General features: G+C 58.0%; 7 protein-coding genes and 3 long non-coding RNA genes across 22 annotated transcripts in view; 5 read left to right on the forward strand and 5 right to left on the reverse strand.

Moving 5' to 3' along the window:
• Positions 1-93587, forward strand: part of Tenm2 (teneurin transmembrane protein 2) — an 856557-nt gene extending 762970 nt beyond the window's left edge. For 8 of the 10 annotated variants that reach the window (XM_069993966.1, XM_069993970.1, XM_069993968.1 and 5 more), the window contains 22 exons: positions 491-686; positions 2317-2418; positions 11213-11407; positions 15210-15410; positions 17079-17291; positions 40137-40283; positions 58098-58308; positions 63277-63396; positions 64970-65231; positions 66122-66389; positions 67397-67540; positions 67973-68222; positions 72335-72355; positions 75156-75388; positions 75527-75681; positions 76974-77848; positions 79723-79898; positions 82379-82614; positions 86415-86711; positions 87603-89217; positions 89943-90073; positions 91207-93587. In XM_069993966.1, the coding sequence (XP_069850067.1) occupies positions 491-686; positions 2317-2418; positions 11213-11407; positions 15210-15410; positions 17079-17291; positions 40137-40283; positions 58098-58308; positions 63277-63396; positions 64970-65231; positions 66122-66389; positions 67397-67540; positions 67973-68222; positions 72335-72355; positions 75156-75388; positions 75527-75681; positions 76974-77848; positions 79723-79898; positions 82379-82614; positions 86415-86711; positions 87603-89217; positions 89943-90073; positions 91207-91968 (6810 nt within the window). In that variant the 3' untranslated portion in view covers positions 91969-93587. The remainder of the gene's footprint in view (positions 1-490; positions 687-2316; positions 2419-11212; positions 11408-15209; positions 15411-17078; positions 17292-40136; positions 40284-58097; positions 58309-63276; positions 63397-64969; positions 65232-66121; positions 66390-67396; positions 67541-67972; positions 68223-72334; positions 72356-75155; positions 75389-75526; positions 75682-76973; positions 77849-79722; positions 79899-82378; positions 82615-86414; positions 86712-87602; positions 89218-89942; positions 90074-91206) is intronic. The other 2 variants (XM_069993969.1, XM_069993971.1) reach the window with 2 other exon arrangements.
• Positions 93588-97951: 4364 nt separating this feature from the next.
• Positions 97952-102063, reverse strand: LOC138808034 (uncharacterized). The gene is made up of 3 exons (XM_069993998.1): positions 101709-102063; positions 100853-101595; positions 97952-98463 (listed from the first exon to the last, which is right to left on the reverse strand). Exons 1-3 carry the CDS (start codon positions 102061-102063, stop codon positions 98425-98427), a joined length of 1137 nt encoding a protein of 378 aa, XP_069850099.1. The 3' UTR covers positions 97952-98424.
• A 3-nt stretch (positions 102064-102066) lies between these two features.
• Wwc1 (WW and C2 domain containing 1) lies at positions 102067-148711 on the forward strand. Its single transcript, XM_069993977.1, has 23 exons — positions 102067-102205; positions 117497-117606; positions 118871-119074; positions 122194-122270; positions 123311-123390; positions 126247-126376; positions 127092-127238; positions 127955-128028; positions 128934-129155; positions 130623-130712; positions 131319-131791; positions 133481-133589; positions 133995-134075; positions 135057-135143; positions 135786-135981; positions 138096-138236; positions 139338-139429; positions 142033-142153; positions 143663-143824; positions 145050-145142; positions 145573-145779; positions 146449-146570; positions 147933-148711. Exons 1-23 carry the CDS (start codon positions 102087-102089, stop codon positions 147997-147999), a joined length of 3204 nt encoding a protein of 1067 aa, XP_069850078.1. The 5' UTR covers positions 102067-102086; the 3' UTR covers positions 148000-148711.
• LOC138808016 (uncharacterized) lies at positions 103225-108031 on the reverse strand. Of its 2 annotated transcripts, none has more exons than XR_011366367.1 (4): positions 107612-108031; positions 105098-107187; positions 103564-103747; positions 103225-103372 (listed from the first exon to the last, which is right to left on the reverse strand). It is a non-coding gene; the product is annotated as an uncharacterized lncRNA (long non-coding RNA). The 2 variants fall into 2 exon arrangements; XR_011366368.1 differs by having other exon boundaries at positions 103564-103734; positions 104811-107187.
• Positions 148712-153153: 4442 nt separating the features above from the next.
• On the forward strand, positions 153154-170422 carry Rars1 (arginyl-tRNA synthetase 1). The gene is made up of 15 exons (XM_069993978.1): positions 153154-153232; positions 154622-154756; positions 157987-158175; positions 158928-159036; positions 160356-160456; positions 160784-160905; positions 161802-161922; positions 163266-163395; positions 166963-167067; positions 167549-167727; positions 168294-168403; positions 168849-168954; positions 169462-169634; positions 169842-170089; positions 170174-170422. Exons 1-15 carry the CDS (start codon positions 153188-153190, stop codon positions 170281-170283), a joined length of 1983 nt encoding a protein of 660 aa, XP_069850079.1. The 5' UTR covers positions 153154-153187; the 3' UTR covers positions 170284-170422.
• LOC138808018 (uncharacterized) lies at positions 159031-170254 on the reverse strand. The gene is made up of 3 exons (XR_011366369.1): positions 170109-170254; positions 159954-160083; positions 159031-159170 (listed from the first exon to the last, which is right to left on the reverse strand). It is a non-coding gene; the product is annotated as an uncharacterized lncRNA (long non-coding RNA).
• A 7170-nt stretch (positions 170423-177592) lies between the features above and the next one.
• On the forward strand, positions 177593-178393 carry Fbll1 (fibrillarin like 1). The gene has a single exon (XM_069993999.1). The coding sequence runs from the start codon at positions 177593-177595 to the stop codon at positions 178391-178393; it is 801 nt and encodes a 266-aa protein (XP_069850100.1).
• Positions 178394-185864: 7471 nt separating this feature from the next.
• On the reverse strand, positions 185865-205698 carry Pank3 (pantothenate kinase 3). 2 transcript variants are annotated; one of them, XM_069993981.1, is made up of 7 exons: positions 205611-205698; positions 197890-198242; positions 195128-195381; positions 191861-192037; positions 189749-189872; positions 188496-188621; positions 185865-186857 (listed from the first exon to the last, which is right to left on the reverse strand). In XM_069993981.1, the coding sequence occupies exons 1-7, from the start codon at positions 205633-205635 to the stop codon at positions 186807-186809; spliced, it is 1110 nt and encodes a 369-aa protein (XP_069850082.1). In that variant the 5' UTR covers positions 205636-205698; the 3' UTR covers positions 185865-186806. The 2 variants fall into 2 exon arrangements, with proteins under 2 accessions (XP_069850082.1, XP_069850081.1); XM_069993980.1 differs by lacking the exon at positions 205611-205698 and adding an exon at positions 203718-203959.
• A 13225-nt stretch (positions 205699-218923) lies between these two features.
• On the reverse strand, positions 218924-464284 carry Slit3 (slit guidance ligand 3). The gene is made up of 36 exons (XM_069994000.1): positions 463728-464284; positions 437683-437754; positions 435080-435151; positions 414953-415024; positions 297177-297248; positions 282680-282751; positions 268790-268861; positions 264334-264497; positions 258624-258765; positions 255634-255705; positions 253023-253094; positions 250712-250783; positions 246219-246362; positions 244982-245145; positions 238131-238281; positions 237946-238020; positions 237321-237464; positions 236622-236765; positions 236177-236340; positions 235195-235327; positions 234791-234859; positions 233514-233585; positions 233002-233073; positions 231207-231278; positions 230010-230173; positions 228126-228250; positions 226953-227050; positions 226440-226579; positions 226130-226223; positions 224206-224343; positions 223405-223645; positions 223048-223178; positions 222183-222337; positions 221118-221403; positions 220555-220763; positions 218924-219439 (listed from the first exon to the last, which is right to left on the reverse strand). The coding sequence occupies exons 1-36, from the start codon at positions 464282-464284 to the stop codon at positions 219204-219206; spliced, it is 4932 nt and encodes a 1643-aa protein (XP_069850101.1). The 3' UTR covers positions 218924-219203.
• Positions 464285-474516: 10232 nt separating this feature from the next.
• Positions 474517-475653, forward strand: LOC138808087 (uncharacterized). 2 transcript variants are annotated; one of them, XR_011366387.1, is made up of 3 exons: positions 474517-474654; positions 474972-475063; positions 475515-475653. It is a non-coding gene; the product is annotated as an uncharacterized lncRNA (long non-coding RNA). The 2 variants fall into 2 exon arrangements; XR_011366386.1 differs by having other exon boundaries at positions 474517-474612.
• The last annotated feature ends 69978 nt before the right edge of the window (positions 475654-545631 follow it).

The following is a 545631-nucleotide window of genomic DNA, read 5'->3' on the forward strand; positions in this document are numbered from 1 at the left end:
CTCAAATATATATATATATACATATATACACCCTCAAATAATTTGAAATACATATATACATATATTATACCCTCAAATATATTTGTGCATATAAATACATATATATACCCCTCAAATATATCTGTGCATATAAATACATATATGCACTCCTCAAACATATATATGCCTACATATACACCCCTCAAATAAATGCCCTCCAGGGCACACAGGTGCAGAGTGGAAGGAAAATTGCCCCCAGTGGGACATTTCCTAGATTTCAGACCTGCAGATGGGGAGATGGGGCTGAGAGTGATCAGACGGAGGAGATGTCTGCGGGCACTGAGGGATGGCCGCTGGTACGGCCGTGGCCTGGGGTCCACGTTCAGCCGGCCGGCCGGCCGGTGGGTGGTAGACATCCCCAGAGGTGTTTCTGGGTGCGATGGTGGGTTGGGGGCTCTGGCGGGGGTCCAGTGCATGCCTCATGCGGCTGCGGCCCATGTCGTTTTGCCAGTATGACTTCATGGAGCGCCTGGACGGGAAGGAGAAGTGGAGCGTGGTGGAGTCCCCGCGGGAACGGCGCAGCATCCAGACCCTGGTGCAGAACGAGGCCGTGTTCGTGCAGTACCTGGACGTGGGGCTGTGGCACCTGGCCTTCTACAATGACGGCAAGGACAAGGAGATGGTGTCGTTCAACACGGTGGTCCTAGGTAGGCGCGGGCTCTGCGGGGAATGGTGGGAGGGGGCCGCCCTGCAGAGGGCATCCATGGGGAGAACCATGGCCCCCGTCACAGAAAGAGGAGAGGAGGAAGCGGAGCACGGCGTCCCTGCGGGGCTGGGAGGGTGGCAATGCCTTCGTCCCAGAACTGCTTTCTCCATGTCTCGGAAGACTTGAACCCACACCCGGGGGCTGCCGGGGGCCCGAGGCCAGGGCTGGCTCGTGGGATGCGGCACAGATTCACAGGATTGTAAACCACAGTCCTAGAGTCAAGACCGTGTGCGTATGGGCTGTGGACTGTGTCCTCTGACGTCTGACAACCCCACGGGCAGCCAGAAAGGGTGTCACGGCCCTCCACTTTCCTGGGGAGAACACGGGGACTGGGAGATGTGGACGGTCTCCCCCAAGGTCACACATATGCCAAGGTCACAAACAGCCCAGGGTCACACGCGGTCCTGGGTCAGGCACCGTCAGTGACAGTGGATGTCAGAATTCCCATTTTCCGGGGCCTGTACACTCTGACCCCTGTATTTCTTTGGATTCCAACCAAATTCCTCACTGTCCCCCTGCTAGTGAGTTTGGGGTAGGGTGGAGCTGTGTTATCCAGTAATGCACCTGCTCCTTCCATAATGCACCTGCTCCTCCCATAATGCACCTGCTCCTCCCATAATGTACCTGCTCCTCCGGCAATGCACCTGCTCCTCCCATAATGCACTGCTCATCCAGCAATGCACCTGCTCCTCCCATAATGCACCTGCTCCTCCCATAATGCACCTGCTCCTCCAGCAATGCACCTGCTCCTCCTGTAATGCACCTGCTCCTCCAGCAAATGCACCTGCTCCTCCTGTAATGCACCTGCTCCTCCAGCAAATGCACCTGCTCCTCCCATGATGCACCTGCTCCTCCTGTAATGCACCTGCTCCTCCAATAATGCACCTGCCCCTCCCATAATGCACTGCTCCTCCAGCAATGCACCTGCTCCTCCTATAATGCACCTGCTCCTCCAGCAAATGCACCTGCTCCTCCCATAATGCACCTGCTCCTCCGCTCCTCCCATAATGCTTTTGCTCCAGCAATGCACCTGCTCCTCCCATAATGCACCTGCTCCTCCTATAATGCACCTGCTCCTCCAGTAATGCACCTGTTCCTCCCATAATGCACTGCTCCTCCAGCAATGCACCTGCTCCTCCCATAATGCACCTGCTCCTCCAGCAAATGCACCTGCCCTCTTTATCCGAGCAGACACAGGCCCTGTGGTGGTGAGCTGCCCTCCTCCACCCCAGGTCCTTCCCCTCCCTGACACTGAGAGCCAGGAGCTCAGAGAGAGTCCATGGTAATGGGCCCAGATGAGGGGCGCTGTGCTGATGGACAGTGAGTGGGGATTTCTCGGAAGGCAGGAATCACGGAGGTCTGTGGTCCAGGTTTTGGTGACGCGGGCGCTGTGCTGCTGTAGTCCTTGGTTCCGGCCCTGCCGGCTCCTCCAGCTCGTCCAGCTAGCGGTCGCCGCAGTCCCCGTAGACTTGCCATCTGTAATCATAATGCAGGACCAACTGCCAGAGCCTGCACCAAGGCAGGGGGGGGGCGGTGGTGGACCCACGCTTCTCCCTCTCTCTCTCTTTCAGATTCAGTGCAGGACTGCCCACGGAACTGTCACGGGAACGGGGAGTGTGTGTCGGGCCAGTGCCACTGCTTCCCGGGCTTCCTCGGAGCGGACTGCGCTAAAGGTACTGCCTCAACTTCCCCACCCTCAGGGGAAGCTCCTCAGGGGCCCGGCAGGCCCCACGGGCACAGTGGGTGAGCCCGTGGCCCCGGGGTGGCCTGTGATCATCTGGGAGAACCGGGCAGTTTTCCTGGGCATTGGGGTGCACTGAGGAAAGATTTGCTCAGAGCAGGAGGCCGGCCCGGCCGCCGTGAGCCACGACCCGCCTCTCTGATCGCCGCTCCACGTGCTCTAATGCCCCCCACCCCACCCCCAGCAGCTCGGGGTGAGGAAACTTCATCCATTCCAGCCAGCGTCCCTCTTCGCAGAGGAAGCACTATTTGTCTTGGTGGAATAGGTTTTAAATCGTATTATTAATTCATCTGCACTGCTTCATAGAGGAAGGCTGGGGTCTGGGGATCCCTGAGGGAGGGAAATGGAAGAAAGAAAATGACTGTGGAGAGCGGGGAATTGGGGGGGGAGCCTGGGCTGTGCACCTCACTGGCAAGAGACCTTCAAGGTGACCTTGAAGTGGCCCCAAGGGGCAGGGAATGGAGATGGCACACGCACACACACACACACACACACACACACACACACACACAGGACCACATGCATTCCTGTGTCAAGCAGAACACACATAGAACAATAGAACAAAAGCACCGGGTCATACTTTTGCTGCACATCTATATTTCATTCTGTTTGATTCTTTAATTGGAATCTTTGTCGGCACACCTGAATTGTACAGAGGAGTTTCGAGGGTGATATTTACTTCAGGCAGGTAATGTATTCAGGCGGTCCTGGGGTTTGAACTTATGGCTTCGTGTTTCTTAAGAAGGTACTCTTACCGCTGGGCGGCGTAATGTACCCTGACCAGACCCGCCCCGTCTCCACCGCCTTTCCCATTTCTCTTGGTAGAACGCCCAGGGTCAGCAACCAGGGAAGTTCCAAGACTGGCAGCCAGGCGTGGGTATGAGCCGGGCCAGCCAGGAATCCAGACACTGCTCAGGACCCACGGCCTTGGCCAGGGCGGGCAGCATTTCTACCCCTCGGCTTCCTCCTCTGGAAGAGGGAGAGACGCTCAGGAGGCTGCGACCTGAGGGTCGCGGTTCAAAGCCAACCCTGGCAGGAAAAAGTCTGACAGACTCTCCCTTCCAGTTAACCTCCAAAAGGCCAAGACGTGGAGCTGTGGCTCAATGATAGAACATCAGCCTTGAGCACAAAGGCTCAGAGATCGCACTCAGGCCCTGAGTTCAAGCCCCAGGATCGGCACATGCACACAGAAAAGATAACACGGCGAGCTGGTAGCAGAGCTGTCTCGAGTTGTCTTTCCTGGCTCATTTGGGCCACGTGGAGGCCCCCCCCCCCCCCCCGCCTGCCCCGCAGGCCCCCGGCGCGCAGCTGCTAGGTAATGCGAGTTTAATCGCTATTAGAAATGACAACTCCCGCCGCCGAACATCTGTCTCGGAGTCCCAGAAACGCCACACGCGGGGCGAGTCACGTCCTTCCTCCTGGGGGCTTCTGCCAGCCTCCACCCCGCATCGGGAACCGCGCGGGGAGGCCAGGGAGACCGAGTCGGGGAGCTGCTTCTCTCCTGATCACTGTCAAGTGTGCCCCTGCTGTCTGCCCCTTCCTGGTCACACTCGGTGCTAAAGTCCAAGTCACCGCCGCCGCCACCACCCTCCTCACTTGCACTCAACAGCCCCAGGCCTCTCCCGTGAAACCTCCCGTCACCCTGGTTTTTTAGAGATGGCTTACCCTCTTTGCAGGAAGGCAGATGACGGGCACAGAGAGGGTCACTAGCTGGCCCCGAGCACACAGCTGGGAAGGGGTCTGTTGAGGTTGCACAGGGGTTGTGGCTTCTACACGCCACATGTGTGCTGCTGACGCCCAGGATTCTGGCCCTGGACTCCTGGGAAGCCTTTAGAGGGAGGAGAAGGGGTTTATCTGGATGGGAGGGGCAGCGCTAGAGACCAAGTCTGTCTGCTCTGCACCCTCCTCCCCACCGCTGCCGGCTCGCCCGCCTCCATGGCCTCTGCTCCCTCCTCCAACTGTCCACGTCTTCTCTCCGTCCGCCTGCCCACTGCCCACCAGCCTCTGCTTGTACAGCCTGCCTCCTCCTCCCTCTCCTCCTCCTCCTGTCCATGGTGCAATCCTCCTCCTGCTCCTCCTCTCCTCCTCCTCCTGTCCATGGTGAAATCCTCCTCCTCCTCTTCTCCTCCTCCTCCTCCTCTCCTCCTCTCCTCCTCCTCCTGTCCATGGTGAAATCCTCCTCCTCCTCCTCCTCCTCACCATAGTGAAATCCTCCTCCTGTTCCTCTTCTCCTCCTCTCCTCCTCCTCCTCCTCCTCCCCCTCCTCTCCTCCTCCTCCCCCTCCTCTCCTCCTGTCCTCCTTTCCTCCTCCTCTTCCTCTCCTCCTCCTCCTCTACTCCTCCTCCTGTCCATGGTGCAATCCTCCTCCTCCTCCTCCTCCTCCTCCTCCTCCTCCTCTCCTCCTCCTCCCCCTCCTCTCCTCCTGTCCTCCTCTCCTCCTCCTCCTCCTCCTCCTCCTCCTCCTCCTCTCCTCCTCCTCCTCACCATGGTGCGATCTTCCTCCTCCTCACCATCTCCACTGCCATGATTCTCCTAGAGCTTCACCCTACCCACTTCAAACACCTCCCGGGGCTCCCGGGGCTCCCAGGGCTCCCGTGGCTGCCGCCGAGGTTTGCAGAATGCTGGGGAGAAGGTGCCTTGCCAGCCCGCTAGGGCTCCAACACTGATGGCCAGGCTCCATCTTCTGAGGCAGAGGATGAGTTTCTCCCTTCTCCCCGCACAGCGGCTCCCTCCTGTCATCCCTGCTACTCTACTCGGGAGGCCGAGAGAGGAGGACCGAGGGGAGAGGGCAGAGCAGTGCCCAGAGCCTGCCCCACTGGAGAAGAAGCTGGGTGCCATGGCTGCTGCTGGGGATGCGGAGACAGGAAGGTGTTGGCCCAGGCTGGACAGGGATAAAAGTGAAGCCCTGCCGGAAGAATGGCCCATTCAAACAGGACTGGGGGTGTGCACTGAGAGGTAGAGCATCTGCCTCGAGTGTGGGAGGCTCTGGGTTCTAAACCTTGGAGAGCAGGAGGGAGGGAGGGAGGGAGGGAGGAGGAGAAGTGGAGAGAAAGGGAGGAAGGAGGAGGGGGAGGGGTGGGAGAGGAGGAAAGGGAAAGGGATGGGAGGGGAGAGGAGAGGAGGAAGGAAGGAAGGAACGAACGAACGAACGAACGAAGGAACGAAGGAAGGAAGGAAGGAGGAAGAGGAAGGGGAAGGGAGAAGATGGGAAGCCCTTCTTGTTAAACTGCTAGATAAGGGACAAAACTCTAGAAGAGAGAGTCCGCGGGCCTGGGCGCCCCAGGATTTTGGGACCATGCCCAGCCTTGGATGCTCACCCAGGGCTTAGGGTGGCTGAGGCCGAGGTGGGCGGCCGAGGCCAGGGTGGGTGGCAGGTTTCAGAGCGTGTCCATTAGCCGACATTCTAGGGAACATGATGGCCCTCAGGCGGCGCCTTCTGTCCCCAGCCTCTCTCGTTTCCCCAGAACACACCGCAGAGTGGCCGCGTCCCAGTCTTACTCGACTCGGGTTTAAGTCCCAGAGAGGCTTAGCAGGTTCCCAGCCACACAACAGGCAAGGCCGAAGGAAGACAGGGAGACGGGAGTAAGACAGCCCCGCGCCTTCCACACTCCAGCCCAGTTCTCCCGGAAGCTCCAATCGCCACAAAAACGCGATGCGGTGGGGATCTAGACCCGTGCTTCAGAAAAGGAAAAGAGGACGTTTGCCGTGTATCCCCACGCATTTAAATAGTCATTCTGTAATTAGTGCTGCGGTCACACACACACACACATGCACGCACGCACGAGCGCACACACACACGCACACACGTCCACACCTTTGACTTTTTCGGGCCTAAGTACTCATCCATTGGGAACTTTCATAACTCTCAAACTGGAGGTGTCGCCAGGTCTCTACAGGTATTTTAAATGAATTGAATTAATCATAGGCTTAAAAGTCTCTTGCGATCTTCGTTAACTTCCCTGGGTTTAATTAAAACATCTGTGCACTTTTAATTTATCGATTCATCCGTTCATATGTCATGTTTTTAACACACGCCAGCATGTTCCGCATCATTTTTAACCCGATTCCCACTTAACTAAAGCAATTAAATTCACCCCGGATTAATTAAGGCATCCACACTTTCCTGCCTAAGTCAGCGTGTCCCGCGTTCCCCACCACCACCACCACCACCACCCCACGGCTCCGGGAGTGTCAGAACTTGACACACCTGATGAGCTTTGTGTCCTTCTGGAAATTCTCCTGAATGGTCTCTGGGCTTGTTGTGAGCATGCTGTGTGACCAAGCTGAATGAGGAGGCCATGCGTGCCTGCACCCCAGTTCAGACCTGCTGACCTGCTGGCCACAGGCATCCTCTGATCTCCTCCATTGGGGGAGGGGTCTTGCTGGATACCACCCTACCTGAACCCATCTCGAACATCTGAGTCCTTGGGGCAGCTGGGGGAAGGGCAGTACGTGTCCAAATGGCTGGCGATCTCAGTGTTTTACCTCCATGGTTACTCCTTAGATCTGTTGTGCAGCTTACACACACACACACACACACACACACACACACACACACACACACACACACACACACACACCATTTAACAAGGGGAGACCCTGAGGCACTGGGTCTACAGCCTTCTCGACTGGATGAGGTGAGCCGGGGAACTATCCATAAAATGCCAGATCGGTTCCCTGGGAGTTGGCTTGTACTCACGTTCCCACACAGGATGCCCATCAGAGCCCAGCCCTTCAGGACCCCTCCCTCCACCTCCCCGTCCCCCCCACACACACCGCCACCACCTAGTGCTGCGAATATCATCTCCAATCCGAGAAGCCAAGCATTGTATCTCATTTTTTATTACCTGTACTTCCTAATGAAGCTGGATGGCGGATGGTGCTTTTATCGGCAAGGCATACTACTTGCCCAGGCTTCTACTCATCTGTCTCTTTGTGTATATTTCCCCGAGGTCCTGTCTGTCTGCCGTAGTAGACGTCTATTCTGTAAGACAAGTTGGAAATACTTCTTCCTCCTGGTGTTGCTTGTCTCCTAATTCTGAGCTAGTGTTCCCTTTGTCTCACACACACACACACACACACACACACACACACACACACACACGCAAGATGTAAGCACTGAGGACACACGCGATCACCCCTCTGGGCTTGCACAACCATGTCTTTCTTCTCTCCCTCGCTTGCCCAAGAAAACAAAACAGGAATCTTCAGCATATTTTTTATTTAAATACGTTCGTAGTCTGTTTCCACTTAGGTCTGTAACTCCATGCGGAATTGGGACTTCTGGCTACAGGGTGGAGAAAGGGTCAAACTTTATTGCCTACCAAATGAATCTCCAATTGCTGGGCTCTAGCTACAAGCGAAGGACGCTCCAACCTTGAAAGAAAATGCAGGACCACGTCAGGTGGCCAACTTCACCCTTAAACGTTGCCTGGGGGGGCAGTGAGGGGGCAGGGGTAATCTCTCCTTTCTCCTCTCCTTTCCCTACGCCTCCCACACCTCTTGCACACAGTAGGCAGCCCGGCCATGGGCCCATAGTAGGTCACTGGGTACGACAGCGGGTCAGGCTCCCCTGGCTATTTTAACAATGAACCTGGGGTATTGGGTTCCGGTACTGAGCTCTCTGGAGGGATTTTTTGTTTAACATCATTATTTTCAGGTAATTTCTGGCATTCCTCTCCCACGGACCCACGGGCGAGTGGTAGAGCTTCAGGCATTTGGGATCTATTTTTGTGTCTGAGCCTCTTCGGCAACCTAGAGTTTTCTCCCAGTGTTGAAACCCTCGTTGTCCCCAGGATCCAGGACCAGTTTCTCTTCGGACAGAAAAGGGGGTGGCTTACCCTGCAGCCCGGCTGGCTGCCTGCCTGCTGCCAACGATGCGGGGGGGGGGGCCAGGAGGGGGCTCCCCTGCCCGACGGCGAAAACGAGCTCTGTGCTCTTCAGGCGACGCTCGATTGTGGCATTTCTTGTCATCCAGCCTCTTAACTTGTCGTTTGTTTTTTCTTAAAGCTTCTGTCGACCAGGACACGGGAATGGTTGGTTCACGTATATATGGCTTTTAATTGATTTTAAATGGAAGTCTGAATGCTCGGTGTTCTGCTTCCACGCAGCCTTAGACGTGGAGAAGCAAAGGGGCGGGAGCGTCAAAGGCTCTAGATGTGGTTTTGACCAATGAGAGCCAGCTGTGCCCACAGCAGGGGGTGGGGGGTGCTACTGAACTTTGAACTCTCTGCTCTAGCTGGTTCCCACACTCTTCCAGGGTGCTGGAAGTGGACCTGTAGCCACACAGTGGGTTGATGTGTCTTTGTCTTTCTCTGAGGGAATGCTGGGGGATTGGCTTGCCGTGTCTCTGGGGGTGGGAGGTGGGGGATAGTTCGTTACTTTATCTTCCAGGCGTCCACCATTTTATCCCAACCCTCTCTTTAGTTCTCAGAGATCATTTGGTGGTGGTATGTGTGTGCCAGCCTGAGTCTTGAACTCAGGGCCTGAGCGCTGTTCCTGAGCTTCTTTTTGCCCAAGGTGAGCACGCTTACCTACCACGTGAGCCACAGCTCCACTTCTATTTTACTTTATTGGTAGTTTATTAGCCATAAGAATCCCACAGAACAGACTTTCCTGCCCGGGCTGGCTCCAAGCGGTTAATGCTCTGCTCTCAGCCTCCTGAGTTGCTAGGATTCTCTGTAGGAGCCACCGGCGCCCGGCCTCAGAGATAGTCTTTTCACAGAGGAAATCCGGGTATCCAAGAAATGTTAACCATCTTGTGAAAAAAATCCCACAGCCAGGCAAATGACAAGCTGAGGTTTTGAACCTGAGTCTGACCGCTATCCAGACCTTCCTCTTTCCGCCCATACCGTATGTACTTAGTTGTCTCTATCCTGTCCTTGAAGAAATAATACCGTCGATTGACGGCCGTCTCTGCTTCCCACGTCTGGGCCTCGCAGATGATGACATTCTGGTTTATGTCCCGGAATGAGTTACGTCTCCCCAGAGGGGAGGAGGGAAGGTAGCTTTGTGCAGAGAGCCAAGACACCGCTGTGTTTGGGGGTGGGGGGGTGGGAGGTGTACATCTGGCATCTGCTAGCCCCAGGACAAAAATGAATTCACCAGCCCACCTTCCTGGTACCAGCCAAGGCAGCCAGTGCTGTGCCCAAATTTACCGCCCATCCGTGCTTCTGACCACACTTGCAGCAAACGCCCTCGAACACCCTGACAAATGGTGCAGCTCTGCCCTGTCTGACTGACTGCTTGCTTTTCTCCCTGAGTAATTTAAAGTAGGTCACGTTTTAAATTTGATTTCCCAGGAACCTGGTTTTGAGTAAAACCCAATCTTCCCTCTTCTAGACAATTCCAATTTTTTTCCCCATCACTTGAGAAGTTGAGTAGGAGAGTTTTATTATGAGGGTTTTTTTTTAATCCTGATTTTATTTTTATCAACTAATATGGGCAATAATTACTGGCTCCTTCCTCTTTCTATGCACCCCTTCCCCGGCGTTTTGGGAGGACAGGGGAGGAATGTTGCGATGTGAGTCTACCTCCAGCAGACGGCCTTCAGATCAAAGGAGGAGGAGGAGCTCAGGGCAAGCAAGAGAAGGGCTGAGGTGGAGGTTGGGTGGAACTGGTACCTAGTTGGGCTGCCCTGCTGGTGAGCTTTGTGGAAGTTCCCTAAGTGGTCTGCACAGGGATAGGGGGACGTAGCTGTAGCTCAAGGGGAGGGAGGGGACGGGGGGGAGGAGGAGGAGGAGGAAGAGGAGCAAGAAGAGGTAGAGGAAGAGGTAGAGGAAGAAGAGGTAGAGGAGGAGGTGGTGGAGGAGGAGGAGGTGGTGGAGGAAGAGGAGGAAGAGCAAGAGGAAGAGCAGGGACAGGAGGGGAAGGAGGAGAAGGAAGAGGAGGTGGAGAAGGAAGAGGAGGCAGAGCAGAAGGAGGTGGAGGAGAAGGAAGAGTAAGAGGAGGAGAAGAGAAGGAAGAGGTGGAGGAGGAAGAGGTAGAGGAGGAAGAGGGGGAGGCAGAGTGGAAGGAGGTAGAAGAGGAGGAGGAGGTGATGGAGCAGGAGGAAGAAGAGCAGGAGGAAGGGTAGAAACAGGAGTAGGTGGAGGAGGAAAAGGAGGTGGAGCAGGAGGAGGAGGTGGAGGTGGAAAAGGAGGAGAAGGAGGAAGAGGAGGAGGTGGTGGGGAAGGAATAGGAGGAGGAGGAACAGAAGGAGGTGGAGGAGGAGGAAGAGGAGGAGGAGGAAGAAGAGGAGGAGGAGGAGGAAGAAGAAGAAGAGGAGGAGGAAGAGGAGGAGGAGGAGGAGGAGGAGGAAGAGGAGGAGGAGGTGATGGAGGAGGAGGAGGAGGAGGTGATGGAGGAGGAGGAGGAGGAGGTGATGGAGGAGGAGGAGGAGGAGGTGATGGAGGAGGAGGTGATGGAGGAGGAGGAGAAGGAGGAGGAGGAGGAGGAGGAGGAGGAGGAGGAGGAGGAGGAGGAGGAGGAGGAGGAGGAGGTCGTCCTCAGGAACTGCACAGAGAACATTCTCCACCCTGCCTCACCGGGGAGGTGAGGTCGTGAATGTCATTTCCGTGGTCCGTTGGAAGGCGGCTGCGGCTGGGTGGCGGGGAGCCCGGCGGCCCTGCCCGACACGCCCCCAGCCCGCCCCGGCCCGCCCCGGCCCTCCCCGGCGGCCCTGCCCGACACGCCCCCAGCCCGCCCCGGCCCTCCCCGGTGACCCCGTGTCCGCTTTGGTCTTGCAGCCGCCTGCCCGGTGCTGTGCAGCGGGAACGGCCAGTACTCCAAGGGGACGTGTCAGTGCTACAGCGGCTGGAAGGGCGCCGAGTGCGACGTGCCGCTCCACCAGTGCATCGACCCCACCTGCGGGGGCCACGGCGCCTGCGTGGACGGCAGCTGCGTGTGCTCGACGGGCTACAAGGGCGAGCACTGCGAGGAAGGTGAGCGGGGGCCGGGAGGGGGGCGGGGCGGGGGGGGCGCCGCTCAGGGCCTGGCCAGGCCCCAGCCTGGCAGACGCAGCCGGAGGACTTCAAACCCCCGGCTGTGGTAGATGGACAGAGGAGTCAAGGCCTGTGGAGATGGTTCCGGAAATAATACTGTATTTTCCCCTTCTCGACGTAGAGACCCTTTCTTTCTTGCGTTCTCCCCCCCCCCGACTCTGTCTCTCTGTCTCTCTCTGTCTCTGTCTCTCTGTCTCTCTCTGTCTCTCTCTCTCATCTGCTCACTGTGCCTCTGATGCTTTCTTGCCTCTCCCCTTCTTTTTCTTCCTTCTCTCCCTCCTATCTCCACCCCCACCCCGCCTTTTCTTTCTGCTTTATTTAGAGTCCTCTGGGTTGGAAATTCCTAACGCTGGCCAGAGAAAAGGAACAAGATGTCTAGAGTCTCCTTCTTCCTCAAAGCTGGAGATGCTCTGTTGTTTCTTATTATTTCATATATTCATTCATTCATTCATTCATTTATTGCCAGTCCCAGGTCTTGGACTCAGGGCCTAGACGCTGTCCCCAACACCTTTGGCTCAAGGCTAGCACTCTACCACTTGAGCCACAGTACCACTGGCTTGTGTTTTCTTCTGAGTGGTTAATTGGAGATAAGAGTTACAAGGACTTTCCTTCTCGGGACTGGCTTCAAACCACAATCTTCAGCGCTCAGTCTCGTGCGAGGATGACAGGCGTGAGCCACCGGTGCCCAGTTCTGCTAATTGTATGTTTTCGGTTCTCTGTGGTTGGTTTGCTTCTACTCTTCTTGGTGCTCTGAGATGCACGGGCCCCTGTGTGACTATTCCCACGAGATCCAGGACGCCGGTGGAGAGCGGGCAGGCATGGAAGGCCACGGTGGAGGGAAATCACAGTGTCTCCGTCCAGCCACACCGAACGCAAGTGGAGTGTCTGTGCGGCGGGAGGGCTGGGACCGAGAGGCAGGGGTGCCTGGGAGCTCACGGTGTGTGGCACACATTCAAGTACTCCCTCCCCCCAGCATGGGGACCGACAGGATGCCATGAACCGAACCCATCGGGGGCATTACACTCTGAGACCTAGAAAGCAGAAGGAGGCCGGTCTCAGGGTCCGCTTACTCCAGCTGTCTCCTCCAGGAGAATAATTCAGTACAAAAGTCTTGGAACCAAGTCCTGTACCAAGTAAGCAAGGAGACAGCTGCTACACCTTCCTCTCTGCCTGCCTGCCTGCCTGTCTGTCTGTCTGTGTCTGTCTGCACTCTCCTCTCTCTCTGTCCTTCCGTGCTATGGTCTTTAGTGGCCCAGCAGGTGCTTCGGACCATGTAAGGAGCAGCCTGGCACCGCCGGCAGGCAGGTACAGACCTGTGTACTCTCCACCTCGGTCCGCTCCTGGCCCTTAGCACGGAGCCGCTCGGTCTGCCATAGCTGAGTGTCTCTGTCCCACACCTCTCTCCCCGCAAGATGTCCTGGAGCACCCACACAGCCCCGGCAGATTTCTCCCTTGGCATGGATCCATCATCAAACCAAACCAGTAGTGATGACCGAGGAAATCCTGACTTGGTGACCCTGCTGGAAAGATGGAATGGAATGATTGCCGGAGACAACGCTGCCTTCGCCGAACACTCGGCAGAGGCCACTTCTTCAACAAGAAAGGTTACAGGGCGTGAGGAACACACTAGAAGAAGGGCCTGGTGGGAGACTTCCCCCCCCCCAGGGAAGACAGGGTGTCTGGAGTTGCCAGTGGGTCCCCGACTTCCCGCCTCGGCTAGCCGGTCTTTTTTAAATGTTCAGGGTGAACCAAGCCAGCGACCCTTGTGATGTCATCTCTCCAGTGATCGCTCTTACCCGGGGGGATGCATGTGCTGCTGGCAAAACAGGAGACATCATCATACAGCCCGGACCAGCACTTTATCCTCCCTGTGATGATGATTATTAATTATTTCTCATCTTCATCACAATCATGTTCTAGGAGAGGTGACAAGCAAGGGGTGAACTCCTGTTCTGATTGACGCCATCCGTGTTTTCACATCACTGCATGGCTGGGGCTTTTGTTGTTGTTTTTTTCAGAGACATGGAATGTCGTAAACATAATTCAGGATTCTTCAGGGGTTCCTGATATATGCCTACTGTTTATTTAAAACACAAGTTCCTTGACCTCCTTTTTTCAGGCTTAGGGAGAGGAATCACATTCACCATCCGCCTGTTGTCCAACCCAACGCAGGACGCACGGCTAAATGAGTTGTCCTGATTTCGGATGCCGAGGGCCGGCGGCTGGAGGCCTGAGTGGTAAAGGCCGCTGTCCGCCGTTTCAGTACAGCTCAGTTTTTCTTTACGAAGCTTCTCCAATGTCGTCCATGGTCCCTGCTGCCTGGTGAAGACTTGAAAGGGATATGGCCACCAGACAGCCCGTCGGATGACACAGGGGCTGAATTTAAAATGCATGGTGAACCTGCACCTGTTAAAGTTTGCGTTCAGTTATTCCATCAGTGGCTGTAAGGATAAGATCCCAGGCCGGGAGGGGCTGGGTAACAGACCCACTGGTGTCTCCCACCAGAGAAAAGAAGTGCTCTTCTTTCTGGGCTTTGTAAGTGGGGCTTTTGAAGACATACTAGCAGTGTTCTAGCATACATTTTTTTTCTACTTTCTTCATACCATAAGAGAGGATGGAAAAGAGAATGCTAATTTATGTGAAAGAAAGCTCGCTCTCTCTCTCAACCTCTCTCTCTCCATCTTCATCAATATTGTCATCTCCCTTTTCCCCTCCTCTCTTTCCTCTCTTCTCTCTCTCATGTTACTTTCCATTATTTTATTTCATCTTCTCAAGGAAAAAAAAAAAAGATGACGATGATACATTTTTTGAAAGCTGCTAGCTCTTGGCACTTCACCAAGCATTTTAAATGGCTAATTATAGGTTGAGAGCAATCTCTGAGAAAGTAACACACAAGATAATTTTGTGGATATTTTCTGGAGTTTTTATTAGGAATGGGGACAGACTTTTTTTTTCCTTTTTAGGAAAAAAAAGAAAAAGGAGCAGAACTCCAGGATTTCCTTTAGTAAAAGAACCCGAACCTGCCCCTGTTGAAGTTTGCCTTCCGTTATTCCATCAGTAGCTGTAATGATAAGAGCCCAGGCTGCACGCGTGTGCACTGGGAATGGGGGCGTGCACGTACATGCCTCGCTGGTACATGCGCCTTGCTGGTACCAGCCGGTCGAGCGAGGCAGGCTTCCTGGTACAGAGTTCTTGGGTTCCAGCTCATCTCCATATCGGTGTAGACTCAACTTCCTAGGGCGGCTGCAGAAACCTCTGTTCTCGCTCGCCCTCTTCAAGCTTTGGAATTGGGAGTGTTGATACGCGGACGGCCTCTGTGTTGTCATTTCTTTCTTTAAATTATCTTCCCGCAGTCACGCAGAGGAGCCGGCGTGGCACAAAGCAGTGCATGGGTGCGAAGCGTCGAATCCCACGTACCCCCTTCCGCACCCTCGCCCGTCCCTCCCTCCCTCCCCGGCCCTCACGCTAATGAACGTTGCAGGATGGACGTTGGATTCTTGTTGGCAGCTTCACTCTGTTCATCTTCCTTCATCTGCCCCCTTGACCCCACCCCGCGCCCTTTCGAGCACCCCATTCCCGGTGGTTTCTTTTGCTGGGCTTCGGGGCTCTGTAAGCAGACACACTGTTAGAGCTCTCTCTTGACGCCATGGTGGGCACCGACCCTGTCCCACCCCGGCCCCCCCCCTCCGGCCTTCCCCCCACTTCCCTTTGGTGATTGGCGCCCCTTTCTGTTCCGTTTCAGTCGACTGCTTGGACCCCACCTGCTCCAGCCACGGTGTGTGCGTGAACGGGGGGTGCCTGTGCAGCCCGGGCTGGGGCGGCCTCAACTGCGAGTTGGCGCGGGTGCAGTGCCCGGACCAGTGCAGCGGGCACGGCACCTACCTGCCGGACACGGGGCTCTGCAGCTGTGACCCCAACTGGATGGGCCCCGACTGCTCCGTTGGTAAGCCGAGAGGTTTCGTCTTGCTTTCCCAGCCCAGGGCAGGGGCGGGGGGGGGGGTCTGCGTGGGGGATGGGGCCTTCGGAAGCCACCTCTCCCCCCCACCTTTAGCCACGGGGGGTCTGTGAACCCCAGGGCGCAGGCCGGGCCCACCGCGTGAGTCCTCATGTCTCGTGGAGGGGAAAGCTCGTGTTCGCATCGGAAGGTTTCCTAGCTCCCTCGAGGGAGCAAGGCTTGGGTCCAGACACACTGAATAGCAGGGCCGGTAAAGCAGGAAAGGAGTGGGAGGGGTCCCCGGGGGTGTGGGGTGATGCCGTCAGAATGCTCCGCGCCACCCCAGTAACGGGAAAGTCACCAAGCCGCACGCGTGCGCGCACGTGGCACACACCACTTCGTTTTCCTGCCTTTAAAGCGCACGTGTCTCACCTCCCAAGTGACCTTAAAAACAATAAAACCCACAATGTTCAGCAGGTGGAGCCCGGCCCGACCTTCCCCGGGTTGGTTGCCGTGCAGACCGAGCCCCCAACCCGAGCAGCCAGCAGCCACGGTGCCACCCCCTTCCCGGGGCGGGGAGACAGCTGTCACAGGGCTGTGAGGATCAGGAAGGGAACAGACATGAGGCGTATTTCCTTCCAAAGAGGAAGACAGAGAAGCACAGTCGGTTACAATGGGGCCGTTCGGGGGCGATCAGCTCACTGGAGTCTGCTTTCATCCCTTGTGCTGGACCCCCTCTGCAGAGGATGGGGGGACGGGCCCAGGCCCCAGCTGTGCTGCAGAGGTGCTGCGTGACTTCCCGGAGGAGTCACCAGTTGTCCTGGGCAGCAGGGGTCCCCGTCCCTGGGGGTGACCGGCCACGCCCCCCTTCCTCATGGGCTGCTGAAAGGATGAATGTCTGCCTGGTGCTTGTCCCCGCATGAGAGGTCTGGAAGGCCAGAGCGTGTCTATCTGTCTGTCTGTCTCCTCCCTAGACACAAAAGGCTTTGAGCTCCTTTGAGAAAGAGGCTGTGTAAGGGCAGTGTCACGGCCGCGGTGAACGGGAGGTGTGGGGCGCTGGCAGACTGGGAGAGGCGGGGTGGAGGGGCCGGGCCCCACCACACTCAGTCAGTCCCGGCTCTCAGAGCTCTTCCCGGGTGAGACCTCTCTACAAGAATCCGGACTGCCCAGCGGACCTGTGAAGATGGATGTGTGAGCCTCACTCCCCTAGTTTCTGATTCACTCGGTCCAGCCAGGGCATGTCATGCTGCTGGCCCCCAAAACCCTTCTCCGAGAGCCAATACTCTAATAAGAAAAACTTTAAGACAGCCAGGGGCTGGTGGCTCACTCCTGTAATCCCAGCAGCTCAGGAGACCAAGATCTGAGGATCTCAGTCAAAGCCAGCCCGGGCAGGAAAGCCCCATGTGACGGTTATCTCCCATGAACCACCCAAGAAACTGGAAGTGGCGCTATGGCTCAAGCAGTAGAGAGTTAGCCTTGAGCAGAAAGAAGCTCAGAGGCCCTGAGTTCAAGCCCCAGGACTGGCAAGAGAAAAAGAAAAAAGGAAACCTCAAAACGTGCACCGTGAATGAGCGCTCGGCTGAGCTGAGCTACGGGGCCTGGGGCTGGGCCCGCGGCCTCAGTGGAGGGGCGGCGGGCCGCGGCTGTGTTGAGCTGTAACCCCTGTTTTTCTTCCAGAAGTGTGCTCGGTAGACTGCGGCACACACGGCGTCTGCATCGGGGGAGCGTGCCGCTGCGAAGAGGGCTGGACGGGCACGGCGTGCGACCAGCGCGTGTGCCACCCCCGCTGTATTGAGCACGGGACGTGTAAAGATGGCAAATGTGAATGCCGAGAGGGCTGGAATGGTGAACACTGCACCATTGGTAGGCAAACGACAGGCACCGAAACAGGCACATACTGCTTTATTTTCATAAATCGTAGATCGATAGTGACGGTCGCGCGTGCTGCCACGGGCTGTTCCCGCAGGGACACGCGTGCTTCCCCACCCCCAATCTTCTGCTGCTTCTCTAAATCTCCATCGGGCTGGGGAGCCCGAGGGAAAGCTGGGATCCTCCCTGGAAGAGGTTTTGGCCTTCCTTCCAGGATGCCAGATTGTGAGGAAAACAGACCCAGCCATATCAGAAACCCCCATCCAAACTGCTGGCTTTGGGAGTGGGAGAAATGTGCATGCATGGGAAACAGTCAGTGCTACAGGTTAGAGCACCTGTTCATTGTCTCTGAGATCTGCTAGTCTGCCCTGGTCAAACACTTTCCCGACTGGCAGGATCCAGCCATCCTTGCCTGCCAGTAGCAGATTCTGAGATCTGAACCTTTTCCTGCCATCTAGTGGTTGGCTCCTGACCCTGCCATTATCAACACCATTATCAATACCTCCTCCTCAGTTCTTATTTCACTTACTGCCTCTTTATAGAAGCTTCTTGACCAAGAATTTCCTTTTTTAATTTTTTGAAGGTCACCTTCTTTCATGAGAAGCAATAGTTCTAAAACCAGGTATGGTAGCACATGCCTATAACCCAGCTGGAGGCAGGAGGATCGTGCCATTCAAGCTAGCCTGAGCCATTTTCAGGCCAGCTCGAGCTACAGAGTAAGATTCTTGTTTCTGAAACCTAAAAGTAATTGGGTTGCATTTTTGCTTGGTTGGCTTTGCCTAGGATTTTGGCCATTATTGTAGCATTCTGACTTGAATGTTCCTAGTGGTCCCTTTGGCAGAAGAGTGTGAACGAGTGCTCTGGGGTTTCCCATCTCTCTCAGAGAGCTAGGACTGCATCGTTTCCTCCAGTTTCTGCTCTGGCCATGTGGTTCATTACATCCTGGGCACCATCACAGGCCACACTGCCTGGTTTCCAACCAAACAGCCCTGTGCCCCTCGAAATGATCTCAGATCCCAGCAAGCCTCACCCCCAAAATCATAGCTCGTCCACCCAGAGAGAGGCACGAAGTGAGGCGCCTGCCCAGGGCTGACTGCTGAGGTCAGACTCAGTTTCCCATGCTGTTCATTGGGGTGACGAAGCAGAGCAACAAGTGGGCAGACTCTGCATTCCATCTCCATCCAACTGGGCACCCGAGAAGCAGCGTGCCAATCCGGGCCACAGCAAGAGCACTGGGACCCTTCTGGGACAGTCTGTTGGCAGTGAATCGTTTTCCGAAATCTCTCAGTGACACTCCAGGTCCCGTTCCCCCTCTCCTCTCCCCCCGCCACCCACCCACACGTCACTTGCTCTCATCTCCAGCCCCTGCCAAAGCTGAGGCTTAACTCATGAGACTTCCAAGGGAGAGGGGGGCTACATAGGCCCAAGAGCAACGCAGTTCCTCCCATAGCTAACCCTCTCCATGGCTTCCTGTCGATATGCCTGTGCAATTAGATGAGGATTGTTCCCACCCTCCCTGCCAATCAGCAGCTTTGGAACAGAAGGCTGCTTCCTCTCAGTTCAACCCATCCAACCTCCCCTCCTTGCCTCTCCCCTCCCCAGGGGAGGTAAGGGACAGAGTTTCTGTGCCAAAAGGAGGCCTGCCAGGGTCAGACTCCCCCACTGCTTACATCCCGTCTTAATAGATTCGGGTGACGGGAGCTAGCCAACAGCAGCCAGGGTTTCAACCTTGAGGCCTGCTTTTCTATTTTTCAAACATTAGATAGCCAACAAAAGGTATTTCCTGGCATGTGGCAGTTCTGCGGAATGTAAACATTAGTTTCCGTTGGTAAAGGACAGCATCCCTCATTTGCGGGTGCCATGTCAGCCTCCACAGCATCTCGGTGCTGAGGCTCGAGGGCCCACAAAGCCTATTTGCTTTCTGGCCCTGTGTAAATGCACAGAAGGTGGCTGAGAGTCTCTCCAGTATCCAACTGGGAGAGACAGACAGGCAGACAGATGGACAGACAGACAGAGGAGAAAGGTGTTGCCATTGAGAAAAGGCATGACCAGCTATGACTTGAAGGTCATCGGGAAAGTCAACACAAATGCTGCAGGTGGCCCAGAGCTGGAGAGGAGAGAAGACAATGGGAGAGAGGAGACACAGCTCTGGGGTCTTTGGAATGAGGGGGGACAATGACGGCTTTGGTCTTGGATTGGATATACGGCCAGCGAGAGAGCCCAGGCTCTTTGGTCAAGTTGATCTCAGTGAGATGAGTTGGCTGTTGATTCTGCAACCCAAGCGTGTGGCTGAGTGTGTCACACCTCCGTGAGCTGACACCCGTGAGTTTCGAGGGGCGTCGAGAAAGTGCAGTTTTATTGATCATAAAAGCTCCAGGATGGAGAGGGTTTGCAGAAGTCCCTGACTCGCAATGATGATGGCTTGTGACTTCAGGGTATGTGCTGTGTAATTTATGAAGCTCGTGATTGCCAAAGCCCATTCTTAGGAGAAATTGGGATGCCGAGGTTTTATTAGTAGGATGTGTGACTTTTCCTCCTAGCTTTTTTTTTCCTGAGGTTTTCTAAAATTAAAATTAGAGAGAGAGAGAGAAAAAACACCAAATGTCCCTTGGTTGGTGAGATTTGCTATTGGAAAGCTAGAGAGATGTTTGTACGTGCATAATTGCTTCTTATACTTTTCCACCTCTGGCCCCCAGAGCTGTTTCACGGATTTTAGTGTTTTCGTTTGAACAGACACTGCTGTCATTTCAATGAAAGTAAATGCCACCATTTACAAGTCCAGCATGAGTCCCCTTCCTCGGGGACCCAAACGGTCAGAGGAGAGGCAGGCCTTTGGCTCTCGCCAAGCAGAAGCTCAAATGCTAGCTCTTGCAAATAGAAAATCAACACGAACAAAATGGCATCTAGTCTATAAACAATGCCATGGGAAGTTTTGGGGGGGATGCTTAGTGTGGGGTACCCAGGTTGTCTGTGGCTTGGTTTTGTGAGGTCACTTTCTTGAGGTCATTCAAACAATCAAACAAACCGTTCACATCTGGTTTCTGGATTCGCTGCACGGTGCCTTGTGCTGGTAGAGGAGGGGTTCATTCTTTACATGTGATCCTAAAAGGGGTGCTTGTGGCTATGTGTTCCGCCCCATGGCCTGCCACGTTCCCTTCCTTAATTCAGGGGATTTACTGCAATAAGAGCAGGCAAAGCAAGCATGAAGGAGCTGTGTGTGTGTTGTGTTGTTGGGTCAAGAGGCTAAGAATCTCGGTGACTTTGGATGAGGCTCTCCTACACTCTGACACCATGAGGTGTGTCTGTGCACATGTTTTGCCAGTAGAATGGCCAAACAAAGGGGGGGAGCCCACATTCCTGCAGTTAGGGAGGGGGGAGAGAAGCAGAAGGTTCATGCCTTCCTGCTGCATGTGGCTCTTGGTCCACGGACACACCACAGACAGACACCTGAGGGACGGTTCCGTGCCTGGGTGGGGAACGGCGGCTGCTTCGGTTATTCCGACCTGTGCGTGTTGCCCGTGCGGTCCCGACCTCTGTGCGTGTCCCGCGACCGTGGCATCTCGATTCCCAGCGCCCCTCGGGAGCCCAGCTGATGACCTGAGTGTATACCGAGAGCCAGAACCGTTTTCCTTCCCTCCTCTTGCGCTGGGCCCTTCTATTTTTCCTCTTTAATTGGTTGGGGAGAGAAAGGGGTTCTTGCGATGTTAATAAGGAAAGTGAATCTTTACCCAAGGTAAAAGCAGCCGGGCGGCGGCTGGATGTGCTGATTAACTGACGGTCACCAGATGCACGCGGGGTCACTGTCCAAGAGGGACCATGGTCTGGAACGATCCAGAGCCAGTGGGGAAGAAGAGGATGATGATTAAAATTAACCAGTGTCTGGCTGGGGGCCCCCCCGCCTCTGTGTCTCCTTCCAAGTTACGGAAACTTTTCTTTTTCCTTCTTTTTTTCTTCTGCTTGGCACTACTGTCCTTGAACCTCTGAGCTTCGGTGAATGGGGGGGGGAACCTGGGGGACCTGAGGGCCTCTTCACCGAGCCTCATTAATTAGCCTGCCCCTCCTGTGGGGGGGCTCTTCTAAAAAGTATCTTCACAGTTACTTTTGGGGTTTTTTTATTTATTATATTCATGTATTAGCCTTTCACCGTTAGAGATTATAGACAGATGTCCGCAGAGAGATATTCTCTCTCTTCCCTCCATCACTTGAACAAACTATGAGCCAGGTGGTGTAGACCAGAAATTTCCTCCCCTGGAGGGCCTGGAAATTCTCTTCCGGGCTGGACGGAGTAGTCCGTTCAAGGCTCACGAACCACACTTAGAACAAAGACTGATGAGGTAGAAGTTGTAAGGCACTGTGAAGAAGAAGAAGAATTAATAATAGGAATAAGAAGGGACAAGTCTCGCTTGTAATGAGACTCCTGTCTTCGGAAGTGTTCGCTCGCTGTCCCAAAGGAGAGGAACTCTGGGAAGGTGGAGGATGGGCTGCCCCAGGATGACGTCCGAGGCGTGGGTAGTGTGGGAGCACACAGTGATAAGGCCGGCGTGGAATACAGAGAAGCCCCGTGTGGACTTGTTCTGAGAACACGTCACTGGGCCGTTCCACCATTGCGGACTTCGCTGGCCTCGTGAATCGATGCAGCAAGAGTACGGGTGACGCGCTGCCCGCAGACACGGCAGGCTGTGGCCGCCGGCTCTCTGGGAGCGGGAACAGATGCTGTGATAGCAGTGTGAGGTGTAGCATAGGACCGGGAGACACCGCTAGTCCAGCCACCCATTTCCACGATCCAGCGTGACATAATGTACACGCCACAGGTGTTGCTCGTTAGACAACCTGTGTGCTGACACACCACAGTCAAGTGACGGCGTCTCTGTGCTGGTGGAATGGCCGGTGATGCAGATTTCCCAACTCTGAGACAGTCTTGTGGGATTGCCATAATCTGTGGTCTCTTGTGCTTCGTGCCTTGAGAAAGAAGACTTCGCCGAAGCAAAGAACTGAAAGAAAAATTTTTTTTTTAATTCTGAAGAAAGGCTTGAAATTATTAGAACCTGAGGAAAAGGGAGAGTTAGACTAAGAACCAGGCACCAGTGACTCACGTCTATAATCCTAATCACTCAGGAGGCTGAGATCTGAGGATGGCGGTTCAAAGCCATCCAGGGCAGAACAGATCCAAGAGGCTCTTATCTCCAATTAGCCCGTGAGAAGCCAGAAGTGCAGCTCAAGAGGTAGAGTGCCGGAGGACAAGGCCCAGCGCTCAACCCCCAGTGTGCTCACGCACATACACACACACACACACACACACACACACACACATACACACACATACAGATCACGTAGGATAAGGAAGATCCCAGACTTAAAGGGATACATACATCAGAATACAATCTACTGTACAGAACAGATGGCACGCACAAGCTCTTACCCAGAGCCAGGCCCCTCCCAAGCCCTCCAGGCTCAGAACTCCCCGTGTACCACTTCAAAGGCTTTCAAGATGTCCCACCACTCTGTGTCTGACTCCAGGTGGTGTCCTGAACAATAGCTTGATGGTGCAGTAGGTTGTCTGTGTTCAGGGCTGAAGTGTGCCTCCAGCCCCCCAAAACTCAGACCCCAGAGTCTCTGTCTAGGGTGCCCTAGGCCAGCACGACGTATTTTTCCCTGCTATGCAAATATCCTTTAGTGAATAGTTTTGCAGAGCTCTTAAAAATACATATTTTTTTTTTGGGGGGGGGAATGTAACTAGGCCGTCAAACTCACAATTACGTAGGTGTTCTTGCTTGGAGGGGGGAAGGTAGGTAGCATTATTAGGCCTGAGTAAATTTAAAGAAAGGTATTAAGTAAATAACAGCGCCGATGCGGCAACTATCACAAACGCACTATGTGGCTGCGTGCAGGACGCCCGGATGAGAGGCTCTCGGAGCGCCGTCCACGCGACGGGGCCTTTCTCTCTTCTGCAGGGCAGGTGCGTGTGTAAGCGTGACCCGGGTCGTGACATACTTGGTACTGTGCCAAGCAGGAAGCTAGCACGTGGTTGCCTCATCTGGTACCTGTGCAGAAGGGCAGGAGAGGACCCCCAAATCTAAAGCATTTCCCCACCTTCCACGTGTCAAGAGGTTTCAGGCATGTCACGGGTCACTATCACCCACCATCCATTTCCAGCACCTGTGCTGCTGTCACAGTGCTCTGGAGAGAAAGAGAGACTCGGTGCCCTCCCCTGAGACTGAGTCTGCTTATGTCACCGTGGAGAGTGACGTGACTGGGACCTACTTGTGAAATCACGCAGCCCCTTAAGACACGCTCTGGGGGACTGAGAGGCCTAGGAGAATTCGCTGTTAAATTATGTGTCTTTTATTTCTTATAATACGTGCATTTTTCAAAAGGGAGGAACACTAGAGCTTCTTTGTCATGTTCTCTGGAAATCCTGGTGTTGCTGGATAGAAGAGCGCTTCCGCTCTTTCCCACTGTTTTGTTGTTTGTTTTTTTTTTCAAATGAGAGGCCAGAGATGTTCTTGAGAAGTACGGAGGGTTGTCCCGTCCCGCTGGGGAGGTGTGGGGGCCGCGGGGGGCGCGGCTTGGAGGTGAGCAATCACCCCGGCTTACGCACGCACCGCCCAGCATCCCACCCAGCAGAAAGAAGGGGAGAGGGGCAGAAAGGGAAGGGAACAGACTGGGATGGGAGGGAAGGGAAGGGAAAGGAGGAAGGAAGGAAGCAGAGCAAAAGAAAGGAGAGGAGGGAGAAAAGGGAGGACAGGGAAGAAAAAGGCAGAGGAGAGGAAAAGAAGAATAGGAGGGAAGAGGGAACAGATGGAAGGGAGGAAAAAGGAGAAAGAATCCATCGCGTCTTAAAGACTGCTCCCTAACCAGCGTTTCTGAGGGCGCCGTGTCCTGGTCCCTCTGAGTTGCGTCCTCCCACTCCTCCTCGCCCTGGGCTATGAGCTTTGCTGAGCCTTGGCTGTGGATGTCCCGGAGTAGCTCCACAGACCCAGCCTGACTGGGGAGCAGCTGTACAGTGCCCGCCCGCCCTCCCTCCTTCCCCCCTCCCTCCCTCCCAGCCTGCCAGCCATCAACCCTCATCTATCCTACAAGCTTTTTTTAGGATCGCTCCTTTTGAGCGCATATTAATCTCATAAAGTAAGGAAGAGGGGGCTAGGGGGATATGATAAAGGAACCCGTGCAGAGTACCCGTACACAGCGATTGAATTATCACAATGAAACCCATTGTCCTATTAATGTATGCTAATAAAGAAAAAGAAATTTTAAAAAAATCTCAGCACCGGGGGGGAAAAAATAATAATAATGGGTCTCATTGTGATCTTAAAAGCCTTGCCTCTCTTACCTCTGGGAAGTAAAGTACAGCCAGGAGCTGTGACTTCCGCCTGTAATCCCAGCTACCTGGCAGAGTGCGAGACAGGTCAGACTGAGCGTGGAAGCCGCCTTACCCGGAAAGGTTGATAAAGTTTCATCTCAACCAAGAGCCGGGCACAGTGGCACTTGGCTGTCATACCAGCCATGGAAGAAGCAGAGAGCGGTCCAGACACAGGCCTGTTTCCACCTCAATAATAAACCACATCTACGGGTCATTCCAACCAGGCCTGCGGGGGCAACCGCGTCCGCCCCGGAGCTGTTCCATTTTGTGTGTTGAGGAACGTACCGAATAGCAGCTTAGGAAGAAGAAACAACGATAACTTTTGTTTAAAAGTATTTCATCATAAACAGTCTCCAGATGATTAGAGCGGATTAAATTACAAGGGAAGATGCCTTCCGTTAATCTTTCTCCTAATTAAAACTATATCCTTAGTTTTTAAATAAAGTGGGGATTTTCGTCGTGAGCGGGGAGGGCGGAGGGCCCCCTGTGTGATACCGAGAAGTATGGGCAGAGGAGTGAACGGCTCCGGGCCGGTGTCTCCCTGATGGTGGAGGTCCTGGAGGACGGACATCCAGCCCTGTCACCCCCCAGCCCCCCTCTGCTGCTGCCACAGGGCACCCCCCACCTCCGCTGAGGTCTGTGATACATGTTGAGCCTCAGCACACTGCAGATACGGCTGACGGCGGATATGTTTCTCTTCCTCAGAGGACATCACTCTGGCAGGGATTTATAGGCCGATCTCAGCGAGCTATGGCCATCTTGTAGCAGGAACAATTCAAGCCACACACGGCCCCACGTTAGCTTCTCCGGGGGCCCTTCCGGCCCCAACGGAACACACACAGTCCCAACCCTACACGTCTGTCGCGGTAAGGAGCATTTCTGTCACCTCTCCTAATTCCTGGCTCTTCCCAAAAGCAGTGCTCACCACCCCACACACACACACACACACACGTACACACTGTCACTTCAGGCATTTCTAGAAAATTCCAAGGCTCTTGGAGGCTCTTCCTCCCCCACGAACCATTCATGACACCCAGCACCAAGTAGTTCAAGCCCCAGAGAAAGCAAGGGCTAAAGTGCCATTTGAGAGACAGAGCCCCATGGAATTGTTGGACAGGAGAGAATTTAAAGAACTCAGAGGCTCCTGGACCATGCTTTCCAGGGCCAGCAGCAGCAGCAGCAGCAAATCCATAGTCAAATTATGAATGAACTTGGCGAGGGAAGTTGACACAGAAAGGTTACTCCTTTCGGGCTGCGCAGGAAGCGATGTGCTCTGAGAAGTGTGCATTGCATCTCTGTATTCCTCAAATAACGTTTTAACTTCCAAAAGGACCCCCAGGCGGCCCTGCATGTGTGTGTGTGTGTGTCCAGAAATAATGTCCCAGGGGTTGGAGAGCTCCTTGTAAGAGTACAAAATAACCACCTCACTGGTACGCAGGACATGTCTCCACCTCACTGTATCCCAATACGTCAGTGGGCGATCGATGGTTGGACGCTCCTAAAGGCTAAGCAGATGCTCTCTCCAAGGGCGAGGAACTCCAGGCAGCGACGGGAGCCTTGCACGGGGGCGTCACCAGCAAGCAAGGACACCATTTGTCTATAAAGCGCAGGTACCACTGATGGCTGCGTTCAGCCCTGGAGAGCAACACCAGATCAGAGCTATCGGAGGTGGCTGTGGTGAGAAGCTAGCTTTCCCTCCCCAACCCCCTCGCCCCGTGAGTCCACGGGGTCCAGGCAAGTTCCCAACCCGCTCTGCACTGAACTGTGACTGCGAACTGGGGTGTGGCAAAGGAGATGATGTTACCATCTCAGACAGAGGTAAAAGAATGGCAGCTTGAAATGCACAACGTACATGAAGACCCGCTGGCCACATGCCGTCACTTCCCCAGCCACCGGCCCTGGTGCTCAGCCCAGAGGATGCAACCTCTTCCCCGTGGCTGGCTACGGACCCTCTTTATTGGTACCTTATCATCGCCATTCTTGGTGTGTTCAGAGGTGGTGGGGGGGATGGGGGGAGATGTGTGAGGAAATGTGGAGCGAGAATGTTCCGTGCATGAGCGTCTGCAGTCGGGCAGGTCGGCCTGCGGATCCAGCCCCCATCGCTTTTGCACCTCGGGGTGGCCGGTGATAAGTGTGTCAGTCTGATGGAGAAGCTTCTGGGTCTGCCGTCTCCACGTCGTACGGTTGTAAAAGCCCTCCTTCGGTGTGAGACGCTGAAGGCGGCGCTTGATACTCTAGGATGAATGTCACCTTACTAATCATTCGTTAGCATCTGGCTTCACACCTTTGCTGCAGTTCCCCGGGTGCCTTCGTGGAAGGAACAGTTCAGAATCCAGTAGGTGGGGTTGGGAAGGTGGTTCAGTGGTAGAGCGCTTGCCTTGCACGTAGGAGGCCCTGGGTTTGATTCCTTAGTACCACATAAGCAGAAAAAGCTGGAAGTGGCGCTGTGGCTCAAGTGGTAGAGCGCTAGCCTTGAGCTGAAGAGCTGAGGGACAGCGCCCAGGCCCAGAGTTCAGGCCCCACGACCAACCAAAAAAGCTTTTAAAAAAAGAACCCAGTAGGTAAAAAGAAAATGGGAGGAAGAAAAGGAAGGAGGGAGGGAGGAAGAGAGGGCAGAAGGAAGGACAGAAACATGCACAGATCAGGGCCTGATGTTCTAGAAAAAGCCTGCAGAGCTATCCCTCCTGGGCTTACCCTCCACCTGTTCCGGTATCCAGAAGTTGCTCCATTGGGATGGACAACCTGACTTCCAGTCATCTAAGAAGGGGTAGCGCAGGAAGGGAAGTAAAAGAAGGGCTAGATAGCAAGCAGCTGGCTCACCCCTCATCATCAGCATTAAGAACCTGAGAGCCGTAAGCTCCTTATGGATAAGAACCATCTACACACCATCCACGTGATAGCTGCGGTCTACACCTCCCGTGCACATTCCCTCTCTGCAGTGACACAGCCCCTACTCACAGAGCACTTATTGAGTGCCTACTGTGTGCTGGTGCCACACCAGGTGTGGGTATCTCTGGGGTAGCAGGGCAAAGGAAGGGAAGGTTCACTGCCAGGTGGATGGCAGTGTGTGGTATCTTTGCATCCTGTCTGTCTTTCTCCCCTGGGCCAGTCTCGGTTATATTCTGCACCAGACACACCCTTGGTATCACACCTGTGGTTCTGGGAATCCCATTGGCCTTGTCCTTCAACCTTGGCCCAAGGTCATAACTTCCCAATGAGAGGGGGCAGCCTTGGATTTCCAGCAGATGTCTGGGCATTCACCTGTGATACGGCGTCACTGCACACAATTCAGGGAGCCGGGTATCAAACTGTGCAGGTGTTACTTGTAAGTGTTCATATTTCCGGCAATGGAGGAAATGGCGGTTAAATCCAGTAAAAATGGCAGCTCCTGCCTCTCTTTCTCTCTTTTAATCCTCCGTTAAATAACACTCGTTAATTAAATCTCATCTCCTCTTAGCTCCGCCTGCATGTTTATGATGCAAATCTCCGTGTGCTCGCCCTCTAATTTCGTTGTGTTATTGCTCCGACATCTTCAAGCGGAGACACTGCGAGTTTGAGGTGAACGAGCGACACGGGACAGGGAGGGAAGGACAGGAGCTAAACCCTCTTCCCTCTTTCCCTCTGGCAGTCAGGTGGTGGTTGGGCCTGTTCTTCTGGAAGGGAATTGGCCAGAGTTGGTGAAGGGGGACATGCTCAATTCAAGATCTCTGTTGACTTGGGGGCGAAAAGGAGGTGGGCAGAGCCTGGGGAACGAGGTTTGAACTCAAACAGCCCTGTGAAGAGCCAGGCCTCGGCAGGGCACGTGAGTGTCTGTTAGACTGGAGTGTGGGAGAGGCGGGAGTGGGCATGGTCGGGCCGTGAGCGGCCATCCATGGAGGACAGATGTGACCCAGCCGCCGCTGAGCGCGGCCGTGGAGAGTTACAAGGCTAGGACTTCCAAAAAGCATGCCTGTTTTTTTTCCTATGGAGGCCAGAAATTGGGACTCTTGTGAAGTAAGCTTTACGCTCCCAATGGTCAAATACTGGCCAGTATGAAAGCTTGCATGCAAATGCCATCCTGACCATTCAAACAATGAAGTCCAGGGGACCCCCCCCTCCCCGCAGCGTGTCCACCAGCATCTGCCTGCAGGCCGGGGCCCCGTGTGGAACTAGCAGGCATCTCTGCCTGGGTGGAGACCAGAACACATTGACCCGTGTAAGATGCCCTGACTCTCCTTAATGACCGGCTTAGGCGGAGGGAAAGCCCGGCGCCGCGGTCCAGTGGGGGGATATTTGCGCTTACATGGTGGATTTTCTCCGAGGAGCTCAACAGCCTTTGTGTTGTCTCAGTCACCTTGAGCAGTGGCCAGCGAGGGTGATCCCCGGGTCCAAACGCACAGCGACACAACTGGCAATGAATGTGGCCCCTTCCCCGCCTAGCCGACGGACAGGCAAGCCCTGCGTCGCCACAAACAAACCGAGCCGGCGACTGCTCCCTGTTCTGTGTGTGAGTGTGTACACGTCTGTGTGTATGTGTGTGTGTGTGTGCGTGTGTGCGCGCCCACCTGACCTCTGGATAGGCCCTGCATGGCACGCTATGCCCTTCACCACACCAGTCCCTGCGTTGGTCACGGGTCGAATGCCATCCTCCGAATAGGCTCGTCTTACTCCATGTGCAAGTCCCCGGACTTCCAGTTGGGTAGCTGCGTGCGGGATTCGGGATACCTGCGGTCTTGCCCACGGTGCCCTATGAGTTCTTGCTGCCCCTGGGGGAGTGAGGGGAGGGGTGCGCACCATTGTCCCTTTCTCTCCCTGGGACTGGATTACAGCTGTAGAATTCTCTGTCTTACAGAGGTGCCACGCATGCTCTCTACAGCTCCGGAGGGAAAAATGGGGCTAAGATCCCACGGGCCCAGAAGGACCCGGACACGAATCTTCTCGAGTTGCCGTGGCTAGTGCATCCGTTGGGCAGCCCTCCTCTCCCTGCCGTGACTAGGGTAGGGGTTTGGCTGCCCAGCATGCCCATCCTCCTGCTTTGAGGGGGGGGTTGGAGAGGGGCGACACACTCTCTGTCTGTCCCTCTCTACTCAAGGGGACTCCTTGGGCTTTGCAGGCGTGACCCCGAGAGAAGACTCGAGTTCAGCAGTGTAAACGTGTTGACATTTTCCCAGGACAGCACAGCACAAGTATCCCCCTGCCACTCCCAGCCCCAGTCCCAGCCCCGGCCCCCACCCCCCACCCCCACCTCCTAGCTTGCTTTGCTCTTCCTCCTCCACGGTCTCCGATCAGGCTGCTGGGTCCTGGGAAGCGTTCCCAGCATGGGCCGGGCCCGCGGTCATCTCGGCCTCTGCATGCAGGCATGTGAGCGCACCCTTCCCGGGGAGGCCAGGCACGGGTTCGGGAGTCGTCTGGCTGTTCCGAACGCACGGGTCGGGAGGTGACTAGGCTGAAGGAGCCACGAGGCGGTGGACACACAGCCACCAGCCTCCATCTGATCCCGCCATCCGGGACGCCCGGCTCCTGGGCAAGGGGCAACCGTCTTTCCCCTAAGGATGCAAATTCTAACGGTCCCGCAGAGGATGATGGGAAAGTCCTCACCCAGCTAGCTGGGACTGGGACCGGACTGAGCTTCCCAAACCCCGGCACCAGGCATTTAGCTCTTCCCGCGTAGATCAAACTCCACGGTGAATGTTTTAAAAGTCTGGAGATGAACAGAAGCCTGTGTGCAGCAAGCACCTGCTGTGTGTTGCCCGTAGAACGGGGGGAGAAAAGCCGCACAGACGGGGCATCCGCACCCTATCTTGTCAGGTTAGACCCCGGTTGCACGGTTTGCAGACAGCTGGAGCGGGAACTCCCCGTGGAAGTCTGCCGGACTCTGCCTGCCGTCGGGGGCAGCCAGAGCCCTCAGCCAGTGCTGGCCCTTCGGGAACCCCACGTTCCCATGGTGCACCCCCTCGGGTCTCAGGAGACGCAGAGCTGAAACTCCAGACCAGCCATGTACCTAGCCGGGCCATCCGGTCCCTTCCCGCAGTGTCCCGCTGACCTCCACGCTCCCAGAATGGCTCTTCACATTCCAGTCTCTCTCCTATCACCAACGAAGTTATGCAAAGTGACACAACTTGAACGTATTTCCCAAGCAGTAAAGCAAGCAATTGCAGTGTTATAAAAATCATGTCTTTTAGGACACGTTAAAAATATTACTGGACCTGGTGAGCAAGGCACACCGCATCACAGCAAGACTGAGCAGAAGGAAGGAAGGAAATAGAGCCCCCCAAGAACAGTTAAGGCTGTGATCTAAGGATTGGGGTTCAAAGCCAGCCCCAGGGCAGGAAAATCTGTAAGACTCTTATCACCAATTAACCACACACACACACACACATACACACTCTCCTGCCAAAGAACTCAGGATGCAGCAAGTGTCCATTGATCCCTGGGCTGACTGCTCTCTCCTCTCCACCCACCTGCAGAACCACGCCGGGCCAGGCAAGCAGGTGGATGGACAGACAGACAGATGAGACAGACATCTTCATAAATACCAGGCTAATTCTTAGCGTCCCTTTCTTGGTTGTAAAATACAGTTCTGGGTTCTGAGCAAGCCTAGAAAGATGACTGGCTGGACCAGCCGAGAGTGTCCTTTTGAGTTGGGGGACGTTCAGACGGGAGGCCTAGTCATGCATGACAGGGCGTGGGGAAGGGGCAGTATCACCCCAGGACAATGGTCCTAGAAGAGGTGCAAAACACATAAGACACATCCATGTAACGCGTACACGGCTATGCACATAGGTACGATACAGTCAACCTACCAGTGGGTTTGAACATTTCACAATGGGGAGGAAGGTTCTAAGGGAAACAAAAACAATCCTGGGAGAGAGAATAAAAAAATGTGGAGTGGCACTAAGCTACTGGAGAGATGCTAGACCTGCTGACTTGTAGAAGACCAAGCGTCCCAGCCTCATCAGAGATGACACACTGGGCCAGCCCTCTGTCTCTGTCCCCACTCCGCTCACTGCCTGGCTGTACACCTGATCCGTTTGGGCCGAAAGAACCAGACAGGCAGGACAGGGGGCCTGGACTTGGCCCTCAGTCTTCTTCCCTGTTCCTGAGTTCCTCCCCAGACCCTTAGCAAGCCTGGCGCCGCTCCCCGAGCCACACCCGCAGCAGTGAGTGGTCCCCACCGAGAGGAAGCTGGCCGGGAGAGAGTGGATGGCTTCAGACCCGCAAGGCGGAGGGTGGGCCACAAGTTTGGGCAGACCGAGCAGAGCCCCGGGGACCCTGGCACTGTTGCCAGTGCCCGCTCTGTCCCTCTCCTGAGGCCAGCCATGAAATCAGACAGCCGGACCCCGGGAAGCTACCCTCTCCTGTTGGGAAAGTCACCATCGCCTGCCAGAGTGCGGCTTGCGTGGTGGAGATTTCTCACCCCCACCCCATCGCTAAAGCACGCCTCCCGGGCCGCAGTCCCCACCAGGTCATCCCGCTCTCTGGGCCGACTCCCGGCCCGCCCGCCTGCATCTCCATTGACTTTCTCTCGGAGTTCACATTTCCACCAACTTTTCATTAAATTAATTATTCAAAACAATTCAGAGTGAGCGTTCTCACAGCAACTGTAACTCTGCCATGACTAGATTAAGGCGTAAATTGAACAGCATGTTTTGCAATAAAGTTAATTTTATATTCACCAGAGAGCTGAGTTATAGTGGCTGTGGGAGCCATCACTTGGAGTCTCTTGACTTTGGTGCATTTAAATTCTCCACCACGGCATTGCACACCGTAGCATATTTTTGCACGGACGTGTCATTTGCTCCACACTAGGGCCTGCTTCCCTGAACTTTGAAATCCTTTCAGAAACTAGCATCGCGACCGTCCGGCCTCACCCCTTACTTAGCCCGTTCCTGCAACACAGAGGGACGGCCAAGAAGCCGAAACAACCCCCATCTCGTCTTGGAATTGCCTCTTTTTTGGGGGGGAGGTGGCTTTGTACGGAAAGCCCCTCAATGTCGCCGGCAGCGAGCAATGTCACTGCCTTCGTGAGCAGTCAGAGTCCTCGTGCAAGGTATTTTTGGATCTGAGCCATTTTATTCAGGACACCCGGGGTGACCTCTACGAGCTCCGAGCCCTCGTGCGCACCATCCATCACGCAGACACGCACGGCCATACATCACCACTCTTACTGGAGCTCCGGAAAGAGCTAAGACACACTTCCCAGCGCCACATAAAACCCCGGCGTCTTTAAATCAAGACGGATTGCAGGGCCTTTCTAACCGGGAGGTTGGGCAGAACTGGAAGAGGATGTGGGCTGCCAGGCCTGGTGGTGACAGAAAGCAGGACGGGCACCAAGGCAAAGGCAGAGGGCTGGGTGCAAGGAAGCGCGGAGCGAGGTGGACGCTGGGGCGTGGTTAGAGATGCGGAGCGCTCGTGGACAAGGGGTATTGGTCCTTATTGGAAAAAAAAAATCAGTCACGCTTTGTGCCTCCTGGGCACGGCTGTGCTACAATTTGGGAGTGTGTGTGTGTGTGTGTGTGTGTGTGTGTGTGTGTGTGTGTGTGTGTGTGTGTGTGTTCGAGCATGTGTCTGTGTGTGTAGAAATTAGATAGTTAAAAAAATAACAAATAAGAACTCAACCTCACGACCCACCTCTGTCTCCCTCCGTACCACATTCGTAATTCACTGCACAGCCACAGGAAGGCAGACGGCTGAGGGCATGGACTCGATGATCCGCCCAGACCCAGACAAAGCCACGGGGCTTCTGGGGGCTGCCACCCCAGGCTCCTCCTGCCTCTTGTCACGCTCTGATGCTTGCGTCCCGTCTTCTCCTCTGCCCGGGGGCGTGGGGCGACGACTTTCCGGTGGGCGCTGCGGTCTGCTTCTTACCCGCCAGGAAGATCCAGCCCCCCTTCCACCCGTCCGCTTGCCGCCCCCCATGCTGCCTGCCTGTGGGCAGCTGCTTTTCCTGCTGGGGACATTCTCGAGCTTTCCGGGCTGCAGGCAGGGGGGACCCGCAGGATGCGTTCCCTTCTCCCCGCTGCTCCATCAAGGTCAGAGTAGAGCTGCTGAGAATCTCTGCTGAGGGTGTTCATAGAATCATCCAACAAAGTCCTTGGGTGAACGTAGGGACTACAACCAGGCTGAGACTCGGGGCTCAGAGCACCCCAAGACAAAGGGCCTCGCCCTGCACCCCAGCTGTGTGTAGGACGCCCCCAAGGAAAAAGAAGCCGGGGGGAGTCTCACTCCATGCTGGAGAATACACTCAGCACGATCGAAGCTCTGGCTGGGTTGATGCCCCAAAGGGGAGGGGGGGAGAGGCAGAGGCTGGGGGAGAAAGAGAAGAAGAAAGATGCAGGTTCCAGGTGTTGAGATGCAGCCTTGTGAGGGAAAGGTTTCCTGAGGGAGGCATGCCCCCAAGTATGTGCAGCCTGGCTTGGGAAGCATCGCTTTTAAACCACGGATGAGTTGGAATCAATGTAGGTACCTCATGGAGGAGGTGGTGCTGTGAAGTTGGGGTCTTCCTGAGCTGGGAGTCAGGAAAGATATCCCTTATGGGTTCCTGGGCATTGCTGAGAGAGAGAGAGAGATTAACAGAGAGCCCAAAGCGTAGCAGGCTGGTGTGGCAAGGTCAGGGAACAGAAATGTCAGGAGAGAGAGAGCTGAACAGGACTGGATAGAACTTGGGGACTCGGCGACCCCCTGGGGGACACGGGTCCTCACAGACCTTGCGGGATGAGAGGTGCGGACCCGTGGGTGTGGGGACGCAGCCCGGGACCCTGCATTTCTCACAGGCTCCAGGACCCTGCAGGTGCTGCAGACAAAAATCTCAAGGGGGAAAATCCAAGAGACCCGTCTGCAGGGCCTACACACAGGTGGGCATTGCTCTTCCAGCACGGTGGCCCTGAGTCCGGCCTCCACGAGTAGCCCCCCCGGGGTGCGCCTTTGATGGGGGAAGTGGAGCAGATGGCTGGTGTTCCAGGAAGAGAAGCCACGGCGGCGCCCGGAGGGGCAGCCACATGCCGGCTTTGAATTCACCGAGGCAGGGACGCGAGGTCTTTCCCTCCCCGTTCCTGCGTGGAACTTCCCGCCTCCGGTTTGAGAAAATAAGAGCCTGAAATACTTCTTTAGAAGTCCGTGCATCTTCTCCTGCTGAGCCTGCGGCAGACGGAGACGATCTCGCAGAATCCAGATGTGCATGCGTGCCGCCCACAGCTGGGCCTGAATTCGTCTCGCCTGGCGGAGGCTCTGCTGGGGAGGGGCGGGCGGCGGGGCCCCACCCCCTGCGCCCTCCTCCCCACCCCCATCCCGGTGTCCTTGGACCTCCTGGGCCTCCTTCCCACAGGTGCTGTGGACACCAAAGAGACTTCCTTGTGCCTCCCCGGGCCAAGCAAGTGCAGCTGTGGGAGCCCCGGTCCCGGCAGTGTGTCCTTGCGGACGCGTGCCTAGACGTGGCGTTTTCCTTTCAAGCCAGGGTGACAGTCCGGTTGCTCTGCCGGGGCCAGTGGCTTCCTGGACTGCCAGCCTGGTCGATTTAGTGACAGGTTTCCTCCCCCTCCCTCCCCCCAGAGAGTCTGGAAGCATCCGATGAATCGTCTAAACATCCACACTGCTGTTTCGTTAGAGAGCGGACCGTTATTAAGCCTCCCCTCGGTGCACCTACCTGTAAGTCCCGCGCCGCGCAGCCCGCCCCCCCCAGATCCGCCACGTGCCCGCCGTCATGGGGGAGGGGAAGGGATGGGTTCCCCGCCCCCCCCGCCCCCTCCCCAATCCACAGCCAGGGAGCCTGGCATCTCTAATCCCAGCTCTTAGGAGGCTGAGGAAGAGAGATCCAGGGTGAGAGGCCAGCTTAGGCGCCTTCCAGTGGCTCTGTCTCAGGAAAAGCAAACCGTCACAGATGAGCGCGACTCTCCCCCAGAAGGGGGCTCCACCGGTCTCCGCGTCTCCCGTCCCGGGGGTCCCCGTTGTTTCTGTGGGCCTCCTTCACACCCAGCCAAACCCGTGGCGTGGCCCGATGATGATGATGTTGTTGTTGTTATTGTTGTTTTCACCTGGCAGCTCTCGGGGGAATGGGGAGGGGGGGGCTAAAATGTAACCAAGTAGCACCTGTGAAACAATAACCGCTTTTTAAAATTATTTTTTATCGTTATTAGAAAGATGATGTACAGAGGGGTTACGGTTACCTAAGTCAGGTAAAGAGTACCTTTCGTTTTGGACAATGCCGTCCCCCTCCCCTCCCCTCCCCCTCCCCCCCCTCTCCTCCCAGTTCCCCCCTCCCTCCCCCGCCCACAAGTTGTAGAGCTCATTTTCCACATAGTGTGCAGTGAGTACCCCTGCTCCATCGGTTCACCTCCTGCCCCTCCATTTCTGTGCCCCCCCAACCTCCCCCTAAGACAGATAAATGGATTTACGAGACAAAAATCAAAAACAACAACAAAGGGGGGAAAAATACTCGTTTCCGTGCCCTTGTGTTCCTCCCCCAGGAGGAGCCTCCGGGGTCTCTGTGTGCAAGCCTGGAGTCCTGTGTCACTCACTGATCCTGTCCTGGTGTAGTTTAGCTCCAGCTTCTGCCTAGGAGAGAAAACATGCTCCGAAACTCCCACCTTTTTAAGTATGGTCGTCTTCCCGGTCCGGGAGTGAAGAGAAGAGAATTGTCTTGTCCTTTTGGGCCACGTCCCAGAGAGAGACAGAGAGAGAGCTGCTCATTAATGATAACTGGTCAACTTCCACCAGCACCATCAGCACCAGCATCGCCCTCTCCGCTGAGCGGCGGCCATGCGCTGCTGCGCTCTGTTGACTGGGTGTGTGTGGTGTGCCCGCCGTCTCTGCCGACCTTGACCTTGAGAATATCTTAATGAGCCAAAGGGACAAAAATCTTGACCTGCCTTGAGGTGGGAGTCCCATTGGCAGAGATGGCTCCTGAGAGTCATTGGTAAACTGCACAGGGGGCGGCGAACAGACAGACTCAGAGAGGTAAATGGGCCAGCCCAGACCCACACAGCCACGCGAGAGGTCCCCAGCCCAGAACGCTCTGCCTCCAAGATGGGCTGCTTTCACCCTGCTTGGGGCTGGAGGTTCCAGGGGGAGCTTTCCACCAGCCTTTCTTTCCACCAGCGTTTCCCAGTGGCCTCTCCCATCGAGAGACTGGAGTGCCACAGCTCTATCTCCCAGCCCGACCTGAGGCCTCAGCTCCCAACAGTGAACCTGTGGGTGCACCCAAGCCGTACCCCCGCTGCAGCAGACCCCTCAGGAAGAGATAGCCGAGCTGAGAGGGGCTGGGGGGGGAGGGAGGCTTCATGGAAGGCTTCCGTCTGGGGCAGTGGGTCTGATAAGAAATCACAGCCTGCGGGAGGAGGGGGTGTTCGCCTGGGCGGGGCTTGGGGGCGTAGTTCGGCATCGGCTGGGTGTGTGTGGCAAGATGACAAAGCCAGGCCGACGTACCGCCGGCGCCGCTGGACTCGATTGGTGAGATCAAGTGGGGTGATGGTGGGAAGAATGATGTTAAGACTCCGCCCGGACCACAGAGAGCCTTACTGTGTGTTTTCCATTCAGCCAGACACCTCTGTGCGTGCCCAAGACCAGCCAGGGAAGTCATAAAATCCAAAGTGTTCCCCAGTAGCCAGCTCTTTCCAGAGGCCCACACAAGGAACCACAGGGCTGGGCCTTCCATACATTGTCACAACCCGGAGAGGCAGCCTGAAATTCGGAAAACTCCATGCAGCGGGTCTCCTGGCTGTCTGACTCGGGGAGCGCCAAAGCGCCCCACCCCGCCCGGGGTTTCAGTATCCCCTCTGGAGGAAAGCCGCCACCTGATACTCATTTGCCCTCCAGACTAATTACTTCCCACGTTTTGTTTTTCCTGAAGCAGACGCTGGCTTTGCACTTTACAAACACAAAGAATCACCTTCTCTGAAGGCCGCCAGCAGAAATGAACTTGGGGGGGGGGTGCTAGGGTAGGGTTGCCTAGCAACGCCACGCGCCCACCGGTGATGCTTTCTTCCTCTTCAAGCTGAAAGCAAAGTCCTGTCCATTAATTCCCAGCTGCCCCGAAACTTCTCTGAGATCGGCTAGCTTCCCACTGTTCTGTTTTCGTCCTCGTGTGATGTGAAGGAGACTCGCCCCGGCGGTCTGTTTATCTCCCTTCCGTTGGCTGGAGGAAAAGGGGAGGGGGAGAGGGAGAAAGGAGAAAGGAAGGAGGGGAGGAAGGCCTCCTTGAGTCTAGGAACGTGCATCTCGTATTCAGGTGTGTATCTCGGGCTGACATGCAGATTTGAATTTGCTGCGGTGGATGTGGGTCTCTACACAGTGAAGAATCTGGAGAGACGTGATTTTAGCCAGACCTGGGATCTGAAAGGCACTAACTAGCAAGGCACCAGAGCAGAGACCACGGTGGTGGCCCTGTCCCTACCCACTGCCGTCCTGTCCCACAAATTCCACTGGTGGAAATGGTGAAGCAGGGTCGCCGGAGCCGTCTCCTATCTCTTGAGACCACGTCCGACGTTCCTTGGGCTTTTCCAGCCATGTTCTCCTTGTGGAAATGTCCGTGGCCTGTCTCTGAAGTAGGGGGGTAGGGGGGGGACCTTTTCCCAAGAGCCATCTTGAAAGACACTGGTCTGTCCAGGCAGGGCCCCCATCTCCTCCCAGAGGAAGAGTCTGGACAGGGGGATCTGGGTGGGCTGTGGGGGCCAATGTGTGTGTGTGTGCGCGCGCGCAAGAGCTTTGTGCTGGACAGAATGCAGGTCTGGGCCACAAAAGAAAACAGGTTCCCACTATCAGTGCCTCAGTTTCCCCTCTAAACATCTCAGGGTCTTACACACACACGCATGTGTACACACACACATGCATCCTCGTACAACAAAATCCAAACACAAGTCTTCAAGGAGTAAATGTCAGCTCCAGGCCCTCAGGCCCTCCCCCTCCTGAGGAGCCCCGCAGCTCCTCCCCCCGCGGTCCCAGATGAGCTCGGTGGAGGGAAGATGGACGGAGGCCGCTCTTGGTGAAGGCCTCTGCCTGCCAGGGAGAGGCTCGGAGAGCTGCGGGGTTCTAGATTCGTGGAAGATCCGTAACAGTTGCCCGGGGTCAGGGGTCATGGCACCCCCCACCCCCCGCTGCCACCGCCCTGCCCGTGGGTGGTTTTAGACAGCTCTAGACTCGGAGCTGGTGGCAGAGGGAGAGTCGGGATCAGAGGCTGGTCGAGGTAGCTGCTTGCTCACTCGGGACCCGTAAAGCCCTAGCCGCTGGAGTGTACTTAAGTGCAGGGGGAGGAAAGGCGTACGTCATGTGACTCCTCGTTTACCAGACATCCTTACCTTGTACGTGTAAAACAGGCGAACTTTCTGGCACGTAGATTTTCACCTCGGTAAAGCTGCTAGCTGAACAGAAAAATAGATAAGCCCCTAGGAGTGCTTCATGCCAGCAAGTGTGTTTTACGAGTGTGCCTGTGTCTCCGCGGTCCTACCCTTCCCGCTCTACCCCATAGAGGGCAACAGAGACCCAGCTAGCCGGATGTCTTCCATCTCCCTCTCTCTTCTCTCCTCACTCAGACTCTGAAGGACCAGGCTCGGGCCAAGGGAAGTAGGGACGGCAGATTTCACACACACTAAAGGGGAGGGAGGGGACGGAATGAAAGAAAAGAACACCACAAGATAAGAATTACCCGTCCACACATGGTCTTTCCCCCCTTTCTCCACCCTACCCCCCCCCCGCCCCGTCTATCATAGAGCACCTGCCCATTTCAGTCTCTAAATCCTGCACAAGGCTTAAATCTGCCACAGCTGGGGTGAGTGAGAATGCAGCCAACTTTTACAAGTGCCCTTAAGCCTGAAAGCTACAGAAATATGAAAATAGTCCCAGAAGAGCCATCCAGCTCTTAGCCATGATGAGAAACTCATGAGGATCGTATACATACCCCTGCCCTGGGTATGTAGGGAATGTTCTCTCTTCTGCAGAAGGCACAAGGGAGGAAGGAAGGAAGGGAGGAAGGAAGAAAGGAAGGAGGGAAGGAAGGAAGGAAGGAAGGCAGGAAGGAAGGAAGGAAGGAAGGAAAGAAGGCAGGAAGGAAGGAAGGCGGGAAGGGCTCTTACTGAGAGGGCTACTATCTGTAAATCACAGGCTAGTTAGTCCAGTTTGCAACTCAGCACTGGTACTGTCTGGGATAGGCCTTGAACTCCCCACTTTGGCAAGATTGCTCTAACCCTGCAGCCAGGTCAGTTCCCACGGGGAGACCCCGCCCTGCATCCGCACACCCCCTCCGTATTGCATGTGTGGCCTGCTCACCCCGCCCCCCCCACCCCTGACTTTCTGGATGGCAGGTACGAGTCCTCCCCCCTTCTCCCCACCCCCTGCTGCTGCTAGGCGGCCCCAGTGCGGCCTGCCCCGCCCCCACTCCACCCCGACTCTCCGGATGGCAGGCATGGGGCGCGCTGCGAGGCTGGCCCAGTGGCTGCCCTCCTCGGCCTTTCTACCCGCCCCCTCTGCATGGCTCCCCCTCTTCCTCGGCGCCTCTTTCTCACGTCCCTCCTCCTCATTCTCTCCGTTTCTCCAACCAGATGGCTGCCCGGACTTGTGCAACGGTAATGGAAGATGCACGCTGGGTCAGAACAGCTGGCAATGCGTCTGCCAGATGGGCTGGAGAGGGCCGGGATGCAACGTCGCCATGGAGACGGCGTGCGCCGATAACAAGGACAACGAGGGAGGTGAGCCCGCCAGCGTCCTCCCGTCCGTCCGTCCGTCCGTCCCCAACCCGGACAGCCCAGGGCCGGTCAGGTGCTTTTTCCTAACTCACCGATCGCTTTTCTCCTCCACAACCTCCCTGCAGCGCCTGTCAAATGTCCTAACCTTTCCTTCCAGCCACGGTAGGGGACGGGATCCTGAGGGGTCCGGTCGGCGCGCACCGGGCCGGCTCGGGTGCTCGTCTGGAGTCACCGCACCGCCGTGGCAGGCCTCGCGGTAGTGTCCTAGTCGGCCGGGGAGCCCCGTTCCGGTGGCCGCGGTGATGGCGGGGGTGTGACGCCACGTGCCACCGTTCATCCTCGCAGCCCTCGGCGGGGGAGGGGGGGACAGGCCCAAGCCTGGAAAACGCTTCCCTAACCTTACCCAATTATTCCAGCTCTTTCCCAATCAGGACCCAACTCCAGCGTGGCGGGCTCCACCCGGGACGGGGAGAGTTCCGGTCTGTGGTGGGCGAAACAGCCCGTGGGCCAAATTCAATTTCTGATGGTTTTTTCTGGTGGTGGTGGTGGTTGTTTCGTGGTTGGTGGAAAAGTAAAAATAACAATGTTGGAAGATTTCCTGGCCTGGGAAACCTGGGGGTTTCTTTTTTTATGAAGTCTTTATTTTTATGGGGAATGGTTGACTTTCTTGTTTTTACAAAAGCTGTGTATATTTGATGTGTGGATCCTGACGAGTTTGGAAATTTCCATTTTGGGGTGAGTTGGGGTGTCACTGCTTAGCATGTAATAGGGCGTGGTGAGCTCCATGTGGAGAGCGAGGCTCAACCTTCTCTGAACCACGGACGCCTTTTATCTTCCGCCGTCCTGTTGCTGGGATATAGCTGTGCCGGGTGGTTGTGTATCATCGAGCCGGGTGGATGCAGAGCATCCCACACACACACACACACACACACACACACACACACACACACTGACTGCTGTCCAGCAATTGCACCGCAGCCCCACGTACGGGTCATTCTGCACCCCCCCCCCGCTCTCACCCCAGGAGCTGAGTTCACCTAGGTCATTCCCGGGAGCCCCGCCTGAGGTTCTGGGCCACGTGGGATTCGCATTGGCCCTCAGACCATGTGATCAAACACAGCGCCCCACGCAGCAGCGCTGCGTGTACACGCACCCTCCACAGAGACCCGCCGCCGCCGGTCAGGATGTGCGCAGGGCAGCAGCCGGAAGTCCGGTGGGTTGGTGTCCAGTGGGATGTGCTGCCCTGCGGGGTGTCGGTCCCTGCAAATATCAGCAACCCTGGGCAAAGTCAGCCCTGACCTCGTCCCCCCTACCCCCCCGTGTCACTTCCTGGTGTCCCGATGGGGTGTAACTCAGTGGATGAGGGATATGAATAGGAAACGTGATGCTTTGGTCCTTCCTTGTGCTCTCGGTGAGTGTTGTGCCATTTCTGTAATCTAGGATCGCCTTTATACGGGAATACTAGGATCGCCTTTATACAGGAATAATCTAGGATCGCCTTTATATGGGAATAATCTAGAATCGTCTCTATCCACGAATAATAACCAGGCATACCCACACAAAGGAGCTGGCAACCAAAACAGCTGCTAGACTCCATCCCCAGCTCTCGTGCGTGCGTTCCCCTTCCCAAAAGAGCCAGCACAGACGCATCTTCCGTTCGTCTATAACCAGGAGAGGTGTGAAGGCGGAAGGGCCTCGTTTTCCAGAGAGTTGGGATGCGGTGACTGAGCCTGGTGAGCTCCTCCATGCTACCTCCTGCCTCCCCGGAGACCGGACTGAACGCAGATCGGCTTCTGCTCCCAAAGCTGAACTGCGTCCCCCCGCCCCGCCTTCCCCCTCACCTCCCCTGCTGCCCAGGCAGGACAGCAAACCACTGCCGTGTGCTCAGAGCTCTTCCCTCTTCCCGAGGGCTCCGGATACCCAGGGGCTGCCCGCCCCTGCACACGCCACCCCCACCCCCACGCTCTCCAGGCACAATCGAGCCCCCTGTTCTGGGGGAGCCGGGTGGAGTGCCAGGTCCCTGGAGGGGATGGGGGCGCAAAGGGCCGCAGGCAGGCACAGCGCAGCTCAGAAGGGCAGAGGTGCCAACGCACCTGGAACAGCGGTTCTACCAGAGACGGTGGGCACTGTGGGAGCAGCCTCCTGAGGAAGTCATCGCCACCAAGGAAAAAGAAGGAGAAAAAGGACTGGGCGGGGTGTGGCACTCCGAGGCGCTGGCGTCAGGTGAGGGAGGGACGGGCGCTTCAGCCTACCCTCGCCCTGGCTCAAGCCGTTCGCAGCTTCACCCGTCCCTTCGTATGGAGGAGAGCGCCTTTCTCTGATTCCTTGCCTCCCGAGGAGGTGTGCCTGTCCCCCGGCCCCAGATCCAGGCCGACAGCACGCTGGCTGGCTCATGAGTGACTGAGCCTGTTGATTTGGGGTGTGGGTGACCTGCACCCCGGCTCTGTCCTGGCTCAGAGTCTTCGAGAGGAACTTGCTGTGTGGGTTTTGAAAGTTGACAGGAAGCCGGGCGCCGGCGGCTCACGCCTGTCATCCCAGCTGCTCAAGAGGCTGAGATCTGAGGATCGCGGTTCAAAGCCAGCCCAGGCAGGAAAGCCCGTGAGACTCTTATCTCCAAGTAACCACCAGAAAACCGGAAGTGGCGCTGTGGCTCAAGTGGTAGAGCGCTCGCCTTGAGCCAAAGAGCTGAGGGACAGAACCCAGACCCAGAGTTCAAGCCCCACGACCGACAAAAAAAAAAAAAAAGAAAAATGAAAGCTGGAATGACCTCACGAAAGCATCCAGGCCAAAAAAACAAAAAAATCATGAATGCAATCCAAGAGCAACGGTGAGAAATGCACTTGTTAGACATCTCATGCATGGGGTGAATGACCTTCTGAACCACCTTTCCATCTAGAAACACTCCGGATTCAGAAGAATCTTTGGTATGACTCCCACGCATGCATGCAGGTGTGTGCACACACACCTGTGTGTGTGTGTGTGTATGTGCATTGTCAGGGCTAGACAAGTGCTCTACCCACTGACTGGCACCCACGCACTCTCCCCCTGCCCACCCCCAGAACATCTCAGAACTGCGATAAATGCAAATGCAGAGACAACACGCCCTGTGCAGCCTCTGTCGGTCTGGAACTAAAGCCCGGACACTCGGCTCGCAGCCGAGATCACCCCGAGGACTGGTCCTACATCCACCGGTCACCGCCTTACTCCCAAGTCCCCCGGCCAGGCTCGGGTGACCTGGACGGGTGAGAAGAGAGGAGCCGCGGCCGTCACAGCCCTGCGGGAGGGACGGATCCCCGACACGCCGGCCGCCCACACGCGGGAGAGCTCCGCCCCAATCTCACACCTCCATTTGACAGAGACTCCGAAGACCTATTTCTGCTTACGGAAGACAAACGCCAGCTTCAGGCGTGCGGTTTCTCATTAGCGCCACCGGGACAGAGGTGTGAGTGTCAGTCCCTCCCTGCCAGGGAGGGGTGTGGGGGGAAGGGTTCGGATCTCCCCTGCAGGCATGTCCTGGCTGGGGGGGGGGCGGTCCTTGCTCCTCCCTAGGCCCTTGTGGACACGGGACCCACCCACCTGTGCCTCTCCACTCATCATTTCAAGCCAACACAGAAGGCTGAGAGATGCCACATCCCGTCCATCCCTGGGGGGAAGACAGAGCAGGCTACGCCCGTCCTTCTCAGCTGAGCCTGCCCCCTGTCACCCACTCGGGGATGTGCCCAAGCCCCGCCCTCCTCCTGCTCCGTGGGTTCTGAAGAGATCACGCGGTGACAGCACACAGCAGCAGCACAGGACTCTCTCTGCTCTTCACCGTGAGCCCCGCGTCCCCGCCCTGCGTCCCAGCCCTGCAGGCTGAGTTCCTTCCCAGGCCTGTGTTTTCCTGCCTATAAAACAAGTAGATCATGACAGCCGCCTGGAGCCCGTATGGGTTCTGCATGCTCTCCGATTCGCCCCTGCTAGCCTGAGCGTTGTTTTCTGTTTCTTCTTCACGTTGTGGCATTCTAGAAGGATGGAAGCCAACCCAGTAACTTCCCTCTCTTCTAGGTAGGGAGCTGGAAGCTAGGAATTCTGTTTTCTTTTACTCTTCTGAGGCCATTAAAAAAAAAAAAAAAGGTACAGCCCATTTTCCATGCATATAAGAATGCCAACAAGTAGGAGTCCAAGGTGCCATGCGCTGTGCCGAACTCTATGCGCTGGTTTGGGGTCAGCGTCCCCAGGCCCTTCCTTACCTGCTGCTCTTCTTGCTGTGAGCGTCTCGGTCTGTGAACGGCAGGCAGCCCGAAGGAGGGTTCTAAACTGTGAAGCCCAGCCACCCTTCCTCCAGAGCTTTTCTCCTAAAAAGCCATGCTTGACTTATTTCTTCTCGAGTCCTAATAAGAAGTAGCCAGCGTCTCTGTAGAAGTTTGACGTGTGCAGAATTTGTATTTCTACTGGCAGATCTTGGGGGGGGGAGTAGAAATCACTTCCAAGATAAGATAGAACTTTCCCGTCAGAACGCTTTGCCTGATAAGTATCTTTGACCAAGAATTTGGGGTGGGAGCCTTGGCTTTTGTTTAGGGTTTGGGGTTTTTGTGGTTTTTTTTTAAGGTATTTGAAGTTCATAAGTTTACCCAACATGGCACCTTCAGTCTTCTCTAATCAAGTCTTTAGTACTTTAAATGATTATTAAGTATCTCTTCAGGGATTCTGTTTTTCCCTGATTAGATGACAAGTCCAATATTTATCACAAAATGGTGATAGAAATTCACAGTCTTTAGGGGGAAAAATACAAGGTAATCATTTAACTCACTGCAGATTTATTTTGGGGAATTAGAGGATTTAGCAGATTTAGCAGGTGGCTGAGAGAGGACGGTTCTACTGCTGGGCCAGCTTCTCGTGTCTGGGCCCTGGCCAGGATCTCTGCCTGGACAGCAGCACCTCTCCTCTGCTTCCAGGACACAAGCCTGAGGGCCCAGAACCATTCGTGTTTATTTGCTCCATGTCTCCCAGGATCCAGGTCTCTCCATCAGTGCTTCTCTAGCTAGGGGCAACTTTGCTCTCCAAGGTGCTTCTGGAAGCCTCTAGAAGCATTCCATGAGGGTACTGGTATCTCACGGGTACCGGGTGGCTGCTGGACAGGCTGCATCCATACAGAGACAAGAGGTCTGTAACGGAACATGGTCAGGCTCGACCTAATGGAATTGCTAAGGACTGGGAATCTGCACAGATACTGGCCTCCACTGTGGAGAAACGCAGACCCAGATGCGCCCTGCAGCCGGGCACCAAAGCACAAGAGGTCCGAGGGCTGAGCACTGGCCAGGGACTAAGCCCGAGCTGAGACCTTCCCCGCCTTGTCCCAGTAAACCAAAACAGGGCTCACGGAGCCCTGAGACCCTTTCGTTTTCCTTGACATACACACACACACACACACACACACACACAGCCGGAGAAGTAAGGTGACGGCCCCAAATTCCTGTAGCCAAAAATGCAGCCCAGCGGGGATCCAGAGCCCCACACAGGAACCCTTCTCTGAGACCTTCCTGAGCGTTGTGCCCGGGAAGAGGGAGGAGAAACCCCAGTCCTGCAATATGCTCCTATCTACACACAGATTGGTTGATTGATTGATGATTGATTGATTGATTGATATGCCATGGCCGTTAGCTGTCCCCCAGCACCGGCTCAGGAAGGGGCTCCTTTGCAGTGAAGTGTTTGCACGCTGGCACGCAGGGGAATGTAGACAGCTGGAACTTAGTGAGGCTCACTGTGCAGCCCAGCAGCGCCGCTGCCCAGAGCTCTGAGGGTCTGGAGAGAGACCAGAGCCGTGTGGCCAAATGTGACCGCAAACAGAACTGCAAGGTCCTCTCTCCTCTCCCCTCTCCCATCCACGCCATCCGCCCCAGTCTCCTCCATTCCCTGGGTGCTGCGGCCACACCCACCGAGGACAGGACCTCTCCCATTTGTGGGAGCTGGGATGGCTTCCTTTATGCGCGTTGGGGAACGTCCTGTGCAAGGCGTGATGGTGCACGCCTGTAAATCCCAACGCTGGAGAGGCTGAGGCCGGAGGATTGTGAGTTTGAGGCCAGACTGGGTGGGTAGTACAGCGAGACACTGCCCCGATACGCACTCTCGTCCCGTCAAGTCTCCCGAGCCCCGAGGAGGTCACACAATGTCTTCAGGGGCTCACGGCAAGCGGGACAGACACAGGGCTTTGGGGCACCTGCACAGCGAGCAGTAAGGCCAGGGGGGCGGAGGCCAAGTACTCACGCTTGAATTTTGGAAGATCTTGAATTAGGGAAGGAAGGGAGGGAGGGAGGGAAGGGCAATGATGGGTGGAGGAATAGCCAGTGGGAAGGGAACAAGACAGAAATGCCTGGTGGGGTCCGAGGAAGAGGCCGGGGTCGGGTCTCGGGGGGACCAGAGTGGCGTGCGTCTGCCATGGTTCTTCCACCTAGCCCCTGGCTCTTCAAAACATGCCAGCCGCACCTGTCCTGGGGACAGAGGGCAGAGGCGTCCGCTCCAATCATTCCCAGCCAGGAACTGAGGCCCAGAAGGACGGGGAGGTAAGAGGCAGCCTGTGGGGTGGGGTTCGGAAGAGCCCTCGCCGACCCCACGGCACCCCATCGTCCCCCGGCTCCCCTGCCCATGCCGTGAGCCTGTGGTCGCTCTGAGCCTCCGTTTTGTCCTCCGTGAAGTGGGGCTGAGGCTGGCTCATGAACACACACGGACAGGGCGGAATCCCCCGGCTCCCGGCCGGCTGTCTCCGCAGACTGCCAGCCCCTGACTCAGCGCATGGGACTCTCACCAGAGCATCTGGCGTGGGGCTGAGAACGTGCATCTTTACCCCACGCTGCACCGCGGCGATGCTGGCGCAGTGGCAGCCCCCGCAGTGCCATTTTCCAGGGAGTCCCAGGGCCAGCGGAGCCCAGGCCTCCTAACGATTACGTGTCCTACAGCGCGTGCCGGGCACGTGCCCCCTGGGGACACCTCCAGGCTCACCCAGGGCCTGTCACCAAGGCAGGGTGACGGAGGGCAACTCGGAGCTCCGGCCCCTTGCACCTCACCTTCCTCTTTCGGGAAGATTGGAAGAGGAGGCAGGTGGGGACCGAGCATGGCCTGACACCTGTGCCAACCTGCATCTGCACACACGTGCACACACACACGCACACGCACACGCACACACACACACACACACACACACTTCTGTGGGGCTGAGCTCACCATCAGGTGATGCGTGGTCACAGCCTTACAGCCAGGCGGACCTGTCTTTGTGTTTTACGAGCTGTGCACCCTGGAATAAGGCCCCTGGCCCGTCTAAGCCTCCAGTTCCGGCATCTGGAAACGCACAATGATGACACCCTGCCGCCCCCCACATTGGGCTCCTGTAAGGTGTGCTAGACAGCATCCAGAAAGGCCCTGCGTGCCTCTTTATTTAAATGGCAATTGCAGCGCTATTATCTCATGGTGCAATGTGACTTTAAGGACCTGAGACATGTGCCCGGAAGCCGAAGCCCATTGTGGCGGAGGCCGGGGCCTGTCTCCGCTGGCCCCCTGCTCCTTACACTCACCTCCTGTCTCCACCCTTTGGGAGGAGCAGCTCCTGGCTCCGGCTCCCCCCCACACCCCCGCCCCCTCCCCCCCCCCCACCCCCGCCCGCCCAGTTTGCCTCCCAGGGCTCAGAACTCTTTGCACACGCTTGCTGATCTGTGGACGCTTTTGTTGCACCTGTGTAGAAATGGGCGACGGCTAAGCCTAGCATCCGGATCCTCTTGATTCTCTGTGACGTATTTGCCCTTCCTTCCCACCCTGTTGGTGGAAGGGCTCGTCTGTCCCACGTGCCAGGAGGTTCACAAGGCTCAGGCCAGGGGACAGGAGATCCGCAGAGGTGACGGTGGCTCGGAGGAAGGGGACCGCAGGCACCATCCAGAGCCGGCTGCCAGCTCCTCGTGAAACGCGGGGCCAGGCCAGGCTCGAGGTGGGGGAGAAGAGCAGCACGTGTAGGGTGTGGCACCCCGAGGTCTTGGCCTTGGACGAGCCACCACTGTGTCACCCTTCCCCAGTGTCTCCGTCCTCCTTGGGGAGCCCTTGGCTCCCCCCCCCCCCCCCGTGTAAGCAGTCTGCCAGGGCTGGAGCCGATCCCGTTTTAATTTCACCAGACGGTGAACACACCTGAGCGTCACCATCGCCAACGCCAAGGAACGCAAATGCCAGCCGCCGGGGCGTCTTCACCGTGTTGTTCCGGCCTCCGGGCCTTAGCCCGGCTGCTCAAGTTCTGTCTCTCTGGAGCTGCGTTCCTCCAGCCGGGAAGAGAAGATCAGCACACGCCGCCTTCTTCCCGGCGCAGCCCCACCACTCTTCCCCAGAGGTCTACTTAAGGCTGGCGTTGAAGAAGGCCCCGTGGGGTCCCGGGTACCCAGAAGACAGCGGAGATGTAAAGATTAGATGAGAGGGTCTCCGGGCAGGGGCGGGGCGGGGGGGTCCTCGACCCCGTGTCTGGAGCCCAGCGGCGCTGTGGTTGAGAAGCCCAGTTGTTGAAATCAGTGCTATCATCTGCTCTCCACCGAGTCAGACGCTCGTGAGAGAGGCCACCCGGCCATCTGCGGAACTGAGGCCACAGCAGAGACGTGCCCTGTCCGTTCTACTTCTTCATCTCGGGGACCCAGCCTGACCCCCCCTCCCCACCCCCTCCAGACCAGGTCACCCTTCAGGCGGGAAGAGGCCGTCCAGACTTGTCGCGCGGCTGGCCGCTGACAGTGATGGTCCCTTTTCTTGCTATTGGGCCCAGCGGGCGGCCGCCTGGCTCCCCACCGGCCTGCCACCCCCCTGCCGGGCTGGGCTGGCCGGCCATCAGCTCGCTCTGTCTGACCTGCCAGCGGGTTCTGTGACACAAGGGACCGGAGGCGGGAGGGGGGGGGGACGAGGCAGGCAGAGAGGCCGGGCCTTGGGGAGCGGGGGGAGGGGGGGCGCGGGATCAGAGCCCCTGATCTCTGTGGCCACCGGCTTTTGTAGTGGTCAAGGAGGTGGTGACAGCAGCCAGGACAGAGATCCGGCAGGAGTGGACAATCAGTGCCAGGCTGGCTGCGTCTGCTCACATGAGGCTGTGGGGGGCTGAGGGAGGGAGGAACAGAGGATGGGAGGGAGGGAAGGGGAGAGAGAGAGACAGAGAAACAACTAGAAACTAAAGATGCTTTCTCAAACCTCAGCAATCCTCACACCAGCCCGGGGTGCCCACGGTGTGTGTGGACATGGCCACACCCAGCCTCCTATGAAGGCTGCAGAACCAAAGAAGAGACCGTAGGGGTCACTCGCTGTACCCTTGGACGGGGCCCTCCCCTCTCTGAGCCCCACATCCTCCGGCTACTGGAGGATGAAAGCACTCGCTCCCAGGGCCGATGGGACCACAGACCCGCTGTGAGCTAACAGTAGACTCGGGGCCTGGGGGGAGGGGGCACCATCCGCCCCCCACACCACCACCACAGGAGCCCCGAGTTCTAAGTTCCGCGCCGAAGGCTCTGAGAAGTCCTGCAGGGAGGACGTCTGTGTCACTTGGCTGAGTGGACCGAGGCCTCCCGCACTGCATTGTGGCCTTCCTCGGCTCCACCTCCCTTGGTTCCACTCCCCTGGCCCCCCAGGAGAGACCCCTGTGGAAATAGCATCTCCGTGTCTCCCACGGGGACAGCCGTAGCGCCGTGGGTGTGTGCAGTCATCCGGGGCTAAAGAAGCACCTAGAAACCTGGCTTCCAACGCAGATTCCGGAGCCTTCTGTGGGGATTGGGGCACGCTGGGGCAGGGCGGGGCGGGGATCTGTGCATCAGCTGGTTCCTCTGAGGCGGGGCTTGTGGGTGAAGCTCCAGACGGAGCCCACTGGGTTAGACGATGTCTTGTTGTTTGTTGTTTTGTCGGTCGTGGGGCTTGAACTCAGGGCCTGGGTGCTTGCTGTCCCTGAGCTGTTTGGCTCAAGGCTAGTGCCGTCTACCACTTTGAGCCACAGCTCCTCGCGAAAACAGTGTTTGAGTGGCTCACTGGAGAGAAGAGTCACCATGAGGGCTTTTCTACCCAGGCTGGCTTCGAACCGCAGACCCTCCAATCTCAACCTCTTGAGTCGCTAGGACTATGGGCGTGAGCTACCCGGCTGCCCGGGTTAGAGGATGTTTTCACAAGATCCCCGTCCGGACCCGAGGCTGATTAGTGGGAATGGTTGTGGCTGATACAGTTTCTGTGTATTTGAGTCTGTCGGTTTCATTTCTGGTGAGAACCCATCCCAAACAAATAACATCAAACTTCCCCCTTGGCTTCAAGGAGCAGCCTCTGTCATCCAAAAGAAAAGTCGCACCCAGATTGCCACCCCGGCCTCTGGTTTCCCTCTCTCTGCCTCCTTCCGAAGGCACAGGGAAGCCAGCAGATCTCTGGTCAGACACGACTGATCTTCCCTCCACTAAGCTGTAAGAAAAGCTCCAGGTGCTTCGGGGCAGGTTCGCCGGCCTTGGAACTCGGAGACTGACGGAGAGAGTTTGGCAAGGAGTGAGAGGAGAAGCTCCAGCTGGCTTCCAGGAACGCCACATTTCAGGCCGGCCCTGCTCCGTGGAGGGAGAAGCAGGATGCCTAGGGAACAACAGCCTATCAAGCAGCCAGGGTGTTAATGGCAGGTGATACCTTCCAAATGAGCCCCCTGTCAGCCCATCTATCGCTCGCCAAGGTTGGCAACGCGGGAGACCTCACAGAGGCAATGAAGAACTAATCTCATATTGCCAGGTTAAATCAAGTCAGCCCTGCCCGCGCCTTTCACTTCTTAGTTACATCAAGCCCCAATACTTTCAATTATCCCTCACTTTCAACTTGTCAACAGGCTTAGGGTAAAATGCAAATGGCGCCGTGCCCCGCTCCCGTGGAGAGCGGGAAATAGCGTCCGTCCTCGGTGCTGGGCACGGCCAGCTTCGAGCCCCGTGTACCTTCCCGGAGCACCCCCATGCGCTCGCAGGAGAGCCGGCGCTGCGAAGCCCGCGCTGCAGACTGGAACATGGAGGTCACCCCCCTCCCCTCGGTCACCGCCATCATGGAAGCTGGTGGGCTGTGGGACCAGCTTGGAAAACCAGAACGAGAACTGGTTCACAATCTCCTCCAAACTGAGCCACACGCCCCCGTCAGCAAGTCAGGCCTGGCCGCGCATGGGCTCTTCGTGGGTGCTGAGCTTTGCAGAGATCTGGAAACTTCCAGGGTGGGGGGGGATGAGCGCTTTTCCGGCGGCCAGGGTCAGCAGTGTTTGCTGGAAGGGCCACCCTGCTCTAGACTGGCAGCATGAGACACTCCTACTGGCAGGACACCATGGATTTCTTTTCCGTTGTCGCGAGATTAGGTTGCCAGAATGGTTCAGACTTCTGATTTGGGATGATTCAAACTGTTGGGACCAGAAGCCCGTGAACATAATTTCCTGAGCTCCCAGCACACCTCGGGCTGACCCCGCTAGAGCCCAAGGCCAAATCAAGCCTGCGGTGGCATCTTCCTTCCTACCGCCTACTACAGAATCGGCCCTGACTTGTTTCTCCATTTCCATCCAGACAGCGAAGGACAGCAGATTCCTTCCTGCTTGACCCACGCAGCTGCCTCGTTCCCGCCCCGGACCGCATCAGCCCATCTCCGAACCACAGCCCTTCTGCATCTGCCACCTGCATGCTGCGTCTTTCTTGGGGAATGAGAACTTGGCACGTGCCTTTCTCCTAAGCCTGGGTGCTGGTGGGAAGGGGGCTGGAGGGAGGGGGAGTGCCACAGGTAATCAGCCTGTGCGCTGCCAAAGAGACTCACAAAGAAAACCAAATGAGAGGAAGAGGAGATGGAGGAAGGAGAAGAGAAGAAGGAAAAGGAGATGGAGGAAGAGGAGGAGGAAAAAGAAGAGGAGGAGCAAGATGAGGAGGAGGAGGAGAAAGAGGAAGAGAAGGAAAAAGCAGAGGGGGGAGGAGGAAGAAGAGGGGAAGGAAGAGAAAGAGGAAGCGGGGGAGAGGAGGAGGAGGAGAAAAAGGAAGAGGAGGAAGAGAAAGGAGGAGGAAGAGTAGAAGGAAGAGAGAAGAGGAAGAGAAGGAAGAGGAGGAAGAGGTTGAGGAAGAGGGAGAAGAGGAAGAGGAGAAGGAAGAGACTGAGAGAAGAAGGCATCTCAGAAGCCCTCGGCCAGCACCAGGGTGCTCTGAGCCTTGCAGCGTGCTTGCACGATTCCCACACACTCTTTTTACAGACCACCAACTTGGTTCCTACTTTATACAATCACCTCTATGCACCCCGTGAGCAAGATGAGAGCAAAGAGGTGCCTGGGACCCAGAGAGGTCCCCAGGACCTGTGACCCCTGCCAGCCAAGGCCCCCCTAGAGAGGGGACAGCCTCTTAACTTCCCGCTTTCCTCTGCCAGCTCTGCGAGGAGTGGGCTGGACCCCCGGCCCTGTGTCTCCATCGGGACCCGTGCTTGCACCCTGGGCTCCCATCAGCCTTGGAACTTCCAGCCGGGGTCCTCGGCTCGCACGTGGACACTCATGCAGACTCTGCGCACGTCCCGGCCAGGCTGAGGGGCACCAAAGGTGCCCAGAAAGGAACAAAGCCATCGCCACCAGATGTCCACCTGCTGCCCTGGGGCCCATGGATCATGGACGGGAAGGGGCCAAATAAGGACACCTCCTTCCCAGGGCCTTTGGCTCTTAAGACCCAGGCGGCCGCCTCCAGGAGCAGGTCCGGGACGCTGCGGGCTCTATCCCCTTCTCCACAGGCCCCCTGGAGCCCCCGGGCATGGGCTGCGCCGGCGGTGGAGACTCGGGTTCCCTCGGGTTCCCAGGCTGACCCTCTCCACGCCGTGAGCTCCCTTCACATCTAGTGGAGCCCTGGAGGCGGCAGCTGGAAACGGCACAGAAGGTAAACACCACCTCCTGCCGGCCTGGGGCTCGAATCTCACGGGTGATCCGTGCTGTCTGGGCTCGGTTCCCAGCTGGCTCCTTTCTCACCGAGTTGCTGCGGCTGGCAGCCTCCTGGTTCCCAGGGGTGCGGGGAATGCCTCGCCCCCCCCCGGCAAGGATAAAACCCTGGCTGATCACAGCCACTGGGATGACCCCACCCCACTCCCCCGAGCCTCAGTTTCCCCACCCAGCGATATCATGGGAACAGTACAACTTACTGCCCACCCCTCCCTCCTCCTCCTCCTCCTCCTCCTCCTCCTCCTCCTCCGAGGATTCGTTGCAAACTCCACGGATGCTCAAGTTCCTCCTGTGGAATGGTGTAAGGTCCATCTGCACCTCGCCCATGTATGCACACGTGTGTGTGCTCCCCTTGTATGCCCAGCCACCTCTGGCTGGAGCAGCGTCCAGTGCCAGGTACGCGCAGCCGTCGGCCCCACAGGTCAGGAGCAATCACAAAGACGTCACCCGCAGGTCTGCAGCACAGACTTGGCTGCCAGTGCGGTGGGGGGAGGGGTGTGTAAACTGCCACGAGAAGGGTTCGACTCTTGCACGCTTTCATTCCTGCCAGCAGCACTGCCAAACGCCACCTCTCCAGTGGGCCCAAGGGAGAAACTGAGGCACGGAGCAGGTTAACTCACCAACGTAACAGCCAGGCTGGAGCCGGTCTGACGTGGCAACCCAGATACCCAGACTCTGACATTGAAGTGTGGCCTTATTGCAGAAGAATGCGTGAAAATCCTGCTCTAACCACAGCGTCTATTGTGACTACAGATTCCTTCCTTGGTAGTTGATTAGAACTATCTGGAATCAGCACACCTGCCAAGAATCTGTCAGCCCAGAGCCCAGACTAGGGAAGGAATGCTTTGGGACATTCTGCTCCTAGAAAGACCAATGGTCTATCAAATACAGATACACACCAAAGGAATGTCATGTACGTGTGTGAACGTGTCGGCATCTATCGATTTGTCTCGTCTTTGTCACACAGCAAAAGCATTAGGATGACTCTGTTTTAAAGGCAAGAAAACCGAAGCACAGAGAAGTCTCTCTTCTCAAGTTCACCCAGCCAGGAATAGAAGAATCAGACTCCTACCCCGAATCCACCAACCCCGGGAGGCCGAGTCTTTCCTCCAATTCTGTGGAGAGTCTTCCGCTTTGTAACCGTGGGATGGATCCGAAGGGTCCAGTCTGGCAACCGTGAATGTGATTTCCGCTTCCTGCTTCTGGAAACATGGCTGACTCTCTGAGTTTCTTTGTCAAAAGCAATCCACAGAGCAATGCCTCGATGTTCTTCCTGGGGTGGGGGACTGCTTTCTGACACTTTTTGCACATTTCTCAGAAATGGCCACTGGCATTTGACGTATCCATGTGGAAAATAAGCAGAGAGCATGGGTTGGGCCAGAAAGCACTGGCCAGTTCTTGGTGGCCAGACGTTGGCAGGTAGGAGGCATCTCGGAGGGCTTCCAGGGAGGGGCGGCCTTCAGAGACAAGCCATCGAGGTCTCCAGACACAGAGATCTTCCCTGAGTTTCCACAGACCTCCCGCCTCCCCAGGCAAGTGTGAGGACCCTGGGCTTCCCACCCCGTAGAATGAAGACATCTGGAGAGGAAGGGGTCCCCTGGGGACCCAAACCAGCAATTGCACGCCGACTGATTGCCTGCTTGATTGTTTGAGAGATAACCGCGAGATTGTGGGTGACAGGGTAATTTAGTGAAGATTGCGATGTCAGACTCCACGCGCAGGGGCCTGGCAGGCCCGGAGCCCAGAGCCTCCTGACTGATGGCCATGGGGAGATTGCAACGTCAATGGCAAGTTCCCCGTGTCCTGTGCTCCAAAGCACAGGGCGGTGGTGACCCATCATGGCCAGACGTCAGGAGGTGGGGGGCAGGGGGAGGGCGGGGCGCACACTGGTACCCAGTGACCCTGGCAGGACTCCGCCGCTGGACCAGGAAATACAGAGGAGGGGACGGCCACACCCTTCCTCCTTCCCTGCTCTGACCTCTGGCACTCACTGAATACAAAGCCCAGAATGCACATCAGTGGAGAAGTTGGAGGCGGTCCCAAGCCCAGAAGGACAGACTGAAGCCCAGAAGCACAGACTGGAGGAGGTGGGGAGAAAGATGCACCATATTGAATAGGAAAACTGACCTCCGGTATTCCAGGGGTCCATGTCGGTCCTGGAGCAGATACTAGGGAGTGGGTGGGGAGGGAGAGAAAGGCTGCCAGAGACAGGCAGATGGGAAGAGGCAGGGAAGAGGCGGAGAGTCCTTCATGCCCCCGTGGCTTCTTCCCACCTGAAGAGTCTGTAGGAGCATCTGGCAGGTTCTTTGTGCGTATGAGACTTGTATGTGCGTGTTCATACATATGTGTGTGCATGCACGTGCCGGTCCTGGGGCTTAAAACTGGGCCTGGGCAAGGTCCCTGAGCTTTTTTGCTCAAGGCTAACACTCTACCACTTTGAGCCACAGCGCCACCTCTGATTTTCCGGTGGTTCATTGGAGATGAGTCTCATGGCTTTCCTGCCCGGGCTGGCTTAGAACCATGTTCCTCAGATCTCAGCCTCCTGAGTAGCTGGGATGACAGGCGTGAGCCACTGGTCAGTGGGGGTCTTTGTATACTTTGAAGCAGGTGTTCCGTGGAGACTCTTCCCGGCTTCCCCAGGCAGTTTGCAGTAGGTGATTCAAAGCCGAACTCACTGCAGTTCTTTGGAGGTGTTTTTCTTTGTTTTATTTCTTTCTTTTCCTTTTTCTGCCTATAGCCTTGAATCCAGGTAGGATCTAGGCCTAGATCTGACCAGTGCTCAAGGTCAACCTGCTGCTGGGAAGAAATCCCTTCTCCAGTGGCTGCTCCTGGGGTCTGAGGCTCCCGGGGCCTGGGAAGTGCGCAATCCAGTGAGTCCTCCCACATCTGCCTTTCCAGAAAATGTGTAATTCTAAACGTATTACAAGCCACATCTGCCCATGTGGAAACGAGAGGCTAGTCTACATCATTTGAAGCCAAGCAAAACCTGCAGCAAAACCTTCTGATTGGCTTTGCTAAAAAGAAAGCCATGTGTTAACGTAATTGTCCACTAATTGCTCAATGACAGCAGAACTTGAGTGAAATTACATACTTTGATTCCACTATGCCGGCCAAACGCAAAGGGGTAATACCAAAACGGAATCACGCCGCAGTCTCTCATTCAGAGTTTCCAGGACTAGCGTTTGTCATGGCACAACCCGGGATTTGAACCCGTGTCTCTATGATGCTAATGATGGCCAAAACACATCTATCAAATCCAGGAGATGGGAGTGATTTGTTCTCCAGATCACTCAATTCCCTGATAAATGAAATGAGCGTTGGCGAATGAATCAAATCTAACAGGCAGTTCTAAGGGGCAAGTCCTGACGTGGATGTTTCTGTCCCGTGAGGAATGGAATACAAGCATTTATTCAGTCAACCAACATTTGTTGAGTGCCCTGGTCTGTGCTGGGCGAGATGTGGAAATTAATTAAACCCTGTTCTTCTTTCTCATTCAACTCGCTTTCCAGACAGGGAGGCAAAACCAAGAAGATAATGAGTGAGCGTTAAGAAACAACTAACCCTTTATGAAACTCCTTGGGCGTCATCGGAGTCTCTGGTAACCCTGACTAAAATGCACTTTCTTTCCAGAACCTGCTCCCAGAAGCTCCCTCTTGGTGCACAGGACAGGCGTCCGTAGACACGTGGCTGAGTCCAGGCTGCTGTAACATAAACCCGGGCAGCGGGTGGGGCAGACAGCACGCGTCTGTTTCTCACGGTTTGGAGGAGGTGGGAAATCCAAGGTCAAGGCCGGGGGATTGCCTGGGGTCAGAGCCTGAGTTCCGGCACGTGGTTGGTGGCTCCTTCTCCACGTGTCTGGAGCTCTCTTGTAAGCTCCCCCCGGCCCCCCAAGGCCCACCGTGAGATTTAGGGTGTTCGCATGGGAACTGGCGTGGAGAATCACGGACAACATGCTATCCGTAAGGCTACACCAAATGGCAGGGGGCATCACCAGGAAGGTCTCCTGGATGGAGAGACCATCCTCGCGTGGATCCTCGCGCCTGAGCCAGCCCTGCCCTCCTCCCACCGTACGGCCTGGGGTCCCTTGCCACAAGTCTTTGCACACTCCTTTATTCATTTCCAGTAGGGAGCTGTCACTCAAATGTGTGCAGAATGGCAAATGAACCAACCGGAGCCAAGCCTGGGGAAGAGGAAGAAGCTGGGTGGGGGCGGGATCTAGACAGGAAAGGGAAGAAGCTGGGGGGCGGGAATCTAGACAGGAAAGGAGGGACATGGAAGGTGGAGCAGGGGTGACAGGGCCAGTGCTTCATTTCCAGGTTGGCCTGGCTGTCCAGGGGGCTGGTGCCCAGCTCCCCACCTGACTTCCAGGGACTAACGGCTTCTCTTGGTGGGCCAGCCCTGAGGGGCCCCGTGTCCTGACCGCCGGCCACCCGTCAGCACAGACCGGGGCAATTGTCTCGGGGTGATTTCCAAATGCTCCGATCACCCTTGCTCCCAGGAGGAAGACGGAGTCATTGAACAGCTTCACCAACACCCTCCAGCGAAGTCCAGGGCCATGTGCTGGGAACCCCCACGGCGTGCCTACAGCTGTTTCCTTTCCATCTTTTACCTTCCAGGCAAATGCTACCTGTGGCTTTGGTGCGGCTGGATTCTCGGCGTGGTACTGGAGATTTGGGGCCCTGCTCCCCCACAGGCTCTCCTTCCGGCTCCCCCCTCACCCCTCCACCCCGTGCTGGGTTTTTTGGGGGAGGGGCAGATTTTCTTTCGTTTTTCGCTGCACACAGTGGAATACAGCCAGGCCGACCGGGTTGGGCAGTGATAACAAACGCATTGGCATCTCCAAGGGCCCCCGCGCCATGAGCCCTGCTCACCCTGGCTCTGCTCTGTCCCTCTAGATGGCCTGGTGGATTGCCTAGACCCAGACTGCTGCCTGCAGTCAGCCTGTCAGAGCAGCCTGCTCTGCCGGGGGTCCCGGGACCCGCTGGAGGTCATTCAGCAGGGCCAGACCGAGTGGCCGGCCGTGAAGTCCTTCTACGACCGCATCAAGCTACTGGCAGGGAAGGACAGCACCCATGTGATTCCAGGAGACAACCCGTTCCACAGCAGGTAGGTGCCCGCCTGGCCTGTCCATGGCCCACAGCACCGCCGCCCCTCGGAGCCTTCCTCCTGGAGCAGGGTCGCATCTGTCCTAGAAATGGCCCTCCTGGGCCAGCTGCCTGCCCCGTTCCCAGAGGGCCTCTGTCAGCCTGTCCCAGATCCAGAGTTCAGTCCTGACCTCTGCAGGTTTGGCCACCTGTTGAAGACACCTGTTAATTCCCCTAGTTCTGAGATCTTTTATTTTTTTTTCAATGATCTATTATTTTATGACATTTTTGGTCATTACTTCCCATCCTCCTCTCTCCTGTCTCTTGAGTGTGGCTTTTGTTTGAGCGTCGCTAAAGTGGCTCACGCACCAGCCTGTTTTTGAAAGCTGTTATTAATTTGCTCACCGAACCCCATCTTTCCCGGCGTCTTAGCACAAAGATGATGGCGGCGGGGTGAAAGGGGGGGTGGTGAGTTTATTCGGCACCTAGGATGAGTCACGTGGCGCAGGGCCCCCCTAATGCCCACAGAGATGCCGTGGGTGGTACCCGCTCATTCTCCACAGGGCCCAGGCCCTGTGCGCTCCTCAGCCTCCTCATCCTTCGGATCCTCCACTGCTAATTGGAGGGTCGCGAATATCCTAGGGCCAAACTGGATTTATTTTGTGGTCGCCTTGGCCCGTCCCCCTGCAACAGGCCCTGTGACCCGGGGTTCAGGCACAGTCCCCCCCCCCCGCCACCACCGCCCCCCCTCCCTGAGCTGGGCTCTGAGGGGAGACAGGGCGGGGCAGGGCTCTGCGGCCAGGCTGGGACTCGCTCACCTCCGTCCCCTTGTGCCTAGCTCTGGGTGCCCACGGGATCTGTCCATGGTATTTCAGTGAGGGCCACCTGCCTGGGGCACCCCCATCTCTGCACCCCTTCACCCGCTGTCTCTGTTAGCAAACCCCCAGGCTCCCGAAAATCACGCTGGCGAGGGCCTTCGGGTCCCTCGGAGGGTCCCCACCCCGCCGTCTTCCTCTGATTTTCTGCCTTCCCGTCCGTCCCACTGACCTTTCTAATTTCTGGATGTCCTGTGTTGTTTTGACTGACACAAGGCTATCTTACAGAGTTGGGGGCGTGTGTGTGTGTTTGGGGCATTGGTTTGTTTTGGTGCTTGAAACTGAACCCTAGCCCGCCCACGCTCTTCTTCCTTGGAGCTAAATCCCCGACCCCAGCGTCCTCTTCTTTGTTATTCATGCTTATCAAAATCCTCTGTGAAGTACCTCACAGAGGTACTGCAATGGATGCATGTAAAATCCTGTTTAGTTCTTTTCCGTCTAGAGTGTCATTGTTCACAGTTCCCCCAGCCCTGCACTCTCCGGACACCTGCCTGGCCCCTCTCCTCTCCTCTCGACTCTGCCCTCCCCTCCTTCTGTCTCCTCCCCTCTCCTCACCTGTCCTCGCCTTTCCCCTCCTTGTCTCCTCTCAGCCAGTGCAAAATAAGGTCTGTATGCATGACTCAGTGACAGAGTATCTGCCAGCAGACATGAGGCCCTGAGCTTGAAAAGGAAAGAAAGAAAAGAGAGAGGAAGGGAGGGAGGGAGGGAGAAAAGAAGAGAAGGGAAGGGAAGGAAGAGGGAGGGAGAGAGGAAAGGGAGGGAGAGAGGAAAGGAAGGAAGGAAGGAAGGAAGGAAGGAAGGAAGGAAGGAAGGAAGGAAGGAAGGAAGGAAGGCAGGCAGGCAGGCAGGCAAGCCACAGTGAGCTGAGATGACCACCCCCTCACTGTCTGTGTGGATGCATAATTCCGAAGTATAAAATTGCACTCCAAGGCACGGGTTGAAGTTCAGCAAGCATGTGAACGCTGCTGCGCTATCGTCTGACAATAATGAAGGACAGAGCCAGGAGTAAAAAAGAACTTAATTCAAGACTTCACAAAAGGCGTTCCCCTAGATAATGGCACACAAAAATAACTAAAATGCTTGGGCTCTACCACTATAATTTATAGAGCAGATCTCACTATCTAGATAATGTGATAATTGTTACACACCAATAATCATAAAGAGAAGTGAACTGAGAGCATGTCTTCGCTGAATGGAAATGATAAGACGCCAGCCACAATGAAGAAGTGGGGAGGGTGGAAAGACTTCAAGGGGAAAAAAAAAAAAAACAGAGCTGTAGGAACCACAGCCACCCAGACCCCTTTAATACCATGCAGCTCTGCAAGTCTCATGCCACTAGACCAATTTCAAAGAACACAGCTGCAGGGGGACACCAGGAACATTATCTGTGTGCCCACACACACACACACAAACAGACATGCACATGTAACATGCATGTACATGTACACATACATAGACACATGTGCACCCACATACACACATACGTACAGACCTACGCATGTAACACACATGTACGCACAGGTGCACACATGCATATACACATGTGCGTCCACATACACAAATGCACGCACATGCACAAACAGGCACACACGAAACACGCGTGTATGCATGCACACACATACATACACACATGTGCGCCCGCATACACAAACACACACAAGTATATGCACACACACACACACACACACACACACACACACATGAAAATCAAATCAGTAATCAGGAAAGCCTTAAACCTTCATCTGAGCTAAGATCAGAGACTGGATTGGAACAAAAGGACTCTTCATGCAATTGTTTTCCACTTTCAGAAAGCTCTGAGGGCTGAGACCAGCTAAAGGCGGGATCTGTCTGTTCACACCGGATAAGGGCTTTGGGTGGACAGTCTACTGGCTCCCAAGTTCACCCAGGGCTGGAGGAAGACAGGCAGTGGTGGTGGACAGTCACTGGTGTTGGACCGTCGGCGGTGGTGGACAGTCAGCAGTGTTGGACAATTAGCGGTGTTGGAAGATCAGTAGTGTTGGATGGTCAGCGGTGGTAGATGGTCAGCAGTGTTGGACAATCGGCAGTGTTGGACAATCGGCAGTGTTGGACAGTCAGCAGTGTTGGACAGTCGGGGTGTTGGACAGTCAGGGGTGTTGGAAGATCGGCAGTGTCAGATGGTTAGTGGTGTTGGAAGGCCGGTAATGTTGGACGGTCAGCGGTGTGGCCAGTGGGGACAGAGACTCAGGACACGCAGGATTACCCAAGGAAACAGATTCCAAAACTGGTTGAGAAGATTCTGGCTGAGCCCAAGGTTGGTGATCATCTGACGGGAGCGCAGGGGACACGCAGGCCTGAGCCCCCGGCCTGCACCAAATCCCCCGTGCCTGTGTCTCCCCGACCCGTGGATGCGTGGCCAGCCAGCCTGAGCCAGGTGTCGATGTGAGTCTGGAGCTGCTCTGTGGAGCCGAGTCTGGATCTGCCAGGCTGTGTTTTCCCTTCGGGGGACTTGGAACAGAGTCACAGGATGCTGGCATCCCAACCCAAAATTCCCAAATCCCAAACATGGGTGCGATGCTCTAAGTGGAAAACACCATCCCAGGAAACTCCTCTTCCTCGTCCCCTGGCAACGCCGGGGTTTGAACACAGGGCCTCGAGCTTGCAGGGCAGGAGCTCTACCCCTTGAGCCACACCCCCAGACCTTGTTCTTCTGGTGATGTTTGACGTGGGGTTTCACCCTAGGCCCAGCACCAGGGGGACTGTGATCCGCCTCTTTACTCTGCTGACATCTTTTCCTTTTGCGTATTTTTATTAGCATACTTGTTTCGCTGTGACATTTTCATACGTGCATACGGCAGACCCCAATTCACCGGCTCTGTTCCCACGCACACACACCTGTACCCCCGAAAGAGCCTATTTTACTCTCTCGTCTTTTGTTTTTGTTTTTGCCACGTATTCTGTGAGTAGGTTCCACTAAGATATGTGTGTTGTAAGCTAGTCAGATTAGCCTCATCTTTCCTCTCCTCCCCTTCCATCCCTCCCTCCCCTGCATTGTTCAACGGCTTTCCGTGTATCTCCTGAGGTCATCTTCCTACCCAGTCACAACATATTTTGATATCATTCATCCTCCATCACTCCCTGCCCCTCCCACAGCGCCCCAAAGAGCCCTATAGTTATCTTCATCTTCTCTCTTCATGTATGCAAGTATGTGCATATCCATGTCCAGACACATTTCGGTTCTAAGTTCTGCAAATAAGCAAGAACATGCCATGTTTGGCTTCCTGAACTTGACTAGCCTCACACACGGACCCTCTCAGCTTACGCCAGGTTTCCTGCCAGTGATAGGATTTTGTTTTCCTTTATGGCTGAGCAATATCACATGGTCTGTGCGTGCCTCGGTGGTTGCTGGGCACCTTGGCTCCTTCCGCTGTTTGGCTGTTTTGAACAGAACTGCAATGAACTTGGGTGTGCAGGTGTCTCCCTTGTACACGGGTCACGCTCCATTCAATGCATGCCCAGCCTTTTCTGTTGAGATGAGGTCTCGAGAACCTTTGGTCCCAGCAGGTCTGAACTACCAGCGTCTGGGTCTCCGCCCCTCAGCCGCTCACAGGAATTGCCCACTAGCGCCCGTACCCCCTTGTGAAACTCTGATTCATGCACAAAGCTTTTTTTAAAATAAAATAGTGGGGCTGGGAAAATGGCTCGGTGGTAGAGTGCTTGCCTAGCATGCATGAAGCCCTGGGTTCAATTCCTCAGTACCACATACACAGCAAAAGCTGGAAGTGGCGTTTGGCTCAAGTGGTAGAGCACTAGCCTTGAGCAAAAAGCTCAGGGACAGTGCCCAGGCCCTGAGTTCAAGCCCTAGGACCGACAAAGCATACATGCATGCATGCATGCATACATGCATACATACATACATGAAAATACATCTGATTCCCTTCAGGTCCTGTGTAGAAGGTGTGTGCAAAACACCCTTGCACTTCAGGTTTCCCAGGACATCAGGGCTAGCGTTCCTTGCGCTGCGGGGAGCACCCACCCTTCCCTGTTACCCTTCCTCCCTGTGCGGCCTGGAGGGAAAGTCCAGCAAGGCCGGCCCTGCCCGCGTGACCCTCGCTCGCTGTGCTCTCCTCCCGCAGCCTGGTGTCTGTCATCCGAGGCCAAGTGCTCACGACGGACGGGACCCCCCTGGTCGGGGTGAACGTCTCCTTCATCAAGTCCCCCAAATACGGCTACACCATCACCCGGCAGGACGGCACGTAAGTAGCGTGTCTGGGGGGGAGGGGGAGTCTGCGCCCCTTCGTGTGCTGGGAGTGGTGGGGGAGGACTCTAGAAAGAAGGAGAGGCAGAGCTTAGAAGCACACGCCGAGTGTAAATCTCAGTCCGCGCAAGGTGACAAGGGGTGGGGGCGGGGAGGCGTCCCGCGGTGGCCCCCCTCGGCTTTCATCTGGGGCTGGAGAAGTTGTGTTTGCCTGGCAGCCCTGAGGGACAGAGCTGCAATCAGAAAAGCCTAATTAAATACACTCAGCAGCCTCCCTGCCAGGCAAAGGCCCAGCCTCCCAGACCCTGATCGGCTGATTGGAGACAGAGGGAAGCTCTTCCCGGGGGCAAGGAAAAGGAAGCCCCATGGGAAGGACACACGCGTGTGTGCGCACACACAGGCACACACGCACATGCACAGACACATGCATGTGTGTGCGCACACATACATGTGCATGCATGTGCATATGCACAGACACACATGCATATGCATGCACATGTGCACATGCACAGACACATACACACATACATGTGTGTGCGCATGTGTATGCACAGACACATAGTGTGGGCATACGTGCACATGCACATGCACATACATACATGTGCATGTACACACTCACACACACACACACACACACACACATCTTCCAAAGCAGCACAGAGACTCACCGTAGCTTGGACACAAGCCTCCGTCAATAAAACTCAACTGTGAGCCGTGCACCAGTGGCTCACAGCTATGATCTCCTTGCTGCTCAGGGGGCTGAGATCTCAGGATCACGGTTTGAAGCCAGCCTGGACAGGAAAGCCCATGAGACTCTTAAATCTCCAATTAATCACAGAAAAAAAAAAAGCCAATCCTGAAGTGGTTCTGCGGTTCAAAGGGGTAGCACTCTGGCCTTGAGCAAAAGGAGCTCAGGGACAGTGCCCCACACCCAGAGTTCAAGCCCTAAGCCCAGCAAAAAATAAAAACATTTAAAAAAAAAAAACCAGCACTTCAACGTGGGCAACCCATGGGCTTCCACGGACAAGAGGGCCGAGACTCCAGGCCAGCCTTGTTCACTAATGCCCCAAGGTTAAGATCCTTGGCCTGTTTGGGTTGGAAAACCCCAAAACCCCAGGATGTGTCTGGAATCCCCACACGCCAGCCACAGACTTTTAGGTTGGTTCTTTTTTTATTATTATTATTGGTTGTGGGGCTTGAACTCTGGGCCTGGGCTCTGTCCCTCAGCTCTTCAGCTCAAGGCGAGCACTCTACCACTGGAGCCACAGTGCTGCTTCCGGTTTTCTAGTGGTTCATTGGAGATAAGAGTCTCACGGACTTTCCTGCCCGGGCTGGCTTTGAACCACGATCCTCAGATCTCAGCCTCCCGAGTAGCTGGGATGACAGGCGTGAGCTGCCGCCGGCGCCCGGCTTAGGTTGGTTCTTTCTCGGCTCAGGACAGCCTTGCCTGCGCCGGCCTCACACACAGGGCCCTCCTCCCCCTGCCTTGGGTGCGAGTGGCGGGCGATGGTGTAGGGCGGTGTGCACGCGGAGCCTCCTCACAGGTTCCCTTCCCCTCCCCCCGCCCCCAGGTTCGACCTGATCGCCAACGGGGGCGCAGCCCTGACCCTGCACTTCGAGCGGGCCCCGTTCATGAGCCAGGAGCGCACCGTGTGGCTGCCCTGGAACAGCTTCCACGCCATGGACACGCTGGTCATGAAGACGGAGGAGAACTCCATCCCCAGCTGCGACCTGAGCGGCTTCCTGCGGCCTGACCCCATCATCATCGCCTCCCCGCTCTCCACCTTCTTCAGTGCCGCGCCGGGGCACAGCCCCATCGTGCCCGAGACCCAGGTGGGAAGGCGGGGACCCCGGGGCCAGGCCCCCACACAGCCCCCCGACACACACACACACCTGACAGAAATGAACGGGAGAGCGGGGACACCACGGGACTCAGAGGCCCTGGAGGTGAAAGCCTGGGTCCCCATGCATGTTCCACGTTTGCAGATAGCTGTGCAAGATTTGGGCAGTACTGGACCTTTATTTTTACATCTTTATGCCAGTCCTGGGGCTTGAACTCGAGGCCTGCACACCGTCCCTGAGGTTTTATTTTTTTGCTCAAGGCCAGCGCCCTAACACTCAAGCCAACAGCGGCACTTCCAGCTTTTTTGATGGTTCCGCTGGAGATGAGAGTCTCATGGACCTTCTTGCCCAGGCTGGCTTTGAACCCCGATCCTCAGATCTCGGCCTCCTGAGTAGCTGGGATTTACAGCTGTGACCACCAGTGCCCGGCTCCCAGGGCTTTGATCGGGTAAAGTCAGCCTGGCACACACATGCGTGCCGCCCCACATGGTGTTTTGCCCTCCGTGAGTCCTAGGCACACAGGAGGCTCGAGCCGTCCCTGCCTTCCACCGAGGCTCTGTGGCCGAGGGTTCCCCTCCGGCCTCCTCCCACGCGGCTGGTGATAAAGCCCGCTGTTTTTGCTCACATCTCTTGCCAGCCATGCGGGGTTTATTTTTGTCATCATTGTTTAAAGAAACACAACAGCGGCCAAGAATAATTATTAATCCAAGAATCATAACCTCCGCCCCTTCGCTCCCTGGTGGAGGAGGATAAAATGCTATTTCCTTCCTTCCTCTGTCCCCGGACGTGGCCGGCGTGAGCTCCAGCAAGCAGGGCCGGGGGCCAGGCGCCGGGGACCACATGTGATACGGGGTCTCTGCCTCCTCGTGTGTCCCGGGCAGGTTCTCCATGAGGAGCTGGAGCTGCCCGGCTCCAGCGTGAAGCTCCGGTACCTGAGCTCCAGGACGGCCGGGTACAAGTCCTTGCTGAAGATCACCATGACCCAGTCCGCCGTGCCCTTGAACCTCGTCAGGGTCCACCTGATGGTGGCCGTGGAGGGCCACCTCTTCCAGAAGTCCTTCCAGGCGTCCCCCAACCTGGCCTACACCTTCATCTGGGACAAGACGGACGCCTACGGCCAGCGGGTGTACGGGCTCTCGGACGCTGTCGGTGTGTGTCAGCCTCCACTACCCGCTGGGCCCTGGGTTTGGGCGAGTGTTGGTTCAGTCCCTGGTGCATGCCAGGCATTGTACCAGTAGCTAAAGACGCCATGGCTGGGCTGGGAACGTGGCCTAGTGGTAGAGCACTGGCCTAGCGTGCATGAAGCCCTCAGTACCACATACACAGAAAAAGCTGGAAGTGGAGCTGTGGCTCACATGGTAGAGTGCCAGCCTTGAGCAAAAGAGGCTCAGGGACAGTACCCAGGCCCTGAGTTCAAGCCCCAGGACTGCCCCCCCCCAAAAAAAGGGCTGGGAAGGTGGCTCAGTGGTAGAGCGCTTGCCTTGCATGCAGGAGGCCCTGGGTTCGATTCCTCAGCAAAAAGAAAAAAGCCGGAAGTGGTGTTGTGGCTCAAGTGGTAGAGCGCTAGCCTTGAGCTGAAGAGCTGAGGGACAGCGCTCAGGCCCAGAGTTCAGGCCCCACAACTGGACCCAAAAAAAAAAAAAAAAAAAGACAGCAGGGCCAGTAAGAGAGACAAGGCTTCTCTTCCATGATCCCCCTGTCCCAGTGGGGGCTTAAGATAAGAAGTAAGACCAGGCACTGGTGGCTCATGCCTGTCATCCTAGCTACTCAGGAGGCTGAGATCTGAGGATCACAGTTCAAAGCCAGCCCAGACAGGAAAGTTCATGAGATTTATCTCCAATAAACCAGAAGTTGTACTGTGGCTCAAGTGGTAGAGTGCTCACCTTGAGCTGAAGAGCTGAGGGACAGCGCCCGGGCCCAGAGTTCAAGCCCCATGACCAAAAAATTAAGAGCTAAGAACAGATGGACAATCGGTACTGGAGCTCCGTCCCATCATTCCAGCTACCCGGGAGTCTGAGAACTGGAGGCCTGCAGTTCAAAGTCCACCCTGGGCAAACAAATCCCAGAGGTCGTGGGGGAGGGGATGGGAGGGCTGTGTGCCTGGGCAGGGCGGGAGCGCTGGAGTGATCGGGCGCCCCCTCCCTCCTGCCTCACAGTGTCGGTGGGCTTTGAGTACGAGACCTGCCCCAGCCTCATTCTGTGGGAGAAGAGGACGTCCCTGCTGCAGGGGTTCGAGCTGGACCCGTCCAACCTGGGCGGCTGGTCGCTGGACCAGCACCACATCCTCAACGTCAGGAGCGGTACGTGCATGGGGGCCCTGCTAGAACCTTCTCTCCAGACTCTGCTATTTCTCATCGAGGACCCCTGTCCCCAAACTCGCAGTCCGTGGGGCACCCCTGCGGCCTTGGCTCCACCCCAGGACACCCAGAGGACGTGAATTCCTGGGGGTCCCACCCCCCGGCCATCGGGAGGGCGGCATACAGGCCGCCCCCTGCCCCCCCATCTCCCCCGCCCCCCCGTGTGCTGACCCCGCCCCCGCCCCCCCATGTGCTGACCCCGCCCCCGCCCCCGTGTGCTGACCCCGCACCCTCCCCTCTCCAGGCCTCCCCCTCCCCCCCGTGTGCTGACCCCGCCCCGTCCCCCCATGTGCTGACCCCGCCCCCGCCCCCCCGTGTGCTGACCCCGCCCCCGCGCCCCCCCGTGTGCTGACCCCGCCCCCGCGCCCCCCCCAGGCGTCCTGCACAAAGGCACCGGGGAGAACCAGTTCCTGAGCCAGCAGCCCGCCATCATCACCAGCGTCATGGGCAACGGGCGCCGGCGCAGCATCTCCTGCCCCAGCTGCAACGGCCTGGCCGAGGGCAACAAGCTGCTGGCGCCCGTGGCGCTGGCCGTGGGCACCGACGGCAGCCTCTACGTGGGCGACTTCAACTACGTCCGGCGCATCTTCCCGTCCCGGAACGTCACCAGCATCCTGGAGCTGCGGTAGGCGGCGGGCGCAGGGCCCGGGCACCTCCTCACCCACCCCCACCCCCGCACCCCGCCCCGCCCCAGCTCGTGGCTGAACTCCCGGCTCTCCCTTGAGAACCCCCCGGGGTGAGCCGAACCCCAGGCCTGGTACCGGCTAGGGCGTGGGGAACTGTCTGGTGCACCTATGGAACGCCCCCTTAGCCGGGCGCGGGCGGCTCACACCTGTTGTTAATCCTAGCTACTCAGGAGGCTGAGATCTGAGGGTGGAGGTTCAAAACCAGCCTGGGCTCTCTTTCTCTCCAGTGAACCACCAAAAAATCAGAAGTAGAGCTGTGGCTCAAGAGGTAGAGTGCCAGCCTTGAGCACAAAAGCTCAGGGGCAATACCCAGGCCCTGAGTTCAAACTCTGGGACCAGCGCGCACACACACACACACACACACACACACACACACACACACACATACACACACACACACACACACACAGATGGCAGTGGCTTCTAGATGGAGGGTGGACTTGGAGAGCAGGAGAGAGGCAGGAAATAGGGAAGGGGTGCCGTGGTGAGGGTCTGGGGTGTGGGTGGTGTGATTTGGACTAGAACGGCAGGGTCACGGGGAGAGGTGTCTCCTAGTTCCATCTGGTAGGTGAGGTGTAAGAAATGGAGCCAGAGGAGGAGGGGAGAGTGAGGGAAGGATGGAGGGAGAAAGGGAGAGAGTGAAAAAGAGAGAGAGAGAGTCACCAAGGGAGCCACCCAGACCTGGGGCCACCAAGCAGCACAAACAGCCCCGTCTCTGCTGCTCTGAGGGTCCGGGCAGGTGAAACATGGGCTCCGGGAACCCTGGTAAAGGTGGAAACAGGTACTGGGGGAATAGATGTAGTCCAAGCCACACCATCTCAGGGACAGAGCCCAAGGGCTGCAGGGAGAGGAGCTCAGAGGCAAAGGATGAGCAGACTGAGCAGAAGGAGGCACAGTGGGAAAGGCTGGGGGGGTCCCCACAGATTGGGAGTCCTTACAAAGAATGAAGCGTGCGCCGGCGATTCCTTTTCTCCCGGGCACTGAGCGCCCGGCCTCGCGGGCCCGGCCCGCGCTAGCCGCTGCGCTTCCCGACAGCCTGCCTCAAAGGAAGCGGGTGGTGCGCGGCGTGTGGCCATCGTAAAACGAGGGAGGTCCATCCGGAAGTTTCCTTGGTGCAGGCGTTTCTGGCCGTCTCCCGTCTTCCTTGAGCCCCGCCAGGGCTCTCGGGCGTGATTTCCCCGCAGTAGCCAGAAGTGAGTTCGGCGCTGGGCCCTGTAAGCCCTGCCACGTGAGCCGACCCAGGAGCCAGGGAACATTCCAGAAAGCCACCATCCTGTCGCCAGATAGAGCTAGCAGTAACAGACACACAGCAGCCTCCAAACCACACACACACATCCCCTGCGCTCCGCCCCACCACCCCCAACTCGATTTCCCTCCAGTCACAGCAACAGTAGCCCCAAAACCGGGCCCCGCGAACACCCCCGCCCACCTCCTCAGAAGGAGGAGAGGGGCCACAGCAAGGTCAGGACTGGAAAGAGGCCATCTTCCCACCTTCCCACTTCTGAGCAGAATGGGGGAGACTAGAGCAAGTCCCAGGTACTCATGCTTGCGTGTGCAATCACACACACGTGCACACACACACACACACACACCACGTAACTCACCAGCCAGCGTGGTAACAGCTGTGCCACACAGGCTGGTACGCTGGGAGAGCCCCTGACAGCCCAACAGGAGACACAGTGAGAACCCCCCCCTCGAGGATGAACCCAGCCATCCTAACCCGCAGGACGGGCCCAGGCCTGTCCCTGCTCATCAGGCCACCTCTACCGGCAAAGACCCACTGCAGAATGCTATGAATTGGGCATGCCACCAGCTGAGAGCCAGACCTGCCGGTGACCTTGAACTTGAGTGGCAAGTGACCTCGGCCTTTACCCAGAGTTCACCAGCCCCAAGGACTGCCGCCCCGGCCCCTCCCCTTCCCCCCCACCTCCCCGCCCCCCCCAACCCTTCACAGATACGATATTAATTAATCAACTTAAAGCAGATGTTCTCCGGAAAGATGTAGGTCATGTCTTCAGACCCAAATCCCATCCAGTCCTCACAAAAATCTTGACTTTAAAAAAAAAAAAAACAGTGGAATTGATATTGCAATAATTAAGAGCCAAATATGCCTACCACGGGTGGCAGATAACATTTCCCTTTCATTAAGCAATATAGAACCGGCGTGAGAATTCCCGGCTGCCACGCTGCCACGCCGGGCTTTGCGGAGAGAATCTTAAATTGCACGATGCCAGTCAGAGCTCAGAAGTTATCAGCATCATTTAATTAACTTTTTTTTTTCCCTGCCAAAACTCACACGTTAGAATGAAAATGTAAAAACGTAATCCCTGTACAAACCCACTGCTAATGACAGCCCCCCGGGAGGCCTGGGCAGCCTCCAGACTCAAATCAGGGCACCCCACGCCCGTAGCTCCTCTCCTGCACCCCACCACCCCCGCTCCCCGCCCTTGGCCAAAAGGAAAGAGGATTTGGGGCCCTTTGATCTTGACCGGGGAAACTGATTTGAAGTGACTCTTATCTCCAATTAATCAGGAAAAAAAAAAGCAACCACGCCTGTCATCCTAGCTACTCAGGAGGCTGAGATCTGAGGATCATGGTTCAAAGCCAGCCTAGGCAGAAAAGTCCGTGAGATTCTTCTCTCCAATAAACCACTCAGAAATACACTCACCTTGAGCTGAAGAGCTGAGAGACAGTGTTCAGGCCCAGAGTTCAAGCCTCATGACAGATTAAAAAAAATAAAAATTAAATAAATAAATAAATAAATAAAGCTGCAAGTGGAGCTCAAGGAGTTAAGTGCTAGCATTTAGCAAAAACAAAACAAAAAGGGTCAGGGACAGTGCCCAGGCCCTGAGTTTAAGCCCTAGGACCAGCAGCAAAAAGAAAGGGGAAGGAAGGAAGGAAGGAAGGAAGGAAGGAAGGAAGGAAGGAAGGAAGGAAGGAAGGAAGGAAAATACAACGAAACTTCTAGTGCTTTATATAGTGTCAACAGGTTTTTTTTTGTTTTGTTTTTTGTTTTTGTTTTTGGCCTGTCCTGGGGCTTGATCGGGCCTGGGCGTCGTCCGGGAGCTTCTTTTGTTCAAGGCTAGCACTCTATTACTTGAGCCATAAGGCCACTCCAGCCTTTTCTGCGTATGTGGTACCGAGGAATGGAACCCAGGGCCTCATGCATGCTAGGCAAGCACTTACCACTGAGCCACCTTCCCAGCCCCGCAACCGGTTATTGGCTCTTAACTGCAGGAAGACGCCATTGCCTCTAAGTTTGGGGACTGGAGTGATCCTGGGTTGAGTGTTACTGGAAGAAAACCTGGGTGTTCTTCACACACACACACACACACACACACACACACGTGAGTAAGGAGGAGGAGAGAAGACGGGAGATGAACTGGGTTTGGAAAATGGCTCTGGGGCTTCACTGCTGCTGGGTGTTAGCACCTGCTGTCTTTTGGCTGTATTTTGCTGATTCTGCCATGCGTGTGTGTGTGTGTGTGTGTGTGTGTGTGTGTGTGTGTGTGTGTGTGTGTGTGTGTGTGTGTGTGTGTGTGTGTGTCCTGGATCTTGAACTTGGGGCCTCCCTAGCTCTGCCTGGGCTTTTCCACTCAAGACAAGAGCGCTGTACCACTTGAGCCACCCCTCCTTCTCCAGCTTCTTGCTGGTTATTTAGAAATAAGAGTCTCGTGAACTTTCCTGACTGGGCTGGCTTCGAACCTCAGTCCTCAGATGGCAGCCTCCTGAGTAGCTAGGATCACAGATCCGAGCCGCCGGCGCCCGGTTGATTCCTCCCGTAACGCACGGCTGACAGCCGGCGGCAGAGTGTAGCAGCTCAGCTCTGTCTGCGGCCAGCCATCTGCCCCAGGACGGGGGCCATCGCGGCTGCATCCAGAGTACTGCAGCCAGGAACTGTCAGTGCGCTAGAAGAGGCTGGCGGGGGGGGGGGAGGGGGGCACGGAGGTGCTGTAGACAGAGGAGACCGAAAATAGGTTGTTGGCTCTCTCACCACTTCTCCAACTAACTGTGTGTTCTTTTTTTCTCCTCCTGTTTTCTTTCTGTAAAGAAATAAAGAGTTTAAACATAGGTAAGATGATCAACCCTTTTCCCTGTCTCTCGACACACCTCGCTTGCTCCCTTGTGTTTGCAGGGGTTTTTATTTTGTCTTGTTTTGTCCACCTTGCGTAATGTGTATTTTTTTTTTTTTAACCGTAACTTTCTTCTGTGCTAATTATGTGTGTCGTGGATGGGGTAAGCTTTGGCAATTACGATCTGCAGTCAGAAAGCAACGAATCAGCTGACAGTAATTAGAATTTCTGAGACACGCGAGGACGTGACCGTGAACTCTCGCTGAACTTCCATCCCAAATACTCGCGGTGGCCCGTAATTGGGCTAGACGGCGAAGGAAAACTTCTGGCTGCTAGAGATGCTGGACCGGGTTCACAAAAGCTTTAATGAACTGGAAACGGGTCAAAAACTCATTTTCTACTCATTAATGGTTTTCCCCTAGATAGACGATCATTTGGGGCCGGGAGGTGGGGTAGAGACTCACACACGCCACAGGCAAGTGTAGCGCCAGGGATGTGCGGGTCAGGTGAGGTGCGGTGGCCGCTTTGGTGGCGCTCCATCAGCAGGATGGAGCCAAGAGACCAAACGCTTTCGTCCTTCCACAGACCCCAGGTCGTTTAAAACTGTCACGTGCGTGCGTGCACACAGACGCTTCGCCGCGGATGGCTAGTGGAAGAGCAGGGAAACAGAGCAACTTCCACCCCAACCCGAAGAGAATGTGTTCTTCCTCCATCTCAGGGAATACAGCATGGCCCTAGCTCAAAGTTAGGCAGGTGGCAGCCGGCGCCCACCGGGCACCCCGGTCAGGGGCATCGGCCCCACCCGGGAAGAGCCCTCCTGAGCCCCCACGTTGGCCGATGGCTGCTCCCACCGAGCCATTTCTTAAAGATCACCCCCGTGGTCGAGGGGTGAAGCGGGCAGGCCGGCCCCCCCCCAACAGACCTACAAAAATATGGGCTGAGGAAGCCACGGAGAAGACAGGCTCCCTGCTCAGGAACGAGCCCTGCACCCCCAAAGCCGGCTCCTGTGCCGGAGATTTAGAAAAGTCCAGAATTAATGAGCTTGCTCCGACACAGGCACAGATGTGAGCGCCTTGATCTTTCTGTTGATCTCACCAGCTCCCGTTCGTTCAGTAAGTACAGCGGCTAATTAAAAAATGGCAGGAGTTTTCCCTCTCAGCCCTAATTTGTTTTGCATATATGGATTTTCTCTAATGACTTAGCCAAAAGGAAGAGGAGGAAGGAGGAGGAGAAGGAAGGGAAGGAGAGGGAAGGAGGTAGAGGAGTAACGAAGAGGAGAGAGAGGGAAGGGAAGACGGAAGGGCCTGGCAGGAAAGGGAAGGAAGAGGACAGCGGAGCAAGGCAGGAAACGGAAAGGAGAAATAAAGAGGGGACAAAGGAAGAAAAGAAGAGAAGGAACGAGGGCATTGCTAAGCCTTGGTGGCCTCCCTCCCGGCCTTGGAGCGGGGGCCTGAGCCCCGGGGTCTGCTCGCTCCTGTCCTGCGCTCCTGCTACAGCCGATGCTTCCGCCGCTGGAACGCGGGTGTGCCCTGCTTTTAGAGACAGCATTTGGAGGATGCCCTACCTTTCAGTCCTGCAGAAACTCTGCAAGCTTGAGCCCAAGCCACGTGTGAGAAAATGACCTCGTGAATTCTACATTGTAAAATGAGGGAGGAGGAGGAGGAGGAGGAAGAGGAAGAGGAAGAGGACGAGGAAGAGGAGGAGGAGGAGGACTGGCCTTTCCGAGTGCCAGCCGTGAGGCTTCGTGCAGGCTCGGCACTTTTCTTGACCCGTTCCTCCCAGCGCACAGGTCCCCCTGGCAGAGGCAGACATCTGGACACCGCCGGGGGTGGCAGAGCAGAAACGTGAGCCAGTTCTCTCCGACTCCTAAGTCCCACGTTCTCACCCAGTCACAAGCAAGGCGTCGGCAATGGGGGCTGCAACGCCTATCAGCGCGATCGGAAGACCAGAGGGGCCCAGAGGAGCTGTTCCCTGCCCCAGGTCCTGAAGCCTACCAGCCTCCTCTCCCCCGAAGTTTACCTAGGCTGGCATCTCCAAAGACCTTGACTGCAAGTTCAACCCCGGGTCTTTGTAGAAGCAGCTGGAATGATGAGCCGGTCTCGACTCACAAATCGTTCCCCCAAAAATAGCTTCTTGGCTCTCCTATTTATTTTTTTTTCCTTAAATTGGAAAAGAACCCAAATGGTAGTGTCTTAATTAGCCATTTGCCTGCTAATGTCTACTGGATAAATAGAAACACCCAACACCTCCCTCCCCTGTCCCAGCCCTTCGAAGCCCGACCAGAGACCCTGTGCTCACATCAGCGCTGAAAGCTGCACTACCCCACGCCCGTGGCACACGCCTGTAATCCCAGCTGCCCGGGAGGCTGAGCTCTGAGGATCTTGGTTTCGAAGCCAGCCTGGGCAGAAGAGTCCCTGAGACTCTCATCTCCAATGAGCCACCAGAAGAGCCGGAAGTGGCGCCGTGGCTCAAGTAGTAGAGCACGCACCTTGAACACAAAAGCTCAGGGACAGCGCCCCAGCCTCGAGTTCAAGCCCCAGCACAGGCGCAAAAATAAAATAAACAGGATCAAATGGGGGTCTTTCCGGTGGGAGATGGCTGGATTCCACGACAGCGTGAGGGAGTTGGGTGTGACTGGAGGGTCAGAACACTGAGCGGGGCGCCCTTGCTTTCCAGTTCACTAAAGTGGGCAGAGCCCAGGGACAGGAAGAGGCTAAGATGTCTGTCACACACACTCACACACACACCAGCCCCGGGACCCTTCCTCATCTCCCTCTCCCTCTGCTGCTTTGTCTAAAGCAACAACCCGGCGCACAAGTACTACCTGGCCGTGGACCCCGTGTCCGGCTCGCTCTTCGTCTCCGACACCAACAGCCGCCGGATCTACCGCGTCCGGTCTCTGAGCGGAGCCAAGGACCTGGCGGGGAACTCGGAGGTGGTGGCCGGCACGGGCGAGCAGTGTCTGCCCTTCGACGAGGCCCGCTGCGGAGACGGAGGCAAGGCGGTGGAGGCCACGCTGATGAGCCCCAGAGGTAGAGGTCTCCACCCACCCCCCCACCCCACCCCCAGCCTCAGCTCATGCCGGCCTCCACCATGGTCACCCCCACCCCGGGCCCAGGACCCGCCCTCCACAGAGCCCGCCCCTCACCCAAACCCCACGTCTGGCCTAGGGATCGCCGTGGACAAGAACGGGCTGATGTACTTCGTGGACGCCACCATGGTGCGCAAGGTGGACCAGAACGGGATCATCTCCACCCTGCTCGGCTCCAACGACCTCACCGCCGTCCGGCCCCTCAGCTGTGACTCCAGCATGGACGTGGCTCAGGTGGGGCCCTCCCCCTGCGCCCCCACCCACCCCTGCCTGCGTGCTGGGAGGAGACGGGGGGGGTGCGCGAGGGCTAGGGGTGAAGACCCCAGCACTGTCTACCCGGGGCCACTGGGCAGCAAGATGGACCTGGAAGGGACAGGTGGGAGGGGAGGGGGAGGAGAGAGAGGAAAGGAGGGGAGGGGAGAGGAAAAGAGGGAGGGAAGGGGAAGGAAGGAGAGAAGAAGGGAAAGAAGGAAAGAGGGATGGCAGGAAGGGAGGGAGAGAGAAAAGGGAGGGACAGAGGGAAGGAGGGAGGGAAAGAGGGAGAGCAGGAAGGAGGAAAAGAAGGGGGAGACAAGGGAGGAGGGAAGGAGGGAAAGAAGGAAGAAGGTAGGGATAGGGAGGGATGCTCCAACAAGTGGCGGGATGGTGACCGATGGGGGGCCCTGCACCTCCTCCTCTGCTCCCCTGCAGGAGAGGTTGTGAGGCGGGCGGAGGAAGCCCTGCCCCTGCTGGTGTGAGCCCACCCGCTGCATTGCAGCCCTAGCCCAGCTTGTGGCAGATGCCCCCAGTGCCCACAGAGGACAGGCCCCTCAAAGCCCAGCACCCCGAGTCTGCAGGGCCTCCCTCCCTTAATCCTGGGCCAGCCCCAGTGCGCTGTTCCCTTAGCAGCGGCAGTGGCAGTGGCGCCACGCTGTCCTTTATCCTCAGCTGGGGCCCCATGGGCCCTTGTGTGGTGTGGACACAGGGGGCTCACGGTTTTCTGCCTGGGCAGCGCCTAGACAGGCGGCTCCGGCCCCCGCACAGCTATGTGTGACGTGCCACACACACACACACACACACACACACAGGGCTGACACGCGGCCCCGTGGGCAGAGCTGGCCACGTTTGTCGAGTGCGTCTTCTCTGTCACACACACAGCCAGCCGTTCCGGATGGCTCACAGTGTGCCTGCTAAACGCTAGCGGCATGGGCAGCTCACGCCTGTCATGCTAGCTGCCCAGGAGGCTGAGATCTCAGGGTCACGGTTCAAAGCCAGCCCCAGGCACAAAGAAAAATTAAAAGTCCCCGTGACTCTTATCTCCAGTGAACCAGCAAAAAGGCAGAAATGGAGCTGTTGTCGAGTGGTAGAGCACCAGCTTTGAGCAAAAAAAAAAAAAAAAAAAAAAAAAAAACAGCTCAAGGAGGGCACCCGGGCCCTGAGTTCAAGTCCCAGGCCAGGCACAAGAGAAGAAAGCTAGGGTGCCCCCCCACCGCCGTCATGTCAGCCGGATGGCAGCCCGGTCTCTAACCCGCCCTGTCCCTCCCCAGGTACGCCTGGAGTGGCCCACAGACCTGGCCGTGAACCCCATGGACAATTCCCTGTATCTTCTAGAAAACAACGTCATCCTCCGGATCACAGAGAACCACCAGGTGAGCGTGATCGCCGGGCGGCCCATGCACTGCCAGGTCCCGGGCATCGACTACTCGCTCAGCAAACTGGCCATCCACTCGGCGCTCGAGTCCGCCAGCGCCATCGCTGTGTCGCACACGGGCGTGCTCTACATCACCGAGACGGACGAGAAGAAGATCAACCGGCTGCGCCAGGTCACCACCAACGGGGAGATCTGCCTGCTGGCCGGCGCCGCCTCCGACTGCGACTGCAAGAACGACGTGAACTGCGTGTGCTACGCGGGGGACGACGCCTACGCCACCGACGCCATCCTCAACTCCCCGTCCTCCCTGGCCGTGGCCCCCGACGGCACGGTCTACGTGGCCGACCTGGGCAACATCCGCATCCGGGCGGTCAGCAAGAACAAGCCCGTGCTGAATGCCTTCAACCAGTACGAAGCCGCCTCCCCCGGCGAGCAGGAGCTGTACGTGTTCAACGCCGACGGCATCCACCAGTACACCATGAGCCTGGTGACCGGCGAGTACCTGTACAACTTCACCTACAGCCCCGACAACCACGTCACCGAGCTGGTGGACAACAACGGCAACTCCCTGAAGATCCGCCGGGACAGCAGCGGCACGCCCCGGCACCTGCTCATGCCCGACAACCAGATCGTCACGCTCACCGTGGGCACCCACGGCGGCCTCAAGGCGGTGTCCACGCAGAACCTCGAGCTGGGTCTCATGACCTACGACGGGAACACCGGCCTGCTCACCACCAAGAGCGACGAGACCGGCTGGACCACCTTCTACGAGTGAGTGCCGCCTGCTCCTCAGGGCCGCTCGGTCGGGGGCTCACGCCCGTCACCCCGGCCCCTCCGGAGGCTGGGATCTGAGGCGAAGCTGTGGCTCAAGTGGTAGAGAGTGAGCTAACTTTGACCGAAAGCAGCTCAGGGACAGCATCCAGGCCCTGAGTTCAAGTCCCGGGACTGGCACGGAAAACCAAACTGCTGGCTGGGCACGGGTGGCTCACGCCTGTCATCCCAGCTACTCAGGAGGCTGAGATCTGAGAATCGCAGTTCGAAGCCACCCTGGGTAGGAAAGCCTGTGAGACTCTTATCTCCCATTAGCCACCTGAAAATCAGAAATGGAGCCATGGCTCAAAGCGGTAGACAGGTAGGCCTGAGCACAAGAAGCTCAGGAACTGGGCACCAGTGGCTCACACCTGTAATCCTAGCCACTTAGAAGCTGAGATCTGAGGATCGTGGTTTGAAGCCAGAAAAAAATCCATGAGACTCTTATCTCCAATTAACCATCAGAAAACCAGAAGTGGAGCTGTGGCTCAAAGTGGTAGTGCTAGTCCTGAGGACAAAAGGTCAGGGACAGCACCCAGGCCCTGAGTTCAAGCCCCAAGATTAGCACAAGAAGAATACTGCTGGCCAGGCACTGGTGCCTCATGCCTGTAATCCTAGCTACTCAGGAGGCTGAGGTCTGGATCTCCCCTCTCTCTAGCTCACTCTCCCCCCCTCTCTCCCTCTCCCCCCCCCCCCCCCGTCTCCTCTCTCCTCTCTGGGGTCTCTGCCAGCACTGGGAATTCCTGTTGTCTGCCTGCATTTGGATCTCAGGATATTGGGCGCGCCCCGGGGAGAGAGGCGCTGATTATCCAGGTTGATTATGCATGACTGCCCTGGGTGTGGGGGCTCCCAGTGGGGCTCCCCGTAATTTTCAGTAGGTCCAGCGGCACACATGATTGCAGACAGGAGGCTAAACCCTGAACATCCTCCTCAGCAAAAGCAAATCAATTCAGAGAAAGCGGCGAGGGCCGCCCGAGTTTCCCCTCCTGGTTATCTCACACCCCAAGTCTCCAGCCTTCCATAGTACTGACCCATGACATAATGCCCGTCCCCCGCTGCCCCCAAGTAGAGTCTACACATAGCTGGGTCTCCGTAGTGGTGAAGGAGCAAGCTAAGTCCTGGGGCTTAAACTCAGGGCCTGGACACTGGCCCTGGGTTTTTTTCCGCTCAAGGCTGGTACTCTACCACTTGAGCCACAGCTCCACTTCCGGTTTTTTGCTGGTTCATTGGAGATCAGCGTCTCATGGACTTTCCTGCCCGGGCTGGCTTCAAGCGGTGGTCCTCAGATCTCAGCCTCGTGAGTAGCTAGGAGGACAGGCGTGAGCCACCGATTTGGGCCCTCGCTGATCCTTATTGCTGATCCTCGAGAATTTAGTAAATTAAGGGAGGAGATATCCCAAAGAGAAGGAGTGGGGGGGGGGGGGGGGGGCGTGGAGCAAGAGAAAAGAACAGAAGGCCATGAATGGCTCCCAAGTCTCACCTTCAAGCAGAAGGAAGATGCTGCCACCTCGTGGCGGCTGCCAGTGCTGCAGCACCGCGCTCCCCGGCTCGGCCTTGTGTCTCAGGGCGGGCAGTGCAACTCAGGCTTCTGAGATGCTCACGGCCCCCCGAGTGCCACCCTTCAGCCCCGACCCCCCGCAAGCAGATGAGCCGCAGGTGAACTTGATCCACACACCCCCAGATTCCCTTCCCCCACACACACAGCTCAGCCAAGGCCGGGTCACCTGGGGGAGAGAGGCCGGACTGACCCTGACCCCCCCCCCCCCCACACACACACACACACACACACACGCACCTGGCTGGATGTGACTCCACCCTGCGCTCCCTCCCTCCAGCTACGACCATGAGGGCCGGCTGACCAACGTGACGCGCCCCACCGGCGTGGTCACCAGCCTGCACCGGGAGATGGAGAAATCCATCACCATTGACATCGAGAACTCCAACCGGGACGACGATGTCACCGTGGTCACCAACCTCTCCTCGGTGGAAGCTTCGTACACGGTGGTGCAAGGTGAGCCTCCCCTTTCCCCCCGCCCCCCGCGACCCTCAGCTCCCCTTCTCGTCCACAGCAGGGCCCCTCTGCGGGCGGGTGGGCGGCACCCGGCCCGGCCTGCAAGCACCAGGCGCTGAGCTCAGACCCCAGGGTCCCAGAATGGGGTCACTGTGGTTAAGAATTGTGCCAGAAAGTCAGGCGCTGGGGGGCTCATGCCTGTCACCCCAGCTACTCGGGAGGCCGAGATCCGAGGAACGCAGTTCAAAGCCAGCCCGGGCAGGAAAGACGGGGAGACTGATCTCCAGTGACTCACCAGAAAGCCAGAGCTGTGTGTGGCTCAAGTGGTAGAGCACTTGCCTGGGGGGTCGGGGGGAAGCCCCAAGAGACAGCACCCAAGCTCTGAGTTCAAGTCGCAGGTCTAGCACAAAAGAAAAAAGAAAGTGGGCTGGGGAGGTGGCTCAGTGGTAGAGCGCTTGCCTTGCATGCCCGAGGCCCTGGGTTCGATGCCTCAGCACCACATAAGCAAAAAGAAAAAAGCCGGCAGTGGCGCTGTGGCTCAAGTGGTAGAGCGCTCGCCTTGAGCTGAAGAGCTGAGGGACAGCGCCCAGGCCCAGAGTTCAGGCCCCACGACCGGACCCAAAAGAAAAAAAAAGGTTGGGCCGGGCGCTGGTGGCTCACGCCTGTAATCCTAGCTACTCAGGAGGCTGAGATCTGAGGATCGCGGTTCAAAGCCAGCCCGGGCAGGAGAGACCGTGAGACTCCTATCTCCAATAAAACCACCAGAAAACCGGAAGTGGCGCTGTAGCTCAAGTGGTAGAGCGCTCGCCTTGAGCTGAAGAGCTGAGGGACAGCGCCCAGGCCCAGAGTTCAAGCCCCACGACCAACAAAAAAAAAAAAAAAAGGTTGGAAGCATAGCTCGAGCAGTAGAGCACTGCCCAGCAAGCAGAGTTTGGCCCTGGGTTCGGTCCCCTGTCCTGTGGCTGATCACGGCTGATGGGAATGATAGACTCCGGGAAGCTGTGGGTCAGCCGCCGAGGCCTGGGGGCCGAGCCGGGTCTGCTTACCTGGAAATGCTCCGTTCCTGGGACGAGTCCTCTCTCCTTCGCCAACACTGTCCATCAGCGCCTCTGGCGCAGTTTCTCCCCCAGTTTCTGGCTGCTCTTGGGGGCGGCCGCCGAGTGGTCCCCAGCTCTGCCGCTCCCTTTCCGAGCTCAGCCGCAAGCGCGTCTTCCCGATGACCTCCGACCCCGGTCCCTTGGCAATCTACCGCCAGGCCGAGAGTCCCGAAGCGTCTGCCCAGCCCGGCTGCCGTCCCCGGCTCAGGGCCGGCAGCCAGGAGAGGCTGAGAGGCCGGTGAAGAAACTCTCGGGTTCATTTTCCTTTTAGTGAAGATACAGGGTGGGCGGGGCCGGTGCGGGCCGAGGACGCGGTGTCACCTCAGTGGATAAATGGTGACCTTTCGGCCTGCCGCCGTGACTGTCCTTCCGCTGGGCCCGATGACGAATGACGTGGGGGTCGGCCGGTGGCCCCAGCCACCCCCGTCATGCCCCCAAAAGCCAGCATTGGGGGGTCAGCCCTGAACCCCCAAGTGCCCCAGCCCAGAGAGGAACTCAGACTCACCTTCCCACCTCCTCCAGGCCCAGGTCATCTGACCCATGGAGATCCGTGAGGAAGGTGCACATGCCCAGCACCAACACACACGTGTGGCAGACAGAGACAGACAGACAGACAGAGAGACAGAGAGACAGAGAGACAGAGACAGTAAGAGACAGAGAGATAGAGAGAGACAGTGAGAGACAGAGAGACAGAGAGACAGTAAGAGACAGACAGAGAGACAGTGAGAGACAGAGAGACAGAGACAGTGAGAGACAGACATGAGAGAGAGACAGAGACAGAGAGTCAGTGAAGAGAGAGACAGAGACAGACAGACAGAGACAGTGAGAAACAGACAGAGACAGAGAGAGAGACAGACAGAGAGACAGAGACAGACAGAAGGCGTCTTTTTGTCCCCTCTGCATTATTTTTTTGATCCGATCCATGGCCCGACCACCAGCCTTGGGTGGTCAAGAGGAAGAAAAGTTAAAGTTCTCTTCCTTTCACTTATCTTTTTTTTTACATATAAGCTATAATGCATATATACACACACACCTCTACGTGCGTGTGTGTGTGCGTATGTGTGCGTTGATGGATATGGAGATGGCTGTACATGTGGAAGTTGTGGAGTTGGACTGACACGCCTTGTGCCGGCGGTAGACATCTCGCGAGTCGCAGTGCGTTATTCACGGCCTGCAGCGAGCACAAGAGGAATCTCGGGCATCCTTGCTCCCGCAGCAGCTCGTGTGCGTGCATTTCCCGTGCGCTGGCCCCACGCCAGCTGACCCGTGCTGACCACGCCCCCCCAGGTGCAGGCAGACCCCGGGGGGGATCGGGACGGCCCCGCACACGCCGCCCTAACCGCACGGTCCCGTGCGTCCCCTCTGCTCCCCCCCGCCCCTCAGACCAAGTGCGGAACAGCTACCAACTGTACAACAACGGCACGCTGCGGGTGATGTACGCCAACGGCATGGGCGTGAGCTTCCACAGCGAGCCCCACGTGCTGGCCGGCGCCGTCACGCCCACCATCAGCCGCTGCAACATCTCGCTGCCCACCGACAACGGTCTCAACTCCATCGAGTGGCGGCTGAGGAAGGAGCAGGTCAAAGGCAAAGTCACCATCTTCGGCAGGAAGCTCCGGGTAGGCGGCCCCGACCCCGCGTGGCCCCGACCCCGCACAGCACTCACACACGCGACCCCAACCCCGCGTGGCACTCACACACGCAGCCCCAACCCCGCCTGGCACGCGCCTCCCCAGATCCGGGGCTGGAGACCCCAGCCTCTGTCTAGCCCCGGTGTGTGCTGACGCCAGGCACGGGGCCCTGGGCTGCAGCCTGCAGTCTGTGTCCCCCCGCCAGGGCACGCACACACACGCACACACATGTGCGCACACACGTTCATTCAGAGATCAGCCCCAGCCAGCAGCCAAACCATGAAACACACAAAAGAGTTTAAAACTTTGAAACCCAGCTGGGAAGGTGGCTCAGGGGCAGAGCGCTCGCCTAGCACGCATGAAGCCCCAGGTTCGATTCCTCAGCACCACATACACAGAAAAAGCCGGAAGTGGCGCCGTGGCTCAAGTGGTAGAGCGCTAGCCTTGAGCACAAAGAGGCTCAGGGACAGCGCCCAGGCCCTGAGTTCAAGCCCCAGGACTGGCAAAAAAAACAAAACAAACAAAAACAAAACCACTTTGAAATCCCACGGGAAGACTTGTGTAGGCTAAAGTTGAGTAATAACCTTTGTCCAGTCCTGGGGCTTGAACTCAGGGCCTGGGCGCTGTCCCTGAGCTCTTGCAATCAAGACTAGTTAGTGCTCTACCACTTGAGCCACAGGACCACGTCTGGGGTTTTTTGTTTGTTTGTCAGGGGCTTGAACTCTGGGCCAGGGCACTGTCCCTGCGTTCTTCAGCTCAAGGCGAGCGCTCTACCACTTGAGCCACAGCGCCACTTCCAATTTTCTGGTAGTAAATTGGAGATAAGAGTCTCACGGACTTTCCTGCCCGGGCTGGCTTTGAACCCCGATCCTCAGATCTCAGCCTCCTGAGTAGCTGGGATTATAGGCCTCTGGTACCTGACAATGGTAAGTTTCAACACACACCTGGACAGGTAGAGCCCCCAGGACACACCGCCACCCGCCCGGGCCTGGCCGGCTTTCCTCTGGGTGTCAGGTTCCCAGCCAGGCTGGGTGCTTGGCTTTCCTTTATCCAGAGCTTTCTTTCCTGGTTCCAACGATGCTAACGGAACGAGATTAGCCACAAAACCCCTCGTGGCTGGATTTTGGGGCTGCATAATTGATTCTTGACACCCTGCACCGCGGAAGTTGATTATAAGTCATCGTCTGGCCTTCTCTCTGATCAACCAGTTACGCATTGTGACTCAAAACAAAGAGCACCACGGCCCTCACGTAGAATGGCCCCCACAATGGCGCCCCACCGGGGCGCCGACGGCGCTACCTGCCGTGGACAGCAGACACGGGGTGCGCGCGCAGGGCCACGCGCGGAGCTTCTGCCAGGGCCCGCCGGCTGGCATCTTGTTTATGCAAATCCGAAGCGAGGTTTCTCCACCAACACCTCAACATTTAATTGTCTGGGGTTCGCTCCTGTAACAATAATCACAAATCCATTTAGCTCTCTTAAATGAAAATCACTCTGAGATTATAACAGGTTGAGTGGACTGAGAATGTAATTTGAAAATGAGGGAGAAAGCCTGGAATTTATTTGCATCTCATTTATTTTAATTCAGTTCATAAACTGGTTAGTGAATGAAATGAAAGAAAGTCCCGGAAATTACAGGGGAGCCCTGGGAAGAGGGAGGGCCGGACGGACCCAGAGCGCCTCGGATCCTCACACGCCGGGGGCCGGCCTTGCCCCCCTCCTTCCAGTCCTTCCCCACGGTCCAACAGGGTGCCACGTTTTTTTCCATTTGTTCTGAGGGTGTTTACTGAGCATACAGGAGAGAGAGAGAGAGAGAGAGAGAGAGAGATGTGGCCAGTAATTCATAGTGTAGTTCTAGTGAGATTATGCTGACAGGGCCTTGTGAGCATGTAATGGTCAGGGACCAGCAGCGACCAGGTAACAAATGGGCCCTGGAATCTCAGGACACCACGCAGCGCAGACCCCCTGGCCCTGGGGCTCTGTGAAAGTGGCTTCTCCAGCACCCGGCCCGCGGTCCCACGCGCCTCCCTCCCGCCTGTTTCTCCGGCTCCCCACGCCCACTGCTCAGTCTGAAATGTCTCCCGCTGTGTTACAGTGCCTCCTCCAATCACCCGCACCCGTCCTCACCCCTGGGAGCTGAGTGAGAGTCGCGGTCAAGGCCCGGGCCGGGCCATTCCCACAGCCGGTTTCCTGCCTCCTGGTGGCAGGCCTGGGCCGGGCCAGACGGAAACCTTCCGGGCAGTTCCACGGCGGAAGAGCACTTCCCCCAGTGTACCCTCCGCACCAATAAAAGCAGCTTGAATCGCTGAGTTTTACTCACCGGGGAAGCCAGGCCGGGGGCCACGCCTGATAATTAAAACTAATGGCTTCCTTACAAACGCAAAAATGTATGAATTCAAAACCGGGTTTCTCTAGCCCCGAACTCCTACCTGGCCGGCAAGGAAGAGAACTGCGCTGTGCATGGCGGTGAACATAATCCCAAATAACTTCTGTATTCTCCAGGAAGCCTCGGGGTTAATTTAAATATTGCTAGAGAGATCTTTTAATTCGAAACAAGTGAACAGAGTGACGCAAAGCCCCCGCATGCTCCAAACTGGGGGGCTGCGCACCCCACAAGTCACGCATTGGCTCTGAGTCCTCACTCACCGCAGCCTGCAAGTCCAAGGGTCTCACTACACACCCCACACCCCGGCCCCCGGTGGCCAAATCGTCTCCGGCTGACCCGAGCTCTCCAGCACCCCAGTGAATTTATTTTATTTAATTATTAGAGACATTGGGCGTTTTCTAGAAATTTCACATCTCCGAAGTCAACCCCAACTGGCAGTATTAAACTCTCGCTTCTAGCAATAGATGAAGGTTCCCCAAAGGCCGGGCACAGTGACACCCGCCTGTAATCCCTGTCGGCAGGCAGATCGCCAACAAAAACATGAGCGTTCGCTACTGAAGTCCTATCTAAAGGGCAAAGGTCCTGAGCCGTGGCTGAAGAGGCAGAGCGCCAGCTCTTAAGTCCAAAGCCTAGAAACTGCCCAAAAACGTGAAATTACAGAGCCACGCCGCAGTTCCAGGAGTGAGCACCCGGCCTACCCATCCAGCCAGGGGTCAGAGGCCCGGTCAGGTCTGAGCGAGAGCCACGGGGCTGGCGTGGCGGGCGGTGGCCTCCTGGAATGTCAGCACGGGCGCGCCCACCGCCTTCCCAGGGCGGCACACCAACGCCCCTCTGCCCGCAGTGAATGCTGGGTCAACACCCCGGGGACGGGCCGGTTGTGAGCCCTGCCCCACCCGCACCTCCGCTGCTGAGTGTCGGTGAGCCGGTCTTCCCAGGGTACCTCCCCCGTGAGAACCCCAGCTTCTGTTCAGAAAACTCCGAACTCCCAGCCTCCGAATCCCAACCAAAGCGGCGAGCGAGCGAGCACGTGTGCAAAGTCCCCTGCGTCTAGGGTGTGCAGGCCTGGTGACAGCCGGTGGTTCACGCCTGTCACGCCAGCTACGCAGGAGGCTGAGATCTGAGGACCGAGGTTCAAAGCCAGCCCGGGCAGGAAAAGTCCCTGAGACTCTGATCTCCAATAAACCACTCCGGAAACCGGAAGTGGCGCTGTGGCTCCGGCGGTAGAGCGCGCGCCTTGAGCTGCAGAGCGCAGGGACAGCGCCCAGGCCCCGAGTTCCAGCCCCGCACACATCCCACCACCAACCGCGCGTCCACGCCACCCCAGCCCCAGACGGGGGAGGAGGGGGGCTGCCGCCGGCCGGACCGCGTCTCTGAAGCCACGGCGCCCATTGTGTCCCCCCAGGTCCACGGCCGGAACCTCCTGTCCATCGACTACGACCGCAACATCCGCACGGAGAAGGTGTACGATGACCACCGCAAGTTCACGCTGAGGATCATCTACGACCAGGCCGGCCGCCCCTTCCTCTGGCTGCCCAGCAGCGGCCTGGCCGCCGTCAACGTCTCCTACTTCTTCAACGGCCGCCTGGCCGGCCTGCAGCGGGGCGCCATGAGCGAGAAGATCGACATCGACAAGCAGGGCCGCGTGGTCTCCCGCATGTTCGCCGACGGCAAGGTGTGGAGCTACTCCTACCTGGACAAGGTGAGCGCCCACCTGTGCCCCGGCGCCCTGCCCCGGGGGATCCTGGCCCCCGACACGTCCTGTCCCTGCGGCGTCCTGCCCCGGGGGATCCTGGCCCCCGACACGTCCTGTCCCTGCGGCGTCCTGCCCCGGGGGATCCTGGCCCCCGACACGTCCTGTCCCAGGGCGTGCTGCCCCTCGTTGAGCTAGTCTGAAGTCCCTCACTGTGAGATGCCTCTGCTGGTCCCTGTCACCCTCCCGCTCTCCTCCCCACGAGGGAGAAAAGTTCTGAAGGAAAATACAGCTCAGAGCCTAGCACCATTGTATAGAAAGAAAGAGGTGGGGAGGTTTCGAGGTGCTCGGCGATGGCTAAAATAAATAAGATCGTCTGATTTCATTCTCCCAAGATAATAACCAAGCCGCGACTCTCTCCCCAGGGCTGCGCGGCTGGCTCGAGCCAGCACGTGGCCAGCTTGCCCAAAGACAGGCCACGGGGAGGGAACTTGGCCCGCGTCGCGTGCGTGCAGGTGACTCCCTGCAGAGGGCAGAGCTCCCTGGAAAAGGGGGTGGGTGCCGCTGGGGTGCGTGATGGCCCCTGGACACGCCTGGCACCCTCCATCAGCAAGTGGGGGGCTGGCACCACCCCCACCCTTTCTCCATCTCCCAAGGCCTCCTCCTCTCTGGAGTTGGTGGGAATGCAGATTCTCAGGCCCTGCCCCAGACCCGCAGAGTTCAGTTCCTCTTCTCCACCACCGCCGCCCCCTCCGCCCGTCCCTGAGGGCCCCCGTGGGGTCTGTGCTGATCAGCCCTTCCCCGCGTGGCCTCTCCGGCGGGCCCCGGGGGGTGGGGGGGAGCGGGAGCCCCGCGGCTGCCCGCTCACCTGCGCCGGTCCCTCCTCCTCCTCTCCCGCAGTCCATGGTGCTGCTCCTGCAGAGCCAGAGGCAGTACGTGTTTGAGTACGACGCGTCGGACCGCCTGCATGCCGTCACCATGCCCAGCGTGGCCCGCCACAGCGTGTCCACGCACACCTCCGTGGGCTACATCCGCAACATCTACAACCCGCCGGAGAGCAACGCGTCGGTCATCTTCGACTACAGCGACGACGGGCGCATCCTCAAGACCTCGTTCCTGGGCACGGGCCGCCAGGTGTTCTACCGCTACGGGAAGCTGTCGAAGCTGTCGGAGATCGTGTACGACAGCACGGCGGTCACCTTCGGCTACGACGAGACCACGGGCGTGCTGAAGATGGTCAACCTGCAGAGCGGCGGCTTCTCCTGCACCATCCGCTACCGCAAGGTGGGGCCGCTGGTGGACAAGCAGATCTACCGCTTCTCGGAGGAAGGCATGATCAACGCGCGCTTCGACTACACCTACCACGACAACAGCTTCCGCATCGCCAGCATCAAGCCGGTCATCAGCGAGACGCCGCTGCCCGTGGACCTGTACCGCTACGACGAGATCTCGGGCAAGGTGGAGCACTTCGGCAAGTTCGGCGTGATCTACTACGACGTGAACCAGATCATCACCACGGCGGTGATGACGCTGAGCAAGCACTTCGACACGCACGGGCGCATCAAGGAGGTGCAGTACGAGATGTTCCGCTCGCTCATGTACTGGATGACGGTGCAGTACGACAGCATGGGCCGCGTGGTGAAGCGGGAGCTGAAGCTGGGGCCCTACGCCAACACCACCAAGTACACCTACGACTACGACGGCGACGGGCAGCTGCAGAGCGTGGCCGTCAACGACCGGCCCACCTGGCGCTACAGCTACGACCTGAACGGCAACCTGCACCTGCTCAACCCCGGCAACAGCGTGCGCCTGATGCCGCTGCGCTACGACCTGCGGGACCGCATCACCCGGCTGGGCGACGTGCAGTACAAGATCGACGAGGACGGCTACCTGTGCCAGCGCGGCGCCGACGTGTTCGAGTACAACTCCAAGGGCCTCCTGACCCGCGCCTACAACAAGGCGAGCGGCTGGAGCGTGCAGTACCGCTACGACGGCGTGGGCCGCCGGGCCTCCTACAAGACCAACCTGGGCCACCACCTGCAGTACTTCTACTCCGACCTCTACAACCCCACCCGCGTCACCCACGTCTACAACCACTCCAACTCCGAGATCACCTCGCTCTACTACGACCTGCAGGGCCACCTCTTCGCCATGGAGAGCAGCAGCGGCGAGGAGTACTACGTGGCGTCCGACAACACGGGGACGCCGCTGGCCGTGTTCAGCATCAACGGGTTCATGATGAAGCAGCTGCAGTACACGGCCTACGGCGAGGTGTACCACGACTCCAACCCCGACTTCCAGATGGTCATCGGCTTCCACGGGGGCCTGTACGACCCGCTCACCAAACTGGTGCACTTCACGCAGCGCGACTACGACGTGCTGGCCGGACGCTGGACGTCCCCGGACTACGCCATGTGGAAGGCGGTGGGCCGAGAGCCCGTCCCCTTCAACCTGTACATGTTCAAGGGGAACAACCCCCTCAGCAACGAGCTGGACCTGAAGAACTACGTGACAGGTGAGGGGCCGGGGGGGGGCCGCCCTGGGGGGTGGGGGAGGGACACCGGACCCCCGGGAGCCGGCAGAGGGGGCCCAGCACACAAGGGGCCTCCCGAGACGTGGCACGGCCCGACGGTCCCGAGGAGAGTAGACTGGGCCTGGTGGCTCACGCCTGTAATCCCAGACACTCAGGAGGAGGACCAACACCAGGAGACTCTCGGTTTGAGGCCAACCCAGGGGTAGTGAGAGGTTGAGATGCCTTCGTCTCAACAACAACGAAAACCCCGGGTATGGTGACACGGGCGTGTCATCTCAGCTGTTCTAGAAAGATTGCAGCTGCTCCTGGCCAAAATAAGAATATAATAATAACAATAACAATAATAAAATAAAAGGCAAGGCCTGTGTATGTATGCAACGTGTGTGCACATGTGCACGTGTCTGTGTGTGTGTGTGTGTGTGTGTGCACAGTGCATGCCAGACTCGGGACTCGAACTCAGGGCCTGAGCACTGACGGTCCCTTCGCTTTTTCTGGTGCCACTCCACCCACCTCCAGACAGCACTGGCCTCCATCACAATGCCACAGTTGGCGATTGGCCCAGTTGGGAAGGACAGGAGGGTTCAGGGACCCAGGTACAGCAACTCTGGGTGCCCCTCCCCCCACCCCGGGATCCACCCCGGCGTGCTGTCTGCCTGCCAGGAGTTCAGACATCTCTGTTGTTGTGTTCTCCCCGCCCCCCCCCACAGATGTGAAAAGCTGGCTTGTGATGTTTGGGTTTCAGCTCAGCAATATAATCCCCGGCTTCCCCAGAGCCAAAATGTACTTCGTGCCTCCTCCCTATGAGCTGTCCGAGAGTCAGGCGAGTGAGACCGGGCAGGTAAGACAGCGTCGCCCAGGGCGGAGGGTGTGGGGACACACGAGCTGGGTATAAAAGCCGCCGGTATAGCAGCCGGGCCTCCCTGGAAAGCCTGGCCGGCCGTCTCCTGTCTCCCCGCCGGCTGCAGCCCGTATTTCTTCCCAGCCTCCATGATTACCGTAATTGAGGACGCCTTAACCTGTTGGGCGGACACTCTGGAGTTGTTGTTGCTCCCCGATTTACAGCCACACCATCTGCGGGGCCTGTGAGATCCCAGCCCCCCACCCCCACCCCGTGGCATTTATGGGACGTCATAAAACCATGACTTGCATTTTCTGTCCCACTGAAGAACGTTTTTACGCCCTACATAAAACCCAGGCACTTTGCAGGCTAAAGACACACTCGTGGCGCATCTGCCAGGGCGGTCCGTGCACTCCCGTCTCTCCAGGGATGTGGACGCAGTCGGATCCACTCTGGGTGCATTGGGCCTCAGCCGGGTCAGGTGGAAGGAGGGACCCCCGTTCAGCCCAACCCCATGGGGGGAGGGGAGGGCCGGGGAGACAGGAGGAGGGGAGCTGACCGCTGAGGGCCCTGGGGTGGGGCACGCTCTGGGGGGCTCCGGCCTCCCGAACACAGCCTGGCCCTCATCCCAGCCTGTCCCCTGGCCTCCACCGGAGACCGGTTCTCACTTGCGAGTGGAGAAATCAAGGCCTGGAGCAAATGACCAGCCCCTTCCTCCACAGACCCAAAACAAGCCACAAAGAAGCCTGGGGGCCCGCAGCACCACCAGTGTCGGGCTGACCCGAGGCCTCTGCCCGGGGCCTGGGGGGCAGCCTGAGATCCCACATTGCCCACACGGTGCCCTGGGCCGGGCAGCAACGGACACTGCCAGGACGGCAGGGAGTGACCACGCAGGCCGCGGGCCCCAGAGCAGTGCAGGGCACCCAGGTGGCCTTCACGGCTGTTCCGGTGGCCTTGCTGGGTCCCGGGACCCGGACAGGTGGGGACCCACGCCCGCCCGGTGCACGCGGGGCCTGTGAGGGCCTGCCCGCTCTCGGCAGGAGGCGGGCGGTCTTAGCGTGGGCCCGGCACTAGGAGGAGCCAGCGAGCCGTCCAGTCCTCCCGGTGAGCTCTCTGTCCTCTGTTCCCCACAGCTCATCACCGGGATCCAGCAGACCACGGAGAGACACAACCAGGCCTTCATGGCCCTGGAGGGGCAGGTCATCTCCAAGCGTCTGCACGCCGGCATCCGGGAAAAGGCCGGCCACTGGTTCGCCACCACCACGCCCATCATCGGCAAGGGCGTCATGTTCGCCATCAAAGAAGGGCGGGTGACCACCGGGGTGTCCAGCCTGGCCAGCGAGGACAGCCGCAAGGTGGCCTCGGTGCTGAACAACGCCTACTACCTGGAGAGGATGCACTACAGCATCGACGGCAAGGACACGCACTACTTCGTGAAGATCGGGGCGGCCGACGGCGACCTGGTCACGCTGGGCACCACGACCGGCCGCAAGGTGCTGGAGAGCGGGGTGAACGTGACCGTGTCTCAGCCCACGCTGCTGGTGAACGGCCGGACGCGCAGGTTCACCAACATCGAGTTCCAGTACTCCACGCTACTGCTGAGCATCCGCTACGGCCTCACCCCGGACACGCTGGACGAGGAGAAGGCCCGCGTGCTGGACCAGGCCAGGCAGAGGGCGCTGGGCACGGCGTGGGCCAAGGAGCAGCACAGGGCCAGGGACGGGAGAGAAGGCAGCCGGCTGTGGACGGAGGGGGAGCGGCAGCAGCTGCTGAGCACGGGCCGCGTGCAGGGCTATGAGGGATACTACGTCCTGCCCGTGGAGCAGTACCCCGAGCTGGCGGACAGCACCAACAACATCCAGTTCTTGAGACAGAACGAGATGGGCAGGAGGTAACACGATCGCCCGCCGCCATCTCTTGTCTGGGTGGCTCCACCGAATACCGGGAGGTCCTCTCCTAAGGAGACGCGAAGACCTACTAGGGCCCTGGGGCCGGGCTGCTTCGGGAGCGAGCGCGGCAGGGAAAGCTCACATTTTTTTGAGTTCCAATGCTGCTACGTAAGCACCCACGTCCCTCGTCCCGAAGTAGAATTAGAAAAAACCTGGCTGCCGACCTCGGCGGCAGAAGCCAAACCAACCCAACGGATGAATTGAACGAACAGAACAGAAACACACGCACGCAGACACCACGTCTCGAGTTACCCTGAGATAATGACCCACTTGTTGGGGGGAGGGGGGCCTTTAAAAACAAAAAAACAAACAAAAAAAAAAAACAAGAAAACAAAGAGACGCAGAAGTATCCAAAAGGAACAGAAGAACAAAAAACAAAAAGCAAGAGCAAACACACAGACACACACACACAACACAAACAAAAACCCACACACAACCACCACCACCAAACAAACGCTGACCACCTTCCAAAACCTCATGGAGTCTCGCATGAGTGGTCCACAGATGCCTGACCGGCGGGGGGACACGCGTTCAGACTGCTTGGCAGACAGACAGACAGACACACACACACACACACACACACACACAGACGTGAGGTTTTCGTTTAAGCAAATACAGGTGCATTTAAACAAACCATGACTTTGGGGGCGACTCCCGCGTGTTAGGGCCTGGGGTGGGGGAGGGGGCAGATGAGCCGAGCGGAGGAGTGAGCACTGAAAATACTTTTTTTTTTAAAGAAAAAAAAACACACAAAGGGGGAAAAAAAACAAAAAAAAACAAAAACAAAAACAGAAAAGAAAACCACAACAAACAACAAAAGAAATTCCTAGCGCAAGTCAAGGCAAAATCACCACCGTTCGGCGTTGGACAGGTGGGGCCGTCCCCGGCGGGGCCTGCGCTGATCTCTGTGAGCGCACAGTGTAAAATTTCAATTCAAAAGGGGCGGCGTCCAGTCGCCGCAGACGAATCTCATACTCTTTTCTCTTTCCTTTTTCCTTTTTTTCTTTTCTTTTCTTTTCTTTCTTTTTTTTTTTTTTTTTTTTTGTCTTTGGAGATTCCATTGTGGGCCGTAATTCACAGTTACAGGGTGTAGTCTGTTTAGAATCCGTAGTTTGTGGGTATCAGTTCTGGTAGAGGTGGGCGTTGTAAATCTTGCTAACGGGTGCCACGTCCGACCGCCCTGTAAATACCACGCGTGCCCCGAGGCACATCACTGTTTCCGACTTCCAATATTAGTGTGTTTGTTTGGTCCAGAAACTGAGACAATCACATGAGAGTCACCACAAGGAGAGAAAAGAAAAAAAAATACATTAAAAAAAAGTTAAAAAAACACACACAAAAAAAATTTTAAAAGGTTAAAAAAAAAGAAAAAAAAACCACGAAAACACAACAAGTCAAATCAGAACTTTGGTACAGGAACTTTTTTGTAATATACATGTATGAATTGTTCATCGAGTTTTTATATTAATTTTAATTTGCTGCTAAGCAAAGACTAGGGACAGGCAAAGACAATTTATGACAAAGTGTTTAAATGGTTTATACATAAATAAAGTCTCTAAAACTCCTGTGGACACTGCGCTTCTGTGGAGATGCTTTGAGAGGGAAAAGGAGCTCACGCCTGTAAACCCTGGCTGCTTGGGAGGCTGAGACCTGATTGACGTTTGAGGCTGGGCCCAGAGACACACGGACCCCTCATCCCACCAATGATGCTCAGCATAGGCAGACGGTGCCCAGGTCCAATCACAAAGCCAAGAGCAGCTGGCTCACACCTGTTACCCTAGCTACTCAGGAGGCTGAAATCTGAGGATCGCGGTTCAAAGCCAGCCAGGGCAGACAAATCCTTGAGACTCATATCTCTATTTAACCAATGAAATGCCAGTAATAATAATAATTATAATCAGCAAAAACAGAGTGGGGGCATGGTTCAGTGTTAGCACATCGCCTGCCCGGCCCTGGCAGCCAGAAGTCTGGGTTGGCTGGTGTAGCTGGGGAGGAGCCTCGGGCTGGGCTGTACATGGGTGGAAACCTCCAGGCCGCATTGGCGCACCCCCAAACTTGCCTGCTTGGGCCTCCCAAGCGCTGTGTGTACCTCAGGTGCACACCCCCATGGTTGGGGGTGTGTGGACAGACAGCTGGGTGAACTGGAGCTGGCCGCAGTGCTGGGGGGCGGGGGACCCCGTTCACCACTTCATCTGTTCGGTAGTGTCCTTTGGGGTGCCAAGGCCTCGGCTAAGTTTTGGGGTGTCCAGGGTGAGTACACAGGCAGCTCCCCCGCCCCGTCACGAATGGGCAGACGGGAGGCAGCGCAGCCATATGACTTCAGACGCGGGAAGCAGCGGCCAGGTCTGGGCTGCCCAGGCGGTCAGGCTGTGGAGGCTGGTCTCGAACCCCTGAGGGGAAGGGCAGGAGAGAGGGGCCACGGGAGCCAAGCAAAAACTAAACAGACGGGAGAGAAGGGGAGAAAGCGCGAGGCCAGAACCACTCACACCCCCGTCCCCTGGGCGGCTGGGGCGGGGGCCAGGCCCTGTCCCCAGCACAGCCAGAACACAGAGAGATGGCGGGACACCCCGAAATCCCCACACCCGGGAGACTGAGGTGGGAAGGGGGGACCGGAGAGGGAGGGAGAGACAGACAGAGACGAGGAGAGATGGAGAGACAAGACAGAGAGAGAGGAGAGGGGGAGGGACGCCGTGGCCCAGCCCTAGCACGTCAGGCTGGGGAGCTGGCTGGCTATTGGTGGATCGGGGCAAAGTTCCCTGGGTGAGTTCCCACTGGGTGGGGGATGTGGGGAGGGGAGGAGGGGAGAGGCGAGGGGCCCCCCGCCCCACAGCATCGGGGTGACCGCAGATCGGCCCAAGGAGGGGGACATTCTCTGACAAGACCCAGAGGTCCGTGCGTAGGGCCCTTGTAAACGGGGGGTGTGTGGGTGTAACAGGCCCCACCTGTCCCCCTCCCGTCCTCCTTCCTCCTCGGGTGCAGGGTTGCCTGTGGCCACCAGATGGCAGCACCGGCACACGCAGCGGCTGCCGCCGTCCAACCAGAGGCCCAGGCCTCGGGAGGAAGAGCCAGAGCCGGCGGGGCCCGCAACTGGGCTGGCCAGCGGGGCCGAGCAGGAGGCCGAGGCTGCGTGCAGGGTGGGGTGGTGCCCAGGGCCTGCCCAGGGCGGGAGGGGGTGACACACGCGCACACACACACACACACACACACACACACAGAGCACACGCGCACACACACACACACACACACACACACAGAGCACACGCGCACACACACACACACACACAGAGCACACACACACACACACAGAGCACACGCGCACACACACACACACACACAGAGCATACACACACACACACACACACAGAGCACACGCGCACACACACACACACACACAGGCGTGTGACAGCCCCCGTGCGGGCTCCCATAAGCCCTGGCTTGAGCAGGTGGGCCTTGTGCCCACGTGTGCCCTGTGTGTGTGTGCTCTGTGTGTGTGTATGTGTGTGTGCTGTGTGTGTGTGTGTGTGTGTGTGTGCTCTGTGTGTGTGTGTGTATGTGTGTGTGTGCTCTGTGTGTGTGTGTGTGTGTGTGTGCATGTGTGTGATGGTGCAGGGGACTCTGGGTACAGGAGCGCCCCGCTTGGGCTCCCGGGCCGAGTTGATATGAATGCCGCGGTCTGGTGTGGTAGCACACACCTGTCATCCCAGCAGGGAGGAGGCCGAGGCTACACAGCGAGGAGAAACAAAGGACAGTGGGGGGGGGGTCCTTCCTGCACTCACTGAAGAAGGGAGGAGGGACAGGGTGAGGAGAAACGGCCGCCTAATCCACCCCGTGTTTGAACCCTGCCCAGCTGGAGGGACACCTCCTGACGCCAGCCTTCGTGGGAGAGGGGAGGAGCGCGTTCACCACATCACCCAGCCCCGCCCAGGGGCCAGCTGGACTGTGCGCAGGCCCTTCAGCACCCAGCCACGACCCTCCCCGAGGGCAACCAGCAGGCCCTGCCCCAGGACCTTTGCAAGGCTCTGACCTTCTACCATCAGGGAGGGGCTGCAAGCTGGAGGCTTGAAACCAGTGGTAATAGGGGTGTTGGTTGGCACCAGGAGTCAGGAGTATTTCCCAGAGCCCGGCAGGCTGCGAGTAGAAGGGAAGGGAGAGGGTGGTCGTGAAGAGAACCTTCCACTGGGGACCTCGGGGATACGGGCATTTTGACACCCAGCGATATTCAGGCCTAACCCTATGGACCAAGGCTGCGTAGGGTAGCACACATCTGTAATCCCGGTGGCAGCGTGAAAGACCGAGATCGGGTAGCACAGGCCGAAGCCCGCCTGGACACCCAGGTAGGGAGACCCGATGTCCACGTGGAATCTGGGAGGCGGTGGCTCACTCTAGAAGCGGGAGGCTTATACATACGCTCTCTCGTTCTCAGCCAAAGCAGCCAAACTTCTCTCTGAAATAACTAAAGGTAAAAAGGGGCCGGTGGCACGGCTCCAGTGGCAATGCACCTGCCGGGCACGCGTGAGGCCCCGCGTCCACACCCCAGAACCACCGAAAGAACAGACGCGCAGGGGCGTGCGCTGTGTGTTCAGGATGGGGCATGTCTCGCTCTCCAGAGGGAGAACCGGGGGGTCACTGTGGGGTCAGAGGCCACCGGGAACCCAGAAACCAAGAGCCCAGGGTTCTACCCAGGGGGAGCTCAAGACACGGGGGGGGTCTTACCCCGCGGGGTCACACGTGGGGCCGTGTGAGGGGCTGGGGCTCCGGGTGGGAGCCGCCTTCCGCCCTGGACACCCACCGTGAGCCCAGCACGCCCGCCACACCAGCGCCCGAGCCCGCGCAGCACACCTGCGGCCCCGGCCGTCTCCACCAACCGCAGAACAAACGCCGCGCTGGTCTCTGGGATGCCAGGGCCGGTTGCCCCCTGCCGAGGGGCCTGGCCCCCTCGGTCACGTAGACTGGGCCTCAGAGCTCCAACCTTGCGCCCCAACTCTTCAGAGCCCAGGGCGCTGCAGCTGAAGACCTGGCCGACCGCTGCAGGGGGACCCAGCACGGGGTGCGACCATGCGGGGGGGGACACAGCACGGGGTGCGACCATGCAGGACCGGTGGGCAGCCGGGCGAGGGGAGTTCTTTCCCCAGGAGGCCCGGTCCACCCCCCCACCCTGGCTGCTGAGGAGAGCCGCCCCCCCAGCGCCTGCCCCATCCGGGGTCACCGGGCAGGCCAGAGGCCGCTTCTCCCCCTGGGCCGCGAGTCTGCGCCCTGCGGTCACCTCGGTCCCGCGTGCTAGCCAGACGTCAGACACAGCTGGGCTTGTGGGGCGCGAGGCGCTGTCCAGGGCCACGTCCATGGGGGCCACGTCCAGACACAGACTCTGCTCCCCACTCTCTCCCGTCAGCACTTGCCGTTAAAGAGCGAGAGCATTTGGGGGGCGGGGGTGCACGGCTCCTGACAACAAGACCAGGAGAGGCCAGGCCCTGGCTGCTAAGAGGCCCCAGGCCTAAATCAGGAGTTGGCAGGCAGGGGCTGGGAAGGTGGCTCCGTGGTAGAGCGCTGGCCTCGCATGCATGAGACCCTGGGTTCGATTCCTCAGCACCACATACACAGAAAAAGCTGGAAGTGGTGCTGTGGCTCACGTGGTAGAGCGCTAGCCTTGAGCTGAAGAGCTGAGAGACAGCGCCCAGGCCCAGAGTTCAAGCCCCACAACTGACAAAAAAAAGAAAAAAGAAACTCAGTGTCCATTTCAAGGCACGTCAGTAATTCATGATTGTTATGTCTGTCCGTCAGTCGCTCTTGTTTTTTGTGCGAGTCCTGGGGCTTGAACTCAGGGCCTGGGTGCTGTCCCTGAGCCCTGGCACCCGGCTCAGTCAGTCAGGCTTTAGGGAGCCACTATGATCAACGAGACGGAAATGGAATGAAATTTCAAAACGCAGTGGGTTTGGTTTTTTATTATTGTTCTTTTGTGGGTCGTGGGGCTTGAACTCTGGGCCTGGGCGCTGTCCCTCAGCTCTTCAGCTCAAGGCTAGCGCTCTACCATCTACCACTTGAGCCACAGCGCCACTTCCGGTTTTCTGGCGGGTCATTGGAGATAAGAGTCTCACAGACTTTCCTACCCGGGCTGGCTTTGAACCGTGATCTCAGCAGCTAGGATGACAGGCGAGAGCCACTGACGGCCTGGCTGATCCGCCTCTTCTTACACCTAGACCCACTCTCGACACAAACGCCTTCAAACTCAAAAAGCAGAACTTGGGTTGGAGGCGTGGTTCTGTTGGTGGAGCCCCTCCAGTGGGCGAAGGTGGCAGGTGCGAGGTGGAGTCCCCGTCTCAGACCCAAGGAAAGGGAACCGCGCTCTTTAACGGCCCTCAGGCTCTGCAAGCGGGACGTCCCTCGCGGTAGAGAGGCGCGTGGCTTCTAGGGTACGTGGGGGTCCTTGCTGTCCCCATTCACACCCTGGAGAGATGGAAGGGGGGGGGCGGTGATAAGAAGCCGATTCTTAAAGAGAAAAGGAAGTAAAATAAGGCTGCAGGGGGAAAGAAAGAGAGGATGGCCGGGCATGGGATCTCCCACCTGTAATTCCAGCTACCCAGGAGGTGACCATCCGGAAAATCAGAAGAAAAAGAAAAGACACACACACACACACACACACACACACACACACACACACACACACACACACACACGGCTAGGTCAGCAAGCACGGCCCTGTGGTACCACCTACAATCCCAGCAGGCGTAGGTAAGAGGATCACTGTCCATCCTGGACAAAAAGTGCGAGACCCGGCGACAAATGACTCAAGCAAACACAGGGCGGGGAAGGGCTGCGGATCTGGCTCAAGTCATAAAGCACTTGCATGAGGCCCTGAGTTCAACACCCGGTCTGGCTGGTGGGCTGGTGGGGGAGGAGGGCAGAGAACATAAGCCAACCTTAAGCAGTAGAAAAAGAAGCCCTTGCACCGGAGCTGGGACCGCTCGAGGCTGCTCCAGCTGACAGTGAGAATTCTCCGCGGGACAAGGGCTTGTGCAAAGGCCCCGGGCAGATGCTGGGGCTTCTCACGGGGCGCATCCTCCCACCGGTGAAGCTCGAAGCCACGGGACCCAGACACCTCTCCATGGGGCCCCCTGCCGGGGACCAAGCTCCTGGCAGGCACCTGGCCTTTTGGGGGGGGACAGGCACTTCACCTCCAACCAGAAGCTGGGGCTCTCAGGGCCTGGGGTGTGGCATTCACAACCAGGGGCTGAGCAGACTGACGGGGACAGGGCACCAGGCTGAGGACTATTCTCCTCCCCTCTCCCCCCCAGATCTGTGTGCACCCCCCCCCCCCCCCCCCCGCCTCTGCTGCTGCGGCCGCCAGGCCTTTATCCCAGGCATCTCTGAGCAAGCTGGGCCGCGTTTAATCTAAGTGTCCGGGAGCCCGGGTACCATGACAATGGGTTGCTATAAATACCCCAGAGACTCGCTTCAGCCGGCCTGCTGGTTACTGAGCACTGCACCCCCATTCCTGCTGCCTGGGGTGGGGGTCAGGGGGAGAGGGCTGCAGGATGGGAAAGGCCGAGGTCTCCGGGCCTCTGCTCGCCCCCCCTTCCTCTCTTCCACCCCCCACCCCCCGGAAAAACATTGGGATTTCATCTCCTCCTCCTCTTCCTCCTCCTCCTCCTCCAAATTCATTTCCCCCTCAATGAAAGACACCGTGGCTCCCTGGCGCGTCAATGGAGACTCAACCCGTCCTGCCAGCCCTGGGGGAGCTGCGGTGTCGGTGTCGGAGAAACCGGACTCAGGGCACAAAGCTGGTGGGGGGGTGGGAGAGAAGGGGAGGGGAGGGGAGAGGAGGAGGGAGGAAGAGGAGGGAGGAGGGGAAGGCCAAGCTGAGAATCAAGTGACCAAACGTGAGGACTGGCAGTGTCTCCCCAGAGCAGGAATCCAGACTGGGAACTCTCCCACACCCCCTCCTCTCCTGAGTGACCTTCAGCCTTTCCCACTTGGCCCTGCTTCTTCGGCCTGGGAACCCACGGGGCAGGGGTGGGGGGGGAGGGGGGAGGAAGCAGGGGGGAATCTCTGGTGGCTCCCGCCTGTAATTCTGGCTACTTAGAAGGCTGAGATCTGGGGATGGATGTCCTGGTGAGACTCAACCACAAACAGCAAACAAGCAAACAGAAGTAGGGGTGTGACATAAGAGCTCAGCTTGAGCAAAAGACGCTGAGGGACAGCACCGGGGCCCTAAGTTCACTCCATCTGTCTCCCTGTCTTACACACACACACACACACACACAGGAACCCATCTCTGCCTTGCATGCATCTGGCCAGGGTTTTGTTTTGTTTTTTCTTTCACCCAAACTTTTCTGTCTTGTGACGTGTTTCTCCCACCGTTGAGTATGACCATGAACCCCAGGAGCTGACCTCGCAGACATCAGGAGACAACCCCTACTAATAAGTAGTCATCCCGGGTGGTCTTCTGCCTGGACCTTCACCCTAATATCACAATCCCAGGGCTGCAGGAAATCTAGCATTACCAAAGTAAGGAAGGCAACAAAGCAGCTAGGGGGGCTCACCGCTGGGGACAGACAGACAGACAGACTGACTGACAGATGCACCATCTCAGGCTGGAGCCTCAGCTTCCACACAGATCGGATCCATTCCCGTTGTTTAGATCCAGCAGGGTCCCGGGTGTTTGGGGGAGACACCTGCCCCTCTTCCCCCGGGGTCACTAATCAACGTGGAGGGGCTTGGGGGGCAAGGCTGGGGAGGCACGGGACAGACTAGAACAAGAACAGTGGGAGGTGTTTGTCTTGTCTGTGCTCCTTGGTCCCCTGTAAAGGGCTGGGTGGGGGCACAGGGGGCACACCGGGGTGCGGGCTTGTCTGGTGGAGGCTCCCCCGGCCCGGCCTCGGCCCGCGCCCGTCCCTTCCTTCTGGGTCCGGTTCCCGGTTTGCTCGTGGCGGTGGTGCCGGCCCGGCTTGGCCTCCGGCCGGCTGCTGTCCTGACCCGGCGCTCGATCGCTCGGCCGCGGCCCCGCCGGGCTCTGGAGAGGCGGGGCCGGCTTCGAACCCTGATCCTCGGGTCGCGGCCTCCGGAGCCGCTGGGAGGCGGGCGGGGCCCGGCCGGCCGCGGGGAGCAGCGCACCGAGTCCGGGCGCGGGGGTCGGGGGTCGGGGTCGGGGTCGGGGGTCAGGGTCGGTGTCGGGGTCGGGGTCGGGGTCGGGGATCGGGGGTCGGGGTCGGGGATCGGGGGTCGGGGGTCGGGGTCCGGGCGCGGGGATCGGGGATCTGGGGTCGGGGTCGGGGGTCGGGGTCGGGGTCGGGGATTGGGGATCGGGGATCGGGGATCTGGGGTCGGGGTCGGGGGTCGGGGTCGGGGATGGGGATTGGGGATCGGGGATCTGGGGTCGGGGGTCAGGGTCGGGGTTCGGTGTCGGGGTCCGGGCGCGGGGATCGGGGTCCGTGGCTGGGCGCGGGGATCGGGGATCGGGGGTCGGGGTCGGGGTCGGGGGTCGGGGGTCGGGGTCCGGGCGCGGGGATCGGGGTCGGGGGTCGGGGTCGGGGGTCAGGGTCGGGGTCGGTGTCGGTGTCGGGGTCCTGGCGCGGGGATCTGGGGTCGGGGGTCAGGGTCGGTGTCGGGGTCGGGGATTGGGGATCGGGGATCTGGGGTCGGGGTTCGGTGTCGGGGTCCGGGCGCGGGGATCGGGGTCCGTGGCTGGGCGCGGGGATCGGGGATCGGGAGTCGGGGATCGGGGGTCGGGGTCGGGGTCCGGGCGCGGGGATCGGGGGTCGGGGGTCGGGGGTCGGGGGTCAGGGGTCGGGTCCGGGCCCCGGGCTCGGCCTCCCGAGGGCCCCGCCCGCCCCCGTCCCCGGCGCGGGCACCTGCGGCGCTGCCGCACCTGGCGCAGGCCGCGGGGCGGGGCGGGGCGCGCGCGGGGCGGGGCGGACGCGGCGGCGGCGGCGGCGGCCGAGAGCGGCTCGGGCTGCGGCTCCGGCTCCGGCTCCGGCCCCGCGCCCGGCCCGCAGCGCCCCGCCCCGCCCCGCCCCGCGCCGCCGCCCCGCGCGCGCCCGGCCGCATGGGGAGCGCGGGGCGCGGGGACGATGCCCCGGCCGGCGCTGCCGCTGCCCGCGGGCTGGGAGCGGGCGCGCGACGCCGAGGGCCGGGCCTACTTCATCGACCACGCGCGCCGCGCCACCAGCTGGGTGGACCCGCGGGACAGGTAGGCCGCGCCGCGCACGCGCACCTGCGCCCGGCCCCGCCCCCGGGAGGGGGAGGGAGGGGAGGGGCCGGCGACCCCCGGGGAGGGGCGGGGGGGAGGGGGGAGGGGAGGGGAGGGGGAGGAAGAGGAGGGAGGAGAAGGAAGAGAGAGGGGGAGGGGGAGCAGGGGGAGGGGAGGGGGAGGAGAAGAAGGAAGAGGAGAGGGGGAGGGGAGGAAAGGGAAGGAGGGGGAGGAAGAGGAGGGAAGAGGGGGAGGAGAAGGAAGAGAGAGGGGGGAGGGGAGGAAAGGGAAGGAGGGGGAGGAAGAGGAGGGAAGAGGGGGGAGGAGAAGGAAGAGGAGAGGGAGGAGGGGGAGGAAGGGGGAGGGGAAGAAGGGGAGGGGAGGAGAGGGAGGAAGGGGGAGGAGGGGTAGGGAGGAGGGAAGAAGGAGAGGAGGGGAGGAGGGGAGGAGGGGGGAGGGAAGGGGGCAGGGGGGAGGGGAGGAGGGAAAGGAAGGGAGAGGAGGGGAGGAGGGGGAGCAGGGGGGAGGGGAGGAGGGAGAGGGGAGGTGAGGAGGGGGAGGGGAGGAGGGGGAGCAGGGGGGAGGGAAGGGGGCAGGGGGGAGGGGAGGAGGGGAAGGAAGGGGAAGGAAGGGGGAGGAGGGGGAGCAGGGGGGAGGGGAGGAGGGAGAGGGGAGGAGGGGGAGGGGAGGAGGGGCCAGGAGGGCGGCAGCGGCCACCCTGGCCTCCAGGAACCCCCGTGCTCCCCATCCCATCCTCCTTCTCCCCCAGCCCCCCCCCATGCCTTCTGCTCCACCCTGGCCGCCCCCTGGCCCCCCCCACCATCCGCACCCCGCAGGTCAGGTGGCCGCCTGGGGGGGGACCCAGCTTCTCACTTCCCTTATCACCTCTCTGGGTCACAGCAGGGTACTGCGCGGTGCTTGCGCTCAGTCCTCCCTGCGTCCCGGGCACTGGGGGTAGGGGCGCCTGCTGTCCCCGGACCCCTCTCCAGCCCTTCGCCGCCAGTCTCTGGAACAGAGTGTGGAGTTCCCCCCCCCCCCGCAGCCTGTGACCTTGGGGGCGCGTCCCCGGGGACAGCTGAGGGCGGTTTTGGGGAACACTGACCTTGTCACCAGGTCTGGATGGGGGGAATCTTAAGCCCAGGTTGGGATGTGTGTCCGGGGCTCTTTCTAAAAAAAGAAACAGAAAACGAGAGTTGAGAGTCACAGAGTGCCTGTATCCATCCGTCCATCCGTCTGTTCGTGTGTCCATCCATCCGTCCATTCATTGATCCGTCCATGGGTCCATCCAGCCGGGCATCTGTCCACTTATCCATCAGTCCATTCATTATCTGTCTGTCCATCTGTCCGTCCATCCGCACCTTGTCCCCGGTGCCTGCTCCGTGTTCAGCATTCCCGCACTTGCAAGGAGACTTCTGAACCGTAGAAAGGTGTTGTTCTCACTGAGGTGCTGTGCCGAGGGTTGCCGCTCCCTCAGTCAGGCCTTCCTTCTGGGACAGTCCCCTCTGGAGCAGCATTTCAGTGTTGGATTGCTTGAGTTTTAAGCTAAGGGAAAAGCACCCAAGGCCCCGAGTTCAAGTCCGGTACCACGAAACGAAACAACAAGAACCCTTTTCCTGCCACGTTGACAGATGGGAAATAAGTAATACCTAGCGCTCTACATAAGAAGGAGCCCTAAAAATTACTGGACGTCTTTCTGTTACAGCCAGGGACTGCCAGGGGTCAGGCAGGCTTCGGCCTGTGTGTGTGTGTGGGGGGGGGGGGTCAGAAGCACACTGGCCTTCCTGGAGCCATTGGTGCTCCGTCCTTCCAAGCCCGAGGCTTTGCCTTTGTGCGTCTTTGGTCATTCTTCAGTGCTGGCCTGGTGCGTAGCCCCTGTGCTGGGCTTCCGTGGAGGGGTGGGGGAGCGTGTAGCCAGCTTTGAAGGATTTGGGGTAGAGCTCTGTCCCTCCCTACGCCTACCTGTGCATTGGTGGAATTTTCCCCGTTAGGGATGGTGCCTTTGGTCGGACCTGTGTGGCCTCGGGCAACTTACTTGACCTCTCTGAGCTCTGAATTTCGCCTGGCGTGTGAGGGTGGATTGTGTGTGATCTCTGGGGATTTGCTGTAGAGCCTTTCTGCCTCTCTTTCATGCCACGGGCTTCCAGGCCAGATTCCAGGCGGGGACAGGAGGGGAGGGAGGCAGGGTGATCTGAGACAGAGAGGCTGGAGCAAAAGATGGAGCCTCTTTTTTGTGTGTGGAGGGTGAGAGATAAATTCTCTTGGGAGAGGGGTTTTCCCTCTGCTGCTCATACGGGCCCCGGCCCTGCCCTGAGTAAGTCAGGTGGTCCTTCAGCCACAGCTGAGCCACTTTGGGGGGGACGGGGACAAAGCCTCCGGTTAGCAGCCCTGGAGAATGTCCCCACGGAGCCCAGCCGTCCCGGGCCGGCTGGGGCTGCTGGGGGCGGGGAGGGGGGGACCCAGCTTTCACATCCCTTTCACCAGCCAGGCTGCCAGCCTTTGCCAGCTCTGCCCTGCTCACCCAGGGAGGCTGAAATTCCCGGGCACCGTCGTCCCAACAACCGGAGAGGGTTCCAGCTCGGGCCCTGCCCACTGGGCCAAAGGATACAGCGCTGCCAGCCGGGCCGGGGCCTGCGCTGGTGTGGGAGGGGGGCGGGCTGTCCGGGGGAGCGGGGGCCGCAGGGGCCCCTCCGACCCGGCCCACACCTCTGCCGCCCCACAACCGGTGCTGGTGGGAGCTCAGAGCCTGCCCCGCCTGCGTGTCCCGTTCCACGCCACGCCAAACAAATACGCCATTGTTCCCCCGGGAAGGGAGGATGGATGGCCGGGACGGATGGTGCTGTAAAGAGAAGGTTCCGGAAGCCCGGTTCCTGCCTGTGCCCCGTTGGTGTTCACCTGTGCGCCCTGGTACGTCTCTGGGTCTGGATGGGGAAACCCCGGCCTTGCATACTCAGGCCTGGGGTCCCCACGCCCCACGCACTCCAGGGCGGCGTCTGTCGGGATTCGGGGGCCGGCTTCTGCGTGCTCCATGGTGGAGAGGTCATCCCTGGCGGGAAGTCCAGCCGCGCTGCGGCCCCTGGCAGGCGCGTTCCCCGAGAAGAAAACCTCCAGGTCCTCAGGGGCTCCCCCCAACTTCCCCCTGAGGGCTCTGTCCCGGGGCTTGCTCTCAGTCCTGGGACGGGCCCCTCGTCTGCCTGGGTGGTCTGAGTTTCACAAGAGTCGATGTGGGGGAAACAGGCGTCTCACGCCAGCCAGAAGCTTCACCGTGCGGTGCAGCCCCAGCTCCCGCGAGGCGTCGGAGGCCCGCGGCCTTGGCGGGGTCTCTGGGCCTCACGTTTGCCCTGAGTAGAACAAGGAAGCCACAGACAGCACTAAAGGTCCAGGGCCTGGGCAGGGCTGGGCCCGGCGAAGGCACCGAGGACAAGCTCAGGGCTTTCTGGTCACCTGACCCTGCTTCTCACTTGACACTGGACAGAGCTGTGACCGGCCCAAGGCTGTGCAGCAGATATCGCCAAGCCGGGGTCTAGAAGAGGTCTCCCCTGGTCTCTCTCTCTCTCTCTCTCTCTCTCTCTCTCTCGCACGCGTCCATGTCGGCCCTTGTGGATGGTATGATGGCAGGGTCATTCCTCACGCCCCTTTCTGGCTGGAGAGACCCGCAGGCAGTGGTGTGGGTCCTCTGTGTGCGGTCTCAGGACTTTGCCGTGTGCCGTGCAGCCAAGGATCAGGGATGACAGACGGGATTGCTTTGTGGTCAGCTAAGAGGGACTGAGGGGCGTGGCCGGGTGGGTGGGCGGGCGGGGTCACTCCAGGTTGGGATTTTGCCCGAAGTTCCTCTGCCTGGTGGTCAGTCACATCCTCAGGGCCCGCTGGAGTCCTGATGGCTCAGCCGGTTGTGAGAGGGCTGTCCTGGTTCTTTTCCAGGGTTGATTTTAAGATGGAGGCGTGGCTCAAGTAGTAGAGCGCCCGCCTAAGCACGTGTGAGGCCTGGAATTCAACTCTAGTTCCTCAAAATAATAATAGTAATAACAACAACGTTGATGTAAGACGAAGCCGGGCACTGGTGGCCTGTGACTGTAATCCTAGTTACTCATGAGGCTGAGATCCGAGGATGGAGGTTTGTGGGAGCCTCATCTCCAATTAACCCCCAGAAAGCCAGAAAAATGCCGCTGTGGTTCAAACGGTAGAGCACCAGCTTTGGGTGAAAGAGCTAAGGGACAATGCCCAGGCCTTGCCTTCAGTACCAGGAAGAAATAAAGCGGGGGGAAAAGCCGTAGCACAGACAGGGAGAGAGCGCTGCGGCCCAGGGATGTCTAGAACGTGGCCAGGAGCCGCGGCCCGCTGAGGCTCCCCGGGTGCTCTGCCCGTCAGCCCTCTGGGGAGGGCGCTTGCCAAGGAGGTGCCCGCGAGACTCAGAGGGGCTGAAGTCCTCTCCGTGTCACCAGAGAAAGCCCCCCACCTCCCGGCAAGGACGGGGCAGGAGCAAGGGCAGGAAGGAGCCCATGCCCAAGCTGGCCGCTTCCCCAAGGCCTGGGTCCCAGACAAACGCTACCCTTTGGAAGGTAGACAGGTTACTGGGAAGGTGGGCACAGCCCGGTCAGGTCTCTAGTAGGAGGGCGTTGGAGGGGCGGGTGCGTGGCTGCGGGGGCCCTGGAGTGGGGGTGCAGGGGGGGTACACAGCGTCTTCAGGAGATGACAGCTCAGGTGGCAGGTGGCTGTCCGAGCTGAGCGCTCCGAGCACCCGTGGCTCTGCTCCAGGTGACGGGTGTCCACACTTTCTCCCCCCACCCAATCAGTGGATCAGCCCTGGATACGCGGCGTCCACTCCCGTGGAGAAATGGCGCTGGCAAGTTGCTGTCACCGGCTCCTTGCTCTCTGCTGGGGAGGGGGGGTGCTGGACGTGGGTTGAGTCCACGCGAGTCCCGCAGGGTCCAGCGTCCAGCAGCGCCAGCGCCCAGCTCCACAGGTGGAGCTGCAGGAGGTCAGGGCTGGAGGTTAAACAGAGAAAACGGAGAAAAGCTACCCAGCATCATCCTGTCCCTCCACCTCCACTCCGGGCCACTTAGCGGCTGTGTAGAGAACTTTCTATCAAACGTGGGGAGCAGGGGGGTCGTGGAGGGCGGGACAGACCTTCCCTGTGGCGGGAACTTCCATACGCAGCCCGCCAGCGCCCCCGCCCTGCCCTCAGGAAGAAACAGCGTCCTCAGTTTCAAGAGAGGTCTGCTGAAGAAAAGGGGCTGGGGGCTCAGTTCTCACCCAGTGCTCGGTGGTTGGGTTCCGTGGTCATCGGTGGCTGCTGGCTCCCTAATGCCGCCCACTCCGACCCCCCCCCCACCTGCTGTCATCAGAGCCTGGTTTGGGGGAAGTTTCCCCCCACTTCCTGCCCCCCCCACATACCCCTTTATTCCTTACCTGACTGGTTACGGGGTGTCCGTCCTGGTGGCAGCTGGCTGGTCATGGCTTGGCTTGGACATGTCACAGAGTTCAGTGAGCAGCTCACCATGCGTTCCAGAACTTTCTGACAGGCACACGATGCGCCTGTGTGCCACCCACGCGCCAAGGGGCTGAAGCAGGGTGATGGCGATGGGGGATCTTTAATCCACGCTGCGTTCTTTCTGGTGTGAAGGGGCCGGCGGGTGTGAGCGGGGCCTCCCACTGGGTCTGTCTGATTTCCGGGCCTTCCTCTTCCCTTCTGGAGGTTCTGAGAGAGGAAAGAATCAGGGGAATAAGCAGAAACACCCGCAGTCGTGCGGAATTTCGTTCACGACGACCGCACACGGTTCTCGGCAGCGGAGGCCGGCTCTGACCGGCCCGCACAGCTCGGCTGTGACCTTGAGCAGGCCCCACTCCACAGCTGCAAGTGGGATTAAGGAGGGACTTCCCTTCCGCATGGCCCCTCCTCCTTCCCTCCCTGCCCACGGGATTTTCCTCCTGGGAAGCCCCCTTGACATTTGTACCCGCTGCCATGGCCAGCACTTGGTCTTATCAGAGACAAGCCCTGAGCTCTGGAGAGCCTGCAGATATCGCCTGAAGCGTTGGAAGGGCGCGGGCCTGACGGCCCCGCCCAGCCCAGGCACGGCCAGGGCCACTCTGCTGGCGGTGGTGGACAGAGCGCCCCCTGTGCTCGGCCAGCCGCCCCCGTGTCTGCGCTCCCGTGAGGCAGAGCCCGGCCTGTGATGCTGACAGTGATGGTGGTGGCATTGTGTGCGGTGGCGGTGCGTGCAATCGGGACCGGGGTGTTGTGTGAATGTCACGGGGCGCCAGGACCGTGCTGGTGTGACCGTAGATTGGAATATGGGGGGGACCTTTGTGTTCCCCCCACTACCAAGCCTGACGTGCTGCAGGGGGCTAAGGGCTGGTGTGCCTGGCGAAGTCCAGCTCCCCCAGGGAGTGCCCAGCTCTCTGTGACTTGGTTTCCTTCCTGGCCCCCACGCTCAGTCTCTTATCGTAGGGTTAGACGCCTTGTAAATAAACAGGACGTAGCAATATTGTATTTATTCGGCTCCCCCCACAACCACACAGCCGCAGCCTAATCACTGCCAACTCAGAAATGGGCCAGACGTCACGGTGAACTCAGGGCCTGGGCTGACTCAAGGCTGACACTCTACCACTTGAGCCACAGCTCCACTTCCGGCTTTTTGATGGCTAATTGGAGATAAGAGTCTCATGGACTTTCCTGCCCAGGCTGGCTTCGAACCGTGATCCTCAGATCTCAGCTTCCTGAGTAGCTGGGGTGACAGGTGTGAGCCGCCGGCGCCCGGCATGGTACAACGCCCTCAATGCGCATGTCGTACTCCATGCGTGAGAGCTAATGCCGGCTAACATTTTCTAAGACTTCAGATTGTGTCAGCCGGTGGTGTACAGCATGGGGTCGAATTCTGGTAGCCACACTTCGAGGCAAAAACTGCTGCTGTCTCCGGTTCTGCCATTGGGGAAACTGAGTCCTGTTTCTGGGATTGATTAAACAGCAGCACAGACCCGCACCTGTCCCCAAGGTCAGGCAAGGAGGGCGGTCCTGAGCTCACCTGGTAATCCGGACCTGGGGCAGCCCTCCGCTGGGCTTACCCGTTCATGGGGGGGGGGGGTGAGCCCCGCTTATGAGTCCGTCTTGTGGCTGAGCCAGCAGGTGCGCGAGCAACTTGCAGAGGGCCTGGCTTGTCAGCCTGCCTCTCAGGAATCGTCTCATGGACGACGGGCCCTGTCCACCCTGGAGGCACCAGCTCCCAGCCTCCCTGCGCTGTGTTCTGCTTGCTGAAGCTCTTAATGTCTTGACATCTGTGACAGAGCTTAGCAAGGACCAAGCTGACCTCTGAGGTCTTGGAGCCTGGTCAGACTGTGGGCTTGGAGTGCCTATGGGTTACTTGTGTGTGTGTGTGTGTGTGTGTGTGTGTGTGCGTGCCTGTGTGTGTGTGTGCGTGCGTGCACATACGTCTGCATGCGTCAGTACTGGGGCATGAACTCAGGGCCTGGGTGGTGGGTGTCTCTTAGGTTTTGTGCCCAGCGGGTGGTCTCACTATTTGAGCCACAGCTGTACTTCCAGCTTTCGGCTGGTTCAGTGGAGATAGGAGTCCCACAGGTGCAGAGTCAGAGCTGACCAGACAACCACAAACCCGGGACCCCCTGCCCCCTCCGCCCCGTGGAGGCCTCTTGCTCCCCTGTGCCCTGCCCAGCCTCCCGCACAGGCCTTCAGCTTCAGCCCCTGCAAGGGCTCCATGTCCTGATCTCAGGGCCGGAGGGAGGGAGGGAGGGAGGGAGGGAGGGAGGGCGAGGGGTCTGCGGCCCCCCATGCCCACGCCAGACTTCACTCCCGAGGCCCCGGCTCTCTTCCCTTCCCACCCAAGCTGAGATTCCCCTAAGGGCTCCTTGGACTTTTCAAGAAAGAACTTCAAAGGCAGCGTTCCGGGCCTTCTTTCCTCTGGGTACCTCTTACCAACCGCCCATGTCTGCTTGCCCCTTGAAAATGCCAGGGGAGGACTCTCAGAAGCCTGAGCCCCTGCCAGCACACGTTAAAACTTAATCCGCTCTTTGGGGGAGAAGGAGGGACGGGGGAAGTGTTTATCATTAACCAACCATGTTCATGAACCTGGAGTCAGCCAACGCCTTTCTGCTGCACGGTACACATTCTTGGACCCCCAAGAAAGGAGTTAGGAGCAGGGTCCCCGACCCACCTTGCTTTCCTCCCTGGGCCAGAAGAGATTGAAAAGGGGAGGGGCAGAGCAAGCCACAGTGACTCAGGTAGAAAGAGGACGCGTTGGTTTTTGGCTGTGAGACATGAGCGCTGCTCGCAGTTTCCTCCACCAGGCATCCGGCTGCTTCCTTAGATTCTCCAGACAGGTGCTCACTGTATAACCCAGACGGGGCTTTAAACTCCTCGGCCTCGGGGTTACAGGTGGAGGAAGGGCAGCCTCCTTCGGGCCGGGCTACTCCAGCCGTGGAAGCGGAGAACACGCTTGCACCTTCAGCGGCCACGGCGGCTGCGGACACTGGGTCCCGGGGCCAGCGCGGGGCCGTGTCTGCGGTCCGGCCACTGCAGCTGAAGGAGGGCTCACCCCATAAACCAACGAGATTGTTCTACATCATCCCTCCCGCCCCAGACCTCCGGGTCCTGAGCTCCCAGCGAGGTCACGATCAGGGGCAGGGGATGAATTCATCGGCAACCTCAGAGGAGATGGAAGGGGGCTCCGCTGGCAGCTTTGTTGGCCTGAAAAACCACCAGTCCGCTCCCGCCCCTCTGCTGCCCCCCAAGGGAGCCACGTGTCCCTCGGGAAGGTCCCCGCTGGTGATGGGATGACCAGGGTCTCAGGTTCTGGATGGGGCCCTCCCTCCCCTCCCTCCCCCTCCCCCAGCCTGATCCACCACACCCATAAAGATGCACAACCACACCCATAAAGATGCACAACAACACGTCGGATGGAAATGGAAAGGAGCTGGTGGTTCACGCCTGTCATCCTAGCTACTCAGGAGGCTGAGATCTGAGGATCACGGTTGGAAGCCAGCTGGGAGGAGTCCGTAAGACTCTTTATCTGCAAAAAGCCAGAAACAGAGCTGTGGCTCAAGTGGTGAAGTGCTAGCCTTCAGTGAAAGATCTAAGGGACAACCACACTCAGGCCCCGAGTTCAAATCCCAGGACTGGCGCACACACACTGAATAGAAAAAAAGACAGTCAGAAAAGGGAAGGAAAGAGAGAAGAATGGAGGGAGGGAGTTAATCGACTCCCCCGTCGCTTATTACTGTTAGTGCATGTGACGTGTCAGGGTTGTGTGCGCACATTGTAGTCTGGTTGCCTCCCAGGGTGTCCGTGGCCCAGTGGCCCTGGGGTTCACAGCCTCGACGCCCGTCTCTGCCGCGCAGGCGTGGAGGGGTGTCTGGGGCCGCCTCCCATCCCCGCCGTTGGAAGTCAGTGACTGCGTGTTAGTGAGCGCCGTGCAGACCCGGCGGACCTGCGCCCCACACTCCGCCCCCGGGGTGGGGTTGGGGGAGCACCGTGGGGGGGGACACTGCCCCGCCAAGGACGCTTGGCAGCCGTGGCCCCTAAATCGGGGTGTGCTGGGCACGTGTGCAGGCTGAGGTGGGAGGGACTTGGGGGACGCTCGGGAGACCCAGGCCGGCACCGTCCCCTAGACTCTCCCTGCCGACCGGGGCTGCCCTCCCTCTGCCGGCAGAAGGAAGGAGGGAGGGCCATGCAGTCCCCGTCACCAGGGTCCTGGGTCTCGGCACAGGCCCTGATCCGAGGCTGGCCAGAGGACAGTGGGGTGACCACCACTGCCCAACCAGGGCTGTCACCACGCCCGCTGACCGTGACTGAAGGCAGTGGGAGGAGGCCCCATCAGGTCAGGAAAGACTTCTTTGTTTTTTTTCTGGTCAGTTGTGGGACTTGAACTCTGGGCCTGGACGCTGTCCCTTAGCTCTTCAGCTCAAGGCGGGCACTCTACCACGTGGCCACGGCGCCACTTCCAGTTTTCTGGTGGTTCATTGGAGATAAGAGTCTCACGACTTTCCTTCCCCAGGCTGGCTTTGAACGGTGATTCTCAGATCTCAGCCTCCTGAGTAGCTAGGATGACAGGCGTGAGCCACCAGTGCCCATCAGGAAAGACTTCTTAAAAGTGTTATTTCAAAAGCCAGGGGCTGGTGGCTCACACCTGTCATCCTAGCAACTCAGGAAGCTGAGATCCAAGGAGGATCGCAGTTCAAAGCCAGCCTGGGCAGAAAAGTCCCTGTCAGATTCTTAATTCCCAATTAACCACTTAAAAATGGGAAGTGGAGCTGTGGCTTAACACCGTGCATTGGGCTTGTGCAAAAGAGCTCAGGGGCAGCATCCAGGCCCCAAGTTCAAGCCTGGGGACTGACAAAAAAAAAAAAAAAAAAAAGACATGTCAAGCCCAGCATGGTAGCTCAGGCCTGTAAAATCCTGGTTACTCCAGAGATGAGATCTGGAGAACCATGTTCAAGGCCAGCAGGAATACAGCTCCAGCCCAGTCTAGGCAAAACGTTCCTGGAGACCATCACCAGTGAAACCTGGCAGAATGTGATGCACCTACCCCATTACCCCGGCTACATAACTAGGAGGATCACAGTCCAGGTTGGCTGTGGCATAAATGTGGAAAATAAGTAAAGTGAAAAGAGTCGGTGGTGGGGCGCCTGCCAGGCAAGCACCAAGCCCGAAGCTCAAATGAGAGGTGCCCCCGCCCCTCCCTGAAGCATCTCCGCTTTAGGCAGGGGGCAGGGGAGAGAAGAGACAGAGCTGGGGAGAAAGAGGGTGTCCACGGGTCTTTGGGGGACGGTGGTGTCTGCAGCGATGGAAATCGTCTGCCGAAGGCCTGGCCGGGGACAGCTTCAGAGCACAGCGATGGTTCTCACGTCCGTGGCAGGTCTGGGCAGCGATGCATGGGGGCGGGGGTGGAGGGCAGGCTCCTGTCTCCCTCCGTCCGCCGGGAGAAGGTGGCACCTACGTGTGTGTAGGGAAAGTGGCAGCCTCCGTCTGTGCCCTGCACGCACGCACACTCATGGCCCCGGGGCTCTGCGTGGCCCAGCCCTCCTCCCAGCCCGCAGCTGCCCCTCCCCCAGCTGTGGGTCTGCATCTAGAGAGGAGGAACGACGCCCGGGCACCCCAGAGGGGCAGGGCTGGTGCACGCCAGCTGGCCTGGGAGAGTTCCCGGCGACCCCCGGCCTTCTGTGGGGACGGAGCCAGCCTTGGCACCCGGGTCACCACCACCTGTGGGGAGCCACGAGGATCCCTTCCATGTGCTGTGTCCTTCCACATCCTGGGTCCCTTCCATGTGCTGTGTCCATCCACTTCCTGTCCTTCCACGTCCCGTCCTTCCACATCCCGTGTCCTTCCACATCCCGTGTCCTTCCACATCCCGTGTCCTTGCTCATACCCTTGTCCTTCCATGTCCCATGTTATTCCATGTCCTGTGTCTTTCCACATCCTGTGTTCCAAATACCGTGTCCTTCCATGTCCCGTGTCCTTCCATGTCCCATGTCCTTCCATGTCCCCCCATCACCAAGGCCCCTTCCTCGTCTGAGCAGCAATAGCTGAGACGTGCAGAGCATGTTTGCCTCTGTGATGAGATGGAGCCTGGGCTGGAGGTGAGCCAGCCCCTCCCCGGGAAGGGACCCCTCCCGCACTCCCTGGAGGGAGGGCAGTGGGGACAGCTCTTGGGAGGGAGGGACAGGCAGAGGACCACGGCCCGGGTGGCGGTGTCCAGTCCTGGGACCCGTCAATTAGGAAGGTGTGGGGTGACAGTCCACCCACCCGACAAGTAAAGGAAGACTTAGTGATGGCCGGTGTGAGGGCATTGTGAGAAGCAGCCGCTGCAGGCTGGACGGGCCCCTGAGCATGCTCTGTGTCGCTTGTTCAAGATAGCAGGCTTCTCATCCTCCTCCATCCTTTCTACCCCGACCCCAGACAGCCACGATCAGCTGTCTCTGTGTGTGTGTTAGCATGTATTCTCTAGAACTTTTCCAGAAATGACAGTCTACAGGAGTCTCTTTTTGATGACTAAGTAGTATTCTACCGTATGGCTATACCACATTGCTTAGTCCGGTTAACCGTAATGGACATGTGACTGCGTCCAGGCTTTGAGTTGTTACGAATAAACATTGGTTTTCAAGAAGCACCACTATGTTGAGTGGTGAGAAAGGAAGAAAAAACCTGCTGCTAAAAGACTACCCACTTCTTCAGCTAGTCATGTTGATCTCGGGCTTGCTGAAGCAATCCTTTCAGACTTAGGGTTGTTTCTTTTTTCTTTAAATCATTCCCATCCTGGGGGCTGGGAAGGTGGCTCCGTGGTAGAGCACTTGCCTTGCATGCCTGAGGCCCTGGGTTCGATTCCTCAGCACCACATAAGCAAAAAGAAAAAAGCCGGCAGTGGCGCTGTGGCTCAAGTGGTGGAGCGCTAGCCTTGAGCTGAAGAGCTGAGGGACAGCGCCCAGGCCCAGAGTTCAGGCCCCACGACGGGACCCCCCCAAAAAAAACTAAAAAAAAAATCATTCCCATCCTTTTATGCATACACGAAAACAAATATTTAAGCAAAAAACACTCAAGCATTTCCCCCCTCCCCCCAAGACCCTCTGGTTCAGAAGGATCTTCTTTGGAGTCCCTTTTGAGACTCAGCCTTCTGCATTCCCGGCTTTTCAAGTACTTGTCCCTGGTGCCTCAGTGCTTCCATTGCTGGGAAGAGCTAACCTACTTCGGCTCGCTTCAGGAATGTGGCTGGACAGGTTTGTCCACCGCCGTCTCCCCGCCCCCTGCCCCTCTGCCCCAGCCCGGAGGGGGAGGGTGGAGGGCAGAGGGCCGAGCGCCCTGATCCTACTGGACACCTTGTTACCACGGAAAGCGGACACCAGACACCATGGGTGTCCGTGCCTGCCCCAGACACTGAGTGCATTAAAAAAAAAAATAAAAGTGCACTTCAGAATTATCTAAAGCCAGTGCTGGGGACCTGGGGCAGAGCGTGGCTCGCTAAATACCGCCCAGAATTTTGCTTTTCATCTCCCGGTTGTACCATTAACACCACCAACCTGTCTGCTAACTGGGGTGGGGGTGGGGATAAAGGCTCGTGCGTCAGCAGCTTGTACTGATTGTCAGAGGAGTTGTGTTTTGGAGACCCAACCGGACACACACGCTGGCACTGAGCTTCCAGTCTCCTGCCTCAGCCTCCCCAGGTGCTGGGGTGACAGACATGAGCCCCCATGTCCGTCTTAAAAATGTTTTTGTGAAGCCAGCAGCCACCGGTGGCTCACGCCTGTCATCCTAGCTACTCAGGAGGCCGAGAGCTGAGGATCACGGTTCAAAGCCAGCCCAGGTGGGAAAGTCCGTGAGATTCTTATGTCCCGTAGACCACTTTAAAAAGTCAGAAGTAGAGCTGTGGCACGAGTTCAAGAGCTCAGGGACAGCACCCAGGCCCTGGGTTCGAGCCCCAGGGCTGGCACGAGAAGATAAGCACAGTCAGGCAGACGGGTGCTCAGACCCCGAGGTACCGCAGCAGGAGGTTCTGGCCAGAGCCTGTGAGCCGTGATGTCACTTCCTGTCTCAGGGTGAAGAATGGGGCTTCCGGTTTAAGGTTGAGGGTGATCATGCCCCCCGCAGCGCCACCGGTCCCCCCCCCCAAGGCTCCCCGCCCACCTGCCCTCATCTCATGAACCTGCACTTCTCTCCCACACGGCAGGAGGCTTGGGATTCTCGGTGCACCCCGGTTCTAAATGGGGTGCAGGCTCTCATCCCTGAGCCCACTCTCCCGCTGAACCCTGAAGCTGACACCAGCTTCCCGGCTGTGTGCCCAGCCTGGGAGAACAGACCTGCGGGCTGGAGCTCCCTCCCGGCAGACTGGTCCTGTCCGGATCTCTACCAGAACATCTCCCTGCCATGCGCAAAGGCTGCGGGAGTACCCACAGTTCCTCAGGAGGGCTGGGGTCCCGCACAGTCCTGCTTTCACTAGCAGGAAGCACATACGTGTACACATGTGTGCATGCATATACATGCTGTGTGTACTTGTGCGTGCCCACAAATGGGTGGCTGTGTGCGTGCATGTGGTGTGCACCTGTGTGCATATCTGTGTGCACGTGCACGTGTGTCTATAGGTACCTGTGTGTCTGCAGGTGTGTGTGCGTGTGTAAAATCCCAGCGCAGGTATAACAAGACGCATCTCCACGCACTGAGCCATCCACTTCCCCTGGTGTTGGTGGCGGAGCAAGCCTGTTGTCCATCTTGTGCCTATGTTGCCAAGTTCTTTCCTCTGTCCCAGGACGAGTTCTGGGACGTCTGTGTCGTGGGCTTCAGAGTGAGTGGGGTTCTTAGGTGCCCTGCATGTCTTTGCACCCCACCATAGATAACTGAGGGGCTCCAGGCGCCAGGCCAGTCTCACCTCTAGTCCTACAGCGTGGCTTGTACCGCGCTCCAGAACATTCTGAGACCCGTCGCTCTGTTCACCTGCATTAGGTTTTAGTCTTTAGCCAGGGAACTTGGGGGGCTCTGAGCCCCTGTGTGTCTCTCCCACCAGGTCTGCTGACCAAAGCTTTGTGGGAACTTCATCTCAAGGTCCCAGCACCTGAGGAAAAGCAGGAGTGTGGGTGCTTAGCGGGTAGTTCTTGCTGTAAGTGTTTGTTGGAGGACAGTTGTGGGTGCGGGCACTCGGCCAGCCTGGGGCGGCAGGCAGGCAGGAGGCCAGCTTTCTGAAGGACCGGTGGGTGCAAAACCCCCTCCCCCTCCCCCGGAGAGAGCCAAAGGAAAGACTGCAGGCCAGGCCAGGGCTCCTAAGGGGAAGAGACCAAAGAGAGCTGGGCGCCAAGGCAGGAGCCGAGACTTTGCCCCAAGAGCCCCGCCTTGCAAACCCTCTGTTAGAGATGAAGAAATCGAGGCTCAAGGCCGGGCACCTGCGGCTCACGCCTGTCATCCTAGCCACTCAGGAGGCTGAGATCTGAGGATCGTGGTTCAAAGCCAGCCTGGGTGGGAAAGGCCATGAGCCTCTCTCCAATGAACCACCAGAAAACCAGAAGTGTGCTGTGGCTCAAGCAGTAGAGTGCTCGCCTTGAGCTGAAGAGCTGAGGGACAGCGCCCAGGCCCAGAGTTCAATCCCCATGACTGACAAAGAAAAGGAGGCTCAAGAGGGAAAGTGGCTGGCTTCCCTCCCTCCCTCCCCCCCTCTCTTCCAGGCCCTTTTCCCAGGAACAAGAGACAGCAGAGCTGGCTGCAGTGCAGAACTCCTGGATGTGGGAAGCCAGGAAGGATTGCTGCAGAGGCCACGGGGGCCACTGGGGGCCATGAGCTGATGGAATAGATCTCTCTCCTCACTCCAGGTTCACCAAACCCCTCACCTTTGCTGACTGCATCAGCAATGAGTTGCCTCTGGGCTGGGAAGAGGCCTACGACCCCCAGGTTGGAGATTACTTCATAGACCACAACACCAGTAAGTTCTATCCTCCCTTCCCCTGCCTCCTTCCTCCTCCTCACCCCCCTCCCGCCCTGCCCAGTGTTCAGGAGCCATCAAAGGATCTAAAAGCCAGATCGTGCCTTGTTTTATGTCAATTTAGATAGAGAGGTTAATGCAGGTTGATAATGCATGTTCTTGAAAAAATAACCATTCAGGACTGGGAAGGTGGCTCAGTGGTAGAGTGCTTGCCTTGCATGCATGAGGCCCCGGGTTTGATTCCTCAGCACCACATAAGCAGAAAAAGCCGGAAGTAGGTGCTGTGGCTCAAGTGGTAGAGTGCTAGCCTTGAACTGAAGAGCTGAGGGACAGCACCCAGGCCCAGAGTTCAGGCCCCACAACTGACAAAAATAAATTAATAGCCATTCGTAGGGGAGTGTGTGTGTGTGTGTGTGTGTGTGTGTGTGTGATGTTTGCTGGTACTAGGACTTGAACTCAGGGCCTGGGTGCTGCACTGAGCTTTTTTGCTCAAGACTAGCATTCTACTACTTGAGCCACAGCTCCACCTCTGGCTCTTTTGGTGCTTAATTTACAGATGAGTCTCACAGACTTTCCTGCCCTGGCTGGCTTTGAACAATGATCTTCAGATCTCAGTTTCCTGAGTAGCAAGGATTACAGGCATGAGCCACCAGTACCCAGCTATTTCTTCATACTCTTTTTTTTGGTCGGTTGTGGGGCTTGAACTCTGGACCTGGGCACTGTTCCTGAGCTCTTCAGCTCAAGGCAAGCTCTCTACCACTTGAACCACAGCGCCACTTCCGGTTTTCTGATGGTTACTTGAAGATAAGAGTCTCACGGACTTTGCTGCCTAGGCTGGCTTTGAACCGTGATCCTCAGATCTCAGCCTCCTGAGTAGCTAGGATGATAGGCGTGAGCCATTAGCACCTAGCTATTTCTTCATATTCTTGAACACTTTTCCCTCCATTTACTCTTCATGAAGACAGATGACCTCCAGTTTTTATAATCCCCTTTGGCCTCTGAAAAGATTACAATTCAAACCTGGCCCTTCCTCCGGTGGAGATTGACATCCACACAGCTCCACCTCGGTGTCCTTTTTGTTTCTATGACTGAGCCACATACATGTAGATTCTCTTCCGTGTAGTAAGCGAATTTAACCCAGGTACATTTATTGTGAGTCTATCCATGTGCTTTGCCCCTTGGTGTCTGGTAGTGGATTCCACCAGTCACCAGCCCGGCAGCTCCTCACGCACGGTGCTGACCCGGAGCCCCGGGTCTGTTCCAGAAACCACCCAGATCGAGGACCCGAGGGAGCAGTGGCGGCGGGAGCAGGAGCACATGCTGAAGGATTACCTGGTGGTGGCGCAGGAGGCTCTGAGTGCCCAGAAGGAGATCTACCAGGTGAAGCAGCAGCGCCTGGAGCTGGCGCAGCAGCAGTACCAGCAGCTGCACGCCGTCTGGGAGCACAGGCTGGGCTCCCAGGCCAGCTGTGAGTACTGCCCGCCCATGCAGGGCGAGTCAGGCATCCACATCCCCATCCATCCCTTGGCTGTTTACAGGTTCGCAGCTCTTCTGCACCCTGTGGTGGGAAGCCAGCTCCTGTGGCCCGTCCCATCCTGTAGCTCCTCCCTGTTTAAACCCAACAGGGGCTAGCTGGGGAGACGTGGAGGGAAAGCATTTATAGAGATGGGAGCCAGGCACCGTGGCTCATGCCTGTGATCAGCCACTCACTCCCGGGTTAGAAAAGATCCACGGGGAAGTAAGAGAGGACAAAAGGAAGAGAGTGACACATCCAGCTAGCCGAGTCTATGAGGGCGTCAAACGTGGTCAACATTCTCCCGCGTTGTTACCACTTCTGTCTGACCATTTGTTGAAGGTTTACTGAGAGCTAGAAACCCACTGAGAAAGAGCAAGGGTAGAAGAGGGGATGGAGAGATCAACTGAGCAAACACATTAAGAACTGGTGGGTCTAGCTGGCCACAGTGGTGCGTGGACTCAGTGCATACTCGGGTGTCCCCCGGCTCTGCCGCCTTCAGTGTCCTCACCAAATCCATGTTGGCCAGCCACGGGCCCTGGCCTTCCACACTCCCAGCTTGGAGATGGAGAGGATGGGGGGAGGGGTTCCCTGCAGCCTCACTGGACTGCCTGTGGTGCCCAAGTGGTCGGCCAGCCGCAGCCCGCACCAGGCCTCTGAGCCGCTTCCTGAGCGCTGAGCAGTGTCCTGCAGGTGTTTCTGAGCACTTCAGCCCAGAGACTGGCGTCTTTGGGGTTCCTTTTCTTGTGTGGAAAACACATCACCGGAGACTTGGAGGGTTGACATGAAGAGAATATCAGATAAGGCCATTTTTGAGAGGGACAGAAAAGGATCTGAGAACTGCAGAAGAAAGGACATCATGATGAAGACGTGGGCCTTGGAAAGCGGGGCGGATGCCAGTGGGCCCCTGAGAAAGGGCCGCGGGCTGCGAGCTGGGGGTCCTGCCAAGACTCGGGCGCAGGGAATTGGGCCTCAGCAATCCCTGGAAGCGGGAGTGGGGCAAGGAGGCCCTTGGGTAGGGAGCACTGGATGAAAATTGCTTCCGAGAGGGACCCTCAGACCCTCCCCAAATTGCTATAGACAGGACCAATACGAGCAGCAGCCTGGCCAGTGGTGGTGGGTGAACTTTTGGAGACGGTAAATCAAGCTCTAGACTCCAGGCAAGTTCAAAGCCGCAGCACACCGTGCGGAAGCAGGATTACATAACCAAGAGACCCAGGGCTCTGAGACCGCCTGATGTCCAGCAAGGCAGCAGGCCGTCCATCGGCCCCCAGGCTAGACAGGAGGAGAGCCTGGGAAGTCTGGCCTGAAAAGGCCTGGAAGAGAGAAGAAGGAATGACACCGGCATCAAGGGTTCCCGGGCCAAGCGTCCAGCCATGTCCGGCACCAGACATCTGAGTGGGCAAGCTCCCCTTCAGACCTCCCCGCAGGCCCCCCACAGTGAAGGAAGAATAGAGACTGCCCCAGGGCCTGTGGGAAGATTGGAACCTGAGGCTGAGGACAGCTACAGGAATATATAGAAAAGTTAAGGAGAGAGAAAGCCGCCTTGGTCCAGGGAACCTACGACCTGAAAGGAGAAAGAGAGAGAGGCTTCATGAGATGATTCGGGAAAGTCTCTCATGACAGGAGAAGGAGGGAGAAGGAGGGGGAGGAGGAAGAGGAAGAGGAATGGTTCCACATGATGGATGAATCAACATACCACACTTCATCATTGGTGTCGAACCCTGAAACCATGGAGCAAACTCAGGCCTCCTGGGAGAAAAAATCAACAGGCCACAGGAAACGATCAAGACTCAGAATGGCTACAGCCTATCACCAGGGACCTGGGAAACTTAAAAAACAATGGTGCAATCGATGCCTCTACAGGTGGAAGTGGGAGGGGGGGAGATCTGTTTTGACCCAGAATTTTATACCCAGCAAAACTGCCTTTAGCTAAATGTAGGGTTAGGATCAAGATATTTTGAGTCATGTAACATTTCAGGGGGGGAAGTAGATTTCCTTCCTTCTCCCCACCCCTTCTCAATCATCTACTAGAATGTTCTGTCCAGAGGACAAAAAGAGGGAGATCTGAGACACAGAAGAGAGAGGGGCAGAGGCTGTCAGGCCTGGGGGGGAGGGGGTGCTGGTCTGTGCTCTGGGCCAGGGAGGGGCATAGATAACAGGAAGGGTGTGGAGCTGAGCTTGGGCAAAGTCTGCAGAAAACCAAGCAAGCATGGAAATGACAGTTATTAAGTCCAGCAGAGGGGAGACCAAAGAACAGAAAAGGCTAGAAAGTGGAATGGGCTAGCCACCTCTGCCCATGAGAGTGTAGACAGAGAAATAGGTGCAGATACGTTTAAAGATGGCCATCACCAAAAGTTCCATGAGCCGTTTCAGAGGACCCCAGAGTAAGAGAGCACCAGTGTGTGGTGTGAAGCCCCCTGGGCCCCTCCATGCCTGATATATTGCTGCTTAATTAGAGATCGAGTTGCAAGGTCATTATTTTCCCAGACTGACTTTGAACCACAATCCTTCAGGTCTTGGCTTCCCGAGGAGCTAGGATCACAAGTGTGTGAGCCACAGGCACCGGCTGTAGTATCACTTATTCTGTACATTTCTTCATAAGCTATATTCTATGAAATGATTTTCAGACGTTTCCTTTTGTTTGTCGGTTGTGGGGCTTGAACTCTGGGCCTGGGAGCTGTCCCTCAGCTGTTCAGCTCAAGGTGAGCGTGCTACCACTTGAATGACAGCGCTACTTCTGGTTTTCTGGTGGTTTATTGGAGACAAGAGTCTCATAGACATTCCTTCCCAGGCTGGCTTTGAACCATGATCCTCAGATCTCAGCCTCCTGACTTGCTAGATGACAAACGTGAGCCGCAGGCGCCCGGCAGACATTTCCCTTTATAGTCAGTAGTTTGCTTTATCTCTTTGCAGTGCCAACGTTGGACTTCTGTGCCATGTTTATTAGATAGACAGCTTCCCTTCTGTTGACTAGTTAGCTTATTTTAGTCCTTTCAGTCTATTTCGCCTGCCAAATAAGACAGTTTTGCATTTCCTCCAACCAAAATTCTTTTCTTTCTGTTGCCTTATAGTGGTCTCTGGTTCATCATCCACCTCGAAGTATGACCCCGAGATCCTGAAAGCGGAGATTGCCACTACCAAGTCCCGGGTAGGTCTCTGCCTCCCATTGGTGGAGGTCTCTGCCCCCTTCGAGGATTTGCCTCTCCCCCTTCGAACTCTAGCTCACCCTGAAGGCCGCAGTAGACGGGCCATGCAGCCAGTGCTTGCGACCAGGCAGCCGTGGGAGTGAGTTGGTCAGGCTGCTAGCAGCTCTCATCTCCCTGGTATCTGCTGTGCCCCAGACAGCGCTGTACCTCACGGGGTGGTGGCTGCCATTACCTGTACTTTAGAGATGAGCAGCCAGAGGCTTGAGGACGCGGACAGCCTCCTCCAAGGCCTTGGAGTCGAGGTGGGTCCCTGCTGGTGTGCTCTGTCCCGCTCATCCAGCCTCCCCACTCCTGGTGATACGCGTCACCGTGCCCACGTTCCGGCACAGAACCACAGCGGCCCGTGGCTGTGCTCATGGCACAGCCAGTGTTGTGCACCGTCGGTTCTAGCCAGACTCAAAAAATAATGGTTTTCGCAGGTCAGATGCTGACACGCCATTCGTGGGGGGGGGGGGGGGGGAGGGAACGGGACCGGAGTGGCAGGGAGGGGTGGGGGGCTGTGAACGGAGAGAGACGGCCCCGTCCCGTGCCGAAATGTGGGCTTGGCGTGTCAAGGCCTTCCTTTAAAGGAACTGCGTGCCTAGGCTCCCAGTAGGAAAGCTCTCTGTACATCGTTAATAACGACTCGTGAGGGCAAGTTTTAACAACGCCACCCGGACCCGACATGCCTTTGTCCAGGCTGGACCTGGCGTTTGAGAACCTAGGACTCTCGAACCCAGGACCTTGGGCATCTTGTTACTCCCATCGCTTCTAGGGCAGAGTGGCATGGGAAGGGCCACTCAATTCCATCTCCTGGGTGGGAGATGGTGGGGGGGACCTACAGGAACTCCAGCCGGGCTGCCGACCGCCGCCCATGCATAGACGGCAGGAGGGCAGGGCGTGTGAGCCCCTGCGGGGTGTGTGGGAGCCCAGCCGGGGCCTGGGGTCTCCCCACCTCCCTGGGTCCATCCCCCGACTCAGCCCAGTGCGGTCTGCCGTCCAGGTCAACAGGCTGAAGAGGGAGATGACCCATCTGCAGCAGGAGCTTCAGTTCAAGGAGCACGGCTTCCAGACCCTGAAGAAGTGAGTCCTGGGCTGGGAAGGTGGCTCTGTGGTAGAGCGCTGGCCTTGCATGCCTGAGGCCCTGGGTTCGATTCCTCAGCACCACATACACAGAAAAAGCTGGAAGTGGCGCTGTGGCTCAAGTGGTAGAGCGCTAGCCTTGAGCTGAAGAGCTGAGGGACAGCACCCAGGCCCAGAGTTCAGGCCCCACAACTGACCAAAAAAAAAAAGTGAGTCCTCCCACCCGGCCCTGCAGAGCCAGACTTGCCTGCTGCCCTCTCTGTTGTCTGTCTGTCCTCTCTGTTGTCTGTCTGTCCTCTCAGAATTTGGCTCTCCCATCATTCCCTTCAACTTCTTTCCTGCTGACACTTAGCAAAGACACTGTGCAAACTTACATATATGTGTGCGTGCGTGCGCACGCCAGTACCTGGGCCGTGAACGCAGGGCCCTGTGCCCTCGCCTGGCTTTTGTGCTCAAGACTGGTGCAGTGCCACTTGAGCCACAGCTCCGCTTGAGGCTTTTTTATTTGCTGGTTATTTGTCGAGAAGAGTCTCATGATTTTGTCTCCCTGGACTGGCTTGGAACTTTGATCCTCAGATTGCCACCTGCTGAGCAGCTAGGATGGCAGGCGTGAGCTCCCCGTGCCTGGCTTGCTTTCAGCTCGTGGAGCAGGCCTGTGGCCAAGGAAAAGCCAGGGCCCAGCTGTGCCTTTCAGGACGGTGTATGGATGTGGCGGTCACGGTGCTAGCCAGGACCCCTGGCGCTGGGAACCACCGTCAGTGCTCTGCCCGGCACACGCGCTTCTCAGAGCACTTCTGCAAAGGGCATGCTTTAGTCCCCCCCATTGCACAGAGGAGGAAACTGAGTCAGGGGCCTTCAGCGAACATCAGCTTCTGACAGTTACCCTCACCCAGGTGCAGGGCGCACGCTCCTGCTGTGTCCGGCGCATCTTCCTGTGCCTTACCGCTGCGCAGCCGTGGGGTCTGCGGGACTCGGCGCAGGATGCACGCATGCACACGCCAGGAACGTGCACCTTGTATGTTAAATCGTGCGCGCTTCTCCAGATGACGCACCGCGGCTTTCTGTGTGTTGCCAGCGCGCCATTCACGCACGCCGGTCCTGCTCTCCCGCTCCATGCCCCTCTGGGCGTGAGCCCAGAGCTGACATCACCCCCGAGCCCAGCTCTCAGGGCAGCGGCCAGGTCTGGGCGGGTGACCGGCCAGCCTGCGGATGTCAGATCCGCCCCTCCCCCCATCCAGAACGCGTCCGCCTCACAAACCTGTTCTGCCACTTTGGGCTCTGTTGCTGCATTGAAAATCCTTGTCACCTGGCAGGCAGACCCACTTTCCCCGCCCTTCACAGCCAGTGTGGGATATCCGGCCCACCAGCCGCCGGGCACCTGCTCTGCCAGGCTGGGAGGGAACGAATGTGTGCTCTCAAAGCAGAGGCCTGGGTTCGAGTCCTAGCTCTTTGCGATCTTGGAGACGCAATTTTTAAATCTGCAAACGTGTGTGCAGCTCTGCCATGGCGGTGACAGAGGGGAGGGGAGGGGAGGGGAGGGCAGGGCAGGGCAGGGCAGGGTGTACCTGCACTTGGCTCCCCTCCAGCTTGGGAGGGGACGCAGGCGGACAGGCCCTCCCCCTACCCCAGCGGGTGGCCCAGCGGGGGGGGGGGGGGGACAGGGAGCCCATCTGACCAGCTCCCTGGTTCCTTGTTCTTGGTGACGTTATTCGAGAAGTTTTCCGTTTTCTAGAGGAAGACCAAAGCCAGACAGCCAGCCCCAAGTCAGGGCTGAGGCAGGAGCTCCGAGCTACTGAGCTCTGCTCGTGGAGCATTTGGTGGTGGCGACAATGGGTTGGGTTTGTTTTTGTTTTTCTTTTTTGGTTGGTTGTTTTTTGTGGGCTTTTTGTTGTTGCTGTTGGTCTGGTTCTAGGGCTTGAACTCAGGGTCTGAATGCTGTCCCCGAGCTTTTTGCTCAAGGGTAGCACTGTACCACTTAAGCCACAGCTCCATTTCCTTCTCCTGCTGCTGCTGCTGCTTCTCCTTCTTCTTCTCCTCCTCCTCCTCCTCTTCTTCCTCTTCTTCCTCTTCTCCTTCTCCTCCTCCTCCTTCTCCCTCTTCTTCCTCTTCTCCTTCTCCTCTTCCTCCTCCTTCTCCTTCTCCTTCTCCTTCTTCTTCTTCTCTTCCTCCTCTTCTTCCTCTTCTTCCTTTTCTCCTTCTCTTCCTCTTCCTCCTCCTCCTCCTCCTTCTTCTCTTTCTCCTTCTTCTTTTTGTGCTTAATTAGAGATAAAATATTCACAGAAGCCAGGCACTGGTGGCTCACTCCTGCCATCCTAGCTACTCAGGAGGCTGAGATCTGAGGATCACGGTTCAAAGCCAGCCCTGACAGGAAAGTCTGTGAGACTCTTATCTCCAATGAACCACCAGGAAACCGGAAGTGGCGCTGTGGCTCAAGTGGTAGAGCGCTCGCCTTGAGCTGAAGAGCTGAGGGACAGCGCCCAGGCCCAGAGTTCAAGCCCCACGACCAAAACGAAGTTCACAGAGTTCATCATGGGACCCTCCCTTGTCTCCCTGCCTGTCCCCACCCCATTTCCTCCTGTCCCCACCCCATTTCCTCCTGGAGCCCAGCTGCCCAGGGCCCTGAGGAAAGGGGGTCGAGGCATTTCAGCGCCCAGCGGACAGCTCTCTTCCACGGGGCCGGCCGGGCAGCCGGAGCCCTGCGGCCTTGCGTGGAGGCAGGGGCCTGGCCTCCCTCTCAGACCCCCGCCCCGGCCCGGCACCACGCAGCTGCGCCCCCCGCCCGCCCCGCATGCGCTCTCCCGCCCCACGGCCCCGCCCCCAGGTCAGGTGCCTGACCTGCCACTTCCTGTCTGGCAGAATCGACAGGAAGATGTCTGACGCGGAGGGAGGTTACCAACTGGACGAGGCCCGGGCTGTCTTAAGAGAGACGGAAGCCATCAGGAGAGCCGTCACCTGCGGGGAGAAGGAGAAGCAAGACCTCATTAAGGTGTGTGAGCCCCTCCCCCTCCCCCCTCCCCCCCACCATGGCCCGGACAAACCATCCCCAGAGACTCAGCATCCCCAAACCCTCAACTCAGGCCCCTGCGTCACTGGATTGGAGCCCAGCCCAGGCAAAAGAATGGCCCCATCTCAACCATTCACCCACGCGTGCCAGCAAGCGCCTGGCATCCCGGCTATTTGGAAGGTGTCAGGAGGAGGGGAGCCAGGGGCAGAACTGTCAGACCTGAGCTGAAAAAGACCGGACGCAGTGAAGGCTGGGGGTGGACCCGACCCCAGAGCCCAGACCGGAGCCTCCCCTCGGCACCAACCTCAAGTCACCAGTGGAAAATTCCACGCCGCCCACCCTCCTCTCGGTGGAGGGTCATGGTGGAGGCGCTGCTGTGGTCTGAGGCGTGTAGGGAACACGGGTGGATTTGGGGGAGAGAACAGCAGGGTTCCTGCTTTACGGGAGAGGACTCTGGGGCTCAGAGAGGTTCATCGGGGCTCTCAGGTCACACAGCGGGGAATGAGCGGAGCAAACACACCCTGGCAGATAGAGTCAGGATGCAGGCAGCTTCCTCGGGACTCTTCGCCACCTGGATCACGTGTGGGGCCAGCGTGGGCTCCAGACAGGGAAACCGAGGAAACCCTCCCCATAACCACAGAGCGCCCTCCCCGCCGGAGGCTCCGTGCCCACCCGCCCCGTCTCTCCCCCACCACAGAGCCTGGCCGCGTTGAGGGACGGCTTCCACCCCGAGCGGGGGTCTGGCTCGGACCCGTGGTCCAGCAGCGGCTCCCTGGACAGCTCAGGCTGCCCGCTGCCCAAGCAGTTCCTAGACGTGAGCTCGCAGACGGACGTTTCCGGAAGCGTGAGTGTGCGGGGCGGGGCCTGTGCCCCCTCCCGGGCCCCACTCCACGCCCCGACCGCAGGCCAGCTGCGCTCGGCGGTGGCATGCAGGGACACGGTGCCTTCTCTGGGTTCTTCCCCCTATCACCCTGATGTCCACCTGTGAGCTGCAGAATCGGTGCACATCCTACCTTCTAGAACCTTCTCCACACTCTCCCAGCGTTTCATGCCTAATTGCAGCCTGCTGAGGTTTCTGTGGACCCCCCCCACCCGCCCCCATCCCCAGATTTGTATTTTTTTTTCATTTCTGCCAGTCTGAGGAGCCGGGCTGGTGCTCTCCCGCTTTCGCCACAGCTCCACTTCTGGCTTCTTGGTGGTTAAGTGGAGACGAGAGTCTCGCAGACTTTCCTTCCCCGGGCCGGCTTTGAACTGCAGTCCTCAGGTCGCAGCCTCCTAAATAGCTGGGCGTGAGCCGCCAGCACCTCCGTTCTGGCTGCATTCTTGCGGGTGCCCCCCCTGTCCCTCCCCCAGCTCTGTGGCTCTGAGCCGCTTGGGGCCGTACCGTGACACCCAGGCCCAGGGCGCTGCTCTTCTTGATCTGTCAGACATCTGAGTTTGGGGCCAGCCGCGAGGAAGCAAAGTGCTTTTGCTGGGCTGCGCCCCCTGCCCCTCCCTCCTCCCCCCCCCCCCGCCCCGAGCTCACGAGACTCCAGCCCTGGCTTTCTCCTCGTCCCCTAGTTCTGCGGTGGCAGCAACAACCAGTTGGCTGAGAAGGTCAGGCTGCAGCTTCGCTACGAAGAGGCGAAGAGACGGTACTGGGGGGGAGGGGGAAGGGGGAGGGGGGGGACACACACCAGTGCTGGGGCCTGAATTCAAGGCCTTGCAGCCTTGCTTGGCTTTTTGTTCAGCGCTGGCCCCGCCCTCCGCTCCGGCCCTCTGCGGCTGGTTGGAGAGGAGAGGGGCCCAGGCCGCCGGGCCTCCCTTCGGCTCTTGGTCAGTACTCTAGCAGGCCAGGCTCGGTGCTGCGAACTTCTGGTACTAAATTGATTTTCCGGCCGGGCGCTGGTGGCTCCCGCCTGTCATCCTAGCTACTGGGGAGGCTGAGATCTGAGGATCACGGTTCAAAGCCAGCCTGGGCAGGAGAGTCCATGAGATTCTTACTCCGATGAACCCCCAGAAAACCAGAAGTGGCGCGGTGGCTCAAGCGGTAGAGCGCTTGCCTTGAGCTGGAGAGCTGAGGGACCAGCGCCCAGGTCCAGAGTTCAAGCCCCACAACTGACCCCGCCAAAATCTGATTTTCCGGTTGCTGCTGGGGTTGGCTCAGGGCCTCGTGCGTGCAAAGCAGCGCCTGGCCGCTGAGCCGCAGCGCCGTGCCCAAGCTCAGCGTTCTAACGCGTGTCCCCCCGAACAAAGGCCAGGCACGCCTGAGGCCGCTCTCATAGTAGCAGGGCTGGGGGCTCGCCCAGCCCAGGGGAGCTGGGCCGCGGGGGGCAGGGCCGAGGACGCGACCCCGCGTCTGTACCCCATCCCCACAGCGCCAGCTCTGCAGTGGACGCGGGGCAAGGCGCGTTCCCTGGAGACGGCATGCGGCCCCAGGGCACGGGGCGGGCCTGGATGTGACGGCCCTCACCCTCGTGCAGCCCCAGGGACGCGGCCCCCTCCCCGAGCCCGCCACGCTGCGGCTCCCGAGCCTCACCCTCACCCCCTCGGTCCTCAGGATCGCCGTGCTGAAGATCCAGCTGGCCAGGCTGGACGGCGAGGCCTGGCCTGGGGCGCTGGACGTGGAGAGGGACCGGCTGGTCCTCCTCAGCGAGAAGGAGCAGCTGCTCAAGGAGATGCGCTTCACCGGCCCCCGGGAGCAGAGCCAGGGCGAGCTGGAGCGGCTGGAGAAGGACCTGGAGGCCGCCCGGGACACGCAGAGCAAGGCGCTGGCCGAGAGGTGGGGCCGGGGATCAGGGGGGCGGGGGAGACGCGGGGGGACGGACAGACGGGCCTCCATCTGTCCTGCAGGCCCAATGGGGCAGAAGGGCAAGGCTGGAGCCGTCCTCGTGCTTTCCATGGGGACTCACGTTTCCAAAACGGCCACCTGGTGCCGGCTTTCGGAAGTCCACCCTTCCAAGGGCTAGAGGTGAAGCGCTGCCATAGAGTGCTTGCCTGGTATAAGCAAAGCCCTGGGTTCTGTTATCCCCAGCACCGAAGAAAGAAAACAGACAGCAGCAGCAAACGTTTCAAAGCAGGTGGTGGTCATTCCACTTCCTGTGTCCTCCCAGGGCCTGGGTGGTTGGACAGCCAGCCCCCAATATCGCGTCCGCAGACCCGGGTGATCCACGGGGTTGGCGGCAAGCCCAGCGCCGGGGGCTCACCCAGCATCCCTGCTGCTTGGGAGGCGGGGTTTGAGGATTGAGGTTTGAAGCCAGGTTGGGTAGGATAGCTTGTGAGACTCTCATCTTCAAAGAACCAGCAAAAAAGCTGGAAGGGGAGCTGTGGTCCAAGTGGTAGAGTGCCAGCTTTGAGCAAAACAGAAATCTCAGGGTCAGCACCGAGGCCTTGAGTTCAAGCCCCAGGAACGGCACTGTAAAGGAAAGAGGTACAGACAGCAAAGGAGGTATCACCAAGTCACCACGGCACGGGGGGGCGGGCAGTGCAGTCGTACCTTTTTGTTCAGCACGTATGTGGTGTCAGGGACGAGCACTATGGCAATGGTGAACAGAAAGCAGAGCTAACCCCCAGGGAGGGGGGAGGGGAACAGGGCTCTCGTGTTCATGAACCCCCGTGTGCAGAGGGCTGGCAACCCCAAGACTGCTCAGGACCAGGGTGGAAAGGTCCCGCGGGGATGGGAAACCGAGGCGCAAGGCCCGCCTGGCAGGCTGCAGCAGACCATAGCGCATGCGGCTCCTTTTACTTCCTGCTCAACACAGGGTTTTCCACAATGGCTGCCATCAGCTTCCCAGCAGCGAAGGAACTTTCCAGAAGTAGAGGAAGTAGAGCCTCTAAATGTTTTGTAACCCTGTAGTTATATTACTCATCTGTTGCTTTGTGTGTATGTGTGTGTACACACGTGCACGTACATGTATGCTGTGTGTGTACATACATGTACACACGTGTGCTCACCAGTACTGGAGTTTGAACTCTGGGCCTGGGCGCTGTCCCTCGGCTCTTCAGCTCAAGGCGAGCGCTCTACGCTGAGCCACAGCGCCACTTCCGGTTTTCTGGTGATTCATTGGAGATAAGAGTCTCACCGACTTTCCTGCCCGGGCTGGCTTTGAACCGCGGTCCTCAGATCTCAGCCTCCCGAGTGGCTAGGATGACAGGCGTGAGCCACCGGCACTAGCTCTGGGTCTTTGGGTCGGTCAGTGTGCGTGGGCTGCGGGGCCGTGGGCAGCCTGAGCGTGACTTCTCCCCGCAGGCTAACGCTGACGGATAGGAGGATCCAGCTGGTGCGGGAGCTAGAGGAAGCCTCGCGGCTGGTGACGGCGCTGCACGGCCAGCTCAGGAGGTGGGTGTGGGGTGGGCGAGCGTCCCCGGCGTGGCCTCTGCCCTCACTGGCTGCGGCGTGCGTGTGGCAGTCGGGAGCGCCGGTCTTCAAGCAGGACTGGCGCGGCCCTGGGCAGGTGCTCGAGCGTCTGAGACTCAGTCTCCGTCCTGGGCCTCGAGGCTGGGCCATGGCGTACAGATGGCGTTTCCTGCCCGCATCGGGGAATGTTCGTTTTGGTGGTACTGGGGTTTGAACTCTGGGCCTAGGCACTGTCCCTGAGCTCTTCAGCTCAAGGCGAGCGCTCTACCGCTTGAGCCACAGCACCACTTCTGATTTTCTGGTGGTTTATTGGAGATAAGAGTCTCTCGGACTTTCCTGCTCAGGCTGGCTTTGAACCGCGATCCTCAGATCTCAGCCTCCTGAGTAGCTGGGATGACAGGCGTGAGCCACAGCACCCGGCCTGCACTCGGCCTTTTTAGGCTTTCTGTGGTGACAAGGACGGCCGGCATTTGCCAGGGTCTTGAATTTTATTCTTCAGGGGAATGGGGGCACACGGCATACTTGGGGGGGAGACGTGGTGCTCCCCGGAGTCCCGGCGGCCCTCACCCTCCCCCTGCCCTCCCCCAGCCTCTCCAGCAGCGCACAGTCCCTGTCTTCCGGCAGCAGCCTGGGCTCCCTCACCTCCAGCCTGGACTCGTCCACGTCGGCCAGCGCCACCGACCTCCGCTGCGACCCCCTGGGGCCGGGCTGCGAGCTGCAGAGCCGGGTGGAGCTTCTGCTCCTGGAGGGGGCGGCCGGCTTCCTGCCCTCGGGCTGCAGAGCCGCCATCCCGGAGGGCCAGGTGCCCCGGACCCGCCCGCCAGCCCCGGGCACCCCCAAGTCCATCGCCTCCCTGTCCCCACGCTCCTCCCTCTCCTCCCCGTCCCCTCCCTGCTCCCCGCTCTTGGCCGACCCCCTTCTGGCCTCGGACGCCTTCCTCATCCCCTTGGAGGTGGACGATCTGGAACTGAGCGCCGCCCTTTGTGGGCTGAGCCTTGGTGGTGGCGGTGGCGGCCTGCGGGAGAGACACCGGCTGGAGGAGCCAGGAGTGACCGCCCAAGGTAGAGGGGGCCGTGTGCAGACGTGGGCAGCTGGCGGGGGGGAGGGGGCCGTGTGCAGGGGGAGGAAGCTGGCGGGGGGGGGGGGAGGCCTGGCCGAGGTGGAAGGGGGCCGTGTGCAGACGTGGGCAGCTGGCGGAGGTGGAAGGGGCCGTGTGCAGACGTGGGCAGCTGGCGGAGGTGGAAGGGGCCGTGTGCAGACGTGGGCAGCTGGCAGAGGCTGCCCTGCACTCTGGCCCTGCGGTGGTCACTGTCCAGTTCCATGCGTGCGTCTTTACAGGCTGGAGGACTCCCACACCTGGCAGGCGCACACCCGGGCCCCGGGCCCTGGGCCCTCCTAGATAAAGAGCGGCTGTTGTTGGTTTCTGTGCTGGTCCTGGGGCCTGGGCTCCGGGCCTGGGCGCTGTTGTTCGGTTGTTTTGTTGTTGTTTGGCTCGAGGCTAGCACATAAGCACCTGGAGCTTTCTGTCCGGGCTGGCTTCGATGCTCAGATCTCAGTAGCTAGGGTGACAGGCAGCAAAGGGATTTCCCCCAGTGGTTTTGCTCCTGCCCAGTCGAACAGACACCCCAAATTCATCTGTCCGGGTATCCAGCAGCAACGTCCCGTGGGGAGCTCTGGGGCCGGCGGGCGTGGCCTCTGCTCTGTGCCAGCTCGTGTGGGGACAGAGACGGACGCACTGCCCCCGGAGCAGGATCGGGGCCGGGCAGCAGGGGCGCCCGCGGGCGTGTGGGGCAGGGCTGGCGGTTCCGCTCACGCCAGGCCCCGTGGGCTGAGGGAACGAGGCGGGATTTCCTCCTAACACAGCCAGAACCCGAGGTCGGCCCTTAGGGAACTGGGGGGGAGGGGGAGACTGATCTGACCCCTCCCCTGCATGGTGTGAGAAAGAACATTCCAGAGGCACCAGCCGGTGTGGGTTCCACAGACGGACACACAATGGGGTGGCAGAAGGTCTGAGGCTAGCCCCTGGGCCCCGGTGGGATGGCCCCCTGCTCAGACCCCACGTCACAGCGTGTCCGGGGACCGGCAGGCGCCTCGTCCAGGACTGACCAGTGGGAGCGAGGCTGGGGCTGAGGTCTCCCAGTGCGGGCTGTTCCCGTCCGACCCCCCGGGGTGGGGGGGGACCCCCTGGAGGCCAGATGTCACCTGTCTGCTCCACCTGTCCCCAGCGCCAGGGCTGGGGCGGGCAGGGGGAGGGCAGGCAGAGCAAGTGTCCCCTCCCCCATCCCGAGAAGCTCCGTGTGGATGGTTCTAGAAGCTGACCCAGCAGGGAGGAGGTGCGTGCCCCGCGCTCTCCTGTCAGCCCAGGACTTTGGGGCGCAGGACAGTGGTGGGGTTCGCTTGGCCCTCGGCTCCAGCCCCCTCCCCCAGCTGTTAAACATAAAGTCGCCTCTGTCTTCCTCGCCTGAAGCAGCAGGGGCCTTGCTGGGAGTTCAGAGGTGTGTGCAGTTCCGTGGACGGCTGGTACCCCAGGGTGCATGGAGAAACCTTTCTGTAGGCCGGGCCCAGGGCTCACGCCTGCAAGCCCAGCTAGTCGGGGCAGAAATCACCCAGACCATGCTGCTTTGGGGTCAGCATGAGTACAAAGATGAGCCAGCCCCGCTCTCCGCAGCCCCGCAGGAGCGGGGCCGTGCCCGCAGGGGTGCGGGCGGGTGGTCTTGCTCTCTGAGCCCGCCTCTCCCCCCTCCCCACAGCGGTGGGTGCGGCTCCGGGCTGCGGCCTGAATGCGGCCTGTGTCTCCGCCGCCGTGTCCGACGAGTCGGTGGCTGGGGACAGTGGCGTGTACAAGGCCTCTGCGCAGAGGTGCGTCCCCGAGGGCCCCGGGGAGGCGTGTGGAGGCCGGGGAGGCGTGTGGAGGCCGGGGAGGCGTGTGGAGGCCGGGGAGGCGTGTGGAGGCCGGGGAGGCGTGTGGAGGCCGGGGAGGCGTGTGGAGGCCGGGGAGGGAGTTGTCAGTGCCCTGCTCAGCCCTGTGTGGGGCGGTGGGAGGAGGCAGACAGGAGGAGGAGGCTGGGCAGGGCCAGCCCTGAGCGACTTAGAAAGCATTTATGAGCCAGATAGGAGACCCCAGGAAACAGGGGTGGCAGGCACTCCAGCCTGGCGGGGAGAACCCTGCTTCCCCATCACTGTGAGGAGGCTGACCCCTGACCCCACAGGAAGGCTGACCCCTGACCCCACAGGGAGGCTGACCCCAGCCCTGCTGCCTTCCAGACTGGGCAGTTCCGAAGCCGCCGCGTTTGACGGCGAATCAGAAGCCTCTGGGGGCACCGCTCGCGCTCAGATCACCCTGAAGTGAGTGGGGGGGCTGGGGGACGGGATGGGGGCGGGGTGGCAGGGCGGGCCGAGGGCGGCCCTGCCCAAGGACCCGCCCGTGACTCCGTGATCCTGCGGGCCGGGGCAGCGCCCTGGCCCCGCCGGCCACCGTGGGTTTCCAGCCACGGAGCTGCCAGCTGTCCCCGCCTCCCAGGGGAGCGCAGGGTGCTGGGTGGCCGGGGGCTGCTGCCCGGGTTGGCTTGACGCCCGCATCATGCTCTCTTTGTTGGGGGGAGGGGTTGGGAATGACCTCCGCTGCCTCATGAGTGTGTCTGTCCTGGGGCTTGAACTCTGGGCCTGGGCGCTGTCCCTCAGCTCTTCAGCTCAAGGCGAGTGCTCTATCACTTGAGCCACAGCGCCAACTTCTAGTTTTCTGGTGGTTTATTGGAGACAAGAGTCTCACGGACTTCATTGCCCGGGATGGCTTTGAACCGTGATCCTCAGAGCTCAGCCCTCTGAGCAGCTGTGATTACAGACGTGAGCCACCAGCGCCCTGGCTTGGCTTTTTTGGTTTTTTTGGGAGGGGGGTTGTTGTTGTTGTTGTTGTTTGTTTTTGTTTTTGCTTTTTGTGTGGTTTTTTGGAACTTATTGCCAACATTTTAGCGTCAGGATCTTCCACACACACTTGGCCTGTATTTAAAAATTCACCTGGGCAGCAGAGCTGTGCATGTGAATCACTATAGTCCCCAGGAGAGATCGATCGACAGGCAGGCAGGCAGACAGACAGATGGGTGGGCAGGCGGGCAGACAGATAGACAGATGGGCAGACAGATGGGCAGGCAGACAGACAAGACAGGCAAGCAGACAGACAGACAGGCTGGCAGACAGAGAGACAGACAGGTTGGCAGGAGGGCAGACAGGCAGGCAAACAGACCGACGGGCAGGCAGGCAGACGGACAAGCAGGCAGAGGGAGAGTCCAGTGTGTGGCCCACAGCAGGTCCTTCCCCCTCTCCTCTCAGGTACGATGAGAAGAGTAAGCAGTTCGCCATACTGATCGGACGGCTGCGCGGCCTCTCTGCGCTGTCCCCCCAGCTCGGCCGGAAAGTGTGAGTGCTGCCGCCGCCCCCGCCCCCGGCGCCGTCCCCCCGCCCCACCTGTGTAGGACACGGTGTCTGCTTCCTCTCTGCTCTCCCGGAGCGTGGCGCTGGGATTCCCACCCAGAGCAGCGAGACCGGCACACAGATGCTGGGTTTCCGTGGGGGAGGAGGAAGCCGTGGGACCCGTGTTTGCAGGTGGTGCCGCGGGATCCCGTGCTTAGATTCCCTGCTCTGTCCCGGCAGAGCCGCCCGCACGGGGCTGCTGCAGGTCAGCCTCGGAGGGCCGCCCGGGCGCACCAGCCGCCGCGTGTCCCCCGCCAGCCGCGGACACCTGCGTGCCGCGTGCCAGTGACCTCTCACCTCGACACCTGTAGGAACGTGGGGCCTAGGAGGGAGGCTCGGGGTCCGAGGCCGGCTCTGTGGTTGGCATAACAATCCCAGTGCCCTCTGCAGGGGTGAGACCTCTGCCCTTGCTGGCTCTTGGGGTCTTCCCTGGGCCTCTGCACGCTGCCTGGGGCTCGGCCCGCTCCGAGATCCAGAGCCCCTGGGGGCGGCCGGGGAGATGATGCCACGTCGCGCCGCACCCTGGGCAGGGCACCGGGAGCCCCGCCGCGCGTCCCGGCTGAGCGGGGTCCCGTCCCGTCCCTCCAGGAACTTCCGCGTGGCCATCCTTCCTTGCCCAGAGAGCAGCGCCTGCCTGTTCCGCACCCGGCCCCTGGCCGCCGCCGCCGCCACCCTGGTGTTCAACGAGGCCTTCTGGGTGTCCATGTCCTACCCCGCCCTTCACCAGAAGACCTTACGAGTGGACCTGTGTGCCTCTGACGCCAGCCACCCCGAGGAGTGCCTGGTGAGGACCCCGTCCGTCCGTCCGTCTGTCCGTCCGTCTGTCCGTCCGTCTGTCCACTTGCTGTCCAGCCTCAAGGCGGGAAGGAGAGGCGGGTGGGGGGGGGTGGAGCATTAGCCCCGTTTCTAGATCTTGTTTGGTGCAACTGGGATGTGGAGCAGGTGTCCACGCGTGCTGAGCACCCATGGCAGCCCGCCCCCGTCCCTCCTTCACCCCCCACCCCAGAACAGCGCCACAAATACAGGGCTGTGCGCCAGGAGCTGCGGAGCACGGACAGGGAAGCAGCGATACGCATGGTATAAGATACTGCATGCCGAGCCGGCGCCGTGGCTCACGCCTGTCATCCCAGCTATTCAGGAGGCTGAGATCTGAGGATCACGGTTCAAAGCCAGCCTGGGCAGGAAAGTCCGTGAGCCTCTTATCTCCAATAAACCACTAGAAAACCAGAAGTGGTGCTGTGGCTCAAGCGGTAGAGTGCTCACCTTGAGCTGAAGAGCTGAGGGACAGCTCCCAGGCCCAGAGTTCAAGCCCCAGAACTGACAACAACAAAAAAAGATACTGCATGCCAGCCAGGAAATGGGGTCACCGGAGAGGGAAGCCCGTCCCTCGGCCGGAGCTGTCAGTGAATCCGGGCAGCGCTCACTGGCAGCCCCCTCCCACCCCCGCCCCCCATGTGGCATCTGAAGCCAGCAAGGGCTCCGTGGGTGCAGCTGGAGATGAAGCGTTGGCGGCCGGGCGCTTCTGAATGAACGCAAGCACTTTCCAGGGCGTCTCCAGCGAAGCAGCCGCTAAGCGAGGAGAAGGACTGGATCCCATCTGCTCCTCCCAAGCGGATGCCCTTCCTCCCCCAGCCTCTGTTGCTACGGCAGCAGGCAAAGCCCCTCTGCTGCGTGGTCCCTACTGGGACCCATGGGAACCCTCTGCCCCCCGTGGGCACTGGGGCAGGCCCCCGGGGTCTGGACGCCAGGCTGCGGGTTCTGTGGCAGGAGGAGGGTTGTCACGCTCCCACGCAGACCCACGTGGAATCTCCCAGAACTGTTGGGCTGTGGAATCCCCCATCTGTTCTTAAAATCAGCAGCTCCAGTGGAACCCAGATCGGGCAGTGTCTGGGCCCTGCGCTTGGTGGGCGTGGCCTTGGGTCCTGTGTCCTCAAAACAGGCAGAAGAAGCTAGAGTTTGAAGCTGGCCTGGGCAACGTTAGTGAGACCCTATCTCAGCAAGAAAATAGAATAAAATGTGCTCGGTGCCAGCGACTCACACCTATCATCCCAGCTACTGTAGATTCTGAGATCTAAGGGTCACGGTTGGAAGCCAGCTTAGGCAGGGAAGACTGTGAGTCTTTTTCTTGTTGTTCTTGTTGTTGTTGATTGTGGGACTTGAACTCTGGGCCTGGGCGCTGTCCCTGAGCTCTTGGGCTCAAGGCCAGTGCTCTACCAGCGCTCTACCACAGCGCCATTTCCGGTATTCTGGTGGTTCATGGACTTTCCTGCCCAGGCTGACTTTGAACCTCGATCCCCAGATCTCAGCCTCCTGAGTACCTAGGATGACATGCGTGAGCCACCGGCGCCCGGCCGTGAGTCCCTTTTAATCACTAGTGAGCCACCAAAAAGCCAGAAGTGGAGCTGTGGCTCAAGTGGTAAAGTGCCAGCTTGGAGCAAAGAAAAGCGTAAGAAGACAGCACCCAGGCCCCAAGTTCAAGCCCCGGTACTGACAAATAAAATAATAAATGAATCAATAAAACAGTAACTTGAAGGGGCAGAGCAGTTGCTTAGCAGAGGAGCGAGGCCCCAACATCATCCCCCTCATACCAAAACCCCCAAAGACACACTTGGACGCAGCGGACTCTGTTCCTCTGTGTGGCTGTGACCACGCACTCCGTGTAGAGATCACACGGCTGATTTCCTGAGATGGCAGGCCGCCACTCCCCCGAGGGCCTAGAGTCCCGCCTGCCCCTCCACACCGCAGTCAGAGCCACCGGCCAGGCGCGGCCAGCGGCCTGCCATCCGGGCACCATAAATGGCTGTGTGGTTCTCGGCGGTCCCATGCAGCCGGATTAAAACCCGCACCCAGCCCCCGCCGAGCCCATCCCCAGGACCCCTCTCCTTTCTGTCTCTGCAGGGAGGAGCTCAGATCAGCCTCGCCGAGATCTGCCGGTCTGGGGAGAGCTTCACCTGCTGGTACAACCTTCTGAGCTCGCAAGACTTGGGGAGGCTGAGCAGGGAGGCCCCAGCTGCGGGGTCCCCAGGCCCCGCAAACACGGTAAGCGGGGCTCAGCAGACTGGGCCTTCAGAAGCAGGGCTGGGAGCCCCCTGCAGGCCGTGGGGTGTGGCGCTCCCTCCCTCCCCCCACCTCCTCGCTCCTCTCTGCGTTTGGGGTACCCCTTCTCTGTCTTCTCTAAACTCGGGGTGCGCACCGTAGCCCAGGCCCTCGGTTGTTCCGTTTCTGTTGTTTTCGGCTTATCTGCAAAGAAGTTCCTCCACCACTTGGCCATCTCCCTTTTGGCCCTTTCCACGGTTTTGGTGGGGAGGAGGGGAGGGGATCTGTCATGGGGTTTGAACTCAGGGCCTAGACACTGCCCTGAGCTTTTTCTTTTTTTTTTTTTAGTCAAGGCGAGCGCTCTACCACTTTGAGCCACAGCTCCACTTCTGGTTTTCTGGCGGTTTATTGGAGATACAAATCTCACGGACTCTCTTACCCGGGCTGGCTTCGAACCCTAACACTCAGATCTTCAGCCCCTTGAACAGCTAGGATGACAGGTGTGAGCCGCCTGCATCCGGCTCCTTCTCACTTTTAGTTCTTTTGTCCACTACTGTCAGACTAAGATCCTTCTGCCTGTGCTTCCTAGATAGCTGGGGTTACAGGTGTGAGCCACCACAAACAGCTTCTCTGGGATGGTAGGCTCATAACTTGCCTAGCCTGGCCTTGGACCACAGTCCTCCAGATGTCTGCCTCCCGCACAGTTAGGACTACCCTGTGAGCTGCCATGTCCATTGTAATTTTTCTGCTCTTTCCTTCCTTCCCCATCCTGGACCCCGAGTTCATTTGCTAGCTAACGGTGTAATCATCAGAATTGCTGGTGAGAGGAACAAAGACCTATAATTTTTTCTTCTTCTTCTTTTTTGCCAGTCCTGGACTTGAACTCTAGGCCTGGGCACTGTCCCTGAACGTCTTTTGCTCAAGGCTAGCACTCTACCACTTGAGCCAGAGCCCCACTTCTGGATCTTTCTGTGTATGCGGTCCTAAGGATTTGAACCCAGGGCCTCATGCATGCTGGGCAAGCACTGTACCACTAGGCCACCTTCCCAGCCCAAAGGCCCGTCGTTCCGGTTTCTAAGTGACTGATGGCCTCTTCCTCTGCAGGATGCGGTGTCCGCGCTGCTGGAACAGACCGTGGTGGAGTTGAGGAAGAGGCAGGGAGAGCGGGCCGGCGCTCAGGCGGAGGAGGACGGCTGGTGAGTGAGGGCAGACTCCTGAGGCCTGGGGAGCGATGGGGCGATGGATGGGATCCCTGGACACCACGACATCGGGGGGGGGGCTGGGACCAGAGGGCAAATAATACACATAAAGAGGAAGTCCTCGTCCGCTTACAGCAGCCCAGCTCGAGTCCGCTGTCGTCCAGTCTGCTCTGGCCGTGCACACGGTTCTCCACGGGTGTGTGACCGGCCACGCCTGTGTGCCACCTCCTTTGTGGAAGCGGAAGTGTGCTTTCCCTGGCATTTGTGCCAGCCGCAGATAATGACGCTCTTCCACATTCACAAGGTGCCAGGAGCCTTCCAGGCGGCATCGGCCCCGCAGGCTGCGGGGCTCTGGGTGCCCTGCGAGCAAGGCCACACACGCCGCCTGGGGTTGTTGTGTGTTCCGCCTGGTGTCCCCCCCCGCCGTTAGCTAGCCCCTGCTCTGCCCTGGCACCCCGGGACTGCGCTGTATTCTACTTTACCCAGGCGAAGCCCTGACGCTAGAAATAGGCCCGGTCCTGCCTGTCTTTGCGAACCTGGCACCAGATCAGTTGGTGTGAGCCCGATTCCCAGCTTGTGTGAGGACTTTTCCAGCTGTCTCCTAGCAACGGCCTTCTGTTCGCTTCCCCCCGCGGCCCCCGGCTCCCCACCTCCTGCCACTCAAACTCCCCGGCCCCTGACTCACAAAGGCAGCTGCTGCTGCTGGCATCCACACACCCTCCCCCAGGGCTGGGCGCTGCCCTGGGTCCTGGGGTGGCCCCGAGACCCCCGACCCACCCCTCCTGACCCGCTCCCACCACCTTCACCACAGCCCAGCGTGCCTCTGTGCCAACCTCTTCTGCTCTGTTTGGAGTCCTCCGGAGCAGAGGGCCAGAAAGCAGGATTTGGGGGAGGGGGGTTGCTGCTGCCGCCGGTGGTGGTGATTTTTGGAAGATCCACAAACAAAACAGAGCTCAGAGTACTGAATACACACAGGAGACAGTCATCAGACTCCTCACAGGAATACTGCCTCCTCGCCCAGGGACGCGGTGTCTGTCTGTCCAGGACAGATGTCATATGTGTCACTGCAGGGCCCAGTGTGTTTTGCATTTAGTAGACACGGCACAGCAGTGTCCAGTTATACTTCTGTGTGTGTATATGTGTGTGTGCATGTGTGTGTATAGATGATAGATAGATAGATAGATAGATAGATAGTTAGATAGATAGAAAGATTGACAGACAGAAAGATAGATAGATAGATAGATAGATAGATAGATAGATAGATAGATAGATAGACAGATAGATAGAAAGGCAGACTGACAGACAGAAAGATAGATAGATAGATAGATAGATAGATAGATAGATAGATAGATAGATAGATAGATAGATAGAAAGACAAACTGACAGACAGAAAGATAGATAGATAGATAGAGTCTGTCCTGGGGTTTGAACTGTCCCCAAGCTTTTTCTCTAATTTTTTTTTTTTTTTGTTGTTGTTGTGAGTCTTGAACTCTGTCTGTCCCTCAGCTCTTCAGTTCAAGGCTAGGGCTCTGCCACTTGAGCCACAGCGCCACTTCCTGTCCACAAGCTTTTCTACTCAAGGCTAGCGCTCTACCACATGAGCCACAGCTTCACTCCTGGTTTTGGGGTGGTTATTGGAGACAAGAATCTCATGGAGCCGGGCGCTGGTGGCTCACGCCTGTAATCCTAGCTACTCAGGAGGCTGAGATCTGAGGATCGCGGTTCAAAGCCAGCCCAGGCAAGAAAGACCGTGAGACTCCTATCTCCAATAAACCACCAGAAAACCGGAAGTGGCACTGTAGCTCAAGTGGTAGAGCGCTCGCCTTGAGCTGAAGAGCTGAGGGACAGTGCCCAGGCCCAGAGTTCAAGCCCCATGACCGACAAAAATAAAAAAAATAAAAAAATAAAAAGAATCTCATGGAGGCCAGGCTCCAGTAGCTCACACCTATAATCCTAGCTCCTCAGGAGGCTGAGATCTGACTTGTGGTTCCAAGCCAGCCCAGGCAGGAAAGTCCATAAGACTCTTATCTCCAATAAATCACCAGAAAACTGGAAGTGGCGCTGTGGCTCAAGCGCTAGAGTACTCGCCTTGAGCTGAAGAGCTAGGGACAGCACCCAGGCCCAGAGTTCAAGTCCCACAACTGACAAAAAAAAAAAAAAAAAAAGACAAAGAGTCTCATGGACTTTCTCTCCCAGGATGGCTTTGAATGTTGATCCTCAGATCTGAAAAAAAAGAAAAGAACCAGCCCCTGGGGTTGGAGGTGTGGTTCAGTTGGTAGAACGCCAGCCAATGAATGAGTGAAGGGATCAGGTGTGAAGCTTGAGTCCCAATCGCAGACAAAAAGAGGAAAAGATCTCAGCCTTTCAAGGAGCTAGGACCGCAGGTGTGAGCCACCAGTGCCCAGCCAGTTCATTGGTTAGGTGTTGCGTTTTGGATCTCACCAGAGAGAACCCAGGGTCACAAATGCTCTGCTCAGCCCCGGCTCTAACCCGGGGATCCTTTTAAACAACCGTGTGTGCAGACGCCAGGCCCCGGGTGGCAGCCGGCCGGAAGGGCGAGGTGCAGCTCTGGATGGTGAGCCGGGTGTTCTGTGTCACAGGAGGACGCAGGAGACCAGTGAGAACGAGGCTGTGCCCGAGGAGGGGGAGGAAGAGGAGGGAGAAGAGGGCGTTTTCTCCGGGAAAGCCTCTCTGGCTGAGGATGAGCAGCCAGCGTTGAAGGTAAGTTGGGGGCCTGGGGAACAGCCTGGACATGGAGACGGGGTCCCCCCCTCTGCATCCAGGACCTCCGAGAGGAATGGCAGCCCGCGCCAGCTGCCTCGACCGGCCTCCCGCGCCTCAGGTAGTTTTGGAGAAGTACATGGAGGCCTCGGCTCTGCCCCCTCTCTCCTTCACGCCTGTCATCCATCCTAGCTACGCAGGAGGCCGAGATCTGAGGGTCAGGGTTCAAAGCCAACCTGGGCAGAAGAGCTCATGACACTCTGACATCCAATTATCCAGCAAAAACGCCATACGTGGAGCTGTGGCTGAAGTGGTAGAGCGCCAGCCTTGAGCACTGAGAAGTTCAAGGACAGTGCCCAGGCCCTGAGTTCAAGCCCCACGACTGGCAAGAAAAAAATACTTTTTGCTTGTAAGCTGACATGTGGATTGAAGCCCTTTGTCCCACTAATGAAAGATAATTTTTTTTAAAAAAATTAAAAACACAAGGCCCTGAGTTCAAGCCCCAGTCAGGACCAGCTCATATATACATACACACGTGCACACACACATGCACACACATAAATCACACCTGATAAAAACTCAAGACTGGCCGAGTATTTCTCCATATCCACTGAACTGTGCAGTGCACATGAGGGAATTTAAAAGTTTTGCTTTAGAGCCGGGCGCCGGCGGCTCACGCCTGTCATCCTAGCTATACAAGAGGCTGAGATCTGAGGATCGCAGTTCAAAGCCAGCCCGTGCAGGAAAATAATCCATGAAACTCTATCTCCAATGAACCACCAGAAAATTGGAAGAGTCGCTGTGGCTCTAGTGGTAGAGCGCTCGCCTTGAGCTGAAGAGCTGAGGGACAGCGCCCAGGCCCAGAGTTCAGGCCCCATGACCGGACCAAAAACAAAAGTTTGGTTTTAGAAATTGCTTTGCACTTTTTTAAGACCACACTTGGTCTGAACCACACGTGAGAAATCTGAGCATAAAGGGGTTTCCTGTCGTCCCCAGCCATGCCCAGTGGGACCAGAGCCCGCAGGGAGCCAACGTCTTTGCTTGGGGAAAGCGGGTCTCGGCTCCTGGGCCTCTGTGGGCTTCCGCTTGGACGCTGCGGCGCAGCATTTGCATCCACGACCTCGTGCATTCTGAGTGCCGGCCGCGGGGGGTGCCTGTGCCCCCCCCAAGCCTGTGCACCCTCACGCAGGGTCCCGGGGTGCAGGGCCAAGGTATTAGTGCGGCCTCTTGGAGGATAGCATGTGCGTTCCGGTGTTTCCGTGCGTGATTGCTGGAGAGCGCTGTGCGGAGACAGGAGGAAAACCTACAAGCCCTCCCTGTAGTTCCAGAAAGCTCTCCAGCAGTTCTCTTGGGGGAAGAGGAGGCTGGGGGGGAAGCCGTGGGAACTCGGGGAGCCCAGGCTCTGATGGTTACCAAGGGAGGATTTGCACTCCCAGCCCTGGGGACCATCCTGGCAGAATGGGCTTGAAGACTCGGGGTGAACACTGCTGACTCCCTGCCGGCCCCCAGGTGGACAAAGAGACCAACACGGACACTGCGGCCCCGCCCCCCATGGTGGTGCGGCCCAAGGACCGGACGGGCCCCCCCTCATCTGGGCCGCTGCTCCGCGGGAGCACCATCATCCGCTCCAAGACCTTCTCCCCGGGACCCCAGAGCCAGTACGTGTGCCGGGTGAGTGGACCCCCGACTCCGCCCAGCCTCCGAGTCCCCGCGTGGCAGTCTCTTCACAGGACTCTGCCTCCCGGTTCATCAGAGGGGGGATGTGATTATTGGTGAAGGAAAATCACATGTCCGCATGCAGGCCGGCGCCAGGCCGGAGGGAGAAGATGACTTCATTTTTCACTTTTTTGTTGGTTGTAGGACTTGAACTCGGGGCCTGGGCGCTGTCCCTCAGTGCCTCAGCTCAAGGCGAGTCCTCTACCACTTGGGCCACAGCGCCATTTCCAGTTTTCTGGTGCTTAATTGGAGATAAGAGTCTCACGGACTTTTCTTGCCTGGGTTAGCTTTGAACTGGGATCCTCAGATCACAGCCTCCCGAGTAGCTAGGATGACAGGGGTGAGCCACCAGCGCCTGGCTCACTGAGAAATTTCTTTTAAGTGCACATATCGGAATCAGAGCTCTGGTCACGTGGTAGAGGGCCATCCTTGAGCATGAGTGGTTCAAGCCTGTAATCCTAGCCAGCCCAGGCAGCAAAGGCTGTGACGCTCGTAACTCCAATGAACCACCAGAAAACCAGAAGTGGCGCTGCGGCTCAAGTGGTAGAGCGCTCACCTTGAGCTGAAGAGCTGGGGGACAGCGCCCAGGCCCAGAAATGTATATAAACTTTGGGAGAAAATAAGAGTCAGTAGTGAGAAACATTGGTAATTTTTGTTGTTATTGTTCTGTGTGTGTGTGCGCGTGCACACACACTCGTGCTGGCTCTAGAGTTTAGAATCAAGGCCTGGGCGCTGTCCCTGAGCTTTGTGCTCAAGGCTTACGCTCTAACACTTGAGCCACAGCACCATTTTCAGCTTTTTGCTGGTTAATGAGATCTTCTCCTGCCATGTCCCTAGACTACAGGCGGGCACTCTGTTTCCCAACCCTGTTTTCTTCCCACAGCAGTTAATTTTAGAGTGGGGGGTGGGGGCTTCTCTTAACCAGCTGTTCAGCCCAGACCATAAGAGCATTACCAGCGTCCCTGGGGGATGAGGGGGGGGCTGGAAGAAGGCGGTGAGGAACCCCGTCTCGTTCAGCGTGGGGCCAGGCCAGAGCACTGTGCATCTTGCCTCGGTGCTGTGTGACTGAGTGACCCCTCGGGCCTTGGGCAGCGCAGGAGGGGAGGACCGGGCTGGGTGACCCCCCCAGAAAACCTTCTAGAAGGTCTTCTTACCATGCTGGATTGTGTATGTCTCCCAGCTGAACCGGAGCGACAGTGACAGCTCTACCCTGTCCAAAAAGCCCGCCTTCGTTCGGAACTCGCTGGAGAGACGCAGCGTCCGCATGAAGAGGGTAAAGGGTCCCCCGGAAGGTCCCGCCCTGCCCTCCTCCATCCCCCCTCCATCCTGGGGTGAGGCTGGCGTGTGGACCAGTGGACCTGTGCGGCCACAGCCACAGTTTACCTGCTGATGGATGGGGCAGGGGCAAACGTGTGATTCTGATTGGTCAGCTGTAGGTCACGTGACTGCCCCTGCAGGTGGGCTGGGTGGATTCCTGCTCCTGCTCCTCCAGCCTCAGAGCACAAGTGCGGTTGGATGCAGCACGGGATGGCCAAAGGCGAGGGTGGTGATGTCGCCATGCTCAGTGCTCAGGGGATTGCAGAAGGCGGGGTTCGGGAGGTGTGAGAGTCTGCAGATGAAGTCGGGGGTGGGGGGCCCTTTGCGGTTGGAAAGAGAGGGCCGGGGGCTCCCTGGTGACGGAGCCGCGTCCCCCACTCCCGCAGCCCTCATCCGTCCAGCCCCTGCGCCCCGAGCGCCCGCTCCAGACCTTGCTGGACCTGGAGCTGGACCTGCAGGCCACGCGGAGCTGGCACCACCAGCTGACCCAGGAGATCTCGGCGCTGAGGGAGCTGAAGGAGCAGCTGGAGCGCGCCCGGAGCCTGGGGGAGCGGGAGCTGCCCCCGCAGCTGCGCCAGCGGCTGGAGCGGAGGGTGAGCCCCTCCCGCCCCGTCTGCCCCCCAGGCTGCCGCCCCCGCTGCCGGCCGGCCCCCAGGCCCCCCACACGAGGCCCGCTCCCACCAGGGCTCCCGGTGACACGTTCGCGTCCACACACAGCTTTGGCGGTGGGTTTTGCGCCAGTGCTGGGGCTTGATTGAACGCGAGGCCTGAGCACCGGCCCTGAGCGCTTTCTCTCCCAAGGGTGGCGCTTTACTACTTCTGGCTTCTTGGTGGTCCGTTGGAGATGAGAATCTCCTGCCCAGGCTGGCTTTGAGCCACGATCCCCAGATCTCAGCCTCCTGAGTAGCTGGGGTGACAGGCGTGAGCTGCGGGCACTTGGTGGTCATGAAGTCTCTTATCCCACACCGTGAGCCTTGGTCACTTAGAAATGCACTGTGCATAGAGGAAGGCAGATGTACACACACACACACACACACACACACACACACACACACAGGCTCGTTTTCTTTTCTCTCTTCCTGCCTCCCCTGTAGCGTGGGATGACAGGTGTGTTGTTTCTTGACCCCCGGGGTGGACCAGGGGTCTTGCCAAGTTTCCTGCCTGGGCTGGCCTCGACCCTCCAGTGGCTAGGATGGGGGCTGCGGGCTGTGGGCGTGGAAAGGCACGTGTCCCAGGGCCTCCCCGCTGGCTTTGCGCTGCAGGTGGACAGCACGGAGCAGAGGGCCGAGCTGCAGACGGAGAAGATGCTGAGGTCGGCTGCCAAGGATGTGCTCAGACTCCGGGGCCAGAGCCACAAGGAGCCCCCAGAGGTGCGGTCCTTCAGGTGAGCGCCCCCCTGCCCTGCACGGCCTGCCCTCCTCAGTCCCCCCAGCCAGCGCTGGCAGAGCCGGGGCTGCCGCCGCCGCCGATGCCTGCCGTCTGCCAAGCTGCACCCCGCGCCGCGGGCTCTCCCGCCAGCCACGAGCCTCAGCCCCGGCCTGGCGTGCTAATGCTGGGGTCCTCCCAGCCCCCTGCCTGGCCTTTCCCCTCGGCACCTCCCACGCGGCTACTGACGAGGACCGGCCAGGGGGTGGACACTAAACGGACGAGCGGGGGCTCCCACCCAAGCCCCCACGCGGGGCCTCCCGCCCCCAGAGGGCCTTGCGGGTGGATCTGCGCTGGCCTTTGATGAGGATGCTGTGTTTGCGTGGGTACTAACAAGGAGTCCCCTGAGGCCGGCGTGGGGTGCAGGCCTGCCACCCCAGCCCTCGGGCGTGCTGAGCTACTCAACTCTCACAGCAAGACCCCAAGGCCCTGACTCAAAAACTAAAAAACCAGACGACACAGCACAGATAGCCCAAAAGACCCTCTTGTGGAATATAAACCCTTGAGGAGGCGCTGCGGTCCGCGTGGCTCTGTGGACGTGCCTTTTCTGCCTCGGCGGCAGCGCTGGGGTGTGCACTTGCTGGTAGACGGGCAGGTTCTCCGCCTAGCCGGGCCCCGGCCTTGTGTGCCCCGGTGGTTTTGCGATAGGCCCCGTTCAGCTGGAGCCGCAGTCCTCCTCAGCTCCGGCTTCTGTGTGGCTAGGGCAGCAGCTGCCACCTTGTCCAGCTATTGGATGGGGACCCAGACACTTTGTTGCCCAGACTAGCTGGCCTCAAACTGTGAGTCTCCTCTTCTCTGCCTCCAGGTAGCTAGGGTTACAAGCATGAGCTGGATCTCATAGAGCAAATGTTGGGAGGGGTCCAGGGCCCCTGCTTTGAGCAGATGGCAGTTGGCCATGTTAATGGGTCCCTGAGAGAGTGGCTCTCAATTGGGAGATTCCACCCCTCCCCACCCCATCTTTCTACAGGGGATATCTGTCCGTGTCAGTACCATTTGGGGGGCGGGGGGCGGATGAATCTCACCGTGTTGCCCAGGCTGGTTGCAAATCTGTGACTCAAGATCTTCCGGCCTCGGCCTCCCAAGTATCTGGGACTTACAGGTATGTGTCGCAGCCTTGGTCTATACATTTGTGATGGTTCCCACTCGTTCTGCGGTACCCAGAACGGAAAGCGCCCACACAGAGACTGTGTGTGGCCCGGGATTGAGGCGTGGCTCCCTGGCAGAGGCGGCCTTGGGTCCCCTCCTAGCACCCACACGCAAAGATGTATCCTGCCGCCAATGCCTCTGGAGTCCGGCTGAGGCCCGGCTTTTGCCTTCCCAGGGAGAAGATGGCGTTCTTCACCCGGCCCCGGCTGCACATTCCAGCCCTGTCCGCAGATGACGTCTGATCGCCAGAAAAGTATTTCCCGTGTCCCACGGGCAGGCCGCCAGCGCCCCCCTGTGGCGAACGTATTTATGTGTGGTTATATGAAGGAACCGAGCTACAAGTCCTCTAGCACTCTTGTTGGTTTGAGATGAACACAGTTGTTTGTTTGTTTGTTTTCCTAGGCTGGGTCTGATGATGATTAAAACATACACACTAAACAATTAATAAGGGGGAGAAAAACATAAAAATACAAAAAAAAAACAGCATTAAGTGACCAGATTGTATAGTTTGTATATTTAGGAGTGTATTTTTGGGAAAGAGAATTTAAATGAGCTGTAGCAGCGTCCCTCGCGGCTCTCCTGCCAGCCGTTCAGCCCGGCCTCGCCTGTTTTAGAGGCTGGATCGCAATAAGAAGTCAGGCTCCGGCCCGGGAGTCCTCCCCGGACGTCGGGGTCCGGCAAACGCCACAGCAGCAGCACACCTGACCTTCCCTCCAGCACGGGTTTTGTACGCCATGGAGAACAGAAATGTCAGCCCGAGCACAGACACCACCAGGGGGTTCTGAGGTGTGTCCTGGCTCCTGGTGAGCCGGCGTGGTCACCTGACTCGGCGTTGCCCCGGCTGGCGACAGGCCGCGTGGGTCTCAGGCCCAGTGAAACCACTGACCGGTGCGGGGAGGGCTGTGGAGAACGCCGTTTGCTTTCATGTCCATCAATAAAGTGGCCTTTTCGGAAGACTTTGCCCCCCATCTCTTCGGCTCCCTCCCCTTGCTTCTGGGTTTCCCAGATGTTTTCGTTGTTATTATTGGGGGAGGGGTGCTGGGCCTGGAGCTGGAACATGAGACCTTGTTTTCTTCTTTGGCTTTTTGTTCAAGGCTGGCGCTCTACCACTTGAGCCACAGCTCTGCTTCTGGCTTTTTTGGTGGTTCATTGGAGATAAGAGTTTCCCAGCCGGGTGCCGGTGGCTCATGCCTGTAATCCTAGCTACTCAGGAGGCTGAGATCTGAGGATCACGGTTCAAAGCCAGCCCCAGCAGGAAAGTCTGTGAGACTCTTATCTCCAATAAAAACCACTCAAAAACTGGAAGTGGCGCTGTGGCTCAAGCAGTAGAGCACTTCCCTTGAGCTGAAGAGCGCAGGGACAGCGCCAGACCCAGAGTTCAAGCCCCACAACCGACAAAAAAAAAAAAAAAAAAAAAAAAGAGTCTCCCAGACTTTCCTGCCCAGGCTGGCTTTGAACCGCAATCCTCAGATCTCAGCCTCCTGAGTGGCTGGGATGTTAGCCAGGAGCGGAGGACGTAAGCCTCACAGCATTTTCTCCTTTCAGAGCTGTCTCTGGCTGTGGTCTGGCTTCGTGGGGGCTATTATGGTTAGAAAAGTAAGTCCCGGTGGGCACCTTTGGCTCTCACCTGTAATCCTACTTACTCAGGAGTATCATGGTTCAGAGCTAGTCTGGGCAGAAAAGTCGGTGGAGATTCTTATCTCCAATTCAGCAGCAAAAAGCCAGAGCGGAGCTGTGGCTCAAGTGGTAGAGCACCAGCCTTGAGCAGAAAAGGCTCAGAAGCATGAAACCCTGAGTTCAAACCCCAGTACTGGCACACACACCAAAAAGAAAGGAAATGCAGCCTGCAGAGAGGCGGCGGCAGGCCCGGGGGGGGGGGGCATCTAACTTAATTCCTTCTCCTTGCTCTGCCTGTGGTCCCTCTGGCGAGCTGGATCACGGGCCCAGGGAACACCTCGATCCTCGCGCACGGCTGAGCTCAGCGAGGTCTCGAGCGGCTGCCGAGAGCAGAGCCCTGGCCGCCTCCCCGCGGGCAGCGCCAGCCCCAGGCCAGCCCGCGTTCCCAGCGTGGCTTCCGGCCGGGCTGGGAAGGTCTCCGTGGAAACCAGCCACTGGTGAACCGCCAACAGTGCTGTCGCTGTGGGAGACGCTGAAGAGTCCATTAGCAGTGTCCCCCTGGGAGTCACGCAGGTGTCCCTCTGGAATCTTCTGGAAGCCAGCCCGGAAATGTGAGATGAATGGCCCCCGCTCACTCACACACAGCGAGCCCATCTGCCCGCGAATCCTGTCTTCTTTCTCTCCACTGTCAATTGTGCTTCTCGAGGAGGGGAGGGGGAGGAAGGGGGGGCAGCAGGGGAGGGGCCCAGGCCAGCGAGCAAGTCTAGAAGTCCCGAAGATGACTCTCTCTTGTCCAGAGCTAGGAGGTGCCTTTGTCTCCACGCTGGTCACCTCTCCTTCCTGCCTGTCAGCCAGGCCAACAGCTCCTGGGCATGTTTGTTCCCGCCTATGGTCTTGACTACTAGAGACCAGAGCATTGCTTGACTCCGGAGGTTCAAGTCCAGACTGGACCACATAGCACTCACAGACCACAATCTCCTGTCTAAGACCTCCTGCCCCACTGGGGTAACAGGCCGGCACCAGGCTGGTTGGTTGAGACGGGGTCTGGCTGGGCCTCGGCTGTAGTCTCAGCCTCCGCAAGTAGCCGGGATTACAGGCACTCACCACGGTGCTGGCCTTCTACTAAAGACTCCTTACCGTGCATTCTCTCACTGGATGACAGTCTGGCCTACACAGCCTGCATGGTGTCCAGCTGAACCGTACTCACCTTGGCCCTTCAACCTCAAGTCTGGGGCTGCTTTTTCCCTGCAGGGAGAGATGTGCATAGCCCCTGGGCTATCTTCTTCCTCCCACCTGACTCGGCCTTTCCAGCCTTCCTGGGGAAGATGTACTTTAAGGCAGGCCTGACACAGAACCCGTGCCAAGTGTGTGTGGGAGGGGAAGGGGGCGTGCTGGCCTCCCTGTGCACCTCCCCCAACTGGAAGGGGCTTCCAGGAAAGTCTGGATTCCCGGGATGTTGGACAGTCCCGCAGGGTTAAGATGTGACAGCACACCCAGACTGAGAGAACTCTACCACTTACAAGCCTGTGTGAACTACCGGTGCTTTGTTCAGCCCTGGTCTTTAAGCCAGAGCCTTCCTTCCCATGCCCTCAGGGAATACAGGAGCTGGTTGGTTGGTTTTTCTGCTCCTCTATTTCCTCAGACTCAATGGCCTCTATTTGCATATAACTTGGGGAGGTAGAAAGGTCTCTAATCTTGTCTTTAGCTCTCCTTTCCAGATCCTCTTTCCAGGTGAGTCAACTCTTGCCTGAATTCTTCCCCTGCCAGACACCAGGACGCCTCCGACTGAAGGGGACTTTCCAGCGGCCATGACCTTATCTCTACACCTTCCTGGACACCCAACTAACACTGGCCTGCTGAGGTACTGGGGCTCAACAGAAATTTGGGGTTGGCACGGAGCCATCTCGTTCCCACTGAGTGGACGAGCACCAGCCTTGCGTGACGGGCAGTGGCTCCGTTCCCCCTCCAAGGTTTGGTTCACTGTCTGTCTTCTGCCCGCGTCTCCTCAGTACCGTCGCCGTTTCTGCTCTGCCTCAGGCCCTGCTCCCAAAGGCGCTGTCTGCACCCTGGGTGACCAGCGGCCCCCTCTGGGACCCGTGGGTCTTGGATAGCGGGAGTTGGGTTCCATCTCCAGGTCCCCAGTCGATTGGCTTGGAAATTCGGCTTCCTAGTTCTCCTTTTATTTATTTCTTATCTTCCCATCCACAAGAAAATCTTGGGATCTTTTCCTTTGCCCAGGATATAAACTTAACAGGACGTGAACAAAGGTCACTTCAAGAAAAGCGTGTTTCCTAAGATGAACCTCTGGCCACCAAACGAAGGAGCCACGGGAAGAGGATGGCCCTTGTAGTTGACACAGCTGAACATGAGACCCAACGCAAAAAAAAAGTGAGAAGGGCCAAGCGTGGCCAAAGTGGTAGAGCACCTGCCTGGCATGCACACGCTCCTGAGTTCGAACCCTAGTACCAGCAAAATTCTGGGGTGCCCAGCAGTCAAGCGTGGGCACGGCTATTCTGTCAGGGTGGGGTGGGAAGGGCAGATGGGAGGAGATAGCTCCCATCCCTTCCCTCTGAAAATGCCTGGTTCATCACTCTTGTATCTGTTTTTCAAGAGCTTAGTTTAGCACATGTGCAGTGGAATACTATCCAGCCTTGAGAAGTAAGGCAGTCTTGTCCTGATCAGCAAGCAGAGGGCACTGTGCCCAGGCTGGCGGAGAGACACGGCCCCATGTTGCTTGTGGGTGGAATCTGAGAGCATCAGCTTCCTGGAAGGGGAGGAGAGGTCGGGACCCCCAGGGGTTCTGGTTCTCTGTGGGCCTTACTGTGTAGCATGCTGACTTGCTCACCGGTCCGTGAGGATCATGCCATGGACTTGCTGCGTCACCCCTGCTGATCGCAGACCCCTGGACCCCGCCTCCCCCTGCCCTGGCCTCCTCAGGAGCTGGGACTGCAGACACCCCACAGCACCGGCCTAGCTACAAATGTGAATTGTCTGCCAGAGACTTCCTGAGAGACTGAAACGTGTTCAACTGCCTGGACGGCTGTGTGTCAAAGCACATGTGTACCAAGGGCCCCGTCCACCTTGTGTGTGTGTACACACGCATGTACAGCACAGATACACTGTCACACACGTGTACCAAGGGCCCCGTCCACCTTGTGTGTGTGTACACACGCATGTACAGCACAGATACACTGTCACACACGTGTACCAAGGGCCCTGTCCACCTTGTGTGTGTGTACACACGCATGTACAGCACAGATACACTGTCACACACGTGTACCAAGGGCCCCGTCCACCTTGTGTGTGAACACACGAGTACACACTATCACACGTGTGCACACACACAAACACACTCACACGCGTGCACACGCATGAACACACGGTGCACATGAACACACGCGTGCACACGCATGAACACACGGTGCACATGAACACTCACACGCGTGCACACGCATGAACACACGGTGCACACGAACACTCACACGCGTGCACACGCGCGGACACGCCGTCCCCAGCCACCTTCTGGGCCTCCATGAACTGGGGTCGAGCGCACTCGGCCCGCCGCGGTTCCAGCCCGGCGGACGGAGCCTCTCCCCTCCGACCCCCGCCCGCCCGTCCGTCCGTCCGTCCGCCCGCCCGTCTCTTCTACCCGCCCCTGCTTCCTCGCGCCGCTCGCGGTGCGGTGCCGCCGGCTCCCGCGAGAGGGCGGCCGAGAGCGCGGCGCCGGGCGGCGCGCGGAGGGCGGGGCTTCCGCTTCCGGCCGACGGCGGCTTCCGCTTCCGGTCGCTAGACTTGAGGCGCGCCGTCGGGAGCATGGACGCGCTAGTTGCTCGGTGCTCGGCGCGGCTGCAGCAGCAGGTGTGGGGCCGGGCGGGGCCGGGGGGACGCGGGGACGCGGGGCCGGGGGGCGGGACGGGGGGACGCGGGGCCGGGGGGCGGGGGGACGCGGGGCCGGGGGGACGCGGGGCCGGGGGGACGCGGGGCCGGGGGGACGCGGGGCCGGGGGGCGGGGCGGCGGGGCGGGACGGGGCCGAGGCCGGCGTCACCCCGCGGGGTGCGCCGAGGACAGGAGCGACGGGGCGGGAGCCTCAGCCCCCCCCCGCCCGCCCTCACCCCCCCATCCACATCCCCCCCGCCCGCCCTCTCCCCCCCTCACCCCCCCGCCTGCCCTCTCCCCCCCTCACCCCCCCCCGCCTGCCCTCACCCCCCCATCCACATCCCCCCCGCCCGCCCTCTCCCCCCCGTCCACATCCCCCCCGCCCGCCCTCTCCCCCCCTCACCCCCCCCCCGCCTGCCCTCACCCCCCGTCCACATCCCCCCCGCCCGCCCTCTCCCCCCCTCACCCCCCCGCCCGCCCTCTCCCCCCCTCACCCCCCCGCCCGCCCTCTCCCCCCCTCACCCCCCCGCCCGCCCTCTCCCCCCCTCACCCCCCGCCCTCCCTCACCCCCCCCGCCCTCACCCCCCCTGCCCCTCTTCACCCTCCCTTTACCGCCTCCCCCTCGCCCCATTATAAAATCCGCCCCCCCTTGCCTGCACTCTTCCCTTTCTCTCCTGTTAGTTCTCCAAACTCCGTCCTGCGGCCTGCCTCCTCCTCCCATGCCTCCCTCCTTTCCCGGCCCGTCCCCCCCCCCCCCCCCTGCCTCACAGTTCACCAGATGGACAAAGCCCCCCCCCCTCCCGGCCACGCACCAGCCTGAGGGTCCCAGGGCCAGGCCAGCCCCAGCAGGGGGGTGTACAGCCTGAAATGAAGGCCTGGCTGGAGGGGCAGGGTGCCAGCCTGGAGCGACAGCGCTGGGGACCTGGAGCCTCAGGACAGGCCTTAAAAAGTCATGATGATGAAAGCCGGGCGCTGGTGGCTCACGCCTGTAATCCTAGCTATCAGGAGGCTGAGATCTGAGGATCGCGGTTCAAAGCCAGCCCGGGCAGGAGAGACCGTGAGACTCCTATCTCCAATAAACCACCAGAAAGCCGGAAGTGGCGCTGTAGCTCAAGTGGTAGAGCGCTCGCCTTGAGCTGAAGAGCTGAGGGACAGCACCCAGGCCCAGAGTTCAAGCCCCACGACCGACAAAAAAAAAAAAAAAAAGTCATGATGATGAGCTGGGAGAGGAGCCGGAGTCTGGGGAAAAACCATCCTCACCTCTGTGTCTCTGTGTCTCTCTCTCGCGAGGAGATGGAAGAAGGGAATAGTTCCTCGGGCCACCTGCCTTACGGCGCCAGGCTCACGGTGGTCCCACTGCGTTTTTACAGGAAAAAGAGATTAAGTCTCTGACTTCCGAGATCGACCGGTTGAAAAACGGCGACTATTTAGAAACAACTGTAAATTTGGAGAAATTGCAAGAAGAAAACCTAAAACTAAAGTATCGGCTGAATATACTCCAAAAGGTGAGCGCTCCAGTATCTTTTTATAAATCTTTGTGAGTAATCTGTGCCCGGTGGGATGTTGGAAAAGCGGGTAGAAATGGTGTCTGTCCCCCTGCCTTAGACAAGACAGGGCTGAGCATGTGACCCAGCGGGCACTGCGATGGCAGCCTGGTAACTCTTAGTCTGAAGTAGTGCTTGTGGTGAGACAGTCCACTGTAGTCCAGCTGGAATTGGATTCTTCCATTTTCCTGCCTCTGGGACTTCAAGGTGTGCACCACCATGCCTGGCAGCACAGGTTTTCTTTTCTCTTTGTCCTTCTTTCTTTCTTGCCCTGAAAGTGCTAGGAAAGTGGTAAAAATTGAAGCTAAAGGGCTTAGAGCCTCAAGTCCACCAGACCCAGGTTTGGGTCTACTGGCCTTCGTGATTCACCGTCAGAAACTGATCCCTTGTAGGCTGGATTAAATGGGACCAGCCCAAAGGCTTGAGCTCTGGGCGTGGAGATAACGTTACACCCGACCTCTAGGAGGCTGGAACAGTGAGGTACAAATGGCCAGGGGACAGCCCTACAGCCAAAGGTAGGGTTACTGTCTGAGGGAGTTATGCATAACAGCAGACCTCCAGGCCTAGATGAGTGAATAGAACGGTTTTGGTTTTTGTTGTTATTTTGAGTCTCCTGGCCTTGGGTTTCGGGCCTAGATGGGCAAGTTGAACTGTTTTTGTTTTTGTTGTTGTTTTGTGTCTGAAGGCCTAGGCTCTGTCCCTCAGCTTCTTTTGCTCAAGGCTAGTCCTCTACCACTAGAGCCACAGTGCCACTCCCGGCCTTTTCTGAGTAGTTTATTGGTGATTAGAGTCTCACGGATTTTCCTGTCTGGGCTGACTTGGAACCACAGTCCTCAGATCTCAACCTCCTACTGAGTAGCTAGGATTACAGGCATGAGCTGACACCACCCAGCCAAGAACTGTTATTTCAAAAATATTCCTGGTCTGATTACAGTTTTTGTGAAAGTTTTTTGCTCATTTTTAAATCATTACTTCTACCTTGCTCTTTTTTGGTGGGGAGGGGGCATCTACCAGTACCGGTGCTTGAACTACAGGCCTTGAGCTCTCTTAGATATTTTGAGATGGTGCCCCACTAATTGAGCCATACCTCTTCCAGTTCTGTACTGGTTCATTGGAGGCGAGTTTCACGGGCATGTCTGCCGGGGCTGGTTTTGAATCTCCTTGCAGAGTAGCTAGGATTACAGGCTACTGCCCCTATCTGAAAAAGGGAAATGCTTAACTTTCTCTGGCCTAAAAGTTATTTTTCTTTTTTGTTGTATTGCATCATTTGTGGGTATTCCATCTGAATTTTACAACTTTTCCCCCCATGAATCTTGTGTTCTGTTCATTAAGGGCCTCATAATGTAGGTTTTATCTTTTGTATTTGTGTTTTTTGTGCCTTTCCTGAGGCTTTTTTTGCTCAAGGCTAGCCTTCTACCACTTGAGTCACAGTTCTGCTTCTGGATTTTGGGGTGTTTATTAGAGATAAGAGTCTCAGCAGCCGGGTGCTGGTGGCTCACGCCTGTAATCCTAGCTACTCAGGAGGCTGAGATCTGAGGATTGCGGTTCAAAGCCAGCCCGGGCAGGAGAGACCGTGAGACTCCTATCTCCAATAAACCACCAGAAAACCGGAAGTGGCGCTGTAGCTCAAGTGGTAGAGCGCTCGCCTTGAGCTGAAGAGCTGAGGGACAGCGCCCAGGCCCAGAGTTCAAGCCCCACGGCCGACAAAAAAAAAAAAAAAAGTCTCAGCAGACTTTCCTTCTGGGCTGTCTTTGACCCTCCTGAGTAGCTAGGCTCATACGAAGTTTTACGAAATAAAAAAAGGAGCTTGCGTCAGGTTTTTTGCTTGCCTTTCAGGTTTGCTGAGGACTCATCCTAATGTATGACCTCATTCCCATAATTGTTTCCTGGTGTGGCTGCTCTTCCTGAGCCAGCCCACTCTCCTGCCTGGGTCCTGCTTACTCCATTCCCAGATCTGTTATCTAGCAGGGGATCTGCTGTGCTTGACCTTCCTGAACTCATGACTTTTCTCCCGCAGACTCGTCATCAAAGAGCCTCCCACTTTTCTGGTTACAACATTCACTCTTCTCTGATGTGTCCTGAATTCTGTTGTGTATTGAGACGAAGTCTGGTTGTGTGGCCCAGGCTAACCGTGAACTTTGAGTCCTGTCTGGGCCGTGTAGCTAGCTGACTTTTCATCTGGTTTGCTGGAAGGGGCTCACTCAGTCAGTGTTGGTTATTACTGAAGTAAGTCTCAGTGTCTTCCAGACTTGAAGAGGATTCTGTCAGCTTTTGTACACCTTCCTCTTGGTATTTGTTCTGATAAAAATAAATGAAGAGCCTGGCACTAGTGGCTCACGCCTGTAATCCTAGCTACTTAGGAAGCTGAGATCTGAGGATCGCGGTTCAAAGCCAGCCAGGGCAAGAAAGTCCATGAAACTTTTTTTTTGGGGGGGGGGTCCGGTTGTGGGGCCTGAACTCTGTGCCTGGGCGCTGCCCCTCAGCTCTTCAGCTCAAGGTGAGCACTCTACCACTTGAGCCACAGCGCCACTTCTGGCTTTTTTTTTTCTACTTATGTGGTGCTGAGGAATTAAACCCAGGGCCTCATGCATTCAAGGCAAGTGCTCTACCGCTGAGCCACCTTCCCAGCCAATAAACTACCAGAAAACTGGAAGTGGTGCTGTAGCTCAAGTGGTAGGGTGCTTGCCTTGAGCTGAAGAGCTGAGGGACAGAGCTCAGGCCCAGAGTTCAAGCCCCACGACCGACAAAAAGAAAAAAGAAAAAAATGTAGAAATAAGACCTCAGGCAGGCTCTCGCAGCTCACACCTGTAATCCAACCTGTTCAGCGAGCTGAAAGTTAAAGATAGCACATGCAGTTGAATCCTTGAAACTCTCATCCTTCAGTTTAACAGCAAAAAGCCACAAGTGGAGGTGTGGCTCCAGTGGTAGTACATCATCTTTAAAAATCTGAGTGGGAGTTCTAAGCCCCAGTACAGACACTAAGAACAAAGAAAGCGGAAGGACCTCAGAGCGTCCCCTGAAGGGACTCGTTGGCTGCCCCGTTGCACGGCTCAGCGCATCTCCGGGAGGACAGCCGTGTGCACAAGCGCCTGTTCTCCTCTGGTTTTTCCCCAGACGCGTCAGTGTTGGGGGACATTCTGCGATTCTGTGTGGTGTATTGCTTCATGGGCGTGGTTTCCTTTTTCACGCAGAGTCTACAGGCAGAGAGGAACCGACCCACTAAGAACATGATCAACATCCACAGCCGCCTACAGGAAGTCTTCAGGTGCGCCATCAGGGCCGCCTACCCAGACCTGGAGAGCCCCCCTCTGGTCGTCACGCCCAGCCAGCAGCCCAAGTTTGGGGACTACCAGTGCAACAGTGCCATGGGCATTTCTCAGGTGACACGCTGCTCCCGTCCTCTGTGTGGGTCACGCTACCTGTGCATAGCGGATGGTTATGGCCTTCGTAAAAAAGGACGCAGCCTGGAAACGTGACAGGAGTGTTCCAGAGGTTTTTATTGGTGTACATTACTTGGCATGGGGTGGAGGGGGAAGCGCTCAGTGTTACGCTTCCACACGTGTTTACGCCATATCGTAATCATTCTTCCTGCCACAACAGGAATTTTCTGTTCAACTCTGTACAGACACTGGGTGTTTTTATTTGCAGTAGTTCTGGTTTGGTGCTTTCTTTCTGCCGTGGCCAGGGTTGCCATGTGCTTGTGGCTACTAGGAAGCAGGGAACTGAGCCAGGCAGATGCTCAGCAGCTACCCCAGCAATCACCTGCGGCTGTGACCGATGTCCTGCTGTGGCCTTGCAGAGAGAGCCAGAGCGTGTATGGTGGCTCTGTGGGAGGGCGGGCGGGAGGAGGCCCAGCTTCTGTGCAGCCTGCTTATTACTTAACAATTAGAAAGGTAGACTGTGGAGACTGGCTGCCTCAGTTCCGGCTCTGCTGTGCTTCCCAGTGTGCGTGCGATGCATCTGGGATGGAGATCTGCGTCTGTCCGCACCTCTCCCTTCTTCCTGGCCTGTTGGTGCTTTCGTTTGTGCCCCCACCGGGTGGTCGAGGAGTGTATCTCCTGTTTCGTCCCCCATCTCCCAGTAACTTGATAAAAGCCTGTCATGTAATCAGTTGTCTTACATGGTGTTACAGATGCTCAAAGCCAAGGAACAGAAAGTGAATCCAAGAGAAATCGCCCAGAACATTACCAAGCACTTGCCAGAAAACGAGTACATTGAAAACGTTGAAATCGCTGGTCCTGGTATGCTGTGTTACGCTCTTCCTTTGGTGTCTGGTTTTCCACTAGCACTGGAACTGGAACTATGAGGCTCACCTTCTTACCCGACTTTTCGATCCCTCTACCACTTGATCCTCTGGTTCCAGTTCTTTCTCTGGCTAATTGAAGATAAAGAGACACTCAGAAAGAGTCTGTCCAAGGCTGGCTTAGAACCTCAGTTCTCAGCTTCCTGAGTGGCTAGGATTACAGGAGTGAGCCACTGGCATCTGGCTTGTCTTTGTTCTCACCCACTCCCTTTTTAAATGTATTCCCTGCTCTACTCAACAACATAGTTTTTTTTTTTAATAGTTGTGTTGATGTTAAGTAGTTTATGAAATTAAGAAGGAAAAGGAGTATTCATCAAATTTATATCATAGGGCCAGGCACCATGGCTCACAACCTGTAATCCTAGCTACTCAGGAGGCTGAGATCTGAGGATTGTGGTTCAAAACCAGCCCAGGCAGGAAAGTTCCTGAGACTTACATCCAATTAATAACCAGAAGTGGCACTGTGTCTCAAAGTGGTAGAGTGGTAGCCTTGAGCAAAAAGGCTCAGGAATAGTACCCAAGCCCTGAGTTCAAGCCCCATAACTGACCCCCCCCATACACACACACACCAAAAAAAATCATGTCCTAGGGCCAGGGGTGTGACTCTAACAAAATGCTTGCCTGGCATGTACCACCCCACCTACCCCTAAAAAAATTGCCAGGAATGATACATGTAATCCCAGCTACTTAGACTGGGGCAGAAAGATTCCAAGTTCAAGGCCAGCCTGGGCAGCCAAGTGAGATCCTGACTAAAAGTTTTTAAAGAACCGGGATGGAGCAGGGTGTCTGTCTAGTTTGCAGAGGCCTTAGCTTTCATCCTCAGTACTTGCAAAGCGCACACACACAACAGCTCACCTTTGTGCACTGGACCAGGTGGTAAAAACCTCCCAGGACTACAAGCGGAGAAGTGGAGTTTGTCCCCCAGACTCAGCGACCGTTTTAGAGCTGCCATTAGGGGTGGGTTGCTTTGGCTCCTTTGGTTTTTCTTCAGGAAAAGCAGATCGATGATGGTCAGAACCGTGTTAAAGGTCTCTGCTTTCTGTTAAGCTGGAGTGAACGGGCCCTGAAATGAGCAGGAAGCTTTCAAGACAGGGGCAGGAGCACCAAGAGACCTAGATAAGGCCTCTGTGGTGCTGGGGGCCAGGTGGGGCTCGGGAGAGGGGTTCTGGGGCCCGAGGGGCTCAGGTAAGGACTCTGGGGGTTTGGTCTTGTGGAAAGGGCGGGGCCTTCTGACATGGTTCTCTTTTCCTCCATCAGGCTTCATTAATGTCCACCTCAGAAAAGACTTTGTGTCAGAGCGGTTGTCCCATCTCCTAGTGAACGGGGTTCACCTGCCTGCCCTGGGGAAGAATAAAAAGGTACGTGTGTGACCCTCAACACGAGTGCGTGGAAATGCCCCAGGGGGAAAGGGTCTTCGCTTCCCAATTATGAACACAGTTGTCAAATCACATTTCTAATGGGCCTGTGGGGCTCTCTCCACTTCATTATGACAGCGGAGGTAGAGAAGGACATGTACGCAGGTATACCCCAAAGAGACGGTGAGGGTATGCGTGAATCTGGTCAGCTATTGACATAGAAGTAGATGCCCAAGAAAATCCAGCACACGTGAATTGCAGCTGCCGCTGCCTGCCCAGATTCGATACATCATTAATCGGTGCCTGAGAATCTCTCCCCTCTCCGTGCAGGTTGTGGTTGACTTCTCCTCTCCCAACATAGCCAAGGAGATGCACGTGGGCCACCTGAGGTCCACCATCATCGGGGAGAGCGTGGCCCGCCTCTTTGAGTTTGCGGGCTACGATGTGCTGAGGTAGGTGTGTGTGCTTGCTGCTGCCACGGGCACCCTGCCCGCCCGACAGATTCACGCCAGGCCCTTGCCATGTGCCCTTTCCTTTCCTACCGTTCATAGACTGGAATGGGGTGGGGGATAAGTCCCCATTCCTCCCACCAGTAGAGGTTTGCTGAGTGCTCTCTGTGTCCCTAGTGGGGCAGGGGCAGGCCGGGACAGACTGTGTTGGGACACGATGGCCCTGTAGGAAATCGGGGTTTCTTCTGGCTAGTAGAGCAACATGAGCTAATTAAAGATGGCGTGGCCACAGGCTCGGTAAGCAGGTCGCTGTCCACTTGAGGAATTCATCTGGCATTTGACAAAATGAGAAAGGAATCACATCCATTAATAACATTTGGGCCAGATGTTGCGGCTCAAGCCACAGGGAGCACAGACTGGACAACCATAATCTGAAGCCAGCTCAAGTCAAAACCGGGGAGGCCCTATCAAAGAACAGTGCAGACACGCTGACCTGTGTCTCTATTCCAGCTACTCTGGAAGTGACCTAGGCAGAGAGCAAGAGACTCCAGCGGGCGCTGGCGGACCACACCTATCACTGTAGCCACTCTGGAGGCTCGCAATTCAAAGCCGGCCTGGGCGCTGTCCCTCAGCTCAAGGCGAGCGCTCTACCACTTGAGCCACAGCACCACTTCTGGTTTTCTGGTGGTTCATTGGAGATAAGTCTCACGGACTTTTCCTACCTGGGCTGGCTTTGAACCGTGATCCTCAGATCTCTCAGCCTCCTGTGTAACAAGGATGACAGGCGTGAGCCACCAGCGTCTGGAACCAAAGATTCTTACTTATCTCTTCTCAAAAGCCAGAAGTGGAGCTGCTGACTGTGTGTGATCTTCAGCCGTGTCATTGTGCTTTGGTGTCAGGTTGAACCACGTGGGAGACTGGGGGACCCAGTTTGGCATGCTCATCGCCCACCTGCAGGATAAGTTCCCAGACTACCTCACAGTGTCCCCTCCCATTGGAGATCTCCAGGCCTTCTACAAGGTGTGCCACCTTTATTAGTAGCATACTGTTTGTTACCATTCTGTGTCTTTGTCAAGGGTGGCGGCTCATGCCTTTAATCCTAGTTTGTCAGGGGTGGTGGCTCAAGCCTTTAATCCTAGCTGCAGCCTGGACAGGCAAGACTGAGACATTTTTTGGCCAGTCCTGTGGCTTGAACTCAGGGCAGTGTCTCTGAGCTTCTTTACTGAAGGCTAGCGCTCTACCATTTGAGACACAGCACCACTTCCAGCTTTTTCTGTTTGTTTGTTTAGTACTGAGTAATGGAACCCAGCTCCATGCATGTTAGGCAAGCAGTCCCACTAAGCCACATTCCCAACCCAGGACTGTGATACTTTTACCTCCAATCACTGGAAATAGAGCTGTGGGTCAGTGGTAGAGTGCTAGCCTTAAGCAGGAAAGCTCAGGGTCAGCACTACAGCATAAAAGGAAAGAGCACTCTGTGTCTCCTTAGGCTGTCAGGAAGAGTATCTGACATCTACTACACAGAGTTATGTTGTGGCTCTGCTACACAGACATGTACTTTCTTACTTTACTATTTTTTTCTTTTCATGCTGATCCTGGGGCTTGAACTCAGGGCTTGTGCACTGTCCTTGAGCTTGGTAGTTTGCTGGAGATCAAAAGTGTCATGGACTTTTCTTGCTTCAACTGACCTTTGAACCATGATCCTCAGATCGCAGCCTCCTGAGTAGCTAGGATGACAGGCATGAGCTGCTAGTGCCCAGCAGAGGTGGTTTCTTATCATTGCAAAACACAGGAATGTTTTTACACACACGTGCCTCCCGGGTAGCTAGTGAAACTATGTCACGCACATGGAAACACCCTCAGAGGTGGGCTGTGCCATCCAGGTCCATCTGTGTGACTGCCTAGCAACAGCCCTGTGGCCCTCTGTACCCACGGCCCCCACACTGAGTTCCTCCACTCCAGGCCACATTGTTAAGGGCGATCAACCACCCCGGGCCCCACACGCTAGGCAGAAGCTCACCAGCTCACCACAGAGCCGCCTCCCCAGCCATTAGAACGTTTTTTGTTTTTGGTTTTTTTTTTTTGGTGCTTGCCCTTGAACTCAGGGCCTGAGCACAGTCCCTGAGTTGTTTGTTTTGACAGAAGATCTTGCCAAGTTGGTGATACACCCCTTTCAGCCCCAAATCCCCTTAACTTGTGGCAGCATCCTTGGCTACAATGTAAAGGGAGTGTTCTGCTGTATGTTTTCACATGTGTGTGTGTGCGTGCATGCATGCATGCCAGTGTCCAGAAGTGAGCAGATGCCATCTCTGGAAGAGTGGGATTGGGTCTTAAGTTCAAACCTCACTCCTTTTACAACACAGGAATCTAAGAAGAGGTTTGATAGTGAAGAAGACTTTAAGAAGCGCGCGTACCAGTGTGTGGTTCTGCTGCAGAGTAAAAACCCGGACATAATTAAAGCCTGGAACCTCATCTGTGACGTGTCCCGTGCGGGTGAGTTTCTGGAACATTCAATCAGCTGTGTGTAATCTTCTTGAGCCTTTATGTTTCTTTATCATGGTGTGCTAAGGACCAAACCTGAATGCTGTGCACATGATTCACAGTTGAGCCACGTCCCTAAACTTGAGTGTGAGCAGGAAGATTTTGCTTAAATGTTTTGAAATGAACAGCTCAGAAAGGTCAAGTGTGGACATACCTTAGTCACACCGGAGGATTTCTTTATAGGCTTTCCACAAATGTATAGAGTGTGTCCGCCAGCCCCGCCTCCCCATCACCCTCCCCCCACGGAAAACAGTGCAAAAGGATTTCATGTTGTGTTTTCAGACATGCAGGTTGTCTGCTTGTGTGTCATTTTCACCCCTGGCTAGTCCCTCTTCCTAGCAGCGGCTGCTTTCACTGAGGTTGCTATGCTGTTTTATTAATGTCCATCAGTTCACCCTCCTGCTTTCTGCGTTTGTCCATGTATGTCTGCTCGTGTGTACAGGTGCAGGTGTGTGTCCATGTCCATGACTGTCTTGGGCATCTCACCTCCACACCTGAACAAAACCATCGATACCCTCTTGTTTGCGCTTTGTCTGTCCTGCTCAGTGTGACGTTCTCTAGCTGCACCCCTTCCTGCAGATGATGGCATTTCACCTTTCTTGCTGGCTGTGTCATAGTCCATATTCTCCTTTGCCACCTGTGTTGGGCACCTTGGCTGTGGTGAGCAGGGCTGCAGTAAATAGATACGCAGTTGTCTTGCTGGTGTATTGATTGACTGCCCAAGAGAGGTGCTGTGTGGTATAAGGAAGGTCTCAGTTTTTTAGGAACCTCCGTGCTGAACTTTACGTTCCCACTAACAGTGTGCATTCTTGCCAGAATTTCTTGACTGGATGGTTGCAGTTCTGACTAGGATAGAATAGAAAGTTATGATTTTGATTTGCATTTCCTCTGTGGCTAAGGATGTTGAACCCTTTTCTTTCCCCCAGTCTTGGGGCTTGAACTCTGGGTCTGAGTGCTGTCACCCAGCTCCTTTTGCTCAAGGCTAGCACTCTTACCACTTGGGCCACTTCCTACTTTTCTGTAATTGAGGATAAAAGTCTCACGGACTTCTTGCCCGAGCTGACTTCAGATCACAATCCTCAGAGGCCAGCTATTGGTGGTGTAGCTGGCAAAGGTGGTCTGCCTTTGTGTAGGTTGTCTCTGGGTTCTGGTGACTGTTTTGCTGGGTGGAAACTCTAATCTGATAAAGTCCTCCTGCAGTTCCCACAGCCATCCTCCGGGCAGCTGGAATCACTCAGAAAACACTTACCAGGGCCTTCCAAGGCTTCCCTGCCCCAAGCCTCCCATGGAGCGCTTTGGACTTGTTTTATTTGTATTGGGTGGGAGCCCCGGATCCAGTGTTGGTTTGCTGCAAACAGGCACCACGGTTCCAGCACCATTTATAGAAGGGGTTGTCTTTTCTCTAGTGTATGTTTTTGGTTCCTCTGCTCAAAAATTAGCCAGCAGTAGCTCTGGGTTTTCTACTCTCTTCCATTGAACTCCCGTTTAGTTTTTGTGCTGGTACCGAGCTGAGTTGTTCGCTGTGTAGCGTAATTACAAGTGTGGTATTGTGAGGACTCCAGCACCGCTCTTTTTACTTAGAATAACTTTTCGCTGTTTGAGGTGTTTTATACTTCTGTGTTTTGGGATTGACTTTAATTCTGTCATGAATAATGCTGGGATTTGGATGAACCCTGAATCAGATCTATAGATTGCTTTTGGTATTATGGCTACGTTATTTGTGTGGGAAGATCTTTTCATCTTTGGTATCTTCGGTTTGTGTTTTGTGCCACTTCTGGTCTTGCGGGCATGTTGTCCTTTAGCTCTTTTACACTTCCGCTTGAGCCACAGTTCTACTTGTGGCTTTTTGTTGGTTACTTTAGCAGTCTGACTTTCCTGCCTGGCTGGCTTCCAACTGCAGGTGTCAGATTTCAGAGCCTCTTGAGTAGCTAGGATTAAAGTTATGAGCCATTCTATCCAGCTTTCTTTCAGGGTCTTTGGTTTGTCTAAGGGCTTGTACTCGGGGGCGTGGGTCCTAACCCTCATCATTTTTGCCGAAGGCTGATGTTTTGGCCCTGGAGCCACAGCTTCACTTCCAGTTTTTGGTAGGTAGAAGTGAGAGTCTCGTGGATTTTTTTTTTTTCCTGCCTGGGCTGGATTTGAGCCATGATCCTCAGATCTCAGTACCCTGAGTAGGTAGGATTTGGGTGTTAGCCACTGTTTCTGGCTCCTTCCAGGTTTCATAGTTTTCATTGGCTTTCACTTCCTGGGTTAATACCTAGATGTTACTGTTTTTGAGTCTGTTGTTTTTCTGCTTTGTTTCTTGTTATTGGTATATAAAAACTATTGGGTTTTGGCTATTGGTTTCATACGTTGGTTCTGAACTTTTTGGGGGGAGTCTATTAGGGACTTAAGTAGAGAGTCAGATCATCTGCTCTTAGGGACGTCTTCCTTCACAACTTTAATTTTTCTCTTTTACTGCTCTTTCACCTGACTTCAGGGACAACAGTTCCACTTTTTTTCCCCACTTAATATGGAAGTGGCTATAGGTATATACAGCCTTTATTAATTTCAGATACATTCCTCTATTCCTAGTTTCTTCAGAGACTTTAACGTAGGAGGTTGTTGAATTTTGCCAAAGGCCTTTTCTGCATTGTTGAGACGGCCGTGTGGCTTTTGTTCTTGATTCTTTTTTGTGATGTGATATATTTAGTGATTTGTGTATTTTGCACATGCATGCCTGCAGTGGACCACCTTGGGTATGGTATACGATCTATTTAATGTGGTGCTGTTGAATTCAGTTTGCATGGATTTTGTTGAGATATGTGTGTATCAGCATTCATCAAGTTGCTTCGTAGAATTGAGTATTCATTAGTGTTCCTTCCCCTGTTGTTTTTCAGGCTAGATAGCGGGGAATTCTGTGAAAACTTCACAAAATTCCCCTGCAAATTGACTTGTCTTGGGGTTCCTTCATTTCTGCCCTAATTTCCACTATTTTTCTGTGCCGGGCACTGGTGGCTCACGCCTGTAATCCTAGTGACTCAGGAGGCTGAGATCTGAGGATCGTGGTTCAAAGCCAGCCCAGGCAGGAAAGGCTGTGAAAATCTTACCTCCAGTAAACTAGCAGAAGTTGCGCTGTGGCTCAAGTGCTTGCTTTGACCTGAAGAGCTGAGGCAGCACTCAGGCCCAGTGTTGAAGCCCCATGACCAACAAAAGAAAAAGGAAAATACTCAGGTGTGGCTGGTTCCTGGCCTGTGCTCGTGGCAAAGGTTCCAAGTGCAGGGCCACGCACCCTCCTCCAGCAGCCTCTTGGTGGCCGGGGCAGTAGGCCCAGGCCTCGCTGCCAGGCCCCTTGCGGTACTGAGAGATGCTCTGCGGCCAACACACCTAAAAGACACCCTGGTTTCCCGAAATGGCAGCGTGTGAGAGTCTGTGTCAGACTGCTTTACTGAATGTAATTTATTTCCTGTGTTTTTTTAATTACAGCTATTTTTCAATATAAGGTGTTCATAATTGTACTCTGGGTTGTTTTTCCTTCAGAATTTAGTAAAATCTACGATGCGCTGGACATCTCTTTAATCGAGAGGGGAGAATCCTTTTACCAGGACAGGATGCCAGTTGTTGTGAAGGAGCTTGAGGATAAAGGTAGGCTGTGGGAGGTGTGGTCTGACGCAGGTCCTACTGTGTGTCCCAGCTGCGCTCCAAAGCCCATGAGCTTCCTGTCCCCACCGCAGCCCCCTCCCAGCACTTGCAGTGTCTCTGAACTCTTCAGCACAGGCACGGGTGGAGAGGACTCGTAGTAAGCCCCAGTGCACATCCCCAGCCCTCAGCCCGTCGGTTAGGACCGCGGGCTGGCCCTTGTCTGTATCTCCCCCCTTTTTTTTTCTTTTCACCAGTCCTGGGGCTTGAACTCAGGGCCTGGGCGCTGTCCCTGAGCTTCTGTTTTGGTCAAGGCTAGCTCTCTGCCCCTTGAGCCACAGCTCCCCTTCCGGCTCTTTCTATGTATTTGGTACTGAGGCATCGAACCCAGGGCCTCACGCGTGGTAGGCCATCGCTCTACCACTGAGCCGCCTTCCCGGCCCCACCTCCCACATCACTGACCGAGGTTCCTGCTGTTCTGCGCTAGGGTTTGTGCAGGTGGACGAGGGCAGGAAGATAATGTTTGTCCCGGGGTGCTCCGTACCCCTGACCGTCGTGAAGTCGGACGGGGGCTACACCTACGACACCTCGGACCTGGCTGCCATCAAACAGAGGCTGCTGGAGGAGAAGGCGGACATGATCATCTACGTGGTGGACAGCGGGCAGGTATGCAGCGGAGAGGCAGGGCTGTGGCCCTGGAGGGCCAGCCAGCCTCCCACGCATCCAGATGTGCAGCAGTCCAGTGTCCCTGGGGACTGCGGGAGGGGTGGGGCTCAGCTGCTCTTCCTCTTCCTGAGGTGAGCTTTGCTTTTTTTTGGCGGGGGGGGGGGGGGGGGAGGTCTAGTTGTGGGCCTGGACGCTGTCCCTCAGCTCTTCAGCTCAAGGCGAGCGCTCCACCACTGAGCCACCTTCCCAGCCCAGGTTTGCTTATTTTTGAGCTGGGGTCTCACTCACTCTAGTACGTAGCCTAGGCTGAGCTGTGAATCAGAATCCTCCTCCCTCAGCCTCTCCAGTGCCAGGACAACAGACACAACTTCTTTTTATTTACTCATTCATGCGCTTTTCCACTGGTGCCTGGGATTGAACCTGGAGCCTGGCTCATGCTAAGGGAGTGCGGTGTGCGGTGGGCTGGCGGGGCCCAGGCTCCCGCGCCGATGCGCCCGCCGTGAGCCAGCACCCAGCTCTGGGTTCAGAGCCACCCTCACTCACTCCCGCCTCCCCGCTCTCCCCAGGCTGTGCACTTCCAGACGGTGTTTGCGGCTGCTCAGATGATGGGCTGGTATGACCCTCAGGTGACCCGCGTGACCCACGCCGGCTTCGGCGTGGTGCTTGGCGAGGACAAGTAAGTGGGCCCCCACGCCTGTCCCCTCCACCGCTGAGCTGTGGGTGTCCACGCCTGTCCCCTCCACTGCTGAGCTGTGGGTGCCCCCACACCTGTCCCCTCCACCACTGAGCTGTGGTTGGGGCTCTAGCTCAGGCCCCGCCTTAGCCTTCCCCCTGGGCACCAATTGCAGATAGCCCCGCCCTCCTCTAGAAAGCGCTCCAGCTTTCCTGTGTGCTGCTGGAGTTGCCATGGCCAAGACACCAGGCAGCTGCATGTGTTGTGAAGGGGCACAGCAGCTAACGCGAGGCTGCATTCTAGGAAAGTAAGCCAGCTAGAAACGGCTGTTTCCTAGAGGCTGGCTGAGGCATGGGCTGAGAGCAGAGTAAAGAAGGATGGAACGTCAGACCTGTTCCTGGGAGGTCGGTTCCCGAGTCCAATCAATGGGGCGTCTGTGTGTTTTCAGGAAGAAGTTTAAGACACGCTCCGGTGAAACGGTGCGCCTTACAGACCTTCTGGAGGAGGGGATGAGGCGCTCCATGGACAAGCTGAAGGAGAAGGAACGGGACAAGGTAGGGCCCGGCCTCGCCCTGCAGCTGGCTTCCTCGCTCACGCCAGGCCAAGGCTGCGCTGTGGAGCCAGCTCCACACACTGGGGCTGAGAGCCTGTAGTGTGAGCGCGCCTTGCACGGCGGGCTGACGCACGGGGCGGACAACAGCCATTTCATAGTTCTTTGTCCGTCCTGAGGCCTGAGCTCTGGGCCTGGGCGCCGTCCCTCAGCTCTTCAGCTCAAGGCTAGCGCTCTACCATTTGAGCCACAGTGCCACTTCCGGCTTTTTCTGCTGATTTGGGGCCTCATGCATGCCAGGCAAGCACTCTACCATGAGCCACCTTCCCAGCCCCTCCTCGTTTTTGCTGTACTTTGTCTCTGCTCTTCTTTGGGGTTAGGTAACGTAGTGGAGGCTGGTCTCGGGCTTGTACTCTGAGGCCATCTCTCGTAGGGTGGTTGATTTTGGCTTTGGTTCCCTGCGCCGCAGGGGTGTGGCGGGGAGTCTTGAGGCGCGGCTCTGCCCTGTCAGGTCCTGACGGCTGAGGAGCTGCGGGCTGCGCAGAGCTCGGTGGCCTACGGCTGCATCAAGTACTCGGACCTGTCCCACAACCGGCTCAACGACTACGTCTTCTCCTTCGACAAGATGCTGGACGACCGCGGGAACACGGCCGCCTACCTGCTGTACGCCTTCACACGCATCCGGTAGGCCTCCGCTGGGCTCACCCCCTAGGGGTGTGCGCTCTCCCAGAAGCCCTGCCCTATGGGGGGCCTGCCAGACGTGGAAGGTCACGCCCGGATGCCGCACACGGCCGGTGCACAGGGCGCATTCCCCTAAGCCCAGCCCCGCGGGCACGCGGCAGCGCCCAGCCCCTGCCCCCCAGACAGAGCCCCCGCTTGCCTTGGCCGCAGGTCCATCGCGCGCCTGGCCAACGTGGATGAGCACACGCTCCAGAAGGCCGCCCTGGAGACCAAGATCAGCCTGGAGCACGAGAAGGAGTGGCGGCTGGGCCGCTGCCTCCTGCGCTTCCCCGAGGTCCTGCAGAAGACGCTGGACGACCTGTTCCTGCACTCGCTGTGCGACTACATCTACGAGCTGGCCACGACCTTCACCGACTTCTACGACAGCTGCTACTGCGTGGAGAAGGACCGGCAGACCGGTGAGGGCCCGGAGCTCACCTGGGGCTGGGGCTCGGCAGGGAGGGGCTCCCGGGCGCAGGCCGACCTCCCTTCTCTCTCTCCAGGCGCCGTGCTGAAGGTGAACATGTGGCGGTTACTGCTGTGCGAGGCCACGGCCACCATCATGGCCAAGGGCTTCGACATCCTGGGCATCAAGCCCGTGCAGAAGATGTGATCCTCCCGCCGGTGCTGGCTGCCTGGTTTTGAAACACAACAATCATGTAGATAGAACTTAGCAAAGATTATTTCTCAGCCATCTATGCAAATGTAATTCTTTCACATCTCTATTTCTAACAATAAAAAGAAAATTGACTTTCACAAGTACGCCTGTTTGTTTTTGAGCAATACCCCCGCAAGGCCAGGGGGCATGGTGGGGAGCCCCCCTGCACCTGCTCCAGTGAGGCCAGGCTCGCTGCCCAGCTCAGGGGCTGCCTGAGGGCACAGCTAACTCCAGGTCAAGTGTGAGTCACTCAGCGCCCGTCCCGGGCAAACCGAGGCCGGCCTGGCCCAAAGACCCTGTCTCCACCACAGTGCCTCCCAGAGGCCTGGCTGAGCACAGGGCAGGCGGGAAGCACCGCACCGGCCAGAGTGAGAGCCGGCTCAGCATGGATGGCCGCGTCCCACAAAGCCACCCAAGACAGCAGTGTGGACGGCCGCGTCCCACAAAGCCACCCAAGACAGCAGTGTGGCGAGACGCAGTCACAAAGCCACCCAAGACAGCAGTGTGGACGGCCGCGTCCCACAAAGCCACCCAAGACAGCAGCATGGACGGCTGCGTCCCACAAAGCCACCCAAGACAGCAGCGTGGACGGCTGCGTCCCACAAAGCCACCCAAGACAGCAGTGTGGACGGCCGCATCCCACAAAGACACCCAAGACAGCAGCATGGACGGCCGCGTCCCACAAAGCCACCCAGGACAGCAGCATGGACGGCCGCGTCCCACAAAGCCACCCAAGACAGCAGTGTGGACAGCCGTGTCCCACAAAGCCACCCAAGACAGCAGCATGGACGGCTGCGTCCCACAAAGCCACCCAAGACAGCAGCGTGGACGGCCGCGTCCCACAAAGACACCCAAGACAGCAGCATGGACGGCCGCGTCCCACAAAGCCACCCAAGACAGCAGTGTGGCAAGACGCAGTCACAAAGCCACCCAGGACAGCAGCATGGACGGCCGCGTCCCACAAAGCCACCCAAGACAGCAGTGTGGACAGCCGTGTCCCACAAAGCCACCCAAGACAGCAGCATGGACGGCTGCGTCCCACAAAGCCACCCAAGACAGCAGTGTGGACGGCCGCATCCCACAAAGACACCCAAGACAGCAGTGTGGACGGCTGTGTCCCACAAAGCCACCCAGGACAGCAGTGTGGCGAGACGCAGTCTTGTAGTCCTGGCACTCGGGTCTGGGCTACACAGCAACACCCAGTACTCCCAGTAAATAATCCCAATGAACAACACTACCTGGACTGCCTTACAAGCCAGAAGACCCGAATAGTGACTCAAAATCTGCACCCAGAACACCAGGTTAGCAAGCTCAAGAATACTTAAGGAAGTGCAAGCTGGGGTCATGGTTCAGTCCTGTCTCCTGGAGATCTGCCGTTTAGAGCCAGCCAGGAAGGAAAGTTCACGAGACAGACTCCTACCTACAGCTGGTCAAAAAGCCAGAAGTGGGATGTGTCTCCGGCGATAGAACAGCAGTCCTGACCACAAAGCTCAGGTACAGCGCACAGGCCCTGAGTTCAAGCCCCAGGACTAGCACCAAAAAAAAATAAAAACCACTTGCAAAGCTGGACTAAGATGGGCATAGGGCTCAACCAAGCAGAGGGGGCTTTGCGTTGGGCCGCGAGGACCTGGGGTAGAGAACAGCACCAATACCCGGGTGCCAGACGGAGGCCACAAAGCAACAGACACCGTGCTGGAGACAAAGACCACCGAGCCCGGCTCGGCAGGAAACCACTTGTCCCATACATCTGCAGAGGAGAGGTGTGACTGCTACTCAGCAACAGCAGCCAACAGGCCTAGCCGTGCTGGTGGCTCACACCTGTGACCCTGGCTACCACGGAAGCTAAGATCTGAGGTCTGTGGTTCGAAGCCAGCCAGCCTGAGTAATCACCAAAAAAAGCCAGAAGTAGAGCTATGTTCAGGTGGCAGAGCACCAGCCTTGAGTACAAAGACTCAAGGATAGTGCCCAGGCAGGCTCTGAGTTCAAACCCTGGGCCTGGCACAAAAAGAAATCACAGGGGGCTGGGAAGGTGGCTCAGTGGTAGAGCGCTTGTCTCGCATGCATGAGGCCCTGGGTTTCACTCCTCAGCACCACAAGAGCTGAAAAAGCCAGAAGTGGCACTATGGCTCAAGTAGTAGAGTGAGCTGAATAGCTAAGGGACAGTGCCCAGGCCCTGAGTTCAAGACCCAGGACTGACCCAAAAAAACAAAAATCATCACATTGCTGCCCCAAAGACAGACCTGAACCAAAGGGTGGAACTCAGATTCCAGAAATGCGCACACATCTGTAGCCCACTACAAAATGATGCCACACAATGTATATTTGAGAACAGACAGCACTGGGCACCGCAGCTCAGGGATAGCACCCAGGCCCCGAGTTCGAGCCCCAGGACCAGCAAAAAAAAAAATGGAAAAAGGCTAGGGGCGTGGCTAAGAAGGGGCCTAGCAAGCCAAGACCCCGAACTCAAACCCTCTAATACCACCGAAGTAGAGGATTGGTAAAGACTCAGACAAGGCTGGGAGAGCTCATCACCACTGCACGTGCGGAAAAAACACCTGCAGCAGGATGGTTAAGAGGCGTGAGATAAGGCCGCGGACACTGATGAGCTGCACAGAAACAAATGGAAGAAGACAGCGCTGTGGGTGACACTGTAGTGCTGGCTACTCAGGAGAGCGGAGAACCGAAGGACGGTGCCCAGGCCGTAGCTCACGCTCCAGTACCGGCACACACACAAGTGAAGATCAGTGTAAAAGTGAGGATACCAACCCTGTGACACGGAAAGTCAGAGCCCATCACCAGCATCTACAGCAGGCAGGCTTAGTGGTGCATGCCTGTAATCCCAGCCACCTGGGTTGCAGAAATAGATCACAACTGGAAGCCAGCCCACAACGAACTAAAAACCAAAGGACTGGGGTCCTGGCTCCTGGGAATCACCAGGCCTGAGTTCAATTCTCAGTGCTAAGTAATACAACAGGACCAGAGTACAACACTGAGAACAAACAGGAAGAGGGGAGGGAATGAGAGCGTCAAGGTCGGGCTGGGAAGACGGCTCAGCGGTAGAGCGCCTGCCTAGCATTCAGGAAGCCCTGGGTTCCACATAAGCAGAAAAAGCCAGAAGTGGCGCTGTGGCTCAAGTGGTAGAGCTCTAGCCTGGAGCAAAAGAAGCTCAGGGACAGCGCCCAGGCCCTGAGTTCAAGCCCCAGAACTGGCAAAAAAAAAGAAAAAAAAAGCAAGCTGGAAGGATGGAAGTCAGAGGTCAGAAGAAGGCTACTCTAAGCTACTATATAGAATAGTAAAGAGTTACTCCTAAAGGGTAAACCAGACCCAGGCACTGGCGGCACACACAGCCCACAATGCCTACCACACCAGCTGCTCGAGGCTGAGATCTGAGGATCACGGTTCAAAGCCAGCCCGGGCAGGACGGTCCATGAGACTCTTAGCTACAATAAACCACTCAGAAAACTGGAAGTGGCACTGCGGCTCACGTGGTAGACCGCTCTCTTTGAGCTGAAGGACAGCACTCAGGCCCAGAGTTCAAGCCCCACGACCAACTAGAAAAAGCTGGGTGTGGCGGCAGCTGCCAGTAGTCCCAGCCCTGGGATCAGCCAGGGCTGCAGTGCCAGATTAAAACCACCCCCTCCCTCACCACACCACACACTCAAAATAACAAGCTATTTTATACAACAACAAAGCAAGAGGAAACAGGGATACACCTGTGTGCACTCAAAACCAAAGCGCTCCCAAGCACCAGCCAGCGTTAACAAGGTCCAGGGGAGACCGGCGGCGGCGCCGTAATGCCGGATCATCCAGACAGTGGAGAAACACGAGCTCGCTCCACACCACGGCAAGTGGACCTGACGGACTTCACAGTGCCCGAGTTCTTGCTGACAGCTGGCACTTGGCCACCTGAACCATGCCTCCCACTTGGCGTTTGCTGGTTAACTGGAGAGAAGCGTCTCTTGGATTCATTTGCTCAGCTTGGCCTCCAAGTATAAGCCCCACCTGCCCACTGGTAGGACTCAGCAAAGGAGAGAAAACCACCACTCACTGTTCCTGATGGAAACCACATTGCCACAGCCACTGTGGCCCCGGCAGCAGGTTCCTCGGGTAAACCAGGTGGAGAGCCGTCTTTTATCCCAGCCAATCCCACTCCTGGGCTTCTACCCAGAGGAAGCGCCGTCGGCCTGTGTGGGAGACATCCACGCTCTCCTCCCCAGCATCCAGAGTGCTGCCGCCAGCACCAGCCTAGCTACTCAGGAAGCTGAGATCTGAGGATCACGATTCAAAGCCAGGCTAGGCAGGAACAGTCTACGAGACTCCTCTCCAATTAACCACCAAATAGCCAGAAGTGGAGCTGTGGGCTCAAGTCGTAAAGCACTAGCCTTGAGCAAAAAAAGCTCAGGGACAGCAGCCAGGCCCTGAGTTCAAACCCCAGACTGACTGATTCTCTCTCTCTCTCTCTCTCTCTCTCTCTCTCTCTCTCTCTGTCTCACACACACAAAACAAAAGCTGACTTCTTTGTAAGTCTTCCCCAATTGTTCCCACAACGCACACAAAATGTCAGTGGACAACAACTAGACAAAAAACTGAAAGATGGGGCTGGGAAGGTGGCTCAGTGGTAGAGCGCTTGCCTTGCATGCCTGAGGCCCTGGGTTCAATTCCTCAGCACCACATAAGCAAACAGAAAAAAGCCGGAAGTGGTGCTGTGGCTCAAGTGGTAGAGCACTAGCCTTGAGCTAAAGAGCTGAGGGACAGCGCCCAGGCCCAGAGTTTAGGCTCCACGACCGGACCCAAAAAAAAAAAAAAAAAAAAAAAAAACTGAGAAAGAACAACGTGGGAAGGCCCACAATTTCCAACTGTAACTATTACTACAGAGAGCCAGGCACTGGTGGCTCACACCTGTCAACCTAGCCAAAGCTGAGATCTGAGGATCGCGGTTCAAAGCCGGTCTGGGCGGGGAACTCTGTGAGACTCTTATCTCCAATGAACCACGAAAAAAAAAAAAAAAAAGCCCTAAGTGGAGTTCAGTGGTAGAGGCCTAGCTTTGAGCAAAAAACAAAAACTCAGGGACAGGGGGCTGGGAAGATGGCTCAGTGGTAGAGCGCTTGCCTTGCATGCATGAGACCCTGGGTTTGATTCCTCAGCACCACATAAGCAGAAAAAGCCAGAAGTGGTGCTGTGGCTCAAGTGGTTGAGTGCTTACCTTGAGCTGAAGAGCTGAGGGGCAGCACCCAGACCTAGAGTTCAAGCCCAGGACTGGCAAAAAAAAACAAAAACAAAAACAAAAACTCAGGGACAGGACCTAGGCCCTGAGTTCAAGCCCCATGACTGACAAAAAGAAATCTAAAATCTTTTAGGGATCAAGCAAAGGAATACACACTACCAAGAAAGGAGAGTCGGGGCCCGGATGTAATGGGGACATGCTAGTGTTAAAGAGATTGAGTTCAAGGTGATCCAGGCCAAAAATTCATGAGACCCCTATCTCAATTAATAAAAAGCTGGGCATGGCGGGACTCTCAGCTGGGCGAGATCCCAGGCCATGCTGCTGGGGCCAAGCGTGAGTATTCGGAAAGAATACAGCGAAATCAGAGGGAAACGCGGAAACATCCGACAGAGGGCCCTTCTGCTGCACTGGGCACGGATGAACACGAACTAAGCAACTCAAGGGCTGCGGTGGGAGGGAGGGAAGGAGAGGGAAAGAGGGAACAGCTCACACTAAGCAAAGGGAAGAAATGTACGTGCCACCCATGTGGAAGGAATGACAATTGTCAAAACGCAGAACTCACGGACTTTATAGACCAGGATAACGACCATTTGCCTTGTGACGGGTGAAATGTGTTTGTGACTTTAACTATCACTATCCCACAATACTGGAAAAGCACTTAGTCTCAATGAAAAATCAAATCAAATCTAACCTCAAGGAAATACAGAAGTTGATGAAACAGATTTAACTGCTGCCCTGGGTGAAGTGCAAGTGTAATTCTTAATCTAACTTGGTGAAACCAGTGCAGTTCCACATAATCTGCTACAATAACAAAACACTGGCTACACACTTGAACACAAAGGGAAGAATACAGCGAAGGCAGAAAGGCTGGGCGTGCGGCCCAAGGGGCAGAGTACCTGCACCGGGCCCTGAGTGTCTGCCTCTCTGACTCTCTGTCACACACACGCGCGGGCGGGCTGGGGCCGGTGGCTCAGGCCTGTGCATCCCGGCTGCCCAGGGCACAGACCTGAGGATCACCTTCGATGCCAGCCCGGGCAGGAGCGTCTGTGACGCTCATCATCTCCACTAAACTACCAAAGCAGGAAGCAGAGCTGCGGCTCCAGGAGCGCCTGCAAAAGCAGCTCAGGCCCTGAGTTCAAGCCCTAGGACCGGCACCAAAAGAAGGAAATGAGGGAGGGAGGGAGGGAGGGAGAGGAGCTGGGGCCGCCCAGGGCTGTCGGCAAAGGACCTGTTCGCAAGAGACCCTGAACCACAGCCCAAAGGGGCCCGGGCCGGAGCGGCGCCATCTCCAGGGCAGATCTCCGCACGGCCGTGGCACGGGACGATCTGCTGAGCCAGGCCGCGCCAGGACCGGCGCACTGGCCGAGGGGGGGAGTCCGGGCCGCCTCGGCCCTCGCCGGCTTCTCTCCTCCCCAGTGACCCGCGCGCCCCGGAGGCTGGGAGGGCGGGGCGGGCGCACGGATCGGGGCTGCCCAGTTCCCCTCCGAGCTCCGCCACGGGGCCCCACGCAGGAGGGCTGTGCCCGGCGCTGTCCCCGCGCTGCCCGGCGCTGTCCCTGGTGCTGCCCGGCGCTGTCCCCGGTCCCCAGCTCTGGGTAGCCGGACTTCCAGGCAGCGCCCGCCGCGCCTCGGCCCCGCGCGCCCCTCGGCGCCCCGGCCTCCCCCTGCGCCCCGGCCCCCCGCGCGCCCCGGCCCCCCGCGCACCCCGGTCCCGCACACCCCGCGCGCGCTCCCGACGCGGCTGGCGGCGGCGGCGGCGGGGGTCGAAGGGCGTCCGCGGCGGGCCGCGTGCTGACGCAATCACGCCGGCCCTGCGTCTCGGCGCGGCCGGACCCCGCCGCCCTCGCCGGCCTCCGCCTCCCGCACCCACCGGCCGCGATCGGCCGCGCCCGCACCCCGGGGACCCCGGTAACGCAGACGCGCGGACGCCCCCCCCCCCGGCCGGCGGGACCCAGCGGCGACCCCCGGGGCGACGCGGACGCGCCGGGACCCCCGGAGCCCCCCCGGATCCACCGACGACCCCCGGCCGCGCCCGGGCCGCATGAAGCCGGCGGCGGGCGCGCGCGGCGGCGGCGGCGGGGGGCGCGCGCGGGGCCGGGGCGCGCGGGGCCGCGGCGCGGGGCGCGGGCGGGGCCGGCGGCGCCGGGCCGTGGCGGCCGCGTCGGTGGAGCCGCACCGGCACGAGGGCGTGTTCGTGTACCGCGGGGCGGAGGACGCGCTGGCCACGCGCAACCTGGTGCCGGGGCAGTCGGTGTACGGCGAGCGGCGCGTGACGGTGGGCGAGGGCGGCGCGCGGCGCGAGTACCGCACGTGGGACCCGTTCCGCTCCAAGCTGGCGGCCGCCATCCTGGGCGGCGCCGAGCGCCTGCACATCCGGCCGCGCGCGCGCGTGCTCTACCTGGGCGCCGCGTCGGGCGCCACGGTGTCGCACGTGTCGGACATCGTCGGGCCGCAGGGCCTGGTGTACGCCGTGGAGCCGTCGCCGCGCGCCGGCCGCGAGCTGGTGGGCGTGGCGCGCCGCCGCCCCAACATCGTGCCGGTGCTGGAGGACGCGCGGCACCCGCTGCGCTACCGCATGCTGGTGGGCATGGTGGACGTGCTGGTGGCCGACGTGGCGCAGCCCGACCCCGCGCGCATCGCCGCGCTCAACGCGCACGCCTTCCTGCGGCGCGGCGGGCACTTCCTGGTGTCCATCCGGGCCTCGGCCGCCGCCGGCGCCGCCGCCGCCCTGGCCGCCGAGCTCCGCCTGCTGCGGCGCGAGGACCTGCGGCCGCAGGAGCAGCTCACGCTGGAGCCCTACGAGCGCCACCACGCGGTGGTGCTGGGCGTCTACCGCGCCTAGCGGGCGGGCGGCTCCCCCGCGCGCTGCGCCCGCCCGGCTCTCATTAAAGAGGAACCTTCCAGCAGAGGCCGCCTGGTTTTGTGTGCGGTTCGTGCTGGGGGGGCGGGGGGGGGGGCGGGAAGGCCGGGCCTCCACGGCTGGGTCGGGGGGGGGCAGGCGGGGCCTGGGGGGGGGCAGGCCGGGCCTGGGGGGGGCAGGCGGGGCCTGGGGGGGCAGGCGGGGCCTGGGGGGGCAGGCGGGGCCTGGGGGGGGCAGGCGGGGCCTGGGGGGGGCAGGCGGGGCCTGGGGGGGCAGGCGGGGCCTGGGGGGGGGCAGGCGGGGCCTGGGGGGGCAGGCGGGGCCTGGGGGGGCAGGCGGGGCCTGGGGGGGGCAGGCGGGGCCTGGGGGGGGCAGGCGGGGCCTGGGGGGGGCGGGCCGGGCCTGGGGGGGGGCGGGCGGGGCCTGGGGAGGGGCGGGCGGGGCCTGGGGGGGGCGGGCGGGGCCTGGGGAGGGGCAGGCGGGGCCTGGGGGGGGGCGGGCCGGGCCTGGGGGGGGCGGGCGGGGCCTGGGGGGGGCGGGCGGGGCCTGGGGGGGGCGGGCGGGGCCTGGGGGGGGCGGGCGGGGCCTGGGGGGGGGGCGGGCGGGGCCTGGGGAGGGGCGGGCGGGGCCTGGGGGGGCAGGCGGGGCCTGGGGGGCGCAGGCTGGGTGGGGGGGGAGGCGGGGCCTGGGGGGGCAGGCGGGGCCTGGGGGTCGCGGGCTGGGCCTGGGGGGGGCGGGCGGGGCCTGGGGGGGGCAGGCTGGGTGGGGGGGCGCAGGCAGGGACCTACACGCCCGCTGGGGACGCGGGGTCGCACGACCCGGCCGGGCGCCCTCCTGCAGCCCGGGCCTCGCACCCCAGGCCTCCCCGGCTGGATCCCAACAGCCAGGCTCCCCCATCCCAGCCTCTGCACGTCCAGGAGGCCGGGGGGGGGGGGGGGGAGCTTCTGAGGGGCAGGGACACTGCTGCACCCGGGATCATACACACACACACACACACACACACACGCTGGGCTCCAGGCTTCGCTGTTCTGCCTGTATCCCAGTGAGGTTCCCCCATAGCAAGAGTTTTGGGGGCAGAGCAGGGAGCGGCCCCCAGGTGACAGGGTGGTGGCAGGAGTGTGACTTCCGTGGGGACAGACCCCCCCCCAAGGCTGTGGCCTTAGAGGCTGGTGCGGCCTGGGGGCCGGACTCCAGGGGGGGGGTCACCCAGGAGGGCAGAGCGTGGGCTCGGCCTCTGTGAGGGCCTGGCCCCGCTTCCCCCGGGCAGTGCTGGTCCTCGGGGTCAGGCTGTCCCCATTTGCACAAGGCTGTCAGCCTTGAAGGAAGGAAGAGAAGGCAGAGTCAGCGGAGGCCTGGCTGGGCTGCGGAGGGAGGGAGGGGAGTCAGCTCCAGGCCAGCCCGGCTCCTCTGGAGAACAGGGGCCCTGGGGTGCCCCTTGCCGCAGTCCCCTCCAGATCCACAGAGCCCCCCAACTCTCTTCCCGATTGGGAATGTGGTGCTTGGCCCAACCAGAAGCCACGGCGGTGTGCACAGGGCCCCGGGCATCACGGGCGGGACGTCAGGAACACCCCTGTCCTCTGCGGGTCTCCTGGGGGGACACCTAGCCGACGGGCTTGGGGTCACAGTGGTGAAGGGTCTTGGACACCGACCCCAGGCGACCACACAGATCTGGGTGCAAAGTGGAGGCGTCGGAAGCTTCCTGGAGGGGGGAGTGGGGGGGGGAGGTCTCCCTGCAGGGGCTTGTGAATGGACTACAGCACCTACGAGCCCCCTCCCCGCCCCCTCCCTCTGCTCTTCAGTGCTGGGAATCGAACCCGCACACTCTGTGTGGGAGCGCCCTCCCACCTTCTCCTCGGGTGTGCACTACAGAGCAGGGGTGGGGGTGCCCTCGGTCCCCTGAACACCGGCACCAGTGGCTTTCCTGCAGACTGCTCACGTGGGCCCTTTCCACCTGTGGGGCCTCCAGGCCTGCATCGGCCGCAGCCGTTCTGTTCGCGTCAGGCACTCGGCTGCTTCACGAGTGACGTCTTCGTGCACGGCTACAATGGGCCCCCATCGGCCCCCCTTCAGCCCCACCCTGCCCGCCGTGTCTCGAGGGTCCACACCGCAGACCGGCCACCCAGACCCCTTGAATCTTCAGGCCGCGGGCACCCGGCTCCCGCGTTCATACCCGCTCTCTGGACACGGGGACTTCGAGCGTCGATTTCTGGCTGTCTGGGGTTAATCAGTGCCCTTGCCGGTGCAGAAGCAAAGGAGATGTCAGACCCTTTCTGTGGGACACCCCAAAGAATGCAGGAGGAAGACGTTACCCCAAAACACCAAGCTGCCCCCAGCACCAGTTGGAGGGAACTTGGGAGTCCAGAAACCAGTCTCACGCCCTTTAGATCACACTCCCTGTTCACATCTGCCTTCTGATACGCAGATGTGTTAGTCCAGTGTGGAAATCTCCCCTCCCCCCCCCCCACCACCATGCAACACCCCTCCCCACCTCTTGCTGCCTAAGACAGAGCTGGCTTGATCGCTCAGCATAGCTGAGGGTTGTGGGTTAGAACTGACAATCCTTCGAATACATGGCTGGCTGTGGTGGCACACACCTGTAATCCCAGCGGCTCGGGAAGCAGAGGTAAAGGTTGTAGGTGACAGCTAGCCAGGCCAGAAAAGCTGGTGAGAGCAACTCAAACACAAGCCGAATGTGCTCGAGCCTGTGTGCTATGAGCAGGACGAGGCCACCTGAGTAGAATCTAAAAGAAGAAAACCGGCCGGAGGTAGTGCTGGGAGCCGGAGGCCCTGAGCCAGCCCGGCACGTCTACTCTAATGATGGCTGTCCTTGGGGTCACAGACCAGGCCGGCAGGGCCTCGCCACACCACGACCAGGGAGCTCAGAGCCACCCAAAGGGCCTGGGGGCCCCAGCGCAGGTCACGTCTACCTCCAAATGAACTTGACTCTGTTGGCGTCCTGAGCTCAAATGCCAGGGCCGGCGACGTCCTGGGGCCCCCAAGGTCCTCCTGCCCCTGGCCTGCCCCAAGCCTCTGTCCTTGGCCTGTCCTCTCGCGCTCTGAGCAGTGTTCTGTTCTTTCTTCACGACATAGCCCACGCTGGCCCCCAACACCAGCACTCCTGCCTTCCCGGCCCTGCCACTCCGCCTGCAGCCGTCTAAGCTGCGCCCCCCCTCCCCCCCCCGCACTCAGCGTGACCTTGTGCCTGGGAACTTGTTTGATCTCTTCCAGAACATTCCAGCCTGGAGTGACAGAGCCACAGCTGATTCGCTGGATGAGCTTAGATCTGCGGAGTCTCACGGACTTTCCTGCCCGGGCTGGTTTGAACTGCAGTCCTCAGATCTCAGCCTCCCGAGTAGCTGGAGGACCGGCGTGAGCCACGGCGCCCGGCCAGAATGTTGGGATCCTCTGCCAGCCCTGCTCACCAGCACACGCGCTCGGCCCGCCTCACGGGTGCGGCCAGCTGGGCTGCTGCGCTGTGCAGCGCCACTTCTGAAGTGGGATCATGAGGTCATCTCACAGCCCTCGTCCCCACCACGGGGACACAGAGGACGCACCTGGCCACAGCCCCGGAGCTCATGCAGCAAGGGAGAAGCTGAAAGCAGACCGCCGCCCAAGGGGTGCTGGGTAATCAGGAGATGAAGAGCCTGCGTTTGACATTCATTTAGCGTACTCACAGAATCCAAGTCGGTAAAGGAAACACTGGAGTTGGCTGCGTGGCTGATTCACCATTTCAGCAGCTCAGCCACGCCCACAGAGCTTCCAGAAGGAACCGCAGCAGACGCCACATGTGGAAAAGAGCGTGTACAAGGACAGTTTCATAGGTGCTACAGGCTACAACATAGCCTGTCGCACACGCCATCTTTCAAGCAAGGTTCAAGTCTGGAAGAGTTCAGAGCCAAAGACGCTCACAGAGAGGAAGGCATCAGAAAGAGCGCTGCCCTATGCCACCAACCCCGTGCTCAAGCCCCATGACCACCACAAGAAAAAGAGAGGGAGGGAAAAGAAGGCAAATTTCAAAATAGTTGGCTGTGTTAACTGCTGACTGAGCTGGTATGATACCCAGATGGCACCATACCACAAAGTCAACCTAAATAATGTCAAGCTATTTTATAGTATTTATCTATACTTTAATTGCATAAAAATGAAAACACTTTGCTTTGAGAGCTATTTTTTTTTGATCGGTCGTGGGTCTTGAACTCTGGGCCTGGGCGCTGTCCCTGAGCTCTTCAGCTCAAGGTGAGTGCTCTACCACTTGAGCCACAGCACCACTTCTGGTTTTCTAGTGGTTTATTAGAGAAAAGTGTCTCACGGACTTTCCTGCCCAGGCTGGCTTTGAACCATGATCCTCAGATCTCAGCCTTCTGAGTAGCTAGGATGACAGGCGTGAGCCACCAGTGCCCAGCTTATTCAAATCTTAAGTATTAAAATGTATGAAAGATACTTAGAAAAAAAAAAAACATCCTAGAGTTGAATATATTTATGCAATTCTAAACCTTGATTTCTGCTGGGCACTGGTAGTTCACACCTGCAATCTACCTCCTTAGGAAGTGAAGATCCAGAAGACCAATGTTTGAGGTCTCTCCAGGCAGAAAGTTTCCATCTTAGGCAAAAAGCAGGGCTGGAGGCATTACGGAAGTAGTGGTACAGTACCAGCTCATCAAGCACAAGGTCTTGAGTTCAAACCTCAGTATCACCAAAACACTCTTGCATTTCTAATCTCTGTGCTGAAAAGTAACATTGCGTAGCTACCTCCCAAACATAAAATTGGTGGTGTCTGCAGCAGAAAGATGAACTACAGAACAGAGCTGCTCTTCCGAACTCGTCCTTCAACCCCCCCCCCGCCTTCCCTCCCCCCCCACCAGGGCCAGCTCACCTCGGCCCCACTGAGGGGACACAGGAGCAAGGCAGGGATGCCAGCCAGGCCACCCACCAGCCCGGGAGGTGGCTACCATTCCATCTCAACTTACTGCAGGTAACTACACTCCTGCTTTACGAACGTAGCCGCAAGTTGGACAAAAGCAGTATGTTAATTCTGGAAGGGGTTCATGCTCCCCGTCTGCTCCTGTAAGGAACGAGTGGCTCCCACATTCCAACGTGGGACACTCCCGTGACATACAGTGGAAACTGCTATGACAGTGCCCGCGTCATCTAGCTAATGGCGATGTTCACAGATGGTGGACACCTGCACAGACTGTCACAGGCCATCAAAGAACAGTAGTGTCCTCCCGGTCCGGGGAAACCCAGCACCTGGTAACACGCCAGTGTGGAAGCAGGCAGGCAGGACAACGCACTTAGGATGCAAGCCCTGCAACTCCACTCCAGAGCACCACAGCAAACACCTGGGGATATCTGGGGGGAAACAAAGTCGCGCCCCCCCCCCACCAGCATCTCCCATGGGAACACCCGTCCAGCGTCCAGCGAGACGTGGCATGGAATTCCAACACAGGACAGGGGAGGGGCCGCAGGGACTGCTTCTTGGAAGTGGAAATGACCGGCGCTGTGATGGGCACTTGTCAGCCCATTGTCAATTTAATGGGCTCTGAAACACTTCAAAGGAGGAAAAGCATTCACTGTTTTGTCTTAACCAGTATTTCTAGCCTCAGCAGAAAATGTAAGGGCTTTTTAATTTTGTTTTTGCCAGTCCTGGGGCTTGAACTCAGGGCCTGGGCACTGTCCTTGAGCCTCTCAGTGCTCAAGGCAAGCGCTCTACCATTTGAGTCACAGCACCACTTCGGGCTTTTTCTGTGTATGTAGTACTGAAGAATTGAACCCAGGGCTTCATGCAGCCTTTCTCCCAAATATGTCTTCTTGTACTTTGGATCTGTGAGACTAAATAAAAATACTCAACTACAACAATTTGCATGCAGTTTCCTACTCTCAATGTGTTTGCTAGAAAATGTACAACCACACTGACGCTTCACCGATCACATTGAAGAACACAGGCCTTTGGGGTACACCATGCTCAGCGACCTGGTCCTGGAAGCAATCTGTGAGTGCATTCTATTTTTTTAATGTATTGCCAGTCTAGGGTCTTGAACTCAGGGCCTGGGCAGTCCTTATGCTTCTTTGCTCAAGGCTAGCATGCTCCCCTTGAGCCACAGCGCCATTTCTGGCCTTTTCTGTGTATGTGGTGCTGAGGAATGGAACCCAGGGCTTCATGCATGCTAGGTGAGCACTCTACCACTGAGCCACCTTCCCAGCCCTGGCCGCACTTGTTCTTATGGGGAACTTACCACTCAGAATCCTGGCGGCCTTGCCCTCCGCTCATTCTACGCAGCACTCCCAGATTACAGATGGGAGACACCCTGTTCCCTCTCCATGAATTTTAGCTTACTACTATTAACCTAAGCACAGAGATCAAGCTGGTACTTGGACCACTCAGCCTTAAGAGACTGCTCTGCCACGGGCCTGCAGCCACACCTAACACACACAGAGCCTCCACCACGGGCCTGCAGCCACACCTAACACACACACAGGACCTCCACCACGGGCCTGCAGCCACACCTAACACACACACAGAGCCTCCACCACGGGCCTGCAGCCACACCTCACACACACACAGGACCTCTGCCACACCGCCCTCACTCGACCGAGGTTGAGACAGCTGGCCTGCACTCCAAGGAAAGAGTTCACAAGCGTAGCATCACTGTCAGAGCTGACAATGCCCACCTAGTGCCCCAACTCAAGTTTCCAACAGTCTAAATGTTACCGTGGAAGTGGAGGTGTGGCTCAAGTGGTAGAGGGCCAGCTTTAAGGGAAAAAGGGACAGTACCCAGGCTCTGAGTTCAAGCCCCAACACACACACACACACACACACACACACACACACGCACAAAAGAAACAAAATGTTATTTATGTTTCTCACACTTGTATTTGTCGAGCACCTGAGCACAAGATCTGAAAGCTGCTCAGAATGTCCTCCTCAAGCCCCGAGAGTGGCGGTGACCTCGGCATCGTGGCTCGCACCCGGGGTTCCCAGGCAGGAGGCAGAGTAGGAGGCTGAAGTTCAAGGGTAGTTCTGGGTAAAAAATGTTCCCAAGACTCCATCTCAAAAGAACAAGCAGGCATGGTAGTGCAGGCAGGCATGCCCGTGGTCTCGGCTGCAGGAGGTGGAAGGAAGGAAGATGGAAGTTGAGGCTAGCCCTGGGTAAAGAGACATGAGACTCTATCTGAAAATATAACTAAAGCAAAATAAGGCTGAGGGCGTGGGTCATGCGGCGGAGCCCACCTGGCAAGCAGAGGCCCCTCTAGAAAAATGCAACCCCACAATACTGGTTTAAGTACACACAGGCTCTCCCAAGCACACCAGAGGCGCTGGCAATTACACAGGTGAGCTCCCTGGCAGCCAGCCTGCATCCTGGACCCATGGTCCACCAACGTGTTGCTGGAGACAAACGCTCCAAAGGTCATCACCTTACAGTAAGTGAGCCGACGACAGAATACACCTGACCCATTTTGGAACTATAATGCTTTTTATTACCAGAATGTATCAAACACTGATCTTTTTATAACTCTGCAATTCTGCCTCAGATCCCCAGTTTCACAATATCCAAGTAGAAGTTGATTCTGTTGCAGTTTTTCAGAGCAGAATAAAATCTTTAGCTTTCATGGTTCCGATCTAATGAGAAGAAACATTGGCCTGAGATACACATGGCCACAAAAGAGCACAAAAAGTATGAATTTGCCCCAAGCACACTGTCTGCGCAGTCCAAGGACCCCATTAGACTCCAAAGGAAGGAAGCTTCCAATCTGAAAATATTAAACATGTTAACTTGTGTTGATTTAACTCAAAAATCAAAATATAATGTAATTTCCCAGGATTCTCCTGAGACTCAAGAGTTTTTCAAGTAAATCATCGTGGCGTTTGAGAAGAATCACATCTCTGGGGACAGGTCACCCCAACATGCTTTGTGACAGAGGATATGTTACAAAAACTACCATAACCAGTATTTAGCGCTGCCTTCACATTCCCAAAGTTTCCAACTAATCACCTAGATTGCCGATACAGTACAATCAGGGCGATACAGTGCGATACAGCGTAACCAGAACACACATAAAACAGATGTGGAACAAATACAACCAATTACTTCTCATACGCGAACCAGCTCTGAGACTTGAAGGTCTGTGTTGGAGCATATGGTACTACACTGTGAGCTACGGAAAATAAATAGATCTGTGTTGCGCTGCGGCAGGACACGGGCTATCTACAGACGGAGGACACGTCAATGAGGGATCTCCAGCAACTCCGCCCCAGCAGCAACGCTCCCAGCTGACCACACTGACATTGAGAGATCAACAGGAGCAGTGTGACTCTTTCATCCTTTGGTTCCCAGTCGCGGCGGTGCCCGGATGCCTGCCTGCGGCTTCAGCTACTTGAGCGGCAAGATCTGACATGTTAGCTGAAGTTTGGCAGTCCAAGAAGTGCACCAACCGCTCCGAAGTAGCCCTGTGTGATTTTGAACAACTGTTAGAGCAGGGCAGCTTTTAGGGCAATGTCAGCACTTTCCATTAAGCACAGATTTATGTGTCACCGATTTGTCGGCCGTAGGGCTTGAACCCGGGTCCTGGGTGCTGTCCCTGAGCTTTTTTGCTCAAGGTTAGCACTCAAGGTTGAACTACAGTGCCACTTCCAATTTTCTGGTGGTTAACTGGAGATAAGAGTCTTGCAATTTCCCGCCAGGCTGGCTTTGAACCATGATCCTCAGACTTCAGCCTTCTGAGTAGCTAGGATTACAGGTATGAGCCACAGTGCCTGCTTTTTTTTTTTTTAAATACCAAGCAATACTGAGCCAAGCACCATGATAGAGTGCCAGCCTTGAGCAAAAAGAGCTCAGGGACTAGTGCCCAGGCCCTGAGTTCAAGCTCCACGAGTGACAAAAAAAAAAAAAAAAAAAAAAAAGATAAAAAGTTTAAGCTCTTTCTGAACAGATATACATCCTTTTAATATAAAAAGCTTCCAAGACTACAAAGCAGCTGAGCTGAGGGTCTTGGGACCATTCAAATAATAATAAATCAAATAACCTCTGTGTTCTGCATGCTGGCTGGCTGCCCAGGCCTCGACCTGCCGTTCAGGGAGGGCAGCAGGAGGAACGCGGGCTTACAAGAGCAGAGCCAGATTCTGGATTCATTTTAGGAACTTACAATAAATAATATAACCAACTGACTTTGATTTAAAGTTAACTTTACTTAGCCCAGAGCATAACAAGGACTATTAACTGAATTAGAAACTGGATGTGAAGGAATTCACAAATTCCAAATGCTAGTGGTGGTAGGAGTCAGGTGGGGACCTCTGGTGGTAGAGTTTAATCAGAATTTCCTTGCTAAATGACCTATTTGTGTGATGAGCCACATTTATCATTTTAAATAATTTAACAAAGCAGAGTATCGACTGAGTCTTCTGCAGCCCTAGGTATCTAAAGAGCCGAGATACCTCATGTTGCTCACTTGCTCACAAGAACGAGGAAATCCTCATTCATAGTTCTCATGGTTGTTTTTGGCAGGACTGGGGTTTGAACCTAGAGCCACGCCCCTAAGCCCTTTTTTACTTTTTTCAGGCAAGCTACTGAGTTTTTGCCAAGGCCGGCCTCCAGGTCAGTCCTACTATTTATACCATCATGTCCAGCTGAAAAAAAAAAAGGAGGAATTTCCTTCAGCTCTCAGAGTGCAGTCCACGTCAGGGCTTCATCCCATCCTTCTGAGCTCTCAGCCAGCCAGAACATCACGATGTGCCCCTCCCTTTGTAGCAGACAGGAAGCACAAAGCCGGATACAGGGAGACCTGGTGTCCAGCTGTCTTTTGCTGGGTATGACCCTGAACTGTAATCCTAATCTCTGCTTCTCCAGTAGGATTACAGGCGTGAGCTACTGCACCCAGCCTGAAATTCTAACTGGAAGCCTGTAATCTCACCACCTAGAACATTCATTCAGGCAGGAGGAGAGATGCAAGAGCAACCAGATCTACAACATGTCTCAAGAAAAAAACCTAAAATGTAGTTTTACCTTACAAACACAAGGCATGAAGCAGCATGGAACATCGATATTTAAAAACAGATTGTTAAACAATTAATGAAACATAGTTGTCATACCTCATGCTCTAAAAACAATGCTTTCAATTGACCTTTGGACCAGTAATCCAATGCATAGGCCAAGAGCTTCATCGAGAGGGTGTTGACGCGTAAGAAGTTTCCGACAAAGACAACTCTGTTTATTTTCTGAGAGAACAAAGAGAGTGACTTGTAGAGGAGCCGCTGTGCAGCTGTTCAGAACGGCTGCCAGTCCATGCCCGCTCGGTCCCCGGAGCAAAGCTCTGCACATCCACACACCCGTGCGGGGCGGAGCCTGGATGCCAGGCGGCTAGCCCTGCAACGGCAGGTACCTCTCGCTGGGACCTGGCCGGGGAGGCCGTGCTGAGTGTGGCTGGAGGGGAGGAAACCCAAGGCCGTCTCAGAGCCCCAGTCTACTGTTCTCAGGTGGAGAACAGCAGTGCCCACCAACCTGCCTGTCCCCAGCCTGACCCACTGAGCCATTCTCCCTGCCACGATCCCACACTCGCAAAACACTCCCCAATCTCATTCTCATCCAGAGCCGGGGCTCTGTGTACTTGTTCCTGTGCCGCAGCCTCGCTCCTGCCTGCACGGCCGTGTCGGCAACATCTTGTCTTTGCCCACGGACTGCGTTTTCTCTCTTCCCCTTGGTTTCTAGTTGTTTGAAATCTTCCAAGATTCTCTATGAAGCACTGAGGAGTCATCGGACCAGATGTCTCTGCACCTCTATGCACACCAGGCCTTCTACACACACGGTCTTCCTTTCCCACTCAGCCACTAATGTACATTGAATGACTTATGCATATCCGCAGAATAATGCAACTTCTAAAGGGGAGGGGGACAGGCGGGATGGGGTTTTCAATCGATGAGTGAATGAACAAATCTTTCATCAAGAAGCAAAGCTCCTAGTTCATCCTACACACACATGCTTTTCAGTGCCAGCAGCACACACCCCTCACACAGCCCGTGAAGATGCAGTCTCGCTGTCCTCATAGCCCTGTACAATGCTGCTTGATCCACATGCAACAAGGCAGCACTGTAGAGAAGCCAAGGGCAGAGAGAACCTCTGAGCATGTCTTCCTCCACTTCCTCCAAATGGCCAAGGGTCAGAAAGAACCAGGAGGCGGTGGCTCAATGGCTACTTTAATCTGAATCGGCTATACTTTGTGTACAGCCAGTGGAACCATTACCCACAGAGCACACACACGAATCGAACACTTCTGTGCTACAGGCCTCCAGAAGAAAGCCCGATCAGATGCAGTCTGCAACAAATGAAGGATGTGACTTGTCTTTACCTCGTTAACTGCACACATCCGCGCCACAGAGCCAATGTTATTGGTGATGGTGACCAGTGTCGCTCTCGCCAGGTCCTCCTTACTGACGGCCTCGCGCTTCTCCTTGTAGATCATATTCCCAAAACTGCAGAGGAACAGGACGAAGCAACAGCTGGTCAAAGCCACAGCAACTGCCACGCTTCACCCATTACACCCACAATCTGGGCAGTGTGATCAGTCAGGGTGAAGCACAAAAACAGATCTATGCCGGGAATAAGCAAACGCTTATTAAGGAATATCTTTTACAGAACTCAGGTTATATTCAACCTCACAGAAAAGCACACACTGGGATGCTATAAAGAAGCAAAGATGATGAAGACATGTATGTTTAAACCTGATACTAAATGAGGAAATTAGAAGGCGATTACTTAAGAAGTGGAGAAAAAAAAATAGCAAAATCCATTTTGACTTACTCGTAAAAAGCCAAAATGTTTTCCAAGATTACCTAATCTTCAATGCCAAACTTGTCACTCAATACCACATTCATTACATGTACACAAGCATTCCACTAGAGACTCAAATGACATGAATTTCCTATTTTCTACTAGCCACACTGGAAGACAGCAATCCAAGTGCTAACCAGAATGGGAAAAAAAGCAAAAGCAAGTACAAGCTACCTTAGAAACAGAGGGAAAAAAAGAGTTGATAAGGCGTGATGGAAGCTTTTCCAGAGTAAAATGAACAGAAAAGCTACATTAAAAGAAAAGAAATCTTGGGCAGTAACAAAATGTGTTGGCATGGGAACATGTGTGTGACATTACAAGTAACAGCACAGGGTCCAAACACAGGGCCAGCTGAGGGGCACCCCGGAGGGAGCCCCAAGCCCACCGACACCAGTTCTCACAGAACAGGACAACAAAGCAAAAGAACATTGAAGAACACTTAAAAAGCAGTGCAGAACATATACGACCAAGACTTTCAAAATGTCGGAAAGGAATGAAAGAAGCCTTAAACAAATATATAAACTAAGTTTTACAAAAGGGAGATAAAACACCATAAAGATGTCACTGTCACTAACATATAAGTATAATAAAATTACTAAAAATATAAGCCTTTTCATTTACAGTAGGAAAAATGATTGTGAATTTCATATAGAAAAATCAAAATGGCAACAGGAGACTGGCTGTTGTAACATCAAGTATACTTTACACTTCTACTAATAAGAGTCAGGTGTCTGTGTACCAGTAAAGTAGCAAAAAGCAGCCAGGGTACGGCAAGAACAAGCAGAAGTCATCGGACATCACTGGAGTGATAAAGAGCTATATAAATTGTAGGGTGCATCAAAGGGAAAAAAATCGAAAAACCTCCAACTAGATATGCACCTCACATAAAATTGCAAGATAAATTAAAGATTTCTATTAAATCAAAGATAGAAATTGTAAAACACTGAAGCACCAGAAGAATACAAGGCTCTACTCCTTTATATATTGGGAATGTGAAGACTTACTTACTATGCATCATTATCCTGAAGCCATAAAGGAAAAGACTGATCAATCAACTGTGCGACAATCCAACAGAGAAACAGAACATAACAGTCACGCACACAGAGTAACATGTTTATTCCTGACCTCACTGTTAGTAGAAATGTACGTTAAGGCTCACTATCTATGCCACTAGTCCATCAGATTACAGGAAGGCCCTCCTTCAGCTCCTCATCTTCTGTAGCCTAACACCCCAACAGCAGTTACCCCCCTGGCTTTGGGACACAGGAACAGAGTGAGAATGTGACTTCAACATGGAATTATGCTTATGCTACATGGCCACTTTAGAGCACATACAGGATGCTGTATATAGTAGTGTAAAGTATAAAAGTATGTCAATGAAATTCTTTGTTTAGAAAAGATAATAAGGATATCCATATTTGCATAGAGAAAAGCTGGAAGGAGATTTCAGAATAAGTAAAAGTAGTTTCTTAGAGGCATACTTGTGATAAACTTGTAGAGTTAATTTTTACACTATTTCAATGTCCCAAACTCAAAACCATACAGAACAAAAATCTCCTGTACAATCCCTGATACACTGCTTTCCAAGAACAATAAACAACTAGAGCAGTAACACAAAGGTTAAACTTACCTAGATGCTACAGCCCAACCTGGTAGACCAAATCTTTCATAATCGCCTCCGTAAATGTCCCGGACCAGCTTGTCGGCCTGGGTGCTGTCACCTTTGGATGCCATTTCCAGAGCCTCTTCAAAACTTTCACAGCCAGTCAATAAACTGCACAGGCCCAGAAAGGTGCCACCTCCGAGGCTAGAGAGAAGTAAAAAAACTTGCTAGATTGTACTTATACACAGCAATCTGTCTCCATGGTGAAAAATGCAGCTTTCACTTACCAAAAAAAAAAAAAAAAAAAAAACTAAAATGTCAACATCATGAAAGGGCAAGAAAAATTGCTGCGTGAAACCAAGAATGAACTGGGCACTGGGGCACTTGGGATTAACACCTCACATTCTGGTGTGTGTGTGTGAGAAAGGGCTGCTAACAGGAAGGGTGTGGTAGCTCATGCCTATAATCCCAACACCTCCGGAGGCTCAGGTAGTAGGACAAGTAGTCACGGGCCAGCCTGTGTGACTTACTGAGCTCTGTTACTTAAGGAGTGGGGTGGGAATGCTAAAAATTCTACCATGAAGGATATGAAGGAAATCTGTTATCTTAAATGGCTTACAAGAAATGACTTTGTGAAGGGCCTGTTTCCTTACCATACTCCTGTGATGAAATCAATGTGATGTGACAAGCTACTATTTAACATGACCCAGCCCAGAGGGTCAGGAGAAGCATACAACGGGTCATCATGTCAACAACAGAAACTAACCTGCGACTAAAATTTTGAAAAAAAATACTTGCAACATGAAATTATGTCTCTCCGATCTCTAACCTATTAATCTTTGATCCCTGGTCATCCCTAAACCCTGCTAAGTTTAGTTAATAGTTAAAGCTAGTAAAACCATACTCTGTAGAAGAATTCTCTGGTATAGAGTTACAGTGAAGGTGGGCTTCTAACCCCTACAATAATAAATTACTACATTTAAGTGTCACAGCAGGCGTACTAATTTAAAATTGAAAAATCAATCTAATCTCAAGTATTTCGAAATCTTTCTTCCTTACTACACAGGAGCTTCCATTTCTTAAAAACGGATGAAATTGGGCTGGGAAGGTGGCTCAGTGGTAGAGTGCTTGCCTCACATACATGAGGCCCTGGGTTCCATTCCTCAGCACCACATACACAGAAAAAGCCAGAAGTGGGCGCTGTGGCTCAAGTGGTAGAGCGCTAGCCTTGAGCTGAAGAGCTGACGGACAGCGCCCACAGCCAGAGTCAAGCTCCAAGACCAACAAAAACAAAAACAAAAAACTGATGAAACTACCCTCACCAGAGACTCAGAAAGCTGTGCAGAGGCTTAGTTATGTAAGTCAGGCAATGAACACGTTTCTTCTTGAACAGTGTCACCTCTTCCCGCCCTTTCTCCCGGTTTTCTCCCTGCCCCAATTTCAACACAGTATCTTAGTGAGTATCACTGCTGCATTTGTTCAGCCTCTGTCCCACCATTTCCATGCTCCCTTTCTTACCCCACCAAGAAAACCAAGTTTATATACAGGACAAAAAGGACTGAAAATAAAAATAGTAACAAAGGGGAAAAAAAGTAAAATAACAAAAACCCTCTTTTCTGTTTCTTGGAATTCACCTCAATCAACGTCATTTTACATGATGGTATGCATCTAGCTGTGGAGACTGTGTGCTCCTCTCCTAAGCATACCCTCAGGATGGTCTTTTCCTGTGCATGTTCTAAGTAGGTATGGCTTATTTGCAAACATTAACTTTACTCTATTAAGGGAATCCACACTAAATTCATACTATAAGAATTAAGTACAGCCAGGAGTCAGTGGCTCACGCCTGTCATCCTACCTACTCAGGAGGCTGAGATCCGAGGATCTCAGTTCAAAGCCAGCGTGGTCAGTAAAGTCTGTGACTTTTATCTCCAATGAACCATTAGAAAACCAGAAGTGGTGCTGTGGCTCAAGAGTGCTCGCATTGAGCTGAAGAGCTGAGGGATAGCGCCCAGGCCCAGAGTTCAAGCCCTGTGACCAACAACAACAAAAGAATTAACTACACTATGGGGCTGGGAAGGTGGCTCAGTGGTAGAGCACTTGCCTTGCATGCATGAGGTCCTGGGTTCGATTCCTCAGTACCACATAAGCAAAAAGAAAAAAGCCGGACGTGGCGCTGTGGCTCAAGTGGTAGAGCGCTAGCCTTGAGCTGAAGAGCTGAGGGACGGCGCCCAGGCCCAAAGTTCAGGCCCCACGACTGGACCCAAAAAAAATTAAAAAAAAAAAAAAATTAACTACACTATCCCATACTATAATTCAAATGGGAAAATGCTGAGGACACAGCAAGGCTTTATTAACAAGTAAAAAGTAGTCAAAGAAAAAAGTGCTTTGGAAAACAAAAGGAACAAAATATAAACAGGTATACTTTTGATATCAACAGAGCACTGCTGCTTCTGTGAGTGCTCTTCTGCTAAAACGTTACTCTAATCATTGTCGGTAAAAATGCACTTAGCAATATGGAAATTCTAATACTGAGCAATAATGAACAGTTAGGGATTTGGGTTTTTGAGTCTTCATAGTATATTTTTAAAAAGTACAGGGCTGGAGGTTTGGCTCAGCAGCTAAGAGCACATGCTTAGTAACCACAAGGTCCTAAGTTCAAATCTCAGTTCTAACAAAACAAAAGCCATATAGACTTGAGCTAAAGAGCTCGGGGACAGCGCCTAGGCATAGAGTTCAAGCTGTAGGACCCACCAAAAAAAAAAAAAAAAAAAAAGGCAGGCGCCAATGGCTCACACCTGTCATCCTAGCTACTCAAAAGGCTGAGATCTGAGGATCATGGTTCAAAGCCAGCCCAGGGAAGGAAAAGTCTGTGAGACAATAAATCACTCAGAAAACAGGAAGTGGTGCTGTGCCTCAAGTGGTAGAGTGCTAGCCTTGAGCTGAAGAGCTGAGGGACAGTGCCCAGGCCCAGAGTTCAAGCCCTTTGACCGACAAAATAAGAGTACTATCTGTAACACAGAATTTATCTTTAGATTTTGTTGCTGCACTAATAGCTGTCATTTTCCTGGTAACACTAGCATCAATACATGTGTTTTTCAGCTGGGGAAGTAGCTCAGTGTACAGCACTTTTGAATGAGGCATGACTGAGGGCCTTGATTTGATCCCCAGCATTGGATACAGGCAGGCACGAATGCATACACACACACACACACACACACACACTCTCTCTCTCTCTCTCTCTCTCTTTCTGAGAAGCTACTGTGAAAGCTGTAACAAAACCAAAGGATGACTGACCTGGTCCCAGTCACACGTTTGTAGCTGTCTTTGGAATGCACCGCCAGAATACTGACTCCAGAGCCAATGTTCACCACCAGGAGTGGATAAGGGTCATCCAGGTTAAAAGGCATCTTTTGGCATCGCTCAGGTTCCGAGGCATTGGCAAAATAATAGCACTCTGCTTGCCCATTGAAGCTGACAGAATCTATGTACAGCAAGCCCTTTACAAGGCAGTCAAGTTCATCCAGTTTGTGTAGGTGGAGGTTTCCAATCTGTACGACAATCCAAAAATAAAACTGGGTTAAAAAGAGGATCCATTGAAAACTTTCAGGCACCTGACAAAACTTCAGTATCACCTGTGACACAGCACTTTCCCGTTTCGTGCCTCATTTCTCAGGGCTCTGCCTCTCTGCTGGGAACTGTTGTTTTCAAAGACAGCCACAGGCAGGGGCCACACTGACATCCTGTGGGCAAGAAGCTGGATGCCACCCAACTGCCAAAGTGCAACAGAATCTCTAGACTGCCCATGCCTGCCCTGTGAGACACTGCCGTGGGGGCAGTAGGAAAGTCTGATGATCTAGATTTTCATAAGCATGCATTTACCTACCAATATATACACAAATGTCAGGCGTTCTTTAGCAGATATAGTGAACATAGAACTTACTTACCTGTGCCCTCTGTTGTTGGGAGAGGTTTAGGGAGTACTACCAGAATTTGAACTCAAAGCCTTACTTACTTACACTATCTAGGCAAATGCCTCTACCCCTTCAGCCATACTACTTGTTGGTTTTCCTTTTGCCTGGGCAGGCAGACTGTGATCTTCCTATACCTCTCCCTAGTTCAGATTACAGATGTGAAACACTGTGGCTTTTTTGTTTAGATGGGAGTCTTTTTAGCTGGTCTTGGACCTTGATCCTCCTGATCTCCACTTTCTGAGTAGCTCAGATGACAGGCTTCAGCTGTCTGTGGAGTTCTACCAAGTGCTATTCAGCATGACGCCACTGATTCACTCATCAAATGACCTGGCAGTTATACCTTTAGCATTCAGAATTCCGCAAAAGTAATCTTGGCTACCAATGGTAAATTAATAGCTAGCTGGGTGCTCGCATATATGTGCAAGCATTTAGCTAATTCATTAGTCCTGTGTTCTAATTATACAAAAGCGTCTGTGAGCAGATAGATACATCCCTGCCTTTGCATTGCAATTTGGGTAGCTGAATGAAACTATTACATTCATTTCAGGTTAGAAAGGAGTGAATTATAACATTTTACTTTTACCTAGAATTTACTATGGGCTTTAAATTACCAAACTCTTATTCCTAGCTTTATTCTTCCACTCTTTAGGCCTGGATATCAACAAACCAAAATTATAAATACTAGAAAATAGCTACATTTGGGCTGGGAAAGTGGCTCAGTGGTAGAGCGCTTGCCTTGCATGCATGAGGCCCTGGGTTCGATTCCTCAGCACCACATAAGCAGAAAAAGCTAGAAGTGGCACTGTGGCTCAAAGTGGTAAAGCGCTAGCCTTGAGCTAAAGAGTTGAAGGACAGTGCCCAGGCCCAGAGTTCAGGCCCCATGACCGGCAAAAAAAAAAAAAGAAAAAAAAAAGAAAACAGCTACATTAAAAAAAAAATTGGGACTCCATATTTGGATGACAGTATGTTTAATAGCCAGGGTGAGAAGTGGCTTTAAGCATATTAGCAAACACTAACTATCCCACCAGCAGGCAAGGTGGTGCGCACCTTCAATCCTAGGTACTAAGGAAGTGGGGACAGAAGGATCCTGAGTCTCAGGATAGTTAAGAAAAGTTGGGTGAGAATGAGATTCAAAATCATAAAAGCTAGGCACCTGTGGCACTAGCCTGCATCCTAGCTACTCAAGAAGCTGAGATCTGAGGGCCATGGCTCAAAGCCAGCCCAAGCAGGTAAATCCGTGAGACTCTTATCACCAATTAACCACCAAAAAGCAGACATGGAGCTGTCACTCAATTGACAAAGCACCTGCTAAGCAAGCGTGTTGAGCCCCAGTACCATAAATTAAAAATAAATATGTATCTAAAATGTCCTGGCTGCCAGTTTGTGAAATTCATGTTCAAATGACTCAAACGGAAATTAAATCAGTACTTTTCAGCATAAGAAAAACAATTTCTTGGGGCTGGGAAGGTGGCTCAATGGTAGAGTGCTTGCCTTGCATGCATGAGGCCCTGGGTTCCATTCCTCAGCCCCACATAAGCAGAAAAGGCCGGAAGTGGCGCTGTGGCTCTAGTGGTAGAGCGCTAGTCTTGAGCTGAAGAGCTGAGGGACAGCGCCCAGGCTCAGAATTCAGGCCCATGACCGACAAAAAAAAAAAAAAAAAAAAAAAAAGAAAGAAAAAGAAAAACAATTTCTTTTTCAAAAAAGTAAAGCCAAATTTCAGTTGCCCCCAAATCCCAACTCTCAACTTATGAAGGAGACTGGCAGTTTTGCAACCTCTAACATGTTAACAACAGATCAGCACTCAATCAGAGTTTGGCCAGATCACCAAGACAGGAAACTTGTGCACTAAACAAATGGTTCTGGAGAGACGCCCTGGGAGGGCTGGCTCTGGGAGCAGAACTGAGTGTGCGGAGCTATGTACATCTGACCCCAGACCCTGCAGCGTCAGCACCTCTCAAACCCTCCAGTTTCACCACATACCAGGGACACCACCCAGTCCAGGTTTCCTCTGTGGGATCCAGATTCATATTTCAAAACTAAACACAGCAAGCTTCAATCATTGGTTTTCAAGTCACAAATACCTACTGTGCGAAAATCTTTTTCAAACTTGTAAGCACCACCTCCGGTAGCACATAGCACCGTGTGTAACGTGGAGAAGTTTTTATCTCTTCCCATTTGGATAAAGGTAGGCAGGTCCTGGGTTGGAAATCTGATAAAGTGCAAGTTCCCCCTTCGCCCAAACAGAGTCAAGTCCTTCAGTTCAAGGTGCACATCCCGGACGCCAGTGGACCCGTAGGCCACATTAGAAGTCAGGTATTTCCGAATACTTTTTAAGCTCTCCACCTCCTCTTGCTCTTCCTCAGCAGTGATATCAATGGGTTCAAAATATGAGAGCTTCACCAGAGTCCCCCCGATGTCCATGCCAAACCACGGGAAAGCTGCGAATGGGAGAAACACATTCATTTTAGAAATGCACATTAGGAACTAATTGGCCATGAACTTCACTCATCCTGAACTAGGCACTCAGTCACCAACAGTTAGTAGGTGAAACATACCTCCCACATGTAACTTACCTTTTCCTTCAGCTTTGTGCATGTTCTAAAAAACATAGGACACTTAGGGATGGCTCAGAGCCTTTCAATTCATGGTCTGATAGATACGCTTTATTTACTATGTACTCATCCCATGTTCCAGGTGAATGAATTTGAGTCAACAACTAGGGTATCACATCTGTTCTATATTTTAATATAGTAAAATTGCCCCGTAATCCACCCAGTAGCCCACGGGAGAAGTGCCTCCTTACAGAAGTCTTTTTGCTCGTTAGGCGCTGGGTCTCTGGGCACGGCTGGTTAATTATGGTGGAGGTATGTCTTGTCAGGGCCAGGCACGTTTGGGCTGCACAGTGTTTCAGGCGTGGAACAGGCTGCCCTGTGAACTGAACTGTGTGACTCTGGAGAATCCATTAAGCTCCCCAGGTATCACTTCCAACTCCCTTCAGGGAGTAATTATTGAATATCTCCTCTCCATCAGGGAACCGAAACGTAACATGAGTAAAACTTGTTCCCACAGAGAGCTGACGGCAGGAGACTATAAACACAAGTGCAGGAGGAGGAGACAGGACACACCACACCTGCGGCATGGGTCAACAGGTGAGCGCTGCATCTTTGCTCTAGTTTAGTGAGAGCAGTACTAAACACATCCCAAGGTAAAGATGCACAGCTGATGAGGAGAATGGAACTTCCTCTACAGACAATCTGTACACTTAATATTCTCAGCAAGAGAGCGTAAAGTAGCGTCCTTGGTGGCAGACTGAAGAAGTGGGCCTTGTGATGTGCCTGTGAAGTATGGCTGCAGCACCCTAAATCTACACAGGACAAAAGCTTACCTATGCTTGGGGCCTTGCTCCAGAGGCAAGAACCTTTAAAAGTGTGCGTTGCAACAAAATACGTTTACAGTTTTATGTAAAAATTGTCAAGAAAATCATGTTTTCACGGAACGTTCTATAATTCTGCCTTTTTTTTGCCGGTCGTGGACCTGAACTCTGGGCCTAGGCGCTGTCCCTCAGCTCTTCAGCTCAAGGCTAGCGCTCTACTGCTTGAGCCACAGCGCCACTTCTGGCTTTTTCTGTTTATGTGGTGCTGAGGAATCGAACCCAGGGCCTCATGCATGCAAGGCAAGCGCTCTACCACTGAGCCACCTTCCCAGCCCTGTTTTTACTTGTCGGTCGTGGGGCTTCTGGGCACTGTCCCTGAGCTCATCAGCTCAAGGTTAGCACTCTACCACGTGAGCCACAGTGCCACTTCCAGTTTTCTGGTGGTTAATTGGAGAGGAGTCAAGGAGACTTTCCTGCCCCGATGGCTTTGATGTGATCCTCAGATCTCAGCTTCTTGATAGCTAGGATTACAAGGCGTGAACTACTGGCACCTGGCTTATAGTTCTACTTTTATTCCTACTTTATTACTTGAAATGTGTATATGTATAGCATTAGAAAATAAAAAGTGACTCAATGAAAAAGGAGTCTATATATTTCTCTATTCTAGAATTTCCACATTTACTAGGATTAGCTGTGATTTTGAATGTGCAGGAGGAATAATTCTCATCATTTTCTAGAGAGCTCACACTTTTCTTCAGACAGGGCTTCACTTACATGCCAGGACACCGATCCTCCTTAGCACAATAAAGAAGCAGAAGAAACCAATTTTTCATTTTTTGTGAAGTGGCTAGCTATAAAATCCATCTTGAATGAACATGGTGGCAATTATTTACAAAAATCAATGACTAAGCCAGGCACCGGTGGCTCACGCCTGTAATCCTAGCTACTCAGGAGTCTAAGATCTGAGGATCATGGTTCAAAGCTGGCCCGGGCAGGAAAGTCTGAGAAACTCTTATCTCCTATAAAAACCACCAGAAACCGGAAGGGCACTGTAGCTCAAGTGGTAGAGTGCTGGCCTTGAGCTGAAGAGCTGAGGGACAGTGCCCAGGCCCAGAGTTCAAGCCCCACGACCGACAAAAAAAAAGTGACGGCTACATCCCTGAATAAATTCTTCTAGTTTATTAGGCAATATAGAGTTCCTGCTATAAGAGATGGTTTCCCTGCCCCTGCCTGTCACTCTGTTCAAACAGTATTTAGCAGCAAGAAACAACACTTCCATTAAGAAGGATGGACACTGACACCAAGAATGTTTCCTTGGGTAAGCACCCTTAGGAGATACTCCTTTAGAACGGTCTCAAGTCTACTAAGGACACATGCGACTAGGGACTTTATGACAAACACAAGATAGAAAACAAATGAATGCTCTGACACTTCCTAAGCAAGATGAATTGTTTGACCTACACATTCTTCTAGATTTTGTGGAGTGGGTGGAAATTACACAAGTAACATTTTGGCACAGAAAAATTTCCACAAGGTAAGATTATTTATGCTAAAGACCTTTATTTTAAAAAAATTTGGAACATATTAAAACCCCTTATTCACACCACTATTATTATTATTATTACCATGGCAGTATTGGGATGAACCCAGGGCCTTGGGTATGCTTCTCAAAAATCCTTACAAATAAAAACTGGCATTTTGAAATACACCAGTATTCACCTTCATACGTTCACTCCTTAGTTTTAGGTAAAGTTTGTTTTCCTTAATAAATCACTTGTTTTGACTAGAAGTTATGAGAAACTATTGCCTCCAAAAGCACCTAATTATCTACTAGAGATGATCATTTCTACATAACTGCTAAATTTACAAAACAGATCAATCAAATTACACAGAAGCAAATTACACATAGATGCTATATACACAACTAGCAGTGCTTAACCCAAACTTGAAGTTCCTTATCCTTACTACCTGGCTCATCAAAGTACTGATTCAAAGCCTACATTACATCACAGGTAAATATATCTTAACCTTGTCAATCTTGTTACACTGTCATACAGGTAAGCTAAACACAAGCTGAAAACCTTAAGAAGTCGTGTCAGTCATGGAAGAGGGTTGAACTAACACGTGATCAGAAGGCTAGTTACACAAACAATGATCAAAGCAATTCTCTATGAAAGTTTCTAGCTAATATTTACATGTGCTTTATGATCCGGTAATATTCTGGCCAAGTATCTAGGAGTAATGTGTGAAGCTAAAGGCAAGTATTAGCCAGAAGGATTTACAGTCACCTCTAAACATATGAAGTACCTTCCATGTACCATGTGACAAATAGCTGTGTAACTATTTGAAAACACAATCCATTCAAAGTTCATTTTAAAACACAACAAGCTGGAGGTGTGGCCCAGCTGGTAAATCACTAGCCAATGAGTGAAAACTGCAGGTACCAAGTTCAGACCTAAAACAAACCTAAAAGACCCACAACATAATTGTGTTAGATAACTTAAATGGATTAAAAACAGTACAACAACATTTGTCAGTTGTATTTCCAGAGCAGACTATCTTCCTTCCCAACACAAAACAAGACAAATCTGAATTCCTTACAATAAAGAACTAGCAGACCTTTAAGCTGGGAATTTTAGTCTTCTAAATCATATTAACTGACCAGTGTTTCTGTAAGACTCTATTTTAAGATCAATGGTTTCATAATGCACTACAATAAACACTTTTTTTGGCCAGTCCTGGGCCTGGCACTGTCCCTGAGATTCTTTTGCTCAGAGCTAGCACTCTACCACTTGAGCCACCTTCTCAGTTCCTAGTTTACAAACTTGAGCCACTTCTGGTTTTCTGGGAGGTAAGAGTCTCATGGACTTTCCTGCCGGGGGCTGGCGTTGAACCTCAATCTTCAGATCTCAGCCTCCTGAGCAGCTAGAATGACAGGCATGAGCCACTGGCGCCCGGCTTAGGCCACGGTCATCAGGAACCGGAACACGAGTATGTCTCGAACCCTTTCTGCCAAATGAGAACCACAGACAGACAGACAACTGTGTGCCTGTGTGTGTGTCCAGGACTCCTCATCCCTGCAGTGTGTTCAGCTGTGTGTGTCCAGGACTCCTCATCCCTGCAGTGTGTTCAGCTGTGTGTCTGTGTGTGTCCAGGACTCCTCATCCCTGCAGTGTTCAGCTGTGTGTGTCCAAGACTCCTCATCCCTGCAGTGTGTTCAGCTGGGTGTGTGTGTGTGTGTGTGTGTGTGTGTGTCCAGGACTCCTCATCGCTGCAGTGTGTTCAGCTGTGTGTGTGTGTGTGTGTGTGTCCAGGACTCCTTATCGCTGCAGTGTGTTCAGCTGGGTGTGTGTATGTATGTCCAGGACTCCTCATCCCTGCAGTGTGTTCAGCTGGGTGTGTGTGTGTGTGTGTCCAGGACTCCTCATCCCTGCAGTGTGTTCAGCTGTGTGTGTGTGTGTGTGTGTGTCCAGGACTCCTCATCCCTGCAGTGTGTTCAGCTGGGTGTGTGCATGTGTGTCCAGGACTCCTCATCCCTGCAGTGTGTTCAGCTGGGTGTGTGCGTGTGTCCAGGACTCATCGCTGCAGTGTGTTCAGCTGGATGTGTGTGTGTGTGTCCAGGACTCCTCATCGCTGCAGTGTGTTCAGCTGGGTGTGTGTGTGTCCAGGACTCCTCATCCCTGCAGTGTGTTCAGCTGGGTGTGTGTGTGTGTGTGTGTCCAGGACTCCTCATCCCTGCAGTGTGTTCAGCTGGGTGTGTGTGTGTGTGTGTGTCCAGGACTCCTCATCGCTGCAGTGTGTTCAGCTGTGTGTGTGCGTGTCCAGGACTCCTCATCGCTGCAGTGTGTTCAGCTGGGTGTGTGTGTGTGTGTGTCCAGGACTCCTCATCCCTGCAGTGTGTTCAGCTGGGTGTGTGTGTGTGTGTGTCCAGGACTCCTCATCGCTGCAGTGTGTTCAGCTGTGTGTGTGTGTGTCCAGGACTCCTCATCCCTGCAGTGTGTTCAGCTGGGTGTGTGTGTGTGTGTGTGCGTGTCCAGGACTCCTCATCCCTGCAGTGTGTCCAGCCGGGCAGGGGCAGGGCTGTCGCGTGTCACCAGGCCACGCTCCCAGCGCCAGGTCGGGCCATGGCGGGCCATCTGTTGACTGACAGCGACGAGGGCTGGCCGGGAAGCCCGGGCCGGTGTGTGCCGGGTTCCCCAGGCTCGGCCCCGGGCCCGGCCGAGCACTGGACGGGGAGCCTGGGCGGCTCACGTGACGACAGCAGCGTCGGCCCCCGCGTTCCCGGGACGGGCGTCGGGGGGAGAACGGCCGCTCCCCCGCCCCCCGGCCCGGCGTCGCGCCCCGGAACCCCGCGGAGCGGAGAAACGGCCCCGGGCTGGCCGGCCGCCGCGGCCGCCTTCCGGGCGCCAGCGCCTCCGTCCGCCCCGCGAGTGCGCGTGCGCGGGGAGGGGGCGCGCGCGACCTCTGACCTCCGACCCCGCGCGCCGCCGCCGCCGCCGCCCGCGCGCCCCCTCCCGCCCCACCCCGCCCCGCTCCTTACAGGGCTTCTTGGCATCCTTGATCTTCATGGCGGCGGCCGGAGCGGCGAGCGGCAGCCTCGGGGCCGAGCTCGGGGCGGACGGGCGGCGGCCGGGGCCGCGCGGCCAGGCCCGGCCGGGTCCTCCCCTCAGCCCGGGCGGGGCGGGCCCAGGGCGGGGCGGCGACGCCCGGCCCAGCGCGGGGTGGGGCGGCCGGGCCCGGGCGAGCTGGGGAAGGCCGCCGGCCTCGCCGCTCCGGGGCCCCCCCGCAGCTGCTCCGAACAAAAGGCCCCGGTGCCCCGAGCCGCCGCCGCCGCCGCCGCCGCCGCCGCCGCCGCACTGAGGACTCGCCCGCCCAGGCCGCGCGCTCACGTGACGCGAGCCCACCCTTCCCCGCCCGCTCGTCCGAGCGGCTGCTGGGAAGTGTAGTTCTCCTCGTCCGGAGACTCCACTCTCTGGCTACGGCTGTGCAGACGGACTACAAAGTCCAGGGTGCACCGCGGCCCCCTTCTCCGAGCCTCGCTCTCCCCCCCGCCTCCCCACCGCCCCCCAGCCTCTTCCGGAGATCGCCTCAGAGTGGTCCCAGGAAGGAGTGGGCGGGGCCCCAGTCACGCCAGCCGCCAGGCCACCAATAGCGGCCGAGGTGGGCGGGGCGGGCGAGCTCGGGGCCGCGGCGGGAAAGGCCGGGCGGGAGCTCCGCGGGGCTGCTCCGTCCGTCCTTCCGTCCGTCCGGTTCCCGCTGCCCCGCCGGCCCCCGCGGGCCCCGGGCTTCCCCGAGAAGCGGGCCTTCGCGCCGTGGGGAAAGCGCAAGCGTTTGCGAGTTCAAGTCCTTCCGAGGGAATCAGGGCGGGCCTGGCCGCGGCCCCCCAACAACAACAACAACAGTAATAGTAATGATGAGGATGCCGCGGTGGCGCCGCCAGGGCCCGCGTCCTGCCAGCCCGCCGTGGCCAGGCTCGCCCTGGGACGCGGTCGCTGCACCTGCGGCCCCTAGCGCTTGCCAGCCTGGCCCCCATGACAAAGGGGAAACTGAGTCACAGGCAGGAAGGCTAGGTGCTCCGTTCCCGCAGCCAGGCCTGGACGCCCCTCTGTGCCCCCCCAGGAGGGCAAAGGGGTTAGCCCTGGGGAATCCTGGGGGGCCTGGGGGCCCGGGAGGGGGCCTGGGGCTGGCCCTGGGGAATCCTGGGGGCCCTGGAGGGTCCTGGGGACTCCTGGGGGTTCCTGGGGATTGCGGAGTTCTCCCCAGGTCCAGGAATCCAGGGACTTGAGCAGGTGGTTGGGGCTGCAGTGACGGCCAGCTTCCTGTTTTGCCAGAGCCCGGCTATCCTCCCTGCAGACCCCCCCCCCCCCCCAGCCTTCCTGCCAAAGGCCAAGGACACTCATTCTTGGATACACAACATTAGGGGCAGATGAGAAGAAACATATATGTCTGCCCCACCAGGAACCAAATGAGTGTGTGTGTGTGTGTGTGTGTGTGTGTGTGTGTGTGTGTGTGAACTCAGGGCCTGGGTGCTGGCCGTCCCTGAGCTTTTGTGCTCAAGGCTGGTGCTCTACCTCCTTGAGCCTCAGCTCATCTTCTGGCTTTTCTTTTTTGGTGGTTCATTGGAGCTAAGAGTCTCACAAGACTTTCCTTGCCAGGGCTGGCTTCCATCAACAGCCCTCGGATCTCAGCCTCCTGAGTAGTTCAGGAAATAGGAAGGCGTGAGCCACTGGCACCCCACACAAATGATTCTGAGGGCCTGCTATGGGACGGGTTCTCCCTGGAAGGCAAAACTCAGGCTTGAGTTTTAAAGTTCCCAATGTGTCAGAAGTTGGGGCTTAGGGGAGGGGGTGATTAGGTCTGGAGCCCCCTCCCACCCCCCCCACCCCGGCCCAAAACAAGAAAGGTGATTTGTGCCATATCCCACCATGCTGACCTTTGTCCCTGTGGTGATTTGTCATCCTTACTTCCAAGTGCCCAGGTAGGAGACGTGGCAGCTCCGAACTGAGTGGTGAACTTCACTTTTTCTTCCTGTTTACAATTCTGTTGCTTTTCCATCCCCTACAGAACTGTAGATATTCTAGAATGATCCTGCTTCCCATCATTTCATTGAGAGTCAGGACTTCTGATCTGACACACACTCCTATGAGTGTGCCTCACAGTTGGATCTCTGAGCCTCCTGTGAACGCACACCAAGTTCCCGAGGGACGCGATCTCTGCACGGTTTCCGGCCTCTCTTTGATAGTCTGAGGGGAAGGGATGTCCAGGCCCCCTGACAGGCCTAAAGGGGAGCTGGAAACGATTCTCATGGCAACGTGAGTACATTTGGGGCAGGAGCCGTTCCCAGTTTCTGTGGCCACAGAGGTGAGAGCACCCGTGGGTGATGTAAAAGTTGTGGCTTCAGCTGTGTTGTTCTCAGAAAGAATCACACACAGTCACTTCAATAGGGATGTGCCAAGAAGAGCCTGAGCAGCAAGCAGCGAGGGTTCTGGTCCTTTAGCTGTGGGACAGCTGGGACAGTCCTTCCTTCCTTCTGGGCTGCAAATGATCCCTGCCCCCCCCCCTCCAAAATGAGAACTAAAAGGTACGATGTGATCGCATTGAAGGAAAAAAGTTAAAAGACAGGGTGTCCGTTGAAGCAGAGTCCGGGAGCTTTCTTTGGTTGACCTGTGGCCGAGCACCCCTGTGGACCTTCTTGTTGGAGCTTGAGCTCAGAAGTCTCCTTTTGATCATCCGAGACCCCAGGAGCATGAGCACCTTCTGCCTTTGTGAGGTGCATGCGTCAAGGCGCTGTATTCCCACCCCCCCCATGGCCTGATGGGAACAAAAGAGCCATTCTTGTGCTGCACCCTTGTTTTGTACCATATTGGACTTTGTCTCTACCCCTAACAACCTAACCAGGGCTAATTAACTGTTCCCTGAGAGAGGTCAGTATGCCTCAGTTTCCAGCTAGTTCTTTTTTGGCTCTCAGTCCCAGTCCTTCACTAGCAACATCTGATTATTACATTTTCTCCCTCTTGACCTATCCTCAGCACCATTCCTGGCACAGCGAATGTAGGAGCTGGACAGAAAACCTGAATGGGCCAAGGCCCAGTTTTCCCGGCCCAGGGTTTATTGTCCACCATAAACCCAGCCCCTCTTGCAAAAGGAAGAGGAAGCCTGAGGTTTTAATTTGCTTTTGCCCAGTGGGTATCTGTGGAGGAGGCAGATGGTAGGCTCCGTGATGATGTCTTGAATGAAGTAAGCACACACCCCACACACATACACCACGATCAAGCTGTGTCTGATGTCAGACACACACCCCACACATACACCACGATCAAGCGTGTCTGACATCAAACACACACCCCACACACATACACCACGATCAAGCTGTGTCTGACGTCAGACACACACCCCACACACATACACCATGTGTGTCTGACGTCAGACACACACCCCACACACATACACCACGATCAAGCTGTGTCTGACGTCAGACACCCCGCACACATACACCGCGATCAAGCTGTGTCTGATGTCAAACACACCCCACACACATACACCACGATCAAGCTGTGTCTGACGTCAAACACACACCCCACACACATACACCGCGATCAAGCGTGTCTGACATCAAGCACACACCCCATACACATACACCATGATCAAGCGTGTCTGACGTCAGACACACACCCCACACATACACCACGATCAAGCTGTGTCTGACGTCAAGCACACCCCACACACATACACCACGATCAAGCTGTGTCTGACATCAGACACACACCCCACACACATACACCACGATCAAGCTGTGTCTGACGTCAGACACACACCCCACACACATACACCACGATCAAGCTGTGTCTGACGTCAGACACACACCCCACACACATACACCACGATCAAGCTGTGTCTGACGTCAGACACCCCGCACACATACACCGCGATCAAGCTGTGTCTGACGTCAAACACACACCCCACACACATATACCGCGATCAAGCTGTGTCTGACGTCAAACACACACCCCATACACATACACCACGATCAAGCGTGTCTGACATCAAGCACACACCCCACACACATACACCACGATCAAGCTGTGTCTGACGTCAGACACATCCCCCCCCCACACATACACCACGATCAAGCTGTGTCTGACGTCAGACACATCCCCCCCCCACACATACACCACCATCAAGCTGTGTCTAACGTCAAGCACACCCCACACACATACACCACGATCAAGTGTGTCTGACGTCAAACACACACCCCACACACATACACCACGATCAAGCTGTGTCTGACGTCAGAAACACCCCGCACACATACACCGCGATCAAGCTGTGTCTCAGGTCAAGCCGTAGCCCAGGGTCCTACTGCAGAGAGGTGGCCAAGAACACGCCCCAATAAGCCCTGGGCTTCCCAGACTCAAGCCCCAGCCCGCTTCAGAGAGCGTCACGGAGACCTGAATCCTCAGCCACCACCCACTTCCGCCACCCTCACACCACTGAGACAGTTCAAGCACAGGATGCCGACAAGCGCAAACAAAGCTGGAACTATGTTCCAGGCCCGGAGGCTTGGCCTAGGAGAAGGAGAGAATTGTTAAACAAGAGCAGGCTGTGAGGGATGATGGCGGATGGGAAGGGAACACGTGGACAGTATATAAAGGATGCCGGGAGCCGGGCGCCCGTGGCTCACGCCTGTCATCCTAGCTACTCAGGAGGCTGAGATCTGAGTGATCTCAGTTCAAGGCCAGCCCGATCAGCAAAGTCTGTGAGACTCTTCTCTCCAAAAAAAAAAAAAAAACACCAGATAACTAGAAGTGGCCCTGTGGCTCAAGTGGTAGAGGGCTAGGATTGAGCTGAAGAGCTGAGGGACAGCGCCCAGGCCCCTTAGTTCAAGACCAACAACTGACAAAACAAAAAAAGAAAAACAAAGAAAACCAAAACTACAAAAAAACCAAAATCCTCCTGGAGCAAAACAAAAACAAAAACAGGTTTTTTTTTTTAACCCTCAGCCAGACATCGGCTCCCACCTGTAATCCTAGCTACTTAGGAGGTTTAGGTCTGAGGATTAAAGTTTCTAGTCAGCCCTGGCAGACAAATCTCCAGGCGCTTTAATCTCCAGCTAATCTGCAAAAAGCTGTGACACTGGTCTCCAGGGCTTAGAGTACCAGGCCAGGGTACCAGCCCCAGTACGAAAGAAACAGACAAAGAGCCCCAAAGGTCATTAACAAATTGCATATGGAGGTCTCCCAAGGCCCCAGGCAATGTTCTGAGAAGTCCAGACCAAGATAAGGCCCTGCCTTCCAGGTCACAGTTCAGATCGGCGAGGTGGAGGCTGGGCGGCTAGGGAGGGCTGGGTAGAGACCGAACCTTGGCTCCAGACAACCGGAGGAGGAGAGGGAGAGGGGTGGGGAAGGGAGAGGGGTGGCAGGAAGGTTTTAGGGTTCCCCAGACCCCAGTTTGGGGCCTTGGTGGGTGGTGGCACTTCCTGAAGACACCGGGAATAAATCAGTGGGAAGTCACGGCCCTTCCTCCAGCTCCCAGCTCTGTCAGTGCGGCTCCTGTCCCTGGGTTCGGTCCTAAAAGTCAGCTTACTGGGAGAGTTCATGACATGCCCCTCCCGGCCCAGCTGGGGTGACTGGGCTCTGTGTGTGTGTGTGTGTGTGTGTGTGTGTGTGTGTGTGTGTGTGTGTGTGTGTGTCTGAATTCTCTGGGGCATTTTCTTTCTCAACAGGGAAGGGTGCCTGTCTCTGGGCTTTGCAGCTCGCTCTCTCTTTCCCCTCATTCTCGTTTTCTCTCTCTCTTCTCTCCCCTCATTCTCCTCTCTCTGTCTCTACTCTCTCCATTTTCTCTCTCCTCTTCTCTCTCCCCCCCCCACCTTTCGTGCCAGTCCTGGGGCTTGAACTCAAGTCCTGAACGCTGTCCTTGAGCTTTTGTGCTTAAGGCTAGGGTTCTACCACCGGAGCCACGGCTCCAGTTTTGGCTTTTTGGTGGTTCATTGGAGACAAGAATCACAGACTTTCCTGCCCAGGCTGGCTCTGAATTGGGATCCTCAGATCTTCAGCCTCCCGAGTGGCCAGGATTACAGGGATTACAGGCAGCAGTCACCAGTGCCTACTCGCAGCTCATTTACACACTGCAAGGCCCTTCCTGCCCAGGGGCTGGTTTAATCCCATCCTCTCCCTAGCACGCTAGAGGGTCTCAGGACAGGGCCTCTCTGGGCTATACCACCTTCAACATAGACTCTGGTGTCTTGGCACAGATGTGGGACCTGTCAGGCACACTCCCGTGGGAATCTGTAGCTGCTTCTCTTGTCTTTTCTGACTCTCCATTACATGCCACTTGATGCACTTGTCCCCTTCTGTAGTGAAAGGCTCTCTTTTTGAGTTCTTAGTGAACTCCTACTCCTACTTTAAAACCCAGCCTTGAAAACCCTTTTTATTAACCAAACATCTTCTTTTCTGGGCTTCTTTGGTCCCTAGCGTATAACTGTCCCTTCCTGGTTGTACTCCATTTGCTCACCTTTCTCCTCTGTTTCCTGGCCTGCTCTCTCTTTCCAGCTTGGGATTCAAACTTGCACAGATGTTCCCAGCCCTGCACAGGGTCTGGTTCTCAACCGGGGCTCACAGGTTGTTCGATTGGATGGATGGCCCGGGTGCCTCTCTGATGCAATCCGGAAGCTGTCATCCATGTGGAAATGTCTAGAACCTGTCATTAATACAACAGAAGCCAAGGAGCACCTGCGATCAGTGTGAGTCACTGCTTCACGGGGGTGGGGCGGGGGAGAATCCGGGCCTCGAAGCCGGTGTCACACTTCGGCAGGGGTGGGCGACTGTAATTACCCTCGGCCCGCGTGCCGGGCCCGGACGCCGACCCGTGTGTCTGGTTATAGTAGACTCGGGTGTGAAGAACAGGCCAGAATGACGCGGCGTGGAGGCCAGAGGCTGGCCCGGTGTGGCGGGGAGAGGCCTTCCTCGGGCTGGCTCCGTGTGTACTCAGGTGCCCAGCCCTAGGTGTCCGCCGCCGGTTCCTCAACTCAGGAGACAGTGGGCAGGGATGAGCCTGGTGTGCTTGTGAGTGTGTGTGCGCGTGTGTGTGTGCGCGCGTGTGTGTGGTGACGTCACAGTGGACGCAGCCAGGAGCCCCGGTGACGGGTGGAGCACTGGGCACCCCCGTGAGGGGTGAGCAGCTCAGGACGAGACCCCTGATCGGCTGATCTGCTTTGTGTTTTGATTTTTAATTAATGAATTTAGTTATTGTATTTGCTGGTCCTGGGGCTTGAACTCATGGCCGGGGCGCCGTGCCTTAGCTTTTTAAAGCTCAAGGCTCGTGTTCTACCACTGGAGCCACAGCTCTGTTCTGGCTTTTTTTTTTTTTTTTTAAAGGGGGGTGTGTGCAGCTCGTTGGCGATGCAGAGTCTCAGGGACTTTCCCTCCCCAGGCTGGCTTCGAACTTGCATCCTCCGCTCCCAGGCTCCTGAGCGGATGGATCACAGGTGACCCCCTCCACCTCCACTCTGTTAGCTCAGCAGGTCCCCGAGCCTCCCTGCGCCTTGGATTCCAAATCCACAAGGTGACTCTTCCTGTGCCCAGCAACAGCTCACCTCTGCCCACCGCCACATGCCAGGCCCTGCTTCAGGAGCCACCGTGGCACCAGGGCTGCAGGCAGAAGAGGCCGATGGCCACCACGTGTGATCACGCGGAAGGCGGGCGCTGAGGACCATGCCCCACATCCCAGACACTCAGGAGACTGAGGTCTGGAGGATTGAGCTTGGTTGGAGGCCAAACAGCACACTTTGCTAGACTCCCAACTCCAATCAACCAGCAAAAAACTGTGTTGGAGGTGTGGTTCAACTGGAGTTCCACACGACAGGTTCAGGGCTCTGGAGTTTAAACCCTAGTTCAAGAAAACAAAAACAAGCCGGCCCCAGTGGCTCACGCCTATCATCCTAGCTACTCAGGAGGCTGAGATCTGAGGATCAGGATTCAAAGCCAGCCCGAGCAGGAAAGTCCGTGAGACTCTTATCTCCAATAAACTACTCAGAAAACCAGAAGTGGTGCTGTGGCTCAAGTGGTAGAACGCTCAGTCTTGAGCTGAAGAGCTGAGGGACAGCGCCCAGGCCCAGAGTTCAAGACTCACGACAGACAAAAACAAAAATAAACAAAGTTGGGCGCTAGTGAAAAAAAAAAAAAACTACCACAAAGAAAAAAAAACAAAACAACAACAAAAAACTCAGACACACACACACACACACACACAAAATAACAAGAAAACATAGCAAGAGAGAAAGAGAGAGTGAATGTATGTGGGGTGTGTGTGTGTGTGTGTGTGTGTGTGTGTGTGTGCGTGTGCGCGTGTGCGCAGATGCTGGGATGTGAACTTAGGGCCTGGCCAATGCACTGAGCCTTGGCACTCATGGCTAATACACAGCTCCATGTATAGCTCTTTGGTGATTAATTGGGGATAAGAGTCTCTTGGACTTCCCTGCCCAGGCCGGCTTTGAACTGTGATCCTCCAATCTCAGCCTCCTCAGTAGCTAGGAGTATGGGTGTGAGCACAGAGCCTGGCTGCTGGGTGGGTGTGAAGCAGATGGGTGGTAGGGAAAACTGTTCTTCCCAAAGACGCCCCTGGGAAGTGTGAGGAGCCTGGGGGAAAGAACCCAGGGCTGGGTGTTTTGAGCAGAGGGACAAGCAGGTACAAAAGGCCTGGGGCATGTTGGGGGAGGCAGCCGGCCAGTAGGGGGTGGGCGGGGAGGGAGACCAGCAGCGGAGGTAAGTCAGGGAGGCCTGCGGATCCAGCCCCTGCAGGGCCCAACATGAATTTTCATTTTAAAAGCAGTTCAAAGCAATTAGAGGGTTGACGCCAGACCATAAAGTGTCTTGTAAACCGCGCTAAAGACTTGGGACTTTGTCCAAAGAGTAACAGACATTCAGCAAAGATCTCAGAGCAGAGCAGCGCAGGTTTGGAACTGCTCTCTGAGAAAGTTTACTCTGGGAATTGTAAAGATAAGAGCTCTGGGCCGGGCTGCGGGAGAGGCCTGGCGGCGGGGAGGGAGGAGAGAGAGGAAAGGCTGGTTTAACACGGACCGGCAGGAACCCCACCTCCCACTTTGGACACTTTGTCATAAAAGAGTTTCTGCCAATTGCTTGCATTTATTCTGTGTGTGTGTGTGTGTGTGTGTGTGTGTGTGTGTGTGTGTGTGTTGCACAGACATACCCCTGAGCTGGCAGGTTGATGATTTACTCTTAGATCGTGACACAGAACTATAAAAGCATCCGAGGCCTCATTTACACTATGCCTAAGAGTGAAAAGCGGGTAAGTGTTTATTTTCGTGAGGTGGAGTCTCACTATATTGCTCAGGCTGGCCTTGAACTCCTGAGCTCACTCCACCCCCGTCCCCGGCCCCCTCTGCTGAGTATCGGGGGCTACAGCCATGTGGCACTGTACTAGGCTTAGCTGCTTCAATCTCCAGGGAATCGCCATCGGTATGTGGCCATTCCTTGGGGCCTTGTCCTGGCAGAGTGGGTAATCCTGGAATGGGTCCCCATTGGGCCACTTCCTGGCTCTCTTCCTGGCCTGCCTCCTCCTTCTCCTCCTCCTGCCAGTCCTGGGGCTTGAATTCAGGGCCTCGACACTGTCCTTGAACCTCTCTGTGCTCGAGGGTAGCCCTCCATCACTTGAGCCACAGCACCACTTCCGGCTTTTTCTGTGTCTGTGGTACTGAGGAATGGAACCCAGGGCCTCATGCATGCTAGGCGAGCACTCTACCACTGAGCCACCTTCCCAGCCCTTCTTGTGGTCCCTTCATACCCAGGTCCTTCACCTCCTTCCCGGAGCACACACAGTCCTGCTCTGTGAGGATCACCATGGTTCACAGCTGCAGGTGTCTCCTTGTTATTTTTTTGCCACCCTCTCCCCCCGTCCCCCCAGCAGCTCAGGGATGGTCAGCTGGGGAGAAGAGAAAAGAAAGAAAACCTTGGAACTTGAATCTAAGTTCTACCCAGTTCTCCCTGGGACAGAACAGAACAGAGCATCACAATCTCGCTCTTGTTGGGCCCGATAGCCTTACGTGGCCGCTTTTGATTCGATTGTACTTTATTTGCTGTAGCCCGGGCTTGGCCACAAACTGGGAACCCCCTTGTCTGAGACTTCCCAGTGCTGGGATAAAAGCACACCCCACCAGCCCATCTGGTACTGTGCTCTTGGCAGGGGGTGGTTGGAAGGTATCTGTAGGATTTCCATTCTCACTTTATGGAGAAGTAACTTTCCTCCTCCTCCTCCTCCACCTCCTCCTCCTCCTCCTCCTCCTCCTCCTCCTCCTCCTCTTCCTCCTCCTCCTCCTCCTCCTCCTCCTCCTCCTCTCTTCCCTGTGTGAAACTAGTTGTGATGGTTGGAAGATGGCTGGACACTTCCAGCCATCTGCTATTGGTGTTCAGAGGTAGGAGATGGGGAAGGATCCTATGTTTTGAGTTGAGGGCCCTGAGAGGCAATTAGGATGAGAGGATTTGATGGGGTCATTACGGTGGTGACATGATTGTATCCCTGTTAGAAGAACGGGCTGATGGGCTGGGAAGGTGGCTCAGGGGTAGAGCGCTTGCCTTGCATGCATGAGGCCCTGGGTTCGATTCCTCAGCACCACATATACAGAAAAAGCCAGAAGTGGCGCTGTGGCTCAAGTGGTAGAATGCTCATCTTGAGCTGAAGAGCTGAGGGACAGCGTCCAGGCCCAGAGTTCAAGCCCCATGAAGAAGAGGCAGAGAGCCAGGCACATGTGGACATACAGCCTCAACTTCTCCTTCTCTCTTGTCCAATTAAAACTGTAAAACAGGGCAGGTGGGGACGCAAGGAAGAGTAGTAGAAGTGGTGAGATTTTTACAATGTAATTGTGTTGTCACTGTAAGGTGTTGTAGGGAAGGGGTTATGACCCCATAACTCAGGTACTGAGTGCATTTCTTCTTGGACAGTGTCACCAGAAAGAGTGAAATTGGATCAAAGGACGCCCCATACACGCATGGACATATCACCCTCAGCCCCTTCCAATGGCAGAAAAACACTCGCTAATAAAAACACAGACATCAGCACCTCTTCACACTCAGAGCTCCTCACCTCTCTTCCCGGGTAGAGCCTGCGTTTGGCAAAGCCCCACAGAAAGCTGGCCTTCTTGGAAGTCCTGCCAGTCTTCCTGCTTTGTGCTCAGCTCTGCTCTGAGGCCTGACCCACTGCACGAGCCGCCTCTAAATTCAGGCTGGAGGCCTGCCTCACGCAGTACATCACACTGCATCCGTGAGCTCTCCTTTCTCTACCTTCCTCTCCTTTCTCCTCTCTCTCTCTCTCTCTCTCTCAATCTCTCAATCTCTCTTTCTGGTATTGGGACTTAAACTTTGGCTTCAAGCTGTGATGGATCCTCAGATCTCAGCCTCCTGAGTAGCTAGGATGACAGGTGTGAGTCACTGGTGCCTGGAGGTACTAGTAGCTTGTTGTCTGTTCTGTTCTGTTTTTTATTTTTTTAGGGAGCAAAATAAAGGGAGTGAAGAAAGCAAGAAAGCTGAGCAAAAATCTCAGCACGAGCTCAGTGTTGGCGGAGGTGTGGTCAAGCCAGCCTGATGGGTGAGAAAGGGGGCCAGGGAGAGGGGCTCTTCTGGAGGCCCCAGGGCCTTGCTAGGCCCCCCTTCTCCCTCCCCCAAGCCTTGGTGGCCAGGTGGGCTGGGCTATGACTTCCCTCCCAGTGAGCACCGCACCCCTGTCTGCTCTTCCTCCTTCTGAGAAACTTGCCCAGTAAGAGAGGCCCTCAGCCCGGGGGGGACAGAGGCTCTGAGAAAGAGGCGCGGCCCTGGCCCCGTTTCTCCGGAAGAGACACTGAAATCTTTTAATTCACCGTTTCTACTGGGACGGCCATGGGCACTGGGACAAGAGGCCTGGACAAGCGCTGTACCCAGGGGGGCCTGTGGTTGTCTATGGCTTCCTGAGATGTCCTCCCCCCCCCCCCCCCCCGTCAGCAGACACCCATCAAATCAGTCAACTTGGGCATAAGCACTGATTTCATGGGGCCGTTTATTTTTGTTTTGTGCTGGTTCTGGAGCTGTTTGAACTCAGGGCCTGGGCATTGTTCTTGTAGAGCTTTTGGGCTCTATTACTTGAGGCTTGGTTCTACTTCAGGCTCTTTGGTGGTTAATTGGAGATTAAGAGTCTCAGGGCCTTTCTAGCCCCGGCTGGCTTCAAACTATGATCCTCAGCTCTCAGCTTCCTGATTAACTGGGATTAGGAACTAGGAGCTCAGCGCTGGGCCTATTTTGTTTTTCCACAAGTGTTTTGGGTGGGCCTGGGGGCTGAGGCTGATGGGGAAGGTTTGGTGGTGGCAGTCAGACTCTGACCACGAACGGAATCCCAAACCATTTTATCGATTGATTGACTGGCTGATTGCAGAACTGAGTTTTGAACTCAGGGCAGGTGCTGTGCCACTTGACCCACCTCCCCAGCCCGTTTGCTCTCATTTGTGTTTCAGACAGGCTCTTGATCTTTTTTTTTTGTTTGTTTGTTTTGGTCTAGGCTCAAGGTTCCCCGCTCCCCTACTTCTGGGAAGGCTGGGATGATAGCTGTGTGCCACCAAGCACAAGAAAGGGCCTGGACACACGTGACCCTGGGCCATACCTACCCCTTGCCAGTTCACCTCACGAACCCAGCACCCCAGCTTTCCCCAGGGCCTTAGCTGGAGATGTGTGTTGGGGGGGGGGGGGAGGAGGGTTGGAAGGGTGCCAGGGCTCACAGCCTGTGGAGCGCTGACGTGTCCGTGTGTGAGCTAGGCGCACACCCTGAGCACACTCCGGGCCCTGACGTCCGTCTGTTCCCTGTCCTGGGGGTGTCTGGCCGTGCCTCACCCTTAGGCTCTCCTCTTTCCCAGAACTGTCCCCGTCCGGGCTGACGCTTCCTTGTCCTCAGGCTGAGCGTGTAAGTGATCAGGACCAGGTGTCTCCTCATTTGGACTGTCATCATGGAGGGAGGGGTGGGGGTGACAGGTGCTGGAATCGTGGATCTGAGGACCCTTCCCGTCCACGGCCGTCCCACCCGCGTGGGGCTCTCCTGGGGAGTGAGGCCGACGTGGCCAGGACCAGTGCTAACGGACAAAGGAAGAACGGGAGCTGGAGAGCTCGTCAGCTAGCTCTGAAGACGACTTCCTAGGGACTGGGAAGGTGGCTCAGGGAAGAGCGCTGCGTAGCCCGCACGAAGCCCTGGGCTCCATTCCTCAGTGCCACACACACACAGAAAAAAGCTTCAAGGGGTGCTGTGTGGCTCAACGGTAGAGCGCTAGCCTTGAGCCCTGAGAGGCTCAGGGACAGCGCCAGGGCCCTGAGCTCAGGCCCCAGAAAAGAAAGAAAGAAAGATCAGAGTGCGGGGGTGGGGGTGGGGGTAGGGGATGGAGGTGGGGGGGGCGGGGCAGGGGAGGACAGAAGCCAGATTTCTCCATATTGAGAAATAAAGGGCTGGTGAAGAAACTGACACAAACACAGACTCCCCTTTCCCCAGGCTGGGCGAAGGGGAGAGGGATAAAGGTAACGCTTCTGGTGGGAGAATCCTCCTCTTCCTCCCATCCTCCCCTCTCCTTCCTCTCTTCTCCACGTTGAGAGAGGGCTTTGGCGGGGGTAAATTCGCAAGTGGGGGGAAGAGGACGTCCATGGGGGGGACGGCTGGCTTCTGTCCTGGGGCCGTGGGCCGTGCTCTGGTTCTCTCATGAGGACATTTATTCTGCAGACAGGCTTGCCTCCTGGTCTTGAGTCTCCTCGGACGGGACCTGGGAGCTGGCGTGGCGGTGGGCTGGTGTGGTGGGTGTGCGAGGGTCTCCGGATCCCTGGCGGGGCGTGTGCCCGTGAGCTCAGGAGGGGCTCGGGGCCTTGGCCTCCTTAGCCGGGGATGAAGGCGTCAGATGCCACCCTGGTTGGAATGGAGGCATCCATGTTCACCCAGTGTCCCCGGGACAGCCTTGCTATTCCAGAAGTTTCCATATTGGAGGCAGCGATGGGAACCAGCGGCGGCCGGATGACCAAGGGGAAACCACACCGTTGAGACTCCAAGCGGGGATTTGAACCTGGGGCTCTCCACAGAGCACAACACAGAGAAGGGACCTGGAAGGGAGGGCTCTGGTTGTCAGACAAGGGTTCTGGGGGGGGGCACACGGGGTCCTGGCCCGGCCTGTCTCCAGGGAGGAACTCGGGCCTTCCTTCTACCTGGTCATGGCGTTAGGCTCGGGGTCACCGCAAGCCACGGGAAAGGCTTGGGCGCAGACTTCACAGAGCTGCTAAGGACAGCATTTTGGCAGCCTTGGGGTGAGTCTGAGATGGGGCCCACCCCGCCTCCTCTCTTTCCCGGTCTGTGCATGTGTGTGAGCATGCACGTGTATGCGCGCGCGCACACACACACACACACACACACACACACACACACACACACACACACACACACACACACACACACACACACACACACACACACACACTGAACTCTCTGGGACCTGCCTACTCTAGAACCTAGGCGCCCAAGCAGAGGTGAGACCCAACCCCATCTCTTCCAGAACCATCTCTGAGGATGGCTTTCATGGCCGGCCCTGCGTTCAGCGTTTCTTCAGGTCAGGGTTGAGCCAAAGGCGCAAAACGGCACAGACAGCAGACGAGCCCGGGGAATGGGTGGAGAGGGGTCTGGGGCCCGAGGGGGGCAGGGAGGGCTACCAGACACTTCGCAGGGGGGGGGCGGGCTCCCCAGCTTCGCGCTGGGTCGGGCTGGTGGCGTTGGTGATGGGGACGGTGGGGAGCTCCCAGGAGCCCTTCCAGGGCTGAGCTCCCAAGGACACCCCGAATCTGGGGGCCATTTTGTCCTTATTTCCTCAACCAGGCCCCCCCCCCCGCTCAGCTCTGCCCCGTTTCTCCCCGAGTCAGACCCTGTCTTCCTCCCCCCTCCTCGTCCCTCTCCCCCTTCCCTTCTCCCCACAATCTCTTCCACAACCACCTCCCCCTTCCCCCCTTCCCCTCCTCTCTTCCCCCATGTGGAACTCCTCCTCCTCCTCCCCTCCTCTCCCCCTCCTTACCCCCTCCCCTTCCATTTCCCTTCCTCCTCCTCCTCCTGCTCCTCCCTCATTCCCCTCTCCTCCTCATCCCCCCTTTTCTTATCTCCCTCCCTCCCTCTGCCCCCTCCCCTTCCCCAAGTGAGCAGGGCTGGGCCTGGGCCCGAGCCTCCTTCCCACCAGGCTGCCATTCCTTTATTTTTATCCTTTTGTTTTAAACATTTTTTTTTTATTAGTCTGTCTCGTCTTCATAGAAACACAGCAAATACACAGCACAACACAAAACCGGGGACAGCGCACTGGCTGGCACACAGACAGAGGGCGTGGTGGGTTTATATAATAAAAGATGAAAACAGTCACTTTCCATAATAAAAATAAGTTCTATTTTTGTTTATTTTACAATATACTTAATACTCTCTTCTCCTCCGCCTCCTCCGCGGGGCTCTCTCCTGCGTGGGGACGCGCGTGCGCGGGGAGGCCGGGCCGGGCTCAGGAGCAGGGCCGGCAGCCGCACTCCAGGTGTCTCTCCACCTCCTCCACGAAGGACGCGCCGTCCGGGCACTGGAACACGTACTTGCGCCGCTTGCTGCGCACCGGCCCGCAGCAGCGGCGCCCGCAGCGGCCCCGGCACTCCAGCATCGGCACCCGGGACGCCGTGGCGCACCACACCTGGCCCCGCTGCCGCCGCACCGCCTCGCGGACCACCTCGCCCACACACGGGCTCTCTGCGGGGGTTGGACGGGGCGTCAGGGCTGGGGGGCGGGGGACTGTGTCCATCCTCCATCAGACCCACCATCCACCGGTCCAGTCATCCATCTACACGCCCATCTTCCATCCATCCGCCCACCCATCCATGAAACCAACTGTCTGTCCATCCATCCGTCCATCCATCCATCCATCCATCCACTTATCCACCATTGATCGGACTGTCAGTCCACTCATCCATCCATCCACCTTCCATTCACTCATCCATCAGACCAATTGTCCATTGGTCTAGCCATTTGTCCGCCAGATCAACTATCCATCCATTTACCTTCCATCCACTCATTCATTCATCCATCCATGAGACCACCTGTCCATTGGTCCATCTATCCATCCACCCAACCATCCATCATCAATCCATCCATCGATCCATCCATCCATTATTGATCCATCCATCCATCCATCCATCCATCCATCATCAATCAGTCCATCCATCCATCCATCCATCCATCCACCTTCCATTCACTCATCCATCAGAACAACTGTTCATCCATTTATTTACCTTCCACCCGCTCATTCAATCATCCATCAGACCAATCATCCATTGGTCCATCCATCCATCCATCCATCCATCCACTCACCCACCCATTTGCCCAACTATATTCATCCACCTTTCTTCCATCAGACCAACTGTCCCTCACTCCGTCCACCTTCTCCCCACCTTTCCTTTCTGGAGTTTACCACAAAAGCACACAAAGAAAGACCCTCAATAACTGGGGTGATTTGGCGATAAAGAGAATGGGTCAGACCGGGGAGTGGTTTTCTGTTTACCGCATGACACAGGACACAGAGGACGGAGGGCTGGGGAGGGCTGGGCAAGGACAGGAGACGGGAGGGGCGGAAGAAGACAGGGAAGGAGCCCTACAAAATCCTGAAAGTCTATGCTTCAGGAGTCTTAGCCCTCATCTCTAGATGTCCAAGCCAGCGCCCACACCCAACCCTCCTCACCCCTCCCTCCCCCACCCCTCCTGTCTCCTCTCCCCTCCTCCCCTCCCCCCGCCCCTCCTCCCCCTCCCTCCCCCACCCTCCCCTACCCCTCCTCCCCCTCCCTCCCCCACCCCTCCTCACCCCTCCTCACCCTGCTGGCAGCGCTCCCCGCTGAAGCCGGGCTGGCACAAGCAGCGCGGCTCCCCGTGGCTGGAGACGTGGCACTGCCCGTGGTGGCAGGTGAGCGCAGAGCAGGCGCTGGCCGAGCTGTTCTTGCGGTCACACAGAGGCCCCCCGTAGCCCTCCGCGCACTTGCACACGTAGGAGCGGCCAGCGGCCACACACTGGCCATGGAGGCAGCTGGGGGGCAGACAGGAGGAGGAGAGTCAGGAGGGGAAGGAGGGAGAGGAGAGGAAGGGAGAGGAGAGGAAGGGAGAGGAGAGGAAGGGAGGAGGGGGAGGGGGAGAGGAGAGGGAGGAGGAGGGGAAGGAGGGGAAGAAGGAAGGAGAGCGGGGAAAGGAGGAGGAGAAGGAAGGAGCAGGATGGGGGAGGAGGGAGGAGGGAGGAGAAGGAGGGGGAGGAGGAAAGAGGAAGAGGGAGGAGGGAAGAGGAGGGAGGAGGAGGGAGGAGGAAGGAGGAGGGGAGGAGGGCGGGGAGGAGGGGAGGAAGGGAGGAGGGCGGGGAGGGCGGGGAGGAGGGCGGGGTGGGGCGGACCTGTGGCGCTGGCAGGGGTCGCGGGCCTCCTGGTCGCACAGCGGGCCGGCCCAGCCCGGGTGGCACTCGCACAGCACGCTGTCGCCGTCCAGCGCGCGGCACAGGCCGTGGCGGCACACGGAGCAGGACTTGCAGCCGGGGGAGACGCCGGGGGCCTGCGGCGGGAGCGCCTTGAAGTCCTGCAGCTCGTTGTTGATGCGCACCTCGTGGATGCAGCCGTGGAAGCCGTCGCGCGGCCGCTCCGCGCCCTGGCGCAGGGCCGACAGCCCCGTGGAGGTGGGGATGCCTGGGGGGACGCGGAGGGGTGACCCGGCCCGCCCCTCCCCGCCCCTGCTCAGTGACCAGCCCGCCCTGCCCCGCCCCTCAGTGACCAGCCCACTCTGCCCCGCCCCTCAGTGACCAGCCCGCCCTGCCCCGCCCCTCAGTGACCAGCCCGCCCTGCCCCACCCCTGCTCAGTGACCAGCCCGCCCTGCCCCGCCCCTGCTCAGTGACCAGCCCACCCTGCCCTGCCCCTGCTCAGTGACCAGCCTGCCCCGCCCCTCAGTGACCAGCCCGCCCTGCCCCGCCCCTCAGTGACCAGCCCGCCCTGCCCCGCCCCTCAGTGACCAGCCCGCCCTGCCCCACCCCTGCTCAGTGACCAGCCCGCCCTGCCCCGCCCCTGCTCAGTGACCAGCCCACCCTGCCCTGCCCCTGCTCAGTGACCAGCCTGCCCCGCCCCTCAGTGACCAGCCCGCCCTGCCCTGCCCCTGCTCAGTGACCAGCCCGCCCTGCCCTGCCCCTCAGTGACCAGCCCACCCCGCCCCGCCCCTCAGTGACCAGCCTGCCCTGCCCCGCCCCTCAGTGACCAGCCCGCCCTGCCCCGCCCCTCAGTGACCAGCCCACTCTGCCCCGCCCCTCAGTGACCAGCCCGCCCTGCCCCGCCCCTGCACGGTGACCCTGCCCACCGGGCCCACACTTTCGCAGGGTCGTCTCCTGGTTACCAGGTGGAGCCCGGAGTCCTCCCCTCCCCACCTCCCCCCCCTCAGCAGCAGCAGCAGCAGGTGCAGGGCTGCGCGGACCGTTACCTCCCAGGTAGAGGGCGCTGTTGGCGCCCACCGCCGGCCCCTTCTGCAGCTTCCCCAGGCTCTTGGGGGCGCCCTTGTCCACCACCAGGTTCAGGGTCTGGTTCAGCATCACCAGCTCCACGCTGTGGAACTGCCCGTCGTTCACCGTCTCCACGCTGGGCAGGAGAGGGGGCGTCACCGGCTTACCACTGCAACACCGAGAATGCCTCCCACCCAGTGCGCCCGTGCGCAGCCCCTTTCAGCTGGACGCCACACACGCACACGCACATGCACACACATGCACACACATGCACAATGCACAGAGCACACACACGCACATATACACACGTGCACACACGTGCACACACACGCACACATACACGCAGAGTACACACACGCACACAGAGCATACAGAGTACAGACACGCACACACATGCACACACACGCACACAAAGAGCGCACACACACGTGCTCGCGTGCACACAGAGCACACACACGTACATGCACACACGCACACACATACACACACATACACACACACAGCACAGTGACTCCACTTGGACATGAGCCGCAGCCTTACAGGGGGGGTCGGCCTTGAACTGGTGTCTCCTCCTCAGGCCCTGTGCTGCCCCCCTCCCCCCACTGCCACCGCCCCCCACCTGGGTGCTGACCCTGACCAGTAGATGGCGACAGAGCCCCGCAGGAGCCAGTGCTTGGCTGAGGCCAGGGCCTCCCCTCCCCGCTCCCCTCCCCGCTCCCCTCCCGCTCCCCTCCCGCTCCCCTCCCTGCTCCCCTCCCGCTCCCCTCCCCGCTCCCCTCCCGCTCCCCTCCCGCTCCCCTCCCCGCTCCCCTCCCGCTCCCCTCCCGCTCCCCTCCCGCTCCTCACCTGTACACCGTGGTGGGCGGGGCGCTCAGGCTGTCGTACACCAGCCTCACGTGGCCCTGGTACAGCTCCAGGGCCAGCGGGTCATTGTCGCCCTTGTAGAGGAGGATCCCATTGTCCTTATCGGTGGCCACCTGCCGGGGACAGCGGCCGGGCTGGCAGTCAGTGCTCACCGGGCCCTCAGTGAGCACCTACTACATATACGCGTCCACGGTGCTCACGGACTGCCTGGCCAGGCTTGAGGTGCTTAGGGGGACGTGAGGGGGGAGATGCCATGACTCGGGGCGCCCAGGCTGGGCTCAGCACAGCCAGGGCTTGGGGTCCTTCCCAGGGCAGGCAGGGCAGGGCGGGGACGCCCACCTGCAGGGAGATGTTGGCCTGGGGCCGGACCTTGGCGGTGGCCAGCTCCACGTAGGAGTCCTTGCCCAGGAAGTTGACGGTGATGAGCTTCTCGCAGCGGGGGCCCGCGAAGCCGGACGGGCAGCGGCAGGTGGGCTCCTGCTGCACCACGATGCACTGGGCGCCGTTCTCGCACTCGTGCTGGTCGCAGGGGCTGGTCTGCAGCAGGACCATGGGCGGGGGGTGCTCGCACCGCAGCCCGCTGGAGGGAGGGGCCGGGCGTGGGGTGAGGGAGAAGGGGCGGGCGAGAAGAGGAGGCATCCGTTATTCCTAAGAAACCTCGGTCCCATGCGCGCGGTGGGCAGCCCCGCAGCTGACACCGGTGCCAGTCCTCTTCCTCTAAGTCTCTGCCTGCTCTGCCCCTTCTGGGAATTCCGGGAGTGTCTGGGGCTCACGCTGGCTCTGCTTGTTAGGCCGGTGCTCTACCGCTTGAGCCACGGTTCCAGTCTGGTTTTTGGATGGAGTCTCAGGGACTCATCCAGTCAGTGGGCTCTGGAACAGACTGGCCTTGGAAACGTGCAGTCAGCCTTTGCCCAAGGTCAATCTGCATCGTTTGCATCCCATTGCACGTAAGGAGCACCAACCCACAGTAGGCCCCTCCCACTCTCAATCAGCGTCCTGCCAGCCAGCTCTGCCCGCGAGCTGGGCCCCGCCCCTCAGGCATAGCCCCGCCCCTCAGGCACAGCCCCGCCCACAGGCAGGTCCCTGCCTGCCTCCACCACTGTGTCCACTTGGTGCCAGGCTGCCTCCTCCCCCTCCTACCTGAAGCCCTGGGGGCACAGGCAGGAGTAACCGTCCACCGCGTCCACACACTGGGCCCCGTGCCGGCACTTGTGAGCCACACAGTCGTCGTCGTCCGTCTCGCAGAGTTTCCCGCTGTAGCCGGGCACACAGTCGCACCTGGAAGGTGGGGTGGCTCAGGGCCTGCACCCCTCCCCTTCCCAGGCCCCTCCCCCAGGTCCTGATGGGTTGGACCCCTCCTGCATGTCACTAACAATCCCAGCCTTTGTCCCCAGAGGTCAAGGTCCATGCCCCAGCAGGAGGAGGCGTTGGAAGGCGGTGCTCTGAGCTCTCTGGCTGGCTGGCATCCTCCTTAACGACGCTGTAGCACAGCCCAGGCCGGGTCCTCTGCTGAGCCTCTGACCTGCCCTTTGGGTCTCAGACTCTCTCACGCCCCCCCCCCACCTCAGACCCGCACACGCATGCCCCAGAAGCCGCTGCCTCTCCACCATGGCTGGGCAGCCTTTAGCTCTTTCCTGTCCCCTCCTCCCTCCGGCAGGCCCACCCCCTGGCAGCCCTGCTGTGGGCCTGGGAACCTGGGCGGGCAGTAACCAGACACTTTAGACGGCCTCTCCCGGAATGGCTCTGCTTCTCTAGCTTTAGTCAGGAGATGGGCTGATAGAGGGAGGAGGAGAGAGGGGAGAGGAGGAGGGCAGAGGGAAAAAGAAGAAAGGGGAAATCTATCCACCCATGCATCCATCCACACATACATCATCCATTCACACATCCATAATGCACCCATCCATCCATCCATCCACTAACTCATCCATCATTCATCCATTCATCTACTAATCATCCATCCATCCACCCACCCATCCACCCATCCATTCATCTACTAACTCATCCATCCACCCATCCACCCATCCATTCATCTATCCATCATCCATCCATCCAGCCACCCACTCATCCACCCACCCACCCATCATCCATCCAGCTATCGATCCACTCACCCATCCATCATCCATCCAGCTATCGATCCACTCACCCATCATGCATCCATACACCCAACCGTCCATCCATCCACGCAGGCAGTCCATCATCCATTGATCTATCTATCTATGCATCATCCATCCACTGATCAGTCCATCCATTGACCCCCAGCTATTATTCATCCATCCATCTACCTACCCATCTACCACCCACCCATCCCTCATCCATCTATCTGCCCACCCATCTACCCAGCCACCATCCATCTATCATCTATCTGTCCATTTATCCACACATCCATTATCCATCCACCCACCTATCTCCCTACCCATCCACCCATCCACCCATCCACCCATCCACCCACACATCCATTATCCATCCACCCACCTATCTCCCTACCCATCCACCCATCCACCCATCCATCCATACATCCATTATCCATTCACCCACCCATCTCTCTACTCATCCACCAATCTATCTATCCACCCACCCATCCATCCATCCATCCATCCACCCATCAAGTCAGATATCCATCTATCACACATCCATCCATCTACCCACTCATCCATCCACCCACCCACTAATCCATCACTCATCCATCCATCAATCAGTCCATCCACTGACTCCACCTATCATCTACCCACCCATCTACCCAGCCACCATCCATCCATCCACCTACCCATCCATCCATCCATCCATCCATCCATCCATCCATCCATCCTTCCATGATCTCTGTCTCTTGGCAGAAACCTAGAGAAAGAGAAAACTCACCAGAGACAGAGGTGTGAGCAAAGGGAAACATACTGAGAAGATCAGAACACGAAGGAGGCAGAAACAGAGAAACGCATAGCAGGAGAGAGGGAGAGGGGAAGAAAGGGAGGGAGGGAGGCAGGGAGGGGGTGGCCCACTCAGAGCCTCAACCCCAGACTGGTGGGGACCCAGTCGGTGAGCCGCGCGGGGCCGCGCAGCCTGGCCTTACCGGAACCCCTTGTCCAGGGACACGCACTTGGCCTCGTGCTGGCACGGGTTCATCCCGGGCACGCAGTGGTTGATCACCTCGTCACACAGCTCGCCTGGCGGGCACGGGGAAGAGAAGTCAGGTGTCGGGGGACGAGGGGGTGGATAGCGGGGGACAGGTGGGTGTGGACATGAGACTGCAGCCATGGATCCTCCTGTCCTTCAGGGCACAGGATGGCTGGGGACCGGGGCTGTCTGGCATGTGCCGGCCGTGCCGGGAGGCGGGCGCACACCGGGCCGGGGTGGGCGGGCGGGGAGGCGGGCGTACTGACCCGTGTAGTTGGGCGGGCACACGCACGCGTAGTTGTTGATGCCGTCCACGCAGGTGGCGTTGTTCTCGCAGTCATTGTCCTCACAGTCGTCCGGGTTGACCTCGCACCGATGCCCCTCAAAACCCAGGGGACAGGAGCAGCTGTGGGGAGGGCGGGGAGCCAGGCGCCCGGAGAGGCGGGTTGGAAGGGTGGAGAGAGCAGTTGGGGCAGTCGGTTAGTCTGGTGTTTCTCGGGGACACACCAAGAAACGGTTCCCTGGGTCTTCCCACTCTAGCCTCCTGTCACCTCATTCCGGAAGGCCCTCCCCGCTTCCCCCCCAGCTGGAGGTGGCTTCTGGAATGGCTCATGTCTGTGCAGCGGTCTGTGCCGCTGGCTTCTGGAGGCCGGTCCCGGCCATCCCACTGGCTGGGTGACTCTGGGCAAAGGATGTTCCCCCCCTTGCTGCCTGTTTCCTCTGCACGGGGTGGGCGGGGTGGGGTAACAGCCTGGGTGAGCGGCGGCCCGAGCGCCTACCTGAACCCTTCCCGGTGGACCTCGCTGAGGTGGCAGGTGCCGCCGTGCTGGCAGGGGTCCTGGGCACAGGGGTTGACGGGCACGGCGCAGTCCTTGCCCTGGGGGATGCGAGAGGGACAGGGGTCTGGGGAGGGACCCACGGGGCCCTGGGAGCTCCCAGCCTCCTCCAGGGAGAAGGCGAGGGGATGGAGCCCAGGGGCTGTGACGCCAGCGTCACCACGCCCTCCTCTGTCCTGGAGCGTTCCGGATGCATCTCCTCTCCGTCGGCTGAAGGTGAAGCTTCCTGACCTTTGCTAGGGTGAACTCAGCACCCAGCAGAGGAGGGTGGACAAAGGTCCTGGGGCAACCAGCAGACCCAGAGGGGGGGGGCGGAGCCACTGGCTTGTTCTCATTGTGCAGTGAGCTCAGGCTGCGGGCGGCTGGGCGGGTGAGGTCAGGCTCTGCCCATGGGGTCGCTGGAGCTGGGAAGCAGCTGGCAGTAGGCAGGCGGGCTGGGCCGAGGGACAGGCCTGGCCTCTGTGCACCCCCCTCCCCAGCCCCACGGGCCTCAGGGAATAATAACTGAGAACCCCCAATGCCCAAATCCAAAATCCAGAATGTTCCGAAACACTGGTGCTGGCCTCACACCACACAGAAAAGGCCCACCTGACTTTGTCCATCTGCCTGTCTGTCTGTCTGTCTAGCACCACCCATGCACAACGGCTCAGGGACAGTGCCCGGCCCTGTGTCCACACCCCATGACATGTGGGTAGACTGGGTCTCATGCCCTTGCTGGCCGAGGTGGTGAGCTGGTGGGGGGGGGCTGGCCTGCAGACCCTGCTTTCCTCAGGGCCTCTCATGCTGCAAGCAACTCCTCCAGACAGGACTTGGGGGTGGGGGGTTGAGGCAGGGGTCGGGGGGTGCCTTCATCCAAGGGCGCCCCAACATTCTGGCTTTGGGGGTGTCATCTCCCCCGGTCCCACCGAGAAAACACAAAGGTAGCGTTTCCTCCCAGGCCCCAGCGCATCCTTGCCGGGACGCAGGGGGTGGGGGGATGTGGGATGCCCTCTGACTGGCATGGAGGAGAGTAAAGGAACTGGGACACGGAGTTGCCCAGGCCGCCCTGGGCACGGCCATCGTCGGCCCAGCCTCCCCGCCCCGAGGCCGAGACAGAGAAGACGCTGGATGCCGTACCTTGTGGCTGGGGGGGCAGGCGCAGCGGAAATGCTCCACGGGGTCCGGGCGGCACGTGCCGTTGCTCTTGCACGGGCCCGAGAGGCAGGCGTTACACTTGGCCGCGATGCTGACGTCTGCTGGCCCTGGGCGGCGGAGCAGGGTGTCAGGGGCAGGCCCCCCGGGAGGGGGGTGCTGCCCACCGCCCTCCCTCCCTCCCGCCCTCCCTCCCTCCCTTCCTTCCTCCCTCCCTCCCTCCCTCCCTCCCTCCCTCCCTGCCTCCCTCCCTCCCTCCCCTCGCTGCCACTCCCCACGCCCGTGCCCCAGGGCGGCTGGCTCTGTCTGGCTGGAGTCCCAGTCAGCCAGCCACTGTCCAGCGTCCAGCCAGCGTGAGTCACAGCGGGATGCTTCCCAGAAGCTCTCCACAGTGACATCAGTTACAGGAATTAGCCTGATCCAATTTGGGTGCTAATCTGTGAACAATGCACCATAATGAGGAACCCTGGGTGTATCTTCACGTTCTGGGAAGCTGGGCCGGGGCTCTACAGGGATCTTACGTGGGCTGGGCTAAGGCCAGAGACACAAGGAAGTCCTCCCTGCAGTGCGGCTCCCCAGATCAGGAAGCTGCCCAGGGGCGATGCTGGGATGGTGTTTGGGGGCCTCCCCCCCCAGGATGGGGTCAAGGGTCTCCCGCTGGCTTTCTTCAGCAGGAGGGTGGAGGGGAGGCCCCACCTCCCCTCCCCATCACGGAGCTTTGTCGCCGGGCGGGGTGTCTGTGCTGTGGCCAGCTGTGACCAACCAGGGCCCCCCGTGTCCAGGTGAACTGCATCGCAGGACTTTAACGGGTCCTAGCTCGAACAGTCCAAACACAAAGCGACAAAAACCAAAGCAACAAGAGGGGCTGGGAAGGTGGCTCCGTGGTGGAGCGCTCGCCCAGCATGCATGAAGCCCTGGGTGCGACTCCTCAGCACCACATACACAGAAAAAACCGGAAGTGGCGCTGTGGCTCAAGGGCTAGAGCGCTGGCCTTGAGCAAAAAGCAGCTCAAGAACAGCCCGGGCCCTGAGTTCAAGTCCTGTGACTGGCCAAAAAAAGAAAAAAAAATAGAGCGGTGAAACTAGCTGAAATTGTTTTAGGAAGGCAGAAGGGACTTGGCTGCGTAAGTGCGTGGAAATGTCACAACCGAATCCTCCCCCGTATAACTCATGTGCACCAATAAAGAAAACAAGGCACTCAGAGGACACGAAGTCTGCGCATAAAGATGAGGAGCATGGAGTCTGACGTGGTACCATCACGGGGAGATGATGTGCGCTGGGAGTGTATGTTCTTGATCCGGCACAGTGGCTCACGCCGGGACCCCCAGCTGCTCTAGGCCAGCATCGGGAGGGCCACAACAAGTGAGTGAGCTCACCCGGCAACCACCAAGGCCACACCGCCATGCATCTGTCACCCCGGGCGCTGGGGATGCAGACGACAGAACCACCGTGGAATAACCAGGGCTGGCTGAGAGGCCCTGAGGTCAGACCGCAGTCTGTCCCAGGACGGGGGGCTCATGTGTGCAGGTTCAACCCACCACAGGAAGCAGTCACAGAGTCCCAGCCAAACGCAGGGCCTCGACTTTTGCTCATCACGCCCCAAACAGCATAGGACAGCAACATGTTATCCCGCGTTTGCATCCCAGTAGGTCCTACCATAGCAGTTTTTGAGGAAATCTGACACCCAGTAAGGGGGGCTTTGGTACCCCTGGGGTCCAGTCTCCCCTGGATGCTGAGGGATCTGTGACCCTGGAGGTTCAGATGCAGAGCGTGTGGTAGTGCGTGCACAGTGCAGGAGGGCTTGCGTGACTCGGGGGGCAGAGCAGGCCCCCCGACCCCCACCCTCCAGGGGGGAAGCGGCAGCACTTACCCCTGCACTGGAAGCGGTGGGTGGGCGTGGTGAGCAGGAGTCGGTCGGCCATGGACTCGGGGCTGCTGCAGCGGGCGATGCCGGGCTCTTTGTATCCGGCCTTCACCCACTCCGAGAGCCAGGCCAGGCTGCAGTCACAGTGCAGAGGGTTTGTTCCCAGCGCCCTAGGAGGCAGAAGGGGGTGTGAGGCCCGCCCACGGGCAGAATCTGCATGCTGGGGCTGGCTGGGGTGGGGTCCCACCTGGCGCCCGTAGGAGAAGCCGAATTCCCAACCCCACCGAGTCCGCCACCTCTCAGGCTTTGCTCTGCGGTCTGAACCTAGGGAGCAGCCTCAAGTCACTCGACCTGGAGACCCAGGGCAGGGGTGGGCGGGAGGGTGGGAGACGTGGAGGGAGCTCTTAGGTGCGGTCCAAGTGGTATTAGGAAGAACATTCTAGAATTTATTTTTTTTTAAATGATACTTTTTTTTTTTTCTGATCCTGGGGCTTGAACGCAGGGCCTGGGCGCTGCTGTCTCTGAGCCTCTTTGTGCTCAAGGTGAGTGCTCTACCACTTGAGCCACAGCTCCACTTCTGTTTTTTTCTGAGTAGTTTATTGGAGATCAGAGTTTCACGGACTTTCTGGCCCAGGCTGGCTTTGAACCGTGATCCTCAGATCTCAGCTTCCTGAGCAGCTAGGATGACAGATGTGAGCCACCGGCACCCAGCTAAAAATTCTATTCTTTTGTCACGTTTATGATGCAGTTTCCTATTACAAATATCACTGTACATAATACTTGTTAGAATGATAACATGTTATCAAGTATATGTATGTGCATATAAACATATATATATAGAGAGGATGCATGAACTGAAGTAAGTGTGTATGTGTGTGTGTGTGTGTGTGTGTGTGTGTGTGTGTGTGTTACAAACTCAAGATCTGTCAAAAATCTAGCAGTAGAAAATCCTTCTGCCCTGCAGGTTCTACCTGGGCAGATGCAACCAACTGAGGGCCAAAAGTAAGAGAAAGAGTCGTGGCCAGGCCCCTCAGGTAGAGACTGGCTTTCTTCCCTAATCCAGGCCGTAAAGCAACCATCTCCGCAGCATTTATATGGTTGAAGATGGGTGGGGCGTATGCAAATCAGGCTGTTTTGCATAAAGGACGTGAGCATTTTTGCCCTTGGGTACCCGTGCGCACAGGAGGGGTGGGGGCTACTCACAGGTGGGACAGGGACGTCAGGTCGTTGAAGGAGCCTTCGGGGACGCTGGAGATGTCGTTGCCGTGAAGGGTCCTGGGGCACAGGAGGCACAGGTCAGGAGGCCGCAGTCTGGGCCCGGCTCAGCCCCTCGGTGCTTCCCAGAGCCGCCCTGCTGGCAGCTCTGGCTGATTCTCCCCTCCACCCCCCCGCCCCCAGCCCGGTGCAGGTGCCCAGCGTTCCTCTGCATGAAAGCAGAGGGTTGGGGGAGGGAGGGGGGACGGCTTCAGAGCTCTGGATGGAATCAGAACCCAGCCCCTGTTCGTGGTGACAGGTGCCAAGTCTCCATTTTGGAGAGGGCTTCAGAGGAGATGGACGGGAGGTGGTCACCTGCAGCCTGAGCTGGACCCGGCCAGCCTGCCGGCTCTGTAACCCTGTGCTGACCCCGCTCAGAGCCTCACTTTCCTGCTATACCGTGGGGAGAACAAAGCATGATTTGCCACAGAAGGCAAGTGGGACCAGGTGAACCCAGCGGTGAGAAGCAGGCATTGGAAACTGCCAACTCAGTGGCAGAGCGCTGGCCTAGCACGCACGAAGCCCTGCGTGCGATTCCTCAGCACCACGTACACAGAAAAAGCCAGAAGTGGCGCCGTGGCTCCAGTGGTAGAGCGCTCGCCTTGAGCAAAAAGCAGCTCAGGGAGAGCGCCCAGGCCCTGAGTTCAAGCCCCAGGAATGGCAGGGAAAAGAAAGAAAGATTTGGGTGCTGCATGCACAGGTGCTCACATCCACTTGCAGACAACGAAGCTGCGGATTTCAGAAGACCCCGTGGCGCCCCGCAACTGTCTCTGCTGCCACGTTATTATGTTCTCTACTCTTCACCTCTGCTTCCTTGTCACAGACGTGGCTGTATTTCAGCCGTCCGTGGTTTCCTTCCACTGTCCTCCCACAGTCTTTCTCATAGCGTAAATGTTTACAAGGAATAATAATTGTTTCTTTCTTCCAGGCACAGCTAGGTGGTAAAACCCTTCCTACATTGCTGTTTTTTGTTTTTTTTTCCACCTAAGGCTACCGTGGTACCATGTGAGCCACGGCTTTTTGGTGGCCTCTCCGGGCAGACTTTGAACCACCACCCTCAGATCTCAGCTTCCTGAGTACTAGGGTGAGAGGCGCGAGTCTCTGGCGCCCGGCTAGCCTGCTGACTCTTCATTCAAGGAGCCAAGCGTATCGCACAGAGATGAGTTTTCCGTCTGATGGCGTATGCGGAGGGCTGGGGAAGTGGGGATGGTGCCGGGCACCCCCTTACCCCCGAGAGGTAACAGGCAGACAAACGCTATTTCTTTTTGCTCCTCCCATTCTGATGCCCACTGAGCTGTCCCAACCAGAGCTCCCCTAATTGTGAACGGGTATACAGAGATCTGCTTTCCAGCAGTCGACTTAATCATAACAGTTGGTAGACGGGGGTGTGGGGGGGTGGTGAGGGCCGGGCAGGGCCGGGCAAGGGGCTGGAATGGTCTGACGCCCCGAGGAGCGGAGGCCCGTGCCATACCCAAAGCCAGAGGGAGGCTGGGCGCGGCCCTCCGCACGGAGGGCTCCCTGGAGGACCGACGTGGCACGCTAGGCCCTGGGTCCTGTCCCACTCCGGCCCGCGCAGGGCCCCAGGGGCCGTGCAGTTTGCTGGGGGGAGGGCTCCCCCATGGCGGTGGCCGGATGGGCCTCGGGGAGGGGGGGCGTGGGACGCGGGCCCTCAGGTTGACCCTCCCCATACCCCCCCCGCCGCCCCTAGCCGTCGAAAACCCAACCCCGGGCCCCGGGGACTCACAGCACTCGGAGGGAGCGCAGCCCGTGGAAGGCATGGACGGGGACGCACCTCAGCCGGTTGTAGCTCAGGATGCTGCGGAAGGAGGCGCGAGGTGTCGGGCCGTGCCCCAGCTATGCCCGGGTGTGGATGAGCCCCGGGGTACAGCCGGCCACTCCCAGGTACACAGCCCCCCCTTCCCCGTCTAAACGCACCCACACAGGACCCTGACAGGGAGAGTCAACGCCAGGAAGCGCGTTGGCTCCAGGCCTCTGCCTCCCCCAGGGTCCGGGGCCGGCCTCCCGCTGGGCCAAGCACACACAAAGCCTCGGGAGTCAGTGCATCTGAGCCAGACACCATGCTGGAGGCAGAGGCCTGTGGGGCGCAGGAGGCTGGGTGCCTGCATGAACGAGGCCAGCCTCTGCCCCCTCCTCTGCCCACTTTCCTGCCGGTGACCCAGGCCCACCCCTCGCCCTGGCAGAGCAAGGAGCAGAGCCGCTGGGGGCACGGTCGGCGGGCCGCCGGCCTCTACTCACAGGGTGGACAGGTGGGTCATGTTGCTGAAGGTGTAGTTGGTCAGCACGCTGATGCTGTTGTTGCTCAGGTCGCTAGGAGGAGCAAAACACAGGGCCATGGCTTACCGTTGGCTGTGTTCGAAGGAAGATTTCCCCGTGTCACATTTGCATCCCATCCATCCGTCCGTTTGTCTGTCCGCTTGTCTTTCCACCCAACCACTATCTATCCATCATCTATCTGACCATCCATCAGTCTACGCATCCACCTGTCTACCCTCCTATCATTAATCCATCTACCCATCTACTCATCCATTCACCTATCTATCCACATGTCCATCAATCCATCCATCTATGCATGCATCTATGCATCTATCACCAATCCTCTATCCATCCGTCTATCAGACCATCCATCCATGCATGCATCCATATATCCATCTCTCTGTCCATCCACATGTCCATCTGTCCATCCATCCATTCATCTATCCATCTATCTGACCATCCATCCATCTATGCATGCATGCACCCATATATCCGTCTGTCCATCCACATGTCCACACATATGTCCATCTGTCCATCCATCCAACCATCTGGCCATCCATCCATCCATCCACCATCTATCTATCCATCAATTTGTCCATCTATCCTTCCATCCATCCATCCATCCATCCACCCACCCATCTATCAGTCCATCCATCCATCCATCCATCCATCCATCCATCCATCCATCCATCCACCCGTCTACCCATCCATCCATTTGTCCATCCATCCATCCATCCATCCATCCTTTTATCCATCTACCTGTCCATCCATCCATCCATCCATCCATCCATCCATCTGTCCATCCATCCATCCATTTATCCACATGTCCATCCATTCATGCATCCACCCATCCATCCACACATTACCAATCACTGATCCACTCAGCCACATATCCACCTCCTCATCCACTCATCCAATCACGAATTCACTTATCTCCCTGTCCACCCACCCATTTGCCCATCCATCCACCCACCCACCTGCTCCTCCATTCCCTCGCCCACCTATACACCCAGTCACTGTCCTATTTACCACCTGCCTTCTCTGTCCACCCACCATGCACCCTCCCACCTCTTTAGCTACTGGCCCAGTGTGCACGCATCCTAATGCTCGTCTTCCATTGCAGCTCTGGTTCATTCTCCCATGCACTTACACGAGTAAGTGGATAGTTAAGTGGGCACACACACACACACACACACACACACACAGTGCCCGCAGCACTCACAGGAGCAGCCCAACCCCCCCCCCCCCAGGCTGCTCACATGAGTGTCAGGTGGCGGAGAGTGGCCAGCTCCCTGGGCACCGTGGTCAAGTGGTTTCCTTCCAGGTACCTGGGACACAGGAGCAGAGTGACGATGTGCGTGGGGAGAACCCGCCCCGCGGGGGACTGCCCTGCCGGGCTGGGCGGCTCTGCTGAGCCTTGGCTTCCTCAGAGCTCAGCCTCCCGAGTGGCTAGGATTACAGGCGTGCGCCGCGGCACCGGGCCTGGCCTGTCTCTCCAGTGGAAGGCGCTCCCACCACCGGGGCTGGAGAGCAGCCCCCGTCTCCCGGTCTCCACCCCTGCCCGGGCTCCTTCTCTACCACCTTCTCCTCTGCTCCCGCAGCTGGGGGTGGCACAGAGTTCCCGGGGACGGCACCCAGGCGGATGCCCGAGGCTGGCACTCACAGCTCCGTCACGTCCCTGGGCATGCCGGCGGGGAGGCCGCGGAGCCCCTTGTGGCTGCACCGAACCACGGTGTCCACGCACGTGCACGGCTCCGGGCAGCGCGGGCTGGGCTGGCAGCTGCTCTCCTCGTTGCCTGCAGAGACCAGGGAGGGTGAGCACGGAGGGTGAAGAGCCCAGCAGGGGAGAGTCAGGCAAGGCGAGACGGTCAGCGTGCGCTGCCCCACCCCGGCAATGAACCAGAGCCAGGGTGAAGGGAGGGGCCGGTGTCCTCCGTGGCAGGACTTGTCTGCCTTTCCTGGTGTTTCGAGGCTGCTGGCAGAGCCTCGAGGAAGCAGAGGGAGGGAGGGGAAGGAGGTCTCACCAGTTTCCCTAACTGTGCTGCTGGCTGAAACACACCTGGGCTCTGGGACCAGAGCCCCAGCCCCGGGTCTTCCCATGTGCATGTCCCACACAGGGGCTGGACCCCCCCCGCCATTCTCTCTCCCTCTCCCCCGCCTCTCTCTGTCAGTGTTGGTCCTGAGGCTTGATCTCAAGGCCTGAGCCTTGTCCCTGAGCTTTTGTGCTCAAGGCTAGTTAGTGCTCCACCACTTGAGCCACAGCGCCACTTCCGGCTGCTTGGTGGAGATCAGAGTCTCACAGACTTTCCCGCCCCAGGCTGGCTCTGAGCCCCCATCCTCAGATCTCAGGCTCTCGAGTAGCGAGGGGAACAGGTGTGAGCCGCCGGTGCCGTGTTTTAATGAGAACATGCTATGAAAGAAAGACAGGGCCCAGGGCTCCCAGGATGCACAGCACCGGGGCCCCCAGCGCGGCCCGCGGGGGACACGACGGTGTCCTCCCGGAGCTCACCGGGATCTGAGCTCGAGGAGGGCCGGGTCAGGACCCCTGGAGCCGGCCATGGAGCCGGGTGGAGCCCAGGCGGGGGCTGGGCCCGTCCCTCCCCGGGCGCCCGTCCCTCCCCGGGCGCCCGCCCCGCCCCGCTCACCTTCGCAGGTGAAGTCCTGGGAGGCCACGTCCTGGATGGGGATCTCCCTGAGGAAGGAGGGCCTCTGGCACCGTGGGTTCCCACTGACCACGCGCCGCTGCCTCAGCCAGCGGCCCAGCCAGGCCAGGTGGCAGTTGCAGTTGAAGGGGTTGGACAGCAGGTTTCTGAGGGCGCCAGGGCAAGGGAACGGCACGTGCACTTAGTTCCCCATTGGCCTGGTCCCCCACAGTCTGCTCCAGCCACCACACCACAGGGCCTTTGCACAGACTCTTCCGGCACTGAAGGAAGCGTGCTGGCTGCTTTCTGCCACGAGCTGGCCCTCCAGAATGTTCCCCCCCCCCCGCCCCGTGCTCAGTCCTGCCAAGGGAGGGGGGCGCCCTTCCAGGATGATGGACGGGAGGGCGACCTGGGTGGGAGGGGCTCGCCCGGGCCGGCCAGGACTCACATGGTGGACAGGGAGACCAGCGTGGTGAAGGCTCCGGGGGCGATGGTGGCAATGCGGTTGTCATAGAGCGAGAGCAGCCGCACGGAGCTCAGGCCGGCAAACGTGTCGTTGCCCACGCAACTGATCAGGTTGCTCCGCAGCATCCTGGAGAGGGGAGGAGCGGTGAGGGGGAGGGGGAGGAGGGCAGAGGGGAGGGGGGCAGGGCTCCCGTCCTGCAGCGCCCCGGGGAGTGTGCGTGGTTACAAGGCCTGCACAGGCGTGCATTCATGTGCGTGAAAATCAGATTTTCCTATGAACACGGCTTCATCCTCAGGTACGGCGTGTGCACGCAGGTGTGCACAGGTGTCTGCACGCAGGTCACTTCTATAAACTCGTGTCTGCCTGTGTGTGGGGGTAAACTCGTGTGTGTGTCTCCCTCACCGTGCTTCAGGGATGCAGTGTGCAGGTGTGCACGTGTGTGCGCACGTGTGTGCGTGTATCTGTGTGGTATCTACACATGCGTGCTGGAATACATGTCCCTTTGTGGGTGCATCTACTTGTGTGTGTCTGCGTTGTCATACGTGAGCATTGGTGTGGCGTGCCTGCCCGCGCATACGTGTATGCACACGTTCACACGCATACGCACGCCCACATGCGCACCGTGTGGCTTGGATCCCCCCTCCCCGCCCCCCGGTCCCCGGGGGCTGGCCGGGCGCTCACAGGGTCTTGAGGCCGCTGAGCCCGTGGAAGGCCCGCCCGTGCACGGCCTGCAGCTGGTTCCCGGTCAGCACCAGCTCCTGCACGGCCGCCGCTCCCTCGAAGGCACCCTCTCGCACCTCCCGGATCTTGTTGTTGCTCAGGTTTCTGCGAGAGGGAGACGGATGGAAAGGGGGACCCCTCAGCCCCGCAGACACCCCAGCCCAAAGGCCTCAGCCCAAAGGCTTCGTGGTGGGGGCTCAGATGCCGGCCCCCGACGGTCAGCTCTGGGCAGTGGCGGATGGGGACCCCGCAGCCGGGCACTGACCCCACGGGGCCGGAGGGGACTGGGCGACATTGTGTTTCCAGTGTCCCTGGGCTCTGGTGGATCGGAGCCGGGCACGTTCTGTCTGTCTGTCTGTCTCTCAGATCTCGCCAGCAGGGACCAGTGAGCAGAGAAGACTGGAGAAAACCCAGGGGGTCCCCTTCCCGGAGGGGCGCGGCTCTCGGGAAGGCCCAATCATCAGACACGAGGCCTCCCCAGGAACAGCCGTGCGCCCGGGGGTCTGTGCTCCCCGGCACGGGAACGGCGTGGGGAAAACCGGGGCAGGAGGGGGAGGCGGCAGCCGCGCCCCAGCACGTGACTTACATCTTCCGGAGGTTGGGCAGCTTCTTGAAGACGCCGGTGGCTTCTAGAACAGAGATCTCGTTGTCGTTGAGCCGCCTGTGGGGGCAGAGGCAGGGGTGGGGGTGACTTAACTGTGGGGGTGACTGGGGAGGCGGTGGGGGGCGGGGCTCCCGTGGAGGGGCGGCGGGGGAGGGGGCTGGACTCACAGGTCGGTGACGTATTCAGGGAGGTGAGCGGGGACCCGGGACAGCTTCTGGCTGGCGCAGTCCACCACCGTACCCTCGCAGCGACACTTTTCGGGGCACACCAGGTCCATGAAGCACTGGCTGCTGAGCCGGCTGCGGTAATCCTCGGAGCCTGGGGGGCCAAAAGGGGGGGCGGGTGTCAGCGGGAGGCGGCCCGGGCCCAGGCCGTGGCGGGGGACGGGCGAGGCCTTTTGCCGTGGGTGGTGGGCCACCTGGCTGACCCGTAGGCCTGGCCACGCGTCACGTGTGACCTCGGGGAGCCAGGCGCGGTCACGGGTCTTTGGGAGGAGCTGAGGCCAGCCCCCCGTGCTGGGCTCGGAGGAGCCACAGGTGTAAGTGTGCGTGCAAGGGCACGCAGCCTGCCGTGCGTGCGTCTGCAGACGCGCGTGCTAACCGGAGCGCAGTGTGGTGCCTGGGCCGGAAGCCAGGGCCGCACTCGACCACTGAACCTTGGGGCCTTGCTGAGGGAAGAGGCTCCGACAGGGCTTCCGTGGGCACTCCAGGGGCGGGCACCGGCACCGGAAGGGCCGCAGATGCCCCAAAGGAGCCCTGGCCTGTGCTCCCAAGTGACCGCTGACAAGCGGCCTTGGCTTGCTCAGGGCTGGGCGCTGGGAGAATTAGAACCCACAACATTGGCGCCGGGCGGCTGGTAGCCCTTCTCATTTTTATTTTTTATTTGTCTGTCGTGGGGCTTGAACTCTTGGCTGGGCGCTGTCCCTCAGCTCTTCAGCTCAAGGCGAGCGCTCTACTGCTTGAGCCACAGCGCCACTTCTGGTTTTCTGGTGGTTTATTGGAGATTGGAGTCTCAGGGACTTTCCCACCCAGGATGGCTTTGAACTGCAATCCTCAGATCTTAGCCTCCTGAGTGGCTAGAATGACAAGCGTGAGCCACTGGTGCCCGGCTTATTTTTATTGTTTAAAAAGAGGACAGATAGGAAATAATGGTGACACGTTAAATTTGGAAGTCTGTGAAGAAGAGCAAAGGGTTTGTGAGAGTCCGGCTCAGGCTGTGTCTCGGGACAGCGAGCCCTGAGCTGGGAAGGGGAGCTGCACAGTTACATATCTTATTATTATCTCTCCCCGCCCCCCAACATCGCACTTCTCTCAGGGTCTCCTGGGAACAGACGGGCTGACCGTCGGATGTCTCTGGGGACCCCCGGCGGATACCCGCGAGCCCGCGGGACACGGCGGCTCCCCAGACAGACACCCACGGGGCCCGGCCTGCCGCCCTCCCCTCATTCACCCACCAGCTCCATGCCAGGCCCACGTGCAGAGCTGTGGGGGCGTCCTGACCCCTGACCCAACAGGGCCAGGATCCTGTCCTGAGATTTGTGGACCCGAGTGTCCCCTCTCCTCCTGGGACCATCCTGGTCAGGAGCGAGCCTCGCGGCTGCCCGACGATGACGGACCCTCCCTGCTGGGACCAGGGAACCGCAGCGGGCTGCTTCCTCCTGTCCCGCCCTGCTCCATCTCCTCAAGCTCAGGAAGACACAACCAGCACGTGGATCTCAGCCCTGGAGGCCCAGCGTGTGCTGCAAATCCGCTGCCAGGGCTGGTCACCCCCAGGCCGTGGAGCAACTCTGACCTGGACACACCCCTGGGAGACCCCCTCCTCACCCCGGGGAACCTCGCTTTGCAAACCCTGCTGGGCCCCCGGCTGGAGCTACAGGGTGCCCACGGCGCGTGCGTGCGTGTGTGCGTGTTCTTCTGTGGGAACAGGTCTATCACAAGATCCTTGCGGCGTGGCGGCATCCTGGCCTCTGACTACAGGCGGAGGACAGGGGAGGCGGCGGCCTCGGCATGCTGGGCCGGCTGTGGACACGTTCCTTGGAAGGGGGTGAGGCCGTGTGGGGTGAGCGGGAGGAGCTCTGGGACGGGCGGGCAGCGCACCCGTGGGGTTGTAACTGTGAGATTCTACCGTCGTGATAACCGGCCAGCCTCGGCCACGGAGCGGCTGACCCAGCTTAAAGAAACCATCCCGCGATCAGACCCGTGTGTTTTCCCTGGGCTTTCTCCTGCCGTTTTGCCTGAGCTCTACTTGGCGGTACCCAGGGGCTTGGGGAGGGAGAGGACAGAACTGTGTTCCAGTATCTGCACGTAACCCCGACAAGTTCCTTCTGTGGCTGGAACCGGCCCTCAGCGCCGCTTCTATCACACTGAACCTAGCAGGCTCCCACAGGGCCGTGTGTCCTGTTCATCACTACCCCACAGGACTTTGGCCGAGCTTGAAGAGTGAATTTCAATCTCACTGTGTATCTGTCGCCACCAGAAGCGCTGATGAGGTCGGAAGCAGCCGGGAGCGGCGGTGCTTTCTGCAAGATGTCAGGAGGATCTGAGGACAGACCTCCAATGCCCAGCCAGGCTTGTGCGGAGAGACCACGCCATCTGGTGTCCTTCCTGCCTGGGTTCCCCCCCCCCCAGGTTCAGAACACCAAAACCTGGTGTGTGATCACTGACAGCTTTAATAGACAGAGCGCGGAGTGTCACAGGTGGAAATCCACAGCAGTACGGCTGTGTGAGGAATCTCGGCCCCGTGGCCGCCTATGCCTCCCAGAAGTAACTCAGGAAGGTGGAGGTAAACCAGCCCCGGCCCCCGGGGGGGGAGGGGGAAGGAGGCCACGGCCCCAGGAGGCTGTGCCCTGTGCCAACTCTCCGGCAGCCGCTTGTTACAAGGAAGAAGTCACTAAATGCGTGGCCAGCTGAGCAGCTGGTTCGTGGGCCCAGAACACTCTCCTCCCCCCACCAATGCCCCCGAGATTGGACGGATGACAGAGAAGGAAAAGAGGGACGGAGGACCAAGTTCCGCCGTGGCCCAGCAGCGTGAACGGAAAGTGGCGAGCAGGAAAGGTGGTTAGTGGTGCGTGGAAGGTGGAGGCCGCAGCCAGCCGGGCACACGGACAGCGTCCCCACTCACGGGCCGGCCGGCCGGGGACCCGTCCCCGCAGCTGTTTTGGGTTTGTCCTCGCCAGCGGTTCCCCTCTGGTCTGAGCGCAGCTCTATCCCGGAGCCCAGCTGCATGGCCGGGGATGTGCCCGGGACCCACGCGAGGGGTCGGCTCCCCAGGCCTGGCCCCTGGCGCGGTGGGGTGGTGGGGCGGCGCTGAGGAAGGCTACGCTCTTCTGGACAGACGCCAAGTGTTAAGATAGGATGGAAAGTAAACGCAGCAGCGATCGCACTACACAGTCCAGCGTGAGGCCCACAGCAAGCTCTCGGTACATTATAAATAAAAAGTCTGGAGAGCTCCGGGGACACCAACGGCCGGGGTTCTGCAGGTGATCTGGGGTGGGGGGCCGGGGGTCGGGGAGAGCCACACAGCTCGCTGGGAGCTCTGGGTTCTAGGAGGGGTCTCCCGTGGGTAGGATGCAGATTCCAGCCCCCTGGTGAGCCGCACTGTGCTCCGGTTACAGCACAACAAGGGGTGCTCTCCACCCCTCGTCCCCCTGCATAGACAGCTGGGCTGGCATCAGGCTGGACTGGGTGGGTACCCCGGCCTGCCTCTGGCCCTCCGGGGGGGGGACCCCGGGAGGCCCCTCCCGGCCCCCCGGGCAGGCGGGCTGCGGCGTCCGAGTGGAGAAGCGTCCGGTGCTGGCGGTGACGGCGGCGGCCGAGCTGGAGAACGCCAGGCTTTCCTCGGTGCTTGACAGAACCATGCTTCGTTTGCAGAGCCGCCACATGGTTAGATCAAGCACAAGGGAAGGCCCCGCGGCCACGGACCAGGTCGAGGCGAGAAGCAGCGTCAGAGAGAGGACAGGAGCGGCCAGAGGGGGCGGGCGCAGGAGCGCAGCCGGAGCGGGGAAGCACCCGCCGGGCGGGAGCAGCCCCGGGAGTCCGGAGGGGACTTCCGCAGGACCCACGCCGCCCGGGCGCTCAGGGGGAAGACTCAGGAGCGAGGAGGGGCACCTGGGTACCAGGACTGCCCCAGGGGTGAAAGGACAGGCAGAGGTTTGCGTGCATGCGTGTGTGTGCGTGTGCGTGTGTTCCCGCCCGCCCGCACGGAGCCTAGCACTCTGTTCCAACTGACCAGACAGGGATCCCAGCACGGGGTCTTCTGCATGATGAGAGCCTGGACAGCCCCCGGACCCCACATCCTCTCCTCCATCCCCTACCTACCATAAAGACACCCACCATTCCCTCATACTCTTTTTTTGTTGTTGTCAGTCATGGGTCTTGAACTCTGGGCCTGGGCGCTGTCCCTCAGCTCTTCAGCTCAAGGTGAGCGCTCTACCACTTGAGCCACAGCGCCACTTCTGGTTTTCTGAGTGGTTCATTGGAGATAAGAGTCTCACAGACTTTCCTGCCCACGGCAGGCTTTGAACCTCGATCCTCAGCTCTCAGCCTCCTGAGTAGCTGGGATGACAGGCGTGAGACATTGGCACCGGCTCCCTTGTAGTCTTCATTAGGAAAAAGCATCCCTGCCCTACACCCTGACATCTCACTGCTTAGATATGGGGGTCCCTCCGTACTTCAGGCTCCCCAGAAACCTCCTGTCCAGACCGGGTGAGGTTAAATAGAGGAGGGGTCGTAGAATTAAAGAGAAAACACATCTTACACAAGAAAGAGAGATAGACAGACAGAGCGAGATTGAGCGAGAGCAATAGTGCGTGCAGCCCACAGGCTCTGGTCCGAGTGTCTGGGCCGGCTCACCGCGGTCACGGAGACCGTGGTCACGGGCTGTAGTCCCGGGGCCGTGGCCGGAGCGTCTGTCAGGCTTAGAGGAGGAAGGAGGGGGAGGCGGGGTGGCTGACCGTGAGCCCGGGCCGGGGCATCCTGTTCTGAGACCCTTTGGACCCCTTGATCTCCTTCCCTGGGCCGCACGGGGGGCACAAAAGGGAGACTGAGTGTGGCGGTCTTGGGGGCCGTTTTCACACACCCGCGGTCCCCAGGCTTCCTCCTTCCCGGGAGGGCTGGCGGTCTGTGAGCTGAGGCCGGCCTCCTGCACGGCTCAGCATCTCCACAGGGCGGGACATGGGCGAGGAAACAGGCCACAGCGCCCGCCCTCTGTGTCCTGGAACCAGCGCCCCATATGGTGTGTGGCGGGGAGGGGATAGCAGGCCTCTGGATGGTGCCCCCCACAGGCCTGAGCACACCAGAGCCTCGCAACAACCAACTCTACCCATTTCACGTGCCCCAAACCGTAATCCCCTCCGCTAGGGGCCCAGGGGCCAGGAAATGAGCCGCGGGGAGACTTGTCCTGGCATGTCTGACGATCAAGCCACCCCTAAACCGATCTCACAGCCCAGGGCAGAGAAGCAGAACCACCAGAGGGAGGGCTCCAAGTCGGCTCCTAATGACAGCAGCTGCTCGTAGGAAAGGAAGTGCACCCTATGATCTGCCCACTCCGGGGAGGGGCCTCTTCCTGCCCCCAGAGCTTTGAGCTCACCCATTCCCGCTGTGTCCCCCAAGGCCTAGGCTGGGCCCAGCCCGGGATCCCGTGTTTCCCAAGGCCTCTGGAGCAACCTGGTGGCTCCCCCGCCCCAGCACCCACTAAAGACAGGAGAATGCTCTCTCAGGCCACCAGCTCTGCTGAGCATTATTTAAAAAACAATGTGCTGTTTTGGACAAGATGAGTCTGAGACTCGGCCCTCTGCCTGCCTCCGGCCACCCTGGCACCCAGGTTTTTCTTTTTGATTTGCAAATGCTTCCAGGCATAGAAAAAGGGGGCAGGATCTTGCACACAGAGGGCGGGAGGGAGGGAGGGAGGGAGGGAGGGAGGGGGAAGGGTCCAGCTAGAGCTGTCAAAACTCAGTTCTGCTCTTTGCCAGCTCCCCTGGCTGTCTCTGTGACCCCTCCTCTGTTCTTTCCATCCTGCAGCCCTCCCCCCGCAGCCCACGGTGACGGCCCGGGCTGGGCGGGTCCCGGGAGCTGCAGGTCCTCGGGCCCTGGGCTGACCCTTCCCCCTCGGCAGCTCGGGGTCTTGACCTCCATTTGGGGTCGCTCGTGAGACTCAGGACCAAGGCTGGCCACACGCGCCCCCCCTCCCCCACTTCTGGCATTCATAGTCACGGGTGGGCCGGGGGGGGGCGTCTGGGGCTGCCGACCTCTCTATTCTGACAGTGGCCCGTGGGGTTGTGAAGCCCTCCGATGGGCTTACGTCCAGTCCCTAGACAGACTGGACTTGCAGGAGGGCTGCGCGTGTCTCCCGGTCCTCTCCCGGAGCCAGGCCCACGCCCGGACACCGTGGCACCCCTGTGGTCCGTCGGGCCTGGGGGGGGGGCGCTCCTGCGCGTGGAGATTTCCCCCAGTGCCAAGGGCAGGAAGGGTGAACTGTGTGTGCATCCAGCGGCTGGGGAGCCGGGCCGGGCCTGCCCCGTCTCCGGACACCATCGCCCGGCGGCGGGGGCTCCTCTCACCACCAGAGGACAGGAACCCGGAACCGTGACACCGGCTCTGGAGGGGGCTCCGTGACCCGAGCGCCCGCAGGAGACCGGGGCCGGCTGCCATTCTCTCTCCCTGCCCTTGGGGGAAACCTCACTTGGGAGAGGAAAAAAATCTCTGTCTCCCTGCTAGGACAAGACAGACGTGCAAAGGCTCCCCCTGGACAGCTCCCTCCTGCCCCAGGGCCCGGGGCTCCGAGAGCCAGCACCACGCTGTGTGTGTGTGTGTGTGTGTGTGTGTGTGTGTGTGTGTGTGTGTTTAGATCCATACGGTAATTGGTTTTTCTGCCGGGCTAACTGAATTTCCCCAATTGAATTTGCCAAGTGCTCTCTGGGAGCCGCGGCAGCGCTGGCTGCCCTCCAGACGGCATTACCGGCCCCTCCGGCCCCTCCCCCAGGCCCCCGCCCCTCCCCCAGCCCCCCCCCCCAGCCCGGTACCTGAGCAGCGGAACTTCTTGCTCTTGACCTGGCTGATGCGCTTGTTGGCCAGACGGCGGGGGCTGGCGCAGCGCGCACCGCTGGTCTCCACGGGGTTGTCCTGCAGGTACTCCGCCAGCCACCGCACGTGGCAGTCACACACGAATGGGTTCTGCGCTAAGTGGCTACAAGGCGGGGGGGGGGAGGGGGGACACAGTCATGGCTGTGAATCAGGAGGGGCCTGGGCCTGACACCAGCCGGGTCCCCACCCACGTGTCCTGGGAGACCTACGGGTTTTCTCTCTCCAGCCTCAGGGCCGGTACCCTCACACACGCACCCTGGCCTAACTTCCTCTGCTCCCCAAGGGAGCACTCAGCGCAGCACTGAGCGCCGAGCCCGGCCCGTGCAGGCCCGGGGCGGGGCTGAGCCATCGCGACCCTCTGTGAGGTGGACGCAGATGTGGCCTCCCTTGTGCGCAGCTGTGGGCGTGGGGATGAGAGGGAGGCGCTCCCCGTCAGGGGCGTGGGGCTGCGGGATGCAGGGGTCCGGGGGTCCAGACGGGGGTGTCAGTGGAGATGGAGCCTGCCTCCAGCACAGAGGCCTGTGTGCGAGGCGAGAGCCCCGGATCTCCTCTGCTGCGATTCAAGTCCTGGCGCTCCTTTGTCTTTCCTTCTGAGTCTTGGGTGGTTTGGGCTCAGGGGTTCTACCACTTGAACCACACACACCCCCGTCTTTTTTGGCTTTAGTTATTCTTTGGCTATAGGGCTCCCGGATCTGCCTATCTACATCTCCTGCAGCTGGGATGACAGATGCACACCGCCAAGCTCAGCTGGTTAGTTGGGATGAGGTCTTGCTACGTTTGTCTCTTTCCCCGGGGGGGGGGGGGAGGGGGGAGGGGGAGGGAGGGAGGGAGGGAGGGAGGATGGCTTTGCACTGAGATCCTCCCCAAATGGCTGGCACTACAGGCATGTATCCATCCCCAGATCCCAGTTTCTGCCTAGCTGTGCAACCTTGAGTAAGATGTTTAGCTTATCTGGGTCTTAGCTTCTCCCACATAAAGAATCCTCCTTTCACCGCCCCAGGGGCTGGACGGATGGAGTTAGACAGGGCCAGCCCTCAGCCCTGCCTAGGTGCTCTGCACAGGGGAGCAGTTCTGTGTCCGCGCCCCAGCCCGACCCTTGCTGTGAGCCGTCACCCCCGGACTGCGTGTGCGGGGCAGGCGTGTGGGCCCGTGGCTGCGGGCGGGCCCGGTACTCACAGCGTCTGGATGGACTGCAGCGGCGCAAACAGCCCCTTGCTGATGGTCTGCAGCTTGTTGTCGTACAGCGAGAGCAGGTGGAGACTCTGCAGATCCTGGAAGGTGTTCACCCGCAGGCAGTTGATCTTGTTGGCGTTGAGGAGGCTGCGGGGAAAAGGGAGGCCGTGAGGCCACGCGTGGAGACGGCCCGTGGCGTGTGGGCCGGGCGCCCGCTGGGTTCACGGCGGGGCGGGGAGGGGGGATCCCTGTGCCCCACGTGGCCAGCACCTGACCCTGCCTCCAGCCTGGGGCCTTGGAGAAGACCAGGGCAACACCTGTGCGCAGAGAAAGAAGCACCCTGGGCTCAGCGGTTTTGTTCTAGCTGACAGACTAACGGGAGACCTGGCGGGAGAATTCTGCAGAGTGCTTGGGGGCCCGGGTGCTTGGGGGCCCGGGTGCTTGGGGGCCCGGGGGGGGGGTGTCACTGGCCTCAGTGGAAATTGATGACCTCAGTAATCGCCCTCCCTTCCCCTTTCATTTTCCTTCCCCTCCCTCTTCCTACAGGCTTGTTTTCCTGTTTGTGTCGGCCCCTGCTCAAGGCTGTCAGCGGCGGGCGACACGAGTCTTTGGTAGGACACACACCCGGAATAAAAAAGGAATCCAATTAGGAAACGGGCGAGTGAACCCAACAAGCGCTTCTCACAAGAAGACGCCACACGGCCGGCGGGTGGACAGCGCAGGGAGAAGTTCCTTCTGTCCTGGCTGTCCTCTGCGGGCGGCGGGGTGGGGGGCTGTGGCGTGACGCTCCGGCGATCACGCTGTGTTCTTTCTCCACCCTCAGATCTTGTCCCGACGGCTGCCCTGGCCACGCCTTTCCCCGCGTGCCCGGCGTGAACGCTCCCATGCGCCCGTCCTGTGGTGTGGGCGGTGTTGGCGAGGAAGCCGGGAGCCAGGGCAGGGACCAACTGGACCCAGGCGGCCAGCAGCCAGTGAGCTCGCTCCTGTGAAATCCACACACATCTCCTCTCCCGTCCCGTCCAGGGGTGGGGTCTAGAGGGTTCTGCTCGCCTGTTGGGAGCAGGAAGACGTTGAAGTCCGGCTGCCTTGCAGGAAGGAGATGGACATGGCTTTGGACGCAGCTTGGCAGCTGTCCTGGGTGCGTTCCTGATCGTGCATTAGCACGGAGCAAGCTTTCAAGTCGGGGTCACTGTGGGGTTCACCGGGCCATTGTGGCGGCAGCTCTGAGCACCCGGGGTGACCGTGCAGGGCAGTGTGGGCAGCTGACACAGAGACGCAGGCTGACGATGCCGTGCACAGGCCTACACCCAGGCTGCCTGCTGTCTACACTGGGCATTGGCGTCCACAGCACCGACTCCGCCAGTCAGGGGTGGCGGGTGTATTCTGTGTTCACGGACACGTCCCCAGGACACAGCCGACTATGGCTGGGGACTACTGTGATGTGAGATGTGTCTCTCAGGAGAACATCGGGGGCTTACAGAGAGAGGGGACCATCGGATAGGTCATAGATGCTGCACACCTGTGCTTCGATAGACCACATGCCAACACACGTGAGCTGATAGGTCACAGGCGCTGTACGCACGTGTACACGGGCGATTAGATAGATCATACGTGACACAATCAGATCCAATAGGTCACACACACCACACACATGTGATCGGACAGATCACACAAGCTATACACGTGCGATCTGGTAGGACACACGTGCCGCGCACACGTGATCTGATGCACACTGTACAATTGTGTGCGATCAGAAGGGTCATACATGCTTACACACTTGCATGTGACCCGATGGGCCACACGTGTATGGGATAGGGTGGCTCACACATGCTACATACGTGTGTAGGATCTGCCATACACACGTGTGTGTGATCTGATAGATCATACGTGCCGCATACTTGTACGTTGGAGAGTGTGGTGTCGACGCTGAGATGAACTGCTTTGTGCGGCACACGCTTCCTCCATGGGGAAGATTACACGCGTGTGTGACGCAGAGGGCTAAATAACAAGCAGGGTGCGGGCCCGTGGGTGTCGCAGCTGAGCCCACCTCACGGGTCCCGGGGGGCGGATACAAGGGGGGAGAGGGGCGGCAAGCGGCCCTCCCTCCACTCACTTCAGGCTCCTCCGGGCCAAGAGGAAAGTTCTCTGTGGTTCTCTGGCGGTGTCTACCTCCGTTTCCCCACAGTGCGCTCCAGCCGGGCTGTGGGATTCCTCATCCTCCGTTAGCAGTTCCTGTCATTTCTCTAGAATCCGCCCTCCTCTCCTCACCGCTCTGCAACACACGCCCATCTGTCTTCTTGGAGATGCAGGGCGCTCCTCCTCCCCCAGGAACGCAGATCTGGCCCAGGCCCAGTGACGCCGCGGGGATGAGGCTTCTCACCCAGCCCAGCCCGCCCGGCCCGGGGCACAGGGCCAGGGTGACGTCCCTCCCCCGGGAGGGCCGCTCTGCCCTCTGCGGGCACGTGGAGCCTCGTTCTGCTGCACACGCGGGGTTCTCGCTCAGAGACTCCAGGCCCCGTCTGGCTCCGTCCTCTGCGTGTCCAGTGGCGATGGCCGAGGTCCTTGAACCTCAGCTCTCCGGTCTGTGAAATGGGTCTCTGGGCGATGCCGTCCCCAGGGCATTGCTATGGGTGCTGGGAGCGATGCTACCACTTGGTCCGGCCCACAGGGTGTTGCCATCAGCGGGGCAGCTCTGGGAGAGAGCAGGGAGTCTCTTTCAGGTGCCCGGGGCTGTTAACTCCTTCCAGCGCACACGGAGATAATCTGGTTTTCAGCTCCAACGGGACCTGTGGTCCAAACTGCTCAGCCGCAGGGGCAAAGCCCGCCCCCGGTGCCAGAGCCTTCTAGACTGAGCCTGTGTTGGGTGTGTGAACCCCAGGCCTGCTCACGGGCTTGTAACTCACCGGGAGCCACCTCCCCGCCCAGTCCGGGCAGAGCAGAGCCGTTGGGGCTGGAAACTGGACCAGCCTCAGCACGGCCCCGCGCGTCACCCTGTCCCCGACAAACAAGGCCGAGAATCTCCACCCAGCTGGGCGAAAGGCTGACCTCTCCACCACAGACACCGCTTTCCACAGGACACCACAGCCACCGGGGTGCCAGCGCCCCAAGCCCACCCGAGAGACGCCCACCCACACGGCAGTTACCGGGCCCCCTGCGAGACGCCCTTCCAAGGCCCACCAAACCATCCTCACGGCTTCCTCAACACTGCGAGCTTCGAACACACAGACACAGACACACAATGAGACAGACAGACAGACCGACGGACAGATTTCTCCCTGTCTTCCAGTGTCACTCCTGGTGTGACAGGCTGGGTACAGGACTTGCTGGGGAGGGATTCATAGTTCTGCCTGAGATGGCTTTTTGTTTTTCCATCTGGCTCCGGGGCTTGAACTCAGAGCACTGGGTACTCCTGACTTTTTTTTTTTCCCGACTCACTGGTGGGCTTTTCTGCCCGGGCTGGCTTCTAACCATGACCCCCAGCTCTGTCTCCTGAGCAGCTAGGATTACAGACGTGAGCCATCTGGTGGAGGAGGGGTTTTTCAAAGACATAAGAAGGCGAGGGAGTAAGATGGACACATCTGGGCAGAGCTGCTGTGGAAGTGCTACCTGCTCTTCCAGCATGGTCCCTGGGTGCTGGGTGCCCTCCTCCCTGGGCCTCGTGCCCTGCCAGCCGGCGATCTGGCTTGAGCACCTGACCTCAGCCTTCAATGAGGACCTCCTGTCTGCACTTGGGGGAGGCCGGGCCTCTGCTTCACACCCGTCTGAACTCACTTTGTGCTGTGCACACTTAGCCCCTGCTAGCTCAGCCCTCCTCCACACCGGCTTGGCTGTGTGGCGCAGGGCAGATGGCTTACCTCTCTGTTTTTCTCCAGTGCACTGGGGGCCTTGAGACAGGCTCAGAGGGGAACACAACGCGTGAAGGCCCACGCTGCCCAGCCACACCCCTGCGGGGGCGCTCCCTCAGCCCGCACCCCCAAAACGCAACCCCCCCTCCCCGTCGCAGTTCAATTATCCTCTTCAAACATTTCAGCTCAAAGGGATGATCTAAATGCAAATAAATAATCCCGGAGCTTAGCATTCCAGGCGGCAAATCCTCCTTTAAACCACGCAGCCATCGCCCCCTCTCCAATCTTCCTCAGAGGGAGACGGACGGACGGCGCTCTTTCTAATTACCACACACACACACACACACACACACACACACATGTCAAGGTCACACCCCCGGCTTCAAGGTCATGGTGGCCTCTGTCTCTGCCTTCCCTGTGAGCATCTTAGTCCCCCCACAATTCAGCCCTCCTCTGTGAGTCCCCTTCCTAACTTCACCCCAAACCTCACACCTGGGCCGGGTCCCTTGGTCCTCCACCCCCGGCACCCATGGCCCTGGCTCTCTGTCCACAGAGGAAGAGCCCGGGGGCCAGGTTGGAGAGCCCAGCGCAGAGGTTTCTGTTTCCTCGGGGACTCCGGTGAGACCGCGCGCCCGGGCCGCACAGACTCACAGCAGCTGCAGGGACACGAGCCCGTCGAACAGCCCCTTGGCGATGTCGGTGATCTTGTTCCCGTAGAGCACGCTGGAAGAGTGCAGGACACAGTCACCCTGGGCCAGTTCTGAGCGGCACCGCCTCCTAGCCTCCTCAGGCCGCCGGGGGCAGTCTGGGTGGCCGGGGCTCCGATCTGCTTCCCTCGCCCATCCAGGCAGCCAGCGCACCCATCGCTACACCAGCGTTACACACAGGCTGTCAGAGAAAAGGCCGCTCAGGCCCAGAGGCTGCCCGAGTGCAGGGTGGGGGTGTGCCCGGTCCTCACGTCCCGGGGAGGGGCACCCTCGAGGCCCCCACAGGCCCAGGACTCTGCCTTGATTTCCTCCTTCCCACCCTGCGTGTCTCCCCTGACAGAGACGTCTCCTAGTGTTTAAGCAAACATCTTCCGCTCCCTCTTACTCGATTTTACTCAGGAAATCACCCGATGTCACGTTATAATGTTTGTTTTAAAAAACGTATGCCCTTCCTTCACCTGCTCCCAGAGTACAGTGACAGGATAGTGTGTTCCCGGCTGAGCCCTGGCATCGAGAACAGAGCTGGGCCTAGCATATTAAGTATGTTGGATATATGGGTGGATGGGTTGATGGATAGATGGATGGGTAGATGGATGGAGGGATGGATAGATAGGTGGATGGATGGAGGGATGGATGGGTGGATGGATGATGGATGGGTGGCTAGACAGACAGATAGGTGGATAGATGGATGGGTGGATGGCTGGTGGGGATGGATGGATGATGGATGGGTGGATGGCTGGTGGGGATGGATGGATGATGGATGGGTGGATGGGTGGCTAGACAGACGGATAGGTGGATAGATGGATGGGTGGATGGCTGGTGGGGATGGATGGATGATGGATGGGTGGATGGATGGATGGATGGACAGATGATGGATGGATAATGGATGGATGGATAGACAGATGATGGATGGATGGATAATGGATGGGTGGATGGATGGAAGGATGATGGATGGATGGAGGGATGGATAGATGGGTGGGTGGATGGAGGGATGGATAGGTGGATGGATGATGGATGGGTGGCTAGACAGACAGATGGATAGGTGGATGGATGGGTGGATGGCTGGTAGGGATGGATGGATGATGGATGGGTGGATTGATGGGTGGACAGATGATGGATGGGTGGATGGACAGATGATGGATGGATGGAGAGATGGGTGGATGGATGGATAATGGATGGACAGATGATGGATGGGTGGATTGATGGATGGACAGATGATGGATGGATGGAGAGATGGGTGGATAAACAGATAAAGGATGGGTGGATGGATGGATGGGTGGGTGGATTGATAGATGGATGAGTGGATGGGTGGATGGATGATGGATGAATGGTGATAGATGGGTGGGTGGGTGGATGGATGGATGGATGGGTGGGTGGATGGATGGATGGGTGGGTGGATGGATGAATGATGGATGGGTGGATGGATGGATGATGGATGGGTGGATGGATGGATGAATGATGGATGGGTGGATGGATGGGTGGATGGACAGACAAGTAGATGGATGGATGTGCAGGCTCGGGATGAGGGCTCTTCAGCTCTGTCCCTGAGCCCCTCCCCAGTGGAGGCCGGGTGTGTTTCTGTGCCCTGTCAGCTGTGTCCCGTCTCCTTGGGAATGCGAGGCACAGTGTGTAGCAGGTGTCTGGCGTCTGCTCCACTGACCAGAGCCTGGGTCAGGGGCGAGCAGCGCTGGCAGTGCCGCCCGGATTGTGCTGCCCAAGAGGCCAGTGGTCTGCGCATTCCTGTTTGCTCACCAGACTGTGAATTCTAACTCCTCCCCGCCCCCTCCTCCCCCGACTCCATGTTGTGTGAGCCAAGCCACCTCGGACCAGGGCAGACTCCACAGTGCTCACATGGTGCAATGGGCCCGAGGCATGTGTGTGTGAGTGTGTGTGTGTGTATGTGTGTGTGTGTGTGTGAGTGTGTGTGTGTGTGTGTGTGTGCACGTGTGTGATGATTCTCCCCGGGGGTCTCCCCTCGACAGCCCTGTCCAGCGTGTGGTGGAAGGGGACTGAGGCCAGACCGAAGTTGCGCTGGGATTAGAAGCCAGCGTGGACGGGAAGCAGGTGGGCACCGAACCGATGTAAATAAAGCGCTTGTGTGGCAGGAATATCCTCCGATCCACTCCCCCAGGAGCAGTTTGCTTCTTTACCAGGTTGACAAGCGTGTGCCTGGATCAGCGGCTCCCCCTCCCCACGTCCCCCCACATCCCCTCCCGCCCGTCCCGCCCTGGGCCCCCCATCCCTCCCCCACTCACAGCGAGGTGAGGGATCTCAGGCCCTGGAAGGCGTCGGGAGCGATGTCGGAGATCTGGTTCTTGCTCATGTCTCTGAAAGCATCAAGGGAAGGTCAGGTGAGCGTGCGCACGCGTGCGGCCGGCAGACCCGACGGCGGCGACCCCCAGGGTGCGCCCGCCACACCCCACCGGGGCTCCCCCCGCCCGGTCGGGCGGTTTATCTCTTCATGGGGCGAGGGAGACGCCGGGAGTATCCTCCCAGGGCCTCATGGTGCCATTCTTAGCCATAATCCTCCTACCTGTACCTCCTGTACGGAAGTGAGTCATTATGTTGAGATGTGTGTGTGTGTGTGTGTGTGTGTGTGTGTGTGTGTGTGTGCGTGCGTGTGTGTGTGTGTGCGTGCGTGTGTAACTCTCAATAACTTCTTGACGGGGCTGGCTTTAAATTGTGACCTTCTGATCTCCAGTCCCCGATCTCTTCCCGCTGAGGAGCTGGGATTACAGGCGTGAGCCCCCACACTCTGCCCACCCTGTACCAGTCCCCTCTGTGTGCTGCCATCAGGGCTGGTGGAGGGGAAATCGAGGCCTGGCGGTGTAGCAGTGGGGCGGGTGTCCACACTGGGGGACACTTAGCCTTTTCCTTCTTTTTTTTGTTCTTTAAACTCAGGGTCTCATGCTGGGGAGGCGGCTGTCCACGGCTGAGCTCCACCCCCAGCCCTCGTTACCTTGAGATGAGATCTCACTTCCCCAAGGAAGAAGAGGAGGAGTGCAGAGAACTCTTTGCTCTTTTTTTTTTTTTTGGTCATTGTGGGGCTTGAACTCTGGGCCTGGGCACTGTCCCTCAGCTCGTCAGCGAGCGCTCTACCACTTGAGCCACAGCGCCACTTCTGGTTTTCTGAGTGGTTCATTGGAGATAAGAGTTTCACGGACTTTCCTGCTGGGGCTGGCTTTGAACCAAGATCCTCAGATCTCAGCTCCTGAGTAGCTGGGATGACAGGCGGGAGCCACAGGACCTGGCTTTTTGTTGGTTTTTTGAGGCAGTAAAAAAACTGTGTCACCCAAGTTCATCTGGAACTCACCATGTAGCCCAGATCTGCCACTGGACAAACTGTCTTCCTGCCTCGGCCTGCTGGGTGCTGAGATTACAGGCATGCCCTATCATACCCAGCTGGAAAGAGCTCCTAACCCAGCACTGGGGCCCTCCAGGACTGTCAGGACCCCATCTCTCTAAACCCAGGGCAGGACCTCCGTTTACTCTCCCAGCATCTGGCTGCTCGGCTTGGGTGCTAGCTGTCACCGGGGAGTTCTGTTTGTGGCACACTGGTGGAGGGTGCTGGGGCGGGTCACTCGTAGGGATGGCCACTCAGGGTCACCGGTCCCCCGCCTGGCCTGGGGCCCTGCCTCAGCCTGGACTCCTGAGGTTCTGTTCAGTTCCTCACGGCCGTCCCACCAGCCGAGGCTGCATTCACTTTTGGGCCACGACTGAGGTGGGCGGATGAATTCTGAGTGCACAGGTCACGGCCACTCCCACGGGGTGAAGGCAGAGACAGTGACACAGGACCGTGCCCTAAACCGCCAGATCGCCACCAAAAATCCTAGCGGGGGCCTGGCTCAGCGGCGCGGAGACAGAGGCGCCATCTCTCAGTGGGATTGCCATCGGCTGCGTCATCCTGCTGGGCTTGAAAAGTGAATGGGGAGCCGGGCCCCGTGCTCACGCCCGTCGTCCCAGATACTCAGGAGGCTGAGATGTGAGGATCGTGGTTCAGAGCCAGGTACGTCCGTGAGACTCTCATCTCCAATAAACCACTAGAAAACTGGAAGTGGTGCTGTGGCTCAAGCGGCAGAGCGCTCGCCTTGAGCTGAAGAGCTGAGGGACAGTGCCCGGCAGCTGAGGTACGGGAGAAGAATAACCGGGGTTTAAATATTCAGGCCCATATTTATATAGCGCCCGCAGCAGGACCGTGGGGAAGGAGAAGGGGGGGAGGGGAGGGGAGAGAAGGGAAAGGAGAGTGGAGGCACACAGAAAGTTAAGCGCCACCATCATGACTCTGTTAAGGTGCTTAGTTCAGGCCTGTGATCACTAAAGCTGGCATTAAAATTGGCAATGCAGAGCTGGGTGCTGGTGGCTTATGTCTATCATCCTAACTCCTCAGGAGGCTGAGATCTGAGGATCTCGGTTTGAAGCCAGCCTGGGCAGGAAAGTCTGTGAGACTCATATTTCTAAATAACTAACCACCCTCCCCCCAAAAAAAAACAAAGTAGAGCTGTGGCTCAAGTGGTAGAGCACCAGCCTTGAGCAAAAAGCACCAAGCTCAGGGACAGCGCCCAGGCCCCGAGTTCAAGCCCCAGGACTGGCACACACACAACACAGCAATAGGGGGTTTGGAGGCTGACCCCTTGTCTGCTTGCACACAGCTCTGCTCAGCGCGAGTGGCGGGCGAGGGTCTTAGCTTTGCACGTGGACGCTCGCATTATAACTCCCATGGCTGACGCTGCAGAACCCTCCCTCCCCGTCCCTCAGGCTCGTCTGGACCTGACCGGGAAGAGCGAGCGTGGCTGTCATCTGGGGCACGGGCGCGTGACACGGTGCAGGTCACCCCCCAGCCTCACCTCTCCCCAGGGAAACACTCACATGCGCTTCAGCTTCTTGTACTGGGTGAAGGCTCCCGCCGGGACCGACTTGATGGCGTTCTGTTCCAGCCGTCTGGGAAACAGAGCACAGGAGGGAGAGGTCATCAGCAAGCACCCGCCGTCCGCCAGGGCCCCGGACGGCTGTCCTCGGACATCTCATCACCAGAACCCCGTTCTGGGTGCTGGGAGGCAGTCGGGGAGGCATCTCCGTGTCTGGGATACTACGGAGCACTGGCAAAGGGCCTGGGGCCCTCGGACGGAGCTGGGGAGGAAGGCTTCCTCCTGTGACCGGTTGCCTTGGCTGGCTGCCGTCTTCTGAAGAGCGAGTGGCAGGAAGTGGCTGAGTGGCGGGGGAGGGGGATGGTGTGGAACAGGTGAGAGGCGGAGAGAAGGGTGGAATGCCTCAAAACCTTCAGGCTCCAGGCTGAGCGTCCTCAGACCAGGGGGCGCAGGGTCCCAGGCTGGACCGCCACCCCCAGGTGATGTGGGACCCTGTCCCGGGCACGGTGGGGCCTTCCACAACCTCTGTTCCGTCAGCCTGCAGAGTCAAGGCCGCCGCAGGCCACGGAGCCTGGGACCCTCCTCTCTCCCTTCGCTATGCCTCCAGTGACTTTTTTTTTGTCGGTCAGGGGGCTTGAACTCTGGGCCTGGGCGCTGTCCTTGAGCTCCTCAGCTCGAGGCATAGCTCTACTTCCAGCTCAACTGGAGATAAGAGTTTCACGGACTTTCCTGCCCGGGCTGGCTTTGAACCATGATCCTCAGATCTCAGCCTCCTGAGTAGCTAGGATTACAGGTATGAGCCACCCTATTTTCACCCAGCACAGGTGCAGCAGGAGCCGGGTGGGGCTCCGTTTCAGACCTCGGAGGACACCCGTGTAGGCAGAGGCCTCCGGGGCCGGCCGCCCATCTCCCTTCTCCCCAATGGCCAGGCTTGTCCTCACCTCGTTTGTCACGGACAAAGACACAACACAAGGTGCATGTAGAGGGGACCCTGGAGTGGGGGAGAGAGGGAGGGGCGGGGAGGGGAGGGGGGAAGAGGCCACACCCAGCACGGGACGCACATTTCCCCCTGGGCGGAACCCACTGATCTCGGGAGGGAGCCCCCTGTGGAATGGGGGAGACAGTGGCGTGAATTCCTGTCTCTGCTCATCCCTGGGAGAGCCGGGCCTGCGGGCAGAGCCGCAGCTTTCCCGTTTCAAACGACATCTCAGCCTCGAATGTGGACACAGACAGATCACTCCTTAGGGGAGGGGCAGGGGGAGGGCCGGGGAGGGCGGAGGAGGGCCGGAGAAGCACCGGGACAGATCATTCTTGGCTGCTGGGTGAATAGAATCTACACGTGAGCCTGCCCCGGTCTGTTAGCGAAAACCTTTGTGCCCCTCCACTGGATGAGGGGGTCTCAGAGATGGGGGGGGCGGGGAAGTGGAGGAGGGAGGGGCGAAGGGGGGGGATGTCAGCGACGGGACGGGGTCAGGGCTCCGTCCAAGGATCTGTGTTTCCAGGTGAGCGCAGAGAGGTCTATCCAAGCTGGATAGACCCGTCGGCTCCCCCCGCCCCCCCCGGGGCTGACCGATGGCTGTTGGTCTTTCCTTACGACCGCCTGCTGCACTGGCCCTGTTCTCAGAGGAGGAAAAGAAAACCTTCGATGGGGCCAAATAACCCGCCAAGCCTGTCCCGGCTCCCCGCTGGACCTTCCCACCTCGGATTTGGACGAGAAGCCAGGCTCACATCTGGGATACTGCTAGCTAGTCTCCCTGGAAAGTAATCCCGGGTGACGGGGACAGAGCGCTGGCGTCCGTACACGCCGTCACGTCAGGCCAACAATTGTTTCCGAGCTCCGGGCTGGCACGCTGTCTGTCTGTCTCTGTGTGGCAGACATTCTCTGTCTGGCTGCGAGCGCCCTGGGCGTAGCGGGTGGATGCCAGGCACTGGCACCGCGTCGGCCTGCCCGCGTGCCTAGCTGTGTGCAAGCCACCGCGCTGTGTCGGAGGGACTGGGGGACACATGGTGCGCGGGGGCCCGTCCGCTCGCCTCTGACACACGTGTGGAGCCGTGTGCAGATGTGTCGGCGTGATAATTGCCTGCTGTTTACAGAGGGCCCATCTTATTCCTTCCCGCAGCTCTAGGACACGAGCTCCAGGAATCCTGTCCTCGGCCCGTGGATCAATCCTATACTCACCATGAAAGGAATGGAGGCCTTGGGGAGCTGCCAGGGGCCGGAGGTTGTTTGGGAGAAGCGGGGGGGGGGGGGGGGGGGGGGAGGGGGGCGGGGGGGAGGAGTCGGGGAGGGCCTGCTGTGGGGCCCTGGATTCTTGTGTTACAAGGACGCCTCTAGAGGGGGCTGCACCCCCAGATCCAGCTCCCCCCCCCCCCCCCCGCTTCCACCCATCTGCTGGCCCCTAAAGCTAAGAGGACTCGAAGGGGTTAGGGCAGTTCTAAGCCACACATCCTCTTCCATTCCAACCAGGGCAAAAGCAAAACCCTCAGGTGCCCACGATCCGGCCCCTCACTGCTGCTCTGACCTCTTCCCCTACGACCCTCACGGGAGGGCACCGGGCACGCGCCGACCCCGGGGCCTTTGGACACGCCTTTCCCTCTACCCGCTTCTCCCAGATGCCAGCTGTCTCACGGCTCACGTGCGTCAAGCCCTGTCCTTGCCTGACTTTTCTATCACGTCCTTACGCACTGCCACCGCCGTCCACCCCACCGAGGCCGCGAAGGTAGAAGGCTAGGTCTCCTTCGCTCACTGCTGTTCCCCAACCTGGCCGTGAGCCTCAGTGCCTGGACCCACAGCACCCACAGAATCTCCTCCGGCCGTGGGCCAGACGTAGCCACTGACCATAAACAGGCGTGATGCCTGAGCTCAGACCTGGGGAAGCGGGGAAGAGGTTCCGGAATGTTCTAAGCGGTCCACTCTCACGGCCGCTGCGCGGGCAGCCTAGCGTGGGACGGGCTGGGCAGGAGCGGGGCGGCGGCGGACGGGACACTCACATTTCCACGACGCCTTCGGGCAGGTGGGCGGGGATCTCGGTCAAGCCTTTGCCTCGACAGTCCACCACGTTGTTGCTGCAGGTGCAGGCGGACGGGCAGGAGAGGGAGCTGGCGCTGCAGGACGGAGCCTCCGCGGGGGGACCTGCAGGCCGGACGGGGGTCACGGTGAGGGGTGTGCAAGGTGTAGTACTGTGCGCCAAGTACACAGGCCAGGGTACTACTGCTAAGTACCAGGTGATAACGACACAGGACGCAGTACTAGGACTTAGCACTAGGTCCACGGCTGCTTCCACCCACTGCCGGGTGCTTTTCCACCAAGGATCGTCTCTGGGCTTTTCTCTTTCCACCTCCACCTTACTGTTTGGGGACTGCAGGGATGGAGCTCTGAGCCCTGCAGGACTGTCATCCCTGCAGGGGTGGGGTGGTGGTCCCCCTGTGATCCCTCAGCTTTTAGCTTCTGTGTGTGTGTGTGTGTGTGTGTGTGTTGTCGGTCGTGGGTCTTGAACTCTGGGCCTGGGCGCTGTCCCTCAGCTCTTCAGCGAGCGCTCTACCACTTGAGCCACAGCACCACTTCCGGTTTTCTAGTGGTTTATTAGAGATAAGAGTCTCGTGGACTTTCCTGCCCGGGCTGGCTTTGAACCGTGATCCTCAGCTCTCAGCCTCCTGAGTAGCTGGGATGATAGGCGTGAGCCACTGGTGCCCGGCTGAGTGTGTGTGTTTTAAAGTGGAACTATATCCCAAACCCAAGCTGAGTGAGGCTCCGCCCGTGATTCCCTGGGAAGTAACTGGCTGGGGGGTGGGGGGTTGCTCCAACTCTGCCAGCACTGCATTTCCAGGCGAGCCTTCAAGGTAGGAGAGCTGCTGAGAGAGATTTTTTAACCAGGCCGCTCCCGACCCCATGAATTACATGGAGACGCGCCAGGGGAGGGGGGCCGGGTGAGGCCCCCGGCATGCATCCTGCTGCTGCGGGCCTGGATCACAGTCCTGGCTTACACTAAAGCTCCACACCTGAGCGCCTGTGAGTGGCGGGTGAAAGTCCCGCCCTTCCCTTCGTCTCGGGACAGCCTGAGAAGAGGATTCTTCCAGGGCAGCGGGTCTGGCTCCCGCTGATGGGCTCTCAGGAGGCAGAGCAGGACACGCACAGGCCGGGTGTGAGGGTCAGCTCACCTGTGACCCTGGCCCAGATGCGGGAGGGCCCTGGAGGCCGGAGGTCACCAAGCTCCGGAGGAAAGACTCTGGACAAGCTCCCCCAGCGGCCATTGCGGGCATGGACCTTGCAGAATAAGCAAGCGGGGAACGGCCCTGACCCTCATCCGAGAGCCCTGCTGCGGCACACACCACCGTGCCCCCAGAACACCCCCCGACGTGGGCCAGGATGCTGAGGGGCAGAGGGAAGGGGCAGCCGCCCCCCCACCACAGCCACAGGATGCTGCGCTAACATTTTGGGGCGCTGGGCTTCTTCAGTCTTCTCTGCGAGCCTGTCCTTACTGTGACAGAACGCAGCGGCCCAGTGGCCTCGGGGGCCGGGCAGCTCACTAGGCCGGGGAGCAGGTGCAGGGACAAAGACCGAGTTGGCCAAGAGAACACGGGGAGAGCGGTGCTCTCCTGTTTATTTCTGTTAGAAAATATCACCCAGTAGAGCGCACAGAGTTAAGAAACAAAGTGACTCCAACGGCCTTGTAAGTATGTGGAAATAAATTAATTCCAGTATTCAAATTAAGCTTCCCTATGGGCCTCTGGCCTTTCAAAAGCCAACAACAGACCACTGCGATAACAGAAAACGCCAGCAATGATGATGAGAATATAAATGAATGTGATTTAAATACTAGAGGCATGATAATTTCGGAAATGGCTAAATAAACCTAATAATCTCATTCCTGCAATGTTCAATTATGGCGTTTTAATTAAAACCTCCTAAGGAGACGGGTGGGCAGTCCTGGCTTACCTGAATTATCTTTGTGTGTAGTAGCTAGTCCTAAATGAACAAAAGAAGGGGGTAAGGAAGGAGGAGAGAAAAGGAAGAAGGAAGGATGGGGAGAAAGCGTGCTCATTCCAAGGGAGAGAAGCGTATCTCATTTTTCGCAATAAAGGGCACGTGCCCTAGGCAGGAAGGCCCCTGAAAAATAAAGCTGGGGGTTCTCGTGAACCCCGTCAGGAGACACAGTGCACCTGCCGTTATGAAGGCCACGGAGGTGAGTCTAAAGTGGGTAGACAAACCAGACGGGCTCCAAGACCTACAAAGGGAGCGGTTCACTAGTTCACAAACAGCCATAGATGACGGACTGTAACAGGTAGGGACTCTCAGGCCAAGCAGCTGGAAAACACCCCACCGAAAATAAGTTCTAGACTCGAAACTCCCACATCAGCCCTTAGATGAAGTCTAAAAACCAAACAGCACACACAAAGAACAACAAAAAGCTGGCGACTCCTAAGGCAAAGCTCTCCTCTGGTCTATCAGGAACTCGACAAAGATCTGGTCTAGCTAGTTCAGGCAGCAGGTGGGCGTCACGGCGCCCGGACCGTTCTAGCCCTGGCGCCCTAGCCTTGTGCATGGAACAGAGGGGAAAGCCTTCGGAGGTTCCCCAAGAAGCTGAGAGTGGCAGGTGCGCCCCAGATCATGCATAGATGAGAAAGCAAGAGAAAGGTGTATTTCCCACCCTGGGGAGAGCAGATGTCCACTCCTGGAACAGGGTAGTTGATGGAGGAGACGGATGTTGCTAAGTGTGCTGCTAGCCAGCCTCACCGACTTGCTAGACAGACAAAGAGCGGTGTCCAGGGCCTCTGGGAGAAGAGACCTGGCTCCAGACAGCTGGATTTAATTCACAGAGATAACCTGGGCTGGGCCGGCAGGGCCCCTCCCAGGCCGAGGGAGAGAGATAACGCACCTTCCTGTCTGGAGTTGTGCGCTTGGTACTGGGGAGGGATGGAAGGATGGGTTGGGTGGATGGATGGGTGGATTGATGGGGGATGGGTGGATAAGTGGATGGATGGATGGATAAGTGGATGGATGGATGAGTAGATGGATGGATGGGTGGATGAGTAGATGGATGGGTGGATAAGTGGATGGGTGTGTGGATGAGTGGATGGCTGGATGCATGGGCGGATGGATGGATGAATGGGGTAGATGGATGGATGGGTGGATAAGTGGGTGGATAGATGAATGGATGGGTGGATAAGTAGATAGATGGATGAGTGGATGGGTGGATGGATGAGTACATGGACAGAGGGGTAGATGAGTGGATGGATGGGTGGATGGATGAGTAGATGGGTAGATGGATGGATGGGTGGGTGGATAAGTGGATGGATGTGTGGATGGATGGATAGGTGGATGAATGGATGGGTGGATGCACACTTTCATATCTTGCACCTGCCTTGCTGCTGAGCCGTGACCTTTCTTCCTTCCTTCCTTCCTTCCTTCCTTCCTTCCTTCCTTCCTTCCTTCCTTCCTTCCTTCCTTTTGTGGGGCCTGAACTCTGGGCCTGGGCACTGTCCCTCAGCATTTCAGCTCAAGGCTAAGTGCTCAGCACCACTCCCGGCTTTTTCCGCTTATGTGGTGCTAAGGAATGGAACCCAGGGCCTCATGCATGCAAGGCAAGCGCTCTACCACTGAGCCACCTTCCCAGCCCTGTGACTTCCCTTCCTTAAAGAGCTCTCGTCCCCAAGTTCTTGCCGGAAGCGTCTTCCGTGAGGAGCGAGGAAATGGATTGAACCGGCAGCCCGCCTTGACCTTCCAAGAACCAGCGGCAGGCAGCGCCCCGCCAGGCAGCTGCGTTCGGATGCCGGCCTGGGCCGTGGGCAGGGGGTGGGTCAGCACCCTCCGTGGGTGCTGTGTGTGGTCAGTGTGGACCCTGCCCCTTCTCTGTGAATGTCTCCTTGGGGCCTCCCGACTGACCACCGCGGTCCCAACCGCAGGCCCCGGGCAGCGCGTGCTCCCCGCTGGCAGTCCCTCGTGCGGCCTAACCACTGCCGAGGGGCGGCAGAGGGCTCGTGTCTGCACCCCGCCGCCGCTATCCATGGTGGCTTATTCGTCGGGGGTCCAGCGGTCCCCTAGACCACCCCACCATAAAGTGACTCTGTCCTTCTCCAAAGGAAGCTGCCGTGGCGTTTGGGTTTTTAACTCATTTAAAGAATGCGCCCTGACTGCAGGACGGGTGTCTGCTAACAGCACACTGGAGTCTGGAATCTGCTGGAAACTACCGGCTAAGTGACCATCAACACATGTCTATGTAGCTAACCCGATCTGAGGCTGCTCGGAGGATCTGGGGGGCTGGGGGCCTCTGGAGCCGGGAACCTCGTGGGGAGGGGCCGTCTGGGGCCATGGGTTCCACCCCAACATTGCTGGTCTTTGGATGGGAACAGGATAAAGTGACAATCACAACGAACACATTACACCGGCACTGGCCTTACCTAACTCTGTGTTTAACATTGTCCCTAATTAAGTCCCCCCCCCCGCCCCCGCTTCCCCCCAGCTCTCAGACGACTCCCGCACTCTGCAATTATTTCCTACTCGGCACTTAGGCCGGTACGTGAACCCGTGCCTAACAATGACTGTCATTACAGCCGCCGTGTTTGAATTGGCCGCCCGTGTGATAAATGGTTTGATTATCTGTGTTTGATGGGAAGCGATTTCTAAGTGGGCGTCTCTGAGCAGTTATGGGGATCCTCCTCAGATGTTCTGGAGAATCAAGGATGGTGGGAGCAGCGGAGAGTGAGAGAGGAAAGGGAACACAGGGAAATCCGGGCACAGGGCAGCTGCGGCCTAGGGAGGAGATGGGCGGGACCCACCCACCCTGGCCACGCTGCGGCCCGGCCGGGAGCCCAGAAGCCCTCTGAACAGCTCTGTCAGCTCCCGGCCTGGGCCAGCCCCTCACACTCAGCCCTCAGAGCCTCCCATCCCAGGACTCCCGGGCTCCCGGAAAACCTGCAACTGAGTATTTCCTTTGTTCTCTCTCTTTTCCTTTCCTCCTTCCCCCTTTTCTTCCCCCTTTCTTTTCTTTTCCTTTCCTTCTCCTTTCTTCCCTTGGGGGGAAAATACCAAGAGGCAATCTCTACTTCACTGACCCAAGAAAAGGGAAGGGAGTGGGTGGACATAGAGGTGATCAGTAGAAAACGAGAATACGTAGGCAGGCGGCATTTGGAGTCGGTTTTCAAAGCTACCTCTTCTGGGAGGCTCTGTAGCGGCCCTCGGCTCGGTCACCCTCAGCCGCACGCAGGTCCGGCTCTGAGGTTTGCCCAGCCTGGCTTGGGGGCTTCCACGGGGGCTTCCACGCCACCCTGTAACTTGCTGGAATAACCTGCCCCCCACTGGCTGGGCTGGCACCCCGGGCCGGGCGTCAAACGGGAGCCGGCACGTGGCTGGTTTTCTCACCCCACCCTGGGAGCTCTGCGCTGCTATTATTTCTACAGCGGAGGAGACATTCCACATGTCAGGGGCAGAGCTAGGATTTCCAGCCAGGCTGGAAACGCATCAGGAACACGCGTGCACTGTGGGATCATCCCCGTCCCCGGGGAGTGTCCAGCTTTACGGCGGCAGGGGCTAGACTACAGGGCTGCGCAGAAAGTGAGCTGCACGTCCGTTCACCAGACGTCAGGAGCGTCCGGGAGGAGGCCGGCTCCGCCATGCGCTGGACTGGGGGATGGGCTCGAGGCGGGGGGTGGTCTTGGCCGGGGGGGGGGGTGGTGGAGGGGAGAGCGAGCCCGGCAGCCTTACCTGGACACACGTACTCCTTCTTCTGGATGTCCGCCACGTTGAAGCCTCGCAGGTGCACGGGAGCCATGCAGAGTGTGAACTGGCCTACCGTCCTGCGCTGGCGCAGCCAATCGGAAAGCCAGGCCAGGTGACAGTCGCAGTAGAGGTTGTTGGAGTGCAGGCGCCTGGGGAGGGAGGGGCGGAGAGAGAGGGGGCGTCACCGTCACCGCGGTGAAGAGGGCCACGCCCCTGCCCCTCCCAGCGCCAAGAAGCCCAAGAGCCGGGGAAGCAGCGGGTGCCCAGGGGCTCCGAGCAATTTCTTCCCCGCCGCGACTCCTCTCCCGACGTTTCCCGCGCTGCACACAGGACAGTTAGAGTGACATTGTCAGTGGCCAGGCTGGCTGGAGTCACCGGTCCCCTCACCGTCCAGCGTTGGCTGGTGGGAGACCCAGGGCGCCCGCCACGGCTGGGCGCTGGGGACCCGCACGGCCGCCATCCGATGCTCAGCCTTCCTCATTTCCTATGCGGCTTTGGGGATCCGCTGCCCGGGGCCCTCCTGTCCCTGCCACGTTCACGTCTACCGGGGGCATTCGTAATGCTAACCGATTCTGGAGCCTCTGAAAACCCCGGCCGCTCAGTGCCCGGACTCCCTCCCGCGGGGGGCCGATTCTCACCCCGGAGTGTGGCAGCCGGCCAGAAGGACCGGCTGCTGTCCCCCCGGGGAAGCGCTCGGCCACCTCGCTGCCCGGGACAGGAGAGGTGAAAGGTCTGGACTGCTGTCTACCAGTGCCAGGCCAACCTCGCCCAAGGGTGGCGAGTTCAGGCTGTGTGTTGTGGGCAAAGCCATCCGTGGGCATGGGAGCTTGGCTGGCCGCGATCTGTCGTCGCACAGAGGAGAGCAGGGGTGAAGATGGGAAAGGAAGGGAGGCAGAGTCCTGAGCCAGGAGGGGGGATGGATCACTCAGTGAACACAACCACCTTGCTCCCGAGGGGGCCCGGCGGCGTGATTTCAGGAGAGGAGGAAGCCTCTCGGTCCTCCCTAGACATGCATGTAGCGTGGGCAAAGGGTCCAGGAAGGACCCCACGCCCGGAGGGCCCCACAGGTTAGAGTGCGGCCGTTCTTCACGTGCCGGAAGAGCCAGAGCTGAGCCCTAACGCGGGAGGGCGGTGTCTCCTCTGGCGGAGTCGTGGTAACGTGAAGACGAAGACGGCGGGCCTTACTACCAGGAATGAACTCAGCCGCGCACGTTCCTCTCTGACGAAATGGAACAACAAAAATGAACTTTTGGCTGGGCGCCGGCGGCTCCCGCCTGTCCTCCCAGCTACTCAGGAGGCTGAGATCTGAGGATCACGGTTCAAAGCCAGCCTGGGCAGGAAAGTCCATGAGACGCTTCTCTCTAAATAAGCACCAGAAAACTGGAAGTGGAGCTGTGGCTCAAAGTGGTAGAGCACTAGCCTTGAGCAAAAGTGCCCAGGCCCTGAGTGCAAGCCCCACAACCATCACAAACAACAACAACCCAACTTTTTTTTTTGTTTTTTTTCTGTGATAACCAGAACATTTTAGGTTTGGAGGCCCAGGCCGGGACCGGTCTGCTCTACAAGCGCGGGAGGCGGAGAGCTGGTACCATCCTCTCTAACCGCGGCTCTGCCCTCCGTGGAGAGGAAGGGCTTGATCCAATCACCTCCCTGGTCCTGGTACAGGGATACCGAGGGCGCGGCGTCTCTGAGGCTCCTGGGCCCTTCAGAAGCTCTGGCAGCTTTGCCCTCCGCCCGCCTGGCTCTGTTTCCCCTGCCTTTGCATCCTGCCCAGTGGTCGGAGCCAGGAAGCTCTGTCTTCACACCGTCCCCGGGGCCACAGTTTAGCTCCCGACCTCAGTGTCCGGCTCCGTGACGTGGGGAGGCCAGTGGGGCCTCCTCCGGGTCCCGCTGGGGTGGACGCTTCGCGAGGACTCCACGTGCGTGAGGCTCGGGAGGGAACGAAGGAGAGCAAACGGCTGCCGGCGAAGGTGCCTTTTAAGCCGCAGAGGCTAAATTCAATTTCTGGCAAATCTGTTTAAGACGGGGAGGGGCGGGGTTGGGGCTCATTTTCTATAAAATGCGGCTTTCTGAATTCGATGTAAAAGCTTTCCTGTGGCAATCCCTTTATGACTTCCTTCCTCTCTCCTCCTCCCCCGTCGCCCTCCCCCTCCCCTCCTCCCCTGACCCTCCCCTCCCTACTTTAATTACAGGGCAGGGGATTAGTCAGCCCAGTCTCCAAGGAGTTCTGCATGGAGCCATCTCTGAAATTAAACTAAAGAGGAAACGGCAGCGGGCCGGGGCCGGGAGTGCGGGGAAGACCAGATTGATGGGTTGATTGAACTCAGAGGATGAGTGTTTGGACCACAGAGAACTGCGGGACCAGAAGCTAGTGATAAACCCTGCCGCCCTTCTCCCGAGACACCCCAGAAAAGCCCCCTGGGTGCTGTGGCCTGCACCTCCCCTCAGGACTCCTCAATGAAGGCCCCCAACATGCTACCACCATCCAGGACCCCAGTACGGCAGCCCGGTACCACTCCAACCTCCCTGCCTCACCTCCTCCACAGCGGCCCTGAGGCTCAAAGTGGGGGGGCTGTAAGTGGGGGTGAAGGGGAAGCAGGAAGCGCCCTGGGCTGTCTTCCAGCCTCCTGCCTAGCGCCTGCGACTTTCTACTTCCCAGCTCACGGTCCAGCTCACGGTGGAGGGGCGACTAGGGGGACTGGGGGGCAGGGGGTGCGGCTGGGAGCTGTGTAGAGGTCTTGGAGACCAAATGGCTTCTTACAATTCTATTGATGGGGTCTGTCCTGTTTTCAAAGGGAGAGGAACGGGTGGATTTCCTGGCTGGGCTAGGCTGTCCTCCAAGTGTGTGTGTATGTGGGGGGGGGTCCCAGGAAAAAGTGGGAGAGCAGATATGGAACCCCAGCAAAGGCTGCGGGAGCTGTCACTGTTCCTTATTTGTCATCCGCACACGGCGTACCAGCTGCTTCACGCGTCCCAGCCTGTTCTACTCTGACCGATGGCGGAGGCCTGGTGAGCTTGCTGAGCCCCAGGGCGGGGCCGGACCCCCGCAGCCCCCGGCCCGGCCAGCTCCAGGCTGTCCTTGGGGTCTGCTTATAAAGCACGTACGGGGGCTGGGCACGGGCGCCTGCCTGTCATCCTAGCTACTCAGGAGGCTGAGGTCTATGGATCGTGGTTCAAAGCCAGGCTGGCAGGAATGTCCGAGAGACTCTTATCTCCAATCAACCACCAGAAAACCAGAAGTGGCGCTGTGGCTCAAGTGGTAGAGCACTCGCCTTGAGCTGGACAGCGCCCAGACCCACAAAAAAGGGCAAAAACAAGCACGGACAGGTTTTCCCATCAGGGTCACCCGGGCCAGGCCGCTGGGTCACACCCGCAGCGCTGTCCCTCTGCAGAGGCCTGGGGTGCTCCCGGAGGGGTGCTCCTGGAGAAGGCCAGGTCCAGGACAGAGTGAAGTCCACCCCAGAGCTGGCTCAGAGTCAGCAGCCTGGGGGGCCTGGCGGGGGTGAGGCTCCCTGGTCACACATCCTGGTGACTTGGACTGCCGTGAGTCCGAGGGGCTTTGCTCTGGAAGCAGCAGCCTCCAGGGGTGTTGATATCTGGTGGGCTGTGTGGCTGGGGCCTGGGGGGAAGGGGAGCAGGGGGCTGGACAGGCTTGGAAAGTTCGGTCCTGGCTCCCAAGTCAGGACTGTGATGTGGGGAGCAGAACAAGGTCGCATGCCCGTGCCAGGTGTTACGCGGAAGGGCCCCGGGTGCCCAGACCTCACGAAGGGCCAGCTCCCCACGGCTACTGCGCTCCAAATCCACCACCACGAGCCCTGCCGGCAGCGAGTGAACCCCAGGAAAGGCCGGCAGAGCCGTCTAAGCGGGATCCACGGGGGACGGGGGGCTCCTGGCCAGGAAATCGGGGAGCCGGGGTGTCTGTGTACCTACAGCAGTGGTGGGCAGCATGGGAGACGCGCTTCCAGCACACGCCCATCCCAGACACCAAAGACAGACCGAGAGTCCCGCCTGTATCGGGGAGCAGGGAATGTGGTGAAGGGGGGCTCGGCGGGCTAGAGAGGGACAGACTTCTCCTCCTACTCTGTTCCCAATGACAACCACTGCGGTAAGACAGGGCCAGGGCCACTGGCTGGGCCGCGTGCCCGACGCCTGCACACGTCAGAGTTCCACAGCCCCGCCAGCGGTTTCCCACCAGAGTCCACAGAGCAACAAACACAAACAACAGAGACGCTGAGCAGCCCCGAAGAGGGGGTGGCCGGCGGGCCCCTCGGGCACAGAATGGCAGACCAGAGCCACGGTGGCGCGGGCACGCTACCGTGTGCCCGTCCCCGGGCCTCTGCTCGCCCCTTGGCTAGCAGTGGGCACTGCGGGGGGCAGGGACGGGCTGCCTGGCCAGGGGAGGGGGGGAGGACGGAGCTGGGGAGTGGGGGAGGGCACTCACAGAGTCCGGATCTTGGGCATGTGGTTGAAGCTGGTGACCAGGATGCGGCTGATGTTGTTGTTGTTGAGGGTTCTGTGGAGATGGAGGAAGGAGGCCATGGTTAATGAGGGAGACCCGCGGTGGGGTGGGGTGGGGGGCAGATGTTCCCGGAGGGGTGGGTGAGGCTGCAGAAGGGACCAGTCATCGGTGGCCACAGCTGCCCCGCGGCTGGGCGGGCCGGCCCCCAGATGGTGACAGACCCCTGGCCCCATCCCTCAGGGACACCCCCCCTTTCCTGTAACAACCCACTCTGCGTAAAACCCCTCCTCCTGGAACCCAGCTCTGCGTCCAGTGTGCGTCCTCCGCCCGGCCTCGCGCAGCCCCGAGGCTGCCGCTCACAGACAAACAGCCCAGGCTACAGGCAGGGACAGGATCGGAGCGCAGCCCCTCCCAGCCCCTCCCACACCCCGGCTGTCGGGACCGAGGTCCTGCATTGCCAACTTTCCCATCCCGGACGGAGACTGACTTGGAAGCTTCCTCTGTCCAGAGGACCCCTGCCTGCTCTTCTAAGGCACACACGCACCTGCCTTGGCCTGGAACAAACCTGGCTTTCCCCGTCTCGGTCAGCAGATGAGGAGTACGCCCAGGTCCGACACCAGCCTTTCATTTCTTCTAGCCGTCGTAAGAGTTAGTTCTAGGCCACATGCGGAAGGCTGACTACACTGCCACAAAACCCCTGACCGTCCTGATCCTTGAAGGCCAGCCTCCTTCAGGAGGTCGGGCAGCCCCTCCCAGCCCAGCCTCCGCCTAGCTGAATACACCCAGGCCTCCCCAGTAAGGCCTCCGGCAGCAGGGCAGCTGCGACGACTTATTCACGTATTATTACGCCGACAGTCAAATGTGAGCGTCAGGAGGGCCGTGAGACATTTACTGTAATAGCTCTGAGTCCAGGACCAAAATGACGGAGCACAGGATTCAGGCTTTGATGATGATCTGCGGTGAGGAACGGGCTGGCCCGAGCCGGGTGTCCCAGACCTGCTGCCTCTCCCATGCTTGATTTTCCGGCAGCCGCGAGGCTGCCTCACTGGGGAGCAGATCGGTCTGGTTTCGAGTCTTGGCAGCATTTACCCAGGCAGAGAGCGCCGCGCTCCGCCGTCTGCACCTTGTGTCCCGCCTGGCCATCTGGCATTCAATGGGGGAGGCTGGCCTTGGCTGCCCAGCACGGAGGGACGGCGGTAAGAGTGGGCTGCCGCAGTCCCGGCCCGCTTCAGGGTCTGGCTCTGCCCCCTCCCCCCCCAGCACCGCAACACTGCTGACCACTTTTGTAATCATTATGTTTCCTCCTAACAGTGCCCATTGGGTAGGGCTGGCCCAGTGATTAAGGAGGAAGACACGGCCGGCTGACCGGCAGGCTTTCCTACGCCAGGCAGGCTCTGGGGCTAGGGGCTGCATTGTGCCACCCCGATTTCATGGGGTCATGATCTGAAGCCACGCAAGCCGGATCCCAAGGTTCCAGCTGCTGCTATAACAGATAGGCATGGCTGGCTGGCTTAAACTTATTCTTACAGGCTGGACTGCACTAAGTCCGATGTGGGCTCCCGGGGCTGTTCCTCTAAAGTCTCCAGTGGGGAGACTGTATTTGCCTTTTGTATCCTGTAGAGGTCACCTGCATTCCTTTGCTCGTGACCTCTTCAAGTCATTCAGACCTCTCGTGATCTCACTGTGAACCTCTACTTCCTCTCTCTCTCTCTCTTTCTCTCTCTTTCTCTGCACCAGTCCCGAGGCCTGAACTCAGGGGTCCAGGTGCTGCCACTGAGCTCTTTTGTTCAAGGCCGTTGCCCTACCACTTGAGCCACAGCTCCACTTGCAGCTTTTGAACGGTTCATTGGAGAGAAGAGTCTCACGGACTCTCTTGCCCTGGATGGTTTTGAACCTCGATCCTCAGATCTCAGCCTCCTGAGCCCAGGTGACAGGTGTGAGCCGCCGATACCCAGCCACGCTCTCTTTGAAGGACCCTCGTGATTACATTTAGGGTCTCCTGGGAACACAGGATGACCCCCCTCTCTCCTCAGATCGGCAAGTTAATCATAGCTGCTGGGACCCCGTCTCCTTTTCCATTGTTCTCTCTCTGTGCCTGTTTCTTTCTCTCTCTACCTCCTTTTCAAACCCCTCCCTCCCTTCCTCTCTCCCTCACTCCCTTTCTCTCTCTCTCCTTGCTTGAGAGTGAACTCAGGATCCTGCACACCTAGGCAAAAGCCCCATCACTGAGTTCCATTCCCAAATGTTGGGGTTTTTGGAGACCGGGTCTCATTATGGAGTCCAGCCTGACCTTGAACTCTGATCCTCCTGCTTCGAGTCCCCGGAGTCAGAGACGTTTGGGGCTGTCTGGCCTCCCTCCTTTCAGAAGATACGAGCTACTGCATGCGCATTTCAGTGCAACCTGGAAGCAGACACGGCCACCTCCCCCCTGTGGTCCCGAGGTCCCAGCCTCTTCCCCCCCCCCCCCCGTGATCCCGAGGTCCCAGCCTCTCCCCCCCCCCCGTGATCCCGAGGTCCCAGCCTCTCCCCCCCCCTGTGGTCCCGAGGTCCCAGCCTCTCCCCCCCCCCCGTGATCCCGAGGTCCCAGCCTCTCCCCTCCCTGTGATCCCGAGGTCCCAGCCTCTCCCCTCCCGTGTCTCTCTCCTTTATAATATGGAATTTATTCCAACTTGAAATTCGACTCCCGTGCTGGTCCGAGTTCTCTCCGGCTTAGTCACGCCCGGGGTGTAAATACCTAACCAGAAGCCGTCGTTTCCACGTGGAAGCCACCCAGGTGGGCCCTGCCAGCCTGTCTTGATTGCACACTAGAAAGGACCTTGGATTGTTGCTTCCCTGCCCCCTCCCAGGCTGCTAAGGATCCGAAGACCGAGCATTACTCCCTAAGAGTGCAGGCAGAATACCCCAAAAGAAAGACTGCTTCATGCCATCTCTAAGCTGAAGACGGGGTGCTGTGGGAACAGGGGGCCCCCTGGACATGACAGGTGCACCAGGAGGTGACACCCGCAGTGCCGGCTCTGGGGGCGTCCCGTGAAGTCTGTCTGGACCGGTGCCTCTAGGTGCCAACATCTGCTAGAGACCCAGGCAGCCTGGCGATGCCGAACTATCCACTCCCTGGCTTTTCTAGAAAATGTTGGCAGGCAGCGGGACGGGACCTCCTCATTGAAGTACAGTGTGTGGCGCAGCGTGGGAGGGGACGCTCCCGGGTGGAGGGGCCGCGAGTGGAGCTCTCTGCGGCTTCCGTCTCTCCACCGGTCTGGTCTCTGCTGCCTCTCCAGATAGCCATCTTTGTGGTGCCGGAGCGGGGACCGGCCACGCCACCCTGGCAAACCCAATCAGGCTGACATTTCCCTGTGTCTCCTCCGATTAGGCCACCGCTCTGTCACTCCGTGCTTTTCCTGGCTCTGGGTGTCGGCTCTGTGCCGTGGGCCCATCGCGCTGCAAAATTGGCTCTAATGCAGCCGTGTGACCCTCCAGCGTGTGTCGTGTAAGTGCAAGGTGTCTCTAGAGCCCTCCCTCCGGGGAGAGGGGGAGTCTGGAAGTCTGGGGCCCCCCTCCCCCGGGGAGAGAGATTTTCCTGGCCGCCGGGCTTGTTCACTTCCTGTCACGGCAGGCTTGCTTCTTCCCTAAGTCTAGACAAGCAAGATGCTCCCCCGCCCCCCCCCATCAAGAGGGAGACCCGGTGAGTCTCTAGTTGCTATGACAACAGGATGTCCTTTGTAAAGTGAGCCTGGACCCACCCTGACTGTCCTTAACCCGTGGGGTCCAGGGACCAGCGGACCCCAGCTGGAGCGGGCGGCTGGGGGTCACTGTCTCCCCGGGCCCGTGGGGAGACGTGAACGGCTGGTGTGGAGCGGCTCAGGCATGGGAGGAGCTGGGAGCCCCACGGCCCCTCGCCTGGCTCTGGGCTGACAGCAGGGATGCGGCTAAGGACACCTCCGTCCCCTGGGCCCGGCCTGTCCCTGCCTGCCCAAGGCTGCCCCTTCTCAGTCTCTCTGACCGCTGGCCGCCCACCGTCACAGCGCCAGGCAGGGGGTGGGGGTCTGGTGCTAAAGACCCAGGCCCACAACCCGCTCCGGGAAGCTCAGGGCACATGGCCTCGCCGACCCCGCTGCATCGGACCCCGTGTTCGCGCCCGCAGCGCGGCCCTGGGAGAATGCGCACCAGTGCCCCCCCGCGCCGCTGGGCTGGGCCGGGAGAGGACACGGCTCCCGGGTCGGCCGCCAGGAGTTCTCACTCGGTGTTTGTCCAGCCGGCCTCGCGCCGGGTCCCTTTCCCATTGTCTCACTTAATTCTCCCGGGGAGCCTTCGCATCGGCAACTCTAGCCATTTGGATACCCAGCCCGATTCGCAGGCCCCAGAGCCGCAGACCAGTGGGGATGGATGGAAGCTGGCGCGACAGCAGGACTTGGGCGTGTAAGCATCCCGTCGAACTGCTGTACAGCGGCCCCGGCCGAGGTCCTTCCCACTCTGGGGCTGAAATACCGAGAGCTCAGCCCTGACAAGCAGCGCGATGCCGGAGGCTGAACGCCACCAGGAAGGACCTGGTGTGTAAAGCTTTCTATGGTTTGCCCTCCACGGCAGCCCCTGGCAGTGAGGTTGATGGGTATCTTAAAGTAGAAGTCTCCAGAGCAAGAACACAGATGTGGCAGGAGAAGAGCAGGAAAAGGAGAAGAGGAGGAGAGGAAAGGAGAAGAGGAAGGGGGGGGGGGGAGGAGAGGGGAAGGGAGGAAAAGAGAGGGGAGGAGAGAAGAGGGGAGGGGGAGGAGAGGAGTGGGGAGAGGAGGGAGGGAAGCCACTCCAGCCCCCTTACCTTCTCTCCTCAGCTACCCTGGGCGCCACACATCACCGAGTCCCTGTCCTCCATCTCCCTGGGGACCGTTTAAATTAAAGCTCATAACCATTGTGAGGGCTTATAATGAAAACAACCGATGCTGCTGATTAGGCCATTACTCTCGACGGTTAGAAAACATAACGAGCTCGCAAGGGGCTTTATCCGCTGACGTACAGCCGTCGGCCTCTCGTCTGACACCTCAAATTAGCAGCCGAAGCAGTCACAGCTGGGGTTTCTGTCTCAATATTTGTACCCGGCTCTAACGTGGCTTGGCGCCGGGTACACGTTATTTTTAAACACCCGGCTCTCACCCGCCAAGTCACATTCTACATGGGCTTCAGGTGTCACGTAAAACCCCCAGAAAGAAAGAAAGACAATCAGCCGCGGCCGCTGAGGGCCTTTGATGGCACGGATTCCTGAACACCAGGACCGGTCCCCGGCTCTTCTTCACAACCTCTCTTCCTATGAGACCCGGGAATACATCTCCATCTTCCCAGCAGGGGGGTAAGAGAAAACGGACACTCGGAGAAGAAGATGTGAAGGGTGAAAGATCCAAAACGGAAGGGAAGCCTCTAAGCTCTCCACTGGTCAGCTAGACACCGCGTGGGATCCGTGCCGGAGGCAGCCAGCCCTTCCAGGGTCTTGATTGCATGGAATTTCCAATCCAGACATTGCACAATATTGCCGGCAGCGGTTCGGAAGGACTCCGCTGCCTTTGAACATCGGAGTTAATTGGAAAAACAAAAGTACCATCGATGTCAATGCAATGGGAAGGTGCTACTCTCCCCTTTCTGTGCTCTAGGAGAGGGCCTTGGACACGTGTGTCCACTCTGCTAGCTAGAAAAGTCAGGCCACGGCCAGCAGGCCACGGTATCGGCAGGAGGCCAAGGGCGGAAGCCTGACCTCAAACCCACTAAGGGTTGTGGAGTTCGTCATCAAGAAGAGAAGAAATGGCCGGCCAGGCGCTTGTGGCTCATGACTGTAACTCTACCTACTGAGGAGGCTGAGATCTGAGGCTCGAGGTTCAAAGCCAGCCTGGACAGGAAAGTCTGTGAGACTCTTACCTCCAGTTAGCCACCAAAAAAGTAGAAAGCGGAGCCGTGGCTCACGTGGCAGAGTACCAGCTAAAGCACAGTATTGGTGTGCATACCCATGGAGAGAGGAGGCGGGGGAGAGGAGGAGGAAGAGTCTATAGGGTTGTAACTACTCAGGCGTGTGCTCCTTGTTCTAGAGGGGAGAGAGGGAGAAGGGGGAGAAGGAGCGAGAGGGAGCGAGGGAGTCTGTTCTGTGCCTGGCTCTCTACAGGCAGGATTTGGTCTGATGCTGGATGCACGGAAGACAACTGACACTGACCGAATGGGCGGTGGGTTTCAGAACACGAAGGGCCCTGCCCGGGACGTCTTTGTGTACAGATGATTGTCCACTCTGAACAAGCTGGGCCGGGCAGGGTCAGTAAGCCAGCCATCCGAGGAGTGGCGTTATGATCAACACGGCCGCCCCGGGCTGCCAGGCATTTCTGTGGCTTCTTGCAAGGGACGTGAGATTTGTAGGGTTCGCACAGGTTTTTCAGACTGACAACTAAGTCATGGTGAGAAACAAAATCCATTCACCAACCAACCCCCCCCTCTCCCCGCCGCCCTGAGCCGCTGGGGTGGGCAGGTGCCAGGCTGAGGGCCACAAACCAAACCAGGGACAGTTTGAGACAGAAAAAAGGCACCAGGAAAAACAGAGGGCTTTAACGGCTTGGCATCCGCCAGCCGAGAGCTCACCGGTGTCCACACCAACTCTACAAACAACGGGAAGCTGTCTGCTGGCTTTTTTGGGGGGCCACTGGTGGGTGGTTGTTTCCCAAGCAGTGGCTGGAGGCCTTAGAACGGAAAGGTGCCCCTCCCCCCAAAAAAAGCAAGGAAGGGTTAAGGGACCGGCACAGACGGGACGTAAGGCTGGCTTCACTGAATTTTTGTTTCCGGTCTGGCAATACAGGAGCAAGAGGCTGCCTATCCAGAGTGCGGGGTGTCCCCGAAAAGACGCACACCCCGACTTGTGTGCTGACGTCCTCTGTACACCACCTTTATAGAAACAATAATAAAAAAAAACCCTGAAAATAAAAAAAAAAACCTGCTTTGTGGCCTGGCTCTGGCGTGACAATTTCCCACTGCTGAGGTTTTCTGGTGCAGTGGCATTTTCCCCCCCTTTTTGAGGATGAGAATGAGTTGCCAGGACCCCTCCCAGGTCTCCCAGCCTAGCATCTCACCTTCAAATTCCACAGGGGTCGATGTGACCTTAAAATGACATTACCGGAAGGAGACTTCGGTCCCCAATGTCCACACTCCCCCCACCAGACAAAGGCCGAACCCCCCGCAGCCTGTGCCCCACCCCCACAGCATGGCCCCTGGAGTGGGGCCCCTTTCCTCCCCTCTGCAGCCCTGGGCCCCAGGCTGCGTCTCTCTAACTGTCTGCCAGGCCGGGAGACAGATGGGTCGGAGCACGGCGCTGACTTCTGGGGTGATTTTAGATTCTAAAGGAATGTTTGCTTTCTGAAAGCCTGGCCGGTCATTTTAAGCACATGCTGACCCTCACATTTTAGAGTCTGAGTGTGTGTGTGTGTGTGTGTGTGTGTGTTGGGGTGGGCTTTGAGGGAGGAGTGTGTGGAGGAAGGGGAACAAGATCATTTAGAAAAGACCCAGTGTTTTTCCTGGCTTCCCAGGGCTGCACGGAAGCTACCACTGGTTTTCACAAAGCGCAGCTGAATTCTGATCGTCTGAGCAAATCACCGTTTGCAGCACAGGCCTGAAAAGCAAACTATTCTCACCCAAGATAGTCAAAGACTTCCCACGAAGCCGCCCCAGTTTCATATTCAAAACCATGTGGGTCGGGGACCAGGCACGGATCTGGAGGCCTGCGGACACGGAAAACGTCGGCCACCTCCCACAGAGACCCGGGTGAAACGCTGGGTAAACTGCGCACCCGCAGTTTTCCATGCGGCCCTGACTGCGTTCATGACCAACCGAGAGGGGGAAACAGAGAAAAACCACCACATAGACACAGAAAGCGCAGAGCCAGGGAGGGTGAACGCGAAGAACTCCACCGCGACAGCAAAACCTTCCACCCACGCCTTGCCTCTGAAATAACCCCGTCCCGGGGTGGGGGTGACGGCCGCCGACAGCATGGCAGGCACCCGGGAAGGCCCTGGGAACGACACAGCGCATGCCCCGGTTCTAGTTCCCCCAGTGTCCCGCCCAGGTCTGGAGGCTTGCAGCCGGACCACGCACCCCGCCACCGGGTGGGACCATGGCCAGCTCTGTGGAGGACTTGTCCTCTCTGCGGTCAGCTCTGACCTCCACCGGCCACACGGCGGTGGTGGTGGTGGTGGGGTGTGTCTGTGGATCCCCAGTATGGTGCTGATTCAGCAGAGTTTTAAGTTTAGACCCGGGCGATTTATCGATGGGCACTGGCCGCACGGAAAGCTGCGGCTGCCAGCCGGCCTCGGTGCCCGCACACGCTGCTGACCGGCAGCCTTGTTTGCAGTGATAAGTTCACAGGCTGTCATTTTGGGAGCGACGGGAGTCAGGGCTGTGAGAAGAGTGCCCCCTCTCCCCCCTGGATTTGCCCCCCTTACTGGTAAGTTCTTCCCCTTCTGCCAGCCCCCCGCATCCTCCCGGCTAAGGAAGGAAGTGGATCTCTCCGTGTCCGGGGAGTGTGAGCTCTGAACGGGGTGCTGCCTTCCAGTGGCTTCTCGTGCTGCCTGGGAGACACCGGGCGGCGGCTCACACACAATACCACGGTCCTAACCCCACGGGCAGTGTGACTCCCCGGTGAGGGGTGGCGTCTCGCTGCTCGAGGGGACCCCACCCGGGCTCCACACGCACAGCCAGCCCATGTCCACGCGCCTGGAAACCCAGGTTTTGGGACCAGGACTGACAGTGACCTAGAACATTCTCACACCCCTCCCCCTCCCACCCGCCCGTCTCCCCCAGAGGCCTTTGTCCCCCACCCCCCTCCGGTATGCACGCGAAGGGGCCCCGCCAGAGCTGCCCTCCGGTCCATCTACGCACGGTCCTCCTCCAGCACGGGTTTGGGGGCCCACGGGGGGCGAGGGGCGGGTGTGGGAGGCAGCTCAGAGCCCCGCCCAGGTCACCTGAGTGACCTTGAAGGACACAGACCCAGTCGCAGCCATCTTTCAACTCACAGGGAATTGGGGGCGTCTTTAGCTCCCGAAGGGCACAGGACCTTGCTGACCACCCGGTGTCTCGCTCCATTTCCAGACCCTCCGTGTCTCAGCCCCCGTCTCCCACACACAGCGGGTGTCCGCTTCCTGGCCGCATGGGGCGCGCAGTGGCTTCATGGGATGGGGTAAATGGCGAAGTGGAGGCCACACACCCCGCAGGGGGACAACCCCACCCCCCACCCCCACCCCCACCCCCACCCCCGCCACAGGCCTCCCGAGCTCCTGAATGTTCAAGAGAAGCCGAAAACCTGGATTCCCAGGCAAGCCATCCAAGTTTTAAATGTGAGATGCTAATGTCACATTTTTAAACAACAAAAACCCATCTCCAGGGAGAAAATTCCCACCCGTGGCTTGCCAGGGCGTGTTCAACCTCTGGCTTCAAGTCAGTGGAGGGGCTGGGGCGTCCCTGCTGTGTGGTGGACATGCGTGCCCTCCCCCCTCCCCCTCCCGCCGCCATCTCTCAGAACGTACAGGGTGGTGGCTTTTGAAAGGACCCACGGTGCCAAAGACCTCAGGCTTAGCGGGGTCCTGTACCTCCATCTTGTATGGAGACACCCGCTCCCCGCCCCCGCCCCCGCCCCACCGAGGTCAGGGCTCACGGAACTGAAAACTGGGTATCTGCAGCCCTCACCCCACCATTCTATCCTCCTATCGAGAACAGAACAGGGCCACAGGTCATTCTGGAAACACCAGGGGTGTCCCGGCCACTAGACTGTGTGACCTCACCAGCTTAACCAGCGTGGCCAGCGGGAGCTGAGGCCGCTAGGAACGTCACCCCGGTGGTGGGTAGAGCGGCTGGTCTCCGTGCGGCCCAGCTGGGCCGGGACTGGGGCGGGCGGTCACCCTGGCAGCTGGCGGGGTCTCCGGGGTGTGTCCTGAGGTCTGGCATTGGTGGCCAGGCACCTCCTTCCGATCTGCTCATTAATTATTGCTCAATCTTTTCGTTTCCTGCCACACTACGGATGGAAGGATCTTGATCACGTCTTTTGCTAACTAGGGTCTCCCATCTTTCTTCCCTTTGTCTATATTCTTAATTTTCTTTCAGTCAGCTTTAAGCCATTTCTTTGGGACGCCCGATTGCCTGCCGGCCGGGTTGGCTCCCAGCCTGACTGGCAGGCGGTGGAAAGCCACCACTTGGGTCTGTGCCAGGCAGATACCTGACCACTGGCGTCCTGGCACAGCTGGTATTGGCACGGCTTACTGGTAGGAAACCAAACGTACACAGCAGGTAGGGAGACAGGAGTGACCATGCGGGGACCAGGGGCAGAGCTGACTCACGGAAGCTGGTTCCTAAGAACCTTCGATGCCAGGAGGGATTCAGGTGTGGTTAAGAATCTGATTCCCAACGCTTTCCAGGGAGATGGAAAGGTATTTGCAGATAGTGTTAAGTGTAGCAAACCAGACATCGGATACATTATCACCCAGGCCAGACTTCAGACAGAACCGCCCCCCCTCCCCCTTGGCATGGGCTGGTCCCGGGACCAGCGATCAGAAAGGTGTCTGGAAAAGAGTCCCTGAAATGTGGTGAAGGGAGACAAGGATCAAGTGAGCGAATGCCCTGGGAGTCGGTGGCCAGCCCCTCCCCATCCCACCCGCCCCCTCGCATCAAGGAGAGAGGGAAGGAGAGGGCAAGTCTGCAGGCCTGCGGCCGACTGGCCCCGCCGCTGCTCTCCCAGCCCAGCTCTAGGAGGACAATTCACGCCACCTTGCCACCACACGCCAGCCATGCTCCAGGGGACCCCCTGGGTGCGGGAGGGGGGCGGCTGCTGAACCACGGATCCCAGAGACAGCCGGACACATTGCCACTTAGTAGTGAGGCAGCCACTCGGCTTCTCTGGGACGGGCTACTTCTGTGGAAGGAGGGAGCGGGGGTGACACCCATAGAGGGGCGCAGGGTGATCGCTTCCGTGATGCCACCTCCCCGGGAATGGCGTGCGAGCTTGGAGATGGCTCTGCTCTCCTCCCCCCTCCGTGCAGTACCAGATTGAACACAGGGTTCCACACCGGCTAGGCGGCTGGTCTACCATTCAGGCCACACCCATCCCTTCTCTGCTTTAGTTACGTCTCCGATGTGGGGGGTCTCACGCTGTGGCCGGCCCCAGACCATCTTCCCACCTCTGTTCTCCCACAATCAGAGACGCACGCCACCAACCCCGGCTTCCTTCTGAGATTAGGGCCTCCCACCTCGCCCCGGCCTGGCTTCCAGCCGCCATCCTCCCGTCTGCCTCCCGCGCGCGCCGCGCTCTGCTCTTACTGGTTTTTGGTTGTCTGGCTGTCGGAGCGCTCCTCTCCCGTCTGCCACGCTCCGTGCTGAGCACTGCGCTCTGGGCAGAGCGTGGGTGAGGGCGCGGCGGGCGCACCCCATCATCCATCCTGGGACCCTCCCTGATGCGACAGGCTCTCCTCCCTCAAAACCCGGGACACCGGCCCGGGCCTCGGCGGAGCGAGCGAGCAGCGGGCATTTCCAGCTGCAAGGAGGGATCAGAAGGGGCTGAAATAGTCCCAGCGCAGCTGACGTCCACCGACTCCCCGGGAGGCGGCCACGCGCCCGTCTTCCCTCGCCCCCCCCCCAGCGGGCTGATGACGTCACAGAGCAAGCCCGCCTAGACTCACACTGCGTCTCCTCCGTCCGCACACGGTTACACCTCAAGGACTTAAACAGCCTCCTTGGGGACAGGCTGTTGTGTGTGAGTGTGTGTCTGTCTGTCTGTCTGTGAAAGATTTACTGAGCTGGTATTCTCTGGGGTCTGGTACTCTCACTCAATTCCCACTTCTTATCTCCCGGCCAGCGTCTCTGCGGTTCCCAAACTGCGCTAGGAGGTCTGCTGGGGAACACGGCCGTGGGGCTGGCGCTGGGCGCTCCGAACATGGAGATGTCAGCCCCGGCCGATTTCCGAGCGGCTCCCCGTGAAGATGGATGGCCCCCAAAGCGCAGGGCCTGCGCTGGAAATTAAAAACCCATGCGATAACTGATGATGATTAATTTTAAGCACTTAGACGCCGCATCAGGCCCGGTGAAGAAGAGCATCTTTAAAAACAGAGCTATCGATCCGCCTTTGTGCAAAATCGAGATGATAAGCTCATCAGACGCCGCGGGGCGGGGTGTGTGGTCCTGTCTCTGATGGGGTCTCACGCTTTGGCCCTAGGCCGAGGGGTGGTGTGTGTGTGGGGGGGTGGTAAATGGGAACTTTCATTTTGATGACTTTACGTTTTTGGTCATGGCTCTCTAAGCTTTTCACTTGTAGCTGGAGATCATTTTCCCCTTCCCTAACAGATACCGGAGAGGGGAGGAGGTGGATGGTTCTGGGTTCCGTCCTGGGTAGGTGGGGTGGACGGGAGGGGGTGAGGGCAGGGCTGGAGGGGAGGGGGTGTGGGAAGGGCCTCGCACAGACTACTGGAATCATCTCTTCTCCAGGGAGGGAGAGGATTCAGCGGTTTGAATTGAGGCACGGTCGTGGGTAAAGCCCCGGAGGCGGGGGGTGGGGGGGAGACCACCTCTCCTGAGTTCGCGGGGTGCGGCCAGGGGGTTCCGGTTCTGGTGTGACCTCACCTTGCGGGGCTTGGGAGGGGGGCTACGAAGGCGTTTCACAGGCCCTGGCCTCCGGCGCGAGCAGTCCTGCCTTTCTAAGTCTGGACGGGCACGTGCTTCCCCACAGACAGGCAGCCTGGCCAGTTCCGGGGTCAGCACGTGGGTGAAGAAAGACCGTCCGTCCTCAGCACGACTGGCTGAGCTCTGTGAGCCGAGCCACCGGCTGGCCCTTCCCAATGGGCGGCTCTCGGCTGGCATCCCCTCTCCAGCCGCTGGCGGCACCAGAGCCCTGTTTATATCGGGGGTTCGGCTCCGGGTGGGCGGGCCACGGCTTGGGGTCTTGCGGGCTGGGTACAGGATGGCGGAGGGGGGGACCTTGTGCACGGGGGAGGGGGGGGACACTGTAGCGTGCGCATGTGTGCACTCACGCAGGAAACCCTGACTCGGTCATTTTACTGCCTGTCCCCCCCCCCCAAAGGGATGCGCCACCAACCCCATCTCTTGTCACGGAGTGGCTAGCACTGTAACCACTCCTGTGGGATGTGGAGAGGGGCGGACATTACCACCAGGGTGGAGCAGCAACCCCGTCACCGTGCGACGCAGAACAAGGAGACTCCAGGGAGGGGACAGGACAGGGCCGGGCGGCCAGTGAGGGGCGTGGGGAGGACAGCGGGGCGGGGGGCATCTCCTGGGAGTGCCCCACGAGCCTGGCGCCTCCCCCCCCAGACCTCCCCAGGCCGGGACAGCCCTGCGAGAGAAACAAAATGTTCCCGCACACAACCCAACTTCTGTGCCAGTGACCCCAGGCTGGCTCCATTTCCTTGGCTAGAACCCTGGACACCGACCCCTCGCTATGTACATTCTGCTTCCGGAAGGCGCCGCGCGTGGGTGACGGGCGGGCACGCCCCTCTCACCCCTCCCCTCCCTCCACTTGGTTTCTGCCTGAAGTTCGAGTCCAACGCCGAGCCAAACACCCCGGGGCACACTCCCTGGGTGGGTGGGCGCGGTGGGGAGGGGGGAGCTCCGGGCCCCTCCTCCTCCAGATCCCCGTTACCAGGGTCCCCCAGCTTGGGGATGGCAGCCTCCCCCCACCCCACGCTCTGGCCGCCGGCAGATACTTTGGCCAAGGTGAACAGAAGGATCTCCAGGAGCTGCAGCCGGGGAGACCGCGTGATGGCCCCGCATGCCGTCTCCCCGCTCCGCTCCCTGCACAGTGCGCACACGCACACACGCACGCACACACACACACACACCCCCCCGGCTGCGACCGCAGATTCAACTCACAGGATCTCCAGGTCACGCAGTGCTCGGAAGGCTCCGTCCTCGATGCAGCTGATCTGGTTGTTGTCCAGTTGCCTGTTTAGAAAGCAAGGGACATGGTGAAGGCTGAGCAGGGGGACAGGGCAGCCCGGGGCCACCCCGGCTCGAGAGAGACAGAGAGAGAGAGGGACAGAGACAGAGGGAGCGCGGGAGAGCCGGCCCGGGAGAGGGCCGGCAGCGCGAGAGCCGAGCCAGCGCCGTCCCTCCTCCGCCCCCTCTCGGCTCCCGCAGAGCGGCCGTCTGTCTGCCTCTGCCCGTCTCTCCCCTCTCTCCTCTCCGTCTGAGATGACGGCCGGCCCGGGCGAGCTCACCAAAGGCTGGCAGGTCTCAGTAAATATTAATTGCGCATTTTTTTTTTTAGGCAGAAGGGAGTAATTTCATTACATTAGGGCATCCAATCCATTACGCGCTCTTACTGTCATGTCACCGAAACAATTTCATTAAGCTAAAGGCCTGTAAATCATTGGAGGTCAGCGCTCTGCCCCGCACGACCTCCCGGACGCCCCCCCCCCCCTTCTCCCTCCGCTCTCTTCCCTGGAAATTGCCACAGCGCTAAATCTCCAGGCCTGATCTGCCCGGCAGCGGGCCGGCGGGGGGCGTGCGAGGGGGGATGGACCCCCTTCTAAATTAGACCCCACGAATCTAATTTTATAGTCTTGTTATTATTCTGAGCACCGAATGCCTGCGGTGGTCTGCCGTCTCCGCTCCCTGTAATGCTCCCCCTTCCCCCCGCCCCAAAACACTTCCTGACTAAACACAGACCCCGGGGGGGGGGGGGTTGGACCAGTCTCCCGGGACGTGGAGGAAACTCAGCGAGGAGGCCGGCGTGATGGGGGAGAAAGAGGAGCGGAGGAGCGGTGCACGGCCTTAGCGCCTTGCCACAGACATCCAAACCAGACAGACAGACAGGGTCCCTCTGGAGTCCCCCCCTCCACCGCCCCCCCCCCGCTGTGCAAACACGGCCTTTGAACAGACACCTCCATGACCGGTGCGTTCTCAGCGGGGAGCCGGCTCTTTTTTGTTGAGGCAAAAGAAAATGCATCCTCTCTAAATCCAGAGACGTGCATTATGAAGTCGGGGCTACTTACCGCACCCCACTTAAATGTGTCCTATGTTCACATAGGTGTACGCGCGTGAGTATTTCTTATGTACTTGTATCTCATCGAATCACTAAAAACAACAGAAGAGCAGGGCCACAGGAGAGGACTCTTAAAACCCGATGCCTACACCTCCTGCGGAGCCTTTGGGTGGAAAGTTCAGCTGAATGAAAGTCAGGCTGCGGTAAGGCTCCATGGGTGTGCCTACCTTCCCTTCACCTTAGGACAGACACACACAGACACACAGACACCTCTCAGATGGGAGGATGTGCTGTGCACCACAAACACTGTCCATGACCTGGTGCGGACGGCGCTCTTATTTTTATCAGCTGGCAACTAGGATGTGATCGCCACTGAGAGAAGAAGGTGCGGGTGCAGCACCACGTGGCCGTGTCTGGGCAGGGCACCCCGAGGCTGGGCAGCGGCGGGCTATGCCCCTCCGCCCGGTGGGGGGGGTGGAATCCGTGAGCCGGGGGGACATTTCACAGCACCAGGCCGGGATGATGAGGACTGACAATGGGACCAAGTGGCACACCGGATGTCCAAGTTCCCCCCATGGCCCCGAGGCGGCTGATGTTGGAGCCCACGGGATCTCAAGGGGGCCCCTGCCCGCCACACCCCCTCCCCGGCCCGTTTCCTGCATGATGTTTCTCCTTCTTTGGGCTTCCGAGGGGCCATGCGGCCCCACCTCCAGATTTATCTCGGGGTAATAAAGGTGGATGAATCACCACCTCCCCCCGGTGTGGACGGAGGCCGCCGGGCCTACCAAGCAGAAACGTGGTCCAGTTGGCTTCGGCTCCCAGAAACTCTTCAGGGAACATGCTGAATTCGGCAGAAAATGTGGCCTGTTGGGCCCGTGCCTCTAAATCGTCGGGTGAGGAGGGACGGGCCCGCCCTAGCTCTGTCTCCCTCTTCACGCCTTGTCACCGTCTGTCTGCTGGGTTCTTTTCATTTTGGGAAACGCCGAATCCAGGGGGAGACTCTAAAGATGCACCTTTTCCTTGTGTGTGTGGAGGGGTAGTGTGTGAAAAAAGGGATCTTCTGGGGTGGGAGAAAGTTATAGGAAAGGAGAAGTGGGGGAAAAATTCCAAGTGGTGAAAGGAGAATAAAGAAAAGGGGCATGTGAGTCATGGAAGATCTAGAAGGTTCTCTGGGAACACACACAGGGCTCTGACACAGCCTTGCTTCCCAGGCCAAGAGGGCATGTCAGAGAGGGAGCCTGGGGTCCCCGCGGGCGCCCACACGTGGGCGGTGGGCACACAAGCCACCGCCACGCTGTGTATTCAGAAACGGGGAAACCGAGTCCTGACGGCAGCGGCCCGACAGGTGCATTTCCACCGTTGATGTGAACACTGATGAGACGTGCCGAGACCTGCAACGGTCACACTGAAGCGCGCCCCCCTGGCCCACGCTGGTCATGCTGGAGCTGGCCTCCATTCGGCTTGCTCACAGACAGACGCACGCTGGCCTGTGGGGCGGTGGACGTCGCAGTGTTTTACCCGGGGCGGCCATGCCCCGAGCTCACCCTCTGCATTCTGAGTTCTCGGGTCAAAGGTCCCGACAGTGTCTTTGAAAGGACGCGAAGACTTGCTCACCCCACAGAGGCCACGGGATCTCAGATCTCGGCTGAACCACCGAGCAGGAAGCGCTAGGTCGGGAACTACGCACCCCCGTGGCGCTCTGTGGCCTTTCCTGTGGTTCTGAGGAGCTATGAGCGTTGGTTTCCTCTCACGCCGTGTCAGGCTCGGCACCTCCCCGAGACCCCGGCTTTCTGAGACTCAGATCTCTACCCGAGAGCACCCGAGAGGGACCCGGAGAACAAGATGGGGTTGGCAGAGTCCCCAAGGGGTGTCGAGGACCGAGGGCAGAGGCCGGGGTAAGCACGATGCCCCTCTTTGCGGGCACTTTTGCTGTCCTCGGTGTCATCCACACACAGCCCTGTTTGGTGTCCCATTCCCCCCGTCTCTGAATGACCAGACAAGCCCCAAACGTTTCCCAATATCAAAGTGACTCTAATTCCCCAGGGAAGCTGGGATGTCAGCAAACAACACAAGCTGAAAATGATAACACGGTCCGTTTGGAGGAACTCCGCCGATGAGACCCCAGCGCAGATGCCTGGCGTCTGCCCCAGCCTGCTCTCCTGACTCCTGTGCTTTCCTCCTCTGAGAATACAAACAAGCCAGCAAGGAGAGCCAGCGAGAACGCGGGCTTAACATAATCTCCACAGGCACCGAGCAGAGGGTGTGTGTGTGTGTGTGTGTGTGTGTGTGTGTGTGTGTGTGTGTGTGTGTGTGTGTGTGTGTGTGTGTGTGTGTGTGTGTGTGTGTGTGTGTGTGTGTGTGTGTGTGTGTGTGTGTGTGTGTGTGTGTGTGTGTGTGTGTGTGTGTGTGTGTGTGTGTGTGTGTGTGTGTGTGTGTGTCACGCGTCCGCCAGAATCCCCGCTTCTAAACATAACACTCTCCCATTATCGCCGCTCAGCCTGCTCGATTACAATTCCAAAGCTCGTAATTGTAATGGCATAGGAATAGTTAGTTCTTCAGCCGCTCAAAGACTTAAGTACATCTAAATCCTTAAGTCACCTCCCAACAATAATCAGAGAGCGAGCGCGAGCGCACTTGCCTGGAGGACAGCAGATGCTCCAACCAGTTAGCTACACACCAGGTCTGCCCCTGGCATGCTGCGGGGCTGTCGCCCACCCGGCCCAGCCAGGGCTTCTTGCTCTGGGGCTGCATGGAACCAATCCAACAGGGCTGAGACCAGAAGTTTGAGTCCAGGGTAGAGAAGAACGTGAGGCGGGCTTCAAGAAGACGGAAGCCCTACCTCACCTGTGGTTTTAAGCCAGCAGTGGTGACGGATGGAGTCTGGATTTGCCTCTGATAAGCTTTATGTATGCGCTTACACACACGTGTTTGCACGTGTATGGGCACAGATGTGCGCGCACATACACAGGCATGCACACATTTAAGGTGCTTTTTTTTTTCTTTTAGGCTGGGGAGAGTTGGTGGTTGTTATAAAGAGAACACCTGGGCACTTCCTGCTTCTGCAAACAAAGCTGAGGACAAACACATGAAGACTTTTGCTTCCCTGTCACCCAGTTGTCTGTAAAGCAGAACATAAGAAAATCTAGCAGGGGCAGCACAGTGCCCCTTTTAATGATAGTTTAACATGCTAGAAGCATCATTACGGAAGAGTACGCTGCCGACGAGTTTGTCTGCTGTTGGGGGGGGGGGTCTATCCAAAATACAAATAAAGCTCAGCGTTATTTTAACTGGCCAGTGAAGAGGGAAAAAAAAGTATGTTCCAAAGAAATGACAGACGTCTCATAACTGAGGGCCGGTCACAGACGCCTTGATCTGAGCCACGATCTGCTAATGAGGGGTTGCTCTTTCCCCCATCATGAGGATGTGATTCTACACGAATCCGCCACCTCCAACCAGCAAGAGGAGGGGCACATCTATTCTCTGACACATTTAATACACTCCTCCACCAGACCCGAGAACACACGTCTATAGGTATGTTTACCAGTCCGTGAATCATTGAAGGGTCGGCAAAGACTCTGCCTACAGAATTGACAACTTGAACACACGCACCTAGAGAGCTGTGTAGAATTTCTCCCTACGGCGGGCCTGTAATTCCAAATGTATCTGACAGCACAGGTTCAGTGCAGACCTCAGATACTTCCCGCACGCGTATTTGCGGCGAGAGTTAGGTGACTGTTACCTAAAGACTTCCATCAAGCAAACTCCACTTCGTAAGGGACACGGCCCTCCGTGGCGTGAAGCTCTGAATCACAGTGCTTAGCCTTGAACCTGGCGGACGCTTCCACGGCGTCTATCTAACAAGGGTGTGCTCCCGGCCCGTGTGTTATAGCATCTGCGCTCAGTGCATTCAGCGTCCCAGCGGGGGTAGACAGCACGCGCTGGGGACACACCGGAGTCCGGTGATGGAGGGGGGACACACACCTGACCTTTGAGTGTGAAGCAGAGTCCGCACACCCCGGTCTTCCCCCCCTCGGAAGCCGTAGCCACCCCACGGCGTGCCTGTGTCTCTACGCTGTGCTCTACCATGGGCCCTTGGCGGAATGGATCTGTGCTGAAGACAGGGGAGCGGGGAACCCCCACTGGGCAAGCTGGGGTCTGGAAAGATGCTCTGCTCCCCTTTGTGGGGGTGGGGGAGCTTGCAATTCGTTGCAACTCCCTGGCATTTCTAGATAAAGAACAGAACAACAGCAGCCCAGACCCGCAGACCGTCACAGAGCAAATCCAAGGCTCTGCGCGGACGGATGGATGGACAGACGGACGGACGGACGGTCTGTCCGGACAGACGGGCAGTGGGAAGCCTTGTCTGACTCCCAGCAGCTCTCGGATACGAGCATGGCTTCGCTGGCCACACCGCAACCCCAGGCGTCAGTTTTGATCTCCAAACTTGGTGTGTGGAGATGCTGGCTCCCAGAGACTCCCCGACCTCCTCCCCTTGCAAGCAGCCACCTGGAGGCTGGGGGGGGGGGGGACGGTGAGCGTGACCATGACCGGGGATTGAAGCCCTGTACTCTCCTGAGACCCCCTGGGAACCGGGGTTTCTTTGTAAGAAGTGCCCCCCCTTGCCCTGGCTTTCCCCACCCCTCCTCCGCCCGCCCAGTCATCCCTGGCAAAGGGGATGAACCGGCTTTTGTTGACCGGCAGGAAGAGTGATCCCCACCCTCTCTGTTCTTTACCCCTTTTTCTAAACCCAAATCCAACCGCGCAGACTGCAGCCAGAGGCCTTCTACCTGCCCCCTCCGGGACACTGGGGAGACTTCCCCGTGGACACAGGCGACCGGTTCTAGCTGTGTGACTCTGAGGAGCAAGCAGAGGCCACAGCCTGGGCCTTCTGTGCTGGGGAGATGGTGCTGAGCTGGGACCAGAGCCTGGGGTCACCACCGGCCAGAGCAGAGGGGGCTCCACACCCAGGCAGGCCCGGCCTCCGCCTCGGGCCCAGGGATCATCCCATTGAAGGAATAATTCTCTCTCTCTCTCTCCCTCCCTCCCTCCCCCCTCCCATCTCTGCCTTCTCTCTGTCTCTCTCATTCTCTTTCCTATCTGTCTCACATTTTCCTGGTCCATCCACCCTCCGTGGGGCATCTATACAATGGAATTTTACCCATCTGTCAGGAAGAATATGTCATTTGCAGTCGGGCTAGAGAGGCAGCCGGCACGTGTATTCTTTCTCTCCTACTTGGAAGTCAGACCTAAATGATACACACGTACGTGAAAACATACGCAGGGTGTACGTATCCAGAAACACATGATCTACAATACGGTATTCACTGGGGAGGATTGCCACGGCAAAACTCCACCGAGCAGCTAACGACAGTTTAACAGAATAAACACCAAGAAGCTGGCTGGTATGGAGGGGGGAGAGGGGAAGGGGCGGAGAGGGGGAGGGGAGGGGAGGGGAGGGGAAGGGGAAGGGAGGGGAAGGGGAGGAGCGGGGGAGAGGAGGGGAGGGGGCAGAGAGGGGGAGGGGAGGGGAGGGGAGGGGAAGGGGAGGGGAGGGGAGGGGAGGGGAGGGGAAGGGGAAGGGAGGGGAAGGGGAGGAGCAGGGGAGGGGAGGGGAGGGGAGGGGAAGGGGAGGAGCCGGGGAGAGGAGGGGAGGGGAAGGGGCAGAGAGGGGGAGGGGAGGGGAGGGGAAGGGGAGGGGAGGAGCAGGGGAGGGGAGGGGAGGGGAAGGGGAGGAGCAGGGGAGGGGAGGGGAGGGGAAGGGGAGGAGCAGGGGGAGGGGAGGGGAGGGGAAGGGGAAGGGAGGGGAAGGGGAGGAGCAGGGGAGGGGAGGGGAAGGGGAGGGGAGGGGAAGGGGAGGAGCAGGGGAGGGGAGGGGAGGGGAGGGGAAGGGGAGGGGAGGGGAAGGGGAGGGGAGGAGCAGGGGAGGGGAGGGGAGGGGAAGGGGAGGAGCAGGGGAGGGGAGGGGAGGGGAGGGGAAGGGGAAGGGAGGGGAAGGGGAGGAGCAGGGGAGGGGAGGGGAGGGGAGGGGAAGGGGAGGGGAGGGGAGGGGAGGGGAGGGGAAGGGGAGGAGCAGGGGAGGGGAGGGGAGGGGAGGGGAGGGGAGGGGAGGGGAGGGGAGGGGAAGGGGAGGGGAGGGGAAGGGGCACACGAAGGCTGCTGTGATCTCCCCCAGGTCCAGGTCTGGTTTGTGTGTCCCCAAAGTGGAGAAACTCATCCAGCCCCCCCCCCCCACAAAGGCAGTTTGGAGAATCACATGAATGAAATGCACGCACTGCTTCATTGCATTTGCGTCAAGATCTACCCCATGGACTAGAGGAAAAATCTGGAAGTGATGCGGCCCAGAGGCCAAGTTCTTAACAAGGTTCTGAAGAGAAACTCCTGTTGGATTTTCCTGAGATGCTTGGAGATTTAAGATCACCCCCGGCTGCTTCTTTTTCTGTTCTAGATCGAAGCGGCTATGGTTGAGATACACATCGAATATCTTCCCTGGGGAGGGGGCAGCTCTCAGCTCGGATGCCCACCCTCCTTTGTGAGGAGGAGGAGGAAGAGGAGGAGGAGGAAGAGGAGGAGGAGGAAGAGGAGGAGGAGGAGGAAGAAGGGAAGGAGGAGGAGAAGGAAGAAGGGAAGGAGGAGGAGGAGGAAAAGGAAGAAGAGAAGGAAGAGGAGGAGGAAGAGGAGGAGAAGGAGGAGGAAGAGGAGGAGGAGGAGGAGAAAGAGGAGGAGGAAGAACAGAAGGAGGAGGAGGAAGAGGAGGAGGAGGAGGAAGAGGAGGAGGAGGAGGAAGAAGAGAGGGAGGAGGAGGAGGAGGAAGAGGAGGAGGAGGAGGAAGAAGAGAGGGGGAAGAGGAGGAGGAGGAAGAGGAGGAGGAGGAGGAGGAGGAGGATGAAGAGAGGGAGGAGGAGGAGGAAGAGGAGGAGGAGGAGGAGGATGAAATACTAGACACTGGGGCCAGCAAACTTGCATCAGAGGAAAACCGGCACGTGTTTTCTGCGCCAGAAAAGTGGCGGCCCCGTGGCAGCCGGGGAGTAGCGTCACCCTGAAGTTCCTTTTCTGTTTGTCCGTCCGTGGCCGATTCAACGAAGCCAGGACATAGCCCAGCAACCTAGAACACCCCAAGGCTGCAGCCACTGGCCGCCCGGCTCTCCTCTGCACCAGCTTCCGGCACGGGGGGGGGGCGGGGGGAAGGGGGGGCAGCGGCCACGGCACCGCCACGGCCACGGCGCCACCTTCCGGGCCCAGTGTCTCCCGCCCTCCATTGCTCTGCTTTTGAGGAAGGAGAAACTGAGGCACGGGGACTGGGTTTGGAACATGATTTTGCACCCAGGCTCCTAGGGACTCTGCTGCTAACCTAGGAGTGGTGCTCTCTCTCTCTCTCCCCCTCTCTCTCTCTCCTCCCCCCCTCTCTTGTTTTGCAATGACTTAATGACTTTTACAAAGTGGGAGTGGGCACAGCATCCCCCCCCTCCCAGGTCACCTGGGACTCCATCCCTGAAAGACAGAACACCAGAGCCCTGGACGGAGCCGTGGATGAAGCCCCATGGCTGGTAACCGCGCTGGTAACGGCTCTGCGCTGCCCCAGGGGCCCAGCGGCTCCTGCTCAGCCAAAGGAAGCCGACCGGGCGTTCACGCACAAGCGGCCCCGCTCACGGTGGCCACCGGGAGGCAGAAAGAAATAGCCCAAGCGTCCACTGGTGATGGACAGGAGACTGCGGTGTGGACAGGCCATGGGATAGTATGCAGGCGTGAAAAATCAGACAGGAACTTCTTTCAGAACATGCTGCATCAGGGGCGGCGCTCGGAGCACTGTACACCCCCGAGCAGCCCCGCGGTGAGGGTCTAGGACAGGCGGTGTCTGGATGGGGGACCTCCAGGGGGACAGTGGGTGGTGGCTGGCAGCTGCAGTTCCCGCTGGTTTGAAGGGGTGAGTTCAGAGCCTGGTGCTCCTGTATTTTCAGCATGTAATCAATCTGAGGCGTGCCTTTTCCTTTCTGATTAAAAAAAAACAACCCAAGATGGCTCACACACCTGCGATCCTAGTTACCCAACACGCCAGTTCAAAGCCGGCCTGGACAGGAAAGTCTGTGAGGCTCTTTATCTCTAATTAGCCGCCAAAAGGCCTGAAGTAGGGCTGTGGCTCATGCAGCATAGCGCCAGCCTTGAACCAAAAAGCCAAGCAAGAGCTGGAGGCCCTGAGTTTGAGCTACAGTGCGGGGATGCTCACATGCATGCACACACATGCACACCACACACACGCACACACGCACACACACGGAGAAGAAAAAAACAGTTGAGTCTGTGTCCCGTGAATTTTGGCAGAGGGAGTGGGAAGGAAGAAAGCGAGACAGACAGACAGACAGACAGACACAGAGACAGACTGTTTCTGGGACGGAGTCTCTTCGGGGAGGCCCAGTGTCTCCAAGTCGATGACGGGAGACGAAGCTTCCCGGGCGCCAGGGGATGGCAGGCAGAAGCTGGACACCCAAAGGGCCAAGGGAAAGGGAGAGAGGAACGGGGCGGGGGGGCATCTGCTTACTCTGGGGACCCTCTTACCCCTCCCCCAGAGAACAGGCCGGAACGGGCTCTGTACAAAAGGTTTGCATCCACCCTAATGGAGCAAATGACAAAATCGATACGGCGGGAGCGGCTGGCTGTCACAGAGATAATGTAGCCCCAGAGTTCAAGGTGGCCAGGAAGCCATTTAGAACTGTAATTAAAACCAGCACCATTTTTTTACCCCGAGATAAAAGCCCCTTTGACAACCATAAATGCAAGCTACAGGAAATTCTCAACAAATATATTCCAAATTAATGTACGGGACGAAGATGGCATAAATTAACCCCGGGAATCCATAAGCCCGGGCTTCGGGAGGCCCAAGCCCTCCGTAGAGATTTCCACTGCACGTTTGCTTCCCAAGCCCCGCGCTTTTCCATGTTAATCAAGTTAGAGCTGGACAGAGCGCCGGGAGGGGCGCAAGGACCCTTCAAGGAAGAGCCGGAGCGCTGTCCCCGCGTCTGCCCGGCTGAGAGCTGACGGGCACCGGAGATGGCAGGGACAGAGGGGGAGAGAGAGACAGAGACAGAGAAAGCTAGAGAGACAGAGAGCAAGAGACAGAGACACAGAGACAGAGACACAGACAGAAAGCAAGAGGCAGAGAGACAGAGATCAACAGAGAGGGAGAGACATAGAGACAGAGAACAACAGATAGAGCAAGAGACAAAGAGAGACGAAGACAGAGAGGCAGAGAGTAAGAGACAGAGAGAGACAGAGACAGAGAGACAGAGACAGAGCAACAGAGAGACAGAGACAGAGCAACAGAGAGACAGAGAGAGACAGAGACACAGAGACAGGAGAGACAGAGAGGCAGAGAGGCGTGTGTGCGGGCGGCCTGGGCTCTCTGGAGCTTGGGGCAGGGTGGGCGGGGAAGATGGCGGTGGGGGCCGGTCGCTGCCTCCCGTCCTCCGGTTCTTTCCCAGCCTCGCTGCCCGCCACCGCCATGCGGCAGCTCTTGGGGTCCCCGCGGGGCCGTGGCTTGTCCCAGCGACCCCCGGAGCTGGCCACGGTGCCTAGGTCCCCGGTCGGTCAGGGCCCGGGCGGGCGCCTCTCGGGGATCCCACAGAGCGGGGGGCCCGTGAACGTGGGTGTGGGTTCTCTTTTACGTGTCCTCAGCAGCGGTGCCCCTGGCCGGGTTGTACACGCGGCGGTACTCAGCCGTACCTGCAGCGCGGAGCACTGTGGAGGGGCAGGGCAGTTCCGGCCCTGCTGGCCGCCGAGGAGGGGCGGGCCCTGAAACCTAACCACAGCCAGATGGGCGGGGAGGCCGGGCGCCGCGGCTCACGCCTGTCATCCCCGCTGCTCAGGAGGCTGAGAGCTGAGGATCGCGGTTCAAAGCCAGCCCCGGGCAGGAACCTCTGTCAAACTCCTGTCTCCAAGGGACCACGACAAAGCTGGAAGTGGAGCCGTCGCGGCTCAAGTGGTAGAGCGCTAGTCTTGAGCCAAAGAGCTCAGGGACAGGCCCTGAGTTCAAGCCCTGGGACACACACACACACACACACACACAGAGAAAGGACAGGCGTGTGGCTAGAGCACGTGAGTTGGAAGTCTAGTACTACCACTAAAAGAAAAACAAAGAGAGAAAGAGACACACAGGAGAGAGTGAGCGAGTCCGAGTGCAGTGATCTAATGAAGGAATGGAAAGGGACAGATCCTTCCAGTGGACGTGGGCACAGCCAGAAGGTCTTAGAAGCAAAAGGACACGCTCCAGGAGAGGAGAGAGATGGGGACGGGGACCGAGACAGAGAGAGACAGAGACAGGGACAGAGACAGAGAGACAGAGAGAGAGACAGAGATGGAGGCGGGGACCGAGACAGAGAGAGACAGAGACGGAGACAGAGACAGGGACAGAGACAGAGACAGGGACAGAGAGAGAGACAGAGACAGAGACAGGGACAGACAGACAGAGACCGAGACAGAGAGAGACAGAGATGGAGACAGAGACAGAGAGACAGAGAGAGAGACAGAGAGACAGAGATGGAGACAGAGAGAGAGACAGAGAGACAGAGAGAGAGACAGAGAGAGACAGAGACGGAGACAGAGACAGAGAGACAGAGAGAGACAGAGATGGAGACGGGGACAGAGACAGAGAGACAGAGAGAGAGACAGAGATGGAGGCGGGGACCGAGACAGAGAGAGACAGAGACGGAGACAGAGACAGGGACAGAGAGACAGAGACAGGGACAGACAGACAGAGACCAAGACAGAGAGAGACAGAGACGGAGACAGAGACAGAGAGACAGAGAGAGAGACAGAGAGACAGAGATGGAGACGGGGACAGAGACAGAGAGACAGAGAGAGAGAGACAGGGACAGAGAGATAGAGACAGAGACAGAGACAGGGACAGACAGACAGAGACCGAGACAGAGAGAGACAGAGATAGAGATGGAAACAGAGAAGGAGACAGAGATGGAGATGGAGACAGAGACAGAGAGACAGAGACAGAGACAGAGACAGACAGACAGAGACCAAGACAGAGACAGAGAGAGAGACAGAGAGACAGAGATGGAGACGGGGACAGAGACAGAGAGACAGAGAGAGAGAGAGACAGGGACAGACAGAGAGACAGACAGAGATGGAGACGGAGGGCCGGCTGAGGGGGGGCTTGGGCAGAGCAGCCCAGGGCGGTGGGGACACGGGGAGGCCCTGCGGGGGACGACAGCCAGGCGGGAGCGGGGTCCTCGTCGCCGCCCCTTCCCCCGGGAAGGCTCCCCCCCGTCCTTCCGTCCATCCGTCCACCGCGGCCCATGGCGGCATCGCTGGCTCCCGCCCGAGCCGCGGCCGCCCCAGGGCCTGAGGGCTGACCGGGCAGAGGACACGCCTGGCCCAGCCCGGCAGCGTCCCGCGTCCCCGTCATTAAACACAGGCCCCCCCAGAGGGAAGGAAGGGGGTTCCCCTGCGTGTCAGTGCGTGCACATTCGACGTGCGTGTGCCCTGAGTTCAAGCCCGGCACGCGTGCACACACACACACACACGCGCGTGTACACACAGTGGGTCAGCAGTCATCAGGACGCACCCAGGGCGGCTGTGTCCCGCGCGGGTCCCCCGTGTTTTCTGTGTCCCCCGTGTGCCCCCAAAGCGGCCCCGCAGCGCACGCGGCTGGCGGAGCCCCGAGCCACGCCGGGGCCACCCTCGGAGGTCCCGGCCCAGCCCCGCTGCCCGGAGGTGGACGCCGTGTGTGCGGCTCCGTGAGGGGTGCAGGCCGCCCCACCCCCCCGCTCACCCAGCCCGGGGTCTGGCCTAGCTCCCGCCTGTCCGCCAGCCTCCACGTCCCCCTCTCTACCTGGGGGAAATCAGCTGTCTGTGAAGGCAGCTCGAGGGGGGGCTCCCCAAAAACCATAGAGCATCATGCTGACACAAGAGGTGCCCACGCCCCAGATTCCTTCCTGGTGTTTCATCTCATTGGGGAGGAAGGCTCAGAGAGGTTAAGAAACCCGCCCTAAGTCACCCAGCGGCCACACGGAGCATTCTGACTCTAACAGCCCCAGCAGAAACAGAACTGAATACAGCAACAAAGCAAAACTGAGGCCCGACTCCCGGGTCCCAGCGAGAACCTGCCACGCCAGCGCCAGGGGTTTGAGCCAGGGTGATGCGCTCCACCTGTCTCTTCCCCACCCTCTCCCACTCTCCAGCTGTCTGAGGCTCTCCAGGCCCAAACCCAGACCCGTGAGGGTCTCTCTGACAGCCCCTGTCTGCTGAGAGTCTAGCCTGAGTCACTACACCGCCTCTGGCCGGGGCACGGACAGACAGAATTCGGAGCACCATGGCTGCCCAACCCAGGCACCGCCTCCGAGGGGCAGAGAAGGCAGCTCTGAGCCGAGATGGGAAGGGGATCTGAGAGAGGAGGACAGCCCTGCAGGCAGAGCAGGCTGTGCAAAGGTCCTGGGGCAGGAAGATACTCGGAATGAACATATGCACAGGAAACATGAGCAGAGCCAGAAAGCACCTTGGATTGTATAGGGCCGTGTGCATGTGTGTGTGTGTGTGCACGCACACGTGTGCTGACCAGGAGTGTGGACACCTCTAGAGCTGCAGTGACCAAGATTAGGGAGCTGCTCTGGACAGATGGGCGGGCCTGGCCCTCCCTGATCCCCCTCTCCCCACTGCCTGCTCCTGGGGTCGGACACAGCCTTCCTTCACCTTGGGACGCGGAGGGCTGACCCCGGGCCAGGCCGCCGGGTGGACTCACAGAGAACCAAAGGCCTCCTGCCCGGCTTTGTTTTCAGACCGTGAATTCCCAATGGGGCCGGCCACCGGGGCCTCTGCCTGTCCCTCCTGGAGTGCCCGTCCTGCGGGCCCCTGAGGGGCGGCAGAGACCTCGGGGCACCGGACGCGGCCTCTCAAAACGACCCACACTGGCTTTGTGCTTGTGTCCATTCTGTGTCCCTGTCATTGCTTTCCCCGCTTCCTTTCAGGGCTGTCTCTGTCTCCTGCTTCTGTCAGTGTCTCATAAAAAGTGAAGAACCAACCCGTCTTCGGTCGTGGAAGTCGGGGGGCGGCTGCATTTCTGGAGCACAGGCCCCAGGGTTCTCCGGGAGTGGGGGGGCCTGGACATGTTTATGATAGTGACGTCTTCGTCACCACCATCACCACCATCATCATCACCTCCACCATCTTCGCCCAGGCTCTACCTCATTCAGGTGTTGCGACCCATCAGGCCCTCGCTTTCTTTCCGGCGCCCGACCCCTCCAGCCCCCCACCCCACGGCCTCTGTGTCAGGCCTTGGCCTAGGACTGACCGCCTGGAGAAGCGGGGCTCCGGGCAGCCCCCCCGCCCCCCCCACGTCCCTCCCACCCTGCCCCACGGCCCCGGTCGGGGCAGCCCGGCACTCACAGGTTCTTCACGTCCGCCATGCCCCTGAACGCCTTCCGGGGAATGCCCTGGATCTGGTTCTCACTCAGGTCTCTGGAGGGAACAAGAGGAGAGGAGAGGCTGTTAGACCCGCCGTGCTCTCGCATCTCATTAAGATAACAAAACCCCTGTGTGTGTGTGTGTGTGTGTGTGTGTGTGCGTGCGTGTGTGTGTGTGTGTGTGTGTGTGCGTGCGTGTGTGTGTGCACGCGCTGTGAGGAGCCCTCGCACGGCTCCTCTGACCCCTGGGCTGGACGGGTCACCAGGCGGGAGCGGCCGCCCGCCGGGAGCCCCGGGAGCCTGCACGCGGGGGCCCCTCGCTCCCCCCCCCGGCCTCCGGTCAAGCTCTGGGTTATTGTCACACAGGCTGCACTCGCTTCTCGGGGTCCTGCCACCTCCGGGGAAAGACCCCGGGCCCCCCGCCCCGCAGGCACCCCAGCATTGCTCTGAGGGAGGGAAGGGACCGAGGGGGCCACAGCCGGCCCAAGCCAAACCCCCCCATCCTCCCTCGCTCTCCCCAAGGCCAGGCGGCTTCGTGGCCTGCTTTCTGGGACAGCACACACACAGCCAGCCGGAACTCACTGTCCTCAGTGGGCTGAGGCCCCCGGCCCCCCCCCCCAGAAACCCCCGTGTACCCTGGAGACCCCGGGAGCAGCCTTGAGCGGGGTCTGCACAGCTGCGGCTGGGAGAGAGGTCACCCAGCAGCACAAGGGGAACACGCGTGAGGAGAGCGTGGCGTGAACACCACACACACATCCGTTACACATCAATACACACCTCCACACGCCTGCGGCGGGCTTCCTAAAAACACACAGAAAACACCGGCACCAAGATAGAAGAACCAAGCCCCTGCCAGCACACCGGCACTGGAGATAAAATGAATGTGTGTGTGTGTGTGTGTGTGTGTGTGTGTGTGTGTGTGTGTGTGTGCGTGTGTGTGTGTGTGTGTAAAACACCTGCCATCCCGGCTGAGATCTGAGGATCGCAGGTCAAAGCCAGCCCGGGAAGGAGAGTCTGAGAGGCTCTTGTCTCCAATCAATCACAAAACACCCCAGAAGTGGCGCTGTGGCCCCAGTGGCAGAGCCTAGCCTTGAGCAAAAGCAGCTCGGGGGCAGCACCCAGGCCCTGAGTTCAAGCCCGGCCTCAGCACCGATTGCCCCCCCCCACCCTACCACCGTGTTAGCTTGGGGCAGATGCCGTGAGTCCTGGGGTTTCTGGGTCTGAATAACCGGGTGTACCCCACCCGAATCTAGGTCCCCCTGTCTGAAGCCTGAGTGAGTGAGTGGCCTGATTCATGAGCCCAGATCCCACCTGGAGTTGAGCTGTGAACAGAGCCCACAGTGACATCAGGGTCAGGCCATGTCTCGGGGCCACAGGGCCGCGTTCCACTGGCCTCCGGAGAAAGGGCCGGCCCCCAGCCCCTGTCCCGCAGCCCTAGCCGGGCCGGGCTGTGCTGTTATCTTTGGCTGCTCAGGCAGATAAGCTCTGGAATCAAATGGTGGTGGATGAGAAGAAGCGGGAGGGAGACTCAGAACCGTCAGCTTTATGAGCACGGTGAGGGGCTGGAAAGGAGCCCCAGATCCCCAGAAACACCCCAAAGACACCCGGAGAAAGCAGTTGTGACTGGAAAGAGAAGCAAGGGGTTGGGGTAGTTTTGGGGGTGCAGGGCGCGTCGGGTTCCGGGGCCGGGAGGGATGAGCTGGCGGCTGGAGCGGCGTCTTGGCTGGGGAACGGGGCTCCGGGTTAGGAGAACTTTCTAAATAATTAGGGCCGTAAAGCGAAAAGAGAAGTGCATTAGCGAAAGTGCATCTCTCAGCTTCCGGAAAATGATTAACCGCCCGATTATTCCGTCCCCAAACACAGGAGCAAAGCGGACTTATTAAGGAGACAGTAAGTCAAACGGGAGCTGGCAGGAACGGATGTGTACCCCTTCCCGCCCGCCCGTCCCCCAACCTTTTTAATTTACTAAAATGCTTTGGACACAGATTAACTTTCTTTGCAAATTTATGATTGCTTCATCTGCCTGCCAGCAGATGATAAATGGACGGAGAGGTTGTGCGGCTCCCGGAGAGACTCTCCCGGAGAGACTCTGCAGTGTGTCCTGGGCTTCCTCAGAGGCCTGGTTACAGCACACGGACAGGAAATCCTGTCTGTACAAAGTGGCAGCATGGGTGTGTGTATGTGTGTGTGTGTGCGTGTGCCAGTCCTGGGGCTTGAACTCAGGGCCCAGGAGCTCTCCCTGAGCCTTTTGGCTCAAGGCTGGCCCTCTACCACATGAACCACTTTTGATGTTTTAGGCGCTTACTTGGAGATAAGAGTCTCACGGACTTTCCTGCCCTGGCTGGCCCTGACCTGTGATCCTCAGATCTCGGGTAGCTAGGATTGCAAGTGTGAGCTACTGGTGGCCTGGCTGATCACAGGTGGGATTTGGAAGCTTCCAGAAACTTGTGTGTGTGGAAGTCTCATCTGTGAAGGGGGTAGAGCGATTCAGGAGCCGTGGGAATCCCTCACAGCCTCAGACTCCCCGTCTCTCTGCAGTGATGGCGTGGACCCCACGGGCCTCATCAGGTCTGGGGAGACCGGGGGACGCCACGCAGGACATGTGGGGGTTGATCTGACTTCAGGGGAGAGGCTCTGGGCGGACGCCTGCGTTCCCCTGGCTGAAAACGCCCGTTCATGTCGGCCCGGGCCCGGAGCTCGCTCACGCGAGGCAGAGAATCCAACACACCAGCGTGACACGCGATCTTCCCGGTCAGAGGCGGTGCTGGCCACCCCCCCACCGGTCACCTGTGGGACGGCTCCTGGACTCCGTCCCCCAGTGGCTCTGGACGGGGCAGGAGCAGGGTGTTAATTCGGGAGTATGGTCTGACCCCACTGGGGGTGTCCCGGAAGCAGACGGGGAGCCCAAGGACCCCGAGGCTGAGCGGCTGATGCATGAAGTCCTCCCAGCAGGGCCAGCAAGGGAGGACCCCAGGAGGAGGAAGGGGGAATGAGGTACAGTCGGGGAAAACCTTGGCCCAGGAAACCCCAGGGGAGAACTCATCTCTGAGGGCGCGGGCTTTGTAGCCCTGCTGCCGACGGCTCTCGGTTCAAGACCATCCGAGAGGAGCCGGCATCGCCAAGGGTAGACTGATAAAGACGTTCTCAGTTGTGAGATGTTAGCTTTGGGCCTCGGAGACGTCCGCACACCGCGGGGATGAAGGCAGTGTCCCCTCCCCCCCAGCAGCTGGGGGAGGGCAGCTGGGCGCCATCCCATTCCCGGCAGATTAAAACATCACTCTCACACAAAGAGGCACCGGCAGGTGACCCCAGGGAGCAGAGGTCACCCAGGGAGCCGGTGCGCCGAGGAAGAGACAATGAGGCCGGCTCCAGCTGGCCCCGATGGGCGTACATGCCTTCCTACCACTCCTCCTCCACCCCACGCATCCAAACCAGTCACGGCGCCCTCTGATGTTTTACAGTCTTATTTATTCACTTTGCCAGTCCTGGGGCTTGAACTCTGGGCCTGGGCGCCGTTCCTGAGCTATTTTTTTTTTTTTTTTTGCCCAAAGCGAGTGCTCTACCACTTGAGCCATGGTGCCACTTCCAGCTTTTTCTGTGATCTATTGGAGATGACAGTCTCAGAGACTTTCCTTCCCCGGGCCGGCTTCAAACCACCATCCTCAGATCTCAGCCTCCTGAGTAGCTAGGATGACGGGCGGGAGCCACCGAGGCCCGGCTCAACGGCGCCCTTCTAAAAACATAAAGAAATAAGCAACCGCCCCAAATCCACCGACGCTCAGTTAGTCCCTGCAACATGGGGGACGTGGAGCCGTGGACCAGGGGGTGGGTAACTGCCTTGTTCTGCAAGGCTGGTGGGGATAGATGTTCACGTTCCTCTTTGCCTAAGCGTGTGTGTGTGTGTGTGTGTGTGTGTGTGTGTGTGTGTATGTGTGTGTGTAAATCTGCCCCATGGCCACCGGCTATCAATCAGAGCTCACTTAGGGATTAAAAGATTTCGGTTGCATAATCCACAAATCCAATATGTCAGCCCCCCCCCATGTAACCACCACCCTCTACCCCCCCATTCCCTGCCCAGCCCCTGGGTCCCCCACTCTGTCTGTAGGAACTCAGGGAGAGACAGTGCTCCCTGAGGACTTTGCCGAGCGGACTTGGCGGGGGAGATGGATCTCCATCGGCAAACCTCTTCCACGGGCAATTTGTCATAATGAGCAGGATTCTGTGTTTGCAGCTGGGCTGCTGTCAAAACCCAATGAGCCCAGCCTGTGTCCCAGCCTGGGACGCTGTGCTTCAGCCCAGCACCAGGCCAGGATGAGCACCCTGCATCACAGACGGCTTCACCAACCGGGGGGAGGCCACGGGACCCGAGCATCCACGGGGCAAGATGGCTTCCCCACCGCCCCACGGGCTGGGAGACCTTTCTCTGCTTGCTCCTGGAGGCGAAGATGTGGCCGGATGGAGGGGTGGACCGGCTAGAACTCACCGGAAACAGCTGGGCCGCTCATCCGCCCGCCCCTCCCCTCCGCCCCCCCTCCCCCCCCCCGTCCCCGCAGATCTGACGTCAGCTCACGTCTGTTTCCCAAAGACGAGGCAAGCTCCTACTGTGTGCTGTGTGTGGGACGCAAGCTCCTACTGTGCGCCGCACGTCAAACGTGCAGACGCAGCTGAGCTGAGGCCTGCCCTCCTCCCGGAATTCGTGCTCTCGATGAGCCCAGAGGAAAAGACCCCCCCCCCCAATTACATTCACAGACACAGAGCCACGCAGAGCAGGGACTTTGCTAACGGGAAGGAGGGTGCGTCTAAACTGTTCTCACTGCTCGTTCAGCCCAGGGTCTGCAGCCTTCCGGCTTTAAGAGAGAAGAATAAGTAGGGAAAAGGGGAAGGTCGGCTGTGGGAACCCCTGGGACTTGGGAGGGCGAAGCCTGTGCTTTGTTGGGTGGGTGGAATCTGAGACAGTCAGGGTGGCATAAAGAGTGGACGTAAGGGTAGACCGCCAGAGAGCAGCTCAGAGTTTACGTCATCATCATCGTCATCATCATTATCATCATCGTCATCATCATCGTCATCATCGTCATCATTGTCATCATCATCATCATTGTCATCATCATCATCATCATCATTGTCATCATCATCATCATTGTCATCATCATCATCATCATCATCATCGTCATTGTCATCATCGTCATCATTATCAAGATGTGCCCTGGCATCCATGCTCTGGTCGAGCTTTAGGACCCCACGCAGACAGATAAACGGCCGTTCAAGTTAGCGCCAGGTGGGGGTGTGGTGTTCACGGGTCACGTCTGCTCTGGAGCAGGCTCAGCGTCTTCAGGGTGAGGGCCGAGGGGGGACAGAGGACGGCAGGGATTTGTAAACCCCGCCCGCCCACCCAAGGCAGGAAGGAGAAGCCATGCTTCGTGGGACGTGAATGGGGCTCACACGCCCGGCACCCCACAGCCTTGGATGCCCAAGTCCCACCCCAGGGGAAACCTCAGGTGGTAGAGGTGAAGGCCGGGTCTGGGGGCGGGGGTGGTGAGGAGCAGAGAGAGAGAGAGAGAGAGAGAGAGAGAGAGAGAGAGGTGTGCAGGTGTGGAAGCCACTGGAGGGCCCAGGGGAGTGGGAAGCCATTGGTGACACAGGGATCCAGGGACATGGCCTGGGCCGGAGATATCCCAGCCAATGACCTCCTCCTCCTCCTCTTCCTCCTCCTCTTCCTCCTCCTCCTCCCCCCCCCATGCTGCACACTGCCCCTCCTTCCTCCCCCTCCCCCAGGCTTTCCCCCCTAATTTGATTGTGGGAGCCGACACTGTCAATCTGGAGCCCGGCGGCCAGGCTGATACAGGCTGGACGCTGGACGGGAGAAAGGCCCAGGGAGGGTGGGTGAGTTCATCTCCAGAAGTAGCTTTATGGAGATCGATCCCGGGCCGGGGCTCGAGAGCGGGAGCCGGGCATTTGCCGATGAATTGGAGAAGCATCCTTGTCTCTCATCATCTGCCCTGGAGAGATGGCCCGCGTCAGGTCGCCTCCTCTCCCATGTGCAGACAGTCCCATGCCAAGAAAGCGTTTGCAATCAGGAGACTTGGCCGGGCCGGTGCTGGAAGGGGATGAGGCGGGGCCGGGACCCCTTCCCGAGTGGAGCACACTAGGCCGGGGTTCATTCCCACCCCACGAGGATGGATGGGGGGTCAGGGCAGAGCACCCCACAGATGGAGGGGGACCCGAGGGGGAGGGGGAGGAGCTGAGAAGCGGGGGCTGGGCTTCTGTGTGGAGCCAGGAGGCTGAGGTTTTCCACGCTTCCCAGAAGAGAGCGTTTCCCAGAAGAGAGGCGGAGGCAAACCCGCCAGGACGGGCCCCTTCCCTGAGGGGAGCCCGGCCTCGGCCTCGGGCCTCAGTTTAATGTGACTTTGTTTACCAAAAAAGCCACCTGCCAGGACCCTGCAGGCTTGCGGGAGGCTGACTGGCAGGCGCGAGCTTCCCACCCAGCCGCGAGCGACCTTCCCCAGTGTCACAGCGCGTCTGTGGGCGCACGCTTCTGCTAAGCACCAGTTCCGATCCTGACCTCAAATATACGCGTTGAGTTAGGTGCCACGACTCAGGAGTCTGAGATCTGAGGGGGAGACAAAGCCGACAGGCTCTTGTCTTCACTTGACCAGCAAAAAGCCGGGAGTGGAGGTGTGGCTCAGGTGGTAGAGTGCCAGCCTTCAGAGAACAAGCTAACGGACAGTGCCCAGGACCTGAGTTCAAGCCCCAGTCCCAGCACTGTGCGCGTATGAGTGTATGTGTGTGTTGACTAGCTTAAAAACGGTGTGATGATTGTTGTATGCCCTGCCTGACTTGTGAGCAAGGTAGAATAAACGGGGCGCTGGCATGGGAGTTTGCGGAGCTCTGTGGACAGGAAGCTGCTTCCCAGGATAAGATCGGTGCTCCCTGGACCGAAGGGGTGCTCTCCCATGCCTCCCACGGTCTCTGCCTTCAGGGGCCCAAGGTGAGGGCCAAGGTGGAGGGTGGCGGCTCAAACTTTTCACATCACAAAGCCAGTTTTCTTTTCCTTTCCTTCTCCTCCTTTTTTCCCCTCAGAGCCCCACAGGACTCCGAGACACATCCTTAATGCTCAAATGTTGGACGTATCGATTTCCATCCACCCCCTCCCCCCCGCCAAGTATCTTAAGTTTACCCAGAGGGCCGTTTGATTTAATTAACTTGGTGCTTTATTAATATAAATATTCTCCTATTGATCACCGGGGCCTGACAGGCACTCAGGCCCCGTGCGTCACCGCGGAGCCGGGCAGGGGCTTGCTGGAAGTCAAGGAGAGAGGCGGGAAGCCCTCCCCGGGGACATGGGGACGTGAATCTAGAGCATTTTTATGGAGGGAGGAGGTTCCTCCCCCGCTTCTTCCTTTTATTTAAAGATCCAGCTCCTCGCATCTCTCCAAGCGGGGAGCATATGGAAATGAGACCCGAAAATGGTCTTGGCATACTCGTTATCAATTAAGCATGCCAATACCTTAATTAAATCGCTCGGCTAATGAGATTTATCCCGATGAATATGTTTTATGGTTATAATAGCTTTTTTGGCCACCGTTCAAAATGTCAAATAAATTGTGAAAAGGGAATTTAAAAAAGACGTAATTGACGTTCTGAACGCAGGCCAGTTCCCCTTCCCTCCCTCCCGCCCTCCCTCCCCCTGACTTCAGAGAATGTCTATAAAGTAATGGGCCGAGGAATGGCCTGGCTTTTTTTGAAGTCTTTTAATCCTTCAATTCTAATCCTCCTAATCAACTTTCCGGAGACACCCGCCCAGCCACCGCTGAACGTGCCAACGCCATCGCTTTCCTCCGGTCCTCAGTTTGTCCTCTAACAGTCCCCAAGGAGGTCCCCGGAGAACACACAAAGGACAACCCCAGAGACAGCCAGGCAGGGGCTCACAGGTGGGGGGGAGGGGGGACAGTGACTCAGTGGGCCTGGGAGGGGGCTGGCGGGGTGGGTGGGGGGTACAGCGCTTGTCCGGCATGGGTTCAATCCCCGACACACACACACACACACACACACACACACACACACACACACACACACACACACACACACACACACACACACACACACACACGCAAAACCTTTCATCCCAAGCAAAAGCACATTTTTTTTCCCTAACCAAATGGTAAGGCAAGGCTTTTCCTTTTCCTTTTCCTTCTCCTCCTCCTCCTCTCCTCCCCAAGCTTTTCTAAGTCAGTCCTAACCTTTCCGTATGCACGCAGAGCCTAGGTCTCTAAGAACAAATAAGCAAGAGGAGCCGGAGGTGAGGTTTGCATGGTGCCAAGCCAGCCTGCACGCTCTGAGTTCAAGTGCCGGTACCGCAGAACAAAGCAGCACACAGAGGACTTCCGCCCAGGGACAGGCCTGGGGGAAAAGCATGAGGCCGGATGGGCTGAGCCCCTGGGGCCGGTCGCAGGGAGGGCCGGGGTGGATGGGGTGGATGGAGAACCGGAGCAGGGCGGCCGGCCGGGTTCGGGGTCAGATAAGAACACAGGTGAGAGAAGGCTCTGAGTCACACAGGCAGGGCTGGGCTGGGGTCTTGTGTAGCACCTGGCGGCCCTGCGGCTGCTGGAGCGTCTATATCCACCCTCCCCTCCCCCCCCCCCCCCCGGCTGTGGGGCTTGAGCTCAGAAGTTGGGCGCTGTCCCTCAGCTCCTTCGTTTGAGGCTAGCGCACTACCGCTCCTTCCGGTGCTGAACTGGAGATTAGAATCTCACGGAATTGAACCGCCCAGGCTGGCTTTGAACCGCCATCCTCAGATCTCAGCCTCCTGACTATCCCTTCTCTCTTCTCCGCCTCTCTGCCACAGGCCCGTCTGCGTGAACGCACAGTCCTTCCCGCGCTCTGCCCACCCACAGCGTCTCTACGGGTACATTTGGTAGGGAACACACAAGGTGTAGCGATCAAACCAGGACGGCTCACACATCCACCAGCCCTCACACAGGATCATTTCTTTGGGTTGGGAAAATGTAAAAGTCCTTTAACCGTCTGTCCGTCGTCCGTCCATCCGTCCATCCGCTCATGATCCAGCCAGCACCCAATGCATGGCAGACATGGTGTTAGTTAGAAAACAGGGAACAGAAGTGAACAGCACAGCTTCTGCTCAGGTAGCTCAGAGGACAGCGGGAGGGGCAGATACCCACGGGGGACCGCAGAGGGGTGCTGCCCCTCCCCGCAGGGCTGTCCACAGCACAGCACAGCACATTTTCCGGTTATTTCTGAAAGCAGCGCCCACTGGGTAAAGGCTGTTGGAAAACACATGAACATACCCTCCCCCCATCCAGAATTTTCTTTCCATTCAAAGTAACTATTTTTGTACATATTTTGCTTGTTTCGTTCAGCCTTTCTCCTATGGATAAGCTATGTGTGTACACACACACACACACACACACACACACACACACTCACACACACAGGAGAGACAGGCAGACGGACAGATGGCCAGATTTTGTCTCACGTTCTTCTTTTCCCATCTAGCCTCAGATCACAAAGCAGCTGCGCTGTAGCCCAGGCGGACACGGGGACCTGTCCCGGGTGTCCGGGATGCAGCGGTCACCCAGGGCTCCGACCTTCCCGCACCCTTGCCCGACCCGTTCCTGTCCGCCCGCAGGACAGAGGGACGGGTGACCCGAGACTGTGCTCTGCTCGGCTGGGCTCGGGCTGCGTTCCAGCCCCGATGACATCACCCCGGCTGCGGGAACGACTGGCCTGTTCAGAGGAGGAGGAGGAGGAGGGCGTGAGACGCAGGAGAGCCTGAATGAACGACGGCGTCTCCGCGTCCCAGACCCAGCGTGGAGTGCTGCACGTGGTGTTCTGCACCGATGGCTGGAAGGTGACCCCGCGGGGCGTCTAACAGGGTCACGGGAGGGGGGGAGGGCACAGAGGGAGCGTAACCAACTGTACAAGGAGCCGCGCTAACCACAAGGGAACCCGGAGACCAGAAAACCCGCTTCCTGCAGATCCTCCTCACGTTCAAATATTAAACAACAGCAACAGCAACAAACCCGAGTGGTAACGAAGCCTCTGCCCGCCCGTCCCTGGGCCGCGTGGCTAGCAGGGTGGACAGAGCTGAAGACGGGCCCCCCGAGAGACCGCCGAGGCCCTCAGCCGGGCTCCGGCCGTCTCCCTACGGGCCGCATCTCTTCCTGTGCCCCCCAATTCCTCCGGGGACCCCGCCCTGACGGCTCTCACCCCTGGGTGGACGCTGGGGACACTGTCCCCCCCGCCTCCAACCCGGCCTCGTTTGGGTGCGCTCTTTGCAAACTGCCATTTATTTTAGTTTCCACATTAAAAAAAATTGGTAATATCCGGGACAATATTTCACCACCAGAAAATCCACGGACACGCCGGGGCTGGAGGCTTCTCTGGAAACGTCTCCACATCCATCCGTTTGGGCCCTTCTCCCCCGGCACACGGCCCCGTGGTGCCTGCCCCCTGGGGAAGCCCCCCCACCCCCCGCGACCTTGGCACCGGTCCCCGGCCGGTCCCCTGTCCACTGTCACTTCCCATCGGGCTGGCGTGGCTGCTGTTGGCTCTGCAGAGAAGCGACTGTATTCCACCTGCCCGTTCCACGCAAGTACTTCACTATAAGGCATTTCCGTGGGAATCCCTGGCCTGGAGTTTCGAGAATCCCTGTGCTCCTTGGCTCCCGGCTACAGACGCTGATTTTCGGGCTGGGTGCTTTACCACCCAGACATTTACCACCTCGAAGAAGCCAGCCACCTTCCTTTTGTATCATCTATATCATCCAAACCACCGACAGCACCGGAAACAAATGCACCGTATTCCTCTGCACATGATCCTCTTTGCTGCACAGTCAGGTGACCACGGTGGTGGGGGGTGGGGTGGGGAACGGTGGCGCAGTCCGACGGTTCACACACACGGCTGGAAACCCAAAGGCTGGAGGGGACACGGAAGCCACAGAGCCGGCATCTTCAAACCCAAGTATCTGACGGAGCGCGGCCTACACGACAGTAGCTCACCGGGGCTGCTGAAAGGCGTTCTGTGTCTGCAAACCCGCACAGGCATTTGCACCACTATGCACGCACGCCGACACACCTGCACGCGTGTTCCTGCACCGTCCATGAATTCCCCTGAGCTCACGTGTGCAATTTGCATGTCTTCAACCCCCTGTCCCCCTGCCCCACGGAACAAGTGTGCTGCTCAGGACAAGCACTCTGTACACGCGGCCTGCACGGCCTCATGAACCAGGACTCTTGAAAGCACAGCTCACGCTCATCGTGGCACGTGTGAGTTTTCTCCACCAGGCTATGAAGAAAAGGCACAGCCCTTTCCCTTCCTCGGCGAAAGCAAAACAAGGCCCCAGGAAAATCCTCCACCCTGGACACGGGGAATCTGGTCCGGTGTCTGGCACAAAGACTGAAGCAGAGGAAGCCGTGATGGAATCCGAACGGCTCCTCTAGAAGAAAGCGGGCTGGCCGGCCTTCCAGCCCGGATTCTCATCTGTGCGTGTTAGTGAAAACCAAGTGATCGGTGCATACGTGTGAAGGACGGCTCTGTAGCAGACATACAGGTGTTAGGCCACAGCGCTGTCTGGCAGAGAGCTGGGGAGGGGGTAGCAGGGAGCGCTCTGTCTTGGTCTCATTCTCGGTGTTGTCCGAACCCACGCCTGACAGGGCCGGTGGAGAAAAGCTGCACCTTGGATCTGAACTCACTCCCCGGGACTTGTGTACCAGCAAGGATGCTCTCCATGAAGGCTTTCTGATTAAACCTGGCATTTGCAGAGTCTGCTCAGGAAATGGTTCCATGCATGCTCACACCTGGGAAATCTGTTCATCCTCCTTGGCGGTACGAAGTCAACTCCCACCGGGCGGCCTTTCTGAAGAATTCCAGCCCTGGGGAGAGAGAGTCAGGAGAGCCAGCGTCCTGAGTCCTGCAGATCTGGCCGCCTTGTTTTTTGGGAGGAGCTGTTTTCTTGCGGATCTTAGCGAGTCTGGGAGATGAAGCTGATGCAATGGTGACTTGAAATTGGCCAAAAGAAAACCTAGATGTCCCTGACCAATGCTGGCAGAGCACCTCACCATCAACCTTAAACTTCCATCTTCTCTTCGCATATAATATTGTACTTACTTATGAAGCACGGTCTTGCAATTCAATTCACACATGCAATGTGCAATTTGATGCACATATGTAGCATGCAATTTGATACACACAGGTGATGTGTAATCTGGTATGTGCGTGGCATGTACAATTGGATACATACACAACAGGTGTAATTCAATACATATATATTTGATGTGCAATAAGATACAGGAATACAATGTGTGACTGCGTGTATGCGTGCAACGTATAATTTGATAGGTGTGTACAATGTGCAAATTAGATACACAAATGCAAACGGGTCATTAGACACATGCACGCCACGTGCGATTTGTCGGCCGTGGTCCCATCAGGGTGGGTGGTGCCTCTTCTCCTCCACCGGCATCACTGTTATCCACGGGAAACTGTCCTTCTGTCCCGTACGTGTCAGGAGACGCACGCTGATACCCTGCGGCTTAAACCCCGCCGCCACTCGGACAGCGATCCTCATCCTACCTCCGTCCTCAAGACAAGGAAGTACTCCCCAGTGACAGGCAAGGAGAAAGACTGCCAGGGCCGGGGAAGCCTCCAAACACACACCAAGGCAGGGCTCAGGGCCAGGACTGGAAGATGTGGTCCCGGACGCCCATGCCTCCCTGTGGCCTGTCTTCCTGTCTCTGTCTTCTCGTCCTCGCTTAGAGTCATTTCTGATATTGCAAACAAACGGACCCGAGAATGTGCCTTCCACGTTAACCACTATAATGTCTCTAGGATGTGCGTTGCACACTTACAACGATGGAACTAGGGTCTGGCGTGGCTCCAGCACGTGGTCACGCTGTCACTGTAAGCTCACCCTCTTGCTCGGTCGGTGGCTTTGAACGTAGGCTCCTCTCGGAACCAGCCATTCTCAATTCCCTGGTCCTGGTCTCCCCCCGCACCCCAACTGCTTTCTCTTCTTTTCCGTGTCTACCAGGCCTGGCCTCTTGGGCTCCAGGGTCCGGCCCTTTCCCGAGCGGTCCCCAGAAGAGCTCCTCTTTGCATTCTAAGCCATGCAGAGACCGGGAACATTTCCTTCCGATTGTCTGATGGAGCTCTGAGTCATTTCACATCTATTGTTTTTTTTTTCTCCCTAATTCAACCGCAGTCTTCTGATTGCTCACCTCTACTTCCGGCTGCCTGGGCTAAAGGTTTAGGCTCCTCTCCAGCTCCTCTCCAGGGCTCAGCAGATATCCACAGGACTGCTGCTTACTGCCGGTTTGAGCACTATGAACGGCCGTCTCGTTCAGTGGCCACAACAGATATGGGTGGGAAATGTCATGACTTTTCTATCCAGCTACTTGATTTGGTCATTCCCACTGGTTTATATGTTTAGTTTTACAAAGTTAACACTTAGCTACAAGTTTCTTCTTAAAAACAAGACATAGGACGAAAAGCAAAAACTGGGGTTATTTCCTCTTCATTCTGACCTCTGATCTAAAGATCTTAAGTTGGTGTGTTTGTGTGTGTGTGTATCTTTCATAAAAATGCTCTTCCATATCCTGGCACACAGATATTTAAAACAGGCACGGATAATAGAATATATGTGTGTCTCTGCACTGTCCCTTGCCCCACCATCGCTGCACACTGCCCGTCATGAGAATGCGTAACTCTACCCTCCTCCTGTAGTGGGCCACACACCTTCCCTTTCTCCAGAGGGGACATAAACCAGCCCTTCCACATCCCGCAGTTTCTTGCGGGGCAATGAACTTCCAGGCACCGACACTGGCAGGAATATTTTCAGCGAATCTGTTGGGAGAATTTCCCAGCCGTGGAATGGCTGGGTCAAAAGGGTTACATGCACTTACACTTCTGACGGATAATTCCCCGAGGATCTCCAAAGTGGTGCCGTTCACCTCATTTTCTCCGCAGGGGAGGGGCTGGAAGCAGAGAGCTCACGGGGCAGGCTCAGTCTGCCCAGAGTTTGGGGAAAATTTAATCTCAGAGGGCCGCAGCAAGCACGTGAAGCAGTTAGCTGTGTTTAGAACGCACGGAGCGGACGTGAACGGAATGAACTTCTGCTTGCCGCCGTGCCCGCCCTGGGTAGCCAGAGAGGGACACTGACCCGTCCCCTGGGTAACAAGGGACCACGCTTCTAGTCCCCACGCTGCCGTCCTGTGGCTCTTCCACCCAAAGCTGGTCCCTTCTCTCTCCTCTCTCTCCTGTACTTTCGTCTCCTTATTTGTGTCGTAGGTGGGGTTACTTGCTGGGTACTCAGGGATAGTGGGTCTCCATCTGAGGCTCCCCAGTAGGGGAGGGATAGAAATGTGGGCCCCCGGCTGGGAAAGCTCAGAGCGTTGCCTGGAAATCCAAAAATACTAATGGGGGACTGGGGCACCTTGAAGGGTCCGTCATGGGGCTTGAACTCCGAGCCTGAGTTTTTTTGCTCAAGGCAAGCACTCTACCCGGTTGAGTCACAGCTCCACTGCCAGTTTTCTGCTGGTTAAGTAGAGATAAGAATAAACCAAAGGAGGAGGGTGCAATGCTTGGTAAGAAATGTATGCATTATCCTGCCCATGTAATTGTAACCCCTCTGTACAGTATGTTCACAAATAAAATAAAATTAAATTAAAAAAAAAAAGAATCTCATGGACTTTCCTGCCCGGGCTGACCTTGATCTTCAGATTTTGATAGTCATTTGTCTTTAACCACTGTCAGGACTATGGGTCACCGGGCTCGGTGTATGGATGGAGGAGGAATGTCGCTGTTTACTTGGAGTTGAGGCCTGGCTGGACTTTTTAGTTAGTAAGGAAGCATCACAGCATCTGAGGCTTAAAAGATTTCTGCAAAAGATGTCGGCAAAACAACCCTCCCTGGTACATCTCAGACGGGAGCATGTGGGGATGTTGTTTTGGTTTCTCGGGTTCTTTCAGAAGGAATGTTGGGGGCGGGGGATCCTGCAGATTCTGCCTGGATTCCAATGCCGCTGTACCTTCAGCTCTTACTCTGATGGTGTTTCCTGTCCTCCCCTCCCATACAGCCCCTGCCCGTCAGAGCTGGGCCGGGGCGGCAGGCCCTGGTGAAGCCATGTCCCTGCTCGGTGCAGGGACAGAGGGACAGGCCCCTCCCGGTGTCTACAGCGTCAGTTACGGGACATGAGGCTGGATGAGTCTCCAGCCCCGTCCTTCATTAGCGCTAATGGAATTTCAAGGTCAGTGACCAGCCATAAGCATGGCCTTAAATTAAGTGGATTCCAGGCTTCTTGCCCAGAGGATCTTTTTCTTTCTTCTTTCCTTCCTTCCTTCCTTTCTTTTCTTTTTTTTCTTTTGTCTTAAAAGCCAAGTTGCTTGGGAGATTGGAGAGTGTGTCAAACGTGTAGTTAACCTTTCAAGATTGAAAACATTATCAATTCTATTGATTTCGATCATAACTCACTGCCACTTAACAAAGAGGGTTTTAAAAAATGCGTGAGGAGCCCCGTCCCCTTTCCATTCCTCCTTTTGTCTCCCTCCCCCCCCATCCTCCCCGGGGCTGCCCGCTTGCCTGGGGGTGGGGGCTCACAAGGGCCCGGCGGGCTGCGCAGGGGGCCGGGCAGCTCTGGAGTACCCACGGCGGGCTCTCTGCCTGCCTCTGGGCCCCCTCTCCCTCCACACTGGTGACTCTGCCACCCTCGTCTGACAGCATGGCAGTGCGTTCCGCTGCGGGGGTGAGGCAGACGCGGGGCCTCTCCACGGGCGCTCTGCCGCCCCTCCCATGGGCACCGAGTAGCCATGGCACGCAGCCACGAGCCGGCTCCACCACCATCACCGGGCTTCGGTCACTGAGCCCTGAAGACTCTGACACACACACCCCACCTGAGGTCCACGGGGTGCCCGCTCAGAGCGAGCACTGTCTGCCTGAGTCTAGAGAAACACAGGATGGTTTCCCACGGCCCCCTACTCATAACCCCTGCTGGCCTGGGGACTTTGCTTCTGGAACCGAGCTGAGACCCAGAACCAAAGCTGTGACAGAACCACAGCCATAACACAGAACCACAGCCATGACACAGAACCACAGCCATGGCAGAACCACAGCCATGACACAGAACCACAGCCATGACACAGAGCCACAGCCATGACAGAACCACAGCCATGACAGAACCACAGCCATGACACAGAACCACAGCCATGACACAGAACCACAGCCATGACACAGAACCACAGCCATGACACAGAACCACAGCCATGATACAGAACCACAGCCATGACAGAACCATAGCCATGACAGAACCACAGCCATGACAGAACCACAGCCATGACACAGAACCACAGCCATGACACAGAACCACAGCCATGATACAGAACCACAGCCATGACAGAACCACAGCCATGACAGAACCACAGCCATGACACAGAACCACAGCCATGACAGAACCACAGCCATGACACAGAACCACAGCCATGACAGAACCACAGCCATGACAGAACCACAGCCATGACAGAACCACAGCCATGACACAGAGCCACAGCCATGACACAGAACCACAGCCATGACACAGAACCACAGCCATGACACAGAACCACAGCCATGACACAGAGCCACAGCCATGACAGAACCACAGCCATGACAGAACCACAGCCATGACACAGAACCATAGCCATGACAGAACCACAGCCATGACACAGAACCACAGCCATGACAGAACCACAGCCATGACACAGAACCACAGCCATGACACAGAACCACAGCCATGACAGAACCACAGCCATGACACAGAGCCACAGCCATGACAGAACCACAGCCATGACACAGAACCACAGCCATGACAGAACCACAGCCATGACAGAACCACAGCCATGACAGAACCACAGCCATGATAGAACCACAGCCATGACACAGAACCACAGCCATGACACAGAGCCACAGCCATGACAGAACCACAGCCATGACACAGAGCCACAGCCATGACAGAACCACAGCCATGACACAGAACCACAGCCATGACAGAACCACAGCCATGACAGAACCACAGCCATGACAGAACCACAGCCATGATAGAACCACAGCCATGACACAGAACCACAGCCATGACACAGAGCCACAGCCATGACAGAACCACAGCCATGACAGAACCACAGCCATGACACAGAACCACAGCCATGACACAGAACCACAGCCATGACACAGAACCACAGCCATGACAGAACCACAGCCATGACACAGAGCCACAGCCATGACAGAACCACAGCCATGACACAGAACCACAGCCATGACAGAACCACAGCCATGACAGAACCACAGCCATGACAGAACCACAGCCATGATAGAACCACAGCCATGACACAGAACCACAGCCATGACACAGAACCACAGCCATGACAGAACCACAGCCATGACACAGAACCACAGCCATGACAGAACCACAGCCATGACACAGAACCACAGCCATGACACAGAACCATAGCCATGACAGAACCACAGCCATGACAGAACCACAGCCATGACAGAACCACAGCCATGACACAGAACCACAGCCATGACAGAACCACAGCCATGACACAGAGCCACAGCCATGACACAGAACCACAGCCATGACAGAACCACAGCCATGACACAGAACCACAGCCATGACACAGAACCACAGCCATGACACAGAACCACAGCCATGACAGAACCACAGCCATGACACAGAGCCACAGCCATGACAGAACCACAGCCATGACACAGAGCCACAGCCATGACAGAACCACAGCCATGACAGAACCACAGCCATGACAGAACCACAGCCATGACACAGAACCACAGCCATGACACAGAACCACAGCCATGACACAGAACCACAGCCATGACAGAACCACAGCCATGACACAGAGCCACAGCCATGACAGAACCACAGCCATGACAGAACCACAGCCATGACACAGAACCACAGCCATGACAGAACCACAGCCATGACACAGAACCACAGCCATGACAGAACCACAGCCATGACAGAACCACAGCCATGACACAGAGCCTTTCCTTGCACTGCTGTGCGTGTGTGTTCTGAAGGAAAAGGAGGGTGACAAATCTCCTGACTGTGTCCCGGCTGGAGCCCTGAGTTGCTTTCCTCACCGGTACCAGATTCTGAAGCATTTCCGCCACAAGCCCAAGGCAGGAGTGGCGCACACTCATGACCGCAGTTATTTTTATTTTTTTTCAAGTCTCTGTGTGAAGTCCAGTCTGCCCCCCTCCCCCCGCCTTGGGGGCTCCCCACCTGACTCCTCCCTAAAGCCTGAGGTCTCTTGTAATGTTTGTCTCCCCATCAAAAAAGAGGGAACCCCCCCCCAAAACCTGGCATTGCGTCTCCGTCCACCTTATCTCTAGACGCATCCCCTCCAGTCTGGAAGGATGTGGGGTGCTCAATCCAAGCTCTCTGTAGAACGGCCAAGGAGCCCTTCCCGGAGCCCTGTGTCATTCTCTCCCCCGGGCTGAAGGGCCTGGCTCACAGCTAAGGAACCTTCAATCCCAGGACACACACTGGCTTCAAACAACCTGGGAACCACATTGCTGGCTTCTCCCCCAAGTCCTTCCTTCCTCTACCCTGGAGATCGAGGGGGTACGGAGGATCGTTTTGATTACAAATGCATTTCTATCTAGAGAAAGATCTACAAAGGGCTAAAGTCACCTCTATAAATTTAAACAGTCTCCGGTTAGCCCTGGAGAGTTAAATCCTCCTGCCTCCCCCTCTCTTTTTCTCTCTCTTTCTCAACATCCTGGTGCTTCAAAGACATGGGAGCAGACACATGGGAAGCCGGTGGAATAAACAGTAGTGCTGTATCTAATGAATTAAGGGAAGAGAGAAACATGTGGAGACGCACACACGGGCAGGTGAAGGCAGGGAAGAACGGGACACCCCGACACCCCCAATTCAGCGTGTGGAGGGACGCCGAGCGGGAGAGGCCCCTGCACCCCATGCCCCCCCGCCTGTGTACAGATTCCTACCGGACGTCCCCACCCCGGCCGAGGGAGAAGATCCCGGGGCTGGTGATGCGGGTGGAGAAGCTGGCTGTCTGTGGTCACTAGACACCTGCCACATGGGGGACAGAGAGGGTTTCTGACCCCAGGGTGGGGGGCAGTGGCGTCCTCTCCCTGTTGTCGGCTGAGCTCAGGGGGCAGCGGTCAGCTCTCTGTGGGTGGACACAGGCCACAGGCCCTGGAGTCACCGGGTGACCAGCTGGCTCTGGGACTCCTCTTTCTCTAGGACATGAGCGACCATCATCTCTGGGACATTCCCAGGGCCTTTCCTGACCAGGATCTCTGACTTGAGACGGGGCCCGTGTCACTTGTTCTTAAAACCCTCTGCGAATGTATCGGCCTCCTTCTCCAAAGTCCTCCCGCCGGGCTGTGTGTAACACAGGGTATGGAAGGGTCTCACCCTAACCACCAATGCTCTGCCCGCGGGGTCCGAGCCCCAGGGGCTCAGGTGCTGTGCGCGTGCCCACTGACCATGCTAGCTCCTGCGACGTTGGCCACAGAGGGAAAGACTGGAATCTGTCCCAGTGATTGACCGCCTTGTGTTGAACGGAAAACCCGGGGGCCTCCAGACCCTGTGACCCCATGTGATTTGCGACTGAAGAATCGGGTTCTGGCATACAGATCAACAGAACAGAGCACAGGAAACGAAAACGCAGCACGGTCTGTGTTTGAGTTTGCGGGGACACGTCCCACAGCGCACCCCTGTGTGAAAGAGAGGGACTTTCAGACCGCGAGACTAGGGAATGCACGGTTTGAAAATGCGAAGGACATCACTAATTTTATAGTTCACCACCACCACCACCACCACCAAAAGCTCCTCTTGTCTAATGTGGAGAAAGTCACACTTAGGCCTTTTCTTTCTAGTTCAAATACCCCTAGGCCTTTCATTTCCTCCCTGGCGGTATCAATAATAATAATATGATAATAATAATATGTTTTAAAGTGCTACCCATGTCATTAGCGTAGTTCCTTCACTGACCGCTACCATACAAGACACTTCTTGAAGCTGCGCGGTCTTCGTACAATGTGGGGCCTTCCCCCTGCTAGTGCCCGCTCAGGGACCTTGCTTGAGAAGCTCTGGGTCTGTGCTCGGTGTCTGGGAACGCTGTCGCACGGCAGTGCTCGCTCTCACCCGGACAGTGAACCCAGATCCATGTCCCTCTATGTTTAAGGAAACAGGACTCAGACATGCCAGGCGCTAAGCCCCCGGGCTGCCCTGATGTCACCCCATAAACCTCCACGCCCATGATTTAACCCCCCATCACTCCTCCACTCATTTATATCCGACTCACAGACCGGAATGGCTAAGCATAGGGGCTTTAGGCACAGCAATGAACATTTAGACCCCAAATCTGCGACGGATTTAAAATCCTGATATTTTAATGTTTTCTTTCCCCCAAATCTGTACTTGTACTTGACACAGATGTGGGGCCCTCCCTGGCGGATCGGCTCTGATCCTCCCTTCCCGCCAGCCTCCACCTTTGCACAAACTCTCGGTGCCACGTCTTTTGGCGTTCCCAAACAGCCGACGTCTCCGGAACCCTCGCACGCAGAGGGGCGTGGGGCTCCGGAAGCTCTCCTCCCGCAGAGGGACGCGGCCCACGGGTACCAGAGCACGCCAGCCCTGAGCTCACACCGGCGCAGCCAGCCAGAGCTCTCCGTTGGCACGTTCGCTGCGAGCCTCTGGCCGCTATAGGCTTAATTAAAATAAAAGGGTGATATACATCACCACACCGGGCCCTGCCGACGCAGAGGAGCAAGGGAGAGACCAGCGCATCCATCTCCTTTATTGAAAGAGTTATTTCAGAATGACACCTCAAATGAGCACTGGCCATTAGCGAGATTAAAAACCGAGGCGGAGCTGGTTTTGGGAAATGCACACACCGGGCATCAGCACTCGGCCTCTGGCTGCCTCTCCTTGCTCTCCAGGTCCCGCTGCGGCCCCCCTCCTGCCCACTGCCCCCCCCACTAAGCTCCCCCCCCCGTGACTCCCCACCCCCACCCCCACCCCGTGGCGTTCTTGAACTTCCAGTTCCACCAAGTGATTATCAGAGTGACGGAATGGCAAGCAGACTGGGAAGAGTTGATCAATGCTGCCTGATGCCCCTTCAACTTAATAAGAAAAAAGAGATTAACCTCACTGCGTGTGTGCCACAAGCCAGCTATGGTTCTAAGAACTCCGTCCATACCAGCTTAACGATGCAAACCAGTCTTGGGGCATGCAAGGGGGTTTATAGAACATCTGGAATGTTCTAAATGCATCGCGGGAGCTTGCTCTGTTACTTGGGGTATTCTAAATGCATTGTGGGAGTTTTCTCTCTGTCACCTGGGACATTTAAATGCATTGTGGGAGTTTTCCCTCCATTACCTGGGGTGTTCTAAATGCATTGTGGGAGTTTTCTCTCCATTACCTGGGATGTTCTAAGTGCATTGTGGGAGTTTTCTCTCTGTCACCTGGGACGTTTAAATGCACTGTGGGAGTGTGCTCTGCGGACTGCAAGGCAGCTCCGTTTCACAGGCCTCTGGGGGCTCTGAGAAGTCAAAGGGCCAGGTCTGTGAGTCCACATGTGTGAGTGGTTTCAAGTCTAGCCTTTCTCTTTGAAAACAAGCCTGGTCCTGTAGGCAGCACCACGGGTGGAGACCTGAAATGAGGGGCGTGAACATCTGCGGAGCTGGGATGTGCAGGGGCATCTGGGGAGAGGAACTCACTGAGACCAGAGGGAGGGAGGGAGGGAGACCACAGAGAGGAGGAGGAGAGAAGGAGGGGGGGGAGAGGAGGGGGAAGAGATCTGAAGAGAGCTGGGCTTCTACAGATGCTGGAATGCTGGGGTAAGGGCTAGCGACGGGGCCATCAAAGCTCTAAGGCACACAGGCACAGTCTCATGAATTTTCATTAAGCAGGAGAGAACACTCCGGAGGGGGTGGACGGAAGAACGGACAGAGGGCCTGGCTGGGCTGGGCGCGGGCCACGTGGATGCCAGCTGGCTGGGCCGGGCACTGGCGATAAGATACGGGCTGCTAAGGGAGCTGCATCCGAGACGAAAAGACCGCAGTGGCTCAGACAGGCCCTGGAGAGCCAGGGGCATCTCAGCCTCCAGGATGGGGAGGTGCCCGGGGTGGAGTCCACAGCTCATTCGGGGTGTATGGGTGCTCAGCGCAGTTCCCAAACACCGAGAATCCACACACAGGAGAGAAAAGGCCTGTGCTCAGGAGGTCCGGGGAAATGGTTGATGTGAACCAATCATTCGATGGGGGGAAAAAAGAGAGAGCAATCTGACTCCTTGCTCCCACCGCCGTCTATACGTCCTCGTGGCTGACCGATCCCCAAGTTATAACTGGGTGGGCTTTGAACCTGAGAAGGCAAATGCTCTACCACTGAGCCCCGAGCCCCCAGCCCCCAGCCCAGCATTTCCACTCTCCAGGTCCCCGTCCACTCCATTTCTTTCTAGCTCGTATTCCCCACCCCCTCCCCCCCCATCCCCGGCCGGGATGCCATCCTCAGCCATCCAAAGCACATGCACCTCCTCCAGGCTGCTCTCATCTGCCCCAACCAGCGTCCTGTCCTCTCGGGGCCTAGCGCTCGTTTAGAAACACAAACACGACCGGAGAGCCGTCCTCCGTCTCCTAGAGGCTCGTCAGCACCGGCAGAGTGCAGGCCACAGTCCAAATCCAGCCGGTGCCCAAAGCTGAGTTTACCACCACCACCACCACCGTGCCCGCGGCTGGAGAACACGGCAGCCGCCACAGACACCGTCTGTCCCGTGAAGCCCAGAGCGTCTGTCATCCGGCTCGTTATGGAAAACGTTTGCCAACTGCTGACCTAGACAAGAGTCTCCGCCACGGTATGAAGGCCCCGTGCCCTCTGCCCTCTGCCCTTTGCCCGGTTCTCCCGTCTCTCTCCCAGCCACTGTCCTCCTGCCCCTCCCTGCCGCGGCCATGCCGGTGTGCACCTTCCGGGGGGGTCCCAGAGGCCTTGCCAAGGGGCCCCGGGGGGCCGTACGTGACAGGACGCCCCAACTGCATGTGTTTCTGGGATGCACCTCTCACAGCCTTTCAGGAAAGAAATCCACACCCGCCCCGTGTGGCTCTGTTCAGCTCAGGCCCCCGTAAGCAGCCAGGATCCTTTCAGAGGGGTTTTATGGGGGGGGCAGTGGTAGGATTTGAACTTGAGGCCCGGCACTTACAAGGTGGGCATTTTACCCCGAGCCACACCTCCGGGCTTTATTTCCAATCAGGAAAGCCTCTGAAGCCCAATGAGCGGGCGGAAGGGCCGACAGAGGACGGGAGCTGGGTTCTTACGTGGAGACAGGCCGCGGGCTGCACCAGGCTGCCGGTTCGAGTAAGTCTCCGAGTCGCAGGAGCCGGGAATGGAGGCAGAACCCACTGCCACCGGTTAGGCGTTCTGCGGTCCTCCTCGGCCTCACAGGCTCCCGTGGGTCCTCCTGGGAGGGAGTGGAGTCCACGCACACAGGCGTGTGGACAGCGGGGAAGCGGGGAGAGGCTGCAGAACTTCCCGGGAGTGGGGGTGGGGGGGAAGGGGGTAGGAGGAGGGAGCAGCCGGTGACTCCACAGCGAGACCCCCTCCCCCCACATCGTGTGGATGCTGGGCCTCTGGCTGCAGGGCCCCGTCCGCCCCCGTGGTCCACGTGGCGGGGCGACCCCCTCCCTCCGAGCTCCGCCCTGGACCTTCGCAAGCAAGAGCACCGGAGGATGGATCCCTGGCCGCAGGGGGTCTGGGGATGGCTGCTGTGGCTTTCCTATCCCTGAGGGCGGCGAGGTAGGGGAGGACGGGAGAGGCAGCCGGTAAAAACCGGTTTCCTGGATTTTCTCACACACAGACGCCCAGGTTCTGAGTGCGAGGCCCTTGAGCCCAGGGGCGCGATCGCCGCTGGGAAAGGAGCGAGCCGGCCACGCGCGGCCCACGCAGGCAGGAAGAGCGCCCTCTGGCCGCATTCCTGCCAAGATGCCGCGTCTCAGAGCTCAGCCGGCGGCCAGGGGAACCGACCCACGGGCCGGCCCAGGACCCCGGGGCCCAGGATGGAGAGAGGAAGGGGCCATTGCGGGAGCCACGGCTGGGGGTCACGCCCAAGCGCAGCAGGGCAGCCGCGGCCCGCCATGCGGTTTCAGGACAGGTGGAGAAGGAGGAGTTGGTGTTAGAAGGCTGGAGGGCACCGGAGGGGCGGGGTGGGAAGGAGGAAGGCTCCACACGGCTCCAGCAACCGGAACTGCGCTGGTGTCAGCAGACAGCCGCCGTGAGTCACCCGCTGAGCCAGTAACTGGGGACTCTGCTTTTGTGCTCCTTACACCCTAATGTCTTTCCTGCGGTCGCCCCTGTAATTCTCGGCCCTGGATCTAACAGGCAGAGTGCCGGCGTCACCTCCTTCCTCCCAGCTCCTCCTTAGCTCAGAGAGGAGGTGGAAATCCACTGCCGGCCACAGCACCACCACCGCCTCCCAGGCAGAACCAGGGTCAGGGAGAGAGCCAGCTTGCTCTCCGCATGGCCAAGAGCACACGCAGAGCGCTCAACTGCCCGGGAAGAACGAGAACGCAGATCACAGCCACAGCGACCACAGAACACACGCAGAACGCAAATACCAGCCACACCATGGCCACGGAACACACGCAGAACGCAAACCCCAGCCACACCACGGCCACGCACACAACAGGCAACCGCCCTGGGAAGAACACAAATCACGGACACAGCGCGACAGCACCCCACGCCCGCACCGAGGGGACCACGGAGCCCCGGGACTCCGTGTAGCACTGAGATGGAGAGAAGGGACAGCCGTGGCCTGTGGCAGGAAGGCCGTGGGACGCTGCGTGGCGTTTCCACCGAAGCTGAAAAGCAGGACGACTCTATGATCCAGAAAACGCCATTCCAGGGTCTTGAAGAGATGTTTCTATATCCACAACTCATGGTGCACAACGTACTGGCCAAAAGTTCTAAGCCACCCACCTGTCCACTGACGGAGGAGTGGACCAACAAAACGTGGGGTTGATAGGAAGTGTACACACGTGTGCGTATGGGCATGCATGCATGTGTACCGTGCGTATGCATTTAACATGTGTACACGTCTGTGTGTGTGTGTTCACAGCTGCTGTGCACGCTTTGCCACACGCAGCCCAGACTTCACAAAACTAAACCGGGTAGCGCAAAAGTGGCGCGCGTGCCCCGATGGTGAATTCTGCACGCCCAGCTACACCCCGAGCGGGAAGGCTTGGCCAATCAATTTGCGAAGGTAAACAGGAGTGGGGAGGAAAATCAATGTCGGGAAGCTGACTGGGCGGCCTTCCCAGCTCCCTCAGTGTCTCCGCTGGACACGACCCCACGTCCACGCCAGAGCTGCAGGGAGTACCGCAGACATTGTCCGCACGCAGGGGTGCGGCTTCCCGGGATGGGGGGTGCGGCCGAGGCCTGGGGGGGTGGCTCAGGGCCCACCTCCGCGCAGACATGCCAGCGGGGAGGGTGGACGGCAGCCTGCCTTACGCTGACAGCCTCATCACCCCGGGGTCCATCGGGGTCAGGGCAGCCGCCACCCACGGTGCACTTGCCACGAGCTGTGTGCAGTGGGGGGGGGGGTTCAGCTTAGTTTAATCCCATTATTCCTCTTTTTACTCCCGTGTCAGGAAGAGGGGGCAGGGGTCGGGTGCTGAGCCAGGGCCACGGTACACGGCTTGTCTCCAAGCAGGGACAGAGAAGGGATTTGGAGAAGACTCTCCGGAGGCCCGGGCTCCCAGCAGATGTAACCCTAGGGAGGTGGGGGGGGGGGGGAGACAGGGGAGGATTAAACAGGAAATGAATAGAAAAGCCTGGTAATAAATGACGCGCATCACGCGGGACCCAGGCAATGAACGCTAACAAGGGACGGCCGTTGGGGGCCACTGGCTGCTTTAGTTCTGACGCGTCCCTTCTGTGCCCGTCTCTGCCTTCCCTCGACCCTCCGAGGCAGCCCCGGGAGGATCTGAAGGACCGGCAGGTCCTGGCTGGACACACACTTCAAGCGTGTCCCGACGGAATCCCACGTGTCAGCTCGGGCTCTGTCAGAGACTCCAGGGCACACACGGGCCGTCCCTCCACAGGGAAGGACTATGATCTGAATGTACCTTCCACCGCTGCTCCACAAGCACCGTCACCAAGGCCGATGCGAGGGAAGAGAGGAAAAGGCCAGGACCCCCCCCCCCCCCCGCAACACACACACAAAGTTACCACGCACTTTGACCATCTCCGCTCTAAAGAGGAGGAGCCGGAAGCAGCCAGAGTCTTCCGGCCCTTTACAGCCTGGCCGACTTTGCAAACACCAACCCTCGTAGGAAGGAATGCAAGGAGACACGAGTGATTTAGTTCCAACCTGGAGATGTGAAAGAAGCGAACCGGGCAGGTGGCATTAAATCAGTCCTGAAATGAATCTTCCGCAGCGCGCATCTGGGCTCTTCAGGACAGTTTGATTTGCCTAATAAGCTTAATAAATTGAAAGCTGCCAGCATTGTCAAGAGCGGTGTATCCTGAGAAGCAGCAACCGCGACGTGCGCATGCCAACCCGCAGCAGGAAGACGTGGCAGGCTGGGGCTCAGAGCGAGGGGTGCCGGGGCCCCCCGTAGGAGGAATCCGTGTCCCCTGGCTTTTGTCCTTCTTCCGTGAGTCAAGAAACGAATTTGTGGGGCGCCGGTGGCTCCCGCCTGTCATCCCTGCTACTTAGGAGGCTGAGAGTCTAAGGCACCTAGTTCAAAGCCACCCTGGGCAGGAAAGTCCACGAGACTCTCCAATTAATCACCAAAAAGCCAGAAGTGGAGTTGTAGCTCAAGTAGTAGAGGGACAGCATTGGATGAAAAGCTAAAGGGCAGAGCCCAGGCTCTGAGTTCAAGCCCCAGTCCCAGCGGGAGTCTAGGGCCCCAGAAAGGCTCGCAGAGTGATTGAGGATTTCCTGCTCCGCACGGATTCTCTTTCACACCCCCTCCCCATGCTGTGCACCCTGGGGTACCCCAACGGAGCCAGATATTTATTCTAGGAATGGCAAGGACACCCCAACTCCCTCCAGGGCAGATTCCAGAAGAGTCCTAAGACATGCTCTGTACGAGGGGGGAGGGGAGGTGGGAAAGTTTCTGCAGCTGGAGGAAGAGGAGAAAGAAGCATTAAACATGCCCCCCCAGTCTCTCCAACTTATTCCAATCAATGCCTCTCCCATCCCCCCCCCAGAACAGCCGGGGCGCAAGCCTCTTGGAGCAGCCCAGGATGGTGGCTCTGAGAAGCAGCTCTGCAGAGGGGCTGGGGGGGGGGGCTGGGGCGGGAGAGGTGGTCGGTGGCTGCTGGCAGGCACAGCTGGGAGGGAACACAAAGCGCACCCCCCCTCCCCGCAAATCCCTAAGCGGTAATTCAATAAACAGAGCCATTTGGCTCAGTCCCCCCTTCCCCCACCTCCTGCCCGTCCCTGCCCCTCCCCTCTCCCACCCTGGAGGGCAGGCCACACTTTCTGAAGAAGGTTCACTTTGTTATGTGCCATCCCCATCCCACGACTAATCTTTTTATAATGAACTTAATCCACTTACAAGTCCCTAGAACGGCCACATGTCGGAGTAATTGGATAACCACTCCACTCTTAGCAGCAGCAGCAGCAGCAGCAGCAGCGCAGACTGCCCGCAACCCCTCCCCCGCCGCCCACGGCCCCCCCCAGGGATACAGCCCGTGGAGGGGCTGGGGAGGGGCTCCGAAGCCAGCTGCCGGGGTAGACATCCTGTCTCTCCTAATAGGCGGCTTTGTACGGTGAAGAAACGCAGACTCGGGGCAGGGCAGGTGTCTCTGCACCCCAGGAAAGAGGAATTAACCCAGCAGCTCTCCTCTCCTTGCCTTCTAACTCCCCTCTCCCCACCGCATCGCCTGCAGGATCGGCTCTGCTCTCTCCCACACCCCTGCAGCGGGCCGTCCCAGACACACCCCTGCGAGTGTGTGGGCGTACCCCGCGATTAGGGAACCCCGTGCCAAAGTGAACCCTAGAAAAGCCAAGCTGGTGTACACTCCAGGGCATCTGCGGTCACCGGGACACCGGGGCTGGCCACCCACCAAGCTTGTCTGCTGGGGTATCCACAGTTCCAGCTCTCCCCCCCATGGAGGGGACCTCACTTCCTGCCCCCTACTGGTTCCTCAGGAGACAGCGCTGAGCACCCCACCCTCGGGCTGGAACCAGAGACTGGAGGGGAGGTTTGGGGGGCACAGGAGGGCCCCCCCCAGGGGTGTGTGTGTGTGTCCAAATCAGCAGAGCTGCGGGAATTTCTGGAAAGCGATGGTCAAATCAACTCGTGCGCCGCACTCTGATTCATGCCAGGGAGTCGAATAACTGACCTGACCAGGGGGAAGAAAACCAAAAGGGGACCAGAAGCTTCTGCTCAGCCCCACCCAGGGGCTCTGGTCTCTCTGCTGCCTCGGCCTGGCCTGGCGCTGTCTCGGCACGCCCTCGGCTACTCGGCTTAAATCCCTCGGGTAAGAGAAAGGGCCACCTGCTTGGGGCCACCTCCCTCCCCACCCTGGAGGCAGGAGGCAGCCAGCGGCTCAGGGAAACCCCAAACCAAGCCCAGAGGAAACAGGACCGGGCCCAGTGGGCCCAAAGCCTGCCTGGCTTTGTTCTACCCTACCGGGCCTGTGTGTGTTTCCATGACTGGATGAAAAATGGAGCTTCTCCTCCCAGGCTGGGTGCTTGGAAAGCCTTCCCCCCAGCACTGCTTCTAACACCTGGTTACCTCGGGGTCTCTGTCCCACGAGCCTCCGTCCCGTGAGCCTCCGTCCCACGCGTGAAGTCCTATACATGATCCTCTCGTCTCATTCCCACGGCAATGTATCTGCCTGGGGGCAAGAGCAGGGTTTCCAGGTTCTCTTTCTAACAAGGCTGGGATTTGAACCCAGGTCTCTGCTCACTGATGCTGTGTGTATGTGTGTGTGTGTGTGTGTCCCTGAACTTTCTCCACCCCCAAGTGGGGCTCGGCTGGCCCGTTTTCTCAGTACCTGCTCTGTCCGGTGGCAGGGCACGTGGGGGCAGGGGCCGTGGTCAGCTGGGACACTGAGCCATGGCCTCCCAGAAGCCCTCAAGCAGGCCGGGAACTTACACTGCCAGCTCCCCGCTCCCCCGGCCCCGAGGGGCCACCACGGGGGGCCAGGGTGTCCAGCTCCCTGAAATGGTTCCCGCCTGGCTCACACAGCACAACAGCGACCTCCAGGGGACAGGCGGGGCGAAGGCAGGACCCCGGGCTGACCGACGGCCACGCGGACCCCTGACCACCAGGGGGGGAGCGGGGGGGGGCATCTGCGGGCTGCTTGGGCAGGAAACAGCTGCAGCCTGCCTGGGCTTCTGCCCGCCCGGGAGCCCTGGGCCGCCGTGGACCAGCGGCGACCCCAGGACCTCGAGCGGGCATCCCCGCCTGGAGCCCATGGGATGATGGCAGCCTCAGTGCTGCAGGGGGCGGGGGACGGGGTTCTGGGAGAAACCGCCAGCCCCGTCCCTCCATCACAGAGCACAGGTGTCCAGAGCGAAGGGCAGGTGTGCAGGGAGGGAGGGGGGAGGGAGGGGGAGGGGAGGAGGGAGGGGGTCCTCTGTGTCAGCAGGCAGTGGGGAGAAAGCACTCACATTGTCTGTAACCAAGCCCCGAGCCCCACCTGTGACCACACACCGAGAAAGAGGCAGGGGTTTAAAGACCCACATGGGGCCGGCCTCTGTGGGTGGGCGTGGGGGGGGTCGGGCCCGGGACCTGTCCCTGGCCCAGGTGGTGTCACCTCTGCACCGGGAGGTCCCCTGGGAGCCCCCCCCCCCCCCAGCTGTGGCCGGCCGGGCAGCCCTGCAGGCCTCTGCTCTGCGGCCAGACGGTGGCAGTGTGGAGTCTCGGCGGAGGATGGGGAAGGAAGGCCAGCCCTGCCTGGTCAGGAGCCGGCAGGGTGCAGTGGGCAGTTTCCCGGGCTGAAGGGGGCTCGGGGCGGCCAGTGTGGCCCCAGGGCTCCTGGGAGCTGGTTTGGTGGAATCCTTCTCGTGGGGAGAGGGAGGGCCTGACACTGGAGGGGCGCCCCGCGTTGATCGGGGTGTCCCCACCTCTCCGGGTTCACCTGGGGCCCAGGCGGAGCATCTGTATTTTTAGCGAGCTCTTTTGGGGGGGCTCTGAGGCTCGCTGGATTGGCTGACCCGGGAGATGCCCGTCCCCCGGAGGAGCTCTGAGGTTCCCAGTCCTGATGTTCACCTCGTGCCACGGCGCCAGGCTGGAGGAAGCCGGGGTGCTCTCTCCTCACGCGCCCCCTCTGACCACAGGCCGCTCACGGTCCCCGGCGTCTCAGGAGCCGCTTGGCACCTCCACAGACACGCAGAAGGGGGACGGCGTGCGAAACGGACGCAGGCGGTCACACGTGCGCGGCTCCGTGGGCTCCCAGCGGCCACCCGGAACCCCTCAGCAGTGTCCCCATCAGGCCCAAAGCAGGTGACCGGGCCGGGCAAGAAGTAACGCTCTGGCGCAATCTGATGCGCCGGCCTGGAGAGCCATCCTCACTAGGCCGTGACCAGAAGCCGGAGTGCACGGCAGTTATGCTTCAAAACCCCAGAAGACACCAGCAACACGAAGTAATGAACCAGACACAGCCGGCCGTGGACCCCCACGGCATGTCCCCAGATTTGACCACGGGATGGTATTTGGGGAGGTGGGGCCTGGGGAGGTCAGGGGCTTCCGGAAGGAGATTAGCATCCTTGGGGAAGGGGCAGAGGGTGGCGCTGTGTCTGGTACTCGGTGAGAACATGGTTTTAGAAGGTGCCATCCGTGAACCAGCAGGCAGACACCCGCACCAGACACCCAAACACAGGATTCCATGCACAGACGTTGGGGATGGGGGCTTAGCTGAAGCGGCAGAGCCCTGGCCTAGCACGTGTGGAGCCCTGGGTTCAGCCCCCAGGATCCCCAGTAGCACACGTGTGTGCACACATGCGTGTATGTGCACACACACGTCTCCCAGTTCCCCGGATTCGGTTATACTGGCCGGTGCACCAGGGCCGGTCTGTGCAGGTCACAGGTGCATGTGAGGGAGAGTGTTCTCACGGTGCCTGAGGCCAGTATTTCAGTTTGGCATCCATCTAGTCTGCACTCAATTCAATGCGAGCACAGCTGGGTTCCAATAAAACTTTATTGAAAGTGAGCAGACAAGGGGCCAGATTTGCCCTGGAGACAGTTTTTCCCAGGCCACGCTCCCTTCTAATAAAGCAGGAAGGACTCATTTTATACATAAGAAATAATCCGTCTCAAAGTACTTCCAGGGAAAGGGACGGCGGGGGTGAGGAGTAGAGTCATGTTTTCCCTTTCAGTTCTGTCTGGGTATAGCGCAGCAGATGACTCCTCCTGATAGGTACAGGGTTCATCTATAAATCAGATAGATGTATACACAAATGCCAAACAGACAAATGGTTCACCTATAAATCAGATACGCCTGCAGATCAACACCGAACAGATAAATGATTTATCCGCCTCTCTCTGCCCTGCACACAGAGCCCAAGCCCATCCGCAGGTTGAAGTTTACCCTTCACGATCTGATCTATAAATATCACACCAAACAGCCAGCTATTGGTGTTTCCTGATCTCAGTGAGTTTTACTGACCATGCAGATTGAGGATGTAGCACATGTACATCAAGGAAAAAATGGGGGGGGGATCCTAGAATGCTTTAAAAAGCAGATTTGTTTCCCCTTGACTGAGGAGACACACAGCCCAAGGAGAAAGGATGAGCTCAGGACAGAGGAGAGGCAGGGCGGCGGCGGGGCTGGGCAGGGGGAGGAGGGAGAGGGCGGCCAGAGGTCTCAGGACTCTTGGCCCCCCAGCGTTCGGCTCGAGGTCCACCCCGGGATTCTCTGCCAGGGTCAAGCGCAGGGGTTCTTGTGAAAGCCCTGTGTACACTTGGTCTGGAATTGGAGTCCGGGCCTTCACGTCAGTCTGTGTAAGGGAACCGTGGATCTTTGGCTGCACGGGCTGCCAGAGGCTGGCGATAACACCGTGCAGTCCCGGACGAAAGCCTCTGGGGGGGCCCTGGATCCCTCCACCCCAGTTCTGCACTCCACACCGGGGTGCCCCAGCTTGTGCTCTGCTCAAGGCTCCACCACCGCCAGGTAAGAAGAAATATCCCCGGATGGTTCCCGAGGGCGGTGGGGTGAAAGTGAACCCATGAATCACAGAGCCACCCGTAATATGTTATAAGTGGTGTTGGAAAACCGCCTCCAAGAAACTCGGGGAAGATGGATCACCTTTCTGAAGAAAGCAGGAGGGGATGCTGGAGGCACACACACGCACGTGAAGTGCAGACCTGCCTCCAGCCAGCTCCAGAGGAGGGGCGGCTGTCCCCCCCCTTCCCTCCCTCCTCCCGACCCCCCCCTCCAGCTGCAAGAGCTTTTGTGACCAGAGCTCCACGCACATTTACATTTCGGGCAGATTGTTGGCACCAGTGCCACATCTGGTATTACTTCCCCAAGTCGCTGCATTCCACGCCAGGCTCCGACAGCCCCAGAAATTCCCTTCAACGTTTCCCTTCCAATCTCAGAATCCTGAGCTCTGCATTTTTGCAGGAAGAGGAGGAAATGCCACAGAGAAAACAAAGGTGGCGGCTGGGGGGGGGGGGTGTGGAGAAAAAAAACAAAAAGAAAGAGTATGAGAAAGGAAGAGAAAAGAATGAGGGAAAGGGCAGGAACAGAAAAAAAAAAAAATGGCCAGGCACCAGAGGGCAGATGGATGAGTGGATGGCTAGAGGGAGAGATTACATATGTAAAATCTTGGTTCACGTTTAGACGATGGGATATGGGGAAATCTGGCCAGACCAACTTGGTGAGTCTGGTGAGCCCATGGGGAGGCCCGCACGGAGGTCTCAGAGTGGAGACTTCTCCGGAAGAGAATCAGAAGAGTTAGGCCAAAGGTTGTGCAAGGAGACAGACCCCAAATGGACTCTCCCTCTCTCGCTCCCACAGCTGTGAGCTGATTGGTGCACTGTCCCGCCAGTCACCTGACAGGTGTTTCCCAGACGTGTCCCAGAGACTCAGAGACTGTTGGGAGGTCACCTACAGGGCCCGCCTACAGCTTAGGAGGACAAGGAGTGAGCGTCTTCTTCTTTAGGGCACGTCTAGTGCACACAGTGGCCAGGAGCGCAGGAAATTCTCTGTAAGACAGAGCGAGGGAGCGTGGTGACTGGGCGAGGTGACAAGAGCAGAACCCCGAGCAGGTATCCAGGCGGGCATGGGCTTCCAGAACAGCCCGGCGGGCGCACGGCAGATGCCCGCACGGCGGATGCCCGCGCGGCCTTGAGGAACACCCCCCCCCAGTCCCTGTCAGCCTCCGCAGCTGACTCACCCAGGGAATTGGGGTGAGGGGACCCAGCCTCTGCCCTTCGCAGAGCGCCCGCCCGCCCGCCCGCACGCGTATTTATTTGCCCTCCAAAACCATCTTCCCTGCATCCTCTGGCTGGGGAACAACACAAGGGCTATGGTTAAGCTTGTTAAGATGGCTTCTAGAAGACAGACACAGTGGACCCCCAAATAGGCCTTTCCTGTGGAGCTGGGAGCTGAGGAAGACGCATCTCGAAGGTGCCATGTTTGCTGGAGGGGAACAGGTGTCAGGCTGAGCACAGAGACTCGCAGGGGGACGTAGGTTTACCCTTGAGGATCAAAGAGCAGCAAGGAAGGAGGGCCGGGAGATGGCAGAAGATTCTGTGGGGTTGTCTGCCCTGAGCTCTAAGCTCATGGAGCACTGGGAATGACTGGGAGGAGAGACACACAGGCCACGGGCAGAGAGCAAGAGAGAACGCTGATCATCTATTTGAAAACACGGCCTTAGTTTCGCAGAGTTAGAACTCCAGCTGTCTATCCCCGGGAGTATAAGAAGAACTCACTCCTAGCTCTGTCCTGATGGGTTACCACGCATCCTCTGACTTTCCCTTTCGATGTTTACTTCTTTGCACCAGTGCTGGGGCTCGAACTCAGGGCCTTGGGCACGCTTGCTCGGCTTTCTTGCTCACACACATGCTTCACCGTTTGCCACACCATTGGCCTGGCATTGTGGCCGATTAATTGTGGAAGAATTTCTACCTGGGCTGGCTTTGAACCTTGACTCTTCGGGTCTCCACCTCTGGGGTGAGGAAGATCGTAGGTATGATCCACCAGCACCCGGCCTCCCTGACCTTTCCTTCTGTAAGTTTCGGGGTGACCCTGCGTACCCTGCAGGGCCCGTTCTCAGCCGCCCAGTGGCGGTGCTGGCGTCTCCCGTGGCGCCCCAGGTGTTTCCTATTTAATTTGGACGTAGGGATTTAACAAGAGCCATTTATGAGTTTGACATTGTCAACGGTGGTGGGAATGGTTTCTCAGACTAATACAAAGGCTGCCAGAACCCATTAACAAACCAATTGGCTACAGCGGCGTTTTTGAAAAGAAAATTATTTTCCTGTTTGTGCAGGTTGGACGGCCCCGCTCTCCGGAGGTGCCCTGCGGGGGCCTCGGCGTGCACGCTTTCCCTGAGTGCCGAATACTAATGGCCAGGCTCGGCTGCCTCCCGGGTCCCGGCCCGCTCCCCGCACCCTCCCAATCTCCCCGCCCCCGGGCCCTGCCTATCCACCAGCCCCGGCTGCGGCCTTCTCTGAGCGCCCGTGCTCCGAGGCCCACGACAGGCCAGATGACCAAGGGCACGCCTCGCATCCGCTCTGCGGCACACAAGCTGGCTCGCAGGCAGCCGCCCCGGGCACCGAGGCAGACAGGCCCGTTTAGAGGTTTTCAAGGAGGAAAAACAGATGAGAGGCACACATGGAGCTAGAGAAGAGCACCATGAACTCCCCCAGAGAGAGCCCAGCCCCCCCCCCCCCCGCCTGGCAGAGAAAAGGCTGTGCCACAGGTCCTGCTGGGAAGCCGACCCCGGGCCGGAATGCTTCACCACAGTCGCCCTGAGCTGAAGGGCGCACAGTGCCGTTCCACCTGAGAGATCCAAGGACCAGAGCCAAGGTGAGGAGGGAGGGTCGGGGACAGGCGTGTGGGGAGGAGGGAGAGTCAGGGACAGGCGTGTGGGGGGAGGGAGAGTCGGGGACAGGTGTGTGGGGAGGGAGAGTCGGGGACAGGTGTGGGGAGAGGAGGGGCGCGGCATTCCCTTCTGCACACAGGTCCTCCAGATCACAGACGGGGACGCCCTGGGTCTCTCCTGCTGAAGGAGCCGGTGACGGTCACATCCCTGCATGACCCCGGAGCGAGGGTGAAGATCACGTGTCCGGTGCTTGGCCCACTGCTGAGCAGCCGCGTCCTGCAAGCTCCCGTGTCCTCCCTCCCCGGGGAGGCCGTCCCCGAGGGCCCAGCCTGCTTTCTCTGAGCAGCACCGCGGAATGAACTGAACGTGGGGCCTAAGGAGCCCCCAGGGGGCCGCAGACCCGTCTTTTGGAGCGTGCTTTTCCAGGTAGGGTCTCGAGGTTTTGCCCAGGCCGGCTTCAGCCCTCCACCTTCCCACCTCCATCTCCTGAGCTACAGTTGGACGTGCGGACTGGGCTGTGGCCCCCAGATCTCCGCCTCCCGAGTAGCTGCCCAGGGCTGAGATCGGACCTGTGAAAAGCAGGGGTAGCTTCTCAGCAGGAAACCCCACGGGCCAGTGGCCAAGCAGAATGGAACGGGCCTGGGGATGTGGGAACACGGGTGTCCACCCCGGCGCGGCTCACGTTCCCTTGCTTGTGACCCTGAGAGAGTTCCAGCTCACCCGAGTCTCAGTTTACCCATCTGTAAGCAAGTGCTTCTCTCCAGAATGACACCCCAGATTCCCCCAGGTGTGCAAAGCCACGCGGAGCTCCGTGTTGATGTCAGCGTGACCGCGTGTAAGGAAAGACCCCACACGCGTGCACGCCGCCCCGGAGACCCGCTACCCCGTGTGGTCTGCGCCTCCGCGGCCGAGAGCTCTAAGTGGAGGAAAAAGCAAAGCAAACACAGGCTCGTTTGTTCCAATGAAGAGAGACAAGCTGGCACCGGGCCTGGGCGCCGGCCGCAAGCTGCAGCCCGCTCCCCGCACGGAGCCTCAGCCTCAGATCGTAACGGCTCACATCTCGGGCTCACTTCGTGCCAGGCGCTATTCGGGGTGGGGGCGGGGGGGGTGGGTTCATCCTGCCATGAAGCTGGGGACGGTCACCGGTCCCCCTGCGGGGTGGAGGAAGCAGGGAGAGAGTGACGCGCTGTCAGAGGCCGGGCCAGGATTCGAACCCAGCACCCCTCGATGGCATCCTCCCATGAAGCTGGGGACGGTCACCGGTCCCCCTGCGGGGTGGAGGAAGCAGGGGGAGAGTGACGCGCTGTCAGAGGCCGGGCCAGGATTCGAACCCAGCGCCCCTCGATGGTGCCGCGTCCCCAGCCCGGCTGGGGGTGGCTCCAGAGATCCCGAGGGACTTGTGTCAATGCCTCTCTTCTCATGGGCGAGGTTATAACCTGCACAAGGAGCAGGGTGGGGGGGTCTTACTTATTCAACACCAATGTAGTGCACGCACGCGTAGGTGCTCAGTGACCTCTGGTTCACGCCCGCGTGCGTGCACGAGGCTGAGGAGAATCTGGCGGAGAACTTCTTGGAATCACCAACTTTCAGAAAAGGAACGGGGTATGCCTGTGCTCACCCAGCCCCTCCAGCTGTGTGGGATGCCGTGGCTGCCTCATCTGTGTAAACACACACACACACACACACACACACACACACGCACACACACACACACATACACACACACACACACACGCGCACACACACACACTGGGGGGTCAGAGAACGATTCCTCTCCACGGCCTGCCCCGGGGTGGGGGACACACACCCCCAGGGCGGGAACACTGGACTTCATTCCTGAGGATCACGCAAGGACTTGGTGCAGGAGAGCAGAAAGCATTTGCTGCCCGGCAGGTAGCAGACGCAGTGTCCTGCATCCGAGTCTATGCCTGTCTTGTCTGTCCACACGTTGCCAGTGTCTAACCCACAGCCTGCCCCTTGATAGGTCCTCCATAGGCATTCCTGGGAACAGGAACGGCTGCACGCGCCAGCCTGGGATTACCGAGTGAGTGATCCTCAAGAGGCTTTAGCCTTTGTCTGTCTCTGTCTCTGTCTCCCTTTCTGACTGGCCTCCCAATCACCTAACCTGGAGACCGCATTTTACTTCCATCACACGTCACCTTATTAAGAACAAACAATAACAAAAAGCAAAAATAAAAGGCAAGGTGTTAAGGGAGGAGGCCCTCAATCTGGATTTTAAGAGACCAACCAAGCAATAAATACCACAGGGTCTAATTTAGGAGGCCACGGGGAGCTGTCTGGACTTAAAACAATCAACAAACAAATAAAGCTCCCTAGCCTGATTTTCCCTCCAAGTGAGAAACGCTTCCCATGATAAATGGCGAGCGTGTGTGCTCACTTCCATGAAGTCCTCAGGAGCGCAGTGGAGGGTTTTTTTGCTTGTTTAAGTCCCAAGGTGGTAGAAAATACGAGGAACGATTTGACTGGACTGGCGACGGAATCTTGTGAAAATGCAAACTCATCAGAGACGTGGGAGGGGGATTTATTTAGTGTGGGGAGCCCAGTGTCACCGCTGGAAAACGTTTTCCTACCGTGGGAGAGGAGGAGAGAGGCGGATATTTCCATGCGTTCTCAGGGGCCGTTTTTTTTTTTTGTTTTTTTTTTTTTTTTAACATCTGATTGGATAAGATGTGCAAGGGGTGACGGGAAGCCTGGCGAAGAAGCCCAGCACCCACACAAGCGTAGCTTAACTTTCCCAGCCAGCCGGACACGGGGCAGGAAGGAAGCCGGAGAACTGGAGGAGCTTCACTTACGATTGGTAAATAAACACAAACGGAGCCGATGTGGACAAACCCAACGCCATCATCCTTGGGGTGGTGGCGGTTCGTTTCAAATCTCAGCCTCCTGTCCCCATCCTCCCACAGACAGCCTCCACTCCCCATCCTCCCACAGACAGCCTCCACTCCCCATCCTCCCACAGACAGCCTCCACTCCCCATCCTCCCACAGACAGCCTCCACTCCCCATCCTCCCACAGCCAGCCTCCTGCCTGTCTGCCTAGGTGATCCAGGCAGACTTAGACGGCCCTGGCTCAGGTTCCCCAGCTGTGCGACCGTGGGATTCACAGTCTCAGACACAACGAGGTCTAAGGGGATGCAGAAGAGACTCCAGCTGGAGGCTGGGCGGGGGCTTTCCCGGCCCGGCCTTCAGTTTCATCAGAGGAAGAGTCAAAGTGCTTCTTTTTAGTTCAAGGACTACCAAACTTGAAATAATAGTAAGGGCGACAACTACTGCTGCTAATGAATAATAATAACCCCCCCCCCGTCCTGCCCCGCAGAGAGGACCGAGGCCGTCTGCGGGGTCCGGCGCGGGTGGCCCGGCCTCTCTGCCCGCGGTGGGCCACGGCAGATGAACCCTGGCCGGAAGGCAGGCCCGCAGGGCGCCAGCTCCAGACCGTGAGGGTGAATTAGACGGGTTCAGCGTCGGTCCTCCCGTCGGCTGGAGTGCGGTCCCCCTTCTGCCGGCCCGGGTGGGGGCTGGGCGGGAGGGAGGGGGGAGACCCCATGCCCGGCACGCGGGGCGCCCCGAGGTTTGCGGGGCAGAGGGGAGGACCCCGTCCCCCCTTCCCCCCAAAGGTGGTCCACGGGCCTCGGTGGTCAGCAGTCAGCACACACACACACACACACACACACACACACACACACACGCCACTCGGCTCAGCCTGGCCGGCAGCAGCCTCGAGCGCGCCATGCTCTCTGACAGGTGAGGGGCGCGCGGCTTGATCATGGGGTCACGGCGCTCCCGTCTGTGGAGCAGGTGCAGGGTGTTCCGGTATTGGCTCTTCCCTCCGTAGCGGCCGAGGATCCTGGGGTGGGGGTCGGGTGGAAGCTGGGCCCCGGGCCACCAGAGCCTGGAGGCCACGTGTGCAGGGAGGACAAAGCAGAGAGCACCCCAAGACACCCCAATCCCAGCGGAGAGGCCGGGCGCAGCACCCCGGGGCGCCTCATACCTCCTCTCTAGCAAGGCAAAGCAGCAGGCAGACGGCGACGGGGCTGATCAAGGCCGACCTTCACGGGAGCCTGGGGGTCACGCGCGTCCCCCGGGGTCACACGTACCCTCCCCACGCGTATGTTAGCCCCCATCCTCTCCTCTGGTGAGGGCGGTGCCCTGCCCCGGCCATCTTCCTTCCAGGCCCATCGGGACTGGCCACAGCCCGCGCCCATCATCTGGAAAGCCCGCCCCCTCCTTTGGAGTGGAGCCCACGCCACGCTGCTCCTGTCCAGACAGTCCCCGGACCTCACCGCGCCGTTCACAGCGGCGGGTGCGCGGCTCTCAGACACAGGGACCGGAGACATCTTCCGTGACTGATTTCAGACAGTTTTACCACCTTGCGAGGACACCCCGGGGAGACACTGTGTCCCAGGGCCGGGCGCCAGGGCTCACACCCAGGGTCCCCGCTCTTCGGGAGGCCGGGTCCGGCCGGCCCTGCGGCCACGTGGGGGGGCCTGATTCACGCCTCGAGTCCCAGCATGCCGGGCACTGGAAGCAGAGCCGCAGGGGGCAGGGCAGGGCTGCGGACACCGTGCCTCCCGGGTCCACACCGGCAGGGGCGGCTGGGCACCGGCCGGGAGCCTCCCGGAGGCCTGTGCCTCTGGCTGTCCAGGGCTGGGCCTTGGAGAGGCTTTGTCTGTCTGTCTGTCTGTCTGCTGACCTATCGTCTTTCATCTATCTATCATCTCTCTCTATCATCTCTGTCTGTCTGTCTTTCTCTCACCTGTCTGTCTATAAGTACATCCACATCCACAGACACCCATGCTCAGGAATACACAGGGACGCACACTGACACATACAAGGAGCACACTCATACATGGACACAGACAATCACCCAAGCGCCCCCCAACACGCCATCCAGAGACACGCATGTGCATGCACACATGCACGCACCCCCCGACTCACACCGCCACGGGAAGGTTACCGGGAGACTGACAGGTGACTCCACCCTTCTGTGTGCAGCGGCCGCAGCCACGTTGCGGGCCGGGCTCTACCTCTTGCCCTCGCTCCTCTGCCTCCCCCGCCCCCCGGGAGTCTGCCCCTCACCCGCTCTGCCCCTCTGCCCTGGGCACTGTCTGCACGCCACACCCCCCCCGCGTTGACAACACCCCGGCTCTGTCTGTGTGCTCTGGGAGCAGGAAGGGGCAGCACACGGAGGACCTGCATGACCTTTCCGGCCAGGGTCAGCGCCTGCGTGGTCAGCGCCGCATCCGCCGCTCCGCTGGCCGCCGCTTCCGCCTCGTCCGGGCTGTGCAGCCTCCGTTCACGCACGACAACCCCAGGCGTTGCTGGACCCCGGTGCCGCCCGCGTTCACCGTCTCCTCCAGCCCCCGAGCTGCCTGATGGCAGCTCCATCGCTGTCCTCTCTCGTGGGGGCCGGGTAAACTGAGGTTCCCAGAGAACACAGCTGAGCTCATGGGGGGGGGGCGGGGAGCAGGCTCTCTCGCAGGGTGTCTTCTGGGCTCTTCCACTCTTCGATGACCTCCGGGGGGGGTGGACCCCATGGCTGTCCGCATGGTTCTAAAGGAACGGGGGTCCCACAATTCTTAGGGTGTGTGTGGGGGTGAGCTGGGGCAGTGGGGTGCAGGTGTGCAGGGCACTGCTTAGTCCCCACCTGGACGGCCCCTCACCCCCCACCTCGGCGTGGCAGGCAAAGTCACCATCTCGAATCCCTGCTTGGAAGGCCGGCTGACCGCAGATAGAAAGCGGATTTTCAGGGTGACTGTCGGGGACAGCCGTAGGAACGGAGCCAGGCATCTTGGGGCTCTCTGTCACCCCGTCCTCCTGTGGATGGACCTGCGCCTGGGGGTCCCATCCCCCCTCCAGGGAGACACATCAGGGCCGTGTCACCACCCACTGACTCCATGATTGGCTCCTGGAACGCCGGCTCGGGCTCCCGCAGCTCTGTCAACGTCAGCCATGGACGATCGACACGGCCGAGGAGCATTCACTTTATTGTGTCTCTCCTTCCTCCCGCGGTCGCGCATCACGATAATAAAGCACGAAAAGGGTCATTTCCCTTCCCAGGCTTCCCGTGGGGACCAGGCCAACCTGGAGCCGGGATGCGGGGGCATGGCTGGCTGGGTGCTTGTTTTCCTACGCGCTCCTGGTCTGAGTCACAAATGTGAGGGGAGGGGAGGGGGAGAAAGGGGAGGAAGACAGTGAGCACAGGTTCAAATGAGGCAGAGGCCACGGGAAGGAAACAGACGCAGCCCACTGGGCTCACCTGCCCTTTGGTGGGTAACCGTGGGGGATGGGGGTGCGGAGGGAGGCCAGGGAGGGACCGCTTCTGGGTTTGGGCACCATCTCTCTCTCCCCTTTCCTCTCTCCTCTCTCTCCTGTCTGCCTGTCTGTCTGTCGCGGTGCTGGTCATGGGGCTTGAACTCAGGGCCTGGGCGCTGTCCCCAGCCTTTTTCTCTCAAGCCTAGCGCTCTATCATCTTGAGCCACAGCTCCACTTCCGGCTTTTTGGTGGTTCCCTGGAGGAGACTTTCCTGCCTGGCTTTGAACCCCGAGCCTCAGACCCCAGCCTGCTGGGCAGCTGGGATGCAGCCGTGCGCACCGGTGCCTGGCGGGCGGCAATCTCTCTGTAACTGTCTGCCAGCAAGGTAGGACCCTGGGGAGACGTGGCTGCGTGGACCTCTGGGCTACCTTTCGAGGAGCTGGGGGTGCAAGCTGGGAGGGCCATGAGGAAGGAAGTCCAGCCAGGTGACCACACCGTCCAGCGAGAGGCTCCCTCTGGGACGCCCAAGCAGAAGCTGGGCCTGGCGGGCGTGCGTGCGGAGTGACCGCTGACCTGGGGGGAGGGGCTGAGAGCAATGACCGGCCTGCCCACCGCGGCCCCACCACGCCTCTCCCTCTCTCCCTCTCTCCCTCCCTTGCTTCCAGGTGCCCCGCAGGGAACAGTCCCTTCTCTGAGTTACGGAACCCCCGTCGAGTGTGGTTACTGTCAAGCAAGAGGACACGTTCAGCTGGGAAGGGCTTTTCCCCTTTGTCACAAAGACGGGGGGGGGGGGGGGGGGGGGAGGGGCGGGCGTGCTCTACTTGTCCCAGAGCAATGGAGCAGAGAAAAGGGTGTGGGGGATCCCGGCGGGGGGAGGGCCGGAGAAAGGGGTGCGGGTGTGGGAGGGACGGCCGGGGAAGCACACAAGGTCGCCGCTCTCAATTTTTAGTCAGAGCCGATCCGGGCTCCGCACGTACCTCCAGGATTCCTGGAGACACCACTGGGGAAGGGAGGGTATCAGGCTGGATTGCTAAAAGGCGGGGGGAAACACCCCAAGACCTCCCAGCTTGAGGGAGGAGGGGAAGGGCCGACTACCGGGAAGTTTCCAGAGCGGGCGGCCGTGATCTAAGCCTGCTCTCGATCCCGGTCCACCCGGCCCCATGCTGCCCAGGACAGATGGCCCAGCTCCCCACTGCCACTGTGCGCAGCATCGTGAGTTCTGGTCTGACTGCTCTCTCTGCCATGTGTGCCCACTCAGGACCGTCTAACGGGCGGGGTCTGACCTCACCTGTCCACCCAGTGTCTCTGAGCGCTGCCTGGTGGAGCACGCAGTTCTGTGTGTGTGTGTGTGTGTGTGTGTGTGTGTGTGTGTGTGTGTGTGTGTGTGTGTGGAGGGGCTGTGAGTTCTTTTCCTTCCCCCCACTTCACCATATAAGGAGAGGAAGATCAGAAAACCACTGCGATTAGATTCCCCGGGAGAGGGTCAAAGATTAGAAATCACTGCCTCCCGCGATTAGAAGCAGGATGGCAGATTCAGACCAGAGCACAAAAGAAAATACATTATTTCAAAACAGGATATGAAACCCAGTCCCAGGCGATTAGTCTCTGTTAAGTGAATTTACTATCTAATCGTTTAACTGTCTCCCGAAATTGCCTGTCCAAATTCTTGCTGTAGGTTAGAAGCTTAACCTGGACGGGGGTGTGGGGGAGGGAATGGGGGAGTGGAAGAGGGGGTGCAGGGGGAAGTGGGGGAGGGTTCTGTCTCCCACACTGGGCACCTTCGGTGTCTTCATGGCTTGCAGGGGTGGGGAGGGAGGGCAGGGGTGAGGGAGGGGAGGCAGCCCGGCCTGGGCTTTGGCCTCTCCTCTCTCATCAGAGGGACCCAAGCATGGGGTACTCTGTCGCTCACGCCCATGCTCCAGCCCCTTTCCTTGCTTTGGGGTCTCCCTCTTGCCCAGCCTGGGCTCACACTGCCAACACCCCCCCACACTCCGGGCCTTGTGCATAGCTGTGATTCAAGGGCACCCCACGTCGGCCCATTGGTTGAGATGGTGAGGGGTGGGCGGGGGGCTGCTAACTTGCCTGGGCTAGCCTTGAACCGGGGTCCTCTCCAGCTCCTCCTCCAGAGTAGCTGGGAATCACAGGCATGAGCTGGGGCCACCGCCCAACGCCTGGATTTTAATCAGAGGCGGCGTGGCAGGCCTGGGCGGGAGGCCAGCCCCCAGGAGGACGAGGACGGAGTCCCCACCCCAGCTCGGTCCCCACGCATGCGGGCGCCGCCGCCCGCCAGCAGAGGGCGCCAGGGCCACGTCCCAGAGGGACTCCTCCCCACGGTTTGCTCTTCCTCTGTTTAGTCTAAAAGGCTGTTGACAAAGTCAGTGCTCTCCAAGAATGAGGTCTGCAGAGAAAGCGGCTCGGACCGGGGTGGGGGCGGGGGCACAAGCGGGCTCTGCTCCCGGTGGAGCGGGGCGTGTGTGTAGCGTGTGAGTGGTCTGGTCGCTGAGGAACGGGGCGTGTGTGTAGCGTGTGAGTGGTCTGGTCGCTGTGGGACGGGGCGTGTGTGTAGCGTGTGAGTGGTCTGGTCGCTGTGGAGCAGGGCGTGTGTGTAGCGTGTGAGTGGGTCTGCTCGCTGAGGAACGGGGTGTGTGTAGCGTGTGAGTGGTCTGGTCGCTGTGGGATGGGGCGTGTGTGTAGCGTGTGAGTGGTCTGGTCGCTGTGGAGCAGGGCGTGTGTGTAGCGTGTGAGTGGGTCTGCTTGCTGAGGAACGGGGTGTGTGTAGCGTGTGAGTGGTCTGGTCGCTGTGGAGCAGGGCGTGTGTGTAGCGTGTGAGTGGTCTGGTCGCTGAGGAACGGGGTGTGTGTAGCGTGTGAGTGGTCTGGTCGCTGTGGGACGGGGCGTGTGTGTAGCGTGTGAGTGGTCTGGTCGCTGTGGAATGGGGCGTGTGTAGTGTGTGAGTGGTCTGGTCGCTGTGGGACGGGGCGTGTGTGTAGCGTGTGAGTGGTCTGGTCGCTGAGGAACAGGGTGTGTGTAGTGTGTGAGAGGGTCTGGTCGCTGTGGAGCGGGGCGTGTGTGTAGCGTGTGAGTGGTCTGGTCGCTGTGGAGCGGGGCGTGTGTGTAGCGTGTGAGTGGTCTGGTCGCTGAGGAATGGGGCGTGTGTGTAGTGTGTGAGTGGGTCTGGTCGCTGTGGAACGGGGCATGTGTGTAGCGTGTGAGTGGTCTGGTTGCTGAGGAATGGGGTGTGTGTAGCGGGAGGGGCCGGGCAGGTGGTTGGGAGCTCCCAAAGGCATCCCAGGAGGCTGTATTGGTGTGATTTTTTTCCTTCTAGAAAGTTCAAACACAAATCAAGGCAGGCCTGGGGATCCCAGGCTCCCCGCCAGGTTCCCGGCCAGCCAGGCTTCCATCAAACAGATCCAAAGAGGCAGGCATGGCTTTGCTGGGGGTCAGCGGCAGCATTAACGTCTTGGTGCTCAGCCTTCAGCTTTCTTCCCAGGAGCAAGAGGTGGGGGGGGGGGAGGGGAGGGCGAGGCGGGAGGGGGAAGGGGCAGGGGACAGGAAAGGGTGGGGACAGGGGATTACCTGCCCCAGCTCCCAGAACACACACCCGTCCACCAGCAAAGCTGAGGCGCTGTCCTGCTCGAAAGCCATCAGGGCCCCCAGGATCCAAGCCCAGGTCTTCCCTTTAGGTGTGCCCACCCATGGCGGGGGTGGGGGCGTTGCCTAGACCACCTCACAGGCTGCACAGCCCCCCCCCCCGTCCTGCATCACGGCGCCCTGTCCACACGGAGCCCCGTGTGGTGGTCACAGGGACGGGTCGGGACCAGTTAGGTGCTCCCGCACGCTCCCGCCAGACCAAGGTGAAGGGTGGCCTCTGCCCGGGCCAAGATGAGGGCGGGGAACCAATGCCGACGACCCGTGACCCCTCCGTGACACCAGGGAATGAGGCCTGGGCAGTGGCAGGCCACTGCGTGGTGAGTGTCCAGCAAGGGCACGCCAGGGCCTGGCTCTCCTCACCCGGCCACCACGGCAAAGGATCTGGGAAGATCAGAGCACGCAGCCATCCAGAGCAGGACCGAGCCCACTTCCTGCTCCCAAACCCAGTATCCAGTGTGCACATGTGCACGCGTGCATGCGCACGCACACACACACACACCTGCCCCCAACCATCAAAATAAAATCAAATAAACGCACGCCCAGCCGGAGGCACCAGAGGGCCTAATCAGCAGCCACCGATCTCACCAACCCCGCCTGACTTTAATTATTGTACAGCCAGTCGAGCCGGCTGCCCAGCACCCGGGGCACCACCCCCACCCCACCCCACCCCCGCCGGCCACTCTCCTCACCATAAGTCTTAATTTTGCCTTCGATCAATAGCTCTGTGCCCGACTTCTAAAATACATCATCTGCTCTGGTATTCCTCCGATAAGCATTTTGAATCAATGTCAGGCACAGAGTCTTCTCAGAGCCCTGGCTTATTGTATCACAGGCATCTGGAGTTTCTGGGGCTCTGGGAAGCCAGGAACACTGGAGAGAGGCTAGAGCTAGGACTGAGTCCGGTTAACTCTTTGGTGACCAAAGCCCGTGGGTGAGTTGATGGCTACAGGTCTCCAAAGACAGAAGCGTGTGCGCGTGCATGCGCGCTCTCTCTCTCACACACACAGCACAACACTGTCATTCCTTTACTTTGCGTCTAATTGCATGCATTCGGATTGCATTTCCCTACATGCAGGTGTGTGTCTACTTATCGACAGACTAAGGAGTGTTGTCTCTATTTCCCATGTCTTGATTTCATTCTTTTTTCTCCTCCTGCTAAGGACATGAGTGTCTTTGACAGGGCGTTTATCGGCTGGAAATTCTGGATGACAAGAATGGACTGCACATTTCAAAACGCTCCAGAGGATTTTAAACGTTTCCACCACAGAGAAAGGAGAGCTGATGGGGGTGGATGTGTTTACCTGACTTGACCATTGGACACGCGCATGTGAACGAGAACAGCCCACTGGGCTGGGAAGCATGTACAGTGTTTAATCAGAATACATTTTTAAAAACCCCGATGCCGTCAGAGGTCCCGGCAGGGTTTGGACAGATGTGTCTCATAGTAGCTAACGTATTTAATCATTAAACGGGCATTATAAACAAAAACTCAGTGAGTCAGGCACTGATTGCTCACACCTATAATCCTAGCTACTCAGGAGGCTGAGATCTGAGGATCGCAGTTTAAAGCCAGTCTGGGCAGAAAACTATCTTATGTTCTCCCTTGTTCTTCAACCCGGTCTCCCTCATGGGAGCCCACTGCCTTTGATGCTGGAGCCTCTCCCCAGTTTGGTTTCATCTCGCCAGTCCAAGCTAGTTTCTCCCAGGATGCATGTGGCTCCTGCGGTCTGCGGTGCCATCTTGCTTTCTGTTTGCCCTCCAGTGTGGCCATCTTCATCAGGGCCATCAGTGAGTCTTAGGACCCAGGGCTGGAATCCTAGCTGTGTCACTTTACAAGGGTAGCACCACCTCTCAGTCTCTGCTCATCTGTCGGACCGTGACCACGTGAATGCCCACCTCAGGACATACCCGGACCCTGACAGGAGCAGGCGCCAGGCGGAAACTTGCCGTCCAAGCTCATCCGTCAATGATAACGAATCTCCTCATTGGAGGCTGCCTCCCACAGGCGGGAGACAATCCCTGTGAACCCAGAGGCATCATGGCCCCGTGGTTTCCAGCCTTCTCCTGCATTCCCCAGCAGGACCAGGAGGTGGCAGCCCACCCATTAGAGAGGAGGCCTCTACTTCCAGAAGGAGGAGATGGACGGTGGGATGATTTCTGCGGCAACGATGCACCCACGATCTTCCTTTTCCCTTTTAGTGGTGGTGCTGGGAGGTTAAAGACTATCCACGAGCTCCTGACTCTGTTTCTGGGGTTTGCCATCTGCACATCCTGAGCGGAGCAGGAGAACCGGGCTGAATGAAAGGTAGGCATGGCCTTCTGAGAGAGGTGCTGGTCACAGCTGCGCTCCCCCTGGGGCAGGGCTGGTGGGCAGCAGCCCGACTCCACAGGAAGCGCCCTGGGTCCTGAGCCTGCGCTGGGTGGCGGAGGGGATGCTAACGCACCCGTGGGCCCTGCTGGTCGGTCGGTTTCGTCTGGCTTTCAGGTGGACAGCCGGTGGCCACATTCCGTGGGATCCGTTGGTGGGGCTCTCAATGGCCAGGCACGCGCTGGCCAGAGCTGGCCCAAAGCCCCAGGTCACTCTGATTTTGTACCTGAGATGGGCTGTGGAGTGCACCCAGACTTCCCAGGATGGGGAGACTGGGGTGAGCCTGCTCAGGCAGCACACTGGGCTGGATAGAAAGCGCGGGACTCCATCCTCAGGGCTTCCAAAACGCTCCCCGTACCCCCCTCAGCCACGGGGCTTCGAGGAGGGGTGTGTGCATGCGTGTGCGCGTGTGCGTGTGGCTTTGTGGACGTTACTCAGAGAATGTTCTGGAACCCGGCGGGCTTCCAGTGCTTGCACAGGGGGCTCGCTTTCCCCTGGATGCCGAACCTGCACAGGTGTCCTTTTGACAAGACACGGGGATCTCTCCAGAGCCGGCTGGGCTAGCGGACCCCCTTTCCCCCCCGCCGCCAAAGCCTTTCCTGGGGTGTGCCGAGAGGTGGAAGGCAGCAGTGTGCCCAGGACTCACCGGCGCTGCTCCCAGTGAGCTGCCACCAGCTGTCGGCGCTCACTGTTCACGTCAGAAAGCAGAATTTCTTGATTTATTTTCCTAAAGAAATGCTGCAGGGCCAGAGGCCGGCTCTCAACCCTGTTGGGCATTAATGGCCCTGCAGATTCCACCCCAGCACCAAGCGACTTTGCCTCAGAGTCTGCACCATGCACGCAAGGGTTTTATTGGAAAGTTCGGGTACTCACAGAAAAGCTCTACAAAACAGAGGAGAGAGACAAAGCCAGGAGAGGCAGGCACCTCCGTTCACGAGCAAACACCCTAATGTACACGGAGAAACGACCATTTGGGGGTGTTGGTGTTTTGGTTAAAGATGCTCACAAAACAAGACCCTTCTTGGCCACAAAACCTTCCTAAAAATGAGTTTCCAAGACACACTCTACAGTGAGTGGAAGGACAAGAGGTAGGAACGGATCCAAGTGATTTTTCTAGAAGATAGAGGAGGTGCTGTAACGCAGGGGCAGCTGCATCTGAAGAATCTTCCAGAACCGCAGGGAGAAACTTCCTAGCAACTGTCCAGATGACCCGCCTCATTCTCCCCTCCTGAGTCTGCGGGAAGGGCCGTGTCCAGCCCCAGTACACGGTCTCTGTGCGCATGCTGGGGGAAACTTAAAAGAGCAAGGAAAATCTGACTTGCAACCACGCCCCCAAGAACGGAAAAGCAGATGTCAACTATGGGGAGGGGGGGTTGGATGCACCTAAATCCCCCTTCCGGAATGTTCCAATGATGCTCACACCTGAGCTCACGTGACGGACACTGATGGTGAACGAAATTACCTCCATCCCTGTGTGTGTATAAGAAACCTAAACACGCCGGGCGCTGGTGGCTCACGCCTGTAATCCTAGCTACTCAGGAGGCTGAGATCTGAGGATCGCGGTTCAAAGCCAGCCCGGGCAGGAGAGACCGTGAGACTCCTATCTCCAATAAACCACCAGAAAACCGGAAGTGGCGCTGTAGCTCAAGTGGTAGAGCGCTCGCCTTGAGCTGAAGAGCTGAGGGACAGCGCCCAGGCCCAGAGTTCAAGCCCCATGACCGACAAAAAAAAAAAAAAAAAAAAAGAAACCTAAACAGATGACACATTTGGACTGGGGTATCTCATGAGGCATACGCCGCCCCTCCCCAATCAATCCATACACACATAAATCCGAAAGCATTTCTGGTCCCAAGGATTACTGGAGAGAGGGTAGCCGACCTGAACTTCCAGGCAAAGGATCCGAGAAAAGACAGTGAACAAGGTCGAAGGAGTTCAGACGCATGGATGAAAACAGAACCATAAAAACCATTGGAAACAATTAGGGAATTAAGTGGGGGGGGATGAGAAAGAGGAATCGGGAGAGTGCGTTTGATCAACACGCATTACATGCTTGTACGTGCACACCGCCACGAAACCCTTTTGCACGATTAATATATGCTAATAGACATTAAAAAAAAGGAGAGAGTTGATTGTCCCCGTAGCTACAGACAATGGGGGAAGCAGGGACAGTAGGTAAGACATACGACTTTTCCGGGGAGCTGGACTCTCATCCCCAGGCTGCAGGAAGCCAGGGCGTTGGCTTCATGCTGGATGCTTTCTGAATGACGGAGCCCGTCTCCCGCCTCCATCCAACCTCCAGCCGCGGCAGCCTAGAGGCGATGACCACATTTCATTCAATGAGAAACCCCAACTTTAAAAAATAACCAATGCCCCTGCTCCAACGGAGGACCTGGACAGTGTCGTTCCAAGAGACAGACAGAGACAGACAGAACCGACCTTTCAGGGCGGGAGGCCTGGCTCAGGTGCTAGGGCGCCTGCCACTGAGCACTGAGCATCAGATCCCGAGTCCCAGTCTCAGACAGAAGGAATGGTGGGGACTTGGGGGAGGGGTCGGCTGCTTCGCTGCCTGGCTGGTCAGCACTGCTGTCCATCAATCAGCCGAGGGCGGGGTCTGCCTGGGGCGCCCATTCTGAGGAGGCCTTAGGGACGCCCATGCCTCCAGCTCACCCCCCAGGAACGGCGCAGGAGAGCTAAGGTTCTCAGCGGCCGTGGCTCTTCCTTGGTGGTGCCCTGGGGCTGCATCCGGCGAAAGGGGGGCAGAGGCCTGGCCTGGCTTCCCCCCTCCTACCCCTGCCCTCCCTCCCTCCCCCCCCCCCCCCCCCCCCGCGGACGGCTCCGCTCCGCTCATGCCTCTTGGAGTGTGCGCTCTGCCGCAAAAACCGCAAACACCCCCCTGGCAGCAGCCAGCGCTTGAGCGGCTCTGTGCACACGTGTGAGCTGGGGTTCATCTGACTCTCCTCCCCTCCTTCCCCCCAGGCCTTCACAATCCATTCTCTGACAGGAAGAAGCGTGGAAGGACGCGGGTTTGAACCCTTCCTGGTCCCTGCTCACGCCGACGCTCAGGGCCCCCTGGCTGGCCATAAAGGGGTCTCCCAGCTTTATGTGGGTGCTGTGCCCGCCTCAAGGGGTGGAGGGCCTCAGGACAGGCACTGACTGCTGGAACCCACAGGCAGGTCCGGCCTCTGACCGGGCAGAACAGCCGAGACCCGTCGGGAAGAACTGGGACCATTCCTCTCTTAGCACATCTCCTCGGCCCCCCCGAAAATCCTTCATCCAGATGGTCACAAGCCCTCCTTCCCATCATCTAGAGTGCTCCCAGCCCTCCTTCCCATCATCTAGAGTGTTCCCGGGGCTGCCTGGGAGAGCCCCTTTCTCAGGGTGGCTGGCCGTCACCCGCTTGTTCTTAGGAAAGCGGCACACCTGTCACCTGCCAGGCTTCCCGTCGGAGGCTGACACCGGGGCCTGGCATGGTGGCCAGCAACACGGGGTCTGAGAGGCCCCCCCTGGATGGCAAGTCCTCATTTTTTTTCTTCCATTTGAGGACAAACAGCAATACAAATGCCCCGGATGGGAACTCAGTGTCAAGGTACAGGAGACACGTGTGCTCACCCTTCGGCCTGGAGCCGCTGTAGCTGGGGTGGGCCGGCCCCCCACCCCCCGTTTGGACCACCTGGACCACCGTTCCTAGTGGAGAAGAAAAGACAGAGCCCCCCACCCCACCCACCCCCCACTGCCACTCCGCACGGGGTGGCGAAAGTTTGCACACAGCCCCGGGGCCGCTGGGAGCCGTGGGTGGGCGCCCGGGGGCGGAAGCGGGGACCTTCTCTTACCACCAAGGGAGAAAATAAAGATGATGACTGTGGGTCCTCCCCCCGCCCTTCCCAGGTTTATTTTCACGTTCGGCCTAATTGGCTGGATTGGCAAATATGCGCTTATTTGTTTCTTCCTCGTAAATATAATTACAGCTTGGAGCCTGCGATGGAACCTCAAAACCAGGCCGCGGTCTCTGCTCCGAGAGCCACAGAGGCTTCGGTTCACGGGAAGCACGCAGAGCCACCCAAGATGGAAGAGGAGAGGCCTGGGCCGGGGCCGCAGCCGCCCCGCTTCCCGCTCCACGCACAGCACAACAACTGTTTGTGCACATTGATGTGGTAGTAGCTACTGCAAGTCACCTAGTGGAGGCTCACGGGGAGACTCAAGGTGACATCAGCCCCCTGAGAGCCACGGACTGGGCACTCAGCCCTCAGCACCCACTGTGCATACTAAGGGGGGACTGAGTAGCACCTGCTTCTAGTGCCAGGTGACTTGCTTTCCCACAGCTCGGCTCGCAACAGTTTCCACGACCTGCCGCCAGCCACCGTCGGAAGACACGAGATAGAAAAGCCCAGAAGTGAAACATTTTTTAAATCGCGGTCCTGCCTCTGGTGATGAAATCAAACGTGACCCACGAACCGCCCGTGGCATGGAGAGGCCACACGCCACGGGTGTGGCCTGAGCAGCCGTCCTGGCCGGCTGTCCTCACAGCCCGGTGCTAGGTGGAAGGAAGACTTAGACCCGACAGGACGCGGGTACTGAATCACGTCACCCCTTTAAGAACGGGGTGAGGGGTGCAGGGAGACACTTGGCAGTGGAGGGAGGAGGGAGTGCGTATGTGTGCACGCACACAAGTGTGTACGCACATGTGGGATAATTTAGGGAAACAAATAGTGGCTTAGCTCATCCGACAGGGTCGGCATTACGAAAGGCACTGGGTCCCTGCCAGGCCATTAATTGCACGGTTTTAATACGCACTTAACTGTTTCACATCTATTTTCCCAATGGAGATCTTTCAGTCTTGCTTTTGCACAAGTGACTCCTGGAGCGACCTCGGTCTTCCCTGGGGTACCTGGTGATTGAACGGGGAAAGCAAGCGATCTGATGGCCCCGTGTTTGTGGATGGGGCGTGGGGTGCGGGGTGCGGGGTGCGGCGGGGCTAATCTGCTTCAGAAACCTGAGACGCAGGGCCGGCAGGGAGGCCAGGCTCTTCCTCCCGAGGGGAGTCCTCGGGACACACGTGTGAGGCCGTGATTCTCACCCATCCGAGGGGGAGAGTCCTCCCCACGGATCGGGGGCACGTGCCCTCACGCGGGGCTCCCTGGCTTGCTCCTGGCCCTCGGCTGCCCTCGCCGCTCTCCTGCTGAGCCCGCACCGGGCTGGGGCTCTGCCCGCGGCCCGGGATGGTGGAGGCCAGCGGTTCTCGGGACACCGGCGCCTCCCGCTCCTTGAGCGATTTCCCAAGAAGGATCGCCGAGGCGGTTTCCTGGAGGTGGCTTCTCCCCTGCATTTCCCGATGGATCCTGCGTGACGCCATCGCCCTCCGAAACCCCAAGTCTAGCTGGTGCCCATCAGGAAGGCCAGACAACCTGTGGCTGGCCGGCACCAGGCAGCTGGGGCCAGGCGTGCCTGGGCAGTGAGGTGGGTGGGTGGCTGGGGTGCTGTTCTGTGTACCCATCCTCTTACAGATCCCAGCGGGGATCAGGCAGTTGGAGACTAGAATGTTGGCTTCAGGGTTGACCAAGCTCATCGGAAGCATGTGACTCAGACACCCACCCTCGGCCTCCCCCTGCGGCCTCCTCCCGCCACCGGCCTCCCCCTGCGGCCTCCTCCCTCCCCTGGCCCTCCCAGGACAGTGCCCTGAATCACTGCCTCACACTACAAACCCCTCACGCACAGAGGCAGCCCCGGCTCCGCCCCACGTGAAGACTTGTTCAGAGGCTGACCATAAGTGGGATATTCCGGACACAGACGATCGCTGTCTCACGACAGGCCAGAGATAAAACCTCATACACGGTGATGAACGAACCGTTCTTGATCACACCTGAACGGGGGAGAGGAGCGAGCTATCTCTGGAACCCGGGAGTGTATCGCCCTTGTTTTTCACTGATTAATTCTCATCAACAATCTCAACGGAACAAAGGGAGAGAGTTTTAGCCCGGGGGCTGTAGGTTCCCTCTCCGCGCCGGCTTTCCGGTGGCAAACGAACTGGTAATTAAGCAGAGGCCCCTCCCGCCTTTCTTCCCTGGGCACCCACACTTCAGGGCCTGGAGGTGTGTGGTTGGAGAGGCGCAGAATTGGTCGGCACTCTGGCATCTGGGAGGAAGGTGAACACGGCCGGCCGGCAGGCCTGGCGGGAGGGGAGTTTCTGAGTGAGGAAACAGTGGAGGCAGTTTCGGCGGAAGGACGGATGGCGAAACGCAGCCAAGACAAGCGCGTGCGGTCGGCCAGGAAAGCGAGCGATCAGAGGAAGTCACGGACGGGAGCTGGTAGGCTCCTGAGTCTGGATTCTTCCGTGGCGTTCTTCCTTGGTATTTCCACTGCCGCCATCTTGGCTGAACACCCGTGCCTCGCGCGGCCCGACACGCTGGCTAGATTTCCTCACCGTGTGAGAATCAGCGTGAGTAACACAGCCGGAGTCTCGCTGGATCCCGGCGGGCCTGAAGGCTGCCTTGGTCCTGTGGCTCTTCAGCTTCGTGGGGGCCAAAGACCCCTTTGTTCGCTCGCTACACCCTACAGGAAAGCCCCTTGGGTGCCTGTCCACTGCACAGCGTGGCGTCTCGGCATCTTAGCCCCACGCCTCTGGGGTTAAGACCCTCTGGCCTGGCTGTATAGCACTCACCCCCCTGCTGCGGGCTTGTGGGTGGCACTTTCTGGGGAGTCAGCTTCTAGAATGTTCTTCAGGAGTGCCATATCCGAACGGTTCCTTGGCCACCCTGGCTCCTGATAAGGCTCTCTCCTGACCGCAGCCTTCGGACATCTCGTCGGCATAGACCGGAGTGGGCAAGGCGGGTTCAGCCACTGGGAGGAGTCCCCGGCCATGCTGGAGTCTGTGCTACCAAGCCAAGATCCCGCACAGACGCAAGGGTGGGTGGCACCATGGCTGGGGTGATTTCTTTTTCTTTCTTGCTCAGCTCCTTCCAAATAATAACAAGAATAACTGTGCAATGGCTTCCCACGCCAGGCCCCAACCGAGGCCAGAGCCGCGGCTGGCAAAGACCAGCGAGATGAGCTCTGATGCTGCAGCTCTGGAGAAGCAGCGGGTGCGGGGATTTACGGGGGGGGGGGGGGGAGGGGAGCTGTCCGGCGGAGGCTCCTCCCTGGTAAAAAAATAAATAAATAAAACCACCACCCAGGCCCTCCCCCCAGCCAACGGGTCTCACGTTAGGAAAACATTGGTAAATCATCAACGTAACACAAGAATCTGTCGCCCCCTTCCCAGCACCCCCCTCTCCTTATCTGTTTCTAATTTTCTGGGTGGGGGGGAGGCGGGGCCGTGTTCCTAGTTCATTAACGGAGAGGAGAGGATCGCTGGCTGGGAGCCCACAGCCCGCCTGGAAGGAAACAGACCCCAAAGGGCTAATTCTGTGCCTTGTCGGGGAGTGAACGTGCGGGGGAGTCGGTCCGGCTCCTCCCCGAGGCCAGGGGCAGGGTGATCGTGCGGGGGATGCAGGTAGGAGGTTCCGCTGCCTGTGTCCGCCTCGCCCGCGGGCCGGGCAAGCCAGGGTCTTTCCGATGGTGTCTGAGAAAACATGCTCACTGCGAGACACCGTGGTCAGGCGAGAAGACGTGGCCGTCATGGGACACCGTGGGCGCTACGAGGCTTTTAAGACCAACTAGGATGGACTCCCTCTGTTGTTTTTCCGTCAGCTGGGCCTCCGTCCAGTGCTGGTCTGAGGTGGCTCGGTACGGGGTGGAGGTGAAGAGGCCACCGTGGCTGCCGCAGCCCCAGGTCCCATGGAGCGACTCCATCATGGCTGCCGCAGCCGGCTCCGCACACGTGGGGCGCGGGCCTGGGGCGAGGTGTGGAGCACGCGGACACCGTGGCTCACCCCGAGCTGTAAGCGTAGGGCAGGAAAGCCAGTGCCATGCCACCCGTGTGCTACACCAATGCCAGTGCAACCACGCTTTTATGTTTGCTGTTCATCCGTCTCTGGTCTCTGGTTTACTCGGACTCCGTCAAAGTCTCTAGAATTGTGATGCAGACCGAGGGTCAATTCCATCCCAGACTCCCACTGGCCTGGATGGACAGATGGCAGATACAATAGCTGCTGCCCAGGACTAGGGTCCTTCCTTCCTTCCTTCCTTCCTTCCTTCCTTCCTTCCTTCCTTCCTTCCCTCCTTCCTTCCTTCCTTCCTTCCAGTCCTGGGGCACTGTCCCTAAGCTTTTTTCTTTTTGCATGTGAGGCTGGTGCTCTACCACTTGAGCCACGACTCCACTCCCAGCTTTTCCTTGCTCAGACTCACTGAACTGCGGTCCTCGGATCTCAGCCTCCAGAGGCCGTGGCCTGAGCTCCCTTTGTTTTTGTTACATCTGGCCATCCCAAGGACGACTTGAGCTGCATGGTGGACGGTGCGGTGTGGGCTGGAACGTCTGCGTGAGTCTGCACACCTGGATTTGTGAACCTGGGATCCTCTTTGCCAGGGAGGAATGCTTCTGATGCGTGGTCACTTCCCCGGCTGAGCAGGGAAGAGCAGGCCACTAACTCTGCCTGGAACCCGGGAAGATGGGAAACGTGAAGCTAATCATTCCCAGGAAAAGCAGCAGGCTGGGGATCTGGCTCTAAGCCAAGCTGCGTCAGCACCCAGCCCAGCTCGGCCCCAGGACCCAGCTGGCTTAGTCCCGGCCTGGCCCAGATCCTAGAAATGACCCCATCACGTTCGCTTCCCACGTGTCTCCCGTGAGCCCTGAGGTCCAAGCGTGTCTGATCCCAGGTTTCCTCTCTCCAGACTGAAGAGGAGGCGATCTGTGAAAGTTTGACTCGGCCACAGGGCCGCAGGTGCGTCTCCCTTCCTTGGGGCTTCCGGAAGGCCCCGCCACAGGTCCAGCTGCCGGTCCACTTCACTTCTTCCTGGCCGAACCTAAGGCCGGACTCCTCTGTCGTTCACAGGGCTGGTGTGGAGGGCGATTTGTGGAGGAGAGAGCCGTGCAGAGACGAGGCCAGACTTTCCAGGGGGCCTTGGGGACCCCGCAGGGGCACGGCCAGAGGAACGCACCACCAGCCCACTCCACAGCCAGTCACTGGCATCCAGGGCTCGACTCGTCCAGGTCAAAGGGAGGAGGGAGCCCAGCCGCACTTGGGGGTATATATAAATCTGCCTTCAGATGAGGTGCAGTGTGTGGGGATGACCGGTGAATCTTGCACTTAGACTTCCCCCTCCTCCTCCTCAAGACATTTCGTGAGAGATGCGCCAAGATTCCAGAATGAGCAACAGTAACACAAGCTGCCCCCCGGTGGCTCACACCTGTGATCTCGGCTGCTCCGGAGGCTGAGAGATGAGGATCTTGGGCAGACAAGTCCAGGAGGATCTTCTGGGGAAGAGCCGGAAGTAGCGCTGTGGTTCAAGTGGTAGAGCGCCAGCCTTGAGCACCAAAGAGGCTCAGGGACAGCGCCCAGGCTTGGAGTTCAAGCCCCAGGACTGCCAAAATAACCCAACCAACCAAAAAATCCCCCCATCTTCACCTCTCCCAAGCATTTCAGACACATTATCCACACAACAGAATGTCGAGGGTGAAGAAAACGGTGCACACCAGCCCCCCAGTGTTATTCCAAGTCACCACAATGAGGGTGACCGGTAGAAAGTCTCCGTCTCTTTCTTTTCCCGGTGGGGGAGGGGCAGAGGGACTGGCCTGGCTGAGCCCCGCCTCAGGTCTCACTCTCCCTCTATGACATCATAACTGGCACTGTGCCACCCCCCCCAGCTGTGACCCCTGACACCCGGGTGCCCGCCCCTCACACACCTTCCACCCGCCGTTGGCACTGCATCTCCGTGGCCTCTTCCTCCATCCTGCGGTTTGGTGAGTCTGAACTCAAGTGCGCAGGGGTGCCCGGGGGGCCGCCAGGATCTCTATGGGGTGAGTGTGGGCAGGCCAGCACGGACAGGAAACCCTGCTCCCTGGGACCTGGGCTGGGACCGGGCTTCAGCTCCATAATTAAAACGGAAACCCGAGCCTCTTCCGCTCTGGACCTGACCACAGGGCCTCCTTCCTGCGTGTCCAGGTAGCCTCGGCCCTGGGATTGGGTTACTCCTTCCCTGCCGCTGCCTCCCCATCTCCTGCCCCTCCTGGGGTGGAATTTAACGCCGGCTAAATAGGTGGTCTGGTCAGTCTCCTCCCCGTGCCCCACCCCCCCGGCCGCCGCCTGTCCTTCAGTGGCCCCAAAGAATCCTGGGCACAGCTTGCTCCTTGCCCTGTCCAAAGGTTCATGCCTTGCCAAGTCCTTCCTGGACCTCCAGGTAGCAGTTAAGGATTTCAAACATTTCCCTGCCCGTGCGTGTGTTCCCCAAAGCACCTCGGTTCCTATTGGTTCCCTGTCTCCCGGGAGGAGGGTGCAACCCAGCCTTCAAAGGAGTGGTGGAGCAGTCTAAAGACCCCAAAATGCTGCATGACACGCAGGGGTTGAGTGGCTCCAGAAGATAACTTTTTGTTCTGGTAGCCTTCACCTGCATTGTTATATTATACATACAATTTAGGCTCTCCTCTCTCTCTCTCTCTCTCTCTCTCTCTCTCTATATATATATATATATACATCTATATCCATATCTATATATCTCTATCTCCAACAAATTTTCTGAATCAAAATTGGCAGGACCTGGGCCTCTCTGATGATGTGGAAAGTTAGTATAAGTGTGTGTATGTGTGTGTGTGCACGTGCGCGTGCATGTGTATGCACCTGCCAGTCCTGGGACTTGAACTCAGGGTCCGGGCACATGCCCTCAGCTTTCTTGCTCAAGGCTAGCGCGCTCCCGCTCGACCCACAGTTCCAGCTTCCGGTCTTTTGCTGGTTAGTTGGAGATCAGAATCTGACTGTCCTGCCCAGGCTGCCTCTGCACCTCCATCCTCACATCTCAGCCTCTTGCACGGCTGGGATTACAGGCCTGAGCCAACGTGGCTAAGAAGTTGGGAGCATGCAGCCCTGTTGGGTTGGCAGCGGGGGGGGGGGGGGGATGGAAGAGGGAAGAGGAAGGACCAGATCTGGGGTGTGTGCCTTTGGCTGAATCTCGACCAGCGGTTCTCTGAGGACTGACTTTGTTGACCAGAGATCCAGAGTAAAAAACCCAACGCTGGCTGTGGACGGGGCCTCTCCATCCTCGCAAACGTGAATGACAAACAGGGAACCCTCCCCCTGCTGGGGTCTCCCTTATCCCTGCCTTTGGGGTGTGAACCAGGCTTGCTGCAAGTCCCTCCCAGTGAGAGCTGTCAGTCAGAGCTGTTGGTCAGAGTGCCAGTCAGGGCTGTCCTTTCCAGAGCCTGCCCTTGGCCAGGGCACTGCCTGGGTGCTGAGCGGACCGCGGGCTCCATCCTGCCATGCGGCCCCAGCTGGCCGGGCGAGAGGCGGCCGCGGGGCCCTGCCGGAGGGGCGAGGCCTGGCCGGGGCAGGCTCCCGCCGGCGCATGTGCACACCCAGATCGCGCCACGTCGCCGCGCACAGCCATGCATGTCTCCCACTTCCCACCAGAAAAGGGAACCCTGGGGCCCTGTCCAGGCATGGGTGAGCTGCCGTGGGGAACCTGGCGACTGGCTCTCTTGAAAGGAAAGGGGGTCCCGGGGCGGGCGTCTCTTTTCTTTCTGTCTCTGCTCCGTCTGGGGACCGTGTTCACAGGGCTCTGCCTCGGTGGCCTCTCCCCGGCCGGGTGCCCTTAACCTTCTCTCTGCCGACTGGTGGCAAGCACCGCTTCCTGCCTCTCCCTTGCCACCGGTCACCTTCCCGCTGGTTGCTGGGAAACAGGAGGACTATGGGTTTCAGAGGGAGAGGGAGTAGCATGGAGGGCAGACCCGAGGGGACGGGGGCTGGGGCTCCCTCATAAAGCTCTCCCTTCTCAGACCCGGGGGTCAGCGCTTTCCAGAAGGAGGGGCCAACCCTCGGGATCACGGAAAGCTCAGCCTGGAGTGCAGTTTTGTTTTGAGTCAGTCGTGGGGTTTGAACCGAGGGCCTGGGCGCTGTCCCTGAGCTTTTTCCTCTCAAGGCCAGTGCGTGAGCCACAGCGCCACGTCCGGTTTTCTCGTGGTTCACTGGAGATCAGAGTCTCACGGACTTTTCTGCTCAGGCTGGACGTGAACTGCGATCCTCAGATCTCAGCCTCCAGAGTAGCTAGGATGACGGGTGAGCCGCCGGATTGTGGTTCTGACTCTCCACGGCCGCTGCTGTGCTCCCTCCTACGACGCAGGCGGAAGGTCTGCATCCCCAGTTACCATACGGCCACCCGGTGGTGGGATTCCCAAATCCCACCCGTGATGCTTTTTGGAGAGGGGCGGCGTGTACAAGTTCATTTTGAACTTGTGCTTCGGGAGGCAGGTGCTTTACTCTTCGGGCCACGCTCACAGGTCTCTCTTGCTTTTTTTGTTAGTTATTCTTTTCTCCCCAGGGCGGACGGGCCTGGGACCGAGATCCACACAGTGCGGGAATCCACACCTGCCCGAGAGCCGGGCTTCCAATCAAAAAACAAACATTTGCCTTGTTTTTTGTTTTTAGTGAAGGGTTAATGAAACGTGTCCCTCCACTCCTCTTACGTCCACTTAGTCCCTTTGCTTTCACCGCTTGCCAAATGTGGAGACAGCCTCTTCCCCGATCTTTGCAAACAGTGGAGCGTTCACGCCCTGCTTGACCGGGGTTCTTCCCCGGCCTGGCACGGAGGGTGATACACTAGCGCCCTGGAGCCAAACTGCCTGTTTGCACAATCGGGTTTTTCTTGGAACCGGGCCGCCATTTTGGCAACACATAGCACATGCTGTTGCCACAGGACAAAGGGAGGGGTAGGCGGGGGAGGGCAGGGCGGGGAAGGGCAGGGCGGGGAAGGGTGGGACAGACACGGGGAGCTGCCAAGCTCAAACTGAGATGCCTCTGACAATGGCCTTTCACTGACAAGGCCTGTCACACATTGATCTAGAAGGTTCCCGGAGGCTGGCTAACCTAACTCTGCAAACCCCATTATCCTCGGTGGGGTTCCAGAGCTTGAATGTATTTCCCAGAAGCCCTTGCAAGCGGGGCTTGAGGTCTTTCATGATGGGAAAAGAGATCCCGATCCGTACAGATCCCACGCTGTCTGCTAAACTCACTCACGCCACTGCCAGAATGAATTGAACTGTCCCTCGGAGATGCGTGTGCCCCGAGGCTAGGAGTTAGTTAGGGAGAGCGGGAAGTCTTGTCGATGTCCTAACCACCTTCCCATCAGCCCGAGGGGCTGGGCGGAAGAGCAGCCGTGTGATCGAGGCCCGAGGTCTCTCCTCAGGGCCCACGATGCCAGCACCAGCGTTCTGTCTACGCGGAGGGAGAGCGACGGAGCGAGGGCGCGGGCCGGCCGGACGCCGGGGAGAAGCTCGCCCCTCCACCTCCCTCTGGTGCAGCACGGAGGCGTGTGAGGACCGGGGGCCGAGGGACGGGAAGCGCATGCGTTTTAGCGTCTGCAAAATGGGGAATGGACGGGTCGGGGGGCTATGACCCGTTAGCGTCCCCCTCTTGCCATGCTGCTGCTGACTGCGGCCTGAATTCAGACCCACGGCACTGTGCCCGCTAGCCGGTCCCGCTGCCGAAAAGGAAATCTGTGAAATCTGGCTGTAACTCCACCCGCAGCACCCCAGCAGGCCCGAGGGGCTCGGGGAGACAGGAAAGCATGCTAAGCTCCGGTCCCTAAGGGCGGCAAGAAGACAGACCCAGGGTCCACAGCCTCCCCCCCACCCAGGAGCAGACCACAGGAGGTAGACACAGCACTGCACCCGGCTGTGGGGAGAGGCCAGCACGGCGGGGAGGAAGGCCGCACCGCACACACACACCACCTCTGCATGGCGGATCTAACCCGCGGCCGGGCTAGAGTTCAGCCCAGATTCTGTATCTTCACCCAGGCTCCAACGCTGGCTAGAAAATCTCAAACATCAGAGTCAAAACCCCGCCGCCCTGCCCTGAGCACAGGGGACTTCTGCCTTGCTAGACATTGCCCCAACAGCTTCTCGGGTTGACCAGGATCCTGGTGCCGATCGCGCCGAAGCGCCTGCCGGTTTCCAGAGCAACGGAACGGGGCCGGGAGAGCAGGTGTGCAGCGGGGCTGGAGGAGGGAACAGACCACGCGGCTCGTGGGTGGGAACAGCAGCGTGTGACACCGCCCCCCGCCCAGGCTGTCCCTGGAAGGAACCCGCCCCTTGCGTTTGTTCTTTAAAGGTGCATGGTGGCACATGTCCGTCGTCCTGGCAGATGTGAGGGCATTCGAGCTGGGGCTAGACTGACAGAAGGACAAGATCGCCTTGCACAAAAATAGGGTGACTGCCCGTCCGCTGGAGTAAGGCCCTGGCGCAAATGAGAGAGAGTGAGAGCAAGAGCAAGAGAGGGAAAAACAAGGAAACGGTAGAAAGACACAATCCTGAGACACAGGCTCAACCTGAAGCAGCTCCTAACAGGGTGCCAGGGTCCACTCAAGGGCCCTGGGGTGAATTCTCAGGCCTCCCCCTCCCCCCACCAGCCTCAACACTTGGGAAACAGTTTTGAAACAGAATTGCGACTCATCAGTCTCTAATCTCAGGGCTGGCAGCTGGTTAGAAGCAGGTCTCAGTGACGGTGGTTGGGGGAGGGGGAGGGCAGGTGTTGGGGTTCTGGAAGTCTCCAGCTGTCTCTGTGCTGATGACCCAGGTCTGAGTCAGAGCAGGGCACTGGACGCGTGGCTCTGGAATCAGCTGGAGAGCGGAGAGACGGAGTTTGCCGCAGGCTCGGGCCAGGCTGGATTCTCAGAGAAGCTCTTACACACGTGGAAAGGCGCATTCAGGAATGGTTCCAGCCCGACCCAGGGGGACAAAGCCGTGCGGCCGGGCGGAGGGCATTCTCCCCCCTTTCCCGTGGTCTCCTCTGTGGATGGCTGGGAGCCTCATCTTAGGCCATCTGGGACTGCTCTGCTCCGCGAATCCAAAGGGGCTGGGATCCGAGGCTGTGATGGACAGACGGACAGACGGATGGACGGATGGGCCGACTGAGCAGCTCACAGCACCCATTCCCTACCCCACCACACACAAATAATTAAACAAAGGGTTTAACAGCACTGTTGTCAGGAAAAGAATTTCCAGCTTCATCTCCATGGTGACAGCTCATCGCACAACAGAATCTAGGCCTAAAATCTGCCTCCCTTGGACGGTAGAGATGAGTATCAGGGTGCCGGGGGGGACTGAGGGTTGTCCTGTCTACCACGGCCACGCGGGCCGGTCCCCAGCCCGGCCCCAGCCCCACCTGTGACCTGGGATGGTAAAAGTGCAGGTGAGCCCCTGATCTTACAGGGGGGCTTCATTCCCACGCCCAAGTGACTGACGGGGCTGCCCCGGGCCACGTTCCTGCTGGCGTTCATTCACCTTCCACCCCAGGGTGCCCACGGTGAGTTCACAGACTCACAGACATAGCGCAGAAATAACTCAAAGCTCCGGGTACGGGGCGGGGGGGGGGACAGGGGGGACGCTCCCTGGGAGAGTGTGTTGGGCGGAAGGGACTAGAATGTTCTGCGGCTCTAGATCGGAAGCCAGTGCTGCGGCTCGCTGCGGTGGTCAGGCGAACGTCACAGCCCGATGACTCTGATGTTCGGCACACAGTGGCGTGGGTCTCGGATGCAGGCTGAAACAGACCTGGCGTGTGAGTTCTACTGTTCCAGGCGCGCTTGATTCCACGCACGCTCCACCGCTCGGGAGGAGGTTCCAAGAAGCAGGGACGGGGTGGGGGGGGTACCCAAGGACTGACGGACGGGCGCTGTGAGCAGAGGCGTTTGTAAGTAGAACACCGCCTGCCCCGTGTCTGCAGAGGCCGGGGCGTGTGCAGATGAGCTGTGACGTCTGTGTGTGGGAATGCTGACGACCCCTGGGCATCCACATAGCAAGACACCCACCAAACACTGCTAGCCCAGAGTCAGACTGCCAGACAACAGGCAGAGCAAAGGCTGTGAGAGGATGTCTGTGCATGTGCATGAGGGGAAAAGGGCGGAAGGTTCTGGATCTAAGGGATAATGACACTATCCCCGTGGCTCCTCCTTTTGTCTCTGTATGATTTCGTTGCCCCAAACAACATTTTATGCAGAGAGATGATACGGAGACCATCGTCAGAGAACAAAACATCAGACCCTAAAGCCGCTTTTGGATGGGCTTTTCAAGGATAGCTAGCTTGCTCTGCACAAGGCCATGGGTTTGAGCCCTAGCCCCACCTAGGAGAAACAGGGTGGTGATCAGATAACTTCTTTCACCCCCCTCCCCTGCCCCAGCGCAGGGGGCCCAAGGTCTAGGTGAGAGCAATGCCATGCGGTCCAATCGAGTCGCAGATCTCTAGGAGCAGTCAGTTAAAGGTCAGAAGACAAGGCTCAGGTCTACAGGGTCACCAGTGGCTCAGGCCTATAAGCCGAGCTGTATGGGAGGCTAGGATTAGGAGGATTGCAGTGTGAGGCCAGACCACAGCCGGGCACGGTGGCATGCTCATCACACACCGAGCTACGCGGGAGGCCGGAATGGAGAGGATCCCGAATCCAGGCCATGCCTCAGGGGGGAAGCCCGGCGTGGTGGCTACACACGCCTGTCACTCCAACCATGGCTGGAAGGCTAAGGAGGTGGTGGGCTGCTGGAAGCGGGACCCCCTCTCAAAAATAACCACCGGGAAAATGGACAGAGGCGCGGGGCCAAGCGTGGACGCGCCGGGGTAGCAGGTATGAGCTCAACTCTCGGTACTGCGGGGGGCAGAGAAGGGAGAAAATGCCGGAATGCGGGTTCTCATCCACCCCAGGCTGCTCACCTGCCCCCCAGCTCCCCACCCCCCCGCATCTGATGGGAAGGTCACAACAGACCGGGTAAGCTCAGGGGACCCCCCTTCCCCGCAGTCCATTACAGACCTGCCCTCTGCAACCACGGCTCGTCACGGGCCGTGCCAGAGCCAGAGCGGATGGGCGAATGGCCGCCCTGGGGTCTGTCGGTGCCCACGGCCGCCATCGGCTTTCTGGAGAGCTCCTTCCTGGTTTAGCCAGGAAGTTTAAGGCCCTTATCTGCTGCTGACTTAATCGGTTCCCACCAATGTGGTTTCCCGGCCGTCCTCCAATCCGAAGGCCCCTTGCATCTGGTCCTTTCCACTCCTCCCCTCCCCCCTCGCGTCCCCCTCCCTGCTGCCGGCCCCCTCCCCCTCCTGTGGAGCATAACCAGCGGGTCCAATTTGCTTATATAAACGGGGAATGGGGCACAGGGCGGGACGGGAGGGAGGGGGAGGAGGGGAGGGGGGCTCCTGGCCTGGGCCGATCTGTTTCACCGTGGCCAGACATGGAGGAGAGTTACATTAAGCAGTGGGACTCCAAACCTAAACAAGCCTCCAAGCTTTGGTGGTTCAAAGCTCTCCAGGGAGCATCTGCAAAAGGCCACGGGAGGGGCGTGGAGGAGATTCCTGGCAGGACGCAACCCTTTCTCTCTTCCCAGCCTGCCTCTCCTGTCTTCAGAGAACGCTGCCTCTGGCCAGAAACGGTGATAAGACAGCATTCATTTGAAAAGACACCTTAGGAGGAGAGAAGAAGGGAGGCTGCTGTGGTGGGGTGGGTGGGAGGCCTTGGACCCTTCGGTACATCTTAGTTGCAAACGTGGGGACCACCGCCGAGCCACAGCAGCCTTGGGAACGCCACCGGTCATTCCCTCCCACATTTCCCCCATTAAGACTGGGGGGGGGGACGTGGGAGAGGGGAGAAAAAGAACCAACCATCTTTGCATTCTAGACTTCAGGGGGAGAGGGTCCGAGCGAAACTCAGGGTCATCTCTTCCCGAAAGACAAGCGATTGGCCCAGGGTGGTGTACAGGCTGGTCTGTCTGTTCGGGTGTCTCTAGGGCTGTGTGGCAGGAGATGAAGTGGTCCCCTGGCTCTGCTGGGGTGCTGTCTTCTAGAGACAGGGTTGTTGCAAGGTGTGACCGGCTGAGATTTCCCTGCAGTGCCTGGTACACCCTGGCCGTCTTGTTCATGACTAAGAAAGTCGCAGAATTGTGCATGGCCTTTTGCATTTACCTGTGCAGGTGCGTGTCTTCTGGGAAGAGACTGCCAGGCTTGCTTTTGATCTCCTCCCTCCGGGGGGTTGCTAGCTAGACAAGACTCTAATACGCCAGTGCCATTCCGCCCACATGGCCAAGTGTTTGTTTATTTTTGCACGATCACCCGGGTAAGCCGGGGGAAAGGCTAAACACGTTGAATCATTTCTTCAGGGACGCTGCAAAGTTTTGAAAACACGAAGTGAGGGAGATGTCCAGGCCTGACCCCCCCCCACCCCTCCCCCAGCCTGGCAGAGAGCCGGGGCCGGGGTGGGGTGAGGGGGAGTTCTGTAAGTAAAAGTGGAATTGGTTTGGATGCCTCTTGGTAGCCTTGAGGCAGAGAGAACATTTTGGAAGGGGGGAGTTGTTGACAATAACAGTCAACACATCAGAATGTGTGTGGGAGACGCAGAGGAAGGAGGGCCGGGGAGACTCAGAGGAAGGAGGGCCGGGGAGACTCAGAGGAAGGAGGGCCGGGGAGACTCAGAGGAAGGAGGGCCGGGGAGACTCAGAGGAAGGAGGGCCGGGGAGACTCAGAGGAAGGAGGGCCGGGGAGACTCAGAGGAAGGAGGGCCGGGGAGACTCAGAGGAAGGAGGGCCGGGGAGACTCAGAGGAAGGAGGGCCGGGGAGACTCAGAGGAAGGAGGGCCGGGGAGCCGGAGCCGGGAATGGTCGGGAAGACACCCCAAAGTTCCCAACTGCTTTGTGACAGCCTTTCCCACACGGTCACCCCGTCCTAACACGGGCTTTGTAAGGGACACGGGGCACGGCACAGCGGACACAGGACGCAAGCAGCGCTTGGGTTCCTCAGAGATTACCCTCCCCCCTGCACCCCGAGCCTGCCCTCTCTGCCCTGGGCGGCATCTGGAACATTCTTGGCTATTCTCTTCCCACCGTGGTTTTCCACGTGTGGTCCTGTGGGTGGGCCTGGGACCAGCACGGAGCGAGGCCGCTCCTGAGGGACTCATTAGAAATGCAAAGCAGGCTCTTCCCAGACCTACGCCGCCCGGCCAGGCCCGGGGTGGGCCGGCCGCCGGCTTTCACAGGGTCCCTGTGATTGAGAGCCACTGACTGGAGGGAAGGAGATCGTGGGGAGTGAGGGCATGGAGAGACCTCCCAGAACCCCAGTCCCTAGAATACCATTTTTTTTTCTTTCTATTTAGTTTGAAACCGACTGAAATTGCATTAGTAACCTAGATCTTCCTGTATTTTGCCAACAAAGAGATGTTGGGGGGAAGTGGGAAGTAAATGACAAGGTCTTTGATCTCAGCTACAGGGACACGGGAACTTTGGCACTGTATGTGTGTGTGTGTGCGCGCGCGCGTGCGTGCGTGCGTGCCTGTGTGTGTGTGTGTGTGTGTGTGTGAGTGTGTGTGTGTATGTGGCATCCCCTGCCCACTTCCCCCCCCCCCCCGCAGAGCTGAGAGGGGCCGGGAAGGTGGCTCCGAGGCAGAGCGCGCACCTTGCATGCATGAGGCCCTGGGTTCGATTCCTCAGTATCACATACACAGAAAAAGCCGGAAGTGGCGCCGTCGCTCAAGTGGTAGAGCGCTAGCCTTGAGCACAGAGAGGCTCAGGGACAGTGCCCAGGCCCTGAGTTCAAGGCCCCCAGGACTGGCCAAAAAATAAAGTGCTTAGAACAGGAGATCCTATCTGCCACGCTGGACTTGTAAAAAGTCCACTGTTACCTTCAAGACAACAGTACAAAGAGTGAAGAGTCGAGTGTGATATTCCAACGCGACACCTAGTTTAACGGTAAGGAATAATCAGCCAAGCTTTGGCTGATTATAGAGGCGACCATCGGAGTAGAAAGTGAGCTCGGGTTTCTAATTTCTGTGCTCATCTAACAAACGTGAACGAGAGCACTCATACGCTGCGGCAGAACTGACATGGTTGTGGTGCGGGAGTTGCAGGCAGGGCCGTGGGTCCCAGTACAGCAAGACTACACCATCCCCTTAATAAGCAGTATGGAGCCGGGCACTGGTGGCTCACGCCTCTCATCCCAGCTACTCCGGAGGCTGAGATCTGAGGATTGCCATTCTAAGCCAGCCTGGGCGGTAAAGTCCATGAGACTCTTATCTCCAATAAACTACTCAGAAAACCAGAAGTGGTGCAGTGGCTCAAGTGGTAGAGCGGTCGCCTTGAGCTGACGAGCACCCAGGCCCCGAGTTGGGCCAAAAAATAAAAAAGCAGCTTGATTGCCCGGTGGGCTCACACTTCCTGCCTGCAGCGTCTGCATGCCGCTCACGTTATCGAGTATTACTAGCGGCAAGCACCACTAGGAATAAGTACTGGTGATTGCCAGTAGCAGTAAGCGGTGAGTACTAAGGAGGTAAGCACTATAGAGGATGGTCAGGAAGCATCCGGCGTTGGCCTGGTTGAGGGGCCGAGGAGTCAGAGGAAAGAGGGCCGGTGTTAAGGGAATTACAAACGCCACCCGCCGGTCACATGACCCAGCCAGGGGCCTGCGTAGCTCTGCTGGAGGACAGGCCACTTCCTAACCCCGCTGGCCCTGACCGGGGGTGGAGGGGTGGGGGAGAGGGGGAAGGGTGAGGGGAGTGGAGGAGGGGGCAAAACTCCAGCCTCCGTGGGTTGGAATTTCAATTAGGAGGCCCAATTACATAACATCGGCGAAAGGGCTTTGTCAGGGTTAAGGCATTACGAAAGTTCAGAATGTCATTACCACCAGCCATGCCAACACACACAAGGTAATGATAATTACAGCCCAGGGTAAACATGAAGCCGTGTTTGTTATGTGTTATCGCCGTTGCAAAGAAGTTTCTAGACACAAAGGGCTCTCTGTTTTCAGACGGGTTAGGTGTTTTCAGTCTACTGCATGAAACCTACCTTTATTTATTTATTTATTTGGCTGAAAGGTTTATAACTGCTGAATAAAACTTTAGTCTTTACAGTGGTCACCTATACTGGGCATAGGTTTACTAACTTCTTTGGCTTGTACCCACTTTTTTGGGGGGGATGGTGGGTCGTTGGACTCACGGGCTGACTTCTGCTTATTCAGTGAAGGCTCTACCGCCTGAGCCATGCCCCCCAGCCTTTTTTTGCTCTCGTGTTTCAGCTTGCTTCTGCCCGGGCTGTTCTTGGCCCTGGAGCCTCCCGGGCAGATGCAAATGCAGCCCTGAACCGTGGCACACAGTTCTCAAGCCTCCGTCTTTGTGGTTCACCATCAGTGTGCAAATGCTAACGTGTGGGTTATTCGCATCTAATGTATACCCCTGCGTCTGCAGAGGAATGTCAATCTAAACAAATGACCTGTGAAATCAGAGTTGAGACGCTAATTACAGTTTTCCTAATAGGCATGAAAATAGTTACAAGACTATTTAGCACATAACTATTCTAAATGACGCCCCAGGACCACCCCAGCCGTCCATGCGGTAATCGCCAGCTCGGAAAGTCTCCGAACCCCTGCTGGTTGGCCCGAGTGTCGGCGTTATTCGAAGTCCCAGAGATGTTTCTTAGGTAAATCACCAACCTGGATCCCTGCCTTCTAGAACAATCTAAGGCTGCCGGCATCGAGGCCATACACCATGCTAAGCTCTGTGCGTGGATTATTTCACCTTCGCAGCAGCCCACGTTTCTCTACTTCTGAGAGGTGGTTGCCGAGGCCCAGAGTGGTATAGTAAGTTACCAAAAGTCGCAGAGCAGCAAGGAGTGAGGACAGGTAGGAGGAGAGACTCAGGTAAAGCAAACCCAAATTGTGTTTTGTCGTCATCATTGTCTTCTGCTTCTGCTTCTTCTGCTGCTGCTGCTTTTGTCCAGGCTGGTCTTCTTCTCTGGGATGGAGTAATCCTCCCATGTCTGCGAGTAAGGTCGCACGCTCCCCCTCCAACTCCAACTGCGACCTTCCCTGGGGTCTGTTGAGCCGGCCTTGCGTGGTGGGGTTCTGCCTGCCCTCCGTCCCGGCCTGTGTGGTCCCGGGCTGCACACAGACCTTTCTTGGCTGGGGTTTTCCTTACTTGAGCTGCATAGAGAAACCCTCGGGCCCCTTAGCCTGGGAGCAGAGGCAAGGCAGGGTGGGCTGCTCCCTGCCCACAGCCCCGGGAGGTGGGAGCTGCGGCCCCGGCTTCCTAGGAGATGACAAACCACCATGGACAGTGCACCGCCTTCACGTGGCACAAGGCGCGTGGCATCGATGTCTCCCAGGCTCCAAACCTGAGCACCACGGTCAAAGCCACGCCAGCACGTGGTGTTTTGTTTCCCAACAGGGCCTCGGTCCTTGTCGAGGAAATGCGGGTCAGGGATCAGAGCCGGGGAGGAGAGTGGCGATCCACCCTCGGGGGGTGGTTTTCTCTGCAGCCCCTGAGCAGAGATGCAGGGAAGCCCCAGATCCAAGCTGTGCAAACGGGAACCGATACACCAAACGCCACAGCGGGGGCTCCGGCCCACCAGAGTCCGCCAGCGTCTCGGGGTCACGTGGATGAATGACCTCGGGACTCCTGTCTTGTCTGTACACTTCTGGGTAGCCTAATGCTCCCACGGGGTCTAGCTGGGCTAGCCAAACAAGACGGGGGCCGGTGGTGGTCTCCCGATCGAGGGTTCTTTAAAGAAGAGGCCTTGCTGGGATGGTCGCTCAGTCCTGCCATCCCAGCGACTCAAGAGGCAGACATTGGGAGGATCGCGATTCGAGGCCAGCTCTGAAACCGTCAGGGAATGTCCACCTCTGTCCTCCAGCTGGGTGGCGGGCGCCTGTGGTCCCAGCTACGTGGGAGGGAGGGATGGGAGCATGCCTACTGAATTCAGGCCCAGGCAAAACGCAAGCCTCTGGCAAAGACTAACTAGAGCAAACAAAGGAACGGGCGGGGGGCGAGCTCAAGTGGTAGAGGACACTCCCAGCAAGGGCAAAGTCCTGAGTTCAAAACCCAGCACTGCTCCTTCCCTAGACACGGCCACGGAAGCCTCCAAAGGCACCACCCAGCCCCCACCCCACCCCAGGCGGGGGAACAAAGGTGCAGCGAGATTGTCACATCCCACGTCCCCAACGAAATGCTATCCCTTACCATTGTGCTCGACCACTTGAGCAAACTCTCCATGCCAGCTTCTTGCCGGGGAGAGTCTCAAGGGCTGGCCTTGGAACCTGATCCTCAGATCCTAAGGAGAGGCAGCGGAGGTGAGCGGGTGCTAGGCAGTGTCCCCCACAGCTGCCCGCGTAGAGGACTCTCCTTTCCCGGGGACCCCCTCACCCCCCCTCTGGCTCCTTTGGTTAAGACCTTTGTCCTAGCAGTCCTGACTGTGTTTGCACAAGGAGAGAAAAGTAGTTTCAGGCTGGGGCAGACCCAAACAGCTCTCAGTGGGAGCTGGGGGGTCTCTGGGCCTTGAAATAGAAAAACGCTGTACCCGGCCGGTCTGTGCCCGCTAATTAAAGTGTCAGGGGTGGGCCTGACCCGTGACAGGGCCCCGGGTGACATCAGAGCGGGCGGGGCCGGCGGGCGGGGCTGGGCCGCGCCTGGCTGCCGCCCTCTCACCCGAATCTCTCTCCAGCTTCATTCGCAGGCCTTGGCCCGCCAGGGGACCCGGCGGCCGCGCGGCCCGGTGCGGAGCAGACCCGGCCAGCTCTCCCGGGATGCCAGCTGGACCACAGCAGCTGTACCTGCTGATGGACGCGGCGGCGGACGAGGGTCCCACCGCGCCGCTGGCCTCCTACGACCACCTGTGGCACGCGCTGACGCAGCCCCTGGTCTGGCACTGGGTGGTGTACGACTTCCTGATCACCTCGTTCTTCACCATCGTGTTGACACTGCTGTTTAACAACTTCGTGTGACCGGACGCGCGCGTGTGTGCCCATGCGTGTGCGCTGGCTCCCAATAAACCTCAGCGCCCGTGCTGGGCACGATCTCACGACTGCCTTGTGTTGATGGTGCTGTTTAGCCATTTTGTGTGACCGTGTGTGTGTGTGCGTGCACGCGTGCACACGTGCATACATGTTCCAGATAAACCTCGGTGCTGGGCACGATCTCACGGCCCCAGAAGGACCATGTGAGTGTGAGCTGTGCTCTCCAGTTCCCAGCCATCACGCACCGGTACTCAGAGGAGATGATAACCAGCACGGTACTGAGAGAGAAACGTCATGGTTGTCTTCTAACGGTCGACGTGCTGACGCCTGCTTCTGTACTAACACACGGCACCAGTTATAAACTATGCTCTGACCATAACCCACCGGATAACCTGGGATAATACTGGATCAGGACCTGTGGGATAGCCTGGAGCACAGGTCCTGAGCCACGAGCTTCTGGAACATTCTCTCCTTCCTAAGGGAACGCCCCTCCGCACACAGCCGTCACGGATGGACACTGTGGGACCACTGGTGACATTGCCTGGTGACACCGTTCTAATCACACGTGGACATCACAGAAGCTGGACGCAAACGAGAGGCTCTCTTTTTTTTTTTTTTTTGTCGGTCATGGGGCTTGAACTCTGGGCCTGGGCGCTGTCCCTCAGCTCCTCAGCTCTTCAGCTCAAGGCGAGCGCTCTACCACTTGAGCCACAGCACCACTTCCGGTTTTCTGGTGGTTTATTGGAGATAAGAGTCTCACGGTCTCTCCTGCCCGGGCTGGCTTTGAACCGCGATCCTCAGATCTCAGCCTCCTGAGTAGCTAGGATGACAGGCGTGAGCCACCAGAGCCCGGCATGAGGGGCTCTCTTTATTTAGATAAGCGAGCGAGCCCCGCAGGCAGCGCGGTGTGGTTTCCCCGCTGGCCCGAGGAGCTGAGTTCGAGTTCCACTTGCCGTCTGCGCCCCGTCTGCTCGGTTGGGGAATTCCCCCTGCCCCTTCCTACCTGTTTATACAACCCCAACACGTCCCCGTCTTGGCGCCATAAAGCGTCTTTCTACTGAGAGAAGCGTCCTGTCTGTGTTTATCCCTCAGCCGGGAGGCGGATGAGCTGCGTCAGCCACAGCTCGACCCACGTCCAGTGGGACCCCGCGGGCCGATGGCCCAACCGCCCAACACAGTCTTGCACACTTCAAGCTGGAGGCCGAGGTCCGGGTTTCCTCTCCCCGCCCCGCCTCCGACAGCTTGATTTCCTGCCCTCTGGGGGAGACAGATGCGTGAACACTTAGTGGAGAACACGATCGCGATTAGGTTTCCAGATGCATCTTTGTCTGGACCCCAGCTGCCCTGGCGTCTCCCTTATGCCCTCCCCCACCCCCAGCCCCGGGGAGCTGCCTTATCGACGTAGCAAAACCTGGCGTGATAGCGCCAGATTGAAGATCCCTCAACCTCCCGACCTCCACGGGAAGAGAAGAGGGAAGGTATGTGAGTGGACCTAAGAGCCAGAACCTTCTCTCTGCCTTCTCTCTCAAAATGACTGATAGCCCAGCGTGAGACCCATGTAGTCTGACACGGGTGCTGTCCACATGACAGGAAGAAGGGGGCAGACATGTCTATCCACCCACGTCCGTCTGTCCATCCACCTGCCCACAGTCTCTGTGCTGGGCCTTGTCTGGTCACAGCGTGACCACCCACATCCGGTCACTTCTGGAAGCACGGCTGTCCTCCACGCATCAATTCTCTAGAATAATCAATATCCACCTGCTCACTCCCGCATCGTTTTTTTTTGAGGGGGTGGAAGGGGAGGCACTACTGGTATTTGAACTCTGGGCCAGGGTCTGGCAGCAGCACCTCTGCCCAGCACCCTGAGAACCCCACGCCAGGACCCTGCGCGGAGGGGCAAAGGTCACAGCTCTGCAGTGGGAGCAACGCCGGGATGCGTTCCGGTTAGCAGAGGTAGAGGGGGAGCTGCGGGTACTGCTCGCTTTGCCTTGGCTGTAAAAGCCAGAGAGAAGGTGAAGATGCTGAGAGAGGGAGGAGAGAAGAGGAGAGAGAGACAGAGAGGGGCGACCTCTCTGTCTGGGTCTGGACGACATCTGAGCATGGCCCCACGCAGGGCTTTTCCCACTCTTCCCAGCACCGAAGCTGGCTCAGCGGGAAGCAGCGTGTCCACTCCCGTCTCCCTCTACCTCCCAGCCGGCTCCTGCAGTCGTGAGTACGAGCCCCGAGTGTGCGCAATTACAAACAAAGGCGATTTCTTCTCAGAGGTAATTGTCCCCTGCCTCTCCCCATGTCCATCCCCCTGTCCGTCCCCCTGTCCGTCCCCCTCTCCGCACCCTTCTGCTCTGAGAGCTTCCCTGCGGGCCCGTGCCGCTCCTGCTGGCCCCGAACACCGTCTGCTTTCTCCCTTAGGCCCTTGCCCTGCAGAGGTGAGTTCTGAGACTTTCACTGGCAAATTTCCTTCCTTTAAGGGGGACTCGTGTTCCATTTGTAGAGCACCACCATGCGTAGCTGACAAAATACACACGCCGCCACCTGAGGTCCTGTGGGCTCCTCAGGCCCAGGCCACCCTGGCCTTGCTCCTGGATGATAACGTGTCCCCCCAGCCCCAGCTTCTCTGATGGTGAGCAGTACGACTCCCCAAACGAAGAGCTCTTAGGCTATTCAAAGATCCTAAGAAAACCAGAGCAAATGTACAGAAATCAACGCCGGCACTGACTTGGAGCAGGACGGTGCTTTTCTTCACTTGGTTCTCTTAGGGCAGTTAATTAACCTCCCTCCTACCCTGCCTGCTATATCTAGTGGGGGAACAGGGATGATGGGCAGGACAGCCCCCCAACGCAGGCTCTCTCCACAGAGCCGGGTTGCCTGCTGGGAAGGTCCAATTGTCTGAAGAGCCACTGTCCTGGTGAGCGGTGACGTGAGGACTTGTAAACCGGTGTTGGTGGTTGACAAATGACAGGCACCACGCTGAAATCTACTTGGCTGGGACCTACGTGCTGGAATGGGTGACAGAGCATCGTGCGTCCCGGGGTGGGTGTGCGGTGGTGTCTGTATTTATCGTTGTTGGCTCTATTTTGGCTAAGAAATGCTGCCACACACGTTTGTTTATTCTTACCAGGAAGGAGCTGGCTTTGTATGGCCGGTGTGGACACCTGGGTTTCCCGGTGAAGTGGAGATGTGTCTTTCCTCTTAGCTGTTTCCTTTTCTCCCTGTTTCTCCTCCAGATGGACGGGACAGGACCCCAGTAGGAGTAAGGGGAGAGTATTTTCCATCAGCTGCTGGACCTCTGGCCTTTCTTCCCATCTGCTCTCCTCCTACTGGAGAGTCACACCACGGCTAGAGGCACGGGCTGCTTCCCCTACTGCATGAGCATGCAAAGCCTATGAGCTCCTTCTTCAGGATAGACTTCGGGCTTTACTTGCCCAGAAAATGTTCTGTTATTTTTATGTTGTGTGTGTAAAACACTTTCCTTGTCTTACCTTGTCTACTCCATCCATTCATCCATCCATCTCCATCATCTATGTGTCATACTTCCATCCATCCATCATCCATCCAACCATCATGCAACCATCCATTCATCCATCCATCCATCATCCATCCATCCATCCATCCATCCATCCATCCATTCATCCATCCATCTAACCATCATCCTTCATCCACACATCCATCCATCCAACCATCATGCAACCATCCATCCATCCATCCATCATCCATCCATCCATCTATCCATCCATCATGCTTCCATCATCCACCCATCCATCCATCCATCCATTCACCCATCTATCCATCCATCATCCTTCCATCATCCATCATCTATGTGTCATATTTCCATCCATCCATCATCCATCCATCCATCATCCATCCATCCATCCATCTATCCATTCATCCATCCATCCAACCATCATCCTTCATCCACACATCCATCCATCCAACCATCATGCAACCATCCATCCATGCATCCATCATCCATCCATCCATCTATCCATCATCCTTCCATTATCCATCCACCCATCCATCTATCCATCCATCCATTACTAACCCATCCATCCATCATCCATCCATCTATCCATCCATCATCCACCCATCCATCCATCCATCTATCCATCCATCCAACCATCATCCATCCACCCATCCATCCATCATCCATCCATCCACCCATCCATCCATCATCCATCCACCCACCCACCCATCCACCCACCCACCCATCTATCCATCCACCCACCCACCCATCCATCCATCATCCATCCACCCACCCATCCACCCCCTCATTATTCTATCTGGCCAGCACACCAGGCACAAAGTTGAGTCGTGTTTCTCTGTTGTTACTGGATCTCCACCCCGCCCAGAGGACAGGTTCTGACCTGGCAGCATCCACAGGGCGGTGCTGATACACCCACCGCGTGTCCGCTGTGCAATTTACAGTCAAATGAAATGCCAGTTAATGCCTGACCACCGACCTCTCTGGACCAGGTATGACACAGCCTTTAACAGTATTGGTCTTGTCACCACATGACGCTGCTTACACTGAGCGTGTTGCTGTGACTCCAGATTCCTTCTGCGACGGGAGGAGAGCACAGGGAAGGAACACCCTGGCAAGGCTGTGGGCCCCGCCGTCAGATCACATCCACCCCTTCCAGAAGTTTCCACGTACCCGGCACTCACCAGCCATGGGAATGTGCTGAAGGCCTTGGCTGCCTCAGTTCCTGCCGGGGAGCACATTTAGATTCAGCCTGTGGAGTCTGACCTCTCACACAGCTCCTCTCTTATTTTATCTACATCTATCCTTAGGGAAAACCAAAGATCTGCATGTGAATTTTATAAACATCAAGGAAAGCAGAGAGGGGGGAGAGAGAGAGAGAAAGAGAGAGGAGGAAAGTTGGCCATCCTTAGAAGCTCCTGTCGACTTCGAAATGTGGTGTAGAAAGTAATAAAAAGACTTGGTGGGTCCTTTCGGGGAAAAAAAATCCCTCAACACTCAAGGGAGCAACTTAGATCCACAGAATATAGAGAGGAAGAAAAAGGAAAGGCAACAGAACCAATTCTAGATTGGTTCACAAATAAACTGCCATTTAACAGAAAATAAAAATCTCGCCCCCCCCCCCCCCCAAGCCCAGACACAGCCGGGCTGCGCAAGAAAAAGTAAATCACGGCCCTGGGTGCGGAATCTCGATTCTCTATTAAGTTTCCTCTTGCCCAGCAGAGGCTGCAAAGGAGGAAATGAATCTCGGCGGGGTTCCTCCACTTGATTAGCCCGCACCTCCAGAAGAGTTGTCAATCACGCTAATTGGAATCAATAGACAGCTGTTCGGGAGTCCAGGATAATTAAGCCAGCCATAAAGGGTAGAGCCAGAGTTCACGTTAAAACTTAAAAGTGGGGATCCCACTGTTGGATGGCATCTGTGAGCCGCTCGGGCTTCCTGGGACCTATTCTGATTTTAAAGTCTTGGCGGGTCTTGATGGCCTCCTGCGCTATCAGGGATGAGGGTATGTGTGGACTCTCCTTCCGTCCCATCCCAAGCGGTGGGGTGGGAAGGGGGTCTGAATTTGGGGATGTCGGGCTACGAACCAGATCGATCCACAGAACCAGAGAGAAGAGAAGGGGAGGGAGAGAGCTAGCACGCACGCGTGTGTACACACACACACACACACACACACACACACACACACACTCCCTCTAAACTTTTATCCCTTTCCAGTTTGCCCGCCCTGGCGTCTCTTAACCACAAGCTCTGACCCCGGCCTGCCCACAGGGCAGTGAAGGAGAAACATCACAACCCCAGAAGTGGAGAAGACACTGATGGCCAGCTACAATCGCCCAACACCCCGCCCCAGCTCCCCCTTTTCCAAAGGACACCCACCCTGCCAGCCAGCGAGCTTCGTCACAGAAATCCATGTGCCTTTTTATGTCCTCTTTAAAACTTGAAAGGAAGCCCACAGACCCCACCCCACCCTGCCCCGCCCCCCACCCGGGTTTGGTTCTGGGGGGGGGCTTCTCTCCTCACCCACACGGCAACATGAAAAGAATTGAAATTCTGTCCCAAGGCTGGGGATCTTTTTTCTTTCCCTTCCCTTTTCCTCAGTCAATGAATGCCAGATGTGCTCCCCCCACCCCCCCAAAAAAAGTCCTCATTTCTTCAGGACAGCCTCCCCCCGCCTGAGCGGAGGCCAACAGGCCATCACGGATTTACGGGGCGGCTGCGGTGCCCCCCTTTCGTGACTCCTGTACTGAGGAGGAGTACACGGCCCGTGTCAGAGACACAGCTCTTCTCTCGGTGTAATTTGCTCCTGGGGGGTCAGCGGGCTGGTTCCGATGGAGAGCGTGGTGGTTACCCACGTCTCCCTCCTGCCCCCCCTGCCCCCCACACACAGGAAGCAGCCAGCTATCCAAGGCGAGCTATGCCACACAAGACTTCCCAACCATCACAAGGGGCAGGGAGGGGAGACATCAGAAAATATACAGAGCGGACTGGGAGCGCTCATGAGCCTGTCTGTCAGCAGGCTGAGGCCCGTGGGCTGGGGGTGGCAGGGGGGTGGGGGGGAAGGGCGTGGGGATCACAGGCCATGGCCTCCACCATCCTTGGCTCCAGCGGGCGACGGCCACTCGGCCGCATCTTCTGTGGCGGATCTGGGTACGAAGTGGAAGAAGGTGGATCGTGTGCCACGTCACCCATGCTTCCTCTGAAATGCTGGGTCGTGGCCTACGTCTGGGGCCTACAAACTCCTGCTGGGTTCCAAAGCACAGGCGGACGCAGCGGAGAGCTACCGCCTCCAGGCAAACGTGCCGAGAGGTGCCGGTGCGCACAGGAGAGCCGCTGTGTCTGGCGGGTCTAGGTATCAAAGAGCCTCAGCAATAGGCCCAGACAAACCCCATCAGAACAGCCCCTCCCCCACCCCGTCCCGAGCCCTGGACCCCGGCAGGGGGTTTGTGCCGGTTCAGCCCGGCTTCGGCACCTGTCAACACTTGTTTGAAATGCACTCCGTGGCCGGAGCTGGCCTCTCTTCTCCAACGTTTCCAACCAAATTAGACACTTGTTTATTCCAGCTCAGCTCCACCGAGAACCGAGGGTCGAGAGATGCCTGAGGAGAGGACAGGTTTTCCTTCCATTTCCTCCACCAGGAAAATGTGGGTTGTGTCCCTCGATCCAGCTTTGAAGAACTCAGTTGAACTCGGCTAGCTTCATTTTCATGCTGGCTTTCCGCAGAGCATTAAGGAGAACCCAGTGTTCCCTCGTGCTTTATGACTTGAGTGGCCTGGGCCGGCTTTGCTTTCTCTCTGTGGGAACCCTTCCGGAGAGCAGGATTGCCGTGGATGATGTGTGAAGTGTGGCTGGACAAGAAACGGCGCCTGTAGGCTATGTTTTATAGATCAGATACTCTCCAACCTCCACCTGCCTGCGCACAAACCAAACAAGAGAATCTTCCCGGATTACCCTGGCTCCTCCTAGCCTTCACATCTGTTTAGTGTCTTAGCCTTGAAAAACAAAAACGAATCCACCTCTCTTCAGCTCTGGAATTTCCCCCTTCCTTCCCTCCGATCTGAGTGATGGGTGGGTTGTACTGTGCATGCTCCTCCCCCGCCAAAGAGGCACTGGTGTCCAGACCCCTGCTATCTGCAACTGCGACTTTATTGTTTGAAATGCCATCTTCACAGATGGAAAAAAAAAAACAGAGAAGCATTGTTGTCAGCCTTGACCAATGCGTCCTAGTAAGGAGAGGAAAATGCCAAGACCGGAGGCCCCAGAGCTGCAGGAGACGGTGAGGATCTACCAAGAGAGGAGGTAAGCCAAGTCTGTCCGGGTCCACACGAGGAGACTGGCCACCAACCCCCCCAAACACATTTCCGTGGCTCTAGAACATTTCATCTGTAGTGACTCTCTTCCTCCAGTCCCAGCCAACAGGGGTCTCGGAATCTCTCCAACACAGCAGAGAGCTTCCTGAAATCCAGGCCTAAAGTCACACGCCATGTTACTGCGAAGACAACTAAACAACCGCGGCCGGGAAGCCTCCCTCCGCCAGGTTCTGCCGAGCCTTCCCACGTGGACCCACCCACACCTGCTTCTTTTTTTTTTTGGTTGGTTGTGGGGCTTGAACTCAGGGCCTGGGCTTTTTTTTTTTTGCTCAAGGTGAGCCCTCTACCACTTGAGCCATAACCCCACTTCTGGTTTTCTGGTGGTCCCCTGGAGATGAGTCGTACGGACTTTCCTGCCCGGGCTGGCTTTGAGCCTGAGTAGCTAGGATGACAGGCGCGAGCCACTGGTGCCTGGCTTATGTCTGCTTCTTAGAGGTTTACAGCTGTTAAAAGTACACATCTGTGATCATGACCCGTTCACCCTGCTGTTCTGGGTCTGGGATGAGGCTGAAATTCCCCCCCACAATTCCCTTCACACTACCACCGTTGCCGGGAGGCCTGGGCTGCCAGGACCCAACTTCCATGAGGACGCCGTCCCCGGGCTGCGCTGTGCCACGGGCAGCTGTGGGTAAGGCGGAGTTCTACTTTCTGGAACGTTCCACCGCAGGTGAGCAAAATGACTAAGGAGCAAGTGAATAAGTCAGATTCAGGGATAACTCCCAGGCCCTGAGTTCAAGCACCAGGACCAGCAAAAGACAAACAAGCAAAGAAAGCTAGTGGCCTGGTGGAGGCAGGGCTGATGGGGGTGGGGGGTGGCCCTGGGCCCCGGATGGCCCCAGCTGTGCCCTCCAGAGGTAGTGTGCATCAGCTCTGAGCAGCTTTTCCGGTAGCCCCGGCTGATGCTGCTGGGGCCTGGGCTGGGCAGGGAAGGGGGGGGGGGAAGGGGGTGGCGTTCAATCTGTTCCTCTAGGTAAGTAGCAGCCGAGGGTCAGAAAATGTTCTAGAACCTTCCCTGTGAGCTCTCTGGGGCCTGCTCCTCCATGAGCGAGCTGTCTGATGTGGGGCCTTGAGGGTCCTCTGCCCGGCAGATTTCCCAGCCAGGGGAAGTGTAGAGAGCCAATGATTCCTCAATTACCATGCCAGCGTTTGTTCCTAAAGCACCCCGTTCAACAGACGCGTCTCCACACTTGATCTGCGCACGGTACCTCCCCAAACCACCTTCGGAGAGAGACCCGGGCGTGATTGATTTGTCTTTTCCACATGGGTTGTTAAGTTGACGGATTCTGACATCGCTTGCTATCAATAGAGAGCTCTGACTTACAAATCGTTTAGTGCTCACCATGGATCACTGGCCACCTCCCGGACATTTATAGCTGACAATCTCTTAAAAGAGATTAACTAGGCTGGCAGTCGACCTCAGCCCTTCAGCCCTCACTGCCGGCCCCAGTGGGTGCCCGCTGGACGCACAATTCCTGCCATTCCTACGGCTGGGGCTTTCAGGATCTCAACTCCATGATTGCTCCAAGAGACCAGGGAGCAAGCGCATTGGCAAAGTGGACCGGGCCCCGTGCAGGTGAATTCACAGCCCTGGGGAGGGAAAGGATCCTCCAGCGGGGTCTGGGGTGGGTGGGGATGGGCTGGTACCATGGAAGGAATGTGCTCCCCATGGGCAAAACTCCCACAAGCTGTGTGCACCCGGCAGGCCTCCTAACCTCTCTGAACCTCTGTGTTCTCAGCTTGTCCAATGAGGGGAGGAAATTTCCTCAGGTCTTTGTATCCTCTGGGGCCTATTGGCTCCAGGATCCATTGTACTTGTGGGCATTCCTGTGTGTGTGTGTGTGTGTGTGTGTGTGTGTGTGTGTGTGTGTGTGTGTGTGTGTGTGTGTGTGTGTGTCTGTGTGTGTGTGTGTGTGTGTGTGTGTGTGTGTGTGTGTGTGTGTGTAACAAAGAGGTCCTGGTCCAAGTTTTACGTATGTGACATGAACCCCAGGTTCTCGGCAGTACTGAGGGCAGGAAGAGGCATGCAAAGGAATTTAAACCACCAGCCACAGGGGCGGTGAGCCTCTCCTGGGTGTGTGCAATGAGCATTGCACACTAGTGGTCTGCAGGTGTGTACCGTACCACACCAGACACCGTGAGCAGAGGGGGCAGGCGGCGTTAAGTACTGAAAACACTTCTTTAAGGGCGCCTTTCCCCCATCTCCTCTCCACACAAATTCTGGCGATACAAAGGCAGGGTTGAGCCATGACACCACGTACCTGGAAGGAATCCTGTTGATGTATGGAATCATTCGACAACACGCAGCTCTTTCATTTATCTGGGGAGCAGTGGCAAGGTGGCATAATTAGCACATCAATTATCTGCGTAAGGGAAGGGCCGGGGACATGGAACCGGCCCGTAATGAAGGAACTCCTTTCCACCTGGCCCCCTGTCCTTCTCTTTCCTGGCAGGTAGGCAGATTCAACCCTGGGCTTCCTAGAAGGGCCTCTCAGGTGTGGGGACGGGAGATGAGGGGTGGAGCGGTCTTCGCTTGCTTCAGTCACCGCCCACTCCGGGACAATACCCCTGAGTCTTTCAGTGGCCCCCGTGGACGTTTTTCCCTGACGCAGCCCAGAGGCTGTTCTCATGATGCAGGGTTCTGCAGTCTGCACGTAGTTTTAGATACAGAATCTTATTTGCTGCTCACAAGACCTAGAGTTGACTCCTATCTCTCTCTCTTAAATTTTTCTTTTTCTTCACAGAGTCACAAAGCAAGGTCAGGAAGGCAAACGGCTCCGTTCCAGTTACGTTCAGTATGTGTATGAGCGTGACTGAGCTCGCGTGAATTCAGGTCTTCTGCTGTCAGGTCCAGCAGCATCTAAGCCGTGGCTGCCCAGATGTTCAGAGTACAAAGACTGGCCCGGCCCTTCTCTGCACACTGCCTGCTCCGTTCCAGGGGTGCGGTACGGGTGGGGAGGTGCGATTTCGCACAGCCTCCTGGGATGTTTTGGACACAAGGGATGGGGCGATCGTCCAGCCCTGCCTCCTCATTTTAATGAGTGGGGAGAAGTGCTTTAGAGAGTTCCCCCCCACCCCTGGCGGGTTTGAAACCGGAGCCCAGTCTAATTGCGAGCCTTAACACTCTATCATATTCTCACCTTTCATTCCCACTGCTTTAATTTTCATCCTTAGCAGTCGTGCGTGGCAGGAGGGAGATGTGGAAATTACTAGTGTGGTCCCCCAGGAGGCAGAAGCTGACAGGAGAGAGTTCGCCCGTTCCTGAGTAATCCTGGCAAAGGGTTCGATGCGGATCCCACCCAAGTCCTCACCACGCCAAAGAAGCCAGACTACGGCTTCCCACAAACCAGCTCCAAATAAGGTCACACTGCCTCTTCCCCGGGCCCCAGGTGAGCCCCCGGCCTTCACCTGGAGAGCAGATGGGAGGTGAAGGATCAGAGAGGACTCAATGCCGGGAAGAAAGTGTGGAAGGCACCAGGCTGCCAAACAGAGAGCCCCAAGGCAAAGCTAGGTCCCGTTAAAAGCCACTTCCCGGCCCTTCCTGCCCCTGGGAAGCATTTGGAGAGCAGAGCCGACGTCCGGCCGTCCCCAGAGGCTCCGGGTCCCCGTCTCTCCGGAATACGTCGGAGGAACCCGATCGCCAAAACAAACCTCCTTGTCGCCGCTTGACCCCCATCTCAGCGTTTGGCTTGGCCGTACCAGGCACCCAGCTGGCTCCCTGCCGGGGAATGTGAGGCCGAGTCACCCTCCCAGGGCAGACCTGGGTCCTGGGAGTGCTTCTGTTCCCACGGCCGGGCGCCAGGATGGAGGTGAGCCTCGTGAAGGGCCTGCCGCAGGCCCGTTGCACAGGAGACGGAAGGACCGTCTCTGACTCGGCCTGTGCCCCTCTCCTGGAAGGGAGGGGCCCTGGGGTCGCTCCGTGCTTCCTGTACCTTACCTGGGCGCCCCATTCTGCTCAGCTCCTATGTGTCCATCACAGAGCCTTCGAGCATGTGCACCAGACACTGTTTTTATACGCCCAATCACACCTGTCACTATGGAAAAGAGCGACGTCAGCATCCTGTCTGATGGATGAGGACCCCGAGTCTCAGAGCAGAGGGGCGTGAGGACCAAATTCACAAAGCTAGCACATGGAAGATTCTGGACTCAAAATGGGGCTTAAGCGACAATTACGCAAATAAAACTCAGACTGGTCGATAGAAATGTGAACTACTTCCTGGGTTGGCCAGGAGGACCACAGGGATGATATTCTATCTCCCCCACTGCAGATCCAAAGTTGACCCTGACTTTCCTTCGGCACGAAGTAATGCAGACAGGAAGGAGAATTATCTTGGCAGAGTTCTTCACAAGGGAACCAAACTGAAGCCACAAAACAAGCCAAGGATGAGAAGAGGAAATCCACGGCCTTCACATGAAGGAAAGGTGAAGTAAACCAACTCCCCGTGACTCCAAACCAAACCAAACCAAACCAAAACACACCTATGGATCGAGAAACGGGGGGGGGGGGGGAAGTGAGCACTGGAATCTCAGGCACAGGAGAAGAGGCAATCCGTTTCCACGGGCCAGGGCTGTTAGCTTTCGTTCCTCTGCCTTTCTAGAAGGCATCCTGGCAAAACAGAGCAAAATCAGGCCACATTTTCACCCCGGAATGTGCAAATATTTTTAAATGGGATATTCATGGACGTGTTGCTTACGATAATAAAGGTCTTGCCATCGTCTAAACGGCCGGTGGAAGGCAGAGAGTCATAAATTATGGCACGTTTGCGTAACGGCGCCCTTGACGGGCCCCAAAAGCAACCGTCATTTAGTGGCATGGGAAACCGCCCGTGATATATTACTAAGGCAACAACACGCTGCCATTGCTGAAAGAGAAAATAATAGAGCTATCAACGCAGGCCCAGGAAATGACAGGAGAATAAACACGCGCTATTCATAGTAACTGGGATTTCTGTTCTGAGTAGTTCCCAAAAAATAATATTAAAAAAAAAATGTCCATGATGACTCTGGCCTTGTGAAAAGCCCCTTTTGTCCCTTCAGCAAACGTACGCGTGTAAAACTCACCCAGAACGCCCCCACACGTTACGTACGGGCTTCCCGGGAGTAAGGCTCCACAGAGAACCCCCCAGGGCCCGGGGGTCGGCAGTACACCAGGGGAAGCTGAAGGGCGGGCAGCCCAGGCGGCTTGCTGAATCCCACCCCATCCCAGCTGGTAGCCGACAGCGGGGAGAACCCCACTGCCCTTCCCAGGAGCCTCTGCCACCCGAGAAATGAAGTCGAGGGACCTCTGAACAGCACGTGACACCGCGCACAGGCCCAGGCCGGTGCCGTCCCCAGTCGCAGGCCCAGCCCTGGGCCCAGCCGCGGGCACCCTGGACCTGGACTCCCAATCAGCTCGGGGTCAGGCTCAGCCCGGCCTCTGTCAGCTCTGGGCATCACGCTGAGCTGGAACATTCGGGGAAAATTATTTGGTTATGATCGTTGTTAGCTGCTTTTAATCACAATAATGGACTAATACAGCAGTACTTACGCTGGGGCAAGTCAAAGAGTATCCATTAAAAATCTAATTAAAAGCCAGTCCTTAAGAAGAATCATGGCTTATTTATCTCTCTATTAGGTCATATAAACGAGTGAACTGTGCAGCTTGGAAATTTTCCACCATTCGGGCTGGTTAGCAGTGTTCCCCAGCCAGCTGTAAAAGTACAATAAATCCTGCTTTAAGAGGATGCTCACCATGTTTTAAGAAGAGAAACAATGAGGGAAGGAAGGGAAGGAGGGAGAGAAATGTTAAGAATCACATTTATATCTTGCTGTTTTACCCCTCCCTCCCCCCAAATGAAGGCGGCAGGTATTTGTTTCTGCAGACAGATCTATGCAGAGGATCTTGCTGGGGTGTGTCCCTGTAGCAGGGACGGGTGAGCACGGCTCAGTGGAGGAGAAACAGCTCAGAAAGCTGCGCCTGGACAGTCAGCGTCCACCTGTCAGGGGCCCCAGGCTGGGCAGGAGAGAAAACTAGCCGCTGCCCAGGGGTCCTGTGCAGGGCCCGGAAGGCCTGAGGCCGGTAGATGGGACATCCAGGAGGCATAGACGCGGTCCGGAGCGTCCCCGCCCCCCAGGGGTTTGGAGAGAGGAGAGGGAGTAGAAGAAGGGGAGGAAGCGATAAAGAAGGGGCACAGACAGACAGACAGAAAGGCAGAGTGAACGTCGAGAGGTGGTGTGGGATGGAAGGGGAGTGGGGAGCAGTCACGGAGGAGTCTGCTACGTCTGTAACCAGACAGGCCTGGGAAGCCCCCAGGACGATTCACGGGTCAGATCCTTCTCCAGAAGGGGCCAGGAGGGAGCCCCCCCCCCACCCCCCAGGCTTTCGTCTCCGGCCACTGGCCCTGTGTGGCAGAGAGGACCACACTGGAGATCTCAGCCCAGACTCACCGGGGAGAAGCAACAGGCAAGATTGCACTAATGGCTCGGCCAGTTAGGATGACCTTTCTAAACGAGCTTGACCTTTTTGTCCACGTGCCATCGGCATTTCCATCAGAAAGTCTCTCGAGCAGCTAAGTTTGCCAACCAAGCCCCTGGCTCTGCTCCAGGCCCTTGCCGCCAAGCAGACCTTCCGAGGTATGTAAAGATGCATAAAGGCCCATCACAGGCTCCCACACCCCTGGGCCGGATGCCGCGGGCCGTCTGCCAGCGCTGGCCAGCTTCTCCGTCCTCCAGCCCTAACTTTCAAACTGACCTTAAAACTTTTGAAAATCTCTTCCCAGTGTTCTGACATCTACCAGCCCCCAGTAGGTAGGTAGGTAGGTACTCCGTCTTTGAATTTTGATGTCCTCCCTTCCTCTCCTGATCACTCTGGGCAAAGCACTTACACCTCCTCACGCCTCAATTTCCCCATGTACTGTGCAGGAGGAAAAGGAAGGAGGGTGTGCTCACCACTGATCTCCTAAGGGCCACCCTATGATTGGCCGAGAGCTCTAAGTAGTTTTATGATTGGTTGAGTGCTATAAGCTTTATGATTGGTTGAGAGCTCTGAGTAGCCTTATGATTGGTTGAGAGCTCTAAGCTTTATGATTGGTTGAGAGTTCTGAGTAGCCTTATGATTGGTTGAGAGCTCTAAGTAACTTTATGACACAGGAATGGCGTTGCCCAAGGCCAGCTGACAGAGAACAGTCTGATGTAAGCAGAATTCGTTAGGGTGTCGCTACCTGTTCTGGACCAGGCACCCTGGATGATGACTGGATTTGACGTCTTGGTCATCTTTCCTCAACGCATGAGAAATCTAAAGTAACCAGGACTGCGCGGGCGGGAGAAGGGAGCTGCAGACGCTGGGATGTCTGTGTTTAGTTGTCCTGAGTCAGGGACCGTCAAGCACGTACCTGGACTAGGGCAGGTCTCCGTGTGCCGGGGGTGAGCAGGGATGTGGCGCGCTCCCTTTCCGAGGGAGAGCATCCCAATGCGACACGATCATGCAGTGTGATGCTGGGGGTATTCTGTTACACACTTTGCCTTCCAGAGCCCACCGTGCTGCTAACGGGGGCCATCCCAGGGACGACCCGAGCAGTTGACTGAGCCTGGATCATTGTAGGCAGGGGCCTGGTTCTTTAAGCAGCAAACAGAGGCTGGAGTAAACCTGATTACCACCAGCACTGTCTTCAGGGCGTGCCTTTTCCCCGCCAGGCAAAGCCCCGCGCTGTGGGATCCTACCTCAGTCTGCTTGATTCCCAGTTAGTACATACGGTTTGGGCCAAGTGTGATTTAAAAAAAGAAATAATAAAATCTAAAGAAAAAAAACAATAAGAAATTTCAAGAGAAGCAGATGCATGGCAGGCGTGCATTCTGCAGAGAAGCGCCCGTCCAGTCCTGCGCTGCGGTTCAGCAGCTGGGCCCACGTCCCGTCACTGGGCCTGAGAGTTTCCCAGCCCCGAGGGCTGAGAACATCTACCTTCCCGAGAGCAAGGGGCGCCCAGAGAGCGAGGGAACGAGCAAAGGAGCCTCTGGGAAATGGCGAATGAGAGCCCGAGCTTTGTGAGGGGCAGCGAGTCTTTGGCACAGTCCGATGGCTTTACGGGGGAAACGCACCGAACCTGAGGAGTCCCAGGCACGTGCAGTGTCACCCCGGTGGCCTGTCTTTGGACCCCTGTTCCCAGGGACAACAGATCGCCAGATCATAGGAAGGCCCTCTTCTTTCCGTTCTCTTTTCCTCCTCCCCTTCCCTTTCTAGTCCTGTTCTCCCCGTTTTTCTTTCTACCTTGCAAACCTCCCCTCCTTTTTTTAAACAGAGTGTTTCAAGGAAAAAAAAAAGTGTCCAGAATCAAGTTTTTGTTTTCATTCTCATGCTGAATCTAATTGAAAAGACGGACCAGGAGAAATGAACCTTGGGAGCCCGAGAGAGGCTGGGAACGTTTACAGGGACTCAGACCTTGTAAATCCGAGTCCTTGGAACATCTAGAATAGGTTGTAGAAAATTGCTAACCGTCTTCCCAAGGTTGTTGTTGCTTTGAAATTCATGGGATTGGAAAGAGCTAATCAGACACAGAACCTCGATTCGTTTCTCTGAGTCCCAGACTTGATACACAGACCATCAACTGCGTGACGCAATGTCAGGTCTTTAGAGAATGAAGTACTTTAAACATAAAAATACACCTCAGCGTCACACTGCGAACACAGCTTGGTCACTCAGCTGGGAATGGGGCTGCGTATGGAGATGCTAAGGGTAGGTTATCTCCTAATGCACGTGCAGATGCTCATTTCCATGTTTTCCAGAATCTCCAGAGTAAACTTCCTCAGTTATTAAAAATAAAAGTGTCACTGAAGAAATGAAGTCTCCCTTTAATGGATAATGGTGTTGAGGTTTACTTCCCCTGGGCTGTGTCTCTGTACCCACGGCCCCGTCTCTGTCTGATTTGCTGGATCAACTGATGGCGATCAGAACCTCCAAGCCACGGAAGTAACCCAAGACCTAGCTTGGGTCTGGGAGTGGGAGGATCGAAGAATCAGAGGAAAACTGGAGACAGACGCATAGGAAGATAGTCGTAGAGAAAGAGAATCAGAGAACTGCAGCAAAAGACGAGTCACAGGGAATCAGAAAAAAAAATCAGAATCATAGACAGAGAAACAGAAAAGGAGAATCAGAGAATAATAAAGAATCACAGGAAGTGAATCAAGGCCCATGGAAAGAGAATCACAGAATCACAGGAAGAGGATCATAGGAAGGCCCTCTTTACTCTGTGGGAGTGAGGTGTCTGATGCCTTTCACTGATCCTTCCTTCCTCCCTCCCTCCCTCCCTCCCTCCCTCCCTCCCTCCCTCCCTCCCTCCCTCCCTTCCTCCCTCCCTCCCTTCCTTCCTTCTCTCTCTCTTCCTCCCTCCCCCCTCCCTCCCTCCCTCCCTCCCTCCCTCCCTCCCTCCCTTCCTTCCTTCTCTCTCTTCCTCCCTGTCTCATCCTTTCCTTCTGGAGCTGAAATCAGGAGATTTCCTCAGGGGCCTTGCACAAGGGACAGACCGGCCTGGACTCTGAATTCAGGGACTAGTGTAGTCACTGCCAAGGATCGGGGGAGGAAGGGGGTCAGCGGAGGGAACCTCACGGAGAGGTAGGTGTCGGCTAGATTGACTCAAGGGGATTCTCGCCAAAACCAGATTCATCTGGCCAAGGACGGAGCCCCAAGTCGGGGGCCTGTCAGAAGGAGGTTTTGGGCCCGGGCGTCTGTCGGTACAACCAGGAGGAGAATGGTGCTCCACACACCAGGCCCAGCTAAACTCAGCTCTGCTAAGCTCAGCCCACCCTGAGGGAGCGATAGCCCTGCTGTCCAGGGACGGCTGCCCCGGGGGTGGGTGGGGTGGGGGGGTTAGTCAGGACCTTGGAGGCAGGTGCCGTGGTACCAGCTCTGGGTTCCAAAGCCACGAGCTCTTGCAACAGTCCACAACTGCCCCCTGTGGAAGCTAGAAAGCATATGATGGAAATATTCTGCTTTTGTTTTTTCTTCTTCTTCTAAAAACACATCCCTGAGGAAGCTTTTCGCCAACAACCTTCCCCTTGCCCAGTCTCTCAGCTCTTCTCCCACACAGCCAACTCTGTGGTCAGGAAGTCCTTCTCGCGGTCTATCTGCCATCCTTCCTGCTGCTCCTGAAAGTCACCTCTAAGCGGTGGGGGTTTTTGTCCGCTGTGCTCAGATCCCCAGGCTGTGTGCAGGCATTGTGATCTGAGAACCACTAGGAGAGGGCATTCATGCTGAGCGTTTCCAAACAACTATGTGACACATCGCATGATTCAATGGGAAGAAGAATAAAACATCCAGGTCCCCTTTGCTGGGAGCTGGTGGCTCACATCTATCTACTCAGGAGGCTGAGGATCATGGTTCAAAGCCAGCCTAGACAGCAATGTCTGGGAGACTCTCATCTCCAATTACCCAGCAAAGAGTTGGAAGTGGAGGTGTGGCTCAAGTGGTAGAGCGCCAACCTTGAGCAAAATAAAAAAGCCATAGGATAGGATCCAGACCCTGAGTTCAAGACCAGAACCAGCATATGCAGCACACACACACACACACACACACACACACACACACACACACACACACACACACACACACACACACACACACACACACACACACACACACACACACACACAAAACCAGGCCCAGGGTAGAGGGGACAGAGAGGAGACCCGTCCAGTCACAAAGAGCTGGGCAGGCTATTAGCCAGGTGCTACCAGCTGACAAGGAAGCAATTTTCTCTGGTGAAACTCTGCCTCTTGCTCCGGGAACCCTTGGTGTGTGTGTGTGTGCATGTGTGTGTGCTGTGTTCTTGGCTTACCGCCCCCTACACGTGAGCAGAACACGAATGACCTGCAGCAGAATAAAAGGCCAGGATGGGAACTCAGAAATGGCGGCCATTCTGCTACATTTGCAAACTAAATTCTTGGGGAGTCAATCTCTGGGACCACAGAGCAGCTTTTCCTTCGGCGGTCGGCAGACTCCAGCCGCAAGTGTCCATCCAGTTAAAGCGTGGGCTTGAACCGGAGGCCGGCGAAGATGTCCGTCTCTAAGTGTTGGGTGAGCCGCTGAGCTTGAACATGCGTGGGAATGTCCAGCACATGGCTAGAAGTCCAAAGAATGCATATGAGAGCCACAAAGAAAGGGGGAAAACTCAGAGCCACCGCCGCCGCCAATCCTCACAGGCTTCCCCAAGGCTGGAGCTCTTAGTTCTTGCTGGGAAGAATTAAAAAAACCTTTCTGGAAGTTTAACAACAGGCATGGAGAATTTAAGGATACCCGTACCCTTTGTTTCTTAGTTTTCCTTCTAGAAAACTCTTGTGATCAGAGAGGGGGCGAGGGCCCAGGTGCTCGGCGCCTGTGCACGCACGGGACCCTGCTGTTTCCGGAGATCTGCCCAGGAACGGGCTCTTCCCCACGCTGAGCAACCCAACTCCAAGATCAGCCTCCCGGACTTTTCGCGTGTGGTGTGGGTGTGGAGTTTCTGCTTTTGGAGAGTTTTAGATTTCAGGTGTTCAGATCGGGATGTTCAACCTGATACAACCCGGCCCTCCCTCTCTACCTACTGCCACGGATGTCCCTCTGGAGGGGAAGGCTTCTGGGGGTGAGAGGGCAAAGAGAAGATTCCAGGGGGAGTCGGAGAGGGAAGGGCTGAGGAGCACTGCAATGCGGGGCTCAGGCGGGGGGGCTCCTAGCCAGCGTTGGGAGTCAGATTGAGGGGCAGAGCAGCAGCCGTGCACCATCTACCGAGAGATCTGGCCGGAGGTGACAGATCAGCGTCGGACCGAGTCAAGTTTTCTTTCGGCCACCTCTGATCTTCGGGGATCTTGTGTTGGTCATGTGCAGTCCACGTGAGTAAGTTAACCGTTCTGACGTCTGTGGCCATCTTGCCAGATTCTACCCTGCGGGATCTCTATCTGCTAATTCCTGCAGGTTTGCAAGGGACACACACACACACACACACACACACACACACACACACACACACACACACACACACACACACACACACACACACACACACACACACACACACACACACACACACACACACACAATGCCAGGTGGCAGAACACAGACTGCCCAGTGGCTCTGCTCTCTGACTCATCTTCCCGTGTAACCCGCCCCCCCCCCCCCCACCAAGTGACCGGAAGGCATCAATGCAACAAAAATCCCTCCTCCTTCAGCTCTTTCCTGGAGCCACATAGCTCCCGTCACAGGCCAGGGCACGGTTCCTCGGGGCCCCGTGTTAACAAGCTGGTGCCACGCGGCAATGTGCTGCCCACATTTTCCCGAGTAGTTGTTAGCAAAGGGGCTCAGCTACCTTGACAATCACTGAAGCAAGCGGCCTGGCTGTCTGGTTGTCGAGAGAGGGAGGCTAGTGGCTCCCAGGGAGACCCCAGGGGCGTGAGCAGGAGGACGGGGCCCGCGTGGACGGGGCTCCCTCCGCTGTGCCTGCACCTGCCGTGTGAGCAGATGGTGTGCAAAGCCAGCCTCGAGCCCTGCTCGCCAGCCATCGCCCGGTGCTGAGGTACCACTGCAGCTCTAGTACAGTCGCGGCACCGACCACCCCTGGACAGTCGTTGTTCATTCACCCATTCACCAAAGCTGGGGAAGCAGAAATTGCCCAGCCTGGGATTGGATTGAGCCAAGGGCAGAGGAGAGCAATCAGCATTCACAGAGCAGTTTCTCCACTCGCCCTGCCCACCTCCAAGGAGGCTGTAGGGCAGAAGCTGGCAGCCAACGGCCCAGGAACCGAAGCAGCCTGCCGGTGCCTTGCAAGTGAACTGTAGGAGAACTTGGTCGTCTCCACTCATTCACAAATAGGACCCTAAGGCCAACCCAAGCTGAGGAGGCTCAGGACCCTGAAGAAAAACCCACAACGCCCTCCTTGGATGCTCTAAGGCATCTCGAGAGCAATTACAGCACCCAGCACAGTGCTGATAGTTGTTAGGCAAATAATGACCGTTAGAACTAATCTAAGCCAAGTGCCATGGCTCACACCTCTAATCCCAGCCCCTCTGAAGGACCTTCCAGGCAAAAGAAACCCACAAGGACCCTTCTCAACCAATGAAAACCCACGACAACCCTTCTCAACCAATCAAAACCCACAATGACCCTTCTCAACCAATCACAACCCATGAGAACCCTTCTCAACCAATCAAAACCCACAATGATCCAGTTCAACCAATCAAAACCAATGAGGACCCTTCTCAACCAATCAAAACCAATGAGGACCCTTCTCAACCAATCACAACCCACGAGAACCCTTCTCAACCAATCAAAACCAATGAGGACCCTTCTCAACCAATCAAAACCCATGACAACACTTCTCAACCAATAAAACCCACAATGATCCATCTCAGCCAATCACAACCCATGAGGACACTTCTCAACCAATCACAACCCACGAGAACCTTTCTCAACCAATCAAAACCCACGATGATCCATCTCAACCAATCAAAATTAATGAGGACCCTTCTCAACCAATCAAAACCCACAAGAACCCTTCTCAACCAAGAACCCTTCTCAACCAATCAAAACCCACGAGAACCCGTCTCAACCAATCAAAACCCATGAGGACCCTTAACCAATCAAAACCCACGAGAACCCGTCTCAACCAATCAAACCTTATGATGACTCTTCTCAACCAATCAAACCTTATGACGACCCTTCTCAGCCAATCAAAACCCACAACAACAACCCTTCTCAATCAACAAGAAGCTGTCACCTCCACCCTGCAGGAGGTGCAACCAAGGAGAATCAGATGGATGGAGGTGGTCAGGAAGAACCTATTAAAAAAAAAGTAAAAAAAGGCTAGGGCCGCCGCCCTCAGTGCCAGTCACAGATGCAGGTTGTAAACCCCTCTCCCCCATCCCAGGTCCCTGCCCTCCTTCCTATTTCTATTTCTGCTGGACATTCAAACCCAGGTCACAGGCACTTTGAACCGGACTCCCGAGTCTGCCCACTTCCTTCGGATTCACCCAGCACTCCGGGAGTCACACGGAACTTCGCTTCCAGTGGGTTGATTTCCTCATGTTAAAAATATGAAGTCCGGGTAGTCCTGGCCCAAACCACATCCTCCTGATGCTCTGGGATATTATGGCAATGACTTTGAACACATGCACATACATACACACGTGCACATGCACATCACACACTTTTGTTTTTTCTCTGTATCTGTAGATTCTGTTTAGAGCAGGGGCTGTGTGTGAAGGGTCGGAGGGTAACGGTTTAGGTCTCCTTCACTATTACTCAATTGCATCCTCATGGGCGAGCGGGGTGGGGCTGGTGAGGATATGCCAATGAATGGGTGTGTCTGTGATCCAATAAAACTTTATTTATACACGGCCCTTGCACAGTTTTGACCCCAAGCCATGGCCTGTTGCCTTTCTTCAGAGCAGCACCTCAGTGTCTGGTGGATGGAACCGTTTCTGGAGTACAGCAGCCCCGCAGAGATGACCACTGACGGCTCCTGAGCCATGAGCTGGGCTAGACCCACATCTCACACCCCACCCTTCCACACCAACCCCTACGTGCCCCATTCCTCCATGCCCCACCCCTCCATGGCTCCCAGGCATCCATAGGAAACCAAGTACAGGTTCCACTCCTTCTGATGGCAACAGCAGGCAAGGCCTGAGATTCTTTATACAGCAAGTGGGGAGCCCAGGGGACCTAAACCAGGGGCTTTCAAATGTTCTTTAAACATATATATATATATATATATATATATATATATATATATATATATATATATATATATATATATATACTCGACAAGTGCTTTCCCCTCACCTGGGATGAACCCGTCAGAGAGCTGTGCAGAGAGAAAATAACCTGACCCTTCCTGCTCGTGCTGTCCTGCCAGGTAGCGCCCGGCCCGCCGGCTCCTATTTGGTTTGGAGAGATGGCTTCTCCACATGTGGGGCTTCATGCTGGGGTGTGTGATCAGTCACAAATTATTCTAGCATGAGAGTTCCCCTCCAAGGAGCCAAGCCCTCAGTGTGTGTGTGTGTGTGTGTGTGTGTGTGTGTGTGTGTGTGTGTGTGTGTGTGTGTGTGTGTGTGTGTGTGTGTGTGTGTGTGTGTGTGTGTACAGTGTACGTGTGTGCCAGTCCTGGGACTTTAAACTCAGGGCCTGGGTGCTGTCCCTGAGCTGCTTTTTGTCGGTTACTTAGAGATCAGAGTCTCACGGACTTTCCTGCCCAGGCTGGCTTTGTACTGTGATCCTCAGATCTCAGCCTCCCGAGTCACTAGGATGACAGGCGTGAGCCACCGGCACCCAGCCTGTGTCTTCCTTAACGCAAAACAAAAACTCCGAATTCTCACCTTTTAAAATGTGGGCACTCACTGCCTGCCCACACCACACATACGGGTGGATCTACACACCGCACACATGTGGCCAGTTACCAGAACATTCTAAGGCACATGAATGTGAACCAGTCTCAGCAGGTGCCGTCCTTCCTGGTAGAGGTAGGTTCAGAGAACCACAGAGAAGGCCCTTCCTCCCTCCCTCCCTCCTTCCCTCCTTCCCTCCCTCCCTCCCTCCCTCCATCACAAAACCAGAATGGGAATGGATTCTGCATTGCAGGAGGATTCCATTCTACCAGTGGGCTCTTCACTTCTTCCATACCCCACGTGAAGCCTCTGGGATATCTGCAGCTCTGAGGGATCGGGGCGGGAGCTGCTGGGTCCAGTTAAGGAGGGTGTCACACAGACAAGGGCAGGGGGAGGGGAGGAGGGCGGGGGCTGACACCCCACCGACAGACGGAGGAGGAGGACGGAAGGGGTGAGCGTGGACGGCTTCTGGAGACCATGATTTGGGAGCTCTCCTCCCTGGCATGGTGCTGGGCCGGCTGGTTAGCAGGGCTCCCTCCCAAAGCGCTGTTTCTTGGCAGCCAGTGTCATTCTGCTGATCCTATCTCCAGAGGGGCCACATTCCAGGAGGCGGGGGTCACATACCTGGGCCGTATGCACGGTGGGGGGGTGGGTCAGACACCTGGGCAGGAGTGGAGGCGGGCGGAGCAGGGGGCCACAGGGCTGCACGTCGGATTCCCAGAGTGACAGCCGCCAGCGGCCTGGCTGAGAGCTCCTGACTCCAGCGCTACCTCTGCCCTTCCAGAAAATGCTCCCAGGACTCTAACGAGCTTCACCCTGCTGCCCCCTCCGTCCCCGCCGCTCCGCGGACGCAGGTGGCTCTGCCGTACCCTGCTCTGTTCTTTGAGGGGAAATGTCACCCAGGAAGGCCCCGGCCGCACACTCCCAAGCCTTCGTGAGCCGGCAGCCGCTCCCTTCCTAAGTGCAGGCCACGCTCGCTTCTCCTGCCGCTCCTCCCGCCATCTTCCAATCCACAGACACCTCCAGCGTAAATCCTTCGCCCCAGGGTCTGGACCCCAGTTGTGGTTCTGAGCCAACGTGTGCGGCTTTACCTGGCCGTGGTCTGTTTCCCCATCTGACCTCCACGAGGAAAACTGTCCCGAGCGATCCGAGAGCCCCTCGGGCCCCAGGAGAGAGGCCGGGGAGGGGTGAGCGCAAGCTCGGATCCAGTCATATTTTCCAATTTCCTCGGGTGTATTTTCCCTGACATCTCCGCGCCGGGTAATTCTGACGCGGCTTTCACCTGTCAACATGGAACGGCTTTAAAAACTAGCAGCTGACTGCACACAGGGCCCCGCTTCATCGAAAGTCAAAGGCCCATTGAGTGGGCCCAGGAGCGGCGGGTCAACAAACGACCAGAGGGCCCCTTGTGCTCCTGGCCAGGCCCTCATCCCCCGTCGTGGGGCTGGGCACCAGCTCTGGTGAGCTCTGGGAAGCGTCCTCCTCCCCCTCCGTTCTCCTGGCCACCAGAGAACCATTCGGGGACAGACCAAGATCACCAGCTCCCAAGCAAGTCTGGGGGGTGGGGGGTTAACATAGAAAGGACCCTCAGACATTTCTGGGTGTTTTGGGGGTGCGCTCACCTGCCCTGTGTTCTGTCTGCCCTTCTTAGACGGGCACCCTCTTTTCGGGGTGCGACATTTCCAGAGAAACATGCCCGGCATCTTAATGTCAAGGAAAGAGTGGCCGTCTTCCCGGGAAAACCTCAAGGAACGCCACGTGTAACTGTACGGGGGCTGGCGCCGGTCCAGGGAGGAAGGGATTTTAATACCACATCTTTCCATTTCCCTTTGTGTTCCTGTGACGGGTGGGCCCGTGAGCGGCAGGTTTCTGGCAGATCCACAGCCTCGCCCTCCCCCTTGGTGTTCCCCACGCCGACAATACTGGGCTGCACCACGCGTGAACTTAAATTCGACAAGAGCCATCCGGGAACGGACGCACGGGTCCACGATTCACGCCCGCAGCGAAGGCTTTCCTTCTCCCTGCTCCATGTGGGATTCCCCCCCCCTCCACACACACACACACACACACACACACACACACACACACACACACACACACACACACACACACACACTGGAAGGTCTCCCCAGAGGACCAAGAGAGACAGGGGACCAGGGGACCCCGCCCCCCCGGGCAGCAGGGCCTTCGGTGGCGCTGTGGTTGTCACTGTGGTCATTCTGGAGGTAACGGGGCTTTAAGAGCCAGGGAGGATCTCAAGCCCATAGGGGTGCAGCCTCAGAAGGGACGGGGCAACCTAGTCTCTCCAGATTCTTGTTTCCAGAGGCGAGCTCTCCTTCCCGCTCGTCTCCTGAGGCGACTGTCCACCCCAGCCCCAGTGGGCCGGCCCCTGTAAGACACTGTGTGGACGTTCAGTCTCCTGGTCAACGCAGCTGGACAGACCACTTTCCTTTATAAAGCCAGCCTGCTACCGGCGTTTCGTGACGACAGAGGCGAGGTCCGGGAAGGCAGAGTTCACCTACCCGGCGCTCTGCACTCGGTGCTTACCCAGGCATGGATAAAGCATGGTGTCCCAGGACAGGGGGAGGCAGGAAGGTGGGGTTCAGCGATGGCCGCTGGCAGCCTGGGGTGCGCACGAAGCCAGAGTTCTTTAGACACAGACGAGGGGTGACACGCTCTCCCGAGCACAGGAGGAAGGGCAGATGGTAGAGCACTGGGGTTCAGGGCCCTGAGCTGACAGCACAGGGTGAGTGCTGTCCAGGGTCCATGCCAGGGGCGTGGGGAGGGAAGGAAAGACAGAGAGCCCCCTGGATTTCCCACCTAGCACCTCAAAGCACCGCAAAGACAAGGTACATGTGGCGGCGGTCCGCTTTGCACACTCACTGGGATGTCCAAATGATTGGATGAACACACAAAGTACTCTCAAAACAAACAGGTCTGGGGCCTCCCTCCCCCCTTCTCCTTCCCCCCACCACGGCCGGCCGGCTTGTCCCCTGCAGCACGCGTCCCAGAGAAGCGACAGCGGCTGGCTCCATTCCTAGGCCGTGTCAAAACAGTCGGGCCCAACTGGCCCATCCCTGCCTTGAACTTGAAAAGACACGGACAGAGGCTGCGCAGAGAGAAGGGGGGAGAGGGCAGCTCCTGGCAGGTCCTCCCTGAGCGTTTGCAGGGGAGAGGCCGCGGGAGCAGCCGCGGCTCTGCCAGCCGTGTCAGGGCAGGTGGCACCTGTGCGTCTCCTCCCGGTGGCTGGTGGTCGGCCCGTGGGGAGACGCAGCCCTGGGCTGGGCAGCCGGGCCTGGCTTTGCTTCTAGTGAGCGCTGAGCAGCTGGGCAGCCCGGCCCGTACGGCGGGAGGCCGCTCCCTGCCGCAGCATGGCTGGCTGTCTCCACGCGTCTCCCCGCAGCCTCTGCCCCGCACACACCCCAGGGGATGTCTCTTCTTCCCCAAACCCAAAGCTCAGTGGGGACTCACCAACAAATCCTCCCGAGGGCACAAACCTGGCCGGTGGCCTGGTGAGCGACCCGGCCCGCTGTGGCGCAGGGGTGGCCGGCGGGCTGCAGTCCCCCTCCTCCTTCCTCGTCTACCCTCCTCAGAGACGAGGGAGGCCGAAGCGGGAGGACCACACCAACGTCCCCAGACCTCTGGGTTTGCAGCTCACGCATGGTACCTAGCCAGAAAGAGTCATAGAGGTTGGAGGTTGGAGGTCAGAAGTCAGAGGCAGAAGGTCGGGAGGCCGTAGCAGAGGGAGGGGCTGGTGTCAGCACCCTGCTCTATACAGGACGGATGGACGCAGCAGAGGAGGCTAAAGTGGCCAGCGAGGCCTAGATCTTAACCCCGCGAGCGGCTGTGCTGCCTGCCTGACTTAAGAGCAAGGCCGGACATTAGATTTTCCTCTCCCTTAACCCCCCAGACCCGACTTGACCTGAACTCTTGCTACGTGGTAGTCTGTGACGCGTGGGGAGCCCTGGTGTCTCGGGGTGACGTTTCGCTTCTGGCAGCAGGGGCGGGAGGGCTCAGGCCCGTGCGGCGGCGGTCACAGAGGCTGGGATTACAGGTCTGCACCCCCTGGGGAAGTTTCTATGAACAGGTGACAACACGAAGAAGGAATCTGAAACAGAGTTCGCGGCGAGCTCCTGATGCTTCCGAAGTGTCTAGTGGACGTACTGAGAGCAAGACCAGCCCGTGACTCAGAAGAAAGGGCAAAGTTCGGAGCAAACTGGAAGGAGGGGCTCTGGCGCACTGGGCGTCTGCCCCAGGTCCGAACACCTGCCCGAGTCACACCTCCCTCTCTGGAGAAAGCGCCCACCTGAATCTCGGATCGAGTCATTTCCTGGTACATCCGAGTTGGATGGGTTTCTGGAAACACTGCCAAGTGCAAACGGCTCTTGGTTGTGTGAGCTCATGAACCCACACTAAGGACCACTGTGGGCCACAGGATACCACGTCTGTCACATTGTTAAAAGGGGTTTAGAACCGGCGGACAGACAGGCAAGCAAAGGCCTCGGAGCCAAACTCGTCAGCCTCCGGTCTGCCTGAATCCCTCAGTCCGCGAGCAGAGATAGAACAGAACCAAGAAGGGGGTTTTCTCATACAGGGCAGCGCTGCTGGGGTTTGAACCTGGGCTCTGTGCTTGCTAGGAAGCTGTTCTACCATTTGTGCTGTGTTATGTATGTTTTTAGAAGGAGTCTCATGCTCTTGGCCTGGGAGCAGCTGAGCACCATGACCTATCTGACGCGTGCATGCTGAAGAGCTGGGGTTATAGGTGTCTACAACCATGCCTGGCTTATTGGTTGAGGCAGGACCTCCATCCTCCCTCCCCCATGTCCGACCAAGGTGCTGCCCAGCTCTGCCTGCTGAGGGACGGGGATTACAGGCAGGAGCCACCGCTTCTGACCAGAGGAATAGAGATCGGGAGGGCTTGGGGGACCGTGAGAAGACATCTGGAGAATGGACGAAGTGTATCACTCCTCCAGGTTTCAAGGAAGAATGTTGGGAAACAAAAACCTCACAGAAAAGACACTCGTGGGTCAGCCTGTCCAGGGAAAGGGTCGCTAGCCCCAGCTTGGCCAGACAGCTGGCCACTCTGATGCTGGGGTCACACACAACCAGCACCACCTCCATGGGCCTGGGAGATGAGTCTCCCACACCACGTCCAGCCCCCAAGTGGCCATCTCCCCACCTGCAAGCACTGGGCCCGACCCACGGCTGGATGTGGACTTGAAAAGCCTACCAGCGGTGTGTGTGTGTGGGGGGGGACAAGGGAGCCTGGGCTTCGCGGCCTGTGGACAAGCGGCAGCTGACAGACAGCTCGGACGGTTTGCCCACCCCCTCTCCCACCACAGCACCCCCACATACATATTTTCCACCAAAGCAGAGAGAGGGCGGATAAGATCATGACTTCCATCTGTGCCCGGCACTAATTCCTACCAACAAACGCATTCCTCCCATACCTGTCCATCAGCCCGAGAGGAGCCAGGCCTGCGTCCCGGGACTCACGGTCCCAAGAGACGCCCTCATCTTTCCCGAGGTAGAGATAAAACCAGACGGGAACAGAGGAGATACACCCTGTGCCCGGCCGCGGGCTGGGCCCCTCGGATGGCGTCCCGGAGACCACACACCGCAGGAGCCGGGTCGTGGGGAGCTTGCGTTCGTCACTTGTCCGTCCGGTGGGATGCGCTGTGTCCTGGCTCCCGGCTTCTACCTCTGTGGAGAAACTGCTGGACCGGAGGGTGCCTCCCGAATGTCTCCCTGTGTAAGAAGACCCTTGGGCTCACACCTGTCATTCTAGCCCCTCAGGAGGCTGAGATCTGGGGATCACGGTTCAAGGAGAGACTCTTAGGTGCAATGAACCGAAGAATCGGAAGTAGAGCTATGGCTCAAGTGGTAGAGTTGTTGAGCCAAAAGGCTCGGGGATCGTACCCAGGCCCTGAGTTCAAACCCCAGGACTAGAACAGACTCTCTCTCTCTCTCTCTCTCTCTCTCTCTCTCTCTCTCTCACACACACACACACACACACACACACACACACACACACACCTCTACATCTTGTTTATGCTATGAACAGAGCACACGGAAAAACTTAGAAAGTTGGGGTAAGCGCATACACACAATGAGAGAGAAGGGGAGGGAGGGAGGGAGGGGGGGGACAGCAGATCTGACATCTCGAGTATCTTGGTGCTGCTAAATGAGCAAGGCTTTGTGGTCCTCAGAGCGCCTCTTCTTCCCCGGTTCACAGTGTCCGTAAGCAACGAGGAACGGGTTGATTCAGAAGGAATGACCCCCACCCCCACCCCAGCGCAGCTGCACCGCACGTGCCCCTCGGGATGTCACGGTGGAGCACAGTCCACGTCTGGCTCATGGAGGCTGCTCCAGCACCAGCCACCGAGGCCCGGGGTCCGGGGCCCAGAGCAGGCCGGGCGGGAGGTGAGGGAGGCCGCGGGAGCCTGGCGCTTGCTGCCCGCCACGCTATGAGGCAGCTGGGTGGTGGGAACGTTGGCCAGAGGCCCGGCGGCGGATGTGGCTCGTCTCAAATTTGACCTTGGTGGCCCTACTGTTTCTCCCCCACTGAACCAAGCGGCTTCCCCCACCCATGAGTCGCTCTGGACTGAAGCCCCCAGCCGATGTCAAGTCACCCCAGGGCACATAATTAGGAGGCCAGGTCTGTGGGGACCCCAGGATCCATCCAGGCACTCGGAGATCCTGAACGATGGAGATACCCAGAGAAGGCCGCCAGGGCCATTGGGGGAGGGGGAGCGGCCGTCCGCCTCTGTGACCACAGGACTTGCCCCAAGACAGAACCATATTCACTGAATGACTGGACGACTGAGAGAACGGGAGGAGTGGATGGACGTGTGGAAGACCGAGAGGGTGAAGGAGAGCACGGATGATTTAATGAAAGACGAGGCAGAGCTTCGGCGTTGGGGGCTGAGTCAGGACTCACAGGAGGGGCTGGAGCGGCCCTGGAATTCCACAGCAGAAGTTCCTTCACACTCAGGAAACAGGCCGGACAAATTTAGGAAATTGGGGGCTCCTGCCCGGGTTCCCCAAAGCTTTGGGAATGTTCCCCTTTGAGGAATCGGTCTGGTGGAAGTAACGTAACAGTTATGGAAGGAAACTTCTGTTGCCAAAATCATTTCTCACACCATTGAAATCGGACCTCGGGTACCACCGGCTGATCCGGTGAACCGAAATTCACTTAAAGGAGAAACTGTTATGTACGTAGATGGGGCTGGGGTAATTGTTGGCGAGGGGTAGTTACGGGTGGGGTGCCTCACGTTGGGAAGGCTGAAAGGCAGGCAAACGTCAGCAGCCATCGTCTTTGGGGGCAGGGAGGCTCTTGCTCCTTGTTTGCCGTGTTCTGAGGGAAGGTTTTCTTGCAGGGAAGATTCGTGGTGCAGCAAAGGAGAGCTGTGTGCACACACCTGCAGCACCTCTCCCGGTAAGTACTTAGCTCTTATACGAGCGTGCATATTCATCATGACATAGTTATGCTGCTGTGAAAGAGGAGCCAGCAGAGGGGGAGGCCGGGGTGCAGGGCTGTGGGATTCCAAAGCCATAGACACCCAGAGCAGGGGAGCAGAGACCCAGAGGAGAGGGGTAGCAGGCATGTGTTTACACAACCTGTATGTATGTACACAAGAAGCTTCACTAAACCCACCACAGCGCAGCCTGCTCGGATACATTTAACTCACGCCCAACACGAACAGGCGAGGATTAGGACTTCTTAAAAGGCCCAGGCTCCGTAAACGATCTAGTGAACAAAGCTCGGAAACTCAAGACTTCTGCAAATCCCCAGCTCGGAGTGCCTGCAGCTGGAGGGGGCGTCCAGGACCCTAAGGTGGACTGACTGAAGAGAGCATGAATCGAGGTGGCTCCAGCAGAGCCCGTCCCCCCCCCCGCAAGGGTCGACACTAACGGGCAGCGGTCACCAGAGACGCCACCAGGAGACGCAACATACAGGCTGCCAGGGGCCATCCCAGGTTGACAGCAGCGGCCCCTCCTGGTGGAAGTGGGGGGAGAAATCAGAATGGAGCCACGGGAGGGGGAGGGAGGGGGGAGAGTTACATCTGCGTCGTCTGCTAATTTCGACTGTTGGCGACTTTCGGGCAGCAGGGCTGCGCAGAGCTGGCAGGCACACACAAAGCCTTCTGTCTGTCTGTCCCTCCGTCCGTCCGTGTGTCCTCCCATCCATCCATCCATCCATGGCAGATGACAAGCTGGCATGGAGACCACGTGGGTGCCAAGGAGAAGAGGCGTCTGCCAGGCAGGCGGGGGGAGGAGGAGAAGTCTCCTCTTACAGACTTTCGGTAATTAAATGTCACATGTACACAATGCCCGGGAATAATTAGCATGGCATAATCACTGTTCTGATGGAGCGCCGTGTAGATGCCAAACAAATTGCTAAGCTACGGCGCAAGCTGTTAAAACAAATTGAGTTACTTAATTTTTACATGTAGCAGCCTGTTTCTTTTTTTTAAATCATTTTTCTAAGATGCAAATGTTTCATTAATAATGCAATCGTTCTGAACATGCAGAGCGTGGGCCCGGCCCGGTCCACCATCTCCCCTCACCCCTTCCATCCCCCGAGACAGCACACACGCATCAGCCCGTTTCTCCTTCCCTGTGTGGCCCCTCCGGCCTGCTCTGCTCGCCTCTCAGCGGCCCAGGGCAGACACAGCTTAGGACGTGCTTTTACAGCTTGTCTTTGACACAGGACGGCGGTGGCTGGCGGTGAAGATTATTTCCTAACTGCTTTTGTTATTCTTCAACTGTTCGCCTGTTTCGTTGGAGATGAACGTTTTTTCCTCACTTTTTTTTTTTTTTAATAGACTGGCACATAAAACCTGCACGGCGTCACCACGTGGTGCTCTGATACCTTGAGACCGGAAATCCTTGGTTCTGTCTGCCTCACCAGCTCTGGGCTACTCCTGGGCCTTTCCGCCTCGGTCTAACGGTCCCTTAGGGCTCTCTGAGCCCCCCCCCCCCCCGGGTAACTTGCACTCTACCACGTCTCCACTGTTCTCTTCCATCAGCATCTTCCCAGTGCCTCTCCTGAGCACCTGTCCGTCCCTGCCCGCCTGCTCTGCCTCCTTCCTCCGGGGCACGGGCTGCCCTCTGTACTGAGATTCGTAAGGAAGATGCTTCCTTCAGGGCCTCCGAACATCTGGAGGAGAGAGACCTCTTCCCACAGACCCACAGGGTCTATAAACCTGGGTCTCTCTGTCTACTGTCTAGAGAGGCCTCTGTATCTACCCAGCGCCCACGGAGTGTGGGCTAAGTAGGTGCTCACTACACAATAAATACACCAGCTGGAGGGGAGGCGGTGGCTGAACCAATGCTACGCACTTCCTTTCTGGAAGCAGGGAACGGGGCGGCCGGCGGGCGGGTGGAAGAGGGCACTGCTGAGTGGAGCACCCTCGGGGATCCAACGTGGCTGCCTCTGCCCCTCCCTCCATTTCCAAACCACAAGTGCCATCCCACAGTCTGGCTGGAGTTCTGTGTCCCGGTCTACAGAGCAGACTGAAGCAACGGTGTGCACGTGCGTGTGCACATGTACAAAGGCACGCCCGCACTCGCGTGTACATGCATGCACAAACCAAGAGTTGCATGCAATGCAAACACGTGCCTAGACGGGTATCGCTGAGCGTGTGTGCACGCACGCGTGCACACAGACATCGGACATGGAGCTGAGCTGTGACAGCCCAGGCTCCATCTTGGCTGTCCCAGCACCGCTTCTGCCTCTGGAGACCTCGACTTCCTCCTCAGAATGCTGTGGAGGGGACACCGCTGGGCAGACCAGGGGCCCCTCCCTGTCCTTCCCACAGCCTGCACCCGCTCTGCCTGCACCATGCGCATGCGTGCACACATGTGCAGGGCAGCTTGCTTCCGGGCGGGAGGCGGGAGCAGGGCATCTGTTCCTGGCGAGCTCCTCGGAGGGGCCCGGGGGCACTTGCTCGTTCACCTTCCCCGATCGCTCGCCTCTCTCATCGTCCACTGCCCGCCCCGGACGGCAGACTGCCTCCCTGCTCGGGTCACACAGAGCGGCCCTCAGTCTGACCTTGACCCCGGCTCCTCTGGACACCTGCCTGAGCCCTTGTCCCTCCGACCTCGGCGTAACCCGCCTTACCCCCAAGGCCAGGCCCTCCGTGGGGCCTCGCGGTTTGGCAGGATGGAGGCTGGCCACAGGAGGCCGGAGGATCTGGAGACAGATGCTGGGCCCCGTCCTGGCTGCCCGCTGTGGGCTATCACGGTGCCTTCCCCAGTAGATGCCACAGGGCCGCGGTTTCAAAGTCACCCTCCGCTCCCTGGGGCCGAAGGGGCTCTTCCACGGGGGGCCCTGGGGCCCCCAGGAGGGAGAGGAGAGCCAGGGTGACTGATGGAGCCACCGACCCCCTCCACAGCGGGCTGCGCTGGGACAGAGGCTCCCCCAGGAGCCCGGGCTCTGCCCCATCCTGGAGGAGAGACCCGAAGCCCCGCCCCACAGAACCTCGGAACAGTCAGATGAGGCCACGCGGGCCCCGAGGAGCACAGGGGACAGCGTCCCCGGAGGTTGCTCAGTCCCCACCTCCACCTCTTCTCCTGTCCTCCAGAACGAAGCTGCACCTTCCTGCTCTGGATCCCGTCTTTGTTTTTTGTCGGTCGTGGGGCTTGAACTCGGGGCCTGGGCACGGTCCCTGAGCTCTTCAGCTCAAGGCGAGCACTCTACCACTTGAGCCACAGCGCCACTCCCGGTGTTCTGGGGGTTTATTCTGAGCGTCGCCACCCGGTGCCGAGACCACCAGCCGTTGGCGGAAGTTCGTCTGATTAAAACCCAAAAGCCATGGGCAGCCTGTGCTGTGTGCCTGGTGCCATCTACAGAACCAACAGAAGGTTCCATCGGTCCTGAGACACTTGGAGTAGCCACGAGGGTGTGTGAGCCAGCGCAGAAGAGTAACAAGCAAGACCGGCTTTACTGAGCAAGCACTGTGCCCAAGGTGATTCACCCGTGTGATGTGCTCTCTCCCACACTCGGACGTGCAACACTGGAAGTGTCACAAGGATCCGGGGATCTACAGAACCTCAGAGCCGGGCTCCAGGACCGTACCCAGGGTGCAGGGCTAGTGACCCAGGTTGACTGATGAACTGTGGGAACAAATGAGGGCACAAGAATTCCAAAGGTGCACGCGTGAGCGCAACACGCCAGGAAGAAGTTAGCCAGGGGGCACCACGAGACACAGACCACATTACAGCGCCACACGGAGACCCAGGCTCTGCTGGGAAACCAGGCTCAGCTTCCGTGTATCTCGTCAGCAGCCAGAGATGCCCACCCATCCCGGACAAAAGAATGAAGAATGCTGGGAGTGAAGGCCATCTATCTGCCAGCGTCCTGGGACCCCCTCGGTGCCAGATGCCCGCCCCAGCAAGCACTGACTGATGAACTTCGGGGCTCAAATACTGCGAGCGCAGAAAACACGGTCCCCGGGAACGGGATGGGCCGGCCCGTCCACACGGCCATCTCCCCACCACCATCGGAGCCAGGAATGGGCCAGGAGGAGGAATCTCGCAGGGCCCCGGGGCGCAGGCTGGCTGGGGGCGCAGCCCAGAGGATGATGGGTAAGTCAGTGCTGGTGCGGTCTGTCCATCGAGGCCTCCGGGGACGGCCGTGATCGTGCGCTGTGCTGACTGGCTCAGGAGCAGGGACCTGGGGAGCAGGGGCTGCAGGGATGCTAACCGTCCTCAGGGGCTCATGGGAGCCCAGCCCGGAGGTCTGCCTGGATTGCCAGGGCAGGGCTCTCATCCATGAGCTATGGCGTCATTAAATCCAGACACCACTCCGTCTCTGCGTCGCGACCTGCTCCACAGCGAACGAAGGTCGGGGGCGGAACAGAGTTCCTTCCGTTTAAAGCAAGATGATGTGTAATTCATTAGGCCAGAAGGCATGGCCACCCCATGGCCCAAGGGCTCCCGGGCAGGACCAGATCACCACAGTCCCACGACAAGCAGACGGAGGCCGGGGGAGATGGTTCACCCAGGGCCACTCAGGAAATGGTGGGCCTCCCTGCTGGGTCCTGGAGGAAATGTGGCCTTGAGCCTCGGGCTGGGCGGGGCTGTGGCTCTGTGTGGGTAGGGGCCGGGCTGAGGGGGGGGGGGGCAGGGACACAGAAGAGGGAGAGGAGCCGGAAGAAAGTAAGGGAAAAAGGGCACAGACAATGTCCTCTCAGCCTCCAGGGTCTGGCTGCCTAGACTCCAGCCCTCATGTCTGACTTCCCTGCTGAAGGCGCCGTGGCCCTCTCTTGTTATCCTAGCTCCTGGGCAGGCCAAAAGTCCCCGGGACTCCCCGTCTGTCAACAGAAGAAGCGGTGAAGAAGCTCACGAGCAGACAGAAACAACCAGTAACTCACAAACCCACCGCGGCAGAGCGGAGTTCGGGGGCCTCGTTCCCACCTCTCCCGCGGCTCCTGGCCGGAGCACGTGCGGCCCGAGCCTGGGGGAGACCGTTAGGATTTCTTTTTAAAATAAACTCAGGTCACGAGCGCGCACGAGTGTGTGGTACGTTCCCGCCCAGGGCGCATGTCCTGTGAATACAAACTAAACCTTCCCCGTTTGCTTTATTTATACTCCGCACGGAGCCTCCTCTTGAATAAAGCGGAATCCGTGAAGGATTATAAACAAACAGTGTTTCATGAACTAAAGCTGCGAGGCACCAGCCACTCAAGGGCAGAAATTGGGCTCTGGGCGGCCGAGCCAGCTATAAATAAAGATAAGGGCCTGGCAGGCAGGGGCCAGCTCCACGATCTGCTCTTCCCCACCTCCTGCCAGCCCACAAATCACCGGGCGTTGGGCCTCCACCCAGGGACACACACACAGAGAAAAGCAGTTCATTAACTCCAAATCGGACCCTGCCCGTGCTCCTCCTCCTGCTTGGCCTACAGGCCTCGGGTCACAGCCCGACCAGGGCAATGGCGGGCTAATGGAGCCGGCCCTCGTGACCTGGGGGGCTGGTGGGCAGCACCGGGATGATGCATGCTGGGGAGGCCCCGGGGCCCCAAGCTCCGTCCCCACCATCTGGCAAACCTCTGTGGAGACAGAGAGAGAGCCCCCCCCACCCGAGAGGTGCATGACTCAACATGCCATGGGTGTTCCCTGTCAGCCCCCACGCAGTGTGGGAGGGAGGCTTCCTGGGGTTCAGGTCCCTCTTCCCTCCCCCTTCCCGACCTCCCCCTCCTCTTCGCTTGGGAAATCGCTGGGTGCCCGGAAGAGGAACTGAAGAGGACAGGCGACCGGGTAGAAGAGGCTGAGATCTCTCGAGCGGGCAGCGTGGTTTAATGGGCTGTCTGGAATGAGCGGCTTGGGGCTGGCTAGTCGGGGCTGTTCCGTTTGCCCCGCAAAGCAATGCTCTTCATGGGTCTGAGGCGAAACCTCCCGGGGATGAGCTCAGCACAGCACCTGACGAGACGTGCTGGGCGCAGCCGACGCACTGCTGCTTCTCTCCGCGCGGTGTGGAGACCGTGGAGGCTCGGCCTCCCTTCTCAGCCTCCGCTGGGAGGAGTGGGACCCGGCTGCTCCTTGTGCTCCAGCACTGGGACTCTCTAAGAAGTGCAGACTTCTGCCACGGTCTACTAAATGTCTAACGAGGACCCGGGGCAGATAAAACACGGTGAAGCTGAGGCATTCGATGATAACCTAGGAGCCCGAGGTCATTCTCCGAAAAAGATCCACCACAGGCCAGTGACTAGATGTTTCCTTCTTTAAAAAAAAAAAAAAATTAAGCCAGGCACCAGTGGCTCACGCCTGTCATCCTAGCTACTCAGGAGGCTGAGATCTGAGGATCACAGTTCAAAGCCAGCCCGGACAGCAAAGTCCATGAGACTTCCAATAAACCACCAGAAAACTGGAAGTGGTGCTGTGGCTCAGTGGTAGAGTGCTTGCCTTGCATGCATGAGGCCCTGGGTTCGATTCCTCACCATCACAAAAGCAGAAAAAGCTAGATGTGACGCTGTGGCTCAAGTGGTAGAGCGCTGGCCTTGAGCTGAAGAGCTGAGGGACAGCGCCCAGGCTCAGAGTTCAAGGCCAACGACTGACCAAAAAAAAAGTCAAAACAATCATAGCACCCGTCATTTGTTAGCAAAAGGGTTTAGTCCCGGACGTGAGGCTCGGAATGCATCTTCTAGTCAAGGGGAGTTATCAGCCCCATTTTATAGAGGAGAAAACTGAGGGCCAGAAAAAGCCAACCTGCCCCGAATGGGCTGGAAGCCAGACCTCGCTCCTTCTAACACCCAGGACCCCAGCTGCCCTGTCCGTCCCTACAGCAGCCTGGGGAATTCTAATCACACGCTAATTGCGTGACGAATGGAGAGGAAATGATGCTGGTGGATTTCATCTGATTGCAGATAGAGGGGCACGGGCACGCAGCGATTGTGTGGGGGGCGGGGGTGCTTGCACACAGTCCTGTCTCCCTACGGAGAGCGCACGCGGGCATTCTTGGTCTCCCCGATGCGTCCTAGCTCCAGTGCTCCCCATCAGTGCTCCCGTTCCAGTGCTCGGTCCCAGTCGTCAGATCTGCCTTTGGACTGGTGACCTCCGTGTTCTGTAGTGAACGTCTTAGGGTCGTCTGATTCCTCAGCCAGGGACCCCGTCCCTGCGACCCCTGGCCTGCCCTCTGGTGTCTGTCCACACAGTCAGAGACACGGGGACCGCAGGGGCCACTGACACCCGCTTTTGTGGTGAATAGTGTTGTGCTACCAAGAAGGCTAAGGGAGCGAAAACATCAACCGAGTCTTCGGTCCGCGGGTACGAGGAATGGCGTTCTGAGTTAAGAGAGAACACAGGCAGGCCCTTCACCGTCAAATTCCACCAGACTCTTCTCTGGAGCCAGGAGAGGCCCCGAGAGACAGCCTGACCCCGGCAGGAATAAGGACCTGTGCACGGGCGTAGGGGACGGGACCTCAGCCCCCAGACAGCCACGGAAGGCCCGACAGGACAACCAGCCCACTCTCGCTGACCTCCCTGTCCACCCAGCGGAGGCCGAGGCCACTGCTTTACCCTGGGATCCTCCTGACAGATGAAGAAACCGAGTCTCCTGCAGGAGAGGAGAGCGCGCTCACACCCACGCAGCTGCCGGGATCCCACAGCGTGCGGTCAGATCTCAGGTCACACGCAAATATAAATAGTCCGCAGAGAAATAGCCCGGGAGGAGCCACAAATAAACAGACCGCGGGGTTCTGTTTTGGAAGGACGTCTGTGCATTAGCCGGGGCTCTGGCTTGACTCTTGGGCCCCTTCATCCCCAGATCCCGCCCTACTCAGGACTCTGAGCTAATTACCCTTGCCAGACGCCCGCGGCGGAGATAAACATCACGGCCCCCTGCCCTGCGCGCCCGCCGCACTGGCGGGGTCCAGGAGAGGTCCGTGGGCGACTAATGAGGTTAAACATAAAATGAGATAAGGAGGAAGGCAGTGAGGCTGTGCAGGCTTTCTAGGACCCGCGGACGGGCACCGGGGGCTAAACAAAAGGCACGCGTGCACACACACACACACATGTGCACACACGCACGCCCACCTCACGCTGGTTGTGTGGACGCTGAGCGTTGTTCCGGCCTCTCTGATGACCCCTCCTCCTCCCAGCCTGCTGGGAGTGCCAGGACACAGGACGGCAGGTAACCTGGCTCCATTCCTGCGCTGTGACCTTGAGCACAACGTTGAGCAGGAGCTCCCATCTGCTCTGGTCCACGTTTCTCTTCAGCTGGACTTCTGGATCGAGGGGGCCCGGGAGGAGAAGACGCTGACCCCACAGCTCGGGCTGGGGTGTCAGGTGATGGCCCAGGAACGGGGGCAGAGGAGGGGCCTGGAGAGAAGCGAGGGAAATGGGTGTCTGGGGATCCACGGTTCCAACAGAAGGCCACGCCCTTGCTTCCCGCTGGGGGCTCCCGGCCTGGCCCCGGGGCCTCGGCCGTCTCTCCTTTGCCACAGCAGGTGACCACTTCACAAAGGCATCATTCTCAGTCCAGCGTGGCCCTGGAGAACCTTCCCTGCACCCTGCACTACCCTGCTTCCTTTGCCGGGGTGGAGTGGGGATGGGGGGGAACGTAGGCTCTTATTTCCGAGGCTTCCCTGGGCTCCATCCCTGGTATCGGCCCACCCGCATTGTCCTGCTTGTAAGTCCAGCCTGAGTTAACATGTCCTCACACCTACTTCTAAGCCCTAACTCCCTTCCAGAACCTCCCGAGGAGAGAGCCCTGGAGGACACTGAGCGCGCATGTCACCATCTCCCTTGGGACCTTGATCCTACCAGGTGACGGGGCCCTCGGCTCAGCGTCTGGGCCAAGCCGGGGAGCCAAGAGGGCTTCCGCACCGCCCTGCTGGTGTGCAAACGTCTCTGCAGAGCGAGGGGCCACGCTAGGTGTGCCGCAAAGGGCAGGGAAGAGGCCCCGATGGTGGAACGGGGCTCCCAGAGCGCCGGGCGCTGGGCGTGAGGGAAGAAGTCGCGGGCAGCAGGTGGCGCGTGCCCGGTTGTCCAAGCCCTAGCCACCCGCACCGTCCATCGCCGACCCTGGCAACGGGTCCCCAAGGTCAGCAGTGAGTCAGGGGGGAAGTCGTGGGTCAGGACACACAGGACGATGGCATGAAGAGTCTCCAGTCTGCCAGCGAGAACCCTGGCTCTGAAACTCAGGAATGGAGGCTCACGCTTAGATCGAGCAAAGCCAATGACTCACTCACAGGAGGAGGAGGCGTGAACATCTGAGGTCCCCACGTGCCCCCGACCCAGGAGGCCAATGCCCCAGGGGAGGGTGGACAGGGACATGCAGGCCTTCCCAGCCCACCTCAGCTCCACCCACGTCTATAGATATAGATCTAGAAAGATCCACCTTCGGCTGGCTGTTCCAGCTCCGTGATGGCCGGGTTTTCTGTTCTTGGCAGTTGAACCCAATCCTCACCGATCCACAAATGTTACCCAGAGCTGATGTTGAACCATGGGAAAGGGAAGACCTAGGATCACCGCAGCCGTGTGGTGACGAAGGTCACCGCTCAGAGAAGTGACAGCTGGGCTCCTACACCTCACCTTCCCGCGGACACCTGGCCGGGGCGATTCATCTGGGAGTGAGCTGTGAAATGCCCCGAACACGGAAGGTCTGGCCCAGCCTCTCCTCCACGCCACCTGCCGTGGAAGGATCTAGGCCAGCGCCCCTCCCCCCAGGTCATTCACATGGAGGGGAAGCTTCCATGTCTCTCCTCGCAGGGAGAGGGGCCGCAAGGGCCTTGGGGACAGCGAGGTCAGGCCAAAGCTCGCTGGCGTGGCCTGGATTTTTCTCTCCATTCTCTGGGATAAAAAGTGAACTTTGTAGCCGGAGACTGGCGGCTTACGCCTGCCATCCCAGCTGCTCAGGAAGGCCAGCCCCCAGCAGGAATGTCCGTGAGACTCTTGTCTCCAGGTAACCGGCAAAAAGCCGGATGTGGAGCCACGGGCTCAAGTGGTAGAGCGTTAGCTTTGAAGGAGGGGCCGGCGGCGGGGTAAGCTCAGGGACAGGACCAAGGCTCTGAGTTCAGACCCCAGGAAGGTGAACTTTTCCCATCCCTCTTCCCTTCCCCTTCCCTACCCTCCTCTAGGCTCCTGTCCATGCCAAGGGCAAACAGTCAAAATCACCTCCCCTTCTCTGGCAATAAAACACGACAAGCCATTTGGCATCGGACGGCATCTCGGCGTCCCGACCCCTGGCGGGATCCCAGGGGGGTTGTGGCTGGCAGCTCTTCGGCGCCCAGCCCGTGGCCATTTCCCATAACAGCTGGAATTCTCCCCCACCTGCTCACCAGGCTCGTCACCCCGCCAGGAGGACGTGTTCCCTCCTCCCCCTCCCCCTGCCCCTCACTGACCTTCCGGTGGTCAGCCTCCTCGGCACCACCCAGCAGACGTGCCGGGGCCCTGGGCAGGGGGAGCCTTGGACCTCTCTCGGCGTTCACTGCTCACCACCCCACGCTTAGGAGCTGGAGGAGCTCCTGGGCCTCAGAACCCCTTTCTCTATGTGCCGGAAAAAGCCGGAGGACGGCCGTGTCGGCTTGCTGCGGGACCTGCGTGGGCTCACACCTGTCCCCTGCGGCACCGGCTATGGGCATGCCAGCCAAGTAACCAGAGCCCAGCCAAGCAGGACCGGGCTGCTGCCCACCGGGAGCCCCGTGGGTCCTCGCTGCCCGGCACCCGGTGGCCGTGGTGCTGACACGCAGACTCCTGCAGAGACCGGCGCCTGGGAAGGCCGGACTCCTCGGCCAAGCCCGCTCCAGGCCGGCTTTAGCTGTCTAGGTGCTGAAATTCCCAGGGGCAAGGGCTTGTGGAGCTGCGTGGGACGGCACTGCGTTCCCGGGGTGCAGTCTGCGTTTCACCACGCCCACCGTGCGAGGCTGCTCCCCGACCTGTACACGAGGAGCACACACACCTGCTCCCTTCGCGGTGCTCCGCAGTCTGAGGGAGACGTGCTCCCCCTCAGCTGGGCAGCAGCCCGGCGGAGCGCTGCCGGGTCCGCTGCTTCTCCGTCCGTTTTTCCTCGTGCCCCGGGTCTGCGGTGTGGCTGTGCACATGTGTGTGCCTCTTCACGTGCGTGCCTGTGACCGCGTGGGGTGCACCCGTGTGTGTGCCTCTCACACAGACCAGAGCTCACTGGCAGTCACGGTTTACCTCCTGGCACACAGATCGGCCGCGGCTGTGTCTGGGCCCCATGCACACCCGTCCACGGCCACGGAGCCGCCCCGGTGCCTCGAGGCCCCTCCCCCGCCCCAACGCTTCCGCCCCTCAAAACCAGAGGGGCAAGGTTCACCAGCGTGAAACTACCCCTGTGCACTGCACCAGAGCCCGGAGCGCGGTCCGCATCACCCACACGCAGACTCCAACACAGACAGGACTCATGCGTGTGCATGTGTGGCGTGGTGCATACATGCACGTGAGTGGCAGGACGGGCCCTGCAGGGGTGGGCAGGTGTGTGGGGAGGGATGAAGGGGGGTCTGCGTGTGGTGTAGCACGTCACAGGCACGTGGCATGGTACACGGGTTGTGCTGTGTTATGTGTGTATGCATGTGGTGCATGATGCATGTGTTGCGTGTGCTGTGTGTGGTATGCTGTATGTATGTGATGTGTGTTGTGTGTGCTGTGTGTGGTAAGCCATGGGTGTGTGAGGTGTGTTGTGTGTGCTGGGTGATACAGCATGTCACGTGCGTGTGTTATGGGTGTGTGCACATTGTGTATGTGTGTCTCCATTGTGGCTGTGTGTGTGTGAGAGACGGGTCAGTGACGGGAATGGAATCCGTCACGCATCTCTCTGCACACAGCTCACACGGGTCCTCATCTCTAAGGAGCACCGTGGCCCTCACCGGGGGCTCACAGATGTCATCCAGGAGACGGAGACGGAGACGGAGACGGAGGGGCGGCTCCATCACGCTCACCCTCCTGCAAGCCGAGCGTTGTCCCCAGGCCACCGCATGGCCTCCGTGAAGCCAGGACGCAACCTCTGCCCGGGAACGTGGGCGCAGGGGCGGGACTCCACGTCGTGTCCTGAGCTCTAGCCGCACCGCGACGCCACGGGGTGGAGGCGGGCTCGGGGCTGGCCAGCCAGGGAGCGCCGTCGGCCGCACACCGGCGGGGGCCCTGCGTGGAGGGCAGGCCTGGTTCTCAGAATGAGAACCACGGGAAGAGAGGCACACCGCGAAGGAAACGTGCAAATATGATTCCAAGCCGTGGGTCCAAACCCCAGGCCCAGCACGCTGCGTTCAGGCAAGGAGCGTGAAGTCTACGTCAGCATCCCCCCGCCCCCGGTCCATCCAAGTGTCCCGGCGTCCGTCCGTCCAGCTTGGACGGTTCCCTGTCATCGTAGTTCTGTTACCAATACTGTGTCAACACTCCCACGACCCGACTCCTTCCCCAGGACTCGGAAGGGAGCTGTAAACCTTACAGAGGGAAGTGAAGGTTCAAACCCAGGCTGGAGAGCCCGCAGGAGAGCCAGGAGGGAGACCGAGTCACAGAGATTTCCTCCACACGTGAGCTGAGGTGAGGCTAGAACGGGGCGTGTGGAATCGCCACCCTGTTCCTCCGGAGCTTCCCAGAGGCCGGGTGGAAAGGCAGGATGAGCGGGCGGCGTGGAAGGGCCTCGGCGGGGATGCCTGCTGGAGCTCAGCACGGGCGCTGGCCCAGATGGGGGAGGGACGCTGGAGAGGCTGCTCTTCTACCCCTGCTGTCCCGGTTGGTCGCTGTACACCTCCCCGCAGGGAGGAAGAGGGTGCGTGGTGCGGGTGAACGCCGACTCCGTCCTCGGCGATCGGCTCTGCGTGTGAGCACGGGGAGCCACAAGGCCTGGCCTGGTCGCAGGCCGCACCACGAGGGCTGAGACCGGGGACCACGCGGGGGACGTGGCTGTGGTTCTGGCTCCACAGGTCGGGCACAGCCAAGGCTGTCCGAACGGGAGCCGGGTGGCAGGGCACTCACACTGGCACCTCTGGGTTCGGTGCCCAGCTGCCCTGCACGCAGTAGGCCATCCCCGCAGCCCTGGTGACACACAGGAGGTCATCAGCAGCCTCTGACCCCGCAGCGGTCTTCCCGGGAGCCGGTGGGTGCGTCGCCAGTAGAGGACTGACTGGACGCCAGGCCTCAGCCTTGCATTGGGCGCGTCCCTGGTCTCACTTTGCACCGGGCACGGAGGTTCTCCGCTGCGCGCGCTTGGCCACATGCGTGCACGTCCCGTCACTGGCCTGGGACGGGTCACCAAAGCCTGTCTGACGCCCTCACCCACGACCCTCTCCCGCCCGCCCTCCTTCCCCATTGTCATTGTTGATGCAGCGTGACGACCGCGCTCGCTGCCTCTCTGGTTTGGTCAGCGCTCGGTGACCAGATCCCCCCAGGACGGGGGCCTCTGTGGCCGTGGCCCGTGACGTGGGAATGACACGCACCAGAAGATGACCCCGGACCCCGCATCAGCTTCCCCCGTGGGATCCTCACCTTTGAACCAGAAAGGCCACCACCGCATGAAGCCACCGAGGCCACCTTCTGAGCAGGGCGGTGGGGGGCCGTGGGGCACCACGTTCCAGGCAGCGGCCCCTCAGAAACGCGTTTTGTGGGACGTCTCACATTCCAGCCGTGGTTCCCCCCCAACCCCTGCATGGACCCCGCCATAACCCCAACCAGATGTGCCAGGCGGCCTGGGCACAGCCTCCCTTCCCCCGCCCCTTCTTTCTCTCTCAGAACTTGTGGGGAGTTTAGGACGGTCCGCTGGCTAGCATATGTTCAAGGCAGTAAAATCTCTCTCTCTTAATGTTTCGGGACTGGGATCTCGGATAGAAGCCTTGGCTTGGGCATGCGCATATCACCAAACCTACAAGTTCACAATGCAGAGTCAGCTAGGGTTCACGAACACCTCTCTCCTCCCCCGCGCCCCCCCCCCCCCCGCAATCTCCTTCACAGTGAATCTCATGAGACCCCACAGAGAAGGAAAGCGTGGAGCCGGGGGTCGGCGCCAGGGCCCCGGCTTCATTTTTGGACACCTGCTTCCTTCTCTCCGCCGAGCTCCGGCCTGTTTCCGGAGGGTCCTCGGCAGCCCGTCCCCCCGCAGGGTGCAGGGCTCTGTGAGCCCCGGGGAGGAGGGCAGGGGCGTTGGGGAAAAGCCTGCTGCACACCAAGTCCAGCAAGAGGCTGAATGAATGGATGAGCCCTACGTGGAGGGACAGCTAACACAAGAACCAAAGCTTTCCGGGTGAGGGGCTTTCGCATCCTTGCGTCTATTACCCCCAGCCCCCGCCCCGTTCGGCCAGCGCTCCCCGGGGGCCCATGTGTGCATGGCCTGAGGCCTCGAGAAGGACAGACACCAAGTGAGTGGAACCGCGATCCTGCAAAGCTCGGCATCCTTTCTCTCCTGGTCTCCCCTCCTCCCCTTGGGAAAGGCGACTGGCAGCAGGTGGTTAGAAGAGTCAGCTCCCGCACATCTCCAGCTCCGGAAAACCCACAGGTGCACCCCGGCATCCTACCCGCACCCCATTTCCCAAGGTGCACCGGCAGCTCCCTCGTAGGGTGGGGAGAGGCGGGCAGGGAGGGGGTGGGGGCTCCCCTGCGGGAGATATATCAAGGTACAGCAGGGAAGGCCTTTAGGACCCAAGCCAAGAGCTTCCTGGCCGCTCAGAGATCCGTTACCGCCACCTGCAACGCCCACCTGACGCCCTGCAGCCGCCGGAGCACACGCATCCAGCCCTCGTGCCCCCCAGAGTCCCCCCTCCCCCCCAGAGCCTGCCCTGCCTGGAAACGGAGGTGAGGAGGGGGGGTCACTCACACTGCCGTGAGACACGACTTAAAGCACAGGAGAGAATGCGCAGCCCTACACGTTACCATCGCGCCGTGTCCTTCGGGGGACCGGGGCCTCCGGGCATCTGGCTGTCACTGGAGTCAGACCCTAGCTGAGGGCTGACCGCACGGGGAAGGGGGAAGGAATAAATCAGGGTGGTACCTGGCTCACCCACTTTGGGTGTGTTGGGCACTGCACCGCGTGCCCATCCAGGAGGGCTGTTTCTAGCAGTCACCCAGGACGACGCCCAGATACATTGGTGGGCGTGGCAGGGACAGAAGCAAGCAGGACTACCAGTCTACTGGAACCCTGCTCATGGTGGATGGTTCTGTGTGTGTGTGTATGTGTGTTCACGTGTGTGCATAGAGACACATATGTACATCTGTGCTCCTGACTTGGAAGATCATTCGAAGGGCGCACACTGACATCTGTTTGGTGTTTTCCAGTTCTTTCCAGAACCTCCTTGTGTTGCTTTGACTGACTAAGTAGGCCTTAGACCCGGCCACAGAGAGGGAGCTTGGACCATGACACCAGGGCCTCACTGGTAATGTTAAGAGCCTTCCACGCCAGAGGTCTTCCTGCCTGTCTGGCACCATTCAGATGGTCAGCAACCTGGGATCAGGCACACCCCGTGACCCCCAGAGGCCACGAGGACCGAGAACCCCGGCCTGCGTCATGGAGCCGTGCACGGTGGGGAATCAGGACTTGCTGACAACGCCTGCAATGTGAGCCGCCATGTCCACCACCACCTTCACCTCCAGCTCTCCCGTGAATCAGCGCACAGGGGACTGCCAGCTCCTCCCCTCTGTGATCTTCTGAAATACTCTGGAAGCTAAAACAAAACCCGAGGAGGCACGCATTCCTTTCTCTACCAAACCACAGACCTCGAGACCCGGAGTCCTGGCAACGGCAGGAAGCGAGCAAGGACACGAACCGTTTCAACAGTCACCAAGGCAGTGAATAAAATACCCTCCAAAGGCTACACGGGCCTCCACGCCACGTCCTCCACACCGCCGGAGCCCCGGTCTGAGCCTCCCTGCCAGGGCCTCGCTGGCAGGCTCTGTACGTCACAGGTGCCACACACACGGGTGGCCCTGGAGCAGCACACCAAAGTCCGGCAAGGTCCAAGCGAAAGAGCGTGAATAAGTCAGCTGTACTCACAGTCTGGTGAGCTTCGGTGTGCTCTGGAAGAGTAATTCTGGAAGAACCTGGAGCTTATTCTTATTCAAGCGCCTGCCGGGGGAGAGAAGATTGGAAAGACGTCAAAAAGAGCATGAAATCACACGCAGGCATCAACAATCAATCCAGGACCCCCAGAAAGTCTGGACCTCTGTGTGTGTGTGTGTGTGTGTGTGTGTGTGTGTGTGTGTGTGTGTGTGTGTGTGGTGTGGGTGTCTCCCTATGCTACCCTGGTAGAGCCGACGGTGCAGCCGGGCACGGAAGGCTAAGGTCAGTCCTCAGCACAAACCCCGCGTGCATGCTGTGCTTCTCCTCCTCTGTCCCAAGTCTGAGACAGACATCAGTAGTGGATCGCAGCACATTTCCCCCGACCAGGACCGCAGACAAAACTTTGGACCGTGTCTCACCACGGGTGCTGCTGCGGAGTTATCACCGGGTGATGGTGATGGGCCGCCATGTGAGGCATAGATTAAATACTGGGGAAAACGTTCCAAGTTCTCCGTGCGACTGACACTGACAGGAGCAGATGGCAGTTGCTATAGGAACGGAGCTGAGGGCGGGTGTGTTACCACGGGTGGAAGGATGGGGACGCAGTGCCGCGCCTGCCAGGCTGGCTTTCTGGGCCACGGCAGGGCTGCGTGCGCCGTGACCCCGCCGGCCCTGGGCGGGGGGGGGTGCTTCTGCCTTCTGCATCGCTTTCTCCACAAGAGGTTTCCCGAAAAGCAAACATATTGATATCACAGGACGCGTCCATCTTTCAACCTCCAAGTTCAGCCTTCTCCTTTTCCTTTCAAAAAGGACAGGAAATGTCTCCACGGGTCCAGAGAAGCAGCGAGGTGTCCTAGGTATTACAGAGCGAGCGGGATACAGCCAGTCCTGAGGCCGGGGAGGGGAAGTGTACCACGGTAGTTTCCCTGGCGCGGTCCCCGATGGGACCCCGGGGTTGGGGGCCCTGGGTGTGAGGTGTGGGCCCGTGGAGCTGGCCCCGCGTGGATGCTGGGCCCATGGAGCCCAGGGACCCTGAGGCTTGGTGACGCCCCGAGTCACCTAAGAGGCCTCTGGGGTACAAGGCCAGAGGGCCCGTTCTCTCTCATCGGCCCCGCGTCCTTCGGTCCCCGCGTTTATTTCTAGCCTGGCTAGCGCAAGGCACTCTCCCTCTGCACGGGAACCCGAAATCACTCTGTATGCACACGCCTCACAGCCCCAGAAGTTTCTAGAGCAGAAAGAGAGCCCTTGGCAGCCTGGGTAAGCGTTTCCAGCTAGAATGGATGGAATATGTCTGGTTAGATGAGCTAATGGTGTTGCCCCTCTCCCCCCTGCTCCCTTCCTCCCAATCACAGAGCTGAGAAAGCTGAGCAAAGGAGAAGTGAGTCGGGGCCGGGTTCAGGCGCGGTACACGGCCCTCCCCCCAGGTGAGGCCAGCCTGGGTCAGCTGACCCCCCGTCTGCCGTCCAGTCGAAAGCCTGGCACGAGTCACACCCAACTCCCAACTCCACGGTTGGCAAAACTCCTCCGGCCCCTCGGCCGCCGTGGCAGGGCAAGGGCGTGCGTGGGCTAAAAGCCCCAAACCAGAGTCGGAGCTAAAAATAACGCCAGGCCGGGCTCGGAGGCCGCGGGAAGGGAAGGAGTCATTCTCATCGCGTGGCCGGCATTTGTGGCTGGACCAAAAATAAAAACACCCAAATCTAGCCGCTCAGGCCTGCGGCCCGTTGGACCCCGAGCAAGGATTGTGGGGTGGCCTGCCCGGGCTCTCCCCCCCCCCCCCCCCCAGGCCTCGGGGCCGTGACATTACTGCTCAGGCTCCTCCCAGAGGCCTGCCACAGTGCTTCCGGGCTGCGGGGGCCTGGTGAGCAGGCCGGTGTGAGCGTGCACCTGGAAAGCCAGCGGAGGCTCAAGGCCATGCAGGACACACTTCCGGGGGTTCTCCACAAAGCGGGAAGAGGAAGGGCAATGCGAGGTTCTCTTCTGGGAGGCAAAGAAAGGCCTGGCCTCAGGCCACAGCTATGGGGCCCGGCCTGTGCCAACTGCCGCTCTGTGACCCTTAGGCCAGAGGTGGGGATCTCTGGCCACAGTTTAGGCCGGGAGTAAAACTAGAACGCAGGGCTGTAGGAAGGCAGATCTGAGGAGGTCGCAGACAGGAACGTGGGCTAGGCCGGGACAGGACAAGGCTCCGCCAGGAATCCCCTCCCTCTTCCCGAAGAGCCACAGCACCTTGCAACATTCCTGACGGACACAATGGAGGAGCCTGAAGGCCAAACCCCGTGGGCTGCTGAGTTGAACAGTCATATTGCTTTTCCATCTGTACTGGGAAGTGTCAGAAACAGAGCCTCGTCTTTGTGGGGCCCATCCTGGGCACACATGGGTGGGTAAATACAATTAGAAGTGCTTATGACTTTGTTGAATACATCCAGCCATCCATTAATCTATCCATTCAACTCTCCATCCATCCAACTATCCACTCATGCAACTATTCAAACAGCCAATGGTAGATTCCTTCACACAGCCACCCTGTACATCATTCCATCCACCCATCCATCCATTCAACCAATCATCCACCTACCCATCCATCCATCTGTCCATCCATCCATTCAACCAATCCATCCATCCATTCAACCAATCATCCACCCATCCATCATCCCACCAACCATCTACTCACCCACCCATCCATCCATCCATCCATCCATCCATCCATCCATCTATCCATCCATCCATCCATCCATCCATTCATCCATCCATTCAACCAATCATCCATCCACCCAACCAATCATCCATCCATTCATCCACCCATCCATCCATTCATCCACCCATCCATCCATCTGTCCATCAGACCATTCAATCAACCCATCTAACCATCCATTCAACCAATCCATCCATCTATTCAACCAATCATCCCATCCATCCATCCATCATCTCCATCCTTCCTTCCACATTTCCAGTTCTTTTAGAAAGAAACATATAGAGACAAATAAGATACACTCCCTTTAAGAATGCATGTCCACCAGATACCAGTGGTTCACACCTGTAACTCTTGCTACTCAGGAAGCTGAGCTCAGAGAATCAAGGTTGGAAGCCAACCCAGGCAGACAACTCTGAGAGAGACTCTGATCTCCAACTAAACCAGCAAAAAGTCAGAAGTGGGGTCATGGCTTAAGTGGTAGAATGCCAGTCATGCATGACAAAAACTGAATGACAGTATGAGGCCTGGAGTTCTAGCCCCAGTATGGACACCAAAAAAAAATTCCATAAGCTAATGGAGGAGGGAGAATGGGGAGTGAGTTCTAGAGTTAGAGCATGCGTGTTCCCGAGGGGCACTGCTGTAGTAGGAAGGTGATGATATAGCACAGGACCCAGCTGTGCAGGGCCCTCTCTTTCTCGAGAGGTCTGTGGATCTTGACCAAGGATCTGGGCTTGGCTTTTTATAGAGGGCTAAGGAGCGACAGGAAGGGCGCTAGCCAGGGAATGACCATCTGGTTTGAATTTTCAGATGTCCTCTGCAGAAATAGTAAGCGTGGTTTGGACGAAGGTAAAGTTGGAAGCAAAGACAGCAGTTAAGGAGGCCCTTGGGTAATCAGTGTGGCTCGGGGAGGAGCTGGTGACGGCCGACGGGGAACAGCGTGTAGGAGACAGACGCGACGGGGCTTTGTCCGAATGCACGGGAGGTTGGAGGGAGCTGCGGGGGGGAGAAACAGATCCCGTTTAGGTCACAGACTTGCTGAAATTACAAACACATCGATAAAGGAAGGGTGCGTGCTGGGGAGTTAGAATTTCCATACTGTGCAGTTCTCTCCAACGTGTTTCAACAACTAGTCCTCGGGAATGATATGAAGTACTTGTAGGCCTGATCTCACTGAACCCACTGGGGGCCAGCTACACACCCCCAAATAAGAAGGCAGAGGATCTGGGGGCTCGCAGCTTTCATCCTAGCTACTCAGGAGGCTGAGATCTAAGGATTGTGGTCCAAACCAGCCTGGGCAGCAAAGTCAGTAACACTCTTATCTCTAAGTAACCACCAGAAAACCAGAAAAGTGGTGCTGTAGTAGAGAGCTAGCTTTGAGCAACTCAGGGACGGTGCCCAGACCCCAAAGTTAAGTCCGTGATCGACACAAAAATGTATGTATTAGATATTACTTATATCACGTATTATGTTATCATGTGTATTACGTATACCATACTATATATAATATGTGTTAGAGACAACACATATAATACAATATCATATGTTCATCCCATGTATAAGGAGCAAAATCAACCCTAGCTTTGGCCTAGCGACACTTGCTTGACGTCTGCCAATTCTGAAGGCTGGTTATTTTCAGCATGTAACCTCATAGCAACTTAACCACCCAACACCACCCCCAAAAAAAAACAACCCTCTGATGATCCAGGACACCTCTGCTAGCCTGTGATGATCCAGGAAGTCACCTCCATTAACCTGTGATGATCCAGGAGGTCACCTCCATTAACCTGTGATGATCCAGGAGGTCACCTCCGTTACCCTCTGATGATCCAGGAGGTCACCTCTCTTTCCATCATCCGCAGCTCTTGCTCAAGAGCAGTCCTTCCCTCCCTGAAGTTGCTCACGGGAACCCATTTGAAAAGTCCCCAGGAGATGATTTTAGGGCACAGCTCACTGGCTTCTCGGGATGGCCGTGGGGCTTCCTGGCGTCTCTGGAGGACCCCTTCAATGGCGGCGTTTACGGCCCGCCATGCCCCAAGAGCGCAGAAATACAGATTTATTTCTCCTCCACCAACGGCTGTGTTGGTGAGCAAGGCAGGAACACATGAACTCCAAAATCTCACTGGGCCCGGCCAGTCAAGGCTGGCTCTACCTTGCTTACGGGGCGTGTTCATCTTGTGTGGACATCTTGGAGAACTCGGTCTCCCTGGCTGCTGGGCCAGGAGACAGGGGCACACTGACTCATCGCCCTGTGACCTGGAAGCGATTCACAAGCGTTCTGCGCTCAGACCAGTGCCACGTGACCCAAACCTAATTACAAAGCAATCAGGGAAGTGTCAAGGAAGTTAGGTGAATATCTGGCAAGGCTCTCATAATTACCAACATGCCTTCAGCAGCAAAGCAGTAATTGCCTCTTCTTTCCTCCCTCCCTTCCTTCCTTTTCTCCTCCTCCCTCCCTCCTCTCCCTCTCTCTTTCTTCTTTACTTCCTTCCCTCTCTCTAGCCCTCATTTTCTCACGTAATTCTTCCTGCAAAGGCTAGGGTATTTGCTATTTGCTAAGGATCAAATATATGTGCTGTCTCACTGTGTCCTTAAGTGGCTCTTAATGTAGATCATTGCTACACGGGGCAATTGAGCCACAGAGAGGTGACAGAGTTTCTCCACTGTCCCACAGTTTATATATAAGGCTCCAGTGGAGGCCTCCTGGATGCCAGAGCCCACAATTTGATTCCCTCTGCCATTCCACTTCCTTGCTCTCTGGGCCCTGGCTGACCGGAGGGCTGCTCGACAAGCCCGGAGGGGGGCCCGGTAATGAGGAACATCTGTTTGTGTCAAAACTGGAGGAGCTGAATCAAGGCAGACTGGGAAGCGGAGCCTGTGCCTGTTCGGCTTCACTGTCCAGACCCCGTTCGCTGGGATCAAAGGCCCAGAGAGCCAGAACTGGAGCGGGGAGCGGGTCCCGGGCCATCTATTAGGAGCATCTACCCTGACACATCCGTCTATTCTGAAAGTCCTGTGTGTGGTCCTGGCATGGTCTCATAGGCAGTTCCAGGAGCCTGATGCATGCAGTTCTAGAAGACTCTGGGCTTTCCCAGGACCTCACCTCTCAGGGACCAGCTCAGGACCTCAGCTTGCAATGAGAACATCTTCAATCCCTCTGGAACTCTGCTTATGCCTCACATTACACCAATCTTCCTCCACCTGCATGGCTGTTCAGGGAACTCAGAGCACATCGATGGCTGGAGCCTGCCTTGCCGCTGACCCTTGCCCTGTGAGCAGCCATGTGCATGAACGTCTCGCAGCCAGACCCTGATTTCAGGAGAGGAGCAGGGAAGGGGAGCAGGGCTCAGGGAGGTGCATCTAAGCAGCTGCAGTGGAAAACTACAGACTGTGCAGAGAGTGAGCCGAAGGGCACCCAGAGTCCTCTGGCCTCAGGGGTGCTGATCTGCAAGGCCTGGGTCTGCCTAGAACAATACAGGAGACAGCGAGGCTTAACCAAAGCCAGGAGAGAGTGAACTGGGGAGCCCGCCCCCCCACATTGTTTATGGAGCTAAGTTAGTTATGTTACAACTAGGATGGGAGAAAGCACTTGTTTATTCATGTGTGGGATGTGCGTGTGAACATGTCATTCACACACACACACACACACACACACACACACACACACACACACACACACACACACACACACAGATCTTAAACTGGCAGCTGTGGAGGTATCCAACGGTCAAATTCTGGCAATGGCTTGAAGGTAGACGAGAACACTTGCTGATGAATTAAAAGCAAGTCGTAAGGGATCCCAGAGTCAGGCAGAAAGAGAAGGACAAAGTAAGGTAGCGCTTCAATAGGTACAAAGTAGTGTGACCCGTAGACACCAGTATATGTGAACCAAGCTTTGGGGAGAAGACCGGGCAGTGGTATCAAAGACCAGGAATCTAGATGTAGCCACCGTGGAGATGAAAAGAGAGATGGAGGAGGAGTGAGCATTCGGCTGTGGGTCACAGAAGCCATCACAGAGAGAAAGGAGGTGTGTGTGGGGGGGGGGAGCCACCCGGATGCTGGGAGGGAAAAGGTCTGTGAAGAGAGCGTGGCCGTGTGGGAATGGAGCGCCGAGGAAGGCGTGCACGCTGGTTGGTTGGTCTGTTGGTTACCCCATCCCACACACCCCAGGCCCCCGTCGAGTTTCAAACCTCTTTGACCTACACAGGTAGAAAAGAGACAGATGCACAGGGAAACACTCCATCTGGAGAAGATGTCAGAGAGGGCGCTGCCATTCAGCACAAAGCTTCGGGAAGCGCTCTGCCTAACTCGACCCTGTTTGAGCCCACTGACCTCTGTGCTGTATTCTTGCTAAGTTCAAAGTGGGAAAGGGGGGCGGGGAATGTCCCGACAGCGGCCAAAGATTCAAACGTTCTCCCTGTGAATGGCGAGTTCCTTGTCCATTTCCGAGGGAAACACTCACACACCTCGAGATCTGATAAGGATGGCCTGCCTGCCTCCCGTGTAGCCCCTGCTCGCTTGGCTAGATTGTCTACACAGCCAGCCAGCCAGCCAGCCTGAGCTATCTCTCTCAGCCTTCTCAGGCCCCAGCCAAAGAACGCAACGTAATTATCTATGACCAGATCCCGTCGATAACTAATTACAATTTTATTTCTCGGAGCATTTCCTTCCTGGTCTAGGTCCAATCCTTTCCCCCCTCCCCCATTCTTTTCTTCCCAGAGAAGGAAAATACCTGGATATTATTAGAACTATTGGGTGGAAAGGAAACGGGGGCAAAGTGGAAAGGAGGTGCCTTATGGATCGCGTTAATGCTTTGACCCACTCAAGTCCTCTTTAGCTAATTCGTGTGTGTGTGTGTGTGTGTGTGTGTGTGTGTGTGTGTGTGTGTGTGTGTGCGCGTGTGTGGTTTCTATGCTTCCCAGCCTGTGAAGGACTCTTTGCTGGTAGAATGGTTTAGGAGCCCCGCTCCCTTTCGTCACCCCCACCTCGGGCAACGGTTCCCCTGCCCACCCCCAACCCAGGGTCCCTTCCCAGCCTGGCGTCACAAACCGAATCCCAGATGTTCACATAGCGAGCAATAAACCAAGGGCCCGGCTCTGCGGGCTGAACCCGTGATCCTCACAAATAGATTCCAGGTGTGTTGGCCTCTGGACCACCATGGCTCATCTACATACACACACACACACACACACACACACACACACACACACACACACGCACACACACACACACACACACGCACGCATGCACACACACACACCACCACTGGTTCCATCCTGAAAGGAATTCCGCGCCATCTCCAGATGTGAACCTGGCGGGGGCTGAGACAAAGCTGGTAACTGGACAGGAATGTCACGGTCCTTCCACGGTCTCCAGATGGCATCCCAAGGTCACAGTGATCAAAATGAGGACACGCGTTGTTATTCAGAATCAGCCCGGGCTGGGGTGGGGCGGGGGAGGAGGGAGCAGGCCAGCTAGCTCTGTGTGGCCCACACTTGTCGCCGTCCAGTTTAGCTGCCCTCGGCGCTTCCTGGGCGTTAAGGTCTGAACTACCCCATCCCTGGTTCATACGTCGAAATTGCCCAAAGGGAGGTGTGAGAAGGTGGAGTGCTGGGGTGGTGCCCCTTGACTGCCTCTCCCACCACGTGGCCTGAGGATGCAGCCGGGGTCACGGGCTGTTGGGTCTTCCCCTCCTTTGGATCTGTGCGAAGGAACTTCCTGCTCCTTACAAGTCCAGTCTCTGGCGTCTTGTTACAGTCCCCGGCCCGGCCCTGCCTGTGGTGGACGAAGACACCGTACAGCTCCGTCTGTTGCATGCCATGCACACAGCCCTATCTACCTCCGTAAGCCGTGGAGGTTCAGTGCTTGTTCAGCGAGAAGAGAAACCAAAGTCAGGTCTCAAACCAAGCCAGCAAGTCCTGCTTTTGCTCACAGCGGCCCGTGGAGCCGCAGACTTCAGATTACTGTCTCGGAAGGACAGAGGAGTCCAGCCTCGAGGGACAGAGCAGCCCTGTGGGGTTCGAGTTCCAGCACTCTCTCCCTCCTTCCCTCCCTCTCTCACCCGCCTGCCTGCCCGCCGCCTCTGGTTCTACATTTCCCAGCTCCAGTCATCGTGCACGCGCACGTTAACACCTCTAAGCCTCTGTCTCTCCATCTCCGCTCCCCGGCAGCGGGGCAGCGGCCCCGCTGTGCATGTGTGAGTGGCTGGCAGGGCGCAGTGTGCAGCTGCTCAGTGCTGAGTGGACGCCGGGGAGGGGCAGCCCAGCCCAGCCCAGCCCAGCCCAGCCCTGCCCGCCCCACGCAGCCCTCCTCGACAGGGCACTGCCCGGTCCCTTGTAGCCTGGCAGCCTCCGACTCCGCAGAGTACTTGTACGTGAAGGGGAGCTGGCCCATCCTCTGTGAGGAGATTAGGCCGGGAGCCAACCTAAATAGAGGAACAGACCCAAACGGCTGTCCTGATTAGATCATCAGCCAGCGCACCGGGGCTGCAGCTCCAGGCCTCTCTCCCCCAGGACAGGGTGGACAGGGAGGGTCAACCTGCAACTCTGCAGCTTTGGCTGAGAACCAAGAGGGAAAGAAAAGGCCCACCCCGGCCCCCAGCGGCGGAGGACGGGCAGGCTGCAGCGGCTCCGCTCTTCTCCAGCGCTCACAGTGCTTAAGACCAGCCGTGCACGACGGGCAGCACCGCGGGTACCTGTGTGTTTTCAGCGCCTCCGGACTTGTCCGGATTCCTCCAACCCCAGCCAATTAAGCGCCGATCTCCTTCACCTATGCAGGATGCGGGCTCCGCCGGGCAAACGTGAGGCGCTCTCGCATGCTCTCTCTTTCTCTCTCTCATTCTCCCTCCACCTGCCTATCTCTTATCTTTCTCTCGTAACTTCCTCTAAGAATAACTTCGGGAAGCCTAGAAAAGGAACAGGGCAAGGGTAGGAAAGGGACCCCAGAGTAGAGGAGAACAGAGGTGGAAGGAGTTATCAATAGAGACGGTAAAACATGCGTACTCGGTGGGAGAAACCCATTCCAGTCTCAAACCCACTGTCTCCTGGCTCATCAAACCAATGCTCCCCATGGGAGGCCGCCACCCACAGGACAACCACAGCGTCCGGGCCTCTGCCCTGCCACCCGGGCTCCCGGCCAATCACATGTCGGCAGTGACCTGGTTTGTGGGGACTCCGTTCCTCCCTGGCACTGCTGGGGACTGGTTCTCGTTGGATCCATGGTGCTGCATGACAGTTTCTGGCTTCCCTGAGTACTCGGAATACAGAGGCTCTGTGAACCTGCCCCACGCAGCAGGCGGGCATGACGCGAGCGCCAACAAACCGGGTGGGACTGCAGCGATGCTAGATCGCCGTCCAGCCAGCGCCGGCCGCGGGAACAGAGAGTCCAGGACGAAGGCAGCGCGACATCACAACGCCACGAGAGAGTCCGTTAGGCTCGGGATGCGTGGGCAGCCACGGAAGGTGACGACCAGGTACTGTCAGACCCTCAAGGAAGCCCGGCGTCTGCCTCGGGTAACCAGCCGGCACATGGAGTTGCGTGCGGTGGCGTGCACACGTGTTCCGCTCTGGAGGGTCGTGACTGAGACTCTTAATCGAGAGGCTGAGGATCGGGCAGGGACTGAGATACTGGACACTGTTCACTAGCACATCCTGGGGTCTGTGGAGGCCTCTACGCGTCCACGGCATCTCTGATTCTTACACCGACCTCCACGGCCGCCGTCCTCCGCTCACCTTGTCACCGTGTCCTCCTTGGTGACCATCCGGCACAGAGCCGTGAGGACTGTGGACGCTCAAGATCAATTTGCGGAGTATTGATCTGATCTCGGGTCACAATTAGAGGTGACAATTACTTGTCAGGTTTGTCACGAGAGGAAAAAAAAGATCCTCCCGGATCTAATGATTTCCTTTGTTTCTAGCTCCAGAAACAGAAACTATTGAAAAAGAGAAAGCAAAAACGCAAACGGCGTGGCGCCAGCTGCCGCACTCACACACAGGGTGGGGCGGTGGAGCAGCAAAGCCGCGCCAGAGCCCGGTCCTGGCGCAGCGCGCACGCGCTCGGGAAAGCAGGGCTTGCAAAGGCTTTCTCAGTGTGTTGAGATTCTCGAGGAGGGCTGGGCAGAGCCTGGCTGTCCACCCCTGTCAGCACCCTCAGCAGCCCAGACCCAGGGTGAGATGCAGACAGCCCCCGGTTAGTCACAGCCTGGATCGCCAACGCGGCCAAAGCAGGAGCGTCCTGGGGGGACCAATAAATCCAGCGGCGTGGACTATCACAGACACGCGTAAGTTCAGCCTGGACACTCGGTACCCGTGCTTGTTTCCCACAGGGCCTTCTCCGGGAAGCCCCTGGCCCGGGGGGGGGGGGGGGGGGGGGACTAGCGTCTGACAAGTGACGGGCCGGCAGGAAGGCTGCTCTTGGGAAGGACTTCCCGCCATAGCTCAGACCCACTGGGGAAGAGCACCCAGGATCTCCGCACCAGGCCTGGCCCAGAGACGGCCAGGCTCTCCAGGATCCCAGGAACCGGTGACGGCTCCTTTGGTGGGCGGGTTGTAACACCTGATGTCACCAAATAATAACCCCTGCGTGTGTTCAATGGTGGTGGTGGGCGCTGGGGACTGGGGCAAGTGGGAGTTTGGCTGTAGAACCGTGCGATCTCATGGTGGGAAGACAGATGGGAAAGGCAGTGTTTGGGGGTCCGGAGGGTCACCTCCTGAACCACTTGCATAGCCCGGCCTTCCTTTCTCCTTGAGCTTTGAAGAGAGACCTCTGCAGATAAAAGGGACTCCGAAATTCCAGAGGTACAAAACGAGTCGCTGTCAAATAAATCAAGCAGGAAAAACACCAGCAAAGGGCTTGCTTCTTATCTCCCCCAGGGCCGACTCAGAGACCATTTCCGCGGACAGGCCGGGGAATCTGTCTTCCTCACTGTCTGCAGGCAGAACTCAGACGCAGAGGGGAGCCTGGGGAAGGCTGGGACAGGACTGGGGGAGGGGGAATTCCCGGCCCCTGGAGCCCGTCCACGAGGGATGCGGAATCCCGCCCCGTCCACCACCAACTGCTGCGTCTTCAGAAGACACAGGGGTGAGGAGGATGCCAAGACCTTACTCTGGAGGTGGGGGAGCTGGGTCCTCTGCGTCTGGGGCCCCTCGGCCCCTCTAGTGAGGGGAAACACCTTAGGCACCCACGGAGTCACAGGACACAGAGGGGGGCCAGTCCCAAGAGGCAGAAGGACCCCGAACCCCAAGACCAAGAGCGCTGAGCGGGTTTGGCACAGACAGGACAGGCCTGACCGCTCCTAAGCCAGTATGAACTGACAGGCTCATTCTCTCCCGGGTCTACGCTCGCTTGCATCTCTGGAAGAGGCTTCGACCACCAAATCACGTCCCCACGTCCGAAACCACACGGCCACCGCGCTTGAGTTCCCCATGGGTCACACAGTCGGTGCTCTGCTCACACACGGCTCTGGTGTGGCCGGGGTCTGGGGCCCCGGGCGAGGCTGGGCAGCAGGCCGTGGAGACCTCCTGAGCTCTTGGCCTGCCTTCCCCTCCACCAGGCCAGCCTCCAGCGTTCCAGCCGCCGCGGCGGCGGTGGCTGCCCGAACTTGGTCTCTCCACGGAAGCCGGGCATCCCCAGAGAGGCCCGAACGCACACTTTCTCCAGTGACCGCGACCGCCCCACTCCATCAATTATAAATGGTGCGTTTGTGCGCCGTGCGGTATAAAGTTCCCAGTGTGCACACATCTCAAATAAATCACATAAACGTAATTACAGTTCATTTATTTAGTACCTCCTGGGAGAGGAACCCGGCCATGCCGGAGAGAGACTCTGGGACTGAGAGGAAATTGCTAGAAGAATCTTGGGGAGAGAGTCGGAAGCCAGGAGCCAGAAAGACCTTCCCTAGAGGGGACCTTTACCATTTAAGAGCGATTCCCTAAACTCGCACAGGCGGGAGACAGAGGCTGCAAACGGGAGCTGCTGCGAGGGGTAAGACTGCTGGCAACAGAATGAGGGGTGTGGGCAAAAACCTGGGGAGCATGGGCTGAGCTGGGGCTGGGCTGGGCTGGGGCTGGGCTCAACAGTAGGGTTGGGACTTAGGTAGCAGGAAAGAGACACCCTGAGTTTTTAAATCTCCACTGAGGGAGAAAGAGCTAGATCTTAAATGCGTGATGAAGTTACTAGTGTGTTGTGAGTCAGACAGAAAGATTTAGAGAGACAGAGAGGAAAATGGGATCGATTCCCCACCCCCACCCCCACCCCGGACACCTGTGCCGTAAGTTCGGAGCCCCGGAGCTGGTTTGAATCCATCTGTTGAGCATCCAGCATCCCCAGCCGCCCTGACATTCTCGGGATAAACTGCTCGACAACGCACCTGTAGCGTGTGCTGGTCCCCAGCCACTGGTCCGCTGTCTGAGACCAAACAACAAAGCGGAATACTCGAAACAAACATTTTTACCAACAAGACAGATGTAAAAGCGCCCCGGAGAGCCTCTCTTCCTTCTCCTGCTCCCAGGGAATCTACTCATCAGAACCTGAATTACAGAAACGCTTGCTCCTATGTTGTGATTTACTCAGAGCCCCGCCGTGCTGAGAGAATGAATCTTGGGTTTTGAAGCACTGCTCAGGACCATTTCTCCTTCCCCACTAACGGCGCTGGCCAGCAATCACGAGTTTATAGCTCATTATGCCAAAGCAAAACACTCTAATAACCTAATCAAACATTTAAAATCCAGCTCTCAGCCACGGCGCACGCAGAAGTGGCTCTCTCTGCCCTCTCGTTAAAGGTCAATTCCCGGTTTTTATTCCAAACTCCACATCTCTGAAGAGTGTCCTCCCCCCTGACAGAGAGAGGAATGCACAGAGTTCAAACCCCAGTGGACATACTCCTGGCCTTAGAACCATCCTCCTCATACTCTGAAATATGAAGACCGACTATTCAACTACAGTGTTCTTTCCCCTCCCCTGAATTCTAGCAAAAGTGCGTGTAGATTTAAAAAAAGAAAGGGTAGCAATGGTGCCCCACGCCTATAGTTCCAGCTACTCGTGAAGCAGAGATGGAGAAGGTCAAGGATCACAGAGCCTGGGCAAAAAGTTCACAAGAATCCATCTCAACAAGGAAGCCTCATGTGGCCGGCAGGGCATGACTGTCCTGCTAGCTCTGCGGGAGGCCTAGGTGAGAGGATCGGGGTCTGAGGCTCACCCCAGGCAAAAAGCAAGAAAGGGTCAGACCCCGCCTAGCACATCCAAGGCCCTGAACTTGCTCGCCGTCTCCGGACTTTCCCCCGGCCATTGTGGTGTGTGCTTACTGGAAGGCTGGGTTCAAGGGCTGGACATCTGGGGCTGGAAAGCTCCTGTAAGCCCGTGGCATTCGACCCTGACCTCCAGAATGCGAATCCCAAGCATGGGCACGGGACGGGGCTCTCTCTGTTCCCTGTCCAGAGCTCGAGACGCCGCCGTGGGTTTGGGGACGCAGTTGGATGCAGATATGCTCAGAGGAAGATGATCCTAAAGATGGCTGGCTGAGCAGTTTCCCAGGAGCTGGTGACCCATCTATCTTCCTTTCAGTCACCCCCGGGCTTCTAAGCATTTATTCTGGGCTGGACGCAGCCCTGAGCAGTTTCACGGATGCTGTCCGAGAATCTCCACAACTCTAGGGTGGTTAGGTGCTGGAGCTTCACGGTTCCCCCCGAGTTCCCAGGCTTCCTCCGGGCTGGCCTCGGAGTGATTCCCTGTTCCTCTCGGCCCCACACCTGGCCGTCCTGAGCCTGTGGCTCTGTGCATCCTGCGGGGGGGGGGGGGGGGGGGGTGGCTCTCCACCAGGCACCGGGGAGGGAGGGCAGGAGGGAGGGCTGGGGCGGGGCTCCCACTCCACCCTCATGCCTTGGGAGTGTTGGTGGAGCTGTCGTTGCGATCCGGCTATCGTTTTCACTTTGCTGCCATGGTTTTATTCCCTTTCCTGAATTCCTGCGGACGTGAAAACACGCAGACCCCCAGACGGTAGACGGGCAGCACGAAGGACTTTCTCCCACGTTCTCGGCACCCAATATTTACGCTCCTGCTCCCCCATCCCATGGCTGCCCTTAACCCGAACTGCCATTCTTAAGGTGTGCACAGAAAAAAAAAATCTATTCCAAAACAGAATTTAAAGAAGAAAGAAATGAGGGATAATAAGCCGATTGGGAAGCATCTGTCAGAAGTGAGCTGTGGGCAGCTCCCACCCACATCCAGACGGAGCTGTTTTTCCACGGACTCACAGTCATCTAAGTGCAGATACCACAGGCGACAAATCTGACAAAGCAAGGCCTGTCCATAATTCACAGTTAATAGCAATGGCCGGGCTTTTGATGTGGTGAGGAATGAAAGGAAGAAAGGCCACATTCACGGGGCGTTCGGGGGTGGGGTCCCGGAGCCAGAGCCGTGGGCGTGAGCCACGTGGCACGCACCGGTGCAGGCGAGGCCGGCCGGGACCCCAGCCCGGAGGGGTGCCGGAGGTCCTTTGCAAGAATGTATTTGCCACACACCGGAGCTTTATTAAATAACCCCGTGGTTTAGCTCTCAACTTTTGAAACACTCGTGGGATCCGGCTCAGGGTGGAGGCCGGTTTTCCACCCTTTGGAAGAACAGCAAACTCCAAGGAAGCTCACGTTTCCAAAACCTCGTGCGCTCCTCCCCTCTGACAGGAGGAAGTGGGCGCCTTCAGCATCTGTCTCCTTCCGGTGCCCCAGGACTATGTTTACTTCACCTGGCAGCTGGATTCGGAATAGTCCCAGATTCAAATCCTACCACGGGAAGTTACTTTAGCTTTCTGAGTTCCAAATTTTTGCCCTCTATAAAATGGACAGAATAACTTCTTTAAAAAAAAAAATTTAAGACACATCTGTGAAATCTGTGATCATATCAATGTTCAAGAATACAGAAAAAGAGAAGTATCTCCTATTTGGTATCTACCATTTTAGACTCAATAATGACTTCCATTTTGCTGTATGTTTGAATTCCTCCCTTCTTCCCTCCTTCCCTCCCTCCCTTTCTTCCTTCCTTCCTTCATTTTGGTTGGTTGTGGGTCTTGAACTCTAGGCCTGGGCACTATCCCTGAGCTCTTCAGCTCAAGGCAAGTGCTCTACCACTGGAGCTACAGCACCACTTCCGGATTTTGGAGTCGTTTATTGGACATAAGAATCTCATGGACTTTCCTGACCGGGCTGGCTTTGAACCACAATCCTCAGATCTCAGCCTCCTGAGTAGCTAGGGTGACAGGCGTGAGCCACCGGCTTGTTTGTATTTCTTATGGAACCGAGGTCCCTCACCATGACAGCACTCCTCTCCCAGGGGTACCGGGGGTCTTCGGCGACCCGCAAGTGCTCGATGTGAACCACGCAGGCCTGGCATCGCTGCGTGTCCATCCATGCTTGGATTTCTCCGTTTCTCCCCAGCTTTAATGTTATAGATCGCTTTCCTCAAACAAGGCTTCAGTGAAGACACTGAACTCAGCTGTTTTGTCCGAGTCTCACACTATTCCTTGAACACTTTACACACATTCAGATTGGGTCCTGGGGGTCCAGCCAGGCAGCCAAGAGGAAGAAAAGGGAAGCCACCAGCGGCCACGAGGCCATTCAATGACCTGAAGACCTTCCCGGGCTTCCACCTTGCGGAAGGATTCGCTCCCAGAGCCGTGGAGGTGAGCATCTGAGCGGGTTCCATCTCTGGGGCTGAGGCGGATGCGAGGCCCGACACAATTGCTTCCTCTCCATTCCTCATGGCGTTTACATCTGCAAGGGCCACTCTCTGCACTGCTCTGTGGCCTGATGGGAGCTGGGGGGGGGACCATGCAGGGTCCTGGAGCAGGACGTGGCTTCATGATCCTAACCCGCCCCTCACCTAGACCGTCCGTCCACACTCTCCCCTGCAGCCTCTGGCACCTGCCGTGTGGTAAGATGAGGTTTAGCCCCGGAGGAAGCCCAAATGCCTCCCGAGTGGCTGTGCGTTACCACTGGGCATCGCTGCCAGCAACGGGCGTCTATTGGGCTCAGCCCCTTGTGTCCCGGCCATTCTGCTCAACGGTCTGTGTCTTCTTTGCAAAGTATCGTTCGAATCTTTTTCTCCGTTTGGTGTTTGCGTCCGTCCTCTTACTGCGATTTTTTAGAAGTTCTTCTTGTATCTTATATACAAATCTTTAAGCGGGTGTTTTGTAAACATTTCCTCCGTTCTCTTACCTGTGGCCCCTTGCAACACGGAAGTGTTCAAGGGAAAGAAAGTCAGTTTTGTTCTTTCCTGGGTGGAGCTTTTAGAGTTGTGTCAAGCACAAGTTCCAGAACATTTCCCGCATATCATCCCCCAGCCGTTGAGCTGTACTTCTCACACGCAGGCTTAGGGGCCACGCGACTTAATTTTGTAGACGGCACATGGCTTGTGTGTGGACTCATTTTTCAGCACACGGAACTTCATTGTCACAGCACCGTTGAAGAGGTGATTTCTTTTCTCCTTCCACTGAACTGTATTTGCACCTTCATCAAAAATCAGTGGATTCTGTTCACCTGGGCTGTTGCACACCCCGATGCGTGTGTACACTGGCTCCCCCACACCACAGTGTCCCAGCTCTGAAGAATTACAGTAAATCTTCAGGGTAGATTGGTAATTCCTAAACGACTGTTCGTTGGGATTGCACTGAGCAATATTTCTTCCGAAATGACTTCTTATAACTTCTTTCTTGGATTCTTCACTCCATCTTCCAAACTCTATTTTTCTCTAGTTATTCAACTTCTGAGATTTTAACAATTGTGATTGATGTTGTTGTTTATAAATATATACACACACATAAATATATATAAATACATGTATGTAAGGTCTGAAGCCTTATAACTCTTCTTGAATAGCTTGCCTGTTTAGCTATTGTCTCTTTGTGGGTGTCTGTTTTTGCATACTTTGTTTCTAGGGAGAATATGAGGTTTTATATTCGTCTTTATTTTTCTAATAAAAACAACTTCACATAAACTTCGATTGTAATCTTGGTTGCTTATTTCTTAAGTCACAAAAGTGTTCCTGGAGCTTCAAAGGGAAAGAGATACATACATCTATAGCTACGCATATATACATCTATATACCTTCAAAGTTCTTCCAGGCTATATCACAGAATATGATCAGTAAGGACTAATCTATTCCCAAACATAGACCCAGGTAAGGTGAGCCAGGGGGCTAGGGGAGGCTCAATCCATTCTCAAGTTCCTGTTCACAGCAAATACAATGGAAGGAAGTCCTGGTACTGGCATGTGCACGCACACACACACACACACACACACACACACACACACACACACACACACACACACACACACACACACACACACACACACACACACACACACACGTACGTCTCCTTGCTACTCTGGGCGGCCTGTCCAGCTCTTACTCTAGTCCAGCTCCCTCTGCTCATCTTTCTCCGACTCACTTCCGATGGAAGGTGGTGCTGGCCAGCCCAGGCTGAGTCCGGCCCCTCCCTTGGCCGGCGTGGAGCCTGACCTTTCCTGCTGCATGAACGTCACAGCCCAGGGGGTACGTGTGGACAGGACAGCACCCTCTCCCGCATCTCCAGCGGGGAAGCCTCCCGCGCCTGGCCCTCCTACCCGTGGGCTTGGTGCACACACGCTGCACGCAGATGCCGGTGTGTGCAGATGTGCGGATGCGGGTCCACTCAGAGGCGTGGTGCGTGTGCACCGCAGGGAGCGAACGCCCTGCAGGGAGTGATTCCCACTGAGGCCTGGGACTGCAGCCTGGTGGACGGAGCCCAGGGCCCGCACCTCTCACGCCACGTGGCACCGACTCTCCCGGGTTCCGCGTGCGGGAGAGCGGGAGTCAGGACCACGCTCCTCACGTGCCTGCCGCTCACGCAAGCGCTGACACCGGGCAGATGCGGCTTTGAGCCTCCCCTCCCCCGTGACATTCACCTCGCTGCTTGTCCCCTCCCCTGGGGAGGAGGCCCTGGCCCTCGTCCCCATGACCAGATGCCGTGTTGGAACGTCACAAGGCCCAAAGAGCGGACAAACGCACAACACTAGCCCAGCCCCGGCGTCCAAGGTAGCCCACTAATTCCTTTCCACGCCACGCACGGGCCCCTGGGGATTGTTCTCCAGGAAAACAGGCTCAACAACACTTTTCTATTTTCTCCGTTTCTAAATAAAGACGAAGAATGAGGTTTGAGGAAGCTTAAAAAAAAGAATCAAAGCCTGGTCAAAGACAACCCTACCTCCACAACCGTTTACGCTGATGAGGGACTCATCTCCTATATTTGAGCCAGTCAGAGCAAAGAACATGGTACAGTTCAACCCAGGAGGAAAACAACACACAACGGGGCAAAGCGCTGGGCTGGGCAGCCTCGCCACGGGAGACAGGTCCCTTCCCGTTCCCACGGGGCCAGGGACACACACACACACACACACACACACACACACACACACACACACACACGGAGCAGAGGACAACCAGAGCCACCACCACTAGTGTGACTACGGCTCCCACATCCAGATGCTGGGAGCTGCTGACGGTGATTAAGGAAGGGAAGGTGAAGCTCCCCCCTTAGCCCTCTGAGCCATCCTGGTCACCAAAGTGACCCGGGGTGTTCTGCAAAAGCACTCATCCTTGAAGTAAGCGGAGCCTCCTTCCCCTCCCCGCCTCTCCCGCTCCTGCCCGCCCCCCCCCCCGCCACTGAGGCAGAACCTGGGGCCTATTTTTAAACCACTGGCAGTGTGTTCTCTCGTGGAAATGTGTGGGTTTTCAGAGACAGGCTGAGGCTCCTGGGAAAAACAGGCATGCGGGAAGGGAGGCTGAGCCCACTTGCCCATCCGCCCCTCCTCTTCTCTTCCTCCCCCACCTCCTCCTCCTCTTCCTCTTCCTCAGGACAGAGGGCTCTGCTCTGCTCTGCTCTGCTCTGCTCTGCTCTACTCTGCAGGAGCAGCCTGAGCAGAGAGCAGCCGCAGAGGCGTGGGGAGAATCTTCAGAGGCTTCCAGGACAGGGGTAAGGAGGGAGGGAGGCGGGACTGCAGGCTGGGCCTCCTCAGGCCTGGGGAACACAGGAACCCCTCCCCGTGACAGAAACGGAGACAGCCCCGCCCCGCCCTGCCCGTGGAAGGAGAAAAACAAGCCCCAGATGCAAACCCCAGCATCTGAAAACAACAACAACAAGGAACTATAAGTAAGTGGGCCTCTCTGGGATCCCTAGAACACGTGCGCAGGGGGCGAGCGGCGCCGAGAGCAACGTGACCGCGCGTGGTTTCTTTTTGCTTTTTCAATAACATCACAAGTCCCATGGACAAAAAATAAAACCCAACAAACTGAAAAAAAAGACATCTCCCCCCTCCCCCTCCCTCCATCTTCCTCCCTGCCCCCCCTGCCCCCACCCCACCCCGCAAGGCTGTCTCCAGGAGGCCGGGAGGCGGCCAGGGTGCACTCACAGTCGCTCCAGCTGCTTCAGGTCCTGGAAGGCGCCTCTCTCGATGACGCTGACCTGGTTTTCCTCCAGATGCCTGAAACCACAAGGCACAAGCGGGGTCAAGAGCGGCCTGGGGCCTCCTGGGGACGCAGCCCCCTCCTGGGACCCTCCGGACCCCTTCAAGGGAGCTCAGGGTGGTGGGATGGGTGGTGGGACCGGATGGCCCCGCTCCGGGGCTTTCCCTGCCCGCATGCCCGTACCTGACATAGTTTCGCACGCCTCTGTTGTAAACATGCTCCCAGCAGATGTCCCTCCCCTCACCAAACAGTGCTCGGCATGGCCCAGAAACAGGAGAGGGGGTAAAAAGGGCTGACTGCACACACACCCGGCCAGCCTCTGCCATCCATGCCCACCACGCCCTCCTCCTCCAAGGACTCAAACACATTCCGTGGACCCCCGCCTCCTGTGGGGGTCGGCCGATGAGGGTTGGAGAGGGGGCTCTGGGGGGCACGCTGGAGGGGACCCCGAGGCTGTTGGTTCCAGCCCTTCCCCCTGCCAGGCGGCCTCAGGGTGGCACTGGCCCTGGAGGGAGAGCTGTGCCAAGTTCAGCTAACTCCTCCCCGGACCGTTCCCTGATGCCCTGGGCAGTAGCAGCTCCCTGTGGTCTCTAGCCCGGGAAACCCGAACCACGTCTTCCTGAAATCTCCTACGATTCTCGACTTGGCTCTCCTGGTTTGCCCTATGCGCACGTCAGCCTCTCGGAAAGGCCTAAAGCGTGGCCCCCATCTGCAGAAGTCTGGGCCCACAGAAGACCCCACGAATCATTGCCATTTGACTGCAGACAAGAATCTCAAATGACTGGGCCGTGAAACTTGCATCGGGCCTTCTAAGAAGCCAGCAAGAGCTGCCTGCAGGCCAGCGGGGGCCACCCCCATCTACTGGCCAGATGGCTGAGGGCACAGAAGGGCCGTCTGTGGCCGGAGTCTGCGTTCATTCACGGCATTCTGGTATTGTTTAATTTCAACACTGGACCAGAATCGGAAACAGCCCGGGTGAGGACGGCCAGGCGGGGTTTGACTCTGGGACTTCCCCATCTGGGGCGAAACTGGCCCCCCGCACTGCAAACACAGCAGAGTCCTTCGATGGATTACTAAGAGAGGAGGAGGCTCGGCGAGACGCGGCCTGGCCTGTCTTCATCCAACCTCACCCGCCCGCCGGCCCCAGTCGGCGGCTCCGACAGCCAGGGGCGCAGGTGCACACCGTGGAGACCTTCCCGGCTTTCCTTGGTCCCGCCACGATTGTAAATAAGGGGCAGAGAGAGGAAAGATGCCGAGGAAGGTTTAAGAAATAATGAGGATAAAGAAGACTGCCCAGACTTCCTCAGCGGAGAACAGGAGGGGACATGCTGTCCCAGAGCTGGGATGCTTTATTCGTCCAGCTCTCTCTTCAATCCAGCAATCCAGCCCCCAGAATACAGGGCCACTTCAGCCTGGAGCTGAAGACAAAGATCACCAACCCCAGCGTCTGTATTAACAGGACTCATAAAGTAGGAGTAAGAGCTTTTCTGGCATAGTATACCCTAGAATAATATATTTTTTTTAAAAAAGAAACCATACCAATTAACTGAAAAGATAAACTGCAGTCCCAGGACTGTTGTAGACCCTTCAGAGGATACTGCTCTGATCGTGTGTGAGGGATGTTCAAACTCGCTAGACAGAGTGGATATGGGGCAGACATGGAAACTGCCATGTCTTCCAGTCTTTCAGATGCCACAGGAAGAAGATGAGAGGATGTCTTTTGACGTGGTTAGAGAATGGAGCTTCTGTCCCCTAGGCTTGGCTGGTAGAGAGCTGGCACCAAGAGTCCACACCACGAAGCAGACCAAGTCTCCAGGTGGCAGGCTGGGTGTACACTCACACTCGCGACTGATTTGGGAAGGAGGATTCAGTGTCTCCTCCCTCTGGTACCCCTGAGCATCTACCCTTTCTTCCAGTGACAAGTCTCGGAGACGCATCTCACCTCTAACAGACCCAGGGCGGGGGGGGGGGGGGTCTTGCTTCCCTCTCCTGTCCATCCCCATCTCAGACCTGCTACCTGTCCGCACAGCCGTGAACATTCAGCCAGAGCCGTGACCTGTCTGACCCTCTCCCTCCCCGCTCCCCGGACCTCTGGGAAGCCCCTAGATGGATAACACGCATCCTGACTGCTCTGCTGATGCGGGGTGGCAGGGGAAGCCATCCTCTCCAAGGAAGCTAGCGAGCTCCTCCGCCTGACGCTGCTGTCCTCCCAGGAGCCCGGATGCTCACGTATCATCTGTCACCTGCCATTCTCCCTGTCACTAGAACTGAGCTCTGGCGTCGCTCTTCCGGGCTGGCCAATCCAGCCGCAGAATTCGACACTGTGTCCAGTTGTGCATGGGAATGCATGACTGTAGAACGTGACAGTGTCCAGTTGTGCGTGGGAATGCAGGGCCGCAGAACGTAACACCGTGTCCAGCTGTGTGTGGGAATGTAGGGCTGCCCAGCCGCAAGTTCGGGCTGCCCAGGACAGGGAGTGTGATGTCGGGGTGTGGAGACCTTCTCACCGGGCCGCCGAGCTGACCGCTACAGAGCACGGGCTACTCACAAGACTCGGAGGTTCTTGAGTCCAGCGAAGTCTGTCTTGGTGATCCTGGTGATGTTATTTCTGTCCAGGTCCCTGCAGTAGAAAGCAAAGCCAGGCCAGACGTTGGTGGGTGGCACTCACCGGTGTTCATCCCAACCCTGCATAGACTAGAGGGGCTGGGGTGGCGCGGGAGGCGAGTCCGGTGATGGGAGACCCCTGGGCGCGCCCGGCCAGCCGCGGGCTGCGGTACAACAAGCTCTCCCTTGTGCCCAGCAGATCTGTTAGGTTTAGCTGCCTCGCTCCTCTGGCCTCTTCCGCCAGCAACAGACCCGCCTCGCGATCCCCTCCCCAGCCTGTGGTTTCCAGACCTCAGCAGACACATGGGCGGGGACCCCCCCCCCCCCCCGTGTCAGGGATTCCCACAGTGAGCCCCGGATCCAGGCCCGATTCTCAGACATCTCCAGCTCCCTCTGGACACAGGGGTCCCAGGAATACATGCACAATTTACACAAACACCCCCTCCTATGCACTGGAACTGAGAACTACTGGGGCCTGCCGGAACCCATCTCCTCTGCAGAGCCAGCCGACCAGGAGACGTCCCGGGTCTGCGTCCCGCACGCCGGAAGCCAGATGCCTCTGTGCTTCGACGGGCCAACCGTCCCACCACCTCCCCTGTGAACCCCCTGGAACTGCACCTCCCCTCGCTCCAGACCAGGAGAGCCCAGGCCCTCTGCCCGGCGTCGAAGCCGGCTTTGCTCTCTCCAGATCACCACACGGTGCCACACAGCACTTCAGCCCCGCGCTCCCCGACACAAGAACGACCCGGCGATCCAGCATCCTTGTGCAGGTGGCTTGTCACCCCAGGAAACGCGGCCACAACATCACATGATCTTAGGGCTCATAACCCAAACACGGGGTGTACGACTGCCCAGAGGCATCTCCGGTGGTGACGGCCACCCGAAGCCCACCGAGCTCCAGCTGGGTTCGGCCCGCGAGGTGCAAGCAGGAAACCATTCTCCAAGGAATGAGAACTGACATGGAAATAAAAATCCAGCGCGCGAGTCCTCGGGTAACCTCGCCCGATTCCACCTCCCGCCCTCAAAACTGCATCCACGCAGCTCCTCGGGGAGCCGGAGCTGGCTCTGCCCTCATGAGATTCCACAGGGCCGCGGGCACACGGGGAGGGGGGGAGGCAGGGCTTCCAGGGCAGGGGCACCTGTGCCCGCTCCCCACATCACAAGCCCCCCCCCCCCCGCAACTGCAGGGCTGATAACGCAAGTACAAATGTGAATATCAGAAGCCGGCCTGAATCCCGGCAGCTGGTGCCGGCGATGGATGGCCACAGGGGTAGTTCCAATGAATGTGTTGTGCCAAGGTGGGGTGCTGCGAAACACCACGGGGTTCCGGGGGGCCCCAGGCATACAGAGTTAGGAAGCCCGAGCTCCCCTTCCAGCCCACAGGTCAGGTACAGGAAGCACGCGCACCGACCTGGCCGTGGAGGCCCTCAGCCCTGGCACGGAGGCCCAGGACGACGGCTCTGAAGGTTGAAGACGCCCGGGCCGCTCTCTCAGGCTCGGCAGAGGAAAAGCCCATGGTGGTTAGGAACGTCCACGCCTCCCCACGGAGCTCAGGGCGCCCCGCATTCATGGCACCGCATGGCACCGGAACCGCCATAGCGCGGATCCACAGGCTGTCCACCGGACCAGGCTGCACACTCAGAGACTACACTTCCCAGCTTGCCCAGCACGCATCACGTGACCAGATCCCTTCAGACCTGGTGGCTACCACGCCCGGCGGAAGTGATGGCTGTCTGCAGGCCTGAGCCAGAAAACTTCCTGCCCCTCCCACCCCCAACCCGCACCCCCTTCCCACACACACACACATCTTGGGACTGGGATGAGAAGCGACCATGGAGGGGGCCTGACGCTGAGAGTCCCAGCCCCTGGATGGCCTTACATGTACATGTCACACACACACACACACACACACACACACACACACACACACACACACCCCTGCTTTCTAGGGGATTCCAGGAAGGTCGCCCAACTCCACCGAGAGCCCAGCACTCTCTGCCCTGGAGGCTGGGCTGAAAGATGCAGTCTGTATCAGAGCTTTCTTCCCACTCTTCCTGGTCTTGTCGGGAAGTGTGCTGAAAGGTGGGCTTTGCTCTCTCCCTTCAGCAGGTAAGAAGCGCTGGCTGTGTCCCCACTGACCTTGCTCAGAGCCGGGCCCAGGCTCCCGGGCCCAGGCTCCAGGTTCCAGGCTCCCGGGCCCAGGCTCCTGGCCTGTGGCCCTGTGCTGAGGGGGCAGAGGGGCGGGGGGGGGGGCTCTACTCCACTTGGTCACTTGCGGTGAGTCCTGTTATTACCATCTCCCTGTCTGGATGAGGCTGAAGCTCGGTTTTCTCCGCTGGTTAGAGGAGATTTTTGGTGTTATTTTACCCACAAAGCAAACTTGCCGTGAGATGGAATGTCAGTACATGGTAAGGCTGGGATTCATACCCAGAGAGACTGAACGCAGAGGCCAGTTTTTACCAGGACACCCAGCAGCGGCCCCAACACCCCTGGGGGCAGAGCGTTTCATACGGTGTCATCTGCTAAATGAAGGAGAGCCGAGAGCCCGAGGGGGGTACATAAACAAACAGAAGGTCACAGAAGATGATGCCACATCTCCCCTCCTCCCTCCCCGGGAAGACCCCAGCTCCCTCTGCAAACCTGGGAGGGGGTGCGTTCCCTCGGTACCCCGCTGGCGCCCACGGGCACCCACAACATCGGCAGTGCTGTCACTACCCGGCAGTCAATCATCTGTGCTCACTCCCATCCCCGTCACCGAACCACAAAACCAACACTCGAGTGGGAGCCGGCTCTGCGGCATTTGCACATCTGTTCAACACCTTGGGTGGAGGGGGAAGGAAGGGGAAGAATTCAGGACAACACTGGAAGACCATGAATCAAAAGGGACATTTCCTAGCACTCCCAATCGGACACCTCCTTCGTTCATTCAATCATTTGCAAATTCATTCAACAAACCCGTCTTGGCCACTAGGCATTTCAGAGTCTGTCATAAATGCTATGGTATAGTCCGGCAGGGATACAGCACGCAGAATTTTGTGAGGAAGCAGTGGCCATCCATGGCTTTTTAAAGCCTACTTGGGAAACTTTTCTTAAAAAGGGACACACGGTAAATAACGCGACTGGGTCAGCAAATTGAACTCTGCGTTGGGGCGTGAGGCGGCCATGGCTCAGCCTGAATGAGTGGGTGTGGCTGTGTAAAAATAGGCGGAAGAAGGCAGGAGACCTGGCCCTGGAGCTGTCAGTTAGAGACCCCTGCTCCTAGTGCGCCAGAGGGGTAAACAAATCCCGTCAGGGCAAGAGGAGAGGGCTGTGCGATGGCAGGGGTCGTGGGAGGGTTCCAGAGAAGGTGGCGCTCTAATTGAGACCTCAGGAGTAAGCCAGGCACAACCAGGGTGGCACAGGAATGTGTGACAGGCAGGAAAGGGATTCTGGGTAAAAGGGGCAGCATGGATAAAGGCCCAGAAGCACTGCCTTAGGGTAAAATGCAAGCAGACATCTTTCTTTTTTTGGCTGTTAAAGTGAAAGAAAAAAAAGCAGGTTCCTCCTCTTTCCTTTCCTTTCCCTTCCCTCCCTCCACCTTCCTTCCTTCTGTCCTTCCTTCCTTCCTTCCTTCCTTCCTTCCATCTTTCCTTCCTTCCATCTTCCCTCCCTCTCTTCCTCCCTCCCGTCGCTTTTCTCCTCCCTCCCGTCGCTTTTCTCCTCCCTCCTTTCTGTCTACCTTTATTCAACCGCCACTCTGGCCCTGGCATTCTGCGTGTGGCTAAGGAGAGAACGTTGAACGGGGGAAGCCGTTCTTGTTCCAGGGCTCCCGTCTCCTGGGTCGGGATGGTAGACAGGTCCCAGGGCAGCCCCTGAGCGCCTTCTCCCTCCTTCCCCTCTCCTTCAGTGTGGGACAGACCTGGTGTCACAGCGCAGCCGTGGGGAGACGGGTGGCCCTGAACTTGTGACCCGGCGGGGGCAAGAGCCAAGTTAGGGAGGCCGGGGCAAAGGTGAGAGCAGCCCCCGCCCAGGGCCCAGTGGACGGGAGGCGAGCCACAGCCCAAAGCCCCGGGCTGCAGGGAAAGGGTCTCCCTCCCCGGCCTCCACCAGCCCTGGGGTGCAGAGGCCAGGGAGGCTGCCAGAAGGAGAAGTGACACAGAGCCAGGTAGCAAGCGAAGACCAATAGGGAGCAACGCCCCAGCGAACACTGGAAGTACAGATTCCAGCCAGGGAAGCGTCCCAGGGTGAAGCCCAGGTGCCAGGCCCCGCCCTGGCCAGGAAGACATCTTGGAGAAGGACTGTGGATCTCAGAATAGAGGACCAGAAGCCAGTGGAGGGGGGGGGGGGGGGCAGAAGGATCCAGGTGGGTGAACAGAATGGAAAAAAGTGTTAAAAAAAAAAAAAAAAACACTCGTCCGGCTGACCTAAGACTCCCCACAGCCACAGGAAGCAGAAGTTCAGCCAGGTCTGGGGGCTCACGCCTGTAATCCCAGCTACTCATCCGGCTGAGATCTGAAGACCACCACACCTGAGACCGGCCCAGGCAACACAGTCACAAGGCTCCATCTAAACCCCCATGCTGGGTGTGAGTGTGGCAGTGGGACCTGGCATCCCAACCACGTGTGTGTGTGTGTGTGTGTGTGTGTGTGTGTGTGTGTGTGTGTGTGTGTGTAGGTGGGGGGCGCGATGCTGTGCTCAGGGCCACGGCGGCTCCAGCCTAGCCCTTGGGAAAACCAGTCACAAGAACTCATCTCCACCAAGGAAGCTAGACACAGTGGTGCACTCCTGTCAGCCCGGCTACTGCAGGCAACAAACAGCAGGCTGGGGGCGTGAGGAGGCCCAGCCAGAGCTGGGGGCCTGGCTCGGTGGTAGAGGGCCCCGCCCAGCACACACAAGACCCCGAGTTCCAGCGAAAGTACTGTCAAAATAAATAACAGAAAGACCGGAAGTTCCCATGCCACATCTGCTTGGCCGGGTCCTCCCTGGCCTGCCCAGCTCCGGCTTTCTATCCTGTTCCCAGCTCAAAGGACCTGGTGCTTTCATTCCTCCTCCCCGGTTGTTGAAAGCCAGCAGCAAGTATCCGAGGGCCTCTGAGCCACACCAGGCCCCAGGCCCCAGGCCCCAGGCCCCAGGCCCCAGGCCGCACCCTGCCCTCCCCTCCCGCGAGCGCGGGGCTCTTCCCTGCTTCCTCTCCCCAGACTCACGCACCAGGAGGCATCCGCCAGGGTGTTCTGCACTTCATTCAGACCCGTTGCATAACCGCATTCAAGTTTAAACACACACACGCGCTTTCGGGAAAGGAATGACTGAATCTGATTGAAAAGCTGGCTTCCTTCTCCCGCGGTTGGGCGCAAACAGCCTCCCTGGGCTGAAGTTGGGGCTTTGGCAGCGTTCTTGCATCTATAATTTTACACCTGCAAGAGGCCCATGGCCAGCCCTGTGCAGACAGACAGCTACCTGCAAGGGGGTAGTGGGGGGGGTCAGACCAGGGGTACCCCTCGAGGCCGCATGGGCCTATCTCTGCCTCTTGCCGGGGGCAGGGGGGCTCCCCGTGGGTTCAGTCGGCCTCAGGCTCTGGGTCACAGACAGCAAACCCACTGCCCCGAGCTGGTCCTGGCTGCAGCGGTGTTTAGTCTAGGTGTCTGCGATGCTCTTGTGTGAACACTCCCTGCAAATTCCAGAGCATTTCACACCCGAATCAGGAATCCGAGCCTGTCCCCATGCACGGGACAGCGGCTCCATGGTCCCCGGCTTGGGGGACAGGCTCCGGTGGGGACATGCTTAGTCCTGTGGGCTGTACAGGTGGGGTCCCCTCCGGACCTCGGTGCTGCGGGCAGCACCGCGAGCTGGAGCCGGGCGATGGGCTACGATGCTACCCGTGATGAAGTTCTAGAAAGATCCATGACGGAGCCACTGTCACAGTGCTGTCAGCTCGGGTCCATCAGCCCGCAGTACGGGGGACCCGGGCAGAGTCCTCCGGGAACTCCCCACTGCCCAAGGCTTCGTCCACCTCATGGCTCCGCCCTCTGCCATGGCCCCGCCCATCTCCTGGCTCCACCCACTGCCCAGGGCTCCGCCTACCACATGGCTCTGCCCATCTCCTGGCTCCACCCACCACATGGCTCTCCCATGGCTCCGCCCATCTCCTGGCTCCACCCACTGCCCAGGGCTCAGCAGAGCTGAGTGGGAGCAGCAGGGTGGCCACAGGGTCCTCCCACCTCAGGACCCGGCTTTGCACACGGCACCTTCCCCTACGTTGAAGGAGAGAAAATTAAGATGTTCTAGCCTCTAGGACTTGCAGTCTTGACCTTCGGTATCAGGGTGTGTGTGTGTGCACGTGCACGTCCACGTGCCCACGGTCCTGGGATGGCACTCCGGTCTCACCACTGGAGTCAGATGCCCCACCCCTCCTCATCTGTTATTTTTTCAGGGAGGATCCTACATGTCCTGCCCCGGCTGGACCAGACCCCGACCCCGCCGATTCACACCTCCCGCTGGCTTCGAACTGCCGCTGCCCAATCAAGGAGCAGGGACCGCAGGTGAGAGCCACACACGGTGCCCGGAGGAGCACACGTTATCTTAAATGAGACTTCAAGAGAGCCCGTAACCGTTGCCAACAGAGAACACACACAGCAGCCTGCGACCCCTGCTCTTGGCGCCTTTCTGCTGACGGCCAGATCTCTACGCAGGGGCCAATGCACGGTGTCTACCATGCGGCGAGCACTGTGCGCAGAGTCCAGGCTGTATCCCGAGGCTGAGGAGGCAATGCTGTCCTCCTACACACGAACCAGCCGCGGTGCAGGCCCACTGGGGCACCGGTGTGCACGGTCACAACCCGACAGGTCCCCAGGGAGTCTTCAGGGCCACAGGCAGTGCTACAAACTTAACCAGAAACAACAACGAAGACGCATGGCGACCAGCAGCTTCACACAAGGAACCCATACAGCGTTTTACCTACGTTAAAAGAACTCCAAGTTCTTCCTCCTGGCACCACATTGTGTGTGTGTCTGAATCCCCAGGGCTCAGCGCGAAGCCGGCAAACAAATACCTGGGGAGTGACGGGATGGTCTGAACTTTTTTTTTTTTTTTTTTTTTTTTTTGTCGGTCGTGGGGCTTGAACTCTGGGCCTGGGCGCTGTCCCTCAGCTCTTCAGCTCAAGGCGAGCGCTCTACCACTTGAGCTACAGCGCCACTTCCGGTTTTCTGGTGGTTTATTGGAGATAGGAGTCTCATGGTCTCTCCTACCCGGGGTTGGCTTTGAACCGCGATCCTCAGATCTCAGCCTCCTGAGTAGCTAGGATTACAGGCGTGAGCCACCAGCGCCCGGCTTGGTCTGAACTTTTGCTCTGTCTCAACCGGTTTTCATCTGGTTTTGCTTCGAGCTTCCTCCCAGCTCCACCTCCCAAGTAGACTGGGATTACAGGTGTGAATGCCGGCCCCGGCTTAGTGACCGTGTCGATTCGTTTCCTTTGCCCTGCGTTCAACACAACTTTGGATCAAGAGCTGGTGTCAGGATTTTATGATGCCAGTAAATCTGGGCCATGGAATCCGAGCGCCCCTGTCATTTATCAGCTGAACTCGAATGCTTTTGTTGAGTCAGAGGAAGCGGCTAATAACTCCAGCAGGAGAGACAGACGGCCATCGGGGCTCTCCCAGGAGGGTCACGACCAAGGGTCAGCCTAGCACAACAGCAAAGCCACTAGTGACAGAAACAGAGGGCCACTCCCAGGGGGCTCTGCCCGCATAACTTGTGGGCCGGGCCTTCCCACCACCACCTATCACCTATGGGCTTGGATTCCAGACCGCTCCTCCGTGCACCCCTGCTTGTGGAACACGGCAGCCCCGTCTCCGAGCGTGCCAAACCTCCACGGCCACCGGCAGAGGGCACGCACCGTGAGCGTGAAACGGAGGAGGCGCAGTGATCTCTTTAAGAAAGCAGGAAGGAAGCGGCAGAGGAATGCCACGATCACTGCGAGGATATAAACACGGAGCGCTCTGGAACTGGCTACGCGCTCTGTGTAAACACTAATAAAGTGAGTTCAGGCCGAGCTGTGACTTTAAAGGAAATTCTCCCCCATAAACATGTCCTGCCGTACCCTAGTAACTCCTTAATTTGATGCACATTTGGGAAGGATGATGCGGGGTAATCACAGAATAACGCCAAGGCCTGTGGGAAGGGAGGAGGGGTGGTGGAGGCTGGGGAGGAAGGCAGGGAGGTGGAGGCTGGGGAGGGGCGGTCCAGGATGCAGTTTGGACCTGACCGTCCAGGGCAGGTGAGCTGACTCCCCTTACACACAGAGGAAACTCGACAGGACACACGGCTGGCATCCGTTGGCTCCATGGGAGAGAGCCCCGGCTGGTCCGTGGCCGGTCCGTGGCCTGCCCTTGCTGTTGTCCACCAAAATGGCTTCAGCCTGCACATGGCTCTCGGTTGCCTGAGTGGAGCGTCTCCTGTTTTACATGCACCATGAGCTCCTCAGAGCAGAGAACACCTTCCACGGACCCCGGCGTCACCCGGGGAATGACACGGCCTGTGGGGAGACGGAGAGGCGCACCCGGAGACGCGCCGTGAGCCCCGAGTCCCGCAAATCGGCCCCGCGTGCGGGGAGGGGAACGCCTCATTCTCCTTCGCAGGCGTGGAGCACACCTGAGGCCGTCTGATGACGCGATGTAGGACAAAGGACACGGTAGGGAGGTGGGCGGGCGGTGAGCCTGGGCGCGGTGACACCAAGGGCTGGTTTCTGCTGTCCTGTACGGATCGGTGCACCCCAGAGTCCCCAAGGGGGCCGGTTCTGGCCGCCACGTGGTAAGCAAGGTCCCCGGAGGGAGGTCCGGTAGCTGCCCCAGGGCCGCGTCTTCCCCCTGCTCCTGCTTCTGAGCTTGTTTCCATTCACAGCGGAGAGGGCAGGGCTTGACCGGAGCCCCCTTCCAGGTCTCCAGAGCTGGTAGAGGGCAAGCATGTTCAAGACCCAGAACCGGGCGGGTGCAGTCCATCCCTTCCCCCTGACGCCGCCAGAGACTCCTGTCCATCCACGCGCACGCGGTGGCCCTGCCGACCTCTGTCCAGGTCCACGGGCCAGGCCCCGCCTCGGTTCTCCATGTTCCCCAGTCCAGGTCATCTGCCCCCAGCCCCAGACACACGGCCCAGGCCGGCCAGTCCCCACGGCAGAGCCCTCAGGCAGTCTGGCTCCGCCATCTGGCACTGGTAGAATGCCAGGGACAGGAAGAGGCCGTACTGGGTCCAGCCTGCCCTCGCCGTGCAGAGCCGAGCCTTCCTGTGATGACCTGAAAACGTTCCTCACGGATCCTGGGAGAACGCGAGGTGGCTCTTGGCGCCCCTGCGGCCCGGGAGGGGGGCATTCCATCCATCCTGGGGGGAATCTGTTTCCCATTACCACGTATCGCGCGCTCCTCCAGGTCTCCTGGTGAAGAAGAGATCGCTACACTCTACGAAGAAGAAAAATATCTCTGTGCTCTCCTGCAAGCGCCTGCAATGACACGTGTGTGTGTGTGTGTGTGTGTGTGTGTGTGTCCTGCCATTTCTGAGACGGTGGCCCAGCTCCCACCCTTGACTCGAAGGGGGGAACTTTGATTTACCCTGCGTTCTTTATTCTGTGGGGAGATCCCACCGGCAGCATGCGGGCTCGGCCTCACACGCCGTGAGTCACCCACCGGTGCTCATGACCTGGCCCAGGGCTGGACATGTGAACTATACAGTGCGTATGTGGGCCTCCAGGTCTGGGCCGGGGCTCCCGCAGGCCGGCTGGGACCCACCACCTCCGTTCCTCCAGATGGAGAGCGCCCTGCACTTTCAAACGCTTGGGGTGGGGGAGCAGAATCTGAAGAACAGTACTTCTGGTGCACAGAAACTACCTGAGGTTTATACCCCAATGTCCACAAAGAGAGTTTCCTGAGGACACGGCCCCAGTGGGATGGGGCTAGCCTGGGACACAGCTCTCCTCCATTCTTACTGGGGAGGGGGCTAGCCTGGAACCAGCTCTCCTCGGGCTGGGTGGGCCATTAAGCGGATCTGGGGGTATCAAGGGTCAGAACAACCCTTGGTATGTGCACACACCTCTCCCTCTGCTCTTGGTGTTGCACAGAACACGGCGGTACCCAGGAGGCGCTCAGTCCCGTGGCCGAGGACACCCCCAGGATGCCCACAGAGCTCTGAAGAAAGCAGAGCAGAAGGGGTGATGGGAAACAGGCCCCTGCCCAGACCCAGCTCCCAGCAGGCCCTGGTCCCAGCTCAGCCGCCCCGAGTCGGCCCCGGCCCGGCCCAGCCATGACAGCTGGCTCCCGGTTCCTCAAATGCCAGCCTGCCGCTCTTTCAGGCCCAAATGAAAGGCTCTGCCGCTGCGGGCGGTGGGGTCATCCAGGCCTGGCAGGTTGTCCCAGGACGGAGGCGGGAGCTCCGGGGAACAGCGTCGCCCCGTGGCGGGAACCCACAGGGCTGGAGGAGCACTGAGGACATCCGCACGCCAGGAGCCGCGGGGCCCGGACGCCCCCCAGACGCCGTGCCCCAGCCCTCCCCGAGCCCAGTTGTGTCCCTGAACTCGGACTCCAGGCCCCATGAGGACGGACGGATGGATGGTCTTCCCCTTGGCACATGAAGAAGGCTCCCATCTCAGCCCTCCCTGTCTGCCTGGGGCCTGGGGTGCTGGAATGTGGCCGGGGAGTCACCCTCCCCCAGCACCCTCTCTGGGAGACTCCATCCCCGCAGGTAAGCCCTGCCTGGCCTCCGAGAAAACCGAGAGCAGCTGGCACTTGTGAAACCCCGGGGCCCCGGGCCAAGTGCGTGGCCCCCCTTCCTTCTTGTCATGCTCAATTACAGCAGGATTGTGCTGAGTCAGCACCCGCGGGGGTCGGGGGGAGGGAGGGGGAGGAGGGGGGCTGCCGTGACCTCTCCCACCCGTGGGCTCACCCAGCTGGGCCTGTTTCCACCGAGAAACCCCAGAAGCCACCTGAAACTGTGGCAGATGGTGCCCAGTGGTTGGCGGGTACCTCGGGGCCCCGGAGGCCCCGCCAGCCCTCCCTCCCCCCGCCAGCCCCCCTCCACACCTGAGACACAGCCCTCTCGCCCTGGACGGCAGCCAGCAGCCGCCCGGTAGGAAGGAGGTGAGGAGTTTCTGCCCAAGGGCTGGCTTCCAGGCCCTGCGCCTGGAAGATGCCGGAGATGCTCAAGAGGAATTCATAGCTCCCCGAATCCCTGCACACATGTGTGTGCACGCATCACTATGAACATCCACACACACGTGCACACACACACACACACACACGTGCAGCCTCCATAAATGCCCAGCAGAAAACCCGCAGCCCCAGGCTCTACATCCATGATTCCCCTCGGCGCGGTTCTCGCGTCACGGGGCGCTGTGGAAACCTGGCCGTCCGGGCCGCATCCCAGACCAGTCCACCGAGGCCCCCGGGCACCAGAGCTGGCCCGAGCGTGATTTCAGCACACAGCCAGGGCTGAGCTCCGAGGCTGGACCCAGGCTGAAGAGCACAGGCACGCTGACCCCCACGCCGCGGGCCGCAGAGATGCGCGTGTGCTCAGTGTTCAAGCACTGCGTGAGCACCGACTGGATACCGGGACCCTCGGAGAAAATTCCAGACTGCCTCCGGAGCCAGACCCACCCTGAGATTTCACCCGGCTGTGATGCTGATCCCGCTCGGAACCCGTGTGAGAGGCCTTGCACACGGCACTACGGGGCTTCCTGACCCCGCCCCCCAGTGTAGACCCTACACGGAAAATCCCAACCGCTGCATGCAGAGAGGTAAGATGCAGCGTGCCACAATTCGAGATGGCAGACACGCTCCCAGAGACCAGTGGGTGCCAGGTAATTCTAGGGCAACAGCCAAGACAGAATCCCCCCACCCCCGAAACGGCACTGGCGGACAAGGGAACTCTCTAGAAATGCACACTGGCCTCATCCACCAGTGGAGCCCCCCGCCCCCAGCTCCGGTGGGCCTGTCAGTCTACACTTCCACAGGGCCTCGGAGCGACCGGTGCCTGGTCCAACCGAGAGCCTCCAGCCCAGATGACTGGCGATCCATCGCTGGGGACCAGGGAAGACCGGCATCACCTTGGGGAGTCTGGAAATGTCAGCGGCATCCTCGTCTTCCTGAAGGCAGCTTCTTTACCCTCTTTCTGCTTCTGCCTGGTCAGCGGGCAGGCAGGGGGCGGTGGCCGCAGGTCTGGAGATCTCCCACACCCAGCACACGGGACGGGGCAGCGCACGCTGGCTCCCGCGTCTCCTGTCCACATGTGATGGGAAAGGCGGATGTCTGTCGGCAGCTCAGACTAGCCATGGCCAGGCCAGGGACATGGGATTGGGCAAGCTCAGAACAGCAATGCCATAGGGTCCCAGAGAGAACTCTGGATGATGAAGACAGGGGAGGTGGGGCAGTCCCAACCTGTCCACCCACCGCATTGTCTGGGATTCGAACTGCGCTGGGGGTCGATGGACCGCTGGGCCCCATCTTCCTTCAGCAAGACGCCCGTGCTCCAGGGCCAACTTCACCCCGCGCTCCGTCTCTGCCAGTTGGAAGGGCCCCCGGGATGTCCTCGGGGCTGGAGCCATGGGGACCTGGCCTGGCTGGATTTGTGTTTTTTTTTTTTTTTTCCTGGGGGTTTTTAGAACAATTATTAATAATCGCTCTCTTCCCAGGCTCACAGTTACCTCCGGCTGACCCCACCTGCCAAAGATATTCCTGCATTTTCATTTTTACCATCTCTGTGTTCCCCGGTTACCATGGCAGTGGAACGCACCCTCCCCAGCCTCCACAAGTCTCCCGCCACAAATAGAATTATTGTGTTCCCAGTTTGGCTCAGCCGGGAAAAGAGAAGGTGGGGGGGGGAGAGAGAGAAATATGCATGTACTATGCCCAAGCCCCATGCTGGGAGAACCAGGGTGCCAGGTGATGATAAGAACAGGGTTTCCACAGAACTTCTCTCCTCTCTAACTCTGGCTATTCGATTCTCTGGCGATGAGGTTTGCTTTAGGAAAGTATGGTGAGTATATGGGATATAGTTTGCCTCCCGCAGGCGTGTGGTGTTCACCTTCGGCCTCTGCGTTTTCCCTCCGGGCAATGTTGGCGAAGTGTACTCAAGCACATGGTAGCGGGTCCCAGGGCTCCCTTCCTTTTGAAGGCTGAGTCGTATTCCGCTGCACACACACGCTGGTCCGTGGACGGATGCGTGTGTGGGTCATGGCCAGCGCTCACTCGCGTGTGTCAGTGATGGCTGCTCCACAATCACTCTTGCGCCCCCCACTTTACATAATCATCGCTTGAGGGAGTCCCCACGTTCAATTCTTGGTCCGAGGGCAGCGGTGTTTACAACTGATCGATCAAGTCTTAGGCGTGGAGTTACTGGGTCACGTGGGAATGCTAGCTTCGTGAGGAATGACCACGTTACCTTCCCACCAGCACCGTATGCACATTTCAGCTCTCCCGTGTCCCCTCCTCCAGCGAGCAGCTGAGGTCACAGATACGGGGGTGGGAAGAGACCTCTGACCGGGGACCCCCGGCCCCACATGAGCGCTCTCACACTGGGGAACCGCTCAGGGGTGGGAGGGAGAGCAATGCACTGCACCTCCACTGGGATCTCCTCCTGTTCTTGTGAGCAGGAAAATGGAACAATCCTTCCCAGGGCACGGCGAGGTGACCGGCACGATGGGTAAGCACTGTTGCTATCACACACACACACACACAGACACACACAGACACACACAGACACACACACACACACACACGCACACACGGAGCTCCGACATTAACATGCACACTCTCAGGACCCCAGGATCTCAGCCATGGTGGGTCAATGTCCTGCAGGCCGCCCTGTCCATCCACAGCCCAGCTGGGCTTGGATAAGGAGCTCTGCCTGCTCCTGGGGCGCTGGGGGGGGGTAAGGGGGGCAGGCACAGCCACCGCCACCATGCATTCCAGCACAGCAGAGACCCCCCCCTCCTGGGGTCAGAGCCCCACAGGTGGGGCTGGAGTTGGGTAGCGTTTCCAAAACAAAGGTAGGCAGTGAGGCCAGAAATCCAGGGGGCAGAGTGAGGGTCCAGGCAGGAGGAGCCGCCCCTCCCCACCCCACCCCACCCCCAGGAGATGCAGGGGTGGATTTCACCTCCGTCTCCACCACACAGGCGGCTCTGGGGCAGCTCAGCGAAGACACCCACATCTCATGGAACGAAACCCAGCACCTGGGCCCGAGGCCGTGCCTGTGCCTGACAGGAACGTTTACTGCACACAGAGACCCTGAAGCCAAAACCCAGCTAGAGGCAGCGCCAGCCAGACTGCAGGTGTGGCCTCACAACACCATGGGGTCGTGTTGATTGGGCACCCAGCCCCTGGAGCCTTCCCCGACCCTGCCTGAGCAGCCCCTGCCCCAGGCAGCAGCCCAGAGGAACGGGAGAGCTGGTGTGAACGCCTATCATCCCAGCTCCTCAGCAGGCTGAGATCTGAGGATCACAGTTCAAAGCCAGCCCAGGCAGGAAAGTCCATGAGACTCTCATGTCCAAGGAACCAGCAGGTCACCAGAAGTGGAGCTGTGGCTCAAGTGGCACAGCACTCACCTGGCGCAAAAATGCTCAGCATCCAGGCCCGGTCCTTGGGGTGCGCATCCCCGGCCGTGTGCCCAGGAGCATTCTGGGTGCCGGGTGGTGATTTCTTCCTCGTTTCTATTTCTTTCCAGAGCCCTCAGCACATTTCCCGGTTGGTCACTTCTCCTCAGCTCCCTCTGGTGAACACGTGTTCCCACAGGGAACAGTGCTCACCCCGCCGGGCCACCGCTGTGCGCAGCGGGGTGCACGGGCAGCCCCCTCGGACACAGCGGAAGACGCGCAGATCCGGAAGAGCACGGCGTGGGAAGATGTCCACCCCACCCGGTCACGCTCCCGGTGCGGAGAATGGGTTCTACGAGAAAACCCGCAGACAGAGCACCTCAGGACGCAGGGACTCAGACAGAGGCTCAGGACGCAGAGGCCCGGACAGAGCGTCTCAGGATGCTGGAAGTCTCTTCCAGCAGGGACCCAGGCAGCCAGAGGAGCCTGCAGGTGAGGCAGGGAGGCTCAGCCTCCGCTCCCCGCTTTGCCGCGGACTCACACCCTAACTTTGGCAGGAGCTGTCCTTGGGTTGTGCCTCGGTTTCCCCATCTTTAAAACAAGAACAGGAACAGATACCGCCGGTATGGAGGCCAGGGAGGCACCACCAATGCAAGTTTGGGGGAGCCATAGACATGACAGGTGTGTGCAAAGTTGGGCTGAAGGAAGAGAACACAGCATGGCCCCAGGGCAGGCTGGGAGTCGGCCCATCTCGGAGCGGGAGCTCTGTGCAGAGTGCAGGGGTGCGGTGAAGAGAGCCACGTGGTTACCGCCACGGAGCCAGGCTGACCGCCTCTCCCCGGCCTGCCAGCCTTTCAAAACGACGCTGGAAACACACCAACCAATGTTGACAAAGAAATGAACGTCGTTACGGTAAAGCTGACGGTGTGAGCCAATCCCAGGAGATCCGAGTGGGCACAGCCTGTTGGAGGCCTGGACGTGGCCGGAGACCACGGGTTTCTAAGGGAGCCACGGAAGGGGCCACGGTAGCCGTGCCATGCTCTGAGTGCTCCGTGCACGTGCCCCACTTTCCATAGACAGAATTGGTGCCCTGGTGCTGCCCGGGTGCATTACTGCACTACAAACACGCAGGGACGCAGGCTGGGCAGCCATCTGGCCCGTGCACCTGCGTGCGAGTGTCCCGGCCCTGCCAACACTGGCCACGGCACGGTCACGAGCTTGCTGACCGAGGAACACAAATGTACTTCCCTGAGGTCGAGCTACGCCGAGTTTGCCATCACCTGGCCCTGCAAAGCCGGGTTACTACTGCCATCTACCTGGAGGGTTCCGGGGTGTCATTCCTAGAAATGTAATGAACAGGAGAGCCCCCCACAATGGCACCCCAAAATCTAGCTCCGGATGTCACCAGCTCTGAGGCACTGAACCGCAAGGCCAGACACGTCACGGCCGTCCTCTCTACAGGAAGGACTTCGTGGGGACAGAGCGCCGGGTGGGGGTACAGGGGGCACTGGGGGGGCAGGGGCCCCACAGCAGAGAGGCCATTGGACGCTGCTGTCACCATGGCGATTATAAATCAATGGTGCTGTCCATGAAGGCAGTGACCCCACAGTCTGTGGACCTCGCCCTGGTCATTTTGTGGAGGGGAAACGCATCGCACTTGTGTACATTCTATAATCTGGCTCTGTTTACGACGTGGCCTTCACCCCAGAAGGAGAGGCGGGCGAGGGCAGCGCGAACCCCAGCCCCCGCATCTCTGTGACCGCTCCAACCCAGGACGCCCGGAGGTAGAAGGGGGATCGGAGAACAGAGGGCGGACGCCGCTCCGCACGCCGGACACCAACCCCCACGCCAGGCCACGTCCTCCCTCCCCGGGCCTTATTCATTCTCTAGACTTTAAAACGAAGTCCACTTCCCCAAACGCAGCTGCAACCCAGGAACATCTGGGAGCTTTCATAAAACCCCAACATCCAGAGAGCACCCCGAAATCACTCAAGAAGCAACACTGGGACAGGACTTCAGGCTTCAGAAACTTTCCATCCCCCCGGGTGATTTCAACGGCGGACGGGGTTGGGAACTAGGGGCTGGGGACTCACTGCTGTCATTTTCCACTAGGGTTGAATTCCTTGGGGGACAGTGCACCCCACGGGTAAACATAACCTGGGGTGGCGGCCGAGTCCGCCTTTCCCGGAAGCCTAGCACGAGGCCCCCCACTCTGCTGAGTTCTCCCCACAGACTGTGACTTGCCCCTGGCGCCCTCACTTAAAGTTTGCCACATAAGAAGCAGGAAAATAATGCTTGGGAAAAAAAAAACCAGGCCTGAATGGAACCAGACACCACAGGGAGGAAGTGAATACGCTCCTGCAGGCCTCAGGATCCAGGTACAGGGATGTCTCTGCGGGAGGAAGGCCCAGTTGGAAGGAGCTCAGGACGGCGTGGGGTGAGCAAGGGCCCCTGGCACAGCTTAAACTCAGTCGTGAGTGTGCTGAAGTCGAGCACTTTCGTAGGGGTCCCGCGCTTCTCTCCTACAGCCTGCCTCCTGGCTGTGGGCCTTTCCTCCAGCTCCACCCAGCATCTGAGGCCTCCAACCATGAGCTCCTCACGCATTGTCAACATCAAACCACGTGTTGGTTCATGGACGGATCGACAGAGGGGAGGACGGAGCAGGTGCAGCTAGCCACCGCAGGTAACATGCATGGAGTCCTTCCTGATCATGACGGGCTGGAGACTCAGAGAGAGGCAGGGCCTAGAGTCATCCCGAGGGAGCGCTGGGAGGGAAGCGGCATCTGCACCCCACCACAAGGCCACGGGCTCCGCAGAGCACCCCTGCCCACTTTCCTGCCATTATTTTCTTATTTATTTTTTGATGAGAAGACAAGTAACCTGCTGACAGGCACACTGTGAATTCAGGCTTTTGCAGACAGCTGCCGCTGGATCCCAGAGGAAGGTCCTTCCCTCCCTCAGACCTGGGGCCTATGCAAGTCAATCTCATTTGTAACGGTGTGTGGGTGCCATCTTCACTGTACTAATGCAGGGCTCCTGTCCCTGAGAAACTTCACCCAGCGGAGAGAGGAGAGTCTGGGACAGAAGGCTGCAGTAGGAAGATGCCTTCCCTGGAGGGGAGGCCCTACTCTTAAATCTGGACTAGCGTTGAAGCCTGGTTTAAGGGAATCCACACAATTGCTCCGGAGCCGCCATTTTGACAGGAACCTCAAGCATCTGCCGGGGTTCTGGGGTAGACACCAGTCAGAGCTCCTGGCTGAGCACAGCCTCCGGCCATCCCCACCAAGGGGTCAGTGTCACCTCAACCAGCCACACTCCTGGGCCACAGCCTCTGCCCTGACCCACAGAACCACAGAGCACAATGAAATTGCTGGCAGCTCTATACTCCTAAAGGTGGTTTCTTAGACACAGTGGAGGCTTTCTGAATGGCATGTAGTGCCAGCCCTTGTCCTCTGGGCCGGACACCGGTTCCCCCATGGGATCCAAGGACCCAGGGGAGCTAACACACAAGGATCAAAAGCCTGCAATGACTCAGAAACACAGAACACTCTAGGTTCAATGTCTATTAAACCACAGCCTAGGGAGGCAGGGAACAAAGGGCTTGCATAAAACCTACAAAACCCAGAGCCATCAGTGTTAACAAACACAAATTGCTCTTTCTGACACAAAACAACCTTTTTCTTCCTCAATGTCAGGAGGCTGACTGGGGAGCTGGGCTGATTATCTGAGCCTTAATCAGGACCCATTGCCTCATCCCCCTCCCCCCCGCCCCAAAACAGCTGTCCTGGCTCATGTCTCACCTCCAAAGCATCCCCTGGGTCAGCGCAGTGCTGGTTGAGGTCTAAATCCCAGATTCCCGAGCCCAGAAGCAAAGATATGATGACTGAAGTCTTCCTTGGACATCTTCCAGTCTCTTCCCTTTTAAAGACGAGGAAACTTAGAGGCCGGGAGAGGTCAAGTGACCTACCCAAGGTCACACAGTCCAGCAGAGGCACAGCTAGGCCTCCAAATTCCCAGGCATGCCTTCTTGCCTCTCCATCATGCTGCAGTTGCTAAAAATTCCCCCGAGCCGCCTCCCTCCACGGTCTCGACAGCACCGATTCCCACACAGCCACACACTCACACTTGGCAGGAGGTGCGATCAGGCCCTCTCTGCTTGTGAACCGCTGTTGTGCAAGGGGGGGGTCTCTTTGTTCGTTAACAGCACACAAAGAAACCCATGGCTAGGTCTCCTTGGGGAGGGGAGGGGAAGGGAGCTTCCCGGCTATAAACCTCCACAGGAGTGAGTACGCCACTCCAGCCCAGAACCCAGAGCGGCAACCAACCACGGGGCCTCTGCTGCTGTAGGAATGCACAGGGGCCTCCACCAGGAAGCCACCGACGCTACATCTGGTGGTGTAAGGCTGGTGGCAGGAAGCCCAGAAGAACTTCCCGGAAGCAAATGGCTCCCAGTCTGGTTCCCGACTTCTACCATCATGGTTCCCACCACTCTTTCTCCAGCGCTGGACAGGCCACGGCGTTCCTGCCAGCAGCTCCGCAAATTCTCCATCTGTGCCTCCCATTGTGAGCCATGTATCCAGGGGCCTCATCTACGACCCTGGCTTCTCAGACTGCACAGTGATCTCAGCCTGAATACAGGCATGAAGAGGGGACACACACACACACACACACACACACACACACACACACACACACACACCCCTGCACACCTGCAGATCACAGTGCCAGTGTCTCCCCCAACCCCACTGCCTCTCTGAGACACTCAGCATCAGAATGGGTTGGGACCAGCGGGGAGAGGTGGGCTGGATCCCAGGATGCCCCAGCGGTTAGGGAAGGAGAGGAGAGGAGGAGGAGCAGAGCCGACTTCTGCATCAGAACTTCAGAGCCTGCACAGCTAACAGCTGATGGCAAGGGACGTGCCAGCCTCCAGCAAGAGTGGAGGGAGAGGGCACGTTGCCCACAGCGATGGCAAGGCCCTGAGCCTTCCGTTCTGTTTGGGGGCTGGCCTCTAACGCATGATCCTCTTCTATCTCAGCCTCCTGAGTGCTGGGGATTGCAGGCCTGCACCATGATGCCCAGCTATATTCTTCCAGCTGCTGAGAATCACCTTCCCACAGGGTCACACCCTAGGGCAGAAGGCTAGAGTTCTAAGCAGCTCTCCAGACCCTCCCTGCTGGAGCCAAGTCTTCCCCTGGCCGGTCCAATTAGGCAAATCTGCCTGAAGAAGGGATTGCATTCCAAAACCCACTCCCTCATTTTGTCCCCAGGGAAACTTCGGTCCTGCTTAGTTAAACCTCAAAGAGAAGAAGGAAACGTCATCCAGTGGGTCCGGTCGCAGCCCGAGGTGGGGGGGGGACGCTGGCCTCCCAGAGGTGGCCCCATATCTCCCCACAGCCTCAGGTGGGGCTGCCCCACACGTCCCTGTTTATGAAATGCCTCTCACATAAGGCCAGGGCTCTACACAGTTAGGTCCCTAATAAAATGCAGAACTGGTGCTGCCTGCCAGCGGGCTGCGGAGACCAACGCCAATGCTTTCTCAGACACCATTGTTCTCCAATCAGTATTTTCCCCTGGAGTTTCTTAATTCCACTTTGTACCATTTTTTTTTTAACGACGTGTGAGTTTCTCTACGCATTTGTACAGGCGAAGAGGGCTGGTGGGGCTTGGTTCGTCAGTAGTTCCTGAAGGCTTGGCCTTCCAGGATCTTCTCCCTGCAGAACCCAGCAAGGGAGCCTTGGTCTTCACAGTCACGAGATGGAAGGGGGCAGCCCAGGCTGAGGTCCATTTGTTCCTCGCTGTTCTGGTGAGGAGAACATTTCGAGGGCCTGGTGCCTGGTGCGAGATTCTCACTACGTGGTTCTCGTTGGGGACTCCATCCTCCATGACCGGCACGGGGTCCCCGCGTCATCCGCCAGTGATAAATTACCACACCCTCCACGGTGCGCGCATGGATCAGGAACGCAGTCTGGTTGTTTCAGACAGGGGAAGTAGTGCCTGGAGCGTCAGGTGACGCAAAGCCTTGGTGAACCCACGACCCACACCCGAGGACGCAGGTGCGCGGGCGCTTGTGACAGACGTCCCGGCTCTACTGGGCCTGAGGCCTGGCAGAGAGCACCGTCAAGAGAGCAGTGGACAGCTGGCTGTGAGCTGAGCAGGGTGCCCTCGGGGTACCCGCTGACGGGAGGTCCTAGACACTTTAGGGGTTGGGGTGAGCTCACGGAGGTGCTAGCTCAGCAGGGCAAACTGGTCCCCAGGAGACTGGAGAATTCTCCAGAGAGAGAGAGGTTCTGAAAGTGAGGCGGGCATCTCCTGCTCTCTGGTCTCCTGTCCCACGCGGTGATCGACGCGCCACCACAGCAGAAGACACACAGCTCTAGTCCCAGCATTCGGGAGGCTGAGGCCGGAGGACCCAAGTTTGTGGCCAGCCTGGATGACATAGTGATCCCTTGTCTCCAACATCAACACCAGCAAGTGAGAGTTGTACAGACCTAACTCCAGAGACGACAGAGGAGCAGAGGAAAGGCTGCTGGGGGGAGTTCTGACGGAGCTGGGGTGGAAAGGGCCGGCCCAGAGCCACGCCTGTCCGGGACGTACTGAGGGTTCGGGTGCGGCAGCCGGGGTGCACTGTCTCCTCACAAAGACCGGAGCAGGCCTAACCTGAAGGTCTCCAGACCTCGAAACTTCTGAAGACTGACACAGTGCCGACAAGTGGAAAACCTTGTGCGGTGCACAAACAGTGTGCAAGGTGCACAGAAAACACAAGGCGGCAGGCTGGCGTGGAGGCTGCCAAGGCCTATCATTACGCCAGGCCAGAAAGAAATCCAAGTCAGAAACCTCTCAGATAAGGGTCACCCTTGCTCCGGCTCTCGGGTGCTCAGTACCGAGGACTTTACATCCCCACTCCCCCCCCTCTGCTCCGCCAACTCTTCCTGGGGTCACTGTGTCAACAAGGATGATCCATCCCAGCCTCCCGACCGAGCGGGCAGTGGTGGGAAGAGAGTCCCACTCTGCGTGACTCAGAGGTAGAGGACACCTTGGACGAGTTTCCTGTCTGAGCAGGGCTGATGGTCTAAGGCTGGGGCACAATGAACAGGGGGACGGCGCCGTGTGCCAAGCCCGGGGTGTGCATCCACACCCCCCCCCACCTCCCGGCTCAGAGGTGGTCGAGGAAGCTGCCTGGGTGATCCCCGGCCCCCTCCACCACTTCTGGCTTTTCAGCCGCTCTACAAAGGGTGAAGACCACCTTGCACGATGCGGGAGGCACACCAGTACAGACAGCTGTTTTCAGTAAAGGCGGGAAGGGGGCAGCCACAAAAGGAGGTTTGTAGGCAGAGATAGAAGGGACCAGAAAACTCTGCGCATGAAGAGGCATCCAGGGCTACAAGCTACTGCCGTTTCCACTGCCTGGGCTTAGCGCTGGGAAGGGGAGAGGCAGGGTGGAGGGGGGGAGAGGGGCAGAGGTCCAGGCAGGAGGGCACTGGGCACTCTGCGCTGAGTGCGGCTCACCAACCTCTGTAGGGCTCTGGGTTCGAGCAAAACCTACCATGGGTGCCAGGGGCCCTGGAGAGCCCAGGGACTGGGACAGACCTGCAAAAATGCCCGCTGATGCTGGGCCCCAGCGTCTCACGCCTGTCATCCCAGCTACTCAGGAGGCAGGAAAGTTTTTGAGACTCTGATCTCCAATCAATCACCAGGAAACTGAAGTGGCACTGTGGCTCGTGACAGACCGCTAGTCTTGAGTGAAAAGGAGCTCAGGAACAGTGCCCAGGCCCCGAGTTCACGCCTCCGGAATGGCAAGGAAAAAAAAAGTCATCCAGTTATTGGTGTGCAGAAAGTTCCGACGTGCCAGGAGCCGATAACCACCTCCTGATCACCATTTCCCCGGAGTCCCAGATAAGACCTGAACCATCCACACTGGGACCACGGGGGAGCACGAGCAATGGGCAAGGAACAGCACACAGGCCCTGGGCCGCTCTGGGCTTCCATGAGGACACCCGCGCACCACAGCTCTGAAGAGGGATTAGCAGACCTCCGTCCAGGACCGCGGCACAACGCGCCAGAGGCAGCGGAATCCAATCCCAAAGCCGTGGGTTTCCCGATCCCGTCAGCAAAAGAGAAATCCTGCCGTTCTGGAAGACGCAATCCAGGCAAAAGATCCCGCAGCTCGCCCGCCCCGCATTCTCACTTTGGGGGAAGAACTGGGGGGTGGTAATAGACCAGACAGAAGGCAAACGCCACACGATGCAGAAGCAACAGAGACCGGACGACTGGAAGCAAACCTTCACGACAATGAAGCACACCAAGCAGTCCAAGAAGTGCAGCTGTCGGGAACCACAGAGAGCAAGTGCACAGTCCTCACGGACGGAGGCCGTGGGCTTCCAGGGTTCTGGACCAGGAGCTCCTTGCACCGGCGGGTGCACACAGTAGGCGCTTCACGGGGTTGCCAAGCAACGGTGGCAGCCAGAGCACACAGTGGGTCGCCCAGGGGGCATTTTTGGTAATTCCAGGGAGGGGAAAATTTCAGTTGCTGACATCCAGATTCCACGTGGCGGCAGCGGCAGCATCTTACGGGACAGGGGACGCGTAGATAGCCCTTGGCCATCTGGCAGGATGCGAATCTGTAACTGTCCGTCTGTCCCACGTAAGGAATGAAGAGATGCTTGGACTGTCGAGGGTCTTGAGACACTGTGTCAGGAACTAGAGAGGAGGATTCTGATGGGAACTGCAGCTTCCACGCGGAAGGCCACGGCTTGACCGCTTCTACCGTGCACTCCCTGACCCACAGAGACCAGGGAATGCCTGGCCCCGGCCTCTGGGCCAGGCCTGGGGGGCTGGAGGACCAAAATGCAGAGGCTGGCCAGCCGCTGGGACTCTTGGAAAGTCTCCCACTTGACCCGGGACCTCTGTGGTCCAGGGAAGGAAAGCCCATGACACCGTGTCGGTTTTGATGGGAGCCAACCGCCGGCAAAGCCCCACCGCCATCTGGAGCCACGGGGAAAATTAAGTTACCACATTCTCACGTTTCAGCCTCTGGCCGGCTCTCCTTCACAAACAGGAAATGTTTATTTAAATACATCTTCTGGGGCCAGGGGAAAAACCAGAGATGTCCACCCTTGCCTCCCCCTCCCCCGACAGGGCTCAGGCCGTCACCTGGCCTGGCGGGGTCAAGGGCCAGACGGGAGGGGAGGGAGAAGACCTCCCTCTCACCTGAAGCTCTTCCCCAGCGACACTGCGCATGGACGGGGATGCGGGCCCTGCGGGGTCCCTGTGTGCAGCCGTGTTTACCCTGCACTGGGGGTAAACACGCCTCTCCCCACCGGCACGCCCTCTCCCCGCCTCTCCTCTGCAGCTCAGGCAACGCACACCACCAGATTCCCCTCTGCAGTTCTGTGGTGCCCAACGAATCGCCTTCTCAGAGCAGAGGGGGTGCGACACTGCAGGAAGGAACCCCAACTCTGACACAGCTTCGTGACAAACTAAACTCTGCCAGCCCTGGCCAGAATGCCAGCAGCTCCCGGGAGATACACACACACACACACACACACCAACTCACACCTTCCTGAAAGCCGGCTGGGGGATGGAGAAAGGGCTTCTTTTACACACACACACACACACACACACATACACACACACACACACACACACACACACACACACACACACACACACACACACTTCAACAACTGGGAAAGTGGCTTTTTCAGAAGGTCCCAAGCCCCGGCTGGCTGTGGCATGGGGATGGGAAAGGACATTTCCCTCTTCGACCACCTGCTCCCGTTCTTGTCAGCAGGGCCCCGGCTTGCTCCTGCCCAGGAGAGGATCTCGCCCAGAGGGAGGCCGGGAGGCCGGGTAACATTTGGTGAGCGAAGGAGGAGGCCCTTCCTGAGGAGGTCCTGAGCAGGGGGCAGACAAAGTCGCCCGTGGCCCACTGTGGCCGACTGTCCCTCACGTGCGCCCATGTGGAACCGGAAAACCCCATTCGTGCTCGCTGAAGGGCTGCGGGGCTGGCCGCAGCTTCTGAAAACTCCCTGCACCCTGGAAGCCTGGGGAGGCCAGCCCCCTCCTTACACACACACACACATACACACACACACACACACACACACACACACACACACACACACACAGATCAAGGCAGCAGAAGGCTGGCAGGGTGGACCCAAGAAGCAGCGGTGGCCGCCTGTCCTCGAAGGGTCAGTCTGCACGTGTCCCAGCTGACCCCACGCTGGGAGGGGGCAGAGCAGCGCAGTGGTCCGGCCCGCGCGCCAGGCTGCAGCTCTGCACCGAGCCACGGGCGTGGCCGCCCAGCTCTCTACGTGACTCTGTGTAAGGCTACACAGCACCCCGTGACTGACCACCACTCCACGCTGAGGCTCTACCCCCTGAACACGCCCCCCGGGGGTGTCTGCTGTGATGCCCCAACTCCCTGTATCCCCAGCTTGTGACCTTCCCTTGGCCACAGCCTGGCTGTGTCCTGGGCCTGTCCTGTCTGGGCCCCTCTGGAAGGTCACTGGCCAATCCCCCGGAAGATCACTGCCCCAAAGGATGACCGCCAGGAGCCAGGAGCGCAGGTCTCTTAGGTTGGCCCAAGGGAGAAGAAGAGGGGAGGAGGTGGAGGTGGAGAAGGAGAGGGAAGGGGAGGGGAGGAGAGAGAGGAGAGGAGCAGGGGCGAGGGGAGGAGATGATGGGGACAGGGGTGACGCACGGAAGATCTGTGCACCCTGTGCCCCCCCATGGTGCCTGGACTCAGGGCTGGGGGCAGGGGGGGCGGGTGCCACAGCCTGGCCACTCCAGGGCTGGCTTCCAGGGCCCCCTTCCCTTCTGCCCTCCCCCCCACACCCCGAGCCCACCCTGAGTCCAAGTTCTGAATTTGGTCTGCGGATCCAAATGACAACCCTTTCCAAAATGTTGACATACGGAAAGTAAATATTTGGTTGCACAATTGGGGTGAACGCGCGGGTCAGCCCCTCCCGCCCCACCGCCCGGCTCCCGGCCGCAGATCCCAGCTGAGTGTGGTTTGTGAATCACAGCCGTGCTGGGCCGGGGCCATCCATCTTTCCACCCCGGTGGCTGCTCGCTCCCGGAGGGCCGGCCGGATGACCCCGCCTGGCATCTCCAGGGACGGGGGGTGCCGAGGCAGGGCGCCCCAACTTAATCCTGGCCTCCTGGTTGGTGAAGCCAGAAAACTCCAAGTGTGTGCTGGCCTCAGAAATCACCAGAGCACCCCGACTTCAGCCTGGGCTCAGAGGATACCAGAACACCCCGAGTGTGCGCTAGCCTCAGAAATCACCAGAGCACCCCGACTTTCTCAGAAGCTGGACCTCCAGGCGTTGGACTTCCCTGGGGGGGGGGGGACAGCGGCCCTGTCACATGCCCACGCCGGACCCGGTCGGGGCCCTCCCCACCCGTTCCTCCTCCCCCGCCCCGCAGGCCCCGGTACTCACAGGCGCTCGGCGAGGCGGGGCACGCCGCGGGGCACGGCCCGCAGGCCCAGGCCGTGGCAGTCCACGCTGGCCGCGGCGCAGGTACACTTGGCCGGGCAGGCGGCGGCGGGCCGCGCGCTCAGGACGCTCGCCAGCGCCAGGGCCAGCGCCAGGCGGGCGCGCAGGGCGGCGCGGGCCCCGGGCGGCGCGGAGGCCATGGCGCGCGGGGCCGGGCCGGGCGCGGGGCGCGGGGCGCGCGGCGGCGGCGGGGCGCGCGGGGCCGGGCCGGGCGCTGCGCTCAGGCGCGCGGGGCCCGGGGCGCCCTCGGCGGGGCCGGCGCGGGGGCCGCGCGCATCGCCCGCCGCGCCCCGCAGCCGGAGCCGGGCGCCCCCGGGGCCCCGCGGGGCCGCCGGCCGGGCCGCGGGCGGGCGCGGGGAGCCGGGGCGGGCGCGGGGCGGCGCGGCGCCCGGGGAGCGCGGGCTCGGGGCCGGGGCTCCGGGGCTCCGGGGCGCGGCGGTGGCGGCGGCGGCGGCGGCGGCGGGGGCTCGGGGCGGCCGGCGGGCGCCCGCGCTCTCCATTCACTGCGCCGGGCGGGCGACACCCGAGACGCGGGGCCCGGCCCGCCGCCCCCCAAAACCGCCAGCGCCGCCTCCCATTGGCTGCGCCGCGCGCGCGTCGACCAAGTTGGGAAGTTTGCTGGAGCGCAGGAGCCGGGAGGGAGGACGGGGGGAGCGCGGGGAGGAGCGTGGGGAGGAGAGGGGAGGAGCGTGGGGAGGAGCGGGGAGGAGCGCAGGAGCCGGGAGGGAGGACGGGGGGAGCGCGGGGAGGAGCGTGGGGAGGAGCGGGGAGGAGCGCAGGAGCCGGGAGGGAGGACGGGGGGAGCGCGGGGAGGAGCGTGGGGAGGAGCGGGGAGGAGCGCAGGAGCCGGGAGGGAGGACGGGGGGAGCGCGGGGAGGAGCGTGGGGAGGAGCGTGGGGAGGAGCGCGGGGAGGAGCGTGGGGAGGAGCGGGGAGGAGCGCAGGAGCCGGGAGGGAGGACGGGGGGAGCGCGGGGAGGAGCGTGGGGAGGACAAGGAGGAGCATGGGGAGGAGAGGGGAGGATAGGGGAGGAGCGCGGGGAGGAGCGCAGGAGCCGGGAGGGAGGACGAGGGGAGCGCGGGGAGGAGCGTGGGGAGGAGCGGGGAGGAGCGCAGGAGCCGGGAGGGAGGACGGGGGGAGCGCGGGGAGGAGCGTGGGGAGGACAAGGAGGAGCATGGGGAGGAGAGGGGAGGAGAGGGGAGGAGCGCGTGGAGGAGCGCAGGAGCCGGGAGGGAGGACGGGGGAGCGTGGGGAGGAACGCGGGGAGGACATGGAGGAGCATGGGGAGGATGCGGAGGAGCGTGGGGAGGGGAGGAAGGAGGGGGAGGAACGCAGGGAGGGCAGGGAGGATGGGGAGGAGCGCGGGGAAGAACACGGGGAGGAGCGCAGGAGCCGGGAGGGAGGACGAGGGGAGCGCGGGGAGAAGCGTGGGGAGGACGGGAAGGAGCACAGGGAGGCAGAGGGGAGCGTGGGGAGGGGAGGGAGGAGGGGGAGGAACGCAGGGAGGGCAGGGAGAACAGGGAGAGAGGATGGGGAGGAGCGCGGGGAGGAGTGCAGGGAGGTGGAGGAGAGGGAGGATGTGGAGAGGGAAGGGAGGATGAGGAGGAGCGCGGGGAGGAGGGGAGGGACGAGGACCAGAAGAGAGGGCAGGGAGGGCGCAGGGACAGGTGGGTGGGCCAGGGTGCACTGAGGGTTTTAACTGCTGGACACGGGCCCCAGGGCTGGGGGCAGTAGGGGGTGACCCCGGTCCCAAGCCAGCCAGCCAGGGCACGGGTGGACGGGGTCCCAGGACACGCCCCACAGCGCCACCTGCCACAGCACGGTGCCACGCGACCCAGGGAGCCTGGGCGGGGGCCGGGGGGTGACGCGGGCACGCGGGGTACCCCCGAGAGCGAGCACTCCCCCCGCACTTGTACATGCTTGTGCCTGGGTGTGCAGGAGCCTGCAGGCTTTCTCCAGACCCGCACCCCCGGGGGGTCTGGACCCTGTGAACATGCACGGCCATGCACACCTGGGCAGGGTGCACCTCACACCTGTGGCCGCACACACATGGGCACAGCAGGCTTGCACAGTCATATGCTCACACAGGAGGGCCCGGACATGCTGCACACACACGCATGTGCACACAGAGGGCTCAGCTGCTGCACACTCGTACACGTGCACACGTGGCCGCCGGAACACACATCAGTTGTGAACCCCCTTTCCGCCTCGGGCCGGCTCCCCGGCCTCTCCTCTCCGTCTCTGTTCCTTCCAGAAACTCTGTGCAGGGCGTTCATCCTGCTGGAGATCAGGTTTTATTCTACCATGCTTAGCTGATTTTCAAAGTCTTCGCTGCAAGCACCCAATCGCAGATGTGCGTGCACCCACACACGCGTGCACGCACACGGGCATGCACACCCAGCGTCCGGCCCACGCCGGCCTCTCCTGGCTGCGTTCGTGTTGCCGGTGCCCTCTGGTGGCCACAGACGTCGAGGCTGCGGAGCTGGGTGACTTCAGCCAGGAGGAACTCCAAGCATCCCTTCCCTTTCCTCTGAAGCTCTCCTCCCCCCCAAGCTTGAACCAATTTAGTCTTAAGACTACGGCACTGGGAGCCCCAGGCAAGGGTCCAGGGCCCCGGGGCTCTGCAGACAAGAACGGGGCTGCGGCTGTCTTTTCCGTGCACGCATGCAGGCAGGCATGCGTGCATGTTTTGCGATCTCTGCAGCCTGGGCCTGCGGCTGCGTTTCCCACTTTCAGGCACCCAGGCTGGGTGGCTGTGCCGCTGCGCGGGCGCTCAGATGTGGGAGAAGCCCACCCGAGAACCGAGCGCAGGGGGCCCCCGCGGAGCTGCAGGTCCCCACCCAGGGAGGCTGCAGGGAATCCTGCAGTGTTTGGTCTGGCCTGGCCTCAGCCATCACGGAACCCACCAGGTCACAAGTGCCTTCCGGTAACTACAGTTCTTCATCCTCCTCTAGGGGATAAAAGTCCCCCAGATCTCCCCACCCCGACCGCCCCCCTGAGAAGCCCTGCAATCTTGGGATCCACTCTATCCAGTTCTCTCTTGTGTCATCCTGACATTATTTCCCACCAACTTAGAGGGCCTGGTCAGCTCTGTAATCTACTGAGAACACCGAATGTCAGATGGGTATGCAGGGGGCCCTGCCGGGGTCCCAGGCAGCACAGGGGCTCCCGAGCTTCGTTCCCAACTCCCCGACATCGTGGGAAGGTGCCGGCTTCCTCCTGCAGAAGTCCTGCGAAGTCCCCGCGGACCAGGCTGTTGGGTAGCATTTTCTAGATCCACTTGCCAAAGACAACTTTGCACGGTGCAGCGTGATTCTCAGAGTTCTACAAAAGCTTTCTCGGCCAACTGTTGGATTTTTCCCTCTTTACTTTTTCAGAAGTCTTCTTAAGACTGGGCCCCACGGCGGGGTGGGGGGTGGGGGGGCCTCGTGTCCCACATTTCCAGATTACCGGGAAGGAGCCAGCACGTGAGCTGGTTGCCGCCACCCAACCCCTCCCTCCTTTCTTCCTTCCTTCCTTCCTTCCTTCCTTCCTTCCTTCCTTCCTTTCTGCCATAGAAGACAGTGTGTGGTAGGTGGCAGATCCGCGGGGACACACTCATTCAGGGGGCTGTGGGCTGAGTGTTAAGAGGCTAGCACGCTGGACGAGTGCTTTCCAGTTCTTGGCTCTCCTGTGCTATTCACATCCTACAGTTAGCCATTGCTGTTTCCCCCACTTGACCCCTGCGGGTATGCACGTGTGTGTATGCACGCGCACACGCGCGCACACACACACACACACACACACACAGCCTCCAATCTCATCTCCGACCTCTGGCTCTGCCAACCGTCCTCGGCCCTGATGATCCGGGTGTCTTTCTCACAGCACCGCCTTGAACCTGGGCGGACCCCTGCCTCTTCCAGCCCAGCTGCGGGGTCCCTCACCGGGTGGAGGCCTCCTCCTCCTGGCTCCTCTCTCCGACCGTAGCGCCCGCAGGTTCGGTGCGGCTGTCACCTCCTCCAGGAGCCCTTGCTGCCCCCCCACCAGATGCCTCAAGTCCAGGGTGCTATGTGATCCAAAAGCGTTCAGAGGCACACAGGTGCCGGATCTGTTTTTGCACGCTCGAGACCTACCGGTATCAAGATGCTTGAGGATGAATTAAATCCCCGATCAGCAAGCTCATTGCACACTCTCCTGTTGCAGGTTTATTTGTTGCGTTCAGTGTTGCTTCATCTCTTGGTGTGTATATGTGTGTGTGTGGGGGGGGAGTTCCCATACTTCCAGAATGTTCCTCCCTGCCCACCATCCCTGAGGAGTTGCTGTGTCTTTGTGGAGGCCAGTCATTTGTGCTGGCCATCATCAGATGGACTCCATGTCCACTGACAGAGGTCATCTATTCCCCAGGGAGCTGACCACCCTGTCCCGTCCCCTGCTGTCCCATGGGGAGAGGGTCACACGCCTGGTCCCCCAGGGCCACAGGGCCTCCCCGAGGGGCCGAGGGATGGGACAAGAGGCGCTCCAATCTATGCAATGACAACTGGTCTCCACAAAGCAAGGGCCGTGGGCCGGGAGATGGCACTGCCATTCAGAGAGCACCAGCCACCTAATCAACCGGAAGGTCTGCTCCTTAGATGTGTCCGACCCAGGGAGCCACACAAATCGGGGCATGAGATGCTGTCGCCCAGCCTGGCGGAGCCTGGCATCCTGGGCACAGGGGACTCACGACTCTCCGGCTCGCTGTCGGGGATGCCAGGCCGCAGATCACCAGCCTTGCTGGGCCAGCAGCTGTGCGGCAGGCTCGGAGAATCACCTGGGAGGGCACGGGGCACCGAGCGCTGCATCGGCTGACTCTCCAGTTCTCAGGACAATCAAGGGGGATCGCCGTGGTGTTCAATGCCCACAGAGCCACACTTTCCTCCTCCTCCAGGCACAGGAAGACTACATTTCCCAGACTCCCTTGCAGCTACGCCCGGCATTCACACAGGCCCCTTGGGCTAACCAGAGACCATGGACAGAGGAGATCCAGACAGCGCTTCTCAGACATGTGGGAGCAGTCTGGGGAAATGTTCAGCTGCCCTGCGAGGTGGGTAGAGAGGCAGGAGAAAAGCACAGAACTCCCGAGTCTCTACTGAGACGGACAGGAGATCGTCTGTCTGTAACGTGAGGGGAAAAGGAACCACTTCATTATTTCAATGCCACTCTTGGGCATCTGTCCAAAGGATTGTAAACCGAAGGACTGAAAATCCAGCTACAAGAGAGACACCTGCAATGCACTTCACAACAACCAAACTGCGGGATCAGCTGAGTGCCAACACCTATGAACGGGTAAAGAAAACACGGTATGTGCATGCACACGTGTGTGTGTTCACACACAACGGAATATTGCTCAGTCATAGAGAAAAAATATGTCATTTTCAGGAAAATGGACGGCACTGGAGATGATCGTGTTTAGCCAGATAAGCCGAGCTCAAAAAGCCAAGCGTCACAGGACCTCGATCATTCATGGAACTTAGACCACAAGCACGTCAAGCAAGTGTGAGGCCCTGAGTTCATAATGGAAAGACAGAAAAGACAGAAAAAAAAGGAAACTGGCATGTAAGGGTGTGTGTGTGCGTGTGTGTGTGTGTGTGTGTGTGTGTGTGTGTGTGTGTGTGTGTAAAATGTAATCTTCCAAAGCCTTTAAAATCCTGCCATTTTTCCACAGCATGGCAGCCTCTGGAAGATGTCATGCTAAGTGAAATAAACAAGACATGGAAAGAAAAGTATGGCTTGGTCACAACTTTATGTGGATTCTTTGGTAGGAAATCGACTGTACAGAGAGGACAAATCAGGGTTCCACCAGTACCGTCAGTGATTTCAGCCCGAATGCTAAGTGCTTCAGCACTCAGCACAGCACCTATGCGGCGAGGGGGGGGGCGGGGGGGGTAGGGCACCGGCGGGTGGTGGGCTGACCCCAGGCCTGACCCATCACACAACTGAAATGGCGTGGCCAGAGCGTGGACGCCCCAGGGGAGGGGGTCAGAGAAGCATCTTCCTAAGCTTGAGCGAGGTGAGGGTTTGTTAGCCAAGATGGAGCAGGCGCGGATCCTCACAGGAAAAAAAAAAAGACGACAAATTGGATTTAATCAAAATGGAAAACATCTGCGCCTTTGGACCACGCCATTCTACCTGCGGGGGGAGGGACGTGGTCTAAGTGGAGGTGAGGTGGGCGCGCAGACACAGATAGAAATGACCGCGGTCATGGAAGCCGCCACGGACACCCCCAGATGCCCCACGCTGCGCCCCCACAGAGGCCAGGGATGCCCGCCCCACCCACGCTCTGTTCCTGGAAGTTTAACCAGGAAGGGGAGGCCTGTGTCCACCACAGGCCCAGACACTGGCCTGTTGGGGAGTTTTATTTACCGTGAGCCGACAATGAAAACAAACCAGATGTTTATCAACTGGTGAATGGACGCTGATTGATGATGACGACTAGAAACAGTCAGGAAGTGTCCAGATGGGAGTCTCAGGGCCCTCCTGCTGGGGAGCAGTGTGGAGCTTTCTGTCTCCACCACCCTGGGTGCCCTTCTGAAGAGACAGCAGATGAGGATCCATCTGATGGCTAGGAGCAGTGAGTTCAGGGGCGACTGGGGGAAAGCCACGGGGTATTTGCAGTGGTGGAAATGTCCTACAGCTTCCTTATGGTTTTAGTTACCCGGCTCTGAGCATGTGTCCAAGTGGCAGCCAGAGGCTTGGTTTTGTTTTGTGTGGTTCTGGGGCTTGAACTCAGGTCCTCCTCGATCTACTTCTTAAGCCAACACTCACAGCCCTTTCTGCCTCCATTTTCAGATAAGATCTCACCTTTTTGCCCGGGCCGGCCTCGAACCGTGATCCTCTGGCCTCCGCCTCTCATGTACCCCGCGTAACAGGTACACACCACCACACCCAGCCTGTGTGCTGAGGGGAGCTCACAAACTGTCTGCCTGCCTTGACTCAACCACGAACCTCTCATGTCTGCCTCCCTGCTATGATCTTTAAATGAGAACATATTGCCGCCTATACACATTTCAGAAACAGAACAAAACCACCTCACATCAGCCTCAGTTTCCCCATCTGTCACATCACGGCCGCTACAAGACTCCTCTCCAGTGAAATACCCTCCTGGTCATGAGTCCTAGCCTTCACGTCCCATCTGCCAGGTCAAGTCGCTGATAAATAAAGGTAAAAACATGTCGGACAACTGTCTTTTATGTCCTGTAACTTGGGAACTGGTACAGTCCCGACTGTGCACATCACGCTTAATACAAGGGACAGAAAAGAGTTCACGATCTCCAGAATTCAGGCAGACGCCAGACTCCCTTCGAGGGTGAGAACAATTTGCTTTTTGAATCCAGGCCCTGCCCTCCTTTCTGTGTGCACGGTGGAATGTGTGTGGACGGGGTTTGAAAGAAGACTTCTCAAAAACGTTCCTATTTATTTCTCATGGCCTAGGAGGCCCCCAGGCTCTGACTTGGAGCCGGGTGACTTGTAAATGCGTTTTCACTGCTGACATAACGGTGCTGGGAGCAACAGAGTCTGTTTTGTGACTTCTGGCTTTTGATTCCTTCCAGAGGTGGGCGGGTTATGCCTTTGCCTAGCCTTGGAGCTCAACCCCGGCCACATCCGACCCCGCCCCAAGGCTGACAGCAACTCCCATCACCCACCTCAGCGTCAGACGTTCACACACACATCCCCTCCCCAGCGCCCCGCATTCCTCATCCCCGGAACCCACATCCCGGTCCTTCATTTCAATGGAGACAAAGACACTGCACCCACCCAGCAGCGGGTTTTCCAAACAGACCCTCCCACCCCACCCGCAGTCCCCAACAGGGCACGGGGCCATTCTTTTGCATCTTCCTCTTTCGTCTTTTCCTTGGGGTTGCTGGTGTTTGAACTCGGGGCCTCCTGTGTGCCCGGTTGATGCCGTACTGCAGGTACCACATCCTTAACCCCTTCTTGCATTTGTCATTTTCCAAGTAGGGTCTCCCACGCATGGGTCCTGGGTCCATCTGACCTGCAGTCCTCTTATTCGGTTCCCTGCCCAGCTGGGCGGCCGGGGAGGGCACCACCCCCGGCCTTGTATTATTCGCTTGTATTATTGCACTCAGAGGGCGATTTCATGGTTCTACTCCCGCACTTGTTCGTAACATGAAGTCGAATGTGAATAATGAAATCATTCCTCTGAGAGGAATGTCCCCCTCCCCTACCCCCGCTCCCCCACCCAATGCCAGCGAATGACCAAGCTGTGAGCACCCAGCACTGCATTGGCAGAGAGAAAGTCTGTGACATACTCGCTCTTACCCCCCATCTGACTGCACATCCGAAAGAACCCAGTGTGTCCGTCCTGAGCCTGCGCCGAGGTACTGTGCAAACGGGCTGATTATAACATCACTCGCAAGTGCAAACTATCGGGGAAACCGACACCACCATCAAAATACACACAGCGGGGCAAATGCCGCACCTGTGTCAATTCATGTATCAACATGAACAAGCTTTTAGGATGTAACTAAGAGGAAAACGGAGCTTAAAAATACGTTCGGTGTGAAGCCATTTATGGAAATCTTCAAGCAAGCAGATTGAAGACCTTATGTTCCGTATTGACACACTCAGATGAAGAGAGCAATTCAGACGTTGATCAGGAATGTAAACGCAAAGTTCTGCTGGGCGGTCAGCTCCCGGGACGAGGAAGAAGGCTGGAGGAGGCGCGCAAGTGTTACGTGAAGTACTTCATTTCTCTCAAACATTCCAAACCAAGTGTAGCTGAGGAGGATCAGCTCAAGGAGTGCCTTCATGTGCTCTTTCCATTTCCGTGGCTGCTGCTACGAGGTTTCAACTTAAAAATTACTTTTTCCTGCGTTTCAGATCATCTAATGAGATGTAGGAGAGTTCATTAACAGCACGTTCATAGTCAATAATTGACCATTCAGCGGCGGATAGCTTTATCACGAACTCATCAATTATGTTTAAATATGCTCAGGGACATTCATCCTAGTGTATTTTAATAGCACATCTGAAGCAATTCAAAAGTCCAACCATACATCGTTGAGTAGAATATAGTACGTTCATTCATGTTGAGTGAGCACGTGACAAGTTACAAGACGGTGGGGTCTGAGGAGCTGCGTGTTAGAAAGCGCTCATCTATAACACTAGAGGAAAGAACACGTGACGCTGGCTGCATCCGTGATGCGCAGTGATGAGGGAGCTGGCATTACAGAAATTGGCCTTAGAAAGCCAAACACCAGAAGCGGCAGAAGTGTGGGAAGGCTTATCTTCACTCCTCTTTTTGAAGTTTTCGAGCTGATCGCATATGACTTTTTTTTGAAGAAACAACAATAATTAAGATATCACAGAGAACTCACGGTTCCCTAGGAGGTCTCTAAAGGAAAGAAAACAACCCGGGCGGGAAGAGGAGAACGGGTATATGTGGTGGGCTCTGAGAGGATGCCAACGGGAGTTCTAGAATATTCCTTTTGGTTCAGTGATGCCAAGCTTACAACTTAGTATGATCTATGAATTTGGGTCCCTAATATATAAAAGAGGTCCCTGAGAGGTAAACGACTTTCCTCATTCCTCTCTCCTCCAATGGCCCCAAACAATTAGCCTTCCCCTCCCTCTCGTCTCTCCTACCTAGCTGAGACATCTGAAGCGGTTGCAGGAACTTCGGCTTCCAGACGCTCCCCAGCACGAGGCTCCGTCCACGGAGTCTGCCTTCTGCCACGTACGAGCTAGCCCCATTTCCCGACCCGGGCACCAGACTGTGCCCGTCTCCGTCATCTTCCTACCAATTCTCCATCCTTCCCCACACCCGCGTGGCTTTCCTTCCTCCCGCGGCCTGCTGCTCCGCCTTGGCATCTGTCGCCGCCTCCTCGTCTCTCCGACTTCTTGGGGGCTCAGCCCTTGCGCCTCTCCTCTTCCTCTTCTACTGCTCCCCGCAGTCTTCTGGTGAGGACGCTGAATCACGACTGCACGTCGACGTTCGGGTCGGCGGCGGCCGGCCCACGCGGCGGACCCTCGCCGCATGGTGGAACATGTCCCCAGCATCCCCCAAGATGGAGCCATGAAGATTCATCATGTGACCCCTCAATCCTGAGGTGACCACTCAGCTTACCCCGAAGAAAGGAACCTACGTCCCCACAGAGCCCTGTGGCCAACCATCACAGCACCTCCCTCCAGAGACGCTGAATACAGACGGGGACCCCAGTGCTTCCCAGTGATTGGCAGTGGACGGAGCCGCAGGACCATACCCCAGCGCAGACCCGCCCCATGTGCTCCCTACCAGGTGAGACAAACCCATCCGGGGAGAGCGCACGCGCTGTGATTCCAACCAGACGCTGTCCTGGGAAATGAAAATTATAGGAGCAGAGAAAAAGACGGGTGGTGGAGCAGGCTGGGTGGAGGGCCGACCACAGCGTGGGCTGGGGACATTCCTGGCCCGAGGTGGGGCTGCTCTGTCTCTTCGCTGTGGGAGGGCGGCGTGCCTGGGGGGTTAGTCAAAACCCATCCGACTCCGCACGGAGGAGAGAGCTGCACAGCCCAGCAGCTGCGAGTGAAAGCAAGCATGCACGCACACACACACACACACGCACACACACACACACACACACACACACACACAGTGGGCCCAAGTCTCTTCCTGGTACACCCCCGTATGCATCTACATCCCGACCTCTCCCGCTTCGTCGTGTTTGTTTGTGAAGTCACGGAACCTCCTGGCGTTCCCTTTGTGTTCGCTAACTCTCCGGCACTGAAACACGGGGCCGGAGACAAGGAACTTGTGATGTCAGGTTTGGTGCTGCGTCTGCGGCTCCCATCTGGGCAGGCCCACTGCTCAGGTGAGACCTGAGACCTCTCCTTCACTCCGTGGCCAGCAGCAGGTGGGAGAAGGGGGCGCGTTCAACATCCAGACATCAGCTCTGAGCTTTATTCTTTGCAGGGAACCATGGGAGATTTCTCAGGCTGTCCTCAAACTCGGATCCCCCTGCCTTAGCTTTCCAAGTAGCAGATGTGCTCTGCAGAGGCGGGGTGGGTGGGTGGTTAGGGGGGTCCTCCAGGGAACCCCGGTCCTGTGTCTTTTCCAACTTTCAGAGTTGCTGCTTGACTGGGTTCGTGGCCAGTTTTTCCAGAAACGTTGGTCCTAAATTCCATCCATTCCTCACTGTGGCTGGGATTCCTCATCTTGTTCTCTTGGTAGAACAAGGCAGGCGTGCGAAGGTCTGGGATCGGCAATTTCAGCTCCACCTGGCTCTGAGGACGGACGTGTGTCTCTCGGCCACACAGGGCGCGGTACGTGAGGGTTTACCTCCCCGTAGGATGCTCTCCGGCATCACCGTCCGCCCGCACAGCAGGGCCATTGCTTGGCGATTTTATTTTCTTCTTCTTACTTGTTTTTGGTGGTCCACACTGAAGTCTTGGCTCATATCTCCCTCATGACGGGGAGAGTGTGTGTGTGTGTGAACATCTTTTTAAAACACCTGTTTATTGTTATTATAAAGGTGATGTAATAAGCCGGGGATTGGAACGCCTTTTCACGTAGTAACGGGACCTTCTGGAGCTTCCTGAGGAGGCACCTGTTTGAGTCTTTTGCGGGTTGTTTTCTGTCCGGTTTTATCTTTGTCATTGATCCGAGTGTGTGCTCTCTTGCTGTCACGAATATTACTCCTCTGTGAGCTGTGTGTGTGGTAAATACCTGCCCCTACTCTGTGGCCCACGTACATTCTGCCCTGTTTTCCTTTAGGAATTTAACTTTTCTATGGAGATTCGTGGCACAGCTGGACTTTTGTAGAATGCGACGTATAAATCAAAATCCAATTTCCTCACCTGGTTCCAGAGCGTAGAAATCAGCACACTTGGCCTCCCTTTCCCCGGGCTTTACCTTTTCATAGGATGAATAAACACGCGTGTGTGCTCAACCAACTTTTCCGTTTGAAACGCAATCCTCTCCTTTGAAAGGATCTATTCATTTCTTTTTCAGATATTCAGGGTTGGGGGGAGGTCTGAAATGGTTACCCTCAGCTTCTGAGGAAGGCACATCAAATGCTCAAAAGGTACTTCACGGTAGCGTTTTTTCCGGGCCGCTAGCTTCTGGTCTGCCGCCGCCCCGTGAGCCGCCTCTCTGCATGGCTTTGATTCCTCAATGTGAGCTTGCTTATAAAAGCTCCTCTGTGTGTGCACGCACGTGTGTATGTGTGCACACGCAAGTGCATGTGTGCCGGTGTGCGTGGAGCCACACCACCATGCAGACCGGCCTAACACATGAGATTTCCTTTTCCTCTCACACAATGGCCTTCCGAGCTGAGAGGCAGCTGCGCAGCTAGTGGCTGAACCATCTCCAGATGCCGCTGCTGCCGCCGCCGCAGCCGAGGGACAGGAAGGAGAAGAGAGCCACCCAGGCCTGGGCTCCAGCCTGGCCCCTGCCCTGACTCACTCACGGCTCAGACATGGTCGGCGTGGAGGCGGCACACGGATATCTGCTTCACGAATCGCCGAATATTCCTTTGCTCCTTCTTCCCCAGTGCAGACCACACCAAGTTCAAGTTCATCGGCCTGGGCTTGGGGTACACAGGCCAAGAGCTCTGCGCCCCGGTTCCTCTCTGCTCTGAGGCCTGTGAGGCAGATGCAGGAAGCGCCACCCCTCCACGTGGGCACACGGTCCCCCCTCTCCCCGCGCTCCTCCACGTGGCGTGAACACCTGCGGGGCCGGCTGGGCAGACACGCTCACTCGAGAAAGACCAGAGGAAACACTGCGTCTTCGGTCCCTAGAGCTGCCTGAACCGCACAGGCAGACGCTGTGCGGCGGCCGACCCTGGGGACTCTGCTGGAGTATTCTGTGACGTCTTCCGGAATCTTGCATGGTGTCGGTAGCTCTGGTGTGGTACTGCAGGCTCGGGTGTGAAGATCCGAGTCTCCCGTATCTTCTGCGTGCTGCTTGTGAGCTGTCATCAGGGGGACTGGCGTGTGTGGGTGAGTGCGTTCACGAGTCCCATGACATTGAACACTTCAATGTAGTCGATATGCGATGCTCTCTCACTATGATTCTAATGTAATAAAATTGATGGGTTTAAGCTTTCTGTGATAGTTTTTAACTTCTTAGTTTTCTTCCTATGTGATCTGGCCTTTCTCTCATTGATTTGTTATAAGGAAATACAATATTTTCTACCTACTCTCCTTGACCAGCTCTGTGTATCTGAACTCTTTTCTCCTATCCTTAGGAACGGAAAAACCAAACCTTACTTGGTGGCGATCCCTGGAGTCTGTTCGGGAATAGTTTATTGTTCGTGATTTTCTATTTGGTAGTCCTGTGGTGCTGTCTCCGCTCTCCATCTGTCTGATAGGATGTCTCAGATTCGGGTCTTTAGGCTTAGAATTTGGAGCTTTTCATGAACCCAAAAGAAAGGAGTTTCCTAGTTAAATCCAAGAGTGAGAAAGGGATCTGAGCCACGAGCCTGACCTTGAGGAGTTGGTGGCCTCCGGAGCCAGCGACCTGTGTAGCCCAGTACCCAACCACGTAAGAATGGCACAGGGCCGGCCCGGTCCACCCCCTGGGCATCAGCGGAGCCGAGGGCCCTGGGGAGAAGGGCGGGGGGAGGGCACTGCCCATCTGGGGAGGACACTGCATTGGTCACCTTGTCCCTCCACCAGACCACAGGGGCCGCGTCTTCTCTCTCCCATGTGACACCCAGAACTGACTTCCTCTCTTCTAGCTGACCCTTAACGGGGTCTGACACCACGCCGGCCAGAGGGCTCAGGCTGGTGATGTGATGTATGTAAGTGGCCAGTGAGGACAGAAGGGGTTGAATATTGGGCGAGCTCTTTGTGCCTGTGCGTGTGTGCACATGTGTGTGTATGAGTGTGTGCATGTGTGTATGCGTGTGTGTGCATGTGTGTGTTACCAAGTATCCTGAAGTGGAAGACAACAAAATCGTGCAGAGAAATGGTACGACATCAGCTCAATCTAGGCCGATTCTGAGCGATCCCTGCTGGGCTTTCTGAGACACTGAGCTGAATTATCTATTAAGACCATTTCCCTGAGTTGTGTTAGATTATAGGCTACAGACTGCTTACGGTTGCTGTCCACCCTACGTCGAAAGCAATTGTTGTTTTAATGGGAACAGCCGTGGGGCTGGCTTCCTCGAGATGCCCTGACCCAGAGCTCCGCTCCACCCTCTTCTCCTCCACGCTGAGCCCTGCCCGTGGTTTTTCTGCTCCGCTGCACACCACACACGTGGTGGTGGAGGGAGTATACATTTTCCTTGCCGAGCCCTGTTTGGGCACCGGGTTTCTAAAAATACCCTAAAGGAGTGAAGGTACGGGGCAAATTAAATTGCATGAAATCCGATGACGCCAGTCCCCCCGGCAGCCTCGGTAGCTGCTGCTGCTGCTGTTATTTTTAAATGGCCTTACTTTCTGACCTCCAGGAAGATGGATATTGAATCGTATTTACTGAAAACACATGCATGCGTTTTACCGAAGATGTATGGGTTTGTCTTCACAGTAGCTGAAGGTGTGTTTATGGAGGACGTGTGGACTATGTGATTATTCAGATGATATCTATTACTCAAAACCTCCTTATCAGGAGTCTACTACATACTAGGGTGCCGTGATAGATACCCTGGATATAAAACTGAGCAGTCCCTGCTGCCCTGTCTCTGTGGTCTAGTGGAGGGACAAGGCAATCAAATGCAGATGGTCCCTAGTTTATGTAGATCCACTTACAAATACAGCTGGTCCCTGACATACACAGTTCAACCTACAAAAGCAGATGGTTCCTGACATATATATATATATATATATATATATATATATATATATATACATATATATATACACATATATATACACATATATACACATATATATATACATATATGTATATCATCCAACTCACAAATATAGACGTTCCCTGACTTCTGCAGGTCTGTTCACAAATACAGGTGATTGCTGACTTATGTAGATTGCAACTCTATACAGATGGGCCGAGACATCAGGGGTCGGGGTTCACTCACCAAGGGGAGGTAGGGGGAAGGATGAGATTTCCACAGGGGATGGGAAGGCACGTGCCGAGGTGAGGGCGGGAAGGGGGCTGTGGGCTGCAGGTGGGTGGACAGGCCAGACCGGGTGCAGGTGATGCCGACAACGTAGGGGGTGGGGCAGGCAGGGCGCTGCTCCAGAGCCAGCGCTGTCCCGAGGAGCCCAGCCTGTCCCGGGACCCCCAGGGAGGGTGTGGGGCCGGAGCCCAGGCTGGACAGGAGCCAGGGACAGACGCACAGCACAGAGAGATACACACTCACATCCAGGAAGACCTGGCTCTCCTTCCACAGCCCTTCCCTCTCCTCCTGGAGTGGTGATTGGCTGATCTCCCTGCCCCTCCCCCACCACCCAGGGCGTAGAGCTCGGCAGAGAAGGCCAGCCAGTGGCAGGGAGGGAAGGATGGCGAAGCACCCCTCCCCACGGACGCCCCGCAGCCCCCAGGCATAGAACAGCCTCCTCTGCAGGTGGCGGAGAACGGACTGAGGGGCTGGGAGTGAGGATGGAGGCTCATGGGGGTCATCGGCACTGAGGACCCACGGGGCCGGGTCAAGGGTCATGGGCACTGAGGACCCACGGGGCCGGGTCAAGGGTCATGGGCACTGAGGACCCACGGGGCCGGGTCAAGGGTCATGGGCGCTGAGGACCCACGGGGCCGGGTCATTGCGGGCTCGCACAGCAGCCTTGGCTGAAGCTGTCCAGGCTGCTTGTGTAGACATAGGCTGATTTAGAGATTTCTGACATGGCCCAAGGCAGCTTGGCCAAGACCAGAACCGGATCAGACTGGAAATCTCACCCAGCCTTCCCTGTGAGACAAGCAAGGCTCAGGAGACACAAGCCAGAGGCCGGGTGCTGCCCCCCAATACTCCCCCCCCCCCCCCCCGCTTGGGCCTTGATCCCTCAGGCCGCGCGAAGTCCCCAAGGCTCGCCTTGACCCGCTTCCTGACCGCCTCGGCCGCCTGCCGCCCGGCGGAGCTGCGCGGGCCCCACGCCGGGGCCCCCAGCGGGCCGAGATGCACTGCACAACCACCACCGTGAAGCCGTGAGTGCTAACTCTTCTCAGGCACCAAAGCGAGGGTTTCTCTGCCTCTAAACGTCCACCGTCTCCACCATCACCCCGCAGAACTCCCAGCTTCTTGGCACGGCCTGGCCCAGGCTCTCTCGCTGTGGGTCACGAGGCCCAAGGTGGAGGCACCACATGGGATGAGGTGGGGAGTGGCAGGCGGTCAAAGATGGCGGCCGCCACCTTCCTTCCACCCCTGGGTGCTGGCGCTGCCCCGGCCTGCATGGGGGGGAGGAGATGTCCCGTTTCCCACCCCGGGAGTCTGGGCTGGGGGGGCGGAAGCTGGGATTTCTCTACACGTTCTGGGGCCTGTGTTTGCTCATTGGTTTATTGGGGGGGAGCAGCCTTAGGGGATCACACCCTAGGCTTTGAACAGGCCGGGCGGGCGCTCTGCGGGGGGAGCTGAGGCTGGGCTTAGGGGGCCATGCCGCAGCGCCCCGCGGTGCACAGCCCACGCCCTGGGGACAGTCTGCGGGCGATGTCCCCGGCCGTCCCTGCAGATCCAGGACAGCGGGGCCTCCGGATGATGAGGCCGTGTCACCCTCTGATGATAAACACACGTGGATGCGTGCGTGGGGCCCGGCCCGGCCAGCTGCGGGAGCCAACGTAGAGCCCACTGTGCAGGTCACCCAGCAAGGATGCTCAGAGTCAGAACACGGGGGGCGCTGCACTTCCAGACAGCAGTAAGGATCCATGGGTGAGCTGGCATGCAGCCGTCCAGAGCACCAAGCTGCAGCGTGACTCAAACGTCAGCCGGATCAATGTCGGGGGAGGGCAGTCCACCGGGCTCACATGTGTGCATGAGGCTCACCACGCATTTCCAGACTGGCGTTCTGGGGGCTCGGGCCTGCAAGCATCCCGCCCCGCCCGCTGAGTTCCTGGACCTGAAAACCCCACCACGCTGTCGGCGCTCTCTGCTAGAAGTCATTTGCCTGAGTGCCTGCATTCCCGCTGTTGAATATGCCTCTGGAGAGACCGTCCAGCTCAAGAGTCACAGGCAGCTTGCGCCCGGGGCGTGAGGGTTCATCAGGACCCAGACACGCGGGCTCTGGCCGGTCACCTCCACACCTGACAGCGGCTTTGTCCGCCCCACAGGGGCAGCAGGGAGCAGAAGGGAGGGAAGCGCTCTGGAAGTGTTTTTCTTTTCTTCTTTTCCGACTCCCATCTATTTCCATGTAAAATAGATCAAAGCGAATCTTCAAAGTCGCCGTCGTATGGAAACGAAGTAAAACAAGCGAAGGAACAGTCTGAAATGTAAGGGGACAGGCGCCACCGCGTGCACCTCTGCCCCTGGGCTTCGGGGAGAGGAGAACGCCACTGTGGAGAGCGAGAACCTCTCTCCTGTCTGGGCTCCATTCCTCCTGCCCCAGGACATTGGTGTGGCTTGCTGGCTAAGCCCAACCGTTCCCCTGTATGCAAGGAAAAGCCTGTGGGCTGTTGGGTGGAATTTCCTGTCCTCACATCTTGCTCTGCGTAGGTTTCAGTGGCTCTTCCATCCCTCCAAGAGATCGAGGTAAACGGGGTCGGCACGAGTCAGAGCCGTGCTGAAAACCTGGAGGATGCAGGGCGAGCGGAGGGGCTGGCCTGTGAGGAAGAGAACGAACGAGGGAGAGCAGACAGGCCCACACTGCGGCAGAGAACCAGGGGAATGGAAGGTTCTAGAACCCACTCAGTAAGGCTCTTGAACTCGAGGCCTGCTTAGCATCTCTCTCCGAGCTTTCCTCCTGAAAGAAGAGCAACCCTAGGAAACTGAAAGCCCGGTGGGCAGCCGGGGCTCGGCCGATGGCGCCTGCCAATTGTTCTCCTCCGTGGTGCCAGGGCAGATTGGAATGGCAGATGGCGGATCCCAGGCCAGCACCGGGAGTCAGCGGTTCAGCTACCGTGTGCTAGCTCGAAAAGCCAAGGTTGATTGTCCCCCCAAGAAACAGAAGCCAGGTTCCACACCATCGCAGTCGAGCAGAGATGCGGACCTAGAACACGGGCAAATGTCCACCATCGAGCGTTTTGGCACCTGTGTGGGATGAATTCGCTCGGCAATACCTTCCGAGGGGCTTCTGCGGTACGGGTCCGGCCCGGGGTACGGGGACCGTCTGTAGGCGTGTTTGCGGTTGTTTGAGAAGGCAGAGCCGGCTGTGCAGACAGGAAGTGTAGAGAGAGACACGGATGGAGATGTGGAACGGTGAAGCAGGTCTTAACCGTTTCCTGGGATGCTGTGTCCAGGACCCGTCCGGCCGCCCGGCCCTTTGCTCGTGTGCCTAGTATTCCAGAAACCATTCTGTGTCCCTGTGAGTTATTGATGGCGTGATTCCCCTTGGTAGTTTGCAAACTCCTCCACCGGCCCGGAGCTTGTGTGTTAATCAACTAATTGAATAATTAAGCAATCACTCGTGTATGCTGAGTGTTTGTTGCCTAGGCCCTCGGTTGGGATCCTGGGGGGGGCCAAGGGCAATGATGTGTGAGACTGCCGTCCTCTGTGAGCGCAGCGCAGACGAGGTGGGCTGCAGAGGAAGGTGGAGACACCCCCAAGTCACACCCCACCTGCTGCTGGCCCGTCCCTGGGGAGACTTAGGGACGAAGGACTCCAGTGTGTCTGAGGTTCCTAACTGCAGGGTCGAAGATGACGGGAGCCTTCCGAGAAGCCGACGAGGAGTGTGCTCCGTTCCCTTCTGCCAAGAGAAAGAACAAAAAGGCAGCCACGGAGGGCAGTAGCTCACGGATCACGGCAGCACTTCCCTCAAACCCAGGCCGGGCCCATCGGAGACCTGAGCAGGTCCCGGATCGCGGACAGGTTCCCACGCAGGGGCGGGCATGGATGAAGACTCGTCTGGGAGCCGTGTGAGCTGGCAGGACGTAAGGCCGGCTGTGTGGAGTCCTGCAGCTCTGAGATGTTGGCCTGGGCGTGGAGGGTGTGGGCTGAGAGGACATCTGTCTGTCTGTCTGTCTGTCGAGAGAGCTCCCCGGCCAGAGCGTGCTGGCCTGGTGGCCGCCCACCGTAGGGAGTAGACGGGATCTTGTCTGTTCTTCAGGAGATCACACAATCGCTCGAAGGACTTCATGGCGGGGTGGGGGAGGCGGGGCTCAGCCGCTCTGAGTGTGAGACTTTTCTATTGCTGGCAGCCAAACGCGTCTTGGCTGGGAGAGGACGGGAGATGCTCTGTAGAGGGTTGGGCTCTCCGTCTCCAGCCTGGCTGGTGTAGAATCACATGTCTGTCCGAGAGGGAGAGTCCGCGTGGCCGGGGGAAGCCCACCTAAGGCCTCTCAGGCTCTCGGGCCTGAGGCCGAAGTTGGGTGTGTTACCCGGAGTACCGCAAGCATGCGGGAGGAGGACAGGCAGGGTGAGGGGCGAGGCCACCCAGGGAGCCTGGAATCGGCTCTCGGCGTTCAGCCCGAGCTATCATTTCAGAATGACTGGCGGCTTTCTGCATTAGGGTGAATGACAAAATTGGTTCAAATTGGAAAGGACACACACACACACACACATGCACACACCACTGCGTGTTGCAAAAGAGAATCAACAGGAATGCAAGCTTACCCAGAGGAATGTGGCGGAGGGAAAGCGTTTTCCTGTCCTCTTTTCCCCAGGAGCAACAGAGTCCCTCCGCCCGGCACCAGCCCCGGCAGGGATGGGAGGGGCAGGGCCGCGTGGCCTGGGCCTCAGGGTCAGGTCAGGAGGCCCGGAGACCCGGACAACACATCTGGGAAGGACAGCAGCCGTCTCGGGGAGCAGAGCCCAGAACCGGGCAAGGCAGACCCGCGCAGGAAGCGCAGACACAGAAGCCACAGGAAGCCGGGTCCATCTACATCAGCGTGTCACACAGGGCCGGCTCCCCGCTTCTAATCAGGCCAAGCACCGAGACGTGCCGGGTGGGAAGGAATGGAGACGTGAGTCAGGCCCCCTACACCGCTAGCGGGTTTACTCTGGCCGGGGTCAGGACGCCGGCCGCGCATTTCCCCTAACGAGAGAGACGGACGCACGGCCTTCTGCTGGGTGTCTACCTTCTCTCACCCCCCTTTCCATTTCCCTTCACGTTTCCTGCCTGTCTTTCTTTGTGCGTGTGAACCGTGTACAAATAACGCATTTCAAGGGAGTCAAGTGTGATATTTCCACGCGTGCATCTCCTGCACGCTGACAAGATCCGACCTTCACCCCAGCTCCCCATCCCACGCCCAGTCTCCAGCAGTCAGTACGCGCAGTCAGGCCGGTCATCTGTCCCGGGTTCTAGGTCAAGCTGTACCAATGGCTGACGGCCCAACACTAAGTGACTTCGTCTCTCTGGACCCCATTTTCCTTATCAGAAAAAAAGAAATGGACTTGATACACTAGTTTCGATTCCTGCTCCCCAAAATGCGAAGAAGTGGGTTTCACGTGTGAGTGGAACACACGGAGGGGCGTGACCACCCCTTCCCCCCTCTCTGCTGGCCATATCTTCTTTTTTTTGTCAGTCGTGGGGCTTGAACTCTGGGCCTGGGCGCTGTCCCTCAGCTCTTCAGCTCAAGGTGAGCGCTCTACCACTTGAGCTACAGCGCCACTTCCGGTTTTCTGGTGGTTTATTGGAGATAGGAGTCTCACGGTCTTTCCTGCCCGGGCTGGCTTTGAACCGCGATCCTCAGATCTCAGCCTCCTGAGTAGCTAGGATTACAGGCGTGAGCCACCAGCGCCCGGCTCATATCTTCTTTTTTAACTGTGTTTTTTTTTGTCTTTTCTTTTTTGGTACTGGGGATTGAACCCAGGATGTTGCACTTGCTAGGCAAGCGCTTTGCCACTGAGCTACATCCCAGCCCATTGGCCATATCTTCTTTGAGTAGCTCTGGGCCAATTCTTCTCTCCTGACCTGTCCTAAATCCCAAGAAATAGATACATCAGGAGAGGGTTAAATGCTAGCCGTGATATACCTTTCTCTCTGGCTCCCAACATCTCTTCCAGTTCACTTCTAATTCCGTGAGACAGAGTCCGTCTTCCCGGGGTGTTGCAGCAATTTCAAGGAACACAGGATTTGCAAAAAAGTGGAAACGCTCCCCACCGCACCCCCTCTGTCTCCTGACGCCAGCCCGAGGCTGGATTCATCCACACACGTCCAGAGCCTCTCACAATCCCCTGTTGTTAACTTTGTGACTGTCTTTCTCATGCCATGGCGGTACCCCAGCAAAAGCAGAGGGCCGGGACCCAACTCTGACCCCCGAAAGGCTCAGACAGCAACCGAGCTCAGAACCAACCCCTGCTCCGACCCGCAGGTTCATCCCGTCTACAAAGTGCCATTTTCCTTGGCCAACGGGAGACCCTGTAGAGAAATGAGAATTTAAAAAGTAGGTGTCCGATCTCTCCATGGTAAAACCTTGCTTTAGAATTGAACTTGGTCTCCATTGTGGCTGCTCATCAGCCCGGGAGAATTGGAGAGGACAGACGCCAGGCCCCACCCCTTGAACCCGGCTTGTTTGCTCTTGGATGGAGCCCAGGTAGACAAGATGTTCAAATGCATCCCCTGAGGCAGAGGACCACTAGAGCACCGTTACCTAAAACACCTCTTCAAATAGGATCCCCGGAGGGGCTCCAAGATGAGCTCACCCTACCCCCTCCTACACCAGGTTCCTATAAAATAGTTTCAAGGTAGCCCGGCCCAGGGAAGCTCATGCCACACAGAGGAAGCTCGTGAAACCCAGGAGCCATGCCAACTCCAACTCGGTATGGCGCCTCTGTTTGGTCTCTCTTGGCCTCGTTTCCTCAAAAACTCTGTGCCCTTTCTGGCTACTTGCTTGTTTGTGTTCAGTGATCCCTGTTTGAATATCCACAAAATCCACTTCTCCCCAGCCCCCAGCCCCATGTCCTGCCCCCTCCTCCCCTTACCCCTGTCACACACGGATAATGAAAAACACGTGGACTTTCAGTCAGACATCAGCCAAGTCTCGACCCAATTATCCAGTTATTAAGTTACTTCGAGCCTCCATTTCTTTATTTGACAGCAGCTATTTTATTCCCTTTTTCTTTTCTTGGCACGTGGTTGACTATTCCATCAACGTGAGGTCTGCCTTTCCCCCGGCCTCCTTGTTCATTAGCCTCGTGATGATTTCTTATCACTTATGTCTCCTGGACATGGAGAATGGGATCCAGAAGCACAGGGATTTCTCACGGAGACAATGCCGGCCGTGGCCAGCAGCACCGCTTTGCTGCGGGTCCTGGAGGGTCTCGGCTCCTACCTCGGGGAGGACCGCGATGGAGGACGTGGGAAGACCAAGTGGGAAACGTCCGAACGGTCACTTGTGGCTCGGGAGGCGCCGGACACCAGGCGCTGAGCCAAAGGCAGACATCACGGCTGTCTTCTCTCGCCACGCAGAGAATCTAACTTTGGGATTCGTGATCTGCCCGTGGCTGCGGCCGCCTCAGAGGGCGGCGATGGTGCATTAGGCTGTGCACACCCCCCCCGGGCTGAGCCGCTCCCCTCCTGCCAGAATGCACCGGAAGGGTACTGGGGTGGCCGCGCGCGGCTCGGCTCGCTCCTCCTCCCGGTACAGTGCGTGGTGGCCCCGCGGGGCTGACGGCAGTCCTCCGTTCCCCCCGTCACGGTGTGCGTTGGCGCCATGGTGTGTACTTAGCAGATGCTCAGTTAACAGCGCGGTTTGGGCAGCTGGAGTCCTTCCTGGGGGCCGTGAGGGGTGCTCCCCCATCGGGTCCCGTCTCCCCGGCCCTCTTCCTCCCGTGTGTTCCCACCGTCCCGCACGTCCAGCAGAACCTCATTCCCCCCATCTGCAAAGAGTGGCCTCCTCTGTGCTGTTCTATCCCAACGCAGCGCTTTCCCCCTTCCGTTGTTCTTTTGGCCCCCTGAGTTTCTGCTTCCCTCACAGGAAAAGGTAACACCCACCCTGTAAGATCACGTCACTGTCAATGCGGACGGCTCACGGGCTCACAGTCCCTCTGTTGATTTCCTTGCTCCTCATAGCAGTTCTAAAGCAAGTGCTGACGCTAGAAACTCATTGTTCAGGTGAAGACGTGGAGGGAGAAAGAGGCTTAGTCGCTTGTTCAAGGCCACAAAGCTAGCAGATGTCTGGGTAAACACGTCGGCTCTTGTGCTAAAGGCTAACACTACCACTACGAGCCACTCTGCCACTTCCGGTTTTCTGGTGGTTCATTGGAAATAAGAGTCTCGGGGACTTTGCTGGCCATCTCAGATCTCAGCCTCCTGAGTAGCTGGGTAGACGACAGGCGTGAGCCGCCGGCGCCCGGCCAGTGTTCTGTGTTATACTGGAAAGTCTCACCAGTGTGGCTTGGAGTCTTCCATTGCATACAGCCCTTAAGATTAATTCCTAGTTTTTGTTTCCCGAGAATGATTTGGCGAAGAAAAAGACACGGGCGGTGGGGAGAGGTGGCTCACATCGTACCGACCAGGCCTCAGGAGAGGGCTCCTCCAGCCTCTCCCCTCCTCTCCTTCAAGGCAGGAAGGCCGCAGAGCGAAACGGCTTTGAACAACCATCTTCTCAGCAAATCCGTAATCCCAGCACAGACACAGCGCACACCCGAGGCCAAGTGGAGTGGAGATCCTCCGCTCCAGCCTCCACTCCAGCCTCCCAGACAGCCCCGGCCCCGGCTCCAGGAATTGTCCAGCGGTGTTCAGGCCTCCGCCCCAGAGGAAAGGGGGGCTGGTGTATTTGTCTCTAACTGGGGTTTCCCAAGCTGCTTCTAAAATTTGTTACGTTCATACAAAAGAAAAAAAAATAAACAGAAGGAAAGGATGAGAAAGCGAGAGATGTGGGTTTTTCAGAAAGGAGGCCGGCCCTGAGAAGCGGCCCCGCTGACTGGCTCCCCTCGCATGGACCAAGATGGAGGTCAGCGGGGGGGGGGGGGGGGGGGGGGGGAGGGGCTGCCCTGGCCTCCGCTTTACTGTGGCCTGTCCTGTCTCCGAGGCCACTCGGGCCTCCGGTACCGGTACTGGCCTTGGCCCCTCTGTTCCATTTCTAAGAGTGAGCACTGCTTTGGTCGTGTCCAGCCCTCCCTACCACCATAATCGCCCAAACTCTCTCTGGCTGTTAGGGGCCTGCCTCCCCGCCAGGGCATTCTGTCCCCCCGACCTGGTCTCCGTGTGGCGGGGGCCCAGGAGTCTAACCCTCAGCCTCTGCACACTGGACCCCCACCAGAGGCCGCTCACGCCCGGCCTAGACACCAGCCCTGATCCACGCGGTGCCTGGCACAGCGCCGGAGCCGGCCTTGGGACAACGGGCACCATCTGAACACCGGCAGTTTTCCGAGGGCCTGGCTGGCTGGAGACAGTTCCGGCTGCTCCCGACCCTCTGCCTCGTCGTTCAGAATGGCCCCCGGGCTCTCTGGTGGTTTTTCTCCGCTCACTGAGTCTCGGCGGGTGCTCCGCAGACTGCATGGCCCCAGCGCCCGCTCTGTGGCTGGGCCCTGCTGTAGACAGAGGGCGGGCAGGGAAGGGGGGAGCAAGAAGGGGTGCCGGATTCCTGGGGTATCCACCCAGCGCCATGACTCCAGCCTGGCCTCTCGGGGGCTAGAGCCACAGCTCCCACCAGAGCCTGGCCTCTTCTTGACAATCCAGACTAATTTATTTTTCAGTTTTTGTCACTTATTTTAATACCTAAAAGACACCTAAAACCGTGTCTTTTATTAGGGTCATTACCATCCTTGCTGGGTGAGGGGCTGGTACCTGTAATGCTAGCTGGGTACTGTAGTGCATGCACGTAATCCCAGCTACTCGGGAGGCTGAGACTTGGAGGGTTGTGGCTCAAAGCCAGCCTGGGCAGAAAAAAAATTCTTGAGTTTTCATCTCCAAAACAACCAGCAAGGGGGTGTGGGGGGAGGGAGTGTGATTCAAGCATTAGCCATGAGCAAGAAAACTAAGCAAGAGTGTGAAGCCCTGGATCAAGTCCTAGAACTGGTCCCAGCAAAATATCACCATTCTTAAATTTCCCATATATTCTCCAGGGATGTATTTGTCTGTCTTTTGCACTTGAGAAGGTATAGTGGAAATTTAAGGAATTTTCCACCCAGTACACAAAGCATTGGTCCCGATTTGCAAGCATGGAGTTTGGGGAAGGTAAAGAGGTCTGGAGCTGGATGAGACGCTCGGGTGTGGACAAAAGTCCCACCCAGTATGGCTGGTCAGGCTGGCTTTCACCTTGTAGTGCACAGGCTAGCCCTCACCGCTTCCACAATTTAACCAACGCAAATGAATAATCTCTGTGAAAGCATAGATAACACCCAGACAATCAAAGCCCAGATTTAGTGTTAAAGACGCAAGATATGAAAGAAAACAGGGCAAAGCCAATGAGAAAGGCTTTTCTCGGCAACTAAGAAAAGCAACTTAACCTAACGGTGCATCTAGCAGGGAGACATCCACTTCCCAGGTGTGTGCTGGGCGGGCGCGTTGTAGGTACTCTTACACGCACACCACGGGAACTGAGCCACGGGCAGGATCATTAGCTTGACAGTGGAATAATTGTTTCATAGTGATCAAAGCACTGCCCTTGGAGAACACGCAATTCTTAACTGTCCGTTACACTTCCGTAAAGCTGAAAACCTTAGCCGGGAAAAGGCCTCTGTGGTGTTAAATTTCACCAGTGTGGAACTGGGGAGACGTGAAGACACCTTCAGATTCCCACGGGCAGAGCACCGGCTCCGTGAGGATCAGCCACGCACCGCAGGCAGCCGCCGCTCCGTGTCCAGCTGTGCTCGCTCAGAGACGCGATAACGTGGAGGCGGCTGTCTTGAACTACTCTGGGTAGATCCATTTGCAAACCCCGTCTGACCTCTGCGTGGTGAAGCCCCCTGACACCCGGGGAACTTCCCCAACACGGCAAAAGTCATTTAAAATCATATGTGAGAACTGCTTCATGCACTGGGGGAAGGAACGTGCGGGCCGGCCAGCACAAGGGGCCTAGCGGGGTGCGGGGTGACCCTCCTCTGTGCCGAGGGGGTCTGCCAGCGGACCCGAGCTTCGCGCCAGCAGGCCGCCGTTCCCGAGTCCTCGGGCCCGGCCCTGACTCTGAGCGAAGATGCGTCTTACACACTGATCTGTACCTTGCCACCCACTCTCATTTTAGAGATGGAAAACATTTTGCAGCTTAGCAAATTAAAGATACCTTAACGAAGCCCCTCACACAAGCGAGCTTCTGGACCCCCTGACACAGGCTCTGTTCTGCTCATAGAACTGCTGCCCAACGCGACCAAACGTGCTATGAGCTGGGATGGGCTCCACGGGTCCCTGCCGGGGCCAATGCTTGGACCAAACCTTTGCAGGCCTCGATGCCGCAGGGTGTGATGGGTTTATACACAGAGATAGAGCAAGACCAAGCATCATCCTCCAGCCCGAGGCTGCAGCGGGGTCAGAGCTCAGGACCCTGCCACGTCAGCTCTTTCAGAAAAGGAAAAAGGGTTTTCGACCACAAGAAGCCAGGCGCAGTGCTGCAGCCTGTAATCCCAGCAGCCTGGGAGGCAGAGATCGGAGGACAGGTGGATGGAGGCCTGGGCGTAGAAGTTGGACAGACGTCACCTCAACCAAGGGCCAGGCGTGGCGGCACGGGCCAGGTCTCCCAGCGGCACGGATGCACGAGGTCCGGGCACAGTGGTACCTGCTTGTCCTTCGCAGTCACAGGAGGACACAGAAGCGGAAGGACGGCAGGCCAGGCCAGCCTGGACACAAGTCAAGACTCTTAACTAAGGGGGCGGAAGGGCGTGGTTCAACTGCCAGCGCCCTGGCTTCGCAGACTCAAGGCCCTGACGCCAGTCCCCGGCACCACCAAAAGCCACAGTCCAACAAACCGACCGAAATAAAACCCCCAAACCAGTAACCTGAGAAGGGCAGTTAACCCTCCCAGCTGTGGTCGGGGGAGAAGCCGGCGGGCCCTGCGTGGGAGTGTGGCCGCGATCCGGCCAGCAGCTTTCCTTTCCCGAGCCTCTGTGGGTTACGTGGGGAGGGGCGGGATTTCACCTCCACCGGACGCGACGCCTGCCCCCCCCACCGTGGGCGCGTGGGCTTCACACGGGCTATTTGTGTCAACGCTGAATTAAAGGGACCCCGGCTGCCCGGCACAGCTAGCAATTGTGGTCCAGCCCACGAATCCACGTCCGGGCTGGCGCGGGAAGGGCTGCGGGCCTTCAGGGGACGGTGAGGTCACCCGGGGCGGCCGCGGGGAACGGCCTGGCCCCTGGGCTCCCTCCTGAGTCTCGGCTGGAGATGTCGATTCTCCCGTGCGTCCCCCGAGCCTCTCCCTTCCCGCCCGGCGGCCGTCCACTCCCGTCGCTGGCCAGGAGGTTCGTTGCACACAGACTCCTGGCCCCAGCCACGGAGAGTTCTTGGGGGAAGATTGCCACTGGGAATCCAAGCTCCATGAGGACCCCCCTCCCTCTGCCCCCTCTGGCCTCAGGGTCCTCTCCCTGGGGGGACATCTGGATGGATGCACCCCTGCATACACCTCCAGGGAGGTGCGGGAAACACCCAGCCCGGGACTGTCTGGGGCATCTGGGAGCCGATGTGCTGGGAGCAATGGACAGAGGGTCACCAAAGACCTGCTCAGGGCCCGCCCGCCCCGGAGCGGCTTCCTTCCCTCAGAGCACACGTCCTCAAACACCACAGTGTCAAGACCCCCGTCCCGAAAGTACTTGCGCACCCCTGGCTTGGTGGGGTGGAAGATAACTATGTAGCTGTCATCCGGGAAATTCACATCGAATGAATCCATACAGGACCCTGGCCACCCCAGTCAGAGGAAAGGAGCACACGCTGGCGGGGGGAGCCCCAAGCTGCGGCTACTCGGGGGGACCCCAAGCTGCGGCTACTCGGGGGGGCGCAAGCTGCGGCTACTCTGGACATTTAAAACTCTACTGATTGCCGGGAGCCAGTGGCTCACGCCTGTCATCCTAGCTGCTCGGGAGACCGAGATCTGAGGATCACAGTTCAAAGCCAGCCTGGGCAGGAAAGTTTGTGAGACTCTTATCTCCAATAAACGACTCGGAAAACCGGAAGTGGCGCTGTGGCTCAAGCGGTAGAGCGCTCACCTTGAGCTGAAGAGCTGAGGGACAGCGCCCAGGCCCCGAGTTCAGGCCCCACAACTGACAAAAAACAAAAACAAAAACAAAAACAAAATCAAAACCTATTCAAATGAAATCCAGGCAATGGAAACACAGTTTTTTTCCCCTTGTTATTGGTGTTATTAGTGTTAGTGTTTGGTTTTGCTTTTTTTTCCCTTCGGGGGAATAAAGTACAGGCACAGCAGAGAGAAGAGGAAGGGTGAACAGATGCAATCGTGCTGTTCAGTAGACACACAGTGGAAAATGGCCTGTGCAACTTGTGGGCAGGGAGGGGAGGGAGAAATGGGGAGAAAATAAAGAGAGAGGTGACATTGTCCAAAGAAAGAAAGAAAAAAAGAAGGAAAGAAAGAAAGAAAGAAGAAAGAGAGGTAGGAAGGAAGGAAGGAAGGAAGGAAGGAAGGAAGGAAGGAAGGAAGGAAGGGAGGGAGGGAGGGAGGGAGGGAGGGAGGGAGGGAGGGAGGGAGAGAGGGAGGGAAGGAAGGAAGGAAGGAAGGAAGGAAGGAAGGAAGGAAGGAAGGAAGGAAGGAAGAAAAGGAGGGAGGGAGGGAGGAAGGAAGGAAGGAAGGAAGGAAGGAAGGAAGGAAGGAAGGAAGGAAGGAAGGAAGGTAACATACTCATTACCAGACCTGGAAGTGGTAACTCCTCTGCACCATACTTTTTTTTTTGGGGGGGGGGGTCTGGTCGTGGGGCCTGAACTCCGGGTCTGGGTGCTGTCCCTCAGCTCTTCAGCTCAAGGCTAGCGCTCTGCCACTTGAGCCACAGCGCCACTTCTGGCTATTTTCTTTTTGCTTATGTGGTGCTGAGGCATCGAACCCAGGGCCTCAGGCATGCAAGGCAAGCGCTCTACCACTGAGCCACCTTCCCAGCCCCTGCACCATACCTTAATAACAATAAAATTACATTAAAAAAAATTTTAACAAAAAGTAACACATTCACTCCTTTCAAGAGAATCTAATATAGATTCCAGTATAGATTCTAAATAGAATCTATAGAATTCTAGAGTATAGATTCTATATAGAAGTGTAGATTGTTGGGTCTGAAAACTACATTTTAGAAACACAAATATTGGGTGGGAAGACTAGCACTGCTGTACATTTTTCAAAAACAAATTCTCTCCTGCGTCCGGTCAGACGGAAGGCGTCTGCTCTAGTTCTGCCTTCAGGGCTGAAGAGGTGAAAAAGGCCACACACACACCCCCAGCCCACAGAGAAGACCGGGGAGAGCGTCCCTAGCTTTCGGGATAACTGGGGAGGCCCTGGATGCCACACCACGCCAGGCCAGTTGAGCAGAGCGGCGGCCCCCACATCCGGGAAGAGTCCCCACCGTCCCCCCAGATCCCAGGCCCGACGGCTACCTGCCCACAGGGCACACTCCACCAGTGGGAAGGGGTGGCTTTCTTTCCCGCGTTGCCCATATCTTCCAAATGCCGATGTATTCCGTCGCATGACATGTTTTAGATCATCATAATCATTACCGTGGCCTCGGAGCCTAGCAGGGAAATCTTGGAATCCGGAGGTGCACACAAATGTTTCATAATTAATTCTTACCCACCCCCCATGCTCCGATTTTGTTCTGGATGTGGAGTCCGCGGGCGGTTTGGAAGGACCCGCGCCCGCATCACCCAGTCTCGGAGAAAATGCCTGCCGAGCGCAAATAACCGGTGTGCCGGTTGGTCCATTTTTCAAGGGAAAAAATAAATAAATAAAACCAAACGGTGTTCCTGACCGAGTGGCCAGCTCAGCTCAGCTCAGCGCAGATGAAGGCTGCGGTGCTGGTCCCTGAGAAGCTGCAGAAGCGCTGGCTGGGTGTGTGCCCTCCAGTCAGCGGGTGAGGGAAAGCTCGCGGCCGGCCAGTGGACTCCAGGGCGGCGGGGACGCGGGTGACGTGAGCAGCGCTTGCTGCTTCCTGGTAAATACTCCGTGGAACCTGGAAACCTCCTCCGTCCCCGAGGGCAGTAAGTCAGGCCGGGGCGATTTATGTTCCCCGCTGGTGCAGACGTTAACTGGGTAACATGGCGGAGAGCATCCAGCGTCAGCCTGGCAGACTGGACGCTTCTCACCTGGCAGAGGCCCTGGGATTGGACTCATTAGAGCCCCAGTGCTGAAAGACCTCTCGAGAAAGCCCCGTCCACCGGGAGGGGAGAGGAAGAAATAAGCTCCTGGCCATTGCTGTGGCTTTGTGTGGAGGCCTGAAGACTCATCCCATTCCAGCTCCCTCTGAGCTCAGAGAAGCCGAGGACAACCAGCCCCCCCCCCCACCCGACACTCCCTTGCTCTTCAAGTCATGTAATTTTCACCTACCCGAGAAGCTGCAGGGGAAACAAAGCAGAAACAATGGCTAAAAGGACATGAGATACAAAGATGCCTACTCTGTTTCCCAGAGACCGTGAAGCTCCCTTCCCTGGCTTGAGTCCTACCCAATCCTGGGCTCTTACTGCCGGACACAGCGTGGGCATTTACTATAGGTTGCATGCATGCATGCATGAATGAACCAATCAACCTATAGTCAATGAGGTGAATCAGCGAAGTGGGTCCCATGCTAGGGCGTGTGCTCTCGTGACGGGGCAGGATGCCAGCAGGAACCGGAGGATTTCGGTCATTGAGAGAATTCTGATGTCGGTAGCTGCGCGACTCCCTTTCTCTTTCCTGAGGAAGTGGTCTGATGCTCAGACCAACACAGAAATAGAATAAAAAATGGTGTCGTGTAATTACATGCTTCTGACCCGTTGGTTCTAATGGGGCTCATCTCCCGAGACGCTTTCATCATGACGCAAAGTTATCCACCATGAAACGTTCTGACATTTCGGCAGAGGTCAGGGTTTAGGCCAGCTCATCTCGGAGGACCGCGACCTCTAACCTCTCCCCTGTGGCCTCTCCACACTCCACCCCTCTGTGCCGTGGCCTCCTCTTCTTTGAGATGCCGTGAATGCTCCCATTGCTTTTGTGAAGCCCTGGCTCCTATAGGAAAAGAACAAAGCAGCGTTGTCCTCTAGACTCCCTCTAAAAAACGCTGACTAGCTGGGTACGGCAGCTCACATCTGTAACCCCAGCTACCCCGGAAGCTCAGAGCAGGTGGACTGAGGTTTGAGGACAGACGGTCCAGGCAAAACCTTCATGGGAAGTCATCTCAATCAATAGCTGGATGGCATACACCCGTCCCCTCAATTACAGCAGGAATCATAAAACAGGTGGATCGCAGTCCTGGAGTGGCCCGGGCAAAAATCAAGACTCAATATCAAAATAACAGTGTAAAAAGAGGCTGGGGCTGGGGGGAGGGGTTGTGGGGGGTGTGGAGGGGAGCGGGGCTGGGGGGAAGGGGTGTGGGGGGGTGTGGAGGGGAGCGGGGCTGGGGGGAGGGGGTGTGGGGTGTGTGGAGGGGAGCTGGGCTGGGGGGAGGGGTGGGGGTGTGGAGGGGAGCGGGGCTGGGGGGAGGGGGTGTGGGGTGTGTGGAGGGGAGCGGGGCTGGGGGGAGGGGGTGTGGGGTGTGTGGAGGGGAGCGGGGCTGGGGGGAGGGGGTGTGGGGTGTGTGGAGGGGAGCGGGGCTGGGGGGAGGGGGTGTGGGGTGTGTGGAGGGGAGTGGGGCTGGGGGGAGGGGGTGTGGGGTGTGTGGAGGGGAGCTGGGCTGGGGGGAGGGGTGGGGGTGTGGAGGGGAGCGGGGCTGGGGGGAGGGGGTGTGGGGGTGTGGTTGGGAGCCGGGGCTGGGGGGAGGGGTTGTGGGGGGTGTGGAGGGGAGCGGGGGCTGGGGGGAGGGGGTGTGGGGGTGTGGTTGGGAGCCGGGGCTGGGGGGAGGGGTTGTGGGGGGTGTGGAGGGGAGCGGGGCTGGGGGGAAGGGGTGTGGGGGGGTGTGGAGGGGAGTGGGGCTGGGGGGAGGGGGTGTGGGGTGTGTGGAGGGGAGCTGGGCTGGGGGGAGGGGTGGGGGTGTGGAGGGGAGCGGGGCTGGGGGTAGGGGGTGTGGGGGTGTGGAGAGGAGCGGGGGCTGGGGGGAGGGGGTGTGGGGGTGTGGAGGGGAGCGGGGGCTGGGGGGAGGGGGTGGGGGGTGTGGAGGGGAGCGGGGGCTGGGGGGAGGGGGTGTGGGGGGTGTGGAGGGGAGCGGGGGCTGGGGGGAGGGGGTGTGCGGGGTGGAGGGGAGCGGGGGGCTAGGGGGAGGGGGTGTGGGGGTGTGGAGGGGAGCGGGGGCTGGGGGGAGGGGGTGTGGGGGTGTGGAGGGGAGCGGGGCTGGGGGGAGGGTGTGTGGGGTGTGTGGAGGGGAACGGGGGCTGGGGGGAGGGGGTGTGGGGGGGTGTGGAGGGGAGCGGGGCTGGGGGGAGGGGGTGTGGGGGTGTGGAGGGGAGCGGGGCTGGGGGGAGGGGTGGGGGTGTGGAGGGGAGCGGGGGCTGGGGGGAGGGGGTGTGGGGGGGTGTGGAGGGGAGCGGGGCTGGGGGGCGGGGGTGTGGGGGTGTGGAGGGGAGCGGGGGCTGGGGGGAGGGGGTGTGGGGGTGTGGAGGGGAGCGGGGGCTGGGGGGAGGGGGTGTGGGGGTGTGGAGGGGAGCGGGGGCTGGGGGAGGGGTATGGGGGTGTGGAGGGGAGCGGGGGCTGGGGGAGGGGTGTGGGGGCGTGGAGGGGAGCGGGGGCTGGGGGAGGGGTGTGGGGGTGTGGAGGGGAGTGGGGGGCTGGGGGAGGGGTGGGGGTATGTGGAGGGGAGCGGGGGCTGGGGGGAGGGGGTGGGGGGGTGTGGGGGTGTGGAGGGGAGCGGGGCTGGGGGGAAGGGGTATGGGGGTGTGGAGGGGAACGGGGGCTGGGGGGAGGGGTGGGAGTGTGGAGGGGAGTGGGGGCTGGGGGAGGGGGTGTGGGGGGGGTGTGGAGGGGAGCGGGGGCTGGGGGGAGGGGTGTGGGGGTGTGGGGGGTGTGGAGGGGAGCTAGCGGGCAGAGCACTTCTGTAACCAGCCGAGGCCCTGGGTTCAACCCTTACTTCTGTAAAAAAACAAAACAAAACGGAGCGGGCACCTGGTTTAGATTTGCCACTAATGCTATGTTAGAAGTCCAAAAGAATTCTGTTGATGCAAAAAAGTAAAAATTATAATGTGGGATGTTTTCCCTGGCCTGTCCTCTGGGCGGGAAGGGCGGGGGACAATGTTGCAGGGCGAGCTCTGGTCTCCGGCATCCGGCGTGCTCCCCGACGGCCCCGCGTGCTCCCCAGCAGCCCCGCGTGCTCCCCGACAGCCCCGCATGCTCCCCAGCAGCCCCGCGTGCTCCCCAGCAGCCCCGCGTGCTCCCCGACGGCCCCGCGTGCTCCCCAGCAGCCCCGCGTGCTCCCCGACAGCCCCGCGTGCTCCCCAGCAGCCCCGCGTGCTCCCCAGCAGCCCCGCGTGCTCCCCGACAGCCCCGCGTGCTCCCCGACGGCCCCGCGTGCTCCCCAGCAGCCCCGCGTGCTCCCCGACAGCCCCGCGTGCTCCCCAGCAGCCCCGCATGCTCCCCAGCAGCCCCGCGTGCTCCCCAGCAGCCCCGCGTGCTCCCCGACAGCCCCGCGTGCTCCCCAGCAGCCCCGCGTGCTCCCCAGCAGCCCCGCGTGCTCCCCGACGGCCCCGCGTGCTCCCCGACGGCCCCGCGTGCTCCCCAGCGGCCCCGCGTGCTCCCCAGCGGCCCCGCGTGCTCCCCGACGGCCCCGCGTGCTCCCCGACGGCCCCCGCGTGCTCCCCGACGGCCCCGCGTGCTCCCCAGCAGCCCCGCGTCCTCCCCGACGGCCCCGCGTGCTCCCCAGCAGCCCCGCGTCCTCCCCGACAGCGTCCTCCCCGACAGCCCGGCGTGCTCCCCGACGGCCCCGCGTCCTCCCCGACAGCCCCGCGTCCTCCCCGACGGCCCCGCGTGCTCCCCGACGGCCCCGCGTGCTCCCCGATGGCCCGGCGTCCTCCCCGACGGCCCGGCGTGCTCCCCGACGGCCCGGCGTGCTCCCCGACGGCCCCGCGTGCTCCCCGACGGCCCCGCAGCCCGGCGTGCTCCTCGGGCCCCTGACACTTAGCCTGGAAGCTTGAGTCCATTCCTTCCTCTCCTCAGCCCCCAGTGTCCGTCTCTACCAAGTGGGGAGAACAAAGTGACTGACAGCTTCAGGCTTCAGAAAGGAGGAAAAGAGATCACCTGCCTGACGTACTTCGCGTAGCACCTGCTTCCTGGGAGCACCGAGGAATACACACAGCAGAACTGGAAAGCGCCCCCATCACTTCTGAACACAAGCTCAGTGCGGCACGCTAGGTAACACCCAGCCCATCTACACGCGATGACCGGAGCAGAGGGGGCTTACCCAGAGGTTACTGTCCCTCGGCAGCCCTCTGATGCGCTCTCTCTCTGTCTCTGTCTCTCTCTCCCCTTCTCTCTCCCTCCCCTCTCCCCCTCTCTCTCTCTCTCCCTCTCTCTCTCCTTCTTTGCAAAGTCCAGGACACATGGAGCACCATCATCCATCAGCAATCAGACATGGAGGAAAAGGTGTTCGACACGGACAGAGCGCTTCCCAGCCACAAGCAGGTCAGGGAGACGGACAGCTCAGCACTCAGCGTGGGAGTCACAGCCCCGGCGTCCGTGTCTTGCCCCTGGTGGGGAACATGTGTCGGCGGAGCGACCCGAGACGTCTGCTGGTGCATAAATATGTACCTTACACCTCCAGATGTCCGGAGCACCTGCAGGGCCGGGAGCTGGCACTCACATCAGACACCCCGACCTGGCCAGGCACCAGTTCAGAACCCTCTCAGGCACATTCCTCACGCAGGGAGAGCTCACAAACAGCAACCGAGTGCTTCGTGAGGACGCGCAGGAGAGGAGGAGCTGCAACCAGATAGGACCCCACGACCACAGCTCCCAAGGAGAGAATTGTTGCAATAATGAGCAGGGGTAGCAATGTGGTCAAGGAGGAGAGGATGATGAAGAGGGAGGCGAAGAGGCTAGGGACAAGGGGGCACGCTGGAGAGAGGGGAGGAGAAGGAGGACGTAGGCCAGCCTGGGTGACATAGCAAGACTTTATCTCATAAAACACACACACACACACACACACACACACACACACACACACACACACACACACACACAAGCTAGAGCAACGTGCCAAGTGACATGGCCCAAGGGGGGGGGAAGGGGTGCACTCCTGTGGCAGAATGGATAAAAGATTTGAAGAACCACAGCACTTTTAAATTGTGTTTAGCAGAGATCGCTCTGACTTGCACGCAAAGGCTACAAATGTCAGGTTCGGAAGGTGGGAGGCGCTCATGATGTGATTGTGTGCCTCCTTCGCTTCTGCACAGATGTGATCGTTGGTAAGACACAGTCCTGACTGCGACTACTCCTCCTAATAACGACGTTTAGCAAAGAGTTTACTGTATGGGATGGAACCCTACACCCTAAAACTGGAACCAGGTAAGACTACATCACTGGAACCACAGACCCTGGAATGAGAACGCTTCCTCTCGAGATGAAGACAAAAGCAGCAAAGCCATCCAATCAGTTTAAAAATGAATCGCCTCGTCCAATGCTGGAAGAAGAGATGTGAGATATCCTAAGTAAAAAACGGGAGGTGGGGAAAACGGGACGCACTGCAAAGACTTCAGATGGTGCAATTCCATCCAGATGCAAAATGAAAGCGATTGGCCCATTCTTTCCATAGATGTGGAGGCTGAACTTAACATTTCCAGCAGGAATCTGAGAATTGTAAATTCTGGCTTTGTTGATAGAGTTGTGTTTTTTTAAGGACCTATTAGTTGGATTCAGCAGCCTACTCTAACCAAATACCCTGGAAGACAGCTCAGAAGAAACTACCTAGCACCCTGCATGGGGAGGGAAAAGCACCTGCTACAGAGAGAGAGAGAGAGAGAGAGAGAGAGAGAGAGAGAGAGAGAGAGAGAGAGAGAGAGAGAGAGAGAGAGAGAGAGAGAGAGAGAGAGCAGGTCAGATTCAGGGGAGCAGGGACCATCTACAACAGAAGTAGCGCATCCGTCAGCTAAGGACTTCAAAGGAGAAACAAGAGAAAAGCGGGAAGAGGGGATGAGGATGGTCCCAAATGGGTGAGAATATTGGTTTGCAGATCGCAGATACCCTAACTAATCCCAAGCATAACAGAGACCACACCGAATCACACCCTAGAGGTGCTTTATGAACAGCGTTCTCGGAAGTAGCCAGAGGGCAAGGCATGTAACGGGTAGCGCGGTACAGCAGGTGTGACAGACGACTTCCATCGGTAAACCGTGGAAGCTGGGCAGCCAGTGGTATGGTATTAAGTTTGGTTTGTTTTAGACGCACTTGTGAGGTGGGCGATGGGCTGCGTGAACTACACCTCCAGTCTCTTTCTCAGTTTCTCTTTCTCGCAGCCCCTTTATGCTGGGGCTGTGACCCCTCCCCCACCTCTTCCTTCCCGGGGTCTCTGAAGATGACAGACACACCTCACTACGTCGGGACAGAGTGCTCCCCCCACCGCCAGGACAGAAGTGTTGACACCCAGCCATGGGTTATGAGTCACACAAGCTTCTTTTTGCCCAGACTGGCCTTGAACCATCGTCCCTCAATCTCCTCTCTCAAGTAGCTAGGGTTACAGACTCAACCCACTGCACTGGGCCTTCATTTGCTTTCAGAGCACAATTGGCATCGAAGAAATGGATGTCCATCGCAAACATTCCTCAGGAATAAAGGCGGGAGAGGAACGATGGAAAGATCCACCTCCGTCGTTGCCGTGGGTATTTTTCAGCCTCTCAGGATCCTTGCAACAACCTAAGCAAGATTGAGCCATGAGGAAACCATAGATAATGTCTCACTCGGAGATCAAGGATGGGGCAGCCCCCAACTCTCCGTGCCTTCTCTGAATGGCCACAGGAATGTATGTAAGTGACAAAAAGAGAGAAAGCAAGAGGGCCGTCTGCTACGCTGAAGAGAAAACCACAGCAAAATTAGACAAAGCACAGGCGTCCTCAGACCACACAAACAGAGGACCTGCCGCCAGAGGAAATACCAAAAGATGCCGTTCTGAAAACAGACAACAGAAAGAAATCTGGACAATAGGAAGCCTGGTGGGCTTTGGGTTTTTTATTTTCAATACTGGAGTTTGAACTCAGACTCTTGTGCTTGCTGGGCAGCTCAACTGGTTGAGCCCTATCCGAGCCCTTTCTGCATTTGTGATCTTCTAACAAAGGTCTCACTTATTTGCCTGGGGCTGGGCTGGCCCGTGGTCCTCCTATTCATACTTCGAAGGGAGCTGGGATATTAGACATCTACCACGCCCAGTGGGGTGTGTGTGTGTGTGTGTGTGTGTGTGTGTGTGTGTGTGTGTGTGTGTGTGTGTGTGTGTGTGTGTGTGTGTGTGTGTGTGTGTGTGTGTGTGTGTGTGTGTGTGTGTGTGTGTGTGTGTGTGTGTGTGTGTGTGTGTGTGTGTGTGTGTGTGTGTGTTTGAGATGCTTCGTCTGGCTCTAAACCGTGATCTTCTGAGATCCAATGATATTAAGATGGTAAAGCTAAAGACAAAAAAAAGAGCTTAGCACCCCGTGATTCAACTGAGTCTGGTGATAGACGGCAGCGAGGTGTCTTGGGAGAGGAAGGGAGAAGGTTCCTAGGGTCAGATTGAAGTTAGTATCTGGCTCGGGGCGGCAGGGTCTTGGAGCCTCTGCTCCCCAAGAATGCATCCTGCCCTGTCTTCATGCCTTCTTCATCTCCTCTGTGTGCCCCGAGCTCTGTGTGCAGTTTCAAAAGAGGCTTTCCAGGATGCTGGGACACCAAGACTCTGAGCTTCTTCCATTTGAGTTTTTCAGAGCGGCATGCTTACAAACCCATGCCAACGCCTGTCCTCTCGCGTTCTACCCACCAGTGAGTCATCATCGAGAAGAACAGAATCGTTACAGCTGTAATGCTAGAAGGAAAAGGACAAAGAAAAGGAAAAGACATAGAAAGCGAGGTGGAGGAGGGGAGGCCGGCCAGCGCCGCTGTAGGAGGAGGGTCCACGGGTGTGGTACAGCCTGCGTTCCGTGCTAGAGCCCCCTCTCCTTCTGCATGCATGCAGGTGTGGACGCCCAGGTCTGGGAGGGCGGACACGATGCAGTGTTGTGTCTGGCAGCCTGGAGAGGCCACCACGCCCCCTGCCCTGTCCCGGAAGGCAGGGAAAGAGGCCTCTGCTTTTGCCGGGAGATGTCTGAAGAGCAGCCATTCCGGGCGGGAGGCTCGAGTTCTTCACACACAGGAAGCTGTGGCCACAGGGAGTGAACTGAAGGATCTGCGGCCGCCAAAATCGTCCTCATTATACAACGGCTTAATGAGCTCAATGAAGGAGCCCATACGGATAGAATTTGCGGATGGGCCCGGAGAGCAGGAGGGGGGCCCGTGAAAGTCGCCTCCTCTGGGGAACTGATCAAATCTCATGCGTCTGGGGAGAAACGGGACAAGGGAGAGCTTGATTCTGCCTACGGCAGGATGGAGCTGCCCCCAGCCCGCTCCTTGCCACGTGTCCAGGTGGCCTCACTGAGGCCGGTGTGCAACAAGGCTGGGTAGGCAGCAATGGGGAGGGGGCGGAGGGAGTCACAGAAATTTCCTCCCGTGCCCCACACCCAGCACAACCAGCCCTGCTTCCCTAAGAAGCACTGGCGTTGGCGTGCGAGGTGCAGCCAGGGCCGGCACCTCCTGACGTGGCCTCCCCACGGCCATCAGACCTCTGGGCAGCTCTGGGTCCTCGTACCCCATACAGGCAGCTCTGGCAGCTCCGTCAGGTCCTCTGTTCGGCGGCGGCGGACGCCTGAGCTAGACCCAGAGCCCCCTCGGCCAGCTCAACCCAGCGAGACAGATGGCCGCCATCACGTCCGAAGGCCATGTGGAGGGCGCCGCACCAGAAGGCACTGGGTGATACATCGTTCTACCTGGTTGAGTTAAAGAGATCTCCAAAGCCAGGCAGCGGTGGCTCACGCCTGTCATCCCTGCTACTCGGGAGACTGAGATCTGAGGATTGCAGTAGAAGCCGGGCCAGGCAGGGAAATCCGTGAGACACTTGTCTCCAATATCCACCCCTGCTCCCCCCCAAAAAAGCCAGAAATGGAGCTGTGGCTCAAGTGGAGAAATGCCAACCTTGGGCAGTGCCCAGGCCCTGAGTTCAAGCCCCAGAACCTGCATAAGAAAATGAGAGAGCCTCACGTATTTCTCTCGGTACGTAGGCATGCACATATCACTCGCCCGCTCACTCATCCTCAGTGGGAGACAATGATACCAAACGCATTCCAGGTATGTCCAGGATACACGTTCACAATTGTGTCCTTCACCACAAGGATGTGGTGTGACTCAACCACCATCCCTTCCCACACTCCCTCCACGGGGGGACCAGGACGAAGAGGATGCTTTTCATTTCTAAGACGTCAGGAAAGTCCACCCACTGCCACCCCGCAGCCACAGATTTCCACTCTGCTTAGTGCGAAGGAGCTGGGAATCACAGGCCCAAACCATTGTCCCCAGACTACAATGCCCCGGAATGAATCATTCTGATGAGCTTGTCTCCAAATTCCCACCTCCTCCTCCTCACCCCTGAACAAAGAGCTGATTTTTTTGGGGGGGTCCAGTTGTGGGGCCTGAACTCTGGGCCTGGGCGCTGTCCCTCAGCTCTTCAGCTCAAGGCTAGCGCTTTACCACTTGAGCCACAGCGCCACTTCCGGCTTTTTTCTTTTTGCTTATGTGGTGCTGAGGAATCGAACCCAGGGCCTCAGGCATGCAAGGCAAGCGCTCTACCACTGAGCCACCTTCCCAGCCCCCAAAGAGCTGATTTTTATGGGAAACATCAGCAACAGGAATTCAAACTCTTCTGGGAGTGCCAGGGGTCTCTGTTAAGGAGCGTTCTCCTAAAAGAAACGACTTAGGGATGAAGGATGGAGAGCTGTCCAATTCCTGTGCGTAAGGCTCAACAGAAGAAAATCACCGACGTCTTCTCTCACCGAGTGAGGCAATGGTTTCAAAGCCGTTAAGAACAAATAAACGCCGTTGGAAGCCATCCTGTTTCGTGATAGAAAGGACATTTCAACGCCAGGACACAGGGTGGCCGGCGTCTCCGTATGAATTAATAAACAGCAGCTGGTGTTTGGTGGAGATTCAAGAGCCCTTTGTGTCGAAATATTGCAAAATCTATTTTAACTTGTGATCCTATTTTGCGTGAAATTTACTTCTTATTATAGCTCTGGTGGAGCTGGGACTGTATGTTCGCCACACTACGCAGCTAGGATCTTGGACGCTGTTTCTGTCTTGAGTTTTGCTTGAATTTGAAATGTGTCCTGAAAGATGGTGGGGTATAGGGTGGGGAGCAGCGGAGAGGCTTGGAGGTAAGGGCTGGATCCTGGGTTCCAACCTCACGGACAGACGTGTTGATTCAGCTTATAGCTGAATGGAGGGTTAGAGGAGTTGGGCCTTGGAGAGACTGTTTCTGCCTTGCCCTCTTTTAAGTTGTCTATCTCAGGAATTACGATGAAAATGTGATGTGTCTGTGCGCCCCCAGGATTTTCCGGGCATGTGAACCTAAATGGAAGCCATGGGTCCACTACATCTTTCCTTCCATAAACACTGTCTGGGGCCGAACACAGCTCCCCCAAGACACACGGAGAAGTCCCAACTCCCAAAGTGGGGCATCGGGACATGGCCTTGTCAGCCAGAGGCACCATTGCGTTGTAAACAGGCCAAGGCAGAAGTCGGGGCCGGAATGGGGGGTGAGGAGGAGGGGTCTGCCCAGTACCTGGCATCCTTCTGAGAGCCAGGAGAGAGAGAGAGAGCACACACACAGATGGAGGCCGGACCGCCGGGCCCACAGACCAGGGCGTGCCAGGATTCCAGGGGAACCCCAGCATCTGGGAAGACGTGTGGACAGCTTGTGCCCTGAGAGGCTGCAGAGAGGCCGGGGCCCTGCCGGCACCTTGATTTGAGATTTCAGTTCCTCCCACCCCCACTCCGCACGGAGCCACGAGACGGTAAATTCCTAGGGTTTTCTACCACCACGTTCGTGTTAGTTGTGCCCCTGGTCTGCAGCAATCACACATAGCTTAGACTTCCCTACATTACGACAATCGGTTTCCGTATGCCTTCCTCCCTGCCCCCCACGCCTGCCCCCATCGATGACAAGACTTAATCTACAGTTGACACCGTCAGGATCTGCCATCATAAAGGGCAGGAGAAGTGTTCTGATCGCCACACCCTATGGTGAGGCTGTGTGACTGCGTTCCATTCAGTGTTCTCACACCCGGACGGACCTCGGTACCTGTCAGAAGCCACCGATGAGGGGTTTCCCAGACTGCCCCTGCCACCCTCGGCCACGGTGGACCTCGGAAGGACCAGGGACAGGGGTCGGGGTGAGCGGGCAGCGGCCTGACCTTCTCCTGCCCCTGGACCTCCTTGCCACCCGGTCCTGGCGAGGAAAGAGACACAAACCACCCAAACCAAACGAGGACCCACGGAAGACTCGGAAGAACAGCGCGCGTTCCCAAGGCCTTGCTTCCCATGGTGGCCACCGAGCGGGAAGTCCTCTCCAGAAACCTAAGCCAAATGCCGGAAAGGGAGGAGAGAGAGCCCCGGGGCCTTTGAGCTTCTGAGTGCAGAATTATCTCCTTCTGCCTGTCAGGCTCCCCAGCTGAGCGCGTCCATGACGCCGGAGTCCACGCGGGGTCCCGGCCAGGCCCCCGTGGTGACAGGGCAGCAGCCGCTCAGGGACAGCTGGGCCACGCGGCATACGCCAACCAACTACCCGGAGTGGTGTAAACCAAGCACGGCCGCCAGCCGCGTGCCCTCCTCCGCCCCGGCCTTGGGGCGTAGTTCCAGAGGCCCCGGCCCGTGGAATGTATGTAAATGCCGGGTTCAAACCCTCGTCCACCCCTCTCAAATTTGACAATTGTTTAAGTGTTACTGCTTGAATGGTTGCAGATGTGAAGCCCATCTCTTACCGGGAGGAGCGATTCTTAAGCGTTGGCTCTCTTCCTTTTTCTTTTTTTTTTTTAGACACATATTTTATCTTTATGTTTGTGTCAAGAGCTGCCAAGGGATGCATCTGGTCCCCAAATCGAGAATCTCACACGCCCCTCCCCCTCACCTCACAGTTTTCCAAGCACTTTCTTTGTGATCTCCGCCCAAAGAAGCTGTCAGCAGAGCTCCGGGGACCGAAAACCAAACCTCATGCAAGGGAAGAGGCCATTTATCTCTCCAGTGCCAGGAAGAAACGGCGTCCGCGAGGTTTTTCATGTCATCCCCCGCCTCCCCCTTCTTTGAAAAAAAATACAGTTCACTTTCTGATTAATATTTTCAGCCGCGAGAGCAAATGCCAGTTTAATTAAATTTCCACACCATCCCCCACTTATCCAATTAGTGGGTTCACTGCTTCCATCGCCGCGGTGGTGGCAGTTTTAGCAAATGCCCAGTCGCTTCTGGCTTCACTGAAGGGGGGGGGGGAATCTGTTCCATATTAAGTTATAATAAGATATAGGTAATTATAGTAGCAGCAGGGCAAATAGATTTGTATGGTTCATTACAAGGGATTTCTGGAGAGAAGGGAGTGTAAATAACTGGTTTCGAAGGCAGGGTGTATGTCGAGGACTCTTTTGAGAAGAGAGGATGGGAAGAGGCCATCGCAGTGAAGTGCAGGACAACGAAACCACGGAGCCACATGCCTTTCAGCACGCGATCCCCATGTCCAGATGGAAGATGGAGAGATGTCAGTTCTGCAGACCTCGGGCAGCGATCTTTTCAATATTAGAAAGGAAATGCTACCTCCATGGCATGATGCTGGAAAAGCCCAAATAAGCATGGGGGTGGGGGGAAGACCAGGGGGAACACGTTACCAGAAGAGAGAGACTTAGATCTGTGATGGGCCACGGTGCAGATCCTGGTGACACCAGATTGAGATGCCTGGGTACTTGAACACAGGAGCAGAGTCTGCCCTAAGAGCTAAGGGAATAAATAGCGACGGGCCCGGGGGAGGTCCTGGAAGGACGAGAAGTGGATCACCACTCAGGATCACCCGGCTAGAAAGGGTCGAGTCAGAGTCACAATGGGGGTCTTTCTGGCTTCAAAGACGGTGTGATCCCCTGGAGCCTATCTGGATGGAGGCCCGGGACCAAGGTAGACACAGGGTGGAAGAGGAACTCACCGCTGCTGGTGGCCTCAGGACTAGAGGCAGGGAGTGAGCGGATGAGCAGACGGGTTTGATGTCGGACAGAGTAAGGCCACCGTGGCTCTTCTCTGATTGAAGTGAATAGGTGTGGCTGAAAAGCGTCATTTTTTTTTTTTAAGTCAATTGACCTCAGTGACACAGTTCTGCCTGGAGGACTTTAAAAGAAATCCCCCGAAGGGAAGTGGAGTCTTTCTGGCTGTACTGAAGAATAAATTCCCCTGCTTCCTAAGAGCTACCTGTGGACGGGATCTTCAGAAACCTTGAGCCTTGTCACCGGAGCCCCCCAGGTCACGCGCGTAGATTGTCATCTTAAAAGAGCTTCCAGAAAGGAAAGGAAGTTCTCAGCACTCTTCCACACCCCGTACGGAGAATTCGTTTTTAACCAATACCACTCTGCAGAATCCATTTTATGGCTCCCAAGATAAATGCAAGGCATTTTGCCTAATTCTGCGGCCCAGATTGGAAGCAGCTCTGAACAATCCCAGTAAGACTCCACATGTTTGTGCAGGCTGAAGTCTCTGGGCTGGGGTACAGTCAGCTCCCCAGAGAACCTACCACAGCCTGTGGAAATGCTGCGAGGTGATGTGCCAAGACACTAGTGAGAAACAAGAGTAGGAAGGGAGGAGTGAGTCGCCTCCGGTCCGGGACCGGGGGGTGGGAGGGTGGATGGTAGAGTGGGTAGATGGGTATATGATAGAGTGAGAGGGTGGATGGTAGAGTGGGTGGGTGGATGGTAGAGTGGGTGGGTGAGTGGATGGGTGGTAGAGTGGGTGGGTGGGTAGATGGTAGAGGGGGTGGGTGGGTAGATGGTAGAGGGGGTGGGTGGGTAGATGGTAGAGTGGGTGGGTGGATGGTAGAGGGGGTGGGTGGGTGGGTGGGTGGGTGGTAGAGTGGGTGGGTGGGTGGATGGTAGAGTGGGTAGATGGGTATATGATAGAGTGGGTGGGTGGGTGGTAGAGTAGGTGGGTGGGTGGTAGAGTGGGTGGGTGGGTGGGTGGTAGAGTGGGTGAGTGGATGGGTAGATGGTAGAGGGGGTGGGTGGGTAGATGGTAGAGTGGGTGGGTGGATGGTAGAGTGGGTGGGTGGGTGGGTAGATGGTTGGGTGGGTGGGTGGGTGGGTGGTAGAGTGGGTGGGTGGGTGGTAGAGTGGGTAGGTGGATGGTATAGTGGGTGGGTGGGTAGATGGTAGAGTGGGTAGGTGGGTGGGTAGATGGTAGGGTGGGTGGGTGGGTAGTAGAGTGGGTGGGTGGGTGGGTGGTAGAATGGGTGGGTGGGTAGATGGTAGAGTGGGTGGGTGGGTAGATGGTAGGGTGGGTGGGTGGTAGAGTGGGTGGGTGGTAGAGTGGGTAGGTGGGTGGGTAGATGGTAGGGTGGGTGGGTGGTAGAGTGGGTGGGTAGATGGTAGGGTGGGTGGGTGGGTAGATGGTAAAGTAGGCGGTGGGTGGTAGTTGGGTAGACGGCTGAGTGGTCAGGTAGTGGGTGGGTGGGTGGGTGGACAGCTGGGCCCACCTCTCCCACACACAGGCTTAGAGGGCGGGTCAGCCGACGCAGAGGCCAGCAGTGACCAAGGATTAGGAATCTGGTTGCTGAGCTGTGAGGATGTGAATGGCACCCCTGACTGAAAGGGTCTTGTCATGTCAACAGACGTCTACCTGCTGCCTTTTGTGTTCTCCGTTTACGTTTGCAGGCCCCAAACGGTGGGACAAAAGCACAGGATTTATAGTCTGGGGAAATGAGATCTGTCCGCCTCTGTCTTTGTGTGTGTTTGTGGCGTATTCATCAGTCTGGTTCTAAAATCTCTGCTCCCTCGTCTCTAAGTGAGGGGTCTAAACGACCCCTGCTTTTCCCAAGCACTAAGGCACGCGAGAGGAATCTCTGAGTCCTGAAGAGCAAAGAGCGGGGTTAAGTGCCAGGAATCCTCTGGGCTGTCCTAGTTGAATTGTACCGCATCATTGGGAAGCTACACTGGATATTGGACATGACTGCCTGGGGTGGGGGAGTAAGACCTGAGTAATCAGACATGAGCACCCAGCGGTGAGGGACTCAGACATGAGCACCCGGGAGGGTGAGGGACTCAGACATGAGCATGCAGGGGTGAGGGACTCAGACATGAGCACCCGGGGGGGGGGTGAGAGACTCAGACATGAGCACCCAGGGGTGAGGGATGCAGACATGAGCACCAGGGGTGAGGGACTCAGACATGAGCACCCAGGGGTGAGGGACTCAGACATGAGCACCCGGGGGGGTGAGGGACTCAGACATGAGCATCCGGGGTGAGGGACTCAGACATGAGCATCCAGGGGTGAGGGACTCAGACATGAGCACCCGGGGGGGGGGGGTGAGGGATGCAGACATGAGCACCAGGGGTGAGGGACTCAGACATGAGCACCAGGGGTGAGGGACTCAGACATGAGCACCGGGGGCAGGGAGATGGGCCTTTCCAGGCTTGCAGTCCTCTGTAGTTCATTATCAAATCCCACAGGCAAGAGCAAAGCCATGGTGCCCCCTGGAGGGAGCCTGTCACCCAGCCTGTGGTGGGGGCGTGGCTGGCTGCCGTGGTTTGTGCTTCTGGGCTGCACCACATCATGGACAGACGGGATTGACCAAGCAAAGTACCTCATCCATCACGAACGTCAGATTCTGAGCTAGACAATGAGGCCATCTTGAGCAGGGACGGGAAGAGGAAGGGTGTCGTGGGACCGTATCCACAGCAGTCAGAAGGATCGCACGCAGATCGCGGAGGGAGCCGCCCAGGAGTGGGCCTCGGGTACCCGGCCTCCAAAAGCGGCCCACCGGGTCCCTAATGAAGGGAATCCCGACTCTGGACTGCGGTCAGCCAGATTCGGTGTCCGTGACAGCTCAGCGCCCAGGGTCAGGCTGTGAGAATCTTCACGGTGTCCACTGGGACGGTGGGAAAGTCCCCTCAGGACTCGGCCACCGTGCTGAAAGGAACGGAAGACACGCAGAGAGCGTCACACTCAGTAAGTGTAGACCACAGCCCCGATGACCTCCTGCCTGGCCTCGAGTCCCACGCCGCCACCAGGAGTCCAGCCTCCTCGGAAGCCCAAGCTGGTTGAGCCCCGGCTCCGTGTGACTGCCCGGACACGGAGCACCTCGGGGAGGTGTGGGGCATGGCCGTCCGCGGACCCACGGGGCGGCAGGGCAGGGACAGGCTATGGGGAGCCGTGGTGCCTTGGAGTGGTTTGTTGCGCAGTGATCAGCAACCAGAGCAGGTCCACGGAGAAGCGAGCAGATGAGGAGAGGGAGAATGGCGTCTTCTGTGGAGCCGCAGCCCCCTGCCGTGTTCTCCCCCCGCCCCTGCCCCCACGGCCACTGGAGAGATTTCTTTTGCTTGGACGGTACACAAACGAACTGAAAATCCAACTGGGGAAAGACTGAGGGCCTCGTCCTAGAGAAGAAGTTGCCAGAAGCGATCTCATGGATGAATAACGGGGGGCTTCTCACTTCTGCAAAGTATTAAGGAATAGATACCGAAGTAAATCTACCCCGGTGACGCACCTGCGCTGACCCTCCGAGGTGACGGACTAGAGAATCAAATCCACAAAACCCAGCCGTCCGTCCACCCCCGTCCTTGGGAGACGGACTCTGACTTCCTCTTCTTCCTCCGGGCACCACGTCATGTGGGAAATGGGCCACCGGGCATGACTGACGTCAGATGCAGTCAACGAAGCCCCAGCACAGCAGCGGGAAAGACTATTACCTCTCAACACCCAGGTCTCGCTTTAAATCCAGCCTCTTCACCTCCATCTCTTCACAGTTAAAAGCCCCCGGCCCTTCTCCACAGTGCTGTCAGGAAGTCCTGATACCCGATCCCAGACAGCTGAATGACTCTCTTCCTCTTTGCTCCAGCAGCACGGAAGGCCCTCCCCAGAGCGGCTCCCAGCTTACGGTCACCTAGAATCTGTATTGCGGCAGCCAGGCACCCTTTCCCAGCCTCATCCTCAGGGAGGAGATCAAAGCCAGCACTGGGAGCCTGCTGGCCCTGATTTGCATCCTGAAAGTCACCTGTCTAGGTCTGCCCCAGCGGCAAGCAGATCAAAGCTGGGAGCGGAGCCCAGAGCACTGAGGAAATACAATATTGATGTTAGGAGATGCACGGAAATTCCCCTCCGGCCCCTGGGAGGAGGGGGTGCCAGCTTCCTTGCCCCTCCTTCCCCAGGCTCCCATGGGGCGGGGTTGCTCCCACACACCCGGCCTGCTGTGCCTCCTGCATCCTGGCCCAGGAAGGGTAAGCAAGACGGGGAATCTGGCACCACCAGAGGGTTCCTGAGCGTCCTGGCATGGCCGCGCAAGTATTGTGTAAGGAGACGGGGTTAGAGCTCTTTCCGTCCTCCTTCAAGAATAATTGCACACAGAAGCTCAAAATGGAAAACAGACAAAAGAGCATCTGCAGTCCTTAAAAAAGAGGAAGGGTAAGGAGCATGGCTGTTATAAATAAAAGAAAAAACCCACTGGCAAGGAGAAGGAGAAGAGCATTGTTAAATAACGTCGGCAGGAGTCCAGGCGAACACAGCCGCTCCACGGCACGGGGGATGGGTTCCATGACCCGGCCGTCCACGAAACAGAAAGGGGGGCTGCCAATGGGATGCCCGTGTGCCCGGGCCTACCCCAGCTCTGTTCACAGCCGAGGGAAGGGCGAGCTCCTACCATCTGCAGCAGCACAGACGAAGCGGAGAAAACTGTCCATGACATCATCGATCCAGGCACAGAACGACACGGGCCACGGATTCTCCCTTTTACGTGGAAGTCAAAAAGCTGACCTGGAAGTAGAATATTAGTCCTAGGGAGGATAGGAAAGTTGTCCTGGTAGTAGAATAGCGGTTGCCAAGGAAGAAAGGAAAGTTGACCTGGAGGTAGAATAGTGGATGCTAAGGAAGGAGGAAAAGTTGACCTGGAAGTAGAATAGCAATTGCCAAGGAAGAAAGGAAAGTTGACCTGGAAGTAGAGTAGTGGGGCTAAGGAAGGAGGAAAAGTTGACCTGGAAGTAGAGTAGTGGGGCTAAGGAAGAAAGGAAAGTTGACCTGCTGGGGAAGATAGGCTGGGTTTGGTCAGTTCACATTGGCAGAGGTAGAAACATCACATGGAGCTCCAATAATATGTATGTTCATTGGTTTTTAAAAGCAGGTTGTGGAGAGGTATTGCTGGGCTCCCTCTTCCTCCTCCTTGTTATCAAGGACACATGCGAAGTGATGTGTTGATTGCTGAGCGGCTCTGAAGTTGGCCCTGCTGGAGGAGCTGGGCTTGGAGCGGGTGTACTGCAGAGGAGGGGGGGAAGGTGTTGCCAGTCCCCAGAGCCACACTTCCCAGAACCAAGGCCACGGTGACAATACAAGGCCCCGCCTGTGAGGTCCCTGAGGATTGGGCCTCTGCCAGTCCTGCCGCAGGAGACAGGCCCCGAATGTCCAGCGATCAGGCCGAAGCCTGCCGTCCACCCGACCCAAGCTTAGGCCGGGTGCTCTGGAAGCCACACCCCCATTTCTCCACAACCATGGGCAGAAGGTCTCCTCTCCCCGACACACACACAGGAGCAAGAAGGAGGCCTGGAGGACAGGAGATCCCGGGGGGGGGGTGGGAGGGGGAGCAAGGCTTCCCCTGGGATTTCTGCCCAGATGTGAACTTCAAAGAAATGGGAACGCGAGGACCTGCAGGTCGGCGGATCCACGGGACACAGGGCGTCAGCATGGTTCCACTGTGGCCCCCAGGCGTAGGCTCCCTTCATGGAGAGAAACCTGGCGTTCTTTTGAAGTGCCGCCGTCCCAGAGAAGGCTCAGCGCTGCCTGGCAGGGCATCTGTGGGGCGCACACGTGCCGATCCCGGACTGGCCCACTGGTGAAGCCACCGAGCACACAGGGGTCTGGCCTACAGCTGCCGCTCAATGCAGATTCTTAGCCGTTCTCTAAAAGTCCCTTTTGGAAAAGAGAAGTCTTTGGGCAGCGCAGGAACCTCTCGGGGGAAGGTGACAGGCAGCAGGAGGAGAGGGGGACACAGGACGTTGAACGGCCATCCCGAAGTCGTACCCCAGTTCCCGCAGACGGGTGCCGGCAGACCAACGAGGGAACGAACATGAAAATCAGCAGTGCAGCGGGCGCCGGTGGCTCACGCCTGTCATCCTAGCTACTCAGGAGGCTGAGATCTGAGGATCGCGGTTCAAAGCCAGCCCAGGGAGGAAAGTCCGTGAAATTCTTATTTCCAATAAACTACTTAGGAAACGCTGGAAGTGGGCCTCTGGCTCAAGAGGTAGAACCTCAGGACCGCGCCCAGACCCTGGGCAAAAAAAAATCAGGAGTGCAAAGAGGAGGTCTATGAAAATATCAGAAGATGTACAAAAACTTTCCATTGATCCGACTGTTTTCCCGTGTCCCATTCGCCTCACACACATAATACTCGCTCCGTTCCACTTTAGACCCATCGACAGCCACATCGAGGTCACGTTTTTTTAAACTCCTCTGTCCAACTGTGTTTAACTCTAGCACTTTTGCCTCATTAAAGAGGCTATGAGGGCTATATTATATTCCATCATATGGATTCATTTATCCAACTCGCTATACACATTAGGCTGTTTCTAATTTTCTATTGTCATAAATCACGCAGCACTGAGCATCCGTGTCCACAAATCTTTATGTCTGGTGACTTCCCGAGAATAAATTCCTAGAAGTGGAATTATTGGATCAAGAGTCATTCTCATTTTGAAGTAGTCACACCCGGGTAGCAGAGAAGGGAAAGAGCTAGGAATTCTAGCCTTCGCTCTCTCGGCCACATACTTTCCACCTCTCCTTGCTCAGCCTCGGCCTCAGCTCCTCCAGGAAGCCTTCTGCGATTTTCCCGCACTTTTAGGAGCCTTCGTGGAGAACTGATCGAGGACCTCCTCAGATTGGAAAACGGTGAATCTATGCACATCCTCCAGAATACCGACAGCTCTGGGTTAGTGACGGCACCTAAAGCAACGGCTATGCGAAACGACCATTCTAATCCATCTCAGAGATGGCATTGTGTGATTCACAGGATGCAGTAAATGCAAGCCAAGTGCAGGGTGGGCGGGGCCAGGTGGGAGTGGGTGGGGCCTGTGGGAGTGGGTGGGGCCTGGTGGAAGTGGGCGGGGCCTGGCAGGAGTGGGCAGGGCCTGGCAGGAGTGGGCGGGGCCAGGCAGAGCACATCCTGGCCTCACGGTAGATCTTATCTACCGTGACCTGTGCAGGTGGTGAAGTCCAGTGCTCCCTCTCCTCCTCCACGCTCCAGGCCAAGGAAAACGCTGCCTGGGGACACCCGCTTCTCCCGTGGCTGGTTTCATAGGAGGCGAGACTCTTGAAACATGACCCCTGGCAGAGGGGTCCCCAGAAAAGGGCTCTGGGGGGGAGTACTCCTGGGATCACATTCTTCAAGTTGGAAATAAACAAGAGTCTACATTGGACTGTGAGTCGACGCCCGGCCTCGGCCGCCCAGAGACTCTCACGGACTGTGAAGATCCATTCTGTCCTATGTGCTCCGTCGACGGGAGTCACTCACTCAGTCAGTCATTGCTGGCTTCCGTCACTAAGATTTAAGAGATTCCTGTGTATTCACATGTACATATTGGGACATTAAGTCATGAACTGAAAAATCCATCAACCAATGAAGATGTCGTGACTGGTGAACTACTGAGAATACATACAAATTTACTCGCCCCCCACCCCTTTGGCTGGTCCCGGGGCTTGGACTCAGGGACTGGGTGCTGCCCCCGAACTTCTTTTGCTCAAGGCTAGCGTTCTACTGCTTGAGCCACAGCTCCACTTCTGGCCTTTTAGTGATTTGTTAGAGACAGGAGTCTCACTGACTTTGCTACCCGGCCTGGCTTCGAACCACCAGATCTCAGTCTCCCGAGTAGTGAGGATTACCGGTGGGAACCCCTGGTTGCCTGGACACATTCACTGCCCGCTGGGGCCGTGGCCTTTCTGCGTAGGCAGAGGCAGGGGGGAGTCAGGGCTCACTGCGTAACAACCACCCCACCCAGTCCTCCCGTGGAGAGCCATCTTACAGAAGCATTCGCACAAAGGGGCTGAAACACGTTCTGTCCCTGCTTCGAGGTGGAGCCAAGCGATGCAGAGAGCAGGAAGGTGAGCATCCCTTGGCCCTCCGTGAGCCCCATCCGATCCGGCCCCTGCCCCAACCCTCTCCCCGCCAGGTTCAGAGGTGTCCCTGGGCGCTATCGGTCACCCCCGCCCCCACAGTGCTGACGTATTTTGGGAACCTGGTGCCTCTGCTTCTGTTCTTTCCCCAGCCCAGGAGGCCGCAAGGGCCCTGCTTGACTGAGGGGGTCCCGGGACGGAGGGACCCACGGACACACACACGGGAGGGCAGGCAGGAAGCAGGTCGGGGAGGGGGCGTCTTGGGGCCACCCTGCCCCCACAGGGGCAGACTGGCAAGGACAGGAAGGAGGGCCAGCTGGAGCTCAACCCAGAGGCCTGGAAGGAGCCAGAAGCTCCAGCCAGGCCCAGTTCCTGCATTCCAGGCTTCAACCCCCGCTCCAAGCCACACGCTTTGTATTAGCGACAGAGCAAGCTGTGGGAGACACTGGTGATTCGTTTATGTGCTCTCTCTCTTGCTCGCTCGCTCGTTTTCCTCTCCCCCCCCCACTTCATTGTGAGCATAATAAAGGAAAAAAAGAAGAGCAAAACTTCAACTTTTCAGTTGGGAGGAGAAATGAGTAGACGTTTGGCCCCAAATGTAAGATGTGAAACTGTGGGGTGTTTCTGTTTGTTTTGTATTGTTTTGGGGTGGGGAGGTGGTACTGGGACTCAGGCTTAAAGGACCTCCTGCTCCACTGCACAGGTGCTCTACCGTAGGGTCTCAGGTTTTTGCCCAGGGCCAGCCTCATTTGTAGCTGGGATTACAGGCGTTACACAGCCAGGCCTGGCAGAGTGACTGTGATGGGGTATAATTTTTTGCCTTGAATAACAATCCTCCCTATCTTCGGCTCTCTCCCAGTAGCCAGGACTACAGGCATGAGCCACGGCACACAGCCTACACTTACTTGGGTACCACTGTGGTACCACGCGTACTATGAACGCTGCTACGGGGCGGCAGGGAGGCAGGTCTGATATGTATCTGGCCTGGTGGTGACCTGCGCCTCTCCTTTGGCCGGCAGAGCTTGGCCCAGGACTTGACCTTAGCCCGGTCGGCAGTTCTTGAAGAATCCACTGGGAACACTTAACACCGGCGTCTTCATTTTGCCGAGGTGGTCTTGACAGCTGGTTCACCCCCAGGGGCCAAGGCAAGCGGAGGTCTCCACTCAGCCGTCCAGGGGCTTCTGCAGCCTGGGCGAAGCGGCAAAGACACCCACGGCCCAGCGCCGCCAGGAGCCACGTGGCCTGCCACAGGCCTTGGGGGGTGAGGCCGGTCCGTGAAGTCACGTCTGCGTGTGCCGGGAAGTACTGAGGGATCTGACTTCCTCCGTGGAGGAGCAAGGGAATAAAGTAAGATTCGCTTTATTAACACGAAAGCCAACACTCCACGCAGAGACTCATTTCTAGAACATGCTCTTTCAGGCCAGGCCTGGCAGGGGGAGCCGCTGCGGAGCAGACTTCTTGATGAGGGCGGGTCGACGCTGGGGGCGGCGGGGCGGGGAGGTCTTGTAGCCATTAGGCTGAGATGGCGATGAATCACCGGTCTGTTTTTCATGACTTCCCCTGCATTCCTTCTGGATTTTGTCGTTTATTTTGTTCGATGTGTTCAGCAAGAACTTTGCCAAGCCCCAGCCTCTAGAAGCCATCCAAGCCAGGGACATGTGTGTGCCTGCGTGTGTGCGTGCACGCCGCTCCACAAGCTGCTTGTCCCGGTGGTAAAGGCCGCGGCCTTCTGCTCTGCCGTCCTGTCCCCTCCCACAGGGCACAGGGCACGGGGCACGGGGCACGGGGCACGGGGCACGGGGCGGGCCGAGACGCCGGGCCTCCCCGCTCCTGCACGCAGACCCCAGCCCGTCAGGATACGGCGGACAGACATCGGGCCGGCAGGAAAGACCAGCGCCATTGGTGACCAGTTGGGTGTGACCAGCTGTGGCCAGACACAGTGACCAGATGCCACCAGGGCCGGTGGCTTTAGTGGCGCAACAGACAGCTTAGCTTGGTGGCGAATTCTCTTCCTTGGTGTCTCACAGATACACAGCCCACTTTCCCTTTGCAAATAGCACATATCCGCTCGTGCAACCACACGCTCTCTGTCTCTGTCTCTCTGTCTCTCTGTTTCTCTCTGTGTGTCTCTCTGTCTCTGTCTTTCTCTCTGTCTTTCTCTTTCTCTCTGTCTCTGTCTCTGTCTCTCTCTCTTTCTCTGTCTCTGCCTCTCACTCTGTTTCTCTCTCTGTCTTTCTCTCTGTCTCTGTCTCTCTCTCTTTCTCTGTCTCTGTCTTTCTCTCTGTCTCTCTCTCTGTCTCTGTCTCTCTCTCATTAAACATCCATGCGTCACATATGTTTCTCTTTGTCCCTGGCGCAATGGGAGGAGGAGGGACTAGCCCCCAGGCCATGGACACACCAAGTGTGAACCCTTTGGGGGTCCATTCTGAAGCCAGCACTGCGAGTGACTATTGGACTGGAATTGGTTCGCCCACTTCCTTCTCCTCGAGTAGTCTTCTCTCTGCTGTGGGGCGGGGCATCAGGTGAGCATGGAGAACGCGGGGGTGCTTTGGCCCTGGCAGCGTGGGGCCGTGGGACTGGATGGGGGAGAAGGCTGAGCAGAGCAGAGGAGCGCGTGTGCGCGTGAGGTTTTAACCCGTGGGTCTGCACGGGGAAGGGAGGAGCCCGGAGACTCGAAGGCCTGTGCAGGCCGGGGTGAGCCCACTCTGCCGGCTGGTCCAGCGTGAGCACATCCGGTAGAAGGAAGAAAGCTCCATGGGTGGGTGGGGCCTGTGGCAGAGGGGAGGGAGGGGGCTGACGGGTCGGGGTCCCAGCTATGGGGACAAGCCGCGTTGGGGGTCGTGACCCTAGGTTAAAGGTGATGGAGGATGGACACTCGACGCTGTGCACACGCTCCAAGCCACCAGGCCCTTCTTCGTGCACAGCTCCTGTCTCCCGCCCCGCTTCTCCCCAGCTCCAGCAAACGTCCCAGCAGTGGGGCCTCCCACCCACCAGGAGACCGTGGCACGGGGTCAGTCACACCCGTACCACAGTCCTAACCATCTCCTTCTGAAAATGGGGGACGCCATGGCTCGGAGACCTCAGGAAACGAGGCTGGGGAGGCCCCGGGGGAGGCAGAGCCCAGGAGCCTCCTTGGACCGGGAGTTCTGCGTGCAGCCCGGAGCCACCCAAACATTCCAGGGGACCCCCGGGCCCTCGCCAGGGTGGGCGGCTCCCGACGGGCGTGGTGACTCGGTGAACCACAGAACAACACCCCCCCAAGAAGCCATCGGACCCGCCCGCAGGTCCCTCCCAAAGTCCAGCAGGAGGAGGGAGCGCGCCCATCTCCACTGTGGTTGTCTGGGTTGCCGGTTACCAGAAAATGCATGTTTTCCTACATGGTGGAGAGGAGCGCGCCCAGCTGGAAAGCCGCCGTCCCAGGAGAGACCGCAGAGGGGGACGCCCCCCCCCCGCCCGTGCGTGCCCTTTACCCATGACTCATGAGATAAGTGCCTGAGTCTGGTTCCAGGAAAAAGTTTGTCTCCACAGAAAATATGTCTATGTTTTCCATTGTCAGAAAACCAAAACTAAATAGCCCAACATGTTTCCACGTTGCCTTCGCTGCCAGGAAGCTCCAGCCAGAGAATGTCAGACCCGAGTGCTGAGAGTCACCCAGGTCAGGTGCCCAGGCCGTCCGCGCCCGGGGCTCCCCCACGCCAGCCCGGAACAGTTTACTTTGCACGGATTGGATCTCCGAGTCGCCCACCCTTCTAAGCTCTAAGCAATCTCTAATTTCTGCGAAATCCTCACTATGAGTCGTCACCAGAGAAAGCACGCTAGCTCTAAAGAGGACTGGCGCCCCCGGCAGCCCCCCAAACCAGGGAGAGATGAGGGCCTTTAAGATGTGTCCAGAGTCCGCGCGGTGGAGGCTGCGTGTGGCTTCCCTGGACTCCAGCGTTCTGACTAGCCGGCCTCTGGGCGTCCACCTGGCCAGGCTGTCATTTCTGGCCACGTCTCAGGCCCTGTGTCCTGTGCCCCACCCCACGAAGCAGCAGAGCCCGGGGTTTCCTCCAGACGGAGCGTTCCGTGGCCTTGGGCTGCTGTGGCCATGTGTAGAGGCTGCTCCTCCTGAGGTAGTTATCGGAAGGACGGTGGTTCAAGGCCAGCGGGGCATTCAAGTGCGTGGAATCCCACGTCAGCCAACACAAAGGGTGTGGTGGGACGCGTCTGTCCTAAGCATGAGACTCTATTCTAATGAAAGCGCAAAAGGCCGTGATCGTGGCTCAAGCGGGAGGTCACCCACTCCAAGAGCACTCCCCCCGCCCCCACGCGCATTCGCTGTCTGGTGGTGGCTTTAACCCAGCTTGCTGGGAAATACATTTCCGCCCCTGCTCCATCTCTGTGGGAAGTGTCTTCCGCTAAGTCCACACATATTTTGGGTGGCTGGGTGAGCGGTGTGGAATTCACAGAAAGGACTGGATTCTGCATTTGGTCACAGCACAGCTTCGAGGGGGTGATAGAGAATTTCGAGCCGGGGAAGCCGTGGAAATACGTGCTGCGGTCCCTGGAACTCTGAATCCCGGACAGAGTGGGCGGGGTGACCTGCGGCATCTGGGCGTCAGAGGACGTTTAAGCTGGATCTTGGGGGACAAGGGAGGCCCACGGGACTTGGGTAGGTGGAGACAGGCCCTCATAGGATGGCTGCCTCCCACCACTTCTGAGGCCACCAGGAGGGCGGGGTCCGGCTCTACAGGAACCAGGAATGGGATCCTTACAGGGCGGGTCACAGCTTGGAGTGGTGAATGCCAAAGGAAGCCCGCATCCTCCCTCATCTCCAGCTCGGCCATCACCAAACAGCCTCGCAGTCAACGCGGGGCCTGCGGCCAAAACCTCTCCAGGGAGAATCGGCCTGGCACGGCTCTTACCAAGGCGGGGAGACCTCCACCAACCAAGGGGACAAGTGGAGGACCCTCTCCTTCCTCGTCCCCAACCCGTCCTCCACTGCACGGTTCTCAGATGCCAGCCCTGGAGAGAAGGAACAAACCCGAGCCAGAAGCAGGCAGCTCGGGGGAACTTCAAAAGATGGGGGGAAGGAGGGAACCCCAGGGGAGGGAAATCTCCCAGGAACCCTCGGCTGAGTCATCCTGACGAACCCCAGATCCGGAGGGGGGCGCGGCCTGCGTGTGGCAGGCTGGTGCAGAGCCCGGGCTGTTCCCTGCTCCGGGCTTCCCGTCCGTCCGTCCTGGGGTCTGGGGCGCAGAGTGCGTGCGGTCGTTTGGGAAGACGCTGACGCTGTTTAGATGACAGGAACTGTTTGTAAACGCAGCCACCCTGCCCGTTATTTGCAGTCGAATCACACATGTTCCCCAAACGAGTGTTTATCTCTCTTTTGACACATCAAGAGGACTTTTGCTCTCGTCCCTAGCGGCTGCCAAGGCAAATGGCAATGTGTTAACGCTGCTTTCCTCCGTCCTTCCGGGGCCTCGGGGCTGAGCTGCACAGCTCTCTCCTGTCGGTGTGACCCCGGGGATGCTGGGAAGCAATTGAGCGCACATGTGACAGGCTGCCCAGCCCTGGCCAGAGGACAGGAGCCGGGCCGAGTGCAAGCTCCTCGCCGCCAGCTGAGACAAGGTTTAAATAAAAGCCGTTGGCCCAGCGGCCACTCCCACCCCACGGAGGACAACGCACCGGCCGCCATTTTCCATCAACCCCGAGAAGCCTGGTCCGGGCGGAGAAGCCGAGGAAAGCTCCTTGGAAGAGGGGCATTTGGGGCGGGGGAGGGCATTTTGACACTCGTAAGAGCCCATCAGAGAGGAGCTGCGCCAAACCCCGGCAGACCTAATTCGTGAGTTCGGTCAACGGGTGTCGGCCAAACTCCTTCCATCCTGTGGCCGGGAGACGCTGGGAGAGAAACCCACAAGGCCTTTCTTGTGTCAGGGTGTCAGCTTCCGGAGGGAGACCAGAGAGTGGGGAGATGGGCGAGCAAGCCATCGGTGACGTGCTTTTGCAGCAAGGGAGACCTCCCTTCCCCCGAGAGGACCCCGGAGCAGTGGGAGCAAAGGAGGACCAGTGTGGAGGGGGCGCTGGGGCGGGGCTCGCACCGGGCAGGGGTGATGCTGCCCCGGCCGGCCCAGAGCTCCACCCAGCCAGGGCGGGGCCGACTCCTTCCTCTCCCAGTCACCCACCAATCTCGCCATCTGGGAGGCACAGGATATAGGAAAACATGTCTTGGCACAAGAGGCAGAAATCCATCGAAGAAGCCGCCGCTTTCATAATGAAATCACTGCGGATGGAGATGAGCTCAGACTCACGCACACGCGGTTTACAGCACTCCCGGCCCCTCGGGTGCTGCTTCACAGGGGAAGAAAACCCCCAGCCCGGCAGCTCCCCAGCCCGGCAGCTCCCCAGCCCGGCTAACTTGCGTCTCCCCACCCACCTCTGCCAGCTCTCACCTGTGCCGATCGATCGATCACATCCATCCGATAAGGAGTTGTTTGTGCTGGCTACTACATAACGTTAAGTATGTCAGAGCTGACTAGTTTTAACCATTGTGCCATTCGAAGCACCCTAGGGGCATTATTGTTAGAGGGGAAAAAGAAACTTAATAGGAGCCACACTCCCTCAGAAAGTTTGGGATATAAACCTGTTTTTCATTAATTAATTAATTTTGTTCTGAGCATAAATGTTTATGGAGCTGTTATTCTTTTTTTTTCTTTATTTTTTTGCCAGTCCTGGAGCCTGAACTCTGGGCCTGGGCACTGTCCTTGAGCTCCTTTTTGCTCAAGGCTAACACTGTACCACTTCGAGCCACAGCGCCCCTCCCGGGTTTTTCTGGTGGTTAACTGGAGAGAAGACTCCCACAGCTTTTCCTGCCCAGGCTGGTGTCAAACCAAGATCCTCAGAGCTCAGCCTTCTGAGTAGCTGGGATGACAGGTGTGCGCCCCTGGGTCCCGGATCTCATTCCTATTTCACGTGCAGAATGTACAGCATTAGGAGAGACTCTCTCCTTCCTGTCTTCCCTCCTCCTTCCCCGCCCTCCCTCCCTCTCCACTCACACACACACACACACACACACAGAGTGATCTGACATATAGATGGAGACTACAGTGACATTTGCGCATGTCACTGGCATACCTGTCCCTTCTGACCTGTGTCACGTTTTGGGGTTGAGGACATTCAAGACCCTCTCCTGCAGCTACTCTGAGACCTACAGTTGTTGCTAGCACCATGTCTACCTACTGACTAGAGCACATTAACACTCAGTCCTTCTGTCCATCTGCACCGCAGCCTCTCACCCCTCCACCCACCCGTTCCCAGTGACGGAGGATGGCAAACCCTTTGAATGGGCGTTCTTTTAAGAAGGTGAAAACGCACCACAAGCCTCACTGGTCACTCACCGATCCTTCTGGGAGCTACAAGGAGAGTCGGCTGCAGGCAGGCTCCCCTGAAGCCCTCCACCACAAAGACGGGCGGGAGCAGATGTGGACCGGGAGAGAGGAAAGCAGGATTCACTGCCGATGGCTGGCGGGTTACAGCCTGTGCAGCTATGGTGGACGCTCTCTTGGCACACCCTTAAAGGGTTAAACATGGAATGACCCACAACGTTCCCTTCTACCCTGCGGCCACCACCCCCTGCCCTCGACCTAAGTTCTGAAAAGGAATTGTCTTCTAGCTTTGCCATCTCTATAATGTTATGAAGGTAGGGGGGCTCATGCAGCCGGTGGCCCTTTGCAGGTGTACATTAAAAAAGTACAGTCTGGCAGATGGAGTATGAGCTGGAGAGCACAAAGGAGAAAACAGAAAACCACGAGAAAGCCAGGGTGAGCTCAACCCACTGGGGACAGAGGTCACGGTGACAGTCGGTGACGGTGGCCGTTGCTGGGGGGGGGGGGTTAAACAGGGAAAACACCAAGGGTTGTCATGTTATGAAATTGCTAGAAACCTCACCAACAATGGGAAAAGCCAAGCTTCTGAGGCCTAGCAGGGATCAGAACCCACGCACGTCCAAGTACAAGCACTCATCCGCCCTCCTGAACATGCCATTTCCCGCTCGCGTACTGTTTCCCCATGACTTCAGGAATGGGACACCTCTCTCCCACAGACTGGCTATGGGTGGGCAAAGCCCTAAACTGAGCTCCCAGCTTCCCCGGTGCTGAGCGGGAGAGACACGCTGCCAGCCGAGCAGAGAGACACGCTGCCAGCCGACCTCTTGAGACGCAGCCGAACTGGATCTGCTCGTGGCTCTGATCAGAGAGGGTCAGGGCGGAAAGTTCGATGGATCAGAGTGGGCCTGACGGTCAGACAGAAACCAGTGCGCCAAGAAGAAAGCGCTCACCGAAGCCGAGGAGACCGTGCCGGCCAAGGCACGGTTGGTTTGGGCTGCAGGTGTCTGACTGAGCTGAGTCTGAAGGGAAGAGCAGCGGTAACCGTCTGTTGGGTGACCCTGGCGTGTGCTGAGGACGGAGGGGATGCGTGGAGACGCGGGGGCTCTGGGCCACCGCTGCGGCCTTCCCCTTCCGGAAGTGGCCTCTGGAATCCATTACAGCGACGCCCGAGCCGCCAGCTGCTTAAAACGCCAAAGTGTAGAGGAGCAAACGTTGTTCTCTGTGCAGAGAATTGGGGAGGGAGGCCAGTCACCTGCTATCTTCCCACGCCCGCCCTGCTGCTCCGGTCCTGGAAGTGTGGATTGCGGTAGGGGCCGGCAGGGCCTCAGTCCCCAATGTCCTTAGGGTGACGTCAGGGCCCCCGTCTCCCGAAGCCAAGGCTCTGTCCACACAGCGCATCAGCCCCTCCCTGTCCCGCCCTGGTACGACTTTGCGTTAAGCAATTGCACCCGCTACAGCCCCGTGGGCAGATGGTTCTTTACATGCCGGGAAGATTTTCTTCTTCCCGTGTGCCGCAAGGATATACTGCCATTCCGTAAGAGTTCAGCGGTCAGCTTGGGCACTTCCTAGGTGTTCATGGCTTCCTAGCCCCATGAACAAACCCCCCGCCCACCACAGGATGCTTCGTGGATGATGGTTTGCATCCGCCGGTGATTAGCAACCCGGCGGCCACTGGCACAAGGCGTGCTGACACCAGGGTGAGCAAACCCAAGGCTCTGCCAGTGTCCTGAGGATGTGCACAGAACTCCAACCTGCAGGCGATAAAGGATTATATTACTGGCTTCTTTATCACATCACACCTCAGTCGCCAGAGTACACATCACCTTATGGGTGCTGGTGACTCACGCCTGTGATCCAAGCTACTTGGGAGGCCAAGAACAGGAGGATTGCGGTTCAAGGCCAGCCCAGGAAGGAAAGCTAGTGAGACTCCTCCTCCCGCCGTGGCTGGGATCTGTTATGCCGAGCTACGTGGGAGGAGGCCAGGAAGAAGGCTACCGAGGTACGCCGGCCCGGGCCAGAGAAAGTCTGTGAGACTCTGTGTCGGTGGCAGGGACGCTGGGTGCGGTGGTGATGCCTGTAATCCCAGCCTGAGGAGAAGTGTGTGGCGGGCGGATCACCGCTCAGGCCTGCGTGTGCCTGGTGTGAAAAACAGGGCTGGGGGCGTGGCTCGGTGCACCCGCCCAGCTTCGGAAGCGGATGCCAAAAACAGAGAAGAAAAGGAAGAAGGTTGGCTGGCAAGGCGTGCGCGTGTTACACGCCGGCTGCATCCCACCTGCCCCCCACACTCCCAGGCCGCTGGGTTTGTGTCAGTTTGCTCTGGGATGAGCTCACATCCCGGTGGCCGCGGGCTTCAGACCAGATCCATGTTGCTAAGCAACGCAGATCCACGTTTTCATCAAGCCCCCCGCCAGGCAGGCCGGGTGCTCTCACCCCATTTTAGAGACAGGAACGATGACGGTGCGGACATTAAATTGAAGGTCGCAACAAAAGGCACACACATGTCGACCGGAAGCACAGCACACGGGGTCTGGGGCCGTCGAAGGGGCGGGCAGGGACCGCCGAGGTCCCAGACCACAGGCCTGCATCTCGGGGTACACCTCTTTTCCTCCATGAACCCCTACTGACTGTCCTCAACGGACGAGCAAAAGCCCCGCGCAGGCTCAGACACGGCTCTTCCACCCGGCACCCAGCTGCCCGGGAGCACGCAGAATCAAGGGGGCAGTGCCGATGTGGGCCCGCGGGAACACCCGGACAGGGTCACGGCAGACACGGCGGGAGATTTCCACCCACAGGAGTGAGGAAAACTGAGTGTGGATATGAAAATCAGGCTGAGGAATTCAAGCACCCCGCCACATGAAATGCCAGGACCCAGCATCTGGCGAACTCCTGGGAATCTGCTGGGGCCTGCAGAGAATCACAGCTTTCTTTCCAGAGAGTCAGTACCACGCCTGTCCGAATTACCCTTCTGCAGATACCCCTAAACAGCCATCAGGGTGAGGTGAAGATAATGGTGGCCGCCAGGACGGTCGGACGACAGCTTCCTTCCGATCCGAGTACCGGCCTCAGCCGATGAGGCACAGGGTCGCAGACCCCCGTTACATCAACCATGAGTGATTTGCATGTCAAGCAGCTCGGGAGGAGATCCCGAACATCGCAAGTCCTACAGGACAGACAGTTGAGCCTCTTCAACAAATATGTTGCACAGAGAGAGAGCACAGGAGATGGGGGAGAGGAGGTGTTGTCCGTCGGGTTATGGGCCTCCCTTCCTCGTCCCCTCCCACATCGCATAGCTCATCAGCACATCACTTCCGGGCGAGCCGTTTGACCCGTCTGAGCACCCGGGTGCTGCAGGAAGAAGCGGAGGCTGGGGTAGAACACAGCTCATTCCCACCCGCCGTGGATTACGTTCTTCACGTCGCGGCCTGGAGCTGTGGAAGCGGGCAGGGAAGGGCTGCTCTCCGGCAGGACAGAAGGACGCCTTTTCCGACACGGTGTGTGTGTGTGCAGGTTCCCAGGCCGCGCGCTGTCTCTCTGCAAGAAATCTGGAGGAGGAGCTCAGGGTCCGGCCCATCCACTGGGGGGGATGTCGGGGTGGGGGGCGGGGGGGGGGGGAATGCGTGTGTTCCCCGAGAAGGCTGATGACGGCTCAGCGGCTGTGAAGGGCAGAATCTCTTCTGGAACGGCTGCAGCCTAGGGAAAACATGCGAGAAGGTTCTCTGCTGTAGGTCCTGGCTCTCCTGCCAGGGAAAAACAATCCGAAAGAGCCCCAGGAGCCAGGCCGTGCCGGGCCTTCAGCTCGGCTCATAAACACACAGCGCCAGCCCCAGGAGCCCCGGGCCCTCAGCCCAGCGTGTCCAAAGGCCTGGAACCTGTGTCCCCGCCGGCGACTTCTTCAGCGTTGCTCGCTCGCTGCGGCAGACCCACCACCGACGGGCGTCCGGTGACTCTTCCTCTGGGAGACTATCACGTTCTTTCCAAGATGGCTCCGGTTTTATCCTGGTCCCACTTGCTCTCCCAGAACCTTGCTGTTTTCCATCAAAAGGTGGCAGGTACGTCTTCTCCCCAGATGCCGGGCAAAGGCTTTGTGCTGATGCTGACGTGTGGGGCCGTGCTGGAAGGAAGACAGGCCTGCATCCTTCCGTGGGGTGGCAGAGTACTGGGAGCTACAGAGTCACCACGAAGAAGCAGAAGAGCCTGGAGAGAAATCACCCCCCCCCCTTCCTTTTTCCTTCCTCCCTCTCTCCATGTTTCTCTGCAGTTCACAAGTACCACCCACCACAACCCCGCAGACCGCTGACCCATCAGCACGCTCTTTAAACACGTGCCGCGGTTCTGAATCTCCCTAGAGCTTTTTCAGGGGTCAGTAGTCTTCCAGATTGATGCACAGACCACCGTCTAAATAACGTGCGTCGCATCAGCCCACTTCCGTCCTGCGTTGGCCACGGCACTCATGAGCATTTCGTGGCACTTTGTGTCTTCCTGCAGTGGCCCGTGATCCACAGCTCATTCCTCTCGAGAAGTTTTGCGCTTCTGAGGTTGGCTACGCCGATGGTCCCGACTTCAGCCCACCACCGGGTGCGGCAAGCCTCTGTGTACACCTCTCTGGGATGCATTTCTACAGCAGGGGCGTGGGACCCGCAGAGACTCAGGATGTGAGCTGGGCTCACACACCATCCCACGGGGAACTTCTCCACGTGGCCATTTAGAACTCAAATCAGCCCTCCTTGTCCTGAGAGGAAAGAAGCATCTCCGTTCACGTGACCGAAACGGCTTTGTGGTCAAGTTTCCTGGGTCTGAGTGAGTTGGCCTTTTTCTAAGTGGCCTTGACCCAGAGTCTAATTAATCATCTCTGGGTCCCCATTATTCTCGGTGACAGCCACAAATCCCTCTCTAGCAGCAGCAACAAGAACAAATGCAAATCCTTCCAGTCGTGCCCCGGGAGGAGGCCAGGGGAGAAAAGGAAGGGCCTTGTTCCTGTCGGAGCCCATTGTTTGTTTAACCCAGTGGCTGGATTAGAAGCAGGCTTGTTTTATTTTGTTTGTAAGGCTAAGAGGAGAAGTAAATTAGCTCGCTGTGATGACTGCCAAGGTTTGGGGCCAGCGTCTGACCCGAGCTCCACATGTACACGGACGTGCCCTGAAGTGTCCAACAGTTCTGCGCGTGGGGGAAGGAACGGGCCTGGCTCCGAGCCTTGGGCGTCCAGTCGGTGATATCTGGGTCCCTGCGACTCAGTCCTGATCTGCAGGCCATGGAGCCCCACGGCCGCAGCCAACACTCACGCGCCCGCGTGGCACTCTCCGAAGCCGCCATCTGCTTCCCCACACTTCCCTTCTCCCGGGAAGGAAGCCGTTGGGGAGCCGGAAGCACCCCTGTTTGAAGGCGGGGAATTGGATCCCACCGTCCAATGAAAGCGGCTGGCCCAACTAGGTGCTGAGTAAACTGGCCGCCATTTAGAGCTCGTGGCTACAGCGAAAGAGTTGGAAACCCGGGGTGGGGGGCTCACCGGGACGACCACAAAGCACCTCAAATGACCCCCGAGTGGAGCCGGGACCTCCACCACTGTTCACCAGAGAACTGTTTGGAGGACCACAGGGCTCCGGGCTCTCCTGACTCTCCTTCCCGGCCTGGCGTGCGAATAAATCTCCCCTTCTTTTCTTTTGGATTAGCTAGAGTATGTGTGAGTATGTATGTGTGTGTATGTATGTGTGTGGGGGGGGGGTTGAATTGGCTTTGACCAAAATCATGTAGAGTATTGGTGAGGTACTATTGCAGGGGAAGGAGCGAGCAGACCGCGAGCCTCCGCCCCCCCAGCCCCCCAAGCGGCCACAGAGGTGGACGAGAGTCACATCTCAGCCAGCACAACGTGTTACCGAGTCACAAAAATAAAATTACAACTCAAAATGGGTCCAATAGCTGAAGGGCACGCATTGACAAAGTGGCTGCTGCTAGCGGCCATCAGCACGTAATCCAAGAGCTCCAATGCTGTTGGCAGCCCTCCTCCGCATGCCCTGGTGTCAACCTCATGCCGACTCCACTCCAGTACGAAGGGGGGACAGGGGGCTCACTGCAGGCAGACCCACCCTCTCCCGGCCATCTGCAGGCTCACTTCGTTGTAGGGGCATGAACAGGGCTTACGGTTCCACATGATGGTTTTTAAGTCATCTGTGCAAGTGTGCATGTGCGTGTGCGTGTGTGTGTGCATGCGCATGCGAGTTTGTGTGTGTGTGTGTGTGTGTGTGTGTACCCAGGCCTCCCCTGGGTGCCTGTGTGCCGGCTAGGATCTAGAGACGTTCGGGAGCAGCCCGAGCGACAGGTTAAGATGAGCGGGCTCTCCAGGATTCCTACACCATTTCTGACATCCCGGCTCTGTGTCGATCAAACGCACACTGTGGACATTCCGAGAGTCTCCGTCTTCTTCCTCAGGAAAGACCGTGACAATCTCTTAAAGACTCAGACAGGACCCCAGCGGCCGCCCTGGGCTCCTCACCGTAAGAACCCCACCTCGGGACCGTCAGGCCCCGGTGGCTCACGCCTGTAAATCCCAGCTGTGTGATCTGATGGCTTTGATGACTCTTGACTCGTTTTCCATTTCCTTTCTCACGTTCACACTAGATGCCCTCCCCCCCCCAGATTTTAACAGAGAAGACCACCAGGTCTGAGGGAATGCTGGCTCCTGTCAGAATGAGCTGGGGCGGGAGGGGCGGCGGGGACCGCACCAGAGCAGGTCCCGGGAAGACCTGTGCTCTTCTGCTGCCACAACTTGCGTTAACATCTTCTTACACCTAGACTAAACAGTGCGTGAGGAGGGCCCGGGGTCGGGATTGCTCCCCAGGGAGCGGCGTGAACCGCGTTCCGTTCCCGGCACGCGGGCCGGCTCCCCGTTACCCGCTGGGGCCTCCCTTTCCAGGTAGAGTCTCTTCTGCCACCATCTCACCACATCTTTGGTGACCGGCCAGCCCCCAGGCGGCCGTCTGCAGCTGGCCGTGTGTCAGGAGCATCCTCGATGGCTAACAGATGTGCAGTCGGGTTTAACACAGCTAGGCTGTCCGTCTAGACAAGCAGCCCACCCGGCTCATCCCCCACGGGCCCGGCCCTGGCCCTCCCTTCCCTCCAGCTCTGGCTTGACTGACGCCCTCGAATCCTTGGAGACAGATCACTTTCTAAACATGGGGTCTCAGAGTGAGGGAGGGGAAGGGGACGGGGGGACCAGAGAGCGCTCATCCAGGGCCCCAAAGCCTGTGTCAGAACGAGAACTTGAGCCGCAGGTCTGAGGACTCCGAGCCGGCGCCGTTTCTGCTGGGATATGGAGGTGTCGCCGCTGACGCCCCGTTGGCGTTGGAGCGCGTGGAAATCAATTCTGTGGCAGGTTGCACAGAAGCGCCGTCCCGCGGCACGAACGGCTGCGGCTCAGGTCTGGAGACCCCGGTGATGGCGGGGTGCGCATTCAGAAGGCTGACAGGGAAAAGCCAACGGGCTTCGGGTTTCTTCGCGGTATTGGCGCGTTAGACCGTTAACGCTAGAACTTCTCAGGCGATGGCATCCAGGGAGTTGTTCTCAAAAGCTGTGTTTGGAATATGTGATGAGGTCCACGCGGCGTTGGTGTGGAAGAACCACGGCGAACGTTAGCCGGGGCCTGGCCACCTCAACTCCTACCTTCAACAGTGCCTCCGAAGAGAGGGCAAGCCAAAGAAGCAGGGCCCAGGGGCTCTGACCTCTCCGAAGCCAAAGAGCAATCCAAGCGAGCTGGATGGAACCCGCCGAGTTCCCTTACCCGCAGGAGGGAGTCTGAATGGACCAGAGGCCAACAGAAACCCAGCTGCACAAGAAGTCAGGATCGTGCTGGGATGGATGGAGAGGATGGCTGGGGCTCCCACACAGGAAAGCACCAGGAGCGGGGGCGTCAGGAGTGGGCAGCAGGACCGTGAGGCCCTGAGCAGCTCCAGGCTCCAAAACGCCTCCAAATCCATTTCAAAGGCATTCGCGTTGCCGGCTTCTGATGTTTTGCTGGTTGGGGATCTTTCATCTCTGCCCCGGTAGCCACACCCCAGTTCCTCCCAGTTCCAGCCCTCCCCCCCCCCCCCCCCCCCCCGTGCCCAGGACTGCCGTCCACACCAGGACCGTTGTGTAAGAGCTGGCTCACCCCCGCCTCGATTCCCGGGGCATCTGTAATGAAATCAAGACCGAGCGAGCGCTTGGACGGACTCCTGCCCAGCAGGAGAGGGTTCTAGGATGTGTTCTCCTAGGTGGACACAGAACTGTGGACGCTTCCTCGCCGGATTCCCAACCCTGAGAAGGGAACCGCGGTGGGGAGAAAACTTCAAGAACCCGCCGTCCTCTGGGAATGCTCGATGTATACGAGCCAGCAAATTCCTTTCTATATTTAATCCGGTCTGGGCAGAGCTCTTATCTTTGGTAGGCGAATAAATGACATAAATGTACATTTCCCGAAGACTGGCTGCAATAAACTAGTGGTGATGAATTAAGTAAAGACAAGTCCATAAATTCCAGCACCAAGAATAAAGATTAGAACTAAGCTTGCCTGGGAACTGCGGGCCAGCCATGAGTTCACCTTCATGATCCGTCTAACAACAAATCCATCAGACCAAGAGAGCGCCGCCGCCGCCTGGTGTCTCAGAGGCTGAGATCCTTGGGCTCTGGCGTGTTTGGTGGGTGAGCTGGTGAGCCCCAGCCTCTCCACCACGGCTGACCCTGGCGTAGATGAACGTCGGCGCTGGGCTGGGCAGATGGAGTCAGTAGTTGAAGGCTGCGGCTGAGCAGGCCAAGGCAGCCTTGGAGAAGTTCTTGTCTTCACTCCCCCATCATACACATGGAGAGCCCATCTACCCAGTAGGGTCAACTGGGAACAGAGAAAGGAGCTCGCAGGCAGAAATCCCGGAGTCCTGCCAGGTGCCCCGGCCCCGAACAGCGCTGAGCGAACGTGCCGCACGGGGAATTTCCAGGCTTCACATTCAAGACGGGGTTGGGCATGGCGGCATGACGGTACCGTGGCCGAAACAATCGCTTCTGAAATAGCCAAGCAGAGAAGAGCAAAGAAACCACCCAGACCACCAGCCGAGGAGGTTTACCAGATGTCTGAAGTCACTTGTGAACCTAGGGGAGGAGTGAGTGAGAATGGTGGCTGGGTGAAAAACCATGCACCGGTGTACTCTCTGTGCTGGCCCCAGGAACCCCCTTTCCGCTGCCTGCTGCCCAGCACCGTGGCTACTTGGTTGTGAGAAGCGCAGCAGCCCGTTGGACACTGGGCAGGAGCGTGCATCGGTGGAGCCGTGGGTGTAGAAAGACTGGATGTGCTTTAGAGTCGAGGGTCCGCGGGAAGCTGGGTGGCAGAGTCGGGGTTCGGGTGTCTCTGCTGTGGATGGGGGTGAACCTTCACTCCACACATCTCCAGAGCAGCCAGAGTCCCCAGGAAAACAACTTCAGGTGCTAACACAGAAGGGAAGAGGAAGGATGGAGTGGCAGGAGACTTTCTTAACAGATACAAAAGGCAAGCCGGGCGCCCGTGGCTCGGGCCTGTCACCCTAGCTACTCAGGAGGCTGAGGTCTGAGGATTGCTGTGGTTCAAAGCCAGCTGGGGCAGGAAAGTCCATGAGACTCTCATCTCCACTTAACCACCAGAAAACTGCACAGGGTGCTGTGGCTCAAGTGGTAGAGCACTCACCTTGAGCAAATAGAGCTCAGGGCCAGCGCTGGGGCCCTGAGTTCAAGGCCCACAGCTGGCAAAGATAAAGCCTGCAGGAAGGGGAGTGTGGAGCCGGAGCTGGGCTGTGAATGGCGTCCCTGCACTCTGCATGGGCTCAGGTGCGTGAAGGCCGGAGACCACCGACCTCCGTCCACGCTGGCAAGGCCTGTCATTCAAAGGCTGGCACCCACGGACCGCTGAACAAGGCCAGGAAAACACCCTGCAAGATGGACGGTACGCTTGCCACGAAAGGAGCGTCCCAGTGCCCATGCCTGTAAGGTACTACTGGGATGTGCTAGTCCAGAAAATTCTCCAGTCTTAGGAAAAGTCAGCATCGCAACTGAAGACTCACTTGAGGATACATTAAAAACCAGTGGCCGTGGACTGGAGGTGGAAAATCTGGTCTCCAGGAGCTGGGTCTAGGTGTCTGCCCAGCTGGAGTTTCTGAAAATGAACTAATTGCTTTAAAGGCACAACTTCCATTTCCCTGACTGTGTCTCTTACTTTATATACACAGTCAGTGGGAGAGGGAAAAGTTGAGGAGGAGGAAAGGGAGGAGGAGTGGGAAGAAGAGAGGGAGGAGGAAGAGGTGGCAGGGGGGAGAAGCAGGGAAGAGGAAGAGGAGGAGGAAGAGGAGGAGGAGGAGGAGGAGGAGCAGGAAGAGGAGGAGGAGGAGGAGGAGGAGGAGGAGGAGGAGGAAGAGGAGGAGGTGGAAGAGGAGGAGGAGGAGGAAGAGGAGAAAGAAGAGGAGGAGGAGGAGGTGGAGGAGGAAGAGGAGGAGGAGGAGGATGAGGAGGAGGAGGAGGAGGAGGAGGAGGAGGAGGAGGAGGAGGAGGAGGAGGAGGAGGAGGGAAGACCAGGAGGAAGGGGATGCTAAGAAAGACTTTCACTGTCAGGACTCTGTTCCCCGCTCTCCCTGGCTAGGCCGTTGGTTCCGGCTTCATTGCTGGGAAATGTTTTCTATTGGTACCGTGAGGGGACTGTGATCCCCCCCTCAGCAAGGCAGCGGTGTCTTCTGAGTGTGGGAATCAGAAGATGTGCCTGACCATTTTCCTGGTGGCATCCTGATCTCCCTCAGCCTCACGCCTCCGCCATCTCCCCATTGATAATGAATGCGAGGAAGAGGAGGAGGGGGGAGGAGGGGGAGGGGGAGGGGGAGGGGGAGGAAGAGGACAGAGTGGGTATTCTTCATCAGCTCCTGCACACTCAAGGATGTGACCAACATTTGAACCCAGGGCGTTTTCATTTGAAGATCCGTTGAGGGGCTGGGAAGGTGGCTCAGTGGCAGAGCGCTTGCCTTGAGCTGAAGAGCTGAGGGACAGCGCCCAGGCCCAGAGTTCAGGCCCCATGACCGGACCCAAAAAAAAAAAATTCGCTGAGACCGGATGGGCATCGCCCAGAACACCAGCTGGCCGAAGACGAGCAACCAACCAACCCTGCATCCTCGCCGGGTGAAAAACCCCCCTCTGCCTCCATCTCCACGAAGCCTCTGGCTTAGCCACTTTCTTTTCCTCCTAGCAATTGAGATGAAAAATTCTACCACGTTCATGTAAATGCCTACCTTCCTGTAGGAAACTGATTTCCCCCAAGTTAGTGGTATGCTGATGGTGGAGTAGAAATGTGTAAGAAAGAAAAAAGTGAAGCGGAGCCTTGGTGTGGAAGGCTGGGGCCTGCGGCTCTGACGGTGGAGGCTGGGCGGCTGCGGAGAGGAGGCCAGGCCCTGGGCGCCGGCTGGGGGGAGGAGGGGTGGAGGCTGGGGGGGGAGGAGGGGTGGAGGCTGGGGGGAGGAGGGGTGGAGGCTGGGGGGAGGAGGGGTGGAGGCTGGGGGGAGGAGGGGTGGAGGCTGGGGGGAGGAGGGGTGGAGGCTGGGGGGAGGAGGGGTGGAGGCTGGGGGGAGGAGGGGTGGAGGCTGGGGGAGGAGGGGTGGAGGCTGGGGGGAGGAGGGGGTGGAGGACAGGGGGAGGAGGGGTGGAGGCTGGGGGGAGGAGGGGTGGAGGCTGGGGGGAGGAGGGGTGGAGGCTGGGGGGAGGAGGGGTGGAAGCTGGGGGGAGGAGGGGTGGAGGCTGGGGGGAGGAGGGGTGGAGGCTGGGGGGGAGGAGGGGTGGAGGACAGGGGGAGGAGGGGTGGAGGCTGGGGGGAGGAGGGGTGGAGGCTGGGGGGGAGGAGGGGTGGAGGACAGGGGGAGGAGGGGTGGAGGCTGGGGGGAGGAGGGGTGGAGGCTGGGGGGAGGAGGGGTGGAGGATGGGGGAGGAGGGGTGGAGGCTGGGGGGAGGAGGGGTGGAGGCTGGGGGGAGGAGGGGTGGAGGCTGGGGGGAGGAGGGGTGGAGGCTGGGGGGAGGAGGGGTGGAGGCTGGGGGGAGGAGGGGTGGAGGACGGGGCTCTGGGACCTCACGCTGGCTGGCTGCTCACTGCACGCTCCGGTGAGCTCTGACCCAGACCCACAGCCTCCTCCCTCTTGTAGGTGGCAGGCACCTGCCCCGGCCTGGAAAACGCCCACGTCATTCTGAGGGTAGAAAAAAAACTCCCTGGTCTCTGGTTTATGGCTTGAGTCCAGACGCGGCAGGACCAGTCTCCCTGGCAAAAATAATTAAAAAAAAAAAAAAAGCGCAACAGGGGATTGGGAAAGTTACTGAACCAGTTCAAGCCAAATCCACGCCAAATGACCCGGGTAATTTCCAGCAAAGCCGGTGTTTGCTCTGAACGAGGGTCCTTGGAGAGCGGCCGCCAACACCTGTATTGCTCGGGCCCGGGAGACGGAGACTGCGTTTTCACACGTGAAATCACCACCGCCGAACCAGCCGGGAGGCCCACCAGCCAGCCCGGGAGGCTCACCAGCCCCAGAGGCCCACCAGCCCCAGAGGCCCACCAGCCCCAGAGGCCCACCAGCCCCGGAGGCCCACCAGCCCCAGAGGCCCACCAGCCCCGGAGGCCCACCAGCCCCAGAGGCCCACCAGCCCCGGAGGCCCACCAGCCAGCCCCGGAGGCCCCTTCCAAAGGCAGAACTGGTGAGCTCACTGCAGGCCAAGTGGCCCTTCATGCAAAACACCTGGATGCCTCGGTCCCCCCGCCCGCTCTGCCCTCCCGCCCGCTCTGCCCCCCACTCTGCCCCCCCCCACTCTGCCCCCCGCTCTGCCCCCCCGCCCGCTCTGCCCTCCTGCCCGCTCTGCCCTTGAGCAGGTGGTGGACACACCCTGGGGAAGGCAGCCTCACCCCGGCGTGCTCCACCTCCAAGACAGACACCTGGGAAGAGATGAGACGCAGGGGTTCAAACGCTCGCACGGACACCGAGCTGGAGGCTTTCTTCTCTTCCCTTCCCTCCCCTTCTCTCCTGAGCCCCGCTGCTCTGTGCTGGACCTTGATTACTGCAAGGACGCTGGAAGTGAGAGGTGCAGGGCCAGGGCGGACAGAAATGGAAGCAGGCCGCACGGTCGCGTTAGCCGGGAGGAATGCACCGGACAGACAGACGCGCAGAGACAGAAACGTGCCACGGAAGAGGAAGCCTTCACCCCGGTCTACGAAGCCTTTCAAGACCGCGCCGTGGTCCGTCCACCGCGGAGCTGATCAGATAATGATGGTGTAGGCGCCCCACGGAGCACTACTCAGCCGTGAAAAAGAACAAAGTCACATCACCAGCTGGAGGAAGAGGTGAAACTCGGACCAGCAGGGACCCCCTGCGTCTCCTCCCACCCTGCAGAACCTAACCCACACCAGGCAGCGAGAGGCGTGGAGGTGCACGCCCCCGCCGGCGTGGGTAACGAGCACTGGGTGAGAGAGTCCTCACGGCAGCTTCCCCGAGCACGAGGGCCGTTTCCTGGCTGTGTGAGCCTCTCGTCTGCCGGGGATGTGCACGCCTCGAATCTGGGGCAGCAAGTCTAAGGGCATGAAGCTGGCCAGGGCCTCTGGGCCACCCTCAAACATGGCGGACGAAGATACACAGCCAGAGAGACTCAGGAGACAGCAGCCCCCCACCGCGGCCTCGCCCACTCCGGGCATTGCATTGACCCTCCCGCCGCACCCCTCCCCTTGGCTCCTTACACCACAGGACCTCACACTGCTGGGCAAGCACTGAGCCCTTGAACCACGCCCCGGCCTCTTGTCTGTGTTTGGTTTCTGACTCCGACTCCGTCCTCCTGCCCCAGCCTCCGGGTAGCTGAATGGCAGACCGTCCTTGCCGCTCTCAGCTGGCCCCGGCTCTCAGTTCCAAAGCCATACGGTCTCCTGTGGGCGCGTCCGCCAGAGCGCCGCCCTGCCGGTCTTTCCCGTCCGTCACCCTCCTGGATTTCAGTAAACTAAACGTGCGCACGACACAGACCCATGTCCTGTCACACCGCAGCTCAGGGCCTGCTGCGTGGAAGTCTTGGGGAGTCCACGGGAGACGGGCAGATTTGGTGCTGGTGGGGAGGGGACTTTGGTTATTAACCCTGCCTGACACTGGAAACGCAGCCGAGCGAAGACACATGTGGTAACCCCAGGGCCGGCCCCACCATCATCCACCAACAGTGCAGGCGTGCCTCTCCAAATGACCAGAGGGACACACACACACACACACAGAGACACACAGACACAGAGACACACAGACACAGAGACACACACACACACACACACACAGACACAGACACAGACACACACACAGACACACACACACACACACACAGACACACACACTGTCCTGCTCCATCTGAAAGCCACTGCCACAGCCCACGCCCTCCACGGCTGGAGAGTGACATCCAGCAGCGCAGGCCCCGTCACTGTGAACACAGCGGGAGATCCCGTCAGCTCCCCGCGAGCCTATAAATAGCAAGGAGTGTGATATTATATCATATATAAAAGTCTAAGCAGAAGAGGAGCCTTAAAGACAGTCCATTTACCTTTCAATTTACTTTGGGAGTTGGCTGCCGTTTCTTGTGCGTGTGTGTGTGTGCGTGTGTGCGCGTGCGCGTGTGTGCATGTGAGTGTCTGTGTGTGTGTCTGTGTGTGTGTGCGTGCGTGCGTGTGTGTGTCTGTGTATGTGTGTCTGTGTGTGTGCGTGTGCGTGCATGCGTGTGTGTGTCTGTGTGTGTATCTGTGTCTGTGTGTATGCGTGTGTGTGTGTCTGTGTGTCTGTGTGTGTGTGTACGTGTGTGCATGCGTGTGTGTGTGTGTGTGTGTGTGTGTGTGTGTGTGTGTGTGTGTGTACCTCTCGGGCTGTCTGGGAATCTCATCTTCCAGTTCACCGATCTTTTCCTTCCTGCAGGCAGACAGATGGCTGCGATCTGCTGGCATCCGCAGCCCTTGTAACGTCAGCGTGTGCATGGTGTGTGTGTGGGGGGGTGTTCCTCGTGGGTGTGACCTCCGTCGCTGGCATCGCTCGGCCACTGGGCACGATTCCCTGCTGACTCAGCACGGCTGCCTGTGTCTCTTGCTCACTTTTAGCTGAGCTGTTTGCACTCTTGTTGCTGGGGTCTGGAGGTCTCTGTTAGTCTCTGATACACGTTTTGTCACATACAGAAACATATCCAACTTTTTTGTGTTCGTTTTTCTCCAAACTTCTTGCATCCCCGTGCTTGAGAGTGGGTTGTACAAATCCCAGAATACGAGCCCAACTGTGTACGCTATTATCTGAGCAAGAATGATTACTCTGAGTTTCCACCTGTGAAATATTTACTCAGCACTTCCCGATGTCAAGTTCAATCTGTCTAGCCCAGCACACAGCGCCCCCCCCCCCAAAAAAACCCTGCCGTAAAGTTGCTGGCTTTGTCATCTTAAGCCTCTCTAAAGCCATGAGCTTGTCATGCAGAAAATCTGCAGCGGACAGAAAGTCACCAGCGCGTGTTCACGTATGGAGTTCATCTTCCCACCGTCAGCGCCGGGAAGTGCGGGTGAGGAGCCCTGCTCACCTTGAAGCCGTCCCTGAGGCTCCGGGAGGCTCGGGTCTCTGCACGTGAGCGTCTCACCTCACCACCGGTCCACCTGCCCACGGAGTCACACAGCTGTCCGGAAAGCATCCTCCAAAGGCCGCCCCCAACGGGGCGGACACAGGAGCAGGAAGGGAGTGGGGAGCCGGGGAGGGCTGCGGGGGAGAGGACAGGGAAAGGGAGGGACGTCGTCCTGGAGGAACAGACAGACCGAATCACAAACTCCCCGAGGAAAATGGCCACCTCAACGCAAGATGCACACGCCGTTTTTAGGCAAGAACGCAGGGCAGACTCTCGGGAAGAAAGAGAACATCCCGTGTGTGCGCTGACTGGCGCCCACTGCTCCCGGGATGGGTGATGGGAAGCAACACTGCTGGGAGAATGGACTCTTCCACCCCCACGTCGCAAGGGCCCAGAGCTGAAGGGTCACGCGGTGTGCTCCCGCTCCTCCCTCCCTGAGGTCTGATGGAACATTCTCTGCTGTGGATTCCCCTGTGCAAGGAGGCCCAGCCGGGTACGAAGCCTATCGGGGCCCCTCCCATCCCCGAAGTGGGACAAGGCCCCGGAGATAGCCCCCAGGGTGGTGTCGGAACACAGACCGGGACCCGACGTTAAATGAGAGGAGACCGGGAATGTGTGGAGGCCGGTGGGGAGGAAGGCCTGGCCCCGGGCCAGGCGCGGATGAGGCCGACATCCGGCTGATTGAGGAATATATGTATTTCCCGCGGTAAAGCAAGTTTACGGAACAGGATTTTTTTTTTTTCCTGGTCTTAGAGGATTGTCAGGAGCAAGTCACCCAAAGTCGCCCCGGCAGGGGTGTCTGGTGCGGGCTCTGGGGACAGCCTGCCAGCACTCTGGCTGGTTTGGCTCTTCCCATCACAGAAGATGTGTGGGAAACTCTGTGAGGGAGCCCTGTTCTGGTGTCCAGGTTCCCCGGTCCGAACTCAAAGGTGACCGCCAGGCCTCAGGTACCAGGCTCCGACACCCCAGAACGGAAGCTGGGATCCAAATAAAGCTTTGTGGGGCCCCAGGCCCCACAAAACATCTAGAGCCGGAAGCTTCCTCCATCCTGTCTGAAGGGAATGGATTCGGAGGCCCACGCGGCCCAGCCCACCTCCCACGGGGCGTACCCTGCCCGCTGGCACTGCACAACACGATGCGTCTGTGAGGCTTGAAGAGCTGTGATTGCCCATAAAAGGTTCGCTCCTCCTCCAACCTGACCGATATTCTTCAGCCCACAGCTATTTGAAAAATTATTTTGAAAGGCTCCCTGAAGAAATCTCGTCGGTAGGTCTTTCCCCTCCGGATGCTCCCGGCCTTCCCAACCAGCCCCAGCTGCCAAGGTGGTTTCGTTTAGGGTGAGAATTGTGAGGTTCGGTGAAGATTCACAGGAGAGGAGAGAGCAGCCAGACGGATGAACGAGGAGGGGTTGGACGGTGGAGCTCGCTTCCAGGTCTGGACTGAGCAGCCCAGCGTGGAGCTGCTGAATGTCTTCAGAGACATTCTTCCTGCACACGCTTCTCTGAATTCAACAGCCTCTGAGTCAGAGACTTGGCCGGGCTGGGCCCAAAAATCCATACCAAGGCTCAGCTTCCCTGCAAAAGAGCGGCTTCCCAAAACAGATCGGGGGTGTGCGAGAGGGGTGGTCAGCGGACCCAGTGCCTTAAAAAAGGGGGTGCTTCCCTCTGAGTTAACTGCTGACAAAACAGAAGGGCCATGTAGGATTTCATTAGGATTTCTATCCCTTCTCTATCCCAAAGGAGCCGTAGCAGAGCACAGCCTTGCTCGCACACAGAGCCCCGCTCTCCTCGACCATCCCACCCTCCCGGGTTTGGGAGGGAGGACAGCAAAGAACTTCTGACTGACCTGCCCTCTGAGGGGAACATTCTTTTCTGATGTTTCACCTCCTTAAGAAGTCAAAATTACCAGGCTGAGCACTGGTGGCACGGATATTAATCCCAGCTACTCAGGAGTCTGAGATCTGAAGATCGAGGTTCAAAGCCAGCCCAGGCAGAAAAAATCTCCAAGCTTCCTACCTCCAGTTAAGTGTCAGATCCAGGTGACAGAGCGCCAGCCTTGATTGGAAAAAGCTGAGAAAGAGCACAAGGCCCCGAGTTCAACCCCTGGTACTGACACACACACACACACAAAGAAAAAGAATCCAAAGCGATAAGAAGCGTGACGAAGTCGAAATAGCTCATTAGAATAGCAGTGTTTTATGTATAATAATAAAATACTGTTTAGAGAGAGCGCACACAAGAGAGACAGAGACGGAGAAAAGACAGAAGCAAGCTTCTTACAAACTGCCGAATCGCCAGGCTCCCAAATGCAATCAATTACCATAATACATAAAACAGTCAAGTATTTAATTTAAAAAACAGTTGGAACTTGACCTCAAATACTTGTAGGTGCTTTTGTATATCAGGTTTCCCAGAAATAGGAGTCACAAAGACACATTTCTTATAAAGACGTCTTTTCTCTCCCACCAAGTAAACTCTTCCCCCCTGGTAACGAACGGGGCAGATGTTGCCCTGGGCGGGAGGTTGGGGGGTGGTTGCAAACTTCCCTGTCAGTTCTCTAGAGCTAGATCAAGGTAAAGCAAAGTTTGAATTTCCCTAGCTTCCAGTATGAGTCCCTGCCAGCGTATCAACTAGCCGGGTCCCATCCAGGGTGGAGACAGGGCTCCAGGGCCACAGGAAGCAAAGCCAGCTCCCGCCGCCAAGCTTGGCACCGGCCCCTGCCGTCACAGACGCCACACATTTTTCTTCCAGTGTGGGAAAGTGTCAAGTCCTCTGTGTGTGTGTGTGTGTGCGTGTGTGTACATAGTTGAGTGACAGGAAATGGTCTTCGCATTCTTCTCCTGGGTCTGAATGTGGCCCGGAGGACATGTCAATCCCATTTCCACGTTTCCTGTCTTTATCAGCCCCCGGAGCTGCTTAAAAAACTCTCACAATTGTAGCAATGGCGTTGATCCCGTGTGGAAGGCTTGGACGCACAGATAAAGAGAGGAAAAAGCCATCTAGGGTCGGGGGGGGGGGGGGGTGGGGGTGGGGAGCAGCAGCACTCGCTGCGGGCTTTTCCTGATGCTTAGAAATCTTTTCACTTAAAAGAGGAACTTAACAATTCTCAGGCTCTTCTCATCCTGTTTTCAAGAGGAGTGACTGCAGAACCGATGCGTGATTTTGCCGCAAGTAATTCTGATAAGGTGCAGAGTTAGGACTGCGGGACAGATGTAATGAACACCGTGTGCGTTGCGCTAAGACGCCACCAAAACAGAAATCAACCTGCAACGGTATAGTTCCACTAGATGCCGGGTATCACGGAGGCCCAGGCCGGTGGACGCGACCCTCAGAGCCCCTTGGGAGAGTTCTACAAGCAAAGTGAGAGCCGCGTTTGCATGAAAGGACCGCCGAGTCTCTTGGGGGGTCGGTGCTGTGGGGATCCACCATTGTCTTGATTCACAGCACGGAAACCTGTGTGCAGCCAGGTCACACTGCCGGTGTGTCCCACGCTCTCCCAGGAGTGAGCAAGCCAGGGAGAGTGAGCAGAAAAATGACTGCCCGGCACAGTACGAGAACCAGCGAACGTCTCACACAAGCCATTGGGCACAGGATGAGGATGTCTTTTGATTTTTTCCGTGCGCGTGTGTGTGTGTGTGTGTGTGTGTGTGTGTGTGTGTGTGTGTGTGTGTGTGTGTGTGTGTGTGTGTGTGTGTGTGTGTGTGTGTGTGTGTGTGTGTGTGTGTGTGTGTGTGTGTGTGTGTGTGTGTGTGTGTGTGCATTTCCCAAGTTTCTGATTCGGGGCTCAAATAGATTTCTTTCGATCACAGAACAGGGGCCCACACAGCACAACTAGCGTGCACACGTCCGCAGCACCCCAACTTTGCAGCACCCCCTTTCTATAGCACGCGCTCCACAGACACATTACTGAAAGCCGAAGCCCCAGCCAGTCTGGAAAGGGGGGTGCACAGACAGATCCGAGGGTCTGAAGGAACCTCGGATTTAGGCCCCAGGGGGAGATCTGGGAAGCATTTTCCCCCAAGTAACCTCACTTGTTTGTTTTGTCCGTACTGACTAAACGCACAGTTCTTCCCGGAGGTGGTGTCCTGAGTCATAGATTAACCTCTGTTGGATGAACTTAATAAAACTCTTTTATCATCCACACCTGCGATCTCCCTGAATTTCCGCTGAGCCATTGCCCCGAGGCCTCTGGCCTCCGCCCTCCCCACACAGCCTGGGGAAGCGGGAACACAGGTGGGAGAGGTCCTCCACTTTGACCGCGCGTGGACTGTAGCAAACGCTGCCCTCTTGTTCCATAGATGCACAGGCAAGGAGGGCTCAGCCAAGGGGTAAAACACGCCGGTCCCCATCTCCACCCTGCTCTTTCCTTTTCTGCCAGTACACCTTCCTCTCTGAAACATCTAATGCTGATCTATGAGGCTACCCTCTGCCTGTTACCTACCACCATTGTGGCTGGCAGAACAAAGAGCTGAGGGACAGTTCCCGGCCAGTGAGACCAGACTCTCCCTGCCCAAGCTTGGCTTCGGACTTGCCCGGGACTCGCTTACCCATTAGTTACAAGGAAAAACGGAAGACACCCGTGAAACTGACATTTCAGGAGAAAAAAACAAACAGCAGGTAACTTTCTAATGATCCGGGACATACTTACAACTGAACATTATCAACATGGTGCCACTGCGCGAGGAGCCGAGGCAAAAGCCGCGAGCTGCGATCCCATCCACAAAAAAACACAAACAAAAGGGCCCAGAGCCCTGCCTGGCACACCCCAGACCCTGGTTAATCATTAGCACCACACACACACAACAAAACAGAACTCCACTTAGCCGAGATCCACCGGAACCGAGCATCCTGTGTTTTATCAGACAACCGACTGCCAACAGATGCCAAGGGGGTGGCTGCACCCCAAAGCCCGGAGGACGTAAGAACCAACTCACTGAACCAAGCTAGAGAGCGGGCGTTGAAACAGCTGGCAAACCCAGCACCCTACCTGCTCCCCATCCGTCAGCCTCCGGTGGCCCGGGGAGGGGGCGTTTCTGACCCCATGAATCTGACGGCGGCCTTGTGCAGATGCTGCTGGTTTCTAGAGAGAAGTCCTGCCGAACCCCAGCTTCCGAGGGGCGAGGAGCCCAGAGAGAATGGCTGATGGACGGAAGCTGGTTCCAAACCTCGCTGCAAATGGGATTCACCTGAGGGCTGGCGCCAGGCCCCTGGAAATCTGACTGCACAGGTGCAGGGCCGATACCGCACGGGGCTGCCGGGCTCCTCCCGTGATTCTCGCGTGTGGCGGACACACGAGCACCTGCTCATGGTACTGAACGGCCAAGTTGTGGTTCACGCACCTACGATGCCATCTTCTACGTTTCGGCGTGCGCTCCCTGTGTACAAAACGCTGTAGGGCTGGGATTCCACAGAGCGCGGTGGTAGGTCTTGCCTAGCATGTGCAAGGCCTGGGCTTCAATCCTCAACACTGCAGAGTTCAGTAAATAAGTTGAAAAAGCAATGTTTTACAACTCTGCTCTGAGGCAGTATGCAGCCGGGCTGGCAGCCGTAGCCTTGGGCTCTGTGTTTACTGCTCCCCTCTCTCTCTCTCACATTCTCTCCCTCTCTCCCCCCACCCTCCACGCATGGGGGTTACGGGTCTCTCGGCTGTACCCACCATCACCCTACGTGGTCTAGGTTTGCGCACGAGTGCTCCTCGGAGTTCATACGCCGTAATGCCTGTGGTGTGGTAATGGCGATGATTGCATGCCAGGGTTAGCTCACTAGCTACACTCGCTTCCACAGGGAAAAGTATTCCGTGCACAACCGACCGGCATGACGGGAAGAGGGCCACGGTGGGCAGACTGATGCATGGCGGGGCGAAATGTAACCTGGCCGGGATAAATCACGTGCAGTCGTAAGAGATGCTGACCTTTCTTACCACCCGCTACGTGCACGCTAGTCCCTGGAACGGTGTGTCCTCTGATATATAAAAGCTCACTCACCCCCAAGAGATATTTTTTCAGCCCTGGTGTAACCAAAAAAGAAAAAGAAAGAACCTCACATTCGTGCCAAAGGCCCAGGGATCTGAGTTCCCGGAGAAGCATGCTCCGTGGGAGGACCTGAGCTTTTCCCCAGCTGCCAGGGCCATGTGGGAGCCAGGGGAAGACGGGAATGTCGGAGAGGACACCTGATGAGTTCCAGACCTGCGCTTCAGGGAAGAATCTCACAAGACGGCGATCTATCACAACGGCCCGGTATGCCGGCAGCACAGGAACGTGGGGGGTGGGCTGATGGGACAGATCTGGATGGGGTCAAGGTCCCGGCCTTCTGCCGGGTAGTGGAGATGATTTGCACTAGGGAAGACGCTGCCCAGGGGAGGGAAGCAGAGATGCGCCCACACAGGGCAGGCCCCACCCTCGAACCTCTTCCTCCCCGTTCCTCCAGAACACGGGAAACATAAAATGATCCCCAGGAGCAAAGTGACCTTGCTCCGGTGTTCTCCAGACTGATGCTTGGCCCTTCATACTTGCATTAGCTTTCACTGATCATTTCATAACTAAGGGACTTTAAGGATGCTGGAAATTATCCAATCATACTTTCTTTCCAGTTGGGAAAATAAATAAACCTGCCCCAACCTTGTAGAATATAGTAAACAGTGAGTCTGTCCAGGCAGCTCTCCCTAGAAGAAAACTCAATGTGGAAAACGTACACAAAGTGTAAGAGAACTACACAAAGTGAATTGTTAAGTCAAGGATTGCATTGTGGGCCTTTTCTCCAGGATGATTTTTCATACCAAGTCCCTACTGCATTTAAAATGCCTGGTGTGGGCTGCAGTGAAGATTACAGAGGGAGCTGGGGGCCTGTAGCTCACACCTGTCATCCTAGCTACTCAAGAGGCTGAGATAGGGCTGGGAAGGTGGCTCAGTGGTAGAGCGCTTGCCTTGCATGCCTGAGGCCCTGGGTTCGATTCCTCAGCACCACATAAGCAAAAAGAAAAAAGCTGGAAGTGGCGCTGTGGCTCAAGTGGTAGAGCGCTAGCCTTGAGCTGAAGAGCTGAGGGACAGCGCCCAGGCCCAGAGTTCAGGCCCCTCGACCGGACCCAAATGCCCTTCCCCCCCCCAAAAAAAGAGGCTGAGATCTGAGGATGGAGGTTCAAAACCAGCCCAGGCAGGAAAGCCTGTGAGACTTTTTCCTAAATCCAACAGTAAAAGGCCAGAAGTTAAAGGTACGGCTCAAGTGGTAGAGCAAGAAAGCCAAGCCCCAGCACACACACACACACACACACACACACACACACACACACACACACACACACACACACACACACACACACACACTCCCTGCAGAGAAGGTTAAATATGCTAAAGTTTATTAGCTGGATGGCCCCGGGGTTGTTCTCTCATATAAATGAGTGAATGTGCTTTTCTCTCAGGATTAAGAGCAGTAATACTTTTGTGCTCTCCAAGAGTTGTAGAGTCTCACGGACATCAATGAACTGCATTTGGAATTCGTCATTTGAGCATACGCTTCTTTTTC

This window comes from Dipodomys merriami, unplaced genomic scaffold, assembly GCF_024711535.1.
Source record: "Dipodomys merriami isolate MVZ:Mamm:240054 unplaced genomic scaffold, mDipMer1.0.p SCAF_44, whole genome shotgun sequence".
In the NCBI taxonomy this organism is placed as follows: Eukaryota; Metazoa; Chordata; class Mammalia; order Rodentia; family Heteromyidae; genus Dipodomys; species Dipodomys merriami.

Coding starts and splice junctions, on each gene's coding strand:
- LOC138808034 (XM_069993998.1), bottom strand. CDS start 102,063: ATGCGGCCGGGCGCGCGCGGGGCGGCGGCGCGGGGCGGGGCGGGGCGG. Junction 101,596..101,708: donor ACTCCCGATCCCCGATCCCC/GCGCCCAGCCAC, acceptor CCCCGACCCCAG/ATCCCCGCGCCAGGACCCCG. Junction 98,464..100,852: donor CCAGACAAGCCCGCACCCCG/GTGTGCCCCCTG, acceptor CCATCTCTCCAG/GGTGTGAATGGGGACAGCAA.
- Wwc1 (XM_069993977.1), top strand. CDS start 102,087: ATGCCCCGGCCGGCGCTGCCGCTGCCCGCGGGCTGGGAGCGGGCGCGC. Junction 102,206..117,496: donor TGGGTGGACCCGCGGGACAG/GTAGGCCGCGCC, acceptor TCCTCACTCCAG/GTTCACCAAACCCCTCACCT. Junction 122,271..123,310: donor TTGCCACTACCAAGTCCCGG/GTAGGTCTCTGC, acceptor TCTGCCGTCCAG/GTCAACAGGCTGAAGAGGGA.
- Rars1 (XM_069993978.1), top strand. CDS start 153,188: ATGGACGCGCTAGTTGCTCGGTGCTCGGCGCGGCTGCAGCAGCAG. Junction 160,457..160,783: donor CCCTGGGGAAGAATAAAAAG/GTACGTGTGTGA, acceptor CTCTCCGTGCAG/GTTGTGGTTGACTTCTCCTC. Junction 163,396..166,962: donor CTGTGACGTGTCCCGTGCGG/GTGAGTTTCTGG, acceptor TTTTTCCTTCAG/AATTTAGTAAAATCTACGAT.
- Fbll1 (XM_069993999.1), top strand. CDS start 177,593: ATGAAGCCGGCGGCGGGCGCGCGCGGCGGCGGCGGCGGGGGGCGCGCG.
- Pank3 (XM_069993980.1), bottom strand. CDS start 203,745: ATGAAGATCAAGGATGCCAAGAAGCCCT. Junction 188,622..189,748: donor GGATGTGTGCAGTTAACGAG/GTAAAGACAAGT, acceptor TTGTTCTCTCAG/AAAATAAACAGAGTTGTCTT. Junction 186,858..188,495: donor CATTGTTTTTAGAGCATGAG/GTATGACAACTA, acceptor AAAATCACACAG/GGCTACTTCGGAGCGGTTGG.
- Slit3 (XM_069994000.1), bottom strand. CDS start 464,284: ATGGAGAGCGCGGGCGCCCGCCGGCCGCCCCGAGCCCCCGCCGCCGCC. Junction 224,344..226,129: donor TCCCTGGACAAGGGGTTCCG/GTAAGGCCAGGC, acceptor CCCACCTTCCAG/GTGCGACTGTGTGCCCGGCT. Junction 220,764..221,117: donor GACCCCTGCCAGCGCCACAG/GTCCGCCCCACC, acceptor TCTGCCCCCCAG/CTGCCTCCATGGCCAGTGTG.